General features: G+C 44.9%; 2 protein-coding genes across 2 annotated transcripts; both read left to right on the plus strand.

Annotated features, from left to right (window-relative positions):
- The first annotated feature begins 48,519 nt into the window (after positions 1 to 48,519).
- LOC147706711 (solute carrier family 22 member 7-like) lies at positions 48,520 to 355,042 on the plus strand. The gene is made up of 11 exons (XM_086925851.1): positions 48,520 to 48,557; positions 55,984 to 56,424; positions 76,755 to 76,858; positions 139,736 to 139,890; positions 146,604 to 146,772; positions 147,365 to 147,488; positions 182,210 to 182,319; positions 182,428 to 182,642; positions 274,811 to 274,919; positions 353,114 to 353,320; positions 354,555 to 355,042. Exons 2-11 carry the CDS (start codon positions 55,999 to 56,001, stop codon positions 354,613 to 354,615), a joined length of 1,680 nt encoding a protein of 559 aa, XP_086781977.1. The 5' UTR covers positions 48,520 to 48,557; positions 55,984 to 55,998; the 3' UTR covers positions 354,616 to 355,042.
- On the plus strand, positions 118,308 to 119,864 carry LOC147706712 (uncharacterized). The gene has a single exon (XM_086925852.1). It carries the CDS (start codon positions 118,308 to 118,310, stop codon positions 119,862 to 119,864), a length of 1,557 nt encoding a protein of 518 aa, XP_086781978.1.
- Positions 355,043 to 506,516: the final 151,474 nt, after the last annotated feature.

Genomic DNA, 506,516 nt, shown 5'->3' on the forward strand with positions numbered 1-506,516 from the left:
ATGAGGGAATAGCGGACCCAGCGCGACACCATACGTCTATGATGTAACACAGGGCCTGGCATACGCAACGCGCTCTACCCCATATGTACATGACATAGGGTGCGGCTTGGTACTGTGTACCCGTCACATACAAAAGTAGCAGCTGGCGCGACCTCACTTGTATATGATGTTACACGGGACGGGGTGCCACAAACCCGTCGGATACAAAATGCACATCATTGATGAGTTTAGCAATAAGGCGTATAGGATTCGCGTGCTGATAGAGCTTGGTACACTACCGGTACAGGACTCTAGTTTTTACAAAAAAAGAAAAAAAAATACATATTTTTTTTGAGGATATTAAACATCACATAATTTTTTAATTAAAAAAAAGGATAATGGATTTCCAAACTATTACAATAAAATAGAAAAAATGTTGGTTTTATAAAAAATAAAATATGAAATTAAAATTTAAAAAACTTTCGAAATTTACTGAAAAAACCATAGGTTTTACAGACGTTATAGTTAGGAATTAGCATTTAAAAAACCTTTGAAGTTCACTAAAAAACCATAGGTTTCAGGGACGTTATAGTTAGTTGGACATTTGCCTCATATAAAACCAGAGACATTTTCCCTTTATAGTTAGTTGAGCTAAGTATAACTCGCCCCCCGCAATACTCTGCTGATGACGTGACATATTACATCACTCATGACATGGTCAGTGACATCACTCATGACATGGTCAGTGACATCACTCATGACATGGTCAGTGACATCACTCATGACATCACTGATGACATCCCAAATGACATCACTGATGACATCATCCAGTAAATGTGTGTTTCTGTAAAGTTTAAATATTTTTCATATATATCTATGCCAAGGTGTATTGAAGAATGAGTGGATTTACAAGTGACTGAATGGATTATTTAGTAGGTGCGTGACTGACTGAATAAGTGAGTAATTGAACGTGTCTTACTGAATGCATGGGTTAGTGAGTAAACTGTGTGAAAGTCTGTATTAGTCTCTCAGTTGGTGTGTAAGCGGCTGCATGGGTTGGTGAGTAGCTATATAAGTGTCTATATGAGTTATTGATTTGTTGCCTGAGTATATGTATGGGTGCCTGAGTGTCTGTGTGTTGTGCGACTCTGTGCATAGATGTCTGAGTGGGTGATTCACTGGTTGTATGGATTCAAAAGTGCATATGGGAAGGGCTTTATGGGTGAGTTAGTGTGCGTATGGGTGTGTTGATGAGTGAATGAATGTCTCAGTGGTATTTGTGTGAGTAGCTACATATGTTTTAAGGCAGTATATGTGAGTTTTGGAGCATATAAATTACGATACATGAGAATAACTTATTTGAACAGTGGGTGTATGAATGAGTGTCTGCTTGTATCAGTGATTGTATGAGACAGTGAGTATTTGTTAGTATCTGCATAAATGAGTGATGTGGTGTGTGTATAAATAACTGAGTTAGTGTGTATAACTATATACATGCGTAAATGGGTATGTGATTGATTCTTTGCATGACTGACTAGGTGTGTGAGTAACTCTATGGATGAGTGGCAGAGTGTGACTGTATGTATAGGTATATGAGTGCATATTATAGTACATATTATAGTATAGTACAGTATTGATGAGTAACTGCATGTATAAGTAACTGGATATGTGTGTAGAACTAGGAAATAGTGGGTGGTATGTAGTAGCTGGTATTGTTGTGTGTATGGTTTCAAAAATAGTAGTCTGTCTTTTAGTTCCTATGTTCCCAATAGGCTCTACACATTAGAATAATATACACTATAGATTTGAAATAGGACTGAGGTCACTATAGCACCAGGCACTTTGTATTAATGCAGTCTACATTTGAAACTATTTCTATATACAGTGCTAGCACTTTACTGTAAACAATGTGAAAGGTACATTTTGTAGAAAGCAGGGACATTGAAACATGTTTTGTGAAAACTGATTTAACATGTTTTGTTATAATATATAGAGGAGATGTGATTATGTTTATGTCTATATAATGGTTAATCCTCTTTGACTCAATAAAGAAAGGATATATCAAAATATCCTCAGCTAATGAAATCCAAACCTAGATGTAAGCAATGTACCTGACACCAACCCTCAGGAAGGCTGAATTATTCCTGTTTGTCTTCTTTGGAGGGGTCGACTTTACAATCAATTCTCACTCCAGCCTAAGGAAAATTAGGACATATGTTTAACTTTTGAGTCCAAAGAACAATAGGTAATGTGTTGGACTTCAAATGGGGTTAGACATGCTATTCTCACTTCTGTCTAAATCACAGTAGGTAAGGTATCGGACTCTGTTCCCACTAAAATGTAAGCAAAAGTAGGGAAATTGTTGGACTTTGGAAAGGTCACAGTTACCATTACCACTGTTGCTTTTTTTAAATGAAACTTTTAAATATACATTAGGAAAACACATGACATGCAAAAATTGCAGATTTTATATTACAACAAGCACTAACAAACAATTGAAATGAATACAAAAATATTATATTGTAAATACAAATTTTAATTGCCTAACTTCTATTACATTTTCAGTATCTAATTATATATATTTTTAAATCCATATAAAAAATATGGGAAATTGGGTTGTTTGGTAAATGAGAAGTGATCCCTGTTCAAGTAGCAGCCACAATCCCCATCAGGTAAACCACAAAAGTCACTGAATTAACATGTGCTTAACCCTCAGGTAGATTGGCACAAAATCAGTCAGACTTAACTTGGAGGCAATGTGTAAAGTATTTATGCAGCACACAACAGTAATAAAGTAAACACACAACACAAAAATAACCTCACTTAAATTCAGACAATTTTGGGGTTCCCTGAGTGGGTATGTGTGTCTACCAGGTCCCTGGCTGCTGAGGCAGGGAGTCAAGGAGGTCTGGATCCTTGAAGAATGGTCCAGACAGCTGTCAGAACTGGAGGGGCACTACTTGGGGGTTAGGGCTCACTCCAGCTAGGTCCAGGTGAGGTTTCAAGATGGCAGAAGCCTTTTCTGTCCCTCAGTTGATCATGCACAGCTCAAGAAGCAGAACAGACCTCTGATGGTTCAAGGCAGTTTCCAGGCAGCAAAGCAGTCCGTCCAGGTGCAGTAAAGCAGTTTTGTGGAGTACAACGCAGGCCACAGCAGCAGGCAGTCCTCTGAGACTTCTTCCACAGGTCCAGAAAGTGAACTGAAGAGTGGGTCGGAGGGTCCCCTTTTTATACATGGTACCTTCATTAAAGAATGAGTAGTTTTCAAGAATTCCGTATATGCTTAAAGGTTCCTGAATCGTCTGCCCCGATTCAAAGCTGGCTGCATGAACAATGCAGGTGTGACAAGTCCTTTGTGTGAAAGCAGAGCATAGCCTATGAAGTTTCAAGTTGGGCTAGCACCTCCTTCCCATCCTGTCAATTGATGGCCCATCAAGGCACACCTTATCCCACTATTGTGTGGCTGCTTGGGAGAAGTAAGCAACGTTTATGCAATAAAAGGAGAGTTTAGGGTTTGGCAATTGGTTATATTGGCAAGTCATACTGGAAGTTTAAAACTGAATCCAGGCTCTAATGGCAGGCCGTGGACACACTGTAAGTAGCTGCTTAAGTGGGTGGCACAATAGTGTTGTAGGCCCACTAGAAGCTTTCAATTTACAGGTCCTTGGGTATATTGTGTACAACTCTTCATGGGACTTATAATTAATTTAAATATGCCAATCATATGAAAAGCCAATATTACCATGCTTGGGGGGAGAGCACATGCAGATTGGCACTGGCGAATACTATGGCCAACAAAAATGATTCTCAAAGAAAAGGGGAGACAAATGTAACATGTAAATCTCAAATAAAATATCAAATAATTTCATCACCCTTGCGCGAGGGGCACAGACATATAATGTGCTCAACTGATTCACTCTTATAGTTGCATATCCTACATTTTCCAGATGACAGGCAAAGAACATTCCACTAACCTACAAGTTGGGAGATAGGGATATACCTTAATCTAAATCTTAAATACTTCTTTTTACTGATTGCTTCCAAAGAAGCGTGAAGATCTTCTTTAATTTGCCATTAAGTAACTGTCCAATGTATAATCTGCAAATTCCTAGGTGGCAATACACACACTATTGTGGGTGGGAAGGGAAAGAGACCCTTTTCTTTATATAACCCTTGCTCACTCTAGTAGTGACATGATTCATAATCGGGTTCACCTCAACTGCTAGTGGTCGGGGTGGGCTTCATCATATTCCAGGGAGCTCATATGAAGACTTGGTGTATGGGGGTTTAAAGATAAAATTTGTCTCCCACTCCAAAAGTATCCTTTATTCATAGGGTGGGAGGGACGATTAAAAATAGTATGTAGGGCTAAGGGTGTGATGGTCTATGACCCTAAAACACAAACATGTTTTAGCCCTTTCCTAATGGCCTATCTAAGGTCCTGGTTTTCATCAGGGTGGAAAGCGATGAAGTCACTTCCCCTGAAGACGTGAATGACCTGTGCATGCAATTCGCATGTGAAATAATTTAGAGAAAGGCATATGCTTGCTGCAGCATTTTCAGGGAATTACCTGTCAAAAAAATGGTACAAAGGTACATGCTATAATAACTCCTGTAAAGCCAGAGGGTGGCGTACCCTTGACGTGATACTTCACAGCGCAGTTCCCTAGCAAATAAGTGCCTATTGTGACAATCAAGGTATTTCCACTAAGAATGCACATCGTTTGGTGATTCCAGCGATATTAAACCAGATGCACTCACTCATAAATGTTTTTGCGTTCAATTGTAAGTCAAAGTGTGTGAATTGAATGTGGATTTACACATGTGATCTCATCCGCACATACAGGCCCTAAGCGCAGGGCTGCTCACACTTATACCAATGTCCAAAACATTTTTGCGTAAACAGAATATATGTTAAAATTGATAATGTACAGTTTTCATATTGAGGGTTACAGAGTCACTCAACCAATTTTAAAAGAGGCACCTGCTCCCACGGGAGCATGAGAGGGAGGCCTTGTAGTCACACACCATGTACAGACAAGGGAAAAAATGCTAGAGAATTATTAGGCAATTGAACGGCAAATATGGTTTTACAGAGTTCCCCCCAAAAATAATAATAAGCCTCCAGCTGAATCCACAGACATGGAGGGTAAGAAAACTTACTTTGTCAAAGGTCCCGTCCCTGCATGTAACCTACTGTTGACTCAGCTCACCTTCTTGCGGTAGCTGTAAAGAAAGTGGTGCTTGGTTTAAGTATCAATGTATTGTAGAGGCCAGGGCTGGTGTTTCCGGGTGTGGCTTCACCTGCCCTACCTCCAGAGAAGCTGATTGGTTGTAATATGGCGGCCCGTCCAAGAGTGAAGTCTGAGCATGCCAGTTTCTGCATCATGAATGGAGATACAGAGCTTCAGCGTAAGGCCCGACCCTACATCATTTGTGGGCTTGGTCATTATATAGCGCGGGTGGTTGTCAGGATACATGTAAAATCAGAGTGGTCGCGCCACGGTAGAGCGGGGCGGCAATATTAGCATGCATTCATAATATTTTTACTTGCACGCCCCAAGGGCTTAATAATGGAAGCACAGAGGTGGATTCCATACACGTTGCATTTTGGGTAATGTAGTCCACCTTTTTGGCTCTGTATTGCAACATGGGCTGCCATGTTAGCCATGTGTAGTGTTCAAAAGCACACCACGAAAATTTGTAATTTATCCAATGTGAGAGACAAGATCACAAAAATCAGTAAATACACCAACATATGGTAATTGCATCATATCTTTCACCAGTGGGGTGCCCATGTCCAAAAGAGGGGTCATGTGCACAATAACGACTTGTAGTGGTGAAGTGCCACTAATTTAGGATATCGGGAGCCTATGGAACACTAAGAGTGCCATGGAAAGTACTACTTGTTTAGGTACACTGCAGGAGAAACCGGAGAGGCCAAAGTTTGACATTTTCTGAACGCCTATAGTAGCAGGACATTATTACATATGTCCAGAGGGGGCTCAGCATGTTAGGTTGAACGCCCTGTTGTAATATTTCCCTGAGACAGTGGTGGTCTGTAACTCTCTCTATAATAAATTGTTAAGCTGGTTCCAAGGGATATCATCATTGAGTCCTTTGAGATGTGTTTTTAAATGGTACACCCAGTGTTGTTCCTTAAGAATAAGTCTCTTGTGTACCCAATTAGCCGTGGTCATTTTTCAATGATTGTCCAACTGAGGTCAGTAACTGTATGTTGCAACTCCAGGAAGTGGGCAGCGTGTTTGGCCGTGACCCTTTTTCATCTGATGGTGCACCTGTGTTCGGTGATGCACACTTTTATCTTCCTGGTGTACATTCCAATATGCTTCAGTTCGCATGGGCAGGTAGTCATAAAGATGGCAGTATTACTGTTGCAATTAGTGTGTACTCTTTGTTCCCATGGGGTATGCAGTCCCAGGTCAATTGATTCAGTGTGAGTTATAAATGGGCAGACTGTGAAATTCCTGCATGGGACATGTCCTATGACAGGGGGGAGCTCCCATAGTGTACTCTGTTGGTTTGTTGCATTTGTTGCACAATTGCTATCCACCACCCTGTCTGTGATGTTACATTTTTTCTGAACAAGAGATGTTAGATGCTGAGTTTTTGGTCGTCACACATATCAATGCTCTTGATTCAGGTCTCTCTGGGAATGTTGCGTGCCTGTTTTTTGGTCTTGGTAATGACATGGACTGGATATCCAAGTTTCTGGAGGTATTGCTCAGGTGTGTTGCTTTTCTCTTGAAGTCCTCTGTCTTAGAACAGTTGCGTCTGATGCACAGAAATGGACCCGTGGGTAGGTTCTCCCTCAGCGCTCTTGGCTACCTCTCATACAGAAACCATCCTGGTTCCAGAGGGAATACTATTTTGTTTTTGAGTCTATGACAGAGAGGACTTACCCCTTCCACCCTGTTTACGGAGCACCTCTCTACCCTCCTAGGGTTCCCATTCACGATCCCTAACCTTGTGTATAAGAATATTAGATCAACGCACAGCTGTAGGATACAATTAATTAAGGCAACATTTGTCTAGAAACACGCACTTCTCACTACTTCCCCACACACCTTAACTTTTTCCTGTGCTCTTACCCACCCATCAAAATGACAGAGCAAATGGGCCTAGCCAATTTGGATTAAATAGAATCCCTGTTCCTAGCAGCCCCTTACTTTTCCCAGACACTAACATCACCAAGAGCTTGTCACAAGCTCAAAACTGGGATGAAGTGAAAGAAATAAAAAGAGAATACATGAAAACCTTACTACACTGGGTTAATCATGACTGAGTACCTGCACCCACAGGACTCATGGTGAAAATTAACCCTGCATATTCCTCCAAGATCCCTTATTCAGGAAAGAATGGTAACTCATTGCGTGGCGATGCAGACGCAACTGGCTGATACTTATATTCAACACTGCAAAGCACCTTTCTGAAGCCATGCTGCTGAAGATCAAAACAAGGGAAGATGCCCTAAATACCCAGATCAGGATTACTGTCTACAAGAAAAAACTGAACGTGATTAATAAGGAGATCTAGGAAACACAAAGATTTCTTATGACAGAGCAAAATCACAAAACTCCAAAAAGAGATTCTCCCACAAACAAGTCTACCTCTATATCAAAGATGACTATAACAAGAAGAATGAGTCTAATGCAGAAGCAACAGGAAGAAGTGATGCCAGCTCAGCTTCCTCAAACACTGACGATTGGTCAAGCGACTACTCTATCTCTAATAGAAATGAAAGAGGGAGACACAGAAAACAGAGAGGGAATTCTCGAACCCCACCTACCCACATCCCCAAATAATGTACTGGCCAGGCGACTATGCTCCGCCACCCTATCAACGCTCACCACCACTACAACACATGCCCTTCTTTAAACCCAACCACCCCAAACAGCATTTTTTAAGTTTTGGAAGGGGACGAGGAAGAAGAGGACGGAGGGGGGCAATGTATCCAGTGGAGTAATGATGAGACAGAAGGAGCTAACACCAGAGAACAAATACAACCAGACCCAAGCAACCAATGAACATGGTAGTTTACCTTTCGATGAACCCCTACCAGAAGATGCCCAGTAGACACCTGGGGTTGCTTTTCTAGGGCTCACTGGATGAGTGGAGCCCTCTCATATATCGGGTGTAGCCAACACCCACCAAAAACACACCCAGCAGTCTTTCTGCCCCCGTGTTGGAGACAGATAGGAGGTGTTTTCCTCCAATCTGACCTATGGTGGAGGGGCAGAAACCCCACTAGAAACCCCGACATTGTATTTGGAGGAGAAAGCGCCCCCCAGCAATGGAGTAATGCTTCCTCCTCCGCCAGGCGTAAGAGTATTTCAGCCCCTGAGGGTAGATTGGAGACTGTTATCTCCAATCTACCCAGTGGGGGCAGAAACTCCTCTAGAAACAGGGGATTTTAATTTGTGGGAATGTGGGGGGAGGGGTGGACTCCCAGGCATGGTTCTACCCTCACCCACCCAAATGACCTCCAGTTGTCTTTCTGCCCCATCAGTACAGGTAGAGGGGCTTCTCCTCTAATGTGCCCCAGTGGGGGCAGAAAGCCCACTAGACTACCATACAATGTATTTGGAGAGGGGAGTGCCCCCCCTGAAAATGTTCACCCCTCCTCCCAGGCCCAAATGTATTTCCGCCCCTCCAGGGGCAGATTGAAAAAGGTTACATCTAAGCTGCCCTGGGGGGACAGAAAGCCCCATAGACACCATACATTTCTTTTTTTGTGGAGAAATTGGTGGAGGTAGCCAGCTTAGCATTGAGCCTAGCCCCTCCCTTCAAATGACCCACAACAGTCTTTATGCCCCCCCCAAGAGGCAGATTAGAGATGTTTAACTCCAATCTACCCAGTGGGAGGGGCAGATAGCTCCCTAGACAGCAGGGAGTTTGCTTGTTGCTAGAAGGGGTGAGTGCGGTCCACCCACAAGTCCTTACATTAAGCTTAGACTTCACCTCCAATATGACCCCAACAGTCTTTCTGCTCCCCTGGGAACTTTAAGCATCTACATCTATTTTGCAAGAAGAGACATATTGATTTATGTCTTTTTTTGTACATATTGGTAGCAGGGTTGGGCTAAATCCCATAATCGTTCTACTTCTATGCTGAATGGCTGAACTTTTTGAGCTCGGATTAGCAGCCACCTGAGGAAACCCACCAAATCTAGGCATTTCTGAAAACTAAACACCTTGAGGACATTCAGAGAAAAGTGCCTTTCAACCTATCCTGCTCAGTATGTGATTGAAAATGCCAGTTTTGCTTTATTAAAGAGTAGGTGGACTTCATCTTCTCTTCGAGGGTGTCTTCAACTGGGGATGTTTTGTTGAATGATGTATGACTGGCAGTCCAGCCAGGGAGACTGCACCACCACTCAAGGTCAAGGTTAGGGGGCCACGAGGACATTAGCACAGTGCCATCCACGCTGAGATAGAAAGGGACCAAGTATTTTGCCATTACTACAGCAAATACCATCCAAGCCAACCTGAAATGCAATCATAAGACAGTAAATATTTGTTAGTATCTGTATAAATAAGTGATGTGGTATGTCTAAAAATAACACGGTTGGTGTGTATAACTGTATACATGATTAAATGGGTATGTGGTTGACTCTACATTGCTGACTAGGTGTGTGAGTAACTCTGTGGATGAGTGGCAGCGTTTGACTGCATGTATAGATGTATGGGTGCATATTATAGACCTGTATTGATGAGTAACTACATGTATAAGTGACTGGATGTGTGTGGAGGCTAGGCCTGGGTGTAAAATTAGTTCCGCTCGTGGAATTTGCGGCATTTTGTGTCAAGCGGAGAGCGCAAAAATGTGAAAACGTTCTCAAAATGGAAGTATTTTTTCTTTGCTCTTAAAAAATGCGTTCTCCCATGCGCGGTAGTGACTTACTGGGTCCCTGCATTCACCAACGAGTTTTCCTACCCGTTCGCGTGTGGCACAGGATGTTTGATTGTTGGTAGCCGGTCACGTTATCCCACTAGAGTTTGAGATCGCAAACACATCATTCGACCTGTAACAGGAAATAAGCATCGCGAGCAAGATGGCCACGCCCATTAGCGACTGCATGGGAAAGTTGGAAACAAATTTCCCAGCGAGCACGCAAAAAGACATCACGAATGGTCGGTAAAAGTAATCTCCGCATCTTCGCGAAAGTTACTCGTGCTCGCGGAGATTTTGATCAATTTCGCGATAATTTGTAAAAGTCAATTTCACAAATTCTGCCCAGCCCTATTGTAGACCTAGGAAATAGTGAGTGCTATGTAGTATATGGGATTCTTCTGTGTATGGTTTCAAAAATAGTAGTCAGCATTTTAGAATGGGTGTATCAAAGTTCATATTAGAGCATCAGTTTGTGCATCAGATTGTCACATGGATGATGTCATGGGTGATGTCATGAGTGATGTCATTTGAGATGTCACCTGTGATGTCATCAGTAATGTCACTGACCATGTCATGAGTGATGTAATATGTGACATCATCAGCAGTGCATTGCGGGTGCACAAGTCATAGTTTGCTCAACTAACTATAACGGGCAAATTCTTCTGGTTTTATATGAGTCAAATTTCAACTAACTATAACGTCCCTGAAACCTATGTTTTTTTTTAGTGAATTTCTATGTTTTTTTAAATTCTAATTCCTGGCTATTACGTCTGTAAAACCTGTGGTTTTTTCAATGAATTTCAAAGGTTTTTGTAAATGTTAATTTCATATTTATTTTTAATGTTTATAAATCCTATATTTTTCCTATTAAATTTTTAAATATTTTTCTTTTTTTCAACATTAAAAATAAATCGGGAATATAGAATTAGGTCCTAGATATGAACACGACACTGCTCTCCCATACCGGTAGCGTACCAAGCTCCATCACCACACAAATCCTATCCGCCATATTGATAACGTCGTAAATTATGTGTATTTTGTATCTGACGAGTTCGTGGCACCGCTTCCCGCGTAACATCTTATACGCATGAAGTCACCCCAGGTACTACTTTGGTATCCGACAGGTACGCAGTACCAAGCAATGCGTTACTGACCTCATTCAGTCTCATCTCTCTCATTTTAAAGACCTGCTGTACCATAAGGTAGGCCTGAGCCTACTGGCAGTGCTGCCCTACAGACACCTGTTGAGGGCAGTTCTGCAGGAGGGGGGGTGCATCTTCCTAAGTGCGCAAGTGCGAAAAAGAGATGTGGCTGTGCGTAATGATGTGATCTATTCTGACCTCATTCAGTCACATCGGTCTAATTTTAAGGACCTGCTGGACCGTACTGTTGGCCTGAGACAGCGGGCAGCACTGCCCTACATACACTTGGCGTTTGCTTTTAGGACACTGTAGTGAGCTCCTTACTAAGTGTACATGCACACAGGCACCTGCCTCTGCATTACATGCGCACATTATGCTTCAACACGCCCTCTGTTCCTTTGTATGTGAACATTGGCATAACATATTATTATTTAACCTTGTGTATTCTCGAGCACTCCAAATCCTCTTTGAACCACTATTACCACTTACAGTTGTTAGATCATACTTCAAAAACGAAGGATGCACAAAACTCCTATTTTATATCAAGCTTGAAATAAACCTTCATTTACCTCCAGACGTTTCCACCATTAAATTATTTCTCCCTTTTCAGACATTCACTTGATAGGCTCAAGAAGGGCGGAGTGGGAGTTCTCCCAGCAATGATGCCCTGGCATTCTGACACCTTCCATCGTGGTATCAAGACACCATCCCAGACCAGAGATCTGGTCTACCTTACAAACGTACCCCAGACTAGGATCTTGCACCAACACGTCGTGGGACACACCAGTGGTGGCAGGTGAGCAGTAAAGCCTCGGTGTGCAAGACCTTAAATTGAGCACAGTGCTGGGGAAGGACTGGGGTGCAGCACCCTGGGTGCAGAGGTGCATGCAGGCGATTTTTCCATCGCTAATAATGTAGGACTATATTATCAAAGAACGGCGATAACGTTATCACCACTTTAGTGACAGGAAACTGCAGCTAAAGCGTCGATAAGGGGTTGATAATATGCCCTTGTGAATTCCCATAGAAGCCCAGGGTCACACTAGAACCTGGGCTTCTAAGGGAATTCACAAGGGCATATTATCAACCCCTTATCACCCCTTTACCTGCAGTTTCCTGCCGCTAAAGTGGCGAAAATGTTATCGCCCTTCCTTCATAATATGGCCCATAATGTCTGGCCTCATGTACTTAATTTTAAGGACATGCTGAACCACACTCTTTCTTGCGGATGTGTGACGTTACAACGCGTTATTTTACAACGCAGACAGTTACATCGCAATTTTTACAACGCAGGATCCATTACAATGCATGCCTTTACAACGCATGTCATTACATAGCAGATACTATTACAACGCATGCCATTACAACGTAAGTATAGGTAAGTATATCTTTTAAAAAAAATGTAATTAAGTTAATTTAATTAATTTAATTTAATTAATTTAATTTAATTAATTTAGAAATAGTAATTAATTTAATTCAATAAATTAATTCTATTAATATAATATAATTAATTTAAAAATTGAAATTAATTTAAGTTAATTAATTTAAATAATTTAGTTTAATTAATATTAAAATTGTAATTAGAATGAATTAAAGTAATTAAAATAATTTAATTTAATTAATACCCCTGTACCCAAAAAACCCAAACCCAGCCCTGAAACCTAAAGATACCCCTGTACCCCAAAACCCAAACCCAGCCCTAAAACCTAAAAATACCCCTTTACCCCAAAACCCAAACCCAGTCCTGAAACCTAAAAATACCCCTGTACCCCAAAACCCAAACCCAGCCCTAAAACCTAAAAATACCCCTGTACCCCAAAACCTAAACCCAGCCCTAAAACCTAAAAATACCCAAACACCCCAAAACCCAAACCCAGCCCTAAAACCTAAAAATACCCCTATACCCCAAAACCCAAATCCAGCCCTAAAACCTAAAAATACCCCTGTACCCCAAAACTCAAACCCAGCCCTAAAACCTAAAAATACCCAAACACCCCAAAACCCAAACCCAGCCCTAAAACCTAAAAATACCCCTATACCCCAAAACCCAAACCCAGGCCTAAAACCTAAAAATACCCAAACACCCCAAAACATATACCTCAGTACCCCAAAACATATACTCCTATACTCATACTTATTTTTAAAATTACTTAAATTAATATATTTAATTTATAATATAAAAAACATAAATGAATATATTTATTTATAATTAATAATAATTAAATTAATTAAATAATATTAAATATAATAAAAACAAATTATATACTTACCTATACTTACGTTGTAATGGCATGCGTTGTAATAGCATCTGCTATGTAATGTCATGCGTTGTAAAGGCATGCGATGTAATGGAACCAGCGTTGTAAAAGTTGCGTTGTAACAGAAGTCTGTTGTAAAAGTTGCGATGTTACGGTGCAATACCCTTTCTTGCATACCCCAGCGTCCTAGACAAACGGGTGTCGGAGGGTAAACACTATGGGCCCCATTAGGATGGCGGGCGGGCTTTGCCCGCCCGCCATCCTATCGGAAATCGGGACCGCCCGCCCTAAGGGCGGGGGTCCCGCACGCAGCATTAGGATGTGCCCGCCACTGTGGCGGGCACATCCTGTATTTTTAGTATTGTGGCGGGCGGAGCTCTGTGCTCCGCCCGCCACAATACTAAAAATGCTGTGCAGCATTTACATAATCAAAGCAAATCAAATTTAATTAATTTAGAAATAGTAATTAATTTAATTTAATAAATTAATTCTATTAATATAATATAATTAATTTAAAAATTGAAATTAATTTAAGTTAATTAATTTAAATAATTTAGTTTAATTAATATTAAAATTGTAATTAGAATTAATTAAAGTAATTAAAATAATTTAATTTAATAATACCCCTGTACCCAAAAAACCCAGACCCAGCCCTGAAACCTAAAGATACCCCTGTACCCCAAAACCCAAACCCAGCCCTAAAACCTAAAAATACCCCTTTACCCCAAAACCCAAACCCAGTCCTGAAACCTAAAAATACCCCTGTACCCCAAAACCCAAACCCAGCCCTAAAACCTAAAAATACCCCTGTACCCCAAAACCCAAACCCAGCCCTAAAACCTAAAAATACCCCTGTACCCCAAAACCCAAACCCAGCCCTAAAACCTAAAAATACTCCAATACCCCAAAACCCAAACCCAGCCCTAAAACCTAAAAATACCCCTGTACCCCAAAACCCAAACCCAGCCCTAAAACCTAAAAATACCCAAACACCCCAAAACCCAAACCCAGCCCTAAAACCTAAAAATACCCCTATACCCCAAAACCCAAACCCAGCCCTAAAACCTAAAAATACCCCTGTACCCCAAAACCCAAACCCAGCCCTAAAACCTAAAAATACCCAAACACCCCAAAACCCAAACCCAGCCCTAAAACCTAAAAATACCCCTATACCCCAAAACCCAAACCCAGGCCTAAAACCTAAAAATACCCAAACACCCCAAAACATATACCTCAGTACCCCAAAACATATACTCCTATACTCATACTTATTTTTAAAATTACTTAAATTAATATATTTAATTTATAATATAAAAAACATAAATGAATATATTTATTTATAATTAATAATAATTAAATTAATTAAATAATATTAAATAAAATAAAAACAAATTATATACTTACCTATACTTACGTTGTAATGGCATGCGTTGTAATAGCATCTGCTATGTAATGTCATGCGTTGTAAAGGCATGCGATGTAATGGAACCAGCGTTGTAAAAGTTGCGTTGTAACAGAAGTCCGTTGTAAAAGTTGCGATGTAACGGTGCAATACCCTTTCTTGCATACCCCAGCGTCCTAGACAAACGGGTGTCGGAGGGTAAACACTATGGGCCCCATTAGGATGGCGGGCGGGCTTAGCCCGCCCGCCATCCTATCGGAAATCGGGACCGCCCGCCCTAAGGGCGGGGGTCCCGCACGCAGCATTAGGATGTGCCCGCCACTGTGGCGGGCACATCCTGTATTTTTAGTATTGTGGCGGGCGGAGCTCTGTGCTCCGCCCGCCACAATACTAAAAATGCTGTGCAGCATTTACATAATCAAAGCAGCAGGCACCGTGCGGTGCCTACCGCTTTCATTATGTAAATGCAGGGGGGTACCACAGGTAACCCCCCTTGTGCCACCCCCCTTTGGCCCCCAGAGTGAACACCGCATGCCTTTCCGTGGCGGCAATGCCGCCACGGAAAGGCATTGTAAAATGCCCATTGTAATGATGCGGGCGGTGTCTCACAGACACAGCCTGCATGTTACTCGTTTTCCGCCCCGGGCGCAAGGCGACCGGGGCGGAAAAGTGGCGGGCGGTGTTTTGCTCCGCCGTGGTCCCCCGCCATTCTAATATGGCGGGGGGGAATACAGGGAAGGATGGCGGGCGGATTTCCCCCGCCAGGCTGGCGGTGGCTACCGCCAGCCTGGCGGGGGCAATTCGCCCGCCATCCTAATGGGGCCCTAAGGGCTGGGTGCAATAGGCTGATGCTCTGTCTCCTCCTCCCTCTCTTCATTTGACCCTCCCTCCCCTTCTCCCTTTCAACCACTCCCCCTCCCTTCCATTCTCACCATGGTCCTTTCATTCGGACTCCCTTTCTTTACCTCATAGCACACATACTTATGTTTCATTTTTGTCTTGCAGGTTTGCTATGCTGCTTCCACTGGAGTCCAACCCACATTTTCTTTTATTATACTGTTCTATTAAAGTTACATTTCTATTTATTTCTGTTTTAATAAAGGTGACTTTTTTCAAATAAATAAGTGAGTGTATATGTCTTCTTTTTCTGACAACACTTGTCTTATATTTATTATGAAAATCATTTGTTTATAGGAGATTTTAAATAATAATAATAATACAGCATTTTATAAAGCGCGAACAGCTACCTCACACGGAGGTGTCCTGGTGCTAGAAGAACAGGCTTGACCATGACGACTAGAGTTAGGCGCCTAGCGCGGTTGGGTGAAAAGCCAGGTCTTAACCATCTGCTTAAAGCAGGACTCGGAGAGGGCCTGCTGAAGCGCTGGGGGCAGGATGTTCCATAGTGCCGCCACATTGGCCGAGAAAGTTTGTCCTCCCAACCGAGCCCTTTTTGCTCATGGAACTGCAAGCAGAACGCGGCAGTTGGAGCGGAGAGAGCGGGCCTGGATGTATCTTGGTAACCGAGCTTTCAAGTAATTTGGGCAGGTGCCATACAGAGATCTAAAAGCCAACGTGAGTGCCTTAAATTTGATTCTGCTGGCTACTGGTAGCCAGTGGAGTGAAAGAAGGTGCAGAGAGACTGAATGCCTAAAAGGAATCCGCATTAACAGTCTCGCAGCCACATTCTGGACCAGTTGCAACCGCTGAATTAGGTACTTCGGTAGGCCCAGATAGAGGCCGTTTGCGTAATCCAGCCTTGATGTCACTGTGGCATGGATTACTGTTTTTCGGCAGCCCTCTGGTAGAAGTCGCAGAAACCTCCAAAGATTCCTCAACTTGCACAGACAGCAGCCAACTACTTGCTGGATGTGTGAGGCAAAGGACAAACTGTCGTCCCACCGCACCCCCAGATTTTTTGCTGTTCGGCTAGGCGAAGGGGCCTGTCCCATCTCCCACGTCCACCACAACTCTGAGGGTGGAGGGGAGCCTTTGCCAAAGAAGATCACTTCGGTTTTGTTTGCATTAAGTTTTAATTTGTTTGTGTTCATCCAGCACGCAACGTCTTGGAGACAGCCCTTGAAATTTGAAAAGGCCGCCTCCGACACCTCTGAATACGGAAACACCAGTTGGGTGTCATCGGCATAAGAGATTGCCTTGACCCCCCAATTGGCAATCAACGTAAAAAGTGGAGCCAGGTAAATATTAAATAATAGTGGGCTAAGAGCCGACCCCTGAGGGACGCCACAGCTGGAGACCTTAGGTGTTGAAGAAACAGTCCCCAGCGCCACCTTCTGTGTTCTCTGAGTCAGATACGACTGTATCCACCCCAGCGCCTGGTCCTGGATGCCTACCTCAGCTAGTTGCTTCAGCAGCCTTGCGTGGTCAACTGTATCCAAAGCAGCCGACAGATCCAGGAGCACCAGCATCGCTGAGTCTACTGAATCCATCGACCACCTCAATGACTCTGCCACCTCAATCAGCGCTGTCTCAGTGCTGAAGCCGGGTCTAAAGCCTGATTGCGTCTCATGCAATATCCTATTTTCTTCAATGAATTTACTTAACTGGCGCTGGAATATTTTCTCAAGCATTTTGCCCGGCGCTGCCAACAGAGAAATCGGACGAAGATTACTAAGGTCCGTGGGATCCCCACTTGGTTTTTTCTTTAGCGGGAGGAGGGTGGCATGTTTCCATATCTTTGGGAACATATTGTTTTTAAGGACAACATTATTTAATATTAGAGTGCACCTGCCAAACATATTCTAACTGACTATTAGACAAATGAAGTCTGGGTAATTTTTCAAATGCAAGTGTTCTATGAGTGTATAACTTTATAACACCATAAGTACTGCCCATGTTACAGAACAAAAAAGACACTGCCTAGGACCAAGGAGGCTTCAGGGACTGCCGAGGCCCACCCTGCATATTTAAATAAAGACCTGGAGTGTGGCGATCCCCGGACTTCAGTTGGCCTCGAACCCCCGAACAATTAGTAAACAATACCCGGGAATGTGGCGCTCCCCTAGGCTACAAAACATCTCTGTGCCCTTCCATGCCTAATTTACATATGACACTAAGATTACCAGTCGTACAGAGACCCCGCAATATAATAATTGGATTGGACACAGAACATTACCCGCCAGGGGCCTCTTTTAAAAGAAAAGGTGAGACCTCGCTTTTTTTTTTCTCTCCATTTTTAAAATCCGCATCCCTCTATTACAGCAATACAAGGTTTTCCTCCTCTCGCTTCAAGTAGTGGAACAAGTGTTTGCTATCACAGGGTGGAAGCCATGCACCACCCTCTAACAGCAAACACAAATGTCCAGCAAAGGCATACCCCAGGACATTGTATGAGCTACGCCTGAGAGGTCACCCTCCCTAGGACCATGATGCATTTGTTAGTATAAACGCATACTAACACTACTTACACATGTGTAGTACAGCGACCAGAATGTAGTGAAGAAGCAGAGAAAGCGCAAAATCTATATATATAAATCCTACCAGAAGTCGGATGACATAATTCAATGAGCCGACGACCCTGGTATGAGTAGAAACCGCAACACGAACAAAACGGGTCTTCAGCACAACGCAAGCAATTTTGAAATATTGGTGAGTGGTGCCTTCTTTTTGCCTTCTCTAGCTCATTGCCAAATTTATGTAGTCAAGAGGCAAACATCAGTGGATCCAATAAGTAGATTTATAACAAGAAAACAAGACACCTGAAACAACCACCAACAGAAGCAGACAGCAAAGCAACCGTCTAATCCAGCACCGTGTACAATCTCAGCAAAGGTCCCCTCATGACAGCCCTACATTCTAATATTACATACAGAGGGCCATATTATCAAGGTACAGCGGTAAAATTATTGCTGCTTTAGCGACAGGAAACTGCCACTAAAACGGCGATAAGGGGCTTGATAATATGCCGTAGAGAATTCCAACAGAAGCCCATGTTCTGGTGTTACCTGAGCTAACTATAACTCACACCCCAGCAGTGCACTGCTTATGACCTCACATATTACGTCACTCATGACATGGTAAGTGACATCACTGATGATGTCTCAAATGAAATCATTGATGACATCTGAAATTACATCACGGATCGCTCAAGTACCCTGTCACTCACCCATACACTTATGTATCTTCTAAAAAACCCATTCAGCCACTCATGCACTCTCTCAGTCACCATTTACAACCACTGATCCACCAACTCAGTCAACTATACAGATACTCACACAGCCACTCACTTACTCATACACACACTGACACACCCACTCGCTCATCTATACAAAAACTCACACACCCACTATATCAAATATACAGTCTTTTATATATCCAGTCACTCTTCTATACATCACTTACATACCCATTTACTTACCCATACAGGCACTTCCTCAGCGAGTCACCTTAGTATGTCTGTTTAACAATAAGTAACATTTAAGAAACACTCACAATCACTGGATAATGTCATCAGTGATGACATTTGAAATGTCATCAGTGATGTCATTTGAGATGTCATCAGTAATGTCATTTGAGCTGTCATCAGTGATGTAATTTGAGCTGTCATCAGTGATGTCACTCACCTTGTCATGAGTGATGGGGGCATGAGTTATAGTTAGCTCAGATGACACTAGCTGCTGAATTTCCCTGGTTTCGTATGAGTAAAATGTCGCCCTAGCTATAATGTCCAAGTAACCTTTGCTTTTTTCATTGAATTTCCAAGTTTTTTAAAATTCGACTTCATGACTATAACGTCCCTGTAACCTTTGTTTTCTTTTTAGGGACTTTATACTTTTTTAAAATTTTATGTCATAACTATAAAGTCCCTGTAACGTTTTGTTTTATCACTGAATTTGTAAGGTTTTTCAATTCTTTTTTGTGACTATAGAACCTCTGTAACCTTTGTTTTCTTCAGTGAATTTCTAAGATTTTTAAAATTCTCATTCCTAACTATAAAGTCCCTATAAAATTTGTTTTTTAAGTGTTGTTCTAAGGTTTATGAGAGTTTATTAAATAACTTTAATGTCCATATTACATTTGTTTTTTTGGGGGGGGTTACCTTGAATAACTAATGTATTTTTTCTCTAATTACATATTGAACATTACATCTGCATGGTGCACCACTTGTATTTGTCATCTATTTATTTAAAAAGTACATTAATCATCTTATTTCAAGATATTTTAGTTTTTTGCGACATCATGATCGTCGCGGACACACCACGAATAACAAATGATTTTGACAATGGGTAAAACACATAGAGATATTTTACATAAAGTAGCAGTATAGCTTATTAGTACAATATTAATTTAACATTCCTTTTTTTATCCACTTGTCAAAAAAACACCATAAAAAATCATTTTTCATTGTTCACGCCAACATCGGAAGTAGCGATGACATCGGTAGTCACGAATACAAATGACAAAGTGTCAAAAACACAAATATAGACATATTTTACATACAGTTTGAGTCGAGCTGCTTAGTAACATACTGGTTTAACTTTATTTTCAGAATGCATTTGTCAAAAACAGGTTTACACAATTTCCTTCAATAAAGGAAGTACACACCCATTTCACCCTTCTTGAACTTTCCAGGAAGTGGTTAGTTTATTATAGGAGCTGTCCCAAACTGATTTTGAAAATTGTGCTGGTTTTTAAAATCTTTTGGCTATTTTTACAAAAATAAAACACCATCAGAATAACCAGTGGAATATCTGCAACTGCTTGAAGTTATTGAAGACCAGGATGACTCAGCTGCACATGAACAGTCTTCTGATGAAGAACTACCAATGACGAAACAAGGCATTTTTTCACTATATCGAAGACCACAACTAAATTGGTGAGGTGCAACATATGTAAGATGACATTATTTCAGGGCACAGCAAAAAAATATTCATGTGGCCCAACAAGCATGTTGTACCACTTGAAAAAATACCACAAGATGTAACTTAAAATTGCTCAGAGAAAAAAAGGAAAGGGATCATCAGCCATCAGACCTACAGCCCCTGGCGACAAAGTTGTTGCTGAAGTAGAGAGAATATGCAGTGAAATGTCAGCAGAACTAAAACGTTTTCCTACCTTCTTCATGTAACACCATCGTAACAGGCGTGGAGTAGTCTGTGGATGTAATTTTGCAGAATGTGAAAAACCATACTAGTTAATTGTTTTTCCTTTTTTATTGCAGCAGGGCAACCACTGTGAAAAAATATAAATAAAGGAAAATGTATTAGGATTTCATTTTGAACATTAGGGAACCAAAACAAGTTACAATGGTGAAGTGTTCTTAGCTGCAACTTAAAGCTGCTGGTATTATAGTGAATCCATTTATTTTTTTCTGTAGTAACATAATGCAGTCCTTTAATGTTTTATAAATTCCATTCCTGCAGTAAAAAAGAGTCTTTCATTTCTAACAGCTTGCTGTAGTCAATACCCCTAATAGGCCTAACGTGTTATCCACAGCTTCACAGCTTTTATTCTCTAATTTATTGTAACAGTACTTATCTATAACTTACTGTGTGGACAAGTCAAAGTCTTCCTCTACAAACAAGCACACAGCACACTTTTGCAGTTATCATTATTTTCTCTTTCACTTTTTAAATACAAGTCAACAGTCCGTGTTTGAATCTTGAAGTGAGTGTGTCAACATAATATACAAACATACTCTGGTTTGTCATAGCACGCTGTGTTAAATTTTGTAATCCCTTCTTCAAACTTATCAACTATAATACCTGTGTCCTGTTCCGCAACTCTTCCTGTAATCAACTCTTCATTTTCCATAGAGTCCTGCTCTGGACCAAATAAACAAAACTGCACATCATCAAAAACCTTTTCTACCACTGCTGCAGTATCACGCAAAAGTGCTCTATAAACTTGAAGCAAGAGTTTTCACGTAGTACAGCCTCCTAACTAAAGTTTGCATTGTAGAGCGGTGTACAGCTTACATCCTGCAATGATGAAAGGTGCTTTGACACACTTTCTTTGAAAAACAAGCTAGTGAGTGTCCGTCCAAATTTGAATGCTTTCTTTCTTTTTTTTTTTTTTTTTTTATTATCAAAAAGGGTTCATATTCATTAAACACATATAATAAAATTAACAGATCATATATTGCATAATAACCATCAATGAATACAGTACTAAATTAAAAACATACACTAAATTATAAACAAATCAAATAACAACCATATGAATTATTTTTTTTATTATTTTTTTTATAATATTTTATTAAGCATTTTTTAAAATTTTTCTGCAAAATTCCTGTATGTGTTACAGCACACAACGGTACAACAGGTGTTTATGCAAGATAACCAAATTACAGCGTGCTTCTAGTACATGGCATCATAAGTGGACCCCCAAATAGACATACAATATATTCCAAGCAAAAAAAGAAAAAAGTAAACAACCATAAAGGAAAAAGAGAGATACACGACTTGCGTTTTGAACTAACCCACATTATATGCCAGATCTTTTGTAGCAGATATCAACCTTCCCCCGCCTGACCTATATCTGGCCTACGGCTTTTCCAGTTTGTGATAGGCTGCCATATCCTTTGACCTAATAGCTTAGCTTTCCTACCTTTCCTATCGTATATTGCCTTTTCTAGATTATACATAGCAAGTAGGCTTGCAATCCATACTTGAAACGGGGGGGGGAGCCTTGTCCAGCCAAGTTCTTGCTATGCATATACGAAACACCGCAAGGGAGACAAACATGAATTCTACTGGCAATCCATCTGACATATCCCCCACTCCCAGAATAATTAGTTCATCTGTAAGCTTTATCTTAATCTTAAGCGTACTATCCAAAAACTCCTCGATGGCATTTTTTAGGGTGTACAATTGAGGACATCGTGCAAACATATGTACAATGTCTGCGTCAGTTAAGTCGCAGCGGGGGCATGTTATTCCAGCTGTACCGCCCCATTGGACAATTCTAGCCGGAGTGTGGTACAGTGAGTATACAGTCTTAAAATGTTGGGATTGTAAGGTAGCTGAACATAGCACCGTTCTTCCCAGACCCAGAGATAACTGAAGGCTTTCTGGATCTGCCCCCAGTTTTCCTGTCCATTTTAGAGCATATTTCCCCCTGTCGTCAAGTTTACTTGCTTTCAGCTCCGCATACAACTGCCTTATGGTACACATATTAGAGCCTTCTATGTACTCCATGATTTTACATTGACCCAACCCTACAGGGCCGCCCTGCTTTTGCATAAAGAAGCTTCTGATTTGCAAGAACTTGTAGAAGCTACGATGTTCTAGCCCGAATTTTGCTTGTAGCTCCCCAAACTGTAATATGTTCCCCTGGCTATCCAGAAGATTACCTACTTTCACAATCCCCTTGCTATCCCAGTCCCTCATAGTAATATCCCTTAAGATGTCCCTTGGTAGTGAGCAGTTCGTATACAGTCGTGTGTAATTATTATACCTTCCTAGGCCAATTTTTTTTTGTAAACCCTTTCCAGACCCTATAGGCCGCCCTTAATGTCTTGAATCGTGTGTGTTTAAAATAGCTTAAATCAATTGTATTTAAAAACCCGTTCTCTGCCCCCTCACCCAAAAGTGTAGTATAAACATTGGTGAATCCCGAGCTGCCCTCCACTATGTGACCTGAACCTCCCCCTCCTATCAGCCCCTGACAATACTGCAAGGCGGCAGCCCAGTAGTAGAGCCTAAAGTCTGGTGCCCCCCAACCGCCCCTTTCTCTGGATACCGTTAGGTGTCGATAGGCTCTCCTTGTCTTTCCCTTAGCCCATATAAATTGATTCAAAATCGCTTCAAGTTTATTAAACCATGTGTTGTAAAAAAATAACGGGATGGCTCTAAACAGATAGAGGAACTTCGGGAATGTTACCATCTTTATTACGTTGATCCGACCCATCAGGGTCAGATGCAGATTGTTAATTCTTTCAGTGTTCTCTTTTACCTTTGCCAGCAAGGGGCCCATATTTATCTCCACTAGCCTATCTAGGTCAGTTGTAATTTCTGCTCCTAAATACGTAACTTCTGGAACCACTCTTATATCCTGGTAGTTGACCAAGTTATTCTGTACAATCTGTGTCTTTTCTTTATTAGAGGGAATAGCCCGACACTCCACCAAAAGCTGCGGCCTCCTGCTCTATTTCTATAATTGCCTATCCGGATGTGGCGTGACCACCGCCACGTCGTCTGCATAAGCGAGTATTTTATACTCATAGCTATGAAATTTTACCGGGCAAATATTGGTATTCCCTTCCAGTTTGCGCAGTAAGGAATCCAGATATAGCGCGAAGAGAAGTGGCGAGGCCGGACAGCCCTGCCGTGTGCCGCGCCTTATTCGTATATCGGCAGTATACCCTCTGTTTATCCTCACTTTTGCCATAGGTTCCACATAGAGAGCCTGAATAGCCTTAATAAATCCTACCCCCATAGCAAACCATTCCAAGACCTTCCATAAATAACCCCAGGAGACCCTGTCGAAGGCCTTTTCCGCATCCCAAAAAATAGCCGAGACAGGGTCCCCTGTGGCACCTGCTGCATCCAGTATGGGGACCATCTGTCTTGTGTGCTCCGTGGTCCCTTTCCCTGGTATAAAGCCGGGCTGTGTTGCACAAACTAAACCCTCAATCACCTTGCTTAACCTTTGTGAGAGTGCCTTAGAATAGATTTTTGCGTCAGCATTCATAAGTGTTATTGGCCTGTATGACCCCGGCTCCAAGTGTGATTTGTTTTTTTTCAGAATTACTATGATGTTCGCTCCTGCCCAAGACCGAGGAATAGCTTCCCCCCTCTGTGCTTGCCTTAATGTCTCCAGCATATCAATCCCCAGCGTGTCTCAGAAGGTTCTATAGAATTCCGCCGGAATTTGATCAGGCCCTGCTGCCTTCCCTGAAGGGAGTTTGGTTACTGCATTTTGAACTTCCGTCAGTGTCAATGGCAACTCCAGTGCTTCTTTCCTCTCATCGCTCAACTCCTCGTGTGGAATACCTGTTAGATAACCCTCTATCTCAGCATCTACATTACCCAGATCTTGATCATATAAATCAGAGTAAAACTCCCTAAACACTTCCCGCACATCCTCTACCTTGGTCACAACCCTTCCCCCTCTATCCTTAATTTCTTTTATTTCACCAGCTGCCATATTTTGTCTAATACGGACTGCTAAGAGATGGCCTACCCTCTCATTAAATTCATAGCATTTTTCCTTTTTCGTTAAGTAATTGCTTGCAGCTTTCCTTGCCAAGCTTTCGCTAGCCTCTGATCTTTTCAACTCAATCCCCAGTAAGATCACTCCAGTGGTTCTTGACTAATGACTGCTCGAATAAGTTGCTCTTCCAGTTCCATTTGGTCATTCAGTCTTTTAGCTAATGCTGATTTTTCGCTTTTACCCCTGTGGAGTGTGTAGGCCAGTGTTTCCCCCTTACCCTTGCTTTAAAAGCATCCCAGACCATCCCCACAGATGCCGTACCTCTATTTACTTCCCAGAACTGCCTAATCCATATCCTCATTCTAAATACGTAATCTTCTTCCCTAAGTAGCCCTCTCTCAAACGTCCAGTTGTACTCCTTGTGTACTCCCCTAGCGTTCTGGGGGATAGTTAATACTAAGGGGTTATGGTCTGAGAAGACGCGGGGGAGCCTCTCTATTTGTGTACCAGAAACTAGAGAGCTGGAAATCAAAAAGTAGTCTAATCTAGCTATAGCCCTATGAGGAGAAGAATAGAAAGTACTGCCTGTCCCAGTAGGATTGTTGGCTGCCCAGACATCTGCCAATGCATTGTGATATACTAAGTTGCCAATAGCCCTACGTGTTTTCTTTTTGCGATCCCCCTGAATCCCCCCTCCCAACAGACCCAACCCTGACAAGCCGTTGACATTAAAATCCCCACAGCAGATCACAGGTTCTGGCCAGAGGGCTAATTCCATATCTAGGAAGTCAAATACTTCAGGTTCATCGTCGTTTGAGCCATATACTGAGACAATAGTGTAACACCCCACAGATGTTTCCCCTTCGATCATGACCCATCTCCCCCCATCATCTTCCTTTCTCTTCTTCACCTGTATGACTCCCTTTTTAGCAATTATAGCAACTCCTTTTGTTTTGGAATCCTGCTGCGTATGTGCTAAGACTTCAAAGCCAAGCTGATCCATGAGGTATTTATCCTTTCCCCTCAAATGTGTCTCCTGAAAGCATATAACATCCAGCTTCAGCAACCTAAGCATAGCGGCAACCTTCTGCCTTTTCCCGCCCTCGTTTAGCCCACAGATATTAATAGAGGCAATTCCTAACGCCATCTGATCTTAAAAACTGAACTAACCAGTCACCTTCCTCTTAGAGTATCTAACACCTGTTTGTTCCTGTATGTCATCCTTTCTTGTGCTGTACATGTCCATGATTCATCACCTCCCCCCAACCCCCCCCAACCCCCCCCCGTCAGCCCCCCTCCCCTTGCCTACCCCCCCCTTACTACAGGCAAATAGGTCAATCTTGACCTATGTGTGACCTCTCACTGTTGTAGCGTCGCCTCCCCCTCCTTCCCATCTCCACCCAGTCTACTGGCATATTCAATACTCTCCTGAGTATTGCATTATGCATCCTTGGCTGACTCTGTATCTCTGTTATTTCTTCCCCTTTGATTCTCCGTGATCTCTGCAAGGTACTCGCCTGCCTTGATTTCTGAAAAGAACATTCTGACGCGACCCCCTGTAATAACTTTTAGCTTTGCGGGGAACATCAGGTATGCTTCAGAACCCTGTCGCTGAAAGAGAGTAATTAACTGCCTAAGTTTCCATCTCCTTTCAACTGTCGCGTGACAGAAGTCAGGCCTTGCAAAAAAAGTAACCCCCTCAAATGTTCTCTTTTTGTCTGGCCTAGCCGTCTCCATGATTTCCTGGCTAGCCAGAAAGTTCCCGAAAAAGACTAGCATAGCCCTTGGCAATGAGTCCTGACTACCACCTCTTGGCTTTTTCTGCGTGAGTGGAAATCTATGAGCTCTCTGGACTTCAGTTTCCCATTGCCACTGCGCCTCTGGGAATGCTCCTCTCAGCAACTTGACCACATACCCTCTTGGATCCTTCCCTTCCACCCCCTCTTCCAGGCCAAGAAGTCTCAGGTTATTCCGCCGCTGGCGGTTCTCAAAGTCCTCCAGCTTCCACTGAAAGTCCTCGACCACCTTCACTTGCTCCATTTTGTACGCCTGCCAGTCCGTTACCTCATCCTCCAACCTGCCAGTCCTTTCTTCCACTTGAACAACTCTCTCTTCCACTTCTTCGTATTTTTTATTCATTTTCCTAATACTTGCTTGGATTTTTTTAGTATCCTGTCTGGCTCTCCGGCTTTCCGTTCTGGCCTCTGCGTGCATTTGTTTCAGCATAGCAAACATTCCATCTAGTGTAGCATGTGATGTTGATTCAGCATTAGTATCCTGAGAGACATGAGTGGCATGAGTAGCAGCTCCCTCTTCTATATACTGCTCCTGGTATACTCTAGAAGTATTGCCATAGTCCCAAAGTAGTTTCCTATTTGTGCTAGATGCCGATCTGTCCCTATCCCGTCTTATCACTGATCTCCTTTTCTTCTGTGTATCCTTGCCTCTAGAGGTGCTAGAGCAGGATCCCTCTGACTCTGACTCTGACAATAGTTCTGTAGTGCTGCCCTCCTCCTCCGTACCCACTTGTGAGGAATCAGAACCTTCAGTCACTGAGTAGAACTTCTCCCCTTCTGGGGATCGAACTCTCCTTCCCTTGGCCCCCTTATGTCCCTTTGAGGCATGGCTTTCCACACTCCTCATACTCCCCCAAGTAGCAGTCTCCTCCAGCTCCCCTCCGCTCACCGTGACTGTGCTCTTTGTGTCCTCCTTCCCCAGGGCGGCTCCCGTGGGAGGCGTGTGCAGCAGGAGCTCCTGTTGCTTGGCAACCGCCGTGCTTGCGTCCTCGAGGACGGTGAATACGGTATCAGCGTTCGCTGCCATGGAAGCCTCAGAAGCCTGATTCTCCGGCTGGATTCTGCCCGCAAAAGCCTCTGAGACGGTGAGCTGCCTCGAATCTTTGCTGGCAACAGCGATCGCTTGCTTTGACCCCCTGGCTTCTTTGAAAAGCGTGCCGTCGTCTGATATATATATATATATATATATATATATATATATTTATTTATTTATTTATTTATTTATGGAATTTTTAATGCGCAACTAATACCCTAGGGTGTCTAGGCGCAGTAAGATCCTCTAGAATACAGTAATCAGTACACAAACTTATTGGTTGAAGAGCCAAGTCTTCAAGGCCCTACGGAAGCAGATGAGAGTAGGGGCGGTTTTGATATGTGAAGGGAGAGAATTCCACAATCTGGGAGTTGCTACCAGGAATCGTCTGTCACCCCAGGTGGCAGTTCTTGTTCGGGGAACAGATAGTAGACAACTGGCTGCTGATCTTAGGTTCCTTTTAGGGGTGTATATCTGAAATGCCTCTCTTAGAAACTTCGGGCCAGTATGATGAATGGCGTTATAGGCAATGCATAAGGCTTTAAATTTTATCCTGCTCTCCACTCTTAGCCAATGAAGATGGCGTATAGCTGCCGAGGTGGACTGGCGCCTAGGAATATTGAGGAGGATTCTGGCTGCCATATTTTGAACAGATTGGAGCTTGTTCAGAATATATTCATGAGTGTTGAAAAAGAGGGCATTTCCGTAATCCAGTTTGGAAAACACCAAGGTGGTGATTAGGGTTTTTCCAGCAGATGCTGGTAAGTACGGTAGCAGTTTTTTCATCTTTTTCAACGTAAAGAAGGCAGCTGAAACAACCTTATTTACTTGATGTTTGAAAGATAGCTGTTTATCAAAGATCACTCCAAGATTCCTGACCTTTGCGACTGGGACCGGAGGAGGACCCATCATTGTAGGCCACCAAGACTGGGACCATTCTGGAGAGATGTTACCAAAGGTCATAACCTCTGTCTTCTCCGCGTTCAGTTTTAGGCAATTACTATGCATCCATGCTTGTACCTCCAGTATCCCCTCCTGAAACTTAGCTGCCACCATTGGGCCGTTCTTATGCACTGCCAGTACAAGTTGGGTGTCATCAGCGTAGGAAGTTAAACGCATCCCATGAGATTTTATGACCCTTGCCAAGTCTGCGACATAAATGTTAAAGAGCGCAGGACTTAACGAGGATACTTGGGGGACTCCGCATGGCAGTTCAGAGGTTGGTGAATAATGATTGCCCAATTTAACTGCCTGTTTGCGGTTAGCTAGAAAAGAAGCTATGAGATCGTTGGCCAGATGGTTAATCCCCAGGGCAGCGACACGGTCGACCAAGATGGCATGGTCGACCGTGTCGAAGGCCGCCAAGAGATCCAGCAGAATAAGCACTGCTGCTCCTCCCGAATCCAAGATGTCTCTAATTTCATCGGAGGCCTTTATCAGTGCTGTCTCCGTTCCGTGTCCCCTCCGGAAGCCAAATTGCGTATCATCCAAGAGTTCGTGTTGGTCAATGAACTCTGAGAGCTGCTGATTCATGATGGCCTGAACAATTTAGCGGGAAAGGGAAGGCATGCAATGGGTCTGTAGTTGGCCGTAATCGTGGGGGCTAAGGAAGGCTTTTTGAGCAAAGGTTTAACAATAGCCTTCTTCCAAATCTCTGGGTAGACACCTGTTTTGAAGATGGTGTTACAAATAGTGGTGAGCGGCAGAGAAATGGTATTGTGAAGTTGATTCATTATATCAGGAGGGCATGGATCGAGCGGAGAACCCAATTTGATCTTGGCAGCTAGTATGCTGACCTGGTCTTCTGTCACTGGCCCGAAACCAGAAAAAGGAGGATAGGTCACAGCCAAGCGGGAGGATGGATCAGTCCTGACTGCCGCCGGTTGCTGTGGGAAAATGGAATAAATGTCCATTACCTTAGTGGTATATATATATAAACCACCAAAGAGCCCTCGCGCTCTGAGAAGGCACACAGCGCTCTCCCCACTTCAAGTGTTGCTTGCCTCTCTCTCACTCGTGATTTTCGCCATCCAAGCATTTCTTCATTAGTCGACGCGTTTCGAGGCTGGTACGCCTCTTCTTCCAGGACAGGGCAGGGAGGGGGTAAGAAAAAACTCGTGAATTTTGAACTTTCCTCCTTACTATAAGGTGCACAATACGGCATAATAAGGAAGGGGGACAGAGCCTACTATAGGTTACATATATTTCACTGCTCAATGGACTAAAAGTACCAGCATGCCGCTGGATGTGATGGCCAGGCCCACTGTCCTGGAAGAAGAGGTGTACCAGCCTCGAAACGCGTCGACTAATGGAGAAGCGCGAGGGCTCTTTGGTGCATTATATATAGCAGGCACAGGAAGACAGGGGGCGGTGTATGCGGTCATTGACTGCACTGTGGCAATGTGTACTTACACATCTGCTCACGCTGAATCGATCCCTGATGTCTGAAGGGTGCTGCAGCGTGGGGACCGGAGGAGAAAGCTGAATTCGCACTAACATGGACATTGGAGTTTGTGCCTAATTACGCTGCTGCTCCCCTCGCAATACCTCCCCAACAAGAACAAAGCATTATGGGACTTGTAGGCACCTGCCACTGGGCGGCCCACAAAAGGTATCAGCGCAAGTGACTCACCTGGGGGAGGAGCATCTGAACACCTATCAGGACGGGCCAGGGTATTTTAAACCCGTGATTGTGAACCTGCATCCTGATCACACTCCGGGCGCTGAAGAAGGCTATGACGCCGAAATGCATTCGCCATTCCGTGTGAACTGGGAATAAATGCTGGCTCCGAAACTTCCCCTGTGTGGCCTCTGCTCTTTCTTCGAGGGAGTGTTTGTTTCCATATTTGTCCGCGTAGTTCCAGTACTGCGCTCAAGAGGCCCTCGCAGCTCAAAGTTGGTCCTGGCTTGCTGGACACTGCTTCGGCGGCTCTTCTCGTTTCTCCAGGTTGCTGGATTTGCCAAGACCCACCTTCAGGCACAGGAAGACAGGGGGCGGTGTATGCGGTCATTGACTGCACTGTGGCAATGTGTACTTACACATCTGCTCACGCTGAATCGATCCCTGATGTCTGAAGGGTGCTGCAGCGTGGGGACCGGAGGAGAAAGCTGAATTCGCACTAACATGGACATTGGAGTTTGTGCCTAATTATGCTGCTGCTCCCCTCGCAATACCTCCCCAACAAGAACAAAGCATTATGGGACTTGTAGGCACCTGCCACTGGGCGGCCCACAAAAGGTATCAGCGCAAGTGACTCACCTGGGGGAGGAGCATCTGAACACCTATCAGGACGGGCCAGGGTATTTTAAACCCGTGATTGTGAACCTGCATCCTGATCACACTCCGGGCGCTGAAGTAGGCTATGACGCCGAAATGCATTCGCCATTCCGTGTGAACTGGGAATAAATGCTGGCTCCGAAACTTCCCCTGTGTGGCCTCTGCTCTTTCTTCGAGGGAGTGTTTGTTTCCATATTTGTCCGCGTAGTACCAGTACTGCGCTCAAGAGGCCCTCGCAGCTCAAAGTTGGTCCTGGCTTGCTGGACACTGCTTCGGCGGCTCTTCTCGTTTCTCCAGGTTGCTGGATTTGCCAAGACCCATCTTCAGGCACAGGAAGACAGGGGGCGGTGTATGCGGTCATTGACTGCACTGTGGCAATGTGTACTTACACATCTGCTCACGCTGAATCGATCCCTGATGTCTGAAGGGTGCTGCAGCGTGGGGACCGGAGGAGAAAGCTGAATTCGCACTAACATGGACATTGGAGTTTGTGCCTAATTACGCTGCTGCTCCCCTCGCAATACCTCCCCAACAAGAACAAAGCATTATGGGACTTGTAGGCACCTGCCACTGGGCGGCCCACAAAAGGTATCAGCGCAAGTGACTCACCTGGGGGAGGAGCATCTGAACACCTATCAGGACGGGCCAGGGTATTTTAAACCCGTGATTGTGAACCTGCATCCTGATCACACTCCGGGCGCTGAAGAAGGCTATGACGCCGAAATGCATTCGCCATTCCGTGTGAACTGGGAATAAATGCTGGCTCCGAAACTTCCCCTGTGTGGCCTCTGCTCTTTCTTCGAGGGAGTGTTTGTTTCCATATTTGTCCGCGTAGTTCCAGTACTGCGCTCAAGAGGCCCTCGCAGCTCAAAGTTGGTCCTGGCTTGCTGGACACTGCTTCGGCGGCTCTTCTCGTTTCTCCAGGTTGCTGGATTTGCCAAGACCCACCTTCAGGCACAGGAAGACAGGGGGCGGTGTATGCGGTCATTGACTGCACTGTGGCAATGTGTACTTACACATCTGCTCACGCTGAATCGATCCCTGATGTCTGAAGGGTGCTGCAGCGTGGGGACCGGAGGAGAAAGCTGAATTCGCACTAATATGGACATTGGAGTTTGTGCCTAATTACGCTGCTGCTCCCCTCGCAATACCTCCCCAACAAGAACAAAGCATTATGGGACTTGTAGGCACCTGCCACTGGGCGGCCCACAAAAGGTATCAGCGCAAGTGACTCACCTGGGGGAGGAGCATCTGAACACCTATCAGGACGGGCCAGGGTATTTTAAACCCGTGATTGTGAACCTGCATCCTGATCACACTCCGGGCGCTGAAGAAGGCTATGACGCCGAAATGCATTCGCCATTCCGTGTGAACTGGGAATAAATGCTGGCTCCGAAACTTCCCCTGTGTGGCCTCTGCTCTTTCTTCGAGGGAGTGTTTGTTTCCATATATATATATATATATATATATATATATATATATATATATATATATATATGTATATATATATATATATATATATATATATATATATATATATATATATATATATATATATATATCGTCACACGTTCCCAAGAATTGGTGTCAGGAAAGAAAACGGCCAGCACTCCGATGTCGTGATCTTGTTGATTATTTTATTTGCAAACCCCCCAGCACCCCCGACAGACGCGTTTCGCTCAAGGCTTCGTCAGTGTCGTCAGTGTACAAACAGATTCGCCATTTTAAACAGTCCGCCCTTTTTGAATCATAGACATAAACGATGGTACAGAATCAATTTTGTGGCGGCCATCTCGTAGTGTGTTCATACAAGGTTTCTACTACTGTTCAAAGATGGCGACAAATAAAAGTGCTCAGTGCAAAAATAAAAAACCAAGTTTGACATTTGACCAAATGTTTAGCATGACTAGCACATATTTACAATAATTACCGTTGTGATACCAAGCATTGCTTTTTACACATTTATAGACGTCTCTGATGTTATGTAGGGGTGTATCCCCTGATATGTACATGGCATTGTTGTGTGCAAATCATATATATATACAGATGGTGAGTTATTCAACCCAATTCCCGCTATGTACAAATCTACACTATGTATGTACATATGGTAAAGCCGATTGTAAGCTAGGCTAATTAGTTGACATTAAGCCCTGTATTGCTTTTTACACATTTACAGACGTCTCTGATGTTATGTAGGGGTGTATCCCCTAATATGTACATGGCATTGTTGTGTGCAAATCATATATATACAGATGGTGAGTTATTCAACCCAACGCCCGCTATGTACAAATCTACACTATGTATTTACATATGGTAGGGCCAATTTTAAGCTAGGCTAAGTAGTTGACATTAAGCCCTGTATGGGCTTATGATTTGCCACATTTCGCCAACAAGATTTACTGGTATCACTATTGTCATTTTCTGTCTAATCAACATGGCATAGAGGAAGGGAGTACGTATTTACAGGCCTACAGTCAGTTTCTATTTACATTTGGACAAGGAGTGATGTCTTGATGTTCTGACAGATTGGATGTTTTAGCAGATCAGAAATTTATTATAGGTGTACCCACATTTCAGCATCGTTGTTAAGACCCCATGGTGTCATCGTTTTGAGGTCCAGGATGTACCGCGATTCCAATATACGGAGGGTTCTTTCTCTATTCCCCCCTCGTTCTGTTTTTGGTGCCTGATCAATACAATAGTAAGTGAGTAAATCTCTGTTGCTTTGGTGTTGTTCTGCAAAATGACGGGCTATCGGATAGGTTCTATCATTATTCACGATAGCCCTCATATGCTCTAAGATTCTCATTTTTGCTGGTTTTATGGTACTCCCTATGTATCGTTTGTTACAAGGGCAGATCAGGCAGTAGACTGTATACTCTGAATTGCAGTTCAGATGTTTTGTGATCTTTCTGCTGGGTCTGTCCTCACCTGATCTGCATGGATACTCCTTGACCTTCTTACTGAATTTACAAGCTTTGCAGCGTAAGCAAGGAAAAAAGCCAACTATTTTGTTGGACGTCTGGTTAGCTTTTTCAGGGGAGTAATGGCTGTGGACCAGATGGTCCGAAAGAGACTGGCATCTCCTATATGTCACCATAGGTCTATCTAGTAAAGATTTTTTCAAGATGTTGTCAGTATGTAGTATGTGCCAGTTTCTCTTAAAAGATATATATATATATATATATATATATATATATATATATATATATATATATACAATATGAACCACAGTATGCTAAGAAGCAATACGCGCACTCAGGAGTATGGATGCTGATTTTTATTCCTTAGAAACCGTTATGCGTTTCGACACCAGTTGTGCCTTGATCACACGTTAACCAGAATGACATTTTTGACACATTTAAATAAAGTAAAGTAAAATAGACATAAACAGTGATGAGGAACCAATGGAAGGTTACTCGCAAATACAAGTAAATACGTCGGCCATTTTGTAGTGGTCAAAGGTGAAAGTAAATAATATATCCTCAACACAATTACTTCTTGTGTACTGTTTCAACCTGAATGTTCACATGACACCAACTGAAAAATTATTCAGGTGCCACACAAACCTCTTGATGGTACGTCCAGATGCAGAAAAATATACCATCTACGGTCTAGTGCCAGAACAAAAGTGCCGCCTGGGATAAACATTGTCCATTATACTAGTGACCACGCGGTCAACAATGGTCTAGTGCCAGATTATCACCTAGATTAACGGCTTGCACGTCTATTCCGTGATTCCTTGATCATGCAATCGGTCTAGTGCCCGTATGAAATCAAATTTGATATTCACCTTACCATTCAACCTATAAAGGTTCAAAAATCATCTTTATCCACATCTGTATGGATACTGTCTCTATACATGGATCTATGACAGAATTTCGACAGACAGAATTTCGACCTACACAAATATCGGCGTAATTATATCGATTGCAAGAATATCGACGCCCTATGTACAACATGGTAAGTACCAAAATATCGAAAAATTAATATCGATGTTAAAAATATCGTTGTTAATTATATCGATTTTTTTTAAATTTAAAATAACATAAAAAAAAACTGTAAATAATACATAATAATTACTTAAACATATTTAAATATATGTAATAATTGTTAAAAAAAATAATAATACATATTTAATAAAAAAAATAATAATAATATATAATATATAATTACTTAACAATAATTACTATTGCCACTCCAGTGGGTGCAACAGTAGGGAAATCTGACCCTGAACACTAAAAATACCCCTTTACCCAAAAACCTAAAACTGACCCTGAACCCTAAAAATACCCCTTTACCCATAAACTGAAAACTGACCCTGAACCCTAAAAAAACCCCTTTACCAAAGAACTGAAAACTGACCCTGAACCCAAAAAATACCCATTTACCCAAAAACTGAAAACTGACCCTGAACCCTAAAAATACCCCTTTACCCAAAAACTGAAAACTGACCCTGAACCCTAAAAATACCCCTTTACCAAAGAACTGAAAACTGACCCTGAACTCAAAAAATACCCCTTTACCCAAAAACTGAAAACTGACCCTGAACCCTAAAAATACCCCTTTACCCATAAACTGAAAACTGACCCTGAACCCTAAAAATACCCCTTTACCAAAGAACTGAAAACTGACCCTGAACCCTAAAAATACCCCTTTACCCAAAAACTGAAAACTGACCCTGAACCCTAAAATTACCCCTTTACCAAAGAACTGAAAACTGACCCTGAACTCAAAAAATACCCCTTTACCCAAAAACTGAAAACTGACCCTGAACCCTAAAAATACCCCTTTACCCAAAAACTGAAAACTGACCCTGAACCCTAAAAATACCCCTTTACCCATAAACTGAAAACTGACCCTGAACCCTAAAAATACCCCTTTAGCAAAGAACTGAAAACTGACCCTGAACCCTAAAAATACCCCTTTACCAAAGAACTGAAAACTGACCCTGAACCCTAAAAATACCCCTTTACCAAAGAACTGAAAACTGACCCTGAACCCAAAAAATACCCCTTTACCCAAAAACTGAAAACTGACCCTGAACCCTAAAAAAACCCCTTTACCCAAAAACTGAAAACTGACCCTGAACCCTAAAAATACCCCTTTACCCAAAATTAATTAATATTACAAATAAATTACTTCCCACCCTATTCCCCTATAAACCCACAACCCGCACCAGTAGTAAAACATATAATTTAGTTAAAAATACACATAAATTATCAATTAATTAATCAATTAATCAATTAAAATAAATCATTGCCAATTAATATTTAATTGCAAAATAAATTAATCATTGAAAAATAATTATTTAATTACAAATAAATTACTTCCCACCCTATAAACCCACAACCCGCTGTGGTAGTAAAACATAATTTAGTTAAAAATATACATGAATTATCAATTAATTAATCAATTAATCAATTAAAATAAATAATTGCCAAATAATATTTAATTGCAAAATAAATTAATCATTGAAAAATAATTATTTAATTACAAATAAATTACTTCCCACCCTATTCCCCTATAAACCCACAACCCGCTGTGGTAGTAAAACATAATTTAGTTAAAAATATACATAAATTATCAATTAATTAATCAATTAATCAATTAAAATAAATAATTGCCAATTAATATTTAATTGCAAAATAAATTAATCATTGAAAAATAATTATTTAATTACAAATAAATTACTTCCCACCCTATTCCCCTATAAACCCACAACCCGCTGTGGTAGTAAAACATATTATTTACTCTTATATATTTTTAAATTATAAAAACATATTAAACACATATTATAACAATTAATTTAAATACTTAACTTATATTTCTAACACATATTAGTAAATCGAAATTACTTACATCGATATATATGCTATCGATATTAGTAATTTCGATATATATGCTATCGATATTAGTAATTTCGATATTACTTACCTTAGGGTCGATATTCTGGTCATCGATATTCTGGACATCGATATTCTGTCCCATCGATATTAGCAACTCGATATTAGTGTAGGTCGAAATTAAAAACTCGATATTTTGACTGTTTACCTCTATACATGTCGTCCTATCAATCCATTACTCTTAACAGGCCAGTTAGTAATGCGTTTATTAAAAACATAACCAAATATCATGGACCTCATAACCCCACAGTATGAACAAACAGTTAAGCCAAAAACTATCAAGAGTGCAAAAAGTGCAAAAAGTGAATTTCTTATCTCAATGTGGTGAAGTGATCTTCTTTTGTCGCCGAAGAAAAGGGTAGGGAAGAAGTGAAATGCATTAAAAAAGTGATGTCTCCCTTCCTTTCCACCTGAAAGAAACATATAAACATACTATTAAAATTCCATACATTAAAATATGAGCACTCATTCTCCCCTGAGGCGGAAAGCCGGGGGTTCTAGCCTGCCAATATATATTTTAACCTGTGTTTTTGTCACTTTAATGCATTTACTTCGTTTTGCTTTTTAAAATCATGTAATTGAATTTTAACTTACTGCACCCGGTTCCAAAGCAATCTGCAAACCCACTAAGAGGACTCGGCGCTGACGCGCTCGCAGAGAGGGTACCGTCATCTTGGGGGGAGACCTGGTTAGCGCACTAGTCGTTCGCTGCCTCCCACCCTCCTCCTGCACTATAAAATGAACACCTCACACCGACGGAGCAGCGGTGACAATCCATGATAATTCCCACACACCCCTCCACTTGCAGGCAGAGGAGTACCTGCTACTTGTACTGTTTGGAATATTTGCTTGCCTTGAGAAACAAGAACATCGGTCAACTTTAAATATGTGCAAATGTAGGACAAGAAAATGTGGATCTGAGGCCAAGTTAGGTCAAGTTTAAAAGAATTGTTGAATCAACTAGAACATTTACATCGGTTACGGATCATTCATGTGTATTAACACACTCACTTTGTTCATTCTAAATTCTCACTCTCCTCACGCCCAGTTAGGCATTATCTTACTCTAAGCAAAGCTGCACATGGACAGTTTCACAAGTTGTATTCGCAATACACACCTGAGGTCATGAACGTTGGCACTGACCACTCTCAGCTGCTTGTGGAAAGTACTCACCTATTAACCACGAAGACAAGCGAATTTATCAGCGCAGGTAATCAGTGCCCAGTGGTAACAGAGGCCCTGGCCCCAGAGGACACCTGTGCACTCCCCCAGGGCAGGGTGGGGGCACGGAGTACACCTGTGCACTCCCCCCAGGGCAGGGTGGGGCACCAGAGGACATTTGTGCACTCTCTCTAGGACAGGGGGCCCCAACCTGCCCTGGAGGCACTCCAGGGCAGGTTGGGGCCCCAGAGGACACCTGGGCACTCCCCCCAGGGCAGGGTGGGGGCGCGGAGGACACCTGTGCACTCCCCCTAACGCAGGGTGGGGCCCCAGAGGACACCTGTGCATGCTCCCCAGGACGGAGGGTGGGGTGGGATACCAGTGCACTCTTCCCAGGAAGGGAGCCCCAGAAGACACCTGTACATGCTCCCCAGGACAGGGGTGAGGCGGGACACCTGTGCACTCTCCCCAGGACAGAAGGTAGCAGACCCCTGTGCACTATCCCCCAGACAGAGGGGGGGCGGGACGCCTGTGCACTCTCCCAAGGACAGGGGGCCCCAGAGGACACCTGGGCACTGTCCCCAGGACGGGGGGCCGCAGAGGACCCCTGTGCACTCTCCCCAGGACAGGGGACCCCAGAGGACCCCTGTGCACTCTCCCCAGTACAGGGGACACCAGAGGACACCTGTGTACGCTCCACAGAACAAAGGGGGGCGGGACACCTGTGCACTCTCCCCAGGACAGGGAGCCCCAGAGGACTCCTGTGCCCTCTCCCCAGGACAGGGGTTGGGGCAGGACACCTCTGCATTCTCCCCAGGACATGGGGGGGGGGGGGGGCGGGACACAGTGCATTCTCCCTAGGACAGGGGGCCCCAGAGGACACATGTGTAGACTCTCCCAAGGACAGGGGGCCCCAGAGGACACCTGCACTGTCCCCAGGACGGGGGGCCGCAGAGGACCCCTGTGCACTCTACCCAGGACAGGGGACCCCAGAGGACCCCTGTGCAATCTCCCCAGTACAGGGGACACCAGAGGACACCTGTGTACGCTCCACAGAACAAACGGGGGAGGGACACCTGTGCACTCTCCCCAGGACAGGGAGCCCCAGAGGACCCCTGTGCACTCTCCCCAGGACAGGGATTGGGGCAGGACACATCTGCATTCTCCCCAGGACATGGGGGGGGGTGGGGCGGGACTCTGTGCATTCTCCCCAGGAAAGGGGGCCCCAGAGGACACCTGTGCACTCTCCCTAGGACAGGGGGCCCCAGAGGACACATGTGTAGACTCTCCAGGACAGGGGGCCCGGAAGACACCTGTGCACTCTCCCCAGGACAGTGGCCCTCTGAGGACACTTGTGTATTCTCCCCAGGGCAGGGTCGGGTGCAGAGGACACCTCTGCACTCCCCCCAGGGCAGGGTGGAGGCGCAGAGGACACCTGTGCACTCCCCCCAGGGCAGGGTGGAGGCGCAGAGGACACCTGTGCACTCCCCCTGGGCAGGGTGGGGGCACGGAGGGCACCTGTGCACTCTCCCCAGGACAGAGGGGGGGCGGGACACCTGTGCACTCTCCCCAGGACAGAGGGGGGGGCAGGACACCTGTGCACTCTGCTCAGGATTGACGGGGTGGGACATCTGTTCACTCTCCCCAGGACAAGGGGCCCAAGAGGACACTGTGCACTTTCCCCAGGACAGAAGACCCCAGAGGACAACTGTACATGCTCCCCAGGACGGGGGGCAGGACACCTGTGCACTCTCCCCAGGACGGGGGCCCAGTGTACACCTGTGCACTCTCTCCAGGACAGGGAGCCACAGAGGACACATGTGTGGACTCTTCAGGACAGGGGGCCCGGAAGACACCTGTGCACTCTCCTCAGGACAGGGGCCCCCTGAGGATACTTGTGTACTCTCCCCAGGGCAGGGTCGGGTGCAGAGGACACTGTGCACTCCCCCCAGGGCAGGGTGGATGCGCAGAGGACACCTGTGCACTCCCCCCAGGGCAGGGAGGAGGCGCAGAGGACACCTGTGCACTCCCCGCAGGGTTGGGGCATGGAGGACACCTGTGCACTCTCCCCGGGACAAAGGGGGGGCGGGACACCTGTGCACTCTCCCCAGGACAGGATGGGGGCACGGAGGACACCTGTGCACTCTCCCCAGAACAGAGGGGGGCGGGACACCTGTGCACTTTCCCCAGGACAGAGGGGGGCAGGACACCTGTGCACTCTGCCCAGGACAGACGGGGTGGGACACCTGTTCACTCTCCCCAGGACACGGGGACCCCAGAGGACAACTGTGCATGCTCCCCAGGGTGGGGAGTCGGGACACCTGTGCACTCTCCCCAGGACGGCGGGCTCAGTGGACACCTGTGCACTGTCCCCAGGACAATGGACCCCAGAGGACACCTGTGCACTCTCCCCAGAACAGGGGGCCCCAGAGGACACCTGTGCATGCTCCCCAGGACGGGAGTGGGGTGGGACACCTTTGCACTCTTCCCAGGACGGAGGGTGGATGGGACACCTGTGTACTCTCCCCAGGACAGGGGGCCCCAGAGGACACCTGTGCACTCTCCCCAGGACAGGGGGCCCCAAAGGACACCTGTGCACTCCCCCTAGGACAGGGTGCCCCAGAGGACAACTGTGCACTCTCCCCAGGACAGGGGGCACCAGAGGACAATTGTGCACTCTCCCTAGGACAGGGTGCCCCGGAGGACACCTGTGCACTCTCCCCAGGACAGAGGGAGGGCGGAACTCCACTGCACTACCCCCAGGGCAGGGTGGTGCCCCAGAGGGGGGGCGGAACACCTGTGCACTCTCCACAAGACAGAGGGGGGAATGGGACACCTGTGCTCTCTCCCCAGGACAGAGGGTGTGGGACACCTGTGCACTCTCCCCAGGATAGGGGGGCGGGACACCTGTGCGCTACCCCCAGGGCAGGGTGGGGGTCTCAGAGGACACCTGTCCACTCTCCCCAGGACAGGGGGCCCCAGAGGTCACCTGTGCACTCCCCCAAGGACAGGGGGGCCCCAGAGGGCACCTGTGCATGCTCCCCAGGACGGGCGTGGGACACATATGCACTCTCCCCAGGGCAGGGTGGAGCCCCAGAGGACACCAGTGCACTCTCCCCAGGTCAGGGGGCCACAGAGGAAACCTGTGCACTGTCCCCAGGACAGAGGACCCCAGAGGACACCTGTTCATGCTCCACAGGACAGAGGGGGGGCGGTACACCTGTGCACTCTCCCCAGGACAGAGGGGGGGAAACCTGTGCACTCTCCCCAGGACATGGGGCCCCAGAGGACACCTGTGCACTCTCCCCAGGACAGGGGGCCCCAGAAGATACCTGTGCACTCTCCCCAGGACAGGGGGCCAAAGTGGACGCCTGTGCATGCTCCCCAGGATGGTAGTGGGGCAGGAAACCTGTGCACTCTCCCCAGGACAGAGGGGGAGGCGGGACACCTGTGCACTCTCCTTAGGACAGGGTGCCCCAGTGGACACCTATGCACTCTCCCTAGGACAGGGGGACCCAGAGGACAACTGTGCATGCTCCCCAGGACGGGGGGCAGGACACCTGTGCACTCTCCCCAGGACGGGGGCTCAGTGTACACCTGTGCACTCTCTCCAGGACAGGGAGCCACAGAGGACACATGTGTGGACTCTTCAGGACAGGGGGCCCGGAAGACACCTGTGCACTCTCCTCAGGACAGGGGCCCCCTGAGGATACTTGTGTACTCTCCCCAGGGCAGGGTCGGGTGCAGAGGACACTGTGCACTCCCCCCAGGGCAGGGTGGATGCGCAGAGGACACCTGTGCACTCCCCGCAGGGTTGGGGCATGGAGGACACCTGTGCACTCTCCCCAGGACAGAGGGGGGGCGGGACACCTGTGCACTCTCCCCAGGACAGAGGGGGGAAACCTGTGCACTCTCCCCAGGACATGGGGCCCCAGAGGACACCTGTGCACTCTCCCCAGGACAGGGGGCCCCAGAGGACACCTGTGCACTCTCCCCAGGACAGGGGGCCCCAGAGGACACCTGTGCACTCTCCCCAGGACAGGGGGCCCCAGAAGATACCTGTGCACTCTCCCCAGGACAGGGGGCCAAAGTGGACGCCTGTGCATGCTCCCCAGGATGGTAGTGGGGCAGGAAACCTTTGCACTCTCCCCAGGACAGAGGGGGAGGCGGGACACCTGTGCACTCTCCTTAGGACAGGGTGCCCCAGTGGACACCTATGCACTCTACCTAGGACAGGGGGACCCAGAGGACAACTGTGCACTCTCCCAAGGACAGAGGTGGGGGCGGGATACCTGTGCACTCTCCCCAGGACAGGGAGCCCCAGAGGTCACCTGTGCACTCTCCCCAGGACAGGGGACCCCAGAGGACACGTGTGCACACTCCACAGGACAGAGGGGGGAGGGACACCTGTGCACTCTCCCCAGGACAGAGGGTGGGGTGGACACCTGAGCACTCTCCCTAGGACAGGGGGCCCCAGAGGACACCTGTGCACTATCCCCAGGACAGGGGGCCCCAGAGGACAACTGTGCACGCTCCACAGGACAGAGGGGGGGCGGGACACCTGTGCACTCTGCCCGGGACAGAGGGGGTGGACACCTGAGCACTCTCCCTAGGACAGGGGGCCCCAGAGGACACCTGTGTACTATTCCCAGGACAGGGGGCCCCAGAGGACCCCTGTGCACGCTCCACAGGACAGAGGGGGCAGGACACCTGTGCACTCTCCCCAGGACAGAGAGGGGGACACAAGTAAATGAGTGAGTTAATACAGGGATGAATGAATGGGTGAGTGACTGTTGAAAAGAAACAATGAGGCCCAAATTTACTAAAGCTTGGCACCAGTGCAAAGTGACATAAGCATTGAAAAGTCTCTCAGGTGTATATACTTTCCAGTGTAAAAGGTGCTTGCTCTGGAAATTAGCTTTTTTTCTGTTTGCAGAACTGCTTTGCACTATATTGCATCCCTTTGCTTCCCGGGGGAGGGGGACGAGGGGGTTCTGCACCGGATTAGCAAAACCACCCATAGGTTTTGATGCAGAACCCAATCTACAGCAACAATCATCTTTGGATGGTGACCCCCGTGGCCTGGGGGGTTGCTGTAGAGCTTTGAGGCAGTATGTCCAGACAGTGCACGGGCCTCTTGTAGACTCATAAGGTTCCCTGTCCCACAAAGAAGAAAGGAAGTGGGAAATATGTTGTTGGCCTTCCAGGTGTCTCGCTAGTCAGCAGAAGCAATTGGAGGCTCCGCGGGTGGGCTCAGTGCCTAGAAGCACACCTGCTTTACTACCAGCACAGTCAACCCGGTCCCGGTATCTCACCCAAGCTCCATCACAGTTGGCCTGAACTTTTGACTTTAAACTTGGCCAGCGCGACCAGATAACTCGATTAATACAGAAGGAAGAAGGGCAAACCAATAACCCATTTTGAGCTTGGGTAACAGTAAAAACTAAAGTAAATGGCCAACAAGGGAATCTTTTACAAAAACAAAGAAAAACTGTAAATAAATATTTATGTGTTTAATGCAGTAAATGAAATACACAGGAGTAAGTAAGCAAAACACATTATGGGCCAGATGTAGGTAAATCGAATTTACTGATTCGAAAATACCGAATTTTACCGATTCGGTATTTTCGAATTGGTAACTGCTATGTAGATAAAAATTCGGTAAACATTACCGAATCCTTAAGATTCGGTATTTACCGAATCGGTATTAACCAATTCGGTAATTGCCATTAATTCCTATGGGCCTGGAGGCCCATAGCAATGAATGTCAATTACTGAATCGGTAAATACCGATTCGGTAAAATAGGTAAAGAGTCAAGGGTGGCAGGGTGTCACTTTGACACACTTTTGCACCCCTGAATAGTGCTTGTGTGTACATGTGGCAAACATACATGCCCTAAGGGCATGTATGTTTGCCACATGGCACTGGTGTAAATGCACTGATTTGCATTTTCAAAGGTATTCCTTATTTACCACCAACTAATAGTTGGTGGTAAATAATGAATCCTTAAAGCACAGAAACACTCTTCAAAGTGCTTCCTACATGTCATTTACAGATTCGGTAACTACCGAATCAGTAAATGATGATTCGGTAAATACCGAATCGGTAAATACTGATTCGGTAAATACCGATTCGGTATTTACTGAATCTGTAAATAGGCCACTTACATCACAAAAGCCTATTACCGGTCGGTAATGGCAGAAATTCATTAATTTCGGCCGTTACCGACCGGTAATAGCCTTCCTACATCTGGCCCTATGTCGGTTAACATAACGACAAAACTTCACATAAATACATCCCACAGAGAACAAATACTACATAGCCACACAGAAGGAGATTCAAAGTATTGTCTATGTACTGCCAAATAAACTGTACAAAGCTCATTGTGGTCAATAAAACGATCATAATGGGTCTGTTATGCTCACCATGAGTAACTACACAGTCTTAGTGTGAAGCTATGAAGTTTTGTTCAATAGTTCAATCTAAATATAAAAAAACAGCCTATGAATTCAGATAATGTGATACCAAGTTCTTTAAGGTACCGGGTTCTCTGTGTCCTTGTACTAGGTCTGGACTGTATACTCTTGCAGGGACACCCTCTGCATTTGCTCAAGACCTGATATTATTTTAGAAAAACAATATATAAAATCATAATACAGTCTGATTTACCTGCATTGTTGTTAAGACTAGGAACCAATTCAATAAACAAAGATTATTATAAATGAACCATACAGATAATCTTAATACAATATTATTCATTTTACTATATTTGATTTAGGTTCCATCTAAATTGCTAACGCGTCAACCTACTATGCACATGTAATATTGTCCCCACGCCAGTTATAAAGGGCTTTTCATGACATTTACGATGCAGATGCCTGTCTCTAATAAAACATCTTTGGTCCACACTAAGCCAAGCACAAGGAGCTGCCATTTTTCTTTTTAAAACAATACAATCGCCTTTAAAAGTATTTGGACTTTTCATCAAAAGTGTTCTCTCTTGTTAGTTGATTGTCTTCAGGCAATCATCAGAATCAGCCAAGTTACAAAAAAATTAAATATATGGTGCAAATGGGTTGGAAGCTCTATAAAAATCCAACTAAATGATGACACAGTGAGATTATAAGCGTGAATATGAGTGAATAGTGACTTTTCTATAACTCACTTGGAGTTGGAATAATTTTTAAAAATTATTTGCCCCTTTTCTTCCGCAAGAGCGCAACTGCGAATAGGTGTCTGCCCAAGATATAGACTTTGTGCAGGAATGTGTCCATTTTTATAACCCTTAGTTGCTTCTATATATTTCTTTAAACCCAGCTTGCCGCATAGGGGGCAGATCCATTTCTTTCTAGATTTTGCGTATACAGGGCAAAAGAATTAAACCTGCACTAGGTTTACTTTAATACGTAAGGGACACAGAGTCCAATTATAGTCCCAGGGTCACCATTTTCATTTCCATCTCAATGTGTGAGGCATGGTTTGTAAAGTGTGTTAGCAAAAAACTTAATATCAAGTGTTTTGGCCAGCTTAGGTTGTAAATTATTCTGGAATTCTTAAATGTGAAGTAGGTTCAGTGGCCAAAAAGTGTGCTGATTACCTTCCCAACCTAGAACTAAGGTGTAAATTAACACACACATATTCCCAATAAGAGAGTTTTAATCACTTTTTGGAAAGGTGGTCCTGGGTTCAAGATGAAGGTCCAGTCTTTTTACTGAGGCAGCAAGGTAGCAGGGCAGCAGGACAATCGTGCAGCAGTCCTTCTTGCAGAGTGGCTCAGTAGTCTTTCTCAGTTTTTTACAGGTCCAGGGGTGTACTAAAGAGTTGGGTCACAGAGTCCATTCATTTTACTAGGTGCCCATATTGAAGTAGGAGAAGGTGCTGGAGGTTTTCACCACCAGAGGTGTTTGGGATTTCCTGCCTCTCGACCCTGTTCCCAGCTTGTCTGGGGTCACAAAAGACTAGTGTCAACCCCTTTGTGAGTGTGCTTTTGTGATGAACAGTTGTGGTAGGTGACTGCTCCTTCCCCTCATCAAGTTAGAGATAACCCATCCTGCAAACATTTAGTCTCCGTTGTTTCACAGTCTGGAAGCAATATACAAAGACAAACTGCTAGCTACATATAGTACTGTGACCCGGGATACAAGCTGCAGGCACCGAATTACTGGGACCAAAAAATGCCAACTTTCTAAGAGTGGAACTTTCAGAATTAGGACTTAAAACCTGCCTTTACCATTAAAGAAGGTTTTAAATAACAATCCTTTAGACACCAAACTCGCCATTCCTACCTGCTGCCAATTGAGAGTTAGCCCTTAGTATATGTAGGTAACCAAATGTTATCCAATGGGAGAGTTAAGCCTCACAGTAGTGAAATTTCTTTTAATAGACTTTCACTAACATTCTTACTTCGCAGCACCCTACACTATGGACTATTTAGGGCCAACCCTAGGAGTGAATTGTATCTATTAAAAAGGTAGGGTAAGGCCTGACAAAATGTTTGGCAGGTCGAAACGGCAGTTTACAACTGTACACACAGGCTGCAATGGCAGGCTAGGGCATCTTTAAAAGTCTTCTTTAGAAGTTGGCAAAATAGTGCTGCAGGCTCACTGGTTATTTAGAACAACAGTTCAGTTGTCCCCGGAAAGGAAAGATAGGAAACCACGTAATGAATAGAGACTTAATCGTTGCGATATTTAGTGGACTTGTCCAGCCGGACAGTGGTCTAATATTTTCTTGTAAGCAATATAGTCAATGATGCACAAAAATACATAAAATGGGTCACAAGCCTGTGTCCTACGTCGCCAGTGGAATACACAACATGGAAGAAAACAAAGAACAGGGGGATCAGGCAAAGCGTTTTGCTTTGAAAGACATAGGAAATACAAAGCATTGTGAGAAACAATCGCAAAAGAACACTTTACAGCGATGTAAACAAAAGTTTTTGGGTGTATAAGGTGTGTTTACGGTGTTGACGGCATTTCGATCCATTGAATGAATAAACGGATCATCATCAGGACATTGAATGCATGCCTGTTAGATAGAGCCTCCATAGCCACCAAGTCCGGAATAGGAGGGCTTGGGCGAGGGAGGAGGTTTCTGCAAGGGCGGCTCCAGATAGGTTAGAATCCGGAGTTCAGGGTGGGTGAAGGGGGAGTCGCATTAGCGTACTTTCACGGCTCAGTCGCCGGGTAGGTATTAGATGCAGTTGGCTGGATAGCGGGAATTCTGCCGACTATAGTTACCAGGCTTACTAGTAGCATTTAATTTACAGGCCCTAGTTCATGTAAGACCAGTTTACAGGGGACTTAAATATACTTTGTGTGCCAATTGGGTGCAAACCACTTTTAGTATGTTTAAAGGAGAGAGCACAAGTACTTTAGCACCGGTCAGCAGTGGTAATGTGTGAAGAGTCCTAAAAGTCAACAAAAACGGATTAAGAAAACTGAAAAGTCAAGTCAAAAAGCTTGGGGCTGACCCTGCGGAAAGGACCAAGTCCAACAGTGTCCTACAGTAGATTACTTTGCAACGGGTATGAAAAGTCCACAGCAGTGAGTCCCATGTAAGGGGATGGAAGTGTGTGTTGCAAGACAGGATATGCAGGTATCCTTTTCAGTCCACAAGCTATGATCGCAACATTTACCCCTCTTCCAGGGTCACCTCCAGATTGGGCGGGTGTGTAGGAAAACAGTTTTCTGCAACAATGAAAATGCTTTACCTACCAAGAAATTTAAAATTAAAATGAAGAGAGAGGAGACCGCGGGAGGCCGGACATGACCTCCCCAGTGGGACTTTCGGAAACCTGCGCAGGTGCAGTGTATCTAGATACTACCGGGAGTGTTTGTTAATTATAAAAAACACAAAAACACCAGAAAAAGCAAAAACATTAAATGTACGTTCAAGTAGAGCTGTAAACCTCTTAATGTACCTTTATGTTTTTGTCATGAATCCTGACCATGGAGCATCAGAGGCACAAACTGCAGAATCCCAGCGGTCCTTGCATTAGACAAGCCAGGGGCGGCCTTACGTATGTGCAAGCTGCGCACCTGCACAGGGCCGCCAAACTCCAGGGGCCACCACGCCAATATATATCCTTAATGTAATAATCCTCTGAGGATGGATACTAATTTACGTGGCGGCCCCTGGCAGGGATTTGGCGGCCTCCGGCTCTGTTCCACTTCCAAACACCCTGACCTCCCTCTTCCGGGGCCCCGCTCAGACCCCCCTTCCGGGGCCGCCTACCTACGCTTCCTGCCCAGGGCTGCCATGAGCCTAGAGCTGCCCCTGGACAAGCAGAGACGTGTGATCTGCACCCTATCGCCCAGTGCAGAGTTCACTCCCCAGGGGCTGCGGCTGCACCTGCCTCGGGGTCCAGGATGTACCTGGGCCTGAGAAGTCCAAGAAAACAAAGAAGAAAAGAGAAATCTTGCTGATCAGGGGAAGGAAAGTTAAATAGTAATTTTGTCTGCTCCTGGCGGGTCCCAAAGTCCAAAGGGAGCTGTATAAAGCCCTGGAGCGTGGAAGATGAAACCAACATCCCCCGAGGTGACGGACACTGCCAGCCAGGAGCCAAGCTGTAAGTAATCGATCTATCCAACTATTCATCCATACGCCCCATATTCACCCCCACCCTCTATCTTCCACGCGTCCGTCCATGCGTGCGTGTGCTGGGATTTCCATAGCGCCACCGGCACCTAAAAGGTGTCGGAGCGCTGCACGTGGTCGAAGGCAGAGAGAAAGAGAGCGTCAGAGTGCTTCAAGGCGTGGATTGTAGGCAAAGGGGTGGACAGTTTGTGTGTCATCATTTAGTGTTGTTTCAAGGAGGCCGGTTTAGCTTTCTCCTAGATTCAAGGACGGGGCGCATCCATCCACCCTTCATCTGTGTGTACATGCACACACCCAACCATCCACCCTTCATCCATGCATACATGCAAACACCCACCCACCCATCTACCCTTCATCCATGCATACATGCACACACCCACCCATCCATCCATCATCCATGGATATATGCACACTTCCATCCTTCCACCCATCCATCCTTCTATGCACCCAACCAATCATCCACCAGAACAGACCCATCCACCCTTGTACATTAGTTAGTCCACCTACCTAACAGCAGTATCAGTTCATCCATTCCATACTCACGCCTCCATCCATCCAATCAATTCTCCAAACCACCCTTTCATATCCACATATACATCCATTTTTATTCATCTACATATTCATCCATGCACCCACCCACCAAACATCAACTCATCTGTCCTTCCATTCTTCCCCCACCACCCATCCATCTCTTCATCCTTCTACCTAAAACCTATTCCCACCTATCCATTCAGCATTCATTATTCGTCCACATCATACTCAACCACAAATCTATCAATCCATCCTGCCACCTGCTCATCCATCCATCTATACATCTCCATCTATCCATCCATACCCATCCATCCGTCCAATCCATCCATATTTTCATCCACCCAATCCATCCATCCATACCCATCCATCCATCCAATCCATCCATCCATTCATCCATCCATACCCATCCATTCTTTCATCCATCCATACCCATCCATCCCCATTCATCCACCCAATCCATCCATCCATCCATACCTATCCATCCAACCAATCCATCCATCCATTCATCCATCCATACTCATCCATCCATCCATCCCCATCCATCCACCCAATCCATCCATCCATCCAAACCCATCCATCCACCCAATCCATCCATCCATTCGTCCATCCATACCCATCCATCCTTTCATCCATCCATACCCATTCATCCATCCATCCATCCCCATCCATCCACCCAATCCATCCATTCATCCATCCATACCCATCCATCCTTTCATCCATGCATACCCATCCATCCATCCCCATCCATCCACCCAAACCATCCATCCATCCATCCATACATACATATCCATCTATCTGTCCATCCATCCACTCTCCCAATCACTTATCCATCTTTGCATCCATCCATACATACATCATCGATCCATCCACCAGTACCCACCCATCTGTCCATCCATTCAATACCCAACTAGCCATCCCATATCCACCCATCCGTCCATCCAGCAGCCGATTCTTCAAACCAGGATCCATCCATCAATCAACCAACCACCCCAACAACCCACCTATACATCCAACCAGCAGTCCATTCGCCCAGCCCTCCTACCCACAACCATCTGTCTGTCCATGAACTTTCCCTCCAGCTCGAAGCAGGACCCCTACTCCACCAAACACCCCTCTAGCACCGGAAAACCACTGTCAGAAACCCTTCTTTCCATACTCAGTAGCACTCTTCTTTAATCCCCTCCACTACTAGAAGCCTTACTAGCCGCTCTACTAGTGCTACTAGCCCTACCCATTATTATCAGTACCGCCGCCACCTACCCTAGTCTGCAGCTCACCTCTACTCTGCGTCTCACCATTGCACTGTTAGCAGCCCCCCCTCAGCTCCACCTTTCTGCTCACTCCCCACTGCCATGGGACATCGCTTCCACTTCAAGGCTTCCCTTTCTACCTGCTGCTCCCTCTCTATGAGCACAAGAGTAGGCTGCACACCCTACTCACAAGATCTTCTCACCACATCTCTCTCTCTCTATGGCCCCAAGAGTAGGGTGCACTCACCTCTCTCTACTGTCAGCTGCTTCCCTGTCCATGACCACAAGCTTTTTATAAAAACTGTACCATCTCTCCCTGTACTCTGTGACCAGCTCTCCCTGTACCCTGTGACCAGCTCTCCCTGTACCCTGTGACCAGCTCTCCGTTACTCTGTGACCAGCTCTCCCTGTACCCTGTGACCATCTCTCCCTGTACTCTGTGACCAGCTCTCCCTGTACCCTGTGACCAGCTCTCCCTGTACTCTGTGACCATCTCTCCCTGTACTCTGTGACCAGCTCTCCCTGTACTCTGTGCCCAGCTCCCCCTGTACTCTGTGCCCAGCTCTCCCTGTACCCTGTGACCAGCTCTCCCTGTACTCTGTGGCCAGCTCTCCCTTTACCCTGTGACCATCTCTCCCTGTACTCTGTGACCAGCTCCCCCTGTACTCTGTGACCAGCTCTCCCTGTACCCTGTGCCCAGCTCTCCCTGTACTCTGTGGCCAGCTCTCCCTTTACCCTGTGACCAGCTCTCCCTGTACTCTGTGGCCAGCTCTCCCTTTACCCTGTGACCATCTCTCCCTGTACTCTGTGACCAGCTCCCCCTGTACTCTGTGACCAGCTCTCCCTGTACCCTGTGACCATCTCTCCCTGTACTCTCTGCCCAGCTCCCCCTGTACTCTGTGACCAGCTCTCCCTGTACCCTGTGACCATCTCTCCCTGTACTCTGTGCCCAGCTCCCCCTGTACTCTGTGACCGGCTCTCCCTGTACACTGTGACCAGCTCTCCTTGTACTCTGTGACCAGCTGTCCCTGTACCCTGTGACCAGCTCTCCCTGTACCCTGTGACCATCTCTCCCTGTACTCTGTGCCCAGCTCCCCCTGTACTCTGTGCCCAGCTCTCCCTGTACCCTGTGACCAGCTCTCCCTGTACTCTGTGACCTGCTCTCCCTGTACTCTGTGGCCAGCTCTCCTTGTACTCTGTGACCAGCTCTCCTTGTACCCTGTGACCAGCTCTCCCTGTACCCTGTGACCATCTCTCCCTGTACTCTGTGCCCAGCTCCCCCTGTACTCTGTGCCCAGCTCTCCCTGTACCCTGTGACCAGCTCCCCCTGTACTCTGTGCCCAGCTCTCCCTGTACCCTGTGACCAGCTCCCCCTGTACTCTGTGCCCAGCTCTCCCTGTACCCTGTGACCAGCTCCCCCTGTACTCTGTGCCCAGCTCTCCCTGTACCCTGTGACCAGCTCCCCCTGTACTCTGTGACCAGCTCTCCCTGTACCCTGTGACCAGCTCTCCCTGTACCCTGTGACCAGCTCCCCCTGTACTCTGTGCCCAGCTCTCCCTGTACCCTGTGACCAGCTCCCCCTGTACTCTGTGACCAGCTCTCCCTGTACCCTGTGACCAGCTCTCCCTGTACCCTGTGACCAGCTCCCCCTGTACTCTGTGCCCAGCTCTCCCTGTACTCTGTGACCAGCTCTCCCTGTACCCTGTGACCAGCTCCCCCTGTACTCTGTGCCCAGCTCTCCCTGTACCCTGTGACCAGCTCTCCCTGTACCCTGTGACCAGCTCTCCTTCTACATTGTGCCAGCCCTCTTCTCCACAATATGAGTTTCCCTTTTTTCTGCAATCACTCTCCGCTAAACTTATAGAAGTTGAATCTCCCTGTACTCTGTGACCAGCTCTCCTTCTACATTGTGCCCAGCTCTCCCTGTACTCTGTGCCCAGCTCTCCCTGTACCCTGTGGCCAGCTCTCCCTGTACTCTGTGCCCAGCTCTCCCTGTACCCTGTGGCCAGCTCTCCCTGTACTCTGTGCCCAGCTCTCCCTGTACCCTGTGACCAGCTCTCCCTGTACCCTGTGACCAGCTCTCCCTGTACCCTGTGACCAGCTCTCCCTGTACCCTGTGACCAGCTCTCCTTCTACATTGTGCCAGCCCTCTTCTCCACAATATGAGTTTCCCTTTTTTCTGCAATCACTCTCCGCTAAACTTATAGAAGTTGAATCTCCCTGTACTCTGTGACCAGCTCTCCTTCTACATTGTGCCCAGCTCTCCCTGTACTCTGTGTCCAGCTCTCCCTGTACCCTGTGGCCAGCTCTCCCTGTACTCTGTGCCCAGCTCTCCCTGTACCCTGTGACCAGCTCTCCCTGTACCCTGTGACCAGCTCTCCCTGTACCCTGTGACCAGCTCTCCCTGTACCCTGTGACCAGCTCTCCCTGTACCCTGTGACCAGCTCTCCTTCTACATTGTGCCAGCCCTCTTCTCCACAATATGAGTTTCCCTTTTTTCTGCAATCACTCTCCGCTAAACTTATAGAAGTTGAATCTCCCTGTACCCTGTGACCAGCTCTCCGTGTACCCTGTGACCAGCTCTCCCTGTACCCTGTGACCAGCTCTCCCTGTACCCTGTGACCAGCTCTCCCTGTACCCTGTGACCAGCTCTCCTTCTACATTGTGCCAGCACTCTTCTCCACAATATGAGTTTCCCTTTCAGAAGGCTGAGGCCATTCAGAGCTTGGAGTGCAGAATCATTCACAACCTTCCATGCTGCATTCCCCCACGCTTCAAGGCACTACATAACAATAGCCCAGCATTCCTCAACAGTCGCATCTGCTTTAATAAACCTTCCAGATAGATCCACTGATTTGTACTCCTATTTCCATGCTTCCCACGCAAATGAAAAACCAGTTTCAGCAGTTAAGCCTTTTCCTACATTGCAACGAAAGCGTGAACCAATCTGCTGCTACACATAACAGCCTCCTTCTCATTTCTTTAATTCTGCAAGAAGCTAAAGACATGGCTTTTCGAATAGTCCCCCAAGGCCCTAAGCTTTGCTAGACTAACACCTCAGCACCATGATACTACCCAGGGTGATAATGTGAATTAAAGATTTGCAAAGAATTACTGTCCAATTTTGTGCCAATGTATCTGTTCTCATCTAGAGGGCCTAAATAGTGGCAACTCATCTTTCTTCCCTTCCTGTGGCCCCAGGCAAACTCTGCAGTCTGTCTTTTTGTGTCTGTTCTCTCTGAACACCGAAGGCTATACTCACTGTCTAGCTTTATGTCTCAAAACTCACATGTGGCCATAGGTTTAATTTCTCTACCCTCACTATTGGGCTAGGGAAGGTGACCAATGTCTGCCCTCATTTCTCTGCCATTTTTGTTGGGCTAGAGGTTCCCCCTAAACGTTTAGTCTTCACTGCAGGGTGAGGGGTGGCAGTCGCTCTAATATGTCTGTCCTGCCCAAGGGGCAGGGCAGTAGTCACTGTCTACCCTCATCGTGCTGCATTCACAGCATGGCCACAAGCAATGTTTATTGTCTGCCCTCATCTCACTGCCTTCATTGCAGGTTGGTGTCAGGGCACACTGTGTGCCCTTTATGTTGGCCTTTTCCTGTTCTCCACACTTTATGCACACAATAACAACTAGATGCAATGTGCAGGTTGCAAGACAGCTATTGCAGTGAAACATGGGACGTGGGATGTGGGAGTCCCTCTGCACCCCAGTCATGACTGGTCACATTTAATTTAGGAGACCCATTTTCTCAGGTATTAAATACCATTCCCTGTGGACAGGCCTAGAAGGGAGGAGTTCTGACACATTCCTGCAGGTCTAGGAAGAGGCTTCAGTCAGACTTCACCAGTGGGGCAGTCCCTCTCTGGCCTAGTAAAAAAATTTGTTCCGCTCGCGGAATATGCAGATTTACCGCAATTTCGCGATCCGCGAATTGAGCGAAATCGCGGCAAAATCCACGAATCCACGAGCAGGATGAATTTCGCTCCGGAAGCACTTACAGGGTTACAGCAGGTGCTCAAGTTGAAGCTAATTTCTTTGTTACCATTTACAAAATGGTTACAAAGAAATTAACTTCAACTTGGGCACCTGCTATAACCCAGTAAGTGCTTCCTGAGCGGCACCTCCTTGCCTACTTGCAACTATTCTCTGACCCTGCTCTGACCCTCGCAGCAGGGTCAGAGAATAGTTACAAGTAGACAACGAGGCTCCTGTAGGAAGCACTTACATATATAGATAAAGCAGGTGCCCGAGTTGAAGGTCAAAATCAGTAACTCCTTAATCAGCCCCAAAAAACGTGCGCTTTGTCGAGGGTGGGCAGGTGTGCTTTCTCTCCATATACACAGTCGAAAATTAGCTATGATGCTTGATGGAGGCCTTTGCATCCTTGACTTTCACGAGTGCAATCCCTGTGCAGTTCCTGTAACCAGTAGCTTCTTTCTCCCCATCTGGTGCTCTGATCTGTGCCTGACCTTTCATACACACAAGAGGCATGTGAACTCGCAAAGAAGCCCCCCAGTTTGCCAACACCACACACACACTAGTGGTGTGCACCGTATTCCTGCCCTTTACCCACTATGATGGACAGCTCACTCGAGGGACCCCGGCGCTCCTCGACGCGATGGCAAAGTTAATCAGCCCCAAAAAATTGTGCTCTTTGTCGAGGCTGGACAGGTGTGCTTTCTCCCCATATCTTCCATCGAAAATTAGCTATGATGCTTGATGGAGGCCTTTGCATCCTTGACTTTCACGAGTGCAATCCCCGTGCAGTTCCTGTAACCAGGAGCTGCTTTCCCCTCATCTGCTGCTCTGATCTGTGCCTGACCTTTTATACACACAAGAGGCATGTGAACTCGCAAAGAAGCCCCCCCCCCCGTTTGCCCCCCCACACACACACACTAGCGGTGTGCACCATCTTCCCGCCCTTTACACACTATGACGGACAGCTCACTCGAGGGACCCCGGGCGCCCTTCAGTGCGATGGCTAAGTTACACACACATGGTCACTGGAGGCAACTCTTCTGGCCCTCCTCATCTGTAGTGCAGGAAAAGCACTATACATTTACCCAACGAGGTAGCACTTACTGATTAGCCAGTAGAAAGTACTCCAGTTAAGTATGGTGCAAAATTGCAAAATAATCAGCGATTTCGTGGGGAAAGCCGCAAATTCGCAGATTTTTTTGCGATTTCGCGCAAATTCGCGAACCGCTGATTCACAAAATTCGCACATATTTACCTAGGATCCCTGCTTGTGACAACTAGACCACAGAGGGGAGCCCCTGTGACCCTGAAAAATATCTCTGACTTACTGGGGTGGTGATAATGAAGGACATTTTACCTTTCCTTCCTCTCTTCACAGTGGGGTACTGCTCTTTATAAAGTTCTCTGACCTTTCACCTCTAACATTCCCTTGCTGGAATACTGCTCTGGATGAAGTTCTCTTTTCTTTTCTTCATGTCTCTGTCTTTTCCACTGATATCCACAAGCTTCAGATCTCCTCTCTCTCTCTTCTCCTCCTTTGATGTCTACCTCTCCATATCTCTGCCCTAAGGTGCAGTATGGGTCTGGTTAAGTTCTCTGATATTTCTCCTCTCTTTTATTTGCCCTTCAGTGGATTCTGCTCAGGATGAAGTTCGAGGACCTCCTCCAAGAAACCGGGGGCTTTGGAAACTTTCAGATCTTGATTTTGTTACTCCTGGCAATTCCAAGGATCAACCTCCCTTTTCACTACCTGCTGAACAACTTTGTGGCTGTGGTGCCTCCTCACCACTGTGCCCTCTCTGATCAGGGTGAGTTTGGGAACCTCACGGAGGCGGAGCTGCTCCTCATCAACATCCCTAGAGAGCCAGATGGGAGCTTGAGCTCCTGCAAGATGTACAGAGAGCCCCAGTGGCACCTGCTGGAGAACTCCACCTGGATAAGACCTAAGGACTACACAGGGGGACCACCCAACAGCTCCACTTGGGGACCACTGAAAGCATCCACCCTGCAGAGCTGCCAGCATGGCTGGGCCTATGACCACTCCCAGTTCACCTCTACGATAGCCACACAGGTAAGAGCTGATCATATTAGAACAGATCGTATTCACAGGGTGACTATGACAGCTAGTCAAGCGTTAAGAAAAAAGTAAAATATGAGTGAATTCATTTTATGCAATTTAAAATACTGCAACATCTAACCAAGGATGAATATAGGCTTCGGACCCTCGGAGACTAGAATGAGACTTTGACGAAAGGTTAATATTTTAATATAACACAGATAAACACCCCAATGCTTCGAATACATGAAAGCCAATGAGACTGTAGAGAGTGGCCAAGAATTAGACTGTTCCATGGAGTGATACACATAGCCAATGAGAAAGATTCTGGTCCAAAGATAGAGAATTACACCCTGTGGATCACATTATTCTCTAAGGAGTGAGAATCACACCAAATGAGTGAGACTTGCTCCAAGGAGTGAGTCCAGCACCTAATGTGTTAAACTGTGCTCCTAGGAGTGAGACTCACATCTAATTTGTATAATTGTGCCATAGTGAGTGAGAGTCCCATCTAACTACACAGGGGCCGATTCACAGATCTAACTTAACACAAAATCCTAAACGTACTACTTTTGGTGATCACAGAAGTTAGGATGTTGTCTTTAGACAAACTTAAGACAGACTTAAGACAAAATCCTAACTTAAGTCTGTCTTACGTCCGTCTTAAGTCTGTCTTAAGACAAATTTAAGACAAAATCCTAACTTCTGTTAATACCAAAAGTTGTAAGTTTAGGATTTTGTCTAAAGTTAGTTCTGTGAATCGGGCCCTATGATTGTGCCCTTGTGAGTGGAGTCATAGGGCCCGATTCACAGAACTAACTTAAGACAAAATCCTAAACTTACTACTTTTTGTATTCACAGAAGATAGGATTTTGTTTTAAGGTTTATCTTAAGACAATCTTGAGTCAGACTTAAGACAGACTTAAGACAGACTTAAAACAGTACTAAGTTAGGATTTTGTCTTAAGTTTGTCTTAAGTCTGTCTTAAAGTCTGTCTTAACTTTGTCGTAAGTTTTTCTTAAGTCTGTCTTAAGTCTGTCTTAAGTCTTTCTTAAGTTTGTCTTAAGACAAACTTAAGACTAAATCCTAACTTCTGTGAATACCAAAAGTAGTACGTTTAGGATTTTGTCTTAAGTTAGTTCTGTGAATCGGCCCCTCACCAAATGGGTTAGACTTAAGCATGGGTGGAAAATCCGTTCCGCTCGCGGATTTTGCGGATTTTCGGTAAATTCGCAATCCGCAAACTCTCGCGCAGCGGATTCTTTTTCTTGGTGATACAATATTGCGGCATGCGGCGTTCACTTACCGTCATTCAGCGTTTGCCGAGTTGTTTTTCTCGATATTTTGCGAGTGCTGCGCCATTTTGGATCTTGCTGCGGGATCCCGCAGGAGTTTGGCGACGCATCGCGAGAGTTCGCAATTGCGAACATGTGGGTGCGACGGGCAGCAACAATCTCGCACTCGCGAAATTACAAAATTTGCAATTCTGCACAAGAAATCCACTAGTAAGCAGCATAGACTTTCTGAAAATGATGATTTTTATCAGAATAACTCCTCAGGTTGACATTTGCCTGCACTTTTTTGGATTTGAGGCCTTTTGACTTTCTTTGGATCACTTTTGGATTAGAAATCAACTTTCACAAGTAAGTTTGTTTGGGGCATTACGGTTGCTGTTCTGCAGAAAAACGAGTTTTGCAAAACTGAAAGCACTCAGCAGGTGCAAAAGTTCACTCATCATTAGTAACCATTCCCTGTAGTACTTCCTGAGGGGCCCCTCCAGAGTTCAGTTGCCTATGTTTGTTTGTGGCATTACAGTTGCTGCTGTTCTGCAGAAAAACGAGTTTTGCAAAACTGAAAGCACTCAGCAGGTGCAAAGGTTCAAACTCATCATTAGTAACCATTCCCTGTAGTGCTTCCTGACTGGGGCCCCTCCAGAGTTCAGTTGCTAGTTGCAACAATTCTATGACCCTGCTCTGACCCTCACAGCAGGCTCATAGAATAGCTACAAGTAGGCCACGAAGGTCCTGGAAAAAAAAATTGCACTGCAACAGAAAGCAAATTACAGATAAGAAAGCAGGTGCCAGACTGGAATTTTAAAACAGTGACACATTAATAAATCAACCCCAAATTAATTCATGTCAGTTGAAGCAGGGCAGGTGTGCTTGCTTTTCCCCCCCATATCTACAGTGATGAACCAGAGGGTGGCATTGATGTACCAGAGGGTGGCATGGGTGAAACAGGGTGGCAGTGGTGAAACAGAGGGTGCTGTGAACCTGTGATGATGAACCAGACGTAGAAACAAGATAGTGGCGACCGTTGCGAGCCGACAAATAAGTTCGCAATTGTGAACTGGTACAAAACCCTCGCGAACTGGCAGAAACCCTTGCGAACACAAAAAAAAAATCCGCAAATTCGCGAGAATTCGCGGATTTTGCGGATTGTGAGTTCGCAAATACGCAAATTTGTTAACGCCAGATTTGCAAAATTCGCCCATGCTTAGTTAGACTGTGCTCCAAGAAGTGAGAGTAACATACAATGAGTGGCTTTTACTCCAAGGAGTAAGACTCGCTCGTTGCGGATGAGAGCGGCTTGAGGTGCCTGAGAATGTGCAGTTACTGCCAGTTGCTAATAGATACTGTGGTCAGGGACAGAAACTTGAGTTAATCTGCTACCCTTAAAATTAAAGAAGGAATGGTTAATGCTGTCGAGAGGTTTACTAGTAGTTATTGCTCTAATATTTAATATACTGAAGGAGTAGAGCAGCACTCTATAATCTGAAGGCATGAGCTAGAATTTAGTGATGTATAGTAATACATAAGTATTTAATGCTGTGGAGAGTTGTGTTACTGGTCAATGCTCTAATACCTAATATACCGAAGGAGTGAAGCAGTACTCTGTAATCAGAAGGTATATGATAGTAGTTAATACTCTATAGGAGTACATAAGAGGTTAATACTCCAGATGGAGGGTTGTATAGTGGTAAATGCCCTATAGATGTGTGCAGGTGAATAATAATGAGGAAGATTGGTTTATATTTAATACTCTGAAGTAGTGTGCTTGAATCTAATAGACTGGAGTGTACTGAAAGTTAATTCTAGGCCTCCGTGGAACTCCGTAAAGTGCCGGAAAAACTCTTCCGTGCCACGCAGACTTCCGTCAGCGGCAGAGTCTGTTAAGTCGCGCTGCTCGCACTGTTTTTTAGTGCCAGGAGTTTGCCCCACACTGTAAAATCAGAAACTCCAGGCTCCAAACAGAACGCAAAGTGTGCAAAACTCTGCCAAATCCGACAGGGGATTAGAATTCTTCACTCACCACTAGTTAATTTGCTATGGGAGGGTTCTGTTAATGGACTTTGAATTGATGTGAGTCAATAATCTAAAGACATGTACTAGAATTAATAACCTGCTACGTCTGCCAGTTATTAATGCGTTGTAGGCGTATACTGGTGATTAATTCTCTGGAGCTAGGCACTACAAGTTATTATTATTCTGTTATTAGCTGGTGATTACAACTGTGGAGGAGTGCGCAACTAGCTAATATTCTTGTGATGTACACTAGTAGGCAGTGCTCCATTTGAGCTGGTGCTGAGCACCGGCACTTAATTGTTTTCCGGTGCTCGGCAGCAGCACCTAATTGTCAACACCAAACTTATGGCAGTCTGCCACATGGTGGTGCTGCTCATGTAATTTAGAGATGAGCAGCATAACAGTTGTTTAGGATAACAATATACATTAACAAATTGCTAATACCTTCCTCCCCAGCCATTCCGTTAGCTTTGGGGGCCTGGAATAATCTGAATTGTTGCATTTACATGGAAGATAGATGGTTAGTAGTTGTTATGGCAGCAATGACAAGGGCGATGGGTGGTGCAAGCTGCAGTGGCCTCCTGGTCAGAGCCCCGGCACTTAATATTTTGCAAATTAAGCTCTGCTAGTAGGCGTTGCAATGGGAATATATGCAAGTAACTAGTTCTCTGGCATTGTGCACTAGCACCTAATACTACATTCACTGGTATGGATTAGAAGGTACAACTCTGCTGTGTACTCTGGTGATAAATACTTTGTAAGTATGTGCTTGTAGTTAATACTTGAATGCATGCACTTGTAGAACAGGACAGAGTCAGTCACTCTTCCTCCTTCATTAACAGTGCTTCCTTCAGAATGAAAATGGATATAATTTAGATGAATAGATAGGGGAGAGCAAGGAACGGGTGACAAGACAGGGTGTTATAGTTTTTAACTTTGCATTTAGTTTGTGCAAGAAGAAGCAAGGAAAGTGAAAAATCAGGAATGTTATAGGGGATTATAGTTTGTTACTCTGTATATCTCTTGTGCAAGAGAGTGAGAGGGCAGGGAGACAGCAGAGATGATACAGTGAGTTACTTTAGTAGGGATGTTATAGTTTGTTTATCTGTATTTATCTAGTGCCAGAGAGAATGAGGAAAGGAGGCAGCCAGGACGTTAATGTAGATTTCTTTGCATGTGTACAGGGCATCTTTGCAAAACCATTCCTTTCTGAAGAATGTGTTAAACACTTGTGTGAGAGATTTTCTGGAGACCACAGTCTGTTTAAAAGAATGTTGTTTGCCAATGTAAGCGTGCTACTGTCCACGTCTCCCAGCATCCTTGTTTTCCAGTGTAGAACAATATATGGGAGAGGTGCAGATCTACAATCCCTAAAGGATAGAGTGATCCTCTGGAGCGAGGATGAATAGATACAGCCTCACTTTTGTATACTTTGGAACAAAAAGGTATACCTTCTGGAGCGCCTAACGTCTCAATGAAGGCTTATATAGGACCAGTGATTGTTGTGAAATTACACACCCACAATTGGGGTGACAAGGAAAAGAAACCCCTTTCTTTGTATCACACTCACACACTCGAATGCTTCATCATCAGGTTCACACTGACTCCTAAAGTTCAGGGTGGGCTTGACCATGTTTCAGGGAGCCCCTGTGAAGATGATTTGTAAGCAGACGTAACTTTAAAATTAAAAATCCCTCACCCACACCAAAAGAATCCTTTATTATTGGGATGGGTGGGAAGGTTAAAAATAGGATACTGTGAGGGTGTTTCAGCCCTATTCTACTGGCCTAAGTGAGGTCCTGGGCTTTTGTCAGGGTGGATTAGTAAAAAGGCCACTCCCCCATTGACACATCTAACGTGGTTTCTATAGAAGGTATGCAGTTTGCCTGCATGAGATTTTTTTTATACTTGCTGCTGTTGTGTATTACCTAAAGCAAGTGGGACAGATATTCCCACGGGGCTTGAGTGGGTGGTCCTATAGTCGAACTTTCGTCAAGGATCCCGACGCATCTAGTCATCGTAGATCTGTAATTTCAACCTGTTTTGAAGTTTGTGATCTGGGTTTAGTCCTATTCGTAGGACTCATAAGAATTTGTTAAAGAGGAAAGTCTGTGTGTTATTTCTGAAGCCAATCAAATTACTGATTGATTTGTAATTAATATGTCATGAAGTTTTGATAGGCAAGATCAATCAAAACCCCATTCAGGGATTATTTTATGATTGCGTAGTACAGAAATGTCAGTCAAAGAAAGGTTTATTTGGTTATCATAACCATAAAGTAAAATACTAAAGATAAAAATTATTGATTAAAAATACTTACAACGTTTTTAAAATTCGATTACATGTAAAAGCATTAAAAAAATTATTATTATTATTATTTTTTTTACAATTCATACGATGACTTCCGACCTGTTTACAACTTATTTCATTTTGATTGTCCACTATTCGTAGGAGATTGTCAATCAAGGTGAGTAGCTTAACCCCTCGACAGATCAGTATAGTTGATTTCCCCCCCAGCCAGCAAGTTAAGACTTGTCTACAAGTACGTATATTGAGTTCATTTAAAATTGGTTTTAAAAGTCTCATTCTTGCTTCTTTCATTATGGGCAGACACACATCAAGTGACATAAAGATTCGGTATGATATCCGCATAAACTGCAAGTTGCATTTTGGAATTTTCATTTCCATGATTGTCACAAATCCTTGGTTTCATGTTCTCCAAAACGATACAGCATAAAACTCCTTTTTATTAACAATCGAAAATGTGTCGCTAAGTAGGCTTGCAGTTTTGATTTAATATAAGAGTTTATAACTGACCAAGAGTGTTTGCGTTTTACCAATAATCTTTTGTCTTCCAAAAGGAACAGATTTTTTGCAGCGCTATTACACTCTTTATTGAATGCCGCCCTTTCCATCTTACTATCCCATGCCTTTTAAATGTCTAGTGCAGCCAATGCTGATCGTAAGAATTCGCTCCATAAAAAAAATCCAGTATTTGTAAAACCGGAGGCATCCCAGCGCTGGGGGCCGTTGGGAAGATTAAGCGAGCTATTGCCCAGAGTCACATGGTGCTGGGCAGACCCCTGCCGCCGGAGCCAGGGATCAAACCGTGAGCCCCAGCATCCAGTGTCAGTCGCCCTGGCCGCGGCGCCAAACCTCTTCCCATGACTGAGTTTTTCTCAAATTAAACTGTGTTTTTATTTTGAACCTGAAAAGATTGTTTAGTGAACCAGGATCTGCGGAGCGTAGTTTCCAGCATAGTTTTACAAAAACTGATTGATGCTGAAATTCCTGATTTTGTTGACTGAATTCCAGACGGATCTGTGCTGGTGATGCACTTTTCAGAATACACCTTTAACTGAAGTTCATTTAATACTTCAAATTCCCGGCCATGCCATATTTCCAAACCCTATGGGAGTGCAGGAAGTAGTTGCGAGGCCATTACTTTCAAGAGATGACTATATGATGGCCATTCAGTTTTTGTTTCAATTGTTTATAAGCAAAGATTAATGTTTGGGCCTTTGCTTTTATTGATCTTTTCTGTACAGTGAAAGACATGTCTCGGCCCAAATTAATCCCCAGATACTTATATGTCCTGACTTCCTCTATTTGTTTGTTTTTGGTGAACCACGTGAATTTTCCTGGACTAGGTCCTGCTTATTGCACAACTTTTGTTTTTTTCCTATTTATCTCTAATCCTTGCTGGTCAAAGTACTCAATTAGGTGGTTAATGACTCTTTGTAAGCCAATCGAAGTTTGGCTTAAGACCACAATATCGTCCGCATATTTCAGATACTGTATGTGGTCCTCAGCCAACATTTGAGGAAGACCACTTACGTGTGACAAATAAAGGCTTGGGGCCAAAACGCAACCCTGTTTCAGGCCATTGTAAATGTTTATTTTGGAGGATACAATACTACCATCTCCCAACTTCACCCTAGCCAACGTTTCGTTGTGGAGGGCTACTATGGCATTGATTAGTTTCCCGTGAGGATTGCTAATGCGGCTAGATTTGTGTTTGTGCCCATTCCTTTTCTGAAACCAGTTGCATTTTTGGGGATTATACCTTTTAACTCTGTCCATGCCTTTAGCTGTAGCAAGATGCAAGACTTCACCCTAGCCCAAGTTTCGTTGTGGAGGGTTACTATGGCATTGAGTAGTTGTTGCGGAAGTCCCCATTCTTTTAGTTTAATCCAGAGTCGTTCTCTTGGGACTCTGTCAAAAGCAGATTTGAGATCTATAAAACACGCAAAAAGTCCTGTGTTCTTTTGTGCGGCTTTTCCCGTGAGGATTGCTAATGCGGCTAGAAAAGTGTTTGTGCCCATTTCTTTTCTGAAACAAGTTTGATTTTTGGGGATTATGCATTTTAACTCTGTCAATGCTTTTAGCTTTAGCAAGATGCAAGATGCCTAGAGTTTTGCCTCCACATCCATCACGGCAACAGGCCTATATTTTTCCATGGCTCATTATTACTTCCGTTCTTATAGATGGGATGAAATATACTCCCTTTCCACGAATGTAGGGTCTTATTTTGAGAGAACAAATTATTGAATAACGGCGTGAGGTAATTGGCCCAAAAGTCTGGATCTTGCTTGAAAAGTGCATTCAGAAGGCCATTTGGCCCAGCTGCACCATCCTTTTTCAGTTTTCTTATTACTTCATTTAGTTGTGTACTATTGGTTAAGGGGTTTGTGCCGTTGGGGCATAATTCTTTAAGATCTTCTTTAGTTTGCACGTTTTTCAAGAAAAATAGAGGTTTAGTTACTGCGCTTTCATTTTCCTCATGCAAGATTTCCATACCGCTTTCCAGCTTAAATTGCTTATCAAACTTTGCTTGATTGTACAGATTTTGAATATGTTGTACTCAATTTGCCTCGCTTATTCCTGCCATGTGATACCTTCTTGCTCCCTTAATTAATTTATTTAAAATCCCCCAAAATTCGCAGCTGTTTGGCAATTTACTTGCCCAGAGTAGTTGCTCCCAGAGTTTTTTCATATGTACCTTTTTTGCATCCCTGCACTTCTCCTTGTATTTCTTCCTCATTTCTTTGATCTCATGATTGTTTACAATTTTTCCCGCTCTTACTGCAACAGTTCTTTTTCTCACCTTCCTTGCTATCTCGCGGAGTTGAAAGTTATACCATAGTTCATTTATTCTTCTTTGCGGTCCTGGGCGTTCTGGGAGTACCGGAAATTTGTTAACTAACAGTTTCCCTAATGTTTCCCAAGCCTCTTTCAAAGGTTGTATGCTCAGCGAGCTACTGTCACCTATATATTTATAAGCCACATCCATAATTATTTCGATGTTTTTACCACGCCATTTTAGCTTCCTTAAATTATATATAATAGGCATTTCTGTTAAAGTTGTTGTGATTTTTTTCTGACACAGGTTTGCGTGCAAAGACATAACTTGTGGATAATGAACACTTTTAGGACGAGATTGAATATGTAATGATTCAATTAAATGGAGTAGGTCGTTGCTTACCATTGTGTAATTAATTGTGGATTTTTTTTCCCACTTGAGAAGGTAATGCCTGCGGGCTGATCTCCCTTCGTTTTTCCATTCAGAAAGTGTACTTTTCTTTTCCAGCCCTTGCAGCTTTTGACATGCTCCTTTTTTCAAGTAATTCCCTATAATTTTTGTATTAAAATCACCTGAAACAATCAACCTACTGCATTGATAACTTCTTTGCAAAACCTTTATCAAATTTATCAGGCGTGAAAGTTTGTCCTTCTTCTCTTTTTTGGTTGGGTGTATATATACTTTTAAAATCAACAATCGCCATGGTTTTGTGATTACAGAGCATTTGCTCTTCAATTATACTACTTGTAGCCAACTTTCACCCATATCAATTTCTTCCATGTGTTAGTTCAGAAATGATTCCAGAAATGTCACACATGTTGTGGCTGTTTCCCTCCAGAATTGTGTGCATTTCTCTATTTTAAGCACTAGCTTTTAGGCATTTTTCGTTTTATTGTAGGTTCTTAAAACCATACAGGGCAGTTTCCATTTTAGCTATGGTCTTTATTTTATTTGGTCTGTCCAGCTTTTTTACCTTTGGCCCAGATACTGTATGGTATTATGACATAAAGACTATAAGGCCTGACTCAATTTTAAGAAGTCCAAGGCTCCATTCTTTATTCCTGCATAATCATCAACATGTCTGCCTTCCACACAGATGGTGTCTGTTGTTATCTTTCCAATAAACCTGTGACAGTGTCAAGTCACTCAGACATACACATCAATTAGACACCTGATGTGACATCAGTCTGAAACAAGTGCCTTTTTATCTCTATTTCAAGGTCAAATAATAACAATAGTCAAAATATTGTAGTCTGAATTATCATATTTTTGCCTAATTTGTTTAAGGGAATGCACCTTAGACAAGCATCTCAATGTTCATTGGCTATACTTGACATTCCTAAAGTACAGTTGGAAATAGCATAAAAGGACGGCCATGCATCCACTTGTCAGGAGAGCTACTTCACCTAGGTGGCTTTTTAAGTAGCAGTGACAATGCAAGGGCATGCCACGCAAAAAGACCAGACGATCCTTATTGGTTGACAGGGCTTACTCTAATGATCCCAAGTGTTTTATTTGTGCTAGTGTGGTCGAGCAGCTTATGCTTATCATGGAGGGGTGTTCAGCATTTGTTGTACACACACAGTCAGGAAATCCCAGACCGATGTGTAAAAATAAAGTACATTTTTATAGGAATTTAGACACCAATATCTTTAGAATTATTCAAGTACTTTTGGAGTCATCTATTTTTCAAGAAAATGCTAAAAATGCTGAAATAACTTTTTTTGAGTTACAAGCCTCAAACTTGGTAACGCTACCCTTTGGGAGGAAAAACACATTCTGCAAACAAACATACACAGCAAACAGATATGTGCAGTCAGAGCTCGGAGGTGCCCTTCTGGACTTAAGGTGCTAGGGGGCAGGGTCTAAGGAACCACCAGCAGTTTCGGGTTACCTGTCCTTGGGTGTCTGGGTGCAGAGGAGCAGGTCAGGATGGTAGCCTCAAGAGCTACACTGAATAAGTCAATAGGGACCTAATAAAAAAGCTCTAAGGAGGGACTTGGGGGCAAGCCCTTGGAATGCAAAGGAGGGCTCGGGTACTGTAAATCCCTATGCCAAGGAGACACAGTCAGGAGTCAAGGCCTGGGCTGTTGATTTCAGATGCAGAGGGTTTCGGTTGGCTGGCCAATGGACTTCAAGACTCTCAAGTTTAGACAGTCGGTTCTGCAGAGGGACGGAAAACACAACAGCAGGATCACTCTGGTTGTGGATCCCATCTGTCCTGAAGTCCCTCGATGTGCGTGAATGCTTCCAAGGTTGTGGTTTTGGACTGGACAGAAAACAGGCATTGGCTGATTCAAGCACCCTTGTACTCAGGATTGTACACAGACAAAATATCGAATTACCAAAATATCGAAGTCAAAATATAGAATGGACAAAATATCGAATGGACAGAATATAGTGGTGAAAAATATCGAATTGAAGGTAAGTAATATAATATTGATTTAGTCATTTTTACCCTCCCGGTATCCAACATTTTCCCTACTGTTGCACTCACTGAGTGGTAATAAATTAATTATTGATTAATTTTAAAGTTATTTAAGTATTTTTAAGTATGTTTTAGTAAATTATATTTATTATTTCATGCATTTTAAATCTCTTTTCAGACATTTAAAAAAAGTCGATATTTTGAATAACTATAATTTTTAAAACTATATTTTTGATTCAATATTTTTGTAATTACTTGTTTGTAGATAGGAATTCGACATTTTTGCATTTTATATTTTGGCATTGATATTTTGGTAAGTCTATATTTTTGTATTCGATATTATGTCAGTGATCCACTCAGGATATTGGTTCAGGTGGGCTCCTGGTGGATCTAACACCTCAAAACATGGCAGAGAGAGATGGTGTTGACCTTCTAAATCCACAAAGACACAAAGACACTGAAGTAATGCTCCATTGGTGGGCCTGCTGGACAGCAGCACAGTGATCCAGACAGATAGCTGGTTGTTGTAGTGCTGGGAAGTCCTCCACGTTTTTGGGATGATGCACATCTGGAGGATGAGTTGGGTCTTTAAAATCATCAAGGAGCAAGCAGCCAGGGAGGATTTGGTGCCAATTTCAGTGCAGGTCCTTAGTTCTTGCAATGTTGTTTCTTCTTTGTCCTCTTCAGGTCCAGAGAGTTGAATCTGAGGACCTGGTGTTGTGGAAACTCCTAAATACTCAATGTAGGGGTGTTTAGGGGAGTATATGGTAATAACTAATGGACTACCCCCAATATGTGACCGCTTACCGGAGGGCATAATTCGGGCTTAGAAGTCCCATATTTCACCATAAATCCAGATGGTGCAAACTCCGTTGTTTGTTCACTTCAGGTAGACTTCTTAGGGGTGTGACTAGACTATGAGTCAAACACGCCTCCTGAATATCTAATTTTCCACCTGCTCTAGTAACAAATGTGCCCCAGGGCAGGGGATCTGAAAATAGCTACAAGGGAACCCTACTCACAACGGAACCAAAGTGCATGAGTTATAATCAAAAAAAATGGTGGTCTGGAATAATACTGGCAATGGTAATAAATATTGTGCACAATCGCAATGAACAATTGGGTTATGGTGATATCAAAAGGAGAATAACCTTACACGACTCAGTGTTAGATGTAGACAAAAATAACTGTTATATAGATATGCATGAGAAGTAATTACAAAACTGAACAGTGCATTGTGTCCCCAGAGAACATGGAACCTAGGGAACTTTGTGACAACATTGTAACACCGTGGGAGGAAGACGAAAGTGGTCCTGTTGCAAGACGCAGCAGAGGCACGCGCTGATGCTTAATTAAGACTTGTATCCAGTGGAAGTCAGGTACACGGATTGGCATGACCTTTCCATATCAGGAGGAGGAGTGTGGCTTAATGGTTAGAGCGGCAGACCCTGATGCAGAGTTCTGGCCAGGGACCAGGGTTCGATTCCCGCCTCGGCGGGGTCTCGGGCTCAATTTCCTCAGACCTGTTAATTCTCGCCTCGGTGCCTATTCTAATCACGGGCCCCACCCTGCAACTCTGGGCAATAGCTTGCTTAGCCTCCAAACCGGCCCCACCAGTGCTAAGGATGCCTGGCTTCGCCCTGGGGGTGCCCAAGAGTGGACACTTCACATGGAAAGTCAGGAGGGGTTCCACAGCGGTATGAGTATCAGCGCCAGGAAGCCGAATAGGCGACACCACAAGGTGACTGTCTGGTGACAGTGCGCTCTATAAGTACCATGACATTTACATTTACATTTACATTTACCTTTCCATATCATCCTCTCTAAAGCTAAAACGCCCTTTCCAATTAAATTGAATAAGGATCACCACTGTGAGGCCAGGCCGTACAATACGCACATCCAGAGCGAATGAACGATTGATTCAGCGGCTACACCGATTTGCAGTTCAGCTCGTCTGTCATCTCTCTCCTTCCTCTCGCTGGGCGCCCGTCTGGGTCCCATGTGAGTTACTTTTTTGTTCTCACTGTTCACTTCCTGTAGTGCACACATATCATGATGACAGGCCATAATCCTTTCAGATGCCCCTATATCGTTAGGTCCTGAAGAGACCCTTCATCCCCACAAGGGTCGAAATGCCGTAGACGAAAATAAAGGAAACCATTCCTATCACAGATTTCTTTGGATAGTCAACTTTAATACTGTTTTGGAAACCCTTTATAACTGTTACTATTTTGTTACAAAGCGTTGTAGGTTCCATGTCGTGTAAGGCTCTTCTCCTTTTGATATCACCGTAACCCAATTGTTCATTGCGATTGCGCACAATATTTATTATCATTCCCAGTATTATTCAACACAAACCATTGTTTCTGAATATAAACCAGGGCAGGGGGTGGCATTCCACAGGTCTGGGGAGAAGCTGGGGTAATATATAAAAGGCGATTTAGTCTTTGGAGCCTCTGGCCTTGATATGCTATATTGCTAGCCATCCTGCTGGAGGAGGTAGGAACTTCTTCTTTCGAGCAAACATTGCTTTGACCTCTGAGAGCGTGGCTATACCTTGCATGGGCCAGCAACTTGTCTGTGGTAGAAGGCTGGAAGGTACCAGTAGACCAGCACAATAAGGCCCACATGCATCAAAAGAAAAAATGGTCACAAACTGGCAGATTCTCAGAATCTGCCCCTTTCCGCTCGGTATTTTTGCATTTGAACTTGATGGTAATTTGCAAAAACGGTGAAAATTGCACTAAATTGCATTTTTTAAAGTTCCATGTTACAAACACACATGCCCTTGCGGCATGTGTGTGTGCAACATTTGCACACATGCATATTTCAGGGGTGCAACAGGATGCCCTTTTGGTACTCTTGCACCCTTGAAATTGCATGAGTAATTTGCGAGTATCTATTGGGTACTCGCAAATTGCACATGCAATTCCCATTCATTCCTATGGGCCTGTAGCTTGGTAACTGGTAATGACCAGTGCCCAGTAGATACTTTAAATGGCTTCCTGCTCACTTGCAATGACTACTAATGAAACTAGGCATAACAGAGGCACATCTGTTCATGCAGATGTGACCTCACATGTAATATAAAGAACCCTGCCTTAGGGCTCTATAGACCTGCTGTAGGGGTGACCTACATATAGTACATGTACTGTACTTTGGTATTGCACACAGGGAGTGGGCAATGTCGTATTTTCAGAATGCATTCCGCAAAGGCAGTCTGCATGCTGTTTGTGGGGTATCCCTAAAGTGGCATAATACATGCTACAGTTCTTAGGGACCATCTTTACTACGCATGTCCTGCATGCCCGTACTATCATTTGCCAGGGACGTACAGTAAGGCCCGACCGAACATGACTTTAGGCTACCCTCACGGACTTTGCAGAGTTTTTCCTTCTCTGCGCAGAGCTTATAGTTCCGAAAAACTCCATTTAGAGGGCAGAGCAGAGATTTTCCTTTCCTGTGACTCGCCAATTTTAAGTTGTGGAGTGAGAGCGAGGAAAATCTTACTGCAGACCACCCCCTGGTGAGATTTCTGGATGAGGATGGTCGCGGCTGGTCGCTATCACTCATGTTGAGAAACCTTCCGCTTGCTTTGAGGAAGCTGCCTCTCAAGTAGAATTTGTATTCAAGCGGCAGAAAGAAACAGTACTCTTTTGTGCTTCACGTGGTGCCTTTCTCTCTGATGTTACAGTGTGGGACAAACGCCACATGCTAAAAATCAGTGCTTGCAGCACAACATATTGCACTCGCCGCTTGGTCACCTTATGGAGTTCTGTGTGAAGTCCGCCCCGGCCTACTTACAGGGGAGCTAAAGCCCTTGCCAATTGGGTTACAATTTACATTTGTCCTGTTTTAGGGAAAGAAATTTGGGAATGGGGCATGGTTAGCAGGGATCCAGTGCATTTTCAGTCAAATGGGCAAAAAGTGGGGGTGACCATGTCAAAAAGAGGCACTTATATACACCAGATCACTGACGCAGATCGAAGATCAGGTTGACACAGCACCAGATTCCATCTTGCCTGAAGAAGCCTCCAGCAAGACAGTCTGAGGTGCTGCAAAGTATTCCATTCTTACTTCACTAACTGGTGCCAGTATTGTGTACTCGCACAGATGCAATCTCCTAGCTCTTGTACTCAAAATACCTTGCAAGCTACTTCAAACAGACAACAAATCATGTTATCCAGGTATGTGCAACACCTCTGAAAAACAGGCTAATTATTTACTAATGTGCTACAACTAGCACCAGGGAACCAGGGGAAATTGTAACATCACAATGTATAGCCCTTAACACCCTGACTGTGCTATCTCTAAGCACAAACATTGTGCTTAGAGATAACACAGTCAGGGTGTTAAGGGCTATAAATTGTGATGTTACAATTTCCCTGGTTTCACGGTTATTGGAAAGCTTGGCTACTTTTAATTCTTATATTCTGTGATGTTACACATATTGTGTGCACTAGATCTTGGCATTTTATAATAGCTATTTGAAAATAAATATGTTTAAATGCAGATTCTCTTTCTGGTGGTTGTGTGAGTGTAAAACCTTAACAAACGATTGTTTTGATTACCATGGCTCCCTGTTAGTAACCCAAAAGCACTTATACCACTTCAACTGTATTCTGGATGGATTCCGCCGGACTGCAAAACCCTTTCTTTCACATTCAAGCATTGGTGCATTGAACTGAGTTCACTTGTGTCACCGGTGGGTGTGAAAACAACCTATAGAGCTCAGCCAAAGACTCACTATATGCAAGACTGTGATCTATGCACCTCACCATTTTCTCACCCAGAAGGAAAATAAAATAAAATCTGCATATCAGATAGGAAGACTATTTGAGCTTTTGTAGGAGGAAGCATATACGATTTAGATGGAGAATTAATATGCAAGACTGTGATCTATGCACCCCTCACCACTTTCTCACCCAGAAGGAAAATAAAATAAAATCTGCATATCAGATAGGAAGACTATTTGAGCTTTTGTAGGAGGAAGCATATACGATTTAGATGGAGAATTATTTAAAAATGAAGTAATGGATAACCTTACCAGGGCCTGGGGATATTGTTGGGTTATAAAAGGCATATAGACAGCCATGTTATAAATAAAACACACCACATTGGAAAACCCACAACACTATTCAGCATTTAATGTAAATACAGCATGCAGCACAGCAAATATTCAATAGACAATTGACACTTCAATGGAACTCACAGTAGATGATGGTCAGATGGAGCCAAATGATGAATTATATGCAATTTAGAACAATTTAGTAATGTTTTCTCTCAATAAATGTCTATGTTAGCTAATTATGTCCGAATTTATTTCAGCAAAATCATATCTAATAAGCTGGTGACAGGATTGGAACTTAGAAACGTATAGAGGAGAAAGTTTGAGACAACCTTGAGGAGAAGTACAATTAGTCTCATAACACAAACCTCCAGTGGCCTACACCTGCAGCACAGTGTGCTTTGCAAATGCACTACTCTGAATAAAAGGGCTCCTGAGCATGCAAGCATAACCAAGGCTAAAGGACACTTCATACCCATATTTAGTTATAAAATGTAATATTTAATATAAAATATATGGTTACACAATGCAACATGAGGATATAAATCAGATAATAACCCTGAAGAACATTTCAATATATGATCATGATTTCACATTTGTACCTGAAGGATGTGAAATGGTCAAGTACTCTATTTTAAAATTAGGGTTATTATTATTATTATTATTATTTATTTTTATAAAGCGCATAGTCACCCGGAGGTATCCCAGCGCTAAAAACCCTAATTCAGCAGACCTGAGGACCGGGAGCTGAGAGCAGAAGAGAGGAAGGGTGAGGAATCAAAAACAGAGGGGGGCATGGAAGCTAGGGAAAAAGATGTGTCTTTAGCAGCTTCCTGAAGCGCAGATATTGTGGTTCAAGACGTAAGTCATGAGGGAGTGAATTCCAAAGACGGGCAGCTTGTACCGAGAAGCGTCTTCCTCCTGATCGGGCTTTCCTGAATCTTGGGGTATTGATGAGGTTTTCTGCGTTAGAACGGAGGGATCTAGTGGTTATGTAAGGGGTGACAAAATTGCTGAGGACTGGGGGGCCTTGGTTATGCAAAGTTTTGTGGACGAGGCACAAGGCCTTGAATTTGACTCTCTCCCTTATGGGGAGCCAATGAAGGAGTTTGAGAGCGGGTTTAGCAGATGATCTGGCCGGGGTGTTTGTGATAATCCGGGCAGCAGTGTTCTGAATTCTCTGCAGTTTATTAAGGGTCGCTTCGGGAGCGCCCAGATAAATCACGTTACTGTAATCTAGTCTGGATATTATGAGACCTTGGATTAGTAATTTTTGGGATTTAGGGGGAAGAAGGGGCAGGACTTTCCTCAAAGATTTTAGAAGACCAAAGCAGGTCCCTGCTACCTTTTTTGCTTGCGAAGTGAATGAGAGATCGGAATCGATCCATACACCCAGACTTTTCACCTCTGTTTTTGGGTCAGGGGGAGGACCTAGACAGGCTGGCCAACTGTCCAGGGGAAGTGAGGTTCCTTTCGGGCCAAGTATAAGGACCTCAGTTTTTGTCCCATTTAGCTTTAGGGCTGATCTATTCATCCAACGATGGACCTGCGTAAGGCAGTTGAAGAGATCAGCTTTCTGTTGTTTGGGATGGGACAAAGACACCACTAATTGTGTGTCGTCAGCATAGCTGACGACGCTCACTCCGAATGGGGTGATAACCTCCTCCAATGTGGACATATAGATATTAAATAATGTGGGGCTCAGGGAAGAGCCCTGCGGTACACCACATTGGAGGGGCATTTCGGAGGAGCGGGTGTTCTTCTCCCAAATCTGATAGGACCGTTGGGCCAGGAAAGATGAAAGCCAAGATAAGGCTGTACCTTCCACTCCAACTCTTGCCAATCTTTCGATAAGGAGTTGGTGGTCAACGGTATCGAACGCCGCGCTAAGGTCGAGGAGGATCACTGCCACTGATCCTCCCCCATCCAGTAGCGCTCTGGCCTCCTCTACCGCTGCCAGGAGGGCGATGTCCGTGCCCTGCCCTGGTCGGAAGCCCGTCTGGGAACTTTTTAGTTTGTTATTGGCCTCTAGAAACTGCGAGAGTTTCCTGTTGACTAATTTTTCCGCGATCTTGCTGACTCCTGGGAGTAGGGAAATGGGCCTGTAGTTCGCCAGGTTCTCAGGGTCGAGAGAAGGTTTCTTCAGTAGGGCTTTTACAACAGCCTTCTTCCAGCTCGAGGGTACAACTCCTTGTTGGAGTGAGATATTAATCAGATGAGTGAGGGAGGGGATGATAGTGGGGGCTACCTCCTTAAGGATCCGAAGAGGAGCAGGGTCCCTAGGGGAGCCGCTCTTCATGGAGTTGAACGTATTTCTCACTTCGTCTATCGTGACCTGGCCCCACGTGGACAGACAAGTGGAAGATGTCGTGTATGGGAAAACGGTTTCTTCCCCCGGGCTCGAGGGAGGAATTGAGTCCAGAATTAGTCGGATTTTATCATGGAAGAAATTAGCCAATTGTTGGCATTTCTCCTGGTCGGCTTTAGGGTCGGAGGGAGGTCCCAGTCCTTGTTCTGGGGGCTTTGAGAGCTCTTTAAGGATGGCGTATGCTTCCTTACTGGAGCATCCCGCTTTCTCTATTCTCTCCTGAAAAAACACGCTTTTAGTTTTGCGAATAGCGGTTTTATAGGTTAGAAGAGAAATAGAGTAGATGTTTTTATTGGTTCCTGATTTGTCGCGTCTCCAAGAGCGTTCGGTTTTTTTGCACTCTTGGCGCAGAGCTTTAAGCTCTGGAGTATACCATAAAGCGGGGGATAATCTTTTGGGCTGTTTAAAGGTGGTGGTTTTCGGAAGCATCGTATCAAGGGACGAAGTGATCCAATCACTAAATTGTTTGTCAGCCGTGTTGGAGTCAAAGGAGAGCTCGGGGTTGGAATCTGCAAGGGAAGCAGCCCATTTCTCAGGTGACAATTTGCGCCATTGTCGGTCGGTAACCTGGGTTTTAGGGGTTGGGAGAATAGGTGTGGGGATTTCCCAGGAAAAAGGGACCAGGAAATGGTCCGTCCATGGTAGGGTCACAGGTAAATTGGTGGTCACCGTTGCTATATTGGTGAGGATAGGGTCCAATAGGTGGCCCTTCTCATGGGTAGGCTTGTTGTTCACTAGATGTATCTTTAAAGATGTTAAGTCGTGTCTAATGTCCGAGGCTACTCGATCCGTGGGGTCCAGGAAGTGGAAGTTCAAGTCACCTAGTATAAGGAAGTTGGAGGTGGAGGAAGCTAGTTGAGATACAGATTCGAATATGGAATTGATCAAATTGCCTGGGGCCCCTGGGGGGCGATAGATCAATAGCCCTGCCAGGGTAAGGGCTGGGGAAATTTGGATGGAGAATTGGCCGCTCTCGCAGTCCTCGATACCGGCGTTAGCCATCCTACAGGAGAATTGTTCCCTGTGAATTATAGCTACCCCGCCTCCTCTCCCTTTAGGTCTATTTAAAGCTTGGCAGAGATACCCTGTGGGGAGGGCCGCGACGACGTCCGGGTCGGTGTTGTCTGATAGCCATGTTTCCGTTAAGAACAGTAGATCAAAATCCTGATTCTTAATCAAAAGATTTACTTCGGTAGCATGTTTGGGGAGGGAGCGGCAGTTAAGAAGTCCCAACTTCAAAGCGAGTGTGGTAGATTTCAGGGGGGGAGTCGGATTGCATCGTGGACAGATCGAGAAAGCATTACCTGCGGTAAGCGTGTGGTAGCAGGCAAGGATGTTCTTAGGTCGTAGGGCGCGTAATGTATCTGCTGTATACATCACTCGATCCTGAGGGCCACCCGGCAGAGTAACGGGGCTTAGGGCCGTCTGGGTCCGGACGGGCCCAGACGGGCTTGCCTTTGGCGTGCCTTCGGCGCGCTGACGGCGCGCCCGCTGCGCCCGTCCGCTGCGCGTCCGGTGATTGCACATCCTTATAGGTAGAAAAGGGGGCGGGTGGGCGTGGCCTAAGGTAGGCGTGGCCTCGCTTCCTCGCCGTGAATGGCGGCGAAAAGTGATTTCCTGGCTTTGTTCGTTGCAGCGAAGGGGTCGCTGTTTGAGCGTGACTCTAGCCCGCTGCTGGGGTGTTTGCCGGGTGAGGGTCAAGATGTTTTGTTGTTTGATGGGAGTAGATGATGCCTAGGGTTCTCATGGGTCCATCTAGACACTGTAGGAAGGCAATGGTCAGATATGATGGCCAACATCAGGTGTGCTTACCTCTAAATTTGATAAATGTAGTCAAAGTGTGGAAATATGGCACGGTACTGTGGCTCTTCTTTATCTATATGCATGTGTGGGACGTGGGCCAATGGGTTCATGGATGAGCCATCGTAAAAAGTTGTGTTTTAGATACACCGTATTAAGACCAGTGCATGATCTCATGAGCGAGAGCCCAATCAAAGCAATGGGTATTAGGAGCTCTTGGAACAAACTAAGTGGAGAAGATACATTCTCTGTGACCAGTGACTCTAACACTGGCCTCTGCCTCTCTCTTTCAGTGGAACCTCGTGTGCGAACAGAAGTGGCTCAACACGGCTTCATCCACCTTCTTCTTCATCGGGGTCATGGTGGGAGCCATTCTGAATGGATACCTGTCCGATAGGTACAGTATGAATTTATTGTTTCTATAATTCATATATGTTAGTGTTGCCTTGTGGTTCAAGTCTTGCAACCCTGGATATACTGTGCGTTTTGTGTGATGCGTATTGTGCACCACAGTGTCTGCTGAGCAAGGCATTCATGTTGTCTCTCACAAGTATATGAATCTCTGTTGATTAAATCTGAGTGAGACAGTTTAGGAGATGCTGCTGTAGTGGCCAATGCAGCCTGAGCTGGGGCCTGTTTAGTAATCCTAAACAAATGGACAGTTGGGAAACAACCATTACTTAGCATTTTTTACTTCGCATAGTCCTTTACTACGCATGTTTTTAATTAGCATGCCTTTACTTCGCATATGCTGTTACTTTGCATATGCCGTTACTTCGCAGGAGAAGAGTGGATCCATTGTTGAAGATGAAGAGAGGGACCACAGGCAGAGATAGGTAAGTGGGGCAGTGTAGATAGGGTAGTGTTGTACTGTGTGTGTAGTGTAGGGGGTAGTATATTAGGGTTTAGGGTAGTGTTGTAGTGTACATGTAGTGTAGGGTAGTGTTTTAGGGTTTAGTGTAGTGTTGTAGTGTATGTGTAGTGTAGGGGAAGTGTTTTAGGGTTTAGGATAGTGTTGTACTGTATGTGTAGTGTAGGGGGTAGTGTTTTAGGGTTTAGGGTAGTGTTGTAGTATTTGTGTATTGTAGGGGGTAGTGTTTTAGGGTTTAGGGTAGTGTTGTAGTGTATGTGTAGTGTAGGGTAGTGTTTTAGGGTTTAGGGTAGTGTTGTAGTGTATGTGTAGTGTAGGGTAGTGTTTTAGGGTTTAGGGTAGTGTTGTAGTATTTGTGTATTGTAGGGGGTAGTGTTTTAGGGTTTAGAGTAGTGTTGTAGTGTATGTGTAGTGTAGGGTAGTGTTTTAGGGTTTAGGGTAGTGTTGTAGTGTATGTGTAGTGTAGGGTAGTGTTTTAGGGTTTAGGGTAGTGTTGTAGTATTTGTGTATTGTAGGGGGTAGTGTTTTAGGGTTTAGGGTAGTGTTGTAGTGTATGTGTAGTGTAGGGTAGTGTTTTATGGTTTAGGGTAGTGTTGTAGTGTATGTGTAGTGTAGGGTAAGTGTTTTAGGGTTTAGGGTAGTGATGTAGTGTATGTGTAGTGTAGGGTAGTGTTTTAGGGTTTTGGGAAGTGTAGGGGGCGTGGAGGGTAGTGTTGGTGTGTAGGGAAAAAAAGAAAAAAAAATCTTCATGCATAGTAAAATCCTGCGAAGTAATGTACTGCTAAGTAATGGCAATTTAATGGTTTTAAATAATTTTGCGAAGTAATGGCATGCGTAATAAAAAACTGCTAAGTAAAGACATTTGCGAAGTAAAAACTTTGTAGAAAAGACATGTTAGGCAATAGCAAGCTAAGTAACATCATACATTTGGACAGTTCCATGCATGGTGGCTGTTGCCTTGTACCTTGGGGCAAGGTGAGCGGTGAGGGCACAATCCATGTTCAGTTTCTCAGCTAGCACTACCCTTATTACCTTATTGAGAGTTCGCATAAGAGTTCTCATGAAGTGCTCGGTTTCTCCATTAGCTTGGGGCCTTCAAGTAGTGACACGCCGATGAGTGTTACCCCTGGACTGCAGGTACTCCGCAAATTTCCGGCTTGAGACTCTTTCAGTAACACTTCGTACTTCAAAGCCTTCTCAAAATGGACCACTGTTTGCCATGCTATCATAATTTACACCTCAGGATACTTAGGAAAGTGATCGATAAGTACCTGCATGTTGCTGCCATCCGGCAGACTCACAAAATCAGTATTGGCTCAGTGCCACAGCTGTGGAGTAATGCCTTCCGTGATGATAGGTGCTGATGGGCTTGGGGGGCTAGCAGCTTGACACAGCAGACAAGATTGCACTGTGTATTCAACTAGTTCCTCCAGCCCCAGGTACCAAACTTTACATCCGAGTCTGGAATTTGTTGTTGACAATTCTTTGATGGACTGCATGGGCCAGGTCAACAACACACTGTGTCAAACGCCCATGTTTTGCCAACTTGGGCACTCTCAGTAGGCAGACTTCAGGGGTGGAAGCTAGCTCATGCCATTCGTGATAGAGCAAAAGTAGTGTCTTTCTTGCCTCAGTAGTCTGATGGGATAGCAATTGTGTCCTGTTCCCCTTGTTTACTGCAGAGAAAGCCAGCTGAAGAAGACACCCATACAGTTTAGTGGCTTCTACAAAGTCCTTTAGCGAGATAGGTAAAGGTTGTGACCTTTCAATCACCAATTTTCTGTACTCCTCTACTTCCTCCACCCCAACTCTTCTTGGATGATTGCAGGCCATGCATGTCTTGAGAGATAATCTGCAGGATTCTGAGCTGGCTGGTACTCCACAGGAAACTGGTGCTCATGTAGTTGAAGAATCCACTTCTCATTTTTCAGAGGTGGCTTGGAGGAGGAGCCTGTTAAAAGAGGAAGAAGTGGTTTCTGGTCAGTGTGCACCAAAAACAGCTGCCCATACAGATATATGTGAAAATGTCTGCAGACCAAATGGATTACAATGGCCTCCTTCTCACTGTCTGTTAACTAGCATATGCAATCAGAGCCCTGTTGGACATGGTCCTTCTTAGGGAATATCCCCAAGCTTTTTGGTTTTTTTCCCCTCCTGTTTTTTGCTGAATATCTTTTTGTGGCCTTGGGACTATGGGCGCTTTCCCACTGTAATGCAGTGAGAAAGTGCATAAACCCTTCTTACTAGCCATGGCCCGTGCAGGTAATAGCAGAGTGGCCGGGTTGGGTGGGATTCGACAGACGACCACGAGAGAAAATAATAATTAATTTTCCCTCGTGATCGTCTGTCCGAATCCCCCACACCCTGCCCCACCGCTCTTAACTGCACGGGCCGCGGCTACTTTCTACACATGCTAGGACCGAGTGCTTACTTGATTGGTGTAGGTGTTGTACCAATGAGTGCCCTGTAAAAAGGTACTCCACATACCCAGGACAGGTACTTCACTGGCTAATAGTGGGAGACATCACTGGTTGTGCCACCCACCCTAATAGCCTTTCAAACATGAATCAAGCCTACCATTGCAGGCACTACTGGTGCCATACTTCAGCAGGGCATAGATACAGTTTCAGTTTATAAACTTTATTTCGATTTAAAAGAAATCACAAAAGTTTTCACAGACAATTTGAGCTAAACATACCAAGTTGCCACTTTGTAACCATACTTGTTTGTTCAAGACATATACCAATTATTAAAATAAATATTAAATAATACACTAAAATATCCTCATTTGATTGTCAGGAACATGCATAATAAAAAGCACCTATAAAAATACCTAAAAAAGAGCATCTAATCACAAGTTAAATTCATCACATATTATGATAAAAGGGAAAGAACAGTTAACAAATGAATGGTCTCAGTTGGTAGACATAGAGATAACTTTATCTAATCTCCTGTCCGTCCATCGAGTTACCCATACCCGTCCCAAAAATGTAGCTATCGCTATCATAATGGGACCCTCTACTGATGTTTTAAATAAACTAAAAGCCTCAATATATGACCTGGTACCCAGGGCAATACAAATGGGTTTCAACCAGCATCGCCTCGGGTTGCTGTAAGCAGGGCATGCAAAAAGAATGTGAGGCACTGATTCTTCCTTATCTAGGCAGAAAGGGAAGTTGCTACTACTACTATCTACATTGAGCCATTTTGAAGTAAAGGCATTGGTGGGTGGAGTTCCTACTCTGAACTGATGGAATAGTTTTCTGTCCCGTGTACAAGTGATTTGGTCCCAATACATCTTCAATTTTGGTTCATGTTTAATCCCCAGGAAGATGCTAGACAAGGTGGATTTAGGGGGAACAGTATACCATTTAAAATTGATCATATGCCAGTTTGTCAGCCTTTAGCTCAACTTTACTTGGAAATCTGCTTACCGCTGGATCAGTCCACAAGTGTCTTAGCCCCAGTTCACAGAGAATGTTTTTAACGCAGCTAAACCATGCAATTTTTTTGTTTACATCCAGCTCCCGAACTTCCATCAGGACCAAAGCATAACTGGCCAGCTCTGGGGTCACCCAGAGCCTCCTCCAGTATATCAGTAACCTATAATGTGCAACATCCCTAATGGACTGACAACCCAGATCTAAATATAAGGGGAGCAGTGGGGGTCGATTGCGGGCGGCCAATTACTGATCTAAAAAACATATTTTGACCCGTCACTAGAGATTCCACATTTGCATACCCCCATGATTCTACTCCATACAGGATAGAGGCACTTATTCTGGAATTATAGATTTGGAGAATGGGAGCTACAGGTTTAGTGTACGAACATCTATGCTCTTTAAGGAGCGCACCAGATAGTTGAGCATGTCTCACCGATAGGCTGTCTTTTTGTGGCTTCCAACTTAATTTTTTATCAATGTGTATCCCTAGATATGAAAATGTCTCGGCTTGCTCTAACAGGCCCTCCAACATTCTAACTTCACCGATGGATTTGTTTGAGTTCTGGAGAACCATAAATTTTGTTTTGGCTACATTGACGACAAGATCATGGTCTGCACAGAACTCCTCAAATCTAAATAATGCACGTTGCAGTCCCTGTCTTGTTTTAGATAGAATAAGGGTGTCGTCGGCGTACATTAGAAGAGGGATCCTATTTTCTACCAAGGTCGGGGCATCCGCAGGGTAATTTTCAAAATATTTCAATACCCCATTTATGTATATTGAAAATAAGGTAGGAGCCAATACACAGCCCTGCCTTACGCCCTTCACTACAGGGAACTTCTCTGTTGTACTACCCGCCATGTCCCATCTGACTTGGGCAAAGTTATCCGTATGGAGTTTGATAACAAATGCCAAAATGTCCAAAGACATCCCCAGTTTTAAAAGGCAGTGCCATCGTTTCGTACAGGGACTAAATCAAACGCGGACCGTAGGTCCACGAAGGCAGCATAAATTGAGCCTTTATCCAATGTGACAGTGCGCCAGTAGATAAGGACGAACCTCAAAACCTGATCCACTGTGCTACGCTCTGTCAAAACCCTGCTTATAAATCAGAAAGTATGCCACATTCTTCTAACCAAATCTGCATTCTGGCTAAGATCACACTGGCCGATATCTTTTGAATGCAATCAATTAGGCTTATAGGCATGTAATTGCCTGGCTGGGAATGATGTCCCTTTTAAAAAAGGGGGAGAATTACAGCACCTGCCCAGGAACTAGGAATCGCAACTCCCTTGTCAATAGCATTCATTAGCACTTGAATATACGTTGCCCATGAATCTATATCTTGTATAAAGAGATCTGCAGGAATGCAATCAAGTCCTGGATCCCTACCTACCCTTTGGGACCTGTCGGAGAGCTTTTACTACCTCTTACTTAGTACTATTAAGAGCGGGGGAGAGGGAGGCATTGTAAAAAGAACCTGGGGCCCGAACCCATTTCAAACTGACTTTTGAAATGACGGACCCACAGATCCGGTTCCACATGGTTTGTTGGCACTTTCCTCGGGTACCCACTCCCCCATTTTACCAGTTGCCAAAATTTCGTCATATCTCTCCCATTACAGGCACTAAGTAAGTCTGCCCAGTGTGCTTCATCCCACTCCCGTTTAGCCTGTAATTTTACTGCCTTATAAGCCTGCCTCTTCTCTTTTATAAATATCTGTTCTTTATTCCTGATTGCCACTGCCAAATACTTATAGGCCTTATGGCAATTCGTGTTATACCAGGCTGCGTCCTTTTGGTTAGACGTGGTAGGACCTTTTTTACTCTTAGTTATAAAAAAATTTTTTTTACGTTGGTTAAAAAGATACTCGTGTACCCGACCAACTCTGTCTAGATGGACCCCCTGTACAGTATCATATTTGAGAACAGCTAGTGTATTAACTACCAGATTGCTCAAATATAGCAGTTTCTCAGGGTTCATGGCAACCTTGGCCCAATTAAGGCGTCTTGTTTCGTTAGACAATTGGCCTACTACGAAATCAACATGGGGTGGCAGTGCGTCAGCATACTTTATCTCCAAAATCCGTAAAGTGACCAGGAGTGGATTATGGTCACTTTCTGGCCGTACTTCTACCACCATGTCTAACAATTTTGACCAAAACTCCTTATTTAAGATAAAATAATCAATTCGACTAGATCGATGTCCACTAATATATGTTGACATCCCCAATTTATCAGATACTGTACGACCATTAGCTGCCCTCAACCCATGCTCCAAGCAAAATAGTTTCAATTGAACTGGAGCACTGGTACATTTTTTTGTGGGAGGAAGTTTCAGGGGTGGAATCGCCCATTGATCATCCTCCTCAATAATAAAACTCATGCCTTCACAATCAAGGGGTTTATAAGTGCAATTAAAATCCCCGGCAATTAAAATGTTGCTGTGACCTCTTTGATTAGTTAAAAAAACATTGAGTTGAGCTACAATGTTCGAAGCCTTGCCGCCTTGGAGACCCCTCGAATAAACATCTATAAGCAGGACATCGAGGGTGCTACCCTGAGTTATCCTTACGATAATAATGTCTTCAGAATCAATGGCAATCTCTTCTGTCTTAAATTCCTCAGTCTTCCTGATCCACAATGTCAAGCCCCCCTTCAGTCTGCCATGATCACCCCTTATGGCATGTTTGGAATAATTGATATATCCTTCGCAAAAAACCTGTTCAACTGCCCAAGTCTCTTGGAAGCATATTATATCCAGATTCTCAATATATTGTAGCCATTCACTGGAAGCCACTTTGCTACTAAGTCCCGCAATGTTCCAGGAGACTAATTTTAGGACAGTACAAGGGTCAGTAGGTCCTCTACTTTGGTTTAAATCTCCTTGTAAAGGATTTACCATACAAGGCACTAGGGCTTTATCAGTAATGTTTGACTTTCCTGACACCCGTAAGGTATCAAGTACAGAAAGACTTGAATTTTCAATTGACTTCCTAGGCTTGAAGACACATGGGACTTCATCACCGCTACCACAAAGATTCAATCCCCTGGTTCACCACAGTAAACACCCAAACCTGACGAGGTATTATCGTCTACAGGTTTGAGTCAATCAATGTCCTCTAGGTTCATAATTGATTCAAATCTATTGTGGGTTGGTACCGAGTACTCATACATTCCCTGGGCATGAGCTACTGTCGAGTTATCCAGCCCATTCCTTCTCAAAATAGGAGGGTTTTGGTAAAAAAAAAACTAGGGTTTGTTTAATTGCCTTGATCCTGCTCTATCTAAAATGACCTTCACAATCTGGGGAGACCCAAAGTTCACCACCACACAGTCACCACATTTTAGTTTCCTTGATTTTCCTACCCAGGGAACTCGACATATCATTTTAAACCCCCTAAATAAATGTCCACCCAGGCCAGTTTTAGCATTTATCAAATGAAGAGCCTTGTTTTTTAAAGAAACACAATTTTCCTCTTGGTCGGGTTGTAGTTGGGGTACATTCATCAGAACAATTGTATAAGGTGTAGCCTCTGGGGGCAAGTTTAAATTGGCATTACTAGTAAGTATGCCCATAGCTCCCTGTGTCGTTCTTCTACCAGTGGTCCCCATTTGATTTGTCGCACATGGAACCATATCAACGGAAGCTTCAATACTTCTTGAATTCAGTGGGGGTGGTTGAGTGGCAATACTTGCAACCCTATGTAAATCTGTGGGGGTCGGGTTTGACAAAATGGACATGGGAACAAACACACCTGCAGCATTAACTGAGCTACTTGACACTGACACAGATATTTGACATTCAATTTTGCTCAATCTTTGTACAATGACGTGAAGCTATGTTACTAGGGGTTCCTAGGCCACCATTAGCTTGGCCTCAAGTTTACCCAAAAGCCTGTCCTCAACTTCAGTAGACCACAAATTGTGATGGGCCAGTGAACTGCTTGCCACTGGATTAGCAACCTTTGTGGTATTAGTCTCATGGACACACCCTTTCTTCCCCCGAAGCCCCTCTAGTTCTGGCCACTTCAGTGGCCTGATGTACAGTAGGTGGCACACCCCCTGCCTTCCTTTTCTTGGATACAGTTATGGCCACAGTCTCTCCCTTATTTGACTGAGTATGGCACTGTTGGCGAGTAAGTGCTCTTTCTGGGGACAAACTAATATCCGAAGAGTCACTGACTAAAGTGGAGACAGCTATTGGAGTTGTAATAGACTCCTTATTCAACTGTGGGCCTAATGGAGGAACTCCAATAGAGACCCTACGGGGGTTCTAAAGACTACCTCCTTTTCAGTGAGCGCAATCTCTTACATAAGAACAGACTCTGCTCTAACCAAAAAAGCATCAAGAGTTCCAACAACTCCCTGGCCCATCTGGTTAGTCTTACTCACTTACTCATTGTTAGCCTTGAATCTCGAATTCCCAACAATCTAATTATAAGAATTAAATAAAGCAGTCTCATTCACTAACCAGGTCCTTGGTAATCCAAGTGGGCCGATGAAAAGGGGTGGCCCTGCCCTGCCTCCTCCTGGCTTCGACAGGCGCGACTTGGCCTCAGGCGCCCTCCAGCAGCATCACTTTCCCTGCGCCTTGCAGAGACTTCTGGGCGTGTAGTCCTGGGTTTTACCACCAACACGCCGCGCCATTCCCCTCGCGACTGTAGTGGCGTCTTCAGGGCTTGCTGTCTCCAATCTTCTATTTCCTGGCAAGGTAGGTGAGTCAATGGCGCTAGAATGAGCTAAGCGTCCCCACTAGATTCACTTGTGGAGACTTAGGACCAGAAATCTTGGACTACGTGGTGCACCTAGCCAGAGGAATCTGTTGTGCACAAGGAGGACTGCTGCCTTTGGAAGGAACTGTGCACTCTTCCTGAATAGAGGCTGGCCTGGGCTGACTACCTTCTGCTGTGTGGCACCCTAAAGTGTGGTCTTCAAAAGCTTGTTAGTTTGCCCCCTGTTCCCTTGTGGAGGACTCAGGGACATCAAAGACCTCCCAAGAGAGACTCACATCACCTGCTGTAACTTATTTGAGAACTTTGCCCTATTAAGTGCCCACATCGTCTGCTGGATCCTAACTGGTAGCGTGCCGTGAGCAGAGAACTAAGTATTGTGCCTGGAGACCAGATTGCCAAAAACATTGCCCATATCCATGGAATGTAGGCCCTGCATCATGGGGGCCTCAACACGCATAAGCTTCTTGTTGGTAGTGAGCGGTTATACTGGTTGCGGACATTGCCTGGCCTTCTTTGTTGATCATGCCGCCTATATCTCGCGCGACCCGCTGACTGCATGCTCATTGCATGCGGTGTCTGATTCACAGGTCGTAACATTGGAGTGGTGGCATACAATTGGTAGTGCCTCATTCTACCTTGTGCGGCACTGCTAAACTTGCATATGTGTGTGTGTCCAGAATTGTCTGGTGCAACGCAAATCAACGTGCACCAGGCATTGTGCCTCATTTCCAGGGAGGTACAGAATTTGCAACTCTTCATTGTGTGTGACGGGTAGTGTTTGGTGTGACCTGTATCAATGCACACCAGACGTGGTGCCTCATTTCTAGGGAGGTATGGAATTTACAACTCTTCATTGTGTGTAATAGGAACTTTCTGGTGCGACTTGGCTCAAATGGAACCAGACGTTGTGCCTCATTTCCAGGGTAGTATTGAGTTTGTGAATTTTCGTTGTGTGTGACAGGAACTGTCTGTATTACTCATATCAACATGCATCAGATGTTGTGCTTTATTTCCTGGGAGGTACTGAGGAGCAGATTTGTGTTCCATTGGGTTCGGATTGCCTGGGTGCTACTTTTATCAACGTGTGTCTTCCGAGAGGCTCCCCTGCATCATCTTCCATTCATCGATTGTTCCTTTTGTGTCCTCAGTGTGGCAGATCAACTTTCCTCTCCTCACCCGGTCCCAATGACTTTGTGTTGCCTATTAGTTTTACCTGAATCAGGCCTGGGTGGTAAGCGTACTTGACTGGGTTGAGGACGCTTCTGAAAGTGATCTGAAGCGGATCAATACACTTCATGACTCCCACATGTGCTTTGCTGAACTGAGCTGGTGCCGGAGGGCAATTGTGGAATCCTTTGAATGAACGACTATTGCCACCTGCCTGCTTCTGCTCTGCATACTGTAGGTGAGCTTCCTGAGTGGTGGCCAACCCCCCATTTGTCAACTGTCACCTAATTAGCCCTGCTACCTACTCCCACCTTCCTCCCTGGGACCCTGAATTATTGTGACTCCAGCCCCAATCAACCAAATATCAGGGGTAAGGTTATTTATCTCCAACCCATGGCCATAGTGTAGCTGAGGATAGCTGTTAAGATGGCCAATATCTGTTGGATTGCATTCAGGTGTTTTGTGTGTGGTCCATACGGACCTGCCTCATATCTGGGGCACATCGTACTGGTGCTGAATGAGTATGAGGGATTGACTGCATGAGGACAGCCTGTTATTTATTATACCGCACAGTTGTCTTGCATTAATCGTTGATTCCTTGCCAGGAGAATACTACATTTGAGTTTGCTTTTTACACTGTGGCTTGACCCACAGTGCTGTTAAAAGTGCTGTATTTATCTGTGTGTACACATTTATGATATTGTTGTGATCTGGGGTGCACCCTATGACTGTGTGGTATTGAATTGGAATAATTACCAGAATGGGCCTTGTTCTGACAACTTTTTGCACCTGTGTGGGCCTGCTGAGGGGCCTTAAACTTCTCCTGAAAATTTTTGACCCACTAGTACGACAGGTAATTGTGCAGACAACCATACTATCTCGCTTGGACTACGCCAGCTCCCTGCTCCTAGGGGCTAATAAAGCAGAGATACTTCAGCTGCAATGATTACAAAACTCTGCAGCTAGAATACTGGTGGGTCTCCCCCACTCTTGCCATGTGGGGGCTACTATTCAAGGGCTGCACTGGCTTCCGATGGAGAAGCGGATCCAGTTTAAAGCTCTAGGTTTATCCTTTAAGATCTTAAAAACTGCCAGCCCGGCGCTTCTGGGAGACCTTTTGACCCCGTATGTCCCCCCCCCCCCCGACAGCTGTGTTCGCTGGGGCAGCACTTGGTGATTGTCCCGCGGGTCAAACTTTGCCGGGCAGGAGGGCGTTCGTTTCGCTGCCTGGCCGCCAAATTATGGAATTCGCTGCCTGTATATATTTGTGGTATGAACGGCCAGCTCGCTTTCAGGAAAGCCATTAAAATTCTCCTCTTCCCCTCAGTGTAGTCTATTGGTTTGTGACATCTGTGACGACCTTTGCGGCTGTGTGTGCTAATTTTGATCCTTGCCGCGCCGGGACGCCCTTTTGCTGGGGCAGCTGTGCGCTATTGAAAAACGGACAACATAGCATAACATAAGCATGCTGTGGGGTAAAGTAGGCTCTTTACCAATTGAGCATACTGTTGATGTCATTTTAAAATGGCTGAGCGTAGTACTGCTAGTATTATTTCCAAATGTGATTTATGTCCAGAAATACATGATGTTCATGTTGTGTTAATTAATATGTGTTGAATACAAACTTTATTTACAAACATCACAGGTGAAGTCTCTTTTGTGAAGCTGATTGACTGAATGTGTATTAAGTGCACTATTGCCGAGGCATCTTGGAGCTGAGGTGTGCGCAGATCAGACAACGCTGACAGCTTGGCACAAAGCCATGTTTTTTATCATTCTTCTAAATAGAGACCTGCTGGGCTGTTGTCTATCTGTACAGGGAGGGAGTTCCATAGTTTAGCTGCTTGGTATGAGAAACCCTTTCCTCCCCATCTGACTCTTCTTATCTTGGAGAGAGGTACCAGCCCCGCATTAGTGGATCTAAGACATCGTAGTTGCACATACCAGGGAAATAGGAGTTGTATATCCACCGCTCTTCCTCCATACTGAGCTTTTTACACTAGGCAGAGGGCCCTAAAGTCCACTCGCCCGGCGAACTGGAATGTATTTAGTGTGTGAGAGTGCTGATCCAATGCTTTATAAATTCCGTCTGTGATAGTCCTGATCTCTCAGTGCCAAGGCATCCAAGGGTGAGTGCAGGTTATACAGTGAGAGTGCTAACCCACCCCTGATGGGAGTGGTAGGTTCTACCTGGCTAGGGCACCGCCTCAGCCAGGTAGAACCTGTTTCTACCTCGCTCGGAAAAGAAAGCCCCAGGCCAGATAGTTCATGTTATTCTCATGACTCAAAACAGACCAATGTAGTGTGTTCGGAGAGGGCCCTGTTGGTTGCCTGGGATACATCCTCTTCGTGATGGGTCCCACGCCCATAATGTAAACGCCTTTGTCAATTCTTGGAGCGGGCTAGTGAGGGCAGTAGGATTTTGAATGAAACACCTACAAATAATAATAATAATATAATACTGGATTTTGTACAGCGCGAACAGCTACCTCGCTAGGAGGTGTCCCGGCGCTAGTAGAACACAGATGACCTGGGGCTAAAGATAGGAAAGCTAGCGTGGCTGAGTGAAAAGCCAAGTTTTTAGCAGTTTCTTGAAGCAGGGTTCAGAAGGGGCCTGTTGGATTTCTTGTGGTAGGGAGTTCCATAGAGCGGAGACGTTTGCCGAAAAAGTCCGACCGCCTAGTCGGGCCTTTTTCGTACGCGGGACGGCCAATTGAACACGGCAGTTGGACCGTAGTGCGCGGGGTTGGGAGTATCTCGGGAGGCGGCTTTTCAGGTATTGTGGACAGGAGCCATGCAGAGATCGGAACGCGAGCGTCAGAGCTTTAAATTTTATTCTGCTGGCAACTGGCAGCCAGTGCAGGGCTCGAAGATGCGGAGAGACTGACTGCTTGAAAGGGATTCGCAGTAACAGTCTCGCAGCCGCATTTTGAACTACCTGAAGCTTGTGAGTCAGGTATTTTGGGAGGCCTAGGTAGAGACCGTTGGCATAATCCAGCCGTGAGGTGACAGTCGCATGGATAACCGATTTCCGGCAGCTCTCCGGAAGAAGTCTCAGGATTTTTCGGAGATTTCTCAATTTGCTCAGGCAGCATCCGGCGACTTGTTGGATATGGGATGTAAAGGACATGCTATCATCCCATATCACTCCAAGATTTTTTGCCGTGTGACTGGGTGAAGGGGCCGGGCCCATCTCCGTCGGCCACCAGAGTTCTGAGGCGGGGGAGGGGCCCTTGCCAAAGAAGATGACTTCGGTCTTATTGGCATTTAGTTTTAATTTATTTGTGTTCATCCAGTGTGCTATATCTTGGAGACAGCCTTTGAAATTTGAAAAGGACTCCCGCGTCATCTCAGAGTACGGAAATACCAACTGGGTGTCGTCGGCATACGAGATTGCCTTGACACCCCAGTTGGCAATTAACGTAAAGAGAGGAGCCAGGTAGATGTTGAACAAAAGGGGGCTGAGGGCCGACCCTTGTGGAACTCCACAGCTGAGGGTCTTGGGTGTAGAAGAGATCGTCCCAAGTGCCACCTTCTGAGTTCTCTGGGATAGGTAGGATTGTATCCAACCCAGCGCCCTATCCTGAATACCTATCTCAGCCAGCCGGCTGAGTAGTCTGGCGTGGTCCACCGTATCGAAGGCGGCCGACAGATCCAGGAGTACCAGCATTGCTGAGTTACCTGCATCCATCGACCACCTTACTGACTCGGCCACCTCAATAAGCGCTGTTTCTGTGCTAAAGCCGGGTCGGAAGCCAGACTGTGTTTCATGTAGGATATGGTTTATTTCTACAAATTTGCTCAGTTGGCGCTGTATGACTTTTTCCAACATTTTCCCCGGGGCAGCTAGTAGAGATATTGGGCGGAGATTAGTTAGGTCTTCTGGATCCCCATTTGGTTTTTTCTTTAGGGGTAGGAGCGTGGCATGCTTCCAGACGTCCGGGAATATGCCCGAAGCGATGGAAGAGTTCCAGATATGTTGAAGTGTGGGAGCTACAGAGTCCGCTATAGAGCTCCATAATTTAGCTGGGCAAGGGTCGTCAGGGGAACCAGATTTGCATCTGATAAGTTCTTGCCTTACCTCACTCAGGGGGATGTCCATGAACTGGGTGAAGGTCACACCTGGCTCGCCATTGCTCGCGAGGTCCTGCTTTACTGTTTTTATTACTGGACCAAAAGAGTTGTACACCTTTTTAATTTTTTGGTCAAAGAACTCGGAAATTTGCTCGCATAGCGTAACTGTGGGTACAACCTCTCTTTCAATACATTTTGGTTTAAAAAACGACTGTACCACTTTGAAGATCTGTTTGCTAGACTGTTCTGCCTGTAGAATCGAATCCGCATAGAAACGTTTCTTACTTTTTCTGATAGCTTTGCGTAGTTTTTTGGAGGCTTCCTTATACCTGGTTTTTTCTTCCAGGCCGTAGTTAGCTCTCCAGAGTCTCTCCAGCTTTTTACAGGCCGCTTTCTCATTCCTTAGTTCCTGTGAGAACCGGGGAGCTGAGGGAGAGTCTCTTTTTGATAGAGCCCGGGAGGCTGGAGCAATGGAGGAGACCATCTTTCCGACCCACTCATTGAGGAGTTGAGCATCTATATTGGCATTGTTTGTCAAGGATGGGGTGGTTTGTGCCAGGACAGGGCACATAGTATCGGGGGTCAGTTGTTTCCATTGCCTCTTCAGGAAGTAGCATTTGCTAGAAGCAGGGATGTCATGCACCATGTTCAGTGTAAATGGGACAAGTGAGTGGTCTGACCATGTCAGAGGGAGAGGTGTCTCAGGCAGCACATTCTTAATGTTAGAGAAGATAAGATCAATAGTATGGCCCCCTGTGTGTGTAGGGCCCTCATTGATCAGTCTAAGATTGGCCGTATTTAATGTGGCTCTGAGCAGCTCTGCCATGGCACAGTCGGGTTTATCCATGTGGATGTTGAAGTCACCTACCACCATAAAATGGGGGTGGAGGAGCGAGCTCTGGACAATCGAATCTAGTAGGGTGATTAGGTTGGGGTCTACGCTGACCGGGGCGCGATATATCACTAATCCTGCTAGTGATAGCTGAGGGCTCACTTGAAAGCAAAAGTGGAGGCCTTCGATTCCTTGAATAGTAGTGGGGGCTGAAGATGTTAATACTGAATGCTCTTTAAAAATAATGGCTACACCACCGCCTCTTTTTGTCCCAGGGCGGTTGGCGAGGCATATTTTAAATCCCAGGGGGACTGCAAGTGCAATGGAGGTCAGGTTGTCCTCCTTGATCCAAGTTTCTGTTAAAAACAGGATATCCCATTCCTGCTCTTCTAGTAAGAGCCAGACATCATCTGCATGTTTGGCTAGGGATCTGCAGTTCAGTAAGCCAGCTCTAAGGCATATTTGAGGTGGGGATTTGGGATTAGGGGGTTTCACAGAATCTTCACTGCCAAAAGCTATCCCGCAGTTGCTACAGATCTGAGGGGGGTCGAAGGTCAGAGGATCTGTAGAGTGAGGGCAGCATTTAGATGGGGGGTTGAGAGCCTTTAAGTCCTCACCTGACCACGCTATCCTTCCACCTTGTGTTCCACTGCCGGCAGCATGTCTGGCCCCGGCCGCGGTCTGGTCGCGGACGGGCGCAGACGGGCTTGCCTTAGGCGCGCCTTCGGCGCGCAAACGGCGCTCCCGCTGCGCTCGTCCGCTGCGCTTCCGGTGGTAACACATGATAAGTAGAGGTGGAGGAAGGGGTGTGGCCTGACAGGTGGTGGGCGTGGCCTGCGTGTCCCAGGGGAGGGCGTCCACACCAGGAGTATCACGTGGCACAGGGGATCGAGGTAGGATTGTATTATGTCACAAAAATACACTCAACAAAGGTAAAATCAGTTTTAAAATCACATCCATTACACCAAAAGTTTTAAAAATCGCTAGGGCGACTCTCCCGGCTTCCGCCTCAAGAGGTCAGTAGGTTCTGCCTCGCGCTCAGATTGGCGCGCTATTTAAGTGCTCGGCGAAAGGGGCGTGGCCTGACAGGTGGTGGGCGTGGCCTGCGTGTCCCAGGGGAGGGCGTCCACACCAGGAGTATCACGTGGCACAGGGGATCGAGGTAGGATTGTATTATGTCACAAAAATACACTCAACAAAGGTAAAATCAGTTTTAAAATCACATCAATTACACCAAAAGTTTTAAAAATCGCTAGGGCGACTCTCCCGGCTTCCGCCTCAAGAGGTCAGTAGGTTCTGCCTCGCGCTCAGATTGGCGCGCTATTTAAGTGCTCGGCGAAAGGGGCGTGGCCTGACAGGTGGTGGGCGTGGCCTGCGTGGCCCAGGGGAGGGCGTCCACACCAGGAGTATCACGTGGCACAGGGGATCGAGGTAGGATTGTATTATGTCACAAAAATACACTCAACAAAGGTAAAATCAGTTTTAAAATCACATCAATTACACCAAAAGTTTTAAAAATCGCTAGGGCGACTCTCCCGGCTTCCGCCTCAAGAGGTCAGTAGGTTCTGCCTCGCGCTCAGATTGGCGCGCTGTTTAAGTGCTCGGCGAAAGGGACGTGGCCTGACAGGTGGTGGGCGTGGCCTGCGTGTCCCAGGGGAGGGCGTCCACACCAGGAGTATAACGTGGCACAGGGGATCGAGGTAGGATTGTATTATGTCACAAAAATACACTCAACAAAGGTAAAATCAGTTTTAAAATCACATCAATTACACCAAAAGTTTTAAAAATCGCTAGGGCGACTCTCCCGGCTTCCGCCTCAAGAGGTCAGTAGGTTCTGCCTCGCGCTCAGATTGGCGCGCTATTTAAGTGCTCGGCGAAAGGGGCGTGGCCTGACAGGTGGTGGGCGTGGCCTGCGTGTCCCAGGGGAGGGCGTCCACACCAGGAGTATCACGTGGCACAGGGGATCGAGGTAGGATTGTATTATGTCACAAAAATACACTCAACAAAGGTAAAATCAGTTTTAAAATCACATCAATTACACCAAAAGTTTTAAAAATCGCTAGGGCGACTCTCCCGGCTTCCACCTCAAGAGGTCAGTAGGTTCTGCCTCGCGCTCAGATTGGCGCGCTATTTAAGTGCTCGGCGAAAGGGGCGTGGCCTGACAGGAGGTGGGCGTGGCCTGCGTGTCCCAGGGGAGGGCGTCCACACCAGGAGTATCACGTGGCACAGGGGATCGAGGTAGGATTGTATTATGTCACAAAAATACACTCAACAAAGGTAAAATCAGTTTTAAATCACATCAATTACACCAAAAGTTTTAAAAATCGCTAGGGCGACTCTCCCGGCTTCCGCCTCAAGAGGTCAGTAGGTTCTGCCTCGCGCTCAGATTGGCGCGCTATTTAAGTGCTCGGCGGAAGGGGCGTGGCCTGACAGGTGGTGGGCGTGGCCTGCGTGTCCCAGGGGAGGGCGTCCACACCAGGAGTATCACGTGGCACAGGGGATCGAGGTAGGATTGTATTATGTCACAAAAATACACTCAACAAAGGTAAAATCAGTTTTAAAATCACATCAATTACACCAAAAGTTTTAAAAATCGCTAGGGCGACTCTCCCGGCTTCCGCCTCAAGAGGTCAGTAGCTTCTGCCTCGCGCTCAGATTGGCGCGCTATTTGAGTGCTCGGCGAAAGGGGCTTGGCCTGACAGGTGGTGGGCATGGCCTGCGTGTCCCAGGGGAGGGCGTCCACACCAGGAGTATCACGTGGCACAGGGGATCGAGGTAGGATTGTATTATGTCACAAAAATACACTCAACAAAGGTAAAATCAGTTACAAAATCACATCAATTACACCAAAGTTTTAAAAATCGCTAGGGCGACTCTCCCGGCTTCCGCCTCAAGAGGTCAGTAGGTTACAATAGGTCACCATCCTCAGAAAACTACACACTCCAGTAACAATGGTTGGAGCCGGGGCCAATTGTCTGTCTTGAGGTATGAACCTGCTTTCTAAAAAACAGTAACCATAGAAACTGATTTCTCTTTGGAGGAATGCACATTTCTCACGCTTTAGAATGAGCCCAGTGGAAAGTCGCCTTGAGTCTATCTACATGTTTTTAGTGAGTGGGAGAGTGCAACATGATATTATCACTGATATTGATGACACCTAGAAGTCCCGCTACACACTCTAAGAACACTTCCACAGTGTTGGATATCCCAAAGCTGAGGCTCTTTTAGCGCCTGAGACCTACGTGTGTAGCAAACGTAATGATTGCTCTGGATTCGGGCACCAACATGAGTTGATGATACACAGCCAGTATGCCAATATTCGAGAACCATTTTGATCCCAATACCTCTGACACAATATCATCCACCATGGGGCTCAATCATCTCTTAAGCCTGTTTGCCACGTTGGATAGTTAAATATATATGCAAATATTCTCTTCTCCGGGTTGCTTGAGTTTCCTAGCCACCACTATAGGGGACACCCAAGGGGTGGGCTCCTCTAATTTCGCAAAGATATCTGAATGTCAAGTTTCAGTAGTTCTTCTTCCACCATAAGGTGTAGGTGAAAGACCACCCATCAGTAATGCTGGGCAACGGGCTGGATTGGCTCATAATTGTGGAGGTGTATCAATCGATCCTTGAGGCATCCAATGCTGTCAATCATAGGTTCAAACTCATCCAGCCGTGCTTCGACATTGGTGCAGTGCAAACTGTATGCAAATGATACTAGCTGGAGGTCTTCTGTGGTTTGGCATCTGAGTTGTATCCCAGTGCCTCCCTTTGAGCCACACACCTTAACTCCTGTTGTTCGTGTTCCTGAGTCATATCCGTTGTGAATACTCATGCTAGCGGGAGAGGTGACGCCGAACAAAATGAGTAGACTAGTGGACAAATGCTGTGGTAAGAATATCGCAGATGAGATCATATTTACAAGGAGAGTGGGTTGGATTGGCAAACATCAGAAATCCACACAAGGAGATTGTGTGGTTGTCAATTTTAGTAGGGCTGATCTAGCGGATAGACTTTTTTGGGATGGCTCCGATATATCCCTAACGGACCAATTAAGACCTGTTCCGCTGGGCTTTTTCTACCCACCACCTCACCTCAGAGGCCCTGGGACTAGTATGGGGGGAGGGCGCGTACCTCTAGGCGAGGGCAGGTCTAATTCCCATGCACTCCCACGACCCCCGAGGTGCCCAAATATCCCATTGACTAACAAACCCTGTGTCTACCAGAATGCCCAGGAGGGTCCTGCGTTGGCTATTGCTAACCGCTTCGCTCCCCTGTCAGGTTTGGAGGACACAGACTGACTATCTGGTGACCCCACTTGTGCGACATAAGAGGTAGGGAGCAGAATGAGTGATGCATGTAAGCTATTAAGCTGGAATGTGGCGGGACTCAACTCTAAACGTAACGACAAGGGTTGGATACGTTTAGTTTTGGGGCATAACGTTATCGCCCTCCAGGAAACTTGGGAAACATCTGCTAATTTCTGGTTGGATGGGTTTACCAGCTTCGCCAAAGCGGCTACCCCCAGCTGTGCTGGCAGAGCTAAGGCGGGTCTGTTAACTTTATTTTCCGTAGATCTGAAGGGTTCCCTTAGACAGATTAGTACTGCCTCACCCAACATCCTTATTGTAGAAAGGGAAATAAGTCCCTCTAGGAGGACCTTATATATCAACTTTTATAATTCAGGGAACAGGGATAATAGCGATAGCAATGTTGCTAGTTTAGATGCTGTTTTAACGTTAGTCAGTCAGAATACATATTTCGATGCAGAGTACATATTGTTGGGTGATTTTAATATCCACCCCTGTAAGCTAATGTGTGGTACAAGTAACAAGGAAGGGGGTGAAGGAGCCGGAGGTCCTCATTTCGAACACACCACACGAAGGGAGGAGCTAGAAGACTTTTTGGCAAATTTTAACCTATATGAACCGGAGGGAGGCCCAAGAATAGCTACCTTCACGGGTACCAACCCCGGAACCATAATTGATTATACTTTTGTTACATCAGGCATTCTAAACAGGGTCATTTCTTACTGTACAGTGCCCTCTCATTATAGTGATCACAATCCTGTACTACTCAGGTAGCCTGGGGAGACTTTATGGGGCCAATTCAAGGGCCAGCTAGGTCGGAGCACACTTTGCGCACCTCTGACCCGGGCAGAAGAGTCAAATGGGCTAAGGTGGTTCCGGAGAACTTTTATGCGGAAGTTCTCCCAAAAATTGAGGCTCAGGTGGCAGTGTGCTTAAATACACACGCCCAGGATCGCGAAATAATAGGGGCCTTTGAGTCAATCTGTGGGCAGGTGTCGCAGGATCTTCTGGCTAAACCTAAGAAGGGAGTGCCAATTAAGCATCGTTGGTTCGATGCCTCCTGCTCAAATGCACATAGGTCTCTGATGTCTGCCCTGAAAAAAACACCTAGGATAAGGGATGACATTGTCAGATTGAGAAAAAACTACAAATTAGCTATAAAAACCAGACAAGAGAACATCAAATGGGAAGCTTGGGAGAGCCTCCTTTCCGTGGCTGTCCTGAAGGATAGCCGGAAATTCTGGGAAATAATCAAACAGCCATTCCTCTCTGACCAAAACAATGAGGCTATGGACTGCGTCATCCCAGACGATAAATGGCTGGACCACTTTAAAAATGTGTATGGGGATAACGATCGGGCAGGTCCAGTAGGGCCCTTGGAGACCCTGGACGCTACCCCTATTTATTTTCATAGCTCAGAGGTGGAGAAAGCTATTTTGGCTACAACTAAGCATAAGGCCCCGGGCCCTGACGGGGTGCCGGATGATTTCTTTATACATTCCCCCAAGTTATGGGCGGGGGTTCTGGCCAATGTTTTCTCTGCCGTTAATGGCAACCCCACACCCTCCTCTTGGGCCACCTCTAACATCGTCCCTATTTTTAAGAAGGGCCAGCGGGACGATCCCGGGTGTTATAGGCCCATATCCCTCTTGGACTCTACAGTAAAGATCCTAGGTAGAGTCCTCTTGTCCAAACTAAGGGATAACGTAGAGAGTTGTGGAGATCCAGTATGGGTTTACACAGAAGAAAGGAACGAACGAGCAGTGCTCTAACTTACACCTGTTGATTGGGAAATACACGGTGGCCAAGGAGGGGTCCTTGTTTTTAGCATTTATGGACCTCTCCTCGGCCTTCGACCTGGTGAACAGGTCTAAGTTATGGCTGACCCTGCTGAAGATGGGGATAGATGAGGCATTGGTTAAATTTATGGCGTCTCTACACCAGGAGCTCTTTGCTGCTGTGCGGGTCACCAACGAAGGAAGGTGTACGCCCCTCTTCAAGTCCATGCGGGGGGTTAGGCAGGGCTGTATATTAGCCCCCCTGCTTTTCACCATCTACATTAACGGACTGGGCCCCTATCTGGAGGAGGTCGAGGGTGACGTTCTGCGTGCAGGAGCAGTTAAGATCCCCGCGCTCCTGTACGCGGACGACGCCGTGTTGATAGCGCGCACTGGCGTCTGTCTTCAACGTTTACTAAATGCTTTTGGTACATTTATGGACCAGCTAGACCTAAAAATCAATACAAATAAGTCACATACTATGGTTGTGGGTCGACAAAGTAGCAAGAGGAAAACAAATACTTTTGAGTGTAAGGGCGAGGTTGTCTCCAGAGTCTCCACTTTTCCCTACCTGGGGGTTCTCTTTGATCAGAGAGGATCCTGGGGACCTCAGGTGAGGGCAAAGAGGTTGGCGGTGATTAGGTCATCGGCAGCTCTTATGGGTTTTGCGGGCAGGTTAGGTGCTAGGCCCATGGAAGCGCTTTTGAAAATCTATAAAAGTAAACCAGTTGCCCTGGCCTCATATGGTTCACCCCTTTGGGGTTATGTAAATCTGGAACCAATTCAGAAAGCGGAGAACAGATTCATACGGACACTTCTGTCTGTTCCTCAGTCTACACCAACATATTCCATACATATGGAGGTGGGTTTAGACTTCCTCACTGATGGGCTGAACATGGCACCCCTGATCTTATGGTTGAAGACTTGGCTCAATGAAGATCTGCCACTGATGTTTTGTCTTTAGACCACTTTAAAAGGATTCCATGGTTGGCCTATCTGATGAAGGCGTTCTCAGATATGGGACGACCAGAGCTCTTTACCTCCCCTAAAGACATCAAGATCCAGGATATCGACATCGTTAAAAAGCAGTTTATGGGGAGGGCAAGAGCACGTCGTGAGGAAAAGGAACTAGCGAAACCAGCGGTTAGGAGACACTATTTACTTGTTAATTCATTTGCATTAGCACCTTATCTTGGTTTCGTCACTATCCCATTTTACAGGTTACTTCTAATTAAGTTATTCCCAGTCGGGTTTTAGAGCAGGCTTCAGTACGGAGACGGCTCTGCTTGAAGTCTCCGAAACTGTCAGAGAGTGTGTGGATAGGGGCGAGGAGGCCATGTTGGTCCTCCTCGACCTATCCGCCGCCTTTGATACGGTTTCTCATACGATCTTACTAGATCGCCTAAGCCAGTTGGGCTTGGGAGGTACTGTGTTGGCATGGATCAGCTCCTTTTTGAAGGATCGTTCTCAGAGGGTCTTTTTGAGACCTTTTACATCTGCTGGGAAACCCCTTCTCTGTGGTGTCCCCCAGGGCTCGGCTTTGAGCCCTTTGTTATTCAATGTGTATCTTGCCCCCCTGGCCAAGGTGGTAGAATCTTGGGGAGTCAGAGTGATCTCCTACGCTGATGATACTCAGCTGGTGTTTTCTTTTAGGGATCACTCTGACACCTCGTTTGCCAACTTTCGTCAGTGTCTTAATAACATTTGCAACTGGATGACCACTAACCACCTTAGGCTTAATACGGATAAAACAGAGGTAATGTTTTTTAATCAGAAAACGTCCATTCCCTCTAACCTATGGTGGCCAACGGTCCTTGATCCCCCCCCGATTCCAGCCACTACAGTTCGCAATCTGGGTTTCCAGTTCGACAATACCCTCTCTTGTGCTCCTCACATTAACAAAACTACATCTGCTTGTTTTGCAAAACTGGGTATGATTAAAAAAATTCTGCCTTTCCTCCCTTTGAATGCTCGCAGAACTGTGGTTCAATCTCTGATTACGTCCCACTTAGACTATGCCAACAGTCTCTATGTAGGTGCTCCTCTGTATCAGATTGAACGCCTACAAATCGTGCAGAATGCCGCGGCCAGATTGATTGGGAACATCCCTTACCGTCAATCCGTAGCACTCTATCGTAAACAACTGCACTGGCTCCCTATCATTAAACGTATCCACTTCAAGATACTGATACTTGCTTTCCGAGCCCTGAACAACCTCGGCCCAAGCTATCTGAAAAAAAGGCTTGCTCTCTCACATTCTGTGAGATCCTTACGCTCTAATAGTCTGCGTCTTTTGGTCGTTCCGCGCTTCCGCCTATCTAGAGTAGGCGGCAGAGGTTTTGGAGTGGCTGCAGCCAGACTGTGGAACAATCTCCCTCTGGAGCTAAGATTTGTCCCCACGGAACCCATCTTTCGCCGCAAACTAAAGACTTGGTTGTTCTCCTCTTAATTTTCTGCTCTCCTTCTTGTCTCTGGGCTCATTGGTTGTTAGCGCCGGGACACCCCTTCGGGGGTAGCCGTGCGCTCTATAAATTCCAAAAATAAATAAATAATAAATAAATAAATAAGTTCAGGTTTAATTTGTTACATTTTTATTTGAGGAATTTTAAAACATGGGAAAAACCTGAACTAGCCCCCCCCTGTAGTTGTGATCATTTTTCCACCCAAGACACCATGCACTTTGTTATGTTTTGCGGGTTTTATTTAGAGCCAAGAAAAAAATACTTGGTACCGGTTTTGAAGGAGGCTGGCTTCACACAAGTGAGACCAGCCCTGCTCTACTTACAATTATTGACTAACCTACGTACTACTTTTTGTATGGCTAACTTCCTGGTGGCTGCAGCTAGAATCAAAAAACATATTCATTAGATCAATGACCCCTGTAAAACTGTGTTAATCAAGATGCGAGATGCTGGTGTTTTACTAAATGAACTAAAACAAATTATTTTTCTTTCATTAATCCCACGTATGCTCTGATTTGCTTGTTACTGTAAATTATCTGTAAATAACTGTACTGTATATATTTTAAAATGTATGAAATATTTTTATCTCTTTGTATGATTTTTAACTAAATGGAATAAAGATATTTTGACTGACTATTTTGACTGAGTAGACTAGTGTTGGCGCAGGATGAAGAGTAGGCTGTTGAGGCAGAGTCTGGAACGCCGGCAGTGCCAGGTTGTGAATGGAGTCTCCAGTGTCGGTTAACACTGAAACTTGGTGGCCAGCAATGGAAACGGTGCATCTCATCCTGGGTTTGCTAGACATTCCTCAGATTTCATAACATGTATATCATGCGTTCCATGTCCCTATCTTCTTCCTGTGCGGCTGGGACGTCCATGGAGTTTACAGTTCGGGAATATGCCCCCTCTGGGGTGGTGTAGATCGACATACCGTTGCATAATGCTTGAGCTTGTTGTACATAGAACGTCTTTCCCTTCCGCAGTCAGTCTCTTTGATGAGGGTATTTGCCACCGCACCAGTGACAGAGCTTGAGAGTCTTTGCAAGTTTTTGATGAACATTCTTTTTTTCAGGCTTTTAAAACGTGATCATGTGTTTCTTAAAATCCTCCTGAACAGCGTATTTAAAGAGGAAACCAGAAACATAGCAAACAGTTCTACTATAGTCAAGGTATATTAAACATTTACCAAGATTAGAGCACAAAATGTTTGTACACACATTTATAGCTGCCAAGTTTTCAGTTTGATTACAAGTCACATTCTCAGATCTTCAGTGCACCTGTGTGTGATGTTTCCACATAATGTATGACACTTCGAGTGACCCAAACAAGGTAGGAATGACAGAAAATTCCCAATTATTATGCTTTGTTATGGACTTAAAACAGCTGTAACCCCCCCTAAAGTATTGGCAGCACCTAACAGTTACATCTCTGCATTATGACTTCACTTCCCCATTGCTCCCCACTACTCACACTGAATAATGGGGAGGAGGCTGCGTTTTTTCCAAAATATAATTTGCTGATGCTCAAGCAGAGGGGATTTTGGCACTCTAAGTCTCATCATAGCGTGCTTTCAAAGCCACAAGCACTGTCTAGTTATGCTCTCAAAGATCCTATCAAATTATTGTCATGGACCCAATTAAAGACCACCTGCAAGCAATACTTTTTTAGCAAGACACAGTCAGAACTCCTTTTTTTATGTATATTTCAAAAACTCACCAATACATTTTTCTCCTTCCGGATCGGAGGTGGGGATTTAGTCATGGCTGAAATCTCCACCTCTGGGCCGGAAGCTCCGCCTCCGGGCCGTAAGCTCCGCCTCCAAGCCGGAAGCTCCACCTCCGGGCCAGAAGCTCCGCTTCAGGTCTGGAATTTCTGGCCCGAGTGCGGACGTAAAGTTAGTAGTCGTAAATCCATTCTGTGAATACCAAAAGTAGTAAGTGCATTCTGTGAATACCAAAAGTAGTAAGTTTAGGATTTTGTCCTAAGTTAGTTCTATAAATCGGGCCCTAACTACCTTCCTGCTTCCTTATCTGTTTCCCTCAAAAAAGCCTTCTTTCCCTTCATGAGATCAGCGTATCAGGCACCTGGAGAGGGGAGGAAAACCCTCCATCCAAGAACACATTCACATTGAAAGTTAGATGTTGCAAAACCCAAAGGCACAAGACATTTGGTCAAGTTAACAAATTCAAGTCTTCAATACAAAGTATAACTTAATGAATTCTGAAATACAAACAGGCATGTTAAAAAAGTAAATGTATTTCTCATGTATTTATATTCCATTATATGGCAAAAAACAAAACATCGTCCTATAAATGCCGATAAACTGTAACTAGTTATTACTGGAAACGAAGCATTGGCAAACACATACATGTATACATTTTGTGATTACAAAGCACGTGCACTTCCTATGTGGCTTTAAGTGCACTCTTCTCTTGTGGATTACATTATATTTCATGAATACATAAGATCATAATAAACATATGTGGCCTAATCAATAATAATGAGAGTCTAGCCAATTTTATGGTGCTCCACTTCTTTCAATATATGGTGGAAACAGGAAAGAAAAACAATTACAACAATTTCAACATAGTGTGCACTTGCAAATTGATTACTCTGATTATTTGCAGTAGACAAAATTACCCCTCTCAGTCATGTTAAGATCAAGACTAGACTTGCCCCTTGGTTTACAGACCAACTAAGAATAACAAAGCTCTTGTGTAGAACCGCAGAGCGAAAATGGCGCAAAAGTAAAAATCTAACCGACCGCAAAATATATAAAAAACGACACCACGGATAAATTACTGAAATAAAGTCTGCAAAAAAATCTTTTCTTATTGACCGGATAAACAAGGCAGAAAATTCCTCTAAGGAACTTTAGCAAATTTTGAAGGAATTTACAATTCCTAGCATTCAGCCGTCAATCCTTAACTCCCAAGTTTGGACTGATTTCCTTTCCAAATTTTTTGAGGGAAAAATTATAGCCATCCATCACTCCTTCTCTTCCCAATATAATAGCATTCCTTCCAAAGATGTGCCTTGCACATCCCTTGACCCTCCCCATATTCTGAACAAATCTGTCAAATGTGACACCTAGTCAGTTACAACTGTCATGCAGAAGATAACATTTGGCTCTCCCACTGACCTTGTTCCTCCAAAATGTTTCTAAACTATTGCTCCGGTATTATTGGAAAGCCTAAATGATCTACTTAATAAGTCGCTCTCAGAGGTGGATTTCCCCATAATATGTAAAGCTGCCAGAGTGAGACGGATTTTGAAGAAGCCGACGGCCGATCCAAAACTTCTTCTAAACTATGGTCCAATCTCTCTACCGCCCTACTTTGGAAAATGTTGGAATCCCTCATTAAACAACAGCTTGTTGACCATCTTGGGAGCCATGGACTTTTAGACCCTTCACAGTCCGGTTTCAGGGCGGCGCATAGTACAGAGACAGCACTGGTTGAGGTTGTTGATAACATCAGACTGGCCTTAGATAAACATCAGTCAGTCATCCTCGTCCTGCTCGACCTGTCCGCCGCCTTTGACACCATCTCCCACAGCATTTTAGAACATCGGCTCTGGGAGATAGGTGTCAGAGGAAATGCCCTTAAATGGTTCCAAAGCTATCTATCTGACCGTGTAACAACTGTCCAGATGGGCAATCGCATTTCATGTGAGAGACAGGTCGAGATGGGGGTACCACAGGGCTCTATTATTATTATTATTATTATTATTAACGAATTTTGTACCGCGCACGGTTACCCAGAGGCATCCCAGCGCTTATAGAGAATCAGAGCAAGCTGCCTGTGTGGAGCAGAACAGATCTGGAATTATTCTGGAAATAGATAAGTTTTAAGATGTTTCCGGAACCTGAGCAGGTTTGGTTCAGAGCGTAGTGAGAGTGGGAGGGAGTTCCAGGCGTGTGCAGTATGGATAGAAAAGCTCCTGCCACCTGAACGGGCTCTCCTAATTCTCTTTATCTGAAGGAGGTGTTTATTATCGGAGTGTAAGGCTCTGGTGGGCTTATAGGGCCGAACCATGTCCTTCAGAATAGCAGGTCCTTTCCCCTGAATGCTCTTGTGAGCAATACAGAGGGCCTTGAAGGTCACTCTCTCTTTGACCGGGAGCCAATGGAGTGCCTTTAGAGCGGGCCTGGCTGATTGCCTGGCCGGAACGTTCCGCAGCAGCCTGGCTGCCGCGTTCTGCACTTGTTGCAGGATTTTGAACATTGCTTCCGGTGCTCCAAGAAAGAGTGCATTACTGTAGTCCAGGCGTGAGATGATTAGACCTTGGACTAACAGCTTCCGGGAGAGTTCAGGTAAGAGGGGGAGAACCTTACGGGCCGATCGGAGCAGTCCATAACACACGCCAGCGATCTTCTTGGCGTGTGTCCTAAAGGACAGATCAGGGTCCAGCCAGACCCCCAGGCTCTTGATCTCCTTCTTTGGGTCAGGCGGGGTGCCCATACAGTTGGGCCAGCTGCTCGGCGAGAGGGCAAAACTTGAGTGACCCAAGATCATCAGCTCAGTTTTTGAGCCGTTCAATTTGAGCGATGACCTGGTCATCCAGTCAAACACCTCTCTTAGGCATGAATGGAGCGTTTCAGGCTGTTTCTCCAGCTGTGGCAAACCCACCACTAGCTGAGTGTCATCCGCATAGCTTATGGTCTTAAAGCCAAACGGAGACACCACACCCTCCAGGGGTGCCATATACACGTTAAATAACGTGGGGCTCAGGGATGAGCCCTGAGGCACCCCACAGTGAAGTGGAAGGGGAGGAGATTTCGCATTGCCTTCCCAAACCTCGAAGGTACGCCCCTCCAGAAAAGAGGCTAGCCATTCCAGGGCCGCTCCTGTGACACCTGACTCTGCTAGGCGTTGTGTCAACACTCCATGGTTGACAGTATCAAAGGCTGCACTTAGGTCCAGGAGGATCACTGCCACTGACCCCCCTGTATCCAAAGTGCTTCTGGCCTCCTCTACAACTGCTAGCAGAGCCGTGTCGGTTCCATGACCCGGTCGGAATCCCGTCTGGGAGTCCCTCAACCGACCATTCTCCTTGAGAAAGTTGGACAGTTGGCAGTTAACCAGTTTCTCGGCAACCTTACTAATCCCTGGTAGCAAGGAGATGGGCCTGAAATTGGCTAAGTTCTGTGGATCTAAGCCAGGCTTCTTCAGAAGCGCTTTAACGACTGCGCTCTTCCAGTCCGGCGGTACCGTGCCATGAGCGAAGGAGAGATTGACCAAATCGGTCAAAGGCTCTCCTATCGATGGGGCAGCCTGCTTTAAATACCGCATTGGGACTGGGTCTCGAGGCGAGCCACTCTTCAAGCTCCCGAGGACCTTCAGTACTTCGCCTGAGGTTACGGGGCCAAAAGACGTCAATAGATTTTCCGACATGCTTAAGTCCTCAGACGGGGTCGGGGTTCCCATCACCGGGGGGAGAGAACTAATAATGGTGTCAATTTTATCTTTGAAGTAAGTGGCCAATTCCAGACATTTTTCCTGTGGTCTGTCGTGAACAAGAATGGGATCCGGTGGTTTAAGAAGCTCCTTCATCACTAGAAAGGCTTCCCTGGATGAGGACGCAGCATGATTCACTCTCTCCCCAAAAAAGGAGGCCTTTGCAGCGCGTATAGCAAGTTTATACGTCCTTAATTCCCTACGGTATTTTTCCCTGCTCTCTGTCTTGAGCCCAACATTTTTTAACCTTTACATGACCCCACTGGCTAAGGTGATCAGAGCCTATGGATTTGATTTCATATCATACGCAGATGACATGCAGATCCTGATCACCTTATGCCCGGACCCTACTGAAACCAAGCAGTGTTTCAAAACTGTATGTCTCACGATGATAACTAGATGAGATCCAACCACCTCCAATTGAATGGTGGTAAGTCAAAGATTATTCTCTTTGGCAAGGCTCAGGAACATTGGGGTCATGACTGGTGGACATCCAATCTAGGCCCCTGCCCAACCTCCAAGGAAATGGTTTGTAACCTTGGTTTTTACATGGACAATCAACTGCCTGTGAAAAGCCAAATAAACCATTGTCATCAGCACTTGCTTTGGTGTAATGCGTAGCTTGCGGAAGGTTTTCAAATGGATTGCCATTGAGGCTAGGAAACCATTAATCCATGGATTAATTACTAACAGAATGGACTATGGAAATGCCCTATTGCTCTCAATAAATGTAAACCTTATAAACAGGCTCCAGATTTTGCAGATCACCGCCGCTAGGTGAGTCCTACACCTTCCGCACAGATCTTCCTCTGCCCCTGTTTAAGAGCTCTACACTGGCTTCCAGCGAAAAAAAGAATTATTTTTAAAACCCTCCGTTTGACACATTAGCACATATTCGGAAATTGCCCAAGATACTGGTAAAAAAACTATGTTGGTATCAGCCATGTAGGGTGCTTAGATCTAGTAATGACTCACTGCTTTCCCCTTAGAATCCACACCTCTAGAAAAGGTGGCAGATCTTTTTCCTTTCTCGCACCGGCACCCTGGAAGAAAATGCCCTAAACCTTACGAACCATCCCTGATCATAGCTGCTTTCCCAACAAGTTGAAGTCATGGCTATTCGATAACTAACCCAGCATTCTTATCGGAGCCGTCTGCAAGCGGCATGAGACTCTTGGAGTGATGTGTGCGCTATTTAAATGTCCCTGACTTGACTTGACTCTTCTGTTCACTTTTCCATTTATTCTTCAACCCCCTTACTCTTAAAAAAGTACATTTGTCGCTTAAGGTTTACAGGCGACATGTGTTGACCTATCTTCCTGCAAATGATATCAACAAGAGACAAGATTGATGAAAAAAGTATGTCTCCAAAATATTTACCGTTCAACATAATTATTAGGACACAGCATTGAGATATGAAGTATGTCTATTTCCACAAGACATTCATACATCTCATAACAAAGCTTGCAATATTATAAAAATGAATACATTATTAAAGTGGTTGGTTTGAGCATTGTTTTTTGTTAAAAAATACATTGATAATTGAAGAGTAAATTGAAGAGCTCATTTCTTACTCGTATGGGATGTCAGGATTACCTTGGTGGATAGTTGCATTTTGTTCTGTGCCAGGGTGTCAGCAAGAGTAGATGGGGGTGAGGCTGGGCCAGGAGCATGGAGCTCTAATGCACAAAAAGCGATTTTTCTCAGAAATGCTTGTTGTCAACCAGCATATGGACTTCAACATTTGTAGTCTCAAAGCAAGAGGGTAGTATTGTGATAGTTCATAATTCAAATGCAATGAATAGTCATCATATAAAATGTAATTCATTAATATTTGGGGTTGGAAATCTATGCCTGAGTACAAATATAAATACAATGCAATCAATAGGTCATAGAAGCTGCAAACTAGGTCGTTATCAACATATATTTCTTCATTTATGCTATGTTGCAGTACCTGCCGCTATTGGTTTTATTTTGCTCCCCATATTTGTGCACATTTCTGGATAACCCATATCCTGAGAGAATAAAGTTTTTCTCGTTTTTTCGTGTTTCTCATTTTGATTACCCATAGTGCCTGTTTTGGTGGATCCGATGATTTCAATTTTGTAAGATCAAAGATTTAGCTATTAGTGAAGCATTAAACACAAATCGTTTTTGTCGCACCGTTAAAGTAATGTTAGAAATCACAAATAAAATTACCATAGGATTGGGGTCTATGCTGCATTCGAGTTGTTGACTAATCAACTGAAAGACCCTGGTCCACTACACAGTCAATTTCAGGCAGGAGAAACACATATCGAACAAGTCCCCTCTTGAATGATTGCATCTAGGACAATCTGATGATGTTTCTGGAAACAATTTGTGCAATTTAGCGGGGGGTATAGTATAATTGCCATTTTGAGAAGAATTCCATTAGTTTATCATTTGCCCTGCAAATGGCCTTGGTGGATCATTGATTATAGTCCTGCCATTCGGTTGCCTCTATAGGACAGGCTGTAGTCTCCTTGTATTTTTAGAGGGGCATTCAGGACTATGTAATCATATATATTTGTTGCTGCGAGATATGGTACCAGTTTCTGATTCCCGCCATTTGTTTGATGTCCATATTTAACAACAAGGGGTGGTGATGGACAGAGTTTCTGAATTAAGCAGAATACTCTCACCCAGTCAAGAGATCAGGGCTAGATCCAACACCGTTTTTTAGCTCACTGCACCATCCCAGTTCAGAACCTGGCTATATGCAAATTAGTCTGTTCCTGTCCCAGTGCATGATGGGAACAGGGCAAACCAAACTACCAAGCCAATTCTTACACTGGGAAGGAAACAAGCTTCCGGGGACCGGTTTCTGGCATTTCAGCCGTCGTCGGCCCGGCTTGCTTGAATCCTGATGGTGCAATGAGCAAGGGACTCACATCTGAGTATACCCTTCCACGCTTAGGGTGGACAAAATATTTAACAACAAGGGGTGGTGATGGACAGAGTTTCTGAATTAAGCAGAATACTCTCACCCAGTCAAGAGATTAGGGCTAGATCCAACACCGTTTTTTAGCTCACTGCACCATCCCAGTTCAGAACCTGGCTATATGCAAATTAGTCTGTTCCTGTCCCAGTGCATGATGGGAACAGGGCAAACCAAACTACCAAGCCAATTCTTACACTGGGAAGGAAACAAGCTTCCGGGGACCGGTTTCTGGCATTTCAGCCGTCGCCGGCCCGGCTTGCTTGAATCCTGATGGTGCAATGAGCAAGAGACTCACATCTGAGTATACCTTTCCACGCTTAGGGTGGACAAAATATTTAACAACAAGGGGTGGTGATGGACAGAGTTTCTGAATTAAGCAGAATACTCTCAGCCAGTCAAGAGATCAGGGCTAGATCCAACACCGTTTTTTAGCTCACTGCACCATCCCAGTTCAGAACCTGGATATATGCAAATTAGTCTGTTCCTGTCCCAGTGCATGATGGGAACAGGGCAAACCAAACTACCAAGCCAATTCTTACACTGGGAAGGAAACAAGCTTCCGGGGACCGGTTTCTGGCATTTCAGCCGTCGTCGGCCCGGCTTGCTTGAATCCTGATGGTGCAATGAGCAAGGGACTCACATCTGAGTATACCCTTCCACGCTTATGGGAACAGGGCATTTGTTTGATGTCCAGCACATAGTTGACAGCTTCGGAAAGTGGTCCTGCTGGGAGTTGCAATTTCTGAACTAGGCTTGAGATTTTGAGATAGGAAAATATTAGGGTCAAGACTTCTTCTATTTTATCCTGTCTAATTTGTCCCCAAGATTTCATTTCAACTTATATTACTAAATCTTGAATTTGATAGATACCCAGCCTTTCCCAGTTCTTCAATGTCTGTGTCTCCATTGCAACTCCTTGTTTCCTACAGGATAGCAGTTTAGTTTCTGGGTGTTAAGGTGTGAATTGATACTTCTCTTTCAATCGATTGAGTCCATCATGGATTATGCGGGGAGTCTTGTATCAGTAGCATTTGGTTAGCTTAGGGATTGTAATAAAAGATTTTAGATCTGCATTTTTTTCTAATAGCATTTGATGTAGATAGAAGTTAGGGCCATAATCTTGTGCTGATAATGCGTCTCTCCACCAGTCCAAGAGAGCGGTTTAGGAATGTTTTTGTATATGAGGTAGCCCTAGACCTCCTTCTTTAGGTCTCAATTGCAATGTTGTTAATTTTGTCCGTGGTTTCTTCCCTCTCCAAATACATTTCCGAACTAATGGCCTAGTTCAGTGAAATAAGTGTAAGGAATTTTGATAAGAACATTTGAGAAAACAAAAATGAATAATGGAAGTACCATCATTTTTATCAGTGCCACTCTTCCAATTATAGATATAGGTAAATTATGCCATCTATTTAGGATCTTGGGATCTTTATTAAACATTGTAATATAGTTATTTATTTCTTTATTAATTTCCAAGGTTTTATATAGCACTGCTGTGGAATTTTAGTTTGCGAAATGAACATCATCTGTGCCATATTGTCATCCATGTACAAAATGCACGGCAACTATCTTAGGTACCATGGTCTCCCTGTTCACGATCGATCGCCAGCGCGCTCCCCTGACCCTGCAAGCATACCCTGCACACCCTGGCTGCCCCCGCTCTCACATGCACAAGTCATAAACCCTCTCCTTCCGCATGACTCTGTCCTTGGGAGCTGCACCCGCGCCTGACCAACACCTCCTTTCCTTTCATGAATGCCTCTCCTTTGATGACCCCTTCCCCAGAGTCCGATTGTCCACACAGGTCCGAGGCCATCGCCTAGCTGGGAGATACAGTTCATTGCCCCCTATTGTATGGAGTCACTCCTCTTCAAAGGACCCTCTATTGATCATGGCCTCCCCACCCCCTGGGATACGATCAGGCGCACACATCCTAAGAATCGGTGGAACACTCAGCTGCGCGATAAACCCCCTCCTATTATCTGCAGGGTGAGGACCTCTATTGTGGATGCATGTGGGGGTGGGTCTGACACGAGGATTACGGGGATGTCTTTTTATAAGTTCAAAGAGTTTTTATACAATAAAGAATGTTCACATGTCATAAACCAGGGTATAAGAGGCCAGGCCTCAGAGAGGCTGTTAGAGCACCTCGAGACGATACCTTGTTGTCTGATCTGATGTGTTCTGCTCCGTCGGAATAAAACTTCTGTTTCCTGCCTTCCAGTCTCCAGCGCCTGCCTCTTTGTTTGATAACTTGAATGGTATAGAGGCGGTTAGCGCCGGGCAACTTTGAAAAAGGCCATCAGCCCTACCCTTTTTCTACAATTGGCCTCCCAAAGCGTGGGGCCCATCAGCGACACGTGGATCCAGTGGGAGAGGTCCCGACGACAGAGTGAATGACTGCAAAGATCGGGAGAGCTCGTGTCCGATAGACCCTCGTCTGACAGCCGATCATCCGAACTTCACTAGTTCTGAACTGACCTCTCTCTCGAGTGATCTACGGTCCTGACTGGGAACCATCAGGAGTGCCGCGAACATCACGAAGAATAGAGGACGATCGGGCGCTGGATCCGGAAGACAGGAAACTGTCCATGCGGTCCGGGTAAGGTCGTGTAAATGCGACAAAAGTATGAAATGATTGTTTGATTTGGATAATACTAGTATTACTCTTTTGTTGATTCTTCTGGAGATTCACCGTCTGCAAACGGAGAAACAACAGGCTCTCTCTTTGCAAGCAGTGAAGGATAGGTAACGCAGACTTTTGTCCCCGTTGTAATCCGTCGTGCCTATCTTCCTCCCCCACTGTTTTCCCGAACTGTTGTTCGCGGATTGTTGTCTGGAGATTCTCTGTCTGCAAACAGGGAAGAACAAGGTCTCTCTTTGCAGGTAGAGAAAAAGTAGGTAACGCAAACTTTTAACCCGTCGTGCCTACTTATTCTCCCCATTCATTGTTTGATTGACCGAACATTGATTGTTCGGTATTGGTTCTTTTGAGGTATTCACCGCCTGCAAACAACGGAGAATAGAAATATTCTGTCTAGTCTTTGCCCGCCGAGATAAGATGGGTAGTGCAGACCTTTGTCCCCGTTTTAACCCGTCATGCCTATCTTCTCCCCACTGATTGGTAGCCTGTTTAGCCCGGACCGCTTATTAGAGATGAACCATCCAGCTCCACTGGAAGGCACCCCTAATAAGGACATGTTCATTAAGCATGGACTAGTCGCTATAGCTTATAACAAGTTATGGCATAAATATACAAAGAAGAACCCCGAAAGTCAGTGGCCACTGATAGGTTCCTTTGATAATCATAAAATAGAAACATTAGAAACAGCGCTCCAGAAAAATAAGACTACGCCCACCATGCTCGACAGTATCGGCATGTGGCGCAAAGAAACGGAACAACGAAAGAAAAGAGAAGAAGCAAAAATAGGGAAAGAATTACGGAAGGCTGCCCACCTAGCCGCTAAGCAACTAGAAGAAGAAATAAAAGAAAGAAAGGAAGCTACACAAAAGCAAGAATCAGGATTAACAGGCCAATGCCCTGTTAGGACCCCCTCTACGCTCTACCCTGAGCTGCCCTCCAAACAACGGGCGAACGATGAGTTACTGCTAGGTCCTCCAATCATCTACATGCCCCCTCCATATGCCCCCTGCCAACCTCTGATACAGCACCTACCAGCTCCAAATACAAGCGAGAGCGACCTTAGTGCTAGTGCCCCGGCCCTTGCGGCCTCTGCATCGGCTGCAATAGTAACAGCACCAGATGACCCCGAGGCTAGCAAGCAACCACCAACCAGACCAAATAGATTGAGCAAAGATGAGCGGGATGGGATTGACAAGATAGTGAAGACACTAGTAGAACGGAAGGAGAGCGAAGAATACACGATGGATATGCACAATTCACATGCCGGTAGCCACAGACGGCATTTCATTTTACGATTCAGCTACCACACCCTGAACGCATATGAGGATAGGTATCAGAATAAGGGCCCCGCTAAATTGACAACTTTATATAGAAAGGTCGATGTTGGGGATGGGACTGAACACGATGTGACGGACCTCTTCATGCAAACGCTTGAAGTCTTCCGCCACCTCACTGAACAGAAACCAGAAGTCAAGATTACGGTCCCTGAAGCGACCGGGTCCTCATTAGAAGTAGCCAACACTATGATGCCTATCAGAGAGGCGGCCCCTTACAGGATTCCGCCACGTGGCCAGGGAACAAACGACGATATTAACCACACAGATGCCAAGGGGAGGGTTGTGTACAATTGGGTTTACCAACCATGGGACCGACAAGATATCTTAACCTTTAGACAAACTCTGCCCGATTTAAGAAAGAACCCGACAGCATTCTATACCGAATTAGGCACAGCCTTGGGTTCGACAGTAATGACTTTAGCGTACATTGACTTGTTTTTCGGGTTATGTCTGCCGGCTGACGTGTGGAAGCAAATCCGGAAGGCTGACCACACAGATCTGTTCGGACATACCTTGAAGCAACTCGGTGAGCTAGATAGACAGCGAGAGCCCGGAAGGAAACCTGTAAAAGACGTACTGGAACTCCCAGACAAAATAGTTCAGAAGCTAAAAACATTAATCCCAGAGAAAAAGGTAGATTGGTCGATAGTCACGGCTTGCCGTCAGAAACCCCAGGAAGACGTATCGGAATACTTCTCCCGATTTGAGACGGTGTTCTCCGACTACAGTGGTCAAGACATGACCACCGCCACCGGACAACACCTGTTTGTACAAAATTATGTAAAGGGTCTATCACAAGAGGTCTCCCAAAAGTTACAGACGAGCGAAAGTAGTTGGGGGGCCTCCAAACCCGCAGCTATCCTTCAGATGGCTCAGTATTACGAACATCAAAAGAATGAGAGTGATAGGGCATCCGAGAGAAAGAAGAAAGATTTGAAAGAAAGGGTGATGATAGCCCAGATACAAGGGGTAGCGGTCGGAAGAGAACCCCACAGGGGGAACTACCAATCAACCACCCCTAGAAATCCACCTCCCAAAGACAACACCCCAACACCCCACATCGGACGTAGAGACATTAGCGAGGACCAGTGTGCCTTCTGCAAAGGATTCGGCCACTGGAAATCCCAGTGTCCGGTTCTGTCAGAAATGAACAGAAATAGGGACCCCAAGGACGTAGCGGGTGGACCGAGAAATAGGGGGCAGGGACGAGGGTACACAAATGACACCAACAACAACAGACCAGGGAGGTCGAACACGTTTGACAGCCCCCGACAGAACCAGTATCAACTATCCGACAGCGAGAATGCCCCCGACTTTGCATAGGACTGCCAGGGGCAAGGGAGGGATCCAGTCGAGCTCTGTGTTGACCAGCAAGGTCCTTACGTCACCGCTAAGGTCCTGGGTACAAACAGCCTGATTCATGAACGGGCTGTTTTGCGAGGCTCAAATAGCGAATCATAAGGAATCGCTATTTGAGACTCGCAAAACGGTATTCATGTAAGAATCGCAATAGTAATTGCGATTCCCACTGATTCCAAAAGGCCCATAGGAATGCATGGGGAGTCATTCCTCATTTGCGATTAGCAATTAGCTAATCCCAAATGAGATTGCGAGTACAAGGGTGCCAGGGGTGTCCAAAGGACACCCTGTAGCACCCCTGCATGGAAATTAACACAGGTGTTGCACACACACATGTCCAAAGGACATGTGTGTGTGTAACGTGCAACTCAGAAAAATGCATTTAAATGCATTTTTCTGAGTTTTCGCAATTTACCGCGAGGTTTGACCTCGCGGTAAATTGCGGGCCGAAATTGCGATTTCGCAATTGTAAAATGGATGATGAATTACATTTAAGGAATCTCAAATAGAGATTCCTTAAATGTAAATCCTCGCAAATATGCGAATTAGCAAATAGCGACTTTTGCATTTGGGATGTTGAATCCCAAATGCAAAAATCGCACTCGCAAAGGGCCAGATTCTCAGAATCTGGCCCTTTGCGAGCCGATTCGGCCTTGATGAATAAGGCTGTAAGTCTCCATTTTTGGTAGACACTGGGGCGACACGTAGTGTGTTATCGAAACGACTGATTCCAAGGGCACCCTTGTCTGGCTCACACATTACATCGATAGGTTTCGATGGGACGCCCTCCACTAACCCCCTGTCCGTACCTATCTCCTTTGACCTAGAAAACAACCTCACTGACACAACATTTTTGCTCTCCTCCAACTCCCCTGACGCCATTATGGGCATTGATTTACTAAAGCATTTTCGAGCTACCATTAGGTGTTCCCCAGATGGAGTCCGAGTCATCCTGTACGACAACCCGAGCATGTTCAAATCCTGCCCAGCACGACACATGTACTCCATAACTGATGCTGACCTGTCCTTGCTCGACACCCTGCCCCCGTACCTATGGGCCAAAAATGACTCTGATGTGGGACGAATGATGATTGACCCTATACACATAACGGTAAGACAAGACGCAATACTCCCGAAACTCCCACAGTATCGGATATCGCCCGAGGGCGAGAAGGCACTGGTAGCGATCATTCAGTCCCTGGTAGATGCAGGAGTGGTCGAGGAAGTGGTTAGCAATGTCTGCAACAGCCCTATCCTACCCATTGTTAAGAAGCAAGGCGAAGGAGATGAGAAAGCGTACCGCTTCATCATCGACCTGCGAGAGATTAACAAAGTGGTTGTACCCCAATACCCCGTAGTCTCAGACATCACCACCATTCTGACCCTCATCCCGTCCACTGCCACCACCTTCACTGTTATTGATCTCAAGAATGCGTTTTTCTCTATCCCCATCCATCCAGACAGCCGTTATCTCTTCGGCTTCACCCTAAAATCCCGCTCGTACCGATTTTGTAGAGCTCCCCAGGGGTACACTGAAAGTCCCAGTATTTACAGCCAGGCCCTTAAAAGACAGCTGGACGCCGTCCAGCTACCAGATGGAGTGGTGTTGATCCAATATGTCGATTATATCCTTTTGGCGGCCGACACCACCCCACTTGCAATCACAGCCACTGTCCAACTCCTTCACTTTCTCGCAGAAAATGGCCACAAAGTCTCCAAAAAGAAATTACAGTTCTGCCAACCACAAGTGACATACCTAGGCCATCTCCTGTCCAAAGAAGGGAGGAAACTTACGCCCGATCGAATCCAAACCATCCTAGCTATCCCCATCCCAAAAACACAAAAGCAAGTCCGCTCTTTGGTTGGCCTTACCTCTTTTTGCAGACAACGGTTACCAAATTTCAGCCTCATTATAAAACCCCTACTTGCCTTGTTGACCAAAAATGCCCCCTTCCCGCTCCCTTGGACCCCTGAGTGTCAAGCATCCTTTAAGGAGTTAAGGGATGCCCTCTGTTCAGCACCCGTCCTGGGGATTACTCCAAGTCCTTTTCCCTCTTCACCCACGAAAGGGAGGGGTGCGCATTGTCGGTCCTAACTCAGTCTATTTGTCCCAAGCAGCGCCCTTGTGCCTACTTCTCTGCCACTCTTGATCCTGTAGCCAGAGCTTTGCCTGCCTGCCTTCGAGCAGTAGCTGCCGCTGCTGTCTCTATCCGTCAGAGCGAGGGAATTGTACTTTCAAACTCCCTCACCGTGTTAGTACCCCATGCGGTTGACACCCTTTTGAACCAAACCAAGACTCAACACCTGACTAGCGCACGACTGACAGGGTACGAATTGACGCTACTTGCACCCCACATCACACTAAAGAGATGTACGACTTTGAATCCTGCCACACTGTTGCCCCTGCCTGAAGATGACCCCGACGTGCCTCCCATACACGACTGTGCGACCCTCACGGACGAACAAACTAGGAGTAGAGTTGACCTCCGAGACACTGCCTTCACAGACCCCGATGGAGAGCTATGGGTAGACGGCTCATGCATCAAACTCCCAGATGGCACCACTTCAGCTGCCTATGCGGTAACGACAGCCCGAACAGTAGTTGAGACAGCCCGCATCACACAACGATCTGCACAGGCGGCAGAACTGATAGCCCTCACACGAGCATGCATCATAGCAACAGGAACCACCGCGAACATATACACAGACAGTCAGTATGCCTTCGGGGTGGTTCACCATTTTGGGCTCCTGTGGAGGGAAAGGGGATTCCTGACGTCCCACGGCACACCCATCCTTCACGGAGATCTGGTTTCTGCCCTGATTGAAGCAGTTCTCCTCCCCAAACGATTAGCAGTGATCAAATGCCAGGCACACAAGAAGGTGACAGACTTAGTCGGACAAGGGAACGCACTGGCCGACATCACTGCACGAACCACAGCTGAGAATAGGGCGGTGACACGCATGTATGTGACCAGGTCACAAGCAGAGAAATGGACTGACGCAAGGGAAATGATTAGAGACATCCAGTCAGCCAGCACCCCTCACGAACTGACCGAGTGGGCGCGGGTGGGTTTGAAGGACGATGAGGGCTGCTGGCGGACAAAAGATGCAAACAGATGGCTGCTGCCTGACTCATACCTGATCCCGATACTGACTATGGCACATTCCCCCGCACACATAGGATCTGCACCCATGATCGAACTCATTTACAAAGTCTGGCACAACGACAAAATCCCCGACTCAGCCAAACGCCTAGTCCAGCAGTGCCTTATCTGCTTGCAACACGACCCCGGGAAAGGAACTGTGGTACCCCGGGGAGGGTTTGGGATCCCCGATCACCCCTTTGAGGTCCTCCAGATGGATTACATCCAGCTGGAGAGATGCCAAGGCTTGAAGTATGTACTAGTCATTGTATGTGCCTTCAGCAAATGGGTAGAGGCCTATCCAACCCGTGACAACACTGCCATGACTACTGCCAAAGTACTACTGAAAGAGTTTTTCCCTCGCTATGGCCTTTGTCGAATTTTATGGAGCGACAATGGCCCCCACTTCATAGCTGAGGTTATCCAACTAATCTTGAAAGGGTTAGGGGTGAAGCAGAGATTTCATGCAGTCTTCCACCCCCAGTCCGCCGGTTTGGTGGAGCGACATAATGCCACATTGAAGCTGAAACTGTCAAAAATAGTAGCCACCACTGGACTTAAGTGGCCAGATGCCCTCCCACTGGCATTGCTATCGATGCGCTCCACTCCCACCAAACACCATTTGACCCCCTACGAGGTTGTATTCGGGCGACCGATGAACCTCTGGACTGCCCCCAAACCGACCTCCATTCATGACGTCCCGGACGTCCTGCTGTCTGATTATTTGTGCAAGTTAACTAAAACGTTGTCTGTAATTCATCAACAGGTGCAGCAGGCCATCCCCGATGCTTCCAGGGGCCCAGGCCACGACATCCAACCGGGGGACTACGTATTAGTCCGAAACTTTCAACGGGCCAAGAGTCTGAAACCCCGGTGGACGGGCCCCTGGCAAGTGCTGATCACCACCCGGACGGCGCTTCGAGTGGAGGGGAAGCGGCACTGGCTGCACGCACACCACTGCAGGAAGGTCTCCTCGACCCTGGCCACGACAGATAACGTCGACACCCAAGAAGAGCTCCTGAACAAAGACCGGCCAGCACTGGACTGTTATCCCGATACCGAGGCACTTGAACTTGCAAAATTCCCTGATCCCACTGTGCCATCCAGAGAAGGGTATTTCCTGCGTCGAAAGGAGGGAGCTTCGGCTAAGTAGGCCACAGACTAAGTTAACTCTCAGAACGGTGACCTAAGCACAACTAAGGGTTACCCGGAGAGAAGCTAAACGAAAGTCTGTGGTTCTGCCCATTACCGAGCACCTTGAAGATGATGGAAGCGCCAGATAAGAAGATGATGGAAGCGCCAGATAAGAAGATGATGGAAGCAACCGGAAATACCCACTATAGAAACCCAAAGACTGACAATTTGCACAAATCAAAGACAATTGCCCTCTTCATTGTCTTCCTCTTCTGCCTCCTCCTCATGACCTCCTTCTGGATTCTGGAGGAAAGCACACCCGCTCATCAGGCATTGCTGCCCACTGCAGAACCGACCCCCATGAAAGAACATCACCTGATCTCCCTGTCGCCTCAGCTCCGAGAAAGGCGCAGGGAATTCTGGAACAATTCCTTCGTGCAACTGTTGCACCAACACAACCTTGCTGCAAATGCCACGAACTGCTGGATCTGCGGGTTGCTCCCGCATGCTACTGGACACTCCATCCCCTTCATCCCTTCTCCCTTCTCAGTTCACGGCTCCTGCCTCGCCTGGCTGATCCTCATGCAAGAGAGCCACAAGGACAACGCCTCTTCCGGCCAGACAGTATCACACTTCTACTATGGGTTTTGGCTGAACAAAACCGGAAGGACCTCTGCTCCCCTGTGTCCTGTGTCCTCGGGTGCCGCCTTCCTTATGAACATCCCAGCCAAAGAACGTGTTGAAGTGCAAGTGCTCCACAATCCAGCTAGACCCACCTTCTCTCATCTGCAGAAACAAACTGCCGCCACACTGACTGTGGCCCTGTCCGTTATCAATGTCACAGGTCTTGTGTGCCTCGAAGGCCGGGGAACGCAGCTAGTGGGACACAGTACCTGCCGCATCACCAAAACATTGGATTCAGTTGACCCCCCTTCCTTTGTTGCTTCTCCGAATATGTACATTGTTTGTGGCACCAAAGCTTACACCTGGCTCCCGAAAGGCTGGAGAGGCACTTGCTACATCGCTTTCGTCCTCCCCCCCACGTATGTAGCCCCTGCTGACCATCACCGGCAGAGGCGCGCAAGTAACATTGGACAAACCGACTCCACTGGAGCACAGTTCCTGGATGCAGCAAAGGGACTTGTTCCTCTGTGGGGTCCGATGGCAAACAGCCGCGCCATCCGACATCCGACCCAGGCAATAGAAACCACCATCAACATCACAGCTGGCGCCCTCGCCAACAACACGGCTGAGCTTCAGGCGGTCCGCCTTGTGACTCTTCAAAATCGCCTGGTTCTAGACATTGTTCTAGCCGATCGTGGAGGAGCATGCCGCATCATCGGGTCTAGCTGTTGCACCTACGTGCCAGATAACTCGCCCTCAGTCTACAAGGCAATTGAGCACCTCCATAGACTTTCCTCAGAAGTTCATCAAGAACAAGAAGGATGGTCGTTTGGGAGCTGGTTTTGGGACACTCTGAAGGGCTGGGGATGGATGTTGTTTACATTCATATTGATACCGATTGTGATACTATGTGGGTGTTGCCTAGGTATACAATGCTTGCCATCTTTATGTGCGCTCATTTCTAACTGCATGTGCCCCAAGACTTTGGACTTCCGAACTGAGCACATGAGTCCCCTCCACGAGGTAGAAGTACGTGGCCTTATGGGGATAGACCCGAATTGACAAGTTGGCGAGACATGTTAAAAGGGAGGACTGTGGAATTTTAGTTTGCGAAATGAACATCATCTGCGCCATTATGTCATCCATGTACAAAATGCACGGCAACTATCTTAGGTACCATGGTCTCCCTGTTCACGATCGATCGCCAGCGCGCTCCCCTGACCCTGCAAGCATCCCCTGCACACCCTGGCTGCCCCCGCTCTCACATGCACAAGTCATAAACCCTCTCCTTCCTCATGACTCTGTCCCTGGGAGCTGCACCGCGCCTGACCAGCACCTCCTTTCCTTTCATGAATGCCTCTCCTTTGATGACCCCTTCCCCCGAGTCCGATTGTCCACACAGGTCCGAGGCCATCGCCTAGCTGGGAGATACAGTTTATTGCCCCCTATTGTATGGAGTCACTCCTCTTCAAAGGACCCTCTATTGATCATGGCCTCCCCACCCCCTGGGATACGATCAGGCGCACACATCCTAAGAATCGGCGGAACACTCAGCTGCGCGATAAACCCCCTCCTATTATCTGCAGGGTGAGGACCTCTATTGTGGATGCATGTGGGGGTGGGTCTGACACGAGGATTACGGGGATGTCTTTTTATAAGTTCAAAGAGTTTTTATACAATAAAGAATGTTCACATGTCATAAACCAGGGTATAAGAGGCCAGGCCTCAGAGAGGTTGTTAGAGCACCTCGAGACGATACCTTGTTGTCTGATCTGATGTGTTCTGCTCCGTCGGAATAAAACTTCTGTTTCCTGCCTTCTAGTCTCCAGCGCCTGCCTCTTTGTTTGATAACTTGAATGGTATAGAGGCGGTTAGCGCCGGGCAACTTTGAAAAAGGCCATCAGCCCTACCCTTTTTCTACACTGCTGGACCCGAGAGTATCAGAGCGCTTTACAAGGAAGGTGAAAAACAAACAATGTGGTAGAGTAAAATACAAGCAAGAAAGCATTACATTGTGATAGTGAGTTCAAACATGCCTAATGCGGCAGAGAAGCATGGAAACATAAATTAAAATGTATATAAATAAAGATGGAAAGGAGAGAGAGGGAAGTGAAGTGAGGGTGAGAAAGAGTAGGAAGGAGTATAGAGGAGGAGGGAAGGGAGTGCATAATAAGAGAGAGAGGAGTGACCAGGGATGGTATCGTAATACTAAGTATCACGATACTTCGAACATGTATAGTGTCAGTGACATTAGATACCCCAGTATTTGTTGAGAAGCAGTATTTTAAGTTCTTTTTTGAAGAGATGGTAGGAAGGGTTGCAGCGGATGTCCTTTGGGAGGGAGTTCCAGATTGTGGGAGCGTTACCAGAGAACGCACAGGATTGGGTTTTATAACATTTAAGTCTGGGTGGGATCAGGACAAGTGAGTTTGTGCTTCTCAGGGATCTGGAACAATCTGCTTTCTGACGTTTTGTTGCAAGGTAGGAAGGGGTGTTTTGGTGGAGAGCTTTGTGAGTGATGCAGGCAATTTTGTATGTGGATCTCCCTTCTATTGGTAGCCACTTGAGATATTTGAGGATGGGGGAGATGTGATCAAATTTTCTGCAATCAGGGATGAGTCTAGCAGCAAGGTTGAGGACAGAGTTAATTGGGGCAAGATGGATTTTAGGGGTGCCAGCCAAAGTGGCGTTGTCATAGTCGATCCTGGAGAGTACCAGTGATTGGACAACGAGTCTGAAATCTTCTGCTGGAATAAAAGGTTTGAGTTTTTTGAGGTGGAGAAGGGTGAAAAGGGTGCTTTTGGATGCATTTTTAATGTGGGGGATGAGTTTGAGATTTTGGTCAATACTGATGCCAAGGGGCTTAACAGTATTAGAGGTGGAGAGAGGGCAGTTTAGTGCTTTGGTGCCAGAGTTGGATGGGAAGAGGATTGTTTTTGGGGGAGAAAATTATGATTTCTGTTTTTTTTGGGGTTTAGTTTGAGATGGTTCAGATGGAACCAGGTTTGAATTTTATTCAGTGTCTCATTTAGGTGAAGGATGTCTTTGTGAGATTTGATCTTGTAGTATAATTGGGTGTCATCAGCATAGAGATGGTAACTGATATTAGAGTGTTTGAGGATGAGGGTGAGTGGTTCCATGAACAGATTGAATAGGGTAGGGGAGAGGATGGAACCTTGAGGTACGCCAAGTGAAACAGGTTGAGGTTTGGAGAGGAAATGGCTAAGTTTTATTTGTTGAGATCTGTTTTGTAGGAATGTGGAGAACAATATGAGTACCGTGCCTTCAAAACCGAATCGATCTTTGAGAGTGCTGAGAAGGGTGGGGTGGTGGACAGTATCAAATGCAGCTGAGAGGTCGAGAAGGATAAGTATCGAGGATTCTCCTTTGTCAAGGGAACGATGAATATCATCCATGATATTAAGTATATCAGTTTCTGTACTGCATCCCTTTCTAAAGCCGGACTGGAAGACATCAAGGAGGTTGAATGAGACAATATGTTTCTCTAGTTGCATTAGGACACATTTTTCGAGGGCTTTGGAGAGGAAGGGAAGGTTAGAGATGGGACGAAGGTTGTTTGGATCATTGGGGTCAGCTGTGGTGTTTTTGGGAATGCGCGTAATTTGGCCAAGTTTAAGGGAGGCAGGAACACTAATTTACTAAGGTTACTAATCCAGGGACTCATCATCTCACGTCTGGATTTTAGCAACGCGCTGTTCCTGAGGGCTCCAGAAACAACCCTAAATAAACTGCAGCAAGTGCAAAATGCTGCTGCCAGGCTCTTGACGGATCTTCCCAGGCGTCAATCTGCTCGCCCTGCGCTCAAGGCGCTTCACTGGCTCCCTGTCAGAGAGAGGGTGAACTTTAAAGCACTCTGTATGGCCCATAAAATCTTGCAGGAGAAACGGCCACCTATCCTACGGGAGATGGTTCAACCCTATAAGGCCCCTCGGGCCTTGCGCTCGGATCACCAACATTTGCTGCAAGTGGCGAGAGTAAGGAAGGTCAGGACTGGCGGCAGGAGATTTTCCATAAATGTGGCAACTTTGTGGAACTCCCTTCCGTTACACCTACGCTCTGAAACGAATACCTTATGGTTTCGCAAACCTTTAAAGACCCACTTGTTCCCTGCCTAATGCTCGTGTCTCTTGGTATGGTGTGTCTCTCTGGAAGAGCGCGGAGATGCCTAAGGGTAACCAGGCGCGATATAAAACTCATTAATATTATTAATAATAATAATAATAATAATAGCACAGCCTGTGGAAAGAGAGGAGTTGATAATTGTAGTCCATATAGGGGCAATGGCAGATTTGAGTTCTTGAGCTAGTGTGGCGGGGAGAGGATCTTTGGAGTGTGCAGAAGGTTTAAGTTTGACAATGATATTAGTGATCAAAGATTCAGATACTGGACTGAAATCGTTCCAAGAGGCATTGTTTTTAGCGGGGGAGTTTGTTATATGAAAGGTATTATGCAGGAGTAGATCAGGTAGGGAATCAGAGGTATCGGGCGAAGTGGAAGAAGTGATCGATGTAGACTTATGAGTATTTGGAAGAGTGTATAGGGTAGTGGTAGGTTGGGGTGAGAGAGGGAAGGAAGAGAAGGATAGTTTGATCATGTTGATTTTGTTCGTAAAGAAGCTAGCAATTTCTTTGCATTTGTCGGTGGAGGCTAATATTTTAGGAGGGCCAGTGGATGTTTGTTTTTTTACAATATTGAAACTTTCTCTAGGGCGGTTTCTGGCTTGATCCAGTTGAGATCGTAGAAAGGAGGCTTTTTCGTTAAATATGTGTTTTTTGTACTGGGCTCGAGCAGTTCTAAGGATAGTCAGATTGTCCACGTTTGGGTGGGATCTCCAGACCCGTTCAGAATGTCTAAGTGACCGTCTTTCATTATTTAGTTCGGAATTGAATCAGGTCTTAGAGGGTATATTTTTTTGTTGTTTGAGTTTGATAGGAGCAATTTTGTCTAGGGCTTCAATAATAGAGTTGTTATGATGGTTGGCTAGGTCATTTGTGCTGTCAGAGAGAGGTGGTAAATCTAAGTGAGCCTTAATTGTTGTTTTGAGTTCGCCGGGAGGAATAAGGTGAAGGTTGGGTGTGGATTTTTTGGATAGTATATTGGTGGGGGCTGGGCGAGAGGTAGTTTTGGTCAAGGTGAAAAGGATGAGGTAGTGGTCAGACCAGTCAACCGGAAAAATATTTGTGAGGGAGGCTAGATAGTTGTTTGTTATGATGGCATCAAGGGTGGCACCTTTGTTATGAGTGGGAGAAAGGCAGATTGTATGATAACATCAGTCAATTTGTCCGTAAAGGAGATGCTGTTACCTGGGGGGTGGTAGATGATGTGTAACCGGGTAGTGGGGGAGTCAGGTATGGTGAGATTGGCACAGAGGTATTCAAAGGATAAAGGGTCTTGAAGATTGACTAGTGAGATGTTAAGTTCGGCTTTGAAAATTAGGGCAAGTCCACCGCCTGTTTGATCGATTCTGTCTTTTCTGATGATCTCATTACCAGAGGGGATAAGCATGTCGAGGATGGGGGTGGAGTGGGGGTGAGCCATGTTTCAGTTAGGACAGCAATATCAATGTCTTAACTGAGAATAGTTTCAGCAATCTCCGTAGCGTGACTGGAGGCAGATCTACAGTTTATCAACATGCAGCAGAAGGGGGTGGGGACTGGTGGTGGAGAGGGGGGACAAATGGGGATCTGTTTAAGTAGTTGAGGAGGTCTGGGGGAGAAGGGAGGAAGGGGGGGATTGCTTGTTCCTAAAAGAACTGGCATAGACGACAGATGCGTCGGGTAGGAGGTGGATCGGCAGTTCGTCATCATGCAACATAGGGTAGTGGGGCTCAGGTGATTGAGAGGGGGGCAAGGGGGATAGCTATAAGTTGTTGGGGAGGTCTGAGTGAGGAAGGAGGAAAGGGGAGACTTCTGTTTCCTAAGAGAACTGGGATAGAAGATTTATGACTGAGGGGTAAATTGTACGACGGTGGGGGTGGATAGATAGTTAAATTTGAGGGAGTTTTAGCTTTAGAGGGTGGAGATGGAGAAATAGTTAGACTAGAGGAAGTTTTAGCTTCAGAGGTTTTTGGTTGAGTACCAGTTTGTGATTCAGTGGAGTTGTGTGGAGTCACGATAGTGCGAAAAGCAGTGTAAAAATATTTGAGACCTAAATACGTAGATAACGAATAGGTTTATGGGTTGCCACCCGACTCTAAAGGACCTGTGGAAGAATCTGGTTGTGACACTTAAATAGTAGAATCTCAAATTTACTGTCATTCATTTTATACCCCCCCCAGCTTCGAGAATGTTTCAATGGTGTCAAATGTTTGTTTAATATTTGCCGTTTCAGCCGCAAAAAAGGGGATTACATCGTCCGCAAATATTTTCGATTAAGGTGCCCCTGTTATTGGAGTTTGATTAAGGAATTTTTGCTAATGGCTCAATATACATGACAAATAAAACCGCCAACATAGGAAATCCTTGCCGGGTTCCCCTCTGAATCTCCACTGTACCAGCAGTATATGCAATAATAAATATTTTCGCCTGCACCCTGTTGTATAATTTTGTTAGTAAGTCCACTATAACTTGGGAGAAATTACATTTTTTATCAGGACTGAAAAGAGAACATTCTAGTTGACCTTGTAAAAAGCTGTTTTAGTGTTGATCATGATAATTGCCGCTTTCTTGGTATTATTTGAGAAAAAGTAGATAGCCTGTGTTAAGAAGTTTGTATTGTTGTTGAGCGATCTTTCTGTTAAAAAAACAGATTGGATCTTGTGAGCCAAATTTTGAGCCACTAAGGGAAATCTTTCTGCCCTTATTTTCATGAGAATTTTATAGTAGTTTTTTAAAAGACTAATGGGCCGATAAGATCCTGCTATATCTGAGACTTCCCCTTCTTTACAAAGCTGACTACCACTGCTTTATCAAAAGTCTTGGGGATATTGGAACCTTTCAAGATTGCATGGTATAACAAAAGCAATAGATTACTTAACTCTGACAAAAAGGTTTTATAAAATTCAATGGATATTCCATCGATGCCACAAGCTTTGCCACTAGGTATATTTTACAGTCGCATTGATTTCTGTTTCTGATATTGGTGCTACCAGTTGTGCTTTGTGCGTGGGAATTAAATATGGTAGCGTGATTGTATTCAGGAAATTATCAAATTCTTCTAGTGATTTGGGTGTTGGAGCTGTTTATAGTCTTTCATAATGTGAGAAAATGACCTTATTAATCTTGTCAGCCTGGTGGACATTTTGACCTTTTGCATTTCAAAGATGGACTTAACATTGGCATTATTACGATTTTTCTTTTACGGACCAAGCTAAAAATGTGCCTGCATGCTCACTTTCCTCATACCAATTTTGGAGGCAAGTTTTTGGATTTACTATATCTTGATGTTTATAAAAATTCCTAATATTTACTCTGGTCTATTTTAGATTGAGTGCCATTATTTCGGAATGGAATCAAAGATTGATTTGACTTGCATCATTGAAATTATGTTGAAGCTGTCTATCTAATTCTTTCTTCTCTTTGATGATTCTGGCTATATGTGAAATTGCCTCCCCTCTGATATAAGCCCTGCCGGAATCCCTCACTGAAAGGTGAGGAAGATCCCAAATTTCTGATAACAAACTCAGCGAGTAATGACTGAATTTTTTTACTCGAGCCCTGGTCAGTTAACAGGATTCTATCTAATGTCCATCTGGGTTGCTCCCTTGGATCGATTTTTGCCTTGATCTCAACTACTGGGACCGAATGGTCGGAAAAGGGATTAGGAATGATGCAAGAATCAAATTTTTCGCACTTGTAGGAAATTAAGTAAAAGTAAATTCTGGATGCTGTGTTATAGTTTTGGGAAAGACACATGAATTCCTTACTAGCGGGATGCCGAGACCGCCATGGATCAACTAGTGCGAAGTACCGCATCATACAATTCAAGTATCTGGCAGTTAACAGTTTATTTTCAGATTTGTTCTTTCAGGAAGTGTCTAGACCTAAATTCTGAATGAAATTGAAATCCCCTCCAATGATAAAGGCTCCTTGTAGAGGGACTAAGAGTTTAGCCATTTTTTCCAATGCTGGAGTTTCATCATGTATGGGGTCAAAATGGCTGTTTAAATGGACTGTTTCTTCCCCCAGTTTCAGATTCCCCATCACCCATCTGGCAAGGGGATCACTCATAGTTTCAAGGGCTTTCCCTAGATAATGACAGGTGTTAAGAATTGCAAACCCCCTAATGGCGGCATCAGCCAAGGACAAAAGGGCCTGTTTTATAAATGTTGCCATTTTGTTAAGAGGATACTTTAAAAAATCTTAGTTTATTGAAGAAGAATAACATGAGGTTAATTTACCATTAACCAATGAAGTGTGGCTCTTACTTTTGTTGAATTATTGCCCCCATTCAAATTACATGAAACAATATGTAACACCTCTCATTCAGCCATTCATATCAGCTATTATTATCTGACGTCTTTCCATTATATATATATATTGTATTTCTTATTCTATTTAGAAGGTAGGTTCCATTATTTTTAACCCTATGTTTGTGGGAATTGCAACTAATTTGATCTTTGATTGTTATTTTCTTTTCTTCTTACTACCACCCATCCGAGAGTGCCCACTCCCTTTTTCCCTCCCAGCGAGTTGGGCCTTTGCCCCCCATAGACCCTTTCCCCCCGGGCCCTTAATCTCACCTCGTGTCACCCCTTATCCCTACCATTGTACCTTGACATGTTACTAACAGCTCCCCGCAGAGAAGGCAGCCAAAAGAGCAGATTAGCAGGTAATGGGGGATGTCATTGCTAGATTATACCAAGATGGATAGGCATACCTGACACGTTATGATCCTGCATGATTTTTAAGCATGGGCTGAAAATTCGTTTCGCTCGCGGAATTTGCGGATTTTCCGCGATTTCGCGAATCTCGCGAAATCGCTGTAAAATCCGCGAATCAGCGGGACAAATTTTCAGCCAAGCTCTTACAGGGTTACAGGAGCAGGTGCAAAAGTTGAAGCTACATTTTTGTAACCTTTAACAAAAGGGTTACAAAGAAATTAACTTCAACTTGGGCACCTGCTGCTGTAAGCCTGTAAGTGCTTCCTGGCGCCTCGTTGCCTACTTGCAACTATTCTCTGACCCTGCTCTGACCCTTGAAGCAGGGACGGGGAATAGTTACAAGTAGGCAATGAGGCGCCTGTCACGAAAATTAAACCTCAACAGGAAGCACTGACAGATATAAAAACAAGCATTTGCAATGCAATAGGTCTCGCATTAGGAATGTTTGAGCAATTGGTCTTGTAAATGACAATTTTTTTTTATTTATGTGTTGGTTTTGAAAATAGCTAAATTAATAGCTTTGTCATTTACAATGCCAATAGTTATAACTTTCGCAAATGTGACACCTATAGCATTTGTAATGCAACATGTTTTGTATTTACATGACTTAGATGTATTGATATTACAAATTACAATGGCTTTTAATTTTTAAATATTTATTACTGAAGTTTTTAAATCATAATGGCAATAGCTTAAACTTTTGTAAACAACTTTTGTGAAGATTATGTTCAGTGTATTTTATTATGACGAATATCCAAGAACAGAAGTGAAATATTAACATATTTTTGTGACATTTGTAATAAAGCTTGAAACATTGAGAGAACATATTTGAACCAGTTGTTGTTGAATGGTTGTGGTGATGCTGAGTGGTGCTGTGGTGGTGCTGAGTGATACTGGGATGGTGCTGAGTGATGCTGTGGTGGTGCTGAGTGGTGCTGTGGTGGTGCTGAGTGATGCTGTAGTGGTGCTGAGTGATGCTGTGGTGGCGTTGAGTGGTGCTGTGGTGGTGCTGAGTGATGCTGTGGTGGTGCTGAGTGATGCTGTGGTGGTGCTGAGTGATGCTGTGATGGTGCTGAGTGGTGCTGTGGTGGTGCTGAGTGATGCTGTGGTGGTGCTGAGTGATGCTGTGGTGGTGCTGAGTGGTGCTGTGGTGGTGCTGAGTGATAATGTGGTGGTGCTGAGTGATGCTGTGGTGGTGCTGAGTGGTGCTGTGGTGGTGCTGAGTGATAATGTGGTGGTACTGAGTGATAATGTGGTGGTGCTGAGTGATGCTGGGGTAGCGCTGAGTGATGATGTGGTGATGCAGAGGGCAGAAAGGCACAAAAAGCAGTCTAACAAAGGGCAGAAAAACAAGGGAAAAACTAGTCTAACAGAGGGCAGAAGGGCACAAAAAACAGTCTAACAGAGGACAGAAGGGCAGAAAAACAGGGGAAAAACGAGTCTAACAGGGGGCAGAAAGGCGCAAAAACGAGTCTAACAGAGGGCAGAAGGGCACAAAAAACGAGTCTAACAGAGGGCAGAAGGGCAGAAAAACAAAGGAATAACAGAGGGCAGAAGGGCACAAAAAAAGAGTCTAACAGAGGGCAAAAAAAAGGGAAAAATTAGTCTAACAGAGGGTAGAAGGGCACAAAAAACAGTCTAACAGAGGATAGAAGGGCAGAAAAACAGGGGAAAAACGAGTCTAACAGGGAGCAGAAAGGCACAAAAACGGGTCTAACAGAGGGCAGAAGGGCACAAAAAACGAGTCTAACAGAGGGCAGAAGGGCAGAAAAACAAAGGAATAACAGAGGGCAGAAGGGCACAAAAAACGAGTCTAACAGAGGGCAGAAGGGCAAAAAAAAAGGGAAAAATTAGTCTAACAGAGGGTAGAAGGGCACAAAAAACGAGTCTTACAGGGGGCAGAAGGGCAGAAAAACAAGGGAAAAACGAGTCTAACAGAGGGCAGAAGGGAAGAAAAGCAAGGAAAAAACGAGTCTAACAGAGGGCAGAAGGGCACAAAAAACGAGTCTAACAGGGGGCAGAATGAATCCCGCACTGCATGTTTGTCCATGAAGGTGCCACCGTTTTGTGCAATACCTCTACTCAACTGGATTACTTTCTACTGTCTAATCAGTAAGTGCACCCTCGTTGGCTAAATGTATTGGGGCAGATTTACAATAACTGGCGCATCCCCAGGGATGCGCCAGTTATTGTGCGCCGCAGCTCCGCCACCCATGGTCCGCCGCATTTACATTGCGGCGCACCATGTGGCAAAAATGGCACATATCCATCACGCATCTGTGCCGTAAAAGCAGCGCATTGCTGGAGCTGCGTCGCAAGCGCGACGCAGCACCAGCAATGCTCTGGGGGGCCCTATCTCCCCAATGCTGCATCAAGCCTTACGCCTACTTCAAGCAGGCACAGGGTTTTGACGCAGCATTGGCCTAATGTGTCTACAGTGACCATGTGTGCCTGTGCCTGTGTTACAGGCACACATGGTCACTGGAGACACATCTTCTGGCCCTTTACGCAGCTGCAGTGTAGTAAAAGCACTATACATTTACCCAATGAGGGAGCACTTACTGGATTAGCCAGTAGAAAGTACTCCAGGGCAAATCGCAAAAAAATCTGCAATTTCGCTGGAAAATTCGCTGATTTTTTTGCGATTTCGCAGGGAAATCCGCAAATTCACGGAACGCAAATTCGCAAATTTTGCCCATGCTTAATGATTTCCCCTCTATCTATATCTCTTATTGGCCCAAATGCTACATACTATTTCCTCTATCTATCCCATCCTTGAATGAATGAAGGAGGTCGCGGGCCTGCTCTGCTGAATGAAATATATATGAAATATATATGACCGCCCTTTGAACAACACTTTAAGCTTGGATTGCTGTATTATCCCTGCCAGTGCATTTTAGCGCTTGAATTCGTCAATAATTCCCACAAATTATTTGTGACTTCGCACAGCTAAATAGACATATCAGCATAAATACTGAAAGTGAAGTTCTCTGGGGAAGTAAACTATTTTTTTTAGAAATGCTTGTGATAGAATCTGTTCTTTGATTCAGCAGTCGCCAAAGTTAACCAGAATTGTTCCTGGAAACTTGGGGTTGGAAGGGTGATTTCCTGCTACTCGATGGGCTCTATTAATTGTCAAGTCTCTAATATCCTTGGCACTTTCAGGAAGAACAGCTTTTTGTATCAGTTCATTTATCAATTGGACTGGCGATTTGCCTACTTCTCAGTCTTCGGGAATCACAATAAATCTTAAATTTGTACGTCGGGCTTGATTTTCCAAATCATCTAATTTCAGTTGCATGTCCTTGAGTTGTGTCTGCATGTTACTCAAATTGCTTCCATGATCATTATGTTTTGACTCTAGTGAAGAAACCTTCTGTGCGGCCTGCATAAGACAAGTTGAAAGCTAATGAAACTTTTCATTGAGCTGGCCTAATTGTTTGTTGGTCTTCTGGTGGGAAAGATTCATGTCATGAAACTCAGTCAAGATCTGATTTAGAGTAATTTGAATAGTCGTGGATGGCAGAGAATAGGCGGGCATTGCTGTCTCTGTCGATTCTCCCTCGGGCATGGTTGATGGTACTGAAGCCGCCGCTGCCACAGTTTGGTAATTGGATATGTCTTGTTCTTCTTGTTGTGCTGTGGATATGTTTTGTTCTTCTTGTTGTGCTGCTACAGCATTGGAATTTTCCTCAGTGGGTATGAGGAGATTCGATTTCGCCATTTTTATTTGTCTACCCAAGGAGAAAAGAGGGTATCGATTTCCCTATTTTCTTATTCTCCATTCTCTGGGGCGCGCGTTGATCTTTGTACCCTGGAGTTCCGTGAGCCTTCAGATCTTTAGATATAGTGCTGGAATCAGCTCTTACTGAGGGTGTCCTATCCATTATAAGACTGTCCTTATTAATGTTTTTCACCAGATCCATTTTGATCTTTCTAACCTGCAAAGCTCTGTGCCTCGCTCGATTGGAAGATGGAGATGGAGAGGGATTGGAGTGGTTGGAGGAGCGCGATTAAAAGTCTGCGAAATTTTTTGGGGAATGTGATTTCTTCCTCCTCCTATCGATGTCTTTCTTTTTTGCTGCTGAGGGCTCTCTTGATATTCACTTCATTGAGTGCACGTTGCTTCGTATTGTTGCTACTTATCGTAGCTTTTCGTAATTCGTGGCTATTTGATTATGAGGTGGGAAGGCGGAGTTAGCAGAAGCTGGTCCAAAGCTGCATCTGCAGTAAGCACACCACTTCTTCAACCGCTTGCCCTCCTCTACTCTGGAGATCCTAAAGCTCGTTTTCTGAGTTTTCTGACCACACTTATTAATGGTTGCAGTTTTAAGCTCCTCTTTCCAGTATATTCTACTAATATCCAATTGTAGCATTGCCAATTGTGTTAATCGATTATTCATCAAATATTGTAGGATCAACCAGCCCTGGCCCCCATGAAGGTTTCTTCCTTTTTCTTTACATTCTCCTTCCTTTCTCTTCCCCCCTTCTTCCCCCCACTGTTTGCTGTTGAACTGATTGTGACGCTATGTATATGTGATATATCAAAGCACAGGCCCAGGGTGCCGGGCACAGATGCCTTGAGAAGGATAGGGAAAAAAGGGGCAATAGTAGGGCGCAGATCAATATTACTTTACCTTGATCAGGGTCTTACGGGAGGCCGTCACACAGGTTGTGCAAATAGAGAGCACCGTCTGTCTCCTAATCATTGGCTGCTGCTCACTGGCCTTGACTCAGGGCTCAGGGATATAACTAGGCGGCAGAGCAGTGTAGATCATATAGAGACAATAATATATATATTTTTCCCTCACAGACCATTATACTTTACTGTTAGACATTGTTCATATATAATTCAAACAACATCTGAAATACAACAGTGACAACTCAAATCGTCTCATTGTTATTTTATTTTATCAAAACATTTCCTTTCTTTTTTCTTCCATTTCATGACTTGATTTTATCAAAAATTTTCCATTTTCAAATTATTATTTTTCTTTTTTCTTTCTTGCTTTTTGAACAATGATTATTCAAAATCAGAATCAGAATCTGATTTTGAATAATCATTGTTCAAAAAGCAATGTATTTATGATTGTACAAGTCAAGAACTATTTATGAATATGTTTTCACAGAAAAATATAAGAAAAATAATAATTTGAAAAAGGAAACTTTTTGATAAAATCAAGTAATGAAATGAAAGAAAAAAAAGAGATGAAATGTTTTGATAAAAAAAATAACAATGAGACGATTTTAGTTGTCACTGTTGTATTTCAGATGTTGATTGAAATATATATGAACAATGTCTAATAGTAAAGTATAATGGTCTGTGAGGAAAAAATATATATAATTGCATTCATTGCTATCCCCTCATCTCCCTGGCCTAGATTATTTACAGAGGGGGTCCATTTATTCTTGCTTGATCATATAGAGACATCCACACCTGTACCGATATTCGGTTGCCTCTTGCCACATACCACATATCCCAAAAACGAAAATCACACATTGAATCCAGGCGTCATACTCCCTCTGTTTCCTCCCTGTAACTCCTTCAACAGAATCAAGCAGCGTCAGGTTGCGGTGAGGGGGAGGCTAATTATGGTTTCTTTTCTTTCCCCCTTCGCCCCTCGTTTTGCAGCATTCATCCTTAGCCCTAAGCATACATTTTTGACATCAAGTTTTCACACCACACTCCTCTCCTTGCCCTAACCACATTTGCTTTCAGAAGCCGGCCAAGAAAGGCAGAAAGCTGGCCGGCATCAGCCCCATTTTTGCCCCTCCTCCTCTTCCAGTGGTAAAGCTTAGCCACAGAGCATGGCAGGAGCTCTACGTGGCTGCTCCATTGTAAAGTCAGGAAGCAAGAGTCACAAACAGGATAATACTGCTGTTGGAAAAGACTGCTGTGCTCTAATTGAGGCCTCAATGCTGCTGGTACTTGCTGCTGATGTCTCACAGGCACTAGGCAGGCAGAAACTTTCTTTGGGGGCTCAGTTCACATTTGCTGAAAAGCCCTCAACTGTCCTCTGGCAGAGCGGAGTCAGGCGGTGGGGTCTTCCTGGGGCTGATGAGATTGCTCGGACTGGAAGGACATGGTAAAATTCCTGCCTTGAAGTCAGTGAGCATGACCTTCTCTATGGTTGTATGTGAACAAGGCAAACTGGAAAATCAAAGCTGTCACCTGCCACTTCAGTGTCTGCCTCTGGTGGCCAATCACTCACTGCGTCATCACAGTGGGGAAGGTGCTTTGTTGGAAATCAATAAGTTAGGTGCCACCCCCAGGTCTATGCGATGGCTCTGTCTGATTGTTAATGTTATGACAATCAATCAATCAATCACTCAATCAAGCAATCAGTTATTTGTTAAGCCCACTACATACCCATGAGGGTCTCAAGGTGCTGGGGGGGGGGGGCGGGAAGTGGGGGCCGCTACTGATCGAACAGCCAAGTATCCTCCTGAAGGTCAGCAGGGCTTAGGTCTGTCGTGGGGTCAGTGGGAGGGTGTTCCATGTCTTGGCGGCGAGGTGGGAGAAGAGAACACTCCTGCCAATGGTTGTTCTTCGGATGTGCGGGACGGTGGCGAGTGAGAGGTCAGCGGAGCGTAGCTGGTGGTTGGGGTGTAGAAAAAGCGCTGTCTGTTTAGGTAGGCTGGGCTGGTCTTGTGGAGTGTCTTGTGTGCGTGGATGAGGAGCTTGAAGGATATCCTCTTGTTGATGGGGAGCCAGTGCAGATTTCTCAGGTGGGGGTGATGTGGCCGTGTAGTGGTAAATCGAGGATCAGTCGTGCCGAGGCGTTTTGTATGTGCTGTAGTCGATTGATGAGCTTGGTCAGGGCTCCCACGTAGAGGATGTTTCTGTAGTCGAGTCTGCTGCTGACGAGGGCCTGGGTGACTGTCTTTCTTGTATCTGTCAGGATCCATCTGTAGATCTTGCGAAGTATGCGGAGGGTGTTGAGTCACGAGGAGGAGATGGCATTGACTTGCTTGGTCATTGAGAGCGGTGAGTCGAGGATGATTACCAGGTTGCGTGCATGGTCGGTGAGGGTCGGGGCTGCCCCCAGTGCTGTTGGCCACCAGGAGTCGTCCCAGGCTGATGGGTTGGAGCCGAGGATGAGGACCTCCGTCTTGTCCGAATTCAGCTTCAGACGGCTGATTTTAATCCAGTCGACCACGGCCTTTATTCCTTCCTAGAGGTTGGCTTTGTCGGTGATGGGGTCTGGGGTCCTTGGTGAGGGAGAGGATCCGTTGAGTATCGTTGGCGGAGGAGATTATGTTGAGGTCGTGCTGTCGGGCGACGTGTGCGAGCAGGGCCATGTAAATATTGCACAGTGTCAGGCTGAGGGAGGATCCTTGAGGTACCACACAGATGATCTCGGAGGCTTCGCGACAGAACGAGGGAGGCGGGTGCTCTGGGTTCTGCTGGAGCAGAAGGAGGTGGTCCATTCCAGAGCCTTGTCTCGGAATACCTGCGGCATGAAGGCGTGCACATAGTGTGCTGTGGCAGACAGTGTCGAAGGCGGCGGATAGGTCTAGGAGGATGAGTGCTGCAGGGTCCTGGTGTTGTCAGTGGCGGCGATGAGGGCAGTCTTGGTGCTGTGGTTGCTGCGGAACCCTGACTGGGAAGTGTACAGGATTCTGTTCTCTTCGAGGTATCGGGTTAGCTGTCTGTTAACGATTTTCTCAATGACCTTGGCCAGGAAGGGGAGCAGAGAGATGGGTCGGACGTTCTTTAGGTCTCTTGGGTCTGCCTTGGGTTTTTTGAGTAGGGCGTTGGACTTGGCGTGTTTTGAGCTCTCTGGGAATGTCGTGGTCTCAAGGGAGAGATTGATGATGTTGCATAGGTGTGGTGCGATGGAGCTGCTTGCTTTGTTGAAAACGTGGTGCGGGAATGGGTCTGACGGAGAGCAGGAGTGGAGTGTGCTCATGGTCTTGATGGTGTCATCGATGACAAGGTGTTGATAGAAGACCACCCAGAGAGCCTGGCTGATTGGAGGTGAGTCCCAGGCCCCTGTGATTCCCAACTGAAGAGTTTATGGTATGTGAAGTGAATGTTAATGTTAATGTTATATGTGCTTCTATAGCGCACAGCTGCCCCGGCAAAGGGGCGTCCCGGCGCTTACTGTATGAAAGGGGACAGAGGGTAGGAAGGTAGGAGGGAAGGGAGAAATTAACCAAAGAGGTGTGTTTTTATTGCTTTCCTAAAGGTCAATAGATTTTGTATCCCTCGGATCTGGTCTGGGAGGCCATTCCAGAGTTTGGTGGCCAGGTATTTGAAGGAACGGCCACCCATCCTGGATAATTTGATACGGGGTACCGTTGCGAGATTTTGGCCTTCTGAGCGTAGGGCGCGCAGAGGGACGTAGGTTGACAAGAGTGGGCAGAGCATGGGGGGGAGGCAGTTTTTAGGATTTTAAAAACTAGACATAGCATTTTGAAGTGTATCCTTTTCTCCATTTGGAGCCAGCGGAGCTTGATAAGGACGCTAGCCACAGACGTGTGGCGAGGGAGACCTACCAGAGCCTTGGCGTCAGCGTTCTGGACACGCTGGAGTCTAGCTTTTTCTGCAATGTTCGCTCCTAGCAAAAGGGAGCTGGCGTAGTCCAGCCTGGAGAGGATGGCTGCTTGGACTATCGTCTGACGGGTTTGATTGTCAAAAAATCCCAGGATAGGCCTAAGGTTCCGTAAAATGCCGAAGCAGGTTGCTGCCACTTTCTTAGTATGGTGAGTAAATTTGAGGGCAGAGTCTACCCAGACTCCTAGGTTTTTGACACAGTCCTTGGGCACAGGTGTTTGTCCCAGGTTTTCTGGCCACCAGTTGTTCCCCCAGGTGTTTGTCTTTTTTCCCACCAACAACACCTCTGTTTTGCAGGGGTTGAGCTGGAGGTAGTTTGCTGTCATCCATTCTGTGATGTCAATGAGAGTTTGTTGGAATTTTTGGGTGCTGTGACCACTTTCATCGTTTAATGCCACCAGCAGCTGCGTATCATCAGCGTAGGATACAAGAGACATTCCGTGTCTCCTAGCTACCTCTGCCAGGGGCTGAACATACACATTGAACAGGGTGGGGCTAAGAGCTGACCCTTGGGGTACGCCCTGTTCAATGGGACATTCCCTGGAGAGGTAGGGGGGGTGGAGACTCGAAATGATCAGCCAGAAAGAAAGTCTCTAAACCAATCAAGAGCGAGTCCTGATATCTCGACCTCTTTTAGCCTGAACAGCAAAACTTTGTGTGTCACTGTGTCGAAGGCAGCACTGAGATCAAGTAGAATCAGTGCTGTAGTTCCACCAGAGTCTAAAATGGTGCAGAGGTGTTCTGTCACACTTAATAGAGCTGTCTCGGTGCTATGTCCTGCCCTGAAGCCATGTTGTGACCAATCTAAGATGTTATTAGATGACAAGTATTTGGTCAGGATGGTATTTACATGGGCTTCTGCTACCTTGGCTGGCCATGGTAGGAGGGATATAGGTCTAAAGTTTTCGGCAATGTTAGGATCCAGCGTAGGTTTTTTGATGATTGGTGATATCCAGGCTTGTTTCCACTTGGAGGGGATTATAGCTGTAGAGAAAGATTTGTTAATGATGTCTCGCAGGGGGCCAAGGACAGTTATGCCAGCTTCTCTGAAGGATTCAGGTTTGAGAGGGTCTGCCGGTGAGCCAGACTTGATTTTAGGGCCGGGATGTTAGCGAGGTTGAGTCTGCTGGGGTCATTAGATGGGATGAGGTCAAAGGTGGAGGGAAAGGTAATATAGATTTTCCGAATTTTTTCTAAGAAAAAAAAGGCCATGTTATCGCATAATGCGGGTGAGGTGTTAGGATTAGCCACTGTTTTTTTAGCACTGAGTTCTTTAAGAATTTTAAAGGTAGTTTTAGAGGCATTATGGCTATTCTTGATCTCAGTGGAGTAGTAGGCTGCCCTGGTCCTGCATATGTTACGGTGGTAGGTTTTTTGCGATTGTGTGTACAGAGTTTTGAGGGCGAGGTCATAATTTTTTCTCCAGCATCTTTCGGCTTTCTTGCACTCTTTTTTTAGTGCAGAGAGATCCTTGTTGTACCAGGGACTGGAATCGTGGGCGCGAGCTTTGATCCATTTAGTTGGGATGAGAGTGTCTAGGGCTTGATTAATCCAATCGCAAAATTTGTCGTATTCATGATCGGGGTCTCTGCTAGGTGGAGGGGAATGAGTAGTGAGGAGTGCATGGAGGTCCTCTATATGGAGCTTCCTCCAGGGTCTTTTTCGAACCTGCTGAGTGGGCTTAGTAAGCAGGATGTTCTTGCAGGGTATTAACATAGTTACTAGACAGTGGTCAGTCAGGTTATAGGGATGGGCGTTTCGACCTGTGCATTCATTATGTTCGTAAAAATGGGGTCCAGGAGATGGCCGCCACTATGGGTAGGGCCCTGTATAAGTTGGTCTAGTTGAAGGGCCTCCAGATCAGCTAGTAGAGTATTGATCTTTGAGTCTCCCTAACAATCGAAATGGATGTTCAAATCTCCAATAATAGTGAAGTTGGCAGTTTCAGTGATCTGTGAGCATAGGTACTCGAGGAGTGAGTTAGTGAATTTAACATCCGTTCCTGGTGGCCTATATATCAGGAGTCCTACCATGCTAAGCTGGGGATTGATTTTGATGTTGTAGAGTGCACACTCCCTAACTTTAATATCTGCTTTAGTTAGCTGGCACGTAAGATGCGATCTGGTCATTATGGCAATTCCACCACTTCTGGAGTTTCTGTTGAACGTGTGGGTGGTGTATCCTGTGGGGGTGGCCAGATTAAGGATAGTGTCCATGTCATCTTGAAGCCACGTCTTGGTGAGAAAAAGAATGTCGAGGGCATGGTTAGTGACTAGATCGTGGATTTTGGCGTGATGTTTCGACATAGATCGAACATTCAGCTGGCCAATTTTGATCACTGAGGGCTTGGCAATGGTATGGAATGTTTGTCAAATCTGCATTTGAAAGAGAGAACCCACATAAGCAAGCTTGGGGCGCATTTGTGTTGGCCAGGTTGAGGTTGGAGCATCCTTGCTTGGGATGATGTACTTTAAGTAACTCTAGTTTAGAATACATTATCTTACCGCTTTGGTAAATATCAGGGTGTCTGGCGCTTCCTCAGCGCCGGCGCGCCATCGATGCACCCGCTGCGCTCGTCCGCTGCGCTTCCGAGGTAAGCACATGATTTATAGTGGTGGGTGATAGATGTAGGGGGTGTGGCCTCACGAAGGGGGGCGTGGCCTCAAAGCACGCCGGGAATGGCGGCAGCGCTGAACTCCGCTGCACAGCCTGAGCAGGTGAAACAAAGCTCAGAGTCAAAGTGCCAGGAGGGGGAGTGGGGAGAATAGTCCACAAAGTTAAGTGACTGTGAAAGTTTTAAAAGATATTTAAAAGTTACACAAACACAGCTCCCGGCTTTCCGCCTCAGGAGACCTTACATACATCAACCGGCGCTCGTATTCAGCGCCTTAAGTATGTTCAGCGGTGGGCATGGCCTAAATAAGGGGGCGTGGCCTCACGAAGGGGCATGGCCTCAAAGCACGCCGGGAATGGCGGCAGCGCTGAACTCCGCTGCACAGCCTGAGCAGGTGAGACAAAGCTCAGAGTCAAAGTGCCAGGAGGGGGAGGGGGGAGAATAGTCCACAAAGTTAAGTGACTGTCAAAGTTTTAAAAGATATTTAAAAGTTACACGAATAATAATAATAAAAGTAAAGGAGACCCTGAGATGTATTGTGAAACAGAGAATGCTCTCTAAGCAGTACAGCACACTCACTGACAGTGCACTCACTGCTTAAATGCAGCCCTTCCTACAGAGTGTCTTGTGGGGTGGTTCCTGGGTGCTATGATATGTGACTAATGCATTTTAGTGTGGTGATGAAGACACCAGTATTAAAATGCATTTGTCTAACCCCTGATGAGTGGTACTTGGCAGGGCTTCCCATTTGCAGCATAATGTGAATGCATCCTCCCTACAAACATTTTCAAATCTGTGTCTACTTAGGGATTGTTAATTGTGGGACTTTCTATGGACTTAGATGTCACCTGTGAATGTATAATTTACCCATCAGAGCCAGATGTGTATAAGCCAAGTTGTTATGTGTTTTTTCTCAGGTACGGCCGTCGCACGACTCTCCTGGTGTGCTCTGTGCTCACACTGGTGTTTGAGATGGTCGCTGCAGCATCTGTCAATTATCCCATGTTTGCCGTCTTCCGAGCTCTTTCTGGGATGTCAATTTCTGCAGTTCCCATTGTCTTAACAGCATTATGTAAGTAAAGCTTTGATTGGCAGGAGAGTCGTTTCTTCACTTACATGTAATTGCATTACTCAGACTCAGCCCACCTTGTCCCAGGGTTGTATATTAGAATATTGAGTAGAAAATATTGTGGGGTCAAACTTTTGAGGTCTAAATATCAATGACCAATATATCAAAAAGCTAAGTGTATATACTTAAGTATAGATTCACTATGGGCAACTCCAATTCTTCATTCCATGAAGATATATATCTTGTAAAGGTACATACACATGGGACTAAAGCCACCCCATACTTACCTGTGCATAGTTACCTTGTCAATGATTTGGCCCATGATATGTTGGCCTCTTGATACTTTCTAGTTGATATTTTGATTGGAATACAATGCCCCACTACTTCTGCAATTTAGTTGAGTCCACCTCCCTTGAGATAGCCATTGATCTACTGGGAGGGTTTCAGGTATTCCAGATTAGGACAGGCGCACAGCCGTGTGACCGCAGGGTATTGAGGTGGGGTAAAGTAACAGTTTCCAGGCAAAGGGGCGGGCGGTAATCCCTCGTAACCGCTCAAAGGTGGATAAATCCACACAGGTAGCACAAAAGCAACAAAAGCCCCTGCTCTAGGAAAATAGCAATAAAGTCACAGTAGTTTCTGGTTGTGGAAACAGTAGTAAAATAAACACATCAACATGTTTCAAAGTCAATAGATAGTGGTGTGCCAAGAAAAAGTTTGAAATGGAGTAGAATCCTTGTTATGGAAAACAGTTTATTGTTCCTCTTGTTGTGGCCAACACGTGTTTCATCGCAGGGAAACAAGACTGCGAATCTTCAGGGCCTTTTAAAGTCAAAAGCCGGGATTAGTGTTGTGGCCAACGCCCAGAGGGGCGAGAGTATGAAGAATGCGCTGTAAACGCGTAGTTAGTTAGTTCCTTACAGGTCTCATAAGGGTGGCTATGACCGGGAGGAGAATAGGTTAAAGCTGTAACGCTCGAAAAAAGGAAATCAGGCGGGTGCACCTGTTTCGATTCATTCCCCCTCCTGTGGTTCCCGGCGCCGTTTTTCGAAGACGGTCAATATATCAAAAAGCTAAGTGTATATACTTAAGTATAGATTCACTATGGGCAACTCCAATTCTTCATTCCATGAAGATATATATCTTGTAAAGGTACATACACATGGGACTAAAGCCACCCCATACTTACCTGTGCATAGTTACCTTGTCAATGATTTGGCCCATGATATGTTGGCCTCTTGATACTTTCTAGTTGATATTTTGATTGGAATACAATGCCCCACTACTTCTGCAATTTAGTTGAGTCCACCTCCCTTGAGATAGCCACCCGCTGCCCAGCCCCATAGATTTCTAACTTAAATGAATTCTATACTCTCAAACTTAATAGTGGCCAACAGCAGGGCTGTAGCAACTGAAGAACAAATGCAAAGGCAGAGCTAAAGATACGTGATCTTATCATTCAATGAAAAACAAGTAAACTGATCTTCACAATAGTAGCATCAGAATGACAAGATAGCAACTGCAATCCTGATATAGATGTGGTTGAAGAGGGCTCTCGCCTAGAACATATAGAATTATAGATGAGTGTGAATAAACTGTTATATATAGAATCCACAAAATTAAATGCTATTGAGATAAGTACAAAGAAGTAAAAAAAAAAGAGATAAAGGGGAGACGACCAACTCCCAAAGTCATTGATCACAACTGTGAAGCATACCCCTCCCATAGGTTAACATAGGAGATTCCTTGTTACATCTAATGAGCTATAATTCCCAAATGGAAGGAGGTGGAGCTATCATGTTTAGTGCCCATTGAGTTCTAATGATAAATCCTCTTAAATGGTAACGTTTAATTTATTATTACAATTTTAAAAACGCCACTTTTATAAATATTTTTTCGCATAGGGGTGGTTGGGTCCTTAAATACAATCACCATGGATCCCAGAACTTGTAAATACAAAACAACAATAGGTGGCTTTGCAAATCATACACATTTTACTTTTTCGTGAAGGTCATTTCACTCAATAAACATGATCTCTAAATCTTTTATATTTTTGATTCAGTCACATTTCAAGCTTTTGATTTCCTTACAATGAAAGGAGAAGATACCAGCAAGTAATTCTCAAATATGCAAATTGTTTTTAAAAAACATTGTGCTCAATGTGAAAAGAAAAGACATAGATTTAAGCATGACATCAAAACAAGAATTAATACAGAAAGAAACATAAAGTATTCATGTTCACCAGTCCTGCAATTGAAGGTCCAGAGCGATACATTTACAACTGACGCCCTTGGTATACAGTATCGGGGTCCAGGGGTATCTAATATGGACTTGAAGAAATAGTTTTTGGGCTGAAACTTAATTTGAGTCCTTCATATTATGAGTGTTTTGCAAGGATCTCCCAAAGGTAATGGCCTATATGTTTCAAACACCAATTGTTTTACGGGTTCTCCTCAGGACAAGAGTTGGGTAAATTCTTCAGGAACGAAAAAGAGTTGTATAGTCTTTGGCAATGGAACTGCAATATTGATGTTTAAAAAGTGGAAAAAGAAACCATTTTGCTTCCTAGTGGTAACCAGAATTTCTGTTGATGAAGCCTAATTTAGTGAAGGTTTGTATTTTTGGCAGCAGAGTGTGGGCAATACAGTTTTCTTTGTTGTCTTTCTTTTGATCTTTATTAAACACTGATTTTTGAAGCATTAGGGCATAAATATATTCCTTAATAGTTTTGTTTGATTTTTTCAAATGCTGAGGCTCCGTGTCTTGCTTCTAATATCTAGTTCTAACTCAAACATTCTTTTATAAATATAGCATTTTCTACTCTTATCCCTGTGTGCCTACAGCCTGTCTCCAGTAAACGTCCAAGGAGGGTGACAGTTGGGCTTTTTTCATTCCCTCTAGAAAGCCGCACACAATGGGAGCTTAGGTGTGACTTAATGGGCCATCCTGGACAGGGTGTGTCCTGTCCTGATACAAAGGGCAGCCTACTAGTGGTCGCTGGTGGCATGTGAAAGTTGTAGGGCGTGAAACAATTATCATGCTGCACTGAAGCAAGCGATTCAAACCACCTGCGGGAGGTTCAGGGGGGTTCCTCCCCAGATACAATTTTGAAAAAAGAGTGGGCAAATAGTGCATTTTCAAGCAAATTTGAGAAAGCAGGAAGGTTAATAAAGCAATTGTGAATCTGTTTTAACAAAGAAAGGACTGGCAAAACTATCAGTCTAATCAGATTCATATCCGACGCCGGCCTACCACGTGCTTTGTCCATCTCTGTCACTGTGTGATATTCTGTCACAAGTCTAATGTGCCCCCGTTACTAATTGACAGGAGAGGATCCCGGTGCTTCCCTCAAACACAAAAGAGTAAACATTATGGCTAAATTGTTTGCTTCTGCTGGGGGTAGTCCCAGATGCATTTTTCAAGCCTCCCACCGACAAGGTTGTCCGTCGGCTGATAGCAGTATTACAGAGGGGGTGTTACGAAGGGAAATAGGAGATACGATTAGACAAGTAGAGTGAAGCAGAGGAGCAGAAAAAGAGAGAGGGGTACCAGGAGAAAGGGAGCACGATGAGAAAGGGAGACTAAGAAAGACATGAACAATTGGGGAGAGAATTGGAAACAGTGGGGCAAGCAGAGAGAGAGCGAGAATAAGACAGAGAAAAGACAGGGCAAGGAGATAGACAGGGTGAGACACATAGTTACGGCCCAGCACCAATAAAGAGATAGAAGGGCAGAAAATGAAGGAGAGAGACAGCAGAAAAGAAGAGGGGAGCAGAGAGAGGTAGAAAAAGGACGGTTTGAGCACACAGTCAGTTTGAGACATCTAGATAGTGGCAGTGAGAAAGAAAGACATAGAAAGGGAGGGGGAGTAATAGGAGGAGTGAGACAAGAAAGACAGAAAGGAAGAGGGAAGCAGGGAGACAGCGTGAAAAGAAACATATAGCCAGACTTGCCGGAGAGCACAGCCCGGCCCACACCCAACTTGCCTGCCGACTGGGAGATCTCAGGACTCACCTGTACCCTCAAATAACTGGAAACGACTCACAGACTTTTGGTTACCCAGAAGGGCCTTAACCAATCACAGCACATAACACTGGCAGCGAGTCACAGCCCCACAGTAATTACAAAATGCGTACCCTGTGTCAGGGTCACAATGCTTGTATTCATGTAAATGCTGAGCTATCAATAATACTCAGCAAGGTGCTCCAATCACTTGTTGCAAAATATCTACTTTACAGCATACCTAAGGATCTGAACAATTACTCTGTATTGTATTTTTAACAAATATGGGGAACTACTTGGCAGTAAACCTACATACCTACAAGTTAAAAACATTATAGGGAAGATATTTAGCAAAGGTTACAAGGATTACATTGCCAGTGAACTAAAAGAACTTCAATGCGGTGAAACACTCACACATCTCTCAGACTCTCCCGAAGGTTGATGCGCGTTTATGTGATCCCTTTAATCACTTGTTTCACAAATTACACCGTATTGTTGAATATAAATGGCACGGTAACTCAACAAAGTGTTGGGACACACAAGTTCAACCAACACAGGTTGCCCAAAACACCAACAACCACTTCACATCACAACATGGGAAGACGTCCGCACATCACACAGTGTTAGAGCATGCATATTTAAACAATACAGGCAGCAAAAGAAATGCCAACAACCACTTCAGATCACGACACGGAAAGACATGAAATGCAGTATGTGTCTGTTGAGCATCACAAAAGTATTTTACCATTCATAGCAGTCACTGCTCGCAATACTCGAGTCACGGGGGTTGGAGGCCGGGGGGCGCCTCTGCTCCTCCTGGGGTGGGGTCCCGCGTCAACTGCTGAAAAAGAGAAAACCCCTCTCAGCCAATTCTGACGCTGCTCCAGCAGTGCCAGGATTGGCTTAGCAGGGATAATCGCCAACCATTAGGAGACTGAGTGTTGCAGTGTTGATCAACCCTCGCTCTGACAATGCATGTTAGGATCTTTGTTTTGGATGAATTTTCAGCAACCATTGGTTGCCTACTTGGAGGCAGCGTTTTTGTCCTACGGTGTCTAGCTCATTCAGGGGAAAATCTAAAAGGAAGTGCCGCAGTGTGGCACCCCAACCCCTTTGGCTGTACCACGCTGAGGCACTTCGGAAGCACAGGGATGCAACATATTTACAAGAATATGTTGCATCTCTGTACTTGCCCCTGCGCTGGTGCACAAACTGCATACCATGGAGCAAGGATGCCTGCATCGTGGGGAGTTTATTTTGTGCAGGAAGGGGCACCTTCCTGCACAAAAACAACCACTACAGTCATTTTTCTCTGTCAATTCATGCTGTAGAATGCAGCATGCATTGAATAGGAAAAAACGAGGAGAAATTAAAACATTTCCCCTTGTTTCGCCTCGCTACGCCACCTCTAGGGTGGCGTAGCATTCAGACACATCTCAAAATTTACGATTTCTCATAAATCTGGAGATGTGTCTTGTTCCATGGATGTTGCGTGGAAACACCAACAGCAACACCCATTGAACTCCCCTTCAACGCAAAGTCCTGAGTGTATTTACAAGGAGAGGAAAAGTCACCCAGGGTGGCTTTTCCTGTCTTTGTAAATATGGAGGAGCCACCTGCGCCACTAGTGGTGGTGCAGGGGGCTTCTAAATCTGCCCCTCAGGATTTTCAGATTTGAGGTGATCTGAGGTGAAGGGTAGAAATCAAAGCAGATCCATTGTCTCTTCAAAAGTAAAATAACCTTTGTAATAGGATGATATTTAAGCTGATACTGGGGTATGCATTGTGTTGTGTGTTGCGTGACATAATAGTTTAGTAGTTTATTGTCTAAACAAAGTACTTAGGGGCAGATGTATCAAGGACATTTTTAGTCGCAAACGCTGCAATTCGCAAAAATGCAGTGTTTGCGACTAAAAATTCGCAAAATGTAATGTATGAAGAAAAATGTATAGCAAAATTAAGGAATCACAAAATTTGCTATTCCTTAATTTTGCGTAAGCATTTAATGAATCGAAAATTGCGATTCCTTAAATGCTATGCATCAAGCATTTCAATTTAGCAATCTTTCCTTAAGAAACCGGAAATTACCACCAACTTCAAGTTGGTGGTAATTTGCGAATTCTTACACAAATGCACTTTTTTGCATTTGTGAAGGTGCCATGTGGCGCACATACATGCCCTTAGGGCATGTATGTGCGCCATATGCACCCACATGTGAATTTCAGGGGTGCAGCAGGGTGTCCTTAGGACACCCTAGCACCCTTGAAATTATTCTCAATTTGCGATTCTCAAATTGCGAATCGTAAATTGAGAATAACTTCCCATTCATTCCTATGGGCCTCCTGGCCCATAGAAATGAATGGGAAATTATTCCTTAATTGCGAATTCGCAAGTTGTTATTAGCAATTAAGGAATAATAAGAAATCGCAAAAAAATTGTGATTTTTTTTAGATAAATACCATTTTGCAATTCTCAAATAGCGATTCTCAAAAAATCGCTATTTGAGAATCGCAAATAGGTATTTTGATACAACTGCCCCTTAATGACTAAGTTGACTACAATGCAGATGAGGGATGGGAAAACAACAATAAATTAGAGCCCGTTTGCATTCAAAATGTCTTGTATTAGTATTATCCCTTGATACAGATGTGAGTTCTTATGCATAATGGTGATCAACAGCAAACCAGATCTGATCAGTTTGTCTTGTTTTGCAGCTGTGGAGTGGGTGGAGGTGAATCATCGCTCCAAGTCCTGGTGCTTGTGCAGTAGTTTTTGGCCTATTGGAATTATGCTCCTGTCCCTAGTGGCGTACCTGATCCGGGACTGGCGGTGGCTTCTCATTGCTGCCACGTCCCCCTATATTGTCATCATTATCAGCATATGGTGAGTGGAGTGGAATACTGATCCGTGTTTGGCAGTCACTATGCTATCCAAGAGTCTGACACCATGCATGGCTATACTAGTGCATCTCAGTTTATTCTCACCACAGCTCTACCACTTTCCTCTATTTCATTTTAACGGTGGGGTCTCAGACAAAGCTCTGACAAGGTATCCTGATTGTGGTCTGAATCTGTTCTCTTGTATGTCCATGTGCTGTTATCTTACACAGAGTGTTGTTTGTTCCCAGTGTAACCCTGAGAAATCAAGACGCATCTCCAAGACCTCAAATAGTCATCGATACATTTTCAAACAGTCTGGAATTAGTCCTCAAAACGAGTCTCTCTTTGAAGATGCTTAAAGGTGTTCAAAGTTTCATAACAATTAGTGCCAGCGTCCTCTACCCATGATGAATTCCCGTCTCCATCACTACTACCTTTCCTTAGAGTTTCTGATAAATGTGTTCTGTGTCCCCTTAAAGTAAACTCTTGACAATGTTCTTTTTCTCATCTTTGGCTCCTCTCCTAGTGACTGAAATCTGAAATTGAACAGATATTTACTAACATCATTTCTGACACAGTATTCTCTCTTCCCACAGGTGGCTTCCTGAGTCTGCGAGGTGGCTGTTGACCAAAGGCAAGGTGAAGGAAGTTCACGCCCTCTTGGTTCAATGCTCTTCAATGAACGGCCAGAAACACTTGTCCTCCAAAATCAACACTGAGGTGAGAGGAGTGTAGTAACACACCAGAGCCATCATACAAACAATGTTACTGACTGAACTCATACCAGTCATGCACCCCAGTATTGGAGCATTACCTCCTTCATCCTTTCCCTTACACTCAATTTATGTTCTCACCCCCTGTTGCTCTTTGTCTCCACACATCCCTTTTTGAATTTGATTTAATACCTCACATCTTCTCTTCTAACCCCTCCCCTCTCTCTCTCTCTCTCTCTCTTCCACCTGTTTCTTATTTTTCTTCCACCTATTACTTATTTCTGCCTCTTCCCCTTCTCTCTCTGCCTACCTCCCTGTTCACCTCCTCAACCTTAGTCTGTCCTCTTGTCTCGACCTCCTTCCTGCTTTCTCACCAATTCCTATTTATGCTCTTCTGATTAACTATTCTCTTTCCTCACATCCAGCCTTATACTCAGCCATGCTCTCCATACCTACACCCCTTATTCCTCCATCTCAGCCATTCTCATTATTTTTGTATGCCACCCAACACATCTTTCAATCACCCATTTACTCTCCTTTGACACTTTCTTTCCCTCTTCTCTCTCATACTCTTACTTTTCCTTTTTCCAAATGACTCACCACTCTCTCTCTCCCTCTACCCCAATCTTAGTTCTCTCTCAGTACTTAATTTTCCCTCTGTTCGTTCTCCTCCCCCTTGCTTTCATATCACATTCTGTGACTGTTCATTTCTTTTCTTCTCATCTCTGTCCCCACCTTACCACCACACCTTCTCCTTCAATTATGATCTGCAAACTATTACCCACCTTCAACATGCAATGCACACTCTTCCTTCATATGCTCATAGTCCCCTCTTCTACTACATCACATCAGGTCCACGTCCCCTTGAGCATCCTGATGGCAAACTTCTTCCCACCTACCTTCCCTGCCATGTCTGTCCCCCTTGCTTTCTGTTGTATTTTTGTATTGTTGTGTGTTTTGATGTGCTATCTGTTGACACTTTATGTTCATCTAGTTTGTATTTGAGTTGCTCCGGTATCTACTGCCTGCCGGTTGGAATGTGGAATGTTGTCTTTCAAACTGGCTAAGAACTTGTTTGCAGGCAGAAGACTGGAGTGGATGGAGTTTCCTGTTCTCATTGAATAATACTTGGATTTAACCATCTCTACTGAATTCAAATTTTGTTTTATCAGCCCTACTTTTACATTTGTCAACAAGTATTGGATACCAGGATTTGGTGTGACAATTGTTTAAAGTTGAATACCAATAAAACTGAGGTGGTACTATGCTATTAAAAATACTTCTTTCTGGGACACATCCTGGTGGCAGAAGTAGCCGGGCCCAGTCCATCCCCAGTAAAGAAGGTAAAAAGTCTAAGTGTTACTCTAGATGACCAGCTGTCCTTATCGGACCAGGTCATTCATATTACATTGTCCTGCTTCTACACGTTGAAGATCCTAAGAACATTTTTACTGTTCATTCCTATAGACCTAAGGAAGACAGTGATTTGTGCCTCGGTGTTATCAAAAATTGATTATTGCAATGCCCTTTAACTGGGTGCAAACAAGATGATCGTACGCAAGCTTCAATCACTGCAAAATGTGGCAGCACAACTACTGCTTAAGATCTCCAAATTCAGTCCGGTATCCCAAAGTATTCAAGATCTGCACTAGCTTCCAGTCCAGGCAAGGGTCCAATTCAAGTCCTTGTGCAATCGCATTAGATGGCACATCCCACAATACAATCTCAGGTCGTCGACTGCCTCCCTGATGGTCATTCCTAGGGTGAAGACCGTAAAATGGGGGGGGCAGAAGTTTTTTTCATCTGGCCTCAAAACTTTGGAGTACTCTGCCTTTTACACTGAGAAGGCCAACCAATAGACAGTTGTTTAGAAGATCACTAAAAACATGGTTGTTTGCATCCAAGTCAAAGCCTCTGCCTGCTCCCTCTGCTCAAGATTTGACACCAGTTCTAGCACTAAGACGCCTTTGCATACATGCACTCAACAAAACCTTCATTTCATTTGGGAGTACTTTTGTTTTTTTGCTTGATTTGCAATCTATGTTGACAAACAGAAAACTTTCACAGAGTTGGTGGTCTCACTTTGATGGAGCAATGATAGCTGGTTATCGCCTGTGAACTAATTGGGAGTGCTTCATTGTAGTTCCCAATTTTTTAACAACTGGAATTTTTGTGAAGGATTCTTATTTGAGGTCCCTGTGCAGTTATACCTGCCACGAGTCTACGCATCACCCAGTGTCAAGCGCGGGTGTGTTGGAGCCCGAGTCGCCTATTGAGAGTGGTTGAGCTGTTAATGTTTAGATGCCAGGTTGCCTGGGAGCGTATTGGCAGTGTGTCTTTGTGTGTGTGTTCATTGGGGAATGCAAGTTGCTGTGGCTGTGGCAACCTTCACCTTGTTGTGATGTGCTGTGTGGAGGTGATTGGCTGTAACCGCAGCATGCACATCGTGCATGCTCCTGTTGCTGGAACAACTTCCACATCCTAGTAACAGTCTGAGTGAGGCGATCAGCGCAGTGAGTGTATGCACACTCCTATTAGCGCTCAGTGTACGCACACTCCTATTAGTGCTCCTTGTTGCCTGGGAACGTTTGCATTCTCCTGAAACTGTATGCTCTGGCCTGCGTCTTGACGCCTAACAGTCTAACATTGTATGTTACAGCTTGGCAAGGCAAGGCTTTCAGGAACCCCTCAACCGCTCTGGATTACTCATGGGAGCATGGGTGATACCATTTTGAGGTTTCTTAGTTTTCTTTTATCTCCTGCATTCTTTTCTATTTCATTTATTGGGCATGAAATATAAAGAACATTTCTCCTCACCCTTTTTTGTGGCCTCTTCAGTGGAACCTTGGATTAAGTAGAAAAATGTTTTTATGAATTATTTGAAAGTATGTGGACCAAATGCATCACCAGAAATTAAGTACTTATTTGTCTTGGTGTGGAAGGGCAGGGTGTTTTTGAGAATCTTCCTGATGCTGAGACGCAGGAGGATGGTAATGGGGAGCATGTGGGTAATGATATTTAGAGGGCAGTAAAGAAGTTGGATGACCATTATCTGCCAAAAGTCTCTATTATCCTATAGAGGTTTCAATGTGGCAGGGGGAAACAAGGTCTTGATGAATCAGTGGAGAAATGTATTACAGATTCATGCAAATTAACACCTTCCTGCAATTTTGGCACAGGAGTGGAAGAATGTATTAGGAATCAGTTTATGTTACAAAGCAATCCTCATAAAATTAAAGAACAAATGTGGTCCAAAAATGATCCCACACCATCCAAGGTCATCATTATAGCAAAGAGTGTTGAACATTCACAGCAGTGTATCAAATACTTCCAGAAGCAAAAGGAACATTCACCCCCTGTTCAAATTGTGGGCATGAATTGTAAGAAGGGTGCTGTGGGTGAAACTGTTTCCAAGGGTGTATGTTTCAGATGTGTTAGCCCAAATAATTTTCCAAACTCTTAGGAATGTCCTGGGGACAAAGCGATCCACAGGAACTGTTCTAAAAAAGTGTTGCAGAGGAAAATTTGTCAAGGACAAAGTTAACTAAGAGGAGGTGGTGGGTGATCCCGTGGGGTTGACAGCTGTATGTTTTTTTTTAGAGATTTCAGATAGTGAGGGTGCTCTGCCTAAAATTCAACGTTATAGAGTAACTGAGAATGAGTAGGTAAGTGGTGCCTAAAGAGCGAACGGAAAAGCCCTTAACCGTTCACAAAGAAAATCAGAGGACTTTCATGACATATAGAACAGCAATGCTCTCGCACACACAACACAAAGTGTAACTCCAAATATTCATGTATAACAAGATAAGATGCTATTATAACAAAATTAAACAGATGCAGATCCTTGTGTGTTTTCCTTGTAGGTGTTATGGCTGGATTTTCTGAGTAGGTGGGATCAGCCCCTAGGGCCCCCTCCAACCCAGCCAGAACGCAATCACATCCCTCCTCAGGACCAACTATCCAGGCACCTGGTACCTACCTGAAGATGGGGAACTCGCAATATACAAGCTCATATTATTAAAAACACCACTAAATCTATAGGGATACTAAGAATACTCACTGATTACTAGGGATATCCATACCCTACACCACACTTATTCACATCAGTTGGTCTCGCGGCCACCCTGACCCAGACCGTTCTACCCTAGGGCAGATATGACACACAATCCGGTGCGTCTACACACGGGCCTGCAGAACCCAATGCTCCCTTTTCCAAATTGTTTGCAATTCTGCAAAACTACACACTAGTTCGACCTCCTAGTGCTCTCACTTATTCAAGCCACAATCTAGTGGGTATACACACTGGTCTCCTACCCAGTGTTCTCATTAACGCCGCATATCAACGACGACCACATTCCTATGAACACCTATATATATATATAGTGGGAAGTCTCTTCACTAAGGGTCTGCTACTACAATATTAGGAGTTAGCCAATTAATATTATATGTCTCCTATTCTTGTCATCATAGGTCCACTCACTCCCTATTTATGTGGTCACCACTTACCTGATTGGGATTACTCATCCATTCATGCAAACACTAAACACCTAGGAGATACATTTACCTGGATTGAACAAGAATACAAGAGATACACGCCAGTTTGTTACAAACTGGGGGGTTATTTTATTACAACAATATAAACCTTTACACAGGACTGACAAAGACTATAGGTAGAACACACCGCTGAAAGAGAAAAAATTAAACATAACAGGAACACTCCGCTGAAAGAGAAAGGATTTAAACATACAATGGCTTAGGGAATAAGGACAAGATTAAGATGCAAGTGTAAAGTAAACTAATGTGATGAGAACAATATCACCTGATTAGTGTGAAGTCTTGTTCTAGCTGTCATCTGGGTTCCTCTCTCGTCTGTGCCTTGGCTCATCTCAGACTCCCTCTCTCTCCTGCACTCTTGGTTACACCTCTGCGCTGATCACTCTGTCTCTGGACTCCTCTCCCCCACACGAACTGTCTCCACCTTCCAACTTCAATCTTAATGGTTCCTGCCGCTCTGATCACCGTTCATTCCACTAGCTTATTCACTCTGTCTCTGCGCCAATGTCCAATTAACTCCATCTGCTCCCATAGGTTAGTCCACGATCTCTCCTCCGTCTCTTCTAAAAGGCATTACTTCAGACTCCAGCTATTCACACCTCCTCCTGATAAGCAACTGCTTCTGACTGCTTCCTTCAGTTCCAGCTCACTATTCAACTCAGCTCTTCTCCAGCTTGAACCCTCTCTCTCTGCCAACTCCACTCCACTGCTTTCCACTCCTCCACCTTAACACGACCCTCTGGCTTCGCCACCTTCACTCGACTCTCACTCTGCTCGACTCCCTCTCTGCTTGACTCTCTGCTCGACTCCCTCTCTGCTTGACTCTCTGCTCGACTGACTAACTCCGCCTCTGCACTTCACTGATATAGAATGCTGTTTCCTCATGGAAAGTTCCAGCCAGCAGCTTCCTTCCACCAATCCCATGCACCAGGCTTCTTGCGCTAGACGCTCCCACAGTGACCAGTCTGCTTGTTTCGTCTAGAGACCTGAGCCCGGGAACAATTCCTGATTAGATTCAGCTCTGGCCGGTTCTCTCCGGTCCGCTTAGGGCGAACAACAGTTATAACTATAAACTTTGCCTTTGCCCTGAAAAGCCTCTCAGCTTCATCAAGATGGAGTCCCTCTAGCTCTAGGCCTGTAGGCCTGAAAGGGGTGAAATGCTCCTTAGCTCTGTCAGAATACCTACATAAACCATACCAATGTGTCTAATATGTCAAAGCCAATAGGCAATAGACAGGTTAAAGTCAAGAATAAAGGCATATTAAGCAGCTATCCTCTTCTAGGTCTGGAAAAAGGGCTTAAAAGGGCCAACACAGGCTAAGAATACCTATACTAGATGCGAGCAAGATTAATGATCTATATCACTGCTAAATAAAGCCAAAAACTCTGCCATTACACTCCACCCTTAGATCCTTATCTTGCGAGCATCAGTAAACAACAACAACCATCTAAACAAACATCAACATAATCTATCCAACATAGGCTAAGAATACCTATCCTAGATGTGAGCAAGATTAATGATCTATATCACTGCTAAATAGAGCCCAAAAACTCTGCCATCCACCCTTAGATCCTTATCTTGCGAACATCTTATAAACAATAACATCCAGATAAACAAACATCAACACAATCTATCAACAGATCAAAAACTAAAAAAAAACTCCCTAAAAACAATGACAACTCAAGGAAATTCCACCTGAAACTCAATGGTAGGAAATACAAACTTAACAACCAACTGAAAACAAATCAAAGCACCCTTGACTTGAATGCCGAAACATATCTGAGATTGGATCTGATAACAACAGAAACTAACCAAAGCATCCTCAAACTAAATGTGCCTCAATTTCTAATGATAACTGGTGAAATCTAGTGATGTAGGGACTTATGTGTTGAATGAAAACAGCAAGGGGCCTAAATGGGGCCTACTTCGGACAACTTAAGCCTAAATGAGGCCTACCTACTATTGTCAACTTAAGAACTAAATGTGTTTCAACTCCTAATGAGAAAACAAGAAAAGGGCCTAAATGAGCCCTACCTACTATAGGCAACTTAAGCTAATGATGACTCATGAAATCTATTGGTGTAGGGGCATATTTGTGGGATGAAAATAACAATGGGCCTAAATGAGGCCTACCTACTATTGTCAACTTAAAGTGAAATCTGAGAAGTAGACATGACAAACTGTGTCAAGGTTTGGGCAAACATCAATACATAATCATACTAAAAGACACACCACCCAGAACAATTCAAAGTTTAAGGTAACCACCCTTTGATCAATCAAGGTGAAAATGTAAGAACAGTAAAAAAAACAACCCCATTTCTACAAGATAGCTGGTGTAACACCAAGCTTAAAACATCCATTTTACATCATACTGTGGAACACATGTGTGCACCACCATTCAACATTGGCAAAAACTGTTTTGAAGAAAACAGAAAAACTATAATAGGTGACATGTTTTTAGCTTTAAAAGTGGGGCCTGAATTCTGTCACAAATAAAACATGTTTGTGTTTTTTCTTTTTAAAAGTGGGGCCTGCTCGTAGTGATGTCAACAACAAAAAAAAAAATTGCAGGCCAAGGAATTATGTAACCGAGTCCAAAAAAAAAAAGTCCATTTTTAATTTTTCAGTGTAGGCCACCACCCTGCATCTTCGGTATCCGGACACTTCCTCCGATGCGGCCATCCATCACCCTTCCGGTCTGGTCTGGTCTGGTTCCATCATCCAAAAATAATAAACTAAAATAAAAACATGAAAGTAAAAAACTAAAACAAGAAAGGAAGTGGGAGGGGGGATCGACCCACGCACAACCACAGCCCAGCAATCCTAGGGACAAGAAAACAAGTATCATTAATCTTGCATGACAAAATTTTCCATTTAAAAAGCACCCCGGGTGCCTTTCATTATTGAAAAGAAAGTATCCTAATTAATTAAAAACATTCAAAATTTAACTTTTAATGACATTTAGCAGGGCCTAACATACCCTAATCCTCTCTAAGCCAGCCCCTCCCTTCAGAGCAGGAGCCAGGCTACAGTATGAAGTAATTTGAATTACCGCCAAATGATGAGCTCACAGCATCAGCAGGGCACTGCAAGCCTCCCATTTCCCTGGTCAGAGAAGCCCGCCCAGGCCCACTGCAACTAACTAACTCCAAGGGCAAGAGTCTGCAAGAGTCCCTTATCAGCAGGCAATGAAGCCGCCTGCGTCAACAGCCAGGAAGAGCGAGGTCCCCCGCCCTTAAATAAACAAGCCATTCGCGGAAGAAAATTGGATTGTAGCCAATCATAACGAACAGGGACGTGATCGGAACCTGCAGCGGGAAGGAAAAAAAAACTCGTCTGCACAAACCAGCTGGTCTGCCAAGGTCGACAAACAAATTCCTTGCCTGTTCCCAGGCCTGATTGTGCTAACCAACGAAAGCTAGCATTTTAAAAAAAAAACAATTCTGTTACAGTGTACTGCTAATTAAAAGCTCCAGTTTCTAAAAAGACTTTTGTCTAACTAATTCAGCTAAAGGCAAGACATTTAAAATATGGGCACTTATTTAGAAAGTGGCAACTAAGTTTTGCACACAAGATTATACATTCTGAATTTGAAAAAAAAACGAATTAACATGGTCCATTGTCAGCTGCTGAAAGAGAAATAATTTTAAAACAACATAATTGTACATTACAATGTAATTTAACATGTAAGCTATTTAAGCCAACCTAATAAAAGGGCCACATTCATACACTAATAAACAGCGTATTATTTTCTAACTGAGTTGGTGAACTTATTAAAAAAAAAAAAAAAAAAAAAAAAAAGGTTTTGCTGACACATTTATAAAAGAATACATTTTAATTTACATTTGGGAAAATAATAATGTTACATTTAACATTTTTTTCAAAGGCACACGGTTGCCCTTCACTAATTAAAAGCACATGTTACCATGCACTGTCGGGCAAGATTGATTATTCTCAACCTGTGATCATTGCAACCAGCACATTCCTATCTAGACGGAAACCCCTCAAAGAAATAATTAATGAAAACAGCCCGTAGCATGCATTCTAACGGGCCATCTTTTTAACATTTCACTCATTTTAAAAGAACACAGCTCTCTCCGTAATCCGACTGGTTGATTTATAACCACATCAGTTCCAAGGCAAACCCACACAAATTCGTAGACGCATTTCAAAAAGAATGTGAAATGAACAGAACCCTTCGCAAAGCACAAGATGGTACCTTTCCGTCAAGAAACTGACAAAGCACATAGGCAGACCAAGGAATCAAAAAAAAAAGTCAAAATCAAACCATCAAATAATCCTTAAAATAATCCGCTGACTTTTATAGTCAGGTTAAATAACCATGCATGTTGACAGCATGTAAAAAATAAAGACTGCCATCTCAACTCAAGATATTAACCCTTTGGCAGCTCAAGCACAATCATTCCCCAATGTCCATGGATACATGGGAAAGTCATGAGCACATCTCTTCACGTTTACAGATGACACGTACACATATTTTCAAAACGTTATCCCCAAGCACCCGAGAGAGATCCAGCTCTCTCCTGCCTAACGTAATGATAACATGCCCTGTCCAAGCCATGACCACATGGCGTTATTCACAAGCCATATTTACAAGACAAGCTTTTCACAAACAACATTTCCAAGGCGCAATGCACAAGGAACACAGCAGATCAACATGAGAACATGCACCTCACAAGCCACAATAATATGGCGCTATTCACAAGCCATATTTACAAGGAGCTATATTCAAAGAACTCCACAGATCATATTACAATGAACACATTTCACATTGCACAGCATAAGCAGATGCAGCAAGCAATTTAATGGGCAATTTAAAAGCATTTTTTACACACATTTATACAATTGGACCATCACATAGATGTAACTGGCTTCCTCATGTAATACCATCCTTCAACTCTGACAGTTTGAACACCAAGATGAAAACCACTCCTTCCACCCTGAATAAACCAAATGCCATGATGTAATGCAATCTCCTCACGCTGCAACTGTTCAAGCCTATAGGTCTAACAGGCTACATAAACTGCAACATTACGCCAGATGGAACCAGCGTTCAGGGCACTCCCTCAGAACACATGGGAAACTCTCTAAGCACATGGCCAGATCACACAGGATTCGTAAGATGACGACTACGCCAAATGTTATGGCTGGATTTTCTGAGTAGGTGGGATCAGCCCCTAGGGGCCCCTCCAACCCAGCCAGAACGCAATCACATCCCTCCTCAGGACCAACTATCCAGGCACCTGGTACCTACCTGAAGATGGGGAACTCGCAATATACAAGCTCATATTATTAAAAACACCACTAAATCTATAGGGATACTAAGAATACTCACTGATTACTAGGGATATCCATACCCTACACCACACTTATTCACATCAGTTGGTCTCGCGGCCACCCTGACCCAGACCATTCTACCCTAGGGCAGATATGACACACAATCCGGTGCGTCTACACACGGGCCTGCAGAACCCAATGCTCCCTTTTCCAAATTGTTTGCAATCCTGCAAAACTGCACACTAGTTCGACCTCCTAGTGCTCTCACTTATTCAAGCCACAATCTAGTGGGTATACACACTGGTCTCCTACCCAGTGTTCTCATTAACGCCGCATATCAACGACGACCACATTCCTATGAACACCTATATATATATATAGTGGGAAGTCTCTTCACTAAGGGTCTGCTACTACAATATTAGGAGTTAGCCAATTAATATTATATGTCTCCTATTCTTGTCATCATAGGTCCACTCACTCCCTATTTATGTGGTCACCACTTACCTGATTGGGATTACTCATCCATTCATGCAAACACTAAACACCTAGGAGATACATTTACCTGGATTGAACAAGAATACAAGAGATACACGCCAGTTTGTTACAAACTGGGGGGTTATTTTATTACAACAATATAAACCTTTACACAGGACTGACAAAGACTATAGGTAGAACACACCGCTGAAAGAGAAAAAATTAAACATAACAGGAACACTCCGCTGAAAGAGAAAGGATTTAAACATACAATGGCTTAGGGAATAAGGACAAGATTAAGATGCAAGTGTAAAGTAAACTAATGTGATGAGAACAATATCACCTGATTAGTGTGAAGTCTTGTTCTAGCTGTCATCTGGGTTCCTCTCTCGTCTGTGCCTTGGCTCATCTCAGACTCCCTCTCTCTCCTGCACTCTTGGTTACACCTCTGCGCTGATCACTCTGTCTCTGGACTCCTCTCCCCCACACGAACTGTCTCCACCTTCCAACTTCAATCTTAATGGTTCCTGCCGCTCTGATCACCGTTCATTCCACTAGCGTATTCACTCTGTCTCTGCGCCAATGTCCAATTAACTCCATCTGCTCCCATAGGTTAGTCCACGATCTCTCCTCCGTCTCTTCTAAAAGGCATTACTTCAGACTCCATCTATTCACACCTCCTCCTGATAAGCAACTGCTTCTGACTGCTTCCTTCAGTTCCAGCTCACTATTCAACTCAGCTCTTCTCCAGCTTGAACCCTCTCTCTCTGCCAACTCCACTCCACTGCTTTCCACTCCTCCACCTTAACACGACCCTCTGGCTTCGCCACCTTCACTCGACTCTCACTCTGCTCGACTCCCTCTCTGCTTGACTCTCTGCTCGACTCCCTCTCTGCTTGACTCTCTGCTCGACTGACTAACTCCGCCTCTGCACTTCACTGATATAGAATGCTGTTTCCTCATGGAAAGTTCCAGCCAGCAGCTTCCTCCCACCAATCCCATGCACCAGGCTCCTTGCGCTAGACGCTCCCACAGTGACCAGTCTGCTTGTTTCGTCTAGAGACCTGAGCCCGGGAACAATTCCTGATTAGATTCAGCTCTGGCCGGTTCTCTCCGGTCCGCTTAGGGCGAACAACAGTTATAACTATAAACTTTGCCTTTGCCCTGAAAAGCCTCTCAGCTTCATCAAGATGGAGTCCCTCTAGCTCTAGGCCTGTAGGCCTGAAAGGGGTGAAATGCTCCTTAGCTCTGTCAGAATACCTACATAAACCATACCAATGTGTCTAATATGTCAAAGCCAATAGGCAATAGACAGGTTAAAGTCAAGAATAAAGGCATATTAAGCAGCTATCCTCTTCTAGGTCTGGAAAAAGGGCTTAAAAGGGCCAACACAGGCTAAGAATACCTATACTAGATGCGAGCAAGATTAATGATCTATATCACTGCTAAATAAAGCCAAAAACTCTGCCATTACAGTAGGTAGGTTGTTTAATGAGTCCACAACCGTAGCAACAGTCCACAACCAGCCGACACGTGTTTCGTCGTGTTATGTTGAGTCAACACGACTCTTCAGGGCTGACAAGATAGAAAATAACGTGTATATAGGTTTTGTCATGTGAATCACATATTTTCTTACATTGAATACGTGACAATAGTGATTCCTATGTGCACTTCTAAAGTACCGTTATCTCCCACAAGTTGTGCTTGTGATAAGTGTGAGTTCTCGTGTGTTTGGGCATGCTTCTTCAAATATTTGCTAAACACATTAGGTCACATAGCGTATTGGTGAAAAAAAACACAGGGTTGTGACTCTAAATTAAGTGATGTGACATGTGCCTTGCTCACGACGATCCTGCATTCGAAGAACTCAAAGTGAACACAGTGCCGCTACTAGTTATTGAGCAAAGTGTATAAAAGCCTGTGACTTTCTATTAATTAAAGGTGCATCCACTCCTAGTGAAGTCTGTGAACAAGTCAAAAATCATCCAGAGAATTCGAAACATGCATACCTTGTGGTACAACCCACGTGTTGGTAGGTCAAAATTGAAAAAAGGTTGTTTTTCGGGTGGAAAGTTCTGTTTCGATAAAAATGGAGGCATAAGATAGGGGCAAAGTGCTTTAACTAACCATGTGTATTGGGAGAGAGGTTTGAAACAGTGGGCTTACCAGTATTTAAATGTTGTCGACATCTAGTAAAAATTATAATACTTGGCTCTGATTCTAGAACAAAGGAGAAGTTCCTCTGTGTATTCTCAAACCGCCAGGTATAGCGGAGGTTCACAAGATTTGTACTGTGTAATAAAGGAAAACCGAATGTTAAGTATAGTTGGTAAGTTATTATAGATAGATAACATTGTTTATGGCCGCGATTACTCTGTAGCAAGTTAAAAAATGATAATCGTACCTTAATACGTGTGTGTATTAAGCGGTACCGGGAGGGGATCCAATTCTTGATACAGCACAACAGTTACGTTAATCATCCAATGGATTTCTTCTGTATCAAAAAAGAGAAAGTAGACATGCAGGCGGTAAGAACGGAAACGAAGTTAGGACCAGCTGGATAAGTGCTGAGTCCAAGTCAGCACGATCGTGTAAAAACGATCAATCTTCTCTAACATTGCTAAAAAACCACGTAAGTGGTGTAGAGACTCACCGAAGAAATGGTATCCCTCCTCTAGTGTATCCCGGTCGCCGTGTTCCGAGAGACGGACACGTGACCGGAAGGAGGAAGTACCTTCATCCTCAAAGTGTATAAAAAACTAGACCGTGACTATGGTCACATGGTCGTCCATGTTGGGAAGTTACAGATAACTTCCTGTGGTGATAAGCCACTCTGTGAGAGAGTGGCGAAAATCAAAATAGAAACTGTTTACGAAGAGTAAATACGTTGATCTATTGTGATTTATAAAAACAAATGCAAGGTCTCCATTTGTTTGAATCTCTATCGACATTGATGTTCACAATGAAACAGAGGTAAATATCTCCTCGATCATTTGTATATAATTAAGGGATCACTGAAATAATATCGACTGACAAAATATCGACTTGCCAAAATATCGTGGACAAAATATCGACAGTCAAAATATCGAGTTTGTATCTACAAACAGGTAAGTACAAAAATATCGAGTACAAAATATCGTTAACAAAAATATAGATGTAAAAAATATCGACTTTATTAAAAACAGTGTTAAATTAAATTAATATTAAATTTTAATTACTAAAATATACTTAAAACGACTTAAATTAAATTATAATAATAAAATAATAAATGAAAATAATAAAAATAATTTTTTTAAATCTTATTTGTTGACCCTGAACCCTAAAAATACCCCTTTACCCAAAAACCCAAAACTGACCCTGAACCCTAAAAATACCCCTTTACCCAAAAACCCAAAACTGACCCTGAACCCTAAAAATACCCCTTTACCCATGACCTGAAAACTGACCCTGAACCCTAAAAATACCCCTTTACCCATGACCTGAGAACTGACCCTGAACCCTAAAAATACCCCTTTACCCATGACCTGAAAACTGACCCTGAACCCTAAAAATACCCCTTTACCCATGACCTGAAAACTGACCCTGAACCCTAAAAATACCCCTTTACCCATGACCTGAAAACTGACCCTGAACCCTAAAAATACCCCTTTACCCATGACCTGAAAACTGACCCTGAACCCTAAAAATACCCCTTTACCCATGAACTGAAAACTGACCCTGAACCCTAAAAATACCCCTTTACCCATGAACTGAAAACTGACCCTGAACGCTAAAAATGCTCCTTTACCCAAAATTTATCAATATTATTTAATTACCAATTAATTATTAATTAACAATAACAATAAAGTAAATATATTAGAACATTAGGTGTAATTATTTTAATAATTAATATTATTTTATCAAAATTAATTACTTAAAAATAACACAAAATTATATATATAAAAAATGTACTCTAATTAATGTAATTAACTAATTACAATTAATTAATTAACAATTATTTACTAATACAAAATATATTCAAAATTATATTAATTAATTAACTAATTAATATTAATTAATTATCAATTAATTATTAATTAAAAATATTAACAAACATATATTAATTAATTAATTATTATTAAATTACTTCCCACCCTATTCCCCTATAAACCCACAACCCGCTACAGAATTACATTACGCAATTATTATCAAAACAAAATTCATGTAATAAAATATTTAATAACATTAATACACACTATTCACACATATTATTACATAAAAATACACTATAAAATATTATATATTATTAAAAAATCGATATTTTTGCTATCTATATTTTATACAGTCGATATTACTTCACTTACCTGAAAAACGATATTTTTGTAGTCGATATTATGTCCAGTCGATATTTTGTCCAGTCTATATTTAAAACTCGATATTATGTCCAGTCGATATTTTGGAGTCGATATTTTGTCTCTATACCATAATTAAGGGCGAAAAAAGTGTGTAATGGTCGATACTGTGCATTGCGAGTCATGTGGTACCATATGGATAGAGGTAGAAGGTAAAGGAGGTTAGATATTTGTGACGTAATGGTGAGCCAGTGAGCCGTCGTGAGTAAAACCTGTACAGAGGTGTGGACCTAGGGTGAAGGTGCCCTGTACACATTCCTATTCGTGACTCAATGTATCATCAGATTGCATTAATCTTGTTTCTTTACAATCGTATAATCCCTAACAGTTGTTGAAACAAGTACATTCAGAATTCATATATGTAACAAATGTAATACGTTAATATATTGGTGCTTGTGGTGTTATATAACATTGTACAGGATATTCAACGAGAGCAGAACGATAACCTTAGGGTTTTGTAAATAACTGTATCAAAGAATGTAAAACTGTACAGTGATAAGTGGATCCCTTAAAAGAGGAAAAGCGGGCGCTTTAATCACCCAAAAAGAATTGGAGTTCTGGGTCATAGTTAAGTCCGTGTTCCACGCATTGTAAACGCATGATCCACGTGGCTTCCCTACGTCTCAGTACAAGTTCTCGATTGCCCCCTCTAATGTTGAGAGGAATTACGTCTATCCCAAAGAAACGCACTTTGACGTCATCCTCCAACGGTTGGCATTCTGCAATATGTAAGGCCACTGGGTACTTAGGATCTCTTCTTTGTATGGCTCTCATGTGTTCAGCAACTCTGTCTTTAAGGGACCTGATAGTGCTGCCTACATACATTTTGCCACATTGGCATTCAATGATATAAACCACAAATTTGGTTATGCATGTGATTTTGTATGTGGTTCCGTCAAATCCCTTGAAGGTTTTTGTTCCATGTTTGCCCCATATACACATAGAGCAGAACCCACATTTGTGGAATCCTATGCTCCGTGTGGTGAGCCAGTCAAGGGCTGTAGTGTTAGGTGGAACAGTTGGACTCAGCTTATTCTTTAATGTAAAGCCCTTTCTGTATGTAATCGCAGGTCTCTCGGGTATCCATTCTTTGAGAGCAGGATCACCCGTCAGGAGGTTCCAATGTTTATTGAAACTCTTTCTGATAATGTGATTTAATGCGTTGAATTCTGTGATTAGTCTTATTTTTTGGTTGGAGGATTCAGGCTCCGTGTGTTTCTTCAGACAGTCTGGTCTTAAGGTGCGTCTAGCCCTTTTTTCCGCATTGTTTATGGATTTTGGAGAATAACCTCTATTGAGGAATCTGTCCTTCATATTAGCCATGCAGTTTTCGAATTCAGTTGATTCACTGCAGTTACGTCTAGCCCTAAGGTATTCCCCATGAGGAATTGAGCGTATCTGGTGTGCTGGGTGAGAGCTAGAAGCGTGAAGGATGGAATTGCAGGAAGTGGGTTTTCTATAGAGCTTACTATGTAATTCGTTATCTTTCACATAAAATTCAAGATCCAAGAATTCAATTTTATCTTGGCTGTGTTGCATAGTAAATTTTATTTCCCATGTGTTGTTATTTAGATGCTCAAAAAAGGAAAAGAGTAGATCTTCAGTGCCAGACCATAGTAAAAAACAGTCATCAACATAACGACCCCAGAATACTATAGAGTCGATTTATTTAGCTCCTTTAGTACCCCAGATTAAGTCAGTCTCTGGGGCCCCCATAAAAAGATTTGCAAAGGAAGGTGAAAATGTTGAACCCATGGCTACTCCCTTTTTTTGGCGATACCATTTCCGATCAAAAATGAAGCAATTGTTCTCTAGAATAAGGTCCATCATATGTAACAGCATTTTCGTGTGGGCCCACAACGAAGCTGGTCTGTTTGATAGGATTTTGTTCATGGCTAGCATGCCTAGCTTGGGATTGATGCTGGTGTACAAGGACACCACATCCATCGTAACTAATACCGTGCCCCGTTGCCATTCTATGTCTGTCATGATACTCAATATGTGTTTAGAATCGAATCCTGAATGTGTGACGGTAAGTTCTTGACTAAGGGTCCCAGAAAAAGATCCACATATTCTGCTAGTTTTTCAGTAGGACCCCCAATTCCCGAAACTATTGGTCTGCCTGGAGGAAATGGAAGGTTCTTGTGTATCTTCGGCAGTGTATATAGCCAAGGAAAAGTGGGTTTAGAGACTTTAAGATAAAGGTACTCGTCGTCATCCAAAAGACCAGACTGTTTCCAGTTTAATAGAAGCCCGTTTATTAGCAGTGTCAAAGGACCCATGGGATTATGAGTTAATCGTTCATAACATGAGTCATCGTTGAGTTGGTTCTGGATCTCGTTGTTGTAGTCAACGAGATTCATAACAACAACAACATTGCCCCCTTTGTCTGCCTCCCTGATAATAATTTCAGGGTTGTTACTAAGGGTAGATAGTGCTAAGCGTTCCCCTTTGGTCAGATTGTCTTTGTATTTAAATTTTGCATTTAAATTCTTGGTGTTAGTGCTGTTCAGATCATCAAGAACATGCCTGTGAAAATTGTCTATAGCATTACCCCCTGACAGGTAGGGGTCCATTTGGATTTGCATTTGAGGCCACTAGCCACCCCATAATCAGTTTCAACATCAAGCTCTTCTAATAATTTCTCCATGTCATAAGGACTTTCCTCTCAGTTAAAGCCAACCCCAAATATCAATCCGGCTCTCGCTAATGAAAGCTTTAACAGCTGGATAGAGGGCACCCTCGACCAGGCCCTTCTGGAGAAGCTGTTTCAGATGAAAGGAGGGCCCAATAAGACGGCCTCATATTCCCCCAAACTTCGTGAGTTAAAACAGAGCTGTAAAAATTTCAAAAGAGTATGGGGGAAAGACTTCTCCCCCAGCAACAAACTGGATTATAGAGAAGCAGTTAGAAACTATAAGGCAGAAATCAAAAGGGCACAGGCTTCGTACTATGAGTAGCGTATTTTCCTGGCTTCCACATCTCCACGGGAAACCTTTCACATTGTGAAAAAATTACTTAAAGCCCCTCCATCCAGATATTCCAGATGTGTCAGGTTGTTGATGCAACGAACACGCAGATTATTTTTATCATAACGTTCAAACTATATACCCCTCCTTCCCCTTGGTTGATAATTATTCTGACCTCATCAGGAGGATACTGGTCTTCCGGATCTGGGAAATTCTGTACAGGTCTTCCCCCCTATGAACCAGGAATCATTCCAGGCTATTTCAACAGGGGTTAAAAGTGTATCGCCAAGTGATCCGACCCCACCCAATATTTTTAAGCAGGTAGCCAACACAGTTGCCCCAACCATTACTGACATGATTAATGTCTCGCTCTCCAGGGCTATAGTCCCTCCCTAGTGGAAAAGGGCGATGGTAAAATATCTCCTGTAGAAACCTAACTTGGACCCAAACTCCTTGAGCAACTATCGCCCCATCTTGCTCCTTCCGGGGATCAGCAAGATAGCGGAGAAATATTTTAACCTCACATTCTCTACATACCTGGAATTTCATAAACTTTTCCACTCCTCTCAAATGGGCTTTCGACCGTGTCAAGGCATAGAAACTGCATTACTATCAGTAGTCGAGGAATCCAGAAAGATCCTTGATGCAGAAGGATCCTCTGCTGTGATTCTCTTAGATTTGAGTGCAGCTTTTCATGCGGTTAACCACCAAATCTTGGTTCAACGACTCAGAGGCTTGGGGGTAACCGGTACAACCTTATTGTGGTTGCAGTCTTTCTTTGAAGAAAAATCTTTTCAGGTGTTTGAGTGTGAGGCTATCTCAAATGCTCTGCCTCTTCATTGTGAAGTTCCTCTGGGTTTGACCCTGAGCCCCACTCTTTGAAATGCTTACATGGCTCCGCTGGAGGATATTGTGCTTCCTTTTGGGGTTCACATAGTTACCTATGCTGATGATACTCAATTGGTTGTGGCACTGAATCACCACAACCAGGTGTCCATGGGCCTTCACCCCTGTCTCGAGGAAGTCACCAAGTGGATGAACCGGTTGCATTTGAAATTGAATGGCGACAAGACTGAGCTCATGGTTCTAGGAGATCCTATCTGCTTTAAAGCAAGCATTATGTGGCCAATCTGTATGGGCCCAGCCCTGTTCCAAAGACAGAGATAAAGAGTCTGAGTGTCTGGCTGGACCAGGACCTCAGTTTTAAAGTTCAGGCCAGGAAGGTTGCAGCCTTTTGTTATGGTATCCTCAGGATGTTCCGTAAAGTGCTCCCCCTTCTTCCCTTCCTGGGTAGAAAGCTGATGATTCAGGCACTCATTTCGTCTCGCATTGATTATGGCAATGCCTTATATTTAGGCGCGCCAAGTTCTGCAATTGTAGAACTTCAGATAGAGCAGAATTGTGCAGCTTGGGGATCTCGTCTCGTCTCTCTGCGATGCTCGCCTTTTGGTCCCTCCACTGGCTCCCTATCCAGGAGGTGCATCACTCACAGGTCGCTTGGAGGGAACGGTCCTCCAATTAACCTCTCCTTGCTCCGGCCCTACTGGGCTAATAGGCAACTACATTCAGACAAGCTTTTTTTAGCAGTTGTTCCCAGGATCAAAAAGGCCAGAATTGGCAGGCAACTTTTTTCTTACAATGCTGCCAGACTGTGGAACTCGCTCCATCTGCTCTTGCGGAAGGAACATAATCATTTGGCCTTCTGCAAACAGCTAAAGGTGTGGCTTTTCCCTTAGGTGCTCCCTTCTACCTCTATGAATTGCCTTAGCGCTGGGATGCCTCCGGGTAGCTATGCGCTTTAGAAGGGCTGTTTCATTCATTCATTCATCTCCCAAAACACCATACATTGCAAAGTTTGGAATTTCCTTGTCCATCTGCTGGTTACCAACCTTCTAGGGCATATTTACAAGCCCCTATCACCACCATAATGTCATTTTTCTGGATATTGTGGTGGCGATATGGGCTTCACCTTATTTACAAGGCACCGTTAAGTCACTTAATGTGGCTTAACACTGCCTTGTAAATAAGGTACCCTTTCACGCTATACTTAGTTTGAAAGGGGTGGGCAATGGGTGTTGTTGTAAGCTTTCCTCCATGACACTCATTATAACATCACTATAACTTGCCCACCGGCACCTCTAAGAGAGCCGCCTCCAGACTTCCGACCCCCTCCCCACCATTCATCCACCAAAATCGCGAGCTAGGTACTCCTCTAAAGTCCCTGGAGTCTACTCAATCCAACCTATCTTCCCCCCCTCCCATATATGCCCCTGGGACTGCTCCCGAACCTTTACCCCCTTTGCCCTCTTGCACCCCCAGCTTATATTGATCTAGAAACTCTGCACTCCAGAGCGACTAAACTCACCCAGAGCATTAGTGGATCCATTCAGGACCTTATGAACCTCCTTTACCTTGCTGAACTCTCCCTTGCCAACCTCAAGTCACCTCTTACCTCCCCCCCACCGTTCACTGATCCTCCTAAGCACCCACTCCCGCTACCTCTGAGACATCTTCCCCCACGCAAAAAACCCTGCCACCTCTCAGAGGAGGAATCCCAAGCTCTCGCATTTACCTACAACTCTACCACCGCCTCCTCTAACCCTCTAAACCTAACAGGAAACAAAATCTGAGCCACCCTCTCGGACCACAACTCTGCGCAAGCCATCCTGTTCCCACTAGATATGAGTCCTGGACACCCCATCAGCAAAGTCACCATCAACCCCAACAGGCCTCCTACCCTCCACCACAGAAGTGTGAAGCAAAGCAAACTCGCACCTGTAGTCCTGACGGTCCAGACCCCTGACAGTCCCCCAGAACCCTCCCTATTTGGTCTCTTAATAAATTGCCGTTCAGCAGTCAAGCATGCCGCTGATATTGCTGACCTCATCCTGAACAAAAATTTAGACCTAGCTGTACTTACAGAATCTTAGCTCAATCAATACTCCTCCCCTTGCCCGGACTCCCAATTACAACATCGCCAGACTTGACAGACACTCCAACAGGCAAAGGAGGAGGTATTGCCTGCATCTACTGATCCTCCCTTCTTGTCACTGAACTCTTGGCGGATACCAATGACTCCAGCGAATACCTCGCACTCTCCATTTGCAGCAACTCATTACAACTCTGTAACTTGCACATTTTTTACCACCCTCTAGGTTCCAACGACTCTTTCACCGATCACCTACTTGAAATCATCACAACTAAGATCTCCTCCAATGCCAAAGAGATTTTCCTGGGTGATTTCAACCTGCACTGGAATGACACTAAAGATCCCTACGTCAACACCATAAAAGACCTCTTAAACGACCAAGCCTTGACTCAAGCCTGCTCTCTACCTACCCACTCAAAAGGGGTCATCCTTGACTTGATCATTTCTAAGGAATCCTCAGTCAAACTTATCTCAAGTCAAAAGATCTTTATTCGGAATAAAACATCCATAAAAGTGCATACAGATTATAATTTCAGACAGTACAGTACAATGATATAACGGCCGACATGAAGCATAATCCAATCAATTCCACAAAAAACACATAAATGTCTCTCTTTGTCTAAAAAACAGCAGTATATACAATTTAAAATGTTTTAAAACAGCTAAAAATTAGCGACACATTAGTAAATCAAGATCAATATTGTGCAAAAATGCAAATGTGCAGAATAAGAAATATAAAGTGCATAGTACAATAGTGCAATGTGCAGAATATTATACATCATTATGTAAAGTGGCTCGTGACCGAACAGCAGCTTTAAGAAAACAGCTCACTCTGAGTATTACTTCATCTGAGCCCAGTAGTAATAAGGTCCTCAGTGCTGTTCTAAAGTTGAACAACTTACATTTCCGGCAGTAATGCATTAAATAATGAGCGGTAAACAGTTTGTAAAAATCACAGAAGAACAAAAAGTGCATGAGACTCTGTTTCATATTTGGATTACATGGACAACTTAAAGTTTCCAGATGTTTGTTATAACCCAGGGGGAAGTTTAATAAGTTTACAATACTTCCATCCCTAAAGCAATGCCTTATCTCTATAGACCCTTGTGACTGGTCTGACCACCACTCCAAATCTTTCATCTTACCTGGGACCCACAAGTCAAAGACACTGCAACCAGTGATTCCTAAACGCTGGACCAGAGACACTAACAGGCACATGCATCAAAGGATTTTGCGATCGCAAACGGTGCGAATCGCAAAAATCGGCCGTTTGCGATCGCAAAATCTGCTTTTGGAATGCATGAAGGGTGAAGGCGCTCACAATTTGAGAATTCGCAAATATTTGCGAATTCTCAAATTGTGATTGCATTTAAGGAATCGCATTTTGCGATTCCTTAAATGCAATGCATGAAACTTAAAAAATTGCGATTTCGCAATTAGGGGGAGCAAATTACCATGAAGTTGAACCTCATGGTAATTTGCGAAAACTTTGAAAAATGCACTTTTGTGCATTTTTCAAAGTTTCATGTTGTGCACACACATGCCCTTAGGGCATGTGTGTGCACAGCATATGTGCACTGATTGATTTCAGGGGTGCAACAGGGTGTCCTTTGGACATCCCTGCACCCTTGAAATCGCATTCTCAATTTGCGATTCGCTAATTGCTAATCGCAAATTGAGAATGTCTTCCCATTCATTCCTATGGGCCTCTAGGCCCATTGGAATGAATGGGGAGGTATTCCTTAATCGTGACTCGCAATTTGCGAGTCGCAATTAAGGAATATTAAGAAATCGTAATTTATTTAGCATTTTCTTGATGCATTGCATTTTGCAATTCCTTAATTGCGATTCCTTATTTTTCGCAATTAAGGAATTGCAAAAAGCAATATTGATGCATGTGCCTGTAAGAACCTCGACCTTACGAAACTGGAGGCTCGCTGCAAATCTGACCTCCCACCCCGCACATAACCACTTTCAGCGACCTCAATGAACATTATTCATCATTTATATCAAACATTTTGGACGACCTTGCCCCTCTAAAACTTAAAAGAACACAAATCAAAGACAGAAACTCCTGGTTCACTGGTCCCCTCAACACAGAGAGGAGATCCCTCCGGCAATCCAAATGAAACTGGAGACAACACCCCTCTGCATCTAAAACATCTCCGCCAGGCGAGAAACTCCTACAACAAACACATCCTCAAGTCAAAAAAAGAATACTTCAAATCGGAATTAGAGAACGCCAAGAATAGACCTCATAAGCTATTTGAGCTGGTCAAACACTAATCAAATAAACTGGCCAAAACACCGAAAGAATCCCCCTAATTTTGTCAGAAGAATTTTCCTCTTTTTTCGCCGATAAAACCATGACATTAGGAATTGAACTACATACCGCCACTTACTCTCAAGCCTTTCCCGACCTGCCCCCCTTTTCCACACCACTCCCTCTGGCCTCAGTTACGATATGAATACCCACTGTGAACCACCGTACAGAGACAAACCACTAACCTCTCTACTAAAGTTAGGGTAGAACATTGTGAGACCCTCGGCCCCTCATTGAACATCCACCATAAAGGATAACCCACATAATATCATTTAAACCATGAACCCACACCAAATGCCGTTCAGAAAGCAATTGCTTCAGTAGGACCCAACCTCTGGATCAATTTCAACTGCAGAAACGAGTCTCCATAAAGCACAGAAGCAACCCTCTATACTCAAGTCATACTCTGGTGGGGATGATGGGGGTGAGATACACCCTAACAGAAGGGGCCTGTGTTATGAAACCCTCAGGGTACAGTACACAAGCATTTGAAATTATTCTCTTCACAGATATGACTTGCTCTTTTTTAAAGGGACAGAGATCATAAATTGCTTCTTGGGTCAAAAGGCCCTGGCAAAATCTGTATGTGCAATACTGCTCCTCATCTCATAAATGTAGTTGACCATGTATGTTTTCCTGTGCAGGAGACCTGTGTCACAGTTATGAATTTATTTCTTTATTTTTTGCAATGGAATATACTATATCAACAAGAGAAGACAGGTAAAATATGTATTTATAGTTTAAGTTTTCATAAGTACTCATTATAAAACAATACATATAAGTTGATATAAAAAATGCAATCATTTGAGAATTTCAATTGACACGATAGTATTTCAGTATCATGGATAATCTATTCCTAAGACGTTTGGTCTCTCATACCAGAGTGATTCTAAAAATGTCAAGATGGAGAAAACCATGTGAGGGCTAGTGTTAAATTTACAGACCCTCAAAGCCTTTTAAAAGAGTCTTATTCCCAACAGACAGCAAATCAGGGTAATCCATCTAGTTCTTCACCTTGAGTAAGCAGTACAAAAATGCAAAAGAACAATACATGTTTCTTGCTTTCCTCGGTCAGGTGGCAAGCAGGACACAGGGCTTTTTTCTGTGGGTTGCGTCCACCACCTAGTAACAAAAGAGGCTAATGGGATGTCAAACTGTCCGTAGTTGGAGCGATTTGCAACTTCTCTCACTCGCCATACCAAAAACTTCTTCTCACAATATTAGGAGAAGCAGAGGTGATGGAAAGAGTATTATAATAAAAGCCACTCACGCCAAGTGCTGTCAGGGAAGACTTAGTGCACCCCAACTAAGAGATGTTAGATGCAAGTGATCTCTTAGAATATCTCTCAAACCAAACCTATATGGTTCCAGCTCATCTATGATCCATGTAATAAGCCAGAAATTAATTGGCCTCAGTTTAATGTTGCCAACTGTTGGATCCAGTGCCAAATCAAGTTTCAGGGGGATAATGAAGAGCTTTTTGGGAGTCTCAGCAAAGTTCTTAAAAATATATTTTCAGTGACCCCCAAAAGGGCCAACTTTATAGTGCCTCCAATACAGTGCTGCACTGACTGCTTGCGCCCTATAAATATAAATCACAGGTGACACTGCCTGTTTGTGTTTGACTAGAAAACCTAGCTATGGCAGCAGCCCTGTGTTTCAATGAGAACAAACTCTTCAAAGTTTGTAATGACCAATACTGGTAGTTGGATAATCTGACACCAAGATAGACACATCATGTGACTCTCTCCATGCATGTTTTGCTCAATTTCAGTTTGCCCCTAAAGTTCTTATGGGGGTTGATGGACTTTTTTCTGGTCATTCAATTCTAGATCATGAATATTTCAAAATGAAGCAAAGCAGGCCCTGGACCCAGTCCTCGACAGTGGGCAACCCTCATTGTGCAAGGCCCCAGGCCATCTGAGCCCAGGCCCTGTGCCCCACCCCCACCACTGGAGAACCCCTTGCTGGACACAGACACGAAACATCCCCTTTTTTCATTAGTTTTCCCAAATTCTGTGAGACTCTTGTGGAAGCGCTGGGATACCCTCGTGGTGACTACGCGCTCTACAAAACTCTAAAATAAATAAATAAGGGGGCTCTGCTGACTCCCCTGGAGTCTCACACGTGTCAGGTGCCTACACCGGTTTCCATGGGACTCCCATGGGACTGCAATGTGCTAAAAAGTAAATTTATATTTTCTTAATGTTCTAGTTAGCCAATAGGAGCACACACTCCTGTGGGAGCAGGTAGGCCAATGGAAGAAAAGAAAACCTTGGCTAACCAGATCACTCCGTTATTTGAATGTGTGTGCCTGCAGAAGTCACTCAAGAGCCCCAGTAATATGGCCATATAGATGCCAAGTTGATGTCATTCAGTTCAGCCATTTGGGCTGTAGCCAGCTTCTATAAGCCCTATGGAAATTCACTGGTGAAATTGCATTTTGGCACCACACTTTTTTCTCAGTCCTCACTTGACAGATAACCACAAAGCTTTAATGGAAAGATCTCAGGTGGAAGAGGTTTTTTTTGGAAAGTTTTTTGAAGATTCATCAAGCAGCGTAAAGTTATCAGCAAGTCAAAACATGTATTTCCTATGCCAGCCTATGAAAAGATTTGTGTCACTGGGAGCAAAGCAGGCATGCATGGCAATCTCAGTTGTTTACCAAACAAATTTACTTCAAATATAAAGATAATAGTACGGAAGCATAAGCCCATTGTGTGCATCAATATAACGATATTGTGAGTGGCCTACTTCTAAAAAAGAAGTTGCATGTATGTCTTGCTCATGCTATACAAAAGTGTATAGGGATTTATGTCTGGGTGATTAGTAAGAAGGTGAATTCAAATTAATATTAGGGGTGGCTAAAACTCACAGAATTTCAATCTGCAGAATTGCGCAGAGTTACAAAAAAACTCCATGACCTTCCTCAGAGTTCCACGAATGGGCGGAATTAGGCACGTTGTGCTGCTCACACTGAATTCTAGTTCAGAGAGCTCGACACACGCTAAAAAATCAGCATGAGCGGCACCACGCAGCGCACCCGAGGGCAGTGCTTCTCTAGTCGACTTGCTGCCTTTCGAGTAGATTTTCCACTCGTGCTGCAGCTTTCTGACCTGAACGGTCATGACTGCCGTGTTGGGGAAATCTCACCCGGTGCCCTCCTAGCGACCCAAAATCACATTAGAGGACACCAAATCTTACTTACACACATCAACTTACCATTGGCAAACCAGGTGTGAGAAAAACTCTGCCACGCAGTGATAGAAGGAATTTGTCTAGAACTCATCTTTGCATGCGTAATGCAGAGTGGCCAAATCTCTGCCATTTCCTGCGATGGAACAGAATTTTTCGCTCACCCCTTATTAATATCAGTGACCTTTTGGAGACTGTCTGTGTTGTCTCAGTAGTATGAGGACAGGCCAAACACAAAAGGCAAAATTAAATTATTTAACTAAGTCTCAGAATTTGCTCCCCGTATACAATATATCCTCCCATATTGAGCATTTACTAAATCTCATGTAATAAATGTAAGAATAGTTTCTGTAGGTTGTTCTTTCATGTTGCAGTGCCTGTGAGTGATGCTTGACTTGCTCCGGCCCTGGACTGGCATACATGCGTACATTTTTGACATTTCAATACAGGAAAACACAGATTCAGGAAGGAGGGACCAAAAGAGCCTAAACCTCAACAAACTGGAACACCTGGGTCTACGGGCCCATAATGGCCACCAGCAAGGCGATATCCCTGTTGTCATGTCAATGACTCAATAGTTTGAGCGGCAGACCCTGATGCAGAGGTCTGGCCCAGGACCAGGGTTCAATTCCCACCTCGGCGGGTCTCGGGCTCAATTTCCTCGGACCTGATAATTCTCGCCTCGGTGCCTATTCCAATCATGGAGTCCCACTCTGCAACTCTGGGCAATAGCTCGCTTAATCTCCACAACGGCCCCCACAACGCTAAGGATGCCTGGCCTCCACCTTGGGGTTGCCCAGGAGTGGACGCCTCACAGGGAAAGCCAGACGGGTTCCACAGCGGTATGCGTACAGAGCCAGGAAACCCTGGTTGGGGTATAAGTGCGCTTTACAAGCACAAATTCATTTCATTTCATGTCCTTTCACTCCACCAACTGCAACTCCCTGATCAACTACACATTTGATTACCTGTCCTTACTACAACAAGGTTGTTCTTTCAAAATGGGGGAAAGAACGTAGAGTTAACATCTGCTCCAGGAGCTGCAACTTGCCCTTGCTATTACCGAGGAAATCCTCCCTTTAGACCCTCCATCAACAACTTATCTGCCCAACCTAAGGAGGGTAAAATGGATTACAACCACCATAGACTCTTTGGAACAAGAAGCAGAAAAACAACTTCAAGCTGGCACACAGCGATTGAAAACCTATACGTAGATACTTGGGTCAGAGTAAAGCTGAGCAGCAGAGCCAACCTCTCCAGGGCCTTTCCAATATCCTGGGAGCTGTAGCATGGTTGTGTCCTACCCCACTCGCTTTTTAACCTATTCCTGGCAGACCTCTCCTCATCTCTGGCTCCTTATCACTGGCTCCTAACTCCCATGCCCCAAAGCTTGGCGCTATTCTCTTCTCAAATCTCCTTTATGCTGATGACTTGGTGCTGATCAGCTGGACCAAGCTAGGGATGCAAAACCTTCTGAACTCTGCCAACGAATATTCAATTAGAAATGACCTGACAATCAACACCAAGAAAACTTAAATCATGAACTGTTCTAGAAGAACAAGCAGCAAAATCAGCCGGTTTCTTGATTCCATCGAGGTAGAGGAAGTCATCAAATACAAATATCTTGGAATCACATTCGGCAATAAAAGAAACTTCAAGCTTCACAGTGGGAAATAAGAAGGAAAGGGCTTGCTTTAGCAGCAGGTCTTAGGGCACCTTTTATGAACCTGAATGGTCTATTCTGTAGCCTTATTTTATAAATTGCAAAGGCCAAGAAAGTCTCAACTCTGGCATATGGAAGTGAAGTCCTTCAAGATAGGGCCTCAACCACTCTGGCAACACAGTCATCAGAATCTACAAGGAAATTTTCCATCTCGCCAGATATACGTCACCAACCCAAATCAGGCTAGAATTTGGTCTAGCTAAACAGTCAATAGTAAGACGTGCAGCATTACCATCATGTGCGACAAGCTTCAGTACACGGAAAGGAATACCATAAACTATAACTTCTGGCTTATCTCTCGAAAACCACGCAGATGCATGGATGGTACTAAATAGTTAAACATTCCTAAGACCACAGCAATACCTGGGTGAACCCTTCAGTAGCAGGACCAGGGGAATTTTCCTAAAACATCACCATGGCCTCTTTCCCCAGTCCTGAAGGGACAACAAAATTAAGATATAATGGGCAGGGTAGTGATATCCTGACCCCCTTGCAGTCATGGGGGAATCCTAGAGTGACCCCCAGACCCTAATAAGAATCATTGTGCGTCCCATGTGGTCCTGCAGACTGCTACAGGAGCTGGGTCCGGTGACAGTACACAGGACCACTAAAAAACCTTAAAAAACATAGCCCCCTGTGGCCCCAAACCTTTTTCTAGATAAACAACCCATTGGCCCAGGCTCTGTTTTGTGGCTGAAGCCCCACTATGCATGCCCGCTGTGGGCAACACTTGACAAACAGCCCTCACTTTAAACACTGTCAAGCCCCCTAAGATGTTGAAACCCCTGCTACTCACATTCTTCATCCTCTGTTGTACCCTTCCCAGACAGTCAAGCCCTGTTAGTAACCAACCGCACACGGGTGGGCAAGGCTGTCCTTCACACAGTATTCACCCTATGGACACCTACTCATGGAGACCCCACTTCTTCAAGACACTCAAGTCCTCTTAGGTGGCTAAACCCCAGCTGTGCATGGCTTTTACCCTGTGCTAAACTGTTTACGGACACCCATTTGTCTGTGAGCAACTAACTGCATATGGTTGTGCAATCCCCCGCCATGCACTGTCTTTAAGCTGTGTACAAATTCTCTTAGAGAGTCCTCTTACTCCGAATATTGAATCCCCTCCCTATGTAGCTAAACTCCTTGTATGATTTACCATGTGAGTTGAACTGAACCCTTTGCTCACACCCAGACCCCGGTGGGCAATTGATAGCACTCTCTCTTCAGAGAGCCAAACCCTGTTTGGAGGCATGGTTTTTGCCCAGTTCCAAACCCTTCCCAACACCCAAACTTTTATGGGTTTCTTACGGGATATGAATGGATAAGGCCCTGCTGCACACAGCTCTAACCTGCCAAGCACTAATGGATAGCTCACTACCTTTAGAAACCCAAGCATCCTTAGAGGGACAACCTCTACATAGAGAAATGGAGGAAAAGCCATTTTGATCCTACTTGACCTATCTGCCGCATTTGATACTGTTAACCATCTGGTATTAACACAGAGGGTGAAGGCAATAGGAATCAAGGAGGAGGCCCGAATCCTTCTGAGCTCATTTCTCATGGCAAGGGAACAGAAGGTGTACTGGGCAAATTTTAAATCAGAGAGGTTTTTCCTCCAGTGTGGAGTTCCTCAATATTCAGCACTGTCCTCAACGTTATTTAACATCTATGTTACACCTTTGGCAGAGCTGACCAGGGCGCATGGTTTCTAACTGGTATCATACTCCGATGACACTCAGATTGTCATTCTTATCTCTTTGAGTGGGGAAACCATGTCTGGGAGATTTCATGGCTGTCTGAAGCATATAATTGGAACTACTTTAAACTAAACACAGATAAAATGGAGGTCATGCAGCGTGGCAATGGGATACCGCTTTGGAACAAAGAATGGTTGTCGGTAGAAGCAGGTCAATGCCCAGTACCCGCAGCAATGGTTAGGACTCTGGGACTCCTGTGTGATGACCAACAAAATTTCGGAGGCCAGAAAATGTTGTCTTTTATGACCCTGGCTCTCAAATATCTGTTGTAGTCACATTGATCCTTTCACAAATTGACTATTGTATTTCCCTCTGCTTGGGTGTAAACAAGCGCCAACTGTCTAAACAACAATCTCTTCAAAATGCCACAGCTAGAATTTTGTTCAATATCCTGAACTACCACCACATTTCAAGCAGCATTATAACACTCCATTGGCTGCCAGTTCAACAGCACAGTGAATTTAAAGCATTGTGCCTGGTACATAAAGCACTGTTTGGTGTGGAGCAGCGGTTCTACAGCAACTATTCCGTGGGCACATCCCACGGCGTAATCTTAGATCTGCTAATAAAGGTCTAGTTCAGATACCTAGAACACAAAATGCTTGATGGGGAGGCAGATGCCTGACCTATTGAGCATCCAAGCTCTGGAATGAATAACCAGGCGCCATCAGGCTACAACCTTTCAGACCTCTGTTCAGGAAAATGCTTAAGACCTGGCTATTCCCCTTACAGAAATAAGGCGTTCATCCTTTTCTAACTTGTGTCTGGGTACAGAGCCAAGACGCCTCGGTATTCATGCACTCTATACGCTTTCTACTTACTTACTTACTTAACTCCTACAATGCACAGCTTTTGCCCTAGTCAGAACCTATTGCAGACAGCCAACCAACTGTGGTCAACCAACCCTGCACTTGTGAGCAAGCCTTTGCCCTTTGCACAACCCTTCACTGAGAGCCTACTCCCTCCAGAGACCCAAGCCCCTTTAAGTGGCCAAACCCCTACTATGCACAGATTTCACCATATTCCAAACTCTTTGTGGACACAGAACACCTGTTGGCATTTACAACCGTTTTATGTTAAGTGTATTTGTAAAGTGCACTATCACACTTAACCCTATCCTGGCCTTTGGGTGGGCAACCCCCTCGCATGCACAATGTTCGGCCAGTGCACAACTTCTGACCACTAAAGGCCTGCTTAATTGTTATACGTTTGGGTCTCTTGACCATTCCAATGGTCAGTATAACGTCTTACAGTGGTAATAACACTATATTATAATATTCTGTCCGTAAATGAATTTATAATACTTTTAAAACCCACTGAAATGGGCTATTACATTTATTAAACTGCCAACCCCTTGTTATCATTCTTTCCTTTTATATTGGGCTTTTAACAGTGGCATAACCTTTTAATAAGCAATTGAGTCCTCTATGGTGCAAGCTAAAATGTAACATTTTCCTATTTTTAAACCTGTAAACCTTGTTTAGATTTTTTAACTTTTGTAACTTGTTTTGAGATTTTTTAATTGTTGGTGATTCATTTTCAAAAACATACTAGGACATTTGAACTTAGAGTAAAAAGAGATAAAACATGATTTCTTGTACTGTGACTAATGGTCAGACACCAATTCGTCTCAAATAGAGGAACTTTGGTCCCCAACTACAATAATTTTAGAGCAGATCATATATTAAATTGCCATGTTGGCGTATAGAGGATTTACATCCCTATGGCTGTTGAGGACTTGAGATGGCAATGCCAGATGTTCTAAATGAGTGTTTCTTGATAGTACCCCCAATTAAATTTGCTCTGGTACAGGTTTCTTTTTATCATCTTGTCAGACTACGTCTCTTTTCCTGTAGGAATTGAAAAAAGGGTTGAACAGATCAGAGTGTCTTCAAAATGTAGGAAGATGCCTATTGGACCAATCAGATCTCTTTTCTTTTTGTCAAACATGCCACAGTACCTGTTTTAGTGGTACTGTCACACCCTAAAATGCAGAAACTTCCCAAAAAACCTGCTTAATTGTGCCAAGGAGAAAACCTCTGGGTTGAAAGTAAAATTAAATTCACTCTTACATACCAAACATAACTTGTTTTTATGTTCTGACAGGTTCTGTGATTCTGTCACTGGATCTGTAGCAGGAAGTAAACGCCACATAAGACTCCTGCAGGACCTTCTCATTGGTTGTATGAGTGCCGCAGGAGCAACACGTTACCAATGAAAATATAAAAATAAAAAAAATAAAGTTCATTTCGGCCATTTGGTTGGGAAACAACACACTACCCAAAATTCACTAAAAAAAGTAAAGGTAATAGTGACATTACAGTTAGGTATAGGAAAAAAATCTTAACATACATAAAAAAAAGGTGAAATTTACTGGTAAAGAAAAAAAAGTGACATTACCTGTTACCTTACATTAAGAAATAGCCATAAATTCACAAAAACAATCAAAGGTTAATGTGATATTGAAGTTAGGTGTGGTCAAAATACCTTACTTTGTGTTAAAAATAAACCTAGGTATTCAATGAAAAATATGAAGATTATTGCAGAGTTATAGTTGGGTATGATAATACGATCTTTCTTTATGTTTAAAACATACATATTCAGTGTAAAAAAACAATGTTGAAAGTGACATAATTAGGTATGATAATATCATCTTTATGTTAGAAAAAGATCTCGGAAATTCACTGAAAAACTGCTTTAAAACCAAAAAAAACAATCAAATCTACCTGTTAGAGTTCAGTTAACTGACTGTATCTTGCTCCCCCACCATGCTCTGCTTATCATCTCATATATTATAACACTTATGGCATGTTCAATGACATGAGTGATGACATCACTGATAGCAGCTCAAATTATATAATGGGTGACACCATCCAAGCTACTGTTCCGTAGACTCTATAAATCCCTAGATCATTTTAGAAAACAAAATAGGTTGTAAGGTGCCAACCGACACATACACCATAGAATGATTATATGTACATGTTTGCATGTATGAAATAGAAATAATTTAGTACTGGAAACAAGTTGGATTTACTACCGTGAAGGTTATATGATGCACAGTTTAGCTACCAATAAACTTGTAAGTACAATCTTTACTTTGTTTAATCAAGGTAAAAACTGAATGCAACTAGTATGAGTTGCAGGCATAAGATTAATAAGACATAATAGACTGTGGCTTAATTCAAAGTTCTTTTGATAAAATATATTAGAAAATCTAGAGCTTATTCTTAAAATTCATTTTTCACCTGTGGATTTCAATGCACATGCTGGTGCTGTCATATAGTGCCAGTGACAATGACTATATAAACTAGAGACTTATTAGGTGCAGAATTGTATTTACAGAGGTTTAATAAAGAATCTGATACATTGTACAGAGTTAAAAATTGTTTGATGTATGGGTGACTAGCAAACAGCTCATATTGCAGCATGTCTATAAGCATTGTGATATTGGTGTTTGCAAATCAGCATATTTGTAAGATATTTTTAAAAACTACGGGTCGAGTTGTGCACAGGATCTGGTTGGTGGCTAATAAATACATGTAAAATAATTGACTTAAAATTCTATATCACACATGGTATTTTTACGGTACATCTTGGTAAGGTAATTTGTGTCATTCATTCTTTTAAATGAAATTCAAGGATTAGAGGATTGACAATGACCTTAATACTTACCAAGTCATAAATTGGGCAATTCACAAAAGTAACTTACTCTTATGAGTATTTTAAATGTGTAAGTTTACTCATGCATACATTTCTGATCACATTACTAACTACAGAGAAACTGTGTTTGTTATGGACCTGATTACCATTGAAAAATTATATCTACTAAATGTGGATTATTTCATAGAAATCCTTCAGTACTGGATGTTGCTAAAAGGTTATCATTATAGAGGTTATAGACAATTGGGGGTATATCACTGAATACATTCCATTATGTAAAACATAAAGTAAATAATTATATTAATTGGATGATATACTTACAATGTTTTTTATTATAAAACCTATATAGATAACTATAATGCCACACACACTAACAGATAGACACCCTCACTCACATACATGCTCCACATACATACAGAAAGTTTTGTGTGCCAAATAAAAAGTTATCTTATTCATCTTGAGTGGAGTGCTAACAACTTTTTGGGTGGAGCTAATCACATGCTTTTGGCATTTTAAATATATCTATAGCTTCCAATTTACCACATTTACATTAATGTTTGTAAACATAGAGCTTCATTTTGATTTTGACAAATTGGTTACTCTGTCACAAACATGATAGATATCCAGTGTGTCTTATTACAAGTGCAGTATATCCTTTGGCACTAGGGCAGCCAGATATCTATCGCTTTGCAATAGAGTAACCCATCCACTAAACTCTGAATCAGGCACAAAGTCTCATTGATTGGATCAGAGATGTCAGATGATTGCGTTCAATGGAGCACATTATATATGGATCATCATGCTCTCACTGTCAAGGTAAATGACACCAAGTGCACACCGGCTACCGCAGAGCATGGGACATCTCCCCAGTTCTTAAGGGAGGTATCAACTATCATGGTCTTACCTCAGACAAACGTCACTCAGCACTGGTGGGAGGGGTTGCTACCTGCTAGTCTGACTAATTTTGAAATCCTGGACCAGTGATATTCTGCTTTGGAGGCAGAAGCCATTAGTTTTTGCAATCAAAAATGTTGATATTTTCGAAGTAAAATATGGTCCTCCCCCCTGGAGGAAGGGTGCCTTGTCCCTCTACCCAGGTTTTTGTTGTTGCTAAGTAAAGGTAGCTCACTGGCCATACAGTCAGAATAGGTCAGGTTCAGGATGTGTTAGTAAATGGCCAAGCTCCTTGGGAACTGTTGCAAGGTAGCCAAAAACATGTAATGTGAAATATTATTGGGCGAAACATATGTAAGTAGAATCAGCTTTGATGTGTTGGACCTGACTCAATTCTCTGTGAAGAGCAAAACTTGTTTGTAACAATCTGTAGTCAGCCTTTTCTTCAACCTGTAATTAATGAAGGCAAAGTTACCGAGATGAAGATTCAGCTCTGTAGACAAAAGTAAATTGAATGAAAACAACAAAAGACTTTACTTATTGTGTATCTTTATTCTCAGGTACTCAGTAAAATTGCAGAGGAAGAGAACACTAAAACAAATTACTCATTCGTGAACTTGTTTACAACTCCAGAAATGAGAAAAATCTCTTTATACACCGGGCTGGTTTGGTAAGGGAATATTGAGTATATGATAAAAAAGGATGACCTCACATTTTTGTTATTCTTGGATAGTGTAGTCAGATTTCTACCAATGTATTCTTGCCTTCTCTCATATAGGTTTGGTGTGGCATTCTCCTATTATGGAATCAGCCTCAACATCACAGGTTTTGGGATGGACATGTACATGACCAACTTCATTTATGGAGCCATCGAAATACCATTCAAGCTGACCCTGTACTTTTTCATGAAGAAGAGAAGTCGACGTCAAATACAAGCCTGGAGCATCCTTGTTTCCGGCTTCCTAATTGGGATCAATACCGTCATTCCAGTCTGTGAGTTATATTGTCCGCTATATAAAAAAGAAGAAAGCAGTAACTTAATACAATTTATTGCTTACATCATTACAATACACACTAGTATGAAGAAAATATATATGAATCAGAAAGAAGGAAGCAAACAGACTCATAGCTAAGTATAATCCTCGTAATTTGTCCCTAATACACATTTTCTGATACAATGCTAGAAGGTATAGAACAAATATTTCATTGAGGCTAACATGAAAATGTTGACTTCCCAGCACAGGTCATCTATCTTAGAGTTGCATCTCTAAATATGTAGAATTATCTTCTACCATATGATGGAAGTCTTTACAATTCATAATCTCTTATCTCAGTTCATTGGTATTGGAGAAAACGTTAAATATATATGTTGCCAACAACTGATAATCATGGGCATAAAGCAAATAGCTTATAGTAAAGAGATCCTCCTCGAAAGACTCCCATGAAAAAATACAACAGAAAATGTTGGAAATTGACCCTAATTTCTGAAAATCTCTAGTAGTCATCTGAAGCTATAAAACCATACATTTTGATACTCCTTATCTTCCAAGGAACCTAGATGAACTTCATGTAAGTTTTTTTTGTGTGTCAATCTCACCATGTCATCATGTCCTATTGTATGTACCTCTAATCAATATTTAGTACAGCGTTCAGTGATACCCCCCACAGTCTTAGCTCAATCAAACCTATTCTATTTCAACAATGCCTCTGCAACTTCAAGAGCCAAGCTGAATGAAGTTGCCAGCCATTGGTTAACATTATGTGTGTGTGTGTGCCACAGATGCAATTCAGGTAAGCATTAATCTTTGATTCTAATTTCTGGAACGCATGCATGTTGCAATTAAACATGTTAAAAACACCCCAGTTTTCCAGCTTTAACATTTTAGCTAGAACAAGAGTTACGTGAACTGCTCCATTTGTTCTTATTGTCTGTGCAGCCTGAAATGTACTAAAAACAGAATGATAAAGAACAGAAATGGAATTGATAACTCTGTCTTAAGCAGTAAAGAACCTGCTGTCTTCCTATATTGATATCCTGTATTTTAAATCATCTACATTTCCTTTGTTAATATTCTTCATATGTTTGACCACAGTTACCAGGTTGAGTGATAATGGTGATGGCCAACAACCTTAGGATCCCTTATGACCTTGGAAAGAACTCCATTATTACAGATCCTTGCATTACTCTTTTGATTCAGTAACCACAGGCCCCCATAAAGTTGTACTCACATCCCTTGTGTTCCAATGCACAACCTCAAAATGTTGTCAAATCGGTGCTTAACAACACCTGCTGTGAATCCTTACCTTGGTAACAGTGAAAATGTCAACCATTAAGCAATATTTTTTCTGCCACATATTTTTGGAACGAAATTGATTTGATCTTTAAGAATCAGGCTCTTTACTATATTATGTAATATGCAGACAAAGACTTTTTCATCTTCTACAATTCAAGTCTATTAAAGAGATAGGAGTATCACTCTTGCATTCAGTGACACCTTTAGCTTGCTATTCCACTTTTAGTGAATTAATATGTGTGCTGAAGCCCACCTAAGAAACTGACATGTTAATTAGATTATTTTCTTCCACTAAAACGTTGGTTCCTATGAACTGATATAAAAGCTCCCATGCTTTTATGTACATTTGCTTCTTACTGTGTACATCTAGAAATAATTTGAGAAAAGTCTGGTTAATCAGTGCTTTTTTCCTTCAATGTGCATATCATCAGCATCTCTCTCATAACAAGACATCACAAGGGAAGGAACACACGAGGGCTAAAACCACCATTGGTCCTTCCAGAAGAAATCTTAATATTTTCCCCGATTCTGGGTCTTATGACCTAGTATAACCTACATTTGAACGCACCCCGAAAAAACATGATACCTGTTACTCACATCATCTGACTAGTGACAATACGTTTAATCGGGTCCAATTTACTGAAACAAGGTTTTAGTGACAACACATTAAACAACTTTAATGGGCGTTATGCAGGTTACAAAATAATCTACAAAAATAGTGAACACAAGAGGAGAGGTGGCAGCACTATGGTTAAACCAAGAACAATTCTGTACAGAAATACATGGCACACACTACTCACTATGCTATCTAATCTGTATGAAAAGATTCCTTCAAAGAAAATTATAATTTACTATTTTGAAAGATAGGCCAATAGTTCTTGCTTTCTGTTACATTTCCCACTTGCATCTCCACTTTTAGTGGGTTAATAACCAAGACAAGTTCCACAAGTGTAACTGACTCATTTTTTAGACTTATTTCTGTCACTGAAAGTTTGGAAATTATTTCAAGATTGCTGCTTTTTTCCAGTCACTTGATTTCCTAGGGTTTAGATCCAATAGTATTTGTGACAATGCTTGTTAGTTGTTGTTGTAGAAAGTTCCTAGGATTGACTATTTTACCAATAATTAAACATTTGCCTATTTATCTCATTCAGGTTCTAAACTTCTTCCTATTCTGCCCAGAATGAGTGTCTAATATTAAATGGGCCATCAAGAGTAAAAAAACCAACAACAAAAAGTTATTTTTCCCAAGTTGTGCATCTCCAAACCATCAATACTGACAAACATAGTAGAATGTCAATTTTTTGATGATGTCATCTTGGGACATACTGTAATGTGATTCACTTGATGGTACTGTGGTATTTATTGATTGCATTCCTGGATTCCTACCTCTTTCATAAGAACTATGTGCTGTCTCGCTACATGGAAATTCTTTCGGTGACAGTTGGAGAGTTGGTGGATGAGGTTCATTCAACCCAACTTACTTTTGCACTGCTGCATTTCTTGTTGGTGAGTTCTGACCAGGTCTGTGACAGATTATACAATGCATTGGATGTTGTTTGGAGATCTTCCATTTTGAGATTACGTGGTGCACTGAAATGCATGATTTGCATTCCAGCCAGGTTTGCCACCATTTTAATGCGTAATTGATGGAAAGAGGCGGTTTGACATCCTACTTACTACTTGGCATTAGTTCCTCCTTGATGATGCTCATGTAGTGAACTGGTGAACCCACAGTGTGCGATCCATGATTTTATTTCTGGATCATGTTTTTATCCTGCAGGCACATGCATTCACTTTTAGGTGAGAGTGTTATTGCACAGCTTTCTGGAATTGTATCACAGTATAGGATGCATGCTTTTGCCTGAACGAACTTTCGGAGGAGCATGTGGTTTTGTTTTAGTGTATTTGTGGAAGGATTTAATACTGGTCTACTTTGCTGCCCAAGCCACAGATGTTGGTGAACCTGTCCCTGCTTTCTACACTGTTTTCTGTAAGTAGATAAGTATTATTGTGTTGAAGGTGTGCTCTTGTACATTACTAGCAGCCCGTCCCGACGTTGTCCGGGGATGGCCGATGTTCAGTGTTGCCTTTACTTTTTGTTTGCGTAGTAATGTGTGTTTAATTCATCCGCAGGTTTTCATTGAGCCACACCTAATTTTGTTTTGCTGTCCTTGTTGAGAGTGTTCCCCCTGTGTGCGAATGTTGTTGTTTCCCAAATGTTGTAATTTGCGCCGCAAGTGTAGCAAGTGGTACAGTGGTCACTCAGATGTTTTTGCCTGAAATTGCTTGTTTGTGAAAGGGTCTTTCCTTGTTTATGTTTTCGATCCCTTTACTAATGTCTTTTTTTTTTGTTTTTATTGGCGCAAGTACTGGCAGTGTTCCACTGATAACGCAGAGTGTTTGAAATTCGGAAGTGTTTGTGTAAGTTTTAAATTTTGTCCGCAGCATACGTAATTATTTGGAGCCTTGTGAGTAAAGTCTCGTTCATGTTCCGTCGATTGGCTTTCTTGTCTAAGAAATGGGCGCCTATTTGTTACATTCCTCCCCCTGTGACAACGTTGTTGTTTGTCAAATGGTTAAACATTTGTTATATTTTTGTATCGCAACTTGTGTGTGTGTTAATCATTGTGTGTCGTGATTGGTGGGCTGTGCGAAGCAACGCGAATGATAGGCGGCCCTTTTTGTAAGCCTGCCCCTTGTGGCAATGTATTATTAAGGAAGGCGCGCCCCTTTTTGGATGTCATCCCACGAAGGCGTTAATGTTTGAAGGGTAACGCAGACAAATGCGCGAATGTCGAGGCGAGTGATAGGCAGCCCTTTGCAAATGCGCGGGATGCACAGTTAAGTGTGTGCCTTGCACAGTGAAATCATTGAAATCATATTTGCGCTATGCACATTGAATTGTGTGGTGAAGTGTGTGCCTTGCACAGTGAAATCAGTGAAATCGTTTGGCAAATGTTTATTGTTTCTACTTTGGGCCATGCCCCTGTAAACGCCCACATCTTTTGATTGACACGCCCCTCTAAACGCCCACATCTTTTCTTTGACACGCCCACGCTAAAGCCCACAAGGGACTACTTACCCACTTTTGGCGTTTTTGCTTTTTTAATGTATATGGTGTCCACATCTATAGCCTATGTCCTTCTGCTACATCTCCCCTTTCAAATGGTGTATTGGGTGTAGTGATTGGTGCAGTACTTTTTGAGTTTACCTGGCTCAAAGGTTTGTGTTCTCTCTTTATAATAGTAGTATAGATTTCGATTTTCACAGACGTGCATCATTTCAAGGTGATTCTAATGTTTACTGTTGTGAATTCTATTTGAGGATACACAGAACTATTAAAACTTTGAGGTGTTTTTCCTGATTCTGTTTATTTTTGATTTTTGTGTCATTTTGATTTTTGTGAACATGTTTTATTTACTGGTACTTTACTTGTAAAAAAATATTATAACTCCAAAACTTTTTCCTAATACAAAATGTTAACCCCCCCTCCCCCCCCCCCCCCCCACTGTTTTATCGCTCTCATCCTAGAGGACCTAATGTACTCTGGAACAAATGGAAAACACATTTTTTAACTAGTCATGGGCAAATGGTATCAGTTTAGTAACAGAAAAAAAAACAGTGATGCTATTGCATTATTTGGAGCTGGTGTCCGGGAGGTAATGGAAGATCTTCCAGGTTTGAACCAAAAGGATGCACCTGGGTTAAGTACATTTTAAAAATTGCTAAAAACTTGACTTGATCAACTTACCTAGATTAGGTACTGTTCTAGAGAGATACAGTTTTGGGTAAAGATGCTGTGGGAGGATGACTCTGAATGAATATGTTATGGTACTAAGGAACTCAGCAGGTTTGTGTAAGGTTTGCACTTCTTTAGAAGAGAAACAAGCGATCAGTTTATGTTACACTTGAGTCTGACAAAATCAGTGAAGAGTTGTGGCCCAAAGATGAGCAACCAGCTGCTTATATCTTTCTTATGGCAATGGGCTAAACACATGTTTAGTTGTGTGAAAGAGTGAACTACTGAAAATAATGAAAAACCTTATGCAAATTCAAGGATGGAATATGTTAAAGTTGTTGCAGCTACATCTAAAAACAAAGGGAAAATCATATTCAAAGAGAAGTGTTTTTGTTGTGGGGTGAGAGCTCATTTAGTTCATTCCATAGACTGTCCTGCTTTATAGACTGTGTGGAAAAAATGTTGTTAAACGTGACACTTTGTTTACTACTGCAGAAGTGTTATTAATAGAAGATAAGGACTGAGGATGTTGTGTTGCAGATTGCCAGTATATGAAATGGTGATCATGTGGATGCGGACAAGGTGAACAGTAAATTAAAGAGCTTATGTTTGATTTCTATTCTAGATGGACTACAATTTCCCACAATATATTTAAAAATGATTTTGAAAATCAGTAACTTTAAAAAAAATGGTAATCAATCCAGGAGGTTATAGTGCACATTCTAATAAAATGTCTGGCTATTTTCCTTCACTGATTGAATCCAGAGGTAAATGCACTGAAGGTAAAGTGTATGTGTCTCACAGAGGGGACAACATTTTAAGTTCACCTCATCGGAAAGATTTAGGTATGAATCCTCATACCAATTCAGTACCCGGAGTATGCATGAGAGAAGTTCTAGAAAAAGGTTTTGGGTCACAGGAGGACGGGTGTGGTAATTTATCTGAAAAGTTTCCTAATCTCTTTGCATTATAATTATGTTGGCTTAAAGGCTATACCCAAAAAATAAAATTCAGGAAGAATGCCATGCCATCCGTCTCTAAGGTGAGATCATTACCACCTAATGTACTAAAGCAGGCAAAAGGGTAATAGATAAAGTACAAAAAAAGACATCATTTCTCCAGTTTAAGACATTAAAGTTGCAAATATTTCTCCAGTTGAAGCTAAAGATCAGTTAGCTCCATTTGTGGCAGCCCGTAAATATAATGGTGCTATTTGGTTATGCATAGATTTTAGCGGCTTAACCGCGGCAGCAATTCTGCCGCGGTGCAGGCGTTCTAATAAGTGGGCGAGGCTGCGACGGCCGTTGGCCGTTCGCAACACTGGGGAGGTAGTGCTCGGGAGCATAGAAGGGGTTAGGAATCTGAGCAGAGGTATTAGTGGATACATTTTCTTTTCCCAATTTCCAGGAAATGCTATCTACTGCCTCAAATGCCAAGTTTTTTACAACACTGGACTTGGTATCTGTGTTCCATCAGATAACATTACAATAGTGTTCACTGGATCTTACATCATTCAAAACATTTTTTTATTAAAGTCCAAATTACAATACATTAAAACCCATACATCCAGCGCCAGGACACCTCTGGATAGTAGTGCTCTTTATAAGTACTGTTTTGCGAGGTTTCTTCTAAAGGGATCCCAATGCACCCTCTGAATATCATGCAGCAGATCTACCTCTGGTGAGTCCTTTAACACTGTCCCCTTCAATAAAGAAATTACAAAACCCTTGATATCGCCCCCTTCTAGGGCCTCAGGCACATTCAGGAGTCTCAAGTTGTTCCGGCGTGAGTAATTTTCCAAGCGCTAGATGTCCTCTTTTAATTCTTTATTCTGAACTGACAACTTGGTGACCTCCATTTCGGTGAGAATGGATGAAGTCACCCTCAGAACCAAGGCAATCGAGTCAGAAATTCCTAAGATCAAAGAATCCATGTGTACCACCGAAATGGAGGTCATTATTACAGATCCTTGCATTACTCTTTTGATTCAGTAACCACAGGCCCTCATAAAGTTGTACTCAAATCCCTTGTGTTCAATGCACAGCCTCAAAATGTTGTCAAATCGGTGCTTAACAACACCTGCTGTGAATCCTTACCTTGGTAACAGTAAACATGTCAACCATTAAGCAATATTTTTTCTGCCACATATTTTTGGAACGAAATTGATTTGATCTTTATGTAATCAGGCTCTTTACTACTTCATCTTATGGGCCCACTCATGGACAGAGGAAATAAGATCAGTACGCCATCTTTGCAAAAAAAGTGATCTGGCTACTGCCATTGCAATGTATAAAAATTTAACAAGTTTAGCAGGAAAAAAAAGATCAGGATCAAAACCTATAATTTAAACAAATTATTCACTTCCAATAGAATACTGCATTCAGATTTCAAGTGACAAAAAATATCCTCCCAGAACCTCTGAATACTAGGATATTGCAACATAATATGTGACCAATTAGCTGTAGGATGATTATTACAGCCAAAGCAGTGCGCCGATTGGTTGGTATACATTTTAGAGAGAGAAAGAGGGGTTCGATAAAGTTGCAATTTACTAAAGAACAACATTCTTCACCAATTCGCACCTCTTAATGTACTGAAATTAAGTTTATTAATAACCGACAACATACTGGCGGAAATTTCTAATTCTTCATGTTTCATCCATTTTGTAATTGCCTTCTTTCCAAGATCGAGACCCTTACCTGAGGCTAAACGCTTTTTCCATGCTCCAGGTTTACTACAAGACATATCTTCCAAAAGTTCAAAAACTAAATGATGTTGTCCTCAAATTTGTGATACATCTAATTCACTAAGGAATTTATTGAAGAAGTTATATGACCCCAAAAGATTAAAGTCATTAACAATCAATTGTGACATTTCAGTCATAGTCAACCATCTTCCATTCCTCAGAAAATCTGAGACTTAACGAAATCCTGCCGAGGCCCACTTTGTTGTAAATTCTGAAGATTGTCTAATCCCTGCTAATAGCAGAAGGCCAGATAACGAAGTAGCAGAATTAACTACAGGGATGGAGTATCTTTTATAAAGAGCCAGATGTTTTTTTAAAAAATGATTGAAGGCACATAAACTAAACCAATTTAGGAGATTTAAAAATTGACAGAGGTGAGCGGATCTGGCATTCCTTAAGATTTAATTGTTGTTGAGACTTGAATCTAGATATATATTGTGCAAAATAGGCAAAGGAATAGTCCATGAGATTTGGAAGAGCTATGCCTCCCTGTTTCAACTCTTCATATAAAGTGCTAAGTGCAATTTGCGGTGACTTTTTTGCCCAGAGAAAGGCTGTACACACAGACTCTACTTGGGTAAAAAAAGGAGCCTAATAAAATACAAGGGATGGTCGAGAACAAACAATTAAAGAGAGGAAGAACAGACATTTTAATCATTGCAACCCGGCCCAAAATAGATATTGGAAGAAAGTTCCAACGTAAAAACAAAGCACAATATTTTTGTAAAAGCAGTGCAAAATTCAAATGATAAAAGTCACTCACACTTTCAGAAAAATAAACCCCCAAATATCTCTTAGGTTTGGTGTTAAAACATGAAAGAATATCAGGGTGAAAATCCAAGCCTCCTGTGCCGCACTGTATAATTACAGTTTTCTTTTTATTAACTCTATACCCATCTATGACCTCAAAATCCTCAAAAATCCAAAACACTTTTGCCTGAACTTCTATCTCTGGTTTGATAATAAGCATGATATCATCGGAGTATAATTTCAATTTTGCCATAGATGGAATTGGGGGACGAATATCAGTGCAATTCCTTATTGCATTCGCCAATGGTTCAATAAAAAAGGAAATAAAACTGGCGATAAAGGGCACCCTCGTCTTGTTGATAATTACAATGGCTTCAGCATTAAGATATACATGTTTGGATCAGGCCCGTGATCTTTGGGGAAATACCAAAGTATCTTAAAATAGTAAACAGGGTCTCCGAAACAACAAGGGCAAATGCCTTCTCAGCATCTAAAAGAAGGACTAATGTGGGTATCCTCTGGGTGTCAAAATAATCCAACGCCTCAGTTAAATAATGTGTAGTGGTAGCAAGCTGCCTACCAGCGATAAACCCATTTTGGTCCAGATGGATCAAATGTGCGGCATATTGATTAAACCAAATAGATAACAATTTGGTAACACTTTTATAATCCGAGTTTAGTAACGTAATCGGACAATAAGAATTCGGGTCCTCACTATTTTTACACTTTTTCAGAAAACTAACTATATTACCTTGTCTAAAGGACTCTGGTATCGCCCCCACCTCCAGCATAGAATTTACTAACCGAAGAAATAAGTCCGAAACTGAACTCTAAAAAACTTTTTAAAACTCGGCTGGGAATCCATCCGGCCGCTGGCTTTACCGTGTCGTATTCTTAATAACCCCATCCAACTCTTCCTTTGTAAAAAGGTCTTGTAATAGATGATTTTTCAATATCCGAGAGTGTCGGTAATCCGTTTTTCTGCAAGAATCCTGTCAGAGATGTAATATCAACAGTCTGTTGTTGACCATATATAGACCCATAATTCTGTAGCATTATATCACTGATTTTGACTGGGTCATCTATGCGAGAAGCGGTTAAGGGGCATATTAACGCAGTAATCTGATTAGAATCAGCCTGCTCTCTAGCCTGCCGGGCCAAAAACCTACCCGTAAAATTACTTTCTTCATATGTTTTTTGCCGATATCGTTGAAAAGAGGATCCAATTTGAGTGTAATATTTCGCACTGAGATCACGTTTAGCCAGATCCAGCTGGCGCAGATTAAACACAGTGGGATCTTTGAGAAATACGGAGTAAGACCTTTTAACCTTCTGCTCGAGGATTCGCTTAACTTCCTTAACTTTCTTTATATTTTCAGCATCCTTTCCAATAATTAGCCCCCGGGTAAAAGCTTTGACTGTATCCAAAACTACATTTAAGGGTGCAGAGTTGTAATTTCGTGAAAGAAATTCCCTGATCTCTGTCACAATAAAACCTACCCAATGCTCTTCATTAAAATATTGTCTCTTTAACATCCAGCATTTAGGGGTCCTAGCACGATCTCCTAGTTGTAAATCAAGTACCAACATAGCATGGTCTGAAAATCCGTTATGTAGGAATCTCTGCTGACAAAAGCACCATCTCAGAGAGACCAAAAAGAGGTCAATGCGTGATGAGATATGGAATCAACCCAACGAACAAGTATAAGCTATTTTAGTTGGAAAGTCCACACGCCATGGATCCTGTAGGTCCAAGGTTACCCCATAAAGTTGTATGGTTCTTAAGGATTTGGGTTTAAATTGTTATTTAGCCAGCGCTGAGGATTCGATTTTAGGATTCATTAGAACATTAAAATCTCCCCCCAGAATCAACTCACCAGGTGCTTGAATTAGGGATTGAAAGAGATCTTCATAAACTTTTGGATTATCATCTACTGGGGCATATATGCTGGCGAAGGTTATTGGTCTCTGTGTCTGTCCAGCATTACAGGTAAATCCAGCGCCAACAACCATACTGATCTTTATCAAAATTAACAACCTCTGCCTGGAATCTTTTACTTAGAAATATTGCTGTCCCTCTATGGGAAGCTGAAGATGAAGAAAATCCCCCATAGGCTGCCCAAGACCTGAACATTGAAAAGTCTGATAGTTTTGCAGCCGGTATATGGGTCTCTTGTAATAAAATCACTGCTGGATTTTCTGTTTTAATCCACAATTCAATTGCCCGGATTTTCTTTTTATTGTTGAGACCATTAACGTTAAAAGAGACCACTTTCAGCATTTCCTTACTAGCCATTATAAAGAAAAAACCAAAACAACTTTGACCACCTAAACAGTCTCCCACACCCTATCTGACACAGTATCAATCTAGAGAAATGGATCTATAAAACGTAAATTAACTTGAAACAAAGGACTTTTTTTCCCTTATGGTTCCATCCCCCCTTGTTACCCTGCTCCCCACAATGTGGAAACCCCCCCAACCACGCTGACAACATTTCGTCCCCCCACCCATCTAATCTAGGTGTCATGTAATTACACCCGGGTGACCCTGCCCCTGGCCCCCCTAGCAAACCCTTGATATTGTCAACCATTAATGTGCAAGCAAGCGCTATAAAGGAGGAAGACCCCTTTCTTGATCATTTAACAACTCAACTTAAAGCCCTAGCCTCCCGTTGAAAGAGACCTTGCCCCACTATCCCCCCATTATATGACAATGAAATTATAATTAAATCATTCTTTTTCTTCTAAGCTCGGAAGCCCTTCGAAGTCTCTTTCAATAATTCCTGGGCTTCATCTAAGTCAGAAAACATAAAAAATATGCCCTTAACTAAAACTCTCAGTTTGGACTGCTGAGTGATAGATATTTGAGCCCCGTTGACTTTGAACAAGTGAAGGATCTTCACAAACTCCTTTCTCCTACATGCCGCCATCGCAGTCATATCGGACAAAATATGACATTTAACAGTTTCATTCACTAAAAACTGTCTCTGTTGGATTGCTTTTGTCAGAATTCTTTCTTTTACTCGATAGACTGCAAAATTGTCCGTGGCATGGTAGAATTAGGAAACGGACGGGCAGGAACACGATGAGCCCTGATGATGGTTAGATCTCCTTCAAACTCTGGAAGAACCCTTTGTTTGATAAACAAGTTAACCCACTGCAGGGTTTGGGAGCCTTCGATGCCTTCCGGGATTCCGACTAGCCGGAGATTAGACCTCCGGGAATGATTTTCCAGCTCCTTGAGTTTGTTTTCCAGAAAGTTCTTATTTTTGGCCGCCTCTCTAGCTTCCCCCATTACCATAGTCATCTGGTCCTTTAGAACTGAGATTCTGGCTTCTGCCCCCTTGAGTTTAATAGGAAAACTTGATATTGTCTCTTCAATTTTCCATAATCATTGGTGAAGAGAGGCAAGTTCGATTTTCTGGGTTATCTTCAACTCACAGACTTTCTCCGAAATTAAATTCAACATATCTTTAACACTCATCTGAAATTCGCCTGCTAACTCCGTATTTGGGCAGGAGATATTATGAGGCGAATCAGCACCGGAGGACGTGTTTCCGACTATTTCTCCTTCAGAAGACATCAAGCTAGTTGGAGATACCGGATTCTGCAGTAATACCCGAGGCTGTATCGGTACCCCGACTTGTGGGATCATCGAAGTTCCAGAAATACTAGAGGCGGAGGCCGTCTGATCAGTTATTTCTGATGTTTCTAGGCGCCTCAGTTGTCTCCCATTTTGAGTAGTCGGTGAAGTTAAGGAGGGCATCCCATCATGGCTTAGGTTTTGGCTTAGGCTTTGGCCCATGGATGTCTCCGCAATTGTATGGTGATCAGGCTTCAGATTGCATTGCGATTTTTCCTGACTATGAGGGACCAGGTCTATTACTGGTACTAGTGAAACTGAAATTCCAGAGGGTTCTTTAAATAGTTTCGGGGCAGGACTGGAGCCTGGAGAGGGGTATTTCAAAGTAGCTTTCTTCAGGAATAATGCACATTTTTTTGCCTCTTTCGCCTTTTTAGTACCCTCTGTCGCAGGGTTATCCTGTTGAGATGTTACTGGCATAGCTGCAGATGCATTCTTATTTGCTTTATCAACCTTATCCACCTGTTCCGGAGATACAGCAGAGGGCAGATCCTCCTCCGAGCTCTCAAGTGTGGTGTCAAGTCTGAACAAATTGGAGGCATTCTCCTTGCTAACCAATCGGGCTGCCTCTTTTACCTCCTTAGCCTGGGCTCAACGAGTATTGACTTTGAGGCGGGCCGCGTTAAGAAGTTTACCCATCTTGGCCACTTCAGTTTCCTTATATCAATCCTCTTTACTTATTTTTATTTTTAATTTTTTCCCTGTGCCGTCACAACAGGGTCTCCAAAGTGCTTCTGGTGCCACTTTTATCTTTTTTGCAGCCTTGCCTATCCTTTGTTTGCCTTTAGTTCACAGCATCCTTAGCTTCTCTGACTGTAATATATCCTTTTTTCTTGTCTCTTTACAGTCTAGCCTTTCCTTTATTCACCTTTATTTGCCTTTAGTCCCCTTTAGTCATCTTTATTTGCCTTTTCCCATGAGAGCACCAGAGGATCTCCCAATATCTGCATATACCTCAGGTCTACCTCTTCATCTGTTCTATTCCTCTTCAAAAGGCTCCAAATAGACACTCTACTTATTTGTTTTGTGTATTTTTCCCCGTTATTTAGGAGGCTTTTTTTTTATCCCCACTGATGCCTTCTTCACATAACTCGCCTTTAAATTAGGGAATTTCACCAGCAGTAAGGGTCCCACAGCTGCTTTACTAATTGTACTTGGCACTCGGCCTCAGGTCGCTTCCAGTCAATCAGAAATCCCAGCAGCCGCTGCTGCTCGGGAAAGACGCCTCTCCTCACCTGCAAGGACGCCGTCCGCGACTGTAGCAAGCAATCCACCGGAGTCGCCTGAAGAGCCTTGCCGTCACGAACACCGAGGCATCACTCAGGATTTCACCACACTCCGGGTAAAATGCTCCATATCCAGCCCAGTCCTAAAATTGGAATCGAGCGCCTTCCTTGCAATGAAAAAAACGCATTCACTCGGCAGGGTTTACCGGGGACACCAGCCGTCGACAAGCCAGGTACAAACCACCATTGCTAGGGGTGGGGCAGTGTTCACCTGTGGCTACTCGGAGGTGTGGTTCTCCGTAGCCATCCCTTCATCAAGTTAATCCTAAAACATCATACATAACATTGATAGGTTCTTTCAAATTCCTCAGGATGACATTTGGACTTGTTTCTGGGAATGTTCATTGTTTGATGATGTCAGCTTTGGGTTTGAGACCTATTGTGACAGCATTCACTTGATGGCCCCTTTTAGAAAAAGTTTATTTTATTTTCCTGTAGTGGAGGATGTTAATATAATATTGAACCCTAATTATTTCTTCAGTTTTTACATTCTTTTGGCCACACTTTTTGAGTCTTCCTATGTTAGTCTTCCCACATTTGAAAGTCATTTTCAACTTCTCAACCTTTTCTTTGTTCCTCCTCACCCATAGAGGCAGCCACTAACAGCTTACTTCTCGTTGGGAATTTTATGGCAATTTCTGACCTCTAGAATTTTACCTAAAGCAGGGTTTTCCACAACAAACATTCCCTAAAGATATTGATGCTTAGTCGGAGTGAGAGATAAAGTATAGAGGCAGGTGCTGATTTTTCCATAACAGACGATTTAACTAAAAATGAGGTCCTCAAAGAAAGATAAAACGGCCTCACGCTGGGGGATGGGGTCTCTGGGGCTGAAATCAGCCATGCAGCCCCCTTCCTTTATTTAAATATTTTTTTTTTAAAAAAGGATAGGCCAGGCCACAGGGATGGGGTCCACAGTGTCAAAATTGGCCCAAGAAGGGGGCTGCACACCCTAAACCTTTTATTTTTATTTTAAAAAAAATCAAAATTGGGACAGGCCCTGAGGGATGGGGTTCCCGGGCCCAAAAAGGTCTGGGGAAGGGGGACCATGAGGCCTCCCTTCCTAAAAATTAGAAAAAAAAGCCTGTGACTCTCTGGAGGCCCTCCTCCTTTCTCCACCAATCTTCAAACAAGCCTTCTGGCATGCTGCTGCTTGGAGGTTGAAGTACCCTTGGCTTCTGACAATACTTCGGGCTAACAAGACCTCCTGTTACCTCCAGTAAGCCCCACACAGTGGGATTGCTCAGAGGTGGTCAGAGGCCAGCCCCCCTTTTGCAAACATACCTCTTGGCATGCTGATAGTAGGGGATTAAAGCACCTTGGCTTTTGGGGATCCTTGGGGAGGTAGTAGGTAGATGGCCCCCAAGAATATCCTTGGGGGCCAACTACCCCTTTTGTTATCTCCAATAAATCCCACACAGCAGGATTACGTAGAGGTATTGAGAGGCTATTCTCCCTTTCTCTACCACTCTGCCAATGCGGCTCAAGGTGAGCTACTGGTTGGGAGATGAAGTCCACAACACTCCTGAGGGACCTTGGGGCCAAGAATCCCACCTGGTACCTCCTATTAGTCCTACACCGTGGAGTTCCTGAGAGCTGGTCAGAGGCCTGCCCCCTTTTTCCACCACTTTGATGTAATTTGAGATGTGATGACACTGACCATGTCATGAGGGATGTAATATTTAAGGTTATAAGCAGTGTATTGCGAGGACGTGAGTTGTAGTTAGCTCAGCTAACTATAACTACTGAATTTCTCTGGTTTTGTATGAGTCAAACCTAAGCCTAACTATGTCTCTTTAACCTTTGGTTTTTAAGAGAATATCTACATTTTTTTACCATTTCCTAACTATAACGTCCATGTTAACAGAGGCAAGAGGGTACAGAAAGAAGCAAGTGAGGTGCAGAAAGAGGGAACAAAGGTACTGAAAGAGGCAAGATAGGCAAAAAAAAGAAGAGATGGGCAGAAAGAGGAAAGAAAAGTGCAGAAAAAGAAATAAAGGTGAAGAAAGAAGCACCAGAAATACAAAAAGAGGCAAGAGAGGCACAGAAAGAAGCGAGAGTCATTTACGCACCATTAGTACCAATTTAACACCCACATTTAGCAATAAGTACAACTGAACATTCTTGGTTTGCAAAGGGCCTTCCTCCATGCTGTAGCACTTGTCGCTGCATTTTTTAATTCAAATCTGAAGATTAGGGAGCAGATGATTGATTGTGTGGCTAATGCGGAAAATGTATTACTGTGTGAAAGTCAGTGCAGCCAAACAATCGCATAATACCCGTATCCCTGCTCATACCTTAACTATGTCCACAAGTGCTCCTCAGTGATTCTTTCTTTTTTTGTCTCACTGAGTTCATAGTTGAGCTTTGATGGAAATGAGGAAGACTAAACCTGAGGTTTCCACTCCACAGCACAAACTACTATAGCATATATTTACTCTCCATGAGACATAATCTTACTCTACATAATTTCTATAACTAAATTCCACATATTTTCTATCTACATAATTTCACTGCACAACATACCACATAATTCCATCACACACAACGTACAACCAGTCCACTCCAAAAACCATTAGTAAAAAAATGCTCTAACTCTTGCAAATTTGACACCTATTACATTGCAAATCAAATACTTCTTTAACTAGTAGTCACGTTTGCAGAGTGGTGGAGAAAGGGTGCTGGGCCTCCGATCAGCGCTCAGGAATTCCAATGAGTAGGACTTACAGGAGGCACCAGGAGGGTTTTTTGCCCCAAAGCCCCTCAGTAGTCAAGTGGACTACATCCCCCATCCCGTAGTCTGCCAGGAGGCGTGTTTGCAGAGTGGTAGAGAAAGGGAGGGCGTGGCCTCCATAGACGTCTTAGCAATCCCACTGTGTGGGACTTGCTGGAGGTAACAAGAGGGTTAGTTGGCCCCCAAGGACATCCGTGGGGGCCAATTACCCCTCCTAATACCTCCAGCAAGTCCCACACAGCAGGATTGCTAAGTTCCCATAGCAGGCCACGCCATTTTGCTCACCACTCTGTACACGCGCTCCCTAGCATGCTCTTCAATGGGGATTGAAGTCTCCTTTGCTGCTGGGGGTCCTTAGGGGCTAACTACCCTACCTCTTACCTCCAGTGAGCCCCACACAGTGGAATTGTTGAAAAGTGGACACAGGCCATGCCCCTTTTCTCTACCACTCTGCAAATGCACCCCATGGCAAACTCTTGGTTGAGGGTCGAAGTCCCCTTGCCTCCTGAGGGTCCCTGGGGGCCAACTAGCCCTCCTGTTATCTCTAGTAAGCCCCCCACAGCTGTTATGCTGAGATGTGTTCCAAGGCTACGCCCCCTTTTTACGCCACTCTGCAAATACGCCTCCTGGCGCACTGCTGCTCAGGGGATGAAGTCCACTTCAGTCATGAAGTCCTCAGGACCCAAGAGCACCTCATCGCCCCACCAACAGTGCGGCAAGAGGTGCGTTTGCAGAGTGGTGTAGAAATGGATGTGGCCTCGGACAACCTTTCAGCAATCCAGCTGTGTGGGAATTACTGGAGGTACCTGTTGGGCTATATGGCTCCTAAGGACCCTCAAGGATCTAGGGGACTTAATCCCCCAACTTTAAACACAACAGGAGGCACATTTGCAGAGTGGTGCAGGAAGGGGTAGGGGGCTTCATCAAGATGCCAGCTTTTCTTTTTTTTAAATGTCTTCAGAAGGGGGCTGTGTGGCCCCCTTCTTTTAGTATTTTTTGGGGCCTGGGGATGCCACCCCCCCAGGGCTTGAGCCATTTATAAACTTTAAAACAAAATGGGAAAGGGTCCCCACTTCTGAGGCCGATTTCAGCCCTGGGTACCCCATCCCCTGGGGCATTGCATCTTTAAAAAAAAATGTTATGGGAGGGTGGGCTAACATGCAGCTCCACTTGCCCAAACTGTGTGCTATAGAAAAACGGCAATGTCCCGGGGGTGGGCACCCCATGACATTGCAGGAGCTGTCCCTGGGGGTTGACAGTCCCCAGGGCCATCTGTGGCTCCAGGAAGGAGGCAAAGTGGCCCCCTCCCATCAAGTACAAACCCCAAGGAGGTGGTAGTCCCCGGGGCTTAGGGGCCTGTGAGGCCCCCATTAATGATGGAAGCCCCGTAGAGGTGATGGTCTCCAGGCCTGGGAGGGCCCATGACGCCCCCCACCCAAAAGTAATGATAGCCTTGGGGAAGGTGGTGGTCCCCTTTGATTGGGGGGCCGTGAGACCCCCCACCCAAAATTAATGATAGCCTCAGAGAGGTGCCAGTACAGAGGCTTGGGGAGTCCCACATGTCCCCCCCACCCAAAATGTATGATAGCATAGGTGGCGGTCCCTGGGACTGGGGGGCCCACAAGGCCACCCAACCAAAATTAATGATAGCCCCGGAGAGGTGGCAGGCCCGGAGGTTTGGGGGGCCCATGAGGCCCCCTACCTTAAAATACCAATGTCCCAGGGAGGTGGCGGTCCACCGGGCAGTGTGGGAGGAAGGAGCCCCCCACACATTTTAAATAAAAAGCAGTCCCTGGGGCTGCGGGGGCCCCGACGGCCCCCGCTAATTAATTGCACATTTACCCCGAGACCAGGCCCACTTGGGGCTTATAGAAAACAAAGCACACTTCATTTATTTATTCGTTTTGTGGTTGGATTCACGCACCAAGCGCAAATTTGGCAAATTTAAAACAATAAAAAATACTTTTGGGCCATCGAGCCCTTGTGGGACCCCCGTAGCAGGACTATGTGGTCAGGGTGTTTTTACCCTGCCCCCTTTTCCTGTTTTTAATGTTTTTTAACTGTTTTCTTGTGACTTGGTTACAGAGTCACAATATGTTTGTTGACAAATTCTGGTTTGGAGTGTTGGCGACAATCAGAATTAAGATCGTGCTCAGATATCAATATTACATTTTTTTTTATTTCTCAGCAACCTACCTTTTGCCATATTTGGTGCAATTCTGTTCAGCAGTTCAGGCTGTAGCTTTATCTAAAGTTTCCTATGGAAATGAACATGGGAAAAATGAGTTCTGAGACCCCCTTTTTTCTTGGCCCCCGCTTGACGAATGACCCTCAAACTTTCAAGACAGGATCTAAACTGAGCTGGTCATTGGTTTGCAAAATGTTGCGAAGATTCGTTAAAAAAGAAAAAACACTTTTTGAATAGAAACAAGGGCCTAACTTTAACTACCTACTGCCGACTACCAGTAGTTATTATATAAGTATATATATATATATATATTCACTGAAAAAACCATAGGTTATAGACCATATATAGTTAGGGATTAGCATTTAAAAAACCTTATTTTACTCGCACAAAACCATTGAAATTCCATATATAGTTAGATGCACTAACTATATATCGCGGACCCGCAATCCACTGCTAATGATGTCACATATTACATCATTCATGACATGGTCAGTGACATCACTGATGACATCACTGATGACATCTCAAATGACATCACTGATGACATCACTGATGACAACACCCAGTGACTGTATGTTTCTGTAAAGTTAAAATATGTCTTACATATTGAAGAATGAGTGGATGTATAAGTGTCTGGATGAAGGATTTAGTAGGTGCATGACTGACTGTATGAGAGAATGATTAAATGTGTCTCACTGAGTGCATGGGTTAGTGATTAAAGTGTCTTAATTTGGCAATCATTATTTATGTTCTTCTGTAAACTGCTGCATGTTTAAATCAGTAGCTATATCAGTAACTATATGGGTTATTGAATGGTTGCCCAAGTATTTGTATGGGAGACTGAGTATGTGTGTGGGTGGCTGGGAGGTGTATAACTCTGTGCATAGATGTGTGAGCAGTTGATTCCCTAGGTGTATGGGTTCAAAAGTGCATGTAGAAACAGCTGTATGGACAGTTGACTGTGTGCATGAGTATATTGGTGAGTGAATGGATATCTCAGTTCTACATGTCAAAGTAAGTACATATGTAAAACACACTCCATGTGAGAGTTGACATATATAAATAACTGAACATAAGAGCCAGTGAATGTGTGAGTGGCTGAATGGATCATTAAAAACTTGTATCAAGGATTGTATAAGAGAATATGTGTTAGTATATGTTTGAATAAGTAAGGTGTGTATAACTGTATAGTTGAGGAAATGGAGGTGTGATTGATTCTTTGCATGACTGACTAGGTGTGTGGGTAACTCCATGGATGTGTGACAGTCTGTGAGTGCCTGTTTACACTGAGTGTATCTAAGGGTATATTAGAGTCTGAAGATGTATTATCACATAAATGATATCATCAGTGATGTAATCAGTAATGTCAAATGAGATGTCAGTGATGTCATCAGTGATGTCATTTGAGATGTCATCAGTGATGTCATCAGTGATGTCATTTGAGATGTCATCAGTGATGTCATCAGTGATGTCACTGACCATGTCATGAATGATGTAATATGTGACATCATTAGCAGTGGATTGCGGGTCCGCGATATATAGTTAGTGCATCTAACTATATATGGAATTTCAATGGTTTTGTGCGAGTAAAATAAGGTTTTTTAAATGCTAATCCCTAACTATATATGGTCTATAACCTATGGTTTTTTCAGTGAATTTTCAAGGTTTTGTAAATGCAAATTCCTAACTATATATGGTCTATAACCTATGGTTTTTTCTGTGAATTTCATTGGTTTTTAAAAAGCTAATATCTATAGCTGTAAAATATATTCTTTATTAAGTGACGTATCACGTAGCCTCATGATGCATCGCATAACCGTGACGTATCGTCTCTGCAGCGCAAACCAAACCCAAAACGTAAGCGCGCCAGAACACGCTTAAAGATATATATATATTTTTTTAACCTTAATTAGACAAAATCCACACGTGCACATATCACAAACGTTCAAAAAACACAATATGTCGGACTCCCGTTACTCTGCCGGTTAGCTGCCCGGTTAACGTACCAGGAAGCACCTTTACCGCGAAAAATCGCAATTTTTTTTTCCACCCCCCAGGGAACTTTAATAGCCCCCTCATCAATCCTAGGGGTTCAGGAGGGGTTTGCCTTACCCCTTTCATTCATTTACACCTTTTTTTTTTTCCACCTCTTGTCTCTCGATCCCACAGAGAGACAAGATGGTGGCCGCTCCAGACTGTTTACAATGACAACAGCCAATCAGCTTCTCCTCAGACTCCCGTTACACTGCCGGTTAGCTGCACGGTTAGCTGCCCGGTTCGCGTACCAAGACGCGTCTCTACGGCGAAAAAAACGGATTTTTTTTTTTTTTTTGGGCCCAGCGTGGCTCTATAATATCCCCTCATCAATCCTAGGGGGTCGGAAGGGGTCTACCTTGCCCCGTTCCTTCATTTCCCCCTTTGTTTTGGCCTCCTCTTGTCTCTCGATCATACCGAGAGACAAGATGGCGGCCGCTCCGGACTGTTTACAATGTTGACAGCCAATCAGCTACTCGTCAGACTCCCGTTACACTGCCGGTTAGCTTCCCGGTTAGCTGCCCGGTTAGCTGCCCGGTTCGCGTACCAAGACGTGTCTCTACGGCGAAAAAAACGGATTTTTTTTTTTTTTTGGGCCCAGCGTGGCTCTATAATATCCCCTCATCAATCCTAGGGGGTCAGAAAGGGTCTACCTTGCCCCCTTTCCTTCATTTCCCCCTTTGTTTTGGCCTCCTCTTGTCTCTCGATCCTACCGAGAGACAAGATGGCGGCCGCACCGGACTGTTTAGAATGTTGACAGACACCGGAGAGCCAATCAGCTTCGCTTCGCAAAGTTCCGATACGCGAAAAGTAAGCGGACCGGAGCGCAGCCCGGAGCGCTGTTACAGATATATATCTTGTTTTAAACGTTAATTTCTCAAAATTCACTGAAGCACATATATTGAGACCTAGCAAAGGCACATTGGGCTAACAGTCCCTACAATTTTGCCAAGTTTCGTGGAAATCCATTCAGCCGTTCGGGCTAAAAGTGGGTCCAACCGCCCTATGGAAATTAACATGGGAAAAACGCGTTTTGGGACCCCCCTTTTTTCTCGGCCCCCCCTTGACGAACCCCCCCCAAATTTCGTGGAGCTGCTCAGAAACAAAATGTGCCATTTTCCTGAAAATTTCAGCCAATGCCGTCCACAAACGCCAAAGTTATTAGGCATAGAATTTTCAAAAGTTCCATAGAGAAAAAATCCTAACTATATATACCTACTGGCTATCGCCAGTAGGTAATATATATATATATATATATTCAATGAAAAAACCATAGGTTATAGTCCATATATAGTTAGGAATTAGCATTTACAAAACCTTATTTTACTCGCATAAAACCATTGAAATTCCATATATAGTTAGAAGCGCTAACTATATATCGCGCACCCGCAATCCACTGCTGATGATGTCACATATTACATCATTCATGACATGGTCAGTGACATCACTGATGACATCACTGATGACATCTCAAATGACATCACTGATGACATCACTGATGACAACATCCAGTGATTGTATGTGTCTGTAAAGTTTAAATATGTTTTACATATTGAAGAATGAGTGGATGTATAAGTGTCTGGATGAAGAATTTAGTAGGTGCATGACTGACTGTATGAAAGAGTGATTAAATGTGTCTCACTGAGTGCATGGGTTAGTGACTAAACTGTCTTAATTTGTGCATCAGTATGTTTGTTGTTGTGTAAGCTGCTGCATGTGTTGATCAGTAGCTATAAGAGTGGCCATATGGGTTATTGATTGGTTGCCCAAGTATTTGAATGGGAGGCTGAGTGTGTGTGTGGGTGGCTGGGAGGTGCGTGACTCTGTGCATAGATGTGTAAGCAGTTGATTCACTAGGAGTATGAGTTCAAGAGTGCATGTGGAAACAGCTATATGGGCGGTTGACTGTGCATGGGTGTGTTGGTGAGTGAATGGATTTCTCATTGCTACATGTGCAAGTAAGTACGTATGTAAAACACAATACATGTGAGAGTTGACATATATAAATAACTGAACATAAGAGCCAGTGAATGTGTGAGTGGCTGTATCGATCACTGTGAGCTTGTATCAGGGATTATATAAGAGAGTAAATATGTGTTATTATATGTTTGAATAAGTAAGATGTGTATAACTGTATAGTTGAGGAAATGGAGGTGTGATTGATTCTTTGCATGACTGACTAGGTGTGTGAGTAACTCCATGGATGAGTGACAGTCTGTGAGTGTCTGTTTATACTGAGTGTATGTAAGGGTATATTAGAGTCTGAAGAGGTTCATTGTATTATCACATGAGTGATGTGATCAGTGATGACAAATGAGGTGTCATCAGTGATGTCATTTGAGTTGTCATCAGTGATGTCATTTGAGATGTCATCAGTGATGTCATTTGAGTTGTCATCAGTGATGTCATCAGTGATGTCATTTGAGATGTCATCAGTGATGTCATCAGTGATGTCACTGACCATGTCATGAATGATGTAATATGTGACATCATCAGCAGTGGATTGCGGGTGCGCGATATATAGTTAGCGCTTCTAACTATATATGGAATTTCAATGGTTTTATGCGAGTAAAATAAGGTTTTGTAAATGCTAATTCCTAACTATATATGGACTATAACCTATGGTTTTTTCATTGAATTTTCAAGGTTTTGTAAATGCAAATTCCTAACTATATATGGACTATAACCTATGGTTTTTTCTGTGAATTTCATTGGTTTTTTAATAGCAAATATGAAAAGCTTTAAAATGTCAAGTACGTGATAGATAAAAACATTTTCGTATTTATGCACGCTGATGTGCTTTGAACGCTGCACCCCCCCCCTCCCCTCTTTTGTCTTAATAGTACTCTCTCTTTGCAGATACTGAAGGGTAGTTAACGCAGGCCTTTACCCCCGTTGTAATCCGTCGTGCCTGCTTGTCTCTCCATTTGATTGATTATTATCCAAGCATTTACTGTTTTTCAATTGATTCTCTTTGGTTCATTCTCTATTTACAAACAAGCACAAAGTCGCAATACTCTGTTTAGTCTTTGCAGATCGTGAAAAATCGTGTAAAAAAATAAAAGTAATCGAGCAAAATCAGTAGGCCACTAATTGGATCTCTTTTTGACCTCGCTAAAATAGAAATATTATAAACAACCCTTCATGAGAAATACGAAAATAGTGAGATGAACTGAGCTCCACACCATGAGGGCTGCAAGACAGCTCGGCTCCGTCACCCACCCCGCCCAAAATAACGACAAACCCTATGCAAATATTAAAAATATAGACAACACACCAGCAAAGAAACAGGGTAAAACATTTTATTAAATAACTATTTACATAACGTTGGTTTATAAGATGATGTCAGTAGTGGACCGATGTGTGAATAGGTCGGAAGCAGCACAAGGCGCCAAGATCCGGATGGAAAGTCCTGGATATTGGGTGCCATAGTTCAGAGTTCTGAGTTTGAGCCTTTTTCAATGCCTGTGCTTTGTTGTTTCCCCTCCATCAAAAACAAAAAAAATATATAAAACTGTGCAAAAATACAAAAAAAACAAAAAATGTTTACAAAAGCAGTGCTTGTAAGACTGTCTGAAGCTTATTTCCACCTACTGCAGCTTCACTATTCCAAAGTAAGTGAGGGTCGTTTGTGGACCTGACTGCATTTGAAAACAATGTTATATGGTACCTCCCTAAACCGCTTGACGGAGGCCCCCGAGGGGCGGTGTGATGACACGGACTCGGAGAAGACGCTTGGCTCAGACCCCCTCCCCAAGTCTTATAGCACTGGTGTAGCCTGAGATCGCCCCCGACATAGGCGGCCGGCTCCCGGGGTCCGGCGGAACTTTTTACCTTTTGATGACTCTTCTATTCTGGACTTTGTCCCACAATCCGTTTGACCTGAAGACACGCTGTAGTGGGGCGCCCCTTTACCGTTTTAGTTGCCATTCCGCCCGCTTTTGCTACACTGTGCCTCTTCCGCCATTCAGCTGTTTACCGCCCGCTCTTGCGACTACAGCGTCTCGCTCACCATGTAGTTAAGTTGCTCCCGCTCTTGCGGTGCAGCGATAGGCGGCTGCCACAGGACTCTCAAAATGGCGGCCGGCTCTTCGGTTTTGGGCCTGGTCCACTAAAATGGCCCTGGGACACCTTGGAACTCGGACGCTTCCCTGATAGGGCTTGGGTCCCATTCTCGAAAAGCGTCCCCTCAGCCGTGAAGATTCTACAAAAGTCTTGGGGGCCTCCGACTCCCGCAGGCTTCTGGTGGGGAGCGGCTGCCATGATTGCTCGTGGAATGGCCACGACGGAGCTACGAGATGGTAGTGGTCTCATGCTGACGCCAGCTTTAGTCTGAAACATCCAGAAACACTATAGACTACCAATTCGATCAGTTCCGGTAGCGCCCCAACATGACCCGGAAGAGAAGAATTTGCCCTCCCCTCTTTGACTGATGGTTCTTGTTGCCTGTCCCCTCTGTTGTCATTTAACAGAACTTTTTGGACTGCTGAAAGGGGTTGTGTTCTGAACGCTGGTTGGTGGAGACATTTAGACTATATTCTTGACCTACGTTGTCGCGTAATGCGTTTTATGACACGCCGCGTTAGCGCACCCGGAAGTGATCCGAGGCGCGGCGCGCAGCGCGTAACGTAAGCATAACAGGTCATGTGACTTGTTAATAAAACTTTTCATTGGTTCATTTTACTTTTGTTAATTTAATGATGAAAAGATTGGTCATATGACCTAAAAATTACGCTTTTTATTTTTTTCGAACATTATTTTTTTTCCAAACATATGTTATAATATTCCAGGCTAATGTACTTTCCCGGAAAATTTACAACTGTCCTGCAAGTAAAATATATTCCTTTTTCGAGAAAAAGGGCGTTTCTTCGTTCCATGACGGAGCCGTTGAGTAAGAGAGACTCGGCCTGCTGTCTTAGTCGCCGATACGCCTGATTATCAGATTCTTATCGATCACTTTATGTTGCAGAAATGAAAAACACAACTGCCCTTGACCATTTATCTTTACTGCGTTCCTACATATTATACCTTTTATCCGTCATGTAATTGGACTGCTTTATTTCACTTGCCTTTTACTGATTCGAAAACAGTGACTAAAAGTAAAAACTTTACCAATGTAAATACTACTACCGTGTTTTGTTTTAAAAACCTTTATTGTGAAAATATCAGTATACAAATACGGGCCTATAACCACGTGGGCCGGCCACGGAGCAAACTGAAATCGTATATGATGAGGAGACATTTACACTGTAGAGGAACGTAACGAGCGGGCCATTAGGTTGCAAGAACTAAGGTGTCTAACAGTTGCGGAAACGGTGGACGTACATTTTGTAATTAAAATAAGACAGGGCCACTTACAATAACATTTTCTAGATATACATTTGCGGGCAAGGAGTTACGAGTCCCATTTATACCGGCGCCATTTTGGGCGAGGCCGGGCAGGTCCAAGATATAGTCAAAATGTCTTCACCAACAATCGGCCAGACCAGAACCCCTTTCGGCCCTTTATGCTACAAGATGGTGTCTTCCATTCAGAAAATATTGTTGGCAGCATTTTGAAAGGGAAGATAAACAGCCGTTCTCCTAGTGAGTCTCACATTGTTACATTTAGGAAGAATGTTGAAGAATAATATGTGGAAAATCTGAAGCCATTTTTCTACAAACTCTCAATCAGCCTAAGTCATGGGCGATCTTTGTCCACACCAGGGCAATAGTGAAGCTGCAGCAGGTGCAAAGGAGCTTCAGACAGTCTTACAAGCACTGCTTTTCTAAACATTTTTTTGTATTTTTGCACAGTTTTATATATTTTTTTTTGTTTTTGATGGAGGGGAAACAACAAAAAACAGGCATTGAAAAAAGCTCAACAGTGCAGGGCGCCTTGTGCTGCTTCCGACCTATTCACACATCGGTCCACTACTGACATCACCTCATAAGCCAACGGGGCACCCCACACTGACTTTCGGCGCAGCATTGTAGGATGGCCACACCAGTGCGGCAACTTGCTGGACACCACCTCGGTGCCATCCGGATCTCGGAGCGTTCGAGTCACTGTACCGCAAGAGTGACCGGAACTCAGCTGGTCACGCCGTCTTTCGGCGCAGCATTGTAGGATGGCCACACCAGTGCGGCAACTTGCTGGACACAACCTCGGTGCCATCCGGATCTCGGCGCGTTCGACTCACTGTACCGCAAGAGTGACCGGAACTCTGCTGGACCCGCCGTCTTTCGGCGCAGCATTGTGGGATGGCCACACCACTGCAGCAATTTGCTGGACACCACCTTGGGCAACAGTGAAACTGCAGCAGGTGCAAATAAGCTTCAGATAGTCTTACAAGCACAGCTCAGAACTCTCAACTATGGCACTCAATATCCAGGACTTGCCATTCGGATCTTGGCGCCTTGTGCTGGTTCCGACCTATTCACACATCGGTCCACTACTGACATCACCTCATAAGCCAACGGGGCACCCCACGCCGACTTTCGGCACAGCATTGTAGGATGGCCACACCAGTGCAGCAACTTGCTGGACACAACCTCGGTGCCATCCGGATCTCGGCGCGTTCGACTCACTGTACCGCAAGAGTGACCGGAACTCAGCTGGACACGCCGTCTTTCGGCGCAGCATTGTAGGATGGCCACACCAGTGCAGCAACTTGCTGGACACAACCTCGGTGCCATCCGGATCTCGACGCGTTCGACTCACTGTACCGCAAGAGTGACCGGAACTCAGCTGGACACGCCGTCTTTCGGCGCAGCATTGTAGGATGGCCACACCAGTACGGCAATTTGCTGGACACCACCTCGGTGCCATCCGGATCTCAGCGCGTTGTGCTGCCTTCGGCCTATTCGCACATCGGTCCGCTACTGACGCCGCCTCACGTGCCAACAGATTTTCTACGGTTTTTGTAGCCCTATGCCGCATAACAGGTCATGTGACTTCTTTATAAAACTTTTCATTGGTTCATTTTACTTTTGGTTTCCTAAAGATGGAAGGCTTGGTCATATGACCTAAAAATAACACTTTTCATTGGTTTAGAACATTTTTTTTTCCCAAACGATGAAAGCCCCACCTTGTTTCTGGATCATTCAGACTGAAGCTGGCGTCAGCATGAGAGCACCACCATCTCGTGGCTCCGTCGTGGTCATTCCGCGAGCAATCATGGCAGCCGCTCCCCACCGGAAGCCTGCGGGAGTCGGGGGCCCCCAAGACTTTTGTACAATCTTCACGGCTGAGGGGACGCTTTTCGAGAATGGAGCCCAAGCCCTAGCAGGCAAGCGTCCGAGTTCCAAAGTGTCCCAGGGCTATTTCAGTGGACCAGGCCCAAAACCGAGGAGCCGTCCGCCATTTTAAGAGCCATGTGGCAGCCGCCTATCGCTGCACTGCAAGAGTGGGAGCAACTCAACAACATGGTGAGCGAGACGCTGTAGCCGCAAGAGCGGGCGCAACTCAGCTAGATGGCCGCCACCTGGGGAGGCCCGTTCACGCCGCCTCCCCCACGCCCCCCCCGGGCCGCCGCACGCCAATTTTCGGAGTAGCATTGTAGGATACCAAAACCAGTGCGGCAGTTTACTGGACATCACCTGGGTGCCTGTCGTACATGTTGTGTCAGCCATGTGACACTGGACACAGACCGCTACTGACGAGGCCTCCCCCCGCACCACCCGGGACGCCCCACGCTGTTTTTCTGTGCTGCATTGTAGGATCCCTAAACCAGTGCGGCACCCAGGCGACATCACCTGGGTGCCGTCCAGAACTCTGCACGTTGTGCTGCCTTGGGACTATTCGCACAACAGACCGCTACTGACGAGGCCTCCCCCCGCCCCACCCGGGACGCCCCACGCCAATTTTCGGAGCAGCATTGTAGGATCCCTAAACCAGTGCGGCACCCAGGCGACATCACCTGGGTGCCGTCCAGAACTCTGCACGTTGTGCTGCCTTGGGACTATTCGCACAAAAGACAGCTTCTAACCATTGTTGCTTTTTGTGTTGAGAAATGTTTAAATGTTTTTAGTTTTTGTTCCGTTCGTTAAAGTTAGTAGTTAATAAAGTTTTATAACCTTACTTTGTTGGAGTGTTATCTATTTTTTTAAAAACGGGTGAATGGGGCCTTGAATCGGGTTATTGTCATGTGTGGGCTTTGGAAGTGTGCTGCTGCAGGATCGGACATTTCAAACTCAAATGCACGTTCTTTTTCTTACCTTTCCGAAGCATGGAGCGCAATAGCAGGCAGAGAAAGGGTGATGCACGTGTTGAACACTACCTGACCTGGCAAGTTGCTGGCAGTGCCCCCCCGCCCGCTCCTGAAAGAGGGCACACACACACCGCCGCCCCGAGTACTTCACAAATCTTTAAAAGACCATGCGCTTGTTCATGAGGCTTAAATGGTTTATCACCTCTTCTAGAACCCCTGCATCGACCCTCTGACGTTTCCTGGAAAAATTACCATGTAACACAATACCAAGCCCTGTCAGCTGAAACCCCCAAGGAATCGTGGGGCATATTATCAAGGGGGTTTATCTCCGCTTTTTTGGCTTTAAAAGCCATGAAAGCGGAGATAAAATTATCTCCCTATTACCAAGCTGTCGCTAACACCAGTTAGTGACAGCTAAAAGGAGATAGCGACCATCTTGGGCCCCGCTTTGCATGTCAGTGATACTTATCACTAATGACATGCAAAGTGGCGTGCCAAGATGTTAGCGACTGGAAACAGTCCCTAACATCGCTACCTTCTATTACCAACTTTTGGAGATAATCGCGCTAAGCGCGAATATCTCCAAAATCTAACACCTGCCCTGAGCAGTTCTTAGCCATGTTATCCAATGGGAGGTGGATAACATGGCTAAGAGCATTAGGTCGATAATACATGAATATCGCTGACTTTTCTGCGATAATAGCAAGGTTTATCTGCGATAAAAATCGCCGATGTGCGGCGATAATTTTTGTCTCTAAACAAGTTAGAGACAAAAATTATCGCTAGTTGTTCGTAATATGCCCCCGGGTTTTTGCTTGCAGAAATCGGGAGGCGGGAGACTAGCACTGAAATCAGTAGTCACACGCCTGAATCAGGAGGATTGGCATATCTGAATTCTCTACAGCTGGGGCCATAAACTACATCCGCAGGGTTAGGTAAAATGGCTGCCGTGCACGACAAAATTGTGGCATTCGAAAAAAGGCAAGATGGCGCAGCCGCTGGAAGAGATGTATCAACATATATCAGCCTCCTCAGCCACCCTCAGGAAACATAGGGGATTAGGATACGTCTCCCGCACCCCCTTATACCTAGTACTTTAATTAACGAAGCACAAAATGGCGAATTCCCGTTTCGCTACCAGTTTGCGGCCCAGTTCGCGGCCCGTGAAGCGCTTCTACCGTGAAAAATCATTTTTTTTTTATTTTCCCCACGGGACCCTTTAATAACCCCAACAACATTCCTAGGGGGTCAAGAGGGGGATACCTTGCCCCCTTTCATTAAATTCCCCCTTAGTTTTTCACCTTTTCTTCTCTCTCGATCCTACCGAGAGACAAGATGGCGGCCGCTCCGGACTGTCACGCAGCAAAAAAAAAAAAAGCTCACGCACAGCCGCTGGAAGAGATGTATCAACATATATCAGCCTCCTCAGCCACCCTCAGAAAACATAGGGGATTAGGATACGTCTCCCGCACCCACTTATAACTAGTAATTTAATTAACGAAGCAGAAAATGGCGAATTCCCGTTTCGCTACCAGTTCGCGGCCGCGCTTCTACCGTGAAAAATCTTTTTTTTTTTATTTTCCCCACGGGACCCTTTAATAACCCCAACAACATTCCTAGGGGGTCAAGAGGGGGATACCTTGCCCCCTTTCATTAAATTCCCCTTTCGTTTTCCACCTCTTCTTCTCTCTCGATCCTACCGAGAGACAAGATGGCGTCCGCTCCGGACTGTTTAGAATGTTGACAGACACCGGAGAGCCAATCAGCTTTCTGCGCGCAAAGTTCCGATAAGCGAAAAGTAAGCGGACCGGATCGCTGCCCAGAGCGCTGTTACAGATATATATCTTGGTTTGAACGTTAATTTCTCAAAAACTACTGGAGCACATATATTGAGACCTAGCAAAGGCACATCGGGCTAACAGTCCCTACAATTTTGCCAAGTTTCGTGCAAATCCATTCAGCCGTTCGAGCTAAAAGTGAGTCCAACCGCCCTATGGAAATTAACATGGGAAAAACGCGTTTTGGGACCCCCCTTTTTTCTCGGCCCCCCCTTGACGAAACCCCCCCAAATTTTTAGGGGCTGCTCAGAAACAAAATGTGCCATTTTCCTGAAAATTTCAGCCGATTCCGTCCACAAACGCCAAAGTTATTAGACATAGAATTTTCAAAAGTCCCATAGAGAAAAAATTCTAACTATATATACCTACTGGCGATAGCCAGTAGGTAATATATATATATATATATATATATATATATATATATATATATATATATATATATATATATATATATATATATATATATATATATAATATATATATATATATATTCGATCAAAACTGCTTTGCCACCAAAGAAGTTACTCGAGCCCAGGTCCTTTTCAGCGTGCAATTTATTAAATACACAGAGTGTCAAACAACACCCGACGCGTTTCGGTGCAGCCGCACCTTGATCACGGGTAACGGTGTTTACTCATGTCACAATTTTAAAGTAAAAAAATTATATAAACATAAACGTAGGACTACTCGTCCTCACAACAGTTTCTCTTACCACTATATGGCAGCCATATTTAAATGTGTGGTGGGTACAGGTAAAGTATACACATATATATACACAAGCCTTGTTGGGAACATTTTTAAGAGATTTACAATGAGTCTTGTAACAATTAGGTGAATCAGTTACATGTGGGTGCCCAAAAGCAAAATAAAACGAAACAAAGTCACGCATTAGCGAGTTATGGCCCCAGTGGGCTAATGTATCTGTGCATTGATACATGTATCGTGACAGTTCTGCCCCAGTGGGCGTGATGTTTCAATGTGCTGAATTGAGCCCCAGTGGGCATAAGTGTCTCTTTATATTGTCCTCAAAAACACAAGGTTAGTCACAATTTTTCAAGTATAGAGTCCTGTAGATCCATCCAAACAAAAAACAGCTGCAACCAGTGGTTTTACATCATCCCTGTGTGGCAACATATGTGTCTCCTACGAACATAAAGAAATAGTGACTTTAAAACATATACGAAATATTCAAAAACATCCAAGACAGCTTCACATTCATGTTTAAATTACTGCAGTGATTCATGTAGCTAGAGTATTATAAGTGCAGTAGGTGCATAATATCGGCTCTTAAATTAAGTGGACAGCTAGCTCCTCGTCCTTATTCAAACCTAGGGGTTGTACAGTGTCGTATTTTATTATGAACCTTGATTCAAGCTGTCGCAGTTGCCTAAGTCTATCACCTCCTCTTTCTGACGGTGAGATCCTATCCAACGCACAAAACTTGAGTTCACTTAGACTTTTATCATGAAAGTCCTTGAAATGCTTGGCTATGGGATAATTCTTGTCCTCATTAGTTATAGCCCTCATGTGTTCTAACACACGCTTTTTGCAGGGATGTTTTGTGCTCCCAATGTACGTAAGTGGACATGAACATTGGAGTGCATAAACACAAAAGTCGGACTTGCAAGTGAGATGTTTGAGAATTTTAAAGGGTGTACTATTTCTAGACAAAGTTATTTCCTTTCTGTTGACACTATTCTCAAACATCTCACTTGCAAGTCCGACTTTTGTGTTTATGCACTCCAATGTTCATGTCCACTTACGTACATTGGGAGCACAAAACATCCCTGCAAAAAACGTGTGTTAGAACACATGAGGGCTATAACTAATGAGGACAAGAATTATCCCATAGCCAAGCATTTCAAGGACTTTCATGATAAAAGTCTAAGTGAACTCAAGTTTTGTGCGTTGGATAGGATCTCACCGTCAGAAAGAGGAGGTGATAGACTTAGGCAACTGCGACAGCTTGAATCAAGGTTCATAATAAAATACGACACTGTACAACCCCTAGGTTTGAATAAGGACGAGGAGCTAGCTGTCCACTTAATTTAAGAGCCGATATTATGCACCTACTGCACTTATAATACTCTAGCTACATGAATCACTGCAGTAATTTAAACATGAATGTGAAGCTGTCTTGGATGTTTTTGAATATTTCGTATATGTTTTAAAGTCACTATTTCTTTATGTTCGTAGGAGACACATATGTTGCCACACAGGGATGATGTAAAACCACTGGTTGCAGCTGTTTTTTGTTTGGATGGATCTACAGGACTCTATACTTGAAAAATTGTGACTAACCTTGTGTTTTTGAGGACAATATAAAGAGACACTTATGCCCACTGGGGCTCAATTCAGCACATTGAAACATCACGCCCACTGGGGCAGAACTGTCACGATACATGTATCAATGCACAGATACATTAGCCCACTGGGGCCATAACTCGCTAATGCGTGACTTTGTTTCGTTTTATTTTGCTTTTGGGCACCCACATGTAACTGATTCACCTAATTGTTACAAGACTCATTGTAAATCTCTTAAAAATGTTCCCAACAAGGCTTGTGTATATATATGTGTATACTTTACCTGTACCCACCACACATTTAAATATGGCTGCCATATAGTGGTAAGAGAAACTGTTGTGAGGACGAGTAGTCCTACGTTTATGTTTATATAATTTTTTTACTTTAAAATTGTGACATGAGTAAACACCGTTACCCGTGATCAAGGTGCGGCTGCACCGAAACGCGTCGGGTGTTGTTTGACACTCTGTGTATTTAATAAATTGCACGCTGAAAAGGACCTGGGCTCGAGTAACTTCTTTGGTGGCAAAGCAGTTTTGATCGAATTTGTGAGGGTCGCTTCCTCACTCGAGCCCGCCGCCGTGTGAGGCTGGGAGATTGGCGAAAATTTGCTGACGATATATATATATATATATAAAAAAATATAGGTTTCAGGGACGTTATAGTTAGAAATTAGCAGTTAAAAAACCTTGCAAATTCACTGAGAAAACCATAGGTTTCAAGGACGTTATAGTTAGCAATTAGCATTTAAAAAAATCTTACAAATTCACAAAAAAGACACAGGTTTCAGGGACGTTATAGTTAGTTGGACATTTCACTCATACATAACCAGTAAAATTCAGCCATTATAGTTAGTTGACTAACTATAACTCTCGCGCCTGCAATGCACTGCTGAAGACGTCACATATTGCATCACTCATGACATGATCCGTGACATCACTGATGACATCTCAAATGACATCACTCATGACATCACTCATGACATCATCCATGCAACAATCTGATACATCCTTCTCAAACCATAACATACCCTTTGATACACAGAGTCCATAATACAGAAAACCACTTTGCGCTGGAGTGGTGTGGCTCACTGGTTAGAGGCGGCAGACCCGAGAGCAGAGGACGACCAGGGTCAGCGGACTCGATAATTCTCACCTCGGTGCCTACTCTAACCAGGGATCACACTCGGCAACTCTGGGCATTAGCTTGCCTCATCTCAACAACAGCCCCCCACATACGCCGGGGATGCCTGGTTTCACCTTGGAGATACCCAGTAGGGACCATCTCACAGGGAAAGTCAGGACGGGTTCCCCAGCGGTCTACTGCGCAGAGATACTCCTTCGGGAGTCGATTCTAGCGCATTACAAACCCACAATTAATTAATTAATTTTCAAAGAGCGAACATGAAAACCATTTTTAACTTTTGAACACACAATTTTTTTGACGGCTTGAGAGCAGTGGGAACTAACTTGTCCCTCCATTTATCTGCTTAAGGAGAGTCTCCAACTCTGTGCATTTTTTAAATCTTATCTAGAGGATTCTTCATTAAACACATTGGGGCACCAATAGGTAATTTTAATCTGCACCCCACTCACTCACTTTGCCCACACACCCACATGCACAAGTGCGGCACCTCCTGAAAAGATCTCCATCAAAGAACCCTCTTGTGGGGCCCGTGGGGACTACAGTGCAACCCCAATGAGAAGCATAGCCTGATGATGATGCTTTACACTCACAAGGGTGTGTGAGGGCACAAAAATACACAGGAGGACTCTTCCCCATTAACACATCTTGCTAGAGACAGTCTTTAGAGTCACCAACAACCTTTCTTTTCTCTCTCTTAGGAACTGATACAATTTAGCATTTAGGACAAAACTCTTGAGAGTATTGGTACAGGACCTACATCTGTTTTTCTCATTGGCTCCTAGTACCCCGCTATTTCATATTGTGTTAATAAGCTCTTTAAACACTGAACTTCCAATATTTAGCATGGCAGTGTCTACACTTAAACCTTGAGATATATGAATGGTCACTGTATGCCAAAGAAAGTGGAAACTGTTTTCTACTAACATACAAATCTTTTACAAGTGAGAAATGAACAGCACAATGTCGAATTTGTTTTACCTCTTCCATCTGATCAAATTTAATCTTCAATAATTAGGGCGGCAGAGGCCTGGAACAAACTCCCACTTATGCTCAGACAAATTCAGAATCTGATGGCCTTTAGAAAAGGACTCAAGACTTGGCTCTTCACTCAGTAAGCCTGCTCTCCCTTGTTTGCTCTATCACACCAGCGCCAGGACACCTCCGGGTAACAGAGCGCTCAACAAATGTGCCAAAAAAAAAAAAAAAAATTAAAAAAAATTTAATTCCTTTTTTATTATGAAAATGTACATAATCCTAAACCTTTCCCATTGCTCCATTCACTAAATCTTTTTCAACATCTAAATTTCACCGTAATATTTCCTGACAATTTAGAAGTACATATAACGTATTTTCCAAACCAGCAGTTTTAGATATAGATTTTTCCAAAGAATCAAATTTTGACTGTAATTTGACTGACCAAAGATAAGTAACTCCTTTGTGTTCTATTTTATCAATAGCTTCCATTTTCATTATTGGTTGTTTCTCCAGTTTCAAAAGTTCTTCATTGAATGTAGATCACTCTTTCAGTGTTGGCATAGGTTAGTATAGACTTCTTTTCTCCAATTTTCTTGTAGATTATTTCAGGTACAATCTTTTCAATTGGAAACAAGTTTGTTGGTAGCCGACTTTGTAAACCTCTTTGCTATCTTTTGTCAAGACCCCAATTCTAATATCTTGAAGTATGTTTCCATAATATTCGTCACTTGCTTGTCGCATATTCTTAATTAGTTCTTTATATTCAAAATGCAACCAAATATTTACAATTCCAGTACTTCCCAAATATTTTTTAGTACCTTCATGGTTAAGGGTCTTAAAAACTGGTTGTCCTTCTACAGGAGTCAGTTGTAATAGGTCACCGAATAAAATTACATGTTTTCCTCCAAATAAAACATCATGATCTGTTTTTAGAATCTTTTGCAATCTTAAATATACGAAGGCAAACATTAAGTTTGAGACCATGCTTACCTCATTAATTATTAGAAGTTTAATTTTCTTCAATACATTTGACACTGCATAACAAGTTTCTCCAGATATCCTGTGTTATTCCAAATTGTTTTCATGCTCAACTGGTAGCATGAATAAACGATGTAATGTAGTCACTTTAATGTTGTGTGCTGCTAACCCAGTTGGAGCGTTTCCAAAACAAGATAAATATGAGTCCGTCATTTTCTGTAGATAACTGGTCAAAGCTTTAATCAAGAAACTTTTTCCGATTCCAGCATCCCCACATTAGGTTCAAAGAGCGGACTCTTTCTTTTCATGCAGTAAACCATGTTGTATCTCTTATATAACTTGCTGATATCTGTCTTTCTGTTCAACATTTAGTTGTTTTTGTAACATTTCCAAATTAATAGTGTTCTGGTGTGCTTGTTGCATTGCCGTTTCCACTTCAGTCATTGTTATTGCTGCTTTATTTTCAAGAATGGGTTCTCCTAGTGGATCCTGACTTAGTGCAGCAGAACTTTGACTATCTTGAGAGCTGTCTCTAGCTATGTCAGCTGCAATCGTACTTTCTTGATTAATCTCTTTGTTCCAAATTTTTAGATAATATATAAATATTGGACATTCAATGCTATCTTTACATGCATTGAAGGAATCTTCATAGCAGGCAAAATCTCCAAGTAATTCCATTTCAGTCCGCCAAGGTTTGAAGGGTTACAGAAGTGCTAAATAGAAAAAATCCTTTTTATCTGGAGTTTCAAAATTGAGCTTCCTGTGATTAATAAGATTTCCTTTGGCATGTTTTACCAAACATCCTTCACATCCACTTACTGCATATTTTCGTTCATTTATGTTTTCCATAACATTTCTCTTAAAGCTGTAGTGTTGCAGCACTTCATAGAGCCATATGTTTTCCATGTGTGGACTTCTGTTAGGATAGAACGTATACAACATATTTGTTTTAAAAATATCTGTACTTTCCGGTTCATTCAATGCCAAGTATTGAATTTCTTGTACAGATTTCAATACTCAATTTCATGTTCCAGCAAGTCCTAAGCTTACCCAAATGATTCCTCTTGACTTTGAATATAAATTTGCAGAGGTTAACAGATCCAAACATTCATAGGATCCAATCTCTCAATGTGAAAGCATCTTCAAACTATAACTGTACAATTTTTTACTGAGACTCTTTTCTTGTGAAATTTCTTCCCACATTTCTTTTGACTCTGTCTTTTCTGATCTGGTTATATAAGATGTAATGTAGCAAGCAACAGCAATGGAATTATCTGCAACATACTGGATGTCAATATTTGCATTCCACATCATTAGAATTACTGGAGTGTAGTAGTTAAGATATTTTGACTCTTCACTTCTTTTTATATTGTAAGTATTCTTTGGAGATTTTTGAGTAATAGTATGTCTCACTGCTGGCATAAAAATGTTGACTCTTCCTTTGGAAATTACTGGACGTGGAAATCCAACTCAACATTTTGTATAAAACTTTCCCTTTGACTTGTATTTTTGTCGACAATATTTTCCACATCAATGAGTTTGAAACCATAAAACTTGCTGTCTTAATGTATTTTGAGTTTTTGTTTTGGGAATTGCACATGTTACATAGTCTTCAATGAAAGATAAAACCGTCTCACTTGATACTCCTTTCTACAAAAGAAATCAAAACTTCTCCAAGAGGTGGGTTATTTTTATTGCAGATAAAAAACATCATTGCTTGAAACCTATGATTAAAATATCTACACACGTTGACGGGATCCAAGGAATACAGTTCTACAGGTGTCTTGAATTCAATATTTTTCACATTTGAATTGATTTCTTGCAGAAAATCAAGTAAATCGGCCCATACTTATTCAGAACATCTTAGTGTAACAAACCGTGCAGGACTTTCTAAATTCATTAGCATATTTTTCAGTTCTCCATGACGATGATACCAATACTCATTAGTACCACATTGACACGCCATCAATTTCATCAATTGAGATTCGAAATGATCGTCTCTTTGTTGTACTTTGTCCATGTACTCCTGTGCTTAAACATGTTGAAGATTAACTCCTGTTTTAAATATGTGGTTCACTGCATATGAAAGTTCAGACATGTCGCTTTCAAACAAAAGATGAAATACATATGGAGTACATTGTCGAAATCTTGGATCTTCTGAATACAATCTTGTTGTACAATATTCTGAAGCTGGAATCTGCAAAGGTCATTCATCATATCGTCCATCTTTTCCAGTGCGAAACAGTAGTGGAAAACAACAACCTTCTAAACTTCCCTCCCAAAAACTCATAGGTGTTCCTTTGGCTTTCATCATTTGGAATAATTCAATAGTATTTTCAATCACTTTTTTTAATGTAAAGGATGTATACTGTAATGTTCATAAATGGCTTTAGTCCTGGAGACATCCATTTTTTTCGTTGAAATTTCTGTCTCATCTGGTAAAGATATTTCTTCAAAAAATCAGTCGGAGAGCAAGGGTATGTTCGGCGCGTCCTGTCCCCGGAAGTAATATGTAGAAACAATGTGGACTGGCCCACTATGTGTATGCGATTCTCTTAGTCACTATTTTGGTGGCCTAGATACTGGACACATTGGGTGTTGTTAAAAGACCCCTCACACACCAACCTGGTTGGTGTCATGCTTCATCATTGGGGTCCCAATGGGGGGGGCCGAGTGCCACCTGCTTGTACTTCGATGCCTAACTACAGCGGAGCGGGTGTTGGTGCAACAGTATGATGTGAGTGAAGGTGAAATGCTAAAAAATACCTCCGGGAATCCTTGCCTAACGTTTTATTATTGGTGGCTCAGGGTATTGGTTAAAAGTATGTCGGATGCAAGTAGTAGAGGAACAATTTTCCTGTGAGTTGACTTAAGTTTGGCGGTCTACATGTTTCAGCCCCCTCTAGGTGTTTTACGGGGCTTTCTTCAGTAATCTAACAAATAACATCTCTTCAAACAGCTCAAACCTCACTTACAGACTGCTGCTTAACCATTCTACAACTATTTATAATAATACACCTACAGAAATTCAAAGTAGGAACACTTTTCATATCTTTAGTAAAACTCTTACCATATTAGTAAACAACATATACGTATGTCTCTACCATAGCAGTATCCAAACTTTAAAAACACACCCAACAAATGTCTACTTTCAAGCAAACTTCAAAAGTCATGCGGCAAACTTATATAAAAAAAACAGTATTTTAAAAATACACACCACCTCTATACATACCACTAACATCGGAAAACTTACCCTAATGATAATTATCCTATATATAGATAAAAAAATTACATTTTAAATACACAGAAAACTTTAAACCCTTCCCCTTTTCTTCTGTATGCCTGTTTCCATAGTAACAGGTCATGGACTCTTTAACTTAACTGAAAAGTCACAAGTTCACCATATTTTCAAGTTCACCACGCAATGTTACAAATGCAAACAGCAGGTGTGGTTGACATTTCAAAATATGAACTTATCCGATCCACTGTACTTTTCTAAAAAAATTTTTACTAACATATTAAAACATGCTTTTTTAAATAAAGTAACATGCACCCTATTTTTCAGTGTACAAACTTCTTAAACAGCCAATCAATTGTCTACTTTTTTTAAAACAGCATATTCTCCACCAGTTTAGATACCTCTCATTCTACCAACTGACTACCTCAGCTACAGACATATTTTCCCTTCAAGATGCTTACTGTGTGGATTATTGGACACACATGTTTTCTGGTGAAAAAGGTATACTGAACACAGAGGTATTGCCAAAGACCTAGCTTTACAAAATGTGGACATTAAATGGATTGCATAGAGAGGATTGAAGTGGCACCAGTTAATGCCTTTAGTTAAAACCTTTTTGTATCTCCAACCCCCGGACCTCATTATTGTGCAATGTGGTGGAAATGACAAAGGCGCATTGACTGAGGTAGGTCTGGAATTGCTAATGAAGAACACTTTTGCAGAATTGATGCTGCTTCTACCTCACACTGGCTTTGTATATTCTAACATAAGCCAAAGACAGAAATTGAACTGGTCAAACCAATTCTGTCCACAGATTAAGAAAGTTAGAAAGAATTTTAATAAAGCTGACTCTGCATATCTCAGAGACATCTATAACAACAGCCAACGTTTTGATATGGAGGGCATCTACAGAAGTGATGGAGTACAATTCACTGATCAAATGAACAAAGTCTTTCTCAACAACCTGAAGCTCTGTATCTGCATTTACATGTAGCAACAACAATCTCTCAATGAAAACGACTCTTTTTAGAGCCACTCAATAACCCAACATATAACCACATTTTAAAGGAAATATCTTAATTACTTTTGCTTGGAGACGCTCACCCATCGCACTTTGAGGAGCTGCGCACCCATCACGTTTGCAATAAAGGGCTACGCTGAGAGCCGCACACCCATCGCGTTTACACAAGGGGGCCATGCTGAGAGTCACAAACTCATCGCATTCACACTAGGGGGGTGCGCTTGGGTCACAACGCCAAACTTTATTAAAAAAAAAAGTCCACTTCTATTAATTTGCATACGCCCCGGGGACCCATCCCCCCGGGCTTGGCCATATATTTTACATTTTTCTTTCATTATTTTTAAGGCGGGGGAGCTGTGTGGACCCCCTCCTCAGGCCATTAGTGGCCCAGGGGGACCCCATCCCCCGGGGCCGACCTTTCTGTTTTTTGTAATTATTATTTGTTTCATTAAAAGGGATAGATCTTACTGATTAATTTTGTTGGAATCATTGACTATTACACGATTTAATGAAATGCAAACTATAATGAATTAACATTTAACCCATGCTTGTGTAATTGTAAATGTGACCCTAGGCGCACTGAACATACATGGGGACATGGATAAGAATATGATGGGACAAAAGTAATCCAGTCGATATTGGGTTTCTAACATGAAATAAAATGTCAACTCTGTGTTTTAAATGTATATATATATGAATTTGTATCCTGCACCTGTAATTTTTTGCCACTGACTGTACTTTACAAGCAATGTCTATATGGCGGATGAATCAACCCATGTTTGCCAAAGAGGATCAGCAGTCTAGCTGTTCAAAAATAGTAGACAGAAACAAGGGGTTAAGCACGGAGCACTATAGAAATACAGTCTAGATGCAACTGACTGTATCGTTCAGTAGAAGGCTATTGGAAGCTGAAATGCGTAGACCGTCCTGTTTTGTTTGTTTGCACTATGGTGTGTGAAATAAATCCTCAAAAAGAATCCGGCACGGAACACAAATGCGAAGGAAATTCAGGAATATATGGTGCAGTGGTTGTACTGCACATCACAGGCACTCAAAGAGTGAGGGGAAGCGACGTGGTCAATTGCAGCCGAACATTGGGAGAGTTGCTGAAATTCCAGCCGACGCCTCTGATTGACGCAATTTTGATACAGCTTTGGAAGAACTTGGAGGCAACGCGGTGGCAGGCATAGTTCCAGTGGTGAGTAAATGGGGGGAGGGAAACGTTGTGGTTCATAGCCTGATACGTGGTGTAGGCGGTGTCATGGAAACAAATGCACGCCAAAACCCGTTCCGGGAAAGCCACTGTATTCTGAGCTGTGCCGTGGGAGGGATTAACAAGAGGAGCGCTTTAAGACACCCAAATATTACTGAATACCTCCAGTACTGATAATTGCACTCAGGGAATTCTTCAAGGAGAAGAAATAAAGTGGAAACATAGACAAACCCTTGAGAAAAAAAGTTCTGAATTTCCACGCAAGCATATCATCGAATCTGCTATGAAATAACACAATAGCAAGAACAGCAAAGGGAAGGGATTATAGAGACTAAACTTAGAACGAAGATCACCCAACTAATAAGTGAAACACCATTGCAAAGCAGAACAAAAGCAAGAACTGACTGAACCTTAACATAAAACATGGCTGACAAAAGCAGGAACAGAATGCAAATAGTGAGTGAATTGCTTAATGACAATGTTGTGCCATCAACTAGTACTAATACTTGGCAGTATTCTGAAGGCAGAAAAAAAACAATTGTATGTGTTTTAAGGGAACTTCAATGGAATCGCATCCTAGAAGTGAATAAATGGTGGGAAAAAACATTAGAAAAATACATCGAATTTTAGAGGGTGCCGAGAGGACTCAGAATCTTAACTATGCCCACACTTAACAACTTGGATGTGGATATGATAAAGCAATGGCAATTGGATACAAATGAATGTTCTTTTAAACTCATGAGTACTCTAATAATACATGCAGAAAGGAAACTGGAAAAATTTACAACTATGATCAAAGATCTAGAACTGGAATTAGCACAGAACCCAACAATGGAAGAAAATAAAGAACTAATAGAAAGTATGGAAAAGAAAATCAATAAACACGAAGCGGATGTTGAAAAAAGAAAAGCAAATTAATTCAACAGAGACAGAATCAACTATGCCAGTGGGCGTATATACATGTTCGCTAACAAGTATGACATGCATAGGAACAGGGCAGTGATGGAAAAATGAGCAGGATACGAAACATCAGAAACAGTGGACAGCTCTGATCTAAGTTCTGCTGATGAGGAGACAAGTGCAACACATCTGGATTCTTTCAGGGAAATGCGCTTTGCACAGATGATAAAGTGATATAGAGGAAGAGGAAGACGGACAACGTGGGGAAGAGGGCAAACCAACACACCACCAGAAGGAGCAGAAGATGGAACAATACCAAAGAAAAGAAGAGGCAAGCAAGAGTAAAATTGAAAAAAAACTCACCAAAAACAACTGCTCAACAAAGGACTGACATTTTGTCCCAATAAAGACTTCAATATACCTTATGTAGGCATTGAGCTCTACAAATTTTGCAGAAAAATCAAGCTTAAAAATACTCTGCAGAAAAGACACAGAGACCAAACTGTCCAATAACTGATAATCAGTAAATGTCACCTATAACACAGAAAGATTTACCAGCATTGAGAACACTGACATCCCTGGAAGAAGGGGAAGAACTTGAAACTGGGAAACGTGAACAGCCCTTGGAATCTGATAAAGAACTGTGCCATAGAATAGGGATCATTACAAACAGAGGGGTTGACAGTGGTTTTAAAAACAATCCACATTTTGTCCACAACTCCCGCCTGGGAACAAAATCGATCTATTTCACGAGATTATGGTGGAAGAAATCAATAGAATATCTACAAATTCCATAAATAAGAAGACAAACAATAAGAAAACATGGAATTTAATGGCAGGAGAGTACAAAGCACTCAAGGAATTAAGAGAAGATCCCATGATCATCATCAAGGCCTCTGACAAAGGTGGAAACATCGTGGTCCAGTATATGAGCTACTACATAGCGGAAGCAAGCAGACAATTGGGGAATAAAGACCACTATGAAAAGCTTATGGAAAATCCAGTAGAACTATGGACCAAAGAATACCACCAAATGTTACTAGGATGGAAAGAGAACGGTTAATTGATTTCGAGGAATACATGAATCTGAAAACAGACCAGCCCATAATCGCAATGATCTACTTTCTACCGAAAGTTCATAAAGCAATCAATAACCCACCAAGCCGACCATTTGTCAGCTCCATTGGATCATTACCAGAATATACATCCAGATTTGTGGATATCTTTCTAATGAACTATGTTGCTTTCTTTGCCCTCATATCTGAGGGATACTATGGACTTTCTCAATAGAATTCAAAAAATTGATTGGCAAGATGGTTTTATCATGGCAACAATAGATATTTCATATACATCTATCAGTGACAGTGATGGAATAGTAGCCGTCAGACAGTTCCTACAAACTAGATCAATAAGTCTACTGGAACATTCCGAAATATTGATAGAGATGCTGACCTATTGCTTACATCATAATATTTTTCTCTTCAAAGGCAACCTCCACAGGCCGAAACAGGGAACTGTAATGGGGACAGCATTTAGTTCCACATACACCAACCTGTTAATGGGAGTTTGGGAAACTGAGATTCTGGATAAACAAGAACATTCAAACATAAAAATATGGGGTAGATTCATCGACTATCTCTTTGTTGCATGGGAAGGAGATGGTGTCGATCTACCGAATTTCATCAACTCCCTCAGCGAAAATGAATACAATCTTCACGTCAGCAATCAGAGAATCAAATATCATTTTCTTAGACGTGGAAGTCTTCATCCGAGAACATAGGGTATGTACCAAAGTGCATAGAAAACCTACCTCATGCAACAGTATCAAACATGCGAATAGTGGGCATCCACAAAACATAAAATGAAGCATACCCTATGTAAGATGCTTTGCGCAAAAAGGAACTGCTCAGAAGCCTCCGACTTGGACTGTGAGATTGATTAAATGAGCCACCGCTTCATATTGAGGGGCTATCCATTGGAAGTTATTGACAATGACAAATACAAAGTCAAACCGAAAATGAGAGCTGATCCCTTGATACCATCAAAAAGAAAAGTGTTTGAAGATAATATTCAGTAGGAAACAACATCACGACTTATCATGGACTTTAACAACCAAAGTGGAGAAATCAAGCGCATCATTCGTAGGAACTGGAAGGTCCTAATGTTGGATGAAACCAAGAAAAAACAAGAAAAACATTGACGACATACCCAAGCATCACCTACTGAAAAACAGCTTCCTTGGCAGACATTCTGATGCAAAGACATCTATGAGCACCAGAACTAAAACCATCCTCATAGCTCAACCCCCACAGGGTTCTGGAAGTGCTCAAAATGTCGAGCTTGTGATCATAGCCTGAACCTGACTACTTATCAACTTCAGAACAGGAGAACAGAAAGCATCCTTGACCACATTACATTTGAATCTAAATATGTTGTCTACAGATTAAAATGTCCTTGCAAAAAACACTATGTAGGAAGTACAATCAAACAAACTAAAACTAAGAATCCTACTACACCTACGTGCCTTAAAGAACAAGGACTTCAGTTACCCCATAGCAAAACACGTTCATGGATTCCACTCAAGGGATTGTAACCAACTGAAATACTCAGGGATACAAATTGTAAAAGCTAGAGAAAGAGGTGGAGACAGAACTTTGAAATTACAGAGAACTTAATCCCGACTCATCCTTGCGATTGGCAATAAACATCCATATGGACTCAATCTGGATACAGAACTTCATGTTCATCTGTAAATAGTAACAATCACAATATGACAATTGCTGAGCAGATTTTCCTTGTTCCCTAAACTCCTATGCATATATTTCCTGAGACCTTTCTATCTTCACGAGACTTTGTCATTAAACACAATCTTCACCCTTATGCTCGATACAGATCAAATAATATGCTTTAACGAGAGTTGACCCATAAGTTGAAACTAACGATCATGAGGGCTGTGGGTGGAGGGTAGTAATGTATTGAGACTGACTTCTAACATACTTTCTGATGTTGAAACTTATGAAGTGTGACACTATGGCTGTGTTGGGCTGACGAGACTGACACTATGGGACCTAAGCTGGAGACTCCCTCATGATGGATAGGGCCGGGACATACAATGACAATCCTCTGGACTCGGTTGCAGTGCTCACGTGGAATGTACATGGTCTTAATGACTATAGGAAAGTCCGGAAAATTTTGAGCTACCTATATAGGCATAACATTGATATCGCCCTTTAACAGGAGACACACCTTCCTCTAGATAGTCCCATATTATGTACTAAAAGGCTCCTAGACAATGTGCATGCAGCCGGCTTCACCACGCACGCTAGGGAGGTCCTAACATGGATTAACCCAAAGACGGCATTCTGACTGTCGCCTTTGGAGACAGATAGGGAGGGTCAGTTTTTTTTCACTAAATGCTGTGGTAAGGGAATGGAGTTGCTTTTCCTAAATGTTTATGGCTCTAATTATGATCACCCCGACTTTTATAATAAGTTGATTGACCTATCTCACCTTCCTGCTTCTGGGCAGATCCTATGGGGAATGGATTTAATTTTTGTTAGGAACCCTTCTTTGGATAGGTGGAACGCCCCAGACAGATGTGTCTCTGCTTTGGCTAGAGTTGTGGAGACATCATGGATCAGGTTGGAAATGTGTGACGTTAGGAGTAACAGGCACGCGGGCCAGGGTGGGTACACACATTACCCTGCGTATTATAAAGTCAATACCAGAATTGACTACTGAGTCACCTCCAGACGCTTATTGCCTCACATTCAGTATTGCATGATTCTACCGTGCACATATTCTGATCATTCACCCCTGCTCTTACTTCTCTCTTCTTCCAAGAAGCGCATCCCCTCTTCATGTGGTGCTTCCCACCCTACTATCTCCTGGACGTTGTTTTAAGGAAGATATTGCTATGGTACTCAAGACTTTTTTGAGACTAATGTGGAGTCAGTTGATTCCTTCCAAACAATATGGGAGGCTTTTAAGTTATATATTAGAGGGGTGGCAATATCTAAACATGCGGGGGTTCTTAAATCGATTCTTAATAGACTGACAGATCTGGAACATAAGATGAAGAAGCTAGAGGTTTCCCTGCTCGATGGTCCGAATGAAGCGCTTAACTTAGAATTGAAGCAGCCTATACAGGAATACCATGCAGAGGCTGATTCAGAAATAAAGCATCTTGGGAAGTATGCCACTACTCGTACTTATGGTAAGCGCGAACGCCAGGGCGGTCCTAATGCAGTACTTCAGGCAGCATAGAGACAACACGGTGATCCCAGAAATTAGAACACAACCCGGAGACTCTTTGCTAACAGAGGCCCAAGTGGCAGAGTCATTTTGACAATATTATGCAGACCTCCTGCCTCACGAAGCTACAGTCCAGACGAACAAATATTAGATTACCTGATGCATATAAAGCTCCTGTGGCTGTCCAACTGGCACCAAGAGTTTGTGATGCACCAGATCTAAAGGGATAAAATAATCATAGCGCTCTCTGATATGAGGGCGGGGAGCGTGCCGGGGGGGGATGACCTCCCTGTCACCTTTTATAAGGTGTTCATTGATCTCCTGCTGCCACACCTGCTCAGGCTGTTTGAGGACATGCAAGATGCCCCCATCTATGTGGGATGCGATCTTAGTGGCTATCCTTAAACCGGGAAAGTCTCCAGATCAGTGTGCCTCATATCAACCTCTGTCCTTGATGAATGGGGACACAAAAATGTTTGCAAAACTGCTTACTAATCGTATGGCACCACTTGTCACAACCTTGGTGGCCCCGGAGTAGGACAGATTTGTGCAAAGGTGCAAAGCAGAAATCTGACATACAATCTACGTACTGTCTTCGCTGCCCTTCAGAAGACAAGATCGGAGGTGCCGGCTATTGCAGTATTTTTAGACATGGAAAAGGCACTCAATTTGGTCGAATGGCCCTTAATGAGGCAGGTCCTGAGCCGCATGGGGGTGGGAGAGGTGTTTCTACAACTTCTTGCCGTACTGTATTCCTCTCCCACAATGCATATCAAAATAGGTTCCCCGGTCACCAACTCTTTGCGAATATACAGGGGCACGAGACAGGCCTGCCGCTTATCTCCGATTCTCCATGCCTTGATCGCTGAGCCCTTGGCTTGCGCCCTACGGGAGTATCATTGCCATAGAGCCATTTGCTTCCTGAACTACAGCCTGATTGTCTCCACCTATGCGGATGACACACTGCTATATATCAGAAACCCTGATGCCAATCTCTCCCCGGTCCTACGAGAGGTGGTGCTCTTTGGCTCCCTATCTGGCCTAAGGGTCAACTGGAACATATCCATCATGTTCCCTCTCACCCCAGCCACAGTGGCCTTCGAGCCTGATTACCCACTGCAGTGGTCTACAGAGGCAGTACAGTACTTGGGGATCAAACTGCACATGGACTCTGAGGTGGACCTCAGAGAGAACTATAGGGTCGCTGTTTCGAAGTTGGAAGAGGATATTAACGGATGGGTGCGCCTTCCTTTAGTTGATGGGCAGAGTGTCCCTTATGAAAATGATTGTGCTACCCCACTTTCTCTTCCTCTTTATGAATATTCCCATGGTACTTCCCTGTGTTTTTTTCTAGCACCTCCAGCCCCTAATGGTACACCTGGCCTGGGCAGGCAGGTAGACTTGCAACGCCTGGCAAATACTGACATTGAGGTACTCGATGGGGGGACTGGGTGCTCCTCCTTTGGATTTATATTATACAGCTGCTCAAAATTCCCAGGCGTATCTCATGCCACAACCTCCATTACATTTCTAGCAATAATTCTCCTGTGTGGGCCACTCCATTATCAGGCTAACTGTCGTTGGATATGTAGCGGCCAAGTCTGGGGCTGCGGAGAGGGCCCCACTTTAATTGAAGCACTGCTGTTATGAGGAAATGCCTGTCAGGCTACGGGACTGGAGGTTGCATTTGGAGGTGCTAACAAGCTATTATGAGGTCGGACTGTGTCACATAACCCACTTGGAATTTTAGGTATGTCATCTCACTTGACTCATTGTTGCCATTGTGTGAGAGAAGCGGAGTGATCCAATTCATATCCTCGAAGGGACAGTAACGGTAATGATCCTCAAATGTTGGAGCAGCAATTTGAATTGGCAGGCAATCTGCGATGTTGTGAAAGGTCGTATGTTGCAGGAGATCTTTTGCGGCTGAGCAGAAATCCCATTCCGCCACTATACCTTTTTGCGTTGCATCCGCCATTTCCCCACTGCCTGAACCATCAAGTTCATGGTTTTCAAGATACTGCATTACTTGCTGGATATCGGGAGCGATTGTTGGGATGTTGGCAAGGCATAGATACATTTAACAGTCGAATAGGCAAGTTTTGCAATAAAAATACAGTTGCACGCAGATTGCATATGTGTAAATAAAGGTCATGTTGTAGCTGGTTCCGATAATAGATAGAAGCAGGCAGCCGAAAAGTAGTTCATGTTTTCACGATATTAATGTAGCTTTGCGTAGAAGCATATTCTCTCGGACATGCTTGTTACCACAGGGAGCGCAGACACTTTTTACAAGCAAAAATAGTAGTACAATGGCCGCACAGAGAGCGAGAATTATGGGCACTGTTCCTGTTATTCCAGAGATGATCAAATGAATAAAGTCTGGTATTATGCCAAAAAAGTTTGAAAGCCTGTGAGAAGGATCGGAGGAGACTGTGGTAAAGAAGTGTGCCATAACTTGAGTGTGAGAAGTGTTGAAAATTGTGTAACAATTCACAAAGTGTAATGGGAGGTTCGAATTTAAAAGGGGCTATATTTACTTGAAGTTTGTGCTATCTGCAGTCAATAAATTTCTTTTGCAGAAGTGAGGGATACTTCTGTTCTGAACAAAAGCGCTTTCGTTTGGTTACTTTAATGAAATCTGTTTTCAAAGTAGGATTGAAGGCCAAGTTGAATTTTGGGAGTTACTTTGTTTAGGTGTGAATAGACATTGCCACAGGAAGTTATTTGGTTTGAAACAATAAGGACATGCGGTATGCCAGCTCACATTCCGTTCATGTTATTGAGAAGCGGATAACTGCTGTTAGAGAGCTGTCTGAATGTTGGTCTGATTGTGGGAGTTGGCGTGCTTTCAAGAAAGTACGCAAAATTGGGGGCTGTAAGCTTAGAAGTGTCATGCCGTTGGACATTCTTGCCTAGTAATGAATGACTGCCATTTTGATTGCACTCTTCACCTGTGAGAAAAACTTCTGTATGCTCTTTAAGACAGTGATATGTAAATGGGAGAAAACACTATTCGTGAATAAACGTGCTACTTTGTATAATCACATAGAACATCACAAACAACGTGTACACCTAGCAGACACAACTACACTAGGTACTGTGGGAACCGTGGCTAGCCATTTACAAAAACCAAACATGGCATTGCACCTCTGTTACACAATGCAGAATGCGGGGAGAAATGGGAGCAAAGTATGTGCGAAGGTGGCAAGTGATTCTCGATTATAAAAGTATACATAATGCAAAGTTTTGAGGAGATGTGGCAGACAGACTTGAGTTTGCAGAGCACAGACATGTACATGTCAACATATACTGATGGTCTATTGAGTGAAGTAGACAGTGGACGTAACCATTATAGTACAGTCAGTAGAGAAGATAACGAAAACATAGGACGTACATGCCCCCTCCCCCCAAAACTTTAGCGTAGTGGGCTGGCTCGGCGTACGCAAGCCTAGCGTAGGGGTATGAATAAAAGGCACGTTAATCTGAGTGTGGTTCATTACGGAATGGGGAACGTGTCTGCCAGGTCTGCTTACACCGCCATGAGGTTGACCCCGTGAGCGAAGGTGGCTACGTGATTGATGCTCTCAGCCTGCTGGTACCGAGAAATCGTCAATGCCACTGCGACACACATATGCCCCACAGTTCAGATTTTGACACTGCTGTATTTGAAAGAGGGTCCACCACGTGCAGGAGGAAGCTCCTGGGCCAAGGTCTATGAGCTCGGAAGGCTCCTGAGATCAACGCAGGCTACCGTGACACAGGCACACAGCGCCCAGCCTGAGGCCCAGCTGCGTGGAGTGCTCTGTGTACTACTAACACAGTAGTCCAACAGGTACCAACAGTGAAACAGTGTCTTGATCCCACAATGGACAATGTTAGAAATGCATCTCAGAGTGGAGATGAAGGTACTCCCTTCGACCAGGTGCAACCAACTCTAGGTCCCAACAGTGGAGTGGTGTCTTGATCCCACAATGGACGGTGTCCGATAATACCTGCTGTTTGGTTTTCACAGAACTCCCTCCGTTGAGGTGCATCAGACTTTGTGATTCCATAGTTAACTGTTGCACATGATTATTGGACTTGGTTGACTGTAGTCGCTAGACTACACCGTGGTACAGCAGGCCCGAACAGTGAACTGGGGTCTTGATTCTATGAGGATATCAGAAGTTAAAGTCTGTGATGATTTATGTGTACCCGCCTCCGATCAGGTGCAACCAACTGTAGGTCCCAACAGTAGAATGGTGTCTTGATCTCACAGTGGACAATGTTAGAACTGCATCTGAGAGTGGAGATATAGGTGCACCCTTCGACTAGGTGCAACCAACTCTGGGTCTTTATCCCACAATGGATGATATTAGAACTGCATATGAGAGTGGAGATGCAGGCACTCCCTTCGACCAGGTATAATCTAATCTAGGTCCCAATAGTGGAAGTGGTGTCTTGATCCCACAATGGACTGTGTCCGATATTACCTGCTACTTGTTTTTCACAGAACTCTCTCCATTGAGATGCATCAGACTCTGCTTCCGTAGTTAACTGCTGCTCATGATTATTAGGCTTTGTTGACTGTAATCGCTGGAGTACATTGCGGTACAGCAGGTCCGAACAGAGGAGCGGGATCTTGATTCTATGATTGAGGATGTCAGAAGTAAAGTCTATGACAATTTCTGTGTTCCCCCTTCAACCAGGTGCAACCAACTCTAGGTCCCAACAGTGGAACGGTGTCTTGATCCCAGAGTGGACGATGTTAGAGCTGCATCTGAGAGTGGAGATGAAGTTACTCTTTTCGACTAGGTGCAACCAACTCTAGGTCCCAACAGTGGAACGGTGTCTTGATCCTACAATGGATGATGTCCAATATTACTTATTGCTTGCTTTTCATAGAACTCCCTCTGTTGAGGTGCAACAGACTCTGTGTTGCACATGATTATTGTGCTTGGTTGACACCAGTCGGTGTAGTACACTGTGGTACAGCAGGTCCCAACAGTGAAACGGGTCTTGATTCTATGATTGAGGATGTCTGAAGTTAAAGTCGGTGATGATTTCTGTGTACCCCTTGCAATCAGGTGCCAACAACTTCGTGCTTCCGAATACAACGACAGGTGGCTGTGAGGCGTTAATGACCACTGACTCTGGCCTACACTGCGGTTAGCAGGGCTCACAATTCAGATCGGGTGGCGGTTGTTTAATTACAGAATCTAGTAGGCAGCTAACTACAAAGTCTGTTGAAATATACAACATATAATTTTAGTATACTTGCTTGGAGAACTTTCTTTACATGAGTTATAGGTTTACTACAATTACTAAATTCATCTTGCAAGTCCAAAGGAACACTGACTAGTCTACACAGTGGACAGCAGAAATCGCAGTTTGAATTGTTTTGATTTATTTATAGCAGAGTTTTCTGTAATTTATGTTGTTGCATTTCGTGAAGAGGGAGTGAAAAAAAGTATTCATGGTTGCCTGTGTGAGTACTGCCTTCAATTAACATTGCAGACAGCAGTATTCACAATTTAGATTGAGTCGCTATTGTAGATGATGCAGTACTGTAGGAAAAGACATTGCTCCAGTGCACACTTTCTGCACCATGCATAGGTATCATTACAAGCTTCACACACACTTTATTTTGCTTTGCTTATGACAAACTAGGCAGCTCAAGTCCATGTGACGTAGTTGTGAGCCCTTGCTGACCACTCTCTCTGGCCTAAACTGTAGACGTAAATGTTCACAATTCAGATTGAGTGGTTATTGTTTAATTACAGAATCCAGTAGTCACGTAACTGTAAACGTCTATTGAAATGTACACAATATTCTTTTAGTATACTTGATTGAAGACATGTTTTTAGATGACTTGTAGGTTTACTACAATGACCAAATTCATCTTGCAAGTTCAATCAATCAATCAATCAATCAGAGTACGTGTAAAGAGCGCTACTTATCCGTGAGGGTCCGAAGATGCTGAGGGGAGGGGGCGGGTTGCTGCTCTGCTCGAAGAGCCAGGTCTTGAGGAGTCTTTTGAAGGCGAGTAGGTCTTGGGTCTGCCGTATGTGGGTAGGGAGGGTGTTCCAGGTCTTGGTGGCGAGGTAGGAGAAGGATCGGTCGCCGGAGGTTGTTCGTTGGATGTGGGGGACAGCGGCGAGGGAGAGGCTGGCGGAGTGGAACTGGCGTGTGGGGGTGTGGAAGCTGAGTCTGCTGTTCAGGTAGGCTGGTCCGGTGTTGTGGAGTGCTTTGTGTGCGTGGGTGAGGAGCTTGAAGGTGATCATCTTGTCAACGGGGAGCCAGTGTAGGTTTCTCAGGTGGGGGGTGATGCGGCTGTGGAGGGGGACGTTGACGATCCAAAGGAACACTGAATAGTCTACACTTTAGGGGCAGCAGAAATCGCAATTCGAATTGTTTTGATTTATTGATTGCAGAGTTTTCTGTAATTTATGTTGTATTTTGTGAAGAAAAAGTGGGAAAAAGTATTAATGGATGTTTGTGTAAGTACTACCTTCAATTAACACTGCAGACAGCAGTGTTCACAATTCAGATTGAGGCGCTATTGTAGATGAGGTATTCCTGTAGGAAAAGACATGCTCCAGTGCGCACTGTCTGACAATGCCTACGTATCATTACAGGCTCCGCACATGCTTTTTGTTGCTTCACGTATGACAAACTGGGGAGTTCAAGTACATGTTACGTAGCTGTGGGCCTTTGCTGACCGCTCTCCCTGGCCCAAACTGCAGACATCAGTGTTCACAATTAAGATCGAGTTACTATTGCAGATGATGCAATGTTGATGGCAACAGATATTACTCCTAGTACAGCCCTCCCGCAGCACGCATCATCGCTGGCTGTGCACATGCTGAATGCTTTTGATGTGGCTTTGTGAGTGTACTAGAACTGATGGACCCTTTCTGATGCAATCTTTTTGTGTAATATTTCAGATCTATTGATTGTGTCTCAGTATACCACAAGTTGTGGTTCTTTTACGATAGAATATTTTTCTGTATTATTTCACATCAACTGTCCCTACCTTACTGCAGCACAAACTATTGATTCTTTTACTATTGAATGTCTGTGCGTTATCCAATGATTACTGTTGTAGTTGATGCTAGCAGAAACCATTCCCTGAAGGCTGGTTTACACTCACCCCACACGTATCCAGCACAGATGTTACTGGATATGTGACCCTGGTAATAAAAAGGAGTTGAGCACATGTGCCCATACGCATACCCACTTGCACTATCTATCTGTGTCCGTCTGTTCATTATGTATGCATTATGCTGCCTCTAGGCCGTGCTACATTATGTTGTGCTGTGGACAGCGTATGGAAAGGGGCGACCACTCGGTCCCCCCGAACGTATGGCTGAGTGCCTCGATCCCCCCGGGAAGCCATTTTTGGGCGGGAGGCGCGTCTCGGCTGGTATGCCCGAAGCGGCGTAGCCGGGGCACGCTTTTTCCCGCCCTAGAGTGGGCTGGCCTAGACACCGACGCAGCCGGCCACGCCCTCGGGGCGGGCAGGGGCGGGTTTTCGCCCACCCTGAAGACGGATAAAAGAAGGCGCAAGACCAGAAGACGTCCTCTTGTTCTTGTGCTCCGAAGCTGCACCCCCTCGCTACACGTGAGCTCGGGACGGAACGAAGAGCCAATTTTGAGCGTTTTGATCTTTTTCTTTGTCTTCTAGATACTTCCTCGGAGAGATGCCCAAGAAAGGCGCAAAAAGAATGACGACCGAACAGATGGTGCGGGCCCTTTGCAAAGAAGTGTCCGACATAAAGAAACGGTTGGCGGAGCGAGATGGGGAGGAGGGTTCGGGCACCCCGCCAGCTGGAGGGAGACCTAAGAGGCCGAGAAAGGTTCCAGCCGGTGGGGCCGTCCCGGTTCCCTCTGCCCCGCTCGAGGCGCCGACCCCAGTACCGATGGAGGGGAATCCAATCCCCGTTGTCGTCACCCCGACATCCAAGGAAGACATGCCCCCCGAGCTGGCAGCACAGCTAGCAGCATGGTTGGGGGATAGTAGTGATGGCGCCACGGCTGCCGAAGCACAGGCGCTGATAAAAGGGCTTCGTGAGAAGAAAGAGGCAGCTAGAGTGGCTACGCCGTTGGCGGGGATAGACAAGCCGCAAGCGGCAGAAGCTGCGTCCGGTGCAGGTAAGCGGCCATTGCCGATTGCAAGGGACGAGTCAGCACCCTCTCGTAGAGAGAGATTAGGACAACATGTGCCTTTAGCTATAAAGGAAAAGATCTGGGCGGGGGAGTACGTGAATATTTTTTCCCTGCTTGTTGATCATTATGATGTGGAACATGTAAAAAGTCAGAAGGACTTAATGCATCCGAGTGTTTGGCGCGCAAAGATGGCCGCCTTTAAGGTAAATGAGAACATTGGCAACTGGGGCAATGCATGGGGTATTTTCACATCAATTTTGGGGGAACGTAGGCCCGAGTTGCTTCCTGAGTTTCCCGTTTATCAATCACGAATTATGGGTTACTCGACAGCGTATCAAGGTAACCATTGGTTTTGTTATGACAATTTGTTCAGGAAAGAAAAGGAACATAACAAGAGTTTGACTTGGGATTGTTACGATTCTTTAACATGGGATAAGATGAAAGAATCGGGAATGTTAAGAATGCCATTGGTCGGGAGCACTGTTGTTGATTACTCCCGCCAAAATGTGGGGACGCCCTTTCGACCAAGTACGAGCACCGACGACCAGTCGAGGCCCGCAGGCAATACAGGGAGAAAGGGTTTCTGTTTTAATTTTAACAAGGGGAAGTGTACCAGGCCTCCGGGATCGTGTAAATTCAAACATGAGTGTAGTACGTGTGGGTCGTCCCATCCTGAGTCATCGTGCAGAGCCAGAACGAGTGAGAATGGGGGTAAGGGAGGCGCCAAACAGGCCTAAGCTAGGCCGAGGGGCGCCTTTACCAACCCCGATTGATACCTTGGCAATGATTCCCTGGCTCAGCGAATACCCGGATCGTACTTCTGCCGGGGTGCTGCGGAACGGTTTTACACATGGTTTCCGCATCCCGGTAGGGGACTTTCAAGGTGTAGGGATGTGCAAAAATCAACTTTCCGTTTTACAACATGCATCTGTAGTGCAAGAAAAAATTCAGAAAGAGGTTAGCCGGGGACGGGTCGCCGGCCCGTTTAGTGAGCCCCCGGTACCGGATTTCGTTTGTTCTCCGTTAGGGGTGGTCCCCAAGAAGGACCCGGGTGAGTTTCGTTTGATTCATAATCTATCTTCTCCATATGGTCTTTCGGTGAACGACGCAATTGAGCCAGAAGTTTGTTCGGTGCGATACGCATCTTTTGATGAGGCGGTAGCCATTTTGAATCGCCTGGGGCACGGGACGTTGATGGCGAAATCTGATATCGAGTCAGCGTTCCGGTTACTTCCGGTACACCCAGACGATCAGCGTCTTCTGGGATTCGGGTTCCAGGGGTCATTTTACATGGATAGGTGTATGCCAATGGGATGCTCTATATCATGTGCTTACTTTGAGCAATTCAGTACTTTCCTGCAATGGGTGTTCACTAAGAAAACGGGTTTCCGAAATGTAATGCACTACCTTGACGATTTTCTGTTCCTTGGCCCCGCCGGTACTTCCGAATGTGCCCGGGCCTTAGCTGAATTCTGTGTGTTAATGGATCATCTTGGCGTGCCATTGGCACCAGGTAAAACTATGGGTCCCACGACTTGCCTCGAGTTTTTGGGGATCGAGTTGGACTCAAGGGAGGGGTGCTTCCGTTTACCAGCTAGCAAAGTGTCGAAATTCAGGGCAGCCCTCCAAGTATGTTTAAAGGCATCCAAAGTTACACTGCATCAGTTGCAACAGTTAGTGGGAAAGTTGAACTTTGCCTTGAGGGTGATACCAATGGCTCGCCCCTTTTCCCGCTCAATTGCCCAAGCGATGGTTGGCTTAAAGGAGGGTCATCATCGCACAAGGTTATCGGCCGAGGTCCGCCAGGACATGCGGATTTGGTTAGCATTCTTGGCGGACTTCAATGGCCGGGTCGTCTGGAACAAGCCAGCCGTCTCCTCTGAAGAGCTTGGGCTATGGACAGATTCAGCAGGAAGCGTAGGTTTTGGCGCCATCTTCGGCACAAAATGGTCGGCACAAAAGTGGCCCCTATGGTGGCACGAGAAGGGGCTGACAAGTAACATCGCTTTCCTCGAACTATTTCCCATTCTGGTGGCCCTGAGAACCTGGCCAGAAGGGTTCAGAGATCATTCTGTTGTGTTCTGGTCCGACAATATGACCGTGGTAGAATGCATCAATAGTCAGGCAGCCCGTTGTAAGTTGATTTTGAGGCTCCTCAAAGAAATTGTCTTACTGTGTATGCAACTGAACGTAGTATTCAGAGCAAAACATGTCCCAGGGGTGATGAATCAGGCTGCTGATGCACTGTCTCGTTTTCACATGCAGGCTTTCTCGGGTTTCCTTCCTTCAGCGGACCCGGAGCCGGCACCCTTCCCCGAAGCTCTCTGGTCTCTCGGTGCCCCGAACTTCGTCACCTCGTGGGAGAGAGTCTAGCACCCAGGACAAGGAAGGCATATGAAGGGGCGTTCCAGGCCTATTTAGCCTTTTTGGGGGCAGAGAGAGGAGGACTTTGGGGTCAGGAGGAGTTGGTAGTACTTTTTCTGATGTCCTTACGTAGGGCTGGGAAATCGGTGGCTACGGCCCAAAGGCATCGTGCCGCCATTTCCTTTGTTGCCAGGGCCCATGGCATCCTGGACCCAACAGCGTCTTTCACGGTACAAAAAGCGCTACGTGGGTGGCAACGTCTAGAGGGTCGCAGAGTAGATGTACGACGACCGATAGGTCTAGACAGGTTGTCCCAGTTACTGGTCACGCTCCCGAACACATGCTCGTCCCCGTTCGAGACCTGTTTGTTCCGGACTGCATTTACGCTGGCATTTCACGGGGCTATGAGAGTTAGTGAGCTGGTTGCAAGGAACAAACGGGACGTGACGGGGGGCTTGTGCAGGGAGCATGTCCAGATCAGGGGTGATGCGATGATTGTCTCCTTTCTCAGGTCCAAGACTGATCAAGATGGGAGAGGGGACTGCACGATCATCCGCAGGAACCCCGACTCATCCATGTGTCCGGTACAGTGCTTAGAAGATTACCTAGCACGAAGGGTGGCATCATGGGGAGGGACATTGTTGAGGCATGCAGACGCCACCCCGCTGACGAGGTTTCAGTTTCAACGGGTGCTTGCAATGGCCATTGCCGCAGCGGGCTTGGACCCGGGCGAATTTGGGACCCACTCCTTTCGTATAGGGGCTGCCACTGAAGCTACAGCCAGAGGTCTTAATGTAGAACAAGTGAAACGTGTGGGGCGCTGGTCCTCCAATTGTTATAAGAGGTACGTGCGATTGCACATGTTGTGAAACTGTAATCATGTACTCACGCCTCTTGTTTTTGTTTGTTTTCAGTTGCGCAAGCCTACGCGGCAGGGCAGACTGAGCAGTCGACCCAACACCAGGTCAGCGGTCGCACGTCACCGGCTGTGAGGAAGGAGGTTTGGGTCGTGGGCCACTCATACGTGAGACGGGCTGCAGACGTATTCAAAGCAGGTGACATGGTTCACGTACCTGAGGAATACGGGTACAGAGTGTCCTTCTACGGAAGGGGCGGTCTCTGTATTGAGCAGTTTCAGGAATTTTTTGAGGGCTTGTTAGAGCGGATGAGGTCACCGCCGTCCATAGTCATAGTGCATTTGGGGGGCAATGATTTGGTCACCACCGGTAGACGACTTCTCCTGGAGGCTATGCTTTCCACGGTAAGTTGGTTAGCGAGGAGAGTTCCGGGGTGCCTAATCGCATGGTCTCATATGATCCCACGAAAAGTGTGGCGGGGGGCTATCTCGATCCCTGCTTTGAATCATTCGGTTAGAAAATTGAATAACAAAGTGAGTAGGTTGTTCCGTTCCAAGGCATTGCATTCGATCTCGCATAATTGTATTAATGATGACAGTATGTATCTGGGGGATGGTGTGCATTTGTCGAGGGCGGGGAATGAGTTACTCATAGGAGACTTCCTAGCCTGGTTAAAATCTTTGGAACATGACCTTTAGGTAGGAGTTTTGTGGGGGGTCCGGATAGCCGGTCAACTATCCGGACCTGTGGCGGTAAGGTCATGATCGGTGAGCACTAATTGGTAGATCCCTATGAGTGGGCGTCACCCAACACGGATGGGAGCGCTCGGGAGAGGTGGCCATTGGCCCCTCAGTGGGGAGGCGGTCCCGTCTAAGGGCGGGTCGCCGGAAGTAAAGGAAAGGCGGTCAAGGCCCCTTCCTTTGTAGGAGGGGTTACAGCCCCCTCCTGGGGAATTTCCCGGGGCCAGGGTCATCTGCGACGGCAGATGCGGTAAGTTGTGTGGGGTGGGGAGAGGTCAACGATACCTTCTAGATACCACACACAAGTGTTCGAACGACCTTTAAATGGCGTCGAGTCTTAAGGGCCCCCGTCAAGTCAAGGGAAATTGTTAGTAGTTGCACTTGAGGTAAGCCTCTGTGCTGTCGCCCCTCCCAAGTGGGAGGGGTAAGTCTGGTTAGGGATCTTGACACCGGTTATGACCTTGCCGTTGGCCCTTAAACGTTAGGATGTACAATTTCAGTGTTCTTAGAGAATGTTTTGTAGGATGCTAGTTCGGCTAGGAGAACCTCTGTATTAGAGATTATGTTAAGGTTAGCCAAACATCGTAATGTGATAATGAAATTGTACATAACATGAAAACGTTTAATGTTTTAATTTTTGTTTTAATAAATACGGCCGGGATGGTCACTCCATCCCACATCCAAAAACTTTAAGAACTGTTTCCGGTTTCCCTCCTTTTGGGGATTGTGTTGAGAGGGGGTGGCGGGTATCTCAGCCATATGGAAAGGGGCGACCACTCGGTCCCCCCGAACGTATGGCTGAGTGCCTCGATCCCCCCGGGAAGCCATTTTTGGGCGGGAGGCGCGTCTCGGCTGGTATGCCCGAAGCGGCGTAGCCGGGGCACGCTTTTTCCCGCCCTAGAGTGGGCTGGCCTAGACACCGACGCAGCCGGCCACGCCCTCGGGGCGGGCAGGGGCGGGTTTTCGCCCACCCTGAAGACGGATAAAAGAAGGCGCAAGACCAGAAGACGTCCTCTTGTTCTTGTGCTCCGAAGCTGCACCCCCTCGCTACACGTGAGCTCGGGACGGAACGAAGAGCCAATTTTGACCCACCCACCAGCCCCTGAGGACAGCAAGTTGTTGTGCAATAAAGTGAAGTTATAAGTTGGTTTTTCCATTTCGTTTACAGGCTGTGACAGTATCAGTTTGTGGTTAATCATAATAAAGTATGGTGAATACAGTCTAGGTTGTTACGATTAAAATGAGTTGATGTAGTGTTGCATTTCTAGCAGGCTCTTTCGGTCGTAGTGACCAATGTTTTCATAGGTTTCAGAATTGTCGTATTTATTTTTGGTAGGCGGTAAGGTCATGATCGGTGAGCACTAATTGGTAGATCCCTATGAGTGGGCGTCACCCAACACGGATGGGAGCGCTCGGGAGAGGTGGCCATTGGCCCCTCAGTGGGGAGGCGGTCCCGTCTAAGGGCGGGTCGCCGGAAGTAAAGGAAAGGCGGTCAAGGCCCCTTCCTTTGTAGGAGGGGTTACAGCCCCCTCCTGGGGAATTTCCCGGGGCCAGGGTCATCTGCGACGGCAGATGCGGTAAGTTGTGTGGGGTGGGGAGAGGTCAACGATACCTTCTAGATACCACACACAAGTGTTCGAACGACCTTTAAATGGCGTCGAGTCTTAAGGGCCCCCGTCAAGTCAAGGGAAATTGTTAGTAGTTGCACTTGAGGTAAGCCTCTGTGCTGTCGCCCCTCCCAAGTGGGAGGGGTAAGTCTGGTTAGGGATCTTGACACCGGTTATGACCTTGCCGTTGGCCCTTAAACGTTAGGATGTACAATTTCAGTGTTCTTAGAGAATGTTTTGTAGGATGCTAGTTCGGCTAGGAGAACCTCTGTATTAGAGATTATGTTAAGGTTAGCCAAACATCGTAATGTGATAATGAAATTGTACATAACATGAAAACGTTTAATGTTTTAATTTTTGTTTTAATAAATACGGCCGGGATGGTCACTCCATCCCACATCCAAAAACTTTAAGAACTGTTTCCGGTTTCCCTCCTTTTGGGGATTGTGTTGAGAGGGGGTGGCGGGTATCTCAGCCATATGCAACCATGTTACCTCTGGTATTGGAGAACATTTTGGTTATGTAACTTTTAGGTGTATGTCTATCACATGTGGAAGGGTACTTTACAGACCATACATATTGTTGAAGATGATGGTTGCGATGATGGTTGCATGTTGTGTGTAGTGTAAGATATGTGTACAATGCAAAAAGTTTAGAAAAAATGCTCTCTAAGCAGAAGAGGTGCATCTCATCAAATGCAGTACAGAGATTGACTAAAATGGGTGGTGTTTTCCAACTATTACAATGGGAAATGTTATTAACTAATGAAATGCTTTTTTTCATGGTCACATGGCAATCGCGCACCAGTGCGCAAGGAGACCGTACCCAACGTGATTTTGAGAAATTACATTTCCTATAATATAAGTTTATTACAGTTAGAAATATATAAAGGTTTCAAATATGTATTTGATTATCGCATGCTCTCATATACACTTTAAAGTTATTTAGATATAGTTTTGAGACAAACAAAAATGAGGGCATGGCGTACGCAGTGCAACACTATATGTCTATGACATAACACAGGGCATGGCAGCGTGCACTTGTCATATTCGCAATGCGCAGCGGGTGCAACCCCCTACATATATGATGTAATGCGCGGCTTGGTAGTGCGTACCTGTGGTATACCAAAGTAGCAGCTGGCGCGACCTCATACATATATGTTGTTATGCAAGACGCTGTGCCACAAACCGGTCGGATACGAAATGCGCATCATTTAAATGTGGTGGATAGGATTTGCGTGCTGATCGAGCTTGGTAGACTACCGGTACGGGACTGTAGTTTTTTCCCAAAAAGAATGACATACATATTTTTGGGGGAAGATATAAAACATGACATAATTTTTAAAGTTTAAAAAAAGGATAATAGAGTTGAATAATATTAAAAAACAATTAGAAAAAATGTAGGTTTTATAAATATTAAAATATGAAATTAACATTTTAAAAACCTTTGAAATTCACTGAAAAAACCATAGATTTTACAGACGTTATAGTTAGGAATTAGCATTTAAAAAACCTTAGTAATTTACTGAAAAAACTATAGGTTTCAGGGACGTTATAGTTAGTTGGACATTTGACTCATATTAAACCAGATAAATTCACCAGTTATAGTTAGTTGAGCTAACTATAACTCGCGCGCCCGCAATGCACTGCTGATGATGACACATATTACATCACTCATGACATGGTCAGTGACATCACTGATGACATCTCAAATGACATCACTGATGATATCATCCACGTGATAATCAGATGCACATACTGATGCTCTAATATAAACTTTGATACACCCACTCCGAAATACAGACTACTATTTTTGAAACCATACACACAACAATGCTAGATACTACATACCACTGACTTTTTCCTAGGTCTATACACATATCAGTGTCTTATACATACAGTTACTCATCAATACAGTACTATAATATGTACTCATACACGTATACATATAGTCACACTCTACCACTCATCCATAGAGTTACTCACACACCTAGTCAGTAATGCAAATAATGAATTACATACTCATTTACTCATGTATACAGTTATACACACCAACTGAGTTATTTATACACACACCACATCATCTATTTATGCAGATACTAACACCTACCTAGTGTCTTATTCAATCACTGATACAAGCAGACACTCATTTATACACCCACTCTTCAGATAGCTTACTCTCATGTATAGTCATTTATATATTCTAATACTGACATATACTGCCTTAAAACATATGTAGTTACTTACACATATTCCACTGAGACATTCATTCATTCTTCAACACACCCATACACATACTAACTCACCCATACCGCCCTTTCCAGATGCACTTTTGAATCCATACAACCATTGAATCACCCACTCAGACATCTATGCACAGTCATACACCGCCCCACCCACCCACACAGACACTCAGGCACCCAAACAGATACTCAGACAACAAATCAATAACCCATATAGACACTCATGTAGCTACTTACTCACCAAGCCATGCAGCTGCTTACACACCAACTGTGAGTCAAATACAGACTTTCACACAGTTTAGTCACTAAGTCATGCATTCAGTAAGACACGTTCAATCACTCACTTACACAGTCAGTCACGCACCTACTAAATAATCCATTCAGGCACTTGTAAATCCATTCATTCTTCAATTCTCCTTGGCATAGATATACATGAAAAATATTTAAACTTTATAGAAACACATTCACTGGATGATGTCATTAGTGATGTCATTTGAGATGTCATCAGTGATGTCACTGACCATATCATGAGTGATGTAATAGGTGACGTCATCAGCTGTGCATTGCGGGCGCGCAAGTTATAGTTAGCTCAACTAACTACATCTGGCAAATTTCTATTGTTTTATATGAGTCAAATGCCCAACTAACTATAACGTCCCTGAAAATTATATTTTTTTCAATGAATTTCTAAGGTTTTTTAAATGCTAATTCCTAACTATAACTTCTGAAAAACCTATGGTTTTTTCCAGTGAATATACATATATATAAAGATATATATATATATATATATATATATATATATATATATATATATATATATATATATCCCAGAGGCTGCTTAAAGGAATTGGGTGCAACAAGGGGTTTACAGCAAGCACCGAAGAAGCAGACACGAGCCCAGAGTAAGTGCAAAGCAAGTAGCGTTTTATTTCTCAAGAGTCCGCCATAACGCGTTTCACCACCGGAGTGGCTTGATCACATGACAACGTTCAAACTTTTACTGGACCTTTAAAACAGCTAGCACTCCAAGCACGTGATTTTGAGAGTGAATTACATAAAGAAAAGGTGAAAATGCAACGAATTGTGCCTTTTAGAAAAAAGACTGCGCTTTGTAAATAGTAAAACAAACGAAGTAATACTACTTTCCAACTGCTTGAAGGGAAACATTAATAAATACTAGTAGTGTCCTAAGCATAATGGTTACAATTAGACAACCAAAAAGAAAATTGGAGAATGTATGTTGCATGAATGCATAAATATCAGTATAAATACTAGTACCATGAATACATTCTTCAAAGCCTAAATAAAATACATTTACCCTAGAATAGGGGGAAATGTCCTATTTCTATACAAAAATACTTTTGGTGAAAAAATATATATAGGGTAAAAAAATATATATATACACATATATTTATATATTTCATATATTTACACAATGTAAATTAGGAGTTACCAGTCATTATATAATGATAGCATAAATGCCGTTTTGACAAATACCCTTCTATGTGTCGCTAGACACGAAATTTATAAACACAGTTGGATCATTCGTGAGGAAAGTGAGTAAAGTGCTGTTTAGTGCCAAAAATAAAATAAAGTGAATCCCAAATTAAAATTGAAAAGTAATCATGAGTATGCAGGATTTGGTGAGAAGCATAAGACAGCTGCATCAGGCTAATGGTCAATTTCTACATATAGGTAAGTGGAAATATTGACATGTCATCTGGCACAATAATTCGATTGGAGGCAACAGATTGATAACACATAAATTGAAATGAGAACAGGAAGGACAAGGACGCAGAGGGCAGGTTATCAAAATGTGCCAGGAGAAACAGAAAGGATTCATTCATTTAAGGGGGGTTGTTAAGACGGAAAAGATTTGGTCATAGACAAGTATGTAAATCTTCAGTATTGTTTAGACCTCCAGGGCTTTTACTGTTGAAATTCAGAATATGAAAAAACAACCAGTATTTTAGGGCTAGAGGGACGTTTAAAGACCAGTGCCTAAGTAATGTCCCCCAGAGGACTGAACTAAACACAATAAACTTAGGGGTCTAAGAGCTGAATCAGATATGTATTCGCTAATGTAAGTCCTATGTCTAACAAGTACTATAGGAATACAAAAAATGAATGAATGACAGACCAAATCGGCAAAATATGAAACACCTGTAACCGTGAGTCACCCCAGTTGTTTGGATTCCCATCAAAGTCTTGTAAGATCAATATTATCATTTGGTAATCCTTAACGGGTATTGTGTCTCTTGATCATTGAGATCACATGCATACCCTCTCGGATGGTTCGGGGTAGCGACCACAATCACACAGATATCCCAAATGATGTAGATTCGATGGGAAAAGTGCAGTGCGAAATGTAAAAGTGGTGGTTTAAAATAGGATAGGGAACTAACAAAAAACTTTTAATGGGCGTTGGCCCCTTCCTGGTTAAAAACAAGAACAGTATGGCAAAATCGTCGCAGTGATAACAAATAACTGCGAAGAGACCAACATGTTTCAGCCACAGAGGAAGATGCCTCAGGCTTTTGTCAGGGTCTCTGTTCTTAGATAAGCTACTGCCTATATATGTGTATTAACGTGTGTGAAAAATTATACAAAAAAACACACAAGTGGAAAACAACAGAAAAAGATATAGTGTTCCTTCATCTGTGCGGACTCCTCTTCGGAAGCTGGTACTTTGTTACTATAATAGGGGGACAAACATACAAGTGAGACACTTCCAGCTACTCTGGTCTGTATCATACAGTGCAAGGAGTCAATAACGTTGTCAGCCTTCGATACTCACCCAGTGCTGCCGGGGAGTGGACCTCACCTCTTCCTGGACCTGGCTCAGGATATGTGAGACCCCGCTCTACGGGAACAGAAATCGACCTCATGATTATGATAACGGAGGGATCAAGGGTAGATCTACTCTCGTACGTATTACATGAAGTCAAAGGAATTCTGAACGTAGAGTACACTGTCATACACCATCAAGTTCCCACACCTGTGTCACCTGCCGTGCCAACTCAACTACGTTAATGGATTCAATTATATTAGTCTAGAGTGACTAGAGGTATCATAAAGATCAGTATCGTACACCTCCCACATGATAGACTAGTGGAACTGGCGTCCTACCTGTCCGTCGTTGTCTCGAGCTGTGACTGAGTCAGGGGGAGGCACAGACCTATGTGCGTCATTCTTATTTAAATGGTTTGGAGAGAAACTCCCAACCAATTAGCAGATTCTGCAGGGACGTAACCTCAGAGTAAAGCCTGAACTACTGGATGACGTCATGCTCATCGCTCGAGTAGTTCTACTGGTATTCAAAGGACCCCGCTATCTTTCAGTGGCTGGTCAAGATTGCCTGTTGGGGTGTTCAGGATAGGCTGAACCACGGTATGTCGTCATTCAGTCCATGTTGGTCAGTGCCCAGTTTGTACACCCATTTCTGCTCTTTACGAAACAGGAAGTTTGACACATCGCTAACATGGGGAGGAATGAAGGGTTTCTCCAGAACATGCCATTTAAAGTCAGTTTCACTATGGTTGTGTGTGATAAAATGCTTAGTGAGTTTGGAGATGTCTTTTCTGCATCGGAAAGTGCTCTTATGTTCCTGCATTCTCACTCGTACTTTCCTAGTGGTCATGCCCACATATTGTTCATTACAAATACAGCTGAGGAGATAGATCAAATTGTTGCTGTTACAATTAGAAAATTGTCTCAGCTCCCAAGGTCGGTCAGTCCCGATGTCCACACTGGTGATCTTGGATGTTAGTGCGCAGACAGAGCAATTTCCACAAGGATGGTGACCTACTACTGGTGGTAGGTCCCAGAGGGTGCCCACTTCTCTCTTGGCAGTGGCTTTGGGACGAGTATGTACCAGGCGATCCCTAAGATTTTTAGAACGTTTGAACGCAAAAAGAGGGAATTCAAGTTTGTCTTTGCCACTGTTTAGAATGCGCCAGTGTTTTTTGATCACTTTCTGAACGCTGTTTGACTTAGTGTTGTATGTACTTACAAGAGTAAGTCGTTCAGTGGGTGGTTTAGCAGGTTTGGGTTCTAGCAGTGCAGCCCGATTGTTATTGGATGCTCTTTTACATGAACGATTCACCAGTTTTTTTGGGTAATGTCTAGATATAAGCTGTTTGGTCAGCTCGTTGGCATGCCGTTCAAAAGTTTCTGGAGTGGAGCAGTTCCTACGGACTCGTAGGAACTGCCCAAAGGGGAGATTATCCCTCAAGGACTTTGGATGCTGACTCTCATACAGTAGGAGTGAATTCCTTGCCATGGGTTTGCGGTAAAGTTCACTCTGCAGACCAGTTACTGTGCTGTAAATCCAGAGGTCCAGAAAAGCTACTCGCTCTTTGCTGATTTCGATGGTGAAGCGAAGATAGTCGTTTTGGTTATTGAGCCATTGATGGAATAGTAGTACAGATTCTTTGGACCCTCTCCACACTACCAAGATATCGTCTATATATCTCTTCCACCAGATAATAGACGCAAAATGAGGGTTACTCAGGTGTAGCACTGTGGTTTGTTCAAATTTATGAACATACAGATTCGCCAGGGACGGGGCAAAAATACTGCCCATGCTGGTCCCTGAGATTTGGTGATATACCTGGTCTTCATACATGAAAAAGTTTTCTTTCATTGCTATTGTAGCAAGAGCCATGATGAAGGACACAGGGGTAATGGAGTCAAGTTCCGACTCCTCCAGGATGGTTCTGATGGTATCTAGGGTGGCATCCTGGGGAATCGAGGTGTATAATGACTCTATATCCAGTGAGATAAGGTAGTCTGTCTCCTGGCAAAAATCAATATCAGGAATCACCCTCAGGACATCAGTGGTGTCCTTGAGATAGGTGGGCATGGTGTGTACTAGGGGTTTAAGGAAATGATCCGCAAATGCCGATAGGGGCTCCAGTACAGAGCCCTGTCCTGATATGATCGGCCTGCCTGGGGGTGGTCTTTGGGGCTTGTGTACCTTGGGCAGGGTGTAAAAATACGGCATGATAGGATGTTTAGCCTGCAGGAATTGTGCTTCTAGAGTGGTTATCCACCCCTCAGCTAATGCCTCCTCCACTAGAATCTTGATTTGATTCATCAATCTTGGAGTCGGGTCGGTGGTCAGTGGCAGATAGGCAGTGTTGTTGCTCAATTGTCGGGAGCATTCCATCCTGTATGTTTCTACATCTTGGACCACAATGGAGCCCCCTTTGTCGGCGGGCTTCAAGACTATGGTACCATCTTGGCATAGTGTGTTCAGTGCTTTCCTCTCGGCTCTTGTCAAGTTGTTGTAACCCGATCGGGGAGAGTATTGTATCTGGTCGATGTCATTTTTCACGGCCATCTCAAAAGCAAGTAGCTGGGGTGGTAGAGCATGAGTGGGTGGAAGAAAAGTGGATTTATTTCTAAGACCAGTATTGTTGTCATTTTCAAGTACTGTGTCCTCACTACTTTTTTGTTTGAAGAAATAGTGTAGCCTAAGTTTTCGGAAGAACTGGGCTAGCTCAATTTGAAGTAAGAACGGGTCCCCCTCGTCTGTAGTAACAAACCCTAGCCCTTTGTTGAGGACCGCCTCTTCCATGTCTGTAAGTGTTCGTTGGCTTAGATTAACTACTAGACTCTCAACTGGGGTATTGTTTATTCTTGGGCGCCCCTCCTCGTGTGGCTCCTGGTCCCTGCATGTGGACCTGCTGTGTCTTCCCATTGGACCTGAGGTTGTCCCTGTGTCGGTCTTCTTTTGCCCCGTGACCGTCTGGGGCCACGCGCTAAAAAAGGCTGGTTATTGAAATTGGGGAAACCTTGGAAAGGGGCCATTGGTGGTTGAAAGTTGCCTGGATAGCCCCAAGGTCCCGGTGGCCACCATGGCTGGTTCGGCATATTGTATTGTCCTCTGTGGTTTTGGTATCGACCACCCCCTCTACCTCGATTTGGTCCGGCATTAAGTGACTGATTGGTGGTATCTGAGTCACTTCCGGCATCTGAACTGGATCCAGAGTAGTTGGATCCGTATCTCCTCCCCTGTTTGGTGAAGTCAGGAGCTTTATAGTTGTCACTGGTGTAAGGGTACACCGTCTCCAGTTTAAATTTTGCTAGGTCCTTTTTGAACTTCTCTAGCTTGGTTTGCAGTATGGATTCAGCAAACTCTTTATTGACTTTATCGGACTCGTCTTTGTTTTTCTTAAAATTGGAGGTGACTGAAGCTTTTATTTGTCCTTCGAGTACCTGTATTTCAACCAGTATGGCGTCTGCTACCCGTTTGGCTGTACTGATATTAAGAATGAGCCAATCACGGGTACAGCGCCAGGCAATCATAGACCAGTCCCCGAGAAATTTTTTATCATTGAGGAAAAGTCGGGGGCGTTAGTGACTATGAGCCCTGGGGGTGCACAACTTGCTCTCATATACTCCGCCATGATGATCCCATGGGTCTCTGTTCGGGAGTGTGATTTCTTCATAGCTAAGAGTTTGGTCCAGTCATCGGTCTTATTGACTGTGGGTGTGGGGATTGTGTCAAGAATACTTGGCATGTTCTCAAGAATCGAATGATACATGGCGTCATCATAAGCTAATCCATGGCGTTCTTCCATGTTCAACTCGTGAATTGGAACCGGAAGCTCACAGTAGGGAACCGTAGGTGTATGGCAGTATTTCCGCTATTCTTAGTATATAGAATAGAGTTGCTCTCAATAATGTGAGCACATTATTAAGCCCGCAGCTGCACGCTGCTCTTAAACATGAAAAAACAACCAGTATTTTAGGGCTAGAGGGACGTTTAAAGACCAGTGCCTAAGTAATGTCCCCCAGAGGACTGAACTAAACACAATAAACTTAGGGGTCTAAGAGCTGAATCATATATGTATTCGCTAATGTAAGTCCTATGTCTAACAAGTACTATAGGAATACAAAAAATGAATGAATGACAGACCAAATCGGCAAAATATGAAACACCTGTAACCGTGAGTCACCCCAGTTGTTTGGATTCCCATCAAAGTCTTGTAAGATCAATATTATCATTTGGTAATCCTTAACGGGTATTGTGTCTCTTGATCATTGAGATCACATGCATACCCTCTCGGATGGATCGGGGTAGCGACCACAATCACACAGATATCCCAAATGATGTAGATTCGATGGGAAAAGTGCAGTGCGAAAAGTAAAAGTGGTGGTTTAAAATAGGATAGGGAACTAACAAAAAACTTTTAATGGGCGTTGCCCCCTTCCTGGTTAAAAACAAGAACAGTATGGCAAAATCGTCGCAGTGATAACAAATAACTGCGAAGAGACCAACATGTTTCAGCCACAGAGGAAGATGCCTCAGGCTTTCGTCAGGGTCTCTGTTCTTAGATAAGCTACTGCCTATATATGTGTATTAACGTGTGTGAAAAATTATACAAAAAAACACACAAGTGGAAAACAACAGAAAAGGATATAGTGTTCCTTCATCTGTGCGGACTCCTCTTCGGAGTCAATAACGTTGTCAGCCTTCGATACTCACCCAGTGCTTCCGGGGAGTGGACCTCACCTCTTCCTGGACCTGGCTCAGGATATTTGAGACCCCGCTCTACGGGAACAGAAATCGACCTCATGACTCCTTGCACTGTATGATACAGACCAGAGTAGCTGGAAGTGTCTCACTTGTATGTTTGTCCCCCTATTATAGTAACAAAGTACCAGCTTCCGAAGAGGAGTCCGCACAGATGAAGGAACACTATATCCTTTTCTGTTGTTTTCCACTTTTGTGTTTTTTTGTATAATTTTTCACACACGTTAATACACATATATAGGCAGTAGCTTATCTAAGAACAGAGACCCTGACGAAAGCCTGAGGCATCTTCCTCTGTGGCTGAAACATGTTGGTCTCTTCGCAGTTATTTGTTATCACTGCGACGATTTTGCCATACTGTTCTTGTTTTTAACCAGGAAGGGGCCAACGCCCATTAAAAGTTTTTTGTTAGTTCCCTATCCTATTTTAAACCACCACTTTTACTTTTCGCACTGCACTTTTCCCATCGAATCTACATCATTTGGGATATCTGTGTGATTGTGGTCGCTACCCCGAACCATCCGAGAGGGTATGCATGTGATCTCAATGATCAAGAGACACAATACCCGTTAAGGATTACCAAATGATAATATTGATCTTACAAGACTTTGATGAGAATCCAAACAACTGGGGTGACTCACGGTTACAGGTGTTTCATATTTTGCCGATTTGGTCTGTCATTCATTCATTTTTTGTATTCCTATAGTACTTGTTAGACATAGGACTTACATTAGCGAATACATATCTGATTCAGCTCTTAGACCCCTAAGTTTATTGTGAAATTCAGAATATATCTGGTCTCCAACATACGCATTTTGCGTTCCCTGTCACCTCCCTGTTTAGTTCTGGGAATGGTGTCGATGACATAGTATTTGAGGTCCTTCAAGTTGTTGTTGTGGACCTCACGAAAATGTCTCGCAACTGGGTAGGTGGGGTCAGAGTTGGTAATGGCCCTAATGTGTTGTAATACCCTTACACTAGCTGGTAATTTGGTACTTCCCACGTACCGCAAGGGACAAGTACATTCCAAGATGTAGATGGCGTACTCGGTTTTACAATGGAGGGATTTGGAAATTTTGATTTCCTTATTACTGAAGGCTGTACGGTAACTTGTTTTATTGATACAGGTACAGGCTTTACATGTATGACATTTAGTAAACTCCCGTGAAGTTTTCAGCCAGTCCTTGGATGGAACGACTTCTGGACAACTGGAAACCAGACTGTTGTGGAGAGAAGTAGCTCTCTTGTATGTGATACTGGGTTTGGCTGGCATTTTGTGGCCTATTATTGGGTCAGAGCGTATGAGTGACCAGTTCTGATTGATGATTTTGCTTATCGCGCCTTTTTGGATACTGTATGGCACGATAAGTCTAACAGTGTTGGATTCTACTGGTGCGATGGATTCAGGAGTAGAGGGATTTCTGGTGGATCGTGGAATGAGTAGAAGGTTTCTGTCTAGTTCCATGGTTTTATTGATGGCAGTTTGGATGATATGCATGGGATATCCTCTAGCGAGGAATCGCTCTTTGCATTCATTTTGGGCCATAGTCAAATCAGAGGGATTGCTGCAGATCCTTTTTATTCTCAGCATTTTCCCATAGGGGATGCTTCGAATGAGGTGTTTTGGATGGAAGCTGGTGTAGTGTAAGATGGAATTGCCAGCAGTTTCCTTTCTGTAGAGATTGGTTTCTACTGTATTGTTGGTAATGTACAGTTCTATGTCTAGGAAATGAATGTTCGTGTGACTTATGGTACAGGTAAAATTCAAATTGATGTTATTAACATTCAGGAGGTTAACCCACTCCAGGGCCTCTTCCCCGGTACCATCCCAGACAAAGATAAGGTCATCAATATACCTATAGTACATTCTGACATGTTTTTGAAACCATTCACCAAGGGTCCCTTTTAGGACCAGCTCCTCCCACCAGCCCATGAAGATGCAGGCATAACTGGGGGAGAAGCTGGCCCCCATAGCCACCCCCCTCACCTGTTGGTAAAAAGATTGGTTAAAGGTGAACAGATTATGATGTAGGCAAAATGTCACCATATCCAACAGCATGATGTTATGCTCCGGGCAAGCGGGTCTATTTTTAGTGAGAAAGTAATCCAAAGCTCTTATACCATCCTTATGGTCAATACAGGTGTAAAGAGACGAAACGTCTAAGATAAGCAAAAGGAACCCAGGATCCCAAACAAAGTCCTTAATTTTATCCAGAAAATCAATGGTATCTCTGAGATAGGAAGCCAACCCAGTTACACAGTCCTGCAAAAAAAAGTCAATATAATTCGAGGTATGTTCTAACAGGCTATTTCTGCCGGAAATGATGGGCCTTCCGGGAGGGTGCAGAGAGTCCTTGTGTACTTTAGGAATAAAGTAAATGTTGGGGATGGTAGGATAGTCATTCTTCATGTACAGGTATTCATCCTTGGTGATCAAGCCCGCGCCTTTCCACGCTAAAAGCTTCAGGAAAAAAGAGTTTGACGTTTCTTTGACTGCTGCAGCACTGCTTAATCTATAACAACTGCGGTCATTCAGCTGTAACATAGCCTCACTCATGTATTGGTTTCTGTCCCAAAGTACCACGTTTCCTCCTTTGTCTGAGTTTCGAATGATGATCTGGTTATTTTGTTGCAGTTTAGCCACCAGATTGTCATACGTTCTATTGCGTCTAGATATTTTGTTCTTCATGGCGCATGTTTTAAAGTTCAATTTTTTCAATTCATTAGTCACGTGTTCATTGTAAATATCAATGCCGTCCCGTGGCATGATTGGATTGAACCTGGATTTATTTTTGAAAGGAGTTGTGGTAATGGGGCTGCTAGTTAGGCTTAAAGTTTGACTGCTGGAGGATGGTTGTGAAAAATCAGTGCGGTTCTGGGCATGAAGGTCCGTGAGAACAGTGAGCAAGGTTGAAGGTAATCCTGTACAGGATGGAGTCCCCATGGAGCTCTGGCTTCCCATTTGGGTTATGGTTTCTTTGTCTGATTGTTTAGGCGGATTAAGTGTGTGAAATTTATTCAATTTGAGTTTGCGGATGAATTGGTATACATCCATGCGGGTGGTAGCATAATCAAAGTTGGATTCTTTACAATGAGAGAGTCCTAAAGAAAGAATTTGAATTTCCGCTTTGGTCAGGACTGTCTCTGTTAAATTAATACCCGTTTTTTCTGTAGGGTTATTAAGATTCTTAGAACTGTCATTCGTGTTGCATTCAATGGGAACAGGAAGGCTGCAGGCATCATTGTGGGTCATTATTGGCGTTTCCAGCGACCTCTCCCCTTGCCCTTGTAATTGGAGTTTGTTTGCGCGTTTCCTTGCTTTCCTCCTTTGGCTGCGTTTGTGGTTTCTCCGCTTGCGGCCTGTGTCTGCCGATTCCTTGGCCGCAGGGTTGACAGACGATCCATGGATAAAAAAATGATCTCATCGCCTGGAGTTGGAATTGCCTTGGGGTCAGCTGGCACCATTCTGGGATTGTTGCCCTCATTTTCACTCTCAGCGGCAGAGCTGAAGTCGGACAGTGTAGAATCATTGGAGGCATACGATGTGGCCACTTGTGCTTTATTTTTGTTCTTGCCCATCGGTTTACCACTTTTTATGGAGTCGAATTTGCGGGCAAAGGTAAAAATGCGTCCGCATTCATAGTCAGCAAGGTCGCGTTGAAATTTATACGCTTTGCGCGCCTTAATTTTCTCCTCTTCTTTTTTAAGGCGTGAGGTCATTTCTGCATTCAGTTTGTTTATTTCTTCAGGTGTTCCCATTTGCGCTATTTCGTCCGTTAATGCTACCACTTTTTTTTGCAGTTCGATGCGGTCAATCTCGGCCTACTTGACGAGCAGAATTACTAATTCCCTGGATGATTCAAGGTTTTTCTGTGCCCATTCTCTCATTAGTTCAGGGTTGGGCTGCTCATAACTGGGAGCCAGTAAGATTCTTAATCCCCTCGGTACTCTTCCAGCGTCCAGATAACTCTGTAATGATCTGTGCTCCCACCATTTTGCCTGCTCTCCCCGCATCAACTTTTCCAATGTTTTCATTTTATTTTTCAGCGTGTCGTCAGATTTAGCATTGCTTGGCCCTGCAGGTTCAGAACGCTCTCGAGCCTGGGCGGTGTTAATGAAGAGCCCCTGTGCTGCCGCTTCTCGGTCCTTATATATATATGTTTGTGTGTATATTACCTACTGGCAGTCGCCTATGGTAGTTATTTTTAGGACCTATTCTCCATAGGAAATCTGCAACACTCTATTTGGATTAACTTTATTGCCGGTTTACGAATCTTCCCAAAATTTTCAAAACTGGTGGGGCGCTCTGGTCCACTTCTATCCTAAAAGTATTGGGGTGATTTGTGATGCAGGGGCTGAGAAAAGAGGGGGGTCCCAAAGTGTATTTTTCCCATGCAATTTTCCATAGGTACCGTTCATCGCGGCTACAACCCGGGATTACACCAATTTTGGCAAAGTTGTAGTCCATGGCTTAGACTCATGCCTTTGGCTTATATGGTGTAAATCTGTTCAGTAGTTCCTGAGAAAATTACAATTAAATGTACATATATATATATATATATATATATGGCCTCGGTGGATCCATGCATCATGCGCGGATTATAAGCGCACTGTCCCAATCACGCTCAAAATGATGATTGGCTGTGAAGTGATTGTCAACATTCAAAACCAGGAAGTGTTGGCAGCCATTTTGTGCCCCGCTAGAAGCGAGGATCTAGAAATTAGTGGAACAAGTGTTTAAAATGTATAAAGGGGGCAGGTAAGAAATATTTTAACCCTCCCGACCTGCTTAGGGCGTCCCACAAGGACACCTAGGGCTCCAAAAAGAGTTTTTATTTTTTTTTTTAAACGGAGAAATGTGCACTGGCTGCATGGATCTGCCATAAAAAAAATACAAATGAAGGGAGGGCTCCTGTGCTTGTTTAAAAATTAGCTACGTGGGAAGGAGAAATCCCGAGGTCTGAAATATTGCATTTGAAGCTGGGGCTGAGAAAAAAGGGGGGTTCCAAAACGTGTTTTCAGCGTGCAATTTTACATAGGAACTGTTCATCACGGCTACAGCCCGAACAACTGAACGGAATTACACCAAATTTGGCAAAGTGGTAGTCCTTGGTTCAGATTTGTGCCTTTTGCATAAATGGTGTAAATCCATTTATTAGTTCCTGAGAAAATTACAGTTAAAAAATACATATATATCTATGACTTCGGTGGATCCGCGCATCTTGCGCGCACTATAAGCACACCGTCCCGATCACTCGTTAATTGACTGTCAAGTGGTTGTCAACGTTGGAAACCAGGAAGTGTTGGCAGCCATTTTGTTTCAGTAAAAGCGAGGATCTAGAAATTAGTGGGACAAGTGTTCAACACGTATGAAGGGGGCATGATATTTTGATCATCTAGACCTGCTTAGGGGGTCCCACAAGGACGTCCACCCGAAAAAAGGAGAAATGCGATTTGGGTGCATGTATCCGCCGTAATAAAAATAAAAGCGGGGGCTCCTGTGCTTGTTTAAAAAATAGCTACCTGGGACGGCCAAATCCCGGGGTCTGAAATATTACATTTGAATGGAGTCCAGAGGGACCCTGTAGCCCGGGCTCCGCCATTCCTCGGTGCTACAAAATAAATGGGTGAGGGAGCTCAAAGGTTCATCTAAGCCCTGAGGATTACCACCCTCTGGGGCTTTTTATATTTTGAGAAGGGGGCCGCGTGATCTCTATTCTGGAGCAGTCAAAATGCTTGGGGAACACCCCCCCAGGAGCCGCTCCTGCTGTGTCTCGGGGTGTCTACCCCCGGGATACTGCTGTTTGGTGGGAGTCGAGGTTCCAGTTGTGGCATAGCAAACTTGAGGACATATTAACAAGTGCCATTTTGCTGCAATTTAAAAAAAAAGCCTAAAATGCTGTGAAATATATATCGCCCTATTTACTAGTTGACGCTAAGATGCATTAATGCATGTTAGCAGCCGGTTTGCTAAGGTTCGCCTCGTATTTCTAATGAGTTGCAATGTAGGTGTTATCAGTGCCAAGGTAGGTGTTTCTATGAGAATATGAAAAGGAAGAGAGAGGTATGACAATAGGGTTGTATTTGAGGACAAATAGGAAAACGCTCGCTAATTGAGGTTTATGTTGGATCCTAACATTTGTTCTGAAGTAGACTTAAGCTTGTTTAATATGCGAGGTGGATTGATTTGTTGAGTGCACAGTCTTATATTAATCAGCTTTTTACTTGCAAACATAAATGATTGTTGTAGTTCTCGCGATATTGGGGGCATATTTACAAGGACAGCGTTAAAATTATCATTGCTTTAGCGTTAGGAAAGTGTTGTTAAAGCGGCCATAGTGTCTTAATATTAGGCTTTTGAGAATTTGTGAGAATTACAATAGAAGCCCAGGTTTACACCAGAACATGTTAATGCTGTCCTTGATAATATGCCCCCAAGTTTGCTATGCAAAAACCAAAGTTGATGGACAGAATGCAGAACAATGTCATACATTCACCCCAGTACAGAGATCTGGGTCTAAATCCATCGTTTTTTTGCACTCCACACCATCCCAGTTCAAACATGGCCATATGCAAATCAGTCTGACCCTGTGCCTCATGAGAACAGTCCAGCCCGAACTGCCAAGCCATGCCTTCACTGAACCGGAAACAAGCTTCCGAGGACCGGTTTCTGGCATTCCAGCCGTCTTTAGTTCGGCTTGATTGAATCCAGTGGTGTGGAGTGCATGGGACTCCCGTCTGAGCATACCCATCCCACTCGGGGTGACAAATGCAAAAACCACAGTTGATGGACAGAATGCAGAACAATGTCATACATTCACCCCAGTACAGAGATCTGGGCCTAAATCCATCGTTTTTTTGCACTCCATACCACCCCAGTTAAAACATGGCCATATGCAAATCAGTCTGACCCTGTGCCTCATGGGAACAGTCCAGCCCGAACTGCCAAGCCATGCCTTCCCTGGACCGGAAACAAGCTTCCGAGGACCGGTTTCTGGCATTCCAGCCGTCTTCAGCCCGGCTTGCTTGAATCCAGTGGTGTGGAGTGCATGGGACTCAGTCTGAGCATACCCATCCCACTCGGGGTGACAAATTCAAAAACCCCAGTTGATGGACAGAATGCAGAACAATGTCATACATTCACCCCAGTACAGAGATCTTGCCCTAAATCCATCGTTTTTTTGCACTCCACACCACCCCAGTTCAAACATGGCCATATGCAAATCAGTCTGACCCTGTGCCTCATGGGAACAGTCCAGCCCGAACTGCAAAGCCATGCCTTCCCTGGACCGGAAACAAGCTTCCGAGGACCAGTTTCTGGCATTTCAGCCGTCTTCAGCCCGGCTTGCTTGAACCCAGTGGTGTGGAGTGCATGGGACTCATGTCTGAGCATACCCATCCCACTCGGGGTGACAAATGCAAAAACCACAGTTGATGGACAGAATGCAGAACAATGTCATACATTCACCCCAGTACAGAGACTGGACCTAAATCCATCATTTTTTTGCACTCCACACCACCCCAGTTCAAACATGGCCATATCCAAATCAGTCTGACCCTGTGCCTCATGGGAATAGTCCAGCCCGAACTGCCGAGCCATGCCTTCCCTGGACCGGAAACAAGCTTCCGAGGACCAGTTTCTGGCATTCCAGCCGTCTTCAGCCCGGCTTGCTTGAAGTTTGCTATGGCAGGGAAAGAACCTCGGCTCTTACTCTTGCATAACAAACAGCAATGTCTAAAAAATCTTCAGGTAAGATAACAAAGGATTTTGAAGTCCATTATCACTGTTTTTGTTGTAGTTTGCTGCCGTTAAAGCGACCGTCCTTGTAAATATGCCCCTAAGTTTTTTAATGTTGACAATCCCGTCTCCCATTTAAATAGGTACGAAGTATTTAGTGAAGTGCGTTGTTTATCGTGAAGCAATACTGTCTAATTGTGATCGATAAAGAATTTGAAGAGTTGTGTACTTCTTTTGCTCGTAATGTACATGACTGAATGAGGTCAAAGATCACAAATTAAGGTAACACTTGGCAATATTTGGTTATTTGCACGTATGCAGTGTGCCAGATACATTCCACCTCTCTTATAGGCCCGCGTTGAAGAGGTGTCTTGTGAGAGAACATGTCATTAGCAGGACAATATTGTTTATTTCGAACAAATTTAATTGGAGGCATTGTGTATCTAGGCTGCTCTGCTTACCTTGTGTAAACACTGCGGCAAACAGAGTTCACAACTTGAGTTTTGCTTTGGTTCTACACTGCTGACTATCTTAAATTCAGACTTGATTGAAAGAGAAACAATGTGAGATAGAGTGAGCGAGAGAAAGAGAGAAAAAACGACATTAAAAGAGTGATAGAGAGAAAATAATTGATGGAGCAGGAGAGGTAGTGTTAATAATGGGGAAAATCTTCGTAGCTCACTTTTTGCCTCTGCTGTGTGTCCAAGCACGTGCCGGTTCATAGTGCACCCTCAAGTTTAGTGATCTGAAGGGTAATATAGTGTTAGTAATAGCAGAGTGCATACAACTGCACAAGTATATTTCTGCTTTATGTCTTTGCACACTCAGGATACTGTATTACATCAACTTCCACTGCAAGGAGGTGTCTGTGTGCTCTTTTTCTCCCAGAGTACAATACCCCATGCACTCCCATTGCATAGTGGTGAGTTCTCATTACTGCATACCCAGACTGTTGCACCCCATTGACTCTCAGAGTCCGGAGGTGAGTGCCTTTTCTTGCACACTCAGGGGCAGATATACAAACTCCTTGCTCCACTTTTGCGTCACTTTTCCCATGTTAAAAGTGACTCAAAAGTGGTGCAAGGGGCTTGTAAATCTTCCCCCCAGACTGTTGCAACCTATCCCTTCTCACTGCTCGGAGGTAATTGTACATTCCAACGCAGTCAAGCTGCTGCACACTACCCACTCTCTCTGCCCACAGGTGACTTGTTGTTGCTTCGGAAACAAGCTTCTTTGCTCACCTTGTGCTCTTGGCGTGATTCAAAGAGGGTACACCACGTGTCAAAGCAGCCTTCTCAGACGTTGTTACGATGGCCACGCATCATCGCTGAATCCACAAACTTTGTGCTTTGGAGATGTTGGGTGGGACGCCAATTTGTGAAACACAACCGGTAAGATAAAAAGGAAGTTAATATTGTGTGTCATTTCTTTATAAAAGGAGAGAGGAATTGAAAGAGTGATTGAAAAGAATATTCGCAGCTAACCTTTCTGTCACCGGTGTGTCTTTCACTACGTGCAGGGACACCTTCCCTCCCGCATTTAAAAAAACAACTATTTGTACAGTTCCAACTTGTTTAATAGGCTTCGATTTTTTTTACAATTAGTATAGTAGTAATGTTTTTTATCCGGTTGTGAAAGCAAGTGGTGGGCAGTGATACACGTGTTTTCGACCATCACAAGCGACGGACATTTGACCGATTATAAAAACTTTCCTGCTATTTTGTATCCAGTCTGCTGCACCCCATCTATTCCCTCTGCTCTGCACCCAGGCCTGACTGCTCACCTTTTCATGGCCAGGGTACCTTTTACATCATGCAGCCCCGGTCTGCCACCAAGAAGTCTTGTATATGGTGCTGAGTCTAGATATCGCTATGGCTAAGGATATGCTCGTGCTCCCATCATCATAGCATGTTGCTCACCTGTTCAGTCCTTGTGGTACCACTAATTCAGTAACCAAAGAGGCCACGCACATAGTGGTGGGCCCCTCTGCTGGGGGGTTTGGGCCTACTTGAGGTGTCGACCCACTAGGACGGGCCATCACAGTGCTTGCGATGAGAGCATCTCTAAAATGGTGTAGAGCATGTGCGCTCCGTCTTTTTTATTGGTAGGGTCTCGTGTGTAGTGACATATGTGCTGGATGGGTGTGGTGTGGGTGTAACCAGCCATGAGGGAGTGTGTGTGTGCCATTCTAACAACTAGACCTGGAAGTAAGAAATCACTACAATCGAAATCTGGGCCAGGTAGTGTTGTTATGTTTACCTGGAAGCGTAAGCAGAGTGGGCTGGACTGACGTATTCCAGTGCTGCGCGAGGCTGTGAACTATGACTCCGGAGCTGTGGGCGTGGTTCCGTCGTGAGCTATATGAAAAGTCAACTGATTCAGGTGTCCGTGTTGTAGTGCTGCTGTCACCCAGGTCTTACACGCAAATGTGCTGTTATGTCTGTACAGTCCCACAATACGGCTAACATAGAAGGTACGGGCATCATTGACCTTATATTCATCCATAGTTGCACACATAAAAGATGATGGACATGACGCATTTCTGTGAATATGAATGTTTGTTGTACATTCAATGGAGTGTTGTAGCTGTAGTAATACAGGGCTGTGAAAGGTTTAGGTTGCAGTTTTTGGCACATGAAGGACAGATAATATATATACGTATGTGGTCATTCAGGTATACTGTCAAACGAGCTGGAAATCATTGTTCGAGGCTCAGAGTCTCGTCCACATCCTGTTATTGTAGAGTAGTGATGTTATCAACGCGTGCCTGAAAGTGTACTGTAAATACGGTGGTCATGTTAATTGTTGATATAGTTTAGGGTTGACTTTGCGCTCTATAAATATGCAAAAAAAACAATAAATAGTACAGATTACACATTTATAAATTGACTATACAGTTTCGTTGCAGTATTTTAATGATCCACTTTGTACATTCGTAATTGTAGAATGAGCAGGAGAAAGTTATATAATCAAAGTTTTTGTTATTGGCAGAGGTAAGATGGTTGCATACGCTGTTTACAGCACAATATATTATGGTAGGGCACAGGAGCAGCATTTTACAAACATAATAAGTACACAGACACAGATAGATAGTTAAAGTGGGTACGGGCACGTGTGCTCGACTCCATTTTATTACATTGCTGTTGGTAACAAGTAGAATAGTAATCATGATATCATACACAGACATTCAATCATAAACTGTTTATGACTTCTGCTGTACAAAGGTATGAGCACTAAATGTGAAATAATACACAGAAGAATATTTAGTAAAGGGTTCATGAATTGTGGTGCACCAAGGTAGGGTTGGTTTGTGTAGAGCCTGTGATGATGCGTGGTTCAGGCAGAAAACACTGGAAAGAATGTATTTTGGAAACTGAATTTTGCCTTAATAAGGCCTGGTGGCGATTATTTATGGTGCACTGAGTTAGTGGCACATCTGGTGCTCAGCGTGTTCTCATCCTGCACTTATGCGTGGTTTCGAGCGGTTGCTCCCGATAACAAATTAAACGATTGTATTTCACGCAGTGCATTCTAACTTTCTCAAAATGGGAACATTTGTCTGGTGGCGATGTTGATGGTAATGCCCCTGAGGTAATTGGTATTTCTGTTGGTGGGAGGTACGTTTTGGCACTTTGTTCTACATTCTTTGTGAACATAGTTCACAGGATGCAGGGATTAAAGGTGCTTGCAGATACTAGCAGTGCCACAGGAGTATTTTTTGTCTGTGCCTTAAATAAATCAAGGGTAAATTCCCTACTGTCTGTAGTGTAGATGCAAAGCTGAATTCAAGTTGTGAACCCTACTGTCCGCAGCGTACATCGAAGCCACTGGTCAGCACAGTAATAGAAGAATGCTTTTTTTCACTTATTTGAACAAAATCTGAATACATACAGTATAATTCTCTCTGCATTTAGTAAATCAAGACTGAATTCCCTACTGTCTATAGTGTAGATGCAATGCTGAATTCAAGTTGTAAACCCTGCTGTCCGCAGTGTAAATCTTAGGCTGGACTGCATCCTCTGTAATTATGATTGAGATGAAAAATAGAACATTTATATAAAGAATACATTGTTGAAATATGCATGTTTCAGGGACATCATTGTTCAGATTGTGACCTGTGCTATCCTTAGACTGACATTAAGTGTTTCTTTGCACTTGCAGCGTGAATTTTATTATTCAACTAAATCTATAAGTGATATAAAAGTTTTTGAAGGATGTATACTAAAGGGATATTGTATAGATTTGATAGGTGTTATACTTAGTTTGGTTTGCACTGAGTTAGTGGTACCTGAAACAAGAAGGTTCTGTGGAGCCTGCGATGATGCATGTTCTGGGTAGGCTGTACTGATAGTAATGTTTTTTGCCTTATGAATTCAGTCTTAGTAACGCCACCTGACAATGATTTTTCGTGCACTGAGTTACTAGTACCTTGGCTCTTAGCGTGTACGTATCCTGCGATGATGCGTGGTCGGGCGGCACAGTAATTGGAGTAATGTGTTTTGTCGATTGGATTCTGCATGAATTCCATTTAAAAGGGACAGTATGTCTCACTGTGAGATAAAACTGTTCACTCTTCTTTGCGATGATTTATGGTGCACTGAGTTAGTAGTATCTTTGGCGCTGAACTTGTAGGTATCCTGCGATAATGCGTAGTGCAGGGGGCTGCACTAGGAGCAATGTTTTTCTGCCTAGTGAATTCTGCCTTAATAAGGCTACGAGGAGATGACTTGTGGTGCAGTGAGTTAGTGGTACCAAAAGAACTCAGCCTGTGCGCACCCAGCGATGATTCATGGTTCGGGGGGGTTGAAGTGGTATAATGTCTCTTGTCTACTGGAATGCGTCATGTACAATCGCCATTCTACCTGAATCATGAGCCCCCACAATGTAGATTGAAGGCAGTAGTAATCACTGACATCAAGAAATTATTTGTGTTGTTTCTTTTAACAAAATCTGAAGACATAAAGTACAATTATCTCTACCTTAAAATCAAGGCTAAATTTCATGCTGTTGGTAGTATAGATTCAAAGCTGAATTCAAGATGTGAACCCTGCTGTCCGCACTGTAGATAGAAGGCAGTAGTCAGCAGAGATATCAATGAATGATTTTTGTCACTTATTTTAACAAAATCAGAACACCCAGTACAATTTTCTCTGCATTAAATAAATCAAGGTTGAATTCCCCACTCTCCGTAGTGTACATGCAAAGCTGAATTCAAGTTGTGAACCCTGCTGTCAGCAGTGTAGATCAAAGACAGTAGTTGACACAGACATCGAGGAATGCTTTTTTTGTCACATACTTTAACAAATTCCGAGGACACAGTACAATTGTCTCTTCCTTAAATAAATTGAGACTGACTTCAATGTTGTCTGTAGTGCTGATGCGCCACTGGTATCAAGTGGTGAACTCTGTTGATTGCAGTGTACATTTGAAGGCAGTACTCAGTACAGACATTGAGGAATGTTTTTGTGGTATCATTTAACAAAATTGTCTCTGCCTTACATAAATCAAGGCTAACTTGAATGCTGTCCGTAGTGTAGAATCAGAGCTGAATTCAAGTTGTGAACCCTGCTGTCCGCAGTGTAGATCAAAGGCAGTAGTCGATACACACATTAGTCTGTGGTGCTGGGGCGGAGTTCGCAATGGGCTTGTATTGAGGAGGAACATCGTCATGGCGGCAGCTACGTGGCAGGGTGTGGACCTTCGCTGTGGCAGAGTCTTTTCTCTTTGCAGAAGTAAACCATGCCCAAGGCGTAGGCTTATTACGTTGGATCAGCCTACTCCGCTTCTGCTTCAGGGGGGTAGACAACACAGCTACATGACGAAGATATTCCCCAGAGTCTGAGATAATATGGTTGTGTCCACTGTGCAGTACACTACACGTAGCAATAGTATATGTACACACTAAAACGTGTTTGGTTTGTATAGTGAGTTGTGTATAGCATATCACCGGTAGTATTAGCAGTGTGTGCATTATTGTTGATGTGCAAGTTCCCTCCCTTATACATAGTTGATTGCCACATTTCTGAACATTGAGCTAGTGTGCTGTTGAGAGGATATATTATTTAGAGAAGGTCCGTTGTCCTGTTTTGCGCTGCCTCTGAGATAGTAGAGGGGGAGCGCTCGAGAGGGGTCATTCTTGTGGTGGAGGGGGTAAGTGTTGTGATTTTATTGGGTGTTGGAAGTGCATAATTAGTACCTCTATTACATATTTGTCTTTAGATATGGGTGTGAGTTGGATGTAATTCACACAGTACATAGTCGACGTCCTTACACTAGTTAAATATTGATAAAAATGTGTTAATGGTAAATGGAACCATCACCTGTTTTTTTAGGTAGCATTGTAGATTTGGTTTGTTGTTGAAAGTATGGGAAGTGGTGTTTTTTTGGGGGTTTTTCTCCGGGAACGCCTTGTTTGTATATTATTAACGTTAAATGTGGTTTTGTTTTGTAGCGTTTTCCTTGGAGGAAGAAATAAGTTGAAGAGTGGTAATATTTACAGTTTGTACTACATTGAGAATGGGATGATAATTAAAAAAGATAGAAAAAAACAGATATGCTTAATGAACATTATAATTAGGAATTATCATTTAAAAACCTTTGAAATTCACTGAGAAAACCATATTTTTCAGGCAGGTTATAGTTAGGAATTATTATTTTAAAAACCTTTGAAATTCACTGAAAAAAACATAGGTTTCAGGCAGGTTATAGTTAGAAATTATCATTTAGAAAACCTTAGAAATTAATTGAAAAAAACTATAGGTTTCAGGGGTGTTATAGTTAGCTGGACATTTCACTCATACAAAACCATTGAAATTCCTCCGTTATAGTTAGTTGTACTAACTGTAACTCTTGCACCCGCAATCCACTGGTGATGATGTCACATATTACATCATTCATGACATGGTCAGTGACATCACTGATGACATCTCAAATGACATCACTGATGACATCATCTATGTGACAATCAGATACACCTCATCATACACTAGTATAACCTTTCATCACTCACTGTAAAATACAGAGTATCACATTTGAATCCATTGACACAGCAATACAAGTATCTAAAAACCCACTCGGTGATTCCTAGATCTACATACACATCTAATCAATTACCTATAGATACACTCAACGATCAATGGAACACTATCAAATATACTTATACACCTATATTGACATTACACACCAGGACACATCCTATTCAGTTATGCAGTCACTCTACTCACTTTTGCAAACAATGTATCATATGTACATTTACGCAGCTACACACTTATACAAATAGCACTTTATTTATTCATATAGATAATAACTGATACTTATTGTGTTATGAAATCACTATTACAAGTATACAGTTATCTATACAGTCACTCATGCAATTAATAAGTTTTATGTAAACTTATTTATATACAACAACTGTCACATACACTGCCTTTTATTTTTTCTACTTTGTTTTATATGTACCATTGAGAAATATATTTGCTCATCACCACACCCATATATACACTTCTAATCAATTACCTATAGATACACTCAACGATCAATGGAACACTATCAAATATACTTATACACCTATATTGACATTACACACCAGGACACATCCTATTCAGTTATGCAGTCATTCTACTCACTTTTGCAAACAATGTATCATATGTACATTTACTCAGCTACACACTTATACAAATAGCACTTCATTTATTCATATAGATAATAACTCATACTTAGTGTGTTATGAAATCACTATTACAAGTATACTGTTATATATACAGTCACTCATGCAATTAATAAGTTTTATGTAAACTTATTTATATACAACAACTGTCACATACACTGCCTTTTATTTTTTCTACTTTGTTGTACATGTACCATTGAGAAATATATTTGCTCATCACCACACCCTTAAAGATATTCACTCACCCAAATACCTATTATAACACATAGTCTTAACCTCATATATGTACTGAATTAACTCTCACATATCTTTGGGTAGTCAGATCCCCCACCGAACCACACACGCATTCACTCTCCCATACAAATAATCAGTTAAATAACCAATAACTAATATAGACTTTCACGTACTAGTAACCGGCTGGTGCAGCAGTTTACACAACAACTGACAAAATAATACAGTTATTCACACAGTTTAGTCACTATCCAATATATTTGGCGAGATACTATAAAATAGTCAAGTTATCAGTCAATCACACTACTACTAAATCCTCCCTCAAGATAGGTATATATTCACTGATTCCTTAATGCAGATTGCTATATATATAATATATATTTAAATAACAAACCAAACCACATTGTCAAGTCAAGTCAAGTCAAAAGATTTATATAGCGCGCTACATTCCCATAGGGTCTCAAGGCGCTAGAGGAAGGGTGGGGAATTACTTGTCGAATATCCAAGTTTTAAGTTCACTGGATGATGTCATCAGAGATGTCATCAGTGATGTCATTTGAGATGTCACTGACCATGTCATGAATGATGTAATATGTGACATCATCACCAGTGGATTGTGGGTGCTAGAGTTACAGTTAGTACAACTAACTGTAACTGAGGGATTTCAATGGGTTTGTATGACCTTTGGCAAGCTTAGGGTGTCCTGAGGCAGACACGGTTCCAATTGAGGGTCCAGAGTGGTGGGAGGCATTAGCAGCACCTATAGGGATTACAATAGCAGCCAAATTCTATGTAATACATTTCAAATACCTGCACAAGCATACTATACTAGAGTGAAACGTTTGCACATTAAATGTGACTCCTCACCTATGTGTTTCTGATGCCAAACTCAGGAGGGGGATTTGTTGCACAGTTTGGAGTTGAAATGCCCAAAAGGTGCTTTGAGGGATTGATGGAGGGCATTTGTAATGCGGTCATAGACAAATAAAGTACACTTGATCCCCGTACTGCACTTTTAACTATAATTGATTTTCTTGGTCTCACAAGGTACCAGAAATTCGTACTCAGCTAGGGCCTGATAGTGGTCAAATAAGACGATGTCCATCATTGATGCCCTTCAACCCCACCAAGTGTCTTCAAATGGAAACATGGTCTTGATGACTGCAGGCTGTTGGGAGAGCCTGGAAACAAAGCAAGTGGATGCCCTTTCAAAATTGTAAATGTCAGGGGCTGTCCGGGAGTATGTGGGGAACACAGTTTGGGACTTGGGCAAGGACTGGGAACTCGGTAAAAACTGTACAAAGAAAGAGGAGTACAGCCCTGCCCAGGATCATACAGGGAGTCCGAGGAGAAAAAGAGATCCAAAGGGGAAGCCTGTAGAAGTGAACAATGGGTAAGACTCAGAAAGGAACAGCACTCACGAGGCAATTTAGCATTCAGACTAACTACACCCAGGATGGATGTGCAAGACCTATATATAATACAACATTAACAATAAAGGGGAGTGTGGGGTAAAGCACTCAGGAGCTCCACACGGTAAGACTGAAGCTCAGTAAGTTTCTCACCCACAATTGCTGTTACAGATACTGACTGCAAATACCCACATATAGGATATGCATGCAAAGCCAGGGTATGTGGAGCTTATACCAATGGTGATGTCATAAATGCAACTCAAAGACAATACTCACAGCGAACAAGAAACACCACCTAGGTAGTCAGCTGTGCCTACGGACCCTGGTAATCCAACAGGAACACGCAAGACAGTAACAGCAAGCGGGGTAGAACTATACACTAGCACAATAGACAAGGAGATTGCAAGGAGGAGTGCTTAACAGGAAAGGAAGGAAATCACAGGGCACACTTGGAAGAAAGCAGGTAACAAACATACAAGGCAACAGAAGCAAGACAGCAGAATAGAAGGGTAGCAAACTAGAACTGGAACCAAGGAAATGGGAAGAAAGGTAGGGACTGGAAAAGGATATACAGAAGAGGAGGCTACAAGGGTATACTAGAATAGTGCAGGTTAAGGAATCAAGAAAACAAAATAGCAAAGAAAGCAATGCTGGAGCAGGAACAAGAATTAGGCTAAGGCTCAACAATCAAGGTAGCACTGCAGGCAGTGCTGGTTCAGGAACAGGGAATTACTATAGCTTCAAGGAATCAAGGCAGCACTACAGGCAGTACTGGTTCAAGGAAACCCGGACAGCTCAGGAAACAAGGAGTCAAGAGAGCACTGTAAGCAGTGCAAATCAGGAACAAGAAAATAGATGAAGCCCAGGAACAGGAACAAAGAATACTATAGCTCAGGAACTCAAAAAACAAGGTAGCACTGCAGGCAGTGCTAATTCAGGCACGAGGAATAGCTATAGCTCAGGGCGGACTGGAAACAAGGATCGGTCTCACCGGTAAACAGCTACAATGACAATAATTGGCCTGAAGGGAGCCGGGGCTTCTAAGATCTCACAGTAATCACATGCAGCAAGTGTGAGCAGCCTAGCAGCAGCCAGCCACAGGTGAGCTGAATTCCTCCACCCATCCTTGGTCTGCAGGGGTGGAGACAAAGCAGTGAGCAGGGAATTCTGGGTAATGGAGTTTCAGGCATGAGTAGGCTGGCTTCAAGTATTAGGAGGCTGGCTTTCACAGAAACCGGCAAGGATTGGGAATGGATGTCAGATCCCAATAAGTGTTCAAATGGCTGGAAGTCAGGATATGCATGCAGGGGAGGGTCTGGAAGCTTATTAGAAGACTGGAAAGTCCCACTATGTGGCCCCCTGGTGGTGGGTACAAGAGCACAGGGAGCAAATTGTGACTGTAAAAGTCTTGGGACTTGAGCCCAAGATTGGATTTTTGATAACCTTTCCTCCTCAAATAATCTATGCAGTAGTCAACACTGTGCAAAGCAGATACTGCTATACATGACTGATACTTAAGGTATATATTGCAAAGACACGGGAGACCTTTATTTGTTGAGTTTAATGATTATATTCATATTCCTAATAATTGCTTTCAATATACTTTACAAGGAGCCGATTTTAGAAAACCTCCTTTTCGGTTCTGTATTCCGTTGCTATGTTCTTCAAATAAATAAAAATACATTTATTTAAAAAATCCAATCATAGCAACCAGATATATGTATTTTTAAAGTTTTTAAGTGAAGCAGCTCTAAGAAAAGCACAACATATATAGGTGTGGTTAACTGCGAACAATGCCCCAGGTTGAGGTGGATCCTGATGTACAGAACACCAGATAAAAGTATTGATTGATTCAGATTAATTAACAAGCCCCTTGCAGAACCGGTATGTCACTTTTCCCTTTGTACTTACATCCTGATTACAAGTTGTATGGTATGGATTAACAGTAAAATCACATGAAATGTTATCATTATGAGGGTCTGCACCATACCTGTGCAGTTATGAGTAAAACCCCATGGAATGTGGAATTACCATGTGGGACCACTTTTTATATTTGTAAAAACCAAATATTATTTCTAAAATCATTTACCACCTGCTCTAAGTGCTAGGGGTAGGAGAAGTAGGAGAGAGAAGGTTTTGTATGGTAGGTGGCAGCACTCAAGGGTTCCCTGTCAAAAATAAATGGGGTATAAAGTGCTGCTGCTTCTGCCGCCAAAGCCATGTTTGATTACTCCAGCCGGTAGTTTCAAGCAAAACTGGTTGTGGAAAAATCTACCTATTCGGAATTAGGTGGAACAAAATTAAGTGACTCAAATTCAGAACTATAGTGTTTTTTCTGGAAGTAGATCTCCTGCTACTGGGCAATGTTGAACACTGTAACCGACATAGTCATCTTGTAGTTGGATGCACCTTTGGCCAGGGCCCTCGGTTTCAGTAGGAAAAGTTCTAAGCTGGAAGATTCACATTTTGTGGCTGCTAACGCCTGCTCATCGACCAGATACTTTAAGTACCTTTTACCAGTCAATGTTTCTATATTAGGATTCAGTCTCCATTTTTGGAACTCAAGCCAGATAGGTTAGCTACAACGGTCTGCTGAATCCTTCTTTTGAGTGGCAAAAATCTTTGAGCAGGACCGACTTGATTTTGTTGCTCTCCATGATTTTGGGTTATCAGATTGCCTTGGTGTTTGATGATTCGTGATTCGTGGTTAGTGGTTGGTGGTTCATGCTTGATGGTTAGTCCCAATCCTCCTGAGGTTGAAACATTTCCATGTTTCAAGTTTATTCCTCTTGGTCACATCTAAAGTCCCAGGACCTCATAGGCAGCACTTAGGGGCTAGGACTCACTCAAGCAGAGACCACCAGCACAGTCCAGTTGGGGTCCACCTGCCATTGCTCAACAGGTCCCTTCCAGGAAAATACTTTTGCACCCTGTTTTGTGCCATTCGGGAGGTGAAACAACTGACCCTTGAAGTCCACTTCTCAATCCTCTGTAAGGTGGAAGCAGGTCATACCCCTCATAACTCCTTACAGATTACAGACAGCACACATCTTCCTCTTCTGTTCTTCCCCAGGTCCAGAGGTGGTCAGAAATGCTGGGAATGAGGTGGCACATGTGTGCTGTCTACTAGCCAGTGGGTGTAGATGACTCCCTGACCAATGGGAAGAAAGATCCTTAGGGTAAACCTTCCCCCTTTTACCGCACATTATGTTTGCTTTACTGCAAACTATCTAACAGTATACACCTTCTACAGAAAATTAGGGTTGCAGAACCCTTCTCTCATTGGAGAAGACTTGTGGCCCACCAACTGGTGAGTCCAGGATAATAAGTAGCCTCCACCTAACTAACTACAGTAAACTGGTTCTGGGACCATCCTCTACTGTGAATTGGGTCAGGGGAGGCTTGAATAAATTGTGGGATCAAAAGGCCCCTCTACTCCAGGCCTCACTTTACAATAAACAATGAATTAACACACCTCTTCCTGGTTGCTTTCAAGTTGATGTAGCATGGACCCTACCTGACATGAGCTAATGATGCTTTGGGCACAGCTTTACATCTACTCAAGGGAAGAAGAATTGGCTGGGAGCGAAGCCCAAGCAGTCTAATTCCAATAATCCTACTAAAGCTTTAGCCAAGAAATTGTGACTTTTTAAAAGTCACATTTACTGAATATTTGTCAAAAATCCGATTTCACCCTTGAATTGACCATTTTGTGTAAATATCAAAACAGTGGTTGAATGAACTCTGGAGTTTTTTCTAAAGCAGTGATACAAAATGAGCTTTACATATTGACAAGGCCATAGTACATATACAGTGAAAATAGCTTTTGGAGGCTAGACACTGCAGCCATGTCAACCTTTAATTTCTATGTGTTCCACTTTTCAGTTTTAAGCACCTTGCCTGGAAGGCTGCAATGCTTAAGTAGGGGTGACTTATTTAGTACATAAAAATACATGTTTCACCTGTCAATATGGGTATATTTTGATACATTCAGCTGCAGGTTTCTAAGCTACAGTGGTCTAGCTATGCCTGTCAGCCTGAAACAATGTTTTCCTGGTCAGCCTAGTTTATTGCATAACACATGCTACAATTCACTGGTAGCAAATTTGTCATGTTTTAAGACATCAGGAAGATGCACTGGATAGCAGTGCCCCAGAGTACAGAATTCAAATACTAGTAACATCAGTTAAAAAAAGAGGTGATCACACATAAGAAAGTTAATGATTTTATTTTATTATTTGTGCAAAGTGGATGAAATTACACTTGATACCAACCTTTAGTTCAAAAAAGCAAAGTCTGATTCTGAGAAGTTAAAAATCAACAAAGATACACAAAATTAGAGAATGGATGTACAAAATGTTTTATATAGCAACACTGGATGAGATTTAATTTAAGACAAGAAGTAAAAAAAATTGCTTTAAAGATATTTTGGCAAATTTCCTTGCGCTATATTGTGCATAAGTTATGACTCAAAAGTTTTATTATAGCCTTTGAGCCCGATGTAGCGGGCTCTACCAGCCATTCAAAGTCTGGTCCCTTGCTAAAGGCCCTCGCCTTTGGCTCAGGCCTTTAACAAGGGAGCTGGCCTTTAATGGTCAGCAGAGCCCGCTACAAAGGCTCTAAGGCTATTAGAGCAATCAGCCCCCAGAGAGCAGAATATTCTAATTTCAAAACAAAGGCCTCACGGAGCCTGAAGGGGTTTAAATCCCCTTGGTCTCGAGAAGCTTTTGTTCACAGAAACAGCTGTGAAAAGAAATAAATATATTGGAATGTTACTCTCCGGGCTTCAAACATCCAGTAGAAGCCAGGAGCACTCCATTGCCTTTAATGGAGCTATCAACATTCCAATGTTCCCCTAGTATATATATGTTGTATGTTCTTTTAACTTGTCTGTACAATAATTGGTCCATGTACACTATATTGCCTATGAAATACACTGTATTATATAAACTTTCCTGAAAATTATGTCCTAAAATTCAAGTTGTTAATCAAATAGACAAACTAGGAGTAGTTGGTGTCAATGGACTGATCTATACTATTCTGTTTTTTGATAGTATGTGTAGGTTTTTATAAAATTAATAACAACATGTTATTACCTTTTCTTTCTCTCCTTCTCGACGTTACCCATTTTCAGCTCTGAGCCCTCTGCGAACAACAATTGCGACTTTAGGGAAAGGTTTCTCTGGCAATGCCTTCACGGTCCTCTACCTGTACACCGCTGAGCTCTACCCTACTGTCCTCAGGTATTGCTAAGCATTGTATACTGACATTCGTGATTGATAATTTGGGAAAACACCAACACCAAGAAAATATAAAAGATTAAAGTTATCCTCAATGTCTAGTAGTATTTTTATCTGGGCTGTATTGAGAATCTGCATGTTGTGCTGGGTCTAGTTCATGATTCCATCCATGTGCGAAGTTGGCAAGGTTTCTGCCAATCAACCAGATGATCATGCCATAAATCTTACAAATAAAGGGCCTCTTTTACAATATTCTGATACAAGGGAACACTTCAAAGCTTACTGCTGCACTGCAGTGCGTCAAAAGAAAAGGGGACAAATTTGCTGTAACTACAAGATATGGCGCATTCCTGTCCTTTTCCCCGTGCGGTTGTGCACAATGGGCTGTCATGTACCAACGCAGGTGCCCTTGCACCATGGTGCAAGGGTGTCAGCATTGTAGGGGTGATTGTTCAGAATGTAGCACACACAGAAAAAGGAAAAAAGAAGAGAAATAGAGGTATTTTGCCTTGTTATGCCTCCCTTACAACTCCCCTATGGAGGTGTAGGAATCTGCCCCATTTCGAGGTTTACAAAACCTTGTAAATCTAGGAATGCATAAGGTTAGTGGCAACTGCAATAGTCACAGGTATAATCATATATTCTAAAGATTCGAGTTACAATGAGTAGTATTTAAATGTACATGAAAAAAGGGTTGTCAAAGATAGGGGCATGTGATCCTGTATTAGAGCAGGATTTATCCAGTTTCACAATCTCTCAGCGCTCAGGCCTGAGGCTTTTTTAACACTGTATATCTTAAGTCAAGAAAACAGATAGGGTGGAAATTACTGATTTTTGCAAGGAATAGTGGTAACTTTAAAACAACAGGTTGTTTTTTTTATATATGAGGTGTGCTTGGCTGGAGATTTATGCATTGTGGATCACAGCACACATGACAAATTTATGATGAATATGTCACTCATGATTGATGAGAAACAAACTGCAAAGTGCATGAGAGAAGGTAATAGTTTATATCCTAATTATGGAATCTCTACGTATGTTGTTTATTTTGGTAGTCACTATCTTGCCACAATAGGTTTGAATTTGAAGTTATAGTATAAATGACAAACATTAAAGTCTGGGCCCGAAGTATACTGATCGATATCACCGTGGCCATCTTCTCTTTGTATTTCCTATGGCAATGGACTCATGGTAACACTGATCTCCCCATCCTTCTCTGCAGCTTTACAAAACCTCCCAGACATAGGCTAAGGCAACCACCAAGTAAATAAGGTAACCTCCATGAATCAATTTCAGGACACTTACCAGCAACTCAGATTAGGGTCTTCCACTGTTCCCTACCCATCAAAATCAAATGCCCTGAGAATGAGGTTCCCAGGGCCCATAAGGTTATGGTGGTACCATATACCATATCCCTTTTAAAATTAATAATATGACTGCAGGGTTTGGATCCCAAGGGCATTTCCAGGCTCGGGCAGGAGAGCAGCATGCCTCTCTCCCTCAGACTTTATGCATCGGCCACAGGGGATGGGGTTTCCAGGTCCACAAAAGTGCTTGGAAAGGAAGGTAAAATGCTGCATTCTGCTTATTTAAAACTTCAGCCCTGAGGGATGGCATTCCTGGGCCTCAACAAGGCTCAGGGGATCCACACTCTCCCTGGGTAAAAATTAGTTCTGGGAATGGTGTTATTAGAAAGATTCCTGTCATTTGATAATTTTATACTAAACATAGAAGACTGTGCATTAGGTTCTAGGATATGTGTGCGTCATAGTTTTGCTAGAAAAGATGAGCTAGCTGTAAAGGTTTCACCACAGTATGAAGGAAACAGGTAGTATGTACTTTAGCACCTTCAGACCGTGAAATATTAGGCAGTGTTTTTTGACAACTGTTTCATAGAGTGTACACTGTTTCCAATAGTTGATTTTGAATACTGTTGTATTTATCATGAGAGTTTCACTGCCTGCAACAGTTTGAAACACAATAAACTTTTGCCAGAGAGAACAAAAATGTTTACAGTGCCCACTTTGCTGCTGATATCAACTTTATTTCTTAGTATGCATTCATTGAATGCCACAGGTATAATACAGAGTAATGCCTTATTTACGGGCTACTTTCTTTTAAACTGGCATTCAGTATTTTCGTCTTCTCTCAATAACTGTGTAGGGATTGAAGATTGTAGTGAATGATGGTTTCCCAAATATGTGTGGTCAATTCTTAATGTGATTTATTCTATATATAAAAGGTATGCTTTAGGCTTAGTGTTCGTATAATGCTTGCTTTTAACACCTAAGTGAGTTGTATCTGTGGTTGAAGTAGTAATGGCTGATATTTTGGAATTACTTTCAGGGCTCTAGTGTCATAGTCATTTATAAAACACTATGTAGAAAAATGAAGTTTGAATGATGTCATCAGTGATGTTATTAATGATGTAATTTGAGATGTCATAAGTGATGTTATAAATCATGTTGTAGAACATGCCATGAATATTATCATATATGAGGTCCTTAGCATAGCATTGCATGGTCGGGGGTGAAATTCACCTAATGTTATATGAAGCTTTTTTTCAGTGAATTTCTAATTCATTTAAAACAAAATAAATATTTTTATCACATTTTACTATAATGTTACTTTAACCTTTGTTTTTTTCAGTGAATTTCTATTTTTTTTTTAAAGTTTAAAAAAGAAATGTATGTATATATATATTAGTGGTGGGCGGAATTTGCGTAGTTGCGCTATGCAAAGCTCCGCAAAATTGCAAAAGATCTCTGCCGAGCACGCAGAGTTCCGCAAATACGCGGAATTGCTTGATCTGCCCATTCGCAATGCTTTCTTCCTGTTCGCGAACTCTGTTTGCGTGCTCGGGGAGAAATATCTTGCGAACGCGCATTTTGAAAGCGCGAACAAGCAAAACATTCTGCGAAGCCGTGGATCGCGGAATTTTGGGCAATTTCACGTTCTCCACTGAACACAAATTTACTCAAATTCCGCAAATTACACATGCAGACTGGAGTTTACCACCCAGGCCTAATATATATGGTAGAATACCTGAATACTACATCCTGTGTGCAAACGTTATTCTGAAAGGTAATTGCGTTTGTATTGCAACTTAAAAGGAAAGAGTGCACACTTTGCAAAATGTTTCTAAAACAGGATGTTTGAGTATTAAACAGAGTAATATAACAACATTTGGGTTGAGATTGCCTGTCTCCTAAGTTCTTCTGTCTCTCATATTGAGTCATTTTCCCAGCAAGTTAATTGTTATTGTAATAGCATATTTTTTCTAGCCTTCGTATGTGTTTTTACACAAAAGTTGTATCTATAATTCAAAAAGAGAATAATCAGTTTTTAATGTTGTATAGTTTTAACTTTGAATATGTAAAACAGATTTTTTAAGTGACTGATTACTCACTAGAGTTCTCTATTTTGTTTTAATCTACTGTTTAGAGTTATTTTTCAAATGCTTAGTATTTATTGTTAATCTATAATGCGAGAGTCATTAAAATGTGGTTGTATATTCATTTTTATTTTTATTAAAGTTGGTGACTCTCGCGAGATGCTCGCGGGAGTCAGACACACAATCTCCTGTGTGGACTCTGAGAGAGATATACTCTCTGGTTGATGCTCATGACCCTCTTGGGTGCATTTCGGATTATGTTAACACCTTGGCTGCTAGAGGTTTTCCCCTGCGGCGCTGCATTCTCTGATTTCCCATTATTCATAACATAACATAACATAACATGTGTATTTGTAAAGCGCACGTTCACCCAGCGGTTTCTTGGCGCTGAATAACAGATGTTTATTGTTACCCAACTCAATGGTACTCATTTTATCGACCTCAGATGGATGAAAGGCTGAGTGGACCCGCCGGGATTTGAACCTGTGACCATGAGGTCGAACACAGGCCCCTGCAGTGGACGCATTAGTCCACTGAGCCACCAGACCCAGCTCAGCTCGTCATAAGCACACGACCACTGTACTGCATGACGAGCTGAGCTCATCATGAGCAGCGAAGGGGTTAAGAACAGTGTGTTACTCTAACTGTGATCAAAGTAACATATTAACATAGTAGAGAAGCTGCTTATTTTAGTAAAATTTATTATTATTTGTTCCATTGAATACATAAAGCAATAATATTTTTAAGATTTCATGAGTCGCTCGTGTTTGAACTCCAAGTGTGCTATACTTCCTATTCAGCTCTTGTGAGCACAAGCTCATGCATGTGGAATTAAGTTAATACCAGTGTTTTCTTGTAATTCAGAACAAATTTAGGTATTAGAGATATTGATTAGCTAGGGAACTTTCATTATGAATTGTTCCATGAAATATATAATCTGATGTCTTTATCAGATGCTGATGAGGAGCCAGTGACAGCTGCACCAGCCCAGCCACCTCAGATCCCTAAGGAATCCTTGGTATGGCAGTTCTTTGAAATGTGGCCAGGTGGCAAGACGGTTTCTGCAAAGTATGTAATCTCTGAATTTTCCAAGAAGTAGTTCATCCTGGAGATCAGACATAAGCAGTATAGTATGAGTACGACAGGCATGGGGAGGCACCCCAGATCAATGCATCCATGAAGAATTGCTCAGGCAGAACTGGCTCATTCTGTAGAGCTAGACAACTCTTCAGTGGCTTCCACATCATTTGCTCCAGGAGATACTGTGCCTGCACACAAAGTAAGTGCAGCAGCGTGATTATCTTTATAAAGCACTTTTTTGCTGCTTATGTAAGCAGATAATTATTTCATCAGAGACAAACAGGTACAACCTGTAGAAGGTTGTCCAAGATCACAAGTGCCCACCAAAGCAGTATTTTTCAGTGTTTTTAACAGTGTTTTCCCAAATTTTCGCCTTTTTGTTTTTTCAAGGAGATGTTGAAGTTTGTTTCACACTTCAAGTTGCAAGTCTTACCATATTAAAAACATTTTTACAGTACAAAAAATAATAAGAATGTTGGAAAACACAAAAACTGTTATAGTTTTTGTACATAACACAACCAGCTCTTTTTGGAGCTACCCTATAGTTTCATTTTATCTGTTATGTGTACTGTTTTCCTTTTTTTCTTTTCTCAAAACCTCTTGTGAGAGCCAGACAAGCACACCATCATCAGCTGCTCTCCCAAACCTGCACAAACTTATTAATGACTCACCTGAGGCTCTCACTGGATCGTGGCTCAATTTGAAAATCACCCAATAGAAAACCTCCCCCTGTTTAACATGTAACTGTGCACTATACAAACAAAAGTTGATCTTAACCTAGCCTACTTTTCTAACTGCCATAAATCTATCAATTACATTTATATTTTTGCCTCCCTCCCATTCTTTTTTTTGTAAGTCCATATGACATCTGAAGCCTACTCATTCTGCTAAGCACTTCCCTTGTGGCTGGCATCGCCATACAGCTCCTTGGTTTGCCTTTGGATTTTGGGACATAGCGTCATCCACTGGGCTAAAGAATATACCATTAATTGTGGTATTGAAAAGAATAGTGGATTTCCAAGCTTGCACATCACGATGATTGGTCATAGAGGTATCTATTGTTATAAAGGTTTGAGAGCATTTTGGATTGTGAGCACCCAGACCTGATGATACTGCACTGTGGTGGCTGTGACCAAGGCACAATCACAGGGGCTGTGCTTGAAATCCAAATGAAGATGACATTTTCACAATTGATGTCTCTCTTTCCTCACATTGCCTTTGTATATTCTAATATATGACAAAGGCAAAAATGGCAATGGTGCGAAGACTTTTGTCTTAAAATTGAGATGTCTGGGAGGCATGTTATTAAACACAATGTCTGCATTTCTTCATGACCATATATTATAAGAACATCCAGTTTGATATGCCAGGACTCTATAGAGGGGATGAAGTGCAGTTCACTGCAGAAGGGAATAAAATCTTCCTTAATAACATCAATGAAGGCATCTAGTTCTGTGTAACTGAACATTGCACGCTATAAACTCAAAGGCTCTTTCCAGAGCCACCCATTTGCAATATTATGTGATTCTTTCATATAATAACTCCCTTTTCTTTGCATATTGGCACTCATGAGAGTCTTGCGAGAGTATCAGCACTCAAAGACCTGCCTCCACCTGTTTATTTGTCTGTCTCTTGTGAGAATCTCATCAGCTCAAACACTTAGCATATGTCTCATAGATAACTGCCCTGTATTGTTGGGTCTGGGTAGTAGAGTATGCAAACAGATAAGCCTCTCTGCTGAGACTTCTCTCTTCAGGCAGAGCTTCTCTAACCCTCTCTACGTTTTTACAATCCAACAAGAGTATTTCAAGATCGTACATTTTTGGGAGGAGATGGAACTTACACTCTCTGGGGCCGATTCACAGAACTAATCTGAGATAAAATCCTACACTTACTACTTTTGGTATTGACAGAAGACGTTTAGTAGTAGTAAAGTTAGATTTTGTCTTAAGTTAGGATTTTGTCTTAAGTTAGGATTTCGTCTCAAAACCAAAATTTAAGACAAACTTAAGTTTAACTTAAGACAAAATCCTAACTTAAAACAAAATCCTAACTTAAAACAAAATCCTAACTTCTCAGGTGATCAGTATGTATAGTAGTTTGTGGTGAGGGACTGACCTCTCTGCTGAGACTTCTCTCTCTGATGAACAGTGTGCATAATAGGGTTAGGGGAGAGACTAGTCTCTCAACTCAGACCTCTCTCTGGGCTGATGGGTGTATAAAGTAGGGTGTGTGGAGGGACTGGCCTTTCTTCTGAGACATCTCTTAAGTGACAAACATGTGTAGTAGGATGTGGAGAGGTACTAGAATGCGAGAAGGGATTGAGCTCTCCGCTAAGCTCTCTGTCTGTAATGACGAGTTTGCATAATAGGATGATGAGATAGACTATCCTCTCTACTGAGACCTCTCTCTGTGTTGACAGGTGTGCGAAGTAGTGTGTGCGAAGGGACTACCCTTTCTTTCTCTGGGATGATGGGTATGTGCTGTAGAGGGTGTTGAGAGACTGGACTGTCCTCTGAGACTTCTGTCATGGATGACGAGTGAGAATAGTACAGTTATTGGAGGGACTGGCCTCTCTGATGAGACTCTTCTCTTGAATGACTGATGTTTATAGTACAGTGCAGGGACTGACTGGCCTCTACACTGACAATTGTACTCATACCTCTCCCCACAGTGATGGTTATGCATAGTAGGGTGTGGGGATGTGCTGGTGTCTTTGCTGACTCTGCTTTCTTGGATGACAGGTATGCATAGTAGAGTCTGTGGAGACCCTGTCCGTTATCCTGTGACCTATCTCTTGGATGATGGGTGCGTATAGAAGTGTATGATGATGGGCTTACCTGTCTGCTCACCCCTCTATGAAGGGTGACAGATGTACAACTTGGTTGTGGGGAAGAAATTATCTTTGTGCTGAGAAGTCTGACTTGGATGACAAGCATAGAATCTAGGCTATGGAGAGAGAGTGCCCTGTCAGGAAAGACCGCTCCCCAGAATAGCACATGTGTGTAGTAGACTGTGGCTAGAGACTGCTCTCTTTACCTCTACCTCTCATTTTGGTGATGAATGTGCACGATAGGGTATACAAATGGAGTATCCTCTTTCCTGGGAACTGTTACTTGTTGGATTGAATGTGGGAACACCCTCAACTCTCTTGGACCTTTCGATATGGAAACAGGCATGCATAATAGGGTGCACACAGGGATAGACCTCTGCTGAAATATTCTCTCCAGAGTAACACGCGTATAATGTAACATATGCTAAAGAACTGCCCTCTCCACAATCACAGCTGCTAGCAGTGTGTAGTAGAGTTTGTGGCTGCAGTGCTAAAACCTCTCTCTTCTCAATGAGAGGTCAGTATACTGCAGTGTGGACAAGGAATGATCTCTCAACTGAGATTTCACTGTTGACAAGTCACCATAGTTGGGTACTCAAACAATCTCATGCCAATCTCAGGCGGACTCAGAGAGTACCTAGTGGCGGTAAAGAGATGGATGTCTTCATCATCCCTCAAACGAAATGGAGACAAAACAGATCTGGTGCTCCTGGGCTCCTCCGACCCCAGTTTCTTCAATTTACTATGGCCCCCCTGTCTAGGCACCCCTCCGACACCTAAGGACAACATCAAGAGCCTCGGGTTGTGGCTAGACAGTTCCCTCTCATTCAACATCCAGGCCACAAAACTCTCGGCTACCTGTTTTGGCCTCCTTAGAATGTTAAAAAACATTCTCCCAATTCTACCCTTGGAAGCTAAGCAGGTAGTTATTCAGGCCCTGATACAGTCTCGTTCTTGACCTCAACAACGTTTTTTATCTCGGCGCTCCAGACTACACCCTACGCAGACTTCAGACAGTGCAGAACTGTGCGGCTTGCACACTGCTCCAGCTTTCTTGCAGGCAATCAGTAAGAGCTGGACTGATCAGCCTGCACTGGCTGCCAGTGCGTCAGCGAATTCTCTTCAAGGCCATGTGTATCGCCCATCAGGCCTTCTGGGACACAGGCCCTATGATCACCCGCGACTTAGTCACCCACTATCATCCCAGCAGAAACCTCCACTAGAGCCAGGCCTTTATGGCCTCGACCCCAAGAATAAAAAAGACCAGGTCTGTCCGCAGGACGTTCACCTACAATGCATCCAAGACCTGGAACTCCCTCCCCCTCCATCTCAGAGCTAACCCCAACCTCTCCTCATTCCGCAAGCAGTTAAAAACATTCTTGTTTCACTCTCCTCAGTAATCTCCTTTTCTGATTACCCATCCCTTCAGGCCACCTCTACTGGTTCCTTAGCGCTTGGACCCCACCCGGGCAACAATTCGCGCTCTACAAATTTACCAAATACAAAATACAAATACAATACTGTTAAAAAATCACTGTAGCATAATATATGTGCATAGAAACCATATAAATACATATTAACATGGGGGAGCACTTCAGCACTCCCTGAAGATGGAACTACCAGTTATAGTCAACATTACAATAGTGTAACAATATTCAACGACTAAGCAAACAAACCATTGATAACTTTAAACTTTTTTATAACAAAAAATAATTTAACATTACAAAACTACCACAACTACAGTAATAAATATATCAGCAACTAAAATGCAAACAAAACAACCAACTTTGCTAATTTATAATGTCTTCATCACCTTATGATGATCACCTGTTGTTGTTGCACTACAGCAGCCAGGAAAAGAGTCTTTTTCGCCCCATTTGTGCCGTTTTTTGCCTTCCTTGTGCCGCCCCCGTCGCGTCCCTCCCCGCTCCCCGCTTCCCACCATCACCGCTAACCCCGCCCCTTTTCTTTCTGTACCCTCCTCGCTCCCGCCTCCCAGCTGCTCCGCCCACCCGCGCACTTGGCCATATATGGCGACCGTGCGACGCAGGTGAGTGTGACCTAGTTCTAGGACACCCCCGCGCCGCACGGCCACCAGCTGCTGCGTGTGCCCCCTCTCCTTGTGCCTCGCTGCCCCGGCTCTGCCGCGTGACCACGCCCCCTGCCATCGAGTGGCGTGGTCTGTGCTAGCTTCCTGCCCTGTGTCCCTGTCTCTGTTTTTGTCAATTTGCTTTGTAAGTTTTTTCAGTTGTATTGTATTTTCGCCCCATTTGTTCCGTTTTTGCCTTCCTTGTGCCGCCCCCGTCGCATCCCTCCCCGCTCCCCGCTTCCCGCCATCACCGCTAACCCCGCCCCTTTTCTTTCTGTACCCTCCCCGCTCCCGCCTCCCAGCTGCTCCGCCCACCCGCGCACTTGGCCATATATGGCGACCGTGCGACGCAGGTGAGTGTGACCTAGTTCTAGGACACCCCCACGCCGCACGGCCACCAGCTGCTGCGTGTGCCCCCTCTCCTTGTGCCTCGCTGCCCCGGCTCCGCCGCGTGACCACGCCCCCTGCCATCGAGCGGCGTGGTCTGTGCTAGCTTCCTGCCCTGTGTCCCTGTCTCTGTTTTTGTCAATTTGCTTTGTAAGTTTTTTCAGTTGTATTGTATTTTCGCCCCATTTGTGCCGTTTTTTGCCTTCCTTGTGCCGCCCCCGTCGCATCCCTCCCCGCTCCCCGCTTCCCGCCATCACCGCTAACCCCGCCCCTTTTCTTTCTGTACCCTCCCCGCTCCCGCCTCCCAGCTGCTCCGCCCACCCGCGCACTTGGCCATATATGGCGACCGTGCGACGCAGGTGAGTGTGACCTAGTTCTAGGACACCCCCGTGCCGCACGGCCACCAGCTGCTGCGTGTGCCCCCTCTCCTTGTGCCTCGCTGCCCCGGCTCCGCCGCGTGACCACGCCCCCTGCCATCGAGCGGCGTGGTCTGTGCTAGCTTCCTGCCCTGTGTCCCTGTCTCTGTTTTTGTCAATTTGCTTTGTAAGTTTTTTCAGTTGTATTGTATTTTCGCCCCATTTGTGCCGTTTTTTGCCTTCCTTGTGCCGCCCCCGTCGCATCCCTCCCCGCTCCCCGCTTCCCGCCATCACCGCTAACCCCGCCCCTTTTCTTTCTGTACCCTCCCCGCTCCCGCCTCCCAGCTGCTCCGCCCACCCGCGCACTTCGCCATATATGGCGACCGTGCGAACGCGCAGCGGTCACGCGCAGCGGGCGCGCCGATTGTGCGCCGAAGGCGTGCCAAAGGTAAGCCGTCTACACCCGTCCGCGCCTGGACCGCGCCCAGTGCCAGGACCCCTGGCCAACGAGGACCCCGACCGACCCGCCTGACGTACACCGCCGCCACCCTCATCGCTCTCAACACCGGCCAAACCCCAGGATGCTACCGAGCCACCCCACGTCGCTCCCACGGACCCTTCAGCTGTCACGCCTGCAAGTTCACCTGCATCCGGACCTGCCCTGCACCAGCACCCGCCAAGCCGAACACCATCAGCAACCACCTCAAGTGCATCCTGCTCAACACCCGCTCTGTCCACAGACACGCCATCGAACTCTGGAACCTCCTCGACACCACAGCCCCTGACGTCACCTTCCTCACAGAGACCTGGATGAACGCCTCTTCAGCACCCGACATCGCCATCGCCATCCCAGAGGGCTACAAGATCACCCGGAGGGACCGCACCGCCAACCAGGTGGGAGGAGGCATCGCCATCATCCACAGGAACACCATCCGTATCACGACCAGCACCGACAACACCCTAACCACCGCCGAACACCTGCATTTCCAGATCCACACCGACCCGAAGACCACCCTCAGAGGCACCCTGATCTACCGACCCCCGGGGCCACGCACTCAATTCAGCGAGGACATCGCCGAATTCATCAGGCCACACGCCCTCCCCTCCGCTGACTACATCCTCCTGGGGGACCTCAACTTCCACCTGGAGAACAACAACGACCGCAACACCAGCACCCTGCTCGACAACCTCGCCAACCTTGGACTCAAGCAACTGGTGAGCACCCCCACCCACCTCGCCGGACACACACTCGACGCCATCTTCTCATCCAGCAAAGACATCACCTTCAGCCACGCCACAGAACTCCACTGGACGGACCACAGCTGTGTCCACTTCACCTTCGAAAGAACGACGACCCACCACCACCAGCAACAGGTTGCCCGTAGAAGCTGGAACAAGATCACCGCCGACCAGCTCGCCGCCTCCCTGAGCCAGCACCCTCCGGCCAGCTCAGCGAACCCCAGCCAGGCCGCCGACAACCTCACGAAGTGGATCAGCAACTGCGCAGACGAACTCGCCCCACTGAGGACCCCGCCCAGCAGACCCGACAGCAAGAAGGCCCCATGGTTCACCGACGAACTCAAGAGCTCCAAGAAGAACTGCAGAGCCCTCGAGAAAGTCTGGAGAAAGGAGCCCACACCGGACAACAGGACCACCCTCAAGCTCGGCGTTGACACCCAGCTGATCCTCTCCCTGAACAACGCACACAACTGCAAGGAACTCTTCAACATCGTGAAAGAGCTCTCCAACCCCAACGCCGGAAACAACGACATCACCCCATCGCAAGACCTCTGCAACTCCCTCGCCTCCTACTTCCACAACAAGATCGCGGACATACACAACAGCTTCAGCACTCAACCGACCCACGCCACGACCACAACAACGACATCACCCCATCGCAAGACCTCTGCAACTCCCTCGCCTCCTACTTACACAACAAGATCGCGGACATACACAACAGCTTCAGCACTCAACCGACCCACGCCACGACCACAGCAACGCCGCCCACCACCACCCTCCGAGCCTGGACTCCGATCAGCACAGAAGACACCGTCCGCATGATGAACTCCGTCCACTCCGGATCTCCGACCGACCCCTGCCCTCACCACGTCTTCAACAAAGCCGACGCTATCATCGCACCCCACCTGCGGGAAATTATCAACACCTCCTTCGACACCGCCACCTTCCCCGAGAGCTGGAAGCACGCCGAACTCAGCGCTCTACTCAAGAAACCCACAGCGGACCCCACCGAACTCAAGAATTACCGCCCCATCTCGCTACTCCCGTTTCCAGCCAAAGTCATCGAGAAGACCGTCAACAAACAGCTGGCCACCGTCCTCGAGACGAACGGATCCCTCGACCCCTCACAGTCCGGCTTCCGAGCCAACCACAGCACCAAGACCGCCCTCATCGCCGCCACCGACGACATCCGAGCCCTGATGGACAACGGAGAAACAGCGGCCCTCATCCTCCTAGACCTCTCCGCAGCTTTCGACACGGTCTGCCACCGCACCCTAGTGCAGCGCCTCAGCAACGTCGGAATCCAGGAGAAGGCACTGGAATGGATCGTCTCCTTCCTCGACGGAAGAACGCAGAGAGTCCGCCTACCACCGTACAAGTCAGAGGCCACCGAAGTCATCTGCGGCGCCCCTCAAGGATCCTCGCTGAGCCCTACCCTCTTCAACGTCTACATGAGCCCCCTCGTGGCCATCGCACGCCAACACAACCTCAACATAATCTCCTACGCCAATGACACCCAGCTGATCCTCTCCCTGACCAACGACCCCGCCGCCGCCAGAGCCAACCTGCATGAAGGGATGAAAGAGGTAGCCGAGTGGATGACGACCGGCCGCCTGAAACTGAACTCAGACAAGACGGAGGTCCTCATCCTGGGCTCCTCTCCCTCCGCCTGGGACGACTCCTGGTGGCCCCCCGCCCTGGGCACCGCACCCAAACCGACGAACCACGCACGCAACCTGGGCTTCATCCTGGACTCCTCCCTCTCCATGACCAGGCAAGTCAACGCCGTCTCCTCGTCGTGCTTCAACATCCTGCGCATGCTTCGGAAGATCTTCTGGTGGATCCCCACGGAGACCAGGAAGACCGTCACCCAGGCCCTCGTCACCAGCCGACTGGACTTTGGCAACACCCTCTACGCCGGAACCACCGCCAAGCTCCAGAAGAGACTCCAGCGGATCCAGAACGCCTCAGCCAGACTCATCCTCGACATCCCACGAAACAGCCACATCTCCGGACACCTGAGAGACCTGCACTGGCTCCCCGTCAACAAAAGAATCACCTTCCGGCTCCTCACCCACGCACACAAAGCCCTACACGATCAAGGCCCGAGCTACCTCAACAACCGAATCAACTTCTACGCTCCCAAACGCCACCTCCGATCAGCCAGCCACGCCCTCGCCGCCGTCCCACGCATCCGTAGAGCGACAACAGGAGGAAGGTCCTTCTCCTACCTGGCCGCCAAGACCTGGAACTCCCTCCCGGCCGACCTGCGCCTGACCCAAGACCACCTCGCCTTCAGGAAGAAGCTCAAGACCTGGCTGTTCGAGCAGTAACGGCACCCCCCCCCCCCTTAGCGCCTTGAGACCCTACGGGTAGGTAGTGCGCTCTATAAATGTCTTTGATTGATTGATTGATAGTCTTTGGTGTTGCAGTTTTTTGTTTTGAGGCTAGCCAACAATAAATTTTCAGCAACGTTTCTCATGAGAACAGTTTTTTATAAGGTCACAAAGGTCACAAAGGATAGCTCAGGCAAAGTTAACTTATGCTGGTGAACTGCAAAACTCGTTACATGCTTCCTCATCTTTTCAACCTAGATATACTGTGGCTGCCAAGATGCACACTGCCGAACAAGCCAATAATGCTGCTTGTCTTCACAAGGCTCTTTTTAGATGCTTATGTAAGCAAACAATTTTTACTCAGAAACAAGTAGACTTATACAGCTCAAACTCATGCAACATCACATATGTCCCCTATGTAATGCAAACATTTATCACTTCTCCAATAAATAGTTTTTTTCCTCACACTCCACTGTGCTATCATTTTCTGTCTTTTGAGAAGTGAGCAAGAATTATTTTTCTTTTCTATAAATGTTTTCACATTGTACTTTTCTTGTTCACAACTTCTGTTTTCCATTTTCCTCCTACAAAAAGAGAAAATAACTAAAAAACATAAATGTAGTCCATAAATGATAACAGTCATTCTTCACCATATTCTTTACACTTTTCTCCATCTTTAACCCACAATCATAATTAATATCTTTTGTGCCACCGACTTGTTATTTCTTTCTCCTGAAACATTCTACACCCTCAACCGGTGCATTGTTTTCACAATTAAATTATAACATGCCATCAACACTGGTTCCATAAAAGTGTATGAAGTATCACATTTGTCTTGACACACCTTTCCTAACAGTGAGCATGGTGTTTTACTATAGAAATAGCAATAGCTCCACTCAAACAGCTCATAGGTGTAAAATGTTTTGTACATTAAGGTTCATGAAAAACCCCTAGGGCTTGTTTTAACAGATTGCAGATACTTTGTTTTTTAATTTGAGAAATACTGCATCTTTTACTTACAACTACATACAGATAGAATAGTTCATTTTTACTATTATGTGCAATACTTGCTGATATGCCTCAACATTCCAATGTCTACTTCTGATAACCTATATTTAGAAATCTACACTCTGCAAACAGCTATTCAGTTAGTAAACATTGTGTAGAATATATATGTTTAATCTTGCAGTTGAAATTATTCCAATCTGACACGTTGAAGTGCGTTTAATAATTGTAGTTTACTTATGCCACTTTTTTACATTTCTAACTCACCTGAATACCATTAACAGAGATCATAATATCTACTGAATGTAAGTGATTACAAATATATGCTCCAGGTGCTGCATATTGCAAAAAAGTATGCCCATTAGCACTATAGAAAATCACGTCTAGCTGTAACTTGCTGAACACATTTCAGTTATAAAAGTGTACAGCAAACTGACACATTCATCAGTGATGTAATTTGAAAAATCACCAGTGATGCCATCATTGATGTTATTTGACATGTCATCAGTGATGTTTCAGTACATCTCTGAGCTTTGTTTATCATATTCAGTCAATTTCCCTCCTGTGTATTGATTTTACATGGGTGCAGAGGGGGATTGGACCCAAAGCCTGGCCATTGGGCATGTGCATCAGGGGGTTGGAAATAGAGTATGTCTGCTAAAAGGCCCTGAACTCAAACCTGTGGGTGGCCTACACCCAGCTATGCTTGACCTCATCCATATGTAGTGTGGGGTTGGCTGCAGGGCCTGGTAGGCAAGGCACTTCTACAGATGACCAACATCTGCTGCAAATTGTGTTTGTTTATGTACAGCGTGGGTTGGCGTGAGGACCTGGCCTCAGGTACTTTGGAAACATCCCGCAAGGGACTGGGTTTCAGGGTGGATTGACTCTTCTCTCTTTTTGCGTTCTTCCAGCTTTTGTTTGAGGATGCATGTACTGAATTCTCACCTCTGTAATGGAGGCCGCAACAAATGTACCTACGTTTCTGTCAGACAATAAGATTGTTTCAGATTTGTGGCTCCAATCTGTGAACCTGTAATTGTGGATCGGAGAAAAGGCTGTCTCAGCCAATCAGATTTGAGTAATTTTTTAATTTTTGGATCTACAGAGACATGCAAAGCTGGGTTTGCAGAATTTGAAACACTGAGCAGATTAACAGACCAGATATATTTAATCTTCATTTTCAACCTGAGAACCTTTTAAAACACTCATTTGTCAAAAACAAAAGTATGGATTTACAGCACTTTTGGAATTCGACCTATTTTTGCCCGCTCTACAGATCTGAACAGTGTTTGCCATGAAGATCCCAAAGCAAGTGTACTTCTTTTTATTAAATAGTTTGTGCATATTTGTCAAATGGCACCAATTGTATAAAGAAAATACATTTTTCCTATGAAAATGCTGATCCAACTGTAGTGTCTACCCCAACGTGGGTACCCGCTAATGACTACAATACACACACAGCTTTATATTACACGTCTTTACTCTTCTGCGTGTAACTGTGAACTCAACATTGTAAACCAAGGTTTTGTTCCAGTATTGTTATTGTTATTATTATTATTATTATTATTATTATTATTATTATTATTATTATTATTATTATTATTATTATTATAATTATTACAATTAATATTATTATTATTAGTAGTAGTATTATTTAAGCTTGCATAGTGCAACAGATACCAACACAGAGTTTCCCGGTGCTTATGCCAAGTGGTTTGAAACCAGAGTCAATTCACTAAAGCAACTATGTCTTCAGCTGTTTCCGAAATGCAGTGAATGAAGTACATTTTCTCAGTGTGGACGGTAAATCATTCCAAAGTTTAGGGCCCTGATAAGCAAAAGACAGTCCGCCTGTACAGGGTGACATCATTGCATCGTATGACAAGAGCAGTATGGTGAGATCTCACCATATCATGAAGGTATCGAAGGCTGATTCCTGATCTGACTCTGCACAAAGCCTTAAATTGAATCATTTTCTCGACCTTAAGCCAGTGCACTTCCTACAAACAAGAGGAGACTGATGACCTGTCAGCGAGCCTGTATAGCAGCCTGGCTGCTGAATTTTTGAACGTTTGTGTCCTTCTCATAGAGGCTTTGTCAATTTCTAAATAAAAATAAATTGCATGGTCAAGCCTAGAGAGGCTAAGGGCCTGAATGATTGTCCTTTGGGTTGAATTTGGAATAATCCAAAGGATTTTACGCAGCTATTTCAACATTGCGAAGCAGTTGGCAGCCACCTTTGCAACCTGGGGCTTTGTGGACAATTTATCATGCAAAAGAAAGTCAAGATTCTTCACCTTTTGGAGAGGGAAAGGGAAGGCACCCAGGTTTATCAGCCAATGTTGAGGACGGGCCTTTTCCTAACACCAAGACATCAGTTTTTTAATTATTCAATTTCAGAGAGTTCCTATTCATCCATATAGCAACATGATTCATGTAGGAATTCAGGGCCTCAGAATTATGATCCGGAACGGATAGCAGTGAAAGAAAATGTGTGTGTCATCCACATAGGGAAACAAGGTATAATTGTACTTTTGCAATCGTAATCCCCATCTTTCAATGCAAAGAGGCACCTTTGCTTCTGGATTACCAAATATAGTCAGTAAAGCTTTATGATCAGTTACCAATGTGAAAGGTTTTCCATACAGTTCATATGAATGGAAATATTTGCAATCCCACTCGATTTCTCAGGTTGTGAGTAAGCACGTTCTGTCTGGGACAAACTTCTACTGGCATATTACACAATATGCCTTCGGGTATTCAGATGTCCACTGTGCTGTACAAGAATAGCACACTAACCCGACAGAGCTAGCATCAACAAACACCTCTGTAAGAAGTTTTGGATTCATGTAAGCCATTTCAGCAGCACTTTCAAAGGCTTAATTTTCTTAAAACTATTCCTGCTTTCTTGCGACCACTGAAAATAAAACAGTTTTGTTTGCCAACTCTCATAATGGAGCAATTACAGTAGCAAATCTATCATGTAGTGTAAACGGTAGCTGGCCATGGCAAGAAATGAAAATAGCATACAAACATTTTGTGGGTCATGAGCATTTGATAGTTCTTTTCCAGGATCAGATGTCAGGATCAGAGGTCGCGCTCTATAAATACCCACAAATAAAATAAATGTCTTCATCTGAAAAGATGTGTCCAAAGAAATTCAACTTTGTTGTGTGGAACTCACATTAGTCTGCATTTAAAGTGAAACCTAAATCTGTAAGTAAATGACATAAGTGTATGAGAGCTTTATCTTGCTCCTTCTGTGTAGCTCTGACAACTAATATGCTATATCTATTAATGGATGCATTCACAACAAACTGTATGATACAACAAATTTTGTCTTGGACAACTTTGGCAGCATATGACACACCAAAACGGAGTCTCTTTTAACGAAACAGACCAACATGTGTAGAAAACTTAGAAATGTACCTGGAATCATCTTCGAGTTCCAATTGATGATAACCTTTATTTTAATCAAGAAAACACTTTTGCACCGTTTAACTGTACTATCATATCAGCAATATGATGACCTGAGAGTCATTCTCTTTTGATTGCCTTATATGCCTGGTGCACGTCATCAAATACGAGTACATCTCCTTTATTGTCCTTTTTGGGCAATACCACTATGGAAGGAAACCATGGTGTCGGACCAGTAGAACGCTCAATAATGTCATGCTTAAGTTAAGATTTAAGTTCATGTTCGATAGCTTCTTGTAAGTGGAAAGTAATTTGTCTATGTTTCTGAGCAACAGGACGGATATCTTCAATAATATGCAATGTCACTTTCATAGCCTTAAGCTTTGCTAACCCATGAAACAATGAAGAGAATTGACATACTATTTCATGATGAGCATTCATCATTGTAATTCAATGAAATCAGTCTGATATCAGAAGCTGTGCTGAAGCACTTGACATCACTAATGACATCACTGAGACATCTCAAATGACTTCACTGATGACATCACTGACATCATTAGTGATGTCATTGACCATGTCATGTCCATACATGATCACTGCCCAAAATATTACCGCTCTCCACACGGCGGGTGTCGCAGCTCACGGGGGCAGTCCCGTGCAGCAAAATGCTGCACACTCAGGCTCTGTAGTTTCTCGAAAAGTTTACTTTTCCATGCCACTTGAAATAAAGAAGGACTGACAAAGGCGGTTCAGCCACCTGGCCTTCGTATGTGTCAGTGACGGCCCGCAACCTCAGGCTTTTTAACAATAATTACACCGTTTGGCTGGCACCAGTTACTGAAAATAATAGAAGGTCCAAATACAACTTATACATATGTCACTCTGATATCAGCTATCTTAAACTGCCTTACAGATAGCACAGTTTGTGTAGTTCCTGGATATAACAATATACAATTCATGTAAAGACCTACATATCCGTAAAATCACCACACCAAATGTAATGATGTTGGTGATAGAGCAATAAATATGCATTTACTTAAATTACTTAAATACATCGATATATCCAAGAATACTGGAAGAAAGAATATAATAATTAAAGATAATAAGGTGCCATATAATATCAATGGAAATCGTCCTTCAATCTTGCCCTAATGCCCAGTATCATATCATATGATCTGTTGGTATGTATTCTTTAGCAATCTGTATATCAATCAAGCCCTTAATGGGCTATTTCATTAAACAAATTCATGTCCTGCAGTGATATCAACAGATATAACTACAGATATAATTTGGTATGCATTCTTTTATGGTTTATGCATCAATCAAGCTCCTATTGGGCTATTTCATTATCCACATTTGAATCCTACACTAGTATCAACATAAATATATATGCATTTATATATACACGCAAGGAAAGGTTTTAAACCAGGAAAGAGCATAATTCTTCCTCACTGTTGAGGCCCCAAGGTGTACTTAATTCAACTATATACCTTGCCTCTAGTTTTCTGAGGAGTTTCACTTTATCTCCCCCTCTTTCTGTGAGGGCTATCTGGTCAAGACAAAAATATCGTAGTTTGACACTTCTAGCATTATGCAGTTCAGAGAAGTGTCTGGCTACGGAGTAGGAGGTATCTCTATTGGTTATTGCCTGTGCGTGCTCCAGCACTCTTTTTTTTGGCTGGATGGATAGTACTACCAATGTACTGGAGTCCACACGGACACACCAAGCAGTATACCACGAAGCTGGAATTGCAATTCAACAGCTTGTTGATACATTGCTTGACCTTCTTTCCAGGGACTGTATAATCCTTCACCTTTGAGCTGTTGACAACACCAATATCAACCTAAGAAATATTGGGACAGAAATATCGTTGTCAAAAATATCGACCTCCTATCTTCATAATGGTAGGAACAAAAAATATCGGAAAAAAAAATATTGTTTTAAAAATATCAAAGTACAAAATATTGGGAGGCGCTAGGGGGCGCACAGTGGAATGGCTGCCTGAATTGCAGCTCCGCCGGGCGACCATCAACTATGTGAGATTTTGCCGCTGTAACCCCCACTAACCCACTCTCCAAGCACATCCACGAGTGGGGGAAGATGTGCTGCGTCTGCTGCAGGTGAAGTTGCGGTCCGCCCTTCGGCATTCACTGACTTTTGCCGAGTCGAACGTGTGGAGCGGCCGATCATCGGCCATCATGGCCGCCACCAATGGGCGGACCTCCGACTAGCGCCTAGCGGTTGAGCTCTCGTCATTCAGAAGCCTTCAACGCCGGCTTTTTCTTCCCGCCGAGGGTTGGATGCTGCCTACCGAGCCCGCACAAGCGGTTGCACTGAGGCCCCTTGCCACCATGTGTGATCGGCAGCCTCTGCCGAGTCTCCGGACCAAGTGCCTGACAATATGGCGGCGCCCGATGCTGGAGTGAAGACATCGCTGCCAACACGCAAGTAAGCGCGAACCAGGCCGCACTAGATTCTCTGCTGTCGGTTCTGAGGCGATCTCTGCTCCCTGCATCTCTGCCGGATAAGAACGCTAGCTGCCTACTCTGTGGAGGCGCGCTGTTGCCGCCTGCATTAGCGGACAGTTGGGTGATCTGCCGTAGTCGCGCCCCCCATCAGCGGAGTGGTGGACCACGCGAGGGACCGCGGCTCTGCATACTGCTGACTGCGTGCTAGATCCCGACCATCGCCAGCGAGACCCAGTGGTGTAGACCGCGGCCCCTCGTCCCCGACCGCAGCCCCACGAGGGCGCGGGCAAGTACGGCAACTGCGTCCCGGGGCTATACATCACGGCGACAGCGACCAGGGCCACGAGGGCGTCTGGGCCCGCTTACAGGAAAGCGACTTCCCAGTCCACCAACATGGGAAAACCTGACAAGCAACAGCCGAAGCTATCCTTTGACAACAGAAAGGCGGCGAAGTCTACAGAGGAGGTAGTGGAAGATGGCGGCACAGCCGAGCCTGTACCCAACGGAAACATAGAGAAGATCCTGCTAGCGATTCAATCGAATCTGCAGGATATCAACGGAAAGCTAGATAACCTAACTTGCAGGATGGACAGCATGGCCGCTCGGCAGGAGAAGCATGGCGAACGTCTAGATGAGGCCGAAACTAGGATTTCCGCAGTTGAGGACGAAGCGAGGGCCTCCACCTCTAAGTGCGCAGGCATGGAACGACTCCTGGAGGTGATCAAAGCGAAGGAGGAAGATTTGGAAGCGCGCTCGAGGCGAAATAACGTTCGGATCACCGGCCTGCCGGAGACGACAAACACGGGGTCGGATGGAGACCTACGTTGAAAATTTGTGTAAGGATTTATTCGGCGTGGAGGCCTTATCGCCAATATTCATTGTGGAGTGCGCCCATAGATAGCTGGCCCCAAAACCGCCACCCGGCGCCGCGCCCAGACCGATTGTGGCGAGGATCCTTAATTATCGGGACAGAGACACGATCCTGCGCCTTGCGCGGGAAAAGGGGAAGATACAGCATTAGGGCAACTCCCTGGAGTTCTACCCGGATCACACGGTTGCGGTCCAGCAGGCTCGGAAGGAGTACACCTCCGTAAAGGCCAAGCTACGCGACCTGAACATTGTGTACTCCATGTTATACCCAGCGCAGCTCCGAGTGGTGTGGAAGGAGAAGGCAATCGTGCTGGCAACACCCAAGGCGGCCCAAGACTTTGTTAAAAAGATACAACGCGACTTGCGGGCAGGCTCGCAAAACGATCAGCAAAGAGACTCGGACTGAGGCCACTGACTTGTTTCTGTTCGATGCAGCGGTGAGTTTTTTGTTGTTCTGTTTCTTTTAATGCACATTCCGACATGGCCGCTGGTGACTGCAAGGTGTGAGCCCGCCTGAGGCCGTGCTACTGGGAGCAGACTATAGCACCGTTGATGCATTCACTGTCTGACTGAGGGGCTGGCAGCTATTGGAGTGACGTGAACTGCTACGCACCTCTATCTCTGGGATTTGGATGATGTTTGTGGCTGCTCTGGGCTGCCATGCTTCCCCCAGGGCTCTATTTGCTTAAGGCACCAGGCCGTACTGCTGCAGTTCTTGGCGGGATGGCACGTTACTTCCCGCTGTCTTGCCTGCTGCGCCATCCACGGGGGGGCACTGGGGCACAGTCACCGTGTGCAAATGTAGCGATGTGGGGCCTGCGGCCTGGTGGTAGGACACTTGCCGGTTGTGTGCCCGCACCCGCACGATTCACCTATAATTGTTGTTGACAATCACGCACCTGTCCTACAGGATGCTCGGACCATTGGGCGAGAGGCGAACTGTGCTGACCGCGACTGTTGCCTGAGATCAGGATGTGACTGTGCCATATGACGCTGCTAGGCTTTGAACACTGTTGCGGTATACTTGGAGGGTGGAGGGAGCAGCGGTAGATGATCACATGTAATACGCATTCATAAGTTTATTTAGTGTCGCCTGCACCCGTCCACCGGATGAAGGATGGTGCTCCTGGCGGACCTCCGTGAGGGTAATACCCACCACGAGTTCTTTGTATGAGCACTGAGTTACTGGTTGTGAGTTTGTGGGCATGGTGCTCTGATGGGATATGGCTTCGGCAGGCTGGGGATGCTGGAGTGGGTGGGATAAGGGGTGGGGGGTTGTTTGTATATTTTCGAAGACCGAAAGTACTGCATATGTCTATTTGCTATGTTTTTACACCGAGATTGCCTGCCATCGCTGTGGTTGTCATTGTGCTTTGTGCTAGGGTTGGGCGACTGCCCTTTGAGGCGTTGGTGTGTACCCTACTGTCATGTGCTATGCTACCTGTTGTCAATGGGTTCTAGAAATACGGGCGAGAGGAGCTTGAACGTTCTTACCTGGAACATACGGGGATTCTCAAAGCCTCAAAAAATCAGACAGATATTCGCTAGCCTTAACAGATGGAACGTAGATATAGCATTTCTGCAAGAATCGCACCTCGCACCACACGCGCACACACAATTGGGGTTGAGGTGGGCTGAGTCTATCTACAGGGCCTCCTATTCCTCCTACTCCCGTGGGGTGCTCATTTTGATTAAGAAGGGGATCAGCTTTGAGGCACAACAAGTAACACAAGATCCCTCTGGTAGGTACGTGTTGGTTACAGGTACACTGAGGGGCCAACGAGTGACGTTCTTTAACGTCTATGGACCGAACACTGACGCACCGGACTTCTTCCGGGAAGTCTGGAGCCACTTGCAAAAACATGCTAGCACAACCATACTGTGTGGGGGGGACTGGAATATGACTCTACAAGACGGGTTAGACCGCTCTGTTAATTCACTAGAACAACACAAGCAGTCGTGGCAAATGGTATGTCACATGATGAAATATCTGGATCTAGCAGATCTGTGGAGGCTGCAGCACACTGACACGCCAGGCGCCATGCACATAACAGCATCTCACAACAGCTGGTCCAGGCTGGACTACTGGCTTGGTACTAGAGACTTAACAAAGGAGTTTATAAAGCGCCTGGTGACGCCATCACGGCGTGTCCCCGCGCTGTGGAAAAGAAGTCAGGTGCATAGTAGGGAGTTACAGGGAAAACAGGTGAGTTTTTAAGCTTTTCCTGAAGGCAGTCTCTGAGTCCGCTAGTCTGATCTCCATAGGGAGAGCATTCCATTCCCTGGCGGCCATAACCCGAAAAGAGCGGCCACCCATTCTGGCCTTCCTAACTTAGCTCTATGGGTTCGTCAACTGCAGGTATTGCCCCGCACTTTGTCAGACCACAATCCAGTCCTGTTACAGATGGAAATCCCACGTTACACCCCCCCCCCTTCCAGTGGCGATTTAATTCCCGGGCCCTCTCAGACACAGTGTATGCTACCACCATTGCAAAAGCAATTAGGGACTACTTTGAACTCAATACACGGACTACAGAGGACCCATGCCTGCTATGGGAGGCATTCAAAGCCACAATCAGAGGGGTCTGCATCGGCACCACCATAGGGGTACTCAAAGACATTAGGGGCCAAATTCGCCGCTGCGAGCAGCAAATGAGGGACTTGGAGTCACAGTATGAGGCGACTCGGGATGTCAAGCTGCTACCCAGATTACGTGACATGCACACTGAGCATGCGGACTTCCTAGAATCCGAAATAAAGTACTTGGACCGTAAGCATGTGGCTAGATCTTTTGGGGAGGGAGGCAGGCCGGGGGCTATGCTGGCTCGGAAAATCTGTGAGGGTCGAGGACAGGCAGCGGTCCTCAGAGTGAAATCTAAGTAGGGCAAATTGCACACGAACGCTGCGGATATACTGAAATGCTTTGTAGATTCCTTCGGTTCGCTATATCGATCACAACCCACAGCACCAGCGGAAGAAACATATGACTATCTGCACGATGTGGCGATTGGCTGGCTGTCAGACGCGCACAGGGAGTACTTAGCTAGGCCCATTACTGTTGAAGAAGTGACTGAGGTAATAGGCTCCCTACCAAATGGCAAGGCACCTGGCCCTGACGGGTATACCTCTAAATTTTAAAAACAATATGCTGACATCCTCGCACCATATCTAGTGGACATGTATGGCGCCTCCTTTGAGAAGTCTTTACTTCCCCCCACGCTGCGTGAAGCCATGATCATTGCTCTTCTAAAGCTCTCCAAGGATCCAAAGGAGTGTGACTCATACAGACCTCTGTCTCTGATCAATGTGGATTCGAAAATCCTTGCGAAACTAATTGCAGGGCGGTTGTCCCCCTTGATGACTCAGCTGGTCCTTCCGGATCAGTCTGGGTTCGTGCCCACTAGGTCCACCTCGCATAACACCAGGTCCCTATTTGCGCTCTCGCATTACCTTCAACCCTCGGTTAAAGTGGTGGCTGTCATGCTCGACGCTGCAAAGGCATTCTATTCTATTGAATGGCGCTATATGTTTACCGTTCTGAACAGAATGGGATTTCCGAAACGGTTTGTACAGTGGGTCTCCTTGCTTTATACACAACCGCGCGCCAGGGTCAGAATCAATGGCTATGTTTCGGACCACTTTGGCATTGAACGGGGCACGCGACAAGGCTGCCCGTTATCGCCTCTCTTATTTGCACTAGCATTGGAGCCGCTGGCCTGCATAGTGCCACAGAACTATAAAGACTCTGCATTGCAATTTGTGGCCCGACCACTTCACATATCGCTCTACGCGGATGATATGTTACTATATGTCCGTGACCCCGAAACCCTTTTGAACCCGCTGCTCAGGGAATACATCCGCTTTGGCGGGCATTCAGGGCTGGCAATTAACTGGGCTAAATCCTCTATAATACCCCTCACTGATACTACATTGCCTTTTGCAGTGGATTTCCCGTTGGAGTGGCAACAGGACCCGATTCGCTACCTGGGGGTCATGTTTCACAGGGATCCAGAGGAGGTTTTACGAGCGAATTATGGGGTGGTACTCTCCAAGCTTGAAGACATAATCCAACGCTGGATACACTTACCTCTGTCACTAGCCGATAGGATAGCTATTGTCAAAATAAACGTATTGCCCAAATTGTTGTACATGTTTAATAACATACCGATCACTCCGCCGCAAGCAATATTCCGCCGCATAAACTCCCTGGTGCGAACCTTGATATGGGCGCGCAAACAGGCTCGAGTAGATCTGCACACACTCACGCTTCCATTCGCGCAAGGAGGATTCAGTGTGCCTGATTTTCTCCTCTACTACCTTTGTGCACAGGCGCAATATGCGGCGTATTGGTACCACGCGGTCCCATACCTCACACATGCAGCCATAGAGGAGAGTGATGCATCCCCTGTTCCCCTCTCGGCGATTGTCTCGCATACACGGCCACAGTTACACGCAAAGGATATCAACACTGTGGACACCACGGTCAAAGCGTGGAATAGACTAGGACAGCTGGCTCACAAAACACCTCTGTACGCACCGGCTATGCTGTTACACCACCATCAGGCGCTATCTGTCACTGGGGAAAAGGTTGGAATGTCTTTGCTGAATAGAGCCGGTATTGACAAGCTGGGTGATGTATTTCAGGGGGGCACATTCATAAGTCTAGACCAATTACACTACATCCAGAATCAGACTCCCATGTTTCGATTCACGTACTTCAAATTGGCCAAGGCATTGAGGGAACATTACCAGACATTTAAATCGGAGCCTGAATGCCTTGCTCCACTGCAACTATTGATCACCACTAATGATCTCTCCCATTTGGTGTCTAGATTATATACTGCTGCACAATCGGAACTGGCGGGACACTCTTTAAAGGCTAAGGGGCGGTGGGATGCGTTGTTGGACACACCATTGACAGATGAGGAATGGAGCAGCACCTGTGCCCTGACACAGATACTGACGCCCAACGGCAATTTAAGAATTATACATTTTAAATTTCTTCACCAAATTTACTATACACCAGCAAAACTGCTCAGGTTTGGTTTGCAAGAGGAAGACAAGTGTAAGAGGTGCGGCAGGGAGGGTGCAGATTTTGTACATCTGGCATGGAACTGCACTAAGGTGGCGGGATACTGGGGGGAGGTTACCACCACGCTAACTGTAATGTTGGAGGAAGAGGTGCAGTGCACACCGGAGGTTTGTTTGCTGGGCATAGTGCCTCAATTCAGGGCTCTGAAGCGTAGGTTCTGTGCAATTGCATTGCTATTGGCAAAAAGGCAGGTGGCACAATGTTGGCACAGTAGTAGGGTGCCAACGAAGGACACATGGCTACACGACATGTCCATCTGCCGTGACAAACTGCAAACTTATGAGGAGCAACTGCCGGCGAAGACCAGACCGAAGGACATTTGGTGTTTCTTAACAGATTACCTCGCCTCCATATCGGACAGTGAGGAGGATTAACACACCTTTTATATCATTCTGCTGTGTGTACTGCCTGATACAAGTATTCGTGTCTGATGGCGGCAGACTATCGGTGGGGACTGAACTATTCACACAATTGAGGTGACGGCTGTGCGGGATGAACTGTAAGGTCTTAGTTGGGGTATGTTGTTTTACTGTTTATTTCACTATAAAATGAGAAAATGTGAGACTCACTTCATTCGTCGGTTATGAGTCCTACGGAAAGTTACATGGGGAGGCTCCACCTTTTAATAATGTGCTGTACCTGTTAACGCAATTGTGATATAATGAATGATTGTACTAACGTGACGAGCCGGCCCCCGGGTTGTGGGCTCATGCTGTGTAAACTGCAATGTGTTAATAAAGGTCTTACACAAAAAAAAAAATGGTACAAAATATTGTTTTTTTTATATCTGTAAATAATGTTATGTTATGTTATGTTATAACGTTTTATTGAGCGCGAACAGCTGCCCCAGGAACGAGGCGTCCCGGCGCTAAACTATAACAAAACCTGAGGGGGGAGAAGGAAAGGAAGGGCAGTAAAAGATTAGGATGGGGAGAATAGGAATGTTTTGATCGCTTTGCGGAAGGCCAGCAGATTAGTTATGGAGCGAATGTGAGGTGGAAGGGAGTTCCAGAGCCTTGCCCCCAGGACTCTGAAAGAGCGACCGCCCATTCTGCTTAGCCTTATATGTGGGGTAACAACCAAGTTTTGACCCAAGGAGCGTAGGGCCCGCTGAGGGGTGTAGGGCTCTAGGAGTGGACGCAAGAGACCAGGACAGTCAGTCTTGAGAATTTTGAAGACCATAGAGAGGGCTTTAAACTGGACTCGGGCTTCCATGCGCAGCCAGTGTAGTTTCTGGATGTTGTTTCTTGCAGAGCACCTCCGAGGGAGGCCTACAACTGCCCTGGCGGCAGAGTTTTGAATACGTTGTAGCCGCGCCATTTCAGCTTTATTAAGGCCAAGAAAGAGGACATTGGTGTAGTCCAGTCGAGCCAGGATGGTGGATTGGACTATCAGTTGGCGCGTATGGTGATCAAAAAAGCCAATATTTTTTTAATATTGTAAAATAAATTCAATAATAAATGTAACTTTAAAAAAATTAGATTTATTTGTAAATTTTGAAAATTATGAGTTATACATGTAACTTTAAAATAAATGAAACACATATTTATAAAATGTAATATATATACTTACAAATTATTAATAAATACACATTTTAAATAATTATAAAATGTTAGAAATATATAAAATAAATGAAATATATATACATACATACACCTGTAACATAATATAAATTAAAATATTAATATATGTAATATTTTTTAACCCTACGTTTACACTACATTTAGTGCAACAGTAGGGAAAGTGTTCGATATCGAAGTGTAAAAAATTGCTATTCCTACTCCAGCGCATGCAACAGTAGGAAAAGTGTTGGATGGAAGAGGTAAGTAATTTACTATTCTCACTGTAGCAAGTGAAACAGTAAGGAAAGTGTTGGATAGCGGAGGGTAAAAAATTACTATTCCTACTCCAACGTGTGCGACAGTAGGCACATTGTTGGATAGCATAGGTGTAAAAATTACTATTCCCACTCCAGTGAGTCCAACAGTAGGGACAGTATTGGATAGTGGAGGGGAATAATTTACTATTCCCACTCCAGTGAGTGCAATAGTAGGGAAAGTGTTGGCTAGCGGAGCGGGAATAATTTACTATTCTCACTGTAGCAAGTGAAACAGTAAGGAAAGTGTTGGATAGCGGAGGGTAAAAAATTACTATTCCTACTCCAACGTGTGCGACAGTAGGCACATTGTTGGATAGCATAGGTGTAAAAATTACTATTCCCACTCCAGTGAGTCCAACAGTAGGGAAAGTGTTGGATAGCGGAGTAATACATATTACTATTCCCACTCCAGCTAGTGCAACAGTAGGGAAAGTGTTGGATAACTTAGGGGTAAAAACTACTATCCAACCCCAGCAAGTGCAAAAGTAGGGAAAGTTTTGGATAGAGGAGGGGGAATAATGTACTATTTCAACTCCAATGAGTGCCACAGAAGATAAAGTGTTGGATAGCAGAGGGGATAACATTCCTGTCAGCGCTTTGTGGGAGTAGCGCTTACCTGCTGCACTTGCCGTCTTCCTGTGAGGAGCTCGCCGCACCCGATCCGCGGGTGCCGCTTCGCCCTGGGACCTGTGCTGTCTCTGCCAGCTGCCGTGGGGGCTCCTTGGTTTGGCGTTTGGACTTGGTAACGCTTCAGGGCTGCGAGCGTGCAGGGACTACCTGACCCAGGTGTCCCTGCGAGACCGAGCCCATCTTCCGGTCCGCTCTCACTGAAGCTCCGCCCCCGCCCATCGGAGGACTGATTAAAAGCCTCTGGAGTTGCTTCTGACCCTTGAGACACCTGATTCCTGTCAGCGCTTTGTGGGAGTAGCGCTTACCTGCTGCACGTGCCGTCTTCCTGTGAGGAGCTCGCCGCACCCGCTCCGCGGGTGCCGCTTCGCCCTGGGACCTGTGCTGTCTCTGCCAGCTGCCGTGGGGGCTCCTTGGTTTGGCGTTTGTACTTGGTAACGCTTCAGGGCTGCGAGCGTGCAGGGACTACCTGACCCAGGTGTCCCTGCGAGACCGAGCCCATCTTCCGGTCCGCTCTCCCTGAAGCTCCGCCCCCCGCCCATCGGAGGACTGATTAAAAGCCTCTGGAGTTGCTTCTGACCCTTGGGACACCTGATTCCTGTCAGCGCTTTGTGGGAGTAGCGCTTACCTGCTGCACTTGCCGTCTTTCTGTGAGGAGCTCGCCGCACCCGCTCCGCGGGTGCCGCTTCGCCCTGGGACCTGTGCTGTCTCTGCCAGCTGCCGTGGGGGCTCCTTGGTTTGGCGTTTGGACTTGGTAACGCTTCAGGGCTGCGAGCGTGCAGGGACTCCTTGACCCAGGTGTCCCTGCGAGACCGAGCCCATCTTCCGGTCCGCTCTCACTGAAGCTCCGCCCCCGCCCATCGGAGGACTGATTAAAAGCCTCTGGAGTTGCTTCTGACCCTTGAGACACCTGATTCCTGTCAGCGCTTTGTGGGAGTAGCGCTTACCTGCTGCACGTGCCGTCTTCCTGTGAGGAGCTCGCCGCACCCGCTCCGCGGGTGCCGCTTCGCCCTGGGACCTGTGCTGTCTCTGCCAGCTGCCGTGGGGGCTCCTTGGTTTGGCGTTTGTACTTGGTAACGCTTCAGGGCTGCGAGCGTGCAGGGACTACCTGACCCAGGTGTCCCTGCGAGACCGAGCCCATCTTCCGGTCCGCTCTCCCTGAAGCTCCGCCCCCCGCCCATCGGAGGACTGATTAAAAGCCTCTGGAGTTGCTTCTGACCCTTGGGACACCTGATTCCTGTCAGCGCTTTGTGGGAGTAGCGCTTACCTGCTGCACTTGCCGTCTTTCTGTGAGGAGCTCGCCGCACCCGCTCCGCGGGTGCCGCTTCGCCCTGGGACCTGTGCTGTCTCTGCCAGCTGCCGTGGGGGCTCCTTGGTTTGGCGTTTGGACTTGGTAACGCTTCAGGGCTGCGAGCGTGCAGGGACTCCTTGACCCAGGTGTCCCTGCGAGACCGAGCCCATCTTCCGGTCCGCTCTCCCTGAAGCTCCGCCCCCCGCCCATCGGAGGACTGATTAAAAGCCTCTGGAGTTGCTTCTGACCCTTAGGACACCTGATTCCTGTCAGTGCTTTGTGGGAGTAGCGCTTACCTGCTGCACTTGCCATCTTCCTGTGAGGAGCTCGCCGCAGCCGCTCCGCGGGTGCTGCTTCGCCCTGGGACCTGTGCTGTCTCTGCCAGCTGCCGTGGGGGCTCCTTGGTTTGGCGTTTGGACTTGGTAACGCTTCAGGGCTGCGAGCATGCAGGGACTACCTGACCCAGGTGTCCCTGCGAGACCGAGCCCATCTTCCGGTCCGCTCTCCCTGAAGCTCCGCCCCCGCTCTTTCCACTTACTACAAACATTGTGTGATCTCCCGCAGCGCGGGACGCAGCACGGGGCGAAGACCGGGCTAAGAGCGGGCCGTTTGAGGCCGTTTGAGGTCTAAGAGGTCTGGGCTGGGCCATATCCCTTGGCTGAACGTTTGTTTGTGTACATGTGAGTTAGCCATTTTTTTACTTGTGTCTTAGCTCCCTATCGTTTATCATGTGTACACGAGCCACACGCAGCAAAACTGCCAGGGGTTTAAATAGACCTAGTGGGACCCTGGATGATTTTCTAACCAAGACAAATCTGGCCATCGATGCCGAAATTAACAAAATGCAACATAGGGTATCCTTGGAACTTGAAGCCGCTCGTAAATTGTCTTTAAATATAGCTTCCTCGAAGAAATCATCATTAGGCAACCTTGCTTTAGCACTTACCCCTGAGCGTATATCTGGCCCTCGATCTTTGCTTACAATGGCTGACATACACCACCGCCCATCTCTGTCTCCATCTGAGCAAGCGAAGGATCTCTCATTAAATCCTCTGCAGGAGGTGGTGCCACCCACTCTTGTGGCTGGTGTAAGCTCCCAGGTAAAGAGTACATCGCCCAGGGCTGCTGCACATGCTAAAAAAATTGCCCTTCAGCAAATGAAAAGCTTGGCTAGGTCTGCATTTGCCCGTAAAAAGGCTAAAATTGCGAGAGCCCAGTTTTTTAATTGTCGACGGCAATTAGGTACCTCTGGCCTTGGGGAAACAAATGATAAAACCAACATAGTTTTGCCTGCTAGCGTCACTTCCTATGTCCCGGAGGGTGCTGTGAATGTTCCCCTGGTGGAATCTCTTCCTGACTTGAGTAAAGATGGGTCAAGGGAGGGAAGACTGAGTGGGGTAGAGGGGGACAAGAGGGGCGACGAGGAATTTGTACAAACTGTTTGGGACACACTTAAGAAGTTACTTACCCCCTTGGAACTTAGACTTTCCAGAATGGAAAACCATTTGCTTGAAATGGACAGGACAATTGTTACATTAGCTAGTCTTAGTCTCAAGCAAATGGAAGCTAGATTTCCACAAGGGGAGGATCTCTCTTCGCAACCATTAGAGGCAGATGCACCGGTTGCTCTTTCTCTAAGACCCAAACCTGTACCTAAACCTCGCACGAAAATTGGGAACAACGCCATTACCATTTCAAATCATAGCGTTCGCACCCCGTCAGAGGACCCAGTACCACCTAAACCTAAGCATACTGCCTGTCATGCTAAGGACATAGCACATCATGCTGGGACTGATTCACATTCCCAGCAGAATATAGTACGTTCAAAACCCAGGCCTCAATCTGTTGTACAGCAGCCTAACCAGTCAACCCATAATACCCTGCCACCTCTCGAATCTAGTCGACCTAACTTTCGTGGTGGTTATATCGACCTACCACCGGAAGCTAGTTCATATGTTATTGTATTAGCTGGTGTACCTACTCTTGATCCACAAACAAAAGAGGACCATTGGTCTCTTAAAAATAAGGTAATACACTGGCTCAATACAAACAGACAGCTTCCAAGTCACCAAAGAAGCCGGGTACTAATGGTGCGAAGAGTACCATGGGTCGGATCCACCCATAAATCCGTCATGGGCGACTGCATAGTGGTGACCTTCGCTGACCCCCATACAGCACAGCACCTTTGTTCATGGGCCCCTTGTGAAGAAGACCACACAGTCGTTGTTAGACCCCTCACTTTTTTCTATCCTCCTAGAAATCAGCATAGAATGGGTGGGCCTTGGACGACAATTCAAAAGCCCAGGCAAAGGGGTTTTAGGAATGGGGGCCAAACCAGAGTACCTGGTGGCAGGGGGCTCCTACATCAAATATGTTTGGCTGTTTAGAGGAGGTTGACTGACTCGGGGGGCGGACGCTACAAAACACGCAGCAGACCCTATCCCGCTCACCACGACAGTTTCCAGTACGGTTTGTCCTATGTCGCCATTAGGCCAACGAGTAACACTTGTCAATGCTCAAAATCCCCTCCCGGCTGAGTTAGGAATTTTGGCCCAGTCTGAAACTCCTTGCCCTAGTATCCCTGCTAATGAAATTAAATAGCCTCCTGGAACGTAGCAGGCTTACGGGGTCGCCTGGATAATGATGATTGGGTAGATTACATCACTGCACATGATATCATCATTTTCCAGGAAACCTGGTCAGTTGCCCCTTTGTTTAGATTAGGCTTTTTAAACTTTTATAAACCAGTAATACAGGGTATGAAGGGTAGGGCTTCGGGTGGTCTCACCATATGGATAAAAAATACCCTTGGCTTCAGCGCTACAGAAATCCTGGTGACGAACCCTGATCTCCTTTGTATATCCTTAAGCAAGGAGAACTGTAAGGATATAATCCTCATTAATATCTATGCCAGAGGATGTCAGGGTGGTAAGAAACAACCAATCCTTAATGATTTGGAAGCCTTCCTAAATGAGTATAAAAGTGACCAGCTTATTATAGTGGCTGGTGACTTGAACTGCTCATTCGAACCCATCCTGAACCTTGCTGAGGATGTAGGTTTAGAAGAAGATTCCGGTTGGAATATTCCCCCGCTATCAATTACCAAGGGCGTCAGGGGTACTGAGGCTGCCCTCAACTGGCTTGGGCTCTGCCTAGAATGGGGGCTTCGAGCGGTGAATGGCCGTAGTTTATCTGATAAGGAGGGGAAACCAACCTTTGATAATGGGTCTAGCGCAAGTCACATTGACTATATATTAATTAACATTGAATCTTGGGCCTCTGTAACTGACATGTCAATAGAAACCAGGCCAGAGAGTGATCACAATCCTCTCTCACTTGTACTCAAGGTTCCTGGACTAGGGCTTCCCCAGGCAGAATCAGCTTGTATCACATCTGACCTTGTCTTGTGTGATAACAGAAGACGGGTCAAATGGTCAAGGGTGATAGCCGATCATGAGCTTGTCTGCCAGATAGAAGAATTAGTCCTAGATACCAAAGATAGGATGATGGCACCAACCCCAAATGACATGCCTAAGCCCAAAATTGTTGACCTCCATGAGGCATGTTTCGCGGCTATTAAGGAACTTCTTACTAGGCCATGCCGGAAACAGAAGGCGAAGCAATCCAAAGGTTGGTATAATAAAAATTGTAGAGAAGCCCACAGCATCCTCATTGCTGCGGTTAAATCTAGAAATACCCCCGATATCAGGGCAGCGAGACAGGATTATAAACGCATTATCTGGGAAGCTAAAAGGGATTGGGACGATTCCTATTGGCTTGATCTTCTTCAAGCCTGTGAGTCGTCCAACCATACCAAGTTTTGGGAGATAGTCAGACGGGGCAGGGGCTCAGACTCATTATCCCCTGAAAACCATGTTTCCGCTGCAGATTGGGTGAAATTTTTTTCCGCACAATTCATCAACCCAAATGTTTACCAGTTGGCTGAAGAGCCCTTAGCAGGGACCACATCAGCTTCCCATGGGGACAGGCATATTTTTAGTATCTCGGACACTGAACATGCACTAGGTTCCATTCAGTCTGGGAAAGCACCAGGCATTGATGCAGTACCAGCTGACCTTTTTAAATTGAATTTAGATCTGTGGGTCCCTTATATAACAACTTTAGCAAATTCCATCGCAGCAGGGGAAAGGATACCGCAGTCCTGGAAAGGGGCTGAGATAATTCCGGTCTACAAGAAAGGGGATCGATCTTCACCGAAAAACTATCGCCCCATTAGCCTGATCGATACTATCCAAAAAGTGGTATCACGAATGGCCCTAGCTAGAATACAGGGGTGGATTGAGCAAAACAACATACTCTCCCCCATGCAGGCAGGGTTCAGATCAGGCACCAGCACTCTAGACCAGGTGTTTCGTCTTACCATGCTGTACTGGAAGGTGGTTCTTTTGAGCGGTGGTGTCATCTACGCTGCTTTTGTCGATCTCAGGTCGGCATTCGACCTGGTTCCCAGGGCAAAACTCTGGGATGCCCTAAGACTCATGGGCTTTCCACCTGAATTACTAGAGCTGGTTAGGCGCCTACATGAGGATAATTTTGCCCGTGTAAGATGGGGTAAACAGGGTCAGGTGACCGCTAGCTTCCCTGTCGAACGTGGGGTCCGGCAGGGTTGCGTGCTGGCCCCCACCTTGTTCCTCCTGTTTATTAACTGGGTGGTTACATTTTTTAATGACATACATACTGATGCTCCAACCCTGGGGTGTTCAAAGTATCCCATGTTAATATTCGCCGACGACACCCTGCTCCTCTCCAGGACTCGGAGCGGCCTACAGGCTGCCCTAAACAGATTTGCTGAATTTTGCACAATTAATGACCTTCAGATTAACGCTGACAAAACTAAATTTATGATTTTTAATAAAAACAAACCTATTACCAGTTCATTTTTATTAGAGGGTGTCCCAATAGAACAGGTTAAAGTCATGTCATACTTGGGCGTGACTCTTGACCATCAACTTACATGGAAACCCCAGTTGGAGGTGTTAACCCTTAAATTTGTTCGCCTTACAGGATGCCTGTTGAAGGAACAGAAAAAAACCTTGACCAAACGCATTACACCTGCGTTAAAAATTTATGAGGCCAAGGTGAATGCGGCTACCCTGTATGGTGCGGATATATGGGGTTATAAAAGCTTGTTGGCTCTTACCACTGCACAGAACAGGTTTCTCCGGAACCTAGTGGGACTTCCTCAATCTTCCCCCATTACACCATTGCTTCTAGATTTAGGTTGTAGACCGCTGGATGAGATGGCACAGTACCGTCTTGTAGCTCTATGACGTCGCCTCTGGACGACCCAAGAGCTTAGCTTATTTGCTCATGAATTGGGCAAGGTCAGAGCATTGTGGGGTGCCCAGAAAATTCCATGGCTACGGGAGGTTAAACAAATACTGTATTCTATGGGCCTCCCCGAACTATGGCTACATCCCGAATGTTCTAGCTTCCCATCTAAAGTGGAATTCAAAGAGCTATATTGGGCTGTAAAAAAAATCTGTGCTGGTCACCCATTCCTCAGAAAATAGCCTAACGGGACAGTTTCTAATGCATAAAATAACTCCATTCCTTGAACCCTATTGGGACCTGATATGCAAAACACTTGACCGCAAGCTGTATCATCAGTTTCGGGTGGGAACCTTGCCGATCAAGTCCTTTATTGCAAAGTGGGCAATGAATTCAAGTAACAAATGCCCCTTCTGTCCTGACCAGGCGGAAAGTTTAGGTCACATATTCTTTGCATGCCCTGCTTATCGATCGCCTAGACTAAAATGGTTGAAACCAATTTGCAAAACACTTAACTGTGGGGGTAGCCACGCAGCCTTGCTTAAATTGCGAGATCTACGCACTGCTAAATCAGTGATTTGTGTTGCTAAATTTTTGGGCTGGCTGTGGCTAATTCGTGTAAAGAAACTGCAAACCCTTTTTTAACAGTAATCAGTTTTTAATGTTTGTATACGATTGTAGTCAATCTTTTATGTACCTGGGGATCCATTGTATAATGCTGTAATGTTGAAAATGTTTTTTAAAAATGTTGCTGTCTTTTATGAATTTTTTATTCGAAATAAAGACTAATTGAACTGAACTGAACATTACTATTTCCACTCCAGGAAGTACAACGGTAGGGAAAGTGTTGGATAGCGGAGGGGTACAAATTACTATTCCCACCCCAATCAGTGCAACACTAGGGAAAGTGTTGGATAGCAGATGGTATTAATTTACTATTCCTACTCCAATGAGTGCAACAGTAAGAAAAGTGTTAGGATAGCCGTGGGGAGGAAATAACTATACCAATTCCTGCAAGTGCAACAGTAGGGAAAGAATTAGATAGCATAGGGGTATACATTACTATTTCAAACTCCTGCAAATACAATAGTAGGGAAAGTGGTGGATAGCGGAGGGTAAAAATGACTATTCCCACTCCAGGAGGTGTAACAGTAGGTAAAGTGTTGGATAGCATAGGGGTATAAATTACTATTCCCACTCCTGCGAATGCAACAGTAGGGAAAGTGTTGGATAGTGGAGGGGTAAAAATTACTATTCCCACAGAACAAAATTCTAATGTAAAAACATCAAAATATCAACTACAATACAAAATAAAAAAAAACACAAAAACAAAACATATGTATTTGTAATTAATTTTATGCAAAAAATAAAAAGGACATAAATGTAATAATTATTTTCCTTCCATATAATACCGTACAATTGACAACACACTTCTAAATTTAAAAAAAGTGTACCTCCATATTTAACACAATTAATCATCAATTAAACAAATATTAATAATTAAAAAACACAATTAAAAAGGTAAAGATGTATGTGCTAACCAAACGTTACATTTATTGAACCTACATCCCCAAACAGAATAAAAACTAAACAACATTCAAATATGTATCAAATAATAAAATATTATTAATGATCAAGTAATGATTAATTAGTTTAAACTAAATTACTTTCCACTCTCTACACCAATAAACACCAAAACACCCACCTAAAAATATTTACATGATTTCCATAACTAATTTTACATATCAATTAACAACAAATCTTTAATTATTATTTTTTAAATTGCTTCCCACCATTTACTACCATAAACCCCACTACTCATACATCAATATTATCACACAATTTGCATATTTAAATTTAATTAATTAATTAGCATTAATTAACAAATAATTAATTCATTAAAAATAAATTACCTCCCATCATATTCCCCTATAAATGCCACGGCCAATTTTGTATAACAAAGCACAATTAACATAATAATTAACAACTAAATAATGAATTAATTAATAACAATTAACAAACAAAATATAAATTGTTATTAATACCTTAATTCACACAGTTAACACTATAAAAAAAAATTATTTCAATAATATATTAAAAACATCAATAAATGTATTACAATTCATTTACTTCCCACCCTATCTCCCTATCAACTCGCAACCCACTCCTAAAATAACACAATTAACATAACTACCAATTAATTAATAATAATTAACAACCAATTAATACATAATTGATACTAAATACATTCCCACAGTTAACAATATGAAATCCTATATAAATAAACAGTCATTAATAAAAAATAATAATATTTATTTATTTATTTATTTATTTCGACTTGTATAGCGCGTTATCACCCCATAATTAATACAGTAATTATTATTTAATTACTTCTCACCCTACTCCCCAATCAACCCACAACCCGCTCCTAAACAAATCACACAATTAACATAATTACTAATTAATTAGTAATAATTTACAATCAAGTAATAAATAATTAATATTAAATTAATTCCCACAATTTCAATATAGAATATTAAATAAATAAATATTGATGAATAAAACATATAAATAAATTAATTATAATTACATTACTTCCCACCCTATTCCCCTATAAACTCATTACCCGCTCCTAAAAAAAGGATACAATTAACATATTTACCAATTAATTAATCAACAGAAATTAACAGCCAATTAATAATTAATTAATAATACATTCCCTCCCTTATTTGAAAATATAAAGTCAAACATAAATAAATATTAATTGATAAAAAATAATATTAAATGTATTATAATTAAATTACTTCCCACCCTATTCCCCTATAAACCCACAACCCGCTATGGAACTAAAACACAAAATTTAATTAAAATAATAATAATAACTTCTAAAAATTTAACACATATATTAGAAAACAAATGCAATACTTAGACAAAAAATAGAGCTCATACATTTAAAATACATACTAAAATACATAACACTAACTAAAAACGATATTTTTTACAACTTTATTTTTGCAAACAATATTAATGACTTCGATATTTTATAAAACAATATTTCTGAACTTAAAATCGATATTCTTGACTGCGATATTCTTGCAGTCGATATTTATGTATCTCGATATTTTGCACTCGATATTAGTGCAAGTCGACATTTCCAACTCAATAGTCTGACTCTTTACCATTCTGCATCAGGTTTCTGACTACCGTCTTAATAGTGTATTTCTATCCTTCCAATCTGCAGATCCCTGCTCGCTCCGGCTACAAGCTTAAACCACCTTTTATTTGCGCCTATGGGCCCGGTGAGTCTGGACAGTTTTATTTGCTTACAGTATCTCTCGTTGACAGGCCATAGCTTTGGGGACCATTGAGGCAGGGCATAATGTTGTGAGTTCAGAAATGTGGAATAAATTATTTTGAGTTCTACAGATTCTCATTGTTCTGGGAGGTGGTAGCAGTAAAGCTTTGGTCTGGCCTCTATAGTTTATTATGCCATCTCTTTGAGGGCCTTTTGCAACTATGTTTAAAAGGAAAGCAGCAGGGTATAAGCTCCCTGCACCTACTCCTACGAAAAGTGGTACAAATCCGGACGCCTTTCCAGTCCACGCAGTTGGCATTGTCTTGAAGAAGATACAACTTGCCTAAAGATGGCTATCTAGGGATTATGGTGCAACAGTTGAAGACTTATTATTAGGGCTCCCGGTTTTATGGTATTTATTTTTTGCCATTTCCGTCTGTATTTATCCATATTTATTTTTTGCTAATTTTATCTGTATTTATCCATATTTATTTAGGTTTTGAGGAAAAAGTAAGTTGAAATTAGTATATTTCCACATTTATTCAACCAATAAAAATGCACTCATGCTTGAATGTCTGCCAGGTTTCAGAGCTGTGAACACCCACTGAAGATCAATCAGTGCACTTATATGAAGATAAGCACATTTAAGTATCAACCTTGTGCATATCTACTGCTGTTAAAGTCTCTTTAATAAAATTCCTTTTTTTTAACCTCCTTATCTAGCAATCCACACATCTATTGGCCTGGCAGTCATGGCAGACAGTATTTAGAGTTGCCCAAAAAAGAACCCAGTTTCCGTTTTTATCCACATCTAAAAATAAATGCAGACAAGAAAATTAATGTTTTCTGTCTGTATTTAACTGTAAAAATCAGTAAAAACGGAAAACAGGGAGCCTTACTTATTATCTTCCCCTAACGTAACCAGTGACCAACCCGCAAAGTGACCAACATGCAAGTGAGTCACATCAAGCACCCTTTGAAGTGCTTTTTACTTTTGTGAAAAAGGTGGCATTTGAGCTTAGCAGCTCTGTCCGGTGTGTCTCTGTTGCATAATCCTCCAGTGATAATGGCCCCCACACAGCGGTAATCAATGCACAGGAGCCCTGGCTCTTCCAGCTCAGGACCCTCATCAAGTAAAGACTACAACAAGCCAAAAAATATCTTTTATTACCCGTAAAAGAGCTAAACCATATTGAATGGGATGAGGTTTTGATGTGCTTTAACCACATGGCTGCTGGGCGTTTCCCCCCCCCCCCTGTGCTGGAAAATGCCATTTTAGTGGCACCATGACGAGCTCAGCTCGTCATCAGCACACGACACCCGTGGGTGATGACGAGCTGAGCTCGTCATCAGCATCGAAAGGGTTAAGGTATTGGTCCAGAAATGTATGTACCCCTTGATTGAAAAATGAAATGCATTACAGCTTATAACGAGGCAAGGGTTTTCAGTAGTAAACCAGGCACCTGCACACACCCATTCACCCCAGGATGATCCCTGCTCTATGTGTGTGACAGTCCCCCTAAATCTGGGAGTGGTGATGGACCAAACCAACTCTGTATGAAGTTGGGTCGCCCGTCCCATATGCTGGTGGCTACAGTCAAGCCTGGAGACTCAGGGAGGTCTGCCCAAAGTGATGGCCCCAAAACTAGAGCCTTGGCTTAGGCTACTAGAGGGCCTCACAGTGAGTCTCAGCAAAGCTCCACTTCCCCCGCAGGCAAATCTAATAGGTAGATGCTTGCTCAACTCAATCTCCCTCTTGAATTTTCTGTCCTTACAGGCATCCCCCCTCCGGGCTCTAGCAATAAATCTTTTGCTGAACATAAATATAAAGTCTGCTATTTGCTGGCATCCAATACTAATTTTAATTTATTCAAATTTTAGGATTTTCTGCTAGTGAGGAGGGTGAGGTGAATTAGATCAACGTCTAAAAACATTGACAGGGATTTTGTGGGAATTCATTGTATGACTTCAGCTGTTGCCCAATAGTTGATTGTCTGTGCTCTTCAAATTTGAGTGCAGATGGATGGCCTCTCTTTGGTCCCGCTTGACTTCTTTTATAGGCTCCGTAGCTCTCAAAAAGATACTCCAGGGTAGGAGTGAGAAGCCACTCAATGCGAATTGGTATTGTAAGAGGTCCAATAAGAGAAAACAATCCTTCATGGTCGGGCTGTGAAGTCCCAATTGAATTAGAGAACGCATCTGGTACCCGTTCCCTTAGAACTGGCAGGCTGTTACTTGATTTAATCCGGTTTCTGCCCTTGCTTGATTCAGGTACCTGACGCATGTCTTCTTACTTCTACCCTGGATTATCTTTTTGAGAGCTATGGAGCCCCACATTCCTCCACGATTGACTAGTGAGAGGCCCCTCGCCCCTACATTCACGGTGCCCTCACCCCATACCACTTTCCACTTGTCCTGAGGAAGGCCCCGCGAGTAAGGTTCGAAATACCTACAAACCAAATGGGGTCGAAACGTCAACACTTGAACTTTCCCCATTTCGTTCAACAGTAATGACTATACTGTGAAACCTTGTGTTGCAAGCAATTTTGTATATATATTTTGGACCTTGATGAAATTTTACTTCACTTTTCGGCATATGAAGAATATATGCCAGAACTGCTTGTGATTTTATATCACTACCCTGTACTACATTTCACTATCACACCTCAATCACAACCCCTTCCCTCTTTTCGTTCCTTTCCGGGCACTGTCATATTGAAATTTGTTATACTTATATGTGACTCAAGGTTTGTTCGTTGCATAAATGCATAGTTTCAATGTGATTAAATAACATCGAGACAACAGCCGTTACTGTTTACTTAATCTTGTGTTGCTACTACACTGGAGTGCTCCAAAGCAATTGTTGGGATCCACAAAGTTTTATTCACTATGTATTAGAAGGGGCACTGTATGACTTCTAATACAGTTGATGATTTGCTATGCTACATGTATTAACTACACCTGATCCCATAGTGAATAAAACTTTGTGGATCCCAACAATTGCTTTGGATCAATTCTTTTGAAAATGTTTCATATGTTCCCTGCTCACACTGGGACCCCTTCCTCCTAGTACTTGTCAAACCCAGGTCCCAGTGACTCTTTTGGGTAACCCCCTTGGATACCAGCTACTACACTGGGACCACTCGAATATATACTGTCCAACTTGGTCTGTGGCAGAGATAATCCCTAGTTTTATTAAAGATTGTATATTGTCTCTTGTCAACTATAGGCCAATCAGTGTCCTTGATTGTGCCCAAAACTGTAGATCCATATTATTCTGGACAGGCTGACCGAATGAATGGTAAAAGCTGATGTTCTGTCTCCATTGCAAGCTGGCTTTAGAGAAGCTAAAAACAGATCAGGTTCTTTCTTATTTTTTAACTTTATTTATCATTTCTATAAATATTACATTTCATACATGTTACTCACTTTAATTTTGCAATGTATAATGTTATACATAAAAAAATTCCTGTCTATTTATCCAACCTACCCATCTATTTGAAAGAGCATCTCCCAGACGTTGTTTATTACTAGACATCGAAAACTACCCTGGTAAATCTTACATCCATGCTAAACCCCTATACCCTCCAATGCAGTAGTATGAGATGTACGTCAGATTTTTTCTACACTGCTGTATATTTGTTTGTGATATCACGTGTAGCATGTAACCGATTGATGGTGTCTCGGAGCTGCTCTGTACCTACACGTTTGTGTGCTTAGGAGTATTCGTTATACTTGGTACACTTAAACAATATATTTAACGCAGGATTGCCTAGGGCTGACTACGGTTATTGAGTTTGTATATGTGGCTCACGGTGTCGGCTTGGTGCCGCGCCGCGATATGTACAGAGCCCTTGCTATCACTCATATTGAGCAGATATGCCTAAATTTATATATAATGTCGGACGTTTTTGTGTTTATTGCGTTTTTTAACGTAAATCTCATATGTATAATTGCTCAGGTTTATTTTGATTGTAGATATACGATGCTAATAACGTGTCGATTGGTGTTTAGAATTGTCTGAATCTACAAGTTATGTTGGATATCTTGGTGTGGTATGATGCAAAACTCTTTATGCATACAACTCTTCTGGTTCATTTCGTCTTACATGCTAGAATTACAATAATATTCGAGGTATTTATTAAATGTGCAATTTTATTTGATAAATTAGGGGTACTATGAGCGTGAATTTGAAATATCAAAAGAGTGTAGGCTTACCCTATTTTGGTTGCCTTAGAATGTACAAGTCGATCTATTATTGATGTTAAACCCAAACCAGTAAATATTTTGCTTGGGCTTTGAACCATGGTGATCACTTGCAGGATATGACATGCGTCGCTACATGTTAGAGTGAACTTAAACTAACACACTGGTTCACACCTTTATTGCAGAATATCATCTATACATTTATCCCTATGAAGGACTCCACAATAGGAATAGATAGAGGTAACCGTCCGTAATTCACTTTACATCGATATTCTTTGTCGACTGAATCTATAGAAATTATAATATTAATACTTTTATCTATTATCCCCATGATTAATTGGGATACCATGCCTATGTGTACGTAGGATTAGGCTTATGTCGCTTTTATCTATCTGTTTTGAATACTTGGGCCCTAATGTATCCTTCATCCCCTATTTTAGTTCTAATCTTCTACTTGGAAAATTATTGATTTCTGGAATTAGCGTATATATACCGTTGATACATTTGATCTATATGGTGAGCTTATTGTTTGATCCTAACACAATTATAAGCTTTGGAATCTTTTCACATCATTAAATTACTGGCTTATTAGGTTTTTCCATCTACTTGGGTGACATAAACTTTGACCTTTGTATTACTGTTGTTCGTTACTTGAACGCACTCCAACACAAATATTGGTCTGTTCTCCTTTTCTCCTTTGTTTGTTTCGTTTGTACCTTATTTCTTACGAAATCTAATAATGGGACTACACCTGGCAATCTTTTAGTCTTTTCTTCTAGTGTTAATAACACTGGTAGTACTTTGTGACTTTCTCACTATTCACAACTTTCGGTTTTTTGATTTCTACACCTTGGCCTTTGTGTGGCATGTCCACTGATTGGTGATGGTTGGTTGAGAACTAAGGGCCCGATGTAGGTGGCCGTTTCAGGTCATTTACCGACCGGTAACAGCCGATTTCGGCCGTTACCGACCGGTAAATGGCCAATCGGTATGTAGGGGCCTAAATCCAAGGCCGCATGTAGGTAAATCTACATTTACAGAATCGGTAAAATTACCGATTCGGTAAAATACTGAATCGGTAATTTTACCAATTCTGTAAATTCCATATGTAGGTGGGACTCTTCTGAGTCCCAAAGGCCTTAACAAATCTGTATTTTACCATGAAATCCAACTTCATTGTAAAATACCGATTCCGGTGTGCATGCACATGTGTGCATGCACACCTATGCCATGTGGCAGGCAGACCTGCCCCTAGGGCTTGTATGCCTGCCACATGGCACCCAATCCTGTTTAGGGGTGCCAGGGGTTGTCAAAGTGACACCCCCTGCACCCTTGTGAAATTCTTTATTACTAGACATCGAAAACTACCCTGGTAAATCTTACATCCATGCTAAACCCCTATACCCTTCAATGCAGTAGTATGAGTTTGACATGTATGTCAGATTTTTTCTAAGCATGGGCGGAAAATCCGTTCCGCTCGCAAATTTTGCGGATTTTTGGTAAATTCGCAATCCGCGACATTCGCAAATTTCCCACAAAATCCGCGAGCGGAACGGATTGGGGCAAAAGTTCAAGCTGACTTTTTGTAACTATTTTAGAATGGCGCCAGCAAGCTGCCAGAGCCTCTAAAATAGTTACAAAAGTCAGCTTCAACAGGAAGCAACTGAATCTCAAATTCAGTTACACAACAATCATTAATCACCCCAAACTTGGGGTGATTAATGACTGTGTAACTTAATTTGACCTTCATCTCAAGCACCTGCTTTACTTTATCTATTAGTGCTTCCTGTTGAACCTGACTTATGGCTGAGGGCAGAAGGGCACAAAGTGGGGCAGAGGGCAGAAAGGCACAAAAACAAGTGGCACAGTGGGCAGAAGGGCATAAAAAACGAGAGGGTGGCAGTGATGAACTAGGCAAAAAAAAAACACGAACACCCAAAGCGCCCTGCGAATACACAAAGTTCCCCGCGAACACGCCAAAAATCCGCAAATTTGCGCGAATTCGTGAATTTCGCGGATTGCGAATTCACAAATCCGCTAATTCGAAGATCGCGAATTCGCAAAATTCGGCCATGCTTAATTTTTTCTACACTGCTGTATATTTATTCCACACCTGAGGGGGAAAATGCCATCTAGTAGTTGTGAGGTGGGGGAGTGTACAGCTCCAGCAGGAAATTCTTGAGAGGACCCCAAATGTCCCTTGGGCGGGATGCTGTAGGCAGGGTAGTGGCATAAAGTTCACTGTTCCAATTGCAATATGTTAAATTCTGGAGCCAAGTTTTGATTGTTAGAGAGGCCCTACAGCCCCATTTTAGGGCTATAACTCTTTTTGCAAGCAAAAAAGCTATGGCAGTGAATTTACTACGCCCTTAGGGAAACCCATCTCATAGCCCAGAAATGATATCTCAAGGGTGGGCGATACATCCAACTCTATCATTTTCAATATTTCTTTGGAAACCAAATGCCAATTGGCAACAATCTTAACGCAGGGTCATACACGGTGCGCAAAATCAGTATGTGGGGTCCGCATTTACAGCAGGAATGTAGCCTATCTGGATCAATGTTATAAACGCTCCACAGAAATTTAAAATGCAATAATTTTCTGCAGACTATTTAAAGAAACAGTTTTAGTTTGTGCGCAGCAGAAAGCCCAGTTCTAGTCTTGAATTGCATGTGCTAAATCGCGCTGCCAAGCCTCTCGGATCCTGTTGTCTCTGCACGTACAATACATTTTTTAAATTTGGTATTCACCCCATTGGGTCATAATTATTGTAGTTAGTGGGCTAAATAGTGGGGGCTCCAGGGGGAACTCAGCAATTTCCACCCAAAGTGCACAGCGGACTCGGTTGAGAATAAAGTTGCCCATGAATATCTCCTCACTGAATCAACCCTCGTCTGTGCTGGATATGACATGGTCTCCGGTGAATAAGTCTCCGGCTTTGCTTATTGAATATGTAAGTAACATGCGCTGTACCAACTTCTCTTGTGTGATGGGGAGCTATGGGTTATTTAATATCGGAATATCGGGGAAATAAAATGCAGGTGAACAAGTAAATTGCACCAATTTCTGCCATGTCCAGCTGGTGGTTGATACTGTTTGAATATCACAGGGTTTTGCGGAAATGCCTGTGGTAATATTGTGTTCAAGGGGCTGGTAAAACTAGATCAATCTCCGGTCTGGTATAAGGGATCCAGGAATCCGGATGATAACAAGAGTGAGCAAAAGAACAGTGTGCAACCCGGTAATACAAGGAAAAACCAAAGGTGGTGATGGACGGAGCGTTGATAATACAAACACTCACCCCCAGTCAACTGATCTGGGTTTAATCCATCACCGTTCTTTAGCTCACTCCACCACCCAAGTTCAGACAGTAATTCACCTGAAGATTAGGTACACCAAATCGCTCTCTGACGTATAGTAGGGTCATGGCATCCCAGCTAATCCTAGGTCTCTTTCTGCCCCATGTTAGTCTGATCAGGTGGGATAGTATAATGTTAAAAAAAACTTTTAAGAAGCGGGATAGGGAGGTTGTTAAACAGGTAAGAAAATACGAAAGCACAGGCATTTTTGTCAATACGACTAAGCCAGCAAGCGAGAGGCGAAGTCTCATTCATCTTTCCACTTGCGTTTGGGTTTTTGCACCGTAGGGCCATGATTCAGTCAGATAATCTGTTTTGCATCCGTGTGGATGTGGATACCTAAGTATTTTGCTGAATCAGTACACCACTCAAGAGGGAATTCACAACTCCATTTCTAAGTGCATGGAGTAAATGGGAATATTTCTGATTTGCCTCAGTTAATACCCAGGCAGGCCAGAGAAACGGATCACTGAAATAATATCGAGGGACAAAATATCGACTTGCCAAAATATCGTGGACAAAATATCGACAGTCAAAATATCGAGTTTGTATCTACAAACAGGTAAGTACAAAAATATCGAGTACAAAATATCGTTAACAAAAATATAGATGTAAAAAATATCGACTTTATTAAAAACAGTGTTAAATTAAATTATTATTAAATTTTAATTACTAAAATATACTTAAAACGACTTAAATTAAATTATAGTAATTAAATAATAAATGAAAATAATAAAAATAATTTTTTTAAATCTTATTTGTTGACCCTGAACCCTAAAAATACCCCTTTACCCAAAAACCCAAAACTGACCCTGAACCCTAAAAATACCCCTTTACCCAAAAACTGAAAACTGACCCTGAACCCTAAAAATGCCCCTTTACCCAAAAACTGAAAACTGACCCTGAACCCTAAAAATACCCCTTTACCCAAAAACTGAAAACTGACCCTGAACCCTAAAAATACCCCTTTACCCATGAACTGAAAACTGACCCTGAACCCTAAAAATACCCCTTTACCCATGAACTGAAAACTGACCCTGAACCCTAAAAATACCCCTTTACCCATGAACTGAAAACTGACCCTGAACCCTAAAAATACCCCTTTACCCATGAACTGAAAACTGACCCTGAACCCTAAAAATACCCCTTTACCCATGAACTGAAAACTGACCCTGAACCCTAAAAATACCCCTTTACCCATGAACTGAAAACTGACCCTGAACCCTAAAAATACCCCTTTACCCATGAACTGAAAACTGACCCTGAACCCTAAAAATGCTCCTTTACCCAAAATTGATCAATATTATTTAATTACCAATTAATTATTAATTAACAATAACAATAAAGTAAATATATTAGAACATTAGCTGTAATTATTTTAATAATTAATATTATTTTTTCCAAATTAATTACTTAAAAATAACACAAAATTATATATATTAAAAATGTACTCTAATTAATGTAATTAACTAATTACAATTAATTAATTAACAATTATTTACTAATACAAAATATGTTCAAAATTATATTAATTAATTAACTAATTAATATCAATTAATTATCAATTAATTATTAATTAAAAATATTAACAAACATATATTAATTAATTAATTATTATTAAACTACTTCCCACCCTATTCCCCTATAAACCCACAACCCGCTACAGAATTACATTACGCAATTATTATAAAAACAAAACTCATGTAATAAAATATTTTATAACATTAATACACACTATTCACACATATTATTACATAAAAATACACTATAAAATATTATATATTATTAAAAAATCGATATTTTTGCTATCTATATTTTATACAGTCGATATTACTTCACTTACCTGAAAAACGATATTTTTGTAGTCGATATTATGTCCAGTCGATATTTTGTCCAGTCTATATTTAAAACTCGATATTATGTCCAGTCGATATTTTGGAGTCGATATTTTGTCTCTATACCCAGAGAAACCACCAAATAATTTTATTTCCCTAATTAGATTATGTTTTACTGAGGGCAGGTCTTTTTATATATTTTTGCTGACCCCTGATCAGCGTTTGATTCAGTATCTAGAGAATCTCTATGGGGGATTTCAATGCAGTTTGGTGCTCCTGTCTATATTCTCAATATTGTCATCTGGTGACATTCAAGCAGTTATGGGCAGATTAGATGGGGCCCCCAGGTTGAGTTAACAGACCCCAACCTCATAATTGGTGAGTAAGGCAGGGGTGTGTGCTGACCCCAACCCTCTTTCTTCTTTAAATTAATGGCCTAGTACCTTATCTATAAAGTTTTGAGGGTGATGTGTCACCTTTGACGGGCTATAGAGTACCAGCCCTGCTGTTTGCGTGTGATAACCACTTGCTCTCCAGAACACTGATGGGTAAGCTTCTGGAAAGCTTTCAGGTCTTATGCAAACAATGTGGGTTGGAGATTAATTTGGATAAAACCAAATATATAGTATTTAATCCCTGCTTAACATTCCGCCGAACTCCTGCTCTTATTGGGGAATGTCTGGAACAAGGTTGAGTATTTGACTATTTGGGGGTGACTCTCTCTGATTGATCTGATTGGCTACTGCACATTATAAAGTTCAAGATTCAACTTAAACACTACTGTGTGGCTATTTTGAGGGTTTATTGTGCATCCACATATCACCCAATTACTCCAGCCCTTAAGATATATAGGTGCAGGGCAATAGGTCTCTCTTTGTATGTAACTGAATTATGGGGTATTATTGATGTTTAGTCTTTTAATCAAGTAGAATATCGGTTTATGAGAAGCCTTCATTGTTTTCCAGTGAGCACTCCCCCCCCCTCCCCCCCCCCTGCGGCTAGATTATGGGCAAATGCTTAGTAATGAAAGGTAGTTTTTAAACTTCTGTTGTATTAGTGAAGAATAAATACAGTCCCAGAACTCTCCACTATCCACAAGGCACATGAAGAGGTTATGGGAATGTCGGGGGCTAGTAGGATACCCTGACTAAAGATTGCCTGAGAAAGATTGGGTCAACACCAACAGAAGCTGCATCAATCTCAAAATAGATTCTGAAAAATGGCTTCTGGCAGCAAGTTGACTCACACTCTAAGCTCTGTCAAGGAGGGCTCACTCACTGACTACTTTATAGAGTTCAAAGTTGAGCATCATTTTGAGCCATTTTCGGTTGAGATTGAGCCACTCCACGCCAGGACCTTCTTTATAAAATTTCGCGTAGGGATGCCATAAGGAAAAATGGAAACCTTGTTCCTCCTAAAACTTGTCCATGTTGTCCTGGAGAGACGGAAAAGGTTGAACATCTTGTTTTATTTTGCCCATTCAACCATGATTACAGTAGGAAGTGGATTCTGGCACTCTGTCTCAATCTGGAAGTGAGAGAATAAAAGACTGCGTTCATAATACCTAAAAGTGATTCTAGTCAATGTATTTTCTTTGCTGTATCAAGATATTTAATGTGCACTTGGAGGTTAAGACAGAGAAAGATGTGTTCTTGAAGCCTGTTTTTTTACATAAATGTATTTTAAGGTTTTACCTATAGATGTATATTCAATTCTGGTCTGTTTTTATTCTTTTGACCAATGATCTTTTTGTAATGTTTGTTATTGTATTTTCAACATGCTCCTTTATGGACTCCAGGCAAAATAAAGATTGTTTTGACTTGAAAGTATAATCTCTCAAGTCATTATTTTTTCGAAATTGTACCTTTGTCTGCCTAATGTGTTATTGTTCCTACTACAAGTAGGACTGCAATAATCCACCTAATTAATCAAGGCAAGGGCCCTATTCAGAGACAACAATTTGTAGTATATTTAGTAGCACTGCAATATTCTCATGTTCTACAAAATTCTATTCACAAATCTACTTGTGGAAGTCTACACCTCTTCCACTCTGCATAGTTCCCCACCCTGACGGTGAAGATTTCTGCACACATACACCTACATTTTAATAACAAAAGTGAAAGGGATGGGGGAGTGGCTACAACTACTACTACTACTAAATGGGATGGATTTAGGGAAGATTAAGGTGGGTTTAAGTGAAGGTTAGGTAGTGGTTTAGAAAAGAACATGCATTCACTCACAAAAGAGAAAGCACATTTGTATTCATAAACTGTACTTATAAAGTTACTGCAGCTAAAAAGGACCCAAAACAGTAGTACATTTACTTAAGCTCATAACTGGAGTAAGTCCAGCAATGCATATGACCAACCATTCGCACTGCAACACTCTTCCACAGAAAATAATTGACTTAAAATAAAAATCTATAGAACATAATGTTAAAAAACAAATAATGTATGTAGCCTTCTGAAAAATGTATGAATGTATTTTAATGTAAAAGCAATTTGACTGCCTGACTTCATTTCCCCCAACTATACCGGATAAGTTCTGGATCATCCTAGTAGGGGATTTCAATTGCCAATTTGAGCATCTGAATGGCTGGTTTACAAGCATTAGAAATGAGGAGGACTCAGTTTGGTCAATCCCAGAGCCCAACATTACACCAACATGGGCATGGACTCCTCTGGTGCTACAAATCAACGCACTTACATCAAGCCACTAATTGAGAGCCTGTGATGGTCGATTGCCATCTGATAGTCCAGGGAACTCTACCTTCAACAGACTTGGGCAGTCATCAGTTATAGACTACATTTCAGTGGATATCAGACTTTGGCATAAGGCCCTCGATTTTAAGGTCACCCATCTTCATGAAAGTGACCACAATCCTTTGGTTTTAGAATTATCACTTCCACTCGATGAAAGTCATCATAGTGCACCCTCAAAATCTGACTACAGCGCAGTATTGACTGAAGGAGAGTACGCTGGGTGGAGCTAGCACAATCACAGAACAAAGTGGCCACCCTATACCAACAAATTCTCCCCCTTCTTGAAGCGGCGTTCCCACATTCTGTGAACAGCGGCACTTTACCCTCCCAAATGAGAATGACCAAATATCACCAGGATTTGCTCCTTGCCCTAGCACCTTTTTTTCATAACAACAAAAGACACCGGCCGAATTCCAAATTAAGGCACCCATGGTTTAATAAACACTGTAACGTAGCCAAGCAAGCACTTCTAATCTCCCACAGGACGAACGATAGGGCACACATCAAAGAAACTATGGAGCACTATAAAAATACTATTGAAAAAGCTAAATGCATCTGGGAAAGTAAAAAAATGGGAAAAATTAAAAATAGCACTAGACAATCACGATATGAGAGCCTTTTGGAACTTAGTTAAGACAGGGAAATCCGAAGGCAAATTGGCCATAGCACCAAACCTATGGGAAGAAGTCTGGAGAGCCCATTTTAAATCTTTATACACTAAGTCAACAGAGGAAGAGGGGAGGGTGGAAACTAACACTATAGATTTGGAGTTGCTAAATCTAGACGCGTCACTCTGCACAATGAAGGAGATTACAGAGGCAATAGTTCAAGTTCAAATTCAAGAATTTATATAGCGCACTACTCACCCAGAGGGTCTCAAGGCGCTTGGGGAGGGGGTTCATTATTTATCAAATAACCAGGTTTTAAGTTCTTTTCTGAATGAGATGTGGTTCTGTGTAAGGTGGAGGTGAGTGGGGAGTGAGTTACAGGTCTTGGCCGCCAAGTAGGAGAAGGATCTACCTCCCATGGTGGATTTTGGGATGCGCGGAACTGCGGCGAGGCCTTGATTGGAGGATCTTAGTTGGCGGGTGGGTGTGTAGAAGGATAGTCGAGTGTTGAGGCATTCGGGCCCTAGTTTGTAGAGAGCCTTGTGTGCGTGGGTGAGAAGACGGAATGTAATTCTCTTGTTGACGGGAAGCCAGTGGAGGTCTTTCAGGTGGCCGGTAATGTGATCTTGGTGAGGGATGTCCAAAATGTATGGAGTTTTTTCTGTAATTTGGCTGTGATTCCGGCGTAGAGGGTGTTTCCGTAGTCGAGTCGACTCGTAACCAGTGCGTGGGTGACAGTCTTTCTTGTCTCGGCGGGGATCCAATGGAAGATTTTTTTGAGCATACGAAGTACGTTGAAGCAGGAGGATGAGACGGCGTTGACTTGTTTGGTCATTGAGAGTGAGGAGTCTAGGATGAAGCCAAGGTTACGTGCGTGGTCTGTGGGTGTGGGTGCTGAGCCCAGATCTGAAGGCCACCAAGAGTCATCCCAGGCAGAGGGGGATGACCCTAGGATGAGTACTTCCGTTTTGTCTGAGTTAAGTTTTAAGCTGCTGTTTTTCATCCATACGGCTACTTCTTTCATGCCTTCGTGAAGATTGGTTTTGGCGGTGTTGGGGTCTTTGGTGAGGGAAAGGATCAGCTGGGTGTCGTCAGCGTAGGAGATGATGTTAAGGTTGTGTTGACGCGCGATGGAAGCGAGTGGACTCATGTAAACTTTGAAGAGGGTGGGACTGAGTGATGATCCTTGTGGTACACCGCAGATGACTTCGGGGCCTCTGATTTGAAAGGGGGAAGTCGGACTCTCTGAGTTCTCCCAGCTAGGAACGAGATGATCCAGTCCAAGGCTTTATCTTTTATGCCAATGTTGCTGAGGCGTTGTATGAGGGTGCTGTGACATACAGTGTCGAAGGCGGCAGAGAGGTCGAGTAGAATAAGGGCCACTGTTTCTCCGTTGTCCAGTAGTGTTCGGATGTCATCTGTTGCTGCGATGAGGGCGGTTTCGGTGCTGTGTTTGGCTCGAAAGCCGGACTGTGAGGGATTGAGGCCGTTTTACAAGGTATGGCACTGCCCTCCTCATAGGCAGGGCCAGAAATTATCTCTATTTATAACAAGCATTGGCATAGCCAATAGGTCTCGCATTAGGAAAGTTTGAGCTATTGGTATTGTAAATTACACATTTTTTATTTATGTGTTGGTTTTGAAAATAGCAAAATTAATATCTTTGTCATTTACAATGCCAATAGTTTTAACTTTCACAGATGTGACACCTATTGCATTTCTAATGCAATATGTGTTGTATTTACGTGACTTAGATGCATTGATATTACAAATAGAATGGCTTTTATTTTGTTTTCAATAATTAATACTTAAAGAAAAGTTAGTGTAATTTATAATGGCAATAGTTTAAACTTTTGTAAATACCTTTTGTGAAGATTATGTTCAGTGTATTTTATTGTGACGAAATCCAAGAACAGAAGTGAAATATTAAAATCTTTTTGTGACATTTGTAATAAAGCTTGAAACATTGAGAGAACATATTTGAATCAGTTGTTGTTAAATGGTTGCACAGATTGATGCTGTGGTGGCACTGAGTGATGTTGTGGTGGCGACGAGTGATGCTGTGGCGTTCAGTGATGCTGTGGCGTTCAGTGATGCTGTGGTAGCGCATAGTGATATTGTGGTGCCCCTGAGTGATGCTGTAGTTGTGCTGAGTGATGCTGTGGTGATGCGATAGATAGAGGGAGGGCGATAGATAGAGGGCGCTAGATAGATAGATAGACTGAGGGCGATAGATAGACAGATAGATAGAGTGAGGGAGATAGATAGATTGATAGATAGATAGATAGATAGATAGATAGATAGATAGATAGATAGATAGATAGATAGATAGATAGATAGATAGATAGATAGATAGATAGATAGATAGATAGATAGATAGGAGTGAGGGCATTTACACATGTTTGATTTATTGGCATTGTAAATGACAATGCCTTTTATTTTATGTTTATGTTTTTAAAACGTAAATGAAAGGCATTGTCATTTCCAATGCTAATAGCTTAAAGTAGCGGAAATGCGAGACCTATTGCATTGCAAATGCTTGTTATTTGTGCTCTTGTTACAATAATTTTAAAATCAATAAAGTTATGTGCATTTAAGTACACAGGAGGTTTAAATACCTGAAGACTATTGTTATGATAGACAAGAGGGAGGTAACTGGTTGTGATTGTGAAACATAATGAGTCTACCCTTACTCCCCGGCCTTTCTGCCCGTTATTCCCCTTTCTCCGTTTGAACCATAACTGTTATTGCCTCTGGTGTGCATGATGTTTGTTACAAAAGCCACCTTAGTAGGTCCATTTGCAGTACGTTTTTTTGTCAAGATATGTTATGGGGACAGTGAACAAGGAACACATAATCGTATTAGAATGGTCAGATGTGCAAACATTTCTATTTTTAAAAGTTTATTTAATCAAAACAAAAAGTATTTATTTTACTGATTCCTCATGGGATTACGTATTTTTGTATTTCCTAAACCGTTTAATTTTGCTCCCTTATTGCCCATAAAACATGTTCTTTTGTAAAATGGGTGCTGTTAGAAATAACTCCACAAACCACAGAAAAGCGGTGCTTGAAGAATTGTGAAGGAAATGCCCTTTTACTGACATTGTCTGCTATCAGTGGGCATAAGAATGAAAAAGATGTGGTAATTACGAGATGTCACAGAAAGGATTGCTCATGCAATGTTGCACACAGCTGTGGTACTTTGATGCTGGAGCGGCCCCCGGCTCTTTAATCTATCTGTTCTCAATGCCTGGTAATGCTGAAAGAACAGTAAAAAATAACATTACAAAAGCACAACATTAACAAGATCAGGAATAAACAAATGCACACTCTGAGGTAATGTGGGGCCGGGGAGGGGGTGGGCTAAAGAGACGGAGATTATGAGTCTGCAAGCCACGCAAAAAAAACAAGTATCAGACAGCAAGCTGGTCCTTTGCAACTAACTCGCTTTGTGCCTCCTTCAACATTTTTTATGGCTGATAAGTATCACATTTTTAGTTCTGCAAAGTTATTTACCCAAGCGAAGTCTTACCCAAATTCAGTCCTGGGGCAGCGGTACCGTTGTTATTACAGTCAATTGTAAGGCGCACTGGGTGCAGGCGCGGGTGGGAGGGGGCGCAGGTAACGGTGAAAGGGAACGAGAGAGAGAAGCGGAAAACATTGCGGAGCAAATGCATATGGAGGCAGATTAGAAGAAATGGGAGGGTCAGACACGATGAGGCAAGCAGCGAAGAGTCGATGCGGAGAAAGTAAGAGGCAGTGACAGAGTGAGACAAAAACTGCAAGAATGTGAGCAGGTTGGGCTAGAGTAGGGAGATGAGGGAAAAGGCAAGAGAAGTGAAGATCGAAGAAAGAGACCTTGCAGCAAGCCAGATGCGGAACAACGGCTGCAGAGGGCATGACAGCTCTGTTGAGGTGAGGTGGGCGGTACAGGGAGGAGAAGCTTTCAGGGGAGACGGTGAGCGTGAGATTAGACATAGCAACATTAGGACGAAGAAGGTGGAGTTCTGTGCAAGCCACCCGGAGGGGCCGTACCTTGAGTGAGGATTGCTGCTGGCAGACTGAGGCGGACGGCAAAGCAAAAGTGATCACGATGACGCGAAGCACGCAAGGGATGCGCGCGCTTGTGCACGTTCTGGCAAGCTGATGGCCGGGGAGTACCAGTTTTCTAAGTAGTTACTTAGGGCCCGATGTAGGTAAAAGTCATTTACTAATTTTAAAATACCGATTTTTACCGAATCAGTATTCTGAAATCGGAAAATGAGATGTAGAGAAAAAAAATCGGTAAAATACTGATTCGGAAACAATCGGTATCGTGTAGCCCATAGGAATGCATTGTAAATACCGAATCGGTATTTACCGATTCAGCAAATACCGATTCGGTAAGTACCGAATCGGTAAATACCGAATCGGTAAATACGTAATCGGCAAGCAAGTAAAAGTGAAACTAATGAAAACAGCCAATGAGGTGGAACCACCCTCCCCCACCCTAGCAGGGAGTGGCTACCCAGGCAGGTGCAACTCATTAGAACTTTCTGGAGAGGTAGCCAGAGCTGAGCAGTCAGAGTGAGCAGCAGAGAGAGTGGTAGCAGATTTGTGAACACAGTGGAAATGGCAAGCAGCTCTGAGAGCCAGAAGGCTGAGAGAAAGCGCAAGGTCAAGTTCAGCAGCATGGAGCTGCAAGTATTGGTGGAGGAGGTGGTGAGGGTCCACAGGCAGCTGTTTGGGAGTCTGTCCCTCACAGTCCCTGAGTCCACCAAGAGGAAACTGTGGAGTGCATCAGTGAGAGGGTCAATGCAGTTGGTGTGACCCCCAGGAGTCTGGAGGACCTCAAGAAGAGGTTTTATGATATTCGGAGCCTCACCAAGAGGAAATTGGCGGAGCTCCACAAGCAGGCAGGTCTGACCGGTGGAGGCAGGAACCCCGCGCCCCCCCTCACTGAACTGGAGAAACTGGTGTCCACAACGATCGAGACCGAGAGTGTGGTGGGAGTTGGGGACATGGACAGCTCAGCCAGAGCTACAGCAAAAGGTAAGAAGCATGCACAGCATGACACACCCTACCAGACACCAACACCTACCAAACAATCCAGAGCCCAGGGCCCCTCGAGAACTGAAGGTTGGTGGCAGCAACTTTGCTCTCTGGGGAACCGATTGTCAGCACTATTTAGTGACCTACCACGCACAGTTACCTGTTGTCATTGCAGACAGTACTGGCATGATCGAGATGTCAGCGCTGTTTTTTATGCCTGAATTTGAATTTAAAAATTTTAATAGCACTCACTAATCTTGCGCACTGTGTTGTGGTCCATCCTATCTGTACCCCGTCCCGTTCCACCGCGGCTGGTGCCGTTTGTGTGGAGGGCGAGGCGAGGCGCCATCTTGGGTGGGGCTGGACCGGAGCTAGCGGTCTAGTTCTTCCGGGAGGCAGGGCTTAAAACTCAATGTGTATCCGGGAGCGCAGCGGACGGGCGCAGCGGGCGCGACGAAGGCGCGCCGAAGGTTCGCCTATGGTAAGCCCGTCTGCGCCCGTCCGTGGCTGATTGGGGCCGGGGGCCAAAAACCCCTGGTCAAATTTACACATACTCCTCTCATGATCTGATGCTTTTAAGACCTATAGACAACTTATGTCTGCCACTAATTCCTCATGTACTCAAGCGCACTGCCACTTATGGTATTTCAAAGTCCAAGTACACAGCCGGAAATGCTACCCACCCCAGCCCCCGCACTTGTTCTCAATTCTTATTAGAATCACAGACCAAGCTTAAATGTATGTATTTGAATACAAGGTCGATGGCCAAACATCACATGGACATATTTTTAATGTTGCGATCTGAGCAACCCGATATCTTGCTCCTTACGGAGACTTGGCTTAAAGCAGACTCATTACCAGATATTTTGGCGGCTGTTCCCTCGGACTATTACATTTTAAATGCTGATAGATCCGCCGACAAAAGAGGTGGAGGAGTTGCAGCCATTATTCATAATACTCACAAGTTCTCCCTACTACCGCCTCTTGTCCTTACAGGCTCAGAGAATATCGTTTTCAAAATGGACACTGACAGTGGCACACTGTTAATGGTCCTAATTTATCACCCCCCTCAACTCATGTCCACTTTTGCTGCCTTATTGGCAGAACAACTAGCCTCTCTTGTAATTAATCATACTAAAATTGTTTTGTTGGGTGATCTGAACCTCTGGTTTGATGCTACTGACTTGGACGCTCAGGCAGCAGAACTTAAGGACTTACTTTTAGATCTGAACCTAATACAACAGATCCATCTGCCAACCCATGAAAAAGGGCACAGCCTTGATCAAATATGGCCCCAGAATATCCCCCTCTCTATTTCTTCTGTAACTCCTTGTATCTGGTCGGACCATTTTCTCATACACTTTACACTTACCATTGAGAAGGGCAAAAAGCAGCTTTTCCAAACAGGCGGGAAAATCAGAAAATGGAAGGACATTGACACTTCAGCTTTTTTGGACACCTTGGCTTTGTCCCTTCCCCCCATGGCCAAGGACATCGATGCCATTGAAGAAGCCTATTCTAACTGGTTACGTCAGGCAGCTGACGCCCACGCTCCTTGTATAAACATCCCCCGCTCCCGCCCTAATGACGCACATAAGTGGTTTACTCCACATTTGAAGTCTTTAAAATTGGAAGTGCGCCAAAAAGAGAGGAAGTGGAGAATCGGCTATTTGGCACAAGATAAAGCCAATTATTACAAGGCCCGTAAAGACTACCAAAAACTCGTCCTAAAACAAAAAACTGACTACTTCTCCGAAAAAATATTGAACTCTTGTAATAAGACGAAATACCTGTTCAATATTGTGAATGATCTCAGCAGTATGATACAGCGTTTGATACTGTTGACCATGCACTGCTCCTGGACAGACTAGCTAGGTCCGGGATAAGAGAACAAGCTCTCCAGTGGCTGACAGCCTTCTTATCAGGGAGGACACAGAGGATCCAGTTAGCAGATCAGGTCTCCGAAGTAGGTACCTTAGTTTGTGGAGTCCCGCAAGGGTCAGCGCTTTCTCCACTTTTATTCAATTTATACCTACAACCATTGATAGAATCCCTGGCAAACATGGGCTGTAAAGTTTTTAATTATGCCGATGATACTCTGCTATTGCTGAGTATCGATAATACCATATCGGCTCAGTCCTTAGCCCAAGACATATTACGGTTCACAGTGAACTGGATGTCGTCCAACTTATTGAAAATAAATCCAGACAAAACGGAGGTTCTTGTAGTTTCTACTTCTACCTCCCCTTGGAATGACCTGTTCTGGCCACAAGAACTTGGACCTACCCCAAAACCATGCTCTAATGTAAAGAGCCTCGGGATGAAAATTGACCAGGAACTATCAATGACCAACCAAGTGTCCGCTGTGGTTGGTTCATGCACTAATCTGATCAGGCAGCTACGTAAGCTTGCACCTTTACTCTCAAGGAGCATGCTCCAAACCATCGTCTCAGCCACAATTGTGTCGAGAATTGATTATGGCAACGCACTATACCTAGGCCTCCCTAAAAACTCCATCAATCGTCTACAAGTCATCTTGAACGACGCAGCCCGCCTGATATTTGGAGTACCTAGGCAGACTCATGCCTCTCCCTTACTTTATAGGTTGCACTGGCTCCCCTTGAAACAAAGAGTTGAATTCAAGAGCATGTGCATTTGCCATAAAGCAATCCATGGCCAGGCGCCAGCCTACATAAAAGATAGGCTCAGAATCTACGAACCTAAGCGCGCCCTCAGATCCTCCGATTCCCTCCTGCTATCCTGCCCACGTTTCAAACTGGCAACAAAAGGAGGCAGAGCTTTTTCAGTTCAAGCACCCACCATCTGGAATAAGCTACCGGAGGAGCTCCGTAGAGAGGCCAACCTTCTCCGGTTTAGGAAAACCCTGAAAACTTTACTTTTCAAGGACGCATTCACATCTCCGTAGTTAAGTTAACATCTTTATCCTCACTTCGTTCTCTTGTTGCTGTACTTTGTCAGAAGCGCTTTGAGACCTGTCGGTGAGTTGGCGCGATACAAAACTCAGTTACAAATTACAAATTACAAATTACAGTAGTGATAGAACCACCCCATCGGTTACCCCTACCCAGGATCTTTGCAACTCATTGAATTCTTTTTTCTTTAACAAAATTTGCACCATAAAACAGAGTATCTTAAATGCCTTGCCCCCCCCCTCCTTTGGATGACGCTTACTATAATCCTCACACTTTAGAAACCTTTCCCCCTATTGATGGTAAGACTTTGTCCAACCTTTTCGCAAGGGTTAAATCTGGCTCACCTGATGATACCTGCCCTCCGCACATCCTGAGAGAGGTGGGGACAGCCATTCCTGAGGGCGTGCTTCCTTTGCTAAATGGATCACTTTTACAGGGCAAAGTTCCCAATAGCCTTAAGAAGGCCTTGCTTATCCCTCTGATCAAGAAAGTTGGAGCAGATCCGCTTGATCCATTAAACTATAGGCCTATATCACTGCTGCCTTATACCTCTAAGTTACTGGAAGCCCACGTCTGTGCAAACGTGTCTAATTTCATAGAACAAACAGAATATCTTGAACCCAATCAGGCAGGCTTCCGTTCGTGTCACTCAACGGAAGCTGTAATATTGGCGGTACAAAATACTTTGAGGCGGAATGCGGATAAAGGAATCCACCAGGCCCTGGTACTACTCGATCTTTCAGCAGCATTCAACACGGTTGACTATTCCATTCTGGTCATCCGTATCGAACAAGCTGGCCTCAGGGGGCCCGCTTTGAGCTGGATTCGCTCCTTTATCACAGACCGCACTCAATCAGTAAGATTGGGCCCTTTTACAGCTCCCACTATTTCCACCACATGTGGAGTACCCCAGGGCTCATCTTTGTCACCTTTGCTTTTTAATCTGTACCTTCGCCCACTACTGTACTCCCTAAGAAATGCTAAAGTTACCATCTATAACTACGCGGACGATCTACAACTCATCTTCCCTTTGAACACCAAGGACTCTGTGGTAGAATTTTATAACACCATGACACACATTCAGGGATGGATGAGTCTTAATCATCTGAAACTTAACCCTGGCAAGACTGAATTGGTCTTGCCTGGGCAAAGTGATCTAAGTTGGAGTCCACGCTTTTGGCCTTCTAGCATGGGGGCTCCACCTACGAGATCGTCCTTGGTCAAAAGCTTGGGAGTAACAATAAGTGAGGACCTTTCTTTGAAAAGACAAGTAGGTACCGTAGTGTCGGCCAGTTTCTTTCAACTCAAAAAAATAAGGAAAATAGCTCACTTTCTTACGCAGGCCGCTCTCACCCAGGTCATAATTGCCCTTGTCCTATCCCGACTGGATTTTTCTAACAGTCTCTACTTGGGACACCCAGCGGGAGATTTAAAACGACTTCAGTTGGCCCAGAATCAAGCCGCCAGGCTTATTCTTGGACTTACAAAGTGGCAATCTATCAGACCTGGTTTGAAACAACTACACTGGTTACCTGTTGCGCAGCGAATTGCATTTAAAACCGGGTGTATTATTTTTAAAACCTTACAAAACTCAGCCCGAAGTTTATAAAAGATCTTGTCTCTAGATACAATCCATCTTTAAATCTTCGCTCTGCTCAAAAATCTTTATTGATTGTTCTATCTTTCAAAAGGAAGCGTCTTGGTGGCAGCTGCTTTGACTATCTTGCAGCCACCTTTTTTGGAATTCGCTTCCCTTACAACTGAAATTGAGTGGAGACCTCCTTAGCTTCAGACATTCTCTTAAAACCTGGCTGTTCATGCAGGCCTATTGCTGAGTTGTATTTCACTTTTAACTGTTGTGTTGTGTTCCCTTCCTATAGCGCCATGAAGCCCCCGGGCATACGAGCGCTTAATAAATATATATTAACATAACATAACAGACACCTCCCCTTTAGCCTCAATGTACAGCCAAACCCCAGTCCAGTACTGCTAGCAACATACATGAGCAATGCATCATGGGAAATGTAGTCAGCTAATGTAGGAACAAATGTCATTGCACATTAAACTGCAATGCACTTAAAAAAAGATTCAGAGTAATGAAAGTGACATGTGCAATGCTTTTATTGTAGTGACTGTAAGACATTTGCACTCAGTTCACAAATGCTTCTTTATACCTAGGGGCGCCATCAGGCAGTGGAGCATCAGCTGCACAAGGGACAGCACCAGCGACGGCGGACAGTGCAGTGGCAGGGCCAAGCAGCATGGATGCCTCGCAGGAGGAGGAGGACAGCAGTGCCATGGCCAATGAGGACGACCCAGGACATGCCCTCTTATTTCCCCACTCCCCCCTATTGTCACAATCCCCCCCATTGCAGGTCTCACCAGAGAACTCAGCCACACGGTCCCAGCCAGCACCTGCCACATCACCAGCCAGGAGGAGTATTGTGGCCCCAATGACAATCATGGCGGGAGCTGCGGGTCAGGCACCAGCATCCACACCTGCGACACCTGTGGCACAGCAGGCCACCCAGCAGGGCAACACCAATCGCCGCCGCCCACGCACTACCAGCAGTGCATGTCCATCACAGGAGGGCACCGTCTTCCAAGGGCTTGAGGGGAGCATGGTGCGAATCCAGCGGATGCAGGCCAAGTCCATCCTGGCTTGCCAGCGCCAATTGCGGGAACACAACCTGCAGATGGTGGAAATGTCAAAGGGATTTGTTGATTTTGTGGCAAGTAACAGGGAAATTGCAACAGGACTGGGTCGCATGACAACTGCCATAACACAGCTGTGCCAAGATGGAAGAGAATGAGCACACTAGACGCAGGGATGCCCGTGTACAAAACCGGGCAATCAACCGGCTTGCCGCAGCAACGGCCCTGCTATGCCGCCGAGGGGCAAATATGGAAGACTGCCTCACTCAGAACACTGCGGAGGTGACCAGGGGCATGGCCCGCATCACCACTGCCATGGAGGCCCTCATCATTTCCAACACAGTGGTGAATCCTGCCCTGGACGTGGGCGAGGCTGGGGACAGCAGCAGCCGCAGCAGCCCGGCCAGCGCTGTGTCCGAGCCGGGCCGGAGCACCAGGCGCTCCGCTGAGGCAGCCGGCCATGCAGAAGGGGGGGAGCCACATCCCAGTGGTTCAGCAAAGCGCAGCAGGAAATGACACTGCCAGTGTGGGTGAGGCAACCCGGCCCATTTCCATTCCCCACCTTTTCTGTAATTATTTCATTTGTTGCACATCTGTGCTGTAACGTTGTGCCAACATTATAAAAAAAATTCACATCCATGACCTGTCTGTGCATCTGTACTCAGTCAGAAATAGTTTTCTGTTATCTCCTCATGTCTGTGTCTGCCATCACTTGGTGTAGACACCCCAGCAGGTTGTGTTTTTGGCACAGCAACGTCGTCGTCATGGTCCTCGTAGTCTGACAACTCCACCTCAGTGCCCTTCTTCACCGCAAGGTTGTGCAACATTGCACAGACAGCTATGATCTTGCAGCAGGTGATGGGGGGTATACTGCCTTGCACCTCCACTCTTGTGCAAGCATCTGAACCTGCTTTTCCAGATGTTAAAGGTCCGTTCTACTACATTCCTTGTGCTTTTGTGGGCCCGGTTATACCTCCTTTGGCTGGGTGTAGAGGGGTTGAGGTAGGGGGTGAGTATGAATGAGCGGAGGGCATATGCACTGTCGCCTAGAAGGAAAAGGGGTAACATTACTCACATGCATACATGTACTTCACAGTGCTACATTTTGTTATGGAGGTCTGATGATGTGTCTCAACTAGGAGGTATCCTTCACCAAATTCCCCAGCCGTCAGCCGTGCATAGATGCCGCTGTTTTGGAAAATGTAGGAGTCGTGGGTACTCCCTGGGAATTTTGCAACCAGGTCTGTGATGGTGCACTTGGCATTGCAGATCACCTGCACATTGATGGTGTGCGTAGACTTCCTATTGCGGTATATGTATTCTGTGTCAGCAGGGGGGCAAATCGGAATGTGCGTGCCATCAATGCAGCCGATGATGTGGGAAAATCGTGCCATCTGGTAAAAGTCTGCTTTTGTTTGTACCAGTTCCGCATGGGTTGCAGGGAAAGAAATGTATTGGTCCATCCTCTGTATCATGGTGTCAAGGAATTTGTTGAAAAACCTTGACAGGCTGCTCTGGGTCACCCCTCCTACCGCAGCAACTGCACTTTGATAGCTGCCAGACGCAAGCAGGTGTAGGCTGCATAGCACCTGCACGTGCGTTGGGATGGCGTGTGCCCTTGGGGTGGGGTGGTCCAACAGTGGTTTTAGGTCCCTGATGAGCTCCAGAACGGTATCTGAGTACAGCCTGTACCTCTGTAGGATCTCTGCCTCTGTGAGCATGAACAGGGTGATCCTCTGTCTGTAGACCTGCTCCTCTCTTTGCCATTCCCTCTCTCCTTCCTGCTGTAGCTGTAGCCGCCCTGCAATGACATAAAATGCCGCCATCCTGCAAGTTGCATTGCATTTTGGATCTCATTTTATAGGTTGCAGTTGGTTACCACCTGATTCCAATCCATGGTAAATACCGATTTTGAAATACCGATTTTGAGGCAAAATCGGTATTTCTGTGCTTCCCTACACCTCTATCTGAGTTTTGGCCTGTCCGATTCGGTAATTTACCGATTCGGTAACTCTACCGAATCGGTAGATGGTCCGATTCGGACTATTTACAGATTCGGTAACTCTACTGATTCGGTAAATGGTCCGATTCGGTATATTTACCGATTCGGTATGTTAGCGATTCGTTCATTTACCGATTAGGTGTATTTCCGATTCGTTTTTTTACCGATTCGGTATCTATACCGATTCGGTAAAAAAAACGATTCAGCCGGATTTCAGGCTCCTACATCCCGATGGCTGGATACCTCTCGGTAAGGGCCGAAAATCGGTATTCTCGGCCGTTACCGATCGGTATTGGGCCACCTACATCGGGCCCTTATTGTCTTCCAGAGCAGCGCATGAACGCTGGCTCAGGCGAGACCTAAAAACAGCACGTATGAAAACATGTACAGGATTAGTTAGGGTTATGGATTGATCAGGTGAAGGAATTGAGAAAAACCAACATAGGAAAAGAATTGGGTCGACCGGTGTTAGAGAAAAATATTGTAGGGAAAAGGTGGAGTTTAGGGGGCAGAAGTATAACCTCCACCATTAAAAAGCAAAAATCACCCACGGTATCCTGCCCAAAAAGAAAAAAGTCATAGTAATTTCTCAGGATACAAGTCATCCACTAATTAACTGTTCATCTAAATTAGCCTACTCTAGCACTCATGCGTTTTGTTTTAATTTAAAATCTGTTCCATCACAAAGAAAGTTCTCTTTGTAAAGACATCTGCCCAGCTACAGGCTAGACTGCCTGTTGCGAACAGGACTAAAACATGAAAAGCAAAATACACCTCTAGCTACAAAATATTTTGGTAAAATGCCAAAGCAACCAAACGGGCTTTTACTTGTCATACTTTGACAATTCCATCAGAAAAGAAATTAAAACGAAAGATCTTCCAAAAATCCTTGGAAAAAATATTTTCAAGAGTCTTCTAAATCCAATTAATTACCACACACCTATTAATGAAACTTCTGAAATGTGGCCTATTGTCATCCACTTCTTGTCTCTTTACTTTTACCATGGACGGACATTTGCCAAAATGGAATAGCATAATTTAGATCAAATATGTTCCAGCCATTAACAACATCAGTTGGCTGTCCTCTTAACATAGCCACAGTCTACTATTTGCCGCTGATGAACAATGGTAAACGAAAGCATTGGAAACTATGAAAAAACTTTATTTTCTAAGACTTAGGGCCCGATTCACAGAACTAACTTGAGACAAAATCCTCAACTTACTACTTTTGGTATTCACAGAAGTTAGGATGTTGTCTTAAGTTAAGCGTGACAGAAGCATAACTGAAGCCACCTTCAGTACTAATAAAGTCTGGTGGCCATCTTCGCACTTCCGTACAAGTGTTAGAAACGTAAAGAAAATTCATGTTATACTAAATATTATCAGCAATTGTTCATGTGCCTTAAAAGTGGTACATGTAAGATTGCTGACACAAATATTTATTGCTTAACAGTGCAAGCTGGTTATACGAACTGTATTGTGTTTTCCATGAAATGCGTCAATTTTTATTATACTCTACCAATTTCCATTTTAGGCAGCCATTATCGCCTGTCCGGTTCCTGTTTGTTAGGCTCAGAAATGTTTCTAGTACCGTACGTCTTTCAGCGCAGCAGCCATCCTTAACTTTCGTCGAGAGAGCAACAGAAATATACAAGACTCAAGCTAGGGGCTCGGCACTGTATGGGGCAGAACTATGGGGCCACCATCCCGATGCCTCCCTCTTAATGATAGAGAACCAATTTCTTAGGCAATTTCTTGGTCTTCCTACTAGCTCTCTACTAACTTAGGAAGGACTTAGGGATTAGCCCTATAGTAGATTCTGTCTGTTTTAGACCCCTGCTTTATTGGCGAAGCCTTTGGAGCACACCAGAATTAGCCGAATACAAAGAGGAATTGAAGGACGTTATGAGGCTCTATAGTGCCGGAAGGTTCCCTGGTTAGTTTATATCAGAAATACCTGTCAGACTCTAGGGAGGGTAAACATGTGGACTTCCCCAGAAGAGATCTGTCCTATGACCTCTAGGAATGTACTGCTCGAGTCCTACAGAGAATTTAAATTGGTTCAACTATGGCGGAACAAGCGGGTTGCCTAACTTCCAGGTTCTTGGGAATAAAGGCGCAATACAGGCTCGAACCGGCCCTAGATTACATACAAACGCTTTTAGCGAAGAAACTTTTTTTTCAATTTAGACACGGTGTGCTCCCGCTTCGATCATTCACTAACAAGTGGCAGGGCTCACACACATTAGAGTGTCCAGGGTGTGACAGAGCTGGGGAAACTGAAATCCACACTCTTTTTTTCTGCTCCACCTATGGAAAGACAAGGTCACAGTGGCTACCACAATTGCGAAGGAACATTGGGAGTAGACATTGTACTGAGGCATTTAGGCTCCTTAAGTATGAAACCGCTACACCTATTGTGTTCTATCTCTCTATGTTTTTATACTCTGTGTGGTGCACTCGCAGAGCCATTATTGATAAAAGCTCTAGTAGGAAATTCTTAGTTTAACTGTAGTTATAAACTACACTAATTTATGTACCGACCAGAGTAATGTGGTATGCACATATTGCATTGCATGTTTATTTATTTTAATTTATTTATAAAGTTTAATATAGCACGAACATGATCCCGAAGGATATCAGGGCATTTTACAATTTGAGGGAGAGGAAGGTAATAGTTGCAGTATAGTCATCAAAAGGAATACCAACGCAAGCAAATCAAATATGCATATCAAACAAAAGGTTATGAACAAAATGGACAACAAACGAAAATATAATAGTTGGACCATAGTGAACTGGGAGGGGAGCAAGTGACTAGTAGAGCAGAATAATACCAAAGGAAGGATTTAGGGTGTAAGTCCAGAGCATAAGAGCAGACGATTCGAGACCCTTTAAAGGTAGGTACTTGTTCATGAGGAATCTTTTTACTTCCAATTTGAAGGCAACCTTGGAGGAAATTCTGTGTATTTCCGGTGGGAGAGAGTTCTAGATCTTCAGTGCAGAGCCGGAGAAAGCTTGTTGACACCTTCTCTTTTTGCAAAAATCCGTGGTTTCAGGAGGAGAGAGTTAGCACTCCTAGAAGGTCTACTCCCTACAGATAATTCTAGCTTTTGCGCTAGATAACTGGGGGGTTTGAAATGGAGGGTTTTTTGAGACAGAAAGGCAGTCTTCAGCTGAATTCTTGCTTCATAGGGCAACCAATTTAGGGATTTTAAGACTGGGGAGATATGCTTTTTTCATTTAGTACCCTTGACCAATCTGGCCACCACATTCAGAGAAGCCCTTAGTGGGGCCAATGTATATTTGAGAAGGCCACAGAGCGTAGCACTGCCATAGTCTAGCCTTTGCAAAACAAGTGTTTGGACCACTTCCTTGTAGTCCACTTGTGGGAGGAAAGGTTTTAGATTCCTGAGTATCCTCATTTGGGGATCAGCTCCCTTGCACATATTGCTGATGTGATTTTTCATGTTCAGGTGCTTGTCTAGGGTGTATCCGAGAAATTTGGCTGAGTCAACAATGAGGGGGGAGCAGTTAAAGACAGTGAGGGGGTTCATCCAAATTTTTATTTTGGGAATTTGATTCGGGGGAGAAATGAGAAGTAATTCTGTTTTGGAGGTGTTCAACAAAAGATGGTTCTCAGTTAACCAGTTTTGAGTATTTAATAGGGTAGAGTTGAGTGGTATGAGGTTATTGGGGGAGGAGATGTTCAGATAGAGTTGCGTATCATCCGCATATATATGGAAGAGAATGTCTGCGGAATTAAGTGCATTAGCTAAGGGTTCCAAGAACAGATTGAAGAGTATGGGGGATACGGCGGAACCTTGGGGGACCCCCATGGATACTGGTGATGGCTGGGAGACAGAGAGAGGTTTGCCTTAATTCTTTGGGATCTGTGGTGGAGGAAGGACCAGAACCATTGCAGCACCGCACCAGAAAGGCCCATCCTGTGCTTCAAAATGGATAGGAGGTAGTCATGATTAACAGTGTCAAACGCTGAGGAAAGGTCAAGGAGGCAGGATTCATTTTGGTCGAGCATTTTTAAAATGTCATCCATAACGTGAGTGAGAGCCGATTCAATGTTGTGCCTACTCCAGAAGCCAGATTGGTGTTGGTCCAGGAGGTGGAAATTCTCAATGTGGGTACAGAGTTGAGATTGGATGCATTTTACTAGGAGTTTGGCTAGGGTGGGGATGTTAGAGATAGGGCGGAAGTTGTTAAGGTCCATACTGTCTGCTGTAGGCTTTTTTAGGATAGGTGTTACCTGAGCAGCTTTTAGGCAATCCGGGATCGTACCTTGTGAGACAGACACATTGACAATCTTTGTCCAGATAGGGGTGAAAACCTCCTTCAGTTCTTTGAAGATGGACAGTGGTAATGGGTCGCTAAAACGATTAGATGGGTTGATGGTCTGAAGTATCTTGTTAGTTTCTCTTTCACTGAGGGAAGTGAAAGTGTTCCAGGAGGCATTGTTCTTGGTGTTCCGGCTGGTCTGTTCAATTTTCTCAGATAGGGCGGGGTGGGTGCAGACCTTACGGTTAGTAATAGCGTCTTCCTGGAGTCAAGAACTATATTGATGAGTCTGGATTTCTCTGCAAAGAAGGCAGCCAGTTAATCGCATGAAGGTGGGCTGACTCTAGAGACTGAGTGGTTTGGTGTGTTGACTGATTGTTGTCTGCCCAGCTCAAAAAAGTTTCTTAGGGCGATTAGCGGCTTGATTGAGTTGGGACTTGAAGTACTCAGCCTTCGCGACCTTGATTTGTTTGTTATAGGAACTCCTTATCGTTCTAAGGATTATTAGTTGGTCCGAAGATGGATTTGATTTCCAGGATCATTTGATAGCCCTAAGGTTGCGGCGCTCCATGTTTAAGTTGTTATTGAACCACGGTTTGGACATTTTAGTTGGGGCATTTTTTTGTTGTAATGGAGCAATGGAATCCATGATGCTAGCGATGGTAGAGTTGCAGAAGTTAGTGGGTGCCTGTAACTCAGTCATGTCAACTTGTGGAGAGAGGGCACATATAAAGTGGGTTGCTAGGTCTGCTGTGTTGATATTTCTGAGGTCTCTTTTCCAAATCTTCGATTTAGTTGGTTGAGACTTTCTCTGGGAGACTTCCATGTTGATAAAAAAGAAGATGCAGTGATAATCGGACCAATCACATGGCGTAATGGTGTCCAAAGTGAAGGTGTGTCCTTTTATGATGATGAGGTCCACAATTTCTCCTTTATTATGGGTTGGCTGGTCACAATGTTGAGTCAGATAGTGATCAATTAGGAAGGATTTGAGGCATGTTACAGCTTAGTCATTGAGGTTGGACCAGTGAAGGTTGAAATCATCGAGGGAGATTTGGGCCATGGTAGAATCAACATTGCCAGAGAGGGGAGGAGGAGCTTCACGGGCAACCAAGATGGCCGCGTAAGCTCGGAGCTCCGCGGACCTTCCGATCCTCCTCATATATCCTGTTTGAAATCCTGATCCACGCGGGTGGATTCTTATTGCTGATGGTCTACTGAGACGGGAGCTGCCTTCCGCCTTCGAATCTGTGGTTCCTACGCAGAGCTACGTCGACTTGAACTCCGTGCCAGGGCTGTGCCATTGTCTCTCCGGTCTCCGCCACGCCGCACGATTGACCTGCATAGTAACTGTCTGCTTTCCCTGTTGGCGGAGCGCTAGTGACTAAAGTGGGTTCTATCATCGAACTGGTCTGACTGCCTAGCTCGGATTTTCTTCTTGGCTCGCTGGGCTCGGGCTTGGCTGGTACAGCCTTTTTCCTCATCGGAACCAACATGGCGGGCAGAGGCGACCCCGACAAGACGTCGACCAAAGGCATCCGCGGAGGAGCACCGTCGCAACAGAGCAAAATTGAGCGATATGTCCAGCCGAAGACGCCGCCTGCCACGGGATCTTCTGCCAGGGGCCTTCCAGCTACAGGCTCACCTGATGGCTCAGAGCCTACCCTGAGCGACATCATGGGTGCCATTACCAGTTTTCGGGCTGACATGCAACAGCAACATGAGACCTTAACCCACAAGGTGGACACTATGGCTGTTGATCTTACTCTCATTAGAGCCGACTTGGGCAAGACTAATGATCGAGTGAAGTCATTGGACATTAAAACCTCCAGCCTAACGACCGACGTCTCGGACCTGCAAATTGAGGTCCGGAACCTGCGGGTGACTGCAGACCAATTCTCGAGGAGACTGGAGGACTTTGAGGGACGTGCCAGGCGGCAGAACGTCCGCATAGTCGGTGTTCCGGAGGGATCGGAGGAAGCGGCTACGGACCTCTTTGTGGAGGACCTGATCAAGACCCATTTGGCACCGTCTGGTCTCAGTGACTTTTTCTCCGTGGAGCGTGCCCATCGGGTGCCGGGCGGCCCGCCGAAAATGGGCGTGGCGCCTAGGCCCATCGTAGCACGGCTACTCAACTTTCGGGACCGAGACGCGATCCTGCAGGCATCCAGACGGCAAGGGCCGCTTCAGTACCAGAACGCTGAAATACACTTCTACCCGGACTTTACCAGGGCTGTTCAACGACAACGCCAGAGCTACGCGGGCGTAAAGCGGCGCATGCGAGACATGGGATACAAGTATTCTATGATGTTCCCTGCCAGACTCCGGGTTGAACATGAGAGCCGTGCCCTGTTCTTTGACTTCGCTGAGAATGTGAGTGAATGGTTGGACACTTTGTCGCCGCGTCGGGACGTGCAGGATGAACACGAAGGAGGTGCGGCTGGTGGCTTGGATCCATAAGACTTGGCTATATTATTTGCCACAGGCGATTGGTAACCTCGCTTCATGAGACTGTCGGTACTGTTTTTCAGGGACCCTGATGACTTTCCTGTTGTTTCATGGAGGGTGACGGGAGGTGTTCGCGGAGATTCCTTTCTCCTCTGGGACTTTTTGTAGAGTAGTTTATGGGGCGACAGGCACACTGCTGGTTGGGGGGGCTTTTTAGTCTGATGCAGGGGTGCAGGATGGGGGGTTCAATTGTTCAAGTTTATTTGTTTGTTTGTTCTTTCTCTCTTCTTTCCTATAGGCAATGGGTCATGCTTACCAATGTTTTTCACTTGCTGGTTGGGTTGGCTGGGGTTGGATGGGACGGGTCGGGGGACAATGGGGGGTAGGAAACTAAAAGTGATCAGTTGGAATGTTAATGGGTTGGGAGACCGTGTTAAGCGAGGGGTGGTGATTCAACTGCTTAAAAGACATATGCCCGATATTGTACTCCTACAAGAGACGCATTTGATTGGAAACTCTTGCAAAGCTCTTAATCGTAAAGGCTACAAGATGATGGCCCACTCTGGGTTCTCTTCGGGTTCCCGGGGGGCGGGAATTCTGGTGCGTGCGTCTCTTCCCCTTGAGATAGACGTCACTGTGATTGATGAGAGGGGGCGCTACGCTGCAGTGGCGGGGAGATGGGAAGGGCGTTCCCTCGCGCTACTTTCGGTTTATGTTCCCCCCGGCCTGCAATCCAGTACTTTCCAGGACCTTGGTGGCGCCATTTTGTCCTTGCCTGATGGTCTTTTGGTAATGGGGGGTGATTTCAACTCAGTCTGCTCTGGCTCCCTGGACCGCCAACCGCCTAGGGATCTCCGCAGTTCCCAACTGTGGTTGCCTTCCTTTATTGACTCCATGGGTTTGGTGGACGGTTGGCGACTATTGCATCCTGCGCTCCGCCACTTCTCCTTTCTTTCGAGTGCCCATGGTAGTCTCTTCCGTATAGATTACGTTTTTACCTTAGCTGCGCATGCATCTGCCGTTTCCGAGGCCCGTTTTTTGGCACGGGGTATCTCTGACCACTCCCCGTTGTGGGTCTCGTTTGATTTTAACATCGTCCTGTCTGACCGGCCGGTGGCGGTTAACCCATGGTATTTCCGTAATTTCAAGACTCGTGCGCTCCTTGCTAAGGCCATCGACCTCTACTTCTCGGAGAATGTCGGTTCGGTTGGCTCGGCTATTACTTTGTGGGTGGCGTTCAAGACTGTTTTACGGGGTGAGGCTCTTGCTCTCATTGCGGAGGCCAGGCGAGTCAGAGATGCTGACCTCACATGCATTGAAGACGAGGTTTTGCGCCTCGAGTCCCGTCTGGGGCCTGAGCCCGATCCCTCTCTTTTGCATGCCCTTTCCCTTAAACAGACGGAATACCATGATCTTGCCACGAATGCAGCCCTTACCCTGGCCAAGGAACAACAAGGTCGTATTTACGACGTTGGGGATAAAGCTGGGAAACTGCTGGCCTGGCTGGACAGGCGCGAGATGGCTAGCCGCGTGCTGCCTGAGATTTTGGGCGATGATGGGGTCGCCGTCACCGACCCAAATGCTATTGCCGAGTCTTTTGCTGGTTATTTCCGGGGTGTCTACACTTCCAACTCAGACCGCTCCGAGGCTGACTCGGCTGCGTTCCTCTCAACGATTGACCTCCCCTGTCTTTCTGAAGAGGACCGTGCCGACCTAGATCGAGACATATCCGCTGACGAGATCGCCTTGGCGATCCGTGCATTGAGATCGGGTAAAGCGACTGGCCCCAACGGCATTCCGGTCGAGTTATACAAAATTCGACCGGATGTGGTTTCCACGCACCTGCGGACTATGTTTTTGAAGGCACTTGATGAGGGCCTCCTCCCCTTGGATCAGAGGCTGGCCACCATTGTGGTTATTCACAAAGAGGGAAAACCGAGAGATGTGTGCCGCTCCTATCGCCCTATCTCTCTCCTAAATGTGGAGCCTAAGATCCTAGCCAAACTGCTTGCTAACCGGTTGGTAGGAATCATCGGTGATTTGGTGCACCCGGATCAGTCGGGTTTCATTCCCCGCCGTAACACTGCCCTTAACCTACGTCGGCTCCATGGTGTTATGGCCAGAGCCCACACCCTTAAGGAACCGGCGGTGCTCGCTTCTCTTGACGCCACAATGGCTTTTGACTCTCTTGAGTGGAGCTATCTCTGGGCGGTGCTGGCGAAGCTCGGCTTTGGACCGGTCTTTGTGAGTTTGGTGCAACTCCTTTACGCTTCTCCGCTGGCTAATGTCACGGTCAACGGCCGTGTGTCGGCGTCCTTTGCCCTTCACCGTGGTACTAGGCAGGGTTGCCCCCTGTCGCCTCTCCTGTTTGCCCTGGCTCTTGAGCCGCTTGCGGCCATGCTACGTACACACCCGGACTTACATGGCATAGCTTGGGCCCCAGGCTTTGAAGATAGAATTTCCCTGTACGCGGATGATATTCTGCTATACCTTACTTCCCCCTGCAAGTCGCTTATTGTGGCATGCGGCGTGCTCAGGCTTTTTGGACGCCACTCTGGCCTGGTCATCAATTGGGCCAAGTCTTCTCTTTACATTCTCAAGGGGGACACACCGCGCCTCCCCAGAGGCTGCAATATCCAGATGGCCGGACAGGGTTTCAAGTACCTGGGAATATACATTTCCGGCAGCCCTAAGGCGAGATATGACCACAACCTTCTCCCCCCTCTCCAGCGTTTGCGGAGAGAACTGGACAGTTGGCGAAAGCTCCCGCTCTCTCTTCTGGGCCGGGCAGCATTGTTTAAAATGATGTCTTTACCCAGATTCCTGTATGCCTTACAGAACACTCAGGACCCGGTTCCGGACCGCTATTTTCGGGAGACTGAGAGTTTGCAACGGGCCTTGCTCTGGGATGGTCGGCCCCGTGTCGCCATCCAGAAGCTCACGTTACCATGGTACGATGGTGGCATAGCCCTACCGGATGTACGTCGGTACTATTGGTCCTCTCAGCTCACTGCTATTAACCACAGATTGTATGGCCCTGTTGATAGCCCGGGCTACGCAATGGACAGGTGGCTCCTACGCGGTGGCAACTATTATCACGCTCTGTATTCTAGATCCTTCGATCGGCGCCTGTCAGGCCCGACCAAGGCAGCGGTTCACATTTGGCGGACGATCACTAAAGCGCAGGGTTGGCAGGGCAGACTGACTGGATTTACCCCACTGTACGACTCGGATATCTTGGGCAGGTTATGGCACACCAAGGGCTTCGACAAATGGGATCTCATAGGCATCTCCAGAGTAGAAGACATGGTATTTAAGGGCGAAGTCAAGACTTTTCCTCAACTGCAGGCCGAATACCGTTTGGGCGCTTCAGAGTTTTTCCGCTACGCCCAGCTGAGACACGCGTTGCTCTCTGCCAAGCCGACGGATGGAGAGATCCCCGAAAGCTCCCCCTTAGAGGACAGGATACTGGATGGCCATATGCCTGACAGCGCTATTTCCCTGTCCTATAAGAAATTGATTAATGTTCGAACTGATCTCCTCCTGTGCTTGCGAGACCAATGGACGGCAGACGGCCTGAAGCTTGACGATGAGGACTGGCAGAGTGCAGTGTCCTCCCCTAAGGAGGTCGCTATCTCCTCACGTCTCCGACTGGTGCAATTTAAAATCCTTCACCGGGTGTATGTCACCGGCCCTCGGCTCTTGCATATGGGATTCTCGCCCGATGGCCTTTGTCGTCGAGGTTGTGGTGCTCTCGCGACTTTTTTACATATTCTGTGCGAATGCCCCATTATTGCCCCCTACTGGGCGAGAGTGCACCGGATTATGGGTGAGGTGACTGGTGTGGTGTTGGCTGCAGAGGCGCGGAGGTGTCTCCTTAACGTTTGGGAGCCGACTGACCACAACACGGCGCAGACTCGCTGGGTGACATTGGGCAACATGGTTGCTAAACGTGACATTGCTCAAAAGTGGGGTGTTGCTACAGCCCCCCTGGTGGTACAATGGAAAGCCAACATGGATTGGTGCATGTTCCGAGAGAAGACGGTCTATGTAGCCAGGGGAAGGCCTCAGACATGGAATAAAGTGTGGGGAGCATGGAATGCGTACAGGGGCGATGTGTGCCTGCCGCCGGAACCTGTCCCCCTGGACGAACACTCATCCCCGTAACCTGTGACACCAACTGTTTTATACTGTTTGTATTGCTCCTGGTCTTTCCTCCCCCCCCTCCCCATCCTACCATCCAGTCTTTTGATCGACCCTTTACCTGTCCTCCTCTGCCCTTTGCCGACTCCTTGATGACTCTATTGCTCCGTTGCCTCTTTCACGCGCCTCTTGGCGTTTCTTTTCTTGGTTTAGTTCTCTTCTTTAAAAAATAAAAAACAACCTTCAATGTACTGCTGTGAATCACCTTGCACTTTCACCTCCTGGTACTATGCTGCCTTGCCTCCGGGATGTTAGGCTGAATAGCTGTGTGCTCTTTTATAATAAAGGTTTTAAAAATTTTTTTTTTTAAAAACATTGCCAGAGAGGATTTCCATTAACTGCTCGATGAAGGGGAGGTTGTCCCCAGGGGGGTTATAAAATGTGTGTAGTTTGCACACCTGAAGGTTGTGAATAAAGATATTGAGACAAGGATATTCGCATGACGATGGCATAAAGGACTCCGAGTGGGAGACAGATGGTGTGCTCCGGTGTATACAGGCTAGGCCCCGACCCAGCTTCAAAGCTCTGTCTAGACGGATTATGTCGTGAGTAGGAGGCACTAGGGAGTCTAGGAAGGGAGTGAATGTTTACCCTGTCCGTAATTAATTCTCCACCATGGTGTTTTTAATTCTACAATTTTAGCTGTTTTTAGCTAGATTTTTTAACACTCCTTTTTTACATTGTAGACAAAGTGAAAGTTTTTTAGTAATAAACAAGTGTCTTTATCTTTTAATGTAATAGTCATTTGTTATGATATCTGCCACTGTACCTTACCCAATGCTGAAGTTATGTATATATTTTCTTTTATGGCCTATGGCCGAAATAAATTTTTCCTTGACTGACTGACAAAAATGGACTCCTTCGCTGGGCATACTGTTGTCTTTTTTCCAGTTACTTTATCACAATAAGCACTGTATCTGAGAACCACATAATGCCCCACAACAGTGTTTCCATCTTCCAGCATTTATGACTATGCTAGAAAATCAACATTTGTTAAGAGTGAGGGAATGGGCAAATGGCTGAATGATCTTGAATTATAATTTAGATTTGTTTACCTCTTTCTTTGAACTTACTTTGACTTTGGTAAGGTACCGCTTTGTAGGATTAACTCACCAATGGGTAGGGGTGACTCCTGGACACTCTCTTACCAATCAAAAAAACATTCCCAATTGCAAACCTTTCCACTTTCCCAGCTTGCCCTTTTTGTCTTATTACAAACTATTCCATAGTACATTATTCTGAGGGCAATCCAAGATGACAGCATGTTTTGCCCTTGGATACTGCTTCCTTGCCAGCTAGAGGTGTATTTAAGGAAGTAAATAGTACCCTTCTAGTCAGCCATACCAAATGGGCTCTGGGACCAGGTCTCCCTCCTACTGGGCCAGTGCCAAGCTGTCAACAGAGAGCCTGGGAAACAAAAGGCTTCTCTTTTCCAGGACTACCTTCACACCTGACTGTGAATTGGCAGGCTTCATCCTAGTCCCATTTAAGTTAATGAAGGCCATGAGCCCTCTCCAGCTGCACTTCGTGAGCTACATGTATCACAAACCTCAAACCCAGGGCTTCCTTCTAAAAGGCCTAAGCCACTGTTTCTACTCTAGGAACGCTTTTCATACCTCATTAACGGGAAGCACAGGCAGAGCCAACTGCTAGGTGCAGCATGCAGGGCACCGGTAATGAGTGACAGTATGGAGTCTGGAGTAGGGATACCATAATTTAGATGCAAGAGTGCAAGAGCTTGGGCAGCTGTCTGAGGTTGCTTGCTGGAAAAACAGTTTTGCTTTCATTAGAAGAGAGCACTGGTACAAGGCCATCTTTGTGGTTTTGCCAATGTGTTCCTAGAAGGTGAGTTTAGTCTCTAGGGTGAATTCAAGTGACTTGACAGTCAGTGAAAGTTGGAGTTCAAAGCCATCAAGGTTCATGTCATTGAGCCAGGTTTGCACAATATATAAATTATTATTCTAGGAAATTAATAGGAATGATGTCTTTTTTGCGTTGAGCTTCAGGTAGGTGCAGGACATCCAGGTCTGACTCATATGCAAGCAAGGTTTAAGTTTCTGGATGCCTTAAGCAGAGGAGACTGTCAAGTCCAAGTCAGTATCATCAGTGTGTTGGTACTGGATGTACATGTTTCAATGCTCTAACAGTTTCTTTTAGGAAATATTTAATACAAGTCTGACTTCCCACAGACTTTTAGATATTAAAAATAGTGTTTGAATTTTGCTAATAGCTTCCCCTAAACTAGAGTTAGCAAAGTTAAGATTTTATTTGACATTTTTTTTTCTTCTCATAGGACAGATACAACCATAGTGAAAATAGCTCTTGGTGATAAACTTGCCACAAAGAACTTTGCATGATCTGGAGGCAAATGGGCCTCCAAAGAACTGGACTTAATTACATGTGCAATAATGAGAGCCAATGTCTGTTAGCAAAAAAAAATGATATTTTTCAAAAACGAATGCATGGCATGATATACACACGCTATTTGCCAAGAGTCGGAAAAAAATGAATAAGATGCATTAAACCAAAAGGCAGCAATGAAATAAGTAAAATTGATACAACAGAATAATGTGCATGTTAAAGTGGGTAACCTGAGCAGTGTGGTAGAAAGAAAAGAGTGGTAGGACAGACTTTTTTTTATTTGTATCACTCTAATTTACTACAACAAAGTCAATGTATGACATTCAACTTGAATGGAAGCAGAACATATATACTTCTTCCCTTTTTCAGCACAAGGTTTAGTTAGTGTTTCTGAAGCAAAAACCAAACAGCTCAAGTAGAAAGGATGAAGAGGATAATGTCTGAAGTGCATTGACAGTGCTTCTGAAAACAAGTGTGATGTGAACTGTTTCAGTCTACACATGCTTCTCTGAGGCTTCAAGTCTTTTTTTCACATTGTACTTCCAGGCAAAATGGCATCGGGTACAACTTATTTCTTTCCCGCATCGGTGTGGCCCTGGCTCCGCTGATCCTGTTGATGGATGAAGTATGGAAGGTTCTGCCACAAGTGATCTACTGCTCGGTAGCCATTGTCTGTGGCTTGGTCGCTTTTTTACTTCCTGAGACTCTCAACATGGGGCTGCCTGATACAATAAAGGATATTGAAGAGACACTGTAAGCCATGTCTGGATAGAGATCAGTAGAGTAACCATCCTCATACATCAAATCATATCAAATAGGATTTGCAAAGCACTGCTTATCACCCCTGGGGGTATCAAGGTGCCGGGGGTGCTGCTGCTGAGATAGTTAGTCGAAGAGCCAGGTCTTAAGGTCCTTCTTGAATTCCTGCAGGGTAGAGTCCGTTCCAGGACTTGGCCGCTAGGTGTGAGAAGGCACAGCCATCCCCTTGATTTTGTGGAGGCGGGAGGTGTGGGCCAAGAAGAGTGATTAGGAGCAAAGTTTGTGGGTAGGATGGTAGAAGTTCACCTTATGGATTAAGTAGGCTGGACCCTTCTTGTGGAGGGCTTTGTATTCATGGGTGATCAGTTTCAACTGGCATCATTTGCTGATGGGAAGCCAGTGTAGGGCTTTGAGGTGGGAGGAGATGTGGGTCCACCTCTACAGAATCTACAGAAAGGATACAAACATATTAATCATTATAATAATGAACCCTTCTTTCTGCTTTCTTTCATCAGACTCTTGTTTGCTGTGTACAGAGGATTGTTCATCTATTTATTAATTTTTCTTCTAGTAATTGGTACTTTTCTTTCTTCACCTTAATTATAAACTATGTTGCTTTCTCTTCACTGCTGGCTGTTTGAGGGCATGTCATATCAAAGCGTTAATGTTCAATGGAATAGCAGTCAATAATGCTCCCAGGGAACTTGCCTCACACATTTCACCCTCCTAATTTTATAAATAGGTTGTAGTTTAAAGCACGAGAATACACAAGTTGTAGGAGAGAGTAAAGGGGGCATACTTCTAGCTTTTAGAAGATATGTAATATGCCCCATTACTTCACGGTGGACCTATATAGACCCCCGCTCCTCCAAAACAAAAATGTTTTGGGTATGAGTGTGTTGACCTTGTCTGCATGCAAAGCTGACACAGCTTATAATGCAAATTGGGTGTTTCCTACATTCAAATTTAAGATAAAAGGAACATGTGTTTGGCCAGGTAGGATCATAACGCTTCTTTGCAGAAGTAGTTTTATCACTATAAAAAGTGAGGACCCCGCCGCTCATAGTTATGACTTGGTTTGTTAGCTGTTGATTTGAATGGGTTACTAGACAGTGACTTATCAACTAGCCAATGACTCTTCAATGGTGATGAATAAAATGCTGAAAAATCACAACTTCTCTTGTGGGTTTTAAGTATAACCTATACACCATATTTGTATTTTTATCAGGTCTGAAACCATATGTCCCACCGTGGATCCCAAAGAAATTGTTCGTTCGCACAAATTCTAACAGCGCTGTTGGTGCACTGCAGGAGTGCGGTTGTAGCTGAGATGGACATCAAGGACCCACACAGATCTAAGGACAGAATCCTCTAAGGAGCACAGATTGCAAACTATCCAACCACTATGGGATGTAACATATTAGTAAACCTCTGGGTGGTTTATTGATTCCTTGCTTTTGTCCATACAGATTGTGTGAAGCACCATTCTCAGCCTCATTGTCTCTTTAAATTGCTTCGTGTACCAGAGACTAAATTACATTCTTGAAGGATCTGTTTGCCTTTGGTTGAACTTTATTGATGTGGGAAGCAACTGAGTGGAAGCCCACAATCTATCATCTGGTGCCAAGCTGAAAGGTCTGGCTCTGCGCACTGTTCAAAATGGTGGGGATTTTATGTCAACAGACCCACAGTCAAGGGGTTGCCAGAACAGTTAAGGTTGGTAAACGTTTGAGCAGAAGATTATGTGCTGCTGTACTCAATTTTTCATTCTGGACAACTTTTTTTGTCTTTCATGCTCTGGGAAACTCATTTCTTTTTTTCAAATCTTTTTATTAACATTGCTCACAGACTCGCATAATACATAGCAGTGATCAAATAGCAATAAGCATGAAGCATTACATAGTACATTCAAGGGCAAGTCATGCTATATCATTCCAGCATTCCCCATGTCACACCTCTCCTGCCACCCCCCCCCCCCGCGTCCTGGGAAACTCATTTGACAAGACTTCTTGGACAAGACTCACCTTTTGAGTGTCCTCCCACACTATGGTCAAGGCAAAGAATACAATGCAAATGTCTGGTTTCTTATATGATAAAACCATTGTTTGCTCGTGATAACATTTGTTACCTCCCGTGTACCTAGAACTCCTCTCTCCCCCCACCAAAGTGCTTCTGTATTCGCGAGTAGACATAGGGAGTTGGGGTACCTTTTGAAGGGATGCTGACTTGTTCCTAGGGGACAGTTCTTAACCTCTCAGATACCAATTCTCTCCCTGGAAAGACATGGTAGCTCCCTTCCACACCATTCCATGTGATAGAGAACCCTGTAAAAGAGACCACTTTTGAGCTACAATGCAATATGAGGCCTGAAGTCTTGAGAAGAAGAGTTTACAAAGTCTCAGGTGTGTACCAATGCTTTTATGCAGGTTGCCTGAGATGGTCTCTCTTCTGTGAGCACATAATTTGAGTCAAATGTTCCCTCCTTCCCTGTAAGCATCCCCTCTGTTCTCAATGAGACCCCCCTGAGACCTACTACATGTATAATTCCACCACTACTGTCAACCACAGAATACTGAATCTGTTTCCCTGTCCCTGGCACCTTCAGACCACAGGTGCCTGACAGGGTGAAGAAACATCTTACAAGTTCACACAAGTGAAGTTAAAAGTCAGTGTAGAAGTGCCTAATGCAGGTTTGGTTCAGTTAGCATAACTAGGCGCTAACAAGAGTACTTTGCACATTGCAGAAAAGGTCATGTTTGCCTAGTGAGTGATTTTACACTGCTGGCCGTGGGCGGAGAACGGTGTGTTCATCGGCACACATGCTGTGAGGACCGGAGGATCGTGGTGCCTTGCTTCGTGATTTCTCCCAAGAAGATCTTGTGACCGTAAGGGCAGTCCAGCTGCGACCTGTGCCCTAAAAATCACTGTGCCGTTTCTCATCGCCGCTGCCAGGGGCCTGAGAGTGCCCGACGACCTTGCCATCCCTTGCTGGGGCTGCGGAGACAGAGATTGAAGCTGCTGCGTCCCCATTGGTCGAGGGAGACCAGCCCCCTCAGTAACGCCACGCTCGGATTGGCCCAACGCCATCGCGTCATCACCAGGGCCGCGCTGTGAGTGGCTGCCGGCCTCCGCGTCATCAGGGGCTCGTCCCGGGAGCCGCACTGCCATTGCCTGACTCCCGGGTGTCTGCGAGGGCTCATCTGCAGAACCGCGACCCGATTGGTCCAACTGAAAGAAGCTTCGCCGGAAGACGCCGGGAGCCGCGACGCGAGGAAGAGCCTTCCAGGAAAAGACCCGTCCTCGCCAAGGGATCCGTGAGTGCCTTTTGTCGCCTCCGGCGCTGGATTGTCGAGAGCGGGTGGAGAGCTGACGGGACCGGGCCGAGGTCTGCTGGGAGGCTTCCCCTACGCCGAGGTTTCGCTTCCCAATCAGCACAGTGAAGCGCTCCTGCTAAACAGCGCTAGATACGGCAAGGAGCTGATTCTAAGCTCATTTAGTCTACAACATTTATTTACTGTGATATTTGAGACTGAGACTGAAACTAAAGTGATAATGCTTCCTTAGAAAAATAGTGCAACCATCCAGAAGAGTGAAGAAATTGTGTAACTACACTGCAAGTGGTTTTAAATTGCTAAATCAGATAAAGATATATTTCTTATATATACTTACCTGTGTGGTCTCAGTTTGTGGTGTACTTTGGGGTCATTGTGTGTGTTAAGTGCAAATATATTACACATTGCCTTGAGGATAAGCCTGCCTGCTCGTGCCAAGCTACCTAGGGGGTGAGCAGGGGTTATCTACAGTGTGTATCCCTTTACCCTGACTAGAAGCAAGGGTCCCTATTTGGACAAAGGTACTTACCTCTGCCAACTAGAGACCCCCAGATATAACAGATACCAATGCAGCCATGTCCACTGTTCTTTTGGGACATGTGACCAGATGTACAACGTGCAATGATGCTGTGGGACACGTGCAATGTGGCACATTGAGTCATGGTTGCAGGTACCTTGTCACTTGTCTATGATCGCGAATACAGCTGCGTATGCCACTATTTCTAATAAGTGATGGTTGGCCACAATATTTGATATGTCGTCGACGTAATCCATCAGGTGACCGGGACAGATTTTCTGACTCCAACCACTGTACCCAATGTGCACCAAAGCAGAATCGGGAAGTGGGGCATTTAGGTCACTGCATACTATGACATGTGCAACCTCCCAAGTTCCCAACATGCATGCCAAACATCCATACATGCCATAAATGGGCAACAGGGGGCGCACACACGTTGTAATCCATGTGAGCTACGCTCTCGTTGGAGAGGCACACGTCCATGCACCACTCGGATAGGCACGTGCGACATTGCAATACAGGTTGAACGCAGGTGTTGTCCGCAATGCGGAAGCTCAGCCGGTAAGTTATCAGCAGTACTGCCAAAGGCAGTGCACCCAGGATATGCAGCAGACATGTAAAGTATAGGTGGACGAGAATGGAGTTGACCATGTGTTCGGGATGCCCTGCCATTGCATCAGTGACTCTGCTTGTAGCTGCACTGGCTTGCCATATGCCAGTGTTGTGGATGAAATGGCACAGCTTGGTGCAATGAGCCGGGTGTTTGTGCAATGGGTGCAGGGCAGGGGTGTGATGGGAGTACGTGTGATGGCCCTTTCGCGCACATTAACTATGACGAAGGACTTTTGGGATGTGTACTCGTTCTCAAATCAGGCAGTGTGTAGTGTGGGAGACGGATGCAAATATTATCATATCTGTCAGGGAGGGCTAGCCACTTGCAAGTTCCTTCTGGGAGCAGCAGTTTTGCTAGCGCAAGATAGCTCAGACAAAGAACCTTTCATCCCTACAGTAACCTCTCCAGCTGCATTGTAGGATGTGTACAAGGCCATTAATGGGTGTTGTGGGATGTCTGCGACCCTGGTCATCATGGATGAGATGCCCAGCACGTGGCACATGGGCAAGTTCAATGTGTGTTACATTGCCAAACAGCTTCTCCTCCCTCCCACGAGCCCCCACACTTTTGTACGGTGCCCGGTTGTATCCTGTGCACTCCTACGGCACACCATTGTAATGCCTATTCATGCATGCCCTGCGGCATTCCAACCACAATTGTGACACTGATGTTTGGAGATGGTGTATGCCACTTTACAACATCGACTGCTGCAGCCCTTTTGGTGGCCACACCAGAAAACAGAGACACACTTACCACACGTCCTGCACAGAACATGTCCGAGATATCCCGTTCCCCTTGCCGGATAGGATCACTCCTGCGCTGACCTATCTAAGCCAGACCAGCACACGCCGCTTGTGCATGCAGGAAGATGCATGCGTAGCTACATGTCCAGGGTCACTGTCAATGCTGAGGTGACATGGTAATGTCCGGTGGAGAAAGCACACTGTGATGTTGCAGGGCCCATGCCTATCATGCTAACACAATGACCACAGGGACATACTTGCTCAGATGCGGGTCTGGGGGTGTTGACGGTCCTGGGGTAGTTGCAATGAGTCTTGTGGCCCTCATGGGTATGCCTGTATCATGCTCATTGACTCTATGGCACCTGTGGGTGTTCAGGTGTGTCTCTTGGCTGTGTTCCTTTTCATGCTGCAGGTAGTCGTCCTGCTTAACACCAGCAGAAAGCAGGTGTTAAATCACTGGTGCTAACGCGGCTTATTGCCAAAATGTGTTTCGCATTGCAGTTGTTGTGAAATTTGTGATGTGATTTTTTTGTGTGCAGAAAAATAAACGAACAATAAACAAACTGGGCAGTGTAACCCGTCACGATCCACCACCTGACCCACTATTCTCAATCAATATAAATACAATGAGATTTCATTGATTTTGTGTGTACACTGTAAGTGCACCCACTACCACAGTGCAATTCAATACAGGATTTTAGTATTACAATAAATCGCAAATGTGCACCTCATGTCTTTTTGCACGGGAACGGCTACTCTTCATTTTATTATCACCACTTCAATGCAACTAAAGTTGAGATAAATCTAACACACTATTCAGAAGTTGGTGCAAACTGCAGACATCACCAGTATTTCCCGCGACAACTGCCCCAAAATTTAGCACCATGTTGGACACCACCAAATGACAGTAAAAAGAACAAGAAAGAGTCACACAGCACATAAGAAAACAACTAAAAATTGTATTATTCTTTAATTTTTCATAACTTTCTTTTTTTCATAAAGATATGTATGTAAACGATGAACTAGAAAACTAAATTTAACAAAAAAATTACAAAACAACAAGGCAGAACACTCCTTTGGGGACAATGGATGCCGATGGCAGAGGCTGGAAAATAAAGCCCAAAATAAGGATGTGTGTAATGTGCATATCAAAGGAGTGAGACACAGAATAACAGAGAAGGAAGAAATAGCCAGAGAGAAAAAGAGAGGGAAGGAAAGAAAGGGAGTGAGAGAGGGAGAAGGGAGAGAGAGATAGAAGGAAGGGAATAAAGAGAGTGAGAGAGAGAGTGAAGAGAGGGAATTGAGAGAGAGAGAGACACTGCCACCCCTGCGCATCCATGAGCAAATAATTACCTGGTGCCACGGGAGTGTGCAGCAGTGGGCACTCTATGTGCCCTTCAAAGCTCTGTGGATCTCAGAGATGTCGCTAAGTCCTGAATGGCAAAGACCACATCAGCTTCTCTGCGGCACAACAGATCTCACAGCTGTCGCTGAGTCCTGAGTCAACAATGGCGGACACCACATCAGCTTCTCCGCGGCCCGGCAGATCTCACACATCAGCTTTTAGTGCCGCTAAGCCTGTGCAACGCAAGTCTGTGTCACGTGGTGGTAGGCTCCTGATGGGCACATCAGCTTATGGTGGCACAAACCCTGTGCAACTCAAGTCCGCGCCATGTGGTGGTAGGCCCTGATGGCCATACAACTCAGGATGCAACTAACCTTCGGCACAAATTTTCATGGACTCTTTATGATTGAGACCCGTGGAGCGTCCTCCATCCAATCAGCACTGGCAATAAAGGATGTAACGTTGTTGATCCATTATATTTGCGTGGTCACATGGCCTGTGATGCATGTGCCAGATGGGTATGGTGTGTGTGCAAACCTGCCCTCGGGGAGAGGCTGTGAGATGTTGAGAACTAGACCACTGACCAGCACACCTACAGCGAGTACGCCTGCGATGGGTAGCTATGTGGGGCCAATGTCGGAACATAATCGGAGTGACGTGGCGTGGCGTACGAAGGAACAGGCAGGGATAGCCACAATGACACGGACGGCTCATAGTACTGTGTCTGTCAGTCAAGCGGATAGGCCGCAGCTGTCCCTCTGTGAACCTTGGTGCGAACTGTTCATAACTCACAGTACATAAGTATTGAAAAATCATTTTGTGATTCAGTCCCTCAGCTGGCATCTGTCAGAGGCATTTGTGAAAACATACCGGAGTTCTTTCTGTGAGAGATACCCCTTTGACGCTGCCTCTCCCCACATCAGCAGGTAACGCACCCTCTTCCCACATTAGCAACATACCCCCAACAACCTTCTTGGGCCCGGAAGTGTCCCTGCTTGGTTGGACAAAGAAGAATCTTAGTTATGTAAAGATTTACATATAAAACAATTTATTTAAAGAAAACTACGACAAATAAAACTGAAGGGAGTCTGCTGCTGTGGTCGCTGCCACGAAGTTGGGGTCACTGCCATTAAGGACTCAGGACACAGTTACACATGTGAGATCTGCTTGTATTAAATAGGGTTAGTGGATCCAGAAGCATTGAGTCTGTATGAGCCTGTGAGGATGTTTGGTGTGGATGGGCCGCACTGGGAGCAAGGTGTCTTGCCTACTGGACTGCGTCATGTTTAATCGGGACTCTATCTAAATTGTGAGGCCTGCGTGTAGGAGAGTAGGATCTGATTACTATGGTTACCCCCACTTGTTGCTGGTGTTTCACTGTTTTTTACTTTAGTCTGGCTGGGGACCTGCTATCCAAGAACCTAGCCTAGCTGCTTCCTCTCTAAATTGATTACATGTACATTAGGTACACTCCAGATTAGTTACTGGGTTACCCTTGTGAGTCCCTAGTGTATGCTACCTTAGGTACTAAGGGCATAGGTACCCCAGAGGTCTACCAGGGACTAAAGCATAAATTATGCCAACCCGGGGAAGCCTTCCAAAATGGCACCACAGGACTGCTACTACAGCCTGGGTAAGGTGGTGCATGCACCCATTACTAAGATATATGTTACATATATCTACCTTTAATCACTGAAGCATATTCTCTGAGGCTGTTCTGTGATGCACCCAGACCATATACTCTTAAGTGCATTATAACCTCGCGGTAAATGCTAACTTTGGAATGGCTGCATTTAAACATGTCGTGTTTGGTATCAAACACTTTGGAATCCTACCCCCCACCAGTCCTTGCAGCGGGGGTAGAATTCCACCCTTCTAGAGGGAGAAAACATGTACACACTGCTCTGCCCGATAATAGTTTAAAAGAGCCCTGGCATCACAAAATGGATTCCACAGACACAGGTCTGACCTCCTGCTGCTGTACGAAACTCCGGCAGGGGAGGCCTGGGCAATAGGTTTCCTGTCACAGGGAGGTGTAACCACCTCCCAGACAGGCTTTAGGGTATTGTGGCTGGGTGGGGGCACTCAGAGAGTGCTTTAAAGACAGTGCTGGGGGCACACCTGGTGTCCCACTGCATACCCCAGTTCAAACCGGTTGCAGGGGTGCTCAGCCCCTGCTCTGGAACGAAACTGAACAAAGGAAATGGGTGTAACCACCCCTCTTTCCTGACGCTCCCATAGGTAGGTCCTCAGAGTATGTCCAACCCCTTTTCTCAGTATAAGTAAGGGACCCATGGCAACCGGATTTTAGATTATACCTGGATGAAACTCTGAAACTGAATCCTGGAACTTCAACACACTAGTAAAGACTAGAGGACTGAAGAATCTCCCTTGGGGTCAAGGAGTGACTCCCCTGTTCAAACAGGCACCAAAAAAGCATCTTGCAAGTCTGCATTTCTGAATCTCCTGCCGAACTCCGAAGTATTTGTGACTCAGGACACATACTTCCAGACTTCTCAGAGGCCGACACGAGATCCCAGCAAAGCTGGGACCCGCAGCCCTCACGAGAGACGTGGGACCAGAACTCCTAGACACTGAGCACATTTGCTAGTGCATTAACTTCCCAAGCTTTTCCGAATTTGTGTATTGGGCTACTTTTGGTCCAAGCTCTGAACACCATCTGTACCGAAGATTGTGGGCCTACACTCCACGAGTGTTTCGTGAGCCCTCTTCTTACATTTCCGCTTGAGTCTCATTCGAGAACCCTGGTCTGTTGACTGGTGGGTCCCCTCGAAGGTAACTCTACTTTTCCTTTGGCTTCCCTGGTTGCTCCAGATGTGCACTGGCTCCCTACCAAGTGGTGAGTTGCCCAGACCTTGCTGGTCTGCACCGAAGCCTATCTCTGCTTTCCTCATGTGTGCTCTTGCCAACTCTTGTTGAGTCCAATCCGGGCACCGACACTGCAGCACTAGACATTCTTCGTGGGACAGCTCAAATCCATCTCCTGGTCATCGTTGACATGTCTGGGACCTCGTGGCTAAAGAGCCAAGCTTCACCTTCTTCACCTGAAATCACCCGACATTGGTGGGCATCCGCCTATCATCCTCCTGGTCACTGGCAAGTGACCCAGACTATCTCCCCTCTGCTTTCAGGTTCTTCCCATCTCCGATCCAGGCTTGGATCCCTCCGGACACTTTCTACTTGGCCACCAGAAGCACTTTGCTGTAGATTGCCATTGAAAACTATGACAAAACCCGACACGAAAAGACACCTATGCACCCGGCCTCCCTGGGTGAGGTAACTTGAGTACTCCAGTGCTCCTGCGGGTGCTGACTCTAGAACCTCCTAGTTCTAAAGGGGTTTGCTCCAAGTCCTCTTCTAAGTGTCCTTTATCTTTGAATTTCCAACCGTGACTTTCCCCATGGAAGTTAATGGTGGTTTGCGGCTGTGTTCAGACACTGCACGCGTCCCCTGTGGCTCCCCTGTGTCACTACCATGGGTGGTTCCTGGTGCCTCCAGTGGTTTTAAAGGCTCTAGGCCTTGTATCTATGCAAGCTGTGTTTCCTATATCACTTTATTGATATATGGTTTGGTACGCCCCCATGGCTCAAAGTATATTGTGCTAATTTATAAATATGGGCGAATTTTGCGAATCAGCGGTTCGCGAATTCGTGCGAAATTGCAAAAAAATCAGTGAATTTGTGAATTTCCCGCGTAATCGCTGATTTTTTGGCGATTTTGCACCATACTTAACTGGAGTACTTTCTACTGGCTAATCAGTAAGTGCTACCTCGTTGGGTAAATGTATAGTGCTTTTCCTGCACTACAGCTGCGTAAGGCCAGAAGAGTTGCCTCCAGTGACCATGTGTGTGTATCTTTGCCATCACACTGAAGGGCGCCAGGGTCCCTCGAGTGGGCTTTCCATCATAGTATGTAAAGGGCGGGAAGATGGTGCACACCGCTAGTGTGTGTGGGGGGCAAATGGGGGGGGCTTATTTGCGAGTTCACATGCCTCTTGTGTGTATAAAAGGTCAGGCACAGATCAGAGCAGCAGATGAGGAGAAAGAAGCTACTGGTTACAGGAACTGCACGGGACTGGTTTCATTTGTATTCTGCATGTTGCTCGTGGTCTATTCTGCTTTTTTATATACTATTATTCGTTTGATTGGATGCCAGATGTCCAGTGCTCATTTAACTTCTTAAAGGCATGGCTTTGGTTATATGCTTGACACTAGTGATTTTTGTGCCTTAAACCATCCGTTGCAAAAACAACAAGTGATGGACCGAATGTGGATCAATGTCACACATTCCCCCAGTCAAAAGATCTGGGCCCAAATCCATCGTTTTTTTGCACTCCACACCACCCTGGGTTAGACAATGGCGATATGCAAATCAGCTCTGACCCTGTTGCCCCATGGGAACAGTCCAGTCCGAACTACAAAAGCCATGTCCTTCCCAGAACGGAATCAAGCATCCGAGGACCGGACCGGTTTCGAGGTAACACCTCTCATTAGCCCGGCTAGCTTGACTCCAAGTGGTGTGGAGTGCCTGGGACCCACGTCTGGGCATCCCCAGCGCACTTAGGGCGGCAATTGCAAAAACAACAAGTGATGGACCGAATGTGGATCAATGTCACACATTCCCCCAGTCAAAAGATCTGGGCCCAAATCCATCGTTTTTTTGCACTCCACACCACCCTGGGTTAGACAATGGCGATATGCAAATCAGCTCTGACCCTGTTGCCCCATGGGAACAGTCCAGTCCGAACTACAAAAGCCATGTCCTTCCCAGAACGGAATCAAGCATCCGAGGACCGGACCGGTTTCGAGGTAACACCTCTCATCAGCCCGGCTAGCGTGACTCCAAGTGGTGTGGAGTGCCTGGGACCCACGTCTGGGCATCCCCAGCGCACTTAGGGCGGCAATTGCAAAAACAACAAGTGATGGACCGAATGTGGATCAATGTCACACATTCCCCCAGTCAAAAGATCTGGGCCCAAATCCATCGTTTTTTTGCACTCCACACCACCCCGGGTTAGACAATGGCGATATGCAAATCAGCTCTGACCCTGTTGCCCCATAGGAACAGTCCAGTCCGAACTACAAAAGCCATGTCCTTCCCAGAACGGAATCAAGCATCCGAGGACCGGACCGGTTTCGAGGTAACACCTCTCATCAGCCCGGCTAGCTTGACTCCAAGTGGTGTGTAGTGCCTGGGACCCACGTCTGGGCATCCCCAGCGCACTTAGGGCGGCAATTGCAAAAACTACAAGTGATGGACCGAATGTGGATCAATGTCACACATTCCCCCAGTCAAAAGATCTGGGCCCAAATCCATCGTTTTTTTGCACTCCACACCACCCTGGGTTAGACAATGGCGATATGCAAATCAGCTCTGACCCTGTTGCCCCATGGGAACAGTCCAGTCCGAACTACAAAAGCCATGTCCTTCCCAGAACGGAATCAAGCATCCGAGGACCGGACCGATTTCGAGGTAACACCTCTCATCAGCCCGGCTAGCTTGACTCCAAGTGGTGTGGAGTGCCTGGGACCCACGTCTGGGCATCCCCAGCGCACTTAGGGCGGCAATTGCAAAAACAACAAGTGATGGACCGAATGTGGATCAATGTCACACATTCCCCCAGTCAAAAGATCTGGGCCCAAATCCATCGTTTTTTTGCACTCCACACCACCCTGGGTTAGACAATGGCGATATGCAAATCAGCTCTGACCCTGTTGCCCCATGGGAACAGTCCAGTCCGAACTCCTCGGATGCTTGATTCCGTTCTGGGAAGGACATGGCTTTTGTAGTTCGGACTGGACTGTTCCTATGGGGCAACAGGGTCAGAGCTGATTTGCATATCGCCATTGTCTAACCCAGGGTGGTGTGGAGTGCAAAAAAACGATGGATTTGGGCCCAGATCTTTTGACTGGGGGAATGTGTGGCATTGATCCACATTCGGTCCATCACTTGTTGTTTTTGCAATTGCCGCCCAAAGTGCGCTGGGGATGCCCAGACGTGGGTCCCAGGCACTCCACACCACTTGGAGTCAAGCTAGCCGGGCTGATGAGAGGTGGTACCTCGAAACCGGTCCGGTCCTCGGATGCTTGATTCCGTTCTGGGAAGGACATGGCTTTTGTAGTTCGGACTGGACTGTTCCTATGTGGCAACAGGGTCAGAGCTTATTTGCATATCGCCATTGTCTAACCCAGGGTGGTGTGGAGTGCAAAAAAACGATGGATTTCGGCCCAGATCTTTTGACTGGGGGAATGTGTGACATTGATCCACATTCGGTCCATCGCTTGTTGTTTTTGCAATTGCCGCCCAAAGTGCGCTGGGGATGCCCAGACGTGGGTCCCAGGCACTCCACACCACTTGGAGTCAAGCTAGCCGGGCTGATGAGAGGTGTTACCTCGAAACCGGTCCGGTCCTCGGATGCTTGATTCCGTTCTGGGAAGGACATGGCTTTTGTAGTTCGGACTGGACTGTTCCTATGGGGCAACAGGGTCAGAGCTGATTTGCATATCGCCATTGTCTAACCCAGGGTGGTGTGGAGTGCAAAAAAACGATGGATTTGGGCCCAGATCTTTTGACTGGGGGAATGTGTGACATTGATCCACATTCGGTCCATCACTTGTTGTTTTTGCAATTGCCGCCCAAAGTGCGCTGGGGATGCCCAGACGTGGGTCCCAGGCACTCCACACCACTTGGAGTCAAGCTAGCCGGGCTGATGAGAGGTGTTACCTCGAAACCGGTCCGGTCCTCGGATGCTTGATTCCGTTCTGGGAAGGACATGGCTTTTGTAGTTCGGACTGGACTGTTCCTATGGGGCAACAGGGTCAGAGCTGATTTGCATATCGCCATTGTCTAACCCAGGGTGGTGTGGAGTGCAAAAAAACGATGGATTTGGGCCCAGATCTTTTGACTGGGGGAATGTGTGGCATTGATCCACATTCGGTCCATCACTTGTTGTTTTTGCAATTGCCGCCCAAAGTGCGCTGGGGATGCCCAGACGTGGGTCCCAGGCACTCCACACCACTTGGAGTCAAGCTAGCCGGGCTGATGAGAGGTGGTACCTCGAAACCGGTCCGGTCCTCGGATGCTTGATTCCGTTCTGGGAAGGACATGGCTTTTGTAGTTCGGACTGGACTGTTCCTATGTGGCAACAGGGTCAGAGCTTATTTGCATATCGCCATTGTCTAACCCAGGGTGGTGTGGAGTGCAAAAAAACGATGGATTTGGGCCCAGATCTTTTGACTGGGGGAATGTGTGACATTGATCCACATTCGGTCCATCACTTGTTGTTTTTGCAATTGCCGCCCAAAGTGCGCTGGGGATGCCCAGACGTGGGTCCCAGGCACTCCACACCACTTGGAGTCAAGCTAGCCGGGCTGATGAGAGGTGTTACCTCGAAACCGGTCCGGTCCTCGGATGCTTGATTCCGTTCTGGGAAGGACATGGCTTTTGTAGTTCGGACTGGACTGTTCCTATGGGGCAACAGGGTCAGAGCTGATTTGCATATCGCCATTGTCTAACCCAGGGTGGTGTGGAGTGCAAAAAAACGATGGATTTGGGCCCAGATCTTTTGACTGGGGGAATGTGTGACATTGATCCACATTCGGTCCATCACTTGTTGTTTTTGCAATTAAACCATCCGTAGCAGCCCCTGTGCTTGCACCCGCGGTGGCCAAGTCTACTTGGAGGGGCTAAATATTCCTGCGGCCGCTACCCCAAGACAGCCACAAGTAAGCGTGGGGGGAGCATGGGCTGCTACCCTAAAACTTGTGCTGCCTGGGGCCCACCCTTGCTACGCCGCTGTTTTTGGGTTCTGTAATGTCTAACCCTGGGTGAAGTACTACGCTACGCTCGTGTAGTTTGCAAAGTTTGCGCTACTTCAGACTACGCGAACTGTGCGTAACAGTGCAAACACGCGTAGCGGTCAATTTTTTGCATGCTCGAGGTCCTCAACGTCAAGTTGGTGACCGCGATTGAGCAAAATGACATCCCAGCAAGACTTTTTCCTCGTTCGCGATGAGCAACATCAAGTTGCCGATCGTATGCATGGAAACTAAACCTCATTTATCTGATGTTACAGGGTATGTCTTATTTAGTCTGTAAGCACTGTTTCTTTAATGGGTTTTGACTTACTGCAGGCAGGATGTGCTTTCCTTACATTCAGTGCGCCATGCGCGAAGTGATTTTCCCAAGTCCTATTGCATTACAAGTATTTTAATTCCTTTGCATCTTTTGGTCACCCTATCCTGTATTTAGTTTTAATGGCTTTTCCTGCTGAGCCGTGCTGCCGCAATTTATTTTTCAGCTACATCGCTGTGAGCACCTTGCATCAATGATCGTGTTTTATGTACATTACTTTCAGGCACAAACAAAGTAGGGTGTCTGAAATGTCTTCAGCACATTACTGGCAGCTTTCACTTTACATTTCAGAACCTCTGAGTGGCAAGCACAAGAAGGGTCTCAAATAGGAAGTCAGATGTTTATAACTCAGATGCTTTAAAGAGTACTCAATAGTACGCTTACGTACTCCAGAATCTTTTTGTAAACAGGTTCCAAAGTTTTTATATTCAAATAAATTTTGGCCTGGGTTATTGTCCAAATGTGCACAGCCTGCCACACAAGCTGTAGGGAGAAGAGTAGTGTCTGTGCTTGTGTATGCAGTGTGAAGTGTGGCACATGCATGCTGTAAATGCAGGCCTTAAATCGCCTTTAGGTCTTTTCTTAGAGAAGAGGCAGACTTCCTTCATGACATGCGTGATGCTGGGAGGGAGAAAACGTACTTCTCAGCTCCCCAGCCTTTGGCAGGTGACACCCACCGTGGGTGGGTTTCCACTTGTCCCCCAGCGCCTCGCACACTGAACGAGTAACCAGGGCCAGACTGGGAACCACAACCAGCCCTGGCAAAGTGCTTGGCCGGTCCCCCCTCCCCACTCAGGGGGAGGGGGAGTGCTTCCGAGCTCTTTGCCGGGGCCGGTTTTCGGCCGATTTTGCAGGTAAAAGGTAGAGTGTGGTCATTATCTGTGGTAATACCTAAGGACTGAGACGCGCTCTCAGATTGGTCACAGGCCGCTCAGTGGATTGATAAGCCTTCTTTGGACATCTTTACCATTAAGGTCCCTGACTAGAGTCAAACCATGTCCAAGCCAACTCTTTAAGGTCGATGGAACCACAATTTAGTTGGCTTATATTAATAATTAATATTTGTTAGACATTCAACGCAAATACACGCCACACAATGCCACATAATTACAATCAGCATTATTTCACTCAGCTCCACACACTTCCACGGCACACAATTCAATTCTACACATTTCCATTCAACGCCAATATTTTCAACTCAACAACACAATTACACAACACACCACATGCATCCAATCCACACCACAGAATTCTGCATCATGCCACATAATTCAACAGCACACCACATAATTAAACTCCACAAAATACCACTCCACCACACAAAATTAACCTACAATAATTACACTCTGACACACAATCCCACTCCAGAGAATGTCAGTACACTCAATACCACATAATTACTATCCACATATTTCACTTACACTTAATTCCACTACCCAAATCGACTTCACACAATTGCACAACACACCATTCCACAACTAACAATTCCAAGGCACATAAATCCACTCCACACCACATGCATCCGATCCAATCCCAAACACATGGGTAAAAGACATTCTCATTTACAATGCCAATACATCTAACTCTCACATATGCGAGACCAATTTGCATTGCAATGGCTTGTTGATTGTTATTTTCATATTTCTCAACACCATGCTCTATGCATTGTGCTGGGTAATGGTGGCTACGGCAAAAATCTTTCTGTGACAATCATCCAATCGAAGCATGGCACTGCCTGAATCTGCAGCTTGATTTACAAATCCACAATGGACAACAGGTGGAAAAATTCCCTAGTCCAATGGTGTACCTTTATATTTTTAAGTATAATGGATTTACAAATTCACAGTAGATTCAAAGATTAACAGTCCAGATGTCTTTAAAATGTAACCTCTTCATGCCCAGATGAAACATATTTTTAATGGCTAATTTTCCAAAACCTACTGAAGGTATCTACAGCAAACCAAGCACAGGCACTTAAATGAGTAAAGTTCTTTTTACATGCCAAGTGTGATGCAATTCTGTACAGCTGTTTTATCTGTATCAAGGGGCAAAGACGCTTATGGGTGTTAAAATGGAAAACAACAGTTGTTGTGCCCTTCCCCGTATTTTTAGGCTTCAGCTTGATGGATCGACATGACACTTGCCATGAAGAACCCAAAAAGGATGCACTTTTATTTGGAAAGTTTCCGAGAGATACTTCAAACAAAGCCAAAAGTTATGATGAAAACAGAAAATATGTTTTCAGTGGAAACTCTGACCTAAGAATAACTAAAGTGGTGATAACAGTCCCTCTGTAATATAAACATTTTCATTAAACCACCATGATGGTGTCTAGGAGGAACTCAGTAATTGTCTACGATTAGCAAGGATGGAAAATAACCTGTGTAACAATGCAATATGTCTTTTAAAAAAGATGGGCCATGTGACAGTGTGTCCTTGTTAGAATTGGGCGTCTCTAGTTGGCACAGGTATGTACTTCTGACAAATAGGGACCCTCCCCTGTAGTCAGAGTAAGGGGTATTACACTTCTAAAATAACCCCTGCTCACCCCCTTGGTAGCTTGGCACGAGCAGCAAGGCTTTATTTCAGAGGCGTTGTAAGTTAAGCATTTGTGACCACATACAGTAACCCAGTGACAACACTACAAATGGACACTACACAAGGTTTTATAACAAAAATAGGTATATTTTATATAGGGTTACCACAAGACCAATAAATGACAAAAAGAATCCACAGTACTACTCGATTTCAAGAGTTCTTGTGAAAAGGCTTAAACCAAGGTTCTGTGCGAGTAGGTAGCCTGGAAGGGCTACAGCATTGTTGAAAATAACACTGAGTCTAACAAATCTAGCGTCGGTACGGGCCCACTCAAATGTCGACAGACTCAGTCACAGTACCTTTTCCTTGAGGCGACCGGCACGGATGTGCAAGCCTGTTCTGGTGTTTGCCCAGGTGCAGAAAGGAAGCGTTGCAGGACGCGGTGTCCCTCGATGTGGTGCAGGCAGCGGCTCATTGACAAACTCTGTTGATCCAAGGCTTGCGTTGCAGGGCGAGATGGTGCTTCGATGTGGTACTAGCAGCTTGCGGTGCGTCGACAGAGCCGGAGATCGGGAGCTGGCATTGATCAGTCCGGACAGCGGTGCGAGTCGGGCAGTGTGTCGTGAAGCGTGCCAGGCTGTGCCCAACTTCGGTGCGGTCACAGGACTCGGAGTCAGCAGCCGGGACCTCTTCAGTCAACCAGTAAGGGTCGGCGAAGTCAGGCGTTTCACGTTGCGGTGTCCATCAGTCGCGGTGCAGGCTACGGCTCGGTGACGGCATCAGGATGGAGTCGGTGAGCACAGAGCTTGCATTGTTAAAGGCGGACGTTGCTTGTTGCGGTGCCTACAGGACACCGGCCCGGTCATGAGAGTCGGTCACATTCCCTGCCTCTGTAGCCACTGAAACAGAGCTTCCAGCAGCAATTCACAAAGGCTGGTGAAGTCCACAGGTCCAGGGACTTCGGTCAGGGGGCAAGCTCTCTTCCAAGCCCTTGGAGATCATTTGCACTAGTTGAAAGAAAAGTCTACAAAGTTCTTTCTTCTCTCTTTGGCACTCAGGCAACCACTGCAGGCCAATCCCCCAAGCAGCACTTCAGCTTGGGAATAGTCTCTCCTCAGTTTCTTCAGGTTCCTTCTTCTCAGCAGAGGTTTCATCTTGTAAGTCAAGGAGTGATCTAATTTCATGGGATCAGGGTCCCAATACTTATACCCCAAAATCTTTTGTTCTCTGGGCCTGTGCCTAGTTAAAGCCAGTCCTGAAGCACTCTGATTACCAGGCGTCATCTTTCCTTTCACAGCGAAGGACAGGCACATCAGACGCCCCACAGGAGGTGGAGCCAGCAGTGTGGAAGGCAAGTACAGTCCTGGAGCCCTATGTTGACAGTCTTCCTTCACTTCTTTCAGTGTGCAGGGCAGAGGCCTCAGAGGCACCACAGGTGGTGGAGCCAGCATTGAAGAGGGAAGGCCCAGCCCAATTCAGGTCCTAGGTGCAACTCCTCCCTCCCATCTAGATGCAGATCTCTCTATTCTCCACTGGGCTGCCCCAGCCTGCCTCTTGGAATCCCCCAGACCTGTCACAAAACCAGACAAAGGAATACACAACCTCGCAGAGCCAGGCTTAAATGGTTAGGCAAGCAAATACCTACTTTCTAAAAGTGGTATTTGCAAACACAGAATATTAAAATAAACTTCACTAAAAGGTGTATTTTATTATTCTGAGTCCAGGCATACTAAACTCGAATTTCTACCATTTTCTCTGGCACTGCTAGGATTATAAACATGTAATAATCCAGCAGCCCATTCTGGCCTATGGAGAACAGGTAGCCTTGCAATAGTGAAAAATGAAAATGGCTATTATTCACTATTAGGACATGCCACACACTTCAGGGCTTGTCCTACCTAATACTTACAATGCACCCTGCCTGTGGGCTTACCATAGGGGTGACTAACATGAAGTCAAGGGAAGGTTTAGGGAATGGCAAGTTGGTGCACTTGCCCAGTCAGCATTAAGCATGGGCGGAAAATCCGTTCCACTCGCGGATTTTGCGGATTTTTGGTAAATTCGCAATCCGCGAACGCTCGCGAATTTACCAAAAATCCGCAAATTCGCACGCAGCGGATTTTTTTTTCTTGGTGATACAATTTTGCGGCGTGCGGTGTAAGTTCGCAATTGCGAACATGTAGGTGCGGCGGGCAGCAACAATCTCGCACTCGCGAAATTATAAAATTTGCAATTCTGCACAAGAAATCCACTAGCAAGCAGCATAGACCTTCTGAAAATGATGATTTTTATCAGAATAACTCCTCAGGTTGACATTTGCCTGCCCTTTTTTGGATTTGAGGCCTTTTGACTTTCTTTGGATCACTTTTGGATTAGAAATAAACTTTCACAAGTAAGTTTGTTAGCATTACATTTGCTGTTCTGTAGAAAAAAAAGTTTTGCTAAACTGAAAGCACTCAGCAGCAGGTGCAAAAGTTCAAATTCATCATTAGTAACCAGTCCCTGTAGTGCTTCCTGACTGGGGCCCCTCCAGAGTTCAGTTGCTAGTTGCAACAATTGTATGACCCTGCTCTGACCCTCACAGCTGGATCATAGAATAGCTACAAGTAGGCCACAAAGGTCCTGGAAAAAAAATTGCACTGCAACAGAAAGCAAATTACAGATAAGGAAGCAGGTGCAGACTGGAATTTTAAAACAGTGACACATTAATAAATCAACCCCAAATTAATTCATGTCAGTTGAAGCAGGGCAGGTGTGCTTGCTTTTTCCCCCCATAATCTACAGTGATGATGAACCAGAGGGTGGCATTGATGTACCAGAGGGTGGCATGGGTGAAACAGAGGGTGGCAGTGGTGAAACAGAGGGTGCTGGGAACCTGTGATGATGAACCAGACGTAGAAACAACATAATCGCGACCGTTGCGAGCCGACATTATTATTATTATTATAATTGCATTTGTTGAGCGCACAGCTACCCGGAGGTTTCCCGGCGCTAGAGCAAACGGGGGATGAACCAGTGAAGAAGGCCATAGGCAAGGCAGTTACATGTTAAAAAGCCAGGTCTTAATACCTTTGCGGAATGTCATATAGCATAATTCCGAGCGCAGAAATTGGGGCATGGAGTTCCATAAAGAAGGAGCCAAAAAGGCGAACGAGCGTCCACCCATTTTGGCTCGCTTGACACGTGGGATTTGAAACTTGTTTTGGGTAGAAGATCTTAAAGTGTGGGATGGGGCATACTGCTGGACCAAGGAAGATATGTATTTCGGGGCTTTGTCCATTTTAATACGGTGCATAATGCAGAGGGCTTTGAACTTGATACGGCTTTCAATTCGTAGCCAATGCAATTTGTGCAGATGGGTAGTGGCCGAAGACCTAGCAGGTAAGTTACAAATCAGGCGCACAGCCATATTCTGAACCACCTGAAGTTTCTTTAATACCTCCTTACAGGCACCAAGCAGTAGTACGTTGCCGTAGTCCATCCGTGAGATGACAAGGGCTTGGACCACGGTTCTCAGGGTATCCACTGGAAGCATCCATGTGATTTTTCGAAGCCACCTGACGATGGTGGTGCAGGTGGCAGAGACCTTTACTACATGTTGCTTCAATGACAACTGGTTGTCAAGCAGAACACCGAGATTACGGGCTGAATCTGAGGGGGTAGGTACCGGGCCCATCTGCGGAGGCCAATGTTGCGGGCCCCACAGAGATGTGTTGGGACCAAATAGGAGCAGCTCCGTTTTGTCCCCATTGAGCTTTAATTTATGTCTCTGCATCCAGTTGGCGATCTGTTCCAAACCAGACTGCAAGGAAGACGTAGGCGAAAGATTCTTAGTGGAGAGTGAGTAGACGATTTGAGTGTCGTCAGCATAAGAATATATTGTGAGGCCCGCCTGCTCTGCCAAGAAAGCAAGCGGTCTCACATAGAGATTAAAAAAGAGGGGACTAAGAATCAACCCTTGGGGAACAATGTGAGGGGAAGAGTAGATAGAAGAAACAGAAGTAGAGGAAAAGACCTGAAAAGTGCGATTAGAGAGAAAACTAGCAATCCAAGCCAGGGCTGTACCATCAATCCCCACGGATTGCAGGATAGACAATAGGATGGGATGGGAGACGGTGTCAAATGCGGCACTCAAATCAAGCAAGATGAGTGCCACAGTCTCCCCATTGTCCACCTGTCGCCTGATGGTCTCAGACACACCCAGAAGCGCAGTCTCCGTGGAGAGTTCACATGTTTTTCAAGTATTTTAGAATAACAGGAGAGGAGAGAGATAGGACGAAAGTTAGAAGGGTTATTAGAATCCGCATTGGCCTTCTTTAGCAATGGAACCACCATCGCGTGTTTCCATTCACTGGGGACTGTAGCCTCCTCCAATGAGGCATTCAGCATATCTAAAATGATCTGAAGCAGGTTTGGGTCCAAGGTGCCCATTATTTGAGGGGGCAGAGGGTCAAGGGGGGAGCCCGATTTTATTTCCTGTAAATATTTCTGGAGGAGCGGGAGAGATATCGGTTCCCAAGAGTGAATTGGTGAAGTAGCAGCAACGAAGCAGGGGGTGGGGAATAAGGGCTCAGGGATAGTAGGAGCATTGGGAGTGGCGTCAAAGATGGCATAGATCTTATCAATTTTGTCCAAAAAGAATTCAGCCAGAACATTGCATTGGGAAGAATCCAGAGAAGGATCTTTTGGTGCAGAGGACATGCCAGAAAGGTCTTTTACTAACTTAAACAAAGCCTTAGGTCTATTTTGGGCCTTGAGTATGATGCTGTTCGCATGATTGGCTCTGGCAGTGTCACAGGCAGAGTGGTATGCCCGAAGGGCAGCCTTGTAGTTAAATTTCTTGAGGGTGCAATAGTCCGAACGCCATATGCGCTCCAATTTCTTGCAACAGGATTTTTCCTGACGCAATGAGTCGTTAAACCAGGGAGCTGGTGGGTGATGGAACTGTGACTTATTCCTCTGAGTGGGAAGACACAAATCTAGGGCTGTATTTAGCCAGGAATTGACCACAGGTACCTCCTTGGTAGAGATAATAGGAGACGTTGGTTTAGAGTTATCGAGGCAGGAATTTAGTTTGTCTATATCCAAACGTTTCCAATTCCTACTGCTTTGTAAGGATGAGAGCTAGAGGAATTATTGTGAGCTGGTATCCTAAATGAGAAGTTTACAATAAAGTGATCAGACCAAGTGACAGGAGAAGAAGAGTGGTAAGTAATACAGTTGAGGTTTGAGATAATGGGATCCAATAAATTACCGGCTTTATGGGTGGGGCCGGAATTGTGTAGGTGAAGATCCAGGGCAGCTAAGTCCTGAAGTAAACGCATACTAATGGGACAAGATGTGAGATTAAAATGAATGTTTAAGTCACCCACTACTAAAACGTTAGTGGATTGTAAAATGAGAGGGGCAATAAGCTCGGGAAAGGAAGAAGCCCATGTATTGGCCGAGCCCGGGGGGCGATAAATCAGGGTCCCAGTCAAAGTATAATGCGGGGTGAGAGAAAGTTTAAAGAGGCCAGCCTCGCAGTTTGGGAAATCTAAGTCCTCCCATTTACAAGAAAACTCTCTTTTAAAAATTATCGCTATGCCTCCTCCCTCCTTGAGTACACGATTTCTCCCCAAATAGGTGTAGTTGTTAGGGAGAGCCATAGCAATGCCAGGGCCAGAGCTATTGCTAAGCCATGTTTCCGTTAGAAACATGGCGGCAGGACTTGCCGATTCGAGAAGATCAAAAATATCTCTTTTATGTTTTGCCAGAGAACGGCAGTTTATGCTGATGAAATTCATAGAAGGAATAGATGTAGGCATATTAGAGGGGGTCGAGTGCGTGGCCTGGGTGGTGGACCAGAAGGAAGAGGCCAGGGAGTCTGTGACCGAAGGGATGGCATCGAGAGTGAGGGCACAGGCACGACATTTTAAAGGAGCATCTTGGCAATTAAGAATAGGAGCCAAGGTGCAGGAGGAGGTCTTTAAAGATAATAAGTCAGAGCGGGAGTATGTTATGTAGCCAGGGGCAGAAGGAATGGCCCCTGGTCCCGTCCTGGCACGGACGGGCGCAGACGGGCAGGACTCAGGCTTGACTCCGGCGCGATGACGGCGCGTCCGCTGAACGCGTCCGCTGCGCGGAGTCATAGCGTTTATTTTTATAGTCTTTCCTCTCGCCCCAAGGGAGGAAGCCCTGCCCAAGATGGCTGCCGCACTAGCTCTGCCCTAACCCCAGGTCAAACAGCCCCAAGATCGGCCGGACCCTCAGAGGAAGGTAGCGCTGGGTGTGGTGAGTAAAGATAAGGTCAGGATTATTTTAGCAATTTTAAAAGATGTCTTGACCCAAAATCGGAAAAGACAATCAGCGTCGCGCTAAATCCGCGTGCTGGGTGCAGGGGGGGAGAGGACACAGGGGGTAGTGCAATCAAGATACAAAAGTTTAAAAACAGTTTCAACAAGGAGTAAAAAGAAATGTAACTGCCCGGCTCAAGCCTCAGGCACCGAATGCAGAACATGTAAGTTTGCAATTGCGAACTGGTACAAAACCCTCGCGAACTGGCAGAAATCCTTGCGAACACACACAAAAAAAATCTGCAAATTCGCGGATTTTGCGGATTGCGAGTTCGCAAATCCGCAAATTCGCAAACGCCAGATTCGCAAAATTCGCCCATGCTTAGTCAGCATGGCAGTACCAGACTGCACGCAGGCTCTGCAATGGCAGACCTTAGACACGTTTTTCTAGGCCGCTTCTGTGGGTGGCACAACCAGTGCTGTGAGCCCACTAGCAGCATTTGGAATTAAACGCCCTGGGCACACTCAGTGCACTGTACTAGGGTCTGACAAGTAAACCAAACATCCAATCATGGAACCACTAATCAATATATCAATTTACAGTAGGGAGCACTCGCACTGATGCACTGGACAGCAGTGGGACAGTGCCCAAAGCATCTAACACCAGCAAAAACACATGAGGCAACAGCAAAAATTGAAGGGAGAACCACGCCAATGGTGCCAGGTCTAACACGCCTCATATCTTTTTAGTGTTAACTCTTTTTATTGGAATCGTCATCAAAAGGCAAAGCAGTAAATACAACAATCCTCTTCGTATCATAAGCCATCCAGTGTCACAAAAGCTAATGGAATGTAATACATAGACATTGTGGCCCCCATAGTATGGTCTAGTAACCCCCTGACCGCTGGGATGTTTAGTTTGATGATGACAACAAAAGAAGAACAATTTCGTAAGTGTCTCTGTAAGTCCTATGTGGTATGCAGAGTGTCGTGCCCGGTAAGAAATTTTCTCCCACTCTTTATGGCTAAAAGCCCTGCCCAGTTCCCTCTCCCATCGCTCCCTGCCGGGGTTGTATATGTGTGTCTGTGGTGTCTGCAGCATTTTGTATAGATCAGAGATGAGTTTAGTATTTGAGTTGCGAGTCAAGAGCCATCGTTCATATGGTGAAAGACGCCTATCTTCGTCTGCCCGCACTTGTGGCTGAAGCGCCCAGTGCCTGACTTGAAGGTATCGCATCCGGTCTGTCTCTGGCAAGGAGTACTCTTGTTTAAAATGGGTAAATGGAAGTACACCCTCTGGGCTGTAGATGTGGTATAGGGAGCGGCAACCCGCTGGCATCCAATGCACAAATGCTGAGTTCTCCATGCCTGGTGTAAAGTCTGGATTATCTACCAGCGGCGTGAGCAAAGACTGGAAGGTTGTAAGGCGTAAGTGAGGCTAGTGGCATCCCACACCTCCATAGGAATGCGTGTGATGAATGAGGCATACAGATTAGTAGGCCTGTGGCCCCTCCGAAGAAAGGGTATTTCCTGCAATGGACCTCCTGCTACCACCTGGTCCTGGAAGAGCCAGTGTTTTTCCGACTCCCACTTGCTCCATTCCACCAGGTAGTGCAATTGCGCCGCCTGATAGTATTTGTGCAGGTCTGGTATTTCCAGGCCTCTGGATTCTGGGGCTAGAGTGACCAGTGCTCTTCGAATTCGTGGTTTACGCCCTTGCCAGATAAATTGGGCAAGTTCAAATTGCGTTTGCTGTATCCATCCGGCCGGCGGACGCAAGGGCAAGGCCCGAAAGAGATAAAGAATTTGGGGTAGTATGGTCATTTTAACTGCTGCTATCCTTCCCAACCAGGAGAGTGGGAAGTGTCTCCAGCATCCCAGTATTTTCCCCCTGAGCTCTGAGTAGTTCGCCACCATGGCGGTAAGAGAGGGGGTCAGTTGGATCCCTAGATAAGGGACTGTGTTCGACGCCCACTGGATGGGAAATAAGCCCTGTAGATAAGTCCTCGTGGAGGGGGATAGCGATAAGTCTAGTGCCAGCGATTTGTCTGGGTTAATTTTGAAGCCCGCCACTTCGGCGAATGCATCCAATTCCGCCATACAGGCTGGTAGGGCCGTTCGCGGATTATCTAAGGAGAGCAAGATATCGTCGGCGTACAGTCTGACGGCATGCGTAAATCCGCCAAACTTTTTCCCTGTGATCTCTCGATTTTGACGCACAGGTTGGGCGAAAGGCTCCATGTACAGGGCGAATAAGAGGGGCGAGAGCGGGCACCCCTGTCTCGTGCCCCTTTCAATGCTAAAACTGGCCGAACTATATCCGTTTACTCAAACCACTGCGGTAGGAGATCTGTAGCAGTTAAAAATGAGGTTGCGGAATTTCTCCCCTATCCCTACCTTTGCTAAGACCATGTCCAGGTAGGGCCAGTGGACTCGGTCAAACGCTTTTTCTGCATCCACCGCCAGCATCAATCTCTCTCCCGGTAGGCGGGAAGCTTTTTCTATCAGGTGTGTGATGCGCTTCTTGTTATCTACTGTCTGATGCTCTGGAATAAAGCCTGCCTGGTCCAGTTCTATCAGACCTGGTAGATGGGGTGCCAGGCGGCCTGCTAGAATCCCCGTATAGAGTTTGAGGTTTACATTTAATAGCGATATCGGTCGGTAGACCCTGGTTTGGGGATGACCGTTATGGACGCCCGTAGTAGGTCTGGTGGTATTGCACCGGGTTCGGCAAACGTGTTAAACAGGCGAGTGAGGAGTGGTGCAAGTGTAGTGAAAGATTTCTTATAGAAAAGGGCTAGAAAACCATCCGGCCCCGGTGCCTTCCTGAGCTTGAGCCTGGAGATAGCCTCATATCTTTTTAACTGCTAATAATTCATATTGTTCTTTAGCCAATTAGTAGAGAAATTGTGTTGCCTATTTTGCTACCATATTCTCTAATTTGAATTGGGGAGCGGGCCTCTGTGCCCCTGAGCCGAATGAATCCTGGCTGGCACATCACAAACATACTGCTATGTTTTATTGGCATAGGAATTGATCATTTTGTAAATGTCAGTATGTGATTAAATTCCTAGTAAAAGCTGAAGACAACCAAAAAACACCACAGAGAAGAGAGGGTCTAAGGGATATTTAGAGACCAGCCCTGGTTTTCATCCCCTAAAGACTAATGCTAATAACAAAACAAAACCGGGGGTCTGAAGAAAAGCCAAGAATAGTGCAAAAGAGCAGTGTCAACAAATAACTGCAAATGGGCCGACATGTTTCAGCCCACAGGGAAAGAGATCCCACGGCTTTCTTTCTTCAGGGCCTCTGTTCTAAAACATTTTGCTACTGCATAGAGTGATAATAGCAAAAATTATATATCAAAGAATGTATAAGTGAAAAAAGGATATAGGTGAACGAATCACTCCATGTTCCTATTCCTCCGTATCAAATATTGTGTCTCATATCTATAAAACAAACATAGTGACTACGTGTTAGTATATAACGGCGTTATAATCCTTAGTACATTTATACAAATTGATAAACTACATTTGACTCACCCAGTTTGCCCGGAGCTAGACCTCACCTCACCTGGACCGAGCTCAGGAATTAGGAAGCCCCGCTCTGTGAAGGCAAGGAGTGGGTTGTTGGAACAGAAAAGACTGTTTAAAGTCTTTCACTTCTCGCGTACGAGATCTCGTGAGAACACAGCAAACTACCAGATGACATCATCCTCTCCACCGTTGTAGTTTATTTATGCACCGCGAGCCCGCTGTAACACAAACAAACTACTTACTCAGTACATGCATCAACAACTAAGAGGACGTATTGATTTAGTCATTCTTTTAGCCGTAGGGCCAATAAATGAAGCGCTTAACTATACGGAAAAACTTTTTAACTATAAGATGACAACAGTTTTTTTATCATCTGTAGTTCTACAATTCTAAACAACTTTATTGACAAAGATGGTATCCCTGCATAATAATTGGGATTATAAGGTACCTCTAGAGCAATGGTCTCTGTAATCATAATCATAGACACCTAGTCTGCATGATCACAACTTTTTGACACTAAATAATCACACATTTTTTGTTTGTTTGACACTAAATAACCATCGACGATGTTCAATGCCCATATTATTATATATATATACAACGTGTGCTTGCAAAAGTGTGGTCAGTTGGTGCTCTTTGTAAAAAAAGGGGACAAAAAGAAAAGGAAAAGGATGTCAGTATTATAGTATGTCCTCCTTTATGGTGTAATAGATTATCCAGTGAACCTAATCCTGTCAGAATATTTGATGACCACCTAACTTTACCAAATTCAAAGACTAGTCCACGGTATTTCTTCATTAAGACCTCGGGTATCTGTGGACAACTTATAAATCCACTTTTGTTCTTTTATGAACAGGTACTTGGAAACATCCCCAATATGTGCTGGTATGAATGGTTTCTCTAGTATAGTCCAATTGAAGTTGTTCTCTGTGTGTTTCTGTTCGACAAAATGTTTGGTAAGTTGGGTTATGGTCTTCTTGCACCTAAATGCACTTTTTTGTTCTAGCATCCATGTCCGTACTTTACGTGTTGTCATACCAACATATTTGATAGCACACGGACAGCTTAGCTGGTAAATTACATGGGAACTATTACAATTCGTAAAATACTTTTGTTCCCAAGGCCGATCTGTCCCTATGTCGTTTGTGTCGTATGTACGGTTTGTGGACAGACCCAACAGCATCCACAAGGATGATGTCCTGTCACTGCAGGTAGGTCCCAAAGAGTACCAACGGCTCGTTTTGCAATTTCCTTTGGTCATGTATGTATTAAGCAGTCTCGAAAACTACTCGATCACTTAAAAGAAAATAAAGGGGATTCAATCTTGTCATTACTATAGTTGAGAACTCGCAAGTGGCTGCGAACAATCCGATGTATCTGGTTCGATTTAGTGTTGCAAGTGCCCACAAAAGTTAAGCGATCCAGAGGAGGTTTTGTCAAATACGGCTCGAGAAGTGCTTCACGATGGTTATTTGTTTCCCGTTTCCGGGAATTTTTTATCAATTTTCTAGGATAGTGTCTGGCTCGTAGTTGTCGGGATACACCATCTGCATGTTTAGTAAAAGTCTCTTGAGTTTAACAGTTTCGCCGAACACGGAGAAACTGCCGGTAAGGCAGATTATCCCGAAGGGCTTTCAGGTGCTGACTCCCGTATAGTAGCAGTGAGTTCCTGGCCATAGGTTTGCAAAAAAGTTTGCTTTCTAATCCTGTAGGGGTGGCATAAAAAGAGAGGTCAAGAAAGGGGAGCCTATCTTTACTGATCTCTACTGTGAATCGCAAATAGCGATTTCTGGTGTTGAGCCACTGGTGGAATTGCAGGATCCAATCTCTGTCACCTCTCCATACAACCAACATGTCGTCTATATATCTTTTCCCCATTTAATCGATGGAAAGAAAGGATTTGTTGATGTCAGAACGTGTTGTTGTTCGAATGCGTGAACATAAAGATTCGCCAAACTTGGCGCAATAATACTGCCCATGCTGGTGCCTGCTGTCTGGAGGTAGATGGTTTCTTCATACCTGAAGAAGTTCTCTTTCATTGCCAGTCACTGAAGATAAGACAGAACAAATGGAGCTTGCAACCCATTGCCTCATCTTGTTGTAAATTATGAATTCGGTCATGTTTCACCTTAATATGTCAAGCTGAGGCTAGTGCATTGTTTTGAAAATATACTTAGCAACTATTTTGGTTACAATGTTTGTAACTATATTTTGCAAGTGATGTTTAATGTTCAGGACAGGTTCAGGAGAGGGCCAGACCTTACTGTCAGCACATGCATACATTATGAAAAGTCTTGCAAAACTTTATATAATCACAACGCTGATGACTTGTGTATCATCCTCCCCAGCCCAGGTACCCGCCAATGACTATGCCACACACAGAGCTTAATATTACACATCTTTATTCTTCTGCGTGTAAATGCGAACTCAACATTCTAAACAAGCCTTCATTGCATTTGACTCCAACACTTACGTCACAGCGCTGCAGACTCCATCAGGAGCAAAAAGGGTTCCGTCATTGCTAACTCGCAAGACACTAGAATCTGCAACTCCTTTTTTAGAATGGGCCTTCTTCTTCAGAAGAAAGCAGTTGGCTTGGGAAGATTGTGATGGACTCCTGGAGTTCTTGGATAAATCAATATTCAAGCAGGGGGAAGTCTATGACTGCTGAAGGCGGGTTTTTCCAAGAAAGCGTTGTGGATTCTCGGAACTAGTGGAAGTAGCCATGCCGTATTTGGGCTGCAAGGCTCAGTCTAAATATGGTTATGATTTATATGCCTATATAAGGATAGGGTGATTTATACCTATATATTGGCATGAATCAGGAACATTACACTAGGGTCCTGAATTCCTACACAACAACAGACCTTACGATGCTCACGAATATACGGAAGCAAAACATTGGCAGCACTGAAGACATGCCTGTAAGCACCATTCTGACAGGCTGGCCAAAGGAACACCGGCCAGAATGTGTAGATACAGCCCAGTCCCACCTGCCAAGGGAGGCAACCTGGGAATCTGAAATTGCAGTGCCTTTTCAGTGCAAAAGAGGACAGTAATGTGGCCAGCTCAGGCATCTTTTCACTGCTGGCTCCTATGTTTTGTGACTTAAATTTCATCCAAAAGGTACATTTGTTATTTTTTGTATTGATTTAGAAACATTGCCCATTTTTGGATAAATGAATAAATGCTAGCTCTCCACTGAGCAGCCTGCTGGGTAAGGATAGCGCATAGAAATACTACGTACCTAAAAGCAGAATGGATTATTTTATCTGTCACAAGCCCTCTGTGCCAGGATTCAGGCTAAGAAAAAGAGACAGCTGGGGTTAGAAAGTTGTTCTCATAGCCAGAGAACAGAGAAGGAACTTAGCAAGCGAGCAGCTTTTGAACCTATTGTGAACTCGGATCACATGTACTGAGAGTAACACAGTACAAGGTACAGAGTACGCGCGTGGAGAGCGAAGGCTTCATACTCACAAGAGGCAGAATCAGGCACAGAGGATGCTGGCTGCGAAAGTGTTCAATGCTTAATTTCTGAAAACATAAGTGCCAGATCCCCAGTCAGGAGGTCACACTGCATCTCTTAATTATGCAAGCAGCGCTACTATGTAGGAGCTGTCATAAGTGCTGATGTTGACAATTAAGTGCTGTTTCCGAGCACCCGAAACCGCCCGCTTAAATTAAGCGATGTTATTTCTAGCTTTTTTTTTCTTTCAAGAAGCACAGAAAAGGTGAAACCAGCTGGCACAATCCTCAGAACAGCTGTAAGTTATGCTTTTAGGAAGATTAGAGCCAGGGCCTAGAACAGGGGCCAAATCTAGGCCTCTGCTGGCCCTGCGGCAGAGTGGGACCTACAACACCTTGAGGGTTCCCGATTCAGCCCAAGGTCAATAAATGTCATAAAAGAAAATTGAGGCGTCCCCACAAAATACATTGAGGGGGTCCCCCATGCTCCAGATGAGTGAGGAGGTTTGAGGCCAAGGACCAGTGCACAGTGCTGGAAGGGGCACCCTGGAGCTTAGGGACCCCCTGCATTGTGGGGGGCTATTGTTACACCACTGAGGTAAAATAATGTGTGGGAGAGATGGGAGACCCAGGGGCACTCATCACATTCAGGTGGAGGGTATTGTGTCCCCTTACTCCTCCAGGCTACAAGGTGCTCCAAATAACTAATGCCAACTTTACCAATATTTATAGATACTTCCAGCATTGACTTGAATTTTAGCTGTGGGGCTGGGTCCTTGCACCTTATTACTGCCACAAAGTTCTTCCAGGTTATTTCAAGCTCTGGAAGTCCTACATTGGATGCAGGTAAATGGAATTATATGTTTGCTTTTCCTATTAGATTCTCTCTATATGCTATAATTCATGGATTTTGTGAGTTATTACACCATGGCATTACGATGTTAACAAATGCATGTTGAAACGAACTGTGTGGTTTATTGCATTTTGCCAGAGTACTACATGTTGCATCTAATCAAGGGAACGGGTACCTGGGCTGACAGAACACCAGCCCATTACTGTAGACCACAGCCCTGGACAGATAGTCAGTTTCTTAGCGCTAAATGCTGGAATATTCCTCTCAAATAATTTTGCATAATTACAAACAATTGCTTTAATTACAAATTATTATGCTAGAGAGAACTATGGCAATTACTCTCACCCCTACTAATGACCATATGTCCAGTGCCTGTTATGTCACTGAGGTTTCTGATCAGGAGGCCAACCAGCTAGCCCTTGGAGTCACTCTGAGTTCTGGGTTCAAGAGATGCAGGTCCCAGGCAAGAGAGCAGTAGGAAGCAGGTCAGCACAGCATGACAGCAGTCCTTTAGAGTACTGGTCCTTTGGAGCTGCAGTCCAGCAAAGCGGCAGTCCTTTTAGCAGAAAAACACTCCTTCTTCCTGGCAGAGTACTCACAGGTCCAGAAGTGTACTGAAGACCTGATGTCTGATGTCTTTTTTTATGCCTTTGAAGTAGGCAGACGCTTCTAGAGGCATTCCTTTAAAGGGTACATATGCCCCACCTTCATGGCTTGAGGTTAACTACAGGGGGTATGTAGCCCTTTGTGTAGAGGGAGGATAGAGACTAATCAAGGGTAATTGGGGCCGTGACCAGATCCTCCTTTCCATCCAGCCAGTGATGGCCCATCTTGTCACACATAAGCTCCCATTGTGTGTGAATATCTAGGAGGAAAACACAAAGCCCAACTACCACCCATACCCAGTCATGTGAACCGCAGACAGGCTGAAGGTACCAAATGGCTAAGGCAAGAAAATGCCAACTTTCATAAAAGCTGCATTTTCAGAATTGTATTTTAAATCTGTCTTGACCACAAGGTAGTATTTGAACTTGTGGTTCTAGAGACACCAAACATGAACCTCTCATCTCTTTCCATTTGGAAACTACACTTATAAAATATGATAAGGCAACTCCAATGTTATCCTATGGGAGAGAAAAACATATTTTGGGGTTTTTCACTACCAGGACATGAAAAATCAAAACATACATGTCCTGCTCTTCAAATACAGTGTACCCTGCCCTTTGAGCTATCCAGCACCTACCTTAGGGGTGGGAGGAATGGATAGATGTCTGTAGCTCATGCTGTCAGTTCGTAGAATAAGGGATATGTTTAAAGACGGGGTACTACTTTTTCTTGTCATACCAAACGATACTGGATTGCGAGATAAAAAGCATTGTTTTTTAAAAGTAGGGTGCACATTCATTTTGTGGAAAAGCATCTTTCAATCAATCAATCATAACACTTGTATAGCGCGCTACTCACCCGGAAGGGTCTCAAGGCGCTTGGGGGAGGGGGGGCCGCTACTGCTCGAACAGCCAGGTCTTGAGTTGTCTCCTGAAGGCGAGGTGGTCCTGGGTCAGTCGAAGGTGGATGGGGAGGGAGTTCCATGGCTTGGCTGCCAGGTAGGAGAAGGATCTGCCTCCGGCGGTGGCTCTTCGGATGCGTGGTACGGCGGCGAGGGCGAGGCTGGCGGACCGTAGCTGGCGGGTGGGCGTGTGAAAGGTCAGGCGGTCGTTGAGGTACTTGGGGCCCAGGTTGTGGAGAGACTTGTGTGCGTGGGTGAGGAGCCTGAACGTGATCCTCTTGTTGACGGGGAGCCAGTGCAGGTTCCTCAGGTGGCCGGAGATGTGGTTGCGTCGAGGGATGTCCAGGATGAGTCGGGCGGAGGCGTTCTGGATGCGTTGTAGTCTTTTCTGTAGCTTGGCGGTGGTTCCGGTGTAGAGGGTGTTTTCGTAGTCCAGCCGGCTGGTGACGAGGGCCTGGGTGACCGTCTTCCTGGTTTCAATCGGGATCTATCGGAAGATCTTGCGGAGCATGCGGAGGGTGTGAAAGCATGAAGAGGAGACGGAGTTGACTTGTCGGTCATTGAGAGGGAGGAGTCAAGGATGAAGCCCAGGTTGCGTGCGTGGTCTGTTGGCTTTGGGGCGGTGCCCAGGGCTGGGGGCCACCAGGAGTCATCCCAGGCGGAGGGTGATGGTCCAAGGATGAGGACTTCCGTCTTGTCTGAGTTCAGTTTCAGGCGGCTGTTCTTCATCCACTCGGCGACGTCTTTCATCCCTTCGTGGAGGCTGGTTCTGGCGGTGTCGGGGTCTCTGGTGAGGGAGAGGATCAGCTGGGTGTTGTCCGCGTAGGAGATGATGTTGAGGTTGTGGTGGCGTGCGATGGCTGCGAGAGGTCTCATGTAGACGTTGAAGAGGGTGGGGCTGAGTGATAATCCTTGCGGGACGCCGCAGATGACTTCGGATGCCTCGGAACGAAACGGGTGGAGGCGTACGCTCTGTGTTCTTCCAGCGAGGAACAAGGTGATCCACTTCAGTGCCTTCCCTTGGATGCCGGTGTTGCTGAGGCGTTGGACTAGGGTGCGGTGGCAGACCGTGTCGAACGCTGCGGAGAGGTCCAGGAGGATGAGTGCTGCTGTTTCCCTGTTGTCGAGAAGGGCTCGGATGTCATCGGTGGCTGCGATGAGAGCGGTCTCGGTGCTGTGGTTGGCTCTGAAACCGGACTGCGAGTGGTCGAGGGATCCATTTGTCTCGAGGAAGCGGCAAGCTGTCTGTTGACGATCTTCTCAATGACTTTGGCAGGAAAAGGGAGGAGCGAGATGGAGCGGAAGTTTTTGAGGTCGGTGGGGCCCGCTGTAGGGCGCTGAGCTCGGCATGCTTCCTGCTCTGCGGGAAGGTGGCGGTGTCGAAGGAGGTGTTGATGACGTCTCGGAGTTGGGGTCCGATGGTGGAGTCGGCCTTGTTGAAGAGGTGGTGGGCGCAGGGGTCAGTCGGAAAATCCGGAGTGGATGGTGTTCATCCTGCGGGCTGTGTCTTCGGTGGTCACTGCGGTCCAGGTGCAGAGGGTGGCGGTGGGGTGCGTTGGTTCGACGGTTGGGTGCAAGGATGGTGCACCGAAGCTGTTGTGGATGTCGGCAATCTTGTAGTGGAAGAATGAGGCGAGGGAGTCGCAGAGATCTTGTGAAGGGGTGATGTCGTTGTTGCAGGTGCTGGGGTTGGAGAACTCCTTGACGATGCTGAAGAGTTCCTTGCTGTCGTGGGCATTGTTGTCCAGTCGATCCTTCAGTGATTTCTTCTTGTTGGTGCGGATGAGCTGGTGGTGCTTGCGGGTCGCGTGGGTGGGGGTGTTGACCAGTTGCTTGAGTCCGAGGTTGGCGAGGTTGTCCAGCAGGGTGGCGGTGTTGCGGTCCTTGTAGTTCTCCAGGTGGAAGTTGAGGTCCCCTAGGAGGATGTAGTCGGCGGAGGGGAGGGCGTGTGGGCTGATGAAGTCAGTGATGTCTTTGCTGAATTGTGTGCGTTGTCCCGGGAGTCTGTAGATGATGGTGCCTCTGAGGGTCGTCTTTGGGTCGGTGTGAATCTGGAAGTGGAGGTGTTCGGCGGCGGTGTAGGTGTCGTCGGCGTCGGTCGTGATGTGGATGGTGTTCTTGTGGACGATGGCGATTCCTCCCCCGGTCTGGTTGACGAAGTCTCTCCTGATGTTCATGTATCCATCCGGGATGCGATGGCGATGTCGGGGGCTGAGGAGGCGTTCATCCATGTTTAAGTGAGGAACGCGACGTCTGGTGATGTTGTGTCGAGCAGGTTCCAGAGTTCGACAGCGTGTCTGTGGATGGAGCGGGTGTTAAGCAGGATGCACTTGAGGACGCTGTTGGGGTTTGGCTTGGCGGGCGCGGTGCATGTTCGGAGGCAGGTGAACTTGCAGGTTGTGCAGGTAAAGGGTCCGTGGAAGTGTTTCGCGGCGGCCCGGCAGCAGGCGGGGTTCCGGCCTGCATTGAGTGCGTTGAGGGTGGTGGCATCGTAGGTCTGTCGGGTCGTCTTGCGTCGGTGGGGCCAGGGGTCCAGGCACGGACGGGCGCAGACGGGCTTACCTTTGGCGCGCCTTTGGCGCACAATCGTCGCACCCGCTGCGCGTGACCGCTGCTCATCTGTGCGGTCGCCATTTATGGCGAAGTGGGAGGGAGGGAGGAGCAGCTGGGAGGCGGGAGCAGGGAGGTCACAGAAGGAAAGGGGGCGTGGCCGCTAGCACGGCAGCGGGAAGCAGGGAGCGGGGCGGGCAGGCACAGGGGGGCAGAGAGACAATACAAAGCACAGGAATCAAAACCAAATCAAGACCAGCAGTGGAGAACAAAAATTAGAATCACAAGATGCAGGGAAAACAAGGAAGAAATACAATATAAACAAAATAAACACAGCAGTACACGCAAGTGTGGCTGGGGGCGGGATCGGCGAGGCAGGCAGGCTCAGCGAGGCTGCGGGCAGCAGTGGGACAAGAATGCGCACACAACAGCTGGTGGGCGTGCGGCGCGGGGGGTGTCCTGAGGACAGGCCATGTGATTGATTAAGAAAAAGCAGTTTCAAAGTGGAGTACATATCATAGGATAAAATATGCTCAACTCAACCACACCTGCTACTTGCATTTGGAAGGTACTGTTCAAACTTAAAACAATTGTGAACTTTTAACCTACACATGCTGTTAAATGTTCAAGAAAATGTTGCAAAAAAATATTGTTAGGTTTTTAAAAAAAGTGATGAACTTTTGACCTGCACGTGTTGTAGAATGTTCTAGAAAGTGTGTTGATAGAATGCGTTGCACTTCCGACTTCTATGTGTCCTTGAATATTAAAAAAACTATTTATGTGGAACATTTTTAAAAAACAATAGGGAGAAGTTTTGAAGCCTAAAAGAATCAAGGAACTATTCTAATTTGTTCATTACATGTATTTATGTGTGGAGCAACAAAATTACAGACACAACAGCACCAGTAAGAGGAAGAAGCAGGGAGTGGGGGGATAGGGGATGTGGGCACAATGGCACACATGCACAATTAGGTACACCACAACTATAGACAAACCATGGCCAAAATGAAACGCCCCAACAAGGAGCACAAGTCACACAACCCGCCAACATTACACCACTGAACGAGCATAGAAGTGAAAACCACACTGCCTAAAAGGGAGAAGGGTGAACAAAAACTCACATGAAGGGACATCTCACACATAATACTGCACACACACATACAAAGAAGAGTACATCAACATCCAACACAATGTTGTTCAAACACAAACATTTGCACAATCGAACACAGGACACAAATGCACTCATCTGTGGCGGATAAGCGTCCAAAAGCATCAGTACGAAAGAGGAACATGAGAACGCAAAGGTACAAACCCACAGTCCGGATGGGGTAGCAATTCATGTATGGCAGGCAGCCAGAGAGTGCATGACACACACATTGGCATACAAATCAAAAACACAACACATTTGGAGACAAGTGAAAATGTGGAAACTTTATAAAACAGGTGTGTGTCAGTACGATCAAGAGTAGTACCACGGTCTGCAGACAAATGCAGCAGCATGCCTGAATAAGGAACGTAGGAAAACGTCCATACTGTCCTCGTTGTAGTCCATCACCAACACATGTCAGTGTCAAGCAGCGTTGGTTGTCCGCTCCTCGGACATAATTGGATGCCATTACAGCCATGTCCACTGTTGCTTTGGGTGTGTGCCCAAATGTACAGCGTGAAATGATGCGGCGGGACACGTGCAATGTGGCACATTGAGTCATGGTTGCAGGTATCTTGTCACTTGTCCATGAACGCGAGTGCAGCTGCGTATGCCACTATCCCTAATAAGTGATGGTTGGCCACAATATTTGATATGTCGTCGACGTAATCCATCAGGTGACCGGGACAGATTTGCTGACTCCAACCACTTTACCCAATGTGCACCAAAGCTGGATCCGGAAGTGGGGCAATTTGGTCACTGCATACCACGACACATGCAACCTCCCAAGTTCCCAACATGCATGCCAAACATCCATGCATGCCATAAATGGGCAACAGGGGTCACACACACACATGTTGTAATCCATGTCAGCTACCCTCTCGTTGGAGAGGCACACGTCCATGCACCACTCGGATAGGCAGGTGCAACATTGCAATACAGGTTGAACGCAGGTGTTGTCCGCAATGTGGAAGGTCAGCCGGCAAGTGATCCATAGTACTGCCAAAGGCAGTGCACCCAGGATATGCAGCAGACGTGTGAAGTATAGGTGGACGAGAATGGAGTTGACCATGTGTTCCGGATGCCCTGCCATTGCATCAGTGAATCTACTTGTAGCTGCACTGGATTGCCATGTGCCATTGTTGTGGATGAAATGGCACAGCTTGGTGCCATGAGCCGGGTGTTTGTGCAATGGGTGCAGGGCAGGGGTGTGATGGGAGTACGTGTGATGGCCCTTCCACACACGTTAACTATGATGAACGACTTTTGGGATGTGTACATATTGTTCTCAAATCAGGCAGTGTGTAGTGTGGAAGACAGATGCAAATATTATCATATCTGTCAGGGGTGACTGGCCACTTGCAAGTTCCTTCTCAGAGCAGCAGATGTGCTAGTGCAAGATAGCTCAGACAAAGAACCTTTCATCCCTACAGTAACTTCACCAGCTGCATTCATACAGGATGTGTATAAGGCCGTTAATGGGTGTTGTGGGATGTCTGTGACCCTGGTCATCATGGATGAGACGCGCAGCACGTGGCACATGGGCAGGTTCACTGTGTGTTACATTTCCAAACAGCTGCTCCTCCTTCCCACAAGCCCCCACACTTTTGTACGGTGCGCGGTTGTATCCCATGCACTCCTATGGCACACCATTGTAATGCCTATTCTTGCATGTCCTGCAGCATTCCAACCACACTGTGACACTGATGTTTGGAGGTGGTGCATGCCACATCGACTGCTGCAGCCCTTTTGGTGGCCACACTAGAACACAGAGACACACTTACCGCACTTCCTGCACACGGACATGTCCAAGACACCCTGTTCCCCTTGCCGGATAGGCACACCCCTGCGCTGACCTATGTACGCCGGACCAGCACACGCCGCTTGTGCATGCAGGAAGATGCATGCATAGCTACATGTCCAGGGTCACTGTCAATGCTGAGGTGACATGGTAACGTTCGGTGAAGACAGCACACTGTGATGTTTTGGGGCCCGTGCCTATCATGCTAACACAATGACCACAGGGACACACTTGCTCAGATGCGGGTCTGGGGGTGTTTGCGATGAGTCTTGTGGCTCTCATAGGTATCCCTGTATCATGCTCATTGACTCTATGGCACCTGTGGGTGTTCCGGTATAGCTCTTGGCTGTGTTCCTTTTCATGCTGCAGGTAGTCGTCCTGCTTAAAACCAGCAGAAAGCAGGTGTTAAATCACTGGTGCTAACGTGGCTTATCGCCAAAATTTGTTTCGCATTGCAGTTGCTGTGAAGGTTTTGATGAGATTTTTTCATTTTTTCATGTGCAGAACAATTAATGAACGATAAACAAACTTGGCAGATCCAGTACCTGGCCCACTATTCCCACTCAATATAAATACAATGAGATTTAATTGATTTTGTGTGTACACTGTAAGTGCACCCACTACCACAGTGCAATTCAATACTGGATTTTAGTATTTACAATAAATCGCAAATGTGCACCCCGTGTCTTTTTGCACGGGAACAGCTACTCTACATTGCATTATCAGCACTTTAATGCAACTAAAGTTGAGATAAATCTAACACACTATTCAGAAGTTGGTGGAAACTGCAGACATCCTCAGTTTTCCTGGGACAACTGCCCCAAAAAATTAACACCATGGTGGACACCACCAAATAACAGTAAAAAGAACAAGAAAGAGTCACACAGCACATAAGAAAACAACTGAAAATTGTATTATTCTTTTATTTTTCAGAACTTTCTTTTTTTTATAAAGATATATATGTAATCGATAAACTAATAAACTAAATTTAACACAAATAATACAAAACAACAAGGTGGAACACTCCTGTGGGGAGAATGGATGTCGACGGCAGAGCCTGGAAAATAAAGGACCAAATAAGGACGTGTGTAATGCGCATATCAAAGGAGTGAGATGCAGAGAAACAGAGAAGGAAAAAAATAGCCAGAGAGAAAAAGAGAGGGAAGGAAAGAAAGGGAGTGAGAAACAGAGAAGGGAGAGAGAGAAAGAAGGAAAGGAATAAAGAGAGTGAGAGAGAGGTGAAGAGAGGGAATTGAGAGAGAGAGAGAGAGAGACACTGCCGCCCCTGCGCATCCATGAGCAAATAATTATCTGGTGGCACCGGAGTGTGCAGCAGTGAGCACTCCACCTGCCCATCAAAACTCTGTGGATCTCAGAGATGTCGCTGAGTCCTGAATGGCAGAGACCACATCAGCTTCTCTGTGGAGCTTACAGATGTTGCTGAGTGTTGAGTCATGAATAGCGGAGACCACATCATCTTCTCCATGGCCCGGCAGATCTCACACATGTCGCTGAGTCCTGAGTCATCAATGGCGGAGACCACATCAGCTTCTCCACTGCCCGACAGATCTCACAGCTGTCGCTGAGTCCTGAGTCAACAATGGCGGACACTGTCAGGTTCCACGCTGCAGGATCCGGTTGTAGCAATAGGGCTCCACCTCCCGACCCCACCAACACGCTGTTGTATATAACACAGTGTGTTCGAGGGATAGGGTGAGGGAAAATAAAGAAACAAGGGAGGGGACGGAAGGGGACTGCAGGGAAGGGATAGCTGAAAGACAAGAAAAAGAAAACACACCTGGTTAACGACATCCACAATGTAAACCTACACTCATTTCATTCTCGCTAAATAGATCCTAAGAATCACCTTTAAATATTAAGTGAGATCCACCTCTGTTGTAACATGTAGAAGTTATCAGAACCTCTGGTCCCTAAATGATACAAAAAGCAGGTTATACTCTTGAAACACTTTTAAACACATATAAGAATTCAATCTTTTCTTCTATAACGCACCCCTCCTTGTTTCAGGTAGTATTCATAAGTTGAATCTTTTGAACACCAAAATCCCCAGTGATTCCAAAGAAAACTAAAGGTGACGGGCACTGTGTCTCTTAAAAAATAAACAACAATGTTCCAATCCAGACACGGCAAGACGTAGCCTCCTACTACTGTCTTCCGCTCTTTAGGCCAATATCAACAGGTTCCCAAGTGATCTGTCTCCAAACACGGCAAGGTGTAGAACCCCACTACCTTCCGCTTTGGAACTTAATATTCAGTCTCACTAGTGACTTTCTTCGTAGCGGTAACGTGTAGGGAATCCCCCCCACTACGCTACGCTCTCTATGGCCAAAAACTCGATAGACCAAACACCGCCGTGAATGTCAAATACAAAGAGAACTGTTTCTGGTACCCTTTACTAATGCAGCCAAGAATACTCAGGCAGCGCGTTCAATCACACACTCCCTGTAACTTACAGGAACTTGAAGATGTTCTCTGAAAGGTCCGCTCCCAAGAATAAGCCGTTTCTCCTAGGCTTATGTCTCCTCCAGCCGCTTCACCAAGCAGCACCAGCCCGGACACGCTGCAAACCGCCGCAGCTTCAGAGACGCTCCAGAATCCCAGCCGCGACCCGGAAGCACCCGAATCTGCCGGCCGTAGTCAAGGAAACCTACACAGAAGAAGGACAAAGGCTCGGCTTCTCCACACGCCGAAAGTAATTGCCAAAACAGATAGCACTTTCCACGGAACTACAGGAAAACGCTTCACAGGAACAAGAGGCAAAGTTCAACTCACTGTCAGTTACAAAATCACGAACAGTGATAACCAGTCCCACCCATCTTTAAGTAGTGACACTCCCACATCCAGGACTTCTGGGAGATGTAGTCATTAACCCTATTAGGTAGGCGCCCTGGTGAACCCTGACAGTATGTCCCCGTCCCTAGCGCCTCCTAGGACCAGGCTTAGCAGGAAAACTCCTGTGAAAAGACCGCACCGCACTGGGAGCATGCACATCAGAACAAAACTCCCTAGAATCGTCCTCCGCAGTGTAACCTTTCCAAGACACCAAGTACATGAGCACTCCCCTGCGCCACTTAGAGTCACGAATGCACTTGACCTCATATTCCAGCCCCCCATCACACACCACTGGAGGAGGAGCCGCCCTACGGGACGTTAGAGCGGGCTTCAACAACTGTACATGAAACACCGGGTGTATACGCAGCGAATCTGGCAGCCGCAGCTTGTAGGCCACAGGATTCACTTGTTTCACAATGGAATAAGGGCCAATGTATCTGGGGTGGAAAACACTGCGCAGCTTAAAACGAATGTTCTTGGTTGATAGCCACACTTTGTCACCCACCGCAAATTGGTGACTCTCTACCCTGCGACGGTCTTCCCATTTCTTGTATACCTCCTTAGCTTTGTTCAAATGCACCTGCACCCCCTTGTGTACCTTCCTCAGCAACAACACCTTCTCCTTAACAGAAGGCTGATTTTGGAGATCGGCTGGAATATCAACAGGCAAAGTATTTGCATCATACCCAAAATTAGCTTTGAAGGGAGACATTCCGGTGGAACTATGCCAGGCGTTATTATAGGCCAGCTCAGCCATCCATAACAGGTCTACCCAGGATTCGTGAGCTTCCTTAGAGTAACACCTCAAGTACTTCTTCAAAGTCTGATTCAGTCTTTCCGTTTGCCCGTCTGTTTGTGGGTGAAAGCTGGTGGATAGATTAGAATCAATGTTCAGGGCAAGACACCACATGCGCCAGAATCGAGCAATGAATTGAGGCCCCCTATCTGAAACAATAACTCTCGGTATCCCACGCAAACGAATGATGTTACTAGCTAACAGTTGTGCTGTTTGGCTCGCATTGGGAAGGTTTTTACAGGGGATGAAGTGTCCCATTTTGGTGAGGCTGTCCACTACCACCAAAATGGCCGAGAAACCCTGATCAAGCGGAAGACCTGACACAAAGTCTAAACTGATGTTCTGCCAAGGTTGATTGGGAGTAGGCATAGGAATGAGCTTCCCCGCTTTTTTAGTGGTTACTCCTTTTGCTCTAGCACAGACTTCACAACGAGCGACCCACAGAGTAATATCCTTGTTCAGGGTAGCCCACCAAAAATATCTTTGGACAGTACTGATGGTCTTACGAATACCAGGATGACCTGCTAATACCCCCTCATGACACCAACTGAACGCTTTTTTCTGCAATGGAACAGTGGGCAAGAATAACCTGTCTTGATAGAATGGCAGCCCTTGTCTCACCTTCCTATCAAAGACGCCGTTTGCCCAGGTCATCCAGCCCCAAGATACTGATGACTCCTTACGTCATCCAAAAAAGTCTCAGCCCTCACCACACATAGAACCTTCCCTGTTGGTATGATGGCCTGCTTATTCACCTCTTCCCCCATGATTGGCAGAATTTGTCGGGATAAGGCATCTGCCTTTCGATTTTCAGAACCAGAGCGAAACGTGACCACAAAGTATCCTCCGCAAAAAGAGCATCCATCTCATCTGCCTTTGTGTCAGATGTCTTGCCGAGGACATGTATTGCAGATTTCTATGGTCCGTGTAGACCGTGATGGTATGAAGAGACCCTTTTATAGACAATAGTTCTTTTTCTGCAATAGTATAGTTGAGTTCGGCCGAGCTCAACTTCTTCGACAGATAAGCCACAGGGTGCAATTGCCCCGTACCAATGTCCCTCTGAGACAACACCGCCCCTATCGCTTCATCCAAAGCGTCAGCCTCAATCACAAAAGTATGTTCCAAATTAGGATGTGAAAGTACCGGGCGGTAGTGAACGAATTCTTGAGAGTTTGGAAAGCCTCTCCGGCTTCTATTGTCCACCCAAAAGGAACTCCCTTCCTCAATAGCCTCGTAATTGGTACTGCTATTTGCGAAAAATGCAAGATAAAGCGACGATAGTAATTCGTGAAGCCCAGAAAACTCTGGACTTCTCTCACATTTTTCGGAACTGGACAGTCCCGAACTGCTTTCACCTTGCGCTCTGACATTTGTAGACCCTGTGGACTGAGCATCACTCCCAAAAATTCCACACTGGACACCCCAAACTCACATTTGCTGAGTTTCACAAACAAACTGTGCTCCCTTAATTTGGCCAGTACCTTTCATACTTGTTCTGCATGTCTGCCTTCCTCCATAGAATACACCAAGATGTCATCTATATAGACAACCACAAACAGATCAATGTATTCCTTCAGGACATCATTAATAAGGAACTGAAAAGCTGCAGGGGCATTACACAACCCAAACGGCATGACCAAATATTCGTACAGTCCATACCGCGTCTTGAATGCTGTCTTCCACTCATCCCCCTCACGAACCCTGACCAAGTGATAAGCACCCCAAAAGTCCATGCGAGTATAGATCACTGCCTCCCTCACTTGGTCAATCAAAACTGTGATGAGGGGGAGAGGGTATCGGTTGCGAATGGTGTTTTTATTCAAGACGCGGTAGTCCACACAGGCTCTCAGGTCCCCGTTGGCTTTCACTATGAAGAAAAGGGGAGAGGCAGCAGGGTAACGGGATGGTCTTATAAATCCAATGCTTACATAATGGTCTATGTATTCTTTTAAGTGTGTGGTTTCAGGTACAGACAAGGCATACACTCTACATGTTGGAATTGTAGCCCCGTCAACCAAGTCAATCCGGCAGTCATATTCTCTGTGTGGTGGTAATATCTCTGCTCTACTTTCGCTAAACACATCCTGAAAAGCTTCATATTGAATGGGAAGAACCACTTCTTTCTCTGCCGCTGTAGCCACCATAAACTGACATGCTAACACCGCTACAGGGGAAGACACATAAGGCACCAGATGTTCCTGACAATACCCAGATAAGAAATGCACCGTTCTAGTTTTCCAATCAATGGAAGGGTTGTGGTAAGTAAACCAAGGCATCCCCAATATGATCTCGTATTGAGGAGCATCTATCATGTTCAATTCCAATGTTTCCACATGTCTCCCTTCCGACACTTCAATAGACAACACCACTTCTGCTGTTTTCTCAGTTATAAGACCTGATTTTATGGGCTGTCCATCAACTGCCAAAACCTCCTCTGGATTGTCTCTAGGTACTCTGGGTATAGCCAAACGAGACTCCAACCCGTTGTCGATAAAACTACCTGTAGCTCCTGAGTCCAACATTACTAACACTTGATGGGTCTTTTGTTCACACCCCAATGTCATATTAAGAACCAAATGAGACTGCGTCTCCCCTATCCCATGTGAATATAGGGAAGTGAGATTCCAATCTGGAGTCTCTGCTTCTCTTGGGGAAGGCACCAATGAGCTGTCTGGCTCTCTAGCTGTCGTGGAAACCGCCACCCTCTTATTAAGGTTCCAACTAGTGGGAGTCTTGGGCTTGGAAGGGCACTCTCGTACATAGTGCCCCTTCTTCCCACAGTACATACAAAGGCCTTGTACTCTTCTACTTTCCCTTTCTTCTTTGGACAGAGGGCGTCTAACAGCACCTATTTCCATTGGTTCGGATCCAGCCTCTGCAGTACCCGTAGCTTTGGGAGGGAAACTCACATAACGATTCACACCTTTGTCCCATGTTCTCCTGTCTCCACTCCTCTCAGTCAGCCTACTATCAAGCCTTAATACCAAATTCACCATGTCCGCACATGTAGTATGTTGAGGGTCTATCTGCGCCACCACATCTTTTAATTCATCCCTTAACCCCTGATAAAATATAGACATTCTTTTTTCTTCTGGCCATTCAGTTTCGGCTACCAGGCGATTAAATGTTGTGAGATATGTTATCAAGTCACCTCTGCCCTGACGCAAGGTTAACAACTCCTTATCAGCGCTAAAGGTGGTGGCCCTCCGATCAAAAACTTTTTCGAATTCAGCCCTGAATGCTGTCCAATTAGACAAGATAGCATCATCTTTCTTTATCAGGGGCACCGCCCAGTTGGCTGCGTCCCCCACTAAATAGGAGATAGCAAAAGCCACCCTTGAGTGGTTAGTAGGGAAAGAGGCAGGTTTGCATGAAAAGTGAAGCAGCACCTGAGTTAGAAACACCTGAGTTTTTTACGTGGGTCACCCGCATACCTTTCTGGGGTAGCCAATGGAATGGGGGGGGACAGTGACCTGTATTTGAGACGGACTTGTTGAAAAAGGATTCTTTGATAACTGTTCTACCCTATTCTTGAGCGCAGCCGTTTCTGCCTTAGAAGACACCAGCTCCTGGTGAAACAGAACCAGAGCATGCAGCACATCCTCCAAGGTGGCCATATGTACAACAACCGGACCAGACAGAATGCAATTCGTGGGTTCGTGATTCTGTCAGGTTCCACGCTGCAGGATCCGGTTGTAGCAATAGGGCTCCACCTCCCGACCCCACCAACACGCAGTTGTATATAACACAGTGTGTTCGAGGGATAGGGTAAGGGAAAATAAAGAAACAAGGGAGGGGACGGAAGGGGACTGCAGGGAAGGGATAGCTGAAAGACAAGAAAAAGAAAACACACCAGGTTGACGACATCCACAATGTAAACCTACACTCATTTCATTCTCGCTAAATAGATCCTAAGAATCACCTTTAAGTATTAAGTGAGATCCACCTCTGTTGTAACATGTAGAAGTTATCAGAACCTCTGGTCCCTAAATGATACAAAAAGCCGGTTATACTCTTGAAACACTTTTAAACACATATAGGAATTCAATCTTTTCTTCTATAACGCACCCCTCCTTGTTTCAGGTAGTATTCATAAGTTGAATCTTTTGCACACCAAAATCCCCAGTGATTCCAAAGAAAACTAAAGGTGACGGGCACTGTGTCTCTTAAAAAATAAACAACAATGTTCCAATCCAGACACGGCAAGACGTAGCCTCCTACTACTGTCTTCCGCTCTTTAGGCCAATATCAACAGGTTCCCAAGTGATCTGTCTCCAAACACGGCAAGGTGTAGAACCCCACTACCTTCCGCTTTGGCACTTAATATTCAGTGTTACTAGTGACTTTCTTCGTAGCGGTAATGTGTAGGGAAACCCCCCACTACGCTCCGCTCTCTATGGCCAAAAACGCGATAGACCAAACACCGCCGTGAATGTCAAATACAAAGAGAACTGTTTCTTGTACCCTTTACTAATGCAGCCAAGAATACTCAGGCAGCGCGTTGAATCATGCACTCCCTGTAACTTACAGGAACTTGAAGATGTTCTCTGAAAGGTCCGCTCCCAAGAATAAGCCGTTTCTCCTACGCTTATGTCTCCTCCATCCGCTTTACCAAGCAGCACCAGCCCGGACATGCTGCAAACCGCCGCAGCTTCAGAGACACTCCCGAATCCCAGCCGCGACCCTGAAGCACCCGAATCTGCCGGCCGTAGGCAAGGAAACCTACACAGAAGTAGGACAAAGGCGCGGCTTCTCTACACGCCGAAAGTAATTGCCAAAACAGATAGCGCTTCCCACAGAACTACAGGAAAGCGCTTCACAGGAACGAGAGGCAAGTTCAACTCACTGTCAGTTACAAAATCACGAACAGTGATAACCAGTCCCACCCATCTTTAAATAGTGACACTCCCACATCCAGGACTTCTGGGAGATGTAGTCATTAACCCTATTAGGTAGGCGCCCTGGTAATCCCTGACAGACACCACATCAGGTTCTCCGCGGCCAGGCAGATCTGACACATGTCGCGGAACGCTGAACGACGCCTACACCCTGCAAGGACTAGCGGACAGGAAAGCCTCAAGAACGCCGAGATAGTCTGCTGCAGCCGCCCCTCCTCGCCGGACCCGCTTCGCGGGTCCCGCTTCGCGGTTTGCTGCGGACATTCAAATTACTGCAAAGGGCCTTGCTTCTAACTGACCGGCAGGGCTGCGAGCTTGAGCGGTGGACTCCAAGGACCAGGAGTCCCCGCGCGCCCGTGTCCGGCTGGGCTGCTCTCCCTGCCGGCTCTGCCCTCACTCACTTTCAGCTTAAAGCAGCGCCTCTGAAATCATCAAGTGGATTGCCACAACCGCTGAACGCTGAACTTCGCGGTTTGCTGCGGACATTCAAATTACTGCAAAGGGCCTTGCTTCTAACTGACCGGCAGGGCTGCGAGCTTGAGCGGTGGACTCCAAGGACCAGGAGTCCCCGCGCGCCCGTGTCCAGCTGGGCTGCTCTCCCTGCCGGCTCCGCCCTCACTCACTTTCAGCTTAAAGCAGCGCCTCTGAAATCATCAAGTGGATTGCCACAACCGCTGAACGCTGAACGACGCCTACACCCTGCAAGGACTAGCGGACAGGAAAGCCTCAAGAACGCCGAGATAGTCTGCTGCAGGCGCCCCTCCTCGCCAGACCCGCTTCGCGGGTCCCGCTTCGCGGTTTGCTGCGGACATTCAAATTACTGCAAAGGGCCTTGCTTCTAACTGACCGGCAGGGCTGCGAGCTTGAGCGGTGGACTCCAAGGACCAGGAGTCCCTGCGCGCCCGTGTCCAGCTGGGCTGCTCTCCCTGCCGGCTCCGCCCTCACTCACTTTCAGCTTAAAGCAGCGCCTCTGAAATCATCAAGTGGATTGCCACAACCGCTGAACGCTGAACGACGCCTACACCCTGCAAGGACTAGCGGACAGGAAAGCCTCAAGAACGCCGAGATAGTCTGCTGCAGCCACCCCTCCTCGCCGGACCCACTTCGCGTGTCCCGCTTCGCGGTTTGCTGCGGACATTCAAATTACTGCAAAGGGCCTTGCTTCTAACTGACCGGCAGGGCTGCGAGCTTGAGCGGTGGACTCCAAGGACCAGGAGTCCCCGCGCGCCCGTGTCCAGCTGGGCTGCTCTCCCTGCCGGCTCCGCCCTCACTCACTTTCAGCTTAAAGCAGCGCTTCTGAAATCATCAAGTGGATTGCCACAACCGCTGAACGCTGAACGACGCCTACACGCTGCAAGGACTAGCGGACAGGAAAGCCTCAAGAACGCCGAGATAGTCTGCTGCAGCCGCCCCTCCTCGCCGGACCCGCTACGCGGGTCCCGCTTCGCGGTTTGCTGCGGACATTCAAATTACTGCAAAGGGCCATGCTTCTAACTGACCGGCAGGGCTGCGAGCTTGAGCGGTGGACTCCAAGGACCAGGAGTCCCCGCGCGCCCGTGTCCAGCTGGGCTGCTCTCCCTGCCGGCTCCGCCCTCACTCACTTTCAGCTTAAAGCAGCGCCTCTGAAATCATCAAATGGATTGCCACAACCGCTGAACGCTGAACGACGCCTACACCCTGCAAGGACTAGCGGACAGGAAAGCCTCAAGAACGCTGAGATAGTCTGCTGCAGCTGCCCCTACTCGCCGGACCCGCTTCGCGGTTTGCTGCGGACATTCAAATTACTGCAAAGGGCCTTGCTTCTAACTGACCGGCAGGGCTGCGAGCTTGAGCGGTGGACTCCAAGGACCAGGAGTCCCCACGCGCCCGTGTCCAGCTGGGCTGCTCTCCCTGCCGGCTCCGCCCACACTCACTTTCAGCTTAGAGCAGCGCCTCTGAAATCATCAAGTGGATTGCCACAACCGCTGAACGCTGAACGACGCCTACACCCTGCAAGGACTAGCGGACAGGAAAGCCTCAAGAACGCCGAGATAGTCTGCTGCAGCTGCCCCTCCTCGCCGGACCCGCTTCGCGGGTCCCGCTTCGCGGTTTGCTGCGGACATTCAAATTACTGCAAAGGGCCTTGCTTCTAACTGACCGGCAGGGCTGCGAGCTTGAGCGGTGGACTCCAAGGACCAGGAGTCCCCGCGCGCCCGTGTCCAGCTGGGCTGCTCTCCCTGCCGGCTCCGCCCTCACTCACTTTCAGCTTAAAGCAGCGCCTCTGAAATCATCAAGTGGATTGCCACAACCGCTGAACGCTGAACGACGCCTACACCCTGCAAGGACTAGCGGACAGGAAAGCCTCAAGAACGCCGAGATAGTCTGCTGCAGCCGCCCCTCCTCGCCGGACCCGCTTCGCGGGTCCCGCTTTGCGGTTTGCTGCGGACATTCAAATTACTGCAAAGGGCCTTGCTTCTAACTGACCGGCAGGGCTGCGAGCTTGAGCGGTGGACTCCAAGGACCAGGAGTCCCCGCGCGCCCGTGTCCAGCTGGGCTGCTCTTCCTGCCGGCTCCGCCCTCACTCACTTTCAGCTTCAAGCAGCGCCTCTGAAATCATCAAGTGGATTGCCACAACCGCTGAACGCTGAACGACGCCTACACCCTGCAAGGACTAGCGGACAGGAAAGCCTCAAGAACGCTGAGATAGTCTGCTGCAGCTGCCCCTCCTCGCCGGATCCGCTTCGCGGGTCCCGCTTCGCGGTTTGCTGCGGACATTCAAATTACTGCAAAGGGCCTTGCTTCTAACTGACCGGCAGGGCTGCGAGCTTGAGCGGTGGACTCCAAGGACCAGGAGTCCCCACGCGCCCGTGTCCAGCTGGGCTGCTCTCCCTGCCGGCTCCGCCCACACTCACTTTCAGCTTAGAGCAGCGCCTCTGAAATCATCAAGTGGATTGCCACAACCGCTGAACGCTGAACGACGCCTACACCCTGCAAGGACTAGCGGACAGGAAAGCCTCAAGAACGCCGAGATAGTCTGCTGCAGCTGCCCCGCTTCGCGGGTCCCGCTTCGCGGTTTGCTGCGGACATTCAAATTACTGCAAAGGGCCTTGCTTCTAACTGACCGGCAGGGCTGCGAGCTTGAGCGGTGGACTCCAAGGACCAGGAGTCCCCGCGCGCCCGTGTCCAGCTGGGCTGCTCTCCCTGCCGGCTCCGCCCTCACTCACTTTCAGCTTAAAGCAGCGCCTCTGAAATCATCAAGTGGATTGCCACAACCGCTGAACGCTGAACGACGCCTACACCCTGCAAGGACTAGCGGACAGGAAAGCCTCAAGAACGCCGAGATAGTCTGCTGCAGCCGCCCCTCCTCGCCGGACCCGCTTCGCGGGTCCCGCTTCGCGGTTTGCTGCGGACATTCAAATTACTGCAAAGGGCCTTGCTTCTAACTGACCGGCAGGGCTGCGAGCTTGAGCGGTGGACTCCAAGGACCAGGAGTCCCCGCGCCCCCGTGTCCAGCTGGGCTGCTCTCCCTGCCGGCTCCGCCCTCTCAGCGACCTATCACACAGCTATATACGGGTAGTGCCATTCCCGCTGCGTGGGAGGGCACCGGGAGAAGCCCGGGACAAGGGCGGGTCCGTCTGTGGCCGTCCGGGGCCGAGGGAGGCCGGGCTGGGCCCACTCCCTAACATCCTACATCACGGACTAGCCAAGGCACTGTTATGTATGAGGTAATAATTGTGGACTCCTGATATCGTCTGCCTCTGAACACTGTCGCCTGGCCCACTACCTATAGTGCACCCTCCATTCTTTACCTTGTTACCAGACGGGGGTCAGCAGGGCTTTCGAGCCCTTACTGAATCGCCCAGGAGCAAGGCCTAGTAGGGGGGGTTAACGCCATAGAATAGGACTTGACTTTGAATATATGGTCTTCAATTGATGTTTTTGTTGAATGATCTTGCCTTACAGGTGACTCACTTGAGATCATTTGGGACTGATTTTAGGCTACTTTCGAGATTATCCCACATTTGAACCCTAGCATTTTTTATAACTGATCCAGGATCCGAGCAAACAGAACTTATAAACTGTACACTTGTATGATACTGTTTTATCTTCTGTCCTGCTAGACCCGTGGCCTGCCCTTATTACCCTATATCACTTACCTGTGCTGTTCTTGATCTTTGAAACTACTTTTACTTATTTGCAATCATGTCTAAAAAATCAGCCTCTGTCACCCCAGCACCACTTAAAACCCTAGACTCCTTCTTAGTACAAGTGGTTAAAAAAATAAATAATGAAAGAAGGGAATCCCTAGGTTTGAGTCAATCACCAATTCTGCTCCCACTGAGCCCTGACCCCAGCGCACAAACACCTGGTACCCCTCTACCTGACCCTACAATTCTCATACCTGATGCTAACTTAATAAACTTGGAAATAGATGACGGAAACTCCGACCTGTTAGCTGATCAGTCAACAAATGTAGTGTCTGACTCTGAGCAACAGCAAAATACTGTAGCGGAAATTCCCTCATCTTCATCGCCTGTTATGCGTCCTGTGAGAAATTGTAGAAAAGCTCAAGCCAAACGGGGGGGAAAACAGCCAGGAAAGAAAAAGATTACCTCACCCCCTGGACACAAAGGGAAAAATGTGAAGCGCGAAGACGTTGTAGAGCTCAGACAAATCATCGATGATGATCTATTTAACAGGATTTCAGACATGATAGACATTAAAATCAAAACCATTATCAAGCCACTTATCAGGAAGATAGATAAATTAACATCTGAAATAAAAAAGATGGGAGGGTTGCAAAGCAAGTTGGTTAATGACTTGGAGAATTTAGTCAACGAAGTTAGTAAACCTGTAGTTGCCGTGGAGGAAGACCTGGGTGTTGAACCGGGTCCTATAGATACTGAACAACAGTCCATCCCGGAAGGCCAATTGCCACCACCTGTGCCTACCCATGATGTAATTAGAGAGCCCACCACGTCACAACCTATGGCACCACCCCCACTGCACCTAGGGGATGATTCTTCACAATTTATTTTGGAAGCCTCACCATTAGTCCTGGTATTGGCGAATGTCCCTGTTCTATCTCAGGAGCAAAAAGAATCCGCCCAAGGACTAAAGGACAAAGCTTTATATTGGCTTACCAATATTATGCGCATGGCAGACCAGGGAGCTGACCAGCTAGCGGGGGAAATTGTCATGGCAAGGAGGGTATCATGGATCGGGAATAAGACTAAGAAGTTTAATGGGGACTGTGTTATACTAAATTTTGCTAGTGCAGAAGTACTCCCTAACATTCTTGCTAACATCCTCCCACCACAACGTAGAACTGGATCCATAATTCCCCTTTCCCTGAAATTTTTTTATACTGAGAGCCAGATGGCGACCTCTTCTAATATCTCCAGGCCTAGAAGGAACGCTAGAATTGCTCACTGGGGAGGGGAAACTAGACCCAGATTTAACAACAACCATCCTCGCCCCATGAGTAGCCACGGGTTAGGGCAATACAACTTGTCGAATGGGCCCACGGCCAGAACACCAGGGCTACTTTGGCCCAATATAAATAGGTGGGGTTCAAATACTCCAGGTTATGATAATAGAGGCCAGGGCAATGGGTTTATGACTAGGCATGGGAATGAACAATTTTTCATGCGACCTAATACTCCCCAGCCTATGTGGAATCCAGCAGCAAATGGTTGGGGCCAGGTGCACACTCCCTTTGACTGGGGTTTGGGAATGGGAAACAGATATGGTGTTTTGTCGGGCCTAAACGACTGTGACTGACATATAGAGGTTACAAACCAGGGGATAGATGTCATAGTCCAACACCTGGATCAGCCCTACCCCCAGTCAGCGCACGAAGGCCATAACACGACTTCGAATGACCACCCAATACCCATGTCTTATCCGACCGACCACAGCCCGATTCTGGGTTGGGGTAGTGCGAACCTACATAGTCCATCGGATGTAGGATTCAATGAACCAACCCAAACACCCCGTGAGCCCGAAGTGGCATCGGCTCCGTGCCCAGTATCTAAGACACCTATGGATTCCTGTAGGCTAATAAGCTGGAATATAGCGGGGCTAAATGGTAAGCGTCAGGATAAATCTTGGTCAAGTTTTGTCCTAGGCCACCACATTATTGCCCTTCAGGAAACGTGGGACACCTCTGACAATTTGTGGTGGGACAGGTTTATTAGCTTTACCAAAGCTGCAGTTCATAGTCGCACGGGGAGGGCCAAGGGAGGCCTTTTATTTCTGTTCTGTCTAGACTTAAAGGGTAGCTGCAGGCAGATTAACACTGACTCCCCTAATATCCTGTTGGTCGAAAGAGTGATCAAAAACACTAGTAGGACTATTTTTATAAATTTCTATAACTCAGGGAACAGTGATTACAGAGGCCGTAATATTACTGATTTGGATAGTATTTTAAATATGGTCAGCCAGAATAATACGCTTGATACAGATTATATTTTATTAGGCGATTTTAACATCCACCCGTGCAATCTAAATTGCAGGAGAAGTAGCCCTGATGGGGACGATGGGCCTGAGGGACCTCACTTTGAACATTCCACCGAGGGGAAGGAGCTGGAGGATTTTCTCGCCAACTTTGACCTCTACGAACCAGATGGTGGCATTAGACAGCCAACCTTCACTGGCATCCCTCATGGTACTATCATTGACTATATATTTGTATCCTTAGGCACTCTTAGCCGGGTCAATGTCTATCGTACCACACAATCACACTTTAGTGATCATAACCCGGTAGAGTTAGAAGTGGCTTGGGGAGGCAATATAGGACCATCTCCATTGAAAGTAACCGCCCACCCCCTGAGGACCACTGGCCAAGGAAGACGTATGAAATGGGCAAAGGTGGTGCCGGAAAAATTCTATGCTGAAAACTTCTCAAAGATTAAGGGGCAGATCGAGGTTTGTAAAAATCCTTGTGCACAGGGTCAAGAAATCGTAGAGGCTTTTGAAGCCATATGTGTGCAGGTGTCACAGGACCTCTTGGTAAAGACTAAAAACGTAATCCCAGGAAATAAGCGCTGGTTCGATTCAGCATGTTCAAGAGCACACAGATCACTACTGGTAGCCCTAAAAAGTACCCCCAGGGCAAAAGATGAGATTACCAGACTCAGGAAAACTTACAAATTAGCAATAAAAAAACGAAAGGATACCATTAAACAAGAAGCATGGGAGGGCCTCCTTTTGGCGGCAGTCCTGAAGGACAGAAAAAATTCTGGGAGATTATTAAACAGCCCTTCTTCTCAGATGATAACAATGATATCATGGACTGCGTTATTCCTGATGAAAAGTGGTTATCTCACTTCAAAAATGTTTATGGGGACATTGCTGACGTAACTAAAGACGCCCTGTTGACAAGACCAGCTACCTGTCCCATTATCTTTAACCGAGATGAGGTGGAGAAAGCTATTATGTCCACCACAAAGCACAAGGCACCTGGCCCTGACGGTGTGCCTGCCGACTTTTTTATGTATTCCCCAAAACTGTGGGCTGAAGTCTTGGCAAATGTGTTTAACGCAGTGAATGATAACCTTGTACCTGCATCATGGAACATTTCTACCATTGTCCCCATTTTTAAAAAAGGCCTGCGGGATGATCCAGGCTGTTATAGGCCTATATCCCTTCTGGATTCCTCAGTAAAAATTTTAGGCAGAGTTCTTCTATCTAGGCTGAGGGAGAATGTCGAGGGCTGTGGTGGATTGTCTGAAATCCAATATGGATTTAGGGAAAAAAAGGGGACTATTGAACAGTGCATTAACTTACATCTGCTCATTTCCAAATATACTATAGCCAAGGAGGGGTCTTTGTATCTTGCATTCATGGACCTCTCCTCGGCATTTTACTTGGTCAATAGGACTAAGTTGTGGTCCATTCTTTTGGAGATAGGCATAGATGAGGCATTGGTCACCTTTATGGCCTCCCTGCACCAAGAACTCTTCTCGAGTGTACGTGTGACTAACGAGGGCAGGTGTACTGCTCTCTTTAGATCTTTAAGGGGTGTGCGGCAGGGCTGCATTTTGGCCCCCTTACTCTTTACCATCTACATCAATGGCCTGGGTGCGCACCTAGGGGGGCAGGAAGCCGACGTTCCGCGTGTAGGAGCAACAAAGATCCCGGCACTCCTATACGCGGATGATGCCGTGCTGATCGCCCGTACGGGAGTTGGCCTCCAGCGCTTATTGAATGCCTTTGGTACGTTTATGGACCAATTAGACCTTAAAATAAACGTAGCCAAGTCACACACAATGGTGGTGGGCCTAGAGTGTCGTAGGAAGAGAAACAAAACTTTCACTTGTAGGGGGGACCTGGTCTCTAGGGTATCCACATTTCCTTATCTAGGCATATTGTTCGACCAGAAAGGGACCTGGGGTCCACAGGTTAGAGCTAAGAGACTGGCCGTCACACGATCATCCTCAACAATCTTGAGTTTTGCTGGTAGGCTAGGGGCCAGGCCTATGGAAGCCATCTTAAAAATATACAATAGCAAACCTGTGGCCATTGCACTATATGGCTCTGCACTGTGGGGATATGCAAATGTGGAACCAATACAGAGAGCAGAGAATAGATTCATCAGAGCCCTGCTCTCTGTACCCCAGTCCACCCCAACGTACTCCATACATAAAGAAGTTGGCCTTCAGTTTCTCTCTGATAAATTGAGCATGGCCCCTCTGATTCTTTGGTTAAAAATATGGATGAACGAAGAACTCCCATTAAACCACAAGATCCTGACCGATGTCCTGTCCCTCGATAAATCTAACAAAATTCCATGGCTGGCCTATTTGGCCAAGGCTTTTGCTGATTTAGGCCGCCCAGAGCTTTTTACCTCCCCGGAGATCATTAGGATCCAAGATCTCGACTTTGTTAAAAAGTCTTTTATGGGAAGGAAGGAGATGTGCCGTGAAGAGAGCGAACTAGCTAAGCCGGCAGTGAGGGATCATTGCCTGCTGCTGTAGTGTAGTTCCTAGTTTCCCACTAGGCCCTGCGCATTGGAATAACATAAACAGTAGTATCAACGTGGAACTGCGGATATTCCAGGCCTCCACTGACTATGCTAAACTTAATTGGGTTGTGTTACCAACTAGCTCAGAGGTCACTGGAAACTTTCTTCTCTGCATAGGAAGTGATCAGCTTCCTTGGCACAGACAAGAAGGGATTCAGTTTTCCAACAACCGTGCAACATGACAACTTTGCTCCTCAGATCAAGAGTCGATCTCTAGGGTCGTGTGAAACAATAGACATGGATTTCACTCAGTCAGTCTTGTGCAGTTTACTTTCACAGATGTAGAGAATAGAGAGACGGGCGTGTATCAATAAAGGTTAACATTTATTGAACAGTCTTTCTTCTCGTACAAGAGAAATGTATTGCCACAATTGCAATAACTGTTATTATAAAAAGTATGTACAGTAAGATAAGTATTGCGAAATAGAACTGTAAAAGCATTGATATGGTTTCTTAGCCATACAATGGTTTAAAAGTAATAAAACATATATACAGTCATATATACATTAGGCTAACATACTCAACTGGTGCTTCTAACTAAGCCTACCCCAGTGTGCCTGACCTAAGCCTAACACGTGAGAAGGGGAGTAAGTAAGTAGCTTAAGTTAAGTTGGTTTTGCCAAGGTTTGTTTCAAGAATTCTCGTCTAAGGGTTTAGTCAACACCATACCTCTGAATAGAATGATGGAGGATTGGTATCTCCTTCAGGGGTCTCTCTCGATATCCCAGTCACCCGCGAGGGTAAACCGGAAGCGCCGGGACTGGATTTCTCTGCACGAGAAAGGCAGCGGCTCTCTTCAGCGCGTCGAGGAAGGAGGGGGGACAGCGTCCGCGGGCAGCTGGAATCGGCTGGATGTCTTCGCAGAGGACGGCTGCTCGGCTCCTCAAGCGTACTGCACCATAGGTCGCGCTTTAGCGGCGATAATGGTAATCAGCAGCTTCACCACCACAGGATAGCAGGCTGCAGCGACGGAGTGCTAGATTTACCAACACAGGGTCATGCAGGCAGCTGGCATCAGCAACAGGCAACGAACTCACATTGCTTAAGGCAACGTTGGTAATATTTATACCTGACAGGTGCCGGGTTTGACGCAAGTTTGCTGGACATAAGACGTCAATTAAAGATGTCACTAGGAAGTGACAGTTATCAGTTGCTCATTAGAGTTCCATTACTAATCAAAACATAGCAAGCGGGGATTTCCAAGTTTGCTGAGTTTTTATCTTGTTGAAGAACTCGGAGTGTTATCTAGGAATATCAGATAGTGACTGCTGCACTGTCATTGCACTAATTGGTCGCAAAGGAAGTAGCAGAGATTCATGCTGGAATGTGGCTCTGTTCGTGTGAGGCCAGAGATGACTTTTCAGAAAATCGCACTTGAACGGTTATGCCAATATAGGGAATAAATGGATTTATAGCCGAATAGGGGCATAAGGTCACAGTATCGATCAGGAACCTAGATAAGCACGCAACACCCACTCCACGTTTTCATGTCCATCAAAATCACTAAAACTAAGCAATAAGATGCATGTGTAACATTGCCCACCCCAAAATACATAAATGCATTCGAAATAGGCGTACTTGTAATACATGGAATTTAGGTACTGTACGTTTTTTAAAGCATAGTAATCATTCAAAAAGTATTGCATATGAAATCAATGAACGATTATGCAAAAAGAATTACACATGAAGTATCTCTGACAGAAGAAACGCGAGATAAATCATCACATAAAAATGCATTGTAATAACATGTGTGCTAGAGGCTGGTGTTATGTTGTTATGTCTCTAGATGTGTTTAGAAATAGAAGTGCGAAGCTTCTGTTCTCTAAGAATAGTTTTTACGTTAAGCAAAGAATTGTTCGTGCCAAAAAAGGTCAATATTAGAAAAAATTGTCCAATTCAAAGAAAATAGATTTCCAAAGCTCCTGGCAGTTTTTGTTGATCAAAACTGAAGGCCGAATTCAGAGTTCATGGGAACGCTGTGTGTCGGAAAGCTTCTCAAAAAGTTATTGTTTCTCTGTGGGTGAGAACATCGTATCAGACAGGCTCGCAAAGAATTGGTCTACAAATTCAGGTGATAGTTCAACCAAATTAGATAGCGCTGTAACTTGGCAGGTGTGAGAATGATTGCTGTCATCGAAGGCAGGACCAGCAATGCTCACAGAACGTTGTACCTGGATGATGTTGCTTTTGTCACTCGCTCCACTGTTACCACTTGGCTGTAGTACAGGAGTCTCCACGAATGCCGTCATCAGGATTGGTAGCCGCTGGGGACAACACAATGCGTGAGCCGTTATTGGACTGAGCAAAGTATCGACGTCCATTGGTACTGCTGATGGAAGTGAAAGACAGATGTCCAACACGCATTCATCGCCGCAAAGCATACACCTTAGCACAGGTAAAATGCAATTTTGCCATATCGGTCTGAATGAAAGGAACCAGGTCATGTTTAGATCTCTCAGCCTGGCCAATCCGAGGACATTAGTTATCCTGTCCCTGTAGCGCATTGCTAGGATTGTCTCTTCCATTCCCATGGGAGCTATGTCTGAGGCGAGGCTTGCCATAACGTAGCAGGAGGGTCAAAAATAGAATCCCTGCAACGAGTCCCAAAAATAGTGGTATGCCGCCAAAAATGGAGTGCACAAAATTAGGAAAGATTCCCAAAATCGCCTGGAAGGGTGTTAGCAGTCCCGTAAAGACTGTCTTAAATATGCCTGGGATGCTTGTTGCACTAGACATGTTAAGGAGTTGGCTGAACATTTCTACGAAATGCACGGGGCAATTTGTTGATAAAAGGTCATGGACTTCAGTAGCCGTCCTTGCGACTAGAAGATCATACGTCTCTTTAGATGACGTTATAGGCACTGTTGTCTGTAAAAGTACAGATTTCATTTTGCTTAATGTATCAATTCGTATAGAATAGAGATTCAGACGAGGCCAGAGGGGAGTCACTATGTCTGGAGGCCCGCTCGGAAACAATGCTTGCATACAACATTTGACCATGGACGTTACTTGTACTAGATAACTTGTCCCTGGCGCGAGGCCACAACACCTGTGATCCGTTCTAAGAATGTAACTCCCGTTTGCGAGTTGCATAAAAAAGGGCTCTATCTGAGTTGCAGGTGTGACTAGCTGGTGGCATGAAAGGTTGTTTGAATTTCCATCACATGCTCCGTGTAAATTAATACCCTGACACAAAAGTATACCGCTTAGTGAATGTTTACAGTTCTCACCACTAAGAAATACATTTTTGTCGCTGTCACTATAGCAAGAATGAGTGTATGGTAATTTCCATTCGGATTTAACATATCCCTTACCCAATTGTTCATATTGGCCAGCAGGTATGTACTCAAGGCACTTTTTAAAGCGGAAAGTTGTTATCGGAATTGTGATAATTCCGTGTATTATCCATTCAATGACAGGACTCTCTGACATTGTCAATGGTAATCTCTCGAGTTTTTCGATGCTCAGGATTGTATAGTCTGCTCCTTTCTGTGCCAAACTGATCTGTTTATCAGTAAGGTTAAAACTGGAAAATAATGACGTTGTGTTGATTAAACGCCAAGGCACATAGCCTGAACGAAGATTTTGCAGCGTCCAGCCTAGTTCTATAATAGAGCGTAATTGAGACTGGCCATGTTGTAACATTAGCAAATTTCTGTCTATCACATCAAAGGCAGAGGATATAATATTGTCCAAAGAATATATTCTGAAAGACAGAGTCATTAACCCATTGTCTACCACAGAAAGTGATTTCTCCAAATTAATACGATCAATTTCTCGTATTTTTTCAGCAGTTTCAATTTGCTTTACTTTCCAAGCCTCGTTGTAAGCAGCATAGATACTGGTCGCTATGAAACGCTTTTGACGCTGTTTGCGTGGTCCAAGAATGAAATCGCGCAAATCAGCACCATCTTTTAATAAAGATAAGTGTTGCTTAATTTCAGCCAGTGTGGATGTAGTTAGCCATTCTAGGCAGAGTTTCCCTACACTGTATGTTGTTATAATCCCTGGATGCTGTCTCTGGGAGTATCTTGAGTCTAATCTGGTCATTTTTAAACCCTGTGTTTTGTTCAGGAATCTATCTTGACAGCTATTTGTGTCTGTAGGCCAGATTAACCACTTTTTCCAATCAGGATGTGTTCTGTTGAAATGTAAAATTTGTGACACGTCTAACTCAATATCAGCTGTTGCATTTTCTGGTATTGGCTTCGGTATAGACGGTGCTTTAAGGTCTTTGATCTTAGCTAGGCCAAGACAGGATGTTTGGTGTACAGTGTCATTTAAAAATAACATTTGTTCTGGTATCATGCAGGTTCTGAACAGTGCTTCAATGCCTTGCACCTGCCAATCTTTTGTACCCCAAATTGTTTTCGTTTCAATATTATTTTTCCAATAATCAAAACCAAATGTCATCATTTTGTCATAAAATGCTTCTGAATATATCAATTTAGAATTTGTCAGCATTGTTTTCATTCCTGTTTTATCTAACAGTTTGTAATAAAACGTTTCTGCATCACTGGTGTTAAACCCTGAAAAATATTTGAATTTCTCAAAAAATGCTTTAGAACTGCTTTTAGGTGGTGTAGAACAAAGTTCCCATTGATTATACATAAAAACATTTCTAGGCTGTGCAGATTTATGCAAGTAATGATCCCCATAGTAGGTGTAACAGAATAACTGCTCATAACTAGATGAACCTTGTAAATAATCATGATCGGTGAATCTAGCTGACATTACTAAATCAGACATCATGTCATTAATACTGTTAAAGTCCCAATCATCAGAGAATGTACTTGGTGTCACAAAGTCACTTAAGGAAACCTTTAGTTGATGAGGATACTTCAGGATTTCGACCGGACCATAGATCTCATAGTCTGTTTTCTCCCATACTACCCCACCAGGTATTGGAATTGCTGTGACATTTACTGTTGACAGTTCTCTTTTCTTCACGTGGGATGATCTGTGTGGTTTCAGGACTAGGTTGATGTTCTGACTTGCTGTGTCCATTGTAATATATTTTCCTTCAATGAATTTTCCCAAACACAGTACCATGATGAGCCAAAGCAGGAGGAAAAATACACCTAGACCGAACCAGAACTCTAGCCAAGGGGAAATGAGGTAGATTTCCTTCAGTTGATGAAAGAGTTCCGTTGCTTTTTCTTTAAAAGACTTTTTTGTTTCTGGCATCACTTCGGGGTCATTTAAATCTTCAGAGAAGTTGTCGAAGTTGATGAAATAACCAGAGGCAGTTCTGTCAATTGATGGGATTGTTCTTTCAATCTGTCTCTCGGTAGCACTTTCTGATGCCACATCATTGTAGACTGGTGTTGTTTCTTGACGAACTGGTTCAATCTGTGTTTCAAGAGGCAGGAGTTCCATGGCATTATTGCATAGTCCTTCATTGTGCACTGCAGGCTGATCGAATGTGATGAGTCTTTCAGTTTGAACCTCTTGGATTGTTGCAAGTTTGGGTATTCTGTTGTTTCTTGGGAGTCCACTGGGCCTACTGTTGATTATAGGCCACATGATTGTGGTTTTACCAGATCGATAGACACGACTCTGTTCTCCTTTTTACCAGCAAGGGGCGGTAGCACAACTGATCTTGTTCCGGTGACTGCCAAGACAGGTACTGCTTTTCTGTAAGAAGGCCCAAATTCCTTCTTCACCGCGATCTTTTCTCTGACTAGATCCCCAATCTTTGGAATCCAGACAGGCCTTGCTGGGGCTGTTGCGGGTGGTGCCTCGTCAGTGGTACTTGGCTGTTGCTTTAACTTTATGTTGCTTAATGATTTTCTTGTTTCATTCAGTTCCTGTAAAACAGCCAAACGGTCTTTTACATCAAACTGCGTTGTTTCTTCTTGTACCACTGACATCTGACTATCGAGGTCCTGAACGCGCATTCTAATTCCGAACAATAGTTCGTATGGGCTGAAACCTTTTAGAGAATTTCTTGGCATATTGTTAAGACTAGTCTGGACACTTATTAAATGTTTGACCCACCCAGCGCCTGAACCTAATACCTTCGCTGTTATAGATTGCTTTATGCCCCGTTTTTTTCTTTCTATCACACTATTCCCTTCCGGGGTATGACGGACAAGAATACCACAACCCAATTCCCATGCTGGCCATGGCCTCCTCATAAGCTCGAGAGCTAAAAGCAGGACCCTGGTCAGAATGGAACGTGGTAATTGCGTATATGCCGATATGGACTCGCTAATCTTTTATAACCGTTCTAGCGTCAGCCGAGCGCTGGTGGCCGCATTTTTTAAGTGCTTTTCGTCTTAATTATTAATAGGACGCAGGACGGGCTGTAGGCAGCGTTACGCTCTTTCTGATTGGTAGCCGGTAGCAAGGTTCGCTACTGCGATCCCTATTGCAGTTTTCACAGTTGTTTGCATATATTTGGTGTTCTACACTCATTCCCGGCCACCAGAATACTGATTGTAATTCAGTCAGTGATTCCTTGATCTCTCTGTGCCTTAGACCCAAACCCATGTGTGCGTCTGCTATTAAAAATATTCTCCTGTTCATGTTTGGAATTACTCTGTCCCCCACTCCAGGGATTCGAGCAAAAGGAACGGAGTTTGCATCGATTATGTATGCATAATTGAGTGGATAGTTTACGGGTAGTGCTGCACAGTCGCCTTTTACGGTCGTTTTTACTGCCAGCATGGTTTCCCCGTCTATGTACTTATCTGTACGCTTTTTTGTGGCTACGGAAGCCGGTTTAGTTACTTCTGCGGTGGCAGTATTAGCCAATGAATTCCCTGCAACGTGAACGCCATCACGTTGAAGACTCTGTGCGTGAATCACGTGAGTCTTTCGTAGTTCTTTGTGTAAAAGAGCTACCTCGTTCCAGAGCAATTTATGCTTTATTGTGGCACCTGTGTCATCTTTGTAATCGTGTTCGAACCAATTCTGCAGTTTATTGTTGTAAGAATTGACGCAAAAATGAGAATCGCACACTATAAGTGTCGGGAATTCGCGTTCTGCATTTTCGAGCGCCATCTTTAAAGATCTGATTTCAGTTCTCTGAACCGAACAGTTTCTTACAGATTCAGTTTTTGTTACTTTCGGTCTGAATTTACCGCACAGCCAACGACCTTTAATGATCGCACATGCTGCATCGTAGGATTTTCTCTCTACGTTTAAATGCTGTACAAAGCTATCTGTATAGATTATACAGGCGTACTGTGGGAGAGGTAGAATTTCGATTGGCAGAGGATATTCTTCTTCATATTCTAAATCATTCAGTTCTTCGTATTGCGGGGCGAAATAGTATTTCACATCTTCCGCTCCTAGAGAATCTATGCACTGTATCCATTTCGGATCCAGTGACACTGTAGGCAGGTTTACTGGGCTGAATAGCGCTTCGAAGGCGGATTCCGCTGTAAGGATATTAATCCGTTTGCCGTGTGCTAGTTCTCGTTCATTTGCTAATGCGATTTGCACTGCGTTCACAGTTTTTTCTGTGTGACTGAATGCTTTTTCTGCTTGTGTGTACAAGTGAGTTTTAATTGAAATAGGTACCTTTTCTCCCTCATTAGAGGTTAGGTACGTGAATCCGCATCTTCCTGGGATGACTCGGATTACAAGATCGATCGTGTTGTCACGTGTATCTAATTTTGTTTTTGCTAACATGTCTGTTTGCAGTGATCTCAAAATTTCTGTGTGTTTTTGAGTCCAATTGATTTGTTTTAAATCAGGTTTTATTAGTTCGTAGAGAGGTTTAACCCTCTCTGCGTAATTTAGTATGTAAGTTCTTCCGAAATTCAGAAAACCTAGTATTGATTGTAAATTCTTCAGCGTTTTTGGAGCTTGGAGTACAGCGCACTTCTCTAAGAAGTTGTCCGCTAGGCTTTTCCCTTCACTTGATAATTCGTACCCTAAGAATAGTACTGTCAGATGGGCAATTCGGGACTTTTTAAAGTTGAATTGTGACCCTCTGCTGCGAACCCAAGTATAATGGTGTTCACTCTTTTCAAGTGAGTATCCAAGTCGTCGTCTGTGAGATAAATATCATCTACGTAAGATAATGCTTCATCATCATAGATTTGTAGTAACTCTGTTACCCTAGCTGAGAATAGTCCTGGGCTGTTCTTGAACCCCTGTGGGAGTCGACAGAATTTTTTCTGTGACCCAAATGCGGAGAAAGCGGTCAAATATCTGCTTTCTGGTGCAATGTTTTGACAAAAGAAACCATTAGAAATATCTAATGTGGTTTTATATTTTTTCCTAACTATGTTATTCATTAGGGCTGCACTATGCGAGTTTTGTACTGCAAAAGTTTTGCAACATGTATTAAGATGTCTGTAGTCCAAAACTAGACGATATGAATTGTCTGGCTTGGAGACAGGAAACAAAGGATTGTTCATTTGAGAGGTGCATGTTTCAATCACCCCCTGGTACTCAAGTTGATCTAAGATCTCCCTGACTTGTTTTTTTAGCTTCTTGCTTTATGGGATACTGCCGTTGGGCAGTTGGTTCACATTTTAATTGGATTTTGTGAGGCGTTGAATCCTCATCCCATCCTACATGATTTTTATACAATGCAGGTGCCTGGGCTACAGCCCATTTCCTTGCATATGTGTATTTTTTATGAATCGGTATGTGATTCGAGAAGGCAGGCATAATCACTTCTTCGCCACAAGGGCACTCCCTGACAAACTCTGGGGGCCAATCTTTTTCAGCTAACAGAATATCATAGCCTTTTGAGAGCTTATCCCAAAATAGACCCTTAATTTTCCTAGTCTTATCACCCTCTATACGCAATGTTATTTCGTATATTTTATGGGGCTCGCTAAGTCTGGTGTCGGCAGTTTCAACCTGAATGTATTCATTCGTGTCCACTGTCTCTAGATGACTCATCAAGTTCTTGCGCGCTATACTGATTTCTGCTGCACTGTCCAACATTGTCAATGCCCACTCCCCGTTTCTCAACTGTGTCCTCAGTATTCTCGGCATGGTTGATTACCCTAATACTGGCTACCTTCTTTTTCTGAAATTTAGATTTCTTATTTTGAGCAGGTTCCTTGTCTTTGGACTTGGTGTGCTCTCCTGGGTCTGACCGTCCTCTTCTTTCTGAATTCTGTGGAAAAGATCGAGAGGGACGTGTATCAATACTTTGATATCTATCAAGTTTTTTCAGATTATCCCTATTTCTAAGGTTATATCTTTTCTCAGAAGGCTCCCTCTGGGGAGACTGGCGTTCTCGAGTCGGAGTTCTTTCCCTCCGTCGAGGAGACCTTCCTCTGGACTGGAATACTTTTTCCTTTGGAGTGGATTGTTTATTTCCATCCCAGCTCTTTTTAGGAGTGTTTAAATTATTTTTAATAAATAATTTTTCAGGATTTTCGAGCAGTTGGGGCTTTACCGGTTTTCCACCCAAGCTGTCTCTACCTAATTCTTCATAGCATTTTTCTATGATTTTTGCTAGCTCAACAGGATCTTTTATATCTGTTTCCCTCAACTTCTGGCGGATCGCCACAGATGCTGCTTCTCCCTTTATGTTGGCTAATAATATAGCCGTGACCTGCTTGAAGTCTTTCAGTAATTTCATACCTAGATTTAAAGCGGGCTCTGGACCGAATTCATTTTGAATCTGTTTTAGCACTTCTGGTATTACCGCCATAGACGGAACACCGTGTGTTTTTGTGTAAATGGAAGCAAAGACTGTACCCCAAGTGTCACAGTCCTCCACGTGTGGTGTGATTCCCATAGGAAGGCAGATGGTCAAGATTCTGTGTTTCTCAATAGGGGTAGTATCAGGAAATACTGCCTCTATTTGAGTGATTTTCTGGGCTAACCAGAAAGGAATTTGTTCCCGTTTTACGGGTGTTTTACCAAGACATGACTGTATGTTCTGTGGTGTAATTTTATTAGTGTTCCCCTGATGAGGGGTCAGCTGTGGTGTATTAACAGCTGGCTGGACTGTTGCAGTCCGCATTACATATTGGACTAATTGCCTATGTATTTTTATTAATGTGTTTAGCTGTGCTAACAGCTCTTCCTTAGACATTTTTGCAATGTCAGGATGTGGTGTGTAGCTGGCTAGAACCGGCCACGTTGCTCCTGGTCTACCTAGTGGACCGAGCCTAGTTATGTGATCATTGTGTTTTAGGGCGCCATTAAACCAGAGCAGGTGCTCTTGAAATTTAAGAGGAATTTCAATCTCCTTGAAAGGAGCGTACTCTTCCGGAGGTTTCTCTATTTTGTAATAGTGAAACTCTTGTGTTATAGCGTTTACCGCTGGAAAGTTTATCCATGAATAGAATACCTCTGTCTGCCGATACTCGTGAGCCTCTATCACGAAAATTACTGTACCACCTTGAGGTGTCAGTCCGTTCTCTATAAGTTTTAAAGTTATAGATCTTCTTAACTGGACCGGGATGATAATAGCATCCGGTCTGTGTATTCGGGACCTTGCTGAGTCGCATCTGCTGCGGCCCCAGAGGTGCTGTTGTTTTCTACTGACATTGTATAAATGCAGTTTTTGCAGAGTAGGTCTCCAAGGAGACAAAGATTAGGTGCACAATATTTTGGAACACTGTATCCTTCAACGTTGAATAAACCAGAGCTTTACATAGGAATCTCTTCCTACTAAGGTCGGGCGGATTTTAACCTTTCACCCACTCCAGACGTCTATTGGAGTATTTACGGGAGAAAGGGGTGTGAAATATGCACGACTGAGTTACTCTATAAGTCTTGCGTTAGTTTATCGCCTTACCAAAACGTTGGGCGCCATGTAGTGTAGTTCCTAGTTTCCCACTAGGCCCTGCGCATTGGAATAACATAAACAGTAGTATCAACGTGGAACTGCGGATATTCCAGGCCTCCACTGACTATGCTAAACTTAATTGGGTTGTGTTACCAACTAGCTCAGAGGTCACTGGAAACTTTCTTCTCTGCATAGGAAGTGATCAGCTTCCTTGGCACAGACAAGAAGGGATTCAGTTTTCCAACAACCGTGCAACATGACAACTTTGCTCCTCAGATCAAGAGTCGATCTCTAGGGTCGTGTGAAACAATAGACATGGATTTCACTCAGTCAGTCTAGTGCAGTTTACTTTCAGGAGATGTAGAGAATAGAGAGACGGGCGTGTATCAATAAAGGTTAACATTTATTGAACAGTCTTTCTTCTCCTACAAGAGAAATGTATTGCCACAATTGCAATAACTGTTATTATAAAAAGTACGTACAGTAAGATAAGTATTGCGAAATAGAACTGTAAAAGCATTGATATGGTTTCTTAGCCATACAATGGTTTAAAAGTAATAAAACATATATACAGTCATATATACATTAGGCTAACATACTCAACTGGTGCTTCTAACTAAGCCTACCCCAGTGTGCCTGACCTAAGCCTAACACGTGAGAAGGGGAGCAAGTAAGTAGCTTAAGTTAAGTTGGTTTTGCCAAGGTTTGTTTCAAGAATTCTCGTCTAAGGGTTTAGTCAACACCATACCTCTGAATAGAATGATGGAGGATTGGTATCTCCTTCAGGGGTCTCTCTCGATATCCCAGTCACCCGCGAGGGTAAACCGGAAGTGCCGGGACTGGATTTCTCTGCACGAGAAAGGCAGCGGCTCTCTTCAGCGCGTCGAGGAAGGAGGGGGGACAGCGTCCGCGGGCAGCTGGAATCGGCTGGATGTCTTTGCAGAGGACGGCTGCTCGGCTCCTCAAGCGTACTGCACCATAGGTCGCGCTTTAGCGGCGATAATGGTAATCAGCAGCTTCACCACCACAGGATAGCAGGCTGCAGCGACAGAGTGCTAGATTTACCAACACAGGGTCATGCAGGCAGCTGGCATCAGCAACAGGCAACGAACTCACATTGCTTAAGGCAACGTTGGTAATATTTATACCTGACAGGTGCCGGGTTTGACGCAAGTTTGCTGGACATAAGACGTCAATTAAAGATGTCACTAGGAAGTGACAGTTATCAGTTGCTCATTAGAGTTCCATTACTAATCAAAACATAGCAAGCGGGGATTTCCAAGTTTGCTGAGTTTTTATCTTGTTGAAGAACTCGGAGTGTTATCTAGGAATATCAGATAGTGACTGCTGCACTGTCATTGCACTAATTGGTCGCAAAGGAAGTAGCAGAGATTCATGCTGGATTGTGGCTCTGTTCGTGTGAGGCCAGAGATGACTTTTCAGAAAATCGCACTTGAACGGTTATGCCAATATAGGGAATAAATGGATTTATAGCCGAATAGGGGCATAAGGTCACAGTATCGATCAGGAACCTAGATAAGCACGCAACACTGCTTAGTTCACCATCACTTGCGCCATATCTCGGTTTTGTTACACTCCCTTTCCACAGGTTTCTTTTAACCAAATTTAGATTTAATTTGCTGCATTATTATTTAGGCTCTTTTAATAACTGGCAGAAACCAGAACTAGCCCCGCCCTGTAGCTGTGACCAGTTCTCAGTACAAGACACAATGCATTTTGTTATGTTTTGTGGTTTATATTTAGAGCCTAGGAAAAAATTCTTGCTGCCAATTCTCAAGAAGGCCGGCTTCACCCAGGTGAGACCGGCTTTGCTCTTCTTACAACTACTACCTAACCCCCACATTACTTTTTGCGTTGCTAAATTCCTGGTAGCCGCCTCAAGGGCAAAAGCTGTCTGCCAAGATTAGTTATTAATGTTAAACACACTTTTTAATTGTTTATTATAAATCTTAAAATTGTTGCTAGATTTCTGTATCATGTGTATTATGATAAATGTCGTATGAAATGTATTTTATTGTTCATCTCTTTGTATGGTTTTTAAATAAGCCGAATAAAGAAATTTTGACTGACTGGCTGAGTCCTGAGTCATCAATGGGGGAGACCACATCAGCTTTTAGTGCCGCTAAGCATGCGCAACGCAAGTCCGTGCCACGTGGTGGTAGGCTCCTGATGGGCACATCAGCTTATGGTGGCACAAACCCTGTGCAACTCAAGTCCGCGACACGTGGTGGTAGGCCCTGACGGCCATACAACTCAGGATGCAACTAATCTTCGGCACAACTTTTCATGGACTCTATGATTGAGACCCGTGGAGCGTCCTACACCCAGTCAGCACCGGCAATAAAGGATGCAACGTTGTCGATCCATTATATTTGCGTGGTCACATGGCCTGTGATGCATGTGGCAGATGGGTATGGTGTGTGTGCAAACCTGCCCACAGGGAGAGGCTGGAAGACATTGAGAACTAGACCACTGACCTGCACATCAACAGTGAGTACGCCTGTGACAGGTAGCTATGTGGGGCCAATGTCAAAATGTAATCGGAGTGACGTGGCGTGGCGTACGAAGGAACAGGGCAGGGATAGCCACAATGACACAGACAGCTCATAGTACTGTGTCTGTGAGTCAAGCGGATGGGCCGCAGCTGTCCCTCTGTGAACCTGGGTGACAACTGTTCATAACTCACACTACATAAGTAATGAAAAATCATTTTGTGATTTGGTCCGTCAGCTGGCATCTGTCCGAGGCATTTGTGAAAACATACCGGAGTTCTTTCTGTGAGAGATACCCCTTTGACGCTGCCTCTCCCCACATCACCAGGTAACGCACCCTCTTCCCACATTACCAACATACCCCCAACAACCTTCTTGGGCCTGGAAGTGTCCCTGTGCGGTTGGACAAAGAAGAATCTTAGTTATGTGTAGATTTATATATAAAATAATTTATTGAAAGAAAACAACAACAAATAAAACTGAAGGGAGTCTGCTGCTGTGGTCGCTGCCACGAAGTTGGGGTCACTGCCATTAAGGACTCAGGACACAGTTACACTTGTGAGATCTGCTTGTATTAAATAGGGTTAGTGGCACCAGAAGCATTGAGTCTGTATGAGCCTGTGATGATGTTTGGTGTGGACGGGCCGCACTCGGAGTAAGGTGTCTTGCCTACTGGACTGCATCATGTTTAATCGGGACTCTATCTAAATTGTGAGGCCTGCGTGTAGGAGAGTAGGATCTGATTACTATGGTTACCCCCACTTGTTGCTGGTGTTTCACTGTTTTTTTACTTTAGTCTGGCTGGGGACCTGCTATCCAAGAACCTAGCCTAGCTGCTTCCTCTCTAAATTGATTACATGTACATTAGGTACACTCCAGATTAGTTACTGGGTTACCCTTGTGAGTTCCTAGTATATGGTACCTTAGGTACTAAGGGCATAGGTACCCCAGAGGTCTACTAGGGACTAAAGCATGTATTATGCCACCCCGGGGAAGCCTTCCAAAATGGCACCACAGGACTGCTACTGCAGCCTGGGTAAGGTGGTGCATGCACCCATTACTAAGATATATGTTACATATATCTACCTTTAATCACTGAAACATATTATCTGAGGCTGTTCTGTGATGCACCCAGACCATATACTCTTAAGTGCATTATAACCTCGCGGTAAATGCTAACTTTGGAATGGCTGCATTTAAACATGTCGTGTTTGGTATCAAACACTTTGGAATCCTACTCCCCCCCCCCCCCCCCCCCCCCACACCCACCAGTCCTTGCAGCAGGGGTAGAATTCCACCCTTCTAGAGGGAGAAAACATGTACACACTGCTTTGTCCAATAATAGTTTAAAAGAGCCCTGGAATCACAAAATGGATTCCACAGACACAGGTCTGACCTCCTGCTGCTGTACGAAACTCCGGCAGGGGAGGCCTGGGCAATAGGTTTCCTGTCACAGGGAGGTGTAACCACCTCCCAGACAGGCTTTAGGGTATTGTGGCTGGGTGGGGGAACTCAGAAAGTGCTTTGCAGACAGTGCTGGGGGCACACTTGGTGTCCCTGTGCATACCCCAGTTCAAACCGGTTGCAGGGGTGCTCAGCCCCTGCTCTGGAACGAAACTGAACAAAGGAAATGGGTGTAACCACCCCTCTTTCCTGACGCTCCCATAGGTAGGTCCTCAGAGTATGTCCAACCCCTTTTCTCAGTATAAGTAAGGGACCCATGGCAACCGGATTTTAGATTATACCTGGATGAAACTCTGAAACTGAATCCTGGAACTTCAACACACTAGTAAAGACTAGAGGACTGAAGAATCTCCCTTGGGGTCAAGGAGTGACTCCCCTGTTCAAACAGGCACCAAAGAAGCATCTTGCCAGTCTGCATTTCTGAATCTCCCGCCGAACTCCGAAGTATTTGCGACTCAGGACACATACTTCCAGAATTCTCAGAGGCCGACACGAGATCCCAGCAAAGCTGAGACCCACAGCCCTCACGAGAGACGTGGGACCAGAACTCCTGGACACTGAGCACATTTGCTAGTGCATTAACTTCCCAAGCTTTCCCAAATTTGTGCATTGGGCTACTGTGGTCCAAGCTCTGAGCACCATCTGTACCGAAGATTGTGGGCCTACACTCCACGAGTGTTCCGTGAGCCCCCTTCTTGCATTTCCACTTGAGTCTCTTTCGCGAACCCTGGTCTGTTGACTGGTGGGTCCCCTCGAAGGTAACTCAATTTTTCCTTGGGCTTCCCTGGTTGCTCCAGATGTGCACTGACTCCCTACCAAGTGGTGAGTTGCCAAGACCTTGCTGATCTGCACCAAAGCCTATATCTGCTTTCTACACGTGTGCTGTTGCCAAGGCTTGTTGAGTCCACCGACACTGCAGCACTCGACATCCTTCGCAGGACAGCTCGAATCCGGCTCCTGGTCATCGTTGACATGTCTGGGACCTCGTGGCTAACGAGTCAAGCTTCACCTTCTTCACCTGAAATCACCCGACATTGGTGGGCATCTGCCTATCGTCCTCCTGGTCACTGGCAAGTGACCCAGACTCTCTCCCCTCTGCTTTCAGGTTCTTCACATGTCCGATCCAGGCTTGGATCCCTCCGGACACTTTCTACTTGCCCGCCAGAAGCACTTTCCTGTACATTGCCATTGAAAACGATGACAAAACCCGACACGAAAAGACACCTATGCACCCATCTTCCCTGGGTTAGGTAACTTGTGTACTCCGGTGCTCCTGCGGGTGCTGACTCTAGAACCTCCTAGTTCTAAAGGGGTTTTCTCCAAGTCCTCTTCTAAGTGTCCTTTACCTTTGAATTTCCAACCGTGACTTACCCCATATGAAGTTAATGGTGATTTGCGGCTATGTTTAGACACTGCACTCTTCGCCCGTGGGTCCCCTGTGTCACTACCTTGGGTGGTTCCTGGTGTCTCCAGTGGTTTTAAAGGCTCTAGGTCTTGTATCTATGCAAGCTATGGTTCCTATATCACTTTATTGATATATGGTTTGGTACGCCCCTAGGGCTCAACGTATATTGTGCTAATTTATAAGTATGGGCGAATTTTGCGAAACAGCAGTTCGCGAATTCGTGCGAAATTGCAAAAAAATCTGCAAATTTGTGAATTTCCCAGCGAAATCGCTGATTTTTTTGCGATTTGGCACCATACTTAACTGGAGTACTTTCTACTGGCTAATCAGTAAGTGCTACCTCGTTGGGTAAATGTATAGTGCTTTTCCTGCACTACAGCTGCGTAGGGCCAGAAGAGTTGCCTCCAGTGACCATGTGTGTGTATCTTTGCCATCGCACCGAAGGGCGCCGGAGTCCCTCAAGTGAGCTGTCCAGCATAGTGTGTAAAGGGCGGGAAGACGGTGCACACCGCTAGTGTGTGTGGGGAGGGGCAAATGGGGGGGGCTTCTTTGCGAGTTCACATGTCTCTTGTGTGTATAAAAGGTCAGGCACCGATCAGAGCAGCAGATGGGGAGAAAGAAGCTACTGGTTACAGGAACTGCACGGGGATTGCACTTGTGAAAGTCAAGGATGCAAATGCCTCCATCACGCATCATAGCTAATTTTCGACTGTCGATATGGGGAAAAAGCACACCTGCCCAGCCTCGACAAAGCGAACAATTTTTGGGGGCTGATTAACTTTGCCATCGCACCGAAGGGCGCCGGGGTCCCTCGAGTGAGCTGTCCATCATAGTGTGTAAAGGGCGGGAAGACGGTGCACACCGCTAGTGTGTTGGGAGGGGCAAATGGGGAGGGCTTCTTTGCGAGTTCACATGCCTCTTGTGTGTATAAAAGGTCAGGCACCGATCAGAGCAGCAGATGGGGAGAAAGAAGCTCCTGGTCACAGGATCTGCACGGAGATTGCACTTGTGAAAGTCAAGGATGCAAAGGCCTCCATCAAGCATCATAGCTAATTTTCGACTGTAGATATGGGGAGAAAGCACACCTGCCCAGCCTCAACAAAGCGCACGATTTTTTGGGGCTGATTAAGGAGTTACTGAATTTGACCTTCAACTCGGGCACCTGCTTTATCTTTATCTGTGGGTGCTTCCTGTTCCCGGAGCCTCGTTGTCTACTTGTAACTATTCTCTGACCCTGCTTCAAGGGTCAGAGCAGGGTCAGAGAATAGTTGCAAGTTGGCAACGAGGCGCCGCTCAGGAAGCACTTACAGGGTTACAGCAGGTGCCCAAGTTGACGTTAATTTCTTTGTAACCATTTTGTAAATGGTTACAAAGAAATTAGCTTCAACTTGGGCACGTGATGTAACCCTGTAAGTGCTTCCTGAGCAAAATTTGTCCCGCTCGCAATTTCGCTCGGATGGCGAAATTGCAGAAAATCCACAAATTCCACAAGCGGAATGAATTTTCCGCACATACTTACTAATTTACTGTGTGCTATTAAGTTTACTGAATGCACTTTTGCCTCGAGCCTCATAAAGAGACAAGAGGGATGTGTTTAAAATAAATACATATATTTTTATAAATACCTCGTGTGGTTCTCCTTTCATTTGGTCATTCACAAGATTATAGACTGGTAAAATAAGCTGCTTTACATTCCTTCAAGACTTAGCCTGAAGGTTGCTCTCCACAGCTACCACTAGGATAGCGTTCTATAAGGTTGTTTTTAACCTACCATCAATAGGGGGTCGTTTGGACTGGTGCAAGGTACCCACTAGAATATTGGACAGCATATGCCAGGCCAACTCCTCACTGCTGACCATAGTGTAGGTCAGAGGTACCGGTGAGGAAGGGCCCACCGCCACATGCATAAGTTGGTGGCTCCACCAGCCTGCATAATGCAAGTTCAGTGGCACCACTTGTCATCAGCCTTCAATATGCAAGTGGTGCTGTGTTTGCTGCCATGGACTTGGGGTCACTGCCATTCAGGACTCAGGACAGAGTTACACATGTGGGATCAGCTTGTGTTGAGCAGAATTAGTGGTAGCATGTGTCGCCGGACTTCCATATGGAAATATGCCTCACTGATCAAGGGGAGTCTGTTGCTGTGGTTGTCTCTCGGAGTAGGGGTCACTGCCATTCAGGACTCAGGACACAGTTCCACATGTCGGATCGGCTTGTGTTGAAGATGGTTAGTGGCACCATGTGTCGCCAGTCTTCAACATTGTAGGCCAGAGGTAGTGGTGAGCAAGGGCCCACGGCCACGTGCATACGTTGGGGGATCCACCGGCATGCTTAGTGCAGGTTCAGTGGCAGCACTTGTTGCTGGCCTTCCATATGCAAATACCCCTCAATGATCGAAGGTTATCTGGGCTCAGGACACAGTTACAAATGTGGGATCAGCTTGTATTGAACAGGGTAAGTTGGCAACACGTGTCGACGGTCTTCCACAGTGTAGGCCAAAGGCAGCGGCCAGCAAAGGCCCACAGCCACGTGGCATTGACTTGAGATGCACAGATTGGCAGCATTTGGTGTTCTTAACCCATTATAGTCTCTTACACAATTTGTGTCGCTACTAATCTTGAATTGTGTACCGTACTAACCCCAGTGTAGGATGGAGGCAGCGGTCAGGATGGGCGCACAGCCACGTGGCGTTGAGCTGCACAATTAGTAGTACCTTTGGCGCTTAGCGTGTGCATGCCCTGCGATAATATGTGGTCCCAGGGGGCCGAACTGGGAGCAATGTCTTTTGTCTAATGAATTCTGCCTTGATAAGTCCAAATGGCGATTACTTTTGGTGCAGTGAGTTAGTGGCACCTGAAGCACACCGTGTGTGCGCAGCCTGCGGTCATGCGCGGTCTTTGCGGACCGCACTGGGAGCAACGTGCCTTGCGTACTGGACTGCTTCATCTGCAATTGCCACTGCATATTAAATGTGATCCCTTCTGTCCGCAGTGTAGTTTGAAGGCAGTAGTCGGTACAGACATAAGTCTGCGGTACTCTGCCGCTGGAGGAGGCCCACAGTTATGGCGGCAGCCACGTGCCAGGGTGAGGGCCGCCACTCTGGCAGACTCATTGGTCTTCCAACAAGTGAACCACACCCAGGACCTGGCCTATTTATTCATGCTTCTACGGTGGAATGGTATATGTTGGACCAGCCCACTCCGCTTCCGCTTCCAGGGGGGGACAACAAAGCTACATGGCTGAGATCTTCCCCACTGCCTGAGGTAACATGGTTGCGTCCACTGTGCACAACATTACAAGTATCAGTAGTATTTCTCCACATGGAGAGGTTTCTGCTTTGCATAGTGAGGTCTGTGCAACCCATCAGTATTACACTTGGTATTGTGTGCATTATTATTGATGGGTGACTTGCCTCCTTCATACATAGTTGGTTGCCACATCTCTCAACATTCAGCTATTGTGCGGCTGGGGGGCCATGGCATTTTGGGAAAGTCTGTTGTCCTGTTATGCGTTGACTCTGTGGTAGTAGGGGGGGTGGTCCGTGGGGTAGGTTCTGGGGTGGTGGTGCCGGGTGTTGCGGCCTTGTTGGGTGTCGGGGCTGCATGATCAGTAGCTCTATCACATGTTGGTCTTTAGATGTGGCTATGAGTTTGGTCCAATTCACGCTGTAGATTGTCGAACTCCTTACACCAGTTAAAGGTTGATGTTAATTTGTTACTGCTAACTCAGCTTATCGCCTGCTTTTTGGATTGCATTGCAGATTTGGCTTGTTGTTAAAAATATGGGGAAGTTGTGTTTTCATGTTTTTTTTGCACGGGAACACCTACTTTCCATATCATTAGCGTTAGTTGTCGCTCTCATTTGTGGCGATTTTTTTGCCGGAAGTATTGATGGAAAAGTGGTGAGAATTGCAGTTTTCAGCAGGTTGAGAATGTAATGATAATTTAAAAACTCAGAAAAAATACAGATTTAATGAACATTATAATAAGAAATTAGCATTTAAAAAAACCTTTGAAATTCACTGAAAAAACCATAGTTTTCATGCACGTTATAGTTAGAAATTTGCATTTAAAAAACCTTAGAAAGTCACTGATAAGTTATAGTTAGAAATTTGCATTTAAAAAACCTTAGAAATTCACTGAAAGGGGCGTTATTGTTAGTTGAACATTTCATACAAAAGCATAGAAATTCCCCTGTTATAGTTAGTTGAGCTAACTATTACCACGCCCCTCAATGCACTGCTGATGACGTCACATATTACATCATTCATGATATGGTCAGTGACAACACTGATGACATCTCAAATGATATCACTGATGATCTCCAGTAAGTAATTTTGAAGAGGCTCCCAAATGTCTTTTGGTCGGGATACCGGGTAGTGAGTCATACCATAAAGTTCATAATCAGTGTTACAGTATGTGAGGCTATTAAGCCAATCTTTCACTGTGGTGGTGGCCCTACTTCTCCTTTTGAGAGCTTTTTCCCTCTTTGCAAGCAAAAGGGCAATGGCTGTGACTTTGCGCAGCTTCTTCGGGAGACCCCCCACATATCCCAGCAAGGCGACCTCAGGCGTAGGGTCCATCTCAAGGAGTGTCATTTGTGGTATCATTCTGAAAACGGATCTCTAGAAGTTCTTAATCTTAGCGCAGTTCCAAGTCAGGTGGTCAAAATCAGCTTGTGGGCCTCCGCACTTAGGACAGGTGTGTAGTCGATTGAGATCAATGGAGTGAACCTTCGCTGGGGTCATGTAGACCTTCCACAAATATTTGAAGTGTACAAGCTTATATCTGCTGTTTAAGGAGACCTCTTTGGTGTGTGCACAACAAAAGGAACAGTGGGAGTCTAGAATTGGGTGCCCAAGGTCCCGCACCCATGCCTCCCATATCTTAGCATCCCTGCTAGAGACTAAGGACATACATGCTTTGTACAGCTTTGAGATTAGGTGTTGTCCCCCAGAATGTGTGATTAAGAGAGTAAGCGGAGGGAAGGACTCAGGCTCCAGCTGGTACTCCAGATTCTTAGCTCTGAGCGTCCTTCGTATCCGGCGAAATACAAAGTGCTTCATAAATGTTGTCTCACTGAACTTCCCGCCCTCTGTGCTGGAGAAAACATGGCCCCCTGGAAACAGATCACCAATATTTCTTATTGAATATGTACTGAGTGTACGCTGTACCAGTTTGTCTTCCATATTGAGGAGCCAAAGGTTATTTTTGGTAGGGTTCTCTGATGAGTATAGAGCACCACCTCCTGTCACTCTTGTCAACTTACGCCAGGTCCAACTAGTGTTGGATACCCTCTGGATATCCCGGGGATCACTGGGAAAACCCAGTGGCAACACTGTACTTAGGGGCACCAGGAGCACCAAGCCAGCCTCAGGTCCAGTGTAGGGGATACGCACCAGTAGGTGATGCCAGGAGTGTGCAAACTGCACTGAGCACCAGATTGGGACCCCTAAACCACCTCTCTCATAAGGCAAGAGCATGGTGTCCCAGCTAACTGGGGGTCTCCCTTCTCTCCAGACCAATCTGATGAGATGGGAACGCAAAGTGCGGAAAAAACTGTTGGGGAGCAGGATAGGAATGTTGTAAAACAGGTACAATAACCTTGGAAGTACAATCATCTTCACAAGTGCAACTAGATCAGCCAGAGAAATAGGGAGCCTCAACCAACGCTCAACCTGCTGCTCCAGGTTATGCACCAATGGGCCACAGTTTAGTCTGATTTTTTGCTTAGTTTCTCTGTGGATCTGAATACCCACATTTTTGGCTGACTCCTCACACCAGTCAATGGGAACTCACATTCCCAACAAACAGTGCTGGGCGTAAGAAAAAAAATGTCGGATTTGCCCCAGTTTATACCCATCTCTGAAAAAACGCCAAAACTGGATAATCTCTCTGATGAGTGGTTCCGAATTCTCCTGGGGGTTTTAGACATAAACAAATCTTCATAGTTAGCAGAATTTAAATACAAATCATCAGAGTTAAAGACAGTGTAATACTGTAGTTCAGATAACATCGAATTCGCAGTATCAACATCCCAGTCATCCAAATACAACCAAGGTACTATGACATCACCCATGGAAACACAGAACACATATGGTATCTGCAGGGTCTCCCTAGGACCGAATACATTGAATAGTACTTTATTCCATACAACTCCATCAATGACAGGAACCGCTGAAATGTTAACTAGGGAACTGATCTCTTTTCATTTTATGTGAAGCAGAATGTGGGGCCAACACTCCATTGCCCAGTTCTGCAATCAAAACGCTCAGGGAGGTAATGGACATTGATCAAAAGGAAGGAAGGAAGAAAACAGTCACAAATCCAATCAACAAAAATACTATAGAAAACATGATCCAGATATATATACATGGTGGAATCTGATAAGTGCGTCTTAACCTGGAGATAAAAACACAATTCTGCACTAGTGGTGGAGGAAAAACAGAAGACAATACACAACTGTCCAAAGAAAAGTTATCTTGATTTATAGAGCAACCAGAAGGACTCAGCTGGAATAATGGAAGCTGTGAATTTGGATGAATACTCAGTTCTTGTATCGCTGAAGTGTCATCAACTGGAGGATCAGAATAAACAATACCTATTACTGAATGTGAAGAAGGTGTAACAGGTATCAAGTCAAATGAAGTCTTAATATCTCCTCCTGCCACCGGGGAGAGTCAGCAAGGAGGGTGTTCACAGGCTGTAAAGGCATATTCTGTAAATGGACACCTCAAGGCATACTATTTAGAAATGCCCATATGGTGTAGCTTTACATGCTCAATTGAAGCAAAGTGATTTTCTGTGTATCCAGGAAGTAGAGGCAAAATTACAGTTCAGGTACCCTGAAGACCGATCACTGGTACAGGAGCACAGTAGAAGAGACCAAAATATTTCTTAGTTGCTTCATCAGGCATCAAATTACCAACAGCATGTGCTCCCGCACCTTGATGGCCCAAGGTATTTAAAACATGTGTAAGTGGGAGTCGATCTTTAATAACAGCCATTTTACTCCAAAACATATTATGCTTTATTATGCTACCTTTTGTGTCCCGAAAGTATTTTTTTTCTAAAAGTGTAAGTTACCATTGTAAGATTGTACACAATTAAAAGAGTCACCCACTACAAGGGTGAGGGACTCAGGATCAGAATACCCGAGAGCAGGAGGCAAAGCTCTCAACTCGGCCAATTGTGCCATACAGTCATCTATGGACTGAGTATGAAGGATACTGGTGTGAAAAACACAATCAATCATGGTTGCCACAACAATTGCGCAAGCTGCAGAATAAGTCTTTCTAGAACCGATGGCTGGTTGTGCCGAACCATCATTATAAATGATATTTTCCTACTGCTCTAGAGGAAGAAGCAAGGAAGGTGGAGGAGTGAACATGTTCATATTGAAGGAACTTTTGTGTCTGTAAAAATGGATCAAAAACGAAGGAAACATCAACAGAAGTTAAAGAATCAGCCCATTGAATTGAAAGAGGGTGGGGGGCTTTAGATTTAGGAGTACTTGCCCTTGTGACAGGCACAGGTGAAAAAACAAAGATGTGTTTGTAGTGAGCGAGAGGCCATACTTTAAGGATGGCCATCAATACTGCAGTTAAAAAAGATTCAGTAGATGAAAAGCACATCTCAGCAGGAGTATATAGATGTGTTTTATAGGTAATGGGAATTGTGTCAACCCCATTGAATTTGACATAAGTGAAACCAATTGCACCTGGTACTATTTGGATGACCAAATTAGTAGTGTTGAGCCTGGTCTGTAACAACTATGTAGCAGTTGATCGGACTGTAAATCACGTAGGACAATAGTATGGTCAGGAATCCATGAGGATGCTGGAACATTTGGATGCATTAAAGCATAAAGAGGTTTAATACGTTGGTCATCATCAGGAATGTATGCGCTGCCAACATTTTAAAAAAACAAGAAAAGACTGCAACTTCTTGAGGGAAGAAGGGGGTTGCAATTGTGCAAACTTCTCCAAGAAATGAGGAGCCAAACCTCTACCTTCATGGGATAATTCTTAACAAAGAAAAAGAACAGCAAGAAACCCAATGTGAAACTTTGCAAAATTGAACTTTTAACCATGTTCAGCGAATCGTGTAATAATGCGATCCAAATGAGGATTTAATTCATTATCTGTTAGGTATCTGACGTCTATGTGGGACAAAGCGTCAGGATCAATGTCATGTAAAAGGGACACAATATTTGTTGCAAACACACCGGGGCTGTTTTTATATCCCATTGGTAAACAAGTGTATCATTATTTTAGAATCGAGGGTGGGAAACGTGGACCAATCATTGCTTTCATGAGCCAAGTTATGATTGAAAAATGTGTTAGAAATGTCTAGCGTAGTTTTAAACCTTTTACAGATCATATTTCTATTTAGGGCAGTACTATGCGTATTTTGCTCCACAAAAGTTCATGTATGACTATTCAAATGTCCATAATCTAAGACTATGCAACAAGAACTGTCAGGCTAAAAAACCAGAAAAAGAAATTTTGCATACAGGGCTCAAGAACACCCTGACACTCCAGCTGAATAAGAAAGTCTCCAAATGAATGTTTTTGCATCACATTTAATTGGATATTATGGCTGTGGTTGAGGGGTGGAATGTATCGGAATAACATGTTGTGGAGAATCCCTATCCCTCCCAACCTGGATACGGTATAGAGTGGGAGCCAAAGCAAGGACCCACTCAAAAGCATAAGCAATCTCAACTCCTCAGGGACAAGATGCAAAAAAGATTGAAGGATGATATCTTCCCCCCAAGAAGAGGTGAGAACAAAGAAGGGAGGTCAAGTGACCTCCCCCAACAACATGTCATTAGAAGAAGTCAAATTACCCCAAAAAATAGCATTAAGGGTGAGTTTAATATCACCTTCAGTCTGAATGCCCAGATGATAAAGGCGATCAGGAGGTGCAACCCTTTTATCCACTTTCTCCACTGTAACAAATGTATCAGTTGCTATCGCCTCCAGAAACTGGTGGAGTGTCTGGTGCTGGTGCATTACAGTGAATTCTGCTGCGTTGTTCAGGAAAATCACCGCCCAACTCCTGCCCATGAGAAGAGTTCTCACCGTCTGGAGCATATTTCGCTGTCAAAGCACCAACCTTCTGCTGCATCTGTGCTGCTTCAAGCTTCGCTTTTACTCTACATTAGGCGCTGCTTCGCCTCGCTCCTGACATAGTTGTTTTGTGTTGCAGAGTATTCTTTGGCTTGCACTGTTGCGCATTGTCCGCTGCTTCCCTTCACTAGTATTAGCATTGAATCGAGTGTGATTGTTATTGCTTGGCCCTGCCTCCGCTGCTATCACCAGAGCCTTAAGAGCGCGTTTGCCCCCAGCGCTGTGCTCTGCCCTCCCCCACGCTGCCATTTTGCTTCTTGTGTTGTTGTTGGTCTGCGTCCTCGTGAGCCCGCCCCGCCTCCCAGCTGAGACGCCCTCGCCCCTCCCCCTCCACTAACCATATATGACAGCTGTTCCCGCGCGCAGCGTTTACGCGCAGCGACCGCGCCCAACCCGCGCCGAAGGTGCGCCAAAGGTAAGCCCGTCTACGCCCGTCCGCGCCTGGACCGCGCCCAGCGCCAGACCCCCTGCCCCTCGCGCCTCCCAGCCCCCTCGCATTACCTACGATGCCGCCTCCCTCCTAGCCCTTAACCCCGGCAGCGCTCCCAACTGCGTCCAAGCCGCCCCTGGACAAACCCATGGACCTTTCTCCTGCGTCACCTGCAAATTCAGCGGCACCGACAACATCTCCGCTTCGACCACACCACAGATTCCCGACCCCAACCACCTACAATGCATCCTTCTCAACACCCGATCAGTCCACAGGCACGCCATTGACCTATGGAACCTACTAGACACCATTTCTCCGGACATCGCCTTCCTTACGGAAACATGGATGAATGCTTCCTCCGCACCAGACATCACCATTGCCATCCCTGAAGACTATAAGATCACTCGCAAAGACCGTACCAGCCACACAGGAGGAGGAATCGCTATCGTCCATAAGAAATCAATCCGCATATCAACCAGCTCTGACGCCAACCTCGCCAACTCCGAACACCTTCACTTCCAGATCCACATCGACCCCAAAACCACACTCAGAGGTACCCTCCTTTACAGGCCACCAGGACCTCGCGCAAAATTCTGTGAAGACATCACGGATTTCATGACCCCACACGCGCTCCCCTCCAAAGACTACATCCTTCTGGGAGACCTCAACTTTCACCTCGAAAAGATCAACGACCGCAACACCGCCACCCTCGTGGACAACCTCGCCAACCTCGGACTTAAACAACTAGTCACTTCCCCCACCCACATCGCAGGTCACACACTCGACCCCATCTTCACATCCAGCAACCATGTCTCCTTCAGCCACACCAAAGACCTCCTCTGGACTGACCACAGCTGCGTTCACTTTACCTACAACAAACCAAAACCCAGCATCCACCTCCAACCAACTCTGCAAAGAAACTGGAACAAAATCACCACGGACCAAATCTCCGCATCGCTCCTTCAAAACACCCCAGCCCTCTCTTCTAACGCTAACGAAGTCACCGCCAACCTCACCCTATGGTTATCCAACACCGCTGACACCTTAGCACCACTGAAAAAATGTCAAAACAAACCTGGCAGCAAGAAGGCCTCATGGTTCAACGATGATCTCAAGAAGTCCAAGAAACTCTGCCGCTCCCTTGAAAAGACCTGGAAAAAAGACCCAACCACCAGCACCAAGGACGCCTTCAAAAACGCCACCCGCATTCACCACCAACTAATCCGAAAAGCCAAGAAAACAGCATTCAAGGATCGACTTGACAACAACGCTCACAACAGCAAGGAACTTTTCAACATCGTCAAGGAATTTTCCAATCCCTCGGCCAACTCCAACGACATCACCCCCTCTCAAACCCTCTGCGACTCCCTAGCCTCATTTTTCCACAACAAGATTGCAGACATCCACAACAGCTTTGACAACCAACCTGGAAACCAACCCACCCTACCATTTGCTGATCATCTTCCCCCCGTGAACACCCTTAACGACTGGAACCCAATCTCCACTGAGGACACCATCCGCCTGATGAACTCCATCCACTCAGGATCCCCCACAGACCCATGTCCTCACCACATCTTCAACAAAGCAGACTCCATCATAGCACCGCACCTCCGAGACGTCATCAACTGCTCCTTCAACTCCGCCACCTTCCCGGAAGACTGGAAACACGCTGAACTCACCGCCCTTCTGAAAAAACCCACAGCGGACCCCACCGAACTCAAAAATTACCGCCCCATCTCACTTCTTCCATTCCCGGCCAAAGTCATCGAGAAAGCTGTCAACAACCAGCTCGCCACCTTCCTCGAAGCCAACAAATCCCTCGACCCCTCACAATCTGGCTTCGGAGCAAAACACAGCACTGAGACCGCCCTCATCGCAGCAACAGACGACATTCGAACTCTACTGGACAACGGAGACAGTCGCCCTCATCCTCCTTGACCTCTCTGCAGCATTCGACACAGTCTGCCACAAAACCCTTTTACAACGCCTCAATAACATCGGAATCCAAGGAAAAGCACTTGAATGGATCACCTCGTTCCTCACCGGAAGAACCCAGAGAGTCCGCCTTCCACCATTCAAGTCCGAGGCCTCTGAAGTCATCTGCGGCGTACCACAAGGATCCTCACTCAGTCCCACCCTCTTCAACGTATACATGAGCCCCCTCCCGGCCATCGCACGCCAACACAACCTCAACATCATCTCTTACGCGGATGACACTCAACTGATCCTTTCTCTCACCAATGACCCCAGCACCGCCAAAACTAACCTACATGAAGGAATGAAAGAAGTTGCCGAATGGATGAAACAAAGCCGTCTGAAACTGAACTCAGACAAAACAGAAGTCCTCATCTTAGGTACATCCCCCTCTGCATGGGACGACTCCTGGTGGCCGGAAGCCCTCGGAAAAGCACCCATCCCGACAGACCACGCACGAAACCTAGGCGTCATCCTGGATTCTTCACTCTCAATGAACAAACAAGTCAGCGCCGTATCCTCTTCCTGCTTCAACATTCTTCGCATGCTCAGAAAAACATTTCGCTGGATCCCCTCCGACACAAGGAAAACAGTCACCCACGCTCTGGTCACGAGCCGACTGGACTACGGAAACACCCTCTACGCAGGTACTACCACAAAACTCCAGAAGAAACTCCAACGAATCCAAAACTCCTCAGCCAGACTCATATTAGACATCCCACGCAACGAACACATCTCTGGTCACCTTAAAGACCTCCACTGGCTACCCGTCAATAAGAGGATCACTTTCCGACTGCTTACCCACGCACACAAATCACTCTACGACATCGGTCCAGAATGCCTCAACTCACGACTGTCCTTCTACACCCCCTCCCGCCAACTACGCTCTTCCAGCCAAGCCCTCGCCACTGTACCTCGCATCAACAAGACCACCATGGGAGGCAGATCCTTCTCATACCTGGCTGCCAAAACATGGAACTCACTCCCCGCTTACCTTCGCCTCACCCAGAATCACCTAGCATTCAGAAAGCAACTTAAAACGTGGATATTTGACAAGTAATCCTCCTCCCCTTCCTAAGCGCCTTGAAACCCTCTGGGTATGTAGTGCGCTATATAAATTCTATGACTTGACTAAATTCTATGACTTCTTTTGGAAGGGGGATTTATGCGAAAGTGGTTCCTCCCTCTTGACTTTAGCATCAAAATAGCGCTGCATGTCCCATTTGGGCTGCATGGCCTCGCCTTGTCTGCGATCCTGTCACTCACCTCTGTCATACTGTGGATCAGATGGTTCCTGAAAGCAATGAGAAGAATGAGGATCAGGAACCTGAAAATGCTCTGGAGTCTTATATTTAGTGTGATCACAAAAATCATATCGCTGCCCAGAAGTGTCCGATGGCAGTGACCCGCCAGGAGACATGGGCTTCGGTTATTGTTGTCTTGATTTATCCCAAGACTTCTTAGAAAAAACCGGATGACCATCTTTTTCAGGTGGAGGTTTGCCTAGAGCTTACACAAATGGTCTGGACCCCAAATTATTACGATCCACAGATCTGTAAACATCAGAAATAACATTAGGCAATTTGCGTACGCGGTCAGCAACAATCAGTGCGGAAAGTCGCGGCAGTATAATCAAGGACACCGCCTCACCTTTAACATTAGAAAGAATCATTTAGCAGACAAAGGGGAAATTACCCACTAGCTTGTTCCCCAAATCTAGGGCAGGTCTTGCCCCATTTTTTTTCTGTACATGTTTGAGAACGTTCAAAAGAACACTCATGGATGGGGTGCCATAACAAAGTGTATACACTGTAGCAAACACCGTTAGCCCAGGGGTTGAAATCAGCAAAGGGGGGACCTGATCACTAGACAAACACATAGTAAGGTTCTAATGCTTTTCTACAGGACCCATAAGGTGAAAACAGCATGAAGCTGATCAATTTTTTGAGCAATTCAAAATGGAATGTCTTCACACTTAAGGGACCATTTGCCCATATCGGAGTTTCCAATAACTGGGCTAACACCAAGCCCTTTACGCAATGCTGCTTGCACAGAAGGAGCAGCCCCAGGTGGAGCTGCCAAAAAGGCACAGGCAACAATCTGAATCAAGTGTCTATAAAGAAGGACTATCTGAGCATACAACAAACATACCTCCGCCACAGTGGCATTGGCATAATGTGGGTCTGGAGTAAAACCAGCCAACACAGACCACATGGCCCGTCAATACTTAAAGGGCCCATTCCAACAGTAGCAATAGGATAGGGAAAGGCACCATTAAACTAAATTTGGTGCTCCCAGGCCACAAAAGGAGGCTCAATGACCACATAAGGGTGATAGGCCACTGGAATATTGGCCACAGTATAAGTGTGAAAAATATTCTCATTTGCATCATCAGCATGAAATCTAACCCAGGATTATGAAGCCTTGAAGGGGTAGTCATGGCCCGACTCGACCACGAAGAAAGCAGGAGATTCCGCATTTAGAATACCATGCTGTAACAAGTGTTGAGTAACCACTGGGCGGCAATGAGCCGGAATCGCAACCTGTTGAGCTTTATGCAGATGTAAGGGAATCAAACAACAGCACAAACGTGGGTCTTAACCTTTTAAAATTCAAGCTTGAAAAACCTACAACAATAGTTATTGCCAATAAACTGAGGAGGCTAAGCCCCCACACCACCGATGTCTCGGGCAACAGTGCAAGGGTATTGTGAACAAGCACCGCGCTACTCAGGGGTCCTGCAAATAAGTACCAGACCAAATGTTGGCGGCACCATTTTGCAAGAATTCTGCAAAATCACAGAACTATGCTTGGAACCAGTTATCCTTATTAGGCAGTGATTGGGTTATCCAACCTCCTTAGTACCCATGAGACCGGGAACGACTAGCCATAGTGTCTCACTTGTCCTCCTGTTCACTCACAGAGGAACAAGCGATTAAATACCCCAGAACTCAACACTCCAGACCCTCTCAGGAATCTCTGTAACAGAACACATCCTTTCGCTCTCACACTCGTACTTGTCCACAATAAGATTTAAAAGAGAAACAAGAACAGTTTAAAATTTTTATTTTAATTATCATTCTGTAGTATTCTGTATACGTGCCACAATAAGTACGAAAATGCCCAACACAAATATGGTCAGCAAAGTAAGTAATCCATAAAATGAGGTAAATATCTTAAATGATCTTTGGGTGTTTGCAGCTGACCCTGTACCTTAATATGCACTGATGAAGGGTCTACATCTCAGGTGTAGTGGCGATCTTGTCCATCTTTTTGCATGTCTGTGAATACCTATATGATAAAGTACGTGTTCACAAACAACAGCTGCATTTGTGTGTTTGGTCTATGTACTAGAGCCTGACCAAAACAGAACCACAAGAGGCATTGTTGTTTGACCTTGTCTACAATGTTCAGACTAAATCCCAGGAAAGAACAGAATGGGAAAACAACAGTAGATTCTGTATGAAAGTACAGAATCACACAGGCACCACACATGCACTCTTTCAATCACACAGGTAATAATTATGTAGTCATTGAACTGTACAGGCACTACCCATGCACTCATTCAATCACCCAGACACTAACAATTCATTTATACTCCAGCACCAAGGCTGTACCTGTGCAGTCATTCAAACACCCGGGCACATTCCAAGAACTCATCAAAACACCCACTTACAACCCATACACTCATCCAAATACTGAGGCACAACTCATACACTCATCCAGTTATACAGGCATTTCCGTTGCAGTGAACCTATCACCCATCCAGAACCTATGCACTCAGTTACAGAGGCAATACTCTTGTTATGTTATGTTAACAATTTCTAGAGCGCACAAATACATGTGGGTGTCTCTGCACTATGGACTGTACGGAAAAAGCAGAGGGGCCCCTTATTGCTCAAATAGCCAGGTTTTTACTTGTTGCCTGAAAGATAGGAACGTGGGACCGGTCTTAATTTGCAGGGGGAACAGATTCCATAGTTTAGCCGTGGCCACTATAAATCTTCTGTCACCCCAGATGACTTTGTTTGTTCTGGGAATGATCAGAAAGTTGGCCTCTGCGGAGCACATGACTCTGCTGGGCGCATATGCCAGAAAAGCTTTTTTCAGGTATTTAGGTCCAGTGACATGAACTGCTTTGTAGGCATAGCACTTTAAATTTTGTTCTGCTTTTTATGGGCAGCCAGTGTAGCTGGCGCACCACATTAGAAATTGACTTGAAGTTTGGAATACCTGACAGTATCCTGGCGGCTGCATTCTGTATCAGTTGCAGCCTGTTCAGAATATTTTCCTGGGCATTGATTAAAAGGCCATTGCAGTGGTTGACTTTTGACATAACTAGGTGACTGATGAGTGATTTTCCAGTGCTACTCGGGATGAAAGGTAGTAATTTCTTTATCATCTTGAAGGATAGGCTCTCATCAAATATAACGCCTACGTTTCTGGCCTTCTTGACAGGGGTAGGGAGTGATCCCAGTTTAGCTGGCCACCAGGTCGTAGACCATCCAGGGGCAAGGTTACCGAAGACCATTACCTTGGTCTTATCTGAATTTAATTTGAGACAGTTGTTTGCCATCCATGAGCTAATGGCCAACATGCCATCATGAAAGCTAGCCACCACTTCCTCCCCGTCTTTAGCCACCGCTAGCACCAGTTGCTTGTCGTCTGCATAAGACGTGAGGCCCATTCCAAAGGAATAATTACTCGTGCTAAGTCTGTCACATATTTGTTGAACAAAGTTGGACTTAGCGATGATCCCTGCGGAACTCTACAGGGAAGAGAGAAAACTGATGAGTCATAATCACCCATATTGACTGACTGGGTCTGATTAGAGAGAAAAGAGGACAGAAGGGCTTTGGCCTTTCACCCGATGCCTATTGCTGAGACACAGTTGATCAGGGTGGCATGATCAACCGTGTCAAGAGAAGACCTGGGTGAAGCACTACGCTACGCTTGCGTAGTTTGCAAAGTTTGCGCTACTTTGCACTACGCGAACTGCACGTAGCACTGTGCAAACACGCGTAGCGTAGTGCAGCTGTAATTTTTTGCTTGCTCGCGGTCCTCCACGTCAAGTTGGTGACCACGAGCAAGCAAAATGACATGCCGGGGAGACTTTTTCCTCGTTCGCAATCAGCAACATCAAGTTGCTGATCACGAGCGTGGAAAATAAACCTCCCAGCGAGATTCTCAACGCGGGGAAGTCAGGTTGCTCATTGCAAGTGGTCATGTATGCTTGCGACCACTCGCAATGAGAAACTACCAGTCCACATTGAGAAAGCTGCCGCTCGAGTAAAAATCTACTCGAGCAGCAGAAAACGACAGCTTGCACTGTGCAAGATGCTGTTTTCAATGATTGCACAGTGCCGGATGCTTGTCCGCACTGTGCAATCATTGAAAAGGCATCTTGCACAGTGCGAACAGGCTACTACGCAGTTCGCGTAGTGCTACGTGTAGCTCGCGTAGATTGAAGTGCACTGCGCGAAGCTTCGCGAAACGCTACTTCGCAAACTACGCCCAGCCCTAGTCAAGAGCTGCCGATAGATCCAGAAGCACCAGGACTGCTGCACCTTCTCTATAATACAATCACCTCAGCTGTAAATTTGCTTTCATATAATCACTCCAGATTTAACAATGGACTCATGCAAACACTCAGACACTAGTATTGCACTCATCTAATCAGCCAGTCACCACTGATGCACTCATTCAATTATCCAGGTACTACCTGTTCACTCAACCAAAAACACATGGGCAGCAGTTATGTACTCATCGAATCACTAAAACACTACTCATGCACTCATCCAATCTGCCAGGTGCTATGCATGCACTTAAACACCGGGGATCAGATTCACAAAAGTAATCTGAGACAAAATCCAAACTTTACTATTTTCAGTGTTAACAGAAGGAATTTAGGAGTACTAAAGTTAGGATTTTGTCTCAGTCAAACTTAAGTTTTGGTCTTCAGTTGAGCTTAAGACATACTTAAGTTTAACTGAGACAAAATCCTAACTATCGTACTCCTAAATGCCTTCTTGGAATACCGAAATTCGTAAAGTTAGTATTTTGTCTCAGATTACTTTTGTGAATCAGGCCCCATGTATGCACTATCCATGGATGTATATTAAGGTAAGTGCATGTAGCTATGTTCATTTGTAGATTTAAAACTGCTAAATAAATTAACAATTGTATTTGTATTATATGTAAGTCTGTAATAAAGTAGTTGGTACGTTGGCTAGAGTAAAAATCAAAATAAACCAATTTTTTTACAGAATAATATGTACATACCCACAGATAGTTAGATTGTCTACGAAAGCTTGGATGCAAAAGCACCAGAAGCAAGTGCAGTATCTACACAGAACTGAGAAACAAAAGGGCCAAAATGCAGAAAAAGTGATGACATAAAAAAGAGCTACTGGTAAGAGGACAAAGTAATTTCCTAAAATATATGTGGACACCTGCTAAGATTACAAAATAATGAAAATGAAAAGTGTGGACAAAATCTATATTACAAGAACAGAAAAGAATGTAAGAAAAATTGACTCACCTTAGCCAGGAGACAGAAGCAGTTTAAGAAAATCAGTGCCAGGATGTTTCATAGTAGAGTGGTTGTAAATCTACTCAGAAATATGAAGTAGTATAGAAGATGGAGAGAGGCGCTGAAACAGAAAGAATGAGTTGAAGGAGTATTTAATATGGCCTTTGCTTTTGAAAAGGAAGCTTTTAGTTTTGATTATAAATAGAATGAAGACTCTTGACAAAATGGTGTTGTACATGCAGAGACAAATAAATATAAAAGAAAGGGAGGTCTCCTTATTAATCCAATTAGGGACAAGGAGATTTGAAGAGAAAGACTAGAGAGTTCCCAAGAAGGTTCAACTCTTAAGAAGCCCTGACGTGTATTACCCTGATAACTCACATGCAGAGACAAAACCAGAAAAAAGGATTAGTAAATAAAAGTACATTTTGTACAGTTTTAGTGGAGAATGGATACACACTTCTACTACAGAGTATTTCTTTAATGAAGAAAGTTATCTCCAGGATAACACAATAGGCCAAGATATTGATAAAATTGGACAATGTTATGAAATGAAGAATAGCACTCCTATAGCAAAAGAGGTGATGGTACCTAGAAATGTAGTACATATTATTGCAGAAGGCATATAGGGAAGGCATAGTCAGGCCTGATATACAAATGGAATTGTAGTAGTGTTTGTAGTATTCAACACCAGTCCATTGATATATTATCAATACATATCTTTCCAAGGCAAAGTATGAAACACAAAATAAGTAATTTACAAGGTTTGGATACTTGCAAGGTTAGAAAGCATACACATTTGGGGTACAGTAACTAGCTTGTTTTTCAAAGAAAGTGTACCAAAGCAACTTTCCTCATTTCTGGATGAAAGGTGCACACCACTCTACAGTGTGAACTTTAGTAAGGAGGCAGTAGTATTTGAAATCTCCTGCTTTAAGGAAACATGAATAGGGCAGTTTTGCATGGTATTGTGGCAGAGGTAGAAAAGGTTTTGATTATGTGCAGTTTTGTTTCTTTGGTCCGGAACAGGACTCTACAGAAAATGAAGAGTTGATAACAGGAGGCTTTGCAGAACAGGACACGGGCACTATAGTTGATCATTTCGAAGAAGAGATTACAAAATGTAACACAGTGTGGTCTGAAAAACCAGAGTATGTTTTTATATGCTGTTGATGCACTCTCTACAATATTCAAACACAGACTGTTGACTTGTATTTAAAAAGTGAAAAAGAAAATAATGATAACTGAAAAAGTTTGCTGTGTACTTGTTTGTAGAGGAATGATTTGACTTGTCCACACAGCAAGTTATATGCAACTACTGTTGCAATAAATTAGAGGATAAAATGCCTGCTTCAGCTGTGAATACAAAGTTAGTACTGATTCCCATTCCAGAACCACTTCAAGGTTTAAACATTTATGAGTCAATTCTAATCCAAAGTATACATCCATTTCAGGCTATAGTCCATGTGGGGCCAAAGACAGGCAAGTACCACCAAGAGAGCTGCAGAACGTTCTGAAAGGTAGAGTAGTGTACTGGATTACTGGTGTTTTCTCAAAATGTTCAACAGGATGCTGAAGACTTTTTAATGGTAATGCTCGGACTGTTAGAGGAAGAGCATGTGAATATCAATGAATTATTTGGATTAACTTATAGATGGAACCATAACAGTGAATAAGGTGAATTCACCTCTAACTCTGAAATCAATTTGGAATGAGTCCTCTCCTTGATGTTACCAGATTGTAAAGCTGTGCCTTTGAAAATTTTACCGAAACACCCATAAATATATAACCTGGCCAAACTGCAGATCAGAACCTAGGTCTACGATGCTACCACAAAGGTATGGTAAATATATCATAGTCATGCTGCAACAAAGAAGAGTGGATGGTATTAACATGTAACTCCGCAAAGTGCATAAAAAAGTGCAAACAAATCCCTGCTATGAGTCGTGGAGCTCCACAAATGGCGAAGTGCATTAGAAAAATGCAGTTCACGCTAATTTTCAGTGCCAGGAGTTTGTCCGCGCTGTGGAGTTATCACGAATGGCACCATGCAAAGCAAAAGCAGGCACAAGTGGGCACTTCTTCTTTTCTGCCACTTGAGTAGATTTCCTACTCGTGCAGCAGCTTTCTCAAAGCAAACGGACAGCTTCTCAATGCAAGCCGTTGCAAGAGTAGCGGCCACTTGCATTGATGAATCTGACCGTCCTCCCGCGTTAAGAAATCTCACCACGAGGTTAAATTCCCTCGCTTGCACTCGCCAACTTGATGTTGATGAGCACGAGCTGAGTTTTTCAGTACTCTGGGAAATGTGCTTAACATGGAGTGCAGAAAACTCTGCAAACTCTGCGGGCGGAGTTCACCGTCCAGGCTTACTGAGATTACTGTGATTACCAACTTTGTAGCTGGACACATTTCCATTTAAAAAATAACTTTCGCAACTATAGCAATTATATTTCATGAAGAAGTTAATTTAACCTCTACACACTACAAAATATATTTAAGATGTCATAGAGGAGTGCAATGACATGGAAATTACACTTAAATCGAGGCTACTTAAAACGTGGTATTTTGTCAACATGTATTTAATCTGTGTTTCTGAGACATTATTTGGCCTATTTGGGGTATTGTCTACAGCAAGCTGTAAGAACTAAAATAATATTTTTAAACTTTTTGTGATGAGTGGGTGTGCTTTAAGGTTTACATAATGCTACCTATTATGAACATATCTCCCCAGACCAAAACTGAAGACCCTGTGGCAAGTTGAGGATTTCATATGCTTGATAAATATAGACATAGGACTATTGTTCCTAGAAAAGCACAGAAAGTAACGAAGGACTCTACACAGATCTTTAATTGAATCTTCCTTTGTCTCACAAATGAACTAATCACTTTCTAAGTAATGAAAAGAGAATTAATTACTCGTCCTGTTTATAATCAGGTGTAGTAACTTGGTCCAGACAGATGGTAGTATTTCAGGAGTATTTTTTGTACAAGTTACATGTCCAGATGTTCAGTCCAGGACTAGCCCCACCAGGAGCAGCCAGCATGCTGCTCAGCCCTTCTCCAACTGTAGTCTCTGACCCCAACATTCCATATTACATCATTCTGGGAGGAACTCACTGGCAGAGCATGAACACATTGAAAGCAGGATACAACATATCCTCCTTTCTTCCAAAAGGAAAACAGAAAAGAACACTGTAGCGGATATAGGGAGAAAACAGAAGATAGATGAGCGGAAGAGAGTAGAGAGAGCCAGGGAGAGACAATAGAAATAAGAACAACATAGATAAAGATAAACCATTATGCATCCTGCCTTCTCTATATAACCAAAGAAAAGAAAGAGACAGAAAATAAACAATGAAAGAGTAAAAGGAGAAACCATCAATGAGTACCACATGCACACCCATTGGCCAGAAAAGTATGCGAGAAGCAAGTCAGAGCAGGAGGAAACCAGAAAACAGAGAAGCAGAGAAATACAAATAATTACACATTCTTCTCCATCACAGATAGAAGACCAAATCAAAATAGAGTAAAAACACTGCGCTAGAGTTTAAACAATGTAACATGAATCATAAAACAAACGCCCAGTGTAACGTAACCATGCACTATGGAAATGGGACTGGATGCCAAACTATACACCCAAAAAGGGTAGCAACTCGCTTGTGCAGGGGTAACCTCGAGAGGAGGTAAGACGTTGTGCACTGTTAGAAACAGAGAACAACACACACTACACACCTTAAGTGAGGTAAATTGTGCACTGAGAAAAGAAGGTAAAAATGAGTATGAGTAAGTGTGTGAATGGATGCACCTCGAATTGAGTTAATATGTTGTGCACCAATGTATAAATACGCACCTCGTGGAGTGGTACAGAAAATGTGCACAGAGCAAAGCGAGACACCTCGAATGGAGGTCATGTGTAATGCACATAATGACTGGGAGAAGACCCAACAGACACACCTCATGGAGAGGTCAAGAGTTGTGCAATGAAAGAGCGGGACTACAGTCCACGCAACACACCTCGTGTACTTTGAGGGAAAACATTGTGCACTGTGACAATGGGCATAGAGCCCGTAAGGCACACCCTGTGTAGGGTAACAGAAAGAGAAGGGACGACCTTGTGTTAAAACCTGTTGTTGTGCACTGGGAGTGTACTTTGAGATAAAACATTTTGCACTGTAACAGTAAACAATTAAAAAATGGAGCATAGAGTACTGAATCCAGCAACACTATAATACATGTAAAGACATGTGATTGAAAGTGACAAGAAATGTAATGAATAAAACAACACCGGTGAGTGATCTCTCACACGGATCTTGCTGTATATCGGTTATGTGAAAGCAGGAAGCCCATGGACTGATGGATCGTCTCTAATATAAAAGATAAATTCCAACCTTGGCACACAAGGTGGCAACGTAACCTTGCAGAGCATTAAGATAAAGAAATACAGTTCATGTTATAATGTCACGGTCATTCGAAAAAGCTTCAAAAATGTGTACTGCCAAAAGGAAAGATCTTCCTGTTACTGTTTCCTCATGTCCATATGGAAAACGGCCACAAGACACAACAAATGTGTCACTGGATGATAGTCAATTTGTTAAAAAGAACTTCCACTCACCACCGGGGTACAAAACAGCATCTTCTGTATTTTTCCGACAACATTAGCGTTGAAATGGAAACAGCATACCCAAATTGAACCAGCTGCATGCTGACATAGTTCCGGAAAGCAGAGATGAAATGCCACTGCATTGTTGAAAGAAATGCGGAGAGGCAAACGTTCTAGTTAGAAATTACTTCAAAAGAGGAGCAAAGCGGTTCCATGGAAACAGTGGTGCCGCCAAGCCCAAGATAGCGGCATGTGAGGTCACGCTAAGCTGGGTGGCTCGCAGCGTGTGCGTGCATGCAGGGATCCTCAAACAGCATCCATCAGGGAGAAAAAAGGATGTCACAGGCACTAGAGGAAAGAGAAGGTGAGCTCATTCTGGTTCCGACTCCTGCCACATTTTTGAAAGAACTGTTACAAAAAACAAGGGAACCCAAAAGGTATAGTATAGTGACCTTGGGCAATATCATGTTATAAAGAACAACGGTCCCTATTTTCAAAAGAAACATCACTTATATACAATAATCATACTCTGAATAGGTAGTATGTCTTTTGTCCAGCCGGACAAGAATTTATTTTCCAAATGTATACGAAATTAAATTGTTCAAAACAATCAATGACAAGTGGGCACAGCCGTGACCCACGAAACAATTAGACAACACAACGATATGCGATATGATTATGCAATATTGTAATGTGCAATGGTGTATGAGAGAAAGATCTTAGTCTGTTAAAATTTTCAAATAGGAGTGTACAGACGTAATTCACTTTGCCCTTTGGCCATTCTGTGCTTCGTTGTGCCCCCTGCCATCATGCATCACGGTGGGTGTGTGCTGATAACGGCTGGGGGCCGTCATCACCATGCCCACGATCAGAGGGGTTAAAAAAAACCTAATTTACGTGAAAGTTGTAGGTGCAGTATATCTCAATTTCCTGTAAGAATTATTACATGAAAAGCATCATCATCGGGTCTTTTGTTATGCTTTCCTCCACCTGGAGGTGGTATTCACAGTAGTGATCAGGCATGCTGAGGGTGGGAGTGAAGTGCCTTTAAAATTACCTCCATCTATTAGGGCTCGTTTTTTTGTGTTGATGATGTGCAAAGCTTAAAAAGAGAGGTGGTCAGTAAATGAAAGAGTCACTGTTCTATAGCACTTGCTTAGAAACGTGATTGGTCGACATGTTTCAGCCCTTGGGTGCCCAGTCGGGTCATTGGCCTTTCTTCAGACCAAGTGGTTGCAAATTTACTGTTTCGTCACGTGCATAAGTAAGTAAAGCACTTACCCTTCTTCTTATGTGTGCTTAATAGCACAATGACTTGTTATAAGTGACTTGTACCTATAACTTTTTTGTTTGGCAAGTCAGCTCTGTCGGGGGACGGGTGGAGAGAGAATCTCTCTCTGAGACGTCTTCACAGTGACTTGTGCTTGCTCCATCTGCCAGGCCCCTATGTACTTTCTAGTCATTTTCCAAATTTAACTACTACTAGTCTGAATAGAATCAAATAATTCAGCATCATGAGTTGTGCCCACAGTTAGCTCTTGCAAACCCCCACCTCAGCTTTTAGCTAGTTTTGTTGTTCTCTCTTTCCACCATGGCTCTAAAGCTCACTAACCCCAATGAAAACCAGCTCTTCCGTGTGGGTCATAATGCCTTTAAGGTTGCCTAACCCCTAACTTAACAGAAAATGCTGCTAAGAACTTTAAACATAATCTACTCAAAAGGCACCCAGAAACACTTATCTCAGATGAATATTTTTGTATGTTTGAAGGCATCGTCATTAATGACCTAACCTTCTTCACAAACAGAAGAACCTTCAAGTGCATGCTCTGTGCCAAACCACTAAAGAAAATACATCACGGTTTTGGATTGTCCATTATTCCCTTACCAGTCTTCAAAGTTAATCTCAGCAGATTCCTTCGCAACAATGGGAACATTCTTATCCAAGCATCAGATCAAAACCTAGAGCAGTTTGACCAATTCTTTATTAGAATTAAAAACACAATGGCTAACTTGATGTAGGGTGTTATCCCAAAACCAGTCTCAGGATGCTTGTTTCCGGTCCAGCGAAGACCTGACTTGCAGGTTGGGCTGGACTGTACCCATTTTGTATATAGCTGGGGCTGAACTGGGGTGGCGAAGTGAGCAAAAGGATCATGATGGATTCAATCCAGATCTGTGACTGGGGGAGAGTGTCTGAAAAATGTCAGAACTCCATCCATCTTCTCCGTGTGTTTGATTTCTTCACCGTAAGTTGTCAGGCAATGCCCAGACGTGGGTTCCTTTGTTTGACCTTTTATAACAGGCATGTAAACTTGCAGAGAAGCACTACCTGTTTGGCCCCGCCCCATATACATTAGCGAAATGCAACTTCTTCCTGCCCTTTTCCCAGAAGGATGAACAGCTTACTGAAAGCACACCAGCGCGCTTCCCACTCGGTGGCAAAGTAACAGACACACCAGGCCACTTGAGACATTTCGTTTGGTCCTACACGCAGCTGTAGTTTAGGAAATGCACTATAAGTTTACCCATTGAAACAGCACTTACTGATTAGCTACTCCAGTCGAGTACACGTATTGCACATAACAGTGGCCTCTTCTTGGCTAAATATGCAGGGAAGGATTCATCCTGGCACAATGCTCCTGTCACAAAAATTAAACCTCAACAGGAACCACTTACAGACATGAGGAAAGCGAAGGAGGAATTGAAGCTCCACTTTTGTTACACATTTATCTGCCTAACTTCATGGGCATGTGAAAAGATTGCTGTAATTCATAATGGAGGTGGTTACACCCTTGCTTTTCTTGAGGGCAAAACCTTATGATGGATTTAACCCTGATCTCTTGACTGGGGGTGAATGTTTTGATTTGTTCTGCATTCCGTCCATCAATTGTGTGTCTTTTGCTTTCTCGCCCTAAGTGCACCAGGTATGCCCAGACATGGGTCCTGGGCTCACTGTGCCACTGGAATCAAGCTATCCTGGCTGAAGAGGGGTGAAACTGTCATAGGATGCTTGTTTCCGGACCTGGGAGCACCTGGCTTGGCAGTTCGGGGTGGACTGTTCCCATGAGGCACAGGGTCAAAACTGATTTGCATATGGCCAGTTCTTAAACTGGGGTGGCAGAGTGAGCTAAAGAATGGTGGATTTAATCCAGATCTCTTGACTGGGGGTGAATGTTTTGATTTGGTAGCTGAGGGGGTTTCAGGAAGGATGGGAAGAAGGGGCACCCCCGTGGCCCCCAGAACCATAAGGAACCAAGAGTGGAACTGATATTACACAAACATCAGTACTGCTTGCAAGGATGAAAAGTTGAGTCCTCCCTGCAAAATTTAGAAATTTGATCTGCAGATTACAGGCAGATCTCAGCAGCGAGAGTTTAACTCGCTGAGCTCTCTGAGCTTCTGTCAGTGCTTTTTACTATTAAAAGAGCTGATGAGATGAATCGGGTCACGTGAAGGTCAACGGATGAGGACATTGAATTACAAGAAAACCCACATAGGAAAATCCACACTTGAAAACCCACACGGGACAATATTCAAAATCATAACAGAAGGCAACAATAGTTACTAGTCAATTCAAATAAATAATCACAAAAAGCAAATAAATGAGAATTATCAAAGGGTAAAGAAATGGCTCACAGCCCAGAAACAGTGTGGTATATACCTTTTCAAACAGAGAAATCGCACTATCAACGTAGCGTGAAAGAAAATTTGCATCACAATAGCCAAAATTAAAAGTGAAAATTCATCACATGGAAAATAAAAAGAAAATCCTGCATTTATGATAAGCAGTGAATTTGCTATCCCATAAAAACTAAAGGATAGCAAACAATGGCACATTTGAAATTATGGGAGCCCTGCGTCACATTTGACAATACAAAGTGGTGCACGTATGATGCAGGGTCCTGAATCAGATTTATGAAGCCACGCAAACCCAAACTGCGCGGCTTTGAGTAGCCTCATGACACATGAGTAAGGTGACACAGCGCAAATCGCTGCGTCCAATTACTGTGCACCCTGGAGGCGTTCCATGGGCGTTGCACTGAGTGTTGCCACGCAACACCCATGGAATTTGACGCTGCCTCTGATTTACAAAATGATGTAAACCTGGTGAAGTGCCAGATGCGTACACCTCCTGAGGTGAGGCGTAATGAGGAGAAATATGTTCATTTCTCCTCTTTTTTCCTCTTTTCATGCATTCTGCAGCACACATAGAAAGAGGAAAATGCCAGTTAGTATTATTTTTTGTGCAGGAAGGTGCCCCTTCTGGCACAAACAATTCCTGTCTGCAATGGAGGCACCCTTGCATCATGGTGCAAGATGTCTACAATGGCTCCAGCGCCAGGAGAAAGGACAGGAATGCACCCTATTGCATAAATAGGGTGTATTTCTGACCTTTCACTTTGGCATAGGGCAGCGCAGCAAAGTGGCTTCTTGCCCTCCTCTATGCCAAAATCCCATAGATAAGCCCCTACATGTGCAACCTTTGTTAGCCAGAGCAAGTGGCCTTGCAAAGATACAGCCCAGCTCTGTTCCTTCCTTCATAAACATCACAGACAGGAAAAAAAAGATACAATTTATGTTACAACAGAGCAGGTCTGAAAAACTGTATAAAATAGGGAAAAAGTTGCAAAACACTGAAGGACATATTTTATCTCGAGTTGAACAGACAGAGAAACAAGAAAACCTGTCAACATTACATATGAGTATATTAAAGACAAGAGAGAGGATCTGAGACCAAGTTTTGTCAAGTTTAAAAGAATTGTTTAGTCAGCAACAGTACAATTACATTGTTTGCGGATCATTGATGTCTATTAACACACTCAGGGGGATATAACCCACGAGTAGCGATATTTATCGCTAACGAGGCTTTGCAACGATTTTTTTATCGCTAAGCATCGCCGGAAATTATCGCTGAGATAACTTGCTATTAGCAACGTTTATCTCAGAAGTGATAAAAACCCTCACGTTAACTGCCAAATGAGAGATTATCGCTAGAAAACCAACGATAATCTCTCGAAGTTTGGCATTAGCTTGATGATAGGGGCTCACAAACTTAGCCATGATATCCACCTTCCATAGGATATCATGGCTAAGTCAGGAAAATACCAGGTGTAAAAAAAGCAGCACTAACTGCGGTTAGCACTGCTTTTTTTTATCACTAACAGGGCTAGCGATAGCCTTGATAATAGGAGAAATGTCGCTTAACAACATTTGTCCTATTATTTTTCTCTGGAACGTCCCCTTTGCATCTCATTAGAGATGCAAGGGGAAGTGTAGAGAAAAAGGGTGCTAACATGCAAATTTGCGTGTTAGCACCCTGTTGCTGATAGGGAGATAATTTTATCTCTGCTTTCTTGGCTTTTAAAGCCAATAAAGCAGAGATAAATCCCTTGATAATATGCCCCTGACTTTGTTCATTCTAAATTCTCACTCTCCTCACACCCAGTTAGGCATTATCTTACTCTAAGCAAAGCTGCACATGGACAGTTTCACAAGTTGTATTCGCATTACATACCTGAGGTCATGATCTTTGGCACTGACCGCTCTCAGCTGCTCGTGGAAAGAACTCACCTATTAACCACGAAGACAAGCGAATTTATCAGCGGGAGGTAATCAGTGGCCAGTGGTAACAGAGGCCCTGGCCCCAGAGGACACCAATGTGAGTGCACTACCTCCAGGACAGGGTGGAGGGGACACCTGTGCACTATCCCTAGGACAGGGGGCCCTAGAGGTCACATGTGCACTCTCCCTAAGACAGGGGGCCCCAGAGGACACCTGTGCACGCTCCACAGGACAGAGGGGGAGGGACACCTGTGCACTCTACCCAGGACAGGGGGCCCCAGAAGACACCTGTGCACTCTCCCTAGGACAGGCGGTCTCAGAGGACACCTGTGCACTCTCCCAGGGACAGGGGGCCCCAGAGGACATGTGTGCACTCTCCGAGGGTCAGGGGGCCTCAGAGGACACCTGTGCACTCTCCCAAGGACAGGGGGCCCCAGAGGCCACCTGTGCACTCTCTCCAGGACAGGGGTCCCCAGAGGACACCTGTGCACTCTCCCAGGGACAGGGGGGCTCCAGAGGACACCTGTGTTTTCTCCCTCGGACAGGGGGCCTCAGATGACACCTGTTCACTCTCCCAAGGACAGGGGGCCCCAGAGGCCACCTGTGCACTCACCCAGGGACAGGGGGCCCCAGAGGACACTTGTGCACTCTCCCAGGGACAGGGCCCCCATAGGACACCATTGCATTACCCCCATGGCAGGGTTGGGCCCCAGAGGACAACTGTGCACTTTCCTAGGGACAGGGGCCCCAGAGGACACCTTTGCACTACCCCAAGGCAGGGCGGGCCCCAGAGGACACCTGTGCACTCTCTCAAGGACAGGGTGCCCCAGAGGACACCTGTGGCCCCAGAGTACACATGTGTACTCTCCCTGGGACAGGAGGCCCCAGAAGCCACCTGTGCACCCTCCAAGGGACAGGGGGCCCCAGAAGCCACCTGTGCACCCTCCTAGGGACAGGGGGCCTCAGAGGACACCTTTGAACTACCTCCATGGCAGGGTGGGGGAGCTGAGGACACCTGTGCACTCTCCCCAGGACAGGGGGTGGAGGGTGACAGGAGGACACCTGTGCACTCTTCCTGGGATGGGGGGCAGAGGACACCTGTGCACTCTTCCTTTTTTGTAAACAATTTTTGTTTGTCAACAAGAGGGCAACAAACTCAGTGCATAATTACATAGAGAAAACATCCAAAAAAACATAGCACAAGAATTCAAAACAGGATGACATACATCATTAAGCAGCAAGCAATTGCCAAAACATACCAAATATCAAAATCAAACCGAATTACAATCACATAGGCCTGTTTCTAAAATAAAAGCCCCCATATTGCATTTAATTTTATCATAGAGCGAGTACCCCTTAATTTTGCCAGTGTGTGTTCCATTTTGTACGTTTCCCTAACCAACATCCACCAGTCGCTTATAGAGGGGGGTTTTGGAGCAATCCATATCTGGTTAATTTCCAGCCTAGCAGCTACCAGTAGTATTAAAGATAACCGGATAAGTCTATCATTCGTATTCACAAAACCAATCATAATTTCCATGACCCTAACAGGTGAATCTATCCCCAATCTCTGAGAGAATACATGACCCACCTGCTGCCAGAAGAAAACAAGTTACTTACCTGTAACTTTGGTTCTCCAGTATTGGTAACTTTCATAGATTCCCATTGCTTGTATCATTCCCCGTCGTCGGAATGGGAGTCTCGGTAACAAAATACCATAGCAGTAGCTACAAAAGAGAAAGAAAAAGGCCTAGGCCTCATTCTATTTTGTAGCATATCCACCTCTTTTTGCAAAATAGACCAAAGCAACAGCCAATCAGATTAGCCTCATCCCATACAACCCTCCTGAGAGAACCTCAGAGCCTCAGTTTTTCATATTCATTGTGTAACAGTATAAGCAAACTTGCGGAGGGCTGAGCTTTCCCAGGGGAGGAGGGTGGGCACATGGGAATCTATGAAATTTACTATACTGGAGAACCAAAGTTACAGGTAAGTAATTGTTTTCTTACTCCAGTATTGGAACTTTCATAGATTCCCATAGCTTGTATCAGAGTAGATAGCAGTCAGAAAGCACAGTTTGCACCCTCTTTGTCCTCTCTTCCTCCATTACCTCTTTTTTTTTCTTTTTTTTTTACCTGAATCAACAGTGTAATCACATAAATAAAACAAAGCAAAATGTAAATGTAACTGTAAAAACAGTAGGAAAAGGAAGGAGGGAAGAAAGGAAAGCTCACCACTCAATGGAAGAGGTTCCTCAGGAATGCCTGGCCTACAGCCATGTCTTCTTGTGCAGAGGACTCCAGGCAGTAATGCCTCGTGAAGGTGTGCGTGCTGCTCCAAGTTGCAGCCCTGCAAATGTCTATTATCTGAACTCCCGCAAAGATATCGTAGAGGAGGCCATGGACTTTGTCGAGTGTGCTCTAACTCTGCCTTCTAGAGGCTTGCCCACTGCAGAGTGACAATACTGTATGGCACTGGAGATCCATCTAGCAATACCCTGCTTAGACAGGGGTAAGCCTTTGCGGGGAGCACTAAATGCGATGAATAATTGAGAAGATTTTTGAAATCCTTTAGTGCGGTTCAGATAAAATTTCAAGCACCGCTGCACATCTAGTGAATGAAGTGTCCTTTCGGCCGACGTGGAAGGTTGAGGAAAAAAAGCCTTGAGAATCACTGGTTCGTTTAGATGAAAGTCTGAAGGCACTTTTGGTATGAACCTTGGATTCGTCCTTAGAACTACTGTTTTTATTATATAAATATTGGAGAAAAGTTTCCTGTAGTGTGAGAGCTTGCAATTCTCCAATACGTCTTGCAGAAATGAGAGCAAGAAGGAGTGCCAGTTTCCACGAGAGGATATTTATATCTGCTCGATGAATCGGTTCAAAGGGATGTTTCATTAGCTGGGTGAGAACCAAGTTCAAATGCCATGTGGGAGGTGGAAGCCTCACCGGAGGAAAAACTCGAAACAGACCCTTGAGAAACTGCTTGACAATTCTGGATGACCAGAGAGAAGGTCCAGATGCAGTGCGTCTGTAGAGAGAAACTGCTGCTAAATGAACCTTTATGGATGAATGAGCCAATCCTGCCTTAGACAAGGACAAGAGATAAGGAAGAACCTGATGAGGCTGAGATGAGAAAGGGTTGACACCTTTTTTCTGGCACCATATGCAAAATTGTTTCCATTTCAAACGGTAAGTCTTGTTAGTGGATGGAGCTCTAGCCTGAGAGAGAGAATATCTCTTATTTTATCCGAGAGATGAAGGTTTAGGAATTCTCGATGCTCAGGAGCCATGCTGACAGGTTTAAGGAACGAGGATCACCCGCAAAGTACGTGGAGGGGCCAGAGAAAGGAGGTGAAGCTCCTTGAACCAAAACTGCCTCGGCCAAGCTGGAGCTATTAGGATCATCCTGCACGGTTCCATCTTGATCTTCTTGAGCAAACTTGGAATCAAAGGAATGGGATGAAAGGCATATACAAATGCTCTTGACCAAGCTATCGAAAGCACATTCCCCAGCGATCCTTGATGGTGTAGCCTGCTTGCGTAAAACTGGCATTTACTGGTCACCGGGGTGGCAAAGAGATCTATTGAGGGTTTCCCCCACCGATGGAAAATCTCCTCCAAGATCGTCTGGTTTAGTTCCCATTCCTGGTTGAGTGAGGAAAACCTGCTGAGCCTGTCCACCTTTTCGTTTAGTACTCCTGGTAGGTGTTCTGCTTGTAGCGATATTCCATGTAGAATCACCCATTCCCAAATTTCTTGGGCCTCCCATGACAACAGAAGAGATCTGGTACCCCATTCCTTGTTTGTGTTGTCCATGTGAACGAGAACCGCTGAACCCCGCATTCGTGGAAGAAATGCTTGCAACGCCAGACGGATCGCTCTGAGCTCCCGGAGGTTGATGTGAAGAAGGCCTGCCGGGGCAACCAATGCCCGCTTACATGTATGTCCTGAAGCACCGCACCCCAGCCCTCCAGCGAGGTATCTGTCGTTACCAGTTGAGGAGCTGGGTTGCTTACGAAGGATAGACCTTGGGATAAGTTCTCTTCCTTTGACCACCAAAAAGGCTGCCTTTCTCATTGCAGCAGTAATCACCACCTTGTCCTCGAACGAGCTGTGAACTTGCTGCCATTGCATGTCTAGTTGATCCTGAAGCGATCGCAAAGAGTAGCTAAAGTAACTAGGGAAAGTACATTGGCAAACAGGGCTTCAAGAGAAGATAACAAATTTCCCTTTGCTTTCTCTACGAAATTTACTGATGAAAACAGTAGGGTTTATAATACCCTAAGGAAACATTGGCACCTTTTGACGGAGATCCCAAGTATCAAAAATGATCTTCCATCCAAACCTAAAATCATCTATACGCGAGGTTATAACTTGAGGAATATGTTATGTCCCAGTTTGGTGACTACTGAAAAACAGAAACCATGTTGGCTCCCACCTAAAACTGTGGGTTTCTTCACGTGCAGAAGCTGCAATGTATGCAGTCTGGGAAGGGACAAAACAAAAACCTTCTGTTTTAATACAAACAAAACACATAAAATCAAGCACCTCATAAACTGTAACACAAGCTATGTAGTGTATATCGTAGGCTGCCCATGTGATAAAATCTATGTGGGCAGTACGAAACGACCCCTGAAGCAAAGGATCCAGGAACATGTTAGGGCTCATTGCAATAATGATCACAAATATGCGATGACATTCCAGATGCAGGACAAACACAAGCCAGAGGACACACTGTGGTTCATGGGGATTGATCATGTCCCCCTGAACCCTCGAGGTGGTGACCGGACTCTAGCTTTAAGAAAACGTGAAGCAGAGTGGATATGTAGAATGAGGAGTGTTGAACTCGGACACAACTATGACGACGAAATGCACTACCTCATTTCATAGGTCTCACAATGAGATCAATTCAGCAACTCCTAACTATTTATAATTGAAACAATCGTGTAAATAGTAGTGCTTTCCTGAAACTTTAATTCCGTTACGTCAAGTTTAAGATCAAACAGATGTGTCCCTCTCCCTTGGCTGTTTACACCTGAGATTGAAACCATTATGTCATGTAGATAGATCTTTTCTCTCTAATATCTGCTATTTTCTATATACTCTGTTATAACGTATTTGAGATATATGTGTAAAGATCTATCTGTAATTTACTGCTCTAACATATTTGTATTGCCACCACTCCCACCACACGGGGACACTATACAATAGGATGTCCGCTATGGATTTTAAAGGGGAGTTTCTTTGGAGAAATCAATATGTTATGTTGATAGATTTTTTCTTTTATATATCATCTGCTATTTGTATATTTGTAAAAACGTTTTTGAGACATATGTTTTAAGATCTATCTGCAGCATTTTGTTCTAACATATTTGTATTGCCATCCCCCCTACCACATAGGGACATTACACAATAGGATGTCCATTATGGACCTTAAAGGGAGAGTTCTTTAGGGGGAAATTCATGCGTTATTTTTCTTTATCTTTCTTCTTCTTCTCTTCCTTAGTCCTCTTGAATTTTTGATTGTTTGCCACACAAAACTGTTTCTATATTTAGTTTGCTACACAGGACTTGCTATATGTATTCATGCTACTCAAATGACACATAATAACTTTTAAAAAATCGGATATGGTATAAAAAATGAAATTGATCGATATTGACAGTCTGCCTTTTGCCTTTTATGTATGGAAGTGGCGTGGGGGCTCCTAGCAGGGACTTTTCGCCGTTGTGTTTATAGAATACATCTGCCCAAACCAAAATGGCCGCTGCGATTGGATACTTTTTTGAGGATCGTGGCTAGGGACGCATTTCTCTCTTTTACATGTATCGATGAACTTATCAAAGATAACTTTCTTTCGGTATTTTATCATGCAAAGAATATTGACTTAAGGAAGGAAATTTGATACTTTTTTGTTTTATGGAACATTTGCCCAAACAAAAATGGCCGCCGCAAGTGGATGCATTATTGAGGCTCGTCGTTGCGAACGTTTTTTCCTGTCTTTCCGATGCGATCAACAGGATGGTGATTGCGTTGTTTTTTTGGGGCTCCCACTTGTATACATTTCTGATTTGAGGCAGGACGAAAGAGGCCATTTCTATCCCATAACGAAACTCGCGTTCTGACACATCATGGCGGCCGCGTAACTTCGTTTAGCGGTCCAACACCAAACTCAACACTTAAACAATATGGCCACTGCGGTTACCGCCGAATTTAATTGGCGGATGGAAACCAGGTGTATGCAATTAGCAATAGCTTGTCCCAGGTATATAAACTGAACAGAAAATGTCAGTATTCTGCCAGTACTTGACAGAGGGGGACGTTGTTTTTTACGTTATCCTATCGAGCCACGCAGGAACCAGGGGATGCTGCAGTACACTTTATCAAGGTAAAGGGGATACTTATATAGATTAGACATGGGAACCTTAGAGATCTTGAGCCCAACAGATAGCTTTGGGGAAATATTGATTTGGTCATTTCTCTTGGTACAAACTTAGGGGCTATTTCTTATCACCACTTTTGTTAGGTAGTTTTATTAAATCAACACAATGTATATTTATTCTTGCTCTTTCCTCCTTTAACCTATGTAGATAAAGGAGTATCTTTGATGAGATGTTATATAAAAACAGGAAACTCCTTAAGGATTTTCCTCACTTTTTTTTTTTTCAAAAAACTTTATTGTCAGGAATATAAGAAATATATTCATATTAACATATGCATTTCGCATTTGTATTTCAATTGTGGTATACTTAGGATTAATGGGGAAAATACACCGTATTCCAACAAAGAGTATTCGCTACCTTGATTTTGGCATGAGGCATCCAGGAGTAATTACTATATACAGAGTTTTTCTCGTCTCCATTCCATACCCTTATAATATCGCATGAGCAGCTAACTCTAGGTACATGTTTCCGTTCCTAACAACTACAACTTGTAGAAACATCAAAAACTATAAAACCCGGGGCGTGGCCAAGATGGCGGCGGAGTAGGACGCCTTTTCGTGCCGCTCCGGCGCTGATCCAACAAAGCATCTAACAGCACGATTTTGGGGGTGCCCACGAGCCCCTACGGTGGCAGAGACGTTCGCCTAGCAGAGCGGCGGACGTTGGTGGGGTCACCGAGGCGGTGTGGTCTTGGGAGCACCTGCGAGAGCGTCCGCAACCCGCGGCCTGTGAGACCCCGGGCTTTCCAGCCATCGCGGCCTGGCGTGGTCGAAGGGCGGGGCCCTAGATCCGCCTGCAGGCACTGGAGCAGACGGAAGGCTGTTCGGACCAGAGCTTGGACGAGGGAGGTCCTGACGGAGAGACCCGGCTCATACCCCACCACACCTGGGGGGAGGTGGGGCACTGACCCCTGGCCAAGCAGTGACACTTGCACGACCGGTGGCGCCTTACTATCGCCATCGACCGGCCCTCCCCTCGCGGGTGGCGCCAGCGGCCTGCTTGAACTTTCGTAGCCCCGGGCCTGGTCGCAGCACGGAGCCGGACGGCGGCGGGGCCCTGGAGTGATTCTATCGCTTATTGGAGAGCGGAGGCTCGGAGGGCCGAGGCGGAAGGCCACCGGCTCCCTGGGATTCCCGCCTGGATCGCGGGAGACGCTCCCGGGTCGAGTGCCTGTGTGTGGGGGGCCTGGAAACGCTTGGAGGCGACGGAGGGGTCCGAGCACTTGATCCGCCTGCAGGCCCCGCTACTTCCCTTGGCCACGTGGGGCTGACACAGGGCGCGGTGAGCCGCCATGTCTACGGTGCAGCGCAAACGAAACCAGGGGAAGGACAAGGCCTCCCAACAACCGGCCTCCCCTGGAGCAAGTGGGTCGTCGAGGCACTCTGATGAAGACGCCCCAGCGACGAAGGCCTTCATGTCGGAGCTGTTCGCATCCATCAAGGAGGACATATCGGAACTCAGGACGCAGCTCGCCTCCGACCTACGGGAAGTGCGGAGGGACGTGGACGGCATAGGAGAGAGGGTGGCGACCCTGGAGGACAGGGACCTGAGCGTGGCCACCGACGTTCATATGCTCCAGCAAGATATAATCCGCCTCACTGAGCAGAATTTGGACCTTCAACTGCACACGGAAGACCTTGAAAACCGCTCCCGTAGAAACAACATCCGTATACGGGCGGTGCCTTGGGACGGTGAAGCGGGAGATCTCCGGGGGTACGTTCAGGAGCTGTTTCTCCAGGTCCTAGATGAGGCGGACACGACGGAAATACGGATGGACAGAGTGCACCGGGTGGGCTTGCCACGGCGAGGGGGGGGCCCTCCCCCCGACATATTGGTGTGCGTCCACGATTTTCAACTTAAGGAGAGGATACTCCGGAAGGCCAGGGCCGTCGAAACGCTGCAATTTCGGGGCCATCGGCCACAGCTCTTCCAGGACTTGGCCGCATCTACCCTACAAAAGCGAAGGGACTTCCGACCTATCACAGCGTTCCTGAAAGAGAGGGGGATCGCCTACTCCTGGGGGCACCCTTTCAGAATAATTTTCAGATGGCAGAATCGCCTGGCCCAAGTACGCACACTTCAGGCGGCAAAAGAGCTCTTGGGATTGGCGGATGTGCCGTCCTCGCAGGCCACGGCGGCCTCTCCGTATCGACGGCGCCGCCGTTCGAACTCATGGCACAGGGTGGGGCGCTCCCCCGCCGGATCCCCTACTAGACAGCGTCCGGACCTTTCTACCAGCATGCAGGAACGAGGGGCGGCAGTCGCTTCGGTGGCCTCGGCCACGTTGGCCGACTCACAGCTCAGCTCTGGGGCGGCGTAATCCCCGAAGAATGGCGGATCGGCGCCGGGGAGGCTCGGGCCTTCTGATCGAGGGTTCTGCAAGTACTCTGGTGGGAGACGACCTCGATTACGGCCAAGGGGAATAGTGGTTTCATTCCTCTGGCCTGTCACTTGATTGGGGGCTTCCTACGGACTTCGGCCTGCTGATCTTGTTGAGTATGGTTTTTGCACTTTTTTTTCCATTTCTGTACAATGTTCTGTGTTGGTTCGGGGGGGTTTTGGTTGGGGGACTGTGGGGTTGGGGGGGGGGGGGGCCCGTGACGGCAGGCCTTTGGGGTTGAATGCTGAGTGTGAGTGGTGGAATGCGCGCCATGCTGTAGAGGGGCTGATCCTACGACTGTTCTGGAAACGTTTGGGAGCACGTGGTTGGGGGGAGGGGAGGAATGAGGGTTGGGCGCCATTTGCATTTCTGATAGCAAGCTCTATGTGTGGTGTCTATCATGCCGATTAGTATAGGCACTTGGAACGTCAAGGGCTTGAACTCCCCTCAGAAGAGACAGAAGGTCCTGAAATATCTTGTAGACCATCATCTTGATGTTGTGGGGCTGCAGGAAACCCATTTGGCTCGAAAGGATGAACTGCGGCTCCGCCACAGGGCGTACCCCATTGTGTACAGGTCCTCAGCTGCCACGAAGCACCGGGGGGTAGCTTTAATGTTTAAGGCAGCGTTGCATTTTCAGCCTGTGGGGGTCCGCAACGATAGAGAGGGGCGGTGGTTGATGGTCAAGGGGCACGTCCAGGGCAGGCTGTGTACATTTGTGGTGCTCTACTTGCCTAATTCGGGCCAGAATAAGTATTTGCAGGAGCTGCTGGAGAAGGTGGGGGACTTTGCGGGAGGCCTTGTGTTCATGATGGGTGATTTTAACTTGGTTTGGGATGGAGAGGTGGATAGCTCGGGGGGGCGGAGGGCGGACACAGGGGTCTTCTCGGGGGCTACGCAGCGGGGGGTGGAAGAGATGGGTCTGGTTGATGGTTGGAGGTTTTTTCACCCTGATGTAAAGGACTATACGTTCTTTTGCCATGTACACCACTCCTACTCCCGTCTGGATTACGTCTTCCTCAGCCAATCACTTATACAACAACATATTAGATGCCGCCATTCTCCCGATCTCTGTGTCGGACCACAGTCTCCTGGTGCTCACGCTTCGGTGGTCGCCTCCGGACACCGCGAACCGGAAGTGGTACTTCCCGGCCTCGGTGGTCAGGGATGAGACGTCCCATCAGGCCTTGCGTCAGGCCATCCGGGACTTTTTTGATAGCAACCCCCCCTCGGACACGTCCCTAATGACCACCTGGGACGCCTTCAAGGCGACGATCAGGGGGACGTGCCTGGGCCTCAACTCGCAATTGAACGCCTTACGTAGGAAGGAGAGGGAGGCGCTGGAGGCAGAGGTGCTCACGCTTGAGAGGGAGCACAAAGCTAATCCCTCGAGGGTGACCCTGCGTCCCCTGACGGCAGTGAGGGGCAAGTTGAAGGCGCACTATACGAATAGGGCTGAACTCACCCTCTTGCGGCTGGGTCGGCACTCCTACTCTGGGGGTAACAAGATTGGCAGACACCTGGCCCGGCAATTGAAAGATAAGAGGGAGCGTGACTACGTGGGTGGGATTAGGGACGCGGCGGGAGTGCTCCATCACAGTGACGGGGCGAAGGCTGATGTCTTTGGCCGCTTCTACGCCGCGTTGTACAAGGGGGAAGAGCTGGACACTGCTGAACAGCGTGCATTCCTACAGCGCTTGTCGCTTCCGCAGGTATCAGAGGCCTGGAACGATATACTTGATGCTCCGATCACGAGGGAGGAGGTCCTCGCTGCCATCAAGAACCTGAAATTACACAAAGCCCCCGGCCCCGATGGGTTCACCGCTGTCTTTTATCAGACCTATGCGACTGAGGTGTGTGACTTCCTGGTTGCCCTCTTTAACGATATGGTTGGATCTGGGGTGAATTCTGGGACCCTTGCGGAGGCGGTGATCACGGTCCTGCCGAAGCCAGGGAAGGACCCAGAGCAGTGTGCCTCTTACCGCCCCATAGCCTTGCTCAACATAGACGCGAAACTCTACTCGGCTATTCTAGCGAGCCGCCTGCAGGACCTGCTGCCGTCGATTATCCATGCGGATCAGTCTGGCTTCATCAAAGGCCGCCAGACGCATGATAACACTAGGAGGGTAATCCACCTTATAGAGAAGGCGGACAGGTTCCGCATCCCGGCGGTCTTGGTGGGGCTGGATGCGGAGAAGGCCTTCGACCGAGTGGACTGGGGCTTTCTTTTCCACACGTTACGTGCGTTTGGTTTTTCCGATCGCTTCATCGCGATGGTGAGAGCCAACTTTTGCAGCCCGCGATCCCGGGTGGCGGTGAACGGCCATTTGTCGGCCTTCTTCCAGCACTCACGGGGCACTAGGCAGGGGTGTCCCCTCTCGCCCTTGCTGTTTGCACTCAGTATTGAACCTCTGGCGCTGGCTATCCGGGAGCATGAAGGGGTGAAGGGCATCCCGTTCACTGGGGAACAGCACAAGATCACCCTTTTTGCGGACGATGTCCTCTTGTCGGTGGCCGACCCCGCTAACTCTCTCCCGTGTGTGCGTGATATATTGCTGGAATTTGAGGCGGTGGCCGGCTTCAAGATTAACTATGGCAAGTCGCATGTCCTGAACCTGACCCTATCTCAGGCCGAGGCGGCTCGGGTGGAGGCGACGACACCGTTGGCCTGGGCCTCGGGCTCCCTGCTTTACCTAGGGGTTCACCTCACTCCTACGGTTGGCGGCCTATTCGCGGCCAACTTCCCGCCCCTTATGGCCAAATCGCGCGCGGAACTGGAGAGGTGGAAGCCTAAATTCCTCTCCTGGTTAGGACGGGTACACGCTGTCAAGATGGTCCTTCTCCCCAAGTATCTATACCTATTCCAGGCCTTACCAATCCCACTGCCCTCCACTTTTTTTAGCCACCTCAAATCGATGATGTTGAAATTTGTCTGGCAGGGTGGTCGGGCGCGGCTTACGTTTACGCTCCTGCGGCGCCTGCGGAATGAAGGGGGGGTAGGCCTTCCGGACTTCAACCTCTACTACAAGGCGGCCCAACTTAGAGTTATGGTAGAGTGGTCACAGCAGTTCTCGGACAAACACTGGCTACACATGGACCGGAGTGTGGTAGGCTGGTCCATCTGGGACCTTGCATGGAAGCCGAAGCGGGACCGCCCGGTTAACGCGTATATTAGTACCCCCACGGGGACTACGCTGAAAGTTTGGGACACTCTGGCTGGCGATGAGAGGTGGACGACCTTTCCATCCCCATTCACTCCATTGCATTTTAATCCAGAGTTCCCTCCGGCGCTCGCCGAGGGCCCCTTTGACGGTTGGAGGGAGGGGGGATGCCGGGCGTTACTTCACTTGTTCCATGGCCCCGATCCCCTGACGTTTGAGAACTGCATGCGGGACTACCAAGTGCAGCCAGGGGAAAGGTATCGGCATTTGCAACTGCTACATTGGGTCACTTCGCCCGCAGTGCGGGAGGCGGCGACGAGACCTTTATCCGAGTTTGAGGCCTTTCTCCTGAAGACCTCGGCCATGAAGGGGACCATCTCCTTTCTATATCAGCTGCTGCTCCGCTCGGCCCTTTCCCCTAGACCGCGCTACATGGAGCAATGGGAGGAGATGGTGGGGAGAGATATCAGCGACGGAGAATGGTCGGCGCTTTGGAAGGACATGACGCAGTTTAATCACTCCATACTCCTGAGGGAGGCGCATTTCAAAACTCTTACGCAATGGTACATGGTCCCGGCTCGACTGCATCGCATTTTCCCAGCAGCCACGGACAGGTGTTGGAGAGGTTGTGGCCTTCTGGGGGACTTCCGCCACATTTGGTGGGATTGCCCGATCATTAAGCCCTTCTGGGTCGAGATCTTGTCCCATATTAAGGACATTCTGCAGTACCCTGTCGATGACTCCCCTGAATTCATGCTGCTGGGTTTGAGAGACCCCGGCCTGGAACACCAATCACGAGCCGATAAAAAGATCTTATGGCTGTGTCTCGGCGCGGCCAAGCTCACGTTGGCCTCGGCCTGGAAACGGAAGGAGGCCCCGGCGGTTTCCCTTTGGCACTCAAGACTGTGGAGACTCTTGAGTCTCGAGAGAATGGCGGATATATTTATAGGCAAATACAAAAACTTCAAGCACGAGTGGGGCCCCTTGGTGACCTTTCTTTCTGCGGGCTTGCCCTCGGCTGTGTGCCCAGCATCGTTAAGGAATTTACACTTATTTCAGCTTTAGAGTATGCTTGTTGGATGAATGTGGTTTGCGAGCGGCGCCGTCACGGGGGGGGGGGAGTTCTTGGGGGGAAGGGTGGGTTGCTACATTGGGACAGTTACATCGCCGAGATGAGGCTTAATTGAACACTGGAGCGCTCCTGGACTATTTGCTGGCTGCACTACTTGAGCTACCCCTTGGAGGGGGACTGATCCGGGACTGCCGACATCACCAGCAACTGCAGACTTTTTGTTTTGCTGCTCTGCCTCATCTTCCTTTTAAGCCTTCCCACTGTGTGGGACCTTCTACGCGCCCAATGTGGTACCTTTTGTTTATTGTTATTTTTTCTCTGTCTGCAAAATAAAAAATTTTACAAAAAAAAAAACTATAAAACCCAACTAAAGTCATCACTTGGTAATGGATCATAGTTTTTCACAGTCAGTGGTTGGCCATTTCACACGTTCAGCACTATATCCAAGGTAATATTGCATCCCCGTTCCTTCCCAGCACACCCCAGTTTACAAGATATGTACCCTTTCCGCCTAGTCCTCTTCTTCCTCCGATTCCGAATCCTCACCTTCCGGCAGGGGTTCACACGGTTCTCCCCTATATTTATTCCATGGCAACCACACCTTATTCCATTTACGGGGCAGGCCCGTAGCACATAGACTGCCCTCCTTTTTACCATTAGGAGGTTCATATTTCTGATCCATCCAGCCACCGTAGGTAGTTCCGGGGCACAGGGCCGGACTGGGAACTGAAAGCAGCCCTGGCAAATTTTGGCAGACCAGCCCCCGTCCGGCGCGTAGCGAGCGAGCTTGGACGCTATTAGGGCGGTTTGGGGAGTTCTCCCCCTAAGAAAATTTGGGAAAACGACAGATCAAAATGGTGAATTTTACAGCACATTTTCCATTACATAAGTCAATTGTATCAACTTTCAAAGCACAGTAAATGGTAGATGATGACCTTAAAGAGCAACAGGTTACACACCCAGTCATATGTACCCATAGACATTCTTTCAGAGAGCGCCAAAAATAGACACAAGTAGTGAATCAGAGAGAACAAAGTAAAAGAGAGACCAGCCCCCCACATGGTCTGTAGTGAGCAAGCAACCAGGCCAATAAGCATGGAAATGTCACACATGAGCCTTCAGCTCCAGGTCACTGAGGCCAGAAACAATGGAAATAGCACACATACTTAAGCACCCAGACCAGAAAGCATGAAAACGTCACACATAACCACCCAGGCTGACAGAAGGCATTGAAATGTCTCAAATGGCATGGCAACCTGGCCAGAAAGCATGACAAATTAACACAAAGACCCTGGCCTTGACATGACACATCTTTAAATAGCCTACTTAAGTGGGTGGCACAATAAGTGTTGCAGGCCCACTAGCAGCATTTAATGTACAGTCCCTGGGTACATGTAGAACCACATTTCTAGGGGCTTACAAGTAAATCAAAATTGCCAATTCGGTGTAAGCCAATTTTACCATGTTTGAAAGGAAAGAGAGCAAGCACTTTAGCACTGGTTAGTGGTGGTAAAGTGACCTTGGGTACTCGTGGTGGCACTGCCCTGGTTGGTTTCTAACCCTGCACCAGGGGTAATGAAGAAGGCAGGAGAAGAAAAGAAACTAAGGAGGGATTTAAAGGGCCTATTAGGGTGTTAAGTGCCCCATACCTGACGACTTTAAAAACTTTTCACTAAAAGAGAGAGGGGAAGAAGGAGGAGGGGACATAAACAAGGAGAGGTATGGCTAGCGAGTAGCCTGAGAGCCACACACCCCTCTCCCCTAAAACTCTAGCAAGATCTTCAGAGGCTACCACTAATTTCCTAGGGAGGTTGCAACCCCCTTTATGGATGTCAGCAAAGGAGAGCCTCCACACACAAGCTGGAAGGCTGCTCTGTGCAAGAATTTCCGGCTCACCTTGGCTAGCACTATGATAACAGCTCTTCGCAACCATATGAAGGGAGCCAATCGTGTGACACACGCTCACACCGTGTGAGGTAGCAGTTCTAGCTTTCACATCTGTTCTTGCCCTTGCTGGCCCTGGGCCCTTAGGAGCAAGTAGGAGGCTGTTGAAGGGCTTGGGCTGGGATCAGAGATCAACTCTGTGATGTTGTCAGAGGATTGCTGGTGTCATTTGCCTAACACTGCGCCTTCTGTAGAGAACTCTGTGCAGATTTGAATAGATGCAAGGCAGACTCAGCCTTTTCAGCTTTCTGAGGCTAAAAAACACGAATACTATTCAGCTGGATATTCTATTCCTTAGACACTGAAAGAGAAACATCATAGAACACACCAAGAATTGGGTTTGATAAAACAGCAAGTCTCTTTCGAATACTTCTGTCAGATTGCACACTGGGAACTGCAGCTACCGTCACTGTGACCCGATTGCATCTTTTAGAAGTGAACCATCCGCTGAACACATAAGTGTGCATTTTAACAGCGCAAACTCCTTTCTTGTGGAATCCGGACTGTAATCCAAACAATGTTAAAAAATGTAGGTCACAAACCAACTGAGCCAGCGCCAAGGGAATGCACCGAGGGCTCCTAGAAATGTACATGTTAGCCTAAGCAGCAAGTGCAAGTGGCAACACCAGTGGACATTGGAAAACAAAACAGAAGGGCTCACTTGTGTAAAAAAGAAAGAAAAAAAACACTAGAAAGCTGTTGTCTGCTTAAAATATATTTTTCAGCACAAGCCCCAAGTTTCAGCACTAGTGCGCTGTGCGCCTGTGCTGCCTGCACAGAACAGGGCCGGGGATTAAGCAAAAAGGTATAGGCCAAGGCCCAGGCTGGGTCTTAATTGAGTGTTAACATGCATTTCCCGACTCGAATCTCTGTTAACAGATCACCAACTGCTTTCATTTCATTTTGTCTACTCCCATTCTGCTTTTTAGCCTAAGGAAGAGGAACAAATACGGCTGTATTTATCCAGTCCGCATCACTAACCCGCACCAACCCTACATAGCCATTTTAGAATGCTGTTTTGTTTGTTGACATCTGATGGAGATCTGAGACCTATCGTGACATCATTTCCTGGACAGCGCCTTTAAATCTGCTGTTTCCCAGTGGATGTCAATCATTGTTGTGTCAAAGGAAAAGATGTGGCCTAACAGCCAGAGTTGCCGACTTTGGAGCTGGAGAACCGGGTTCGAGCCGCGGCATCAGGTCAACATCCTGTGATTCTGGGCAAATCACTTCATCTCCCCGTACCTACCAAAAATAAATGTGTTTTTTGTGATGTAACTGGTGCTCAAGTAAAAGGCTCCAATACATTCGAGCTGCAAAATTTAATTTTTTTAAAACAAGTAGCCAACTTCCTGCTCTTTCGAAGAATTCCTCTTAGGCAGAAGTATATACGATACCATTTAGAAGCTGATAGTGCCAACAACACATGCAAAGCAAATGAGATGTTATGATACATTATTTGGAGAGTCTGCCAAGTGGATGAATGTCATTCTTTGATTCGTTCTGTGTACCTGTTTTGGAAAGGACATAAAGGGCTCTTGTTATTTAGAATAGTTTCTCTGCAGTAACATGCAAACCTTTTTTTACATTTATGAAGTTCAGCAGCTGATAAAGAGGGCCGCCTCGCTTAATGTGTCGCTGTGCGTGTTACTGAAAGTATTTGCCCTGTTTAAGGAGCAAACCAGACTCAGAGACTCGCTGAAACACTGAATTAGTAAATGAGCTGCAGGGAGCTTAGCACAGTTTGGAAGCAATCGTGGCAGTGGAGAACCAGCTTTAAATTTGGCTGGACGCTCAAGCATCCTGTGATTCTGGGCAAATCACTTAATCCCCCCATGTAAAGCGCTTTCATACCTTCAGGTCGCTATATAAAACAGCAACAATTTATTTTTTTAAAAAAAACTGCTGCAGCTATCATACCTACGTACTTCCGAGCTATGCTGTCATTCAGCTCATGTTCTAATTTTTATAACTCTTCCAGTTTAACTGAAAACAGACATAATACAGTTCTCTTCTGCTCTTGTACACAGCACCTTGTTCATGATGAAGCCCAGCAGGCCTTCGCTTGAACGCCTGCACAGGCCCAGATCAGAGCTGTGCACCTGTGTCTGAATGTAATCACACTTTCTACAGCACTTGACACGTCATGAGCTAATGTACAGCATTTCCAAGAAAGGCAAGATTTGTCAGTTCGCTCATGAGGTGCAGAAAGCAAAACTTGGAAAAACAGTGGTAACCACAGCTCAACATTTCCAAACTGAAGCTCATGCAGTAGTTTCTTTAGTTTTCGTTGCTGGTCTGATTTTGATCATAACAGGCGCACAGCTCCATTCTGCCTCTGTGTGCTGTGGTCATGATGACATGGCCCCGGATTCAGCACCTTATATTGTTCACCTTTTTAACGCATTATACACTTGACGTGGGCATGTCTATCCTTAATCTGTGTTTTTCTTGCACGCTTTAGTGGTCGACGGGCCTGGGCATTGGGAGGGGTGACGGCCTTTGCCTTTTGTTTAATCCAGGCCCAAATCTATCCACCCCCCCCCCCCCCCCCTCTTCCCTACACCCTCCAGATGCTGACCCCTTATAGCCCATGTGTTGTCATCTGCCTGCTGGAGACAGGTAAAGGCAAAGCTCTTGTGAGCTGGTTACCTGCCAGGGGCACGGCAGCCCCCGAGACCAGGGCGCAGAAGCCACTCTCAGCTAAAAACATAGAAAAGAGAAAACCGAAATGTGCAGAAAAAGCGTCCGGTCTCGTCGTTTTAGCGCTATGTTCACTCCGCACATAACCTAAACACCTTCTTGATGAACTTAATGTTAAGGCAAACAAAAACGCGCAGACACGCACACGATGTGTAATAATCTCTCCAATAAGCTGCCCCCCATTAAATGACAATGGAGCTAATACAACGAATGCAAGCTTCGCTTCCTGTCCGTCCCCCAGTGGCCCTCTGGTCTTAAGACTTCAGCTCTGCCCCTCCCGCGGTTGCCTACATCCTATATGTTCTTCGATCCTACCATTAGTTACCCGCGTTGACCCCGCACTCCTACTGCAGCTTTTGCTGTGGTAATGTATGAGATATTATCTGACTGCTAAAGCAAACAATTTGCAAAAATGCAAATAACACTCACCGGCGGGCGGCAGCCAGTCGGCAGCAGGAACACTGGGACAGGGCTAGAAAGAATTAAATTATGGGGACTTTGCCGAGAGAGGCCCTCTCTCGTCGTCTGGCTTAGTTCTCAGGAAGTTCTCAGCCGCGCCCGAGCTATCCCCACCCCCCTAAGGAATTGAAGAAGAGTAAGAGGCCACGCAGACGCCGCGGCGGGCGCCGGGCGGAGTCTACTGCGCGTTGCGCGTGCGACCCACCCCCTAAAATGGCACTCGCAGTATATCCAATGCATTATTTGATTAATAGCAGCAAAGATTGATTACGTTTTTTGCGCGGAGCGAGGGAAGAGTGAGAGTCACTCAGAAGCACGCTGCATAGGAGAGTACAGTACTGACGACTCAGTAACTACTGTACTAGTGAGTGAGTGTGTACAAAAAAAACGGCCCAACCACAAAACCGGCCCCCCGCCAAAAAAACGGCCCCCACACCTGGCAGCCTACCGGGGGATTGCCCGGTGCCCGGCATTGCCAGTCCGGCCCTGCCGGGGCACCCCATTTTTGTGCGATGTCCCGTTTAGCCACAGTCACAGCCAATGTAACCCACAGCTGTCCATACCTGTCCAGGTCATTAGGGTCCCAAATGTTCAACAGGCACTTACGGGGTTCAGGCAGGACCGACACTTCAATGGCCTGGGAGACTGTGCGCATGATTTGCTTCCAAATGTCTTGGATTTGGGGGCAGTCCCACAGCGTGTGGAGCAGAGTACCCTCTTCCCCGCATCCCCTGAGGCAATATGGATGTGGTGCCCTCTGTATTTTGTGGAGAAGTGTTCTGGTATAGTAGGTGCGGTGTAAAATCTTGAGTTGCACTAAACGGAACCTGGCCGATATGCCTACCTCACGTGGTGATGCAAGTGCCTCGTTCCACTCTGTATCGTCCATCTCACCTAGTTCCCCTACCCACCTCTCTTTAAGCTTCCATGTGGGTTCTGGCAGGTTGTTAATCAGTTTTTTATACGTGAGAGAGGTTGCTTTTTGTTCCATAAATTCCGTCAGTAGCCTGTCCTCTAGAGGTGACGATTCAGGGAGTGTGGTTTCGGTTTTTCCTCACTTTTTTAATTTCTAACTCCTCCCTCTCTTCTTCTCTTTTTTTCTTAGAGTTTCTTGGTAATAGAACTACCATACATTCCTCCTACTAAAAGAAGATATCAGTAGGTAAGACATGTATCTTGCTCGGGAATATTAACTGAGATGTAGTGATATACTACAGTTGGTTTGCCGCATAATGGCATGTTAAACATGGGTGGCCAAGGGATGTAATTTAGGTCCTTGACCCTCACATTTAGGATTTAATAATGTTTATATTATCCATTTCCTTGTTTTTCATAGACGATAAACGGAGGTCCCCATTACCCTTCTACTCTGGTTCCACTGCTATTGGATTACTATCCTCATTTTTTGGATGTAAGTGTCAGGATCCTGCCTTTCATTTATAGTGTCACACCCAGCAAACCCTATTAAAAACCTAGAACACACCAGCCCCTTTCTTTCTGTCATTAGGGGTATTTTCATATTTTGTGTTTATTCTATAGGTGGCTTGAACATACAATATTGAAACACCTCATATCACGGGTGTGATTCGGTTGCAGTTGAATTTTTTGAATTTTTTTTTACAGCCTTTCAACAATAAGTGATCTGCTGGAACGGAACCCTAATTAGACAGGTTTCTGATAGACGTGGTAGGTTTAAAGTTATTAACTTCACTCAAGCCAATAGACTCACTATTGGCCTCTTGAATGTGTTCACATGTGGCTTATCTCCCGCCCTTCAGTTACTTTTTCATTAATGATTTCTCGTTGATCACTCTTAGATACCATGTGATCCATAATATAACTATACAGGTATATTCACGCATCCTTTAACAACGGGAGAAGATCCAGGGACATCATCGTTAGAGACCATCCTGGTAGGATTGCTTTTTTGTGCTAAATACACTTTTGATAGTCTCACTCCTTACTTCCCTTTCTTTAGACTTTGGGGCCTTCTTTCCTGAGACTTCCATGGGGAATTATGAGCTCAAAGTTATATAGGCAACCAAATATATGGAGAATGATATGCAAAACCCAGTATCATGTTGTCATGTAAAACAGTACTGTCGCTTCTTTTGTAAATGGTGAAAGACATTAATATTGCAAATGAGAAGAATAAATGAAATTTGATGCTATTTCCAAACTAGACAGAAAAGCTCAACAAATGAGGTTCATTTTCTCGCTCAAAAAATGTGTTAACAAATTCTCTGTCCAAGATAATCAAGTTAGCTCTAGATATACCCTAATTTGTTGGCATTAGAAATATAGGACCTGGACTAAATTCAATTTTGTGATGTACTGTTGATGAAGCCTGGCATTCTTTGTACTAGCGTAGTCGCTTTTTTAAAATTTTATTAACTTAAATAATTTTTTAACTGTATGTCTTGTACATTGTCTTTTTTTGTAACAGCCCTGAAGAAGTCCCTTGAGGACGAAACGCGTCGGCTGTAGATCCTGTGTATATTTTTTACCAACTGAATTGAATAAAGAACTCTCAAGAACACAAGAATTTTTTTTTGATGTGATCATTCCTGTTTACCTTATTGAAGATAATAGTTTTTCAAAAACGTTTAAGTGGTGCACCTTGACCTTTTTTCAAATTCTTTCATAGTTCATGTTTTGAACCTACACTGTGACATTGGGTGTTTTTGAAGTGTGCACACAGAGTGCCCCATGCACTAGAGGCTGGGCCCAAAAGAAAGATATTTCTTGGAGAATATTTGACTAGGTGCTGTTCTCTTGGGAATCTTCCACTGTTGTCTTTCCCTCTGAACAAATGAACCATGGACCTCAGTTTTTCTTGCCTTTAGAAGAATGGAGAAGTCTTGCTGAGAGTCGTGTCCAGGATAGCCCCAGGAACTGTGCTGTCCTGGACGGGAAGAAAGACAACTTCTCCCTTTTTAGAGTGAGGCCCAGATTCCTGAACAGCGTCGTACATGCCTTGATCATGTCCTCCGCTGCCCCCCTGGACGGGGCCTTCAGTAACCAGTCGTCCAGGGACGGGAGGTCCTAGGAAATGCTGTTTCCTTAGGTCAAAGTCAAAGTCAAAAGTCAAAAGTTTTTATTTGTTTTGGTACTCAACAGAGGACCACAAAAGTATATATCACAAATTAGTATAAAAGCAACATAGTTTTAAAAAATGTATACAAATTATAACAGACAAATTCGTTCTGAGGCAATTTGCCCACTGCTAATAGTTCTTTTTCCTTTGTTAGCCTGCAGGTTCGGTAAATAGGGTCAATATATGAAGCACGAGCTACTACAACTTTAGAGTTTGGGCAGACAAATAATAAATGCTCCACAGTCTGCTCGCCTCCTTGACATAACGAGCAAAGATGGTTAGTTTCCCCAGCCGAACATTTAGATGTATGAGATTGGACAGGTAGGATCCCTAATCGTAACATCAAGATCACCCTCCTTACACTATGAGTTAGGGAAAACAAAATATAAGGCTGGATATGTTTATATTCTATGAGTTCAGTATATGATTTAAAAGTTTTTAGTTTTCTGATATGCGCGTAGTCCAGGTCAAAACTCAACCTTGGTGTAAAACATTTAAGAAAAAGTTTTAGTTGTGATACAGACCAGGTAAGTAATATTTCTGTAGTAATTTCAGTCATTTGAAATGCAGCTGACATATTCCCTGAGAAAGTTTGTTTAGTTGCTTCTGTATCAAAGGTTTCCTTTTGTAGTAAAAACCTGAGTGTCCCCTCCTTTGCATGGAGGAGATTGTAGGCCCACCTAATAATGTTGGCCACAGCCGTGGCGTAAGCACTTGTTATTCCAAATTCTAACCTTAGAACCTGTACTGGTGTAGCAGCTGGGACCTTCATCATTCTTTTCAGTATTTTCCCCTCTTGTCGATCCATGAAGCCCCATTGCTTTAAAGGTATGTATTCTGTAGCATAAGAGAGGACCGCAGGGATTTTCACTTTATATATTTTCAGTAATGAGGAAAAGTGCCTGCTCCCCGTGGCACTATAGAGTCGTGAGAGTGCTCGGCGTGTAGATCAGATTTCTTTGTTAATTTATCTATATGCTTTGTGTTTGTTAGATTCTTTGAAAGAATCCTGCCGAGATATGTATATTCTGTTTCTTCATCGATCTTTTCATCTCCCAGCCTCCAATTGTATTTGACGTTTTTTTTCCTTCCAGAAAATGCTACAATTTTTGTTTTCTTTACGTTAGGAAGTAAGAAATTTTTATTTGAATATAGGTACAAAGTGTCAAGAGAATTTTGCAAACCGAATGGTGTGAGATCGAACATAACTATGTCGTCTGCATAGAGCAACAAATGGATACTTTGATTGTTTATTTTTGGAGGCAGGTTTGAGCCCTGCTGTAGCTGCTTTGGCAGGTCACTGAGGTAAAGCGAAAATAACATAGGGGCTAGTAAACATCCCTGTTTAAGACCGTTCTCTGTATTTATTACTTTCGTTAAACCTTTTTCGCCCCCCATTTGGACTTGACACCACGTTGTTGTGTGGAGGCTTATTATTACCTGTAGCAGATGTTCATTGATTCCAAAACCCCTCAGTTTACTCCATAAAGTAGGTCGATCGACACGATCGAATGCGGTCGAATAATCTATAAAAGCCATATAGACCGTCTGTTTTCTTCGTGTCACATATTTATCGAGAATAACCTGAATAATTGCAATGTTGTCCGTAACAGAGTGCTTCGGCCTGGATCCAGCCTGGAACATTGGTATCAGTCCCAGCGAAAAAGCCCAGTTTTTTAATTGCAATAAAACTTCCGCTGCAAAAAAATTTCCGGACGCATCCATCAGAGCTATTTGACGGTAATTTCCTGCTACCGTTTTACAACCTTTTTTATGAATGGGGATAATAATGCTCCCCTGCCACGATTTTGGTACTGTTCCAGTGGTCAAGATATAATTGAATAGTGGGGTTAACAAAAGACTCCATTCCTTAGGGTTCATCTGCAAGACCTTGATAGGAATTTGGTCGGGGCCAAAGGCACCTGTGCTTCTTGCCCTTCGAATGTGAGTTTCTACCATTATATTTGTTGTTTTAGGAATTAATGGTTTTTGCTTCTCCTTTACATTATCTGTATAGTTTTCTTCAAATTTGACCATATTTGATTTATAGAGATCTGTCAGATAGATTTCCCACTCTTTTGGAGGAACCGGAACTGCTAGTAATTTCTTTTTTGTTCCTGTTAGTTTAGCTATTAGTGACCAATAAGTTCTCTGGTTTGGTTCTTTTGCAGCAATTTGTAAATCGACCCAGTTGCGATCTTGAATAGTTTTTTTCTTACTTATTTTTTCTCTTCTCAGCTGGTTTTTCAGTTTGTTTATTTCTTTCTTTTTAGTAGGAGAAGAATGTAAATATTGAGCACGTATCAGTTTATTTAGTTTTTTCCTTATCTGAGAGTTCCAGATTTTTTTGGAGTTTTTCTTCATCTTATTACCAGCATTTCCTTGGAGATTCATTTTTATTAGTGCCTCTTTTAATTCGGTAAGCATACTCTCAAAATTTTCTATAGGGTCTTCTGAGTGCTGTTTCTTTAAGAAGTGTTTTTGCTGAACCAGTGTTGCTATTTTGCCCATAAAAGATGAATTCCAGAAGATACGTCTCTGGTTGCTGTTTACCAGAGTTTCATTTCTACAAAGAATCATCTGTCCTTTTACTGCAGACTGAGCCGACCAATTGGTTCGTAATTGCATCATGGCGTGATCGCTGTCTGATGAGAAGTTGGAGTGAAGATGGGAAATGGTTTCATATAGATCTTTGTCACAGATGATATAATCTATTATCGATGGACTCCCGTTTCCCTGTCTTGTATATGATGCCGGGATGTCTCCTTCAATGTTCCCATTCAAAATTACCCCATTTATATTAAATAGTGCAGATAACATTATTTTCCCTCTTTTATTTGAGCGGATGTCTCTGGGGAATTGGGGAGTATGAGGTTCCAGGCTTTCCTCTTCGAAAATTCTTCCCCACTTTTTTATTTCTGGATTAGAAATTTTCCCATTGAAATCGCCCATAATCATAAAAAGAGGAAACATATGGGCTTCTATTGTTTGTTTAATGATTTCCAAGATGTCTTCACATAGCATGTCATACTTTTTTCCTGGAGGGGCATATATGTTGAAAAGCAACATTGCTCTTTGGGGACTCATGTTATCGGTTTTTAGAAAAAATTTGATGCATTGCAGATTATCGCTGTTGGTCTCAACTATCTCTTGTTCCCAAGTACAATCCTCTCTCATTAGAATAGCCAAACCTCCTTTGGCATGGCCCCGATTAGTAGCTTTTGCAGGTATGTTGTAGACGTAGTACCCTTTTTGTGAAAAGGGTTCTGTTGCCCAGGTTTCTTGTAAGGTTAAAATTTCAGGTTGGTTTTTTAGAACTTCCTTCATTTTATTTGTTGTTCTCCCTGCAACATTCCACGATATAAGCTTTAGACCTTGGTGAAACAGAAATCTTCAGTTGGTTAGCACTTTTGCTGCAGTTCAGCATCCCCGGCAGCCATGTCCACGACTTCTCGGATTCAATATCGGTAACTTTGTTCTCGTTTGTATCCAGGTACCAAACTTCCCTTTCTCCTTTGTTTAAACGAATTTTCAGGATCGCTTCTCCCTGTCTCAAATCTCTAAAATTGCTAGCCCCCAAGTCTTCAGGCATCAATGAAGATCTGGGACCATTGTTTGGATAAGAATTAGGGATTCGCTGCTTGTTGTTGTTTACGGTTTTATAGTTTGTATTTCCTTTGGACTCAACCTTCTCAATTACGTCATATCCAAATCTGTGTATTGTTTCTTTTTCCCTAAGTATAATCCCAGGTATTACTGGAGACCAAAAGGAAACTATTGCAATTTTATTTTGACCACTTTTGGGGAGAGTCACTAGATTAATTTCCCGGCTAGTCAAAAGTTGAAGAGGCTTTATATTTTGCAGGAGATTGAGTATCCTGCCTCTATTAAGTGGTGTATTATCAGTGGGGAATAGTTCTTCAAATTGAAGTGCATTCGACTGTATATTTGCACTGCTTGCGTTGTCCTTCATGTTAGTTCTATTGACATCAATACTTTCGTGTCTTGTCTTATTGACTATCTTAGTTGGGAGATATTTGTCCGCCCTTGGGTTCAGTTCTAGCTTTATAACTTTGCATAATCCTTTGGGAGATTCTCCTTTTTTACTCATATATGGTGTACTTTTCTCGTCATTTTTCTCCTGTAAATCTCTTTGGGGTATATTGATTTTTTGGAATTTAAGTTTGCGGTTTTTCTTTTTTTGGATCCTTCTGAGAGGTTTTTTCTTCCTTTTATTTTTTCCCTTTTCCTCTGTTTCCTTGGTTTGATCAATTGTAATTTCTACTACTGGGGGTTCTGACTTAGTTTTTGTACAAGAATCTTCATCTTCCTTTACTAAGTCTTTATCATATGAATCCTTTTTCATTTGTTTGTTAAAAATTGGGAATTGCTTTTGATTCTTTTGCGATCTTTCTCTGAATAATCTTTTTAGAGAATAAATTATTGAATTGTTAGTAGATTCCGTTTTTATCCTTTTATGAGTTTCTATGAGATCTTCTTCTGATGTCTGAGTAGAGGAGTGTCGATTACTTTGTTTATAGTCGTTTTCCTTTTGATCAATAGTATCCTTTGTTTGATTTTCTATTATTTTTAAGGACTCCTTCTTTCTTTTCTCTTCTACTAGGAATTTTAGAATGCCAATTTGGACATCCAGGGTTTGATCTGAATTTTCAAGGATGTTTCCTAGAAAGGAGAGAACCGATTCTAATATTGCCTGTAATGAGAATAAAGCCTTAGATATAGGTATTGTTGATGCATCGAGATTTTTATTATCAGTTAGAAATGGGTCCAGAAAAAAATCTTGTTCATGTGTAGTTGTTTTTTTTGTTTCAATAATTGATTGCTTAATTTCGGTGCTATTTTCTTCTACTTTGTGCTGGACTATACCTGTGTCATCTAATTTTTGTAGGCTCACATTGCCCTTTATAGGGGATGCTATTAAGTTCGAAGTATTTTGTTCTAACTTGCAATTGAGTATACTTAGGTCCTCTAATTTGTGTAAGCTCTCATAGTCTTTTATAGGAGTGGATGATTTCAGGAGGATAGAGTTACAATCTTTTAGCATAGACTTGTTGGTAGGCACTGTGTCACTTGCGTTGTGAAGCAGTTGTGGGGATTCAGATAATCTAGTTAAATCCCCTGGACTCCCAAATGGTTTACTTTCAGTGGTGTAATTTTTGTTATCAGATGACTTTTTTGATGGTATGGTAGAAAAATAATCATAAATTGCCGGGGTTAGCGTAGTGCGGCCAGGTTTAATCGCTTTATCTGTAGATTTCCTAACTGCTTCCTCAGTTCCCATGCGTTTCATGAAAATTGTGCGTGAACGTAATTTCCTTAGACCCATTGGTATTTCCTAATACTGCTTCTATAGTCACTTTGGTAGTATATCTCGAAGACTGTGGTTCCTATGAGGAATAAACGTCAGCACAATACTCTAAACAGCTCCCCCTTACTGGAAATAGAAATAGTTGCCGATAAAAGGAAATGTTTTACCTATTTTTTGACAAGTCGTTTCCGCAATGATTTGGGGCTTTTTTGTTAGTGGTGTGGCCCGTCCCGTCCTCGGGCGTCCCCGGACGGCCACAGACGGCCCGCCCTTTGCCCGGGCTTAGCCCGGCGTCCCGCACGCGTCCCGCTAAGCGTCGGGGGATCGTATTTATAGGCGGAGCAGGGGGCGGGAAGAGACTCCAGGTGCGCTCCGGTGATCCTGCGCTGCTTCCTGGGTCTCGCAGTTCCGGCCCCTGTAACTACAGCCTCACACCCAGTCAGAGAGCGTTCTAACATCCTCGCCACAAGGGACAACAGCCAAGGCAGCAAAGAGCACAGACTCACCAAATTCGAAATGCAGGTAATGCTACGAGCGGCTCCCGCGAAGCGGGGGCCGCGAGCAGTTGTTGGTGTAGGCAGCCAATCAGAGCGAGGCAAGGCTAGGCAGGCGGCCAATCAGAGCGAGGCAAGGCTAGGCAGGCGGCCAATCAGAGCGAGGCAAGGCTAGACAGGCGGCCAATCAGAGCGAAGCAGGGGCGGGAAGAGACTCCAGGTGCGCTCCGGTGATCCTGCACTGCTTCCTGGGTCTCGCAGTCCCGGCCCCTGTAACTACAGCCTCACACCCAGTCAGAGAGCGTTCCAACTCCCTCGCCACAAGGGACAACAGCCAAGGCAGCAAAGAGCACAGACTCACCAAATTCGAAATGCAGGTAATGCTACGAGCGGCCTGTTTCCTTAGGAAAGCTGCCACCGGTGCCACCACCTTGGTAAAGATCCTCGGGCAGAACAAAGTCCGAAGGGTAAAACTTTGAATTGGAAATGGCTCTTGGCTACTGTGATTCAAAGAAACCTCCTGTAGGCTGGATGAATGGGTATGTGAAAATACGCATCTTTGAGATGGAGAATGGCCATAAAATCTTCCAGGTTGAGGAGATGTAAGATATCCTGGAGAGAGACCATCCAAAAGGATTGAGATATGAGATAGGTGTTTAGCTCCCAAATGGGGCGCCATTTCTCCAACGTCTTCTTGAGCAGGAAAAACGTGGAACAGAAACCTTCCCCTTTTTGAGAAAGGGGAACAAGCGCTACAGCTCCCTTGAGGAGCATCTGATGAACTTCGAGCTGCAAGAGACGCAGATGTTTTGAAGGCATGGCAGCAAGGGGCTTTGAAGGTGGCAAGTGGGTAAACTCCAGTGTATGGCCCTCTTTAATGATGTTGAGCACCCAACGGTCTGATGTTATCCATTTCCAGTTGTGGAGGTATTGAGACACCCTGCCTCCCACAGATGTTGATGGGGAGGTAGGTACAGCAGGCAGAGCCAGAACGCCGCTATTGCCTCTTGGAAGAATCACGCCCCTGGCGATTCTGCTTTCCTCTAGTGTTGGACCTAGAGAAAGACGAGGTCTGGCCTTGTTTCTGCGGGTAAGGTTGCAGCTATGGTGTTGACAGTGGTCGAAGTGGGAAATAAAAAGTAGGGGAACTGTGGGTGGAGAATCAGGGGGCAGGAATAACAAAAGATTGAAACAGTGGGCGGAGTCAGGGGTGTGGCTAGAAATAGCAAAACATACCAATTTTTAGAACGTTTAGCATTTCACTGACCAGTTACAGCTTATAACGTTATTTAATTAAAACAATGGATAAACATGTTTATTTGAGGTTTAATTCAGGAAAAAGCAAACACTTATAGGGAATACAGGTTTATGTAAAGCGTGCAAAATATAAGCAGGAACAACATGTTACCATAACCATTTCGTTGCTGCCGTAGGCACACAAGGTGCTCCATGCATAGCCCGGTTCAAACCAGTTACTGGGGCACTCCAGCCCCAGATCTGGCGCGAAACCGGACAAAGGGAAAAGGGTGTAACCAGGGCCGGTTCTAGGATTTGCGAGGACCTGGGCTAAAATGGAATGTGCGAGGCCCCTCTAATGTAGATAAGTGGCCCCTTTAGGAGACCATTCACAGATACTGTGGGAGGTGCATTGTCCAGCATTTTGGCCAACCCACAGTTTTAACTTTCAGACCGTAAGCATTTCTAACACCTTCAGTCCGACAGGTGTGAGAATTGCTTGTGGACTAAAAGTTAAAACTATGGGGTGCCAAAATGCTGGACAATGGGTCTCCCACAGTGTCGTTGAATGGGTCTCCTTGCAATTGAAGGGAGCGTCTCCCTCCCCTATGCCTCAAGACACCATCCCTGAGGGGCCTGGGGAGGGGGTTCCCTCTGAAGGACCTTAATTGCAAGGTGACACTTTTGTCTGAAACGGATCGCCAGAGAAACAACAGGACACACCACCAGTGCGTGGCCCCATGCTAGTGGGCTGAGTGCGAGGCCCTGGGCAGCTGCCCACGCTGCCCATGCCCAGCGCCGGCCCTGGGTGTAACCACCCTGTAGGAACTGGGGTCACCAGTTCCCAGGGGGTAGCCTGGCACGAGTAGGTAGGCACCCGAAAGCTTAGGTGTTAAGTGACTACACAGCACATGCATCTACTGAGACAATAAACACACACACAATGACTGGGACCTCCTGAATTAGGGGAGCGAAAAACAAAAAATTTTAGGGAAAAGGGCCAAGTCCAACACAACTCCCCCCCAGCCCAAAGCCAGGGTAGACCAATCATCACCTTGATGGGCTTTCCTGCTTGGGGGGAAAAAAGAGGACACAGGCCCATAACTCCAACGGCATCTGCCAGCTCTTTGCCATTCAAACCACCCCACTAGTGTTCCCTAGTGGGATGTGGCCAGGACTGGCCTCTAGACAGTCCAAAAGTCTCTGGCCCTAGCTCTCTCACAGAGTGGGGGGGAGTAGCCCCAGGCCCGTAGTACCTTTTGACCACTCTTCTTCTCCTCCTTGCAGCTCCAAACTGCCACTGGTCCTTCCACCTGGGGTCTGAACCCTCAGGCTGACCAGCCACCAGGGGAGAGGCTCTCCTCCCCCTTCCTATTCTTCTGGGGTTCCGCCCTTTTCTCATAAGCGGGATACCCTCCTAAACACCACTCTCTCCCCAACCTAGAGTCTAACCCCTTAGGTTGAAATGGTGACAGGGGCGAGTCCTCCCTTCCCCTGTCCCCCTCCCAGAGTTCCCCACCCTCCTAACCGGAGTAGTACACCTGAGAGTCAAATCCGGGGGGACTCTGGTTACAGATGTCCCACCCGCCAGGTCCAAAAACCCTCAACCTGGCCACCCAACCCGGGATCTGTGCCCTGTGACTGAGCCGGTGACAGAGGAGAGTCCTTCCTCCCACCGCACCCCCACCCAGAGTTCCGCACCCCCCCACCGGGAGAAGTACCCCTGGAATTAAAACCCCTAGGGACCTTAATTACAGGTACCCCACCCTCCAGGTCAGGCAACTCCTGAACCTGAAACCTCAGTCCAGGATCTAAACCCTGCGACTGGTCAGAAGCCCAAACCACTGGAGCTCTGATTACTGATGCTCCGGGTTCTCCTGACACGAGGGAATCCCTTCACTGGAAGGCACAACAGGACTGCCTAGGCTCCCAACCTGGGGCCCCCTTATGGAACTCTCCAGGCCCTGTGACTGCGGTTGGGGCACCTCAGGACACCTCCCCGTCTCACTCCCTCCTGTAGATGGGATGCGAGGCACTACAACCCTCTCACTATCCTGGGACCTAGCTGGGCTACTCCTCACCTCTCCCACATCGTTGGGTCAGAAGATCCGTTCACCACTCCCTTCAGGATCACTCCCTCGAACCTCGGGTTCGCTGCCACCATTAGAACTTCTTGGCACACCTAATTGCAAAGCCCTCAGCTCCAACTCCTTAAGATGAAGCTCGTGCGCCAGCTTCCTCTCCTCCATTGCTAATCTCTCTTCTTCCATTGCGAAGTCTCTATCTTCCCTTTCTCTCTCCCTCTCGTGCTCTAGCTTAGCAAGCTCCAATCTCAATCGCCTCTCCTTCCTCCTATCTTCATACACCTTTGATGACGCACTCCTCCTAGATACACTACTGCCTGTCCCGGAACGTCTTCCTGGCAACACATTTCCACTCACCACAGTGTTCAGTAGGTCTAATCCTTCTGCAGAGCTCGCCTCCCCTGGTGTGACCTGCCCCTCCTGTTCCCCATCCCCTCTACCCTCTGAGTGGGCCCTTACCCATGCCCTCAAGGCGGTACGGAGTTCTTCCTTTGCGGATCTCTGCCCAACCGGTACCCCCATCCCCTGACAAAATTCCCATAGCTGTGCCCCTGTGTACTCTTCCAGGTCGGCCAGCTGGAACTCCATTTTGCCAGGTGGGGACCCAGATAAAATCAAGGAAAGACACTAGGACGTTGGTAACAATACTGGGTCAACACAGGTCTCTACACACTCTACAGACTAGACAGTGGAGGGGTCAATTGGGTAAGCTTGGATGCACAATAGGTGTCCAGTCTAATTGCTGCGCACTCTGTCTCACTGGAGGGTGCTGTATAGCCACAGGTCCTGAATCCCACCGCTCGCCACCAATGTAGGAACTGGGGTCACCAGTTCCCCGGGGGTAGCCTGGCACGAGCAGGTAGGCACCCGAAAGCTTCGGTGTTAAGTGACTACACAGCACATGCATCAACTGAGACAATAAAAGCACACGCAATGACTGGGACCTCCTGAATTAGGGGAGCGAAAAACAAAAAATTTTAGGGAAAAGGGCCAAGTCCAACACACCCCCTTCCCAGGTTCCACCCATAAGAGGGGCCTAGCAGGTAATCCAGCCCCTTATTTTAGTATAAAGTTAGGAGCTGTGTACAGAGACTTTAGATTTATCCTGGAAAGAAACTCTGAACTAAACTCTTGGACCTTTGACATTCCATATTGACTGGAAGACTGAAGACATCTCCCTTATGGTCAAGGAGTGACCACCCTGTGCAAACAGGCACCAACAGTAACTTGCCGGTTTGCTTTGTCGATGCTCCCGCTGGAACCCGAAGACTAAGCGACACAGGAACTGGACTACCAGACTTCTGACTCTGACCCACATCCACATCAAAGCTGAGACCCGTGGAGGACACGAGAGACGTGGGACCGGACATCCTGGACTACCTGATTTTTGCTACCTGTGCTGCATATGAGGTACCCTTGAAGTTGTGCATTGGGGCTTGAGAAGCCCCAGATTCAAGCAGCATTTGCACCGAAGCTCAGCCCTCCACAATCTACGAGTGCCGCGTGGGGACTTCACCTGCATTTCAGCTCAATACGTCTTCGCGGCTGCTAGCCCGTTGGCTAATAGGCCCTCTGAAGACATCTTTGTAAAACTACACCGCTTTCCTGGTTGCTCTGGGCTTGCTCCAGCTTCTCTGTGAAGGAAAATCTCCCCTGACTTGCTGGTCTGAACTAAAGCCAATCTTCACTTCCTGCATGGGTTGCATTTGCCAAGGTTTGTTGGGTCCAATCCAGATACCGACACCGCCAACAGCTAGATCCGTCATGGGACAGCTCGACTCCAGCACCTGGTCGTCGTCGACGCCTCCTGGTCCTCGCGGCTGAAGAGAGAAGCTTCACCTGATTGCATTTCCACATCTCCTGGTTCCTTCCGGGTCACTGGCTAGTGACCCAGACTCTGTCCCCTCTGCTTTCAGGTTCTTCTCGACTGCTATCCGGCCTTGGATCCACCCAGACACTTTTATCCTGGTCGCCTGCAGCGCTTTCTTGCAGCACTCCATAGGAGACAGCGATGAAACCCCACACAAAAGAACACCTATGCACCCGGCTTCCCTGGGTGAGGTAACTCGAGTACTCCAGTTCTCCCGTGGGTATTAACTATCCAAGTGTCTTAGTTTAACATGGTTTTCCCGTAGTCCTTCCGTAAGTGTCCAAAATCTACAACTTCATAACTTTTACGTTGCCATTGAAACTCTATGGTAACCTACGTGTGTGTTTAGACACTGCACACGCTTCCTGTGGGCCTCCTACTTCCATTCCCTTGGTTGCTCAGTGTAGCCCCAGCTATTTCCTAGGCCCTGAGCCTACTCACCTTTCCTGAAGTGGTTCTTATACCACTTATTTAGTGTATGGTTCGTGAGGCCCCTAGGGCAGAATTGTATTTGTGCAACTTATATTATGCTTATTGAGTAACTTGTGCTGTATCTCGAACTGTGACCTCATAAAGAGTGCAGAGGGGTTCTGTTAGTAATAAATACATATATATTTGATATATATCTTGTGTGGTGTCCTTTCATTTGGTATTATATATGGTAAAACAGCTGGTTTCACATGCTCTCTGAAGTTTAAGCCTAAGACTGCTTTGTCCATGCTACCACTAGGATAGCTGGTCTATAAGGTTGACTTTACAACCATCACCATAAGGGTTGTTTGGACTGGTGCAAGGTGCCCACTAGAATAGTGGACATCATATACCATGCCAACTTCTCACACTGCCCTGTTCACTACTCCTGCCCCGTTCACTACACCTGCTCCGTTCACTGCTCCTGCCCCATTTACTGCTCCTGCCCTGTTCACTGCTCCTGCCCCGTTCATTGCTCCTGCCCCGTCCACTGCTCCTGCCCCGTTCACTGCTCCTGCCCCATTTACTGCTCCTGCCCTGTTCACTGCTCCTGCCCCGTTCATTGCTCCTGCCCCATTCACTGTTCCTGCCCCGTTCACTGCTCCTGCCCCGTTCACCGCTCCTGCCAAGTTACCGCTCTTGCTCATGCCTAATCACTGCTCCTGCCCAATCACTTCTCCTGCTTCGTCACCTCTCCTGCCCCGTCACCTCTCCTGCCCCGTCACCTCTCCTTGCCTGCCATGTCACGTCACGTGCCTGTCATGTCACCTGCCCGTCATGTCACCTGCCCGTCACGTCACCTGCCCGTCACTTCTTCTGCCCGGTCATTTGTCCAGCCCATCATTTCTCCAGCCGTCACCTGCCCGTCATGTCACCTGCCCGTCATGTTACCTGCCTGTCACGTCACCTGCCCAGTCTCTTCTCCTGCCCGGTCACTTCTCCTGCCCTGTTGTCTCTCTTTCCCTGTCACTTCTCATTCCCCTCCACTTCTCCTTCCCGGACACTTCTCCTGCCCGTCACTTCTCCTGGCCCGTCACTTCTCCTGTCCTGTCACTTTTCCTGCACCGTTGCTTCTGCCCCATTCACTCCTCCAGCCCCAGTCACTGCTCCTGCCCCGTTCACTGCTCCTGCCCCGTTCACTGCTCTTGCCCGGTTTACTGCTCCTGTCTGTTCACCGCTGCTGCCCGGTTACCATTCCTGCTCATGCCTAATCATCGCTCCTGCCCCATTACTTCTAATGCTTTGTCACTTCTCGTGCCCCGTCACCTCTCATGCCCATCACACCACCTGCCTGTCATGTCACGTGCCTGTCACTTCTTGTGCCCTGTCACCTCTCCTGCCCTGTTGCCTCTCCTTCACAGTCACCTCTCCTGCCCTGTCACCTCTCCTGCCCCATCACTGCTCCTACCCCATCACTGCTCCTGCCCTGTCACTGCTCCTGCCCCATTCACTGCTCCTGTGCTTTCACCGCTCCTGCCCCGTCACCTCTCCTGCTGATCAACTCTCCTGCCACTTCACCTCTCCTGCCACTTCACCTCTCCTGCCCTGTTATCTCACCTGCCCTGTCACCTCTCCTGCCCTGTCACTTCTCCTGCCCGGTCAACTCTCCTGCCCAGTCACCTCTCTTGCCCAGTCAACTCTCCTTTCCTGTTGCCTCTTGTGCCTCGTCACTGCTCCTGACCCATCACTTTTCCTGCCTCGTCACATTTCCTGCCCCGTTACCGGTCCTGCCTGTTCACTGCTCCTGCCCGTTCACTGCTCCTGTCCGGTCAGCACTCCTGCCCGATCACCGCTCCAGCCCCGTTACTTCTCTTGTCCGATCACTTCTCCTGCCCCGTTCACTGCTCTTGTCCGTTCACTGCCCCTATCCGTTCACTGCTCCTGCCCATTCCTAATCACCGTTCCTGCCACTTCACTTCTCCTGCCCCATTATTTCTCCTACCCCGTCACCTCTCCTTTCCTGTCACCTCTCCTGTCCCATCACTGCTCCTGACACATCACCTCTCCTGCCCCGCCACTTCTCCTATCCGTTACTTCTCCTGCCCGTCACTTCTCCTGCCTGTCACTTCTCCTGCCCGTTACTTCTCCTGCTCAGTCACCTCTCCTGCCCTATTACCTCTCCTTTCCTGTCGCCTCTTCTGTCCCGTCACTGCTCTCGCCCAGTTCACTCTGTGTACATTGACAAGATACACAAGGTGGCAAATTCCCCACAGTACTCTGTTTGGGGAAAGCTCCTCTGTAATCACTAACTCCAATCTCACTGGCACATGACATGCTAAAGGCAGACGGCGGGTGCATTGTCATTCGAAAGGGGGTAATCAGTCTCAATCGGAGACTAAAGCATTTTCAATCGGAAACTAAAGCATTTTCAATATTATATAGAACAAAGTCATCGTGGAATGAATGTAGTATATTTGGGCCAGATGTATCAAGCAAATTTGTATTCGCAAAGGCCGAAATTCGCAGAATTTCGGCCTTTGCGAATGCGAATTTGCTAAATGGTATGTATTAAGCAACATCTGGTGCAAAATAAGGATTTGCAAAATTTGCGATTCCTTATTTTGCAATTGCATTTAAGGAATCGCAAATTTAGCGATTCCTTAAATGCAATGTATGAAGCCAAAAAAATGTGCAAAATGTCCTTAAGGAATCGCAAATTACCACCAACTTCTAGTTGATGGTAAGTTGCGAATTCCTTGAAAAATGCACATTTATGCAATTTTCAAAGTGCCATGTGACGCACATACATGCCCTTAGGGCATGTATGTGCGCCACATGTGCACCCATGCATATTTCAGGGGTGAAACAAGGTGTCCTTTGGATACCCCTGTACCCTTGAAATTATTCTCAATTTGCGATTAGCAAATTGCGAATCGCAAATTGAGAATAACTTCCAATTCATTCCTATGGGCCTCCGGGCCCATAGAAATGAATGGGAAAGTATTCCTTAATTGCGATTCGCAATTTGCTAATCGCAATTAGGGAATTTTAGGAAATCGCAAAAGAAATGCGATTTTGCACATACATACCTATTTGCGATTCTCAAATAGCTATTTCTTAAAAATCGCTATTTGAGAATCGCAAATGGGTATCTTGATAAATATGGCCCCTTATCTTTTCCAACCAACAACCTTTGACAAAGCCAATAGTCCTGCCTTGTTGTAGGTGAAATGTTACTTGTTGTATTATATATGTGGAGGCAATAACAGAAGCAGGAAAATACAAGTCGGGCAGCACATTACGCTGGGCACATATTTTTAGCATAAATCTTTTCAGCCACATCCTTAATTATATTGGCCACGTCCCTTTGAGAGCCCCCCAGTTTTTTCATCCCACTTAAAGCCCTGCCCCAATTGTGCTGTGAGTGATGGAAGGTCATGAAAAGTTGGTTGTATGGGTGTCAAGGGGGATCATATTGTCAGAGCCACTGTAGGGCAACAGACCCCACCCCCGAACACCACCTGCACCAACCAGTTGACCTCCTGGTCCCATGTCAACGTCGAAGAGACACGCAAGGTCATGAACTCCATCCACTCAGGATCTCCGGCAGACCCCTGCCCATACCACATTTTCAACAAATCTGAAGCAACCATCGCACCCCAACTAGGGAAGGTCATCAACATCTCCTTCAACACAGTGACATTCCCAGATATCTGGAAGCACGCCGAAATCAACGCCCTCCTCAAGAAACCCATATGTTTCAAAGGATCTACATGTGGATCCCAACTGAAACAAGAAGAACAGTGACCCAAGCCCTCGTCAGCAGCAGGCTGGAATACGGCAATGCACACTACGCAGGAATCACGGCTAAGCACCTGCGACGACTACAACGCATCCAAAATGCCTCCGCCCGACTGATCCTCAACGTCCTCTGCCGCAGCCAATGATCTCCCACCTAAGTAACCTGTACTGGATACCGTCACCTTCAATCTCCTCACCCACACACACAAAGCACTCTACAACACTGGACAAGCCTACCTGAACAACTGACTCAGCTTTCACACGCCACCTGCCTGCTGCGCTCCGCCAGCCTCAATGCCGTCCGGCAAATCCGACGTACAACCTCCGGTGGCAGATCCTTCTCCTTCCTCGCCACCAAGACTTGGAGCATGAACACCCTCCCCACCCATCTGCGGCAGACCCAAGACCTGCTCACCTTCAGAAGGCTCCTCAAGACCTGGCTGTTCGAACAGTAGCAGCACCTTCCTTAGCGCCCTGAGACCCTCACAGGAAAGTAGCGTGCTTTATAAGTTCAATGATTGATTGATTGATTGATTGCCGGTAAGAGCAGTCATGAAGGTATTCGCCCTCAGAATCAGTGTCTTGGCATTTTACTAACAATTGTGAGGGACTATGTGCATATCCAAAAGGGTCCTGATTATTCCCATCAGAATCCTCTTCTTCCTCCTCAGGTACCAATGCAGGAGGCAAGGGGGTAACCCCTTCTTGGAGACGTCATATCCGGTGTTATCCTCTTTAAGAAAATAGTAATCCTCTCTGTCGACGACGATGTGGTCAGCGGTACAGTCGGCGATGGGGTTGTCAGAGAGACCATCGTCGACAAGGTCGTCGACGGAAGATCCACTGTCGACGGTTGAATCGTTGATGACGAGATGGGTGTTGTCGACAGTGCCGTCGACGAGACCGTCAACACTCCCTCCGTCGTTGTTATCGTTGTTGTCGTAGTTGCCCGCGTTGATGACACCGTCGTCGCCACTGCCATCGTCGACACCCTCGTCGTCGCCGCTGCCGTTGTCGACACTTTTGTCAACACTCTTGTCGTTGTCGCTGTAACGGTCGTTGACGCTCCTGTTGAAGCCGAAGGCACAATCGACGAGCCCGTCGAGGGTGTAACTTTCTTCACTTGGGATTTAGAAGCCTTCTGCAGCGTCAACGACCTGGAATCTTTCTCTGACTTCTCAAATGTTAGAGAAGAGGGCTTTTTAAAAGCTTTAGCAGACTCCACCACTGCTGTAGCTGAAAATAAACCTTCCCTCTCCTTTACACCGTGGTGAGGATATTTGCTAGGACTCCTGCTCTCAGACTCACGGGGGGGTATTTTTTGAGGCCTTAACAGGACGTTCTGAGGATGGTGAAGGGGAAGCCCTACCCCTTTTCACTGACCTTCTTGATGAGGTGGCAGATGAAGAATCCTCACTGTCAGTTGACAGAGGTTCCTTCCTCGACTTCAGCTTCTGGAGCCAAGTGAGGAGGCGGCCCTCATGGTCCCGGTGGGTCGTCGTAGAAAAGGTGCAGCAGATCTTGCAGTCTGCTGCCCTATGATCAGGGTACAGGCAATAAATGCAGTCATTATGCCTGGCTTCCACATACAGCCTTTTCTTGTCACAGGTGGAAAAAGCCTTGAAAAGGGCTTTCTTCTCCTTGTCAGACATTTCTAGATGAAACACCAAACAATTCTGAAGAAAAAATGCTGGATAAATAATCAATTAGAGTTGGAATGAGCAGAGCTCAAAGGAGACTCCCTTAGCACAACGTGCAGTAGAGAATCTGAGGCTCTGAGGTTCTCTCAGGAGGGTTCTATGGGGTGAGGCTAATATGATTGGCTGTTGCTTTGCTTTGGTCTCTTTTGTAGAAAGAGGTGGATACGCTACAAAAGGGAATGAGGCCTAGGCCTGTTTCTTTCTCTTTTGTACCTACTGCTATGGTATTTTGTTACCAAAACTCCCATTCCGATGACGGGGAATGATACATGCTTTGGAAATCTATGAAAGTTCCAATACTGGAGAAATATCTCAAATTACAGACAATTTTGTCTGGCGTGTAATACAACAGGCATGTAGTTTGAAATTGCTGTAGCCGCAAATTGATAGAATGAACTGAGCCATTAATGATACTTAATGCTTTTTCTATTGCAAGTGATGTAACCCCTGTCCCGAGAGTATTGCTCCAGCATTCCGCCAATCTTTCACAGTTGCTTTTCTGTAATTAATGAGGCATTTATACATATGACTTATTAGAGATTTTGTCTTATTCAAACAATCCCTAATTTCAGAATTAGACGTTTTTGTCAGGGTTTGATAGCTCAAAATGTAATCCCTAATTTACACCTGTGCACTCTTCCAAGAGCAGGGGTCACTCTCCCCAGGTCAGGGGTCCCAGTGGGCACCTATGCACTCACTCTCTCCAGGACAGGGGGGGCTGGGGACACCTGTGCACTCTTCCAATGACAAGGGGGCTCAAAGGATATGTGCACTCTCCTCTGGACGGGGGGCAGAGGACACAAATAAATGAGAGGGTTAATACATAGATGAATGAATGAATAGGTGAGTGACTGTTGATAAGAAATAATGAGGCACAGATTTACTAAAGCTTCACGCCGGCGCATAGTGGCACAAAGAAATGAAAAGTCTCTCAGGGGTATTTACCTTCCAGTGTAAAAGGTGCTTTTTTTCTTTATGCAGAGCTTCTTTGCGCTGCATTGGATCCCTTTCTTCCCAGGGTGATCAGGGTCTGGCCCGGATGAGCACAACCACTCACAGGTTTTGATGCAGAATCCAATCTTATTGTAGAGCTTTGGGGCCTACCGCCTAAAAAAGACTCCTACAAACAAAATTACATCATAAAATAAGCACATAGCAGCACAAAAGACAATCAGTTAGTATGTATTTGTAAAATAGGTTTCTTGGGGTTCTTGCAACAAAGAAAACATAATATCCTTATTTATCCAGCATATTGCATCCAATTTAACTCTGTGGTCCCGCATTTCAGTGACAGATTCACACTGAGATGGCAACTTGAACAGTGTTTAGAAGAGTCTTGGCCCCTCCAGGTAATGTCAAGATTATCTCTATTTGAAAATCAAACTTAGCAGAATAAATACGCGTATTTCTATTGTATGTGGTATCTTCCTATTGCGTTTACAGTGTTCCCTTGTTTCTTGGTTCTTAGCTGCTCAGACAGTGTGAGTGTTCTGTGTGGAATGTTTTGTGTGATGGACATGAGTGGAATGCTCGGGTGCCTGGTGTGAGTGTGGACAGTTAAAGATGGGCTGAGCATCAGGCAGGCTTGCACTTGTGGGGCTGCTACCACTGATGTTATGGACTTAATAAATAACTTACAAATACACTACTTGGCTATGTCCACTTCATCACCCCTGTGCATGGTACTTCATCACAACATAGTCCTATTGGAAGAACCTTTTTCAGGTGTCCTCCACAATAACTATCTACTACTTTCAGTCCCGAGGATGGTCTTGTGTCTTTGTACAAGAGGAGACCAAAAGTCAATGTACATTCCACTACTTTCACAAAGATTTTTCATCATTGGTACATTTCCTACACCACAGAGATACACCCTCTAGGAATGTTCCTTGCATTAACAGTGGATTGCACACTCTATGAAATGCTATACTGAAATATGTACAACAAATATGCTCAATAGATGTACAGAATATTTTGTCTCTTTCATGGGTAATTTAGATATGGTAGGCAACTATGCAAAGCCTCAAATAATTGACTGGGACCAGGAAGGAGAAATCTGTTGCCCTTAAAGTAGTTGATTTTTCCTTATGCTCTGTACAGAATTGTTGTTATCTGGGTGTCTCTTTTAATTCCTCTAATATCTGACAATCCTAGGTGAAGCCAGCATGCATGTATCTGAGCAGGGCAGCATGGTCCCTGATTAACTTTGTTTGGAGGGAAGGTAGGGGCACTCTTTGCCCCTTCATCAAGATCTTCAGTGTGTCCCTACAACTACTTATGAAGCAGGGGTTTGGGTACCACAATGCTGTCTACATCCAGGCAGAGGAGAACAGAACTCTAAGGTGGTTGCTCAATCTTACACCAGCTAGCCCCCATTTTTTCACACTCCAAACTCAATCTAGAATATGTCTCTGACAGAATGAAACTGGACCCTCTCTTGCTCGGGTAAGCATATGGTCAAATACTGAAGCAAACTTCAGAAGAGAAGTTATTTTAAGTTGTCTCAACTTGGACAATGATCTCTCCATCCCCTGGTTGAATTATGTTGGAACATGCATCACTGAAGTTGGCCTTCCTGAGATGTTTATTGTCCTGGACATCTTAAGCAAAAGTGATTGGACGACAAATCAATCTTTATTTAATTTAATATTTTTCTGCAAATTGTATTGTTGCTCTTTTCAACTCTGTCTTAAGCACATTCTGAAATCACTTGCTTTGACACAGTGTAGGGAGGCCCTCACATACCTTCAGATGTTAGGTAGCTCTGACATGTGTTTCTGTATTTGCTGTTTTCTTAAAATGTCTATATGTTATGGAAAATCGATGAAGCGGTGATTTTGTATTCACAATTGGAATAGAGACTTTTGACTTGAACAGTTGTGTATATTTTGTTGTTAACTGAACCCCTTGAAACCTCTTGTTCAATTACATACCAACTGATTATTGGTTTCTAAATGAAAACTAGTTTTTGTAAATGATCCCCTTGTTGTCCAATTACTTTAATTTATACAGATTATCATGATTGAGCTGCTTGGCACTATTTTATGCTTAAACAATAATTCAAAACCCTGGTTTTCCTGTTTGGATTTTTGTCATTTTGGTGTCATTTAATTATGCAAATTGACTCTATTTCTCTAAATTGATGTGGGATTCTTCATGTCTTGTGTTTTCACAATTTTGCTGTTTGAGTGATGCATAAATAGTTTACGCGTTGCCTCTAAGGTTCCGGATTTACAAACGTTTTGCCTTGTGTTTGCTTCTCAGAAATTATGCAAAACCAGAACAAAATGTTTTTTAGTTTTTTATTTTTCAGCGCAAAATCTATTTTGAACCGGAAAGTTGCCTAAAAGTAATGCAAAAAAGCATGAAGTGCTGCTTTGCATCATTTAGCATTAGGGGACGTTACATGGGTGGTACATGGGTGTTCTAAAGCAACAACCCCTGCTTTTTGATACAAAACCCCATCTACCAAAAATGTATGTCACTTGAAAGCAGGCGTTAAAAGAAGAAATTTTTTCAATTCTCTTTTCTTTCCTGACTTTGATTGTCTGCTGCCCTGCACATCACACATATAAAGTAGAACATGTTTAAACACTTTTCTTGGCATAGTAATTTGTACTAGTTTGTGTGTGGTGTTCTGCAGCAAAATTCTGCTCTGTTGCTAGGGAAAAGGGAGGAGAGAGACCGAAGGTGCGCCTAAGGCAAACCCGTCTGCAATCGTCCGCGCCTGGACTACGCCCAGCGCCAGAACCCCTGGCCCCCGCACCCGCCACGATGACTGTCGCCACTACGACGCCAGCACTCTGTATGCTCTCAACTCCGGACGGAGCCACACCTGCTTAAAGGCCATCCTGAAACGCACAAACGGCCCCTTCACCTGCCGGAACTTCAGCTAAACCAGCCTCAGAGCCGACAAACCACCCGCCAAGAAAGACCCCAACCACCGCCGATGCACACTACTGAACACCCGCTCCACACGCAAGCAGGCCGTCGAGCTCTGGGACCTGCTCGACACAACATCCCAGGACGTCGCCTTCCTGACAGAGACCTGGTTTAATGACTCCTCCGCACCCAACATCACCATAGCCATCCCAAACGGCTACAATATCACCAGAAGAGAACGCACCAACGGAGTCGGAGGTGGAATTGCCATTATCCACAAGAACAGCATCAGGGTCTCGACTAGCACCTATGACGTGCTCAGTACCGCTGAACACATGCATTTCCAGATCCACACAGACCCTAACTCCACCCTCAGAGGCACTCTCGTCTACTGACTCCCCGGACCGCACCCCCAGTTCAGCGACTCCATCGCTGACTTGATCAGCACACACGCCCTGACCTCCACCGACTACATCCTCCTCAGAGACCTGAACTTTCACCTTGAGAACAACAACAACAACAACTCCACAACCCTGATCGATAACCTTGCCAACCTCGGACTGAAGCAACTCGTCACAATGCCCACCCACTCTGCGGGCCACTCGCTCAACCCTGTCTCCTCCTCAAGCCTGCACGTCTCCGTCAGCCACACCACCGAATTCCTCTGGACCGACCACCGCTGCATCCACTTCCCCTTCCAGAAACCCACCACACACCACTGCACCCAACAGATCCCCCACTGCTGCTCTAGCAAAATCACTGAAGACCAACTACACGCAAACCTCGCTCTCAGCCCACCCACTGAACCCTCCAACACTGACGACGCTGTCCACATCCTTAGACGATGGATCGAGGACTGCACCAACACCCTCGCCTTGCTGAAGAAACCCCCCACAGAGACACCAACAAGAGGGGCAGCTGGTTCACCCCAGAACTCCTAGCCTCCAAGCAAGCTTGCCGGAAACTAGAGAAGAAATGGCACAGTGAACAAACTCCGGAAAGCCACAAGGCACACAAGGACGGCATCCGCAACCACCACCACCTCATCAGTGCGGCCAAGAGTACCTCCTTTAAAGACCGACTGGACAACAACGCACACAATAGCAAGGAGCTCTTCAACATCGTGAAGGAGCTTTCGAACACCAGCTCCAACACCAACAACATCCCGCCGTCGCAAGCCCTGTGTGACTCCCTCGCCGCCTTCTTCCACCGCAAGATAGCAGACATCCACAACAGCTCCATTACCCAGACAGCCCCAACAGACAGCAACACAACAGACCCTCCACACAGCATCGACCACGACCCCCTACTAGCCTGGGCCAGCGTGAGCATCAATGACACCATCAAGAACCTGCGCACAATCCACACTGGCTCTCCATCAGACCCATTCCAGTACCACGTCTTCAACAGAGCAAGCAGCTCCATCGCACCTCACCTGCGCAACGTCATGAATCTCTCCCTCAAGACCGCAACCTTCCCAGAGATCTGGAAACACCCCGGGATCAAAGCCCTACTCAAAAAACCTGAGGCATACTCAAGAGACCTCAAAAACTTCTGGCCCGTCTCTCTGCTCCCCTTCCTGGCCAAGGTCAACGAGATAAATGTTAACAGAGAGCTAACCCGAAGAAAACAGAATCCTGGACCCTTCCCAGTCAGCAGTAACCACCGCACAGAGACTGCCCTCATCGCCGCCGACATTAGGACCCTGCTGGACAATGACGGGACTACAGCACTCATCCTCCTAGACCTCTCTGCCGCCTTCGACACCGTCTGCCACCGCACACTACGCGCACGCATTCACGCCGCAGGGATCCGAGACAAGGCTCTGGATTGGACCACCTCCTTCCTCTCCGGCAGAACCCAGAGCGTCCGCCTCCCCCCATTCCGTTCCAAAGCCTCTGAGATCAACTGCAGCGTACCCCAGGGATCCTCCCTCAGCCCGACGCTGTTCAACATACACATGGCCCCGCTCGCACACATAGCCCAACAGCACAACCTCAACATAATCTCATCATCATCTCCCACGCCGACGACAATCAGCTGATCCTCTCCCTCACCAAGGACCCCATCAACGCCGAAGCCAACCTGCACGAAGGAGTGAAAGCCGTCGCCGACTAGATGAAGACTAGCCGTCTGAAGCTGAACTCGGACAAGATGGAGGTCCTCATCCTCGGCTACAACCCTTCAGCCTGGGATGACTCCTGGTGGCCGATGGCACTGGGGGCAGCTCCGACACCCACAAACCACGCACGCACGCAACCTGGGAATCATCCTCAACTCTAAGCTCTCAATGACCAAGCAAGTCAACGCCGTCTCTTCCTCCTGCTCCAACACCCTCTGCATGCTCCTCAACATCCACAGATGGATCCCGACAGATAAAAGAAAGACAGTCACCCAGTCCTTCGTCAGCAGCAGACTCGACTACGGAAACTCACTCTACGAGGGAGCCCCGACCAAGCTCATTAAACGACTACAACTTATCCAAAACGCCTTGGCACGACTGATCCTCGACGTACCACGCCACGGCCACATCACCCCCCACCTGAGAAACCTGCACTGGCTCCCCGGTGGTGGCATTTTGGAAAGGGTCTGGACGCCGGCCGAGCTTACCTTGCTCCGCCGAGGTATCCTTGTGGTTTCCTGCTCCAGAGTGGCGGCCGAGCTTAGCTCCGCCGTGCCTGCTTGCACGCCCTGACTGGCCGGGCTTGGCTCCGCCGGTCGGGGTTGAAAACTCCAACTCCCAGCAGCCTCGACGCCAGGACACCGCCCCCCTCACTCCTCAGCGCCAGGAGGCGCATAAGACTCTGCCTGCTGCCGAGGACCTGGTGGCATTTTGGAAAGGGTCTGGACGCCGGCCGAGCCTACCTTGCTCCGCCGAGGCGTCTTTGTGGTTTCCTGCTCCCGAGTGGTGGCCGGGCTTAGCTCCGCCGTGCCTGCTTGCACGCCCTGACTGGCCGGGCTTGGTTCCGCCGGTCGGGTTGAAAACTCCAACTCCCAGCAGCCTCGACGTCAGGACACCGCCCCCTCACTCCTCAGCGCCAGGAGGCGAATAAGACTCTGCCTGCTTCCTTGTCCCGCGAGGATGCGCGCGGGATGCGCCGGGCAAAGCCCGGGCAAAGGGCGGGCCCTCTGTTGCCCTCAGAGGCCTGAGGAGGCTGGGCTGGGCCATAGCCCCAACATCTGCAATTAAAGGTGAGCTGGGGATAATTCAACATGGGGAAGCGTAACAACACTCCTACAGTGCCTGCTCCCGTCTGCTCCCCCACCCCACCCCCCTCTTTTGAATGTTAACTCAAAAATGCTCTAATAATGGTCCAGGAGGAAATAGCTAATACAGAAAGGAGGATGTCACTGGGTTGCAGCACCATTGACCTACAATCACCCCAAGCAAGTCCTCCTAGCAACCTCCCGCTATCTCCTGCAATCACCATCCTGAAACCCTCTTCCATAGTAACATTGTTGGAAACGCGGCCTGGAGATAGCAGTCCGGTCAGCCCGGTCATAACCATTGACTCACAGCCTGACTGTGCTGCACAGCTTATTACCTCATCCCCGCCTACGAACAATAAAATCGGCGAGGGTAAAAGGAAACGGGGTCCCCTGAAATCTGTCGTTAACAAAAGTAAGCAACCAGCCTGCAATAAGAACCAACCAACTCCGCAGAGCATGTGGACCAGAGGGAAACAGCAACAAACTGAGGGTAAAACTGTCAATATTGAGACGCCGCAAATTGATGAACTGCCCCCCCCCCATAACCCTCTCCATTGATGATCACAATTCCTTGGGCACACAGACTGAGTTTCTGACTAAAAGTATCATCCAATCCAAGCCCAATGGGAATTTCATTGAGACAATTGTAGACACTGTTTTTAAACAACTGGAATGTCAAATGATTAAGCAATTTAATATTGTTTTTAAAAGGCTAGATAAATTAGAAAATTGAGTTAAAAAGGAAGAGGTAAAAAGGAAAGGGGCGATCAGCCTTGATCAGCTTTGGGGTGACCGCCTTCTGAAGGACCTGGAGTCTGTTAGTAAGGTTATCTTGTGTGGTGCGCCCAGTATTAGCAGCAGCTTGAAGGACGTTCCTAAACCTGCCAGCAGTACCCCAATAGCCAATAATACACCTAGGCTTACCAACACAGGGCAAACTAAACCTGCCACTAAAGCCAAGCCAACCCCTCTTGTAGTTGCAAGTTCTTCCAACACTACTATCACATCCAACAGCACACGACAGGAGGGCCATAACATAACCACTGTAAAATCTGCGGCCCAAAGTAGTAATAACGCTAGGAATGAACAACCAGCAGTCAGCAGACCTAGAAAATCCCAAGAACCTACCCTTCACTTACCACCCGACGCCTGTCCTTACGTTCTAGTATTGGCAGGCATCTACCTCTTAAGGAAGGACAAGGTGAAACCTGGGAGTTCAACTGAACAATAAGTGTATTGATTGGCTGACCAAGCACAAGGGGGTAGGTCATGATATTAGGAATGAAATTCTGTCTGCCCATCGTGTGAGTTGGGTTGGCCCCTTACGTAAAGACTTTAATGGGGACTGCATTGTTCTAAACTTTAGGCACCCTGGTACTGTTAAATACATACTTAACCATAACAGCACCCACCCGGGACCATCTACTGTTGTCACTCCCTTGCCCTTGGGCTATTTTTATAGGCCTCCACCTAGGCAACTCTTCTCAACTCCACCGTCCTTTCCACTTTTTCCAGCACCACCGCCTTTCCCACTTTTTAATAGATTTACCGCATTAGCGGATACATGGAGTTTGGACTGACCATTAGATACTCCTTCTCATACCTTAGCCATTGATTACACTAATAAGGAAGTTCCTGTAGGCAATTCACCTATCTGTCCTAGTGTAACACTGCTGAACTCTCCAGGTAGGTGTAGGTTGTCATCTGACCCCACAAAAGGTGTTCAGGGCCATACTTCTACCATATCCTCCGATGAACTATCCATCTTGAGTTGGAATATTGCTGGCCTCAACGCTAAAATGAATATAAAGTCTTGGACTGATTGGGTAACCAGCTTTGACGTTTTAATGCTGCAGGAAACCTGGTGCACAAGATCTTTACTCCTTGAGGGTTATAGCTGCCATAATCTGATTGTCCCTTCTCCTCCCACTGGTCGCCCCAGCGGGGGTTTATCAATTTGGGTTAAAATTACAGCTGGAGCTAAAACTGAACTACTGCCAACTAATAATAATAATCTTATGGCGTTGAAATATACTGGCCGGTTAAAGTTATGTTTCTATAACAATGACTTCATAACCCATCCTAATACCAACTTTCTGAAACTGTTTAACTTCATTGATGAAGTTGTGGATGGCCAAAAATATGGCAGCTTGGATGGCATTTGCTTGGGAGGCGATTTTAACGCAAACATCCACCCTAGAACCCCACCTTGTAGGAGAGGAGAAGAATTATTGGACCTGTTAGCAACACGTGACTTAGTTGATGCAATGGAGAAATTGGATATGGGCGTGAATAATGTACCCGCCCCACCTATATCGGGCGTGGGAGTTCTACCACCATCGATTATGTATTCATTTCACCCCTCCTCGAAGATCTCTTACTGAAATCTGAGGTTATTTCGTCCCCGTATAGTGATCATTATCCTATTTGAATTTGCCTCAAATCAACTAAAACCCTGAGGAACAGAATAGAAATCGGGGCTAAAAATGTAATGGCATAGACTGACAGGCTAAGGGTGGCTTGGAAGGGGATAGACAACCAGGATGTTTTGGCTAGAGTCATCAAAAAACATCCTACCCTAGTCTCGGTATGTCTATCAACCTCCAGCCCGGGGCTTGATATCGTTAACTCATTCTGTGAGTTATGTAAGGTAATAAAAACGGAAATCTCCAAACCCGCCCCAGCCCATATTAATAGCAACCCCAGGTGGTTCGACACCTCATGCTCTAAAGCTAACCGGGGAAATAAGATCTATGACGCTCCTGCGTCTGGCAACCCAATTGAAATTGTCCCAGCAATAAAGCCTCTAAATATTTTGTTGTCAGAGGTAGAGGACGGCTATTACTGAAAGCGCGGGTAACAAAGCCCCTGGTCCAGACGGCTTATCCATCGATCAAATTAAATCTGAACCTGACTTTTGGGCACCTTTGTTATGTAACGTTTTCAATAATTTATCCCTCACCTCTGTCCCGGAAACATGGTCTTGTAGCACTATTGTACCCATATTTAAAAAAGGCAATAGACTTGATCCTGGCTGCTACCACCCAATATCATTAATTGACAATACTCTAAAAGTCCTAGGCAGGGTCCTTTTTAACAGAAATAGCACTTGGGCGGAAGAAAATACCATCTTACATCCCTGCCAGCTAGGTTTCAGAAGTAAAGTGGGCACGGTGGAGCAGTGCCTGAACTTAAACCTGCTTATGGCCAAATATACGATCGCCAAAAAATCACCTATATATTTTGGTTTTATGGATTTAAGTTCTGCCTTCGATTTTGTTAACCGTTCCCGCTTATGGTCAGTCCTGCTAAATTATGGTTTAGATGAATCTTTAGTTTATTTCTTGGCACACCTTCATACCGATTTGAAAGCTCGTGTTCATATAAATAATGACGGAGAAGTTTCTAATGACATTTTAATTGGCAGGGGGGTTAGACAAGGTTGTGTCCTGGCCCCCCTGCTTTTTATCTTGTATATAAATGATCTGAGTGTTTATTTGGGCACATTAACTAATGATGTCCCGCAAGCCAATGGCAAACCTGTTCCTGCACTACTCTATGCGGATGATGCGGTCCTTATGGGCCGCACACCAAATGCCTTGCGAATTTTAATTTTGGGTTTTGTTAAATATATGGCAGACCTGGGCCTCTTACCAATTTAAAAAAATCATTTATAATGTCTTGTGGCTCTAAAAGTTATAAAATAAGCCATATTCAATCAGGAGATGATATTTTAAAAAGCAATTGCACGTTCCCATATCTTGGTCTGTTATTTTCCAACACTGGCTCTTGGCAACCCCATGTTGCCCTGGGAAGGAACAAAATGAGTAAGGCCATAAATTCTTTAACCTCCCTTCGCCAACCCAAGCAGGCAGACGTGATTGTGTCACTTTTACAAATCTATAGAACACAATGTCTACCTGTGGGAACCTACGGTGCTGAGGTATGGGGTTATTCCAACTGCACCCAATTACAGACTGAGGAAAACAGATTTTGCCGGAAGATTTTAGGGGGGGTCATCAGTGCACCAACTTACATCTGTCACAGGGAACTAAACCTCCTTTATTTAGAAGACTTCATAAGATCCAGACCCCCATTGTTCTGGATAAAAATCTGGTGTAATCCTGCTGCCTTCCTGTCACGTGATATTATTATGGACTGCCTAAACTGTGAGAGGGCTAACTGTATACCTTGGTTTAAGGCTGTGGAAAATAGTTTATCGAGTGTGGGGCTGGGTCATCTTTTTACATCCCCGCAACTGATTGACCACACGCACAAGAATTTAATAAAAAAGGCCCTCTATGATTGTTACCGCAAGGAGAGGCTAAGGCGTGACTTGGTAAAACCCACCACAATTAGATACATCTCCTTTTGCAGCCAAGTGAGAAACCATCTGCCCTGCCCCAGAGCTATCTCCGCTTAAACCTAGGCAGATGGAACAGGAGTTTGCTATTCCGGTTCAGGGACGGAAGCATTATAAATTAACTTTGCTTCCCGTTAGGCTTCAATAAATGTGTGGAAAATTTAAGCTGTCCCTGTAATCTAGGCGGCACACAAAGTCTGCTCCATTTTATTTTCTTTTGTGGTTTTCATAGAATGCACACTTTACACTTTCTAATGCCGTACTGTAGAAAAACGCTTTGATTGGTTTTAAATTAGCTTTTAAAGACTTATTAATGTTAAAGACGGATGAGGCCATCTTCAGAGTGAGCTGCTTTCTTAAAGCAGCTGTACGGTCTCGTGCTTCTCTGTTAATTGATTGAAATACTTGCACTATGCACACCTTGCACATTGCTTACTGCACATTGCATATTTTGCACTAATGATAAAACTGTATCTCGCTATGAATCTGTAAATAAGTGGGATGTTATTTGTGTTTTAACTTCTGCTGGATTTTATGTGTACTTTTATGGATGTTTTACAATCCGAATAAAGATCATTTGACTTGACTTGACTGGCTCCCCGTCAACAAGAGGATATCCTTCAAGATTCTCAGCCACGCACACAAGGCACTCCACAAGACCAGACCAGCCTTCCTCAACAGATGGCTCTCCTTCTACATCCCCAACCGCCAGATAGGCTCCGCCGATCACTCACTCGCCACTATCCCGCGCATCCAAAGAACAACCACTGGTGGGAGATCCTTCTCCCACCTCGTCGCCAAGACATGAAACACCCTACCACTGAGACTATGACAGACCCAAGACTTGCTGACCTTTAGGAGGATACTCAAGACCTGGCTTGGTTGTTCGATCAGTAGCGCCCCCCCCCCCCCCCCAGCGCCTTGAGACCCTCGCGGATATGTAGTGCACTTTACAAATGATTTATTGATTGAATGATTGACATATGGAGAAGTGTGGCTCACTGGTTAGAGCGGCAGACTCTGAAGCAGAGATCAGGCCCGGGACCAGGGTTCAAGTCCCGACGCAGCAGAGTCTTGGGCTCAATGTCCGCGGACTCAATAATTCTCGCCTCAACGCCTACTCTAATAATGGTCCCACGCTGCAACTCTGGGCAATAGCTTGCTTAATCTCCACAACCGCGCTCTACAACACTGGGATGCCTGGATTTACCCTGGGGGTGCCCAGGAGGGGCATCTCACAGGGAGAGCCAGGAAGGGTTCCACAGAGTTATAGAGTTCCGGGACGCCCCGTTGGGGCAGCTGTCCACTTTACAAAATACACTACATTTACATTTACATTTACATTTACATATCTCTGTAGATATGGTGCTCTCCTGCTCTCTCTCTCTCTCTCTCAACACAGAACAATATTTTGGCTGCTGTGTTGCATGAGAAGTTAGAAAATATGGCCCTAAGTTAAGTCTGGCTGCTGTTGTGTTACATTACCAGAGATTTAGGCACAGGTTTATTTTAGTGACTTTTGTGATGTATATCTATCAGCTAATAATCCGATTTCTTACAGGGGGTAAAAAAAAAATGGTTTCTGGAAGATGTTAAAACAACATATTCTATGCTTCGTTCTTGTGGCAAAAGGTAAAGATGATTTTTGTGGTTCAACGGAGAAATGTACAAAACAACAGTGCCTAAACACAGGCTTAGTTCTTGGGGATTTTTTTGTACTCTTTAACAATAAAAAATATTTATCTACCGGGTGACGCACTAATTCCTTTACATGTGAAGTACCTCTTGGGTTTTTATTTATATGTGTATAACCCACCTATACCACTGAAGAATTACCACTGTAGCCATTTTTTAAATGCATTTAAAAAACATGTTTTTGTATTTTTTGTTCAATCTAGAAGGAAGTTTCAATATTCTCTCCAGGACACATGAAAAGGTGCACTTATGATTTCACTTTAAAAGTACACATTGAGGTTTATATTTACAGGGGTCATTGCCATTTAAATGCAGCTAATTGATCGTGCAATTGACACAGAAGATAACAGCCTAGTGTCAGCTATTCATGAGTAGCTATTAATGAGTAGATAAAGATGAGTAGCCATTGATGATTATATATTGATGAGTAGATATTGATGAGCAGCCAGTCATTAGTAACTATAGGTGTGTAGCTACTTATGAGTAGCTACTTTGAGTAGTTATTGATGCTTAGTTATTCATGAGTAGCTATTGATGAGTAGTTATTTATGAGTAGCTATGGATAAGTAATTGTTCATGAGTTGCTATTGATGCATAGTTATTCACGAGTAGCTATTGATAAGTTGCTATTCAGGAGTAGCTATTGATGAGTAGCTCTTTATGAGTTGTTATTCATGAGTAGTTATTGATGATTAGATATTGATGAGTCGATATTGATGAGCAGATGGTCATGACTACCTTTTGGTGAGTAGTTACTGATGAGTAGCTACTGATGAGTAGTTATTGATGCGTAGTTATTCATGAGTAGCTATTGATGAGTAGTTATTCGTGAGTAGCTATGAATAAGTAATTGTTCATGAGTAGCTATTGATGAGTACTTATTAATGAGTAGCTATTGATTCATAGTTATTCAAGAGTAGCTTTTGATGCATAGCTATTGATGAGTTGTTATTCATGGTTAGCTATTGATGAGTAGATATTGATGAGTAGCTATTGATTTTGATATACTTGGATTTTACCCGCCTCGATTACCGTGCCTCTCGTGGTTTGATGTCAGCAAGCTTTCTGAATTTTTGTGCCCAGGACTCCAGCATCCAGAATCCTTTGCTTCTCCCTTCGTTTTTTTTTTTTGCTCAGAGACTTACCATTGGAGAAGTTAAAATATGGGCAAACTTCTGAATGCGGGAATTAAGGCGAAGGCCCGCGTCAGCAGGCTAAAGAGGCAGCAGAAGCTGCTAAATCAGCGGGTAAAGATGATTGCGAGGAGGAGGCCTTTATACACTCTTCTTCTGAGAGTTCAGATGAGTTGGAGGTGTCCCTTACAGTCTTACTTACTCAAACTAGCTTAGGAGACAATTTGGTGCTAGTGGAGACAGGGGCAATGAATACTGGCTTGGAGGCAGCTCAGACTGGGCAATCCGTTCAAGATGGTCTTAAGGAAGTAAAAAAGGTTAAGATACCGGGGGCCCTCAAAGTTTTAAAGCAATTTCCTTTGTTTGAGAAAAAGCCTATTATGATCTCTGCTAGTAGTCCGGTTCAGCCAGTTTTTTTGGGACTAAGCCACTCTTCAGAAACATCAGCTGCTACGGT

This window comes from Lissotriton vulgaris, chromosome 6, assembly GCF_964263255.1.
Source record: "Lissotriton vulgaris chromosome 6, aLisVul1.2, whole genome shotgun sequence".
NCBI classification, from domain to species: Eukaryota; Metazoa; Chordata; class Amphibia; order Caudata; family Salamandridae; genus Lissotriton; species Lissotriton vulgaris.

Excerpts from the sequence above, each read along its gene's own strand:
- LOC147706711 (XM_086925851.1), top strand. The coding sequence starts at position 55,999 with ATGAAGTTCGAGGACCTCCTCCAAGAAACCGGGGGCTTTGGAAACTTT. Across the intron at positions 76,859-139,735 it reads AATGGATACCTGTCCGATAG|GTACGGCCGTCGCACGACTC; the intron begins GTACAGTATGAA and ends GTTTTTTCTCAG. Across the intron at positions 182,643-274,810 it reads CAATACCGTCATTCCAGTCT|CTCTGAGCCCTCTGCGAACA; the intron begins GTGAGTTATATT and ends ACCCATTTTCAG.
- LOC147706712 (XM_086925852.1), top strand. The coding sequence starts at position 118,308 with ATGATGGAAGCGCCAGATAAGAAGATGATGGAAGCGCCAGATAAGAAG.